Genomic DNA, 503703 nt, shown 5'->3' on the forward strand with positions numbered 1-503703 from the left:
CTTTGTCACTTTCATTTATCTTTGGTCCTTAACTGTCACAGAATGACCAATGATTAAGGTTCCTGATAACTTAAAGGTTCTTCCTGAAATCTTAGTTGGGGGATTCTGTATTTCCTCCAAACTCTCATTCGATTTTGGGATGCTTTAAAACCAGGATTTTCAGAATGCCCTAGAAATCCTGGGAAAGCTAGAGAAATCTTGCAATCATGGAGGATATTCCACAAATGTTCCCCATGCAGTATGGCTGCTTCTGACCTACATTACACTTTCCTCAAGACAAGTAAAAACAAATTATCAAGCTTAAAATATTGTTTGACATGATACAAAGTCAATCATTTTGTATCATGGAAAATTCCCAGACTCTTTAATTGAATGTAAATGAATGACCTCGGTCAGACTGCTGTCCAAAGATCAGAATTTGACTGCCTGTGTAACTGTGGCCGAAAACACTGAGCAACAGGAACGTTCTACGTTAGTGTTGTCATAGCAACTATGAGAACAATAATCACGCGAAACAATTAGAAATATAATAAACGACTGAACTGAAAGATTGCGACCCAATTCTCTCTCTAAGCGCGCGTTGTTTCTCTTCAATTCGGCGATGTGATTTACAAACAGACCAACCGCTACACCGAGGCCCTTCGTCATTTTGACACTGATAGCCTTGTCTAAGGACACACTTACCATTCAGATGAGGTAGTGGCTCTGCGTCTGGTCTGCTCCTATTCCTCTGTCCATCTGCGCGACTTACTTGCTCCCTCTCTTCCAGGATCCATCTCTCTCTCTCTCTCTCTCTCTCTCCTCCCCTGTTTCTCTCCTCTCGATCTCGAGCCACAGGAGGATTGGTCTGTTCGATCTCTGAACGTGCTTTTAGCTCGTATAACGCTCCATCTCCTGTTCTTTTTCTGTCTCTTTTAATCTTCTTCTTTCTCTCCCTCGCTCTTTACCTCCAAGATGTACAGACACTCTCAGGCTCTCTTTTTCGTGTCCAACATTACTCCCGTTTGTTCTCTCTCTCTCCTTCTCCATCTCTCCCTAACTCTCCCTTGCTCTCTCCCTTGCTCTTTCTCTCCCTCTCTTTCCTCTTTGCCATTGGAAGATGGAATGCACAAATGCTATACGTGTGCTGCTTGGCAGACAGGTTGTCCACTCTGGAAGCAGCTTGCACACTGGACTTTAACGTTAAGGGAATGAGCAGATAAAGTTTATTTTCTTTTTTTTTACATATTTTTTAGATCTGCCATGTTCGAGCAGACATAATCTGTAAACCATCTATATTAGCATCATTTCAGCTCCGTTTTTATAACGTCTGTGCTGTACTCCCCATACAACCACGTCAGACAGACACAACCTCTGCCAACAAAACAAAAACTATCGTGGACTGCGATCCGCAGTAGGCACCCCCACCCCGGGACAGTTTTATGAGGCTGTGGATCGGTGGCATGCCTGACTCAAGGGGCAACATTAGTCTGCATAAATAAGGCCATACCTTGTTCACTGGGGCATCACAGGCCTGCAGAGCAGTGTTCTTCCTCATTAATTTATTAAAACTAATTAATTGTCACATTTTCTTCTTTATTCATCACACTGTGGTTGAGTGTGCGACCTACTTATGTACTGTATACAGGGTGGCTAGGTTACTTTTTAAATGTAATCCATTACAGTTACAAGTTACCTGTCCACATTTGTAATCAGTAACGTAACTTTTTGATTAATCAAAGTCATCTGATTTACTTTTAGACTACTTTCATATTAAGAGGCATTAGAAAACAAATAGGAATAGCCTATAACCAACTGTACACCTTTTGCGGGATCAATCAATGTTAGAGTTTACATAGCTGGCCAAAAACGGAATTTGCATTTTACCTTATGGGTTGTGGAGGCTACAGTGCCTTTGGAAATGGGTTTCTAAACCATTGCTTTTTACTTCAATATGATTGGGCTACATCTCTACATTACACAATAAAGGTCTGTCAGATATTCAGTCATTCCAATTAATCCAATAAACCTTGATCTCCCAGAATCTGACTTTTTATCTGAACACAAACCCAAAATCTATATGCTTAAGCCTGTTCTGTTATTTGTGTTTTATTCATGTTTTTAATTGCTTCAAAACATTGTTGAAAAATAAATGGCAATTACTCAAAAAGGGTACTGACATTGTTGTACATAAATATTTTAATACATTTGCGCATAAACTAAATCTGCAGTAGTCTGATGATTTGCTCCACAACCAATCCCCGGCACGCAAATGCACGTTTGCAATCGTGAACACCCGCATAGAAATAAGATTTATCCACCTTTGCGCTCATGACCTTCTGAGGCACACAACTGAGGCACGCAATTCATATTTTGGTTAAAATAACGATATTTTTATAACATTAAATAATAAACTCAAACATACTATGGCGTGTCATAATTATTTCGCGCGCCTATTCTTTTTCAATTGAAGTAATCCAAAAGTAATAATTTTTTTTCTAAAGTTACATAACTGATTACAGTTACAGTTTTTTAGTACTCTGTTACATGTATAGGATTACTAGTAATCTATTACTCCCCAACTGACTGTATATGGTCTGTGGTCGTCCTTGTAGGTTTTGACCTTGAGTTCGATCTCTGCTTTCCTAACTTTCCTGTCTACTCCGGTACAGCAGGCTTGACAATAACTCGGCAGGATCCCCTAGGAGACTGGTTAGGAGACTGGTTAGGAGACTGGTTAGGAGACTGGTTAGGAGACTGGTTAGGAGACTAGATTTTGTCCACAATCATCACAAATGTCCCAACTGCATGATTTTTCTTAGACTTAGCCACTTTAGCCACTTTGTGTGGGCCTGAAGCACACGGGGGTAGTTTTGTGTAAAGCAGTAAATGGTTAGGGTTACATTAATTTCCAATTAATCAGTTCAGATTTGGGTAGGCCAACTGTGGCATTGGACAAGACTGGTTGCCCCATGAGAAGACTGTCACCAAACCAGATGTGCAGCAGTTCTGAAACAGAGAAGCTAAGACGTGTAATGGATCTGGTGGTGGCTGCCCCCTGGAATGGGATGACCTCCACAATGATGGCACGCAAGAACCCAAAGAAGTTAGCTCCTGTTTGTGACATCTAGCCTGAGCAAGCCAGTTCATACTACCAGATAATATCTTACAACACTGTTTTTACATCATTATTTACTATGTTTTGTTAAGGAGGAAATGTTTTTTTAAGGTTAGCCAGTGCTAGGAAGACAGCCTGAATGTACAAAACACGTGGAATAATGTGTTGTGGGACATTATTTATCCATCTATTTCTAGAATCCGCCTTGTGTCCCGTAATGCCGTTCACAGACACTTCGACCAAAACTCTGTAGAAGGTCTGGTGAATATTTTGACCAACATGGCTTTTAGGCCAATAAGAAATCTGAAAGAGATGGAGATCCAAGGAAGGACTGCAGGGCAGGAAAAAACTGGACCCTGGATACAAGATTAAGTAACTGAGTTCCTGGCACAGTTAACTAGGGGCCTGAAAAAGTTGGAGAGTTGGTGCCTGACAGAGTTAGAAACTTGGTTACTGACCAAGTAGTGGCTTGGCGTCTGACAAAGCCAGAAACTTGGGGCTTGAAAATGCTGGAGATTTGGGACCTGACAAAGCTAGTGACCTTGGGCAAACTAGTTTCACCACTGGGATAGGAGAAGAGCTTTGATGGGCTGAGAAGCCCTGTAGGGATGGCCAGCAGAACAGAAGCGGCCAAATAACAAGCTTGGGTAGGATTGTATGCCTTCAGCATTTTCACTTGGTGCATCATAGGGAACCACCACAGGGTTTGAGTAGATGCAAGCTTCAACTGGAAACCAGTGAGGTGTGCGGAGCAGCAGGATGGACGTGGGATGATTTGGGACAGTTGAACAGCGGACGGGCTGTGGCATTCTAGATCTGTTTCATAAGTGTGATGGCAAACGCAGAGAGCCCTGCCAACAGCGATGTGCCATGGTCCAGAGGTGTGATGACGAATGCTGGGATTATAAAAGCTGCCTGCCGGGTAGGATACAAGCCAAGAGTGTGCAGACCTTGAAGTTGCCAAACCTTGAGACGATTGAGAGGAGGATCTGATTTTACACTTTGTCAAAGGCAGCAGACAGTGAGAGTTATAGGACAATAGAGATGGATGAGGAGAAGGGGACTGTGAAAGTTATAGGACAATGGAGATGGATGAGGAGAAGGGGACTGTGAAAGTTATAGGACAATGGAGATGGATGAGGAGAAGGGGACAGTGAGAGTTATAGGACAATGGAGATGGATGAGGAGAAGGGGACAGTGAGAGTTATAGGACAATGGAGATGGATGAGGGGAAGGGGACTGTGAAAGTTATAGGACAATGGAGATGGATGAGGAGAAGGGGACAGTGAGAGTTATAGGACAATGGAGATGGATGAGGAGAAGGGGACAGTGAGAGTTATAGGACAATAGAGATGGATGAGGAGAAGGGGACAGTGAGAGTTATAGGACAATAGAGATGGATGAGGAGAAGGGGACAGTGAGAGTTAAAGGACAATGGAGATGGATGAGGAGAAGGGGACAGTGAGAGTTAAAGGGCAATGGAGATGGATGAGAAGGGGACTGAGAGTTATAGGACAATGGAGATGGATGAGAGCAGGGTGGGGAGATAAAACGGAAGGAGGATTTAATAGTTTAGAAAAGGATGGATTAGTTAGGGAGAAGACTACAACAGGATTGATTAGTGAGGGAGAAGACTACAACAGGATTGATTAGTGAGGGAGAAGACTACAACAGGATTGATTAGTGAGGGAGAAGACTACAACAGGGCTCCATGTGTGTTGTGGCTGAGATGGTTGGAGGAGAGAGGGAGTAGTGATCTGAGACGTAGAAAGGACTTGGAAGATCTTTGCCTGACTGGCAAGTAGGGGCGGGGCTGGGTGAGGTCAGGAGGAGGAGAGTGGACAGATTTCTTTGGAGGCAGATGTTGGGAGATTGAAGCTGCCCAGTAATATGAGTGGTGAGCTTTGGTCTGGGAATGAAGTTATCAGCAAGTTTTTTTTAAATATAATTTTCCATTTTATTTTTTTTGTGAAAAAAAACCAACAACTACAAGTATCAATACAAAAGAATTGCCGTAATAAAATCATAACATATAGTACAGGGACACACTGTAGCTACAGCACTGAAATGTTGCAGAAACAAAGTAAAAACCAAAAGCCTTTTCAAAAAAAACTTAAATGAAAGATTTTGACAGGAGTTGATAAGGGACCACATAGTTCAATGGCAGTGGCTTTACGAAAAACTACATTGTCACACAATACGACCCAGAAATGTATGCAGTCCTCTACTGTGAGAGTGCCGATCAGGATTTTATGAAGGCAATACTCACTGGGAAATGTGAGACTTCGGTTCTAGAAATGACCCTGTGTTTGGACATTTCTAGAGTGTGAAAATAATAGGCAGGCTGAAGCATTATACTATTGGCAGTGCTTTTACAGCAAACATAAGAAGTAAAAAATAAAAAATATACATTATAATGCAATACACTGGCACCATTTCCATTGTTTGTGATCACTTGGAAGAAATGATAAGCACATGACAAGCAGCTGAAATTGAAATAAGTATGTTGGTGAAAAATGGGTAGCGCTAATGTATTTCTCTTCAATGACAACTCATATGTTATATTTATTTCTATTTACATTAAGTATGTACAACATCTTTATCATAATCACTCACATGTTTTACAATATTTACCACAGGAAAAAAATTACAAGGAAGTGAAATTGTATTTACAGAGGCAGTGATTTGGTCTGAAGTTTGATTGTGGAACTAGTGAAGCTTGTCTTATTTTGCTCCATTGGTCTTTTTTCCTGTTGGCCTGGCCAATAGAGTCTCTCAAATGGCAGTGCTTGATTGGTTGATATCGGCAGGCAGTTTGATTGGCTAGACATTTCCAGTGGGTGGGCTGTACATAGAATATGGCCAACCTTTCTTTATAACTCCATGAGGGTCACCTGAAACTGACCGCCCATGACTTCAGAGATCTCTATGAGGAATGCTGAGTGGTTGCTGTAATGCTCGATAATGTTGTCATCCATATTGACGTAAATCCTGAAAGACAACAAAGAGCAGATTAATGTCTTTATTTCACAGTATGTGTAACAGGCTATGAGTTTTGTCAAGGCCCTGAAATGCTGCAACAAGTCATAGAGAGGGGAAAAACAGAGAGAATGGCCTCCAATCCCCTTTAACATTTCAAACAATTAATCAGCCCAGACACCTTTTTTTCCCAGAGGGCAACCAGTCTTTATGGTAAATAAGGCTTTGATTTTAATCAAGCAATCTGCCTGCTCACGCTACCCGGAGGCTAGGGACTGACTGCAAGTGGAAGGAGAATGCTACCAGACTGGTTGGGTTCCCTGTGATTTGCCGGCACTCCATCCCTGAGGATAACTCATCTTATGTCAGACTTATGAGACCTCCTTGGGCAGTGCGAACGAAGAGCCATGTTAATTCGGGGGGGCAACGCGTTGAAGTTACAACCCTTTATTGTCAGGGATGCCAGCGTAAGGACGAAAACTAGAGGCCTAGATCTTACGTTTAAAAATGTCACCTGCACAGTAAAGTTAATTTAAATTCGAACTGATTTCAATATTATAGAGTATTTCCGAAATGCCAAAGCTGCTGATTGGGTTCTACGTTTTCTTTTTCACCTCAAAGACTAGTGTCAGTCAGCGGCAACCACCTGGCAACGGGTTGGTTTTCGCAATACGGTGCCACCCTCATCTCAACCTATCAGATCCGTCTTCTTTCAACAAAGTCAATAGAACAAAACACTTCCTGGTGTAGCTAAGGGACAACTAGATCAGATCAGAGAAACATAAATACTGTGAAGTAAAATAATCGGGTGACTCATCCGGGCTGGTTTTAAATTCTTCCGCCCTGTCTCTCTTGGAAGAGCTACTTCAAATTCCTGAAAACTGAGCTAGCCAGCTCACCTAGCCGGTCTGTCAACTTGGGTTTGTTTCCTAACGAAGTGAAAACTTTGAAAATTCAACTAAGACTGACTGTAAGTAAATTATATCCTGCTGCTCACCTATGAAATCAAATAAATGTTTCTTCAGCATTATTTTGCTAAAGTATTTTGCTAAAGTGGCTAGTAGCTAATGCTACTAGCCACTACTGCTAACGATCAAGCATTGCTAATGCTGACACTGGTTCTGCGCTGTACGAATCCCTGTGCCTTAGTAACTTACCCTCTTTTGCATTTCTTGTAGATTTTCCCAATGGTGTCCTCTTGCATGCAATATTTTTCAGATATCTGAGAAAGGAACAAATGAAGGAGGAGTGTCAATCTCAATTACAGGGTTTCCTCTGGTCGTGCTTCCGACCTGAACTAAGTTTAAATAGACTCTGGACTAAGCCCATATTTATTAATTATTACAATTTGTACTCTTAATATGTTTACTCGGCACAGCCAGAAGAGAACTGGTCACCCCTCTGAGCCTGGATCCTCTCTATGTTTCTTCCTAAATTTCGGCCTTCTTAGGGAGTTATCCCTAGCCACTGAAATTCAACACTACTGTTGTTTTCTCTTTGGGGTTTAAAAGGTTCTGTAAAAGCACTTTGCGACAACTGCTGAATGTATGAATTCATTTCATTGATTGATAAGGGCAGGTTAAGGTTAGGTAATGAGGAAGTATCACAGGTGTCCTACTCACCGCTTGCCTCAGTCCTTTCAGTGTTGGGGTGTTGAGCATGAGGGCGTCAAACACCTCCTCGGTCGCTGTTCTCACGTAGAGGAGAACTGCAAAGACAGGACCGCAGAATGGGTCAGACACTGGGGCACCGCTCGTGTGTGTTTCTCTTGGGTTTGGATTGGTCAGTTTGAGAAGTGCACAGTGTGTTGACATGGATTTTTCTTTTACCTCGCTGTTTCTCGTCCCATCGGGTCTGTTTGCTTGGAGGCGGGCTAACGCTGACCGGTTCTACCCTATCTGGGTACATTCTTTTCAGTGAGTTCCTCTCCACTTCTTCTAGTGTCGTGGGTGGCGCCTACAAAGAGAAATGAGCATGAGAAAAACCCTTATAGTTGCCATATGCATTAGCATCACTTCATGTCATTGTAAAACAACCATAAGTAGGAATTTTATCACAGCTGAAGATGTCTCCCATGACTCAGTGGAACTACGCCGTGAGCTGTGACGCAGATCCAGAAACAAACCTTTTCTATCTTTTTAAACGATCACAGACGTTGGTTAGACAAACTGTCAGCGAGTCAGACTGTACAGCGTGTGACTGAACACTACTATTTCTTGCTTGTTTTAATACTAAGTTTGATTTCTCTATAAAGAGGCGGACTGTTGATGAGACAATTATCACAGGCATATGTTCTATGATTTATTACAGATAAATTGAAGCCTAGAACTTTGAAAGATTAATCACCCCATGTAAAGCAAAATTGGGGTACTCCTAACTCCCTCCTCTCTTACACATCTCTCCTCCCATACACATCTCTCCTCTCTTACACATCTCTCCTCTCTTACACATCTCTCCTCCCATACACATCTCATCTCTCCTCTCTTACACATCTCTCCTCTCTTACACATCTCTCCTCCCATACACATCTCATCTCTCCTCTCTTACACATCTCTCCTCTCTTACACATCTCTCCTCCCATACACATCTCATCTCTCCTCTCTTACACATCTCTTCTCTCTTACACATCCTTTCTCCCTTACACATCTCTCCTCCCATACACATCTCTCCTCTCTTACACATCTCTCCTCTCTTACACATCTCTTCTCCCATACACATCTCTCCTCCCATACACATCTCTCCTCTCTTACACATCTCTCCTCTCTTACACATCTCTTCTCCCATACACATCTCACCTCTCCTCTCTTACACATCTCTCCTCTCTTACACATCTCTTCTCCCATACACATCTCACCTCTCCTCTCTTACACATCTCTCCTCTCTTACACATCTCTCCTCCCATACACATCTCATCTCTCCTCCCATACACATCTCTCCTCTCTTACACATCTCTCCTCTCTTACACATCTCTCATCTCTTACACATCTCTCCTCTCTTACACATCTCTCCTCCCATACACATCTCATCTCTCCTCTCTTACACATCTCTTCTCTCTTACACATCCTTTCTCCCTTACACATCTCTCCTCCCATACACATCTCTCCTCTCTTACACATCTCTCCTCTCTTACACATCTCTCCTCTCTTACACATCTCTCCTCTCTTACACATCTCTCCTCTCTTACACATCTCTCCTCCCATACACATCTCATCTCTCCTCCCATACACATCTCTTCTCTCTTACACATCCTTTCTCCCTTACACATCTCTCCTCCCATACACATCTCTCCTCTCTTACACATCTCTCCTCCCATACACATCTCATCTCTCCTCTCTTACACATCTCTTCTCTCTTACACATCCTTTCTCCCTTACACATCTCTCCTCCCATACACATCTCTCCTCTCTTACACATCTCTCCTCTCTTACACATCTCTCCTCTCTTACACATCTCTCCTCTCTTACACATCTCTTCTCCCATACACATCTCTCCTCCCATACACATCTCTCCTCTCTTACACATCTCATCTCTCCTCTCTTACACATCTCTCCTCTCTTACACATCTCTCCTCCCATACACATCTCATCTCTCCTCCCTTACACATCCTTTCTCCCTTACACATTTCTCCTCTCTCACACATCTCTCCTCTCTGACTCATCTCTCCTCTTAAAACAGTAACATGTCTGTAAGTTCTTATGTACTGAATGTATGTGTAAATTAACACACAAACAGAGGAGGAGAGAAAGAGAGAGAGACACACACACACACACCCCCTCCCCAGTGTTTTTGCTACAGAGACTGTGGGAACTAAAGGCCTGTCAGAACAGCAGTCCTTTACCTGCTCCACTACTGGCTTGTGTCAACAACCCTGAAAAGGTGGGCTTGGTGTGTGTGTGTGTGTGTGTGTGTGTGTGTGTGTGTGTGTGTGTGTGTGTGCTGGCGTGTAAGTTTAAGCCCTTGCAGGTTAATCCGTATGTCATTCACACTTGTGTTGAGTTTCGAGCTGAGGAAAATGAACGGCCCAATAATTAGATTGTCTGATCTCGGCGTCTGCCTCTTACTCTTCCCGAACAATCTATCGTATCCCAACCCACTTTTCCCACAGCATTTTTTCCCACACTAGCCCTTTTTTCCCTCTGTGTGCGATAGCCCCAAGCTACTGTCTAGGAAAAGCAGAGAACGTGACTCAACCAACTTTTGTGCTGGTAAACTCCACAATCCCTCAAGCCCAGAGAAATAAGAAAAGGAGAAATGAGAGGGAGGATCGAAGAGGGATGAGGGTTAACCCACCAGGCCACAGCGTTGCATGTTAGACAGGTGAATTTCTGGGATGAAGAGGACAGGGTTGGTCACGTGGTCATCCAGGGTCTTGAAGAAGGTGCTGTCACTCCCCATGGAGCTGGACACTACTGACTTCTTGCCTGCAAGGGGAGAGGAGAACACTGGGTTAGAACAAGAGAACGCTGGGTTAGAACAAGAGAACGCTGGGTAAGAACAAGAGAACACTGGGTTAGAACAAGAGAACACTGGGTTAGAACAAGAGAATGCTGGGTTAGAACAAGAAAACGCAGAGTTAGAACAAGAGAACACTGGGTTAGAACAAGAGAACGCTGGGTTAGAACAAGAGAACGCTGGGTTAGAACAAGAGAACGCTGGGTTAGAACAAGAGAACACTGAGTTTGAACAAGAGAATGCTGGGTTAGAACAAGAGAACACTGGGTTAGAACAAGAGAATGCTGGGTTAGAACAAGAAAACGCAGAGTTAGAACAAGAGAACACTGGGTTAGAACAAGAGAACGCTGAGTTTGAACAAGAGAATGCTGGGTTAGAACAAGAGAACGCTGGGTTAGAACAAGAGAACGCTGGGTTAGAACAAGAGAACACTGGGTTAGAACAAGAGAACACTGGGTTAGAACAAGAGAACACTGAGTTTGAACAAGAGAATGCTGGGTTAGAACAAGAGAACGCTGGGTTAGAACAAGAGAACGCTGGGTTAGAACAAGAGAACACTGGGTTAGAACAAGAGAACACTGAGTTTGAACAAGAGAACGCTGGGTTAGAACAAGAGAACATTGGGTTAGAACAAGAGAACACTGGGTTAGAACAAGAGAACACTGGGTTAGAACAAGAGAACGCTGGGTTAGAACAAGAGAATGCTGGGTTAGAACAAGAGAACACTGGGTTAGAACAAGAGAACACTGAGTTTGAACAAGAGAATACTGGGTTAGAACAAGAGAACGCTGGGTTAGAACAAGAGAACACTGGGTTAGAACAAGAGAACACTGGGTTAGAACAAGAGAACGCTGGGTTAGAACAAGAGAACACTGGGTTAGAACAAGAGAATACTGGGTTAGAACAAGAGAACACTGGCTAAAATCAGGGGAACACTGTGTAAGAATGGACATTCTAGAATGTTTACCACAAGGGCTGGTTGTGTAGACTGTTGTCTAGGAGAAGGGTTACCTGTTGTCTCTGTGACATTGTGATGAACCATTAGTCGTGATACTAAGTTCTCTTTGTGGAACAGTGACAGTGTTCATACAAATTAGTCTAAATCAAAAAATTCAAATTTGGTTTATAGCCCAAGGGGATTTACATTTCAACCAAAGATTGAAAACGCAGAACAAATTTCCCGTTTGTGGTTTCACTGCAGATTTACTCAAATTATTTGGTCAAACTAATTCAATCATGCAATGGAGTTGAGTTAGACTCACAATCCAAAACTGCTGAAGGCAAACACCCAGGCTGTAACTGAAGAACCTATTTCCATGTTCTAAGTCAGAGAACATACTCTTAACTCTCTGTTGAATTTGTGTTAATATTGGATTGGCGGATGTAGGTTGCATTTATTTTAAATAAGCGGGTGCTGTTATCCACAGCGACCCACGACCCTGGGGGAGCAAACACAACTCTCTCACTGGGTGTCCTACATTCATTACTCCATTAGGTTCTGATGGACACCTACCGTTGTTGCCAGAGTCAATGGTGGTCTTTCCTCTCCTCTTGCTTCGTTTCCTCTCCTCATCCCTCATCTTCCTCTCTGCGCCCTGAGGAAAACCAACAGCAACACTCACAGTCACAAGTTGAACTCACTTCATTCCTGATTTTCACTGGCATTTCAACTTTTCCACCTGCGCGTTTCTCAGGTTATGATGCTATGGCCTAGCTAGCGCTTTGGTTCCGGTCATTTGACCACATTGTGCCATAGGGGGTTTGAGGGGACCACATACGTGACAGAAGAAGTCAGGCGCCTGCCGCTAAACCGGTTTGTCTCGTGTTTCAGTCAAGTGCCCAACACACTCACTTTGCTGTGTCAGAAACGACTCCTCCCCACACAGAATGATAGGGCCCAGTTGAATTGCAGAGAGGCCATGTTCGTCACCCACACAGATTTATGTAAGTAGGTCAAACTACTGATAGTTAAGATACCAAGCCTTTATAATGGAAATTACATGATATGATAAAAAATTATTCTGTATTTTAGTCTGTGTCAATTCAAAATATTTTTTGGGGGGGGAGAAAGGATCTGCGCAATTGTTTGTATTCTGAAAACGTTTTGTTTTTGTTCATCTGTATTATTGAAATAAAAAAATTCAAACACACAACACATTTCACATCCATAACGGCTTCAAACAGTGGAGTTGGAGCAAGAGAGCCGTGTGGAGATCTCTACTGACCTTATCACAGAAGATCTTCACCTGGCAGGCGGCTCTGTGGATCAGGCGGTTGGTACCGGTGCTGAAATCGTAGGTGTCGATCTGGAGGTTCAGAGGGAGCCCCTTTACGCCCTTCTGAGAGGAGAAGTCGGTGCTCAGAGAGTTGATGCCAATATAAACCTGACAGGGGAGAAAGGGACAGAACGGCGCCGCCACGTCAAACCACAGCTGTTATAGAACCTTCCTAGAATGGACTTGCTGTCCTTCTAAGGTCCTCGCGCAGGAATTGAAAGCTTGAGAATCGTTTTATAACCGTTTAGGCTTTTCCAACAGCTGTTCACTTCCGTGTTACAGAACAAATCTGAAAGTGACGCGTTATTGCCGCGGTTAGCTTGTGGCCGTGCGCGGCGGCGGCTGCCTGCTCCATCACCAAACGAATCCACGGATGGCATGTTCACGAAGTTGTTACGTAAACCGAATAAAAGTATGGGGTGACAAAACCAAACCCATCTCGGATCACGCGGTGGTATGCAGAAAGAAAAGGCTTAATGAAACATGGCAGGAATGTGTGAATCAGTGGTGGGGTGACACCTTCTCGGGTTGGCAAACCTCCACCAAAACAACAGTGTATGGCGGAACACAGTCTTGGGCGGGTTTGTGAACGTGTGAGGCCCACGACTCCAGAAAGCCCTGGCGAGGGAACACGTGTGTGGCAGTGAAGTCAACACGGATTGGTTGTGACACGCAGGGGCCTTCGGTGATACCAGGGAACCTCCGTTCCCCTCTCCTGTCCATATTTATTTTTTTCCTCTCCCTTCACCTGTAGCGAGTTTCGATGTTCCACCCCCTTTTCGCCTCAGGGGCCTGAGAGCCGATTGCGCTGAGCACTCTCACAACCACTCTTTTTTTTTCACTCCTGCCTCATGGTGACAGCCTCCTAGAGGCAAACGCATGCCACGGATTCCTCTCCTGCCAACCCCCAGCACTCCCTAATTGCTCCCGTTTCCAGCTCAACAGCGGGGGACTGGGTAAATAGTGGGATGCAAAAGGCCCCTAATACTTCCTGTGTGCGCGCGTGTGTGCGTGCGTGTGTTGTTCCACTGTAGCCCCCCATGCAGGTGCTCCTCTCACCTTGGCCTCCTCGTTGGGGTTCCAGATGAAGGACAGAGCATTGAAAGCCACCTCCTCAACGTGGCTGATCCCACTGAACACCTCCTTGTAGTCGGCTAGATAATGGACAGAAAAAAGATATCGTATATGATTGGAAGGGTTCTCCTCATTCGTGAAGATCTTATCTGATCAACAACAAAAAAGATAAAGGCTTACGAAATGCTAGAACAATAACCCCGGCCAGATTCTTATATTACATGGAGGCGTTTTGGTATTTTTCAATTGAATTCTTTAGAGCAGACAACAGGGTCTGTTTAGGTGATGTTTTTATGTGTTTGTGTACACAGTAAAAGCTGTCGTGCGTACCGATATCAATGACCCTCTGCTTGACAGTTGGCTGCCTCGCATGCCAGTGGTTCCAGCACCTCAGCTGTATCTCCGCGCTCTTGTCGTTTTCAAACACAGCCATGACCACCGTCTGGAGAGCCGAGGAGGACAGAGGGATCAGAAAAGGGAGAGGGAGAGAGAGAGAGAGAGAAAAGACAGGAGTCTTCAGACCAGGTACATTTCTCTGTGTGTGGATCGTCCATTTAGAGAAAGACAAACAACTTGGCTTCATTCAGACGTCAGCCCCTGCATTCATCACTCTAAATCCTTCATTCTCGCCTGGCTTTGTCACAAGCTATTAGCAAGGCTTGTGCGTGTGTGTTCTCTTCTCGCCTGACAAAAGAGAAGGCTGTCACCCAGGCCCAACGCCACACCTCTGTCGATGTTCCCCTTCTGACTAAGGTACTAAGGACAACTCCAGGTCTGACAGACTGACAGACACACACTGGGTTTGGCCCTGACTGATGATAAATGCACTGGCACTCTGCCTGACAGTATATAAAAAGTATGTCGACACTGCAAAACATCTCATCCACGGTGAACTGACAGATTCCGCTTTCTGGGTTAAAAAAAATGTAGGAACACGTGGCAAAACTGTAGGTTCTCCTGGGTCGAGACATAAACATTTTACTCACTTTGACTTTATTGGTGGAAAGGCTTTCCACCCCCTGGAGGGAGATGGGGTAGAATTGGCCCTTGTTGAGGTAGACCATCGGCAGCTCGGCCGACTTGTGCTGGGAGGCTTGAGGGGCTCCTAAGATGAATTGGAAGTCGTTCCTGGATACGGAACGGTGAAAGAACAATGTTATTGATCAGAGTTGCGCTTTTCCACTCCCACTGGTGTAAGAGTTACGCCAAACAGCCCAATAACTTGGATTATCAACTTCAAAGTTAGCACACTGGTGATTGAATTTGATTCCTGAGGGAACACAGCTACCTGTACTTCTCTGGTGGGGAGTTGGTGTAGGAGTCAGAGTAAACTGGGCTGGACTGCTCCGGAAAAGAATCACTGAAGGGTAGAACCTGTCTCAGGAAAATTTGAGATGGCAGGAAAAAGACAAAATCAGCAACGGAAGCGATCAGGAGTTGACAAACATGCGCCAAGGCAAGATCACTAGATGTGAGGCAAACAAAAAAAAGATTTAGTTTAAGCTGCAAGCTTACCTCAGCGGAGGCCTCGGGGAAGGCGGTCTCTGTCGGCCATTTCTGGGAGAGCAGGGAGTCGAAGATGTTGTTGATGACCTGCTTGTCGTAGTGGTCAGTGCCGGAAGTCAAGGGGCCGGCGATTTGAGGATTGGCGGGAGAGCAGAGGTTTGACAGCTTGTTGTTGATGTCCATCACCTCATGGGGGTGGCTAGAGGAAATGTTCTCGGACAGTAGCTTCATTATGTTGACGGGCGCCTCCAGGGTGACCAGCTCGGTGGAGGAACTAGTCAATGGCCTGGGTTTCGGGGGGGAAAGGAGAATCTTCAGGTACAGGACCGACCCAATTCGACCACTTTGACTGACACTCATTTAAATCAGTGGCCATTGTTTGACAAAGAGTACTTTGATTTTCAATAACACTGCCCTCCCTTTAGATAAACTCCAACTCTGTTTTTTGTATAAGTCAATAAAGCAGCATTAATGACTGAAGAAATGTGTCAACAGAGCTTTGGAATACTGACAGTGAACTGAAGGAAGTGGGGTGGGCCGAGTTTACAACCTAATCCCACTACGCGAAAAAATCTCCTTCATTTTGAGTGTCTGTTTGACAGGTCAACATCACTGCCCCACCGACGGCCATTTTCTTTTAACTGGGGCAGAAGGCGGGGAGACTCTGTCGCCCCGTCCCCCGTCCCCCCCCGTCCCCCCACCTTTGTGAGTCCGATTTGGAGCAGGTGTCCCATGGACCATAATCCCTTGGGGTTTGGATTGACATGGGGATTAGCCACTACCTCACCCAACTCTGACCTCGCCAAAGCCTTGCTCTTTCTCCACGGCTTGACTCCATGTCAAGAGGCTTGACTGGGGATGACATGGGAACTTAACCACCCGAGAACCACTTAAAATGCCCTTCGCATTCTATTCTCCCCAAACCTACGGCTCATAAGTGTCGGCCTTTCGCCCCGGTTGTGTTAACAGGTGCACTGATGGCTCAATAAAGCCTGGGCTCTTTGGTCGCTTCAGGTATTTATCAGTCTTACCTGTCGGGTTGCTTGTACGTACTGCTGTTTCTGCTACATGGCACTACTTTCTGTTCTTTGGGTGTCTGTTGAAATGAAACAACAACAGTGAGTATTATCTAATGCCTGTATACAGCATATTATGATTACCTTAACACAGACACATACACACACACAGACACATAAACACACACACAGATGACAGACACACACACACACACACACAGAGAAACAGAGACAAAGACAGATATAAGAGACACAGAAAGTGAGACAGACAGTTACCTTGGTCTGTTCGTAGGAGAGCAAGTTGTCTGTGTAGGCCCAGGAGTCCATGATGAGGTTACTGAAACGCTGGTAGTTAAAGTTCTCGTTTTGAATGCCCAATCCCAGAGTCCTGCAGCAAGCAGCCAAGGAGAAACAGGACATCAATAAACTCCAATTATGAAATACATTCAAAGGTAGCCTTTATTTTTCTTAATTTATTATTTCTTAATTAAATATTTTAAATAAAATAATAAGCTTTGCGGGAGGTGTTTTTCCACCAGACAGTAGTCTTTAGCCTTTGTGGTGCAGACTTGACAGGCTTTATGGTGTGCATGCTAATAACAGCCCTAAGCCAATGCACATACTTGCCCCTGGGCAAGGAGGATGGTTTCGATTGCAAAACCACAGATCGTAATAAGATTTGGCTGCCTGCCTCATGGTTTTCTGAGAAGCTGAACATGCTAGGGGCCATAAGCCCCACCCCCCACAAACAAACAAACAAACAGGCCCCCTGGGACCTCAAAATGACTCTGTTCCACAAGAACCGAGGGTTAACATCAGTTTACTTCGTAACGCTCTCAAGGTGTGTTTCTTGAGAACAATGTACCCTTAAATCATAGTCTTCTCGTCATAGTTTGTAGTGATCTCTGAAGTTAAATAATGAGTCTAACCTCTGAACACTACAGGACATCTACCCTCTGAACACTACGGGACATCTAACCTCTGAACACTACAGGACATCTACCCTCTGAACACTACGGGACATCTACCTTCTGAACACTACGGGACATCTAACCTCTGAACACTACGGGACATCTACCTTCTGAACACTACGGGACATCTAACCTCTGAACACTACGGGACATCTAACCTCTGAACACTACGGGACATCTACCCTCTGAACACTACGGGACATCTACCCTCTGAACACTACGGGACATCTACCCTCTGAACACTACGGGACATCTACCTTCTGAACACTACGGGAAGCCCACCACTGCAAAGAATTACTCAAGGCACCTGTTCTAGGATACACCTGTCTCCCCCTCTGTCCTCCACCCCCCCCCCCCCTCCCAAACACCCTCAGTGCACTTTACACCACCACATTCCGTTAACCTAAAGACAGACGTTCCGATGTAGAATCCCGCCTAGAGTTCTGTCTCTGCGACATCGTGCAGTTCCATACATTCCCCATGGTCTTCCACACACTCGAAGGGGGATACCTGATTCCTAGAGTCATTGTGGGCCGTACCCCTGAGGTGGGTGTCAGCGCGCTCTAGGGCAGTGTGGTTTAAAGCATGGTTCCACTCCGACACTGCTGCGGGGAGTGTGTGCATGCGGATGTGTGTGTGTGTGTGTGTGTCTGTCTGTCTGTCTCGCGTATTACAGTGTCAGGTTCTCAGCAGGATGGGCTTTTCTAACAACACATTTCACATGGGGGTCTCGTTGCACAATGTGGATGTGTGAACACACACACGCACACACGCACACGCACACACACCCGTACACACGCACACGCACACACACCCGTACACACACACACACACCCATACACACGCACACACACCGTACACACACATGCACGCACGCACACACACGTCTTAAAGAGTCTATGTGACTCACTACTGTTCAGAAGGAATGGACAAGTCAATACTTGTATAATTATCTAATCTGGTCCTCAACGGAAAGTTATGGACACAAATGGAAAAATGAAAATTCAGGCATATTTAGTGAAACCCAAAGCGGTTGAGGTTAAATGCCACCTGTCTTTGTAATTCCAACCGATTGTCACACATTTAAACTCGCCACCATCTTTACACAGCTGTTCTTATTCCACCTACCTAGGCAAAGACACAAGTCCAAACGTATTTTCTCGTACAATGACACATTCTCGTCCCAAAAACATCCAGTTTGACACCAATGCAACTAGTGTGTCACACACAGACCTGTATGAAGAAGCTCTCAACTCACTCAATCTCTTTGGTCATGACTCCAAGGCAGAGGATGTGTCCCTTGGCGTATAGTCTCCTGTGTGTGTCAGGCTGTTAGGGTTAGCAGAGAGAAGCAGGCGTCCTGCTGAGTGAGCCGGTTTGGTTCCTTGCCTGGCTCTCCACATTTATTTCATCCTGACAGGTAGCTTCCCTCTCTTGTGGCTGATTGGCTGAGGGATCTGGAGACAGGTGCCTGACAGAACAGGTGTAGAGGGGTTAACTGTTTCAGTGCTGGTGAGAAACTAGGTGTGTGGGATTGGTAATTACCAGGACAATCCTGGGCTGAGCTGTGCGCATCTCATTAGGTGTCAAATAAATGAGGGAGATTGGTTTCTCTGAGGTGTGAAATGTTTCTGTTTAGAGTGAGAAACCTAGGCTTTGAAATGATAATGTCATTTAGTATCGTAGTGATTCTCTCTGAGTTTAAAGTGCTAAGAAAGTTTAACCAGTGGTTTTGATGGCCTTATTAGCTTGGATGAGAGTTTTCACTTGTTCCTGGCCAAAATAACTTGTAGTTGGAAAGAGCTTGATATTTTAATCCATAAGTTGTTGTAACCACTGCGTGTTGAGTGAACCATAAGACGCACAAAATAAATAATGTGTTTGTGGTCTCTACAATAAAACGATCATTACGTCCAGGAATTACTTCAAAACGAAATACAGGTACATTGTGTTTTTACCTGTTTAATACAGGTACATTGGGTTTTTACTAGTTTAATGAGCTTGTGGTCATTTTTGCAGATTATGACAAATATGTTCTAACAGTGAAAACAAATTTAGGATTTAACTTACTGATAATATATACTGGTATATATTATGAAAACTGTTATATATAATGAAATTATATTAACTCACAAATCTGAATGTGCACTAAATCTTTGTATTTTGAAAATGTTATATAAAACCTCTCACATTTGTTTTATTTGAAATAGTGTTTCGATAATAATTTTTATTACCATGTCATTAAAGAGGAAACCAAGTGTCTGGTCAATAGAGTGGGGGACGATTCTAATAAATACAGACGTGATCTATATCACAATGAGTTTGAACATAGTCACCAACAGGAAGCTGTTTTGAAAGATCTCTTTAGATTGGTACACTGATAGGCTCTTTCAGCAAAACCATTGCAGGTCTCAACCGCCCTCGCCGTCTTCCGTCCCAGAGAAGAACAGGAACAAAGAAGCACATCTCAAAAACGACATAAAAATTCCTGCTCCTAGAAACTTGCTGCGTCCCGACCGTGAGCTTTTTTAACATGTGCAGGAAATCTTTTTTCAGGTATTTTCTTTGGTTAATTGAACAGGAAAGTGGTGAATGATGATAAAACAGTGTAAAGTGATTTCCATGCGTTTATGCAATTTTGGTCAATTCGCTTTCAATTCAGTCAGGAGAATTACAAGGATATTTCAATGTTTTTTTCTGATGTTTTCTTAATCCAGTCTGTGGAATATTTACACCTACACCTGTGCTCTTGTCCATTGGACCACAGAAAATATTACTCTGTGGACATTTTTAAATGTTTACGTTTTATCCATTTCAGATTTTTGCTATTTTTGCATTTTTTTCATGACATTTGTTTGTTTAACCAAAACCAAACAGTAAATAAAAGGAACCTGAGCCCAAAAAGCTTCACTTGTGACTCATCTTTCCTTATAACATTCTTTCTGGATTCTTGATGAGTCTTGACAGGTTCTTCCAGGTGCATTTTGGCAAACCAAAGTATACTTTTTGAAATGCATGGGTTCCGTTATGTTTGGCGAATACCAAACACTGCATTACACAATGCTAACTACACGGCAACAGCTCCAGTATTTGGACATTTTGGAGATGTTTTCTTGCATGAGGACCCGGAAAATGTGCCACCGTTGCAGGAATCATGAATTCGCAGGCAATCCACACATGAGCTGAAACTGAGTGGCCTTTAGGTCAGGCAGCAAAATAATAATCCAAAACAGAGTCTAGATAAGAATGTCTGAAATGTTTGGAATTGGCCCAGTCACTGGCTGGACCTAAACTGAATTGAGATGTCCTGATTGGGCGTGAAAAAGTGTCTGATAAAAGGTTTGAATATCTGAAAAATATATATATAAAAAACGGAGAAAATCAAAAAGTGGATGAATACTTATGTTCATGTTTGTTTGTGTGTGTCTGTGTGTGTGTGTGTGTTTTCTGTAACACAGGCCTCGGGTTACATTAGGGTGCGTGCTGTAAGGCTTGCTCCACCCACACTCACACCCTCAAACAAGAACATACACACACACACCACACCGAGACAACCCCCATTACACCCGGAGCCTCAGGGCTGGTGAGACTACTTCAGATGAAAGAGAGAAGAACCACTCTGAGCAACACAGCTCTTTACATATGATTTTACATTTCTTTAGCTGACCAATCCATATTGGTGTTCAACGCAGGCGAATAAAAGACAGTCATATACATTTTATTAAAGTAACCTCTCTAATAAAAAAATATTTAATGACTTTAGTTCACCACCTTGCACTCTAATTATGTGAGCCCCTTTGGGAGAATAAAAGATGCATAGCTCAGACATAATTTGAGATGAAGTTGTGTATGTCTTTCCCAGAAGATTTCAAACAAATTCCATTTGATATTGTCTTGCAATCTTTCTGTACAACTCGTCTTTCACATTTTTCGTGGGGTAAGTGGGGCCTCAGTTAAACATAAAAAACGTTATCCCACCCAATCATAACATGCTTTACAAAAGGTGGACTAATGGTGTAATGGAGTTGAAGTTCTGACTTATATTGTTCCGATGTTTACAAATAAACATTATGTAAAAGAGTTTTCACAACTGATTTGCATGAGATAATTAAACTGTTTCAGCAGAGAGTCCTCTCTCTCCACAGCTGAATATTTCCCAGTGGCACGCCGATGTCCTTCACAAAGACCATTAATGGAGAATTCTCCGGAAATCTGTCCACAACATCAGCCCCGTGCGCTGTGGGTAATTATCCTGTCACAGTGACTTGTACCTTCTGCTCAGTCTCTTCGCCTTCTGAACTGACGGGATTCTACGGGCACCGTAAAAACACAGAAGCTCCCGGTAACACTATAGCACGTTGTGTGTCCATCTGTCACCTGTCTGGTTTCTTTAATTATGGGATGTTAGCCAGGAGCCTCTACAGTTACCTGACTTGAGGACTAGTGGAGAATAGACATGAAGCAGGCAACCTAATCAGGTATGCAAACTGGAAACTGGAGTCAGAAAAGAAGTAGTCAGACGCCCACCACTTTTCACACTTTCCCACCGCTGTCTTCATTTCTAAGTTAATCTTTTCTTTCTCTGGTGTCCCTGTTATGCTACGTAATACGAAGAGATGGTTAGCCAGAGTTGATGCTGTCTGACACTGGATTGACTCTAAAAACCTGCTGACAAATCAACCAGAAATCAGTGTGTCTGCTTGAATCCAAAGCAGCGTCAGTAGGAGCAGCTGGACATGAAAGACAGAGGCTTTGTCCGAACACCCAGTGAACCCAGCGGGCCTCATCAGAAGATGATACCCACCAGCCGGCGCTGAGCCTCAGGAATCGGGTCTTTCATTGCTGTAGCTTGACCTGACGTGGTACAGTTCCATGCGGTTGTGAATTTAAATAAATAAGCTCTGGTCACATTTCTTCTGTAGTATTGGCAGGGGTTCGAACTGGGGGCCAACTGCTTGAGCAAACATTCCAGTACCTTTACCGCCTATCACAAAAACCAACAGCAATGGAAGAGGAAGACAGGGAGAGGGACTTGGTCGAGACGAGAGTGATAGCCAGAGATAATGAACGTTGAGAGAATGAACGTTGAGAGAATGAGGGTTGAGAGAATGAGGGTTGAGAGAATGAGGGTTGAGAAAATACATTTTAAGACAATGAGGGTTGAGAGAATGAGGGTTAACAGAATTAGTATTAATAGATTAAGGGTTAACAGAATGAGGGTTGAGAGAATGAGGGTTAACAGAATTAGTATTAATAGATTAAGGGTTAACAGAATGATGGTTGAGAGAATGAGGGCTATCAGAAGGCTTTTTCAACAATACAACCCCTAGGAGGTATTCGTTCACCTTTCATCACCTCTCCCAGGGCGTGAACGGACTATTTCAGGTGTGGTACACTCGTCTCTGATCTCTCCCTCCCTCTCTCACAGTCTCTTTGTCTCTCACTTTCACTTTCTCTTCATTAGCAGTGATATTAACATATTGTTTTCAGTAGCTGCCTCTCATTCTCCCCCCAGCATATGAAACACACCAGAGCAGTCATCTGACGTCAATGTCCAGGAGGTCATCTGATGTCAATGTCCAGGAGGTCATCTGATGTCAATGTCCTGGAGGTCATCTGATGTCAATGTCCCAGGAGGTCATCTGATGTCAATGTCCTGGAGGTCATCTGATGTTAATGGAGTGCCGGGTGTTTTTACAGACCATCCTCCCTCCACTCCTCCATGACGAGGGCCTCTTGGAAGCAGTTGGTCTTTCACCACTCTGTGAAACTATTATGCAAAGAAGAAACCAGATGTAAAGAAATCCAGAAACACTGCCACCTTCTCTGGGCCTGGGCTCATTTAACATGGACTGAGGCGGAGTGGAAAACTGTCCTGTGGTCTGACAAATCTAAATGTTACATTATTTTTGGGATTCATGGATGCCGCATCTTCCGGGCTAAAGAGGAGAGGGACCATCCGACTTGTTTATCAGTGTACAGTTGAAAAGCTAGCGTCTGTGATGGTATGGGGGTGCATTAGTGCACATGGCGTGGGTGACTTGCTTGTCTTTGAAGGCACCATGAATGCTGAACAATATTTACAGGTTATGGAGCAACATATGTTGCCATCCAGACAAAGTATTTTTCAGGGAAAGCCTTGCTTATTTCAGCAAGACAATGCCAAACCACATTCTGCACGTATCACAACAGCATGACTATAGTAAAATAATCTGAGTGCTAAACTGGCCTGCCTGCAGTCCAAACCTGTCACCCATTGAAAACATTTGGTGCATTATGAAACGAAAAATATGACTGAAATCCCATATAAAACATTCCACTTTCAAAACTACAACAATTGGTCTCCTCAGCTCCCAAACGCTGTTAAAAGAAAAGGTGATGCAACACAGTGGTAAACTTGCCCCTGTCCCAAAGGTTTTGAAATGTGTTGATGGACTCAAATTCAAAATGGGCATGTATTTTTTCCAAAAACAATAACATTTCGCAGTTTAAACATTTGAAATGTTGTCTTTGTACTACGTTCAGTTAAATACAGGAATACATGATTTGCACATCATTGCATTCAGTTTTTATTTGTATTTTACGTAGTGTCCCAACATTTAGGAAAAGGGGTTGCAGATATTTTGATCAAACAATAATTAGGATGATTTATTCCTTATTCTATCTATTTATAATATGAATGTGTACTTCTCTTAGATGAGCATGAGATGAAGATGGGACTTTGTTGCTGTGTTAAGGCAGGGACAACATCTTGTGTGAGAGTGATGGGAGTTTTAGTTCTCCCTCTCGCTGCATTAGGGCCTGGTCCACAGGTACTCCAGGGTCATCCCAGCCGGGTGAAACACACGTCTGACAGTGTTAACGGCCTGGTCCAGACCAGCCCAGCAGAACCACTACAGGGTGTGAATGGGAAGACATAGCCATAGCACAGAAAGCAATCCCCTTGTCACACCTTGAAACTACAAAGTGTTTGGATACAGATACCAACAAATCAAGTGTGTGTGCCCATGCTTGTGGATGTGTGGGTGTTTGTGTGTGTGTGTGTGCAGTCATGCGTGTGTGTGTGTGTTTGTGTGCAGTCATGCATGTGTATGTGTGTGTGTGTGCAGTCATGCGTGTGTATGTGTGTGTGTGTGTGCAGTCATGTGTGTGTGTGTATGTGTGTGTGTTTGCAGTATTTGTCAGCACAGGTAAACAGATGTGTCTGGGGTCTCTACTCTTCACTTCCACTGACAATGGCCTCTCTCATCACTGGTCTACTCCCACCTTATTTATCCCTCTTTAGGTAACTACTCCCTTTTCCTTCTTTCTGGAGAAGGATCTTCTCTCCTCCTAAGCCTCCCTCAGAGGGTGAACTCCAATCCTGCACTGAATACAAATTAATTATGTTTTGTAACGATTATGGAGTGTCATTTTTAAGACAAAAGTTTAAAGAGCTAAAGAAATCTTGTACTATTTCACTCTATATCTGATTCGATGAATGGCTTGTCAAGGAGGTATTCATGCATGTCATGGCATCGGCTTGGAGAGGATTAAACCCCAGTGTATCATGGGTAAATTAATTTTGATGCAAAGTGATTTTTTCACAATTTTCCCCATTTTAATTGCTGTTACATGGACTAACCATAAACCACAGGGTGAGACAATCTAGACAAACCCTAAGCCATCTTCCAATTTTCTTTAGAAAACATTACAAACTTAAGATAACTTTATTTGCCAAAAAGTCAATAAAAGTGAGTGACAGAGTTTTTTTTGACTAAATGACTAAATCAGACGATCTGCCCACCACAGTGTGTCAGAGCTACAGTGTATCAGAGCTACAGTGTATCAGAGCTACAGTGTATCAGAGCTACAGTGTACCAGAGCTACAGTGTTTCAGAGCTAGGGAATCAGCCAGTTCCATCACAGGCCTAATGGTTTAACATTAACTATGTGACTCAACAGCATTCTGCTTCATCTCTGATCATATGAAGTGGGTTTGATAGCTTAAACTGTGAATTAGAATTTTTGTACTTGTTTCTGTCTGTTTCATGTCTGTAAATTTGTTAAAACGCTGTCAATTCCAGCTAAAGCTTAGTTTACTTACCTGAATTCCTGCCGTTCTTTCCTCCTCCTTATTCTTTCTCCCTTTCTTTCCTACTCTCCCCCACTCTCCCCCTTGCTTATCATTCTCTGTACCTTTTTAACCCCGGCTCACGGGACACTGCCTGTCCAAACAACAGGACGGCTCTGAATGCCCAACCCGTGTGGACCCTGGCTTGGGACATGCTATGCTTGTGTGATTCTGTAGACCAGGGGCTGGTTTGCATACGTGACCTTTGACAGGTGCTTTTTCGCCTCACGCGTGTGCGCCGGGGCACTTGGGTGGAAAGCCATCTTGTCAATGTATTTGCTTTAGCTAGGCACCAAGCCCTGGGAGAGAAGACCTGACACCGCCATGCAATGTTTGCAGAGTTAAGGTGGACTAAGCGGACCCCTGGAAACTACAACCATTTCAGCACATTCTGGCTGTTGAGCACCCGTTCTAATGGGGCTGTCAGTGAATTTCAGTAAGACCCCATGCTATGAGAAAACGGACTGGGAGACCCAATGGTGTTAACACAGACCGGGCCTCGCTGTCCACCAGGGACAATTCAGAGGTGAAGACTGAAATCATACAGTTATTAGGAAATTAATGAGAACAAGCCGTGATAATGTTTCCATTTTGTGTTCTGTAAATCTTGGGATATTTGTCGTGAGGAATTTCTTTCTTTGCAGGTTAGGCCAGTTAGCAGACAGATGGGAATCAGAGATGAAGTGACACAGAGAAAGGAGGTAATTGTCTGTCTGCCTCTCTCTATCACACAGATCTACATTACTGTTAACTCTCTCACACGTCCTCTGTGACAGATATCCAGTGACACAGCCATTTGATTTTTCCAATGGAGGATTGCCAGACAAAACCCACAGTACCTTATTAGCTCATATCAGTGGTTTTTTGAAAAAGTTAGGGAAGTTGTGTCCTAGGACAGAACCGCCGTCTCAAATTCTCCCGATGTTTCCTTAATAAAAAAAATGTCTAAATATATATTTATAAGTAAAGTTCACCAAAAAAAAACTATGGCAGACGTTATCAGTGACTAGAAATAAAATAAAAGGTGAGGTTGTGAAAGGGTGAGCTCCACAGAGGAACAGGGGAACATTAGATTTAGAGTGATAGTTGAAATTTAATACAGGGATTTAAGTCAATGTTGTCTTGACAATTTGAACCCCATTACTGCCCATTTACAGTGTCACCTTTTCATCCACAAAGTTTACCTCCAGTAAATGCATTCAACCTTTAACAAACACACCTACAATCCTAATAAATCAGATTTATACTTAAGACCCCTAAGCTCTGAATGCCAGAAAGACAAGCACGCACCCACACACGCACGCACGCACCCACACACGCACGCACCCACACACGCACGTTAATAGCTTTCCAAGCGTTTGGGATGGGTCACACCCAGAGAATGAGACTTGGTTCCTTAGGCTGGTTTCAGTCCCCACAGACACAGAGCACAGCCCAAGGGATCATGGCTCCAGGGCTGCAGTACTTCACGGGCTCCAGGGCTGCAGTACTTCACGGGCTCCATGGCCCCACGGCCCGGCATGTAACAAGCCTGGCAACCCTGTGGGCTGCTTGCTTCTATTCAGCACTGACAGATCTTCTCACGAGCAACAACAGTCACTACCCACGTTCCGCTCAGTCCGTCCGAAGCCGTTACAACACGTGTCCCGTTCCGAGTTCTGACCCTCTCACAGAGGGGAAGTGAGTGATTCCCTTGCATTTCTTTCCTCCTTTATGGTAAGAGCAAACAACTCAGATCAGATCTAAAGAAGCCTCCAGGTGGCCATTCGATTCAGCTCAATGGTGAATTCAGGACGTGATGTCGTTGGGAGGTGGTGTGGTCAGTGTGTGTGTACGTAGTGTATTTAAACTGTGTGTGTGTGTTCAGGAGGTCGGTGTGGTCAGAGTGTGTGTGACATTTATATGTAGTTTATAATACATTTACATGGAAAAAACAAGGAATGGTGGATCAATAAAATCCTTAGTGATCATCAAAACCTAACTTCCTAATCAGGATTTTGGGAACGGTCTGTACCCACATGTCATCCCAGCAGGTGTACAGTGACCGTGTCAGTGAGTTTACTTCCCATTCCATCTCACGATAACATCTACCTACACCTCTTCACCTCCAAACCTTCCCTTTTCTCTATGGATGACTTGCAATATTCCCGTGGGATAGTCGAGCCGGAGCGCTTTCCAGAACCTTGTTGTTACCTCATCCCAATCAGCCAGGGAACATGTTCAGTCAGACCACCTCTCTGTGTGCAGTGGTCTGGTATCGCTCCTCCCAACCTGGGTTCTCCGTTGGCCGTGGGAGACAGGCGCCCCCCTCCCACCCCCAAACACACTCCCTCTACTCCTCTGTCTCCCCCCTCTGTCTCCCCCTCACTCACTTCAATTCAAAAGGCTTGATTGGCATGTGAAACAAATACAGATGTTTACATTGCCAAAGCAGGTAGAAAAACTGTACAGAGTCAAATGAATCGATCAAAGTCTAACAAAAGGCACATGCACATATTCAATTTGTCATTATATTTCATGCACACTGTTCTTTTTGCCAATTAAAAAACAACAACACCACAGGCCAAAATAAAATAAGATAATCTTGTATAATAAGGGAAATAAAATGAACTGTACAATATGTTGTATTTACTAAAAGATTTTAACTCCACCGGATGCCCTTTTTATTATGGCAGATTTGCGGCTACGGTGAAACTGAGGTGTTTCACCTGAAACATATGGGATCTGGTCAATGTTGGATTTGCTTTCAAACTCCATTTGGGTCTGTGTGATTTGAGGGAAATTCTATTAATTCAATTCAAAAGGCTTTATTTGCAAAGAAAGCAAACTCTCCCTCTCTATCCTCTCTTTCTGCCTCTCCCTCTCTTTCTGCCTCTCTCTCTTTCTGCCTCTCTCTCTCTCACTCTCTCTCAATCTATCTCTCTCCCTCTCTCTCTCTCCACGCACCCACCCAGTTTCAGTGTGCATGTCTTGTCTTGTTGAAGAGACAGAAACACACTCCCTTTCTTTTAAATCCTGTTAAATAAATCTGTGCACGTGTGCGTGTGTGTGTGTGTGTGTGCGTGTGTCTACAATGAAGTTATAGTACATATAAAGTACTGACAGACTGGGAAATTCAAAGGGGGAGAGAGAAGGAGAGATTGAGGGGAAACAGAGGGGGAGATAGAGGGGGAGACAGTGGAGAGACAGAGGGGGAGACAGTGGAGAGACAGAGGGGGAGACAGTGGAGAGACAGAGGGGGAGACATAGGGGGAGACAGTGGGGGAGATAGTGGGGGAGATAGAGGGGGAGACAGTGGAGAGACAGAGGGGAAGACAGAGAGGGAGATAGTGGGGGAGACAGTGGGGGAGATAGTGGGGAGACAGAGGGGGAGATAGTGGGGAGATAGTGGGGAGACAGAGGGGGAGACAGTGGGGAGACAGGGGGAGATGGTGGTGAGGCAGTGGGGTGAGACATAGGGGGAGATGGGGGGGCAGAGGAGGAGATGGGGGGGCAACTCTATATGTGAAGCAGTGTTTTTACCATATTGTACCATAGAAAAAGGAGTTTTGGGACAACATTCTCAACACAAAATCACTAAAAGCAAAATGTTGGCATGAATGCAGTTTTTTTAATCAATTGCTAAGATACGTTTAATCAAACTGGGGTGTAAGTTGAGTCACTGTCATCTAATGAGCACAGCAGTATTCTTTGTTTTCAGAACAGTTAGTCAATGGTCATTGCTTTCGCACACAAAGACAGTTATAAACATACTGGGTCCAACCAATACACACAACTCTAAAAAAAAAGCTGATACAAACCACTCTTGAATGTGAGCATCTTCGGCACATGGACACAACTTTGCTCAATTGTTCAGCAGTAAGTTTATATTCAGACATAAAAGAGGTAAGCTTTGAGTTGCAACTAGTTGGACATGGTACAGGTCTTCTCAAAAAATTTGAATACCGTGGAAAAGTTCATTTTGTCCCCGTAATTCAAATGAAAAAATGCATTTTAGATTCATTACACATAAAATGAAACATTTCAAGCATTTTTTGTTTCAATCTGGATGACTACGACTTACAGCTCATGGAATCCAGTATCTAAAAATATTAGAATAAAAAATGCATAATACAGAAATGTCGACCTGAGAAGAGTTCTAATCAGCTTATTAACTCAAAACACCTGCAATGTTTTCCTAACTATGTTAATTTATGTATGTTATGGAAGCCCAAGTTGCTTTGATAGCAGCCTTCAGCTTGTCTGTGTTGTTGGGTCTGATGTAGCTCATTTTCCTCTTCACAATGATCCATAAATTCTCTATGGGGTTTAGGTCAGTTGAGTAGGCTGGCCAATCAAGCACAGCAATTCCATGGGCAGCAAACCAGTTACTAGTCATTTTGGCACTGTGGGCAGGTGCCAAGTCCTGCTAGAACAGGAAATCAGCATCTCCATAAAGCTTGTCAGTAGATGGAAGTATGAAGTGCTCAAAACTTTCCTGCTAGATGGCTGCATTGACCCTGGACTTGATAAAACACAGACATGGCACCCCAAATCATCACTGACTGCGTAAAACTTCACACTGGACTTCAAGCAACTTGGATTCTGGGCCTCTCCACTCTTCCTCCAGACTCTGGGACCTGGATTTCCAAATGAAATGCAAAATCTTCTTTCATCTGAAGAGAGGACTTCGGACCACTAAGCAATGCTCCAGTTCTTTTTCTCCTCTGCCCAGGTAAGACGCTTCTGACGTTGTCTCTGGTTCAGGAGTGGCCTGACACTAGGAATCCAACACTTGTAGCCCATTTCCTGGACACGTCTGTGCTTGGTGGCTCTTGATGCACTGACTCCAGCCTCAGTCCACTCCTTGTGAAGCTCCCCCAAGTCCTTAAATCGGCTTTGCTTGACAGTCCTCTCAAGGCTGCGGTCATCCCTGTTGTTTGTGCACCTTTTCCTACCACACTTTTCCCTTCCAGTCAACTTTCCATGAGTATGCTTTAATACAGCACTCTTCGAACACCCAGCCCTTTCAGGAATTTTTTGGCTTACCCTCCTCAAGGAAAGTGTCAATGAGTGTCTTCTGGACAACTGTCAAGTCAACAGTCTTCCCCATGATTGTGGTTGTGTGTACTGAAAGCTCAGGGAGTTAATTAGCTGATTAGAGTTCTTCTCAGGTCGACATTTCTGTATTGTAAATTTTTTATTCACATATTTTGAGATACTGGATTTTTTATTTCCATGAAATAACATTTTTTATTTTCAAGATAAAAACAAAAAAGGCATGAAATGTTTCACTTTATGTGTAATGAATCTAGAATATATGAAAGTGTCACTTTTTGATTTGAATTACAAACGAAAAATTTAACTTTTCCACAATTTTTTATATGTACCTATATGTTAACAGTTTTGAAAGCGTGAATTCTGATTGGACAAAAATGCTCAAGCATTCGAGAATTAGCGGCAACCCGGTCACAGGTAAGCTTACCTGGGTTTTGGAATAATGTACAACATCAGGGAGACACAGACATCATAGACATCATTATATACATACAGTATATGAAACCATGCATAATGCTAAATTACAGCGAAATCTCTGTAATACCTCATGGTTATTGATTAATTAATACCTTTTTATTGTAGCGTTTTAAATTCCTTTCAGCAGTCAGTCACAGGTTTTCAGCTGGGTCAATGTATTTGAATCAACAGCACGCAATACAGAGAAGATGCAGACCCTGTTTGATTGGTTCCTACCAGGGGTCATAGGTGAACTGAACCCAAAACCCTTGGCCTTTTCCAGCACACAGCTTCATCCTATTATATCCTCTGTCTGCTTTACTGCAAACAATGTGTATGCCGGTTTCTTAGGGTGGTTGTACTTCAACAGGAGACGGTCACAGTGTAAATGCAGAATAGGGAGCAATCTGGGTCTGCCTAGATCATTATCTCACAGGACACACAAAGGCTTTGGTCAGTTCGATATAGTCAGCTGTTGATGTCTTTTGGGGAAAGGTCTTATGCATTGTTATGTCTGGCTGTGATACATATTCACACAACTGACGTCCATGTTAAATGTAATGACATATTCACACAACTGACGCCCATGTTAAATGTAATGACATATTCACACAACTGACGTCCATGTTAAATGTAATGACATATTCACACAACTGACGTCCATGTTAAATGTAATGACATATTCACACAACTGACGTCCATGTTAAATGTAATGACATATTCACACAACTGACGCCCATGTTAAATGTAATGACATATTCACACAACTGACGTCCATGTTAAATGTAATGACATATTCACACAACTGACGTCCATGTTAAATGTAATGACATATTCACACAACTGACGTCCATGTTAAATGTAATGACATATTCACACAACTGACGTCCATGTTAAATGTAATGACATATTCTCTGTCTGAAATGTTCCCCAAATTCCCTTGTTTTCAAAAATTCCTTTAAACCAAGGTATCCGTTCTTAATGTCAGGGTAAAAAGGCAGGACAGAAGGAGCAGCGCTGTAGTATGAATGCATTCCTTTTAATTCCTTTAAACAACTGTAAACTAGAATGCAGGTAACAAACCACACCAACAGTGTGGAAACAGCAGAACTCAAATAGGATACCCAATTAAAAGCAATGCAAGACAGCTGCCTCTAATTGGGGGCAAACAAAACCAAAGCGCAGAGATGCCGAGAGGCTCCTCTGCTGTCAGATCCTGACTATCCCATTGGACTAACATAGAGATACCTAGAGGAACCTCTGCTGTCAGGTCCTGACTATCCCACTAGACTAACATAGAGATGCCTAGAGGCATCCCGATATTCAGGACCTGACACTATGTTTTTATTTTATTTATATTTATATAAGTCAAGCAGGTAACCTAAGTGGAGCCGGGGCTGGGACCAGAAAGCACAGAGAAGTATCCAATAGACAGACAGACAGAAAGACAGAAAGACAGAAAGACATGCACCTGCTATTGTAACTCAAGTGCTTTCAGAAAGAATGCACCTGTCAGCAAGGGGGGGGGGCGGAGGGAGTGAGACAGAAAAAGGGGGTGAAGATGATTGCATTCAAAGCGAACACGGCCTTTATGTAAAGCACCAAAAAAAAAAAAACGACATCCAGTGTCTGGAGGAGACTTGGAGTGGAGGAAGGGGTGTGAACTTGTCCTCGGACTCCGCAACAAGTCAAACCTGAATCCAATGCTAACAAAGGCAGTGATTGCCTGGTGCTGAAAATATGAAGGAGCAAGCAAACAAAACAGAAGGAATTAAACAGAGGTCTTTGTTCGCTTTGCTTTGCTTGACGGGTTTCAGCTGAGCGTTTCTCTCCAGTGCCGTCTTCAGTAAGCAGGACAGATCGTCAGGTCGAAGTTTTCACCCGTCGACCGTGACAAAGTCTACATAGCATACGGGCAGCAGGGTAGAGGAGGGTGTTGGAGGCAATACACACAACCAAATATATGCACACACACACACACACACGCACATACAGTGTACTACCAGAGAGGACCTTTTGGGGTGTAACAATAGATGGACATTTAAAACCCTAACCTAATCCTCACATTTACCACAAAATCTCTATTGCCAACCCTAAACCTAACTTCAATTTCTATTGCTTGTCCTAAACCTAAACTCCGAGGCCAAAAAGATCCTTAGATGTCAGTATCTTGCTTGGTTCTTGATACTGGTGAGGAATCTTGAGGAATTCTGGTCCTGCAAGCACACACGCGCACACACACACTCAGCACCATTCCTACACACCTACAATTAAATATGCAGCCACCAGCTCACTCAACCATATAATTACAGTCATCCTAAATCAAGCACTAATTGACAGTCCACAGACACAAACCCCACCAAGTGATCTGTGCCATTATGAAACATGTTCTAAAGGAACATTATTGTTGATTAGAGCATATGCATGTTTCGGCAGAACACAGAACACTTCTTCTAGTACGCACGGTGGAACGCAGGCCAAAGCGGAACAACACAGGTGTTCTACAACTCAGCTGAGGTGAAAAGGTAACGCAGCACGTTCACCTTCTCTCCCCTAGTGGGAGGAGAGAACCGTTCCCTTGATCCGTGCAGTGTCTGGGATCAGGGTTCTCTAAACACTGTCGTAGAGTTACAGCCGTACAGTTTTGGCAACACCGCCACGTTGCTACAGTGACGCACGCACACACACACACACGCACATGAATGCAGCCATTCAAGCATGCGCACACACACGAACAAGCACACACACACACATAATGAAACGAGACCCTGCCCTTAAGTTATAAACCCTGTTATTTCTGTTTCGTTTGTTGATTATAGTGCTTATTTCATTAAGAATATCCAGCATGTCGACTCCACTGCGGGTTGATCTCACCGTCCTCATGGCAGAGCAATGCATTGTGGGGCTTGTGGGCCTGGTGGGCCGGAATACTGAGATTTGAGAGGTTTTGTCAACGTTGCAGTGGTTACACATTAAGAGTAATGAGCCATATCAGGTTCTGTGTGGTTGGGTTCTGGGGTGGCCTTTGCATAAGCTGTATTGTGTGGCTTTGTTTTGTAATTAAATAGGGTCAACACAATCTGGCTTTATTATGTCGCTTGTCCCGGCACATGATCAGTGACACTCTATTGTGATTGGGTGACAAAAGGGACACATAAGAGTGTCCGCTCCAACGTTAGGTTGCATGTTGCTACTGACAATGTGTTGTTCTGGACTGAGGTACTAGCTCTGTAGAAAGAGGAGGGAATATTACACATTCCAAGGAAAAGACTTGCAGATGCTCAAGGAAGATCCTCACTTAATTGGGTTATTGACCTCTCATCGGGTGAAAGTTACAGGAGACTCCAAAAGCCCCACTGATCAGCAAATTACCAGAGCATCTTGTATTTTTATTGAATAGCACACACCAACGGATCCAATGTTCAAATTAGCGCAAAGGCAAAACCCTGAAAGTTTGGTCAAGCCAAAGCACACTACAGCCTCAGGTATGCCCAACCCATCCAAATCATTCATGTAAAAATGTCCTGCCACCATTGTCACTGTTTCTGTCAACTTTATGAATCAAAAGTTCCGTATTCCTAAACACACGAGGAGACAAGCCCAGACAGGCAGAGGATTTAGGAAAAGCCTGCTCTGGCGTTACCTCGTAACGACACCACATTCCTCTGCTAAATACAAGTATCGCCTCATTGCCTGAAAAGAAACCAACCAGCCTTCCCGAAAAAAGTGACACGCCGTGCCGTGATAACACGTCCTCCGCACATCTTTAAACGTACACGCATTCTTCAGTCATGATCAGAGGTGTGTGTATTGGACGCCTGCAGGCTTGTTTGCATTTTGAAACTGGTTTGTCAGATGTTCTGTATACTCATGGGACTGTGGTCCCCAAGAACAACTTCTGTGCGTTCCAACTTCTGTTGTTCGTACTTGGCAAGGACATGGAAACCACAGATGACACGTAACTGGCTATAGGCCTACAAGGCAAAATGTGAATAATACACATTTCAAGGTGACATGTCAGTCGTTTCGCCGTTCACTCTCGTCGTGAGCAATTTACAGTCTGAGCTGTCATCTTAAACCACTGGAAGGGGCAAAGTAACCAAGACCCACATCGTCATACACCACACCGTAACCAAGACCCCAAGACCCCCACCGTCACACACCTCACCGTAACCAAGACCCCAAGACCCACACTGTCACACACCTCACGGTAACCAAGACCCAAAGACCCTCACCGTCACACACCTCACAGTAACCAAGACCCAAAGACCCACACCGTCACACACCTCACCGTAACCAAGACCCAAAGACCCACACCGTCACACACCTCACAGTAACCAAGACCCCAAGACCCACATCATCACACACCTCACGTAACCAAGACCCAAAGACCCACACCGTCACACACCTCACAGTAACCAAGACCCACACCTTCACACACCTCACAGTAACCAAGACCCCAAGACCCACACCGTCACACACCTCACCGTAACCAAGACCCAAAGACCCACACCGTCACACACCTCACAGTAACCAAGACCCCAAGACCCACACCATCACACACCTCACCGTAGCCAAGACCCATAGACACAAACTGTCACACACTTCAATGTAACCAAGACCCCCACCGTCATACACCTCACCGTAACCAAGACCCCAAGACCCACACCATCACACACCTCACAGTAACCAAGACCCCAAGACCCACACCATCACACACCTCACCGTAGCCAAGACCCATAGACACAAACTGTCACACACTTCAATGTAACCAAGACCCCCACCGTCATACACCTCACCGTAACCAAGACCCCAAGACCCACACCATCACACACCTCACAGTAACCAAGACCCCAAGACCCACACCATCACACACCTCACCGTAACCAAGACCCAAGGACCCACACCGTCACACACTTCAATGTAACCAAGACCCCCACCGTCATACACCTCACCGTAACCAAGACCCCAAGACCCACACCATCACACATCTCACCGTAACCAAGACCCCAAGACCCACACTGTCACACACCTCACAGTAGCCAAGACCCCAAGACCCACACTGTCACACACCTCACAGTAGCCAAGACCCAAAGACACACAGTGTCACACACCTCATCGTAACCAAGACCCCAAGACCCACACCGCCACATACCTCACCATAAATTCACGAGAAAGTTGGCAGCATTTTAAAGCTGACACAGTGACAGCATAGGGATTTCTTTTGAAGTGGAGGATGAAGACATCGAGAACCTGGAGGCTGGAACACAGACAGTTAAAAAAGCTAAGTAAATTCCAGTGGTTATTATGGGTGGGCGGGTACTCTGGGCTGAACCGGTTGGTGCAGTGTGTATGCATCCTCCAAGGCCTGAGTTGGATACACTCTCCCCCCTTTGGTGCCTATCCCCAGGATCCCTGCCTACCCACAAACACAACACACACACACACACAATTATTGTCACCTTTGGAAAAAATTAGTCAATTTTTTTTTTATTATAAATTATTCAAATTGACATATGTACATTATACTGTATACAACAACAACAACAACAACAACAACAACAACAACAACAACAAAATAGATGGAAATTACATATTTTTTGCAACACAATTCCTTGGAGAGAGATTTTTTTGAACAATTAATTCGTCAAAATGAAAAGACCCCAGCGACTCTGGTAAGTGCTGAGCGAATTTGCACCACCACATTGCTCACAGCGTCCCAGACATGGCCCATGTCACATCACCTGCATAACATCACCTGTATAACAACGCCCATGTCACATCACCTGCATAACATCACCTGTATAACAACGCCCGTGTCACATCATCTGCATAACATCACCTGTATAACAACGCCCATGTCACATCACCTGCATAACATCACCTGTATAACAACGCCCGTGTCACATCACCTGCATAACATCACCTGTATAACAACGCCCATGTCACATCATCTGCATAACATCACCTGTATAAAAACGCCTGTGTCACATCATCTGCGTAACATCACCTGTATAACAACACCTGAATAATATTGCCTGTATAACATCAGTTTTATAACATTTACTGTATAACATCGCCTGTATGACATTGACTGTTTGTCACAACAACAACTCAAACAGGATTAGTCAAAGAAATCAATGGGTTAAAAACATGCGGGTCCTATATCTGCAGTTTTAAAAATGTATTAGTCATTGTCTTCCATACTCCAAATTAGTTGAAGACAATCCAATAGCTGAGGAGTGAAAAGACCTCTCCTCCTCAGAAGCACAGGGACAGTTTGTAGTGTACTACACAAAATGACTCTGATATTCTGGCATATACCATACTCCACTTTAACACAGTTAGTGTATATTAAGAAAATGTTTGGACACGCACACACACACACACTCAAAACTCCTTAAAGGCTATATGGTGATCGATGGCTTTTCTGTGCACTTGTTAACAACCTCTTGAGAGTGTAGTTTATTATCCATCAAGTCCCTGTTGACTGTCTGTCTCCTACTTGCCTACAGATGATTACTGTAAGGAATTAAATGAAGTAATCAAAAAGAAGGACAAAATAAAGAAAACTGAAATATTCATTTATAATTGTATCTATTATTAAATGAATGTGATTAAATAATTAATACATAATAAGCAGTGCGGGTGCTGTTATATTGTGTATCGACACACCTCTCAACTCGGGTTTGACCAAATTGCTATATTTTTATTTCTCTTTCTTTCAGCAAGTATTCCATACTTTTTAGGCTAGCCATCCAACCAGCTAGCCATCCAACCAGGTAGCATGCAGCCAACCAGCTAGCCATCCAACCAGGCAGCATGCAGCCAACCAGCTAGCCATCCAACCAGGCAGCATGCAGCCAACCAGCTAGCCATCCAACCAGGCAGCATGCAGCCAACCAGCTAGCCATCCAACCAGGCAGCATGCAGCCAACCAGCTAGCCATCCAACCAGGCAGCAAAATCCCAGTCAAATTCTAAAATCTTGTGGACAACATTACTGTATTTCAATCCAAAGGCCCTTTATGTATTTTCTTCCATATGTCACAACAAAAGCATTCCAGATTTTTTTTAACACTACTAAGAATAAAACTGGTGGGGACTTAGCTGAACTAAAATGAGTGAGTCTTTTCAGTGAAGACATTAGAAAGGTACATGGATTACATAGGCCCACTGAAAATTTTTCTTTATCCATGACAACATCCCAGAATACATATCTGTCAGGCTGTCTATCCTGCTATGTCAATCAATAATTGTGTCATTTATTTCAATATACCAATGTTAGTGTTTTCTGTCTGTAATACCCTGTCACAAATAATCGTAGCCACGGGATTTATCGATCATTGTCAATACGTTCTGACTGCATGCCCCGACTGACCAAGTTAGTCAGCTGTCAAATTGCCATCTTACAAAAACTCCGCTGTCAAGACAAAGAGATCGCACACTTTAGAGCGTAAATTGATAAAGTATGACATCAATACCTATGGCGACTGAGGTTCTTTTCCCATGTGAGGAAAATAGCCTTCCTTTTGGGGTTTCATAATCTTGTTTGAGGTTTTGCGGGGCCCAAGAGGTAGAGTTGATTTGATTATTCATATAAATAATTATTTGCTTCAGGGCTGTTAGTATCACTTATACAAATCACGTAATTTTGTAGGTTGATTGGGCTATACGATTAAAGCTTAATTCAACCCCGTCCATCAAATATCTTTCATAATGAAAAACAGGAGAATTACCGCGTAGCTTCACTCCCTCTACTGGACAGATATTGACATGTGCTTATACACAAATAAATAATAACTTAACGCCATGACAGTTGTCTTGCCTGCCATGTGCGCCAGACACGAGAGCTGATTATTGCTATAAAGCTGAGTTTGTCTCTCAGCCTTTTGGCCTGACATGCTATATTATCCAGTGACACGAGTAGCCTAATGTTTCCATCTTCATCATTCAGTTTTGTATTAAGTGCTACTCTCCAATCCCTGTGCGTTGTTGTTTTTATAAAAAAACGTTATATAGGTTCAGCCTATTGGATAGGATCAAACTCACAATAACATAATTAATTTGACAGATTACTGATTCAATCGATCATATTGATTATATTTATATATTAAGACAAAATGTGAATATATAATTTATGTTAAACCCCCCCCCCCCCCCCCCCCCCCCATTTCCTCTGCATTGAATTACACGCCACACTTGTATCAGTGTTTGCAGCGGTTTGATTTCGAGTCAATTCGATTTGATTCAACTTTATTGACAAGGAACAAGTACAGTACAACGAAATGCAAATAGCTTTTTACCAGAAGTGCAAATAGAAGAGGGCAGAAATGTACAAGTAAATATTGAAAGTGGAATGTATATATGTGCAAATGCAGTACAAATGGCAATACTAAATGTGCAATGAGAGAAGCTTGCAATGCAATGTATGTAGTGTTCCTTTGCTGACAAGGTGATAGTGTTCGTGTCTACCGTCTGAAAGGCTCTCAATGAACGTAGCTAACATCCAGTAAGTATGTTTTATGTTGGTATGGTTCGTACACAACAGCTGAATTTGCAGAGCTGCAAACCGAGGGTGCCAACTAAAACCGTATCACAGCACTACTTTTGGTGTCCCCCTCAAGAATAGCTCTTGAAAAAATGTGATGAAATTGTCCCCTCCAAAGTTGATATCAGGTTTTCGACCCAGATAATACAGTATTGTCATCCAACGAACTTGCCAGTCACCATGACAAACCGACGAGATCACTGCGTGATATTTCAACAAGGGAAAACAGTTTATCTCCTCTGAATCAGGTACAACACACCCGCTCTCTAGGGTCACGCCTTACTGCATGGAATGCTCATGGAATCAACTTCAGTGACGCGATCCTGGGCTTTGCAGGTCCTCGTATGACTGAATGGCGTAATGGGAAAACAATTGTCATTCATCGGTCAGAGGTGACAGGCGGGTTTCTGATAATCATCATCGGTGTCTATTTGGGAGAGGGATGGCCTTGTTACCACCCGTCATTAATTATAGCAATATGGAAATGTTACAACAACAGGCCGATCCCAAACGTTTTGCAGCATTATCCTATTACGTACGTGACTCAAAGGTGCGTTGTGGGCGATAGAATGCAGAGCCGCTGTATTGCTCTAATGGTTGTTTTGTAAAATGTTCTCCAATGATAATTTGCGTGACATTTTAATTGGTGTACCAAATGACTATCTTTACCAATGATGAATGTGCTAAAGCAACGCCACTGTTTTAACCTCCCTTTATGAGAGTACATTCGAGTTGTACCCTAGCAGAACCCAACATATTAAACTTGTTTTACTCCAATTCCTGTAAATTATAATTTCGATATAATGCCCTACTTTCTACTTTACAGTTGTATCTAAAATGTTCAACTGCTGGCCATTGATTTTGAAAATATGATTGATCAATACCATCCACACTAGCATGGTGGTGGCTCACTGGTGTTTTGTGGGTGTGTGAGCTCTAAAGGCATTGGGAATCTTGTGAAAATTGATGGCAAGATGAATGCAGCATGTTATCAGAAAATACTGGCAGACAATTTGCATTCTTCTGCACAAAAGCTGTGCATGGGATGCTCTTGGACTTTCCATCATGACAATGATCCTAAGCACAAGGCAAGTTGTGCTATTCTGTTATGACCTACAGTTGAATGTGAATCCCATAAGAAATAAGAGACATGTGATTTGACTGCTCATTCGTTTTCTTTACAAATGGTACATATATTACCAATTATCCCAGGGTATGCAAACTTATGAGTACAACTGTAACTCTCCTTGCTAAATCACTGTTCACTGCCGCAAATCAAAATGCAAGAAAATTTGCATATGAAATTAGTTACAAATTCGTATTTTCACAACGTATCATCTACACGATTGAGACTGTATTTACATAGACCTACACATATATTATTCCTGTTTACAAATCATCACTTACGTGCGAAATGGGTTTAAAATGACAAAATGTTCACATTTAAATATTTTGTCATAAATATTGATCTCTCTTACAGTTTTTGTGTATAAACATTACCACCATACAAGTGATACATATGTACTTTTAAATACAGTATTTGTATTACTTGGGTACTAAAACGATAAAGTGATGTTGTAATTACTAAATCTTTATGCACCTCCCATCTGCATCTACAGGGGATGAAACTAAATGCAAAGGAGTAGAGGGATATTTTCGCATGGGTTTAGCTATAAAGCTCAGAAGTGTGAATACGGATTTATATTCCAGAAGTAATGTCTGCCTGTCGTCATACCCACTTCCATTGATTTGTCTTGCAATCGCGGTGCGTGACAGCTTTTTGCACTGTTACGCATTACGTAACAGCGCAACAGGTAGAATCCGGAAATACAAGTATCCAAGATGGCGTTCTTACCGGTTCTTACTTGAAAATAAACAATTGCATTCGCCTATTGGTTTAAACGTTTTTATGGATAAATAATGTATCTGGAAATGTTTGGGTGCTGTTGATGAATAGATAGTTGCATACATAAGCCATAATGGCAGGATTTCAATATACCAAAGTCGGCGGCGATTCCTATACGGTAAGAATATAATTCGTCGTAGCCGGTCTGATAAGGACAACAAATAGCATCAATAGGTTGTGTTATTAAGAACAAATTATTTGTCTTTGTGAAATGTAGCTGAATACGTGATAGGGTTTTGTCAAAATATCAGTCTGTAACTTGAAACATATGTGGGTGAATTTAACATCTTTAAAATATTCAGTTTAATAGTGAAACGTTTGTCGTTTCCAAATAGTTTTATTATTGACGTTGTATTTTTCTTAGTTTAGGTTTGTTCATGCGTTTGAAGATGATATCACTTTCCAATCTTAGTCTGTTTTCATGCTGTAACATCATCTGGGCGTGTTGTACGTGGCATTCTTATTTTCTGTGCCACTCGTTGCGTACTCAATGTTGTAAATATTTATAACCCCTAAGTGAATAGATCTGCTTGCTTACATTGCAGGACAACCTAATTGGAACCTTGCTGGCCATTTTGGGGAATTTGCTTGTCAGCGTAGCTGTATGCATTCAGGTAAACCCGATGAACTGCCATACTTCATGTTTTGTCAATACTTGCGTAGCACTGGTCAGGATTATGTTTTGTATGTTTCCCTTTTCGGTCATCTCCAGAAATACAGCCATGTGACATTAGCAGGGACCAAAGACCCCCGTGTTTTCTACCGTACCAAAACCTGGTGGTGTGGCCTGGTGCTCACCGCTCTAGGAGAAGCAGCCAACTTTGTCTCATATGCCTTTGCACCCTTATCTTTAATTTCGCCGTTGAATGCGGTATCTGTCATAGGTAAGCAAATGACACTTGACGGTCACTGCTCGGGCAGGTTGCCCTCATAGAAATACAATGAGTTATCATGAACCAACCATAGCCGTAAGCCATTTGTTGAACTGACTAGTGTGTCCGGTTCTATTAACTGTATTTTCTTGGTTACTTTCTTATTACATTAAAATAAAGGAAATGTGTACCGTATGGAATGCTCACTTTGGAGGCAAATAATACAAAATGTAATGTGAAATGTTTTAAATAAATATTTTAATGAAATTCTTCTCTTCAGCAAGTTCCATTTTAGGTTTTGTTTTCCTTAGAGAAAAATGGAAGCCAAAGGAATTTTTTAGTAAGTTCCATAGATATTTGACTTTCAAGACTGTGGGAATGATACTGTGCTCTAGTGAAATTGTATGAAAATAAATATTGTGCAAATACAGCTTTATGCATTAGCATTTGCAGTCAGAGAATACCGAATAATATAATAATGTACTTTGGGAATATGGGTAAAAAAAATTGTTTAAGTGTACTGCCTAATGATTAAAATCTAAACATGTTATTCAAAAGCATTTGATTAAGAACGTTGATAGAATTTTCCCCTTTTGACATTGTACATTTAGACATGAAAACCCCGCAGCTGGACACGTTGCTAGTTGCATTTTTTAAGTCTAACACAAATACCTGTCTGCAGAGCGGTACGTGCTGTCTTTCCTTGGATGCATCTTGACGATAGCGGGGACCTACCTCTTCGTCACGTTTGGTCCAAATTATCATCAGAAGCTCAACGCAAAGAACATAGTGACCCAGGTGGTGGGTTGGCCGTTCCTTGTTTACGTGGTAAGATTTTTGATTTTACACGCGAGAACGGAATGGATTTTCGGGTAGCTGGGGAGCATTGTGTTTTTCACCAGGGTAGTCGTTTCCCGGTTTGGCTGTCCAGGTTAAACGGCCCCTCAGTCGGCCATGATAAACGACCCACTGTGTGAGTCGTTATCCCTGCAGTCATCTCCCGTTGTTTTTTTTGTCCTCAATGAACAGCTTCTGGAGATCATCACGTTCTGTCTGCTGCTCTACTGCTACAAGCAGCGCAACGCTGATTACCTCGTTGTGATTCTGCTGCTGGTGGCGCTGCTGGGTGAGTCGGGGGGGGCGGCTGCCCAAAATTCATGTTCAGTATTCATCGACAAAAGCAAATTTCCAGAGGAAATCTGCAGTGAACGACGGGGGTGCGAGAGGTGTACTGAGGACAGCGATCGTTAGAGCGGAAGGAAACATGAATCAAACTCTGGTCTTAACAACATAATTCAAAATGTTGTGTGGCAGTTGCTCTTTAACGAAAGGAAAGTAGGTATTTGTGGAAAGTAAACGAAAGTAGTGTTTAATCAAAAGTTGCTCTTTAAAATGATTTACTGTGGAAAAGTTGAACTTCAAATGGCCTGTTGACGTCCGGATGGTGCGCCACCTCATGTCCAGGTTCTGTCACGGTGATCACGGTCAAGGCGGTGGCAGGCATGCTTGTCCTCAGCATCCAGGGAACCATGCAGCTCCACTACCCCATCTTCTACGTCATGTTTGTCTGCATGGTCGCCACGGTTGTCTTCCAGGCTACGTGAGTGTACACTTCTCATCACGGATTTAACTAGCCTGGAAACCAGAACGTGATCGGCCTTGGTCTTGAAGGAATGAGGAGATGTAAAGGTTTTCCTGTTGCCTGTTTTTTTTATTTTATTAATGTTGCAATGTGTTAAGACGAACCTCACCTTTCCTAAATAATCATTTGAACCAAACAGATGGTGGAAGTAGCTAGTTTTAGGCACAAGCAGAGACGTTTAGTTGAAAACAACCTCTTCTGTTGTTTCCAAGATAAATACAAATATTTGAGTGCCAACATAGTTGTGTTGAACGAGTGGCCTACTGTGTTCTACGCCTGGTATTTTGTAAATATGTATGTTGTCAGTAGGTATGCGGTGTAACGCATTGTGTAATGTAACGTTTGACTGACACCTCGTTGGGATTCCTTTCAGATTTCTCTCGCAGGCTACTCATCTGTATGACTCCTCCATGATAGCGTGTGTCAACTACATCTTCTCCACATCCTTTGCCATTGTTGCAGGTAACAGAGCTGTCGTCTTTGTGATTTCAACCTCCGTGGCGTCACAGCCCTAGATAGTGTGTGGAAATCTGTTTTCGTTCGCTTTTACAGGAGCCATATTTTACCTGGAGTTTTTTCACATGGACATTCTTCACATCTGCATGTATTTGTTGGGGTAAGAAGACTATTCTTTAACTGTCCATTGTTTTATTATTACTGGCTTCTGAATGGGATGGCGTGTGTATGGCCCCAGTTATAATTTGGAATTTCAGTCTAATAAAGAAATGATCTGACAACAGCAACCTGGGTGTGTTGTATGTGTCTAAAGACCAGGTTTTACTTTTGTCCTTTCTTTAGATGTGTCTTATGCTTCCTGGGAGTCTTTCTGATCACCAAGAACAGGAAGAAGCTGAAGGCCTTCGAACCCTATGTGACAATGGACATGTCACAAGGTACTGAAGGTACAGGTTTCTCTGCCACAGCACTTGCTGGATCTTTTCTTTTTCGTCCCTGGTACAAACTCAACAGCTGGCTGACATTGTACTGTAAATGTACCATGCCTTGTGAATTGCTCGATTGGCTTACGACATCAGGACGAAAGCTGAATGATGACAGTGTTCCCCATGTATTGCTTGCCAGGGAATAAAAGTGTCTTATTAACGAGTGCGTAACCGTGTTTTGTTACCGTGACAGCATGTTAAGTGTTCTTGTCACTCGTTGTCATAATGCAGGGATCCCGACCATTCACGACAAGGAGTGGCGAGCAGTGCAGCCGGACTACAATGGCTCCTTCTCCTACGGCGCCCTGGTCAATAATGACAGCGTGGTGCCCGTCTCTCTGCCGACACCAGACCAGCTGGCTGGTACAGTGAGTCCTGCCGACACCTTGTACGGGACGGCAGACCTGAAGAACGACTGAGGCGTCTTTCCAAAAACCTAGGCCACATCTCAGCTGGGGTTGCAAAAAAAAACAGAAAACCGGTATCTTTCCAAGATTCCCTTTTCTGGAAAAACTGTTTGGACGATGAATCCATAATCCTCCAAACGGGATTTCTGTAAAAAAGGAAATTTAATTTAGGAAAGTTACCGGATTTGTGTAACCCTAGTCCTGCGCCCTTCTCGTGAATTCTGCCTTGGCAAAAGCCGGGAGGGAGGTGGAACGGGGATGACGGGGGATGATGTCATCGTCACTCCATGATATGTCTGGGTCACTGTGGCTTCACCCCCCCAGCCATCCTGGTCTCGGGTGAGGAACCGTCCTGGGGGGTTCAGAATGCTGGTCTATGTCTCCCTGTGAGTCGGACACCCAACACAGTGTCCCCCGAAATATACTGCTGGGGGGCAGATGAATGGACCGTGAACAAATGCAGACCAGCTCGCTCCGGTCACGTGGACACGCCTCTTGTGTCATGCCTTTGGATGTGAATGTGCCTTCAACGAAAGCATACTGCCTGTCTCTCTACACTGTTGTATTGGTCCCAGACTGACTTATGTTCATATTACTCATTGGTGACTTGTTCTGCGTTAATGTATTCCTAAAGGATTTTGTTTTAACAGACTTGCCAATGAACATTGTCTGACGCTTTCATTGTGTGGGATTTGAAATAGAGCAGTTGAAGTCAATCCACAATTCTGTCTCTAATGAGCAAGACGGTGTATGACTGATTAGTCTGTTGTTACCAAAGGGTTCTGAACAGTCATTGTTTTAATGTTATTTTAAGTCAAAAGTATTTTTTGGTATGAATCTTAAAGTTTGAGTTTTCAAGTTGTGGTTGCAGATTTGGTCTTAGAGGCACAGCAATTGAATGAGTGAATTTCTTGCACAGCCAATGTAGAACTGTATATTCTAAAACATAATGAGAGAGCGTGGAACTGTAAGATCATATCTGCAGCCTTGTCTTAATTTACTTATTGACAGCCTTGTTTTCTGTTAAAAGTTCTCTACCTCTGTATTACTCCAAATAATCCTGTTCAATACAATAAACAAACTGCAGACACCATTTAAACTAATGAGGGTTCAGAAATGTAAATGCCAAATATCTCTGTAATCTTTATTTAATTTTTCCAGCCGGAACCTTCTAGTCAGTTGAAAGGCCTTATTCAAGCTGTGTTGGCGGTCATGTTGAGAATTAATTGATTGTATATCCACAAAGCGTCTCAGAGTGGAAGTTCTGATCCAGTATCAGCGTTGTCTTTCAGTTCATGGTGACGATGAATACTAATCCATGGACAAGACCTGATCCCAGATTTACGACACACTCCAAGATGCTTTTTGAATATGAGTCCTGTTCTGTTCAGCATGCAGTTTATTAGTTTGGTGGATATTTCCATTCATGTAACATCACCGTTTATCTGAATTTATGTGGACTACAGGAATTTTTTATGTTTTGGCCTGTGTGACTGTTATAATCACTGTACAAGCAAACTGAATATTAAATATTTCCATGAGTGATTATACGTTTGATTTTAAGCCTTCTGATGCTACTGGTCCAGAGCCTAACGTTTGTTTGTCATTCTGCACTATTTTCTCTGGTAAATCCAGGGGCAGGATTGACCAAGGTTTGTGTAAAGACCTGCTGTAACTCTTAACCGCCTTGCAGCTGTGTAAGCAAATAAATGATATACTACTGATTTAAAAGATTCATCTATGACTACGACCTAAGACATCATATTAAGGGGCTCCGATATAATTTTGTTTAACACAGAACTCAGTTTTTTGATGGGATGGAATGTTGCCCTGCGCAACAGGTTCATGTTTAAGCTTGGGCTTTACGGTGAGTTGACATTATGGAAATGCTGGAGGACTAATACGGTCTAAGTCATTCAGTTTTTGTGGTATGTTAAATAGCTTATCTGTCGAACATTCGCAAAACATTGCCGAAATATTCAGGGAAGAGCCACACGACAGACCGGCGCGCGGCGTGTTTACAGCGTTCTCGCCACCAATCTTGAACCACGATGTCCTCCCCTCGCTGAAATATGATTGGTAGAAAAGCACATCAGCTGGTTTATCATTGGCCTCACCTTGCAGTGACAGGTGGTATCGTAGGCTGCATCAGATTGTACATAAATGTTATGTTAAGGACCACTTGATCAAGAGATAGTAGGCTACGCCAAACCCAAATTGCTGTTCTTCGGGCCGCAGTGAATGTTGACATGCTGGACCAGAAAGTGAACTAAAACATTTCAGAATTGTTGTGAGGTCATAGTCAGGTTAGTAATTTTAGAAAGGACAGATCGGTCTGTGTCACTTGCAGAAACATCTATGTGTATTACTCACGTCACGAATGTGAGATTTTGATCCATTCAGCGCTCTAAGCTTTTATCCAACCGCTCTGATGTCACGCGTTTCTTTGTAGTACTCCGTGTTCTTTTTAGAGGAAGTTGTGTATTCTGTTAATTTACAATGATAATCCTTCGGCTGTTGTAGTCCTTTGCCTTAAAAGTGTCATTTCGTTTTTCAGTTGTATTTCACCTTGACAGCATTTGTAGACATGCTGTAAAGATTTCCTCAACGATAGCAAATTCAACTCCTTGTATGTAGTTTCACAGTCAGCCTATTCTGCGCAATGTTGTGTCAGTTATCCTTCTAGCGGCCGCCAGATGTCATCTCAAAGCTTTAAAAATTAAAAATGTTGTGCAGGGTTAGCATAATAATAATAATACTCAATATAAATCAGTGTTAAAGCAGTTTACTGTCCAGTATTGTCTGGCTGACCTATGGATAGATATAAGACAGAGAGCCCAAGCCAAGAGCAGGGAGGTGGCATCATCAATATATTCAAAAATTCATTTATTGATATGTTGTGTTAAAACGTAGTTGATCTCTCTCTTTTGGTTCCTGCCACTGTGTCCCTGGACCTGGTTAGACATGCTGTGTGGAGGCTCCAGGGCTTGGAGCAAAGCCTCTGAGGCCTACAGCAGTGACCCCGAAGAGGAGGAGGAGGAGGAGGACATGGTGTGCGGAGGCGAAGAAGACGAGGAGGAGATGATGGACCTGAGTGACCTCCCCAGTGCCCTGTTTGCCTGCGGCGTCCCCGAAGCTGTGTTTGAGGAGGACCGCCAACGGGTGAGACGAGCGCTGGTGTCATTTGCTCTTTGGCGTGTCGGTGCCGGACTGGGGTCTGAAACGACCAAATCACCAATTCAGAATGAGCGTTTTGCATTCAGCGCGTTGCGTGTTTGGTGTGTCCAGAGGCATGTGCTACCTCACGCATCTTTCGGGCGGCCGAACCATTCAGTTCCACCAGTAGTATGATGTCATGCAGCCCACGCAGCCTATCCCCGGGCCAGAATTAGTCATCTCTGCCACCGCGGCTGCCAGTGGCACTGGGAGCACGTCTGCTGCTGGGTTTATCACTGACGCCGGTGCCAGGAAACATCCCCTGCTGGTGTACTGGGATGACTCATCACCTGTGCTGAGACTTGACAGCTGCTGAGTGGCGTACCCTCTGTCAGAGGTCCGTGTTCACATTACGTGAGAAGGGTCTCGTTTCATGCATGTCCGCAGGGCTGGTTTGGGCTGCATATATTTGCGGGCAATATCATGGCTAAGTTGTGCAATATGAAATGTCTTCCTGCATCACTTGGACTGGTGCCGGTTGAATCCGAATGCTCCAGATAGCGGATGTTGTTCGCTCCCTGTCTAGGTCACCTGATACTGATAGCGCTGCAGCGTCAACCGTTCAAGGTTTGTATTGGTCAGTGGGTACAGCTTACGTCTTTATACTCTCTTTGAACTTGCCCCCCCCATGGGAATCGAACCCTACTACCCTGACGTTGCAGGCGGCGCGCTCTACCAGCTAAGATGCACCGGCTCCGCCCAATGCCATGAGCACACATTCTCACACACACACACAGACACACACTCACTCTCTCTAAGCTGTACCTATGGGCCTTGTCCCCGTCTCCAGTTGGTGGATCAAGGCCTGTAAGATGTGTCATTGTCATTCTGCCACATCTCGATCCAGCAGGGATGAAACACTTGGCCCAGGCTGTCTACTGACGGAAAATACTTCTTTAATTTTCTGCCCCTCTAATCCAATTAGGCCTTCCCTGTGCCCGTCCCTCCAGCTGGTTCCCTCCCTCCCTCCCTCCCTCCCTCTCTCTTATCTGCACCGTCTTCCTCTCCTTCTCCCCCTCCATTATACCTACTCTCCCTTTCTCTCCTTCTCTCTTATACCTGTTCCTTTCTGCCTCCTCTCTTTCCCTCCCTCTACTCTTCTCCCATTCTCTCCCTTTCTCTGTTTTTCTTTCACTTCCTCTCTCTCACATTTGATGTTTGAAAGCTGGGAACAGAAAACAAGTTTTCAAGAGTTCTGCAAAATGTCTTCCCACCCACATGTACACACGCCTAATGAGAGCACAGATGGTGAAGTGGGGTTGTTCTATGACGTGCAAACACACACGCAGTCCCATACATATGATGTACACACTCCAAAACATACAGTATCTCGCAAGCGTGAGTACACCCCTCACAACTTTGCAAATATAATCAAATATATTTTCACTTAGGGACATTTTCACTTAGGGGTCTACTCACTTTTGTGGCCAACGGTATAGTCATTAATGGCTGTGTGTTGCGTTATTTTGAGGGGACCGCAAATGTACACTGTTATACAAGCTGTACACTCACTATTTTACATTGTAGCAAAGTGTCATTTCTTCAGTGTTGTCACATGAAAAGATATAATTAAATATTTACAAAAATGTTAGGGGTGTACTCACTTTTGTGAGATACCGTATATGACACACATTGCATGTATATACACACAACCCCATACATACCGTCTGCCCACACACAAACATATATTACACACACATCACATGTATACACACACACACACACACCAGAAACAGGTGGGTGACACGCCCTGTATTTAAATAATCCTTTTGTTGTCTCATCTTTCTGAGTAAATCTCAGGTGCTTTCCATTCCTTCTCATCTGTGATATCCTAACCTACAATCTAGTCTCACATAAACTCCTGTCTTCTCCACACATGAACAAACACACACATTTATTTTATTATACTTGTGAGGATCACAATTGGTTACCAGTATAAATTCCAGGTTTTCTTACCCAACCTTAACCCCTAAAATCCCGTTATAACCCGAACCTTAAGTCCTCTTATAATCCCATTATAACCTGAACCTTTATAACCGTCCTCTTTAGTCAAAACTGAATTCATTTCCATAATGTTTTCATCACCTATTAGTGATATAGTACTCCCTATTAGTGATATAGTACTCCCTATTAGTGATCTAGTACACCCTTCAGCCCTGTGTTTAAGTCTGTGTAATTCACAACTACAAAATAAATCCTGGCACTCTTGCGCTTCCTTCAAATAACTCAGTCGTCTAAAAAAAATTAAACATTTGAAATTGACCAGCATTTGTTTTCCACAATTCATTTACTTGTTATTACTCCAATTTCTGTTTAACGAAGGTAATTCGTGATTAGGCTTGTCTGATGAGGGGTGTGTGGGGCGGGTTTTGACTGCCAATGACAACTGGCGACGGAAAGTGTGGAGGAAAAGGTCAGAAAGGCTATTAAGACTTTTCCTCATACTGTCATAGGTCAGTGGCCTAATCAGCAAGCTGCAAGGTTTTCAGATGTGTTCAGTGATCGTACAGTTGTAGGTGACTTACTGCCTAATGAGGAAGCCGGACCCAAGACCATAACACAGTTTTGTATAACATACTTTTTTACATTTTTTTATATAATTGGTGTGGGGTAAGTTAGAGGTTAGTTTCTGAACATTGGCACAGATTTACCACTGCCTTGATTAATTACAGCTAGCATACAGTACTCACTGTAACCTACAATACTAACCCCCTATAAACCAGTACAATACAGTACTCACTGTAACCTACAATACTAACCCCCTATAAACCAGTACAATACAGTACTCACTGTAACCTACAATACTAACCCCCTATAAACCAGTACAATACAGTACTCACTGTTACCTACAATACTAACCCCCTATAAACCAGTACAATACAGTACTCACTGTTACCTACAATACTAACCCCCTATAAACCAGTACAATACAGTACTCACACTACCTCCCTATAGACCAGTATAATACAGTACTCACTCTAACCTACAACACTACCTCCCTACAACCCAGTGTAATATACACCCCCGTAAACTACTATAACACCCACTATAATAACTCTATAGCTACAAACGACACCTATGAGTCACTATTACTAACACAGTCTAAGGAAACCATTTTACTGCTATTACAGCCGTTGTGACTGACACCACTTTCAGTAGTTCACAACACTAAGTCCATTAAGACTAGCAAGCACACTGCATTTATTTCCATAAATGTAATTTGATGTCATTATTTTCATAAACCTCTTTTATTTCATAATTGCCCTAAATGTAGCTGTGTTGGTTATTACACCGATTTCTGTATAACGAAGGTCATTCGTGATTAGGCTTGTCTGATTGGGGGGGGGGGGCGGGGTTTTGACTGCCAATGACAACTGGCAGCGGATGGGGTTGAGGAAAAGGTCAGAAAAGCTATTAAGACACTCATACTGTCATAGGTCAGTGGCCTAATCAGCAAGGTCTTCAAACGTGTTCAGTGCCACCGGGCAAAAACTGGGTGAAGAGTCAATTTCTAAAACTATTTACATGCAGGTTTTTTATATTTTTTTAGGTGGGGGGCTCAGTTTGTGTGTATGACCAACGTCTGTACTATGAGCCTGAGTAGACTGGTAATAATTCAAGTAAATGGAACCCTGCTGTCATTCTGTGCCGTCGCCACCTAGAGAGAACGGGCGCTCTGTAGACCGTCAACGCGTGGCGAGCTGCAGGGAGAAGAGGTCAATGTCACGGCCATCGTTTCCCTAAATGGAACAGTGAGGTCAGTCCAGACAGGAAGCCGCGGGGGACTGTGCAGAGGGAGTCTGAACTGTGTTGTGCACTTTTGTTTCTACGTCCCCGAGAGGGAACGCGAAGAGGGCAATCGGCGTACTGAAGGTCATGACGCGCTGTCGAGTGTTTCCATCATCCACCCCTCCGGCTTCTTCCTGGAAGCCTCGGTTTAGGAAACCTTCTCCAAGTTCCCCCCAGGGGAGGTGGGTCGGAGATGCACAGCGGCAATAGTTGTCCATCCTGACCCACTTTGACGTCCAAACAGCCTTCTTTAGGGGTTCTTTGGGATTTGGGGGGGGGGGCACACCAGGGTTATTCAACCCTCCTGAATGTAATGGTCAAGATTAGTCAAGTGTTGTAATGATCGATCTCTGCATCCAAGAGGAAATGTCAGGCACATTTATCACAAGATGCTAAATCATGGCTGGCATCACATTGCTATTAAAATAGACCTACTGTATATAGCAGCCCTTGTGCTTGTCCACTATCAGGACAAGACCCCGCAGGCAAGACTGAGGATTTCTTCCACTGACCTTCTTTCCTCAGACAATATCATTATTTGGGATTGATGGCACATGAAAATGTCATTGAATGCCTTGATCGATAATAATGTCCTTAGAATATCGTATTGTTATTTCTAGCGTGGTTGATAGAGGAGAAGCAGTGGCTCAGGCCTGTCTTTCACCACTGTCCATAGCCAAAAAAGCAAAGAAGCCATGTAAAAAGTATGTAAAATATGTTAATGTTGATATGCAGTAAGAGCAAAGCCAAGAGCACAGATGACATGCTACTTCTGCTATTAGGTTACAGTATATGTTTATGGCTGTGTTACTCTGAGATATATGTACAGTATTTGTTCAGTATCAAGTGATATGAAAAGCTATGATGAAAGATATGAAAAGCTGTGACGGTTCAGTGTTGTCTTCAATTCTTGTAGTGTTTCTTAAACTGTAAATAATACCTCCTTGAAGTCTGGTTGTGGTTAACTTTTTTTGAGTTTCTATGGGTTTGAACTCAGTAAAATCTATTTTGCAGAGGAAGATATGAAAATATGTTGCTCTTGTCTCCTTTGGAGAAAGGACATAGGCAATCGGCATCTTGTTTTAGTTTATCACTTGCAGCTGCTTGCAATTTTGTCTGTCAGGAAGTCTGGCTGGAGGAGGAAAAATCGACTGTGTATATTACTTCCTATTCGCTTTTCTTTTGTGCTCTCTTCATTCTTAATGTCTTTCACTTTTTCTCTAAAAACGTTTTTTTCCCCCTATCTCGTTGGTGAGAGATCTTTTAATGGCATTGTTAAAAACATGAAACGGGAAGAAATGGGAACACTGTTTGTCCTTGAGCAGAGTTCCATTCCGGTCTTGTGGTTTCTTTGTTAACAACAACAATGGCACAACCTCCTGTGTGTTTATTTGCCTGGTGAAAATGGCACATTTTGTCTGGGAACACCATGCTGTGTTCAACATTCGTTTATTTTTTTTTATCCACACACATTTGTCTTTCCTACCTCATATGAAAGGTGAGGTTTAGGGGAGACAGGTTTTTTCTGATCCCCACGAGGATAATGCGCTGGCATTAGGCCAGGGTCAAGGGAGAGAATCCATGCAATCATTTAAAGGTTTAACCTGGTTTGGTGGTGATCAGAGCAACTGAGGGCATGTGTGCGACAGGAATATTAGTCCACCCACCTGTCCTGCAACATGCCTGGGCTGTGTTTAGCATGCCTTACCTCACCACTGCCTCTAGCCTGGATTAACCTGCTGCATAGCAGCTGGCAAATATTTTTTTATTATTAGTCTATAGATGAAATATCCCTAATTCAATGGTTCAGTGCATGTAAATGGCAGCCCCAACACAATGTTAAAGAAATGCAAATGTAAATGGCCTAAATGGCCTAAACAAAACAACAGGTTAAACAACAAAATGTTGTTTATTTTGTTTCCGTGGTTATGCCGGTCTGCATCTTCTGACAGGACTCTGTCTTGGCTCCCCTCTTGGGCAGCACGGTCATCTACCCTGTCAGAGAGGTTCGCCCCCGATCCCCTGGACCTGTGTAGCGTGTATAGGGAGTTAATTGGCCCTGCTCTCTGATAGGGCCACGGCCAGGGCCAACCTTCCTAATTACATAGCGCACGGTTGAATCCATTTTACTAAAACAACCCGTCTGTGGAAAAACTCAGACAGCCGTGGGAAATCACGTCACTGCACAAGACCTGCATTAAGTCTCTCTCTGAAGGTGTCACTTCTGGTCCAGGACTCTCCCTGAATGGAGTCAGCTTTCTCCAATCCTGCCACCTTCTGCACCTCACCTCTGTCTTTGGTTCTCTCTCTGTCTGTCTCTTCATAGCTTTATCTCCTTTCCTTCCATGCACTCTTTCTCCCTCTCGCCACTCTATTCTTCTTTCTGTCTGTGTCCTCCTAGGTCCTTCTGCCTGTACTTGGCTGCTTGGCTTTATTAATAGCTTGGCCTAGATTACACAGCTGCATCGGCGCCGGGAGGGCTGGGTAGGGGCAAATGAGGCAGAGTGGCACTGACAGCATCCGTCACTGGGAGGGCACGGGAATTGTGTGTGTCTGTTGTTGTTGTTCTGGCAGGAGGCCACTGGGAGGTGCTTATTCTGAAAGTGGGCTTATTATTTGACCTCACACTCTACATCTCAACAGACTCAGTTATTGCCAATGTGCTCGATTGATATTGGCAAGTTTAGGTCGTGCTCAGTGGTCTTCAAATGTTCAGGTAGTGGCGTGTGCGTGCGTGTTGGAGACTGTGGGTGCTGTTTGAGTGTGTGTCGGAGTTGTGTTCAAGACCACCTAAGGCGAGTCCAAGTCAAGACCGAGACCAGAAAAATGCAGGTCCAATTCAGACTGTAGATGCGATCAGATCACCACGAGTGGTGTCGTTGGTTTGGGGTTTCCAGGGCTTCCGCCCAGGGTCTTTTGATCCAATTCCCAAAATGCATTTCTTAATTTCTCTGCATGAAGATTTCTGTTTGTTTCGCCAGCAGACATTACCGCAGCTGGCATGGTGTTCAGAAATGCAGGCAACGAGAGCCAACGGGTGCTTCGTTTTCACAGCGCACTGTTCTTTTCAACTGCACAGGGGTGTATGTACTGCCAACCACACCGACCACACTTTCCAACACGCTTATAAAAACATAACCTTTACAAGCAGTGACCGCTGATCGCATCCCGAGATGATAGTCGATTAGACCGTACGCTTACAACATTCAAAAGCTAAAACTGCTTTTGTAATAGTCGCAGCTATTGCAACGGGATCATATAGCTAGCTTGTTTTTAGGGTGAAAAAACACATACGTTATTGCCAAATGCTTCTTGGCTACCTGGTTTTGCTAGTGTTAATTTCATGCCCTGAAAGCAGCTGCCAATTGACTATCTAGATTAGCATCATGTTAACAGACAGTTACCACAGATGTTGATGGCTAAAACTTACTAGCGCTACATACACCGATCAGCCTTGTAGGCGCTTTCTGCAGTGGACGGGTCAGCACGGGCACCCTGACTGGTCTGCGGCTACGCAGCCCCATACGCAACAAACTGTGATGCACTGTGTGTTCTGACACCTTTCTATCAGTACCAGCATTAACTTTTTCAGTGGCTCGTCTGTTGGATTGGGTCACACGGACCAGCCTTCACTCCCCACGTGCATCAATGAGCCTTGGCCGCCCATGACCCTGTCGCTGGTTCACCGCTTTACCTTCCTTGGACCACTTTTGATCGGTACTGACCACTGCAGACCGGGAACACCCCACAAGGGCTGCAGTTTTGGAGAAGCTTTGACCCAGTCTAGCCATCCCAATTTGGCCCTCGTCAAAGTCACTGAGATCCTTATGCTTGCCCATTTTTCCTGCTTCTAACACATCTTCTTTGAGGACAGAATGTTCACTTGATACCTAATATCCCATCCACTGACAGGTGCCATGATAACGAGATTATCAGAGTTATTCACTTCACCTGTCAGTGGTCATTATGTTATGGCTGATGGGTGTATGCGTGTGTACTGTACATCTGTCTGTTGGAGAATCCTTCGTACCAGCCAAATGTTACTTTAGCTAACACATAGTAACATTAATTACCACAAGTAACCCCTAAATAGCACACACTAGCTCTGGCGAATTTATGCTTGCTAGTAGCAAGCAACCTTTTCCACCCATCCTGGTGATTCCTCTCCACATGACTGGAAATGTTTGGAGTGGTCCCACGTTTTAGGTCCGGAAATATTTGGACACTGACACAATTTTCATAATTTTGTCTCTGTACACCACCACAATGGATTTGAAATGAAACAACTGAGATGCAATTGAAGTGCAAACGTACAGCTTTTATTGAAGGGGTTGAACAAGAATATCATATGAAACATTTAGGAATTGCAACAATTTTCATGCACAGTCCCCTTATTTCATTTATTTAATTTTGGTGGACACAACCGCTGGGGAAAATCAACAGATTTTAGATCACTTGAAATCTTGTTGCCAATTAGATGGAATCTATAGAAAAATAGCAGACACTCATCAGAAGTGATTCACAGTTGGTGCATTCATCTTTAGTCTCCTAACTTGGACAACCCCACAGCCCAGTAGTAGTATGTACACTTTACTCAATGAAGTATAGCTGTCAGCAAAGTCAGTTTAAAAAGTACATGAAAAATAAATGGGTTCAGATGGGTTTTGAAAATGCTGACTGAGTTCATTTAAAATGAGAAGGGACAGACCTCTGGAACACAGGGCCTGACTCATTAAGTATCTCATCCCAGTCCTACCTGCATTACTGATATAGAGCCGGTGTTCATAACTCAACAGATGTTCCATACTATGTTGAGCTACTAGCAACAAAGTCCACCTTAGTCAGTTCACATGGTAACACACAGCCCTTCATGTTCCCAAACCCATTGCCAGTCTTATAAAGTGTTATATCGGGCGTTTGTAGTTCTCTGTCTGTCTGTGTTTTATTCCCTAGACAGAAATGGCCTACTTCTTCCAGGCTATTGCCTTCTCGTTGTGGCTTGTGGGGACTTCCTGTCTCGGTTATTGAATCGGAAGACTGAGAGTTTCGCTCTGGAGTTGAGGGTTGTGCAGTTATTCAAAGCTGAAGTGAATACTTAGTCAGACTTTAATGGATTTTAATGATGACAACTAATTATGAAACAACAGAATATACTATACTGTAGGTGCTCTTACCCCCCTCAGACCAATTCTGATCTTAGCTAAATTGTTGGCAAAAAAGCTGGTCTTATAGGTCAAAAAAGTTGTGGAATCAAAATTAGACTACCTAAATGCACAGTCTTGAAACATTTATAAAAAGGTCTTGAATGCAGCCAGTAGCTAGGCCCTTGGCCAGTGTTTCTCAGTCCTGCTCCTAGCCCTGCAGGCAACCAGCTGGCCTGTTTTATATCGCTCCCTAGTCTGTCACACCTGATTCAAATGATCAGTTCATTATCACATACCTTCATGAGCTACATCAGGTATGTTAGAGCAGATCTGAAACATGCAGGGCAGGGGTGGGGTCCAGGAGCAGGGTTGAGAAACACTGGGCAAGCCTAAATAAACATTACAGGTAACTTGCCCAATGATGATGGTAGGCTATTAATTCGAGTTTATTCACGGACAGTTTGCAAATAGCTTTGTCTCAAGAAACATAATTGAAAGAGCACTGAATATTTACCACCAACATATTTGTTGATGTATAATCCCTATTAGTTTTGTAGCCTATCGTATGATCTCTGTGGGTCTACTACACCTACCTTAACGATTTCCACTTTTCTCTCACCTAAACGCAACCAGTCATCGGGTTTTCATCTCCGCTGTTTTTTTTAGCAAGTCACGCTGCCATTCTTAACTACTCTAGGGAGAGAACTATGTTAAGATGCCTGTTTAGAATAATTCACATTAAACTAACTCGGAATGGAATTGAGTCAGAGGTGTGATTGTGCATTCTATGTCATGATTAGCACAAGCCTATTCAAACAATCCAAAACGTTATAACGTAGTCTATAATTTATGCACCCAAGACAATTTACTAGGCTACCAGCGACCTATATTATAGGCATCCCTGATGGTGATTATTACTATTATCGGCGAGCGGAAGCAGTATTGATATTTTATAGCTATTGTAGTGGTTGTGTTCAATGATAAGGATAAATAAATAACGGGATGCAGATAGAACCGGACCGTTCAAGCTGCAGTGCTCGGGGTATACGGTTCATCGAGCAGTAGGCGTGCAGGGATAAACGAAAGGCGCTGCGGATGACGTCAATGTTGTGCTTGAGCGCGCTGGTTGGTGCGCTCGCGAATCTCTCTAGCACTCTACGTCGGAGCGGTGCGGGAGAGCGAGCGAGAGTTTGCCGCCGCAGCATCGCACCCAAACTGGCAGGACACGCCACCTTATCGAAGAAAAAAAAAACATTGAATCACCTGCGAGGCTGTGACTACACTTTCTGTAAAGCAGACAAGGAACCAACGAAACATTTTATTTCTTCATAGCTACGAAAGGGAATGCCATCCATAAATATGAAACTGGAGATGGTGACCATCATCGCCTGTGAGGTAGACACCGAGGTGTTTACCTCCGACAAAATGCAGGTATAGTTCCTACATAAAACGCACGCAAAATGTTTTTCCCTTGTCTCTTTGCGGCCCTTACGCAATACCAGTTTTTTTCTGCATGTACCAAGAGCTTGTGTTGCCATGTCTTAGACTGTATGTCCTCCTATCACGGTGGGTTTTTATCAATGAAACCGCAGTTCGTTACGATGAACCACTTGAATGCGCATGGGTGTCATAGGCTCATCGATGGACGCGTGTTGGGTTGCACTACTGAAAATGGGAGGGTGGAGGAAAAATACTTATGTTTTTTCGTATTTCTTTATGCGACAACATCCCGCTGTGTTATCAACACCGGTCAGTTTTAGTACGCAAGTTGCACAGCGAGAAAGAGCGAGAGGAGTGGTGGTTTAATTTATCATGCAGAGGAGCAGCAGAATAGAAGTGAATCAGTTTTAGACGCATTGTCGGAGTCCCCCCCTCCCCGCTTCAGTATTGCAGGTACGCCACATGCGTATGAGCTCATACCTCGAATCCGATGGTCACGGGGTAGAAGAAGCGGGTCGTTAGATGCCCGAACACTGAAGCCTCAAAGTGCCGGTGACCACTTTAATAGCACACAGATATTGTTCTGAGCCATGGCTTATCCAGTGAACCCTTTGAAAAAAATAATCCTGCGCTCGATCGTTCCAGTCCACAGAGACTACCTGACTGTCGGTCTGTCATTGTGGCTGAACACTGGTGTTGTCCTTCGCATAGCAGTGCGCCTGCAAGAAGAAAGGGGTGTAGGAATAGTTTTAACTCGTCTTTCTTAAATAGTGTTAATCAGCCTGAAAAGAGGTAATTTGCTATGTCATGTCTTAAAAAACACAGACATGATGCTTGTGCACACACCCTGCAAAAAGAAAATATAGACACCCGGGAATGTAATGGAACAGGTAAAGTAAACCGACTGTCACTCCTCCTTGTCCTTAAAAGAAGTCAGTCCTAAAACGAAGCAGACATTACAGCTCTGCATATAGCCTGACTGTTCACCTCACAGACCCCACCAAACCCCACACCCACCCAGCATCATGCAATGCAGATGTCCAATTAATTGCTCATGTAGCTGGTGTTTATGCTGGCCTGGTTTGTTTTGACATGGAGCCTCCGTCCCCGCACCTCCTCTATCCGTAGCCTCTGTCCCCGCACCTCACCTATCTCTCTGTGTGTGTGTGTGTGTGTGTGTGTGTACGCGCTACTGCCGATTCACGGCAAACGTGTTGGCAGCTGCAGGTGAGGTGAAACGCCAACAGTTAGTCTGCACCAAGACAGATGTGAGTGCAGCCCTCAAAAGCCTCCCCTCTCCTGGTTATACCAAACTGTATGGTTGACGTTAACACGCTGCAACACGTAGGAGACAGGAGCGGACGCAGGCTGGGGAGGGTGGCACCCGGGACGGGACTTATCCTGGTGCCTGGCTCTGTCCGTGCACGAGAGGACAGTACGGGGGGGGGGGGGGTGAAGATTAGCGCGCATCGTTGGAGATTCGCCAGATTGAGCTCGTCTCTCCAAGGTGGCTAGTTGTCGGCTCGTTGATTTCAAGTCATTCCAAGAAGCCTCATCTTTTGAGTTACCATTGTAATTCTTCTGACCATTGGTTAACATCGCAGGGTAAATGTTAGGTTATCGCCTTCGTTTGGACGTAGACAGCACTGGACTGTGGCCTGGGTCGACGTCATTGACAGTACATACAGTAATACTATAGCAGGAAGTGCAAAAGCTTCATAGCTGAGAGATAAATGTTACCCAGCAAACACAGAACATTTCCATAATGTTCCCTAAGTGTTCTGTTTTTGAAAAGGGAAAACCCCTGTTAGGTTGTGTTTTGTCACAGCCAAACAGGAGCTGATACTAGTAGCATTCTGATTCTGCAGTATATGTATCAGGCCTATATCTGTATCAGTCTCTCTAGAAATATATATGGAACATAGATTTTGATCTCAGGAAGACAAAGCTGGATTAATAAACTTCAGTCAAAGAGGCTGCACCCAGAATAGGACACAAACCCACAGTTGTTCAAAAGGTACCCACTGTCCATTTTCTGTTCTCAGACACCAGCACCACCCAGACTAAAATCATCAGACACCAGCACCACCCAGACTAAAATCATCAGACACCACCACCACCCAGACTAAAATCATCAGACACCACCACCACCAAGACTAAACTCATCAGACACCACCACCACCAAGACTAAAATCATCAGACACCAGCACCACCCAGACTAAACTCATCAGACACCAGCACCACCCAGACTAAAATCATCAGACACCACCACCACCAAGACTAAAATCATCAGACACCACCACCACCAAGACTAAAACCATCAGACAAACACCACCACCCAGACTAAATATTCTGACAAATTTGCCTCCTCCTACATTAATAAATGTAGTTATCATTGCATCGCACAGCATCCCATCTGTGATTGAAAGCAGTCACTTTAAAACCAATGTTGATTCATGTGCAATCGTATGGCAACCAGCTGCCAATAATATTGCACCAAAGGCATCTTTTTTATATAAATGAACCCTCACAGACCAGCGCGGTGGTAGTTTGCTGCACAATGCTTCCGTAGGGATACGACAAACTGCATGCGCCCCTCAAACAGGTGAAGGAGAGGGGAAAGAGTGCGGTACAAAGCGGACGGCCAAATTATGTTCCGTCAAGGCTGGAAATCAGATCTGGCCCTGGCAGGCTGACCAGGGCTCACGTGCCCCCGTGTGGAGGTCTGTTAGCCCAGCTGGGGAGTCGGGGGCTCAGGTGTTCACCTCATCTAGTCTGAGGACAAGTCGAGCTTGGCCACAGTCGTCTCACATTTGCCCGAAACCTTAGAGACGCTCTGGGTCTCGAGTGTCAGACAAAAGGTTGGGACCGCGTTCGCCCGGAGTGACGAGGAAGAAAGCACACTAAGGTCAGAATATATTATTTCCAGTGTGTCGGGTTACAAGCCGACGACAACCAGCACTGCGATACATAATGCGAAAAAATAAATATATTGATTGCTCAGTGAAATATGGAGGGGCAAAAACTTTTCATTCACTAATGTGAGGTTTTGTTGGGTAAATGGCAGGATGATGGAATGTGCAGTTATTGTTTTGCTCATGGTAGAACATTGTAACCATTAAGAGCTCTCATTAGACAAGGCATCAGGCCCACAGAACGCCAGTTAAGTCCCATTTCACGTGTTGATATTCATGCCTCCACACATCCCTGCACACTCCCTTTTGCCATTGGATTTGTTCGGTAGCGGGTCCTTCGTTCTACCTCCAGCCGGGCCTGTAGTACCACCAAGGTGACACGCAGAGGAGACCGCCCCACTCCATTTGCTGAGGAGGCATAAAGTTACATACAGTAGCCCCTCATGGTTACATCAACCCTTGAAAGCGGGATTATACTGGCGATGATAATTGAAGAATGGAATTTGCCTGCCTCAGTGAAATGCGTATATTGACAGACTGGTAATGACTTCAATGCCTCGCTATAAACTGGCTTCAGTCTATTGAGGGGCTGTTACGTCTCCCCAGTGAATACCATTTCCACTCACGGCTTGGTTGAGACTAACTGATGGGTGTTTGTGTTTGTGTATTTAAAAAAAATAAGTAATTGCAGCATCAGTGTACATTCATAGCCGCTATGAAGGTTTGGCCTGCTTGTGCTGAGGGCTAGTGAAGGGCTTAAGTGCTGTAATGAGTGTTTCTCGTTGGTTTGCTAGCATCTGTAGAATTATTGTGTGTGGAAATGGCTACCTGCTCTGAGGACGGTCCGCTCCCTTCACGGGAGACTGGTCTGCTGTCAGAGGTTTCCTCCGGTGTCAAACTCGCACGTCACCCAGTTTGTGGTGAAAGGGGATGATCACCTTACTCGCTGGCAGAATCGGACCGTGGTAGTTTGTGCTCACAGGCCTCTGCTCTGCAGCGTCATTAGTGGCGTCATGCTAGCATGTTCCAACGCCGAACCAATGCTACTCTCTCTGCTTGTGGTATCGGTTAAGAACACGGTATTGTAATTTAGACTTGTTTGTGGCAAACTTTTTTGAAAACCCTTTACCTACAACTGAACACTAGTTAAGGGCACGATAGGGCATGCAGTAGATGGATAGTTTCGTCTGCAAACATTTTGTAAAATGTTGAGGTTTGTGCATGTTCCCTGTTGGGGGAGTTAGTGATGTCTCTTCTGATTTGAGAAAGTGTCATTTGTGTCTTATTTCCACGCGTGTTACCGATGTCTCTGTGTGTGTGATTCCATGCACACGTGGGTGTCTTCACTGATAGTGAGGTGCAGTTTGCCAACAACTCGTTCGTTCATTTTAGTGACTCGGGACGCACAAGTCCTTTTCTAGTGACTAGTTCAAATGTATCATTCATTCGAACGTTTGACAGCGGATTTCTATAACGTGATCATTTATACCCGGTTCTCCAGCTCAGTTATCTGATCGTCAGAGAAAAATAGATCAAGGCAGAAACATCATAAAGACATTTTGATAATTGAACGCAGACTATAGTAAATAATAAAGTTAGTTGATTACTGATGTGAGGAAAACAAGCAAAGTGCTGCTGCCTTTGTCTTAAGTAAAAAATACTTTTTACCAAACAATTTTTACCCAAACGATTTGACCAGATCCGAGTCAGTAGCAAGAGTCGAACTTCCCATCGCTACTGAATGACACGTTAACAGGTGGGTATAGTTTTGCGCACAGCTGGGCCTGCTCTGATTGGCTCCAGCTCATGGCCTGGCCTACTCTGATTGGCTCCAACTCAGTCGAACTGAGAAAGAGATTTAGAAAGATACATTTCCTTGATTATTTCAACACGCTCTATTTCTTTGGTAAAAATGACTGAATCCCTTTGGCGTCGTGAGCCAGCTTTTTACCCAAATCCCTCATAGTAGATGGGAGTTGATACGTGCAGTTTCTCCATCACCACTGGCTTTACTCAAAGGGAATGGTGACTCCCCACAGACCGAACCAGTTTGGGTTTTTGCTAGTTCACCAGGGTCATATCAGGGCACACCTTGCTAGAGAGGTTTGCAATGGAAATAAAAGAAACCTTGTATCATCATATAACATATTGGAATAATTAAGGTCCTATTGTTTGTCATATTGTTCCTGTTTTTGGCCTAATGAATACAACCCAGGATGTGCAAATGTTTGCTGTTGAACACCACCCCGCGTGCAGATTTAACGCGGTTATGCAACGTATTGTTTCAGCCAGGGGAGTGTGCAGCTCCTGCAGAGTTCACACGTGTCACGCACAACTGCCCCAGCTCTGTGTGACCTACAAAATCGCAGTAGGTTGACAGTAAGTCGAGAGGCTTTTATTCCGATGAGCATTCATCAGGCATACGGTGCAGTGGGGCGTGGCATAAAAAGGTCGCCAGCTTGAAGTTATTTCCACTGATGTGGCAAGTTTTATGCTGATGTCACCAGATTTATTTTTTGTCAACATTACATTATGTTCTTCAAGGTCCAGTAATCACTGTGTATAATAAAGCACAGTGTGTTGTTTTATTTTTTGCTTTATTTTTGAGACACTTTTGGGCACCTTGTCATTCTCAGTCTGATCATGCTGGCGTTAGTAACAAGCTGCTGAAGAAACAGCCATGAGACACAGACTTCCCCCCCCCAAAGAAAATGACTATTACAGTCAGATCACCATAATAATAAAAGTAGAGAAAAGTGTATGTTTTCGCTGCACTGGTCCTTTCATTTCAATAGCTGCTTGTACCTTGTGATGTCTGTCTCATACAGATTGTTGTGTACTCTGCTATTGCAGGAGAACCAAGATAATTAGTTTGACCTGTATGGAGGTTCAGAATCCAGGGCAGTCCAGCTGTATATGTGTGAGGAGTGGGTGGGTGTGTGTGTGTGTGTGTGTGTGTGTGTGTGTGTTCTACCACATATTAATTTTGTGTGTGTATGTTGGCTATCAAAGCAGTCTGGCCCAATGCTCTGATAATAGTAACCATGCTGAATTAAACAACACAGCAGTCATCCCCACTGTGTTTGTCTGTGTGTTCCTCATCCACATAGTAACACCACGGAGACAGCTAATTAAAATCCTCCTCCTGACTCATCCCGCTCCTGGATCAAAATAGTCAAACCACAAGCAATATTTTCACAGTACGTTCGCAAACTGAAATTCGTCCGTGTGTTCAGCTTGACCAGTGAGTGATTTTCATCTGGAAATAATAACTTCCTGCCGTCCTGTCTCTGTCATCTTGGCTCGGATGAGTCACGACGGGATCCCGTTGTTCCGGTGGCAGCAGCTTTTCCATTTGCTTCAGGAAGATGACCGCCTCATTAGCCACAAGGCAGAGATGACTGCGGCACTCATCTCTGATATCTCTCTCTGTCTCTCTCTCTCTCTGTCTCTCTCTGTCCCCAAACCAGGTTGCCATAGTGTGATGTACAAGCAACATGGAGAGGTAGAATGCAGAGGGGTTATTTGTTAATCAACGTCTTTTTACTTGGAGAAACTCGAAAAACTATGTAGACTCCAGTTATTTTCCATTCAAGCATAGGCTGCCATTTCCATTGGGCCCCTAGGTTTTGTTTGGTAGTAAGCTAAGTCACTATTAAACCATGACCCAGATGCCTAAATGTATTTACAATATATTATGTCCAATTACAACTTCTATTGATGTACAAATTGACCCCAGTATTGTAAGTTTTTTGAAAATGGACTTGATGAACAGGGCCAGATGGAACCAATTCTGATTAAAAGTCACCTTTGACAGGTTCTAGAACATTCTCTGTCCACCAGATGCTTGTGTGTATGTGTTTTACACCACATATATAAAGGGCTTTTCAGACTTCCCACATCATTTGGCCTGAGGCCACATGTGGATCTTGTTTACGTGAGAACATATTCTCAGGTTACACCAGAGCTCCAAGAGAAATAACGTCATCAGTCCGGCTGTTCTGGGTTCTGGTGTCCAAACAGTCAAAGTAACACTTTCCTTGTCATTGATCTTAAATATCAGTGCCTAAAAATGGGTTTCTGAACCACAGTGTTACCACACAGACACACAGATGTAAATTCACAAATATACAAACACACACCAATACTTTCACAAACACTCAACACTTCACACAAATACACGAGGACTGAGTCACATCAGAAACCCTGGTAATGGTGGATGCCGCTGGGGGAGTTTTCAACCTGGGTAACCAAACTCCAAACCCTTCCTTCCCTCAGGATGTCCGCTCAAAGACGAGTCCATGAATTAGTGATCCCCGCATCCGCTTGGGTTACACAACACCAAACACACGCTGTGAGTTAAAAACAAACATTTCTTTCCGTTATCTAATGTTACGCCTAACCCCCCGTCATCTTCTCCAATCCCAAAAAGTCAAAACAAATGAAATTATTCAGTATTAGATGAGCATTCACTCTGGCAAATTTGACATGTAGCTTTGTGCAATCCATGTGAGATGGGGCACATAGCTGCTACATTACAAGATCAGTGTTCATATCCTGCTCACTACATAGCCCACAGAGAGCAGTGCAACTAGCGGGCAGCATCTGGCTTTGGGGGGGTTAGTCATTTAGTGTTTCCCTTGCCTTGTTGTGCTTTAGTGACTCCTGGTGGCGGCTTGGGTGCCTGTGAGTTCAATTGAGGTAGAAAGCCGAGAGTGTGTTTCTTCCGGCACCAACTTAGACGGTGACTAAAGGTGGAAGTCTTGATGTAGCAGTGGGGCTTTCATCTATGTTCCTTGAGAACCGAGGCTCTGAGTGGAAAAGCTGAGTGGAGAAACTTTAATCCGGTTGTATTGATAAGCATCTCCTCATATGGGGACCTAAGCACCTCATCTATCTGTAAATATGTATCACTTCATTCAGTGAAACCTCCTGATCGCTGGCTTAATCTATTGTATATAATATTTCTTGATTGTCTTCGATTGTTTATATCATATCCATGTGTAACTGAGTGTTTTGCCTTGTAATCGCTAAGCCTTTGCCCAAGTTGTCAGTGTAGATGAGAACTGGTTCTCAGTCGGCACACCTGGTTAAATAAAGTTAATTTCAATTGATTTATTTAATGTATTTTATCACTGAAATCACAGCAAAATATAAATGTATTTACAGAGAGAGACAGAGAGGGTGAACAGAAGGGGAAGAGAGTTTATTGGAGGGCAAGAAAGGAAGTAACATCTCCTCTCCAAAAACAATGGTGATAATGGTGATCTACAGTACCTACAGTGGGGAGAACAAGTATTTGATACCCTGCCGATTTTGCAGGTTTTCCCACTTACAAAGCATGTAGAGGTCTGTAATTTTTATCATAGGTACACTTCAACTGTGTGAGACGGAATCCAAAAAATCCAGAAAATGACATTGTATGATTTTTAAATAATTAATTTTCATTTTATTGCATGACATATGTATTTGATCACCTACCAACCAGTAAGAATTCCGGCTCTCACAGACCTGTTAGTTTTTCTTTAAGAAGCCCTCCTGTTATCCACTCATTACCTGTATTAACTGCACCTGTTTGCCAATGACCATCTGGATGATCCAAAGGAGGAATGGGAGAAGGTAATGTGGTCTGATGAGACAAAAATAGAGCTTTTTGGTCTAAACTCCACTCACCGTGTTTGGAGGAAGAAGAAGGATTAGTACAACCCCAAGAACACCATCCCAACCGTGAAGTATGGAGGTGGAAACATCATTCTTTGGGGATGTTTTTCTGCAAAGGGGACAGGACGACTGCATCGTATTGAGGGAAGATGGACGGGGCCATGTATCGTGAGATCTTGGCCAACAACCTCCTTCCCTCAGTAAGAGCATTGAAGATGGGTCATGGCTGGGTCTTCCAGCATGACAACGACCCGAAACACACAGCCAGGGCAACTAAGGAGTGGCACCGTAAGAAGCATCTCAAGGTCTTGGAGTGGCCTAGCCAGTCTCCAGACCTGAACCCAATAGAAAATCTTTGGAGGGAGCTGAAAGTCCATATTGCCCAGAGACAGCCCCGAAACCTGAAGGATCTGGAGGTCTGTATGGAGGAGTGGGCCAAAATCCCTGCTGCAGTGTGTGCAAACCTGGTCAATAACTACAGGAAACATATGATCTCTGTAATTGCAAACAAAGGTTTCTGTACCAAATATTAAGTTCTGCTTTTCTGATGTATCAAATACTTATGTCATGCAATAAAATGCTAATTAATTACTTAAAAATCATACAATGTGATTTTCTGGATTTTTGTTTTAGATTCCATCACTCACAGTTGAAGAGTACCTATGAAAGAAATTACAGACTTCTACATGCTTTAAGTGGGAAACACTGCCGATATTGCAAGTTATCAAATACTATTTCTCCCCACTGTATATACAACTATTACAAAGTATTTTGCCTACTTGCCTTAGACTGAAGGTATATACATTTTTAAATGTCAATACTAAATTAGAAATTGTAAAATCCCCACAACCAGCTGGCTTATCTGCCAAAACAGACACATTTACCTGCTGTGACTGGTTCTCACTTCATCGCCATTTTCCAGCTGTAGTTCAGTTTATACTGAATCAACATGGTGACCTGGAAGGTTGAAGGTCAGATGTCACGCCAGCGTGTAAACCCAGTCCCCACACCAGATGGCCTTGGCCTGGCACCATCAGAGGATCGGTGACATGACTCTCCTATATGCCCCCTACTGCTCCAATGACAACATCCTATTCTGTTTCAAATGGCTGAATGATTGATTGGCCCACCCTCTCCGCTACGCCTTCGTCTTTCCAACCGTTAAGTCTGCCCCTTGAACAACTAACAGAAGACTTAGTCATCTTTCGTCCCCGTCTCAACGCTTCCCGCGTGAACGCCCCCATGTGTGTAAAAACGTCAGACGTATGTGTGTAGGGTCAGTCACAGACAAGCTACCCAGCACAAAAGAGCTGGCTTAAGGCTATGCTTCAGTGAGGCCTTATGTCACCTGTCTAATGATGCTCAAAATGCTTGGACAATTCGGGATCAACTCTGGTAGCGTAGCATTTTATTCCAGTCTGAAATGCCCGTTTTTATTTTTGTTTCTCTCCTAGGAGCGGTTCGAGGCCTTGTTCAGGATCTATGACGAGCAGACGTCCTTCCAGATGTTCAAGAGCTTCAGACGAGTTCGCATCAGCTTCAGCACTCCGGAGGCGGCCGCACAAGCTCGTATCGAGCTCCACGAGACAGAGTTCAACGGGCAGCAGCTCAAGCTTTACTTTGCCCAGGTGAGTGGCGATGTTGACAAGTGGGCCTGAACTTTGTGGTCAGTGAGTTCAAGCGTTGGACAATCGAATGGCCTGCGAACATAAACTCTCTCAGCCTGTTGGTGTGGGATCTCATGCATTGATACGGTCCGTCCAATGGTAAGTGGATGAACAGCGCATGGCCAGTGGTTGTGGGGTCTCTGATAATGCCAGCAGGTCTTTGTCATCTTTGTCATCTTGGTTTTTCCCATTCACTTAAGGGGAATGTAGCCACTGTTGAGTCGTGTTGATATTCCAGGAATATTCCGACTGCATCAGCGGATTGGAACTTGGAAAAATGCTGACTCACTTTACTGTGCATATGAATCAGGAGGCCGACTCGCTTTACTGTCCATATGAATCAGGAGGCCGACTCACCATTGGTTAACAGGCTTATGACCGAGGTTGTTGGGAAACCTGATGACAGTGTTGATGTTGTGCAGACCCATTCAATCATGGGTGAAAAGGGAGAAAAGTAGTGGACCGAGGACACACCCCTGTGGGGCCCCAGTGTTAAGAATCAGTGATTAAAGCTGAGGACACCCTCCTGGTATTAAGAATCAGTGATTAAAGCTGAAGACACCCACCTCGTATTAAGAATCAGTGATTAAAGCTGAAGACACCCACCTCGTATTAAGAATCAGTGATTAAAGCTGAAGACACCCACCTCGTATTAAGAATCAATGATTAAAGCTGAGGACACCCCCCTGGTATTAAGAATCAGTGAGGAGGAGGTATAGTAGCCTGACCGTCAGCAAGTCCAATATCCAGTAGAGTGTTGTCTAAACTCAGGGCTCTGAGCTTGTTGCGGATTTTCCAAACCGAACTATAGTCAATGAGGTTAGCCCTCCCACTTCGGTGTTCCTCTGCTCTGTGTGTGAATATCGGTGTGAACGGCGTCCTCTGCCTGTGTTGTGGGTCTAGTCAGGTTGGAGTTGGCCCAGTGGTCCTAGCCATGTCTCTCTGACATGGGGCGTGACAAGCCTCTCAACGCCCCCAATGACAGGGCTGAGTGCAAGAGGGTCACCGTCATTAGGAAGTGTTACCGCGGTTGCCTTGGAGCGATCGGGGACTGCGACCAAGGACAGGGACGCGTGCGTGCCTGCGTGTGTGATGAAGGCGTGCGTGTGTGCAGGCGTGTGTGATGAAGGCGTGCGTGCGTGCCTGTGTGTGATGAAGGCGTGCGTGCGTGCCTACGTGTGTGATGAAGGCGTGCGTGCGTGCCTACGTGCGTGCCAGATATTGCTCTGACCACTCCGCTTGTCAATTCGTTTTGGAACGCTCATCATTTATACAAGCTGTGAAGTGCCAAACTGTCTCATGCTGAACTGTCGTCAACGTTTACCAAGTTTAGCTGAACAGCGCCCTCTTGTCTTGTGGTACCGAAAATAGAAGAAATATGATACCGTACTGTTTTAATTGGTATCAAGGAATATCAATATTACCAGTAGACCGCGCAACCCTAGTGTGAAGGTGTGTGTGTGTGTGTGTGTGTGTGTTAGATATGTGCGAGTGTGTGTTAGATGTGTGCGTGTGTTAGATATGTGTGTGTGTGCGTGTTAGATATGTGTGTGTGCGTGTGTTAGATGTGTGTTAGATATGTGTGTGTGCGTGTGTTAGGTGTGTGTGTGTGTGCGTGTGTTAGATGTGTGTGTGTGTGTGTGTGTGTGTGTTAGGTGTGATCCATTACATAGTGTTTAGGCTGGGGAGGAAAACAGGAAGACTGGGGTCCTGTCTGACAGATAGTTCGGGTGGTCCCGCCCCACTTCCAGGGTTTTACCTGGTTGGCACCTCCATTTGGGGTTACACACTATTGTTGGGGTGACCTGTTGTAATGTTGGGGTGACCTGTTGTAATGTTTGGGTAATCCGTTGTAAGATTCAAATATTTGTACAAATCAAAACACTGTAAGGAGTGGCATCACTCAGGTTATACACACTGTTCAATTTTTTTAAGGGAACACGTAATCATCACTGTATAACACAGAGTCAGTTTAAGTTCAGGGATATCAATTTGTCCAGTTAGGAAGCATTTAGTGATTGTGAATCAATGTCACCTGTTTTGGTGCAAATGATAGTGACAACAGGTGCACTGGAGAGGCAACAGCAAGACAACCCCCCAAAAGTGAATGGTTCTGCAGGTGGTGGCCACAGACAATTGCTCTCTCCTTATCCTTCTTGACAGGGCATCAACCCAGCAGCAGGACCGGTATCTACTCCTTTGTGCGAGGAGGATCAGGGGGAGCACTGCCAGAGCCCTAGAAAATTACCTCCAGCGGGCTAGTGGTGTGCATGTTTCTGACCAGACTGTCAGAGACAGACTCCATGAGTGGCGTGAGGGCCCGATGTCCTTGGCAGTGGATCAGTGATGATCTGGGGAGGCGTATCCTTGGAGGGTCACATAGACCTCCACATGCTAGCCAGTGGTCCCCTGACTGATGTTATGTACCGGATGAAATCCTCAGAACCATCCTCAAACCTTATGCTGGTGCAGGTGGTCCTGGGTTCCTCCTGGTGCAGGACAATGCCCGGCCTCATGTGGTCAGAGTGTGTAGGCAGTTCTTGGATGACGAAGGCATTGATTCCATTGACTGGCACTCACGTTCCCCAGACCTGAATCCAGTTTGAACCTCTAGGATGTTGTCTATCGGTGCATCTGATGCTGCCAAGTAGCACCACAGACTGTCCAGGAGCTCACTGATGCCCTGATCCAGGTCTGGGAGGAGATCCCCCAGGACACCATCCGCAGGCTCATTGGGAGCATACCCAGACATTGTCAGGAGTGCATACAGGCACGTGGGGGCCGAACACACTACTGAGTCACTTAATTAACTAAATTAATTAACCCCCTCACCCCCACCACCTGGGGGAAAAAAATATAATTAAAAGAAATGCACTTATCTTTGATTTCTGTGGCACTGACTGCCAATTAATGGCTTCAATCAAGGAAAGTGAACTTATTATGTTGTCAAATGTTGGTTTTCCAAGACAGCTTAAGGGGAATGCACTTATTGTAATTCACTCTGGATAAGAGCATCTGCTAAATAACCGAAATGTTAATGTAAATAAGTCACGTTGAGTTGCCGTGATGAAATTCACACAAGTTGGGACAGCCTGTGATTTCAATAGTTTACTTAGATTTTCGGTGTTTGATTCCAGCCTTCAAATCAGTTGGTGATTTTTGGTTTCTGTTGACCGTTGTTACGTCATTTTGTTCTCAACGAATTACACAATGTACAGTAGATTTTGATCTTTAATATATTTAGTTCATCGAGACACAATGTGTGATTTAGGTGTTCCCTTCATTTCTTTTTGAGCGGTGTAGTTGAAGACATAACGTTTGGCCCAATCCCCTCCTCACCAGGTCCAGAACTCTGGGGAGGACCTGGACAAGTCGTACCTGGCCCCTCCGGCGCCCGTCAAACAGTTCCTGATCTCCCCCCCCTCCTCCCCGCCAGTGGGCTGGAGCCAGAGTGAAGACGCCACGCCCGTCATCAACTATGACCTGCTGTGTGCTGTGGCCAAGCTGGGACCAGGTCAGTACACACACGCACGCACGCTTATATCATCTGATGTGGTGTAGAAATGAAGTTCACTGAAAGGTGAAAGTACGCTATAAATCCATATACTACTGTGTCCGTTGGGGGGAAGAGAGATCCGTTTTCCTGGCTTAAACAGGGGTCTCCAGCAGGTCGACGGGAAGAGACCGGTGCTTGCTGAACATTTCTTATGTGTTCCACTCAGCGCTTGACATTAACTTTTTGGCTCACCAGCCATTGTGGCTAGTGGTTTTCAAAAGTTACTGGCCACTCAGCATTTTCACTAGCCACCATTTTGTTGTGGGGAAATTGTGTTTTATTTATGTTTTACTTCACACACACACAGGGGTTTTCCTGGCTCAAAATTAGGCAAATGTGGTACCCCAACCCTCGCACTCTACCAAAATACTTTATATAATATGTGGCTACACACTTGAGAAAGACAACTGTTAAATCTGCCTTGTGTTAAATCTGCCCTGTTGTCCATGTCCACGTGACCTAATGCATGATGCAATGTCCTCCATAAAATCAACCAAAATATATAAGCAATATACACTCACCTAAAGGATTATTAGGAACCCCTGTTCAATTTCTCATTAATGCAGTTATCTAATCAACCAATCACATGGCAGTTGCTTCAATGCATTTAGGGGTGTGGTCCTGGTCAAGACAATCTCCTGAACTCCAAACTGAATGTCAGAATGGGAAAGAAATTTGATTTAAGCAATTTTGAGCGTGGCATGGTTGTTGGTGCCAGACGGGCCGAGTATTTCACAATCTGCTCAGTTACTGGGATTTTCACGCAGAACCATTTCTAGGGTTTACAAAGAATGGTGTGAAAAGGGAAAAACATCCAGTATGCGGCAGTCCTGTGGGCGAAAATGCCTTGTTGATGCTAGAGGTCAGAGGAGAATGGGCCGACTGATTCAAGCTGATAGAAGAGCAACTTTGACTGAAATAACCACTCGTTACAACCGAGGTATGCAGCAAAGCATTTGTGAAGCCACAACACGCACAACCTTGAGGTGGATGGGCTACAACAGCAGAAGACCCCACCAGGTACCACTCATCTCCACTACAAATAGGAAAAAGAGGCTACAATTTGCACAAGCTCACCAAAATTGGACAGTTGAAGACTGGAACATGGATCCATCATGCCTTGTTACCACTGTGCAGGCTGGTGGTGGTGGTGTAATGGTGTGGGGGATGTTTTCTTGGCAGACTTTAGGCCCCTTAGTGCCAATTGGGCATCGTTTAAATGCCACGGCCTACCTGGGCATTGTTTCTGACCATGTCCATCCCTTGATGACCATCATGTACCCATCCTCTGATGGCTACTTCCAGCAGGATAATGCACCATGTCACAAAGCTCGAATCATTTCAAATTGGTTTCTTGAACATGACAATGAGTTCACTGTACTGAAATGGCACCCACAGTCACCAGATCTCAACCCAATAGAGCATCTTTGGGATGTGGTGGAACGGGAGCTTCGTGCCCTGGATGTGCATCCCACAAATCTCCATCAACTGCAAGATGCTATCCTATCAATATAGGGTTAGTAACAGAGCTGTATATATTACAGCCGTGTCACATAATTTTTTTATGTGAATAAACGTAACAGAGCTGTATATATTACAGCCGTGTCACATAATTTTTTTCCCCCATCCTTGCCTTGACGCCGCATCGTTTATCTCCCTCTCTCAACCTCCTTCATCTGTACTAGGCTCTGCTGCTGCTGTTGCTGATCCAAAGTCGTCTTCACGTTCATATATTTATATTATTAGTGACTTAAATATGTAAAATATTTTTTTCACTGTATATTGAATATATAGCCCAATGTTTTTGGTGACAGTATACACCCTAATCTGATTATATTTTCACCAGTCATCTTCATTTGTCTAGGGATCTCTTTAAATAAATCTGTAATTGTAGGCTACACTAGAAGTCACCTGAAAAGTAAAAAAAAAAATGTATGCGGCTTGGATGTAATTTGAGGTTATTAAATTTTATTGAAATATTTTTACATGCTTGGGTGTAAAAGAACTAGGATTCACTTGTATTCCCGACGTTACTCAGCTCCACGATGTCTGGACCCGTGTGGTCCTGTATGCAAGGTTGCCAGATTTCATTGACAGAACGGCTGTTCTCCCGCACAAAATCATGTTTTACCATGCCAACACACAGAGGCGGCGCAAGATTTTGGTTTGAGTTTTGAAAGCTGGAAAAACCCTGTGTATTGATCTATAGAATGCCACCTGCCAAGGTGGCTAGTAAGAGTGACTGTTACCCGCCACAGCCAAATTCCACCCCCATTTGGTGGGTTGGCAGTGCCAATGTCAACCCTGGTTCCACTGCAACATTTCAAACCAAGTTATACTGACATAAGACACAGAGCAGACATTTCTGTTGTTCATTATGGATCTAGGGATCAATTGTGTCGAGAGAAGAGTGTGCATAATTTAAGTAGCTTTCCTGAAACATCTCTAGACCCCTGGTCTAATTGAAGTATGTTCTCTAATGGGTTATGGCATACAAACAGGGGCTCTCAAAAGTACCCCTTGAATGTAATTTATTGAATGGAGTTCACCTGTGTGTAATTTAAATGTTTCACATGATTTCAGGTTAAATACACCTGTCTCTGTGAGTTCCCACAGTTGGTTACTACAATTCCTAACAAAAATGACATAATTGAGGCAAAGGCATATTCAGAGCCAATCCTGGGTAAGGGTTCAGAGTTATGGAGGTTCACATGGGAAGTCAAATAGAATAGCAATGAAATGAGCTGCAGAATCTTGCTTCATCACAGGGCAACATTTGTAGAGTTAAAAGACAACCCTCAGTTCTGACAGAGGGCATGGGCATGGAGGTGGGTAAGCAGAACCACACCCGCTGTCCCCCTAGAATGAATTCAGATTTCCTCATGAGCCCTCCCCCCAAAGCAAACCCGCCCCGGCCTGCTGGAGCTCAACCCCCTCAGTACAATGCGTTACGGAACAGTTGTAAGTCCTGTCGTGTATATTATATGATTTACCATGTAATGGCCCAGTTCCCATGGTAACACGAGGAGGCTTTGGGAAATATGTCTGTCTCTCCGGCTCCTTCAGCTGATTGGCATTTAGCCGCAGCGTGGCGTCCTGGCGCTCTCTGGTGACCGCTGTCGGTACTGTCTTTCCCCGGGGCTGTCATTTCTCCTGTCGGGCAGTGGCGTCGGAAAACCTCTTCCCACGTCTCCCCTGGACCCTGTCTGGTCTCCGTGGCAACTGTGATACAATCTGTGTGTTTCGGAGGGGTTTTGATGAAGGGGCCTTTGTGCTCCGAAACAACGGTAGCTGTATCAAATCGCCGTGTCAGGGGGACGCTGTATGTTTGACCTAAATCTGATGGAGGGAACCAGCACATGCCGTCAGGAACGTTTAATCCATACCACACTCACTCCGTTTTCTAAAGTCTCCTCGTGAGACTCTGCGGCGTTTCGGCCCAAGATGGCACCAGCGACCAGTGCGTCCCTGCGGTGTTTAATAAGACCGCTGTCGGTACAACAGGGGTTGCCTCGTTAAGCTGGCGCCGGGGCCCGGCTAACCCTTTGTCTGCATTGCCAGATGTACCCTTTTGTCCTGGAGGCACTGTTACACGTGTCTGTCTGGGCTCCCAGGCTCTTCTGTGGGAGGGGTCGGGGGTCATGGCTCCTCTGTGGGAAGGGTCGGGGGTCATGCCGGAACTGTTTCTGGAGGGCCGTCAAATCAGGAGACAAACTGCGTCCGGAACACTGAAGTCGGATTTTCGATGGTTGTGCGAAGGCGAATGAAGTGTGGTGTACTAAAGTCTCTCCACCCCTCTCTACCCCCCCCCCCCCCCCTCCCCGCTGTAGGAGAGAAGTACGAGCTCCACGCCGGCACGGAGTCCACCCCCAGCGTTGTGGTTCATGTGTGCGACAGCGACGCGGAGGACGACGGCGATGAAGCGCGGCCCAAGCAGAAGCAGCAGATGGTCCAGACCCGACGCCCAGACGGCCCGTCGCAAGTCCTCAACTAGGACTGCCCGGCTCGGGACGGCGCTCCTGGGACCCCGACACACACGCACTCAGACTCCGCAGGCGCAGAGCACAGCAAGACAACGCCCCTCATTTCAGCTCAACCAAAAACAAACGAGACAGACATTTTGCCGGTGTTTGCGGAAGGAGCATGACTACTGGAAGGGATGAGGCGGCCCGGCCCGTATGGATGACGGATGATGACGAACTCATCCCAACCAAATGAAAGGGAGGGGGACGGGGCCTAACCCTTGACCCATGACCCCTCAGCCGGGGGGGGGGGCGATAATGTAACCCTGTGTCCTCTTAAAGCAGAGGCACCCTCTCATAGTCATCTGTAGTACTGCTTTAGTGGTTTAGCTTGTCTTGACTTCCTCCTTCCTGTCATTGGTTCGTTGTGCCGCGCTTTGGTCTTCGGGGACACGCAATACCTCCGATAAGAGATTTTCCTTTTCATACTTTCTTTTTTTTATATATATACATTTTTTAATTGTTGTTGTTGTTGTTGTTGGTCTCTTTTGTCATATTAGCAGATTGGTGGTTTCTGCTAACACGGAACCAGGATTGGTGGTTTCTGCTAACACAGAACCAGGATTGCTGGTGTTACCCTTCTCGTCCGCATGTATATTTGAGAAAAATACTCATTACAGAGACTTGAATACTAAACTGCTGTATAAAACAAAGGAACTTATCAAGGTCACACGCTACATTTCAACAGGTTGGCCTGTGATAACACAGCTGAGGTGGTTTTAGCGTTCTATATTATTCATTTCTACGCTCTGATTGTCCCTTTTTGTCTATCGGAGAGAGTTTTTTTGCTGAGTTCGATGTGTCATTCTTCCTAACCTGTATTTGATACCACAAACAGTCTTTTTTTTTTTGCATGCATATTAATATACTTGTTGAGCATTTTATACTGGAAGATGGGGAAATGGAAAGAAGGTTTTCATGGCACGCCCGTCTACAGTCTTGTGGTGTCCTGTAGTAGGGGGAGAGGTTAGCTGAGACGAAGTAAAAGAGACATTCACACTGTTAGTTAAGGCCTGAAATTTGGGCTCCTGGACAGCAGTAAAAGCTCAAGGGAATCTACTAGATTCTTGACATTTTCAGAGGGTATTTCCGATAGATTTTTCCAGTAAAGTTTTTTTAATTTTCTTTATAGATGTCTGTTCTTTCTTATTCCGAGACCTATATTGCTTGTTTTGCACAAAATAACTCTAGGGATATACTGGAGGAAACAACTAGCTAGAGGCTGCTTTTCATTTAATGCTGTATATAGCGGAATGGTCAGTAGGTGGAAATGGTCCATTTAGATTTCAGTGAAAGACATTAAGCATTGCCGAGAAATTGAAAAGGGTTCCTTATCCTCCTTTGTACAGTATTGCCTCCGCGTTGCAGCACAAACCATTGGGAACTCGATAAACTAAAGTGAAATAATATTTTTTATTTTGTCCGATTTGGAGTAGGCCTACTGCTGCGTTTGTTGGATCCTCCCTCAACAAATCCATGATCCATGATCCACTTCACAACTCCTCAACAAACGATAAACATTTGAAATTGTGCTTTTAGATTTTACTTTTAAACCTACCCGAGGTATCGTAGTCATAACCATTTACGAAATGAGTATGAAATGACACGTGCGCTCGAGTGCCTGTCTTTTAGTTATTTGATGCATTAAAATGTCCGTTTTGTCACAGACACATTTGTCTCCACTGCTCCACATTTCATATCCATCCTGAAAGTGCGTTTTGAATCCAGTCTTCTTTTTTTTTTTTACCCTGTAGAAGTGCAACTGTTGGGGTTTGTTGTTCACCACCGTAAATCTGGATCTCGGGACCCTTACCCATATCCATGTTGAACAGAACGACTTTTTTATTTTTATTATATTAGCGAACAAAAGATGGTCTCTTTCTCTCTGCATGCCAGCACTTTATTGTCAGACCTTGTGTTTCTACTTCCTGTGTATGCAGTCATGCTACACAGTATATTTAATTAATGATTTTGAACTTGTCTATTTTTCAAGATGTACACCAGGGTAGCCTTCTCACCAGCAGAGCCGAAAGAGTCCAAAACTTTAACAATAAAAAAGGCCCTGAATTCCACCTCTCGCTGATGGTGTTTGAAGGTATGGATACGAGTGTGTGACTGATGAATAGGTCTATCGAGAGAGAGGGGATGTTGTCTTTTTGGGGGGATGGTTGGTTGTGAAACCACGGAACAAATGTCTCTTGCAGTTTCTGTCCCTGGGGCAGCTTTGTTCTCTCAGTGGACTTATACCATCCAAGCTGCCCAGCAGATGTTGAAATGGACTATATTGGCATTGCCAGTTTTTTGTTGTTGTGCTGACTGGTGAAAAGGTTGGTGACTGATGACAATGATTATTAACTTGTCGATGATGCTTTGGTGTTTTTTACCGTCTGCTGTGTCCATCTTTGAACCTGGGTGCATTTTTGGTCACAGTTCAAAAGAGAAAATGTATATTCATGTATATATGCCAAGTGCTTTCATTTGCTGAAGCCGGTTTCAGTGTGCAGTTTCATTGGTTGGGCTTTTATTTCATGTTGATGTAAAAAAAAATTAAAAAAATAAAAGGAATAAATAACGATGTCCTAAAATGCTCGATCAAGTCTGCTGTCATCATGTCGTGTTAAAAATGGACTCTGTTTGAATGTTGTTGGATTTTTCCGGAAAGTCTAAAATGCAATTATGTCAATACTGTTTGTTACTGTTGTATTCTCTGTTCTGTTGATATCTGAATATTGTCTTGTGCTGTAGTGGTCCAGAAAACAAAGTAGCAATCAAGCAATAATTTACAGTTATATACTGGTATGTGTATTTCATGTTATATATTGATTTCCAGAATTGTTTTCTCTGACTGTTACAACAGTAATTGCTTATATTTCTGTATTATGATTGTCATTCATTTCACATAGAGAAATATATAAAGAACTATTCTTAAAGACATTTGTGTGTTTTGGAATCTTTGTCATAACTGTGTTTTTGCTCTGATAAGGAGGCATGTATTCTGATGGTCAGCTCGTCTGACTCCTAAGCGAAAGGTTGGATGAAAATCCTGTAAATCATAGGGAGTATTCTATATATGTCATCAGCAAGACCAGCGCGGGGTAGGAAAGTGGTGAAAGGTGGAGAGGATTATTGCTGGAAAATCACTGCCAGGTTCTAACCCACGCTGTAGCAGTACATGTGGGCCAGGTTCTAACCCACGCTGTAGCAGTACATGTGGGCCAGGTTCTAACCCACGCTGTAGCAGTACATGTGGGCCAGGTTCTAACCCACGCTGTAGCAGTACATGTGGGCCAGGTTCTAACCCACGCTGTAGCAGTACATGTAGGCCAGGTTCTAACCCACGCTGTAGCAGTACATGTAGGCCAGGTTCTAACCCACGCTGTAGCAGTACATGTGGGCCAGGTTCTAACCCACGCTGCAGCAGTACATGTGGGCCAGGTTCTAACCCACGCTGTAGCAGTACATGTGGGCCAGGTTCTAACCCACGCTGTAGCAGTACATGTGGGCCAGGTTCTAACCCACGCTGTAGCAGTACATGTGGGCCAGGTTCTAACCCACACTATAGCAGTACATGTGGGCCAGGTTCTAACCCACGCTGTAGCAGTACATGTGGGCCAGGTTCTAACCCACGCTGTAGCAGTACATGTGGGCCAGGTTCTAACCCACGCTGTAGCCGTACATGTGGCCCAGGAAATTCTGTAACTTTTTCTGAACACATGTATGGCAGCAGTGTTAAAGAACCGTGTTGTATCAACAAGCTCATGCATGATTCGGTTCCTTTTTTCCTTCAAACACTCAATTCATTGTCAGGTGTATTTTGAGATGTGATGTCTAGACACTTTAGGGTCCTGTCATTCCTGTTTCGTTGCAAAGTTTTGCTCAATGTCTGTTTGAACACTGAAATCAAAGTGATTGAAAATCAGTCACCGAAAGGGTTATTTATCATGGAAAGGGCTTTCACAGATTCACTGGAAATGATATGTGTATCTAAACAAACGTTTATTTTTGTGGTTGTTATTTTCTGCTTAAATAGTTTACATTTGCTACAACCAGTCAAAAGTTTGGACACACACCCAGGGTATTCCTTTAGTTTTATTATTTTCCACATCGTGAAATAATAGCGAAGACATTAAAACTATTAGTAAAACTGAAGAAATAACCTTGAATAAGTCAGTGTCCAAAATGTTGACTAATCCTGTCTATTATCAGACAATCAAAAGTAGGAAACGCTGCAAGTTGGAAGTTGTATTATAGAACGAAGCTGTAATAAAATGGCGACGTGTAGTTTCAACATCCTGTTAGTCACATCGACGTGGCATGCGTCCCTGCTCCTAAAATGTAGTAGCTTAAATAAAGTCACTATAACATTTATAGTTATGCCCCGTGCTGACATAATTTTGTTTAGAGACCCCTTTATGTCTATCTCATTCCGTCCTGGTTTTAGGGTGGCGACACCTTATCACACGCGTGTCGTTATAATTATTAGTGTGTGACAAACGGGCAACGGTTCTAGAATGCTGACTAGAAGATCAAGAGGTGCTGGGTAAGTGCTGGACTGGTATTGGGGTCAATATTATGATAGCAGGTTTTCCATTGAACAGACAGACATTCTGATCGCTTCCATTCATTGATTTAAGGACACATCCAAAGAACTCAGCAGCAGGATGTAATCTTCACTCCAGGCATTGAGACACGAAACATGACACCTGTCCCTTAGTGTTTGTTTTTTTGGTTTCCTGAAAGTAAGTCATACACTGTTTTCCAAGTGATTTATAAAGCCAAACGCACAAAACCCACAAAGCATAGAAAGACAAACACACAAAACACTGAAAGCTTAATATAAAGCCCAAACACACAAAACACACAAAGGCTGTTATACAGTAAAGCACAACCCTGAAGAAGGCATTTTGATGCATCATGTCTGTAACGCTCTTTGTTTCTCATCATCTGATATTCAGCACCTCCAACAACATTTTCCCTTTTTATTGGCCACACACACACACACACACACACCTTCTCTGTGTGTGACATGTTTCAAAGGACCAGTGTGAAACAGGTATGATTGCAGCCACCGGGAATGACCTCTGTGTCGTGGTGGAACAATGAAAGCTCCTCACTCCTTCTTCAGCAGGTGTGGGCACCCTGGCCTGACTGGAGGCCTGCTCTGCTTCACGTCTTCCAGGAGGCGTCCTAAATTGTACAAGGTTCTCCTCTTTGAAGTGCACTACATTCAAACAGAGGTGGTGGCCTAACGTAGGGAATAGGAAACCATTTGGCATGTTAGCCTCGGTGTTAAACACTGAGGCCTTCTCTTCGAGGAAGCTAGTGGGAAATTCCTCAGCACAATAACTCCCAGTGTTTCAGCCAGGAGGAAGTTATGCCGAATGTGACAGTTCACTGGCGCCAACTGAGGGTCAGCGTATCAATAGGTGTTAATGTTGTGTGGTTATAATCACAACATCACAGTTGAAGTCACAGTCAAGCTACACGCCAATGTTAGCAAATGTCTTTGTGGTTTTGAGAAAATGTTAGTCATGCATTTGTGTTGGTACAGTCAAATCCTATAACAGGCTTGGTTTCCATTCAAGTCAATCATACTGGCTGGAATGAAATTCATTTTAAATGTTGATTGCTTTTGATCTTTAGTCCAGGACTAGGTGTAATAGATATTGGGCAGGTTTTGCAGACACAGATTAAGCCTAGTCCAGGACTAAAAAAGTGTAGTTCAGTAGAAAACTCCCAAGTCTTCATCTGTCTGCCAAACTGGCCCATTGAATATTAAATCTGTCATCTGCCTGCATTAGTGAAAGAGGATTAGCTGAACAGGGAGACCCTATATGGATACAGTATGTAACAGGTACCTGTCATCACGCACCTTCTGTCTATTTTGTCGACACTTACCTGTTGTCAATACTTACCTGCTGTCAACATCTACCTGCTGTCAACATCTACCTGCTGTCAACATCTACCTGCTGTCAACATCTACCTGCTGTCAACATCTACCTGCTGTCAACATCTACCTGCTGTCAACGCTTACCTGCTGTCAACATCTACCTGCTGTCAACATCTACCTGCTGTCAACGCTTACCTGCTGTCAACATCTACCTGTTGTCAACATCTTCCTGTTGTCAATACTTACCTGCTGAGCGCAACAGCTTGTTCATGTTTTCCCTAGCAAAGGGGGTGAATACTTATGCAATCAGTCCTATTCCATTTTATTTTTGTAATTCATTTAGAACAGATTTGCAGATTTAATTTTTCACTTTGCCATTGTGGATCAGTGGCAAAGATTCCTCATCAAATCCATTTAGATTTTATGTTGTAACACCACCAAATATCCAAAGCAATGAATACTTGTTAATAAAGGGAACTTAAAGGTCCCTAAGGACTTGTTACCTGTGAGGAGAGGAATCTAGGAGATCTGACTTTGGCCAAGTAAGTCAAGAGTTAAATGAAGTGAAAAGGAGACTTTTTTAACCTTGAAAATAAATGAACCAGTTGTTAATTGGTAATACATCTTTGTGAAATCCAATCCCAATCTTTAGAATGGGTGTATTCATCACCAAAGAATACAAAATAGGGTTTCTAAAATTGAATATGTGCCTGTTTGAATGACTCATAACATCGATAAAGTGCAGCAACTAATGTTTGGAGTCCTATGAGCTGAGAGTTACCACCTGTGACCAGATTTGATCTGACCTAGATTCAAATACTATGTAAAATCAATTAAAACACCTAATCAGAGCTTAATTAAGATAACTGATCTTGCCTGGCTAAATAGGCCCAAACGATTAGTCATATGCCCTGGAGTATGCCAACCTCACTCCAGGGCATTCCATTTGCTTTTATGGTTTTGAATAATAGGCCATTTGAACCCAGCTCTTCAGGTAACATGATGCTAACCGCTAGCTGTTTCTGCTGCCCGTCATGGGATCTGGTGAGAAGAGAGTGGAGAGAAGTAGGGAATTTCAGAGGCAGAAAGCATGTTTCCAATTCACTGAGACACTTCTGGGCCAAGCTTTTCATTGAGGCTGTTTGTCTTGGTAATCGAACACCCCTCTTGGGGCAAGGGAAGTGAATTATTGAAAGAGAAAAATCATGCCATTGTATGTTTGTTCTATAGCAGACCAATGATATGTATACAAATATTAATGTATACTCAGAGAGTTATTACATGAATTCCACGAAATTGGAAATAATGTAGAGCTTGAGGGACATAAGAACCATTGTTTTTATTATTTTTTGGTAAAGCTGCAAGGGGTGGGGCCTTCAGGTAGCCTCATTTCATTACACGTTTCATAGACTCTTCGTTGATTATTTTGGTAATAGCTGGGGACACACCTGCGTTCCGTGCTAACTCACAGATGCAGTGATCATGCTGTATTTTAAACGCTAGGCCTTTAGTGATTGGCCGTCCTTAATCCCGACCTTTGAGCCGATCAGAAAACAATGCCCTTCGCAAGTTCCCATGAAACTTTATCGATTGTTTATTTTAATAATTTTGTTATTGGTTTCAGAGAGACTACATTGGCGAGTTCATTCAGTTACACTTTCCAGAGACTTCATTGTTTCATACATTTCAGAGAGACTTCCTTGATAGTTTTGGTCATTTAGTAAAATGTTTGAGAGACTTCATAGTTTGGTGTTTTTTGGTCCTTTGATTACAGGTTCCAGAGAGACTTCATACAGTGAACGCGTGGATGTTGGGGTACATCTGGTGTTGGGGTCATGACATTTGCTGTTCGGTGTGTCTGTTGAAGTCATGTTGACCGGAGATACTGGCACGCGATAGACACACGTGCGCCCACACGCGCCGGGCAACACACACACTCCGAGTCACTGACACAGACCGTTAATGTTTTGTCTCTTCATAGGTTGGACACAGACAGACACCCGCACCCTCTGTGTGCGATGGCGTTGGGATGCCCTGTGGATTTGGAAAAGGGACCAGCCCAAGCACGCTGAGACTAAAGGAGATTCATCCTGATATATTCACGGCCCCACCCACGGCCAAGCAGGCCAACCTGAAAAACCAGCTGCTCAGAATTACAGTTACTCAGCAGCGTGGCGCCCAGCCTTCCTCCCGCCAGCCTCCCTCCCCCCAGCCTCCCTCCCTCCCAGGCTCCTTCGCTTCACACACTCCACAGGCGCTACAGGAATCCGACCAGCATTCTTTTGCTCCTTTTTATTTCCTTCTCCGTGTGGAGTTTCAGTGGTTCGAGGGACTTCTTGGACCTGTTTTTTTTTTCACTCTCACACAGATTTCTTTTTATTATTCTTTGTTGTTTGGCGCAGTAGCCCTCTCCTCTGCCCTCCAGTCCCCTCCCACAGCTATGACGCTCTCTGATTGGACTATGCCCCCCTCGGCTGAAGGACCAGGGGCCAGGTGCTGCTTTTGAGGCTCCTGGAAGAATCGAGCGGCCAGGACATAACTTGAAAGACGGTGGAGACAGTTAGGTAAGCATTCTGAAAGAGGGAAAGCTCTGAGAAATCGCTCTCTGTCTCGCGTGCGCGCTCTCGGAACCAACTGTAACAGGCTGTGCTGGAGTTCTGCTGAGTTGCTGGATGCACTGACACCTTGACCAGCTTACCTGGATCTGGGATAGAACCAGGAAGAGGAGGGGGGGTGTCCCAGAAGACGTGGCTACCCACCAGCAGCAGGTAAGTTGGTGGCCAGACACCGCTGGTAAGGATTCAGTATGCTGTTATCGCTGTCGGTGTAAAGGTCACCTTACAGGTGAAATGAAAACCTTAATTCCTCGTTCTGGTTAATAGGAGTGTCAGAGTCGTGCCGAGGTGTTAACCCGAGGGGTTAACCAAGGTGAGAAAATGAATTGCTTGGGGATAGAGGTAGACATGGCAGCAACGTGATGCGGAATTGATGTGTCATGACATCAGTGGTTACATGTGAGTGAGACGTGTCCTGGTGTTACGTTGTCAACGCGCCAAGACGCGCAAAACACGGACCCGCGGGGAAAGCAGTCAGTGTCTCCCATGTCAACATATAAAATCTTCATCTTGTTTATTTAGACTGGTTTCTCTCAGTACGGTCCTGAAAGGGACCTCCCATTCTGCCACACTTGGCTTCCCTCCAGGCGCAACAAAAAACAATCCTTGTCCTCGTTGCTTTAGGGGGGTGCTCCTTTATGAACTTTTCCACTATATCAGAGTTGTTGGATAAACTCAATGTCTAATAATGGCTGATGTGTGATGAACGATGTCAGTGATAAGTCCATCTTAACTGGGGTGGGGGGGGGGGTGGGGGTGGTTGGTCAAACAAGGGGGGGCTTGGGACTGTTATTTTTCTTTTGGAGGGGATTGTGTTTTATGGGGGGCAGAGAGGAGGCCAGTGTAATTGTTTTAGGGGAGTTCCATGTTCCACTGTCTTGTATTACTTCCCTATTGGAGGATAGTGGAAGAATCAGACAAAATACATCTGGGAATGTCAATACAATTTAACTAGCGAGGACAGTGACGGACATAAATCTGTGATAGTGTCACTGCGACCGGACGTCATATTGACGTCGTTGTGAGCCAGCTCATTTTGCCAATATTTATTGTTTAGCTTGTCCATGAGAATGGCTACACCATTTCCTTCTCTTTCTATTTTCAGTGTAAACAGCTTTCTACTTTCTATTTATGCATATCTGGTCAAGTGGGAAGTTGTGGGTTTGATCTGGAATGGGTCCAACATTTCGGAGCCGTGAACACCTCCACATAGAACGTTGTTTAGAAAGTTGCCCCGTCTTGCAGGGCAGTGGATCACTGGTTCAATCCCTCTGTGGTGAGGTGGACTTTCACTGGAGTAGCAATTGTGTTAGCAGTAACACACTGATGTTTTATTACATGAGGATTACACGAGGCTTACTTGATTGAAAGGTTTCTAACAATGCTTAAATTGAACTGTTGATTTGGGTGTAATACAATGCATTACAATACAATCACCTAAGGATTGATATTATTGGCGGTCTTACTGGGAATTTGGAAATTCCATTGATTTCAGGAAGTATACAGAAATTCCAGCTCTTTTAAATGCTTCTCAATGACAACACGCCTCTACTGTAAACAGTGTTGAATCGCATTGGAAACAGAGTCTAACCTGTGGTGAAATATTAGGAGATAATAAAGTTGTTTTTAGTGTGTGACGAGAAACCCGAATATTGCAGACGTCATTCCCCCAGGCCCTGAAGAGCAGAACGACCAGCTGCACCTGTGCCATTTTGCTGCTTCAGAAATGCCTGCCTTTGATTGACTGGTTCAATATTGACTCAGGCCATTTGATTATGGAGGCTCAATGTACCGTGTAGCGAAAGTCTAGCAACGCCAGTCTTTGAAGAAAAAAATAAAAGGGAAACTAAACTGTACTGCTTCTCTTTCGGAATACAAACATATTTGTTTGCTGAGGGGAAATAAGAGGAAATGAAGCTCACGGTGAGGATGAATAGTTGTGTCTGTGTGGAACATCATACTTGTGGAAATATACACATAGTTAGACAGGTTTATGTACAGTATAATAATAGACTATTATTATAGACAGTAGTAAGGTTTATGAATAGTCACAGACTATTGAAGTCAGACTAGTCAGGTTTATGAATAGTAACATACTATTGAAGTCAGTCTTTAGTCAGGTCTATGTTTAGTAATAGTAACAGACTATTGAAGTCAGTCTTTAGTCAGGTCTATGTTTAATAATAGTAACAGACTATTGAAGTCAGACTAGTCAGGTTAATGTAGAGTAGTAAACTATTCAAGTCAGACAGTCCGGTTTATGGATAGTAATAGACTATTGAAGTCAGTCTTTAGTCAGGTTTGTGTTTAGTAATAGTAATAGACTATTGAAGTCACTCTTTAGTCAGGTCTATGTTTAGTAATAGTAATAGACTATTGAAGTCAGTCTTTAGTCAGGTCTATGTTTAGTAATAGTAATAGACTATTGAAGTCAGTCTTTAGTCAGGTCTATGTTTAGTAATAGTAATAGACTATTGAAGTCAGTCTTTAGTCAGGTCTATGTTTAGTAATAGTAATAGACTATTGAAGTCAGTCTTTAGTCAGGTCTATGTTTAGTAATAGTAATAGACTATTGAAGTCAGTCTTTAGTCAGGTCTATGTTTAGTAATAGTAATAGACTATTGAAGTCAGTCTTTAGTCAGGTCTATGTTTAGTAATAGTAATAGACTATTGAAGTCAGTCTTTAGTCAGGTCTATGTTTAGTAATAGTAATAGACTATTGTTTGTTGGGGGTAATTGCCTGGTTACTGCAACATTCAGTCGTGTTTCACCAAGCTATGATCCTAACTACCTTCTCTGTCTTCCCTTCACTGACATTGTTTCAATACATGGCATCTGGTTGCCTGTTGATGTCCAAATGTCCGGAGCACATCCCTGTAACGTCTGTGCCTCATCTATGAAACATGTGATCCAGTACTAATCAACGGTTGTCACCTCAGTAAATAGCCAAGCTGATAAATGGGTCATTAGTAAGTGAGTCAACAGGCAGCACTGGGTTATATGACACAGCTGAAGCTGGCAGACAAGAAACAGGGTGAGATTTGAATCTGAAGCGAAACATCCGTATTTTGAAAAGTAGACCTTTCGACTAACAGTTCAGATACAGCCTGATGTTTGCCCAAGAACCTCCTGATTATCCTAGTCCAGCACACAGAGGAGGATCCCAGGCAGTGAATCCATGTCAAGGGGATCTAAACCACATCTCGCATAGCTTCCCAAATTGCCAGCTCAGGTTGTCTCATCCAAGAGAAAACTGGGTGAAAACGGTAGCGGGCGTCAAGGCAGAAAGTACCAAGGCGTACTGGTGTGGAGGAAGCTTTTAAAATAGTGTGATGTGGTCCGTTGGTGGCTTCTCCTGGAGGGTGTGAGGACAGTGGTCGACTCCATTACCCTCAGGGCTTGTTAATACTCCTGGGATCTGGGATGATGCTGCAACACCAACCCGTGCTCAAGGTTTGCCCAAATTACCAAGTAATGTACTACATTTGTTCCCTAACCTGTAAAGCAGTCTGTTAAACCCGGAGACAGACACAATCCATGCTTTGGTTTTCTCTGTTTGGCTGCTGCCATAAAAGGCTTATCCTCAACTGCTTGAAGTAACTTAGATTAGGGACAACTATTGTCCTAGATGTATCATACTCATGGGCAATCGGTTGCCCGAGGAGATGAACCATTTTTCATTACATTTGTTCTGTTATGTCTTTTAGGTTTTATTCAATTCAATAGATTTTGAGAAAGGAGGATCTGTCAACAGATAATGACGTACTGTAAAATATCTTTGTAAGTGGGGCTGAGATAATGATGTGGACGGTTGTTGATTTATACGGATTAGCATCACATCCCACTTATGATCCTTTTAAAAACGTAAAGTCTGTGTGTTAGGTCCTTTGGGGGATGGCTGTCCCATTGAGACCAACATCATAACATCTGGGTACGGTCTTCGGAGGGCGCTGACCCTGTGTGAACTAGAAGATCTGAGGGAGTGGGCTGTTCGGCTTCCTCTTCTGCCTCTGCTAGATACCTCTGTCTCTGTGGACATTCCAGCATGTCCGTCACTCCAGACACCAGATTTTTAATATGTAAAACAGACCTGGGGCCTCCCTGATCTCTGGGGTAGCTAGACAAGGCTTTGCATCAGAACAGCAGGCAGCTATCTAAGCTCTTTTAGAGGAATTGTAATCGCTGTTAGGAAAGTGTTTTGCATATTTTGTGGCAGTGAAGCCATTTGAATGCAATAAGCTAGGAATAGTACTGGCTTCTTTTTCTCTGTCTGTGTGAGGGGGTGAGTTAGTCTCTCTGTGTCAATGTTTTTGTCATTGTGTTTGTGTGATCACGCTCAGATAATTGGCAGACCCCCATTAGGTGGCGCGTGTGTGTGTGTCATGTACTGGTACCAAGGCTTCTTTTCTGTGTTCCAGGGTTTTCTGCATTTCACAGCGCAATGTTGTTTTCTCCTGAAGCACCAGTTCAGACTGCACTCAATTAAATCTCAATAGCCCCCCCCCCAAAACACACACTCACACACATTCACCTGGAGGCCAAGCTGCTCTCAGCAGTACTCCTCCACATCACCAGTGAATTATAATAACCCAGCAACTGGGTGATACTGGATGACCAGCTGGTAGCCTAGCGCTAAAAATGTGTAGGCCAGGAAGGGAAAGGTCAGTAGATCTGATCCTGGAGCCAGCAAGGTAAATACACAAACTATGTAGCAGCTGGCCACGCCCCTGGACATCCTATGTAGCAGATGGCCACACCCCTGGGCACCCTATGTAATAGCTGGCCACACCCCTGGGCACCCTATGTAATAGCTGGCCACGCCCCTGGGCACCCTATGTAGCAGATGGCCACACCCCTGGGCACCCTATGTAATAGCTGGTCACACCTCTCCAATTTGGTACAGATGCAATACGTCTCTATTGTCAACAGTGTTGAGGCTTCATTACACCAAAACAATGCATAGAGAAGATTTTAGTAACCTTGAGTATAACAACACAAATCTTTAAAATGAAAAGTATACTATTTTAAATATGGATGTTTGTTGGTTCTTCAACCTTAAATTAATCCCAGGGGACAAGAGAAACTGTAATCCATGGTTTGTTTTTCTAAGCCATTACAAACTTAAATTACAGGTTCTAACATGCAACTAGAAGTTGGAAATTCTCAGTATAGAGTATCACCTCTTATATCTACACAGAGTATCACCTCTTATATCTACACAGAGTATCACCATTTATAACTACAGAGTATCACCATTTATAACTACAGAGTATCGCCACTTATATCTACACAGAGTATCACCATTTATAACTACAGAGTATTACCATTTATATCTACACAGAGTATCACCACTTATATCTACACAGAGTATCACCATTTATAACTACAGAGTATCACCACTTATATCTACACAGAGTATCACCATTTATATTTACACAGAGTATCATCACTGCTTATGTTTGGCCATAATAACTGCCCACTTTATCTGCAAGCATATGTGAGGTGCTAGTTAAATAGTCACTGAAAGTTAAATAGTAAATAAAAGGATTTCATCACTCAATGGAGGATTTCAGTAACAGGAATGATATGAACACCTAGTCTCACAAGGTCTTATTCAATTGTTGTAATTCCTAATCCTAGGAAGAATCCAGTCAGTGTCCATTTTGTTTCTATTTACCGAACAGCCTCCATACGTCAAAATGTGGCCCACATCGGCAACAACTCAGTGTGACATCAAATTCACTAGGGGTCACCTGACTTCTACCTATGTAGCACATAACTGGCATCTGAACAACGTATTTAGCAGGACGTGCCTTCACCAAACACACATTGTTGGAGGAAGCCATCATTACACTGAACGGAAAGGCTGTCTGCAGATTGTGATCGCTCCAAACAACACGCTGCACGTTTTCTCTGTCTCCACAGGAAACTGTTGAAGATGACTTCAACTGCCTCCCCTGTGACCAAATTCACCACAGTGTCATCCAATGCCACCACCACCACCAAGTCCAGAGAACAAATACTCACACAGAGTAAGTGTCCAAGTGTGTGTGTGCTACTGTACTTGAGGGAACCAGGACAAGTATACTAAAGCATGACAAATCTGGGAAATTGAGGACAGGTGGCTAGTTTTCAGTTCTATAAAAAAAATATTTTTGGCTTGGGATTAGAATTAGGTTTATGGTTAACGTTGGAATGTGTGTGTGTGTGTATGTGTTTGCAGTGTCTTGTTAGCATCATTTTATTTGCAGTCCAAATGAGTCAACAAACGTTTGGTAGGAGCTCCACAATGTAAATTATCATGCGACACAATGACCCACCGTGTGGAAATTCCAATCAATAGCCCCTAGTAGTCCCCCCGCTTTACATACCCTGACACATAACATCCCAGCGTTTCATATCAACTAATCAAGGCGGTGTGACACACTGGGAGGTTATTTATGACCCTGACCTTCCCAGGGAGTGTCGACGTCTTAGTGAATTATTTTAGTAAACGGCTCATCTACAGTCACACCCAGCAGCACTATCATCAATGCCATAAACAGTGAGAGGATCATCCGGGTCCGGTGTGGCCAGTGGAGGCATGTTTATGACAGGGTGCTGGGTGGCCATTCACTCTCAGGAATGATTAACACCTGCCCTTTTCATTCCCAGGCTCAGGGGCTATGATTGCCCTCATCGTCGTGGCGATCATTATCGTTCTAACCATCCTGCTCGTTATCCTAAAGACGTACAACAGGTCAGGCTGCATTCTGATATCAATAAGCCTCCGTGACATTCTCAGTGATTCAGTGAACCGTTCGCGGATTTCTAAAACGGGCGCTGTTTCCGATGCCATGTTTTCTGATGGTGTCAAATAGCTGTGCTAAATATTGAGCGCCGACTTTCGCGGACACGGATTAAGCCTAGTCTATGACTAACAAATCAAGTTCAACAAAAATCTCCATTGAGCTTGTTTTTTAGTCCTAGACCATGTTTAATCTGTGTCTGCGATACTGGCCCTGAGGGTTAACAGAGCCACGGAAGAAAACTGAATATACTGAACAGCACTTTGGTGATTTGGTGTCTGTTATATCACAATTTCATTTCAGTATTTACTGTTGACTGTTTATTTGTCCAAATCCAGATGGTATTCATTTTTTTTTTAATGTATTATTAAAATATTTAACAACATTTATACATGCAACTTACAATTATTTGTTATTGCATGGGCTCAGAGTGAACATTAACCTTTAGAATAAAATTGAATGTTATTTTGGAGGCATTAGTTATTTTTGTGCCAGTGTAATTAAGTGTTAAAGACATATTCAAATTTATTTCCCCTTCATCAGGCGCACTCATGTGTCCAGAGTGTTAGGAACCGTCTCCAAAGTTCCACCACGTCCAAAAATGGCTTCTTCCTCTACAATCCATACCAGCATGCCCTTGGGAAACCTACAAGACGGCTCTGCATCCAGAAGCTTTGCTCATTCAAATATTGAGTCTGGAAATGGATTCCGGCTACCTCGAGCTGAACTAAACAGCCTGGAGGAAAACAACTTGGAGCAGCAGAGTACAGTCAGCGATTCGACAGTGGTCACCATACATGATCCACCGTCAATAGGAAATACATAGCAGATCTCTAGCATGTTGGACACATGGTGAAGTCTGCATGCTATGTTGGAAAACAAATATGAACAAAGTGCATAGGGAAGCAATGGACACTAAGATGGACATAAACATATGCATTTTTGACTACAGTGTTCAGGACTTGAAAAGAATGATTCTCCCCTCAGTGCATTTGGGGCAGTGCAACCAACTTGAACTTGTCCTTGCTAATTCTACTGTTGTGTTTCTGTCAAAGGTAGATGTTGACACATTCTTTAATGAATTCAGTTTATTCTTATGCAAGGTTTTTTTTAACAACGTCGTGGTTATGGTTTTCACCATACAGGGAAAAATCATGACAGTGTTTCGGAGAAATGTCGATACTGAACCACTGTGGAACTCCGGAAAGCAGACAGTTATGAATTTATAAGTCCTAATTAGTTTTATATCAAATGATTTTGCACTTTACACTATCCAGTTTGTTTTGTTGGGTTTCTGACAAAATAAATGTTGATAGTTCTAATATTGTGTGCATGTTTCTACTACTAGGCTTTAATGCAATATCCAAATAAAAAGACAATTCTTATTTATCCCCAAAGTTGGAATATTTAAAGCTTTGGAAATGTAATTTGCCACCAGAAAAACCTTTTCTTCATCACTACTGTGAAATATTCCTGGATTCTGATGTTTTTTTGTCAAGAAAAGTTACTCTTGAAGGGGCTGTATCGAACCTTCAGTACTGACACAAATTTAGTAAATAGAACAGACAATAATGGAGCTTCTATAAAGCCGGGAAACAGCATCCCTGTTGATGACAGGATTGTATACGTAATTACATGCACACAATGTAACCTTGGGTCACTGTAGCAAGCAGGTCCTGGGCCCTTAACAGGCAAGCAGTCAAACAGAAACCAGAGTTCCAAAAAGTGTATTACCTGGCTCAATAAACAGAAAAGTACAAAACTACTGACATTTGATGCCTCAGTGGGTAGACGGTAACACCAGCTTTGTAACTCGGACCAGGTCCTACCCAGTCCGTTTGCTTAGCTACTCTCACACGCTACCGTCCAAACTCCAGGAGTCCACCAACACTGCAGCATGAAGCACAGAGCAATGTTTTCCCGTGACCAAAATGGAGCGGCTAAATCCCCTGACCCGTGCCACCCCCATACTGTTCCAACCAATACCATATGCCCCAAATGGGTTCCATCCACTTGGCTAGAGGACAGATTTCTTCAGTTCCTGGCTGAGGTTCCTGTTTTAAACATCAAGGTAAATTCACAGCTGTATGTGCACATACAAGCGGTTTCATGCTTTTTCAATCCATGTCTCCCATTCTGGAAAAGGGTTGGTGACGCTTCCTCTGATCTTCGACTTGCACACTTTCATCCAACAAGTTCCACTGATTGAGCCGAGACATGAAAAGCTTGGCACTGGACTTGGTGAGACCGAGATCTAGAATCAAGTCGTTGAGTTCTTTTTGGTTGGGGTAGTGTGGGTGTTTCTCCTCAGCTCCACCTCTGAAATTCTCATCTGGATCTACAACGTCTTCCTCACTCCCGGAATTGCTGCTTTCTTCTATATATGGCTGGTCTCTCTTGGGAGGGGTGGGTACGGGGGAGCTCATGGCAGTGAGGCACCGGGGCGAGGGATGAAGGAAGGTCCGGAGACATGATAGCAGGTGCGTTCTTGCCAGTCCGACGTTTGGAGGGGTCCACCACGCAGAAGTGGCAGTTGCTGGAGTGGTCAATGGGTTCCCGCCAAGTTCTTGGGATAGCAAACTTCCTAGCTCTCTTTTCCCCTCAATACCATCCTACAGAAATACATTTATTTCACCCATGACTAATGTGTGAGAGATTCTCACAAAATGTTTGCATATTATATATTTTTTCAATAACACTGAAAATTGTAAAACATTTTTAAATTAAACTGATAATTTAAATGTTTTTACAAATTTTGTAACAAAATTGCAAGCAACAATTGTCCCTACCACCTTCCAGAGTTTTTTTGCAGTGCTCGCAGGTGAAATGAGGTGCCCAGGGTTTGTCTGGATTCCCGACAGGCATGCCAAAATATGCCTTGTAGGCCTCACACATCCTAGCAGATGCTTCCACCAAGTACTTTTTCGTTCTTGTCTTGATAAATTGGCCGCAGACATAGCGAAATGCGTCTGCCGGATGCTTGCAGCCTCTTGATGCCATCTCAGAACAAGGAACCAGGCAAGGCTAGTTCAGCCGGCCCGCAATAAAAAGAATTGCCACCTCGAGATTCGAATTGGGGTCGCCCCACGTGAGACATTCGCTAGATCTCAGTAGAGCCTCTTGTCTCTATCCTGAACAAATCCTCTTTTGCCACTGGCTGTTTTAATTGTTATTTGGCCATTCGTGAATGACACTGATACAGTTAAACTGACTAACGTTTCTTACTAAGTTTACCTCCACCACAAATATGTATAGCGTTTACCACTGGCCATTTTAACAGCATATTAGCATGCAATAAGCTTTACTGGTATCTACTAACTTACTGGAATAGTCATAAGAATTGATCAATTGCTAGCGAGTCTGCCAAAGCAGTTTCATTTCATGGCATAAGAACATATTTTTTTCTTTCATGGCAAAACAACACTTTTTTCTCTTATTGGTGAATAACTTTTATACAATAACTATAAATAAAGGCGATGATGAACTTTTCCATCAAGTGAAAAGACGAGAGAATCGTGGAATCTACAAGAAATAATTAATAAAGGTTTTTGCTCTCAATAGATTCAAACTTAGGTCTTCCACATGAGAGGCGCTGTCTTTAACCACTACACCACAGCATTACATGTTTCAGCAGTCGCTAGACTACATTGAGGATTATGTTAAACTGACTAAAGTTTCTTATTAAGTTTACCTCCACCATCGTGTCTATGAACTGTACTGCTTTTGCCACTGGCCGTTTTAACAGCTTATTAGCCAGCAATAGGCTTACTAGTATCTACTAACTTCCTATGAATAATCATAAGAATTGAGCAATTGCTAGCAAGACTGAAGATGAACTATTCCATGCCAGAAACTGTCACAATATAACTGTATACAGTTTCTGGTTTTAGCCAGCAAAGGTATCGTCAATACGGAATAATTCACAATGCGTACTTTGCTTCGCCTTCGAGGAGATACAAACTGGGGACCTAGTTCACAAGTCCTCGTCTCTAACCACTACGCTATTTAACAAGGGATAATGACTCAATCAGTCACTCAGTCAGTAAGAGACATTCACTCTTCTTAAGCCATCCGGCAAAAATGCAGATATGTATCCATTTAGGCAGCTGGACCTAAACTTAACTTTTGGGCTAAGTAGTTAGGCTGGTAATTGGAAGATTCCCGGTTCGAATCCTGACTTGGCTAATTGTTGTTTTTGTGTCCCTGGGCAAGGCACTTCACATTATGTTGCTCAGTATTATTCGTCATACAAAAAGTTGGGCAAACACCTATACAGCCACGCCCTTACATGATCGGCGCCACAGCAAGTAGACAGGAACACCAGCTTTGTAACTCGGACCTGGTCCTACCCAGTCCGTTGGCTTAGCTACTCTCACAGGCTACCCTCCGAACTCCAGCAGTCCACCTACATTGTAGCATGAAGCACAACGCAATGTTTTCCTGCGACCATGACATCTACCGATCATAACGGAGCGGCTAAATCACTTGACCCGTGCCACCCCCATACTGTTCCCACCAATACCATATCCCCCAAATTGGTTCCACACACTTGGCTACAATGAATCAATGGAATGGCACAATGTGTCGAACACTTACATTGATTTCAACGTGAGTTGGACAAAATTGCAAGCTTACTTTTCATGACTGGCAACTTAACGATTTGGTCCCCTCATCTGGAGGAAAGATGACATTACCGCAAATTTAAGAATGCATTACAGATCTCAGTGTGTTATTGCAATACATTTGGGGTCGTTTAAGATGCATAAATCAGTCAGCGATTACTATACAAGAACACTTAAACTAAGAAGATATTTAATGTAATGCTTCATGAAGATGCACCTTGCTTCTGAAATGTAACAACCCAATAGGCAGATAAAATAAACTGGTCTGACGCATTCAACGTTGCAGAACTGTGACGTTTAAGTGGCTTGAATGCAACTTCGCTGAGGTCTCCTCTTGGGTTTACAATGGTGTCATTGGGTAAGTGGTTACTAATAACGCTTGATTACTGAGTCCCAACAAGGTAACCGAAATGTCTGGATTTACTATTTTTGGAGGTTGTACTGTGTTTACAAAAGAAAATGAATTAGCATGGTCTTGACTTTGGTAGACAGCGACAGTGTATAGCTCGTTAGCTACTTAGCTAGCCAACGTTACCGTAACCAAATGCTGTACAGTATTCAGTGTACTGGTTTACAAACGTGCTAGCTACGTTTTGCTAAATAAATGGCATACTTAACTTGTAGCTACAGAGCATTTAAAAAAATATATATTATGTATTATTTCAATCGCTTAAAGGAACTGCTCAACAAACTCGATAAGGCATTTATTTTGATGGGAAAGCTGGGGAATCATTTCTGTGTAACACCTGTGCTGTAAATCACAAACGTGCTCACTGTCACTATATCAAACTGCAAAACAGCTTAGGCATTGTTGTTTGTACACAATGTGAGTAAATATTTAAACATTTTGTTTGTCATATAGTTTACAGTATAATTAACGCTTTGAATACAATTCAAATTGGAACAATTATTGACAGACATTATTCTCACCGTTATTTCTTCAGGTGAATCAATTGTGAAGAAATTCTATTTTTCAGTGAAATCTACCCACTAAACACATTTGTTTCCTAGTTGAGGTGCTTTGTCTCGTGCTGGTGGCGGTGTTGTGGGGCTGTACCAATCCATTTCTGAAGAGAGGCACAGAGGGAATCGAACAAGTGAAAAAAGAGAATACGTTTCTTCAGTTCCTGGCTGAGGTCAAGTTCCTGTTTTTAAACGTTAAGGTAAATTCACAGCTGTATGTGCACATACAAATGGTTTCATGTGTTTTTCATCCATGTCTCCCATTTTACACTGCAACTATGGGCTAAAACTACATTTTCCTTTATGTTTGAAGTACCTTATACCATTCCTGCTGAATCAGAGCGGGTCCTTGGTTTACTATTTCACCTTGGCCACCACAGGTACGCTGCATTAGCATGGCAACACGTTGAAGTACTATGTGACTGTTTTACCCATCAGCCTCTAATAACACCATCCTCCAGATTCCTGTAATCTCTAAATGACATGACAAACTGCCATAGAAATGCCAGTCACCCTTTGACAGACATCTGTCTTATTCTACTGAATGCCATTCAGTGTTCTCTACCTCCTTGTAATTTATTGAGGTCACTGATTGGTTACGATCTTCCTAGCCTGGTTTTCTATAGTAGGTCTTAATTGGATACACATTCAGAATGAGTCCCCTGGTGGTCTTCTTGGGAAATTCTCCTGACTAATACATAGATGTTTTGGACTGGTAGGGGAAGTGGATCATAGCTCTAAACGTGTGGTGTGTTTTCTGTCTCTGTGGTTCGGTCTTCATCTCTCCTCTTCTCCCTCCCAAACAGATCTCTCTCTGGCGGTGCCTGTGGCCAACTCTCTCAGCTTCCTCCTCACCCTGCTCACAGGGAAGCTGCTCGGGGAGGAGTTTGGAGGGAAGAGTGAGTGTCCTTTGGTTATTAAGTTGCCGTGTGCCAAACATAGTAGCACACATCGTGCTGTTAGGAGAAAACAGGATTTAGAATGGGGAAAATACGTCTGTGTCCCCAGAAGGTTAGAGATTCTAAAGTGTGTATGTGTAGGTTACCAATTAGTATTTGATTTGTGGCCCAGATTGTTTAAATGTCTTTGTTGATGCAGGAGCTGTTGGAGGAATGGTCCTCACCATGACAGGGATCAGTCTGTGCATAACGAGCTCCATCTCTGAGACTGAGAGCACGGGCCAGCAGAATGGCACACAACTAGATCCATAGATCACCATAGATCTAGACCCATTACGTGGAACTACTCAGCGCTTCACTGTGTCTATTGCTATGCGTTCAGCACTACAAAGGATGTCTGGGAATATTTTTAACTAGGCATCATTTCATGCCAGCTAGTTTGAGGTGTATATACTAGAATAAAGAAAGGACATTGAAAAGAAGGGGTTTAGTAAACTGAAAATTATCATCAAAGGGATGTTCACTCATTTTGGTAGACAGCAAAATGTGACATCCACATTTTCTGCAATGGAAGAAATATTTTTAAAACTTGCACAATTTAGTTAAAATAAAGACATGTAAAAATGGGTGAACTTTCCTTTTAATTATTCCCCTTCAGTTTAACTAAACTCTATTTTTTATTTGACTTTACTATAATAATCTTGATGTCTACTGAAGTCATATATCATCCATAGACTTAGTTGTCATTAACAGAATATACTTAATACTGTATTGCATACTTCCTCAACTACATGATTATTTAGGTTGACCAAAGGGGACCAAAACATTTTGGAACACAGAATGGAAATGGACTACAGGGGTTACTGGAAAAGTTCACAGTTCTCCCTACCCTGGACACTGACCTCTGAAAGCCAAGAAGTAGAGTGATTGGACCATGAGTCAAGGAGAACACGCAGGCAAACTCAGCAGGATGTCAGCACACTCATTGCTGGGGCTCTAATATGTAATGAGTATTGTAAGACTTGAGGTCATGTTGGGTTCATACTAGCCAGGATCCAGCTTTACTGCCTGACTAGTTAAAGCCAAGCCAGACATTCTGGTCACTCTGATGCCATTCTGTGTGAATGCTGCCAAAGGACAGGCCTTTTGTCCTGTAGAAGACCACAATCAATGTGTTAATTATGAAAATGGACCAAATATAGTTTGCTTGTTGATATCAGTGCTGCTACTTTGTCAGTGAGACAAACCGCTATTATGATAAAATGTCTTCATCTATGTACAGGGGTTATTTTGATATTATACTACAAAGTTGTTTGATGCCTGCTGATGTATTAGTATTGTATATTTGTAAGAAGAAAGTATACATTTTGTTTGAGTTGTTGTATCCCATTTTTATTCAGAAGTGATGGCATTTTGAATTGTTGGATCCTACTCCCAATACCCTAATTCCATAAGACATTGCTGTTGATTTTGTAAGGTATGAAATATTACCAGTTGTATATTTCCTTTGGATATTAAAGTCTATTTTGACAAAACAGAATACTTCACATTCATTGTTCTGTTATTGACCCTTGTCCAAGTTGTTCACTTATTATCTCAAAAGTACTTTGTCCTATTTTACAATATGTTAGCTGCTAAGCATTGTGCATCAGTTACATTCATTTTGAAACATACACTACGTATTTTCAGTACCACAGATTTTCACAAAATGTAAATCTAAAAAGTGCATTCTGGATGATCAGTTTGCTAATTAAAACAATAAATGGTAGACTAAATTAATAGTGATAGTGTTACTTTGCTCATTAGCAGTTGACGTTATGATTCGTGTAGTGACCAGTATCTACATCATGTCATCTCCACTCCTCAACAGTTAGAAACACATCCTGAGTTCCAGATCATTCCATTAACCTTTGACGGGGGGTTACGAGGTCTCCGTTCAGAGGACTGGACTGTTCCATTGCTGTGTCTGGTGGGGGTTCAAAGACTTCCGTGCTGGCTGAAATCAGACAGCGCCATATGACGTTTTGTTATATTCCATGTCTAGTTTTAAAGTAATTACATACACAAGGACTATCATTTAAATTCACCTGTTCAACCTGATCAAAGTCTTGTCCTGTTTCTTTTGATTCTCTAGACTCTGAGAGCTATGAGATGCATGGAACGACGATGAAGAAGCCTTTAAGTGAGGAGTGTCTGACCTTGGTTCTGCCTTTAGCTCCTTGATTGGAGAGGAGTGTACAGACAGAATTAATGTCCAGAAATTAAGGGTTTCTGTAGATCCATGAGGTGATTAACATGTAGTGGGTGTATGTACTCACTAAGACAGATGGCTTTGGATCTGTGACGGAGGGCACCCAATTGTGCTCCAGGGATGAGTTTGCCTTTTTCAGAGGAAAAACATTTCACCGTAGTTATTTAGTATTATTTATCATTATTTATTTTTTTTACAGTGATAGTAAAGGACAAAATAGTATCACAAAACCACAAATACTGTTTAAATAATGAATTGTTCAGTGCATATATTCTTATACATATATATATAGAGAGAAAGAGAGCGATAACACAATATATAAGCACAGTCACCTGATTACTGTCATCTGTGTTTAAGTTACTGGGCTCAATGAGTACTTCCTTTTCCAAAGATTTGACCTTTCTCTATAAAAAAACATTTATTATTAATTAAAAGGAGTATATCACATACATAAAGATTCACATAGGCATAAAGATGCACACACGCAGACACACACACACACGCAGACACACACGCAGACACACAACTTTTAATGATGTTTACAGGCTCTGGCTGAATAAACACTATGTATTCCAACTACACACAGAGAGACATGGTGAGCCATAAAATATCCAAAGGTTTCTTCTGTGTTTGGGCTGTATGTTATGAATGGGTGTGTTCTGTGTTTGTGTTTGGGCTGTATGTTATGAATGGGTGTGTTCTGTGTTTGTGTTTGGGCTGTATGTTATGAATGGGTGTGTTCTGTGTTTGTGATTGGGCTGTATGTTATGAATGGGTGTATTCTGTGTTTGTGATTGGGCTGTATGTTATGAATGGGTGTGTTCTGTGTTTGTGATTGGGCTGTATGCTATGAATGGGTGTATTCTGTGTTTGTGATTGGGCTGTATGTTTTGAATGGGTGTATTCTGTGTTTGTGATTGGGCTGTATGTTATGAATGGGTGTGTTCTGTGTTTGTGATTGGGCTGTATGTTATGAATGGGTGTGTTCTTTGTTTGTGATTGGGCTGTATGTTTTGAATGGGTGTATTCTGTGTTTGTGATTGGGCTGTATGTTTTGAATGGGTGTGTTCTGTGTTTGTGATTGGGCTGTATGTTATGAATGGGTGTATTCTGTGTTTGTGATTGGGCTGTATGTTTTGAATGGGTGTGTTCTGTGTTTGTGATTGGGCTGTATGTTATGAATGGGTGTGTTCTTTGTTTGTGATTGGGCTGTATGTTTTGAATGGGTGTATTCTGTGTTTGTGATTGGGCTGTATGTTTTGAATGGGTGTGTTCTGTGTTTGTGATTGGGCTGTATGTTATGAATGGGTGTGTTTGTGATTGGGCTGTATGTTATGAATGGGTGTGTTCTGTGCCTGTGACGTGAGGCTCCCATTCATGACATCCTCTTTGTAGATCGGAGAAGGGCTGTTCACAAGTGAGTTCCTGACTCGTCCAGTTGAGGTTTCCTCCTGTGTGATACCAAGAAAATCACAGTTATTCCAGTAGTTCTGTTATCTGAACACTCAGTAGGGCAACACTTTTGAGAATAATTTGTCAAATCACAAGTTATGATTGAAACACCTTGCCTAGGCCTTCTGGGTAAGGAGAGGGGTCTTTTTCACTCGATATCTTACCCTCTGCAACTTCGGTCAAACTCTGGAGGCGAAATTTTTTTTACAAATAACCTATTTGACCATAGTCTCAAATCTATAAAACAGACTACCAACCAGGTGTGAGGAAATGTTTCCATTTTATTAATTCAGCAGGTACCTGGCTCAGGGCACAGTGCTTTTCTTATCCACTGAGGGATTAAAACTAGCAACCTTTCGTTCACTTCCCCATCCCTGTTGAACAGTATACCATCTGGCACCATCTCGAACCGAAACCCACCTGATCACCGCCATTTGAATGGGGAACATGTCTCCCAACGAAGTCCTCATCATCAACTGTCTCTGCCTCTTTCTAAAAGACCAAGGCACAACAACACATGCTACTGTTTGCTTGGCTAGAAACCACATCAAAGAAGAAACCAGTTGAGATTGTCCTGTCGCACAGCTAAGGAAGGAAGAACACTGGGTGGGGAAACATGGTGCAAACGCTCGGGGTGCCAGGAGGTTTTGATTGAGGGAGCTAAAAAGGGGCTCGGTCAACGCCAGGGGGCTCGTGTCACTCACATACCACGGTTTGGAGTCGAGTGACACGCCCCATCGACCAACAGAATTAATTCTTGGCGGTGCTAGGCTTATTCTTGGGGGTGCTTTAGGACCACAGAATAAAGGACATTTCAAGCAAACAATACCAATGTGACAGAAAAAGGAGGCGTACCTGGTCGACAGGGAGTTCTACTACTGTGTTCTTGTCCTCCTGCACCTCCTCAGCCCCCCGCACCTCCTCCCTCCGTCTCTGTACACCTCCTGTGAACACGCTGGCCTGGGCTGCCAGACAAACACGCATTGGCCAAACATTATTAATGCAGTCATACACTGTGAATCCAAGTCTTACCCAATGTCACACACTAAAACAAGCAAAGGAACCCTCCAGAATGTTTAGCAGCAGTAATGGTGAAACACGGAATGCCGTTTCCGCTGTTTCCGCTGGCCTCCAGGTAAATAAAAGTGTGTGTGCTGTTACCTCCTCCAGCCCTTGGTGGAGGCCTGGGCTTTGCTCGGTTCCTCGCTCGGACCTTCACCGGTCTGGCGTGGAACATGGAGCTGTCCTCCTTGTCTGATGTCTGGTTGGCCTGGCCTGGGAGAGCTGCCTCCCCAACCTCGTCCCCCGTGGACTTCACCCTCCGCCCCTCCGACTGGGAGATCGCCAGCGGGGTTGGGCAAAAAAATCAAGGGAAACCAACTGAATCAGGACAAGACTATCTGGTCTCGTCCAATGGGAAATGCTCCTTTCCGCAAAATAATTTCAGGCCAGCTTTTTTGACAGTACCTCGGGAGAGTCCAGGAGGGCGGAGTCACTGTACCTGTCTTCCGGGCCGCTGGCTGCTTTCCTGCCCTGAGGAAGACATCGTCAGACAGGGTGCATCTTCACACTAAGATGGGCTACAGACCAATATAATTATACATCCTCTTCGCTGCCCATTATTGGGATGACAAGAGTGTACAAAAACTGGAAAAGCTCACGACAGGCCAATAAATCTCTAGATTTACATTGGAAGAAGGCTGCAAACACAATCCTGGCAGTGTATCACATGAGAACACACTTTATGAAAAGCATATGTGCCCTAATGCCAAATACAAGGGATGATTTGGATTTATTTAATCCTATATTTAATCCGTCTAATCATTTTTGGTGTATGAAACACGTATGTACAGTGGGGCGAACAAGTATTTGATACACTGACGATTTTGCAGGTTTTCCTACTTACAAAGCATGTAGAGGTCTGTAATTTCTATCATAGGTACACTTCAACTGTGAGAGACTGAATCAAAAAAATCCAGAAAATCACATTGTATATTTTTAAATAATGAATTTGAATTTTATTGCATGACATAAGTATTTGATCACCTACCAACCAGTAAGAAGCTCTCACAGACCTGTTAGTTTTTCTTTAAGAAGCCCTCCTGTTCTCCATTCATTACCTGTATTAACTGCACCTGTTTGAACTCGTTACCTGTATAAAAGACACCTGTCCACACACTCAATCAAACAGACTCCAACCTCTCCACAATGGCCAATTCCAGAGAGCTGTGTAAGGATATCAGGGATAAAATTGTAGACCTGCACAAGGCTGGGATGGGCTACAGGACAATAGGCAAGCAGCTTGGTAAGAAGGCAACAACTGTTGGCACAATTATTAGAAAATGGAAGAAGATCAAGATGACAGTCAATCTCCCTCAGTCTGGGGCTCCATGCAAGATCTCACCTCGTGGGGCATCAATAATCATGAGGAAGGTGAAGGATCAGCCCTGAACTACACGGCAGGACCTGGTCAATGACCTGAAGAGAGCTGGGACCACAGTCTCAAAGAAAACCATTAGTAACACACTACGCCGTCATGGATTAAAATCCTGCAGCGCACGCAAGGTCCCCCTGCTCAAGCCAGCGCATGTCCAGGCCCGTCTGAAGTTTGCCAATGACCATCTGGATGATCCAGTGGAGGAATGGGAGAAGGTCATGTGGTCTGATGAGACAAAAATAGAGCTTTTTGTCTAAACTCCACTCGCCGTGTTTGGAGGAAGAAGAAGGATGAGTACAACCCCAAGAACACCATCCCAACCGTGAAGCATGGAGGTGGAAACATTCTTCTTTGGGGATGCTTTTCTGCAAAGGGGACAGGACGACTGCCCCGTATTGAGGGGAGGATGGATGGGGCCATGTATCGCGAGATCTTGCCCAACAACCTCCTTCCCTCAGTAAGAGCATTGAAGATGGGTCGTGGCTGGGTCTTCCAGCATGACAACGACGAGAAACACGGAGCCAGGGCAACTAAGGAGTGGCTCCGTAAGAAGCATTTCAAGGTCCTGGAGTGGCCTAGCCAGTCTCCAGACCTGAACCCAATAGAAAATCTTTGGAGGGAGCTGAAAGTCCATATTGCCCAGCGACAGCCCCGAAACCTGCCAACAAAGGTTTCTGTACCAAATATTAAGCTCTGCTTTTCTGATGTATCAAATACTTATGTCATGCAATAAAATGCAAATTAATTACAAAAAAATCATACAATGTGATTTTCTGGATTTTTATTTTAGATTCCATTACTCACAGTTGAAGAGTACCTATGATAAAAATGACATGCTTTCTACATGCTTTGTAAGTGGGAAAACCTGCAAAATCGTCAGTGTATCAAATACTTGTTCTCTCCACTGTACACAAACGCTCTGAAATTAAGTGTGAGATTATTTATTTTAATATCAACGTAATTGTTGAATCCAAACATTTGGAGTATAGAGCTAAATAATGAAATAATGTTTCAGTGTTCCAATGAAAGTCCCCATAAAATACAATGGCTTTTAAAAGTATTCACCCCCTCAGACTTTTCCACATTTTATTGTCTTACAAAATGAATTGAAATTCAATTGAAATGTAAAAGGGAAAAATGTAATCTGTAAATTGCTCTAAATTAATTACAAATTAAAAACTGCATTGCATAAGTATTTTCCCGCTTTAGTGAATTTATGGAACAGACACTAACAGTTTCTATTTGGACATGTTTCCAAATCTGGACATGGGAGTTTTTGCCCATTCTTTGCAGAATTGTTCAACATCCGTCAGGTTGGATAAGGACCTTTGTTGAACCGCAATTTTCAGCTCTTTCATGTCCAAGGGTGTGAATACTTTTGAGAGCCCTCGTACCTTAGACTCAAAACAAGTATAAAGCAGACAGTACCTCACCTCATGTCTTCTTGACACTCGTCTATTTCCTGGGGCATTTCTGAAAAACAATGCAAAGTAGAAATATTAAATTATATTAATATTGTGCACTATGGACTGTAATTTAACTTGATAGCATAGTCCAGTTGAGGATTTGGTCTCTTTTAAAATAAATATTTAAAATACACCAATTTCAGTAATCCCATGATTCAGTCTTGTCGGTCCAAAATCTGTTCTATGGTCTGGGGCTCTAATGGTCTCCGTGCTAAAACGTTCTATGTTCTGGTGCTCTAACGGTCTCCGTGCTAAGATGTTCTATGGTCTGGTGCTCTACCAGTCTCTGTGCTAAGACGTTCTATGGTCTGATGCTCTAACGGTCTCCATGCTAAGACGTTCTATGGTCTGATGCTCTAACGTTCTCCGTGCTAAGATGTTCTATGGTCTGATGCTCTAACGGTCTCCGTGCTAAGACGTTCTATGGTCTGATGCTCTAACGGTCTCCGTGCTAAGACGTTCTATGGTCTGATGCTCTAACGGTCTCCGTGCTAAGACGTTCTATGGTCTGATGCTCTAACGGTCTCCGTGCTAAGACGTTCTATGGTCTGATGCTCTAACAGTCTTCCATGCTGAGTCAGCCGTACCTCTCTGGAGCTTTAGGAACCAACAGCTCCATGTATGGAAGCTTCTTGAACCTCTCGGTACCCACAGCCACGTAGTACTGGCCACTCTCCAGCTCGTTTGCACTGGACACTCCCACCCCGCCCAGGGTGTACAACCTGAGAGGTCACAGGGTCAAAGGTCACTAATGGTTGTCAATGTGCCTCACGGGGGTCGTGAATCTGCCATTGTGTTATTTGGGTGTGTTATTTGTGCAGCCCTGTGTGAGGTATTTATATGTGTCTGTAGATGCTTGTGCGTGTGATTGTGATTGTGTGTGTGACCTGCGAACTGCTCCGGTGCGTAAACTGGCTTTCTCCGTGACCAGGCCGAGGATCTGATCCAGGTCATGCTGCCAGGTCCTTGGAATGATGAAACGGAATGGTGGGCAGCGGAGATCTCCGTTGCGGAAAACACTGTCAAGGAACACGCGCGCGCACACACACACACACACACACACACACACACACACATAAATTACGTGCAGGATTTGTCACGATGAACAGGGAACTAGATCTGTGTGTTCTGTTGGACATTATGAATGGGCCAAGAATGCATGTATTTCTATATTTTTTCAGTATGGCAGGTGATGAGCGTGTTAGTGAACTGGGTTTCTTTGTGTGTGTGTGATACTGGAGACTATGACTGAGTTAACGGGGAAACTCACTGTATTATACAGGGTATTGGTATGTACTTCCTCCACTTAGCCGACACATTCGATCTGTGAGGTAACCTCGCCTGGCGATAGAAGCATCACAAAAGAATAAAGGGATGTACAATGAAATGTTTTTACAAGCCAGCTAACAACGCCTCGGCCGTTGGGTTTTGGCCCTGTACGTATTATCATAAAGCATTCGGGCCGATGCTCTCATCCAGAGAAACCTACAGTCAGCGCACTGGTCTGATGATGGACGTGAGACACCTTTAAACAGTGGCACAGATATCACATTCAGATATCACATTCAGATATCACATTCAGATATCACATTCAGAACATAAAGCATTCCATTCCAGCCAGCATAATGGATATAATGAGGTTTTTGTGAGAAACACCTGAAGTAAATGTTCAATGTTAGCTATAATTAGTTCACATAAACAGATCCATTAACACTAATTTCGGAGAACAACATTTAAATGTCAGCAATGTTTGTTTATCTAATTTTGGAATAAACCTCTTCAATTGTATTAATTAAAGAACAAAACAGAGCAAACCACCCACTGACATTCAGCAATAGGCTGTTATCACTTATTATTAGTGTAATCACTGTTTTTGCCAACAACCCTTTAGCCAGAGAGCTGTGTCCATGGCAACACACATTGTTCTATTCATCTACATAGACTAGCTAAACACTATAGCCCATATCACTATATCTGTCCACAAAACTGCCTCAATGTTACTATTTGAACCCAGCTAGTTTTTTCATCACCCAACTATCTGATATATACTGTAACATATTTGATATATATTGTAAATTTACATTTTAGTTAGTTAGGAGATACTCTTATCCAGAGACTGTTGCATTACAATAAATCAAAACATCAAACTATTCCAACCACGCGTTGGAGTTTCACAGTGTTTCACAATGCTTGTGCTTTGACGTGAGTTCCCTTCACTACGCTGTTGTACCAAAACAAAGTGGTAGGCATGGGCAGAGCAGCGAGGGGTTGGGTGGGCATCAGACCTGCCCAGGCATGTTCAGGCCTTCAGTAACACCGGATGGAGCCAGTGATTCAGGCTTTGTTTTCTCAGCACAGAGTTCCCAGCTGCTCAGCGTCTTTGCTTATCTTCAAAACTGTTTAAGCACACACTTACATAACGTTTTTTTTTTTTTTATGAAGTATGATTTTTCTCTGAAATTGTACATTACATGCTCCATAGCACTTCCGGCCAAACATCCAATCATCCTGAAACCAAAGCAACCACATGGTGTGAACGGCCATTCATCTGCTGTACTTGTTTGGTCTTGGATAACAGCAGTCTGTGACACCAATTTGCGTAATATTACATAATCAACACAATATTTACTCTTGAATGTATCCAATGAAGAAGGAAGAACGGTTGTCATGGGCCAAGAATCACCATGGAATCTCGGGGACAGGTGATTGGTTTTGGGGTCAAATATTGTTTTTGGGGGTCACAAGGCCCTGCACTCTACATGCTATGTGTCCATTCACAGAAAATCAATATTTAAAACATATTTCTGGATGCATTTCAGTATAAAATAGTATTTTCGGTGAATTTGGATTGGATCATAATACATACATTTGTTTTGAAATGTATTCTTTAAGTTTAACATTTCACATGTACTGTATTTTAGATTAGCTTTTTTGGGTATGGGAGTGATGGTCTGGATCCAAAAAACATAATTTAACATTTTCATCCAAAAGTACACGCTAGTATATCCAGGAATGGTTTTGCAGGCACAGATTAAGCCTATTCATGGACAAAATATTCAAGCTGAATGCAAAGCACTTCCAAAAACACACTAGTACATAATGGTTTTGAAGTTCAGTCTAATTATTGCTCAGTGAAAGAACCTGTTCTATGTTAAAGTGCTTGATTTTCCATATATGTCTTAGCAGCTGTTTAGATCCATCTGGTTTAAGATGAAGTGTGACAGACATTGTGACCCACCCCCCACAGAGCATTCCAGTGGCATGCCCCAGATGGGTTAGGCCTGGATTAATGAGTAATGGACTGTACCAGTGACAAGACAGATGGGTGAGTCCTGGGTGAATGACTAATGGACTGTACCATTGACAAGACAGAGAACCGCTGTATATAGAAAGTCATTGAACTCTACCTGATCGCCCTCTCCTTTGAGCACAGGCGGCCTCTTCAGTCCTGTGTTAAAATAACTGTATAGAAAAACCAACAGCCACAATCAGTGTTCATAAGTCAACACAACATGACACAGAAAACGTTGACCCATGTCTTATAAAGTTACTGTGCAACGGTTTAGTGTCTCCTTTAGTGTTTTTTTAAGCAGTCATACTTCTAAGTTCTTAAAACAAACATCTACTGGAGCAAGATAATGTAACCTTCAGTGCCTGGTCATCCATCACACATGAAACCACTGAAAAGACACGCGTACAGAATAAAGTCGGCCTGGCAGACGACTACTCACTCCAGTTTTTTGAACTTCTCAAAGCCTGCCGCGACATACTGGGCCCCAGACTGGAGGTCATGGAGGTCTCTGACCCGGTGACCCTGCCGGGGGGTGTACAGGGTCCGCACGGCCAGCGGAGCCTGAATACACTGGGTCACGTCGTTGAGGAACGCCTCCATGGTGACCAGCTGCCGGTGGTTGACCACAAACCTCCTCCCGGCGTGGAAGGGGTCCCCATTCCGGTAGACCGTTACACTCTTCACCGGAGGCAGGAGAGTTGCAGACCCGCTAGAAGCCATTTCGCCAGATTACACAGCCCGGTCTGTCTGTCTCGGTTCTTCTGCCACCCGACCAATCGGACACGAAGCGGTTCGTAAGGCGAGAACAGAGCCACAGTGCTCCAATTAGAAGGTGAGACCTCCTTCTGCTGTTGGGCTCCCGTGCGGTGGTCTCACAGCTCTGCCGTCTCCCACTCACGCTTTCTGTGCGGTCTCTTACACACACTACTCTCTGGCGGCCGTGAGTATTTCCTGGTTGTCATGGCAGCAGGGACACCAATGACTGGCTTTGTGGGCCAAACCATCGGCAGCAAGGCACGACAACAAAAGAGAAAAAAATCCAGGAAGCTAAAGAGACGATACTGAATAAATAAGATTACCTACTGTGCATTGTCTTAAAAATAATCCTGGAAGCCTGTTAAACTTAGAAAAGGGTTCACATTCTCACCAATCGTAGCCTAGTGCTAGCACCGTAGTCTCAATAATGGAAGCATTAGTCCAAGGTTAATAATTCAGGAGTGGACTGGGAATGCCAATTCCAAACATCCATTTCAAAGTCTTCTATGACTTTGCATGGACTATTTGGTAAGAACAGGCGGCGACTACGAAATTGACACTGCTGACAGAAAGGATCACTAGGTTGAATAACATGACTGCACTTTTTCATAGAAGGTTGAGTGTGTCTTCTAAAAAGAAAAGGTTCTTGGAGGATCCCTTAGGGCTCTTTACATTGATATTGTGGGGGAACCCTATACGGTCTTGCAAGAACTCTTTTAAAAGGGTTCCTCAAAGAAACATTTGAAGATCCTTTCGGGGTATAATTTTGAGCAGGTATGTTGTTAATATCATTGTTCATATCGTTCATATCATAACAAAGATAATCTCAAAGTGGCATGAAAAGAAAGATAAGCATTTTAAAAAACACAAACATGTAGCTACATAAGAGAACTCTTTGTCTGGAATTTAAAAAAGTGTCAGAGTGGACCATTGTGAGAGTTCAAAGCCCCAAACAGATCATTCACCAGGGGGTTTTCCACAGTGGAAGATAAGCATGTTGTCCGATGTCAGGCAATTTTAAATTAATATAAGTTTATTGTTTATAGAAAGCATTCACACTTTATCAATGATTCACATCATAAATTATCAGATATATGTAAGGATCAAAAACCAACTTTGTTATTTTCTGTATATTGCTTTGTATCTTCAACAGAATAAAAGGATTACTCAAAACAGTAACTTGTCAGAATGACACATTATGTCCAGAAGAAATGTCCAGTTGAGAATAGCCTCTTGTTCCTCTGCCATGTTAGGACATATTTAGTCTCTCCTTCAGTGTCAGGTACTGAGAGAGGGAGAGAGGACAAAAACAGACAAAGACAGAGTAGTGTAGAAAAATAGTAAATCAAATCCAAATCCATCCATCCATCCAGTGTCCCCTCTGAGAACAGTAATGTTTCGTAAACAAATACAGCATCACAATGTCTACAACAAAACCATCATTTTTAGGCAAAATATATATATCTAGGCAATAATATATAAAATATTGGTAAGAACAGCATCTTCATGCAGATGTTAAAATAAAATAAAAACCACTATCTGCTGCCTGTTGGGTGGAAACCCAGTGACATGGCATCAGCGAGAAAACGTGTCTCACCTTCTTACGGCTGTCGATAGCCTGCTGAAGCCACAGCATCTCCATAGCCAGAGAATTCCTGTGTAACTTCAAGGCCTCAGGGGTCCTGGGCATGTCCCTGGCCAGGGTCCGCCGCTGATGGGAACCTGGCAAACGGTAGATACTGTACGCTTAGAGACGCTCATCCGCTTACATGGCCAAAGAGCACTGTCCCTGAACAAATGTTAAAACCAATAGGAAGAAAGGAGATGGAAATCTCTCAAATCTTTGGATCTGCGGTGATATTGTCATCCTCCAGCACCTCCTGAACCCTCTGCACCTCCCCTCTCCTCCATCACACCTTACGAGCATTCTGGCCAGGCTGCAACACACACACACACACACACACACACAATTCCCTACCTTTGGGGAAATGTCCGTAGCTAGTGTCCAGACTGCTCCAGACAGAAGTTGCATCCTCTCCGTCCTCCAGCCGGCCTCTGTCCTCCAGCCGGCCTCTGTCCTCCAGCCGGCCTCTGTCCTCCAGCCGGCCTCTGTCCTCCAGCCGGCCTCTGTCCTCCAGCCGGCCTCCCCCCTGCAGGTGCTCCACCTGACAGCTCCCCAGCTCCCCTTCACCCACAGGACTAGAAGCACTGCAAGAACCCAGAGAGACGGATACCCGCCCATGGCTGTGCGGATCGTCTCTTTCTGGTTCTATCCTGTCTGACAGATACTGAAGTTGTACCCCTTCAGTGTCTCCCGTCTGCTCCACGGAACCGCTTCCTCTGTCCCGTTCCTTTTCCACATGTCTTTTTGATAAGGTGTCAGATTTCCGCAAAGGGTCAGCCTGTTTGGTAGAGTGCAAACACCATATTTTAAATACACAAATGGAACAAATACTACGCTCACAAAGTATGGTCTTTGAAAGAAGTGCGAAAATACAACCCTTACAGTGTCTTTAAAGTGAGGTATCGGAATAATGTGCCCCTTCCAATCCAAATGGCCAACGTCTCCGTCAATTTCTCTTACAACGTCCTCAAACTCTGAACATGCACAGTTGATCTCCTTTCTCGCAAGATATCCGCGAATGTGTGCCTGGTGGAATGAGGCGAACACAATGCACAGAAACACATCAATACTCGTTACTATAGCCAGTGCCTGTCCAAACAACTTGTGGGCAGTTCCGTCATAAAACGTTAGGCTAATCGCAAGAAAGCAGCACAAATGTATGCTATTGTCTTTACCTTAAAACATTCAGGGTAAACCCGTTATATCTATCCTTGCTCCACAGTTCTGCACACTTTCTACACTCAGCACAAAGTAAGTCGTTATCTTTGCTCCAGAGCATCATGGGTCGCTAACGGGATAACCAGATCGCTTGTTACTGTAAACAGTCATGTTCAGCTTTGAAGCCCCCACAGCTAGATTAACACAGCTAGCTAGTTTACTGCAAAACGTTACTAGGTAACGTAAGCTTGATCACTTTGTGGCAATCCAGTTAGGTAAACTAAAAGGTTAACAAGCGAACTCATGTTCGCTGCTTTTACCTGAAAATGTGTAAAGGTGTTTAACCAATCGCTTCCATCCATTGCTATGGTAACGTAGCAAAATTCGCGGGAAATAAAATAACTTTTCTTTCTGTTCCGGTGTCACAACCACTGTAACTAAAGATTAAAAGTACCTCCAGGAACGTTGTAAGCCAAAATATAACTACATATGTAATACGACATTGAAAACGGTTTAGTATTTAAAATATTTTAAAATAAAAATAGTTTTTCGTAAACTATTAAAATAATATATTAGATTCGCATTCGTTTTATTGTCGCTATTGGAGTTTATTTTGAAAACCATTTTCTCTGACCCGGAAGTACTGACTTAAGTTTTTGAAACGTTATAATGCAGCAGCTGTTTTCTGTAGGCTTGTATCAAAAGATCAAAACCACACGTGAAAATGAGTGGTGTAAACCAAATGACTTTGTTCCAGACTTGGGGCGCATCGGTTCCTCAAAAGGTCAGTCAAGCAAAACATTTGAAGACATCTGCTGGACGGCGAAAAACAACCCCAAACAGCAGCAACACCGCACCCGCGGTCAAGACTTCGAAGCCGGGTAATGGAACTTTGACGGACCCGGCGTCCCGTAACTCACTCTGGGGTGAATTTGGTCAGGGGTCCATAGCTAACGTGAGAGATCTCGAGGCTACTGCTGATGGTGACGATGATGATGATTTAATGGTTGTTGCTGTTTATGAGGCCGAGCGGTCTTTGCAAATTGACGGAAACTTTGGAAAACACACATCACTTATTGAAAGCACCACCACTACTACTAGTAACAGCATCACACAGACGTCCTCAAGTGGAACAACAAACTACAACGACTTCCCTGGCCTTGACAGCTCCTCTGCAAAAATATGGATCTACCCCACCAACTATCCCATACGAAACTACCAGCTCAAGATATCGGAGGCGGCTTTATTCCAGAACACTTTGGTGTGCCTTCCCACTGGTCTGGGAAAGACTTTCATTGCTGCTGTGGTAATGTACAACTTTTATCGATGGTATCCATCCGGAAAGATAGTTTTCATGGCACCAACAAAACCTCTGGTGGCGCAGCAAATAGAAGCGTGCTACAACGTAATGGGGATTCCACAAGGACACATGGCGGAGTTAACAGGTGAGTGACGCGCGCTTCACCATATTTGAATGTAGCCACGTTAAGGCTTTAAAACCTTCTGTTGTCTGACGTGTCCATACCTGGACCAACAGGGAGCACGCAGGCAGCGCAGAGGCAGGTACTCTGGAGGTCCAGGCGCATCTTCTTCCTTACCCCTCAGGTGCTGGTGAACGACCTGTCTCGGGACGCCTGTCCTGCGTTGCAGGTTAAATGTGTGGTGATCGACGAGGCTCACAAGGCCCTAGGAAATCACGCCTATTGTCAGGTATTTATCACAGCCTGTAAATCCTTATGAAATCACAGGTATACATCACAGCATTCAGATCCTTATGGAATCACACACATTGACAGGCATATATCACAGCATTTAAAACCACTTCTGGGAGTGCTTTGCTTTGACCAAGGACGTTTGTTTTGTTTCTCGTTTGTCATGCCCCAGGTTTATTTTAGCCTGTAAGCTAGACTCAGTAGCCAGTTCATTAGCTACAACAGCCTGTTTGTTAAGATGGATGGCTCCTGCACACAGTAAGTCAAGTGCCCAAGGCGTGTTAAAAATGGTAGACAGGAATCGATTCATTCAGTTACTAATCGATTGGTTTTGAGAATGGGCCAAACGATTGACTTAGGGACTCCCCTCTGTGCCTTTTCCAGTACCTCAGAAACAGACGCCATTTCTGGGCTCTCACAAACAGCTGTCTAGGGTTAACAGAGCACGATGTGAGCAAAAATCCTGTTATGGAAAACACCTTGTTGATATGAGAGATTTAAGGACAATGGTAATAATTGTGCAAGCTAACACAGTTCAGAAAAATGCAAAAAAAACTGCAGAAACAACAATCATGTGCCGAACAAAATGTCAGAACACTGAACCTATCGGTGCTGGTCAAGGATGCACTGCTGACGGAGACGACCACTCCTGTCAGCTAAAAACAAGATGACCCAGACCCCAACCCAGTGGAGCCTCAGTAGGATGAGACCGAACAGGCACCTGCACAGGTAAGGCTCAACCTGTGCAGAGCACATGCCCCTTTGCTATCTAGTGCCCTTTTCCCTGGGATGCGTTGTCAGTCTCCTCACGCGTGTCACACGCTCCGACACATCGTCTGTGTCAGCCGACAACTCCGCCCATTGATTCAGTTTCGGCACAGGCCTCTTGAAAGCGCTGTGCACGGTACTGAGGCCGAACACACCAAGATCGCAGCATGACCGTGCCGCCATCCGGTGAGAATGAACCGAGAAATGCGTCAACAAGGACCAATATGTCCGGGAACACCTCGTTAAAGCCGCGCGCCAAAGAATTCCGCCTTTTCTGGAGGTAAAAGGCAGTCTGACCCGGGAGTAGATCGGTGTTCCTTAATGTACTGACCTCAGCCGCTCTAAAATATAACTGATGTTATCACTAGGGCAGTGATAGCTGGTTGTCCTCTGCCTCAGGTGGTTAGACAGTTGGGGAGCCAGACTCAACAGTTCCGCATCCTGGCCCTGAGCGCCACCCCTGGTGGAGACACAAAGGTGAGCGGCAACACTCGTAACACGCTTGAGAAACAGTCAACACCACTAATTTGACTCATAAAACACAGAGGGCTCACGTCAAGTTTATCCTTAGATTTTATTGCCTTTCTTTTTAATTAAATATTGCCAACTCCCATCATGGCTTCTCGACCCCTCCCACATGTCAATGCCCATCATGGCTTCTCGACCCCTCCCACGTGTCCTGATATCATGTCTCTGTCTGCTGTTCTGCTCCTGTACAGTCAGTCCAGCAGGTCATATCCAACCTGCTGATCTCCCACATTGAGCTGCGGTCTGAAGAGAGCCCTGACATCCAGGCCCACTCCCACCAGCGCAGTCTGGAGAAGGTGGTGGTTCCTCTGGGGGAGTCGCTGGCCAGGCACCAAGCTCTCTACCTACAGGTAGGCCCCTCACACATTAACATACCACTCCTTGTTGCACCAGTTGTTTCTTTGAAAATGTGGTGTAATGGTGAACTGAAGGCTAAACCGTTCATCTGTGTGATAGTCTTGGAGACTTCCAAAATCTAATAGCAGATCTTTGTTGGCTGTATATTTATTGGTCAAGAGGTCATCCAAGGATGTCGTATTTGTTTTGGTGTGTTGCCGCCTCCTTGTGGCTGAGAGTTGTCACTGCAAGACTCTCACCATTACCTAGTCGATGAAGTAAACCAGGGGTGTCCAAACCGTTCCACGGAGGGCCGAGTGTCTGCAGGTTTTTGGTTTTTCCTATAAATAGGTTCCCAGTTCAGACCTAAACAACCAGGTGAGGGTAGAAACTAACCTATTAGTAACCTAATTAGTCAATCAAGTACAAGATGAGAGCGAAAACCTGCAGACACTCGGCCCTCTTTGTAACTGTTTGGACACCCCTGAAGTAAACGTTCTCATTTGCTCTCCCCGGTTTGGTCCAACCGAATTAATTACAGTCACTGAACAACAATGAAGCTGGATCCCAGGGTGTACTGTGTTTTTCCATATTGTTTTTTTTTCACAATAGTTTGGTCACGGTGCTGTAAGTTCTCACTCATTAGAGAAGTCCTCAGATTGGATCCCTGTGTGCTGTAGCACACATCTCAGAGTAATCAGCCCAGAGTGGTGGAATGTTGTAGCTGAGGGTCAGTCCGCTAAATACTCCTCCAGGGCAGTTCTGCATGGTTCCCCGTAGCCTCCCCCACTGTCAGCAGTGTCCGTCTGTCTGCCCCGGCTGACGTGACCGGCTGGTTGGGGAATCGGACAAATAAAAGACTTGTCATCCTCCAGCATAACATCCAGCAGGTGGCCAGGAGACTGGAGGCTCGTCTCCCAGCCTCATGGGTTAAGTGTCTGAGGTCTTGTGATTTTTGTCGACATTTCCATTTTTGTCGACAATTTCATCCAAGTAATGGATGTTTAAATTTTTACCGACACTCCCAATTCTGAGCGACTTTTCAAAGTGATTTGGGTTAACTGGCTTGCTCAGAGACCGGACAACCGGTTTTCCCCATCCTGTTAGCTTGGGGATAAGATTTAGCAACCTGGGTGAATGAACTATACTGGACGAATGTCATGTCATACCTGTGGTATACTGAGTCTTGTACATCAGGTGGTTTGAATCCCGGAATGCTGATTGGCTGAAGACTGTTCCGAACAGTTGGTTCAACTGTATTTGACCTCATGGGACTGCACTGCAAACTAAGTGTATTAAACAGTGAGAAGAAACAGCACTGCTTAAATGGCAGGGGTGCCGGGTTGGTGTTTCAGGGAAGCAGCTGCAGGAATAGGGGAAATGTTCTGCCGTTATACATTTTTAACGTGTCAGTACCGATGTGAATGCAACTAATCGTGCCGTCCAACATTACGGTGCGGTTTCGGTGCAACAGGCAGTTCCGTTGCCATGGGGAAGAATGTTAGCTAGCACGAAAACGGGGGGCCTACAAAAACGGGTCACGTGCTTTCATGTAATTAAACATTGTGTGCGTGTCTGCTAAAATCATATGATCCAGTAACATTTTTCCTGGTTCCTGATTCTGTTCTTCACTATAAAAAAATATTCAAAGAGGCACCAGAGTCTGGTGTAGCGGACCAAGCTCCCGATTTCAAACCAAAATGACGGTTGTTGATTTCCTTTCATGTATCGTGTATTAATTGATCCTTTATTTTTTAATTATTATTAACATTCATTCCCATCTCAAACACAATGACCCACTGAGATTTAATTCCATATTTATTTCTTAAAGAAAGGAGAAACGTTTGTAACAAAAAAATCTATAAATCCACAGTAGCTCTTGTTGTTGGACTTCCATTTTTTTTTACTATACAGCACACTTACAAAACACTGAAAATGCCCCCCCCCCAATCAGGTGTTTTCAAACCTCCAGGGGAGCCCCCAGACAATTTTGGTGTAGCCTTAACTTTGCTCACCTGAATTAAGCAGTTAAGGGCTTGAAGATAAGTTGACAAGTTGATTCAGCGACGCTAGCTTTGGAATACATCTGATAAATGGAACGGGTGGTGGGCCCCAGGAGAGGTTTGTTAGCAGCTGGTCTAAAGCATGCTCCAATTTCACGCTCATTCAGAATGTTGAACTTCTATATTATACGGGGTGTCTACCTCTACTCATTGTGGCCAAAGTGGAAAAAGCTGCAAAGGCCAAAGTTAGCCCCAAAACTACCAATGAAATTACTGGTTTTATCACTATGTTGACCAGAAAGTCATAGAGACAGCTGCACTTTTGGACTGGGCGTGGCGATTATCAAGTGATTGGGATGCTGCTTGTTTATATGCCGCTGAGTGCGGAATGTGGTGAAACGACATTCAAGTGTTCGTGAGTCCACGCCATGCAAAGAAAAATATGAACAGGTCTTTGCAGATTGGTGATTTGGCAGAGTTACCTGACGTAATGCTGGTGTCATTGCAGCTATGTTAATTTACATTTCAGTGTTCCGCAGTGGGCAGTACATACTGTTTTCTAGAAACAAGACCGATAGATTTGCTATATATTTCGCAGAGTCGACAAGAGATATATTTCGATGCATGTAATCACTTTTCTCCTTTTAAATTAGTTATTGGTTTCATCCAGAAAATAATTAGTCAAGATAAAAATAAAAAAACTCCTTTAATGTTATTTTAAGCTTTAAAGGTATGGAAACCTAATGCTCTAAACTAAAAGAAATGTATAAATGTGTGTTTGTAGGGGGGCCAGCTCCAGGCATAAGCAACATAAGCGGTCACATAGGGCCCCTGACCACTAGGGGGCCTCCAACTTCTAGGGAGCCCCTGACTGATAGGGGGGAGGGGGCCCCAACATACATTTTGCTTAGGGCCCCCAAAAGGCTAGAGCCGGCACTGTATGTGTGTGATTTTCTAAGTGGTGTATACATTTCATCCTTTCTAAAGGAGAGCAATTGTTTTTCGTCAAACAACGAATAAGTGCATGCACAACAGAACATAAGAGATCAGAGGTATCGTGGTGGTTCGTGAAAAGCTTGGCTTTAGAAATGAGGAATGCGTCTGCTATCGAACAGCGTGTATAAACGTGTCCAGCAGCAGATCGCGTGCTCGATTGTCATACAGCAGTGGTCAGTGATTTTGGTTTATAGAGATGCTTTTTTTAGTTGGCTGAAGTTTCTTTCAATTTCTCATCCTTATTACATTCCTAAGGCTTGCTCTTTGTGTGTTATTTTTGTGTCATTGTGCTTGCATGTTGAGTGTTAATTGAAACATTTTAAATTACTTATTCACTGCTAATAAATGAATTAGCATATTACATAAAATTGGCAAAAATGGCAGTTAACACCCTTTCCAAAGTTGATTGAATAGCTGCATTTGTTCAGGGTTCTTAGTTGCGTGGCAATTATTCTAGTTCAAGGTTTTCAATGTGACTGCCGCAACAATGAAGGACCTGTCCAGTTTACGCAACAATGAAGGACCCGTCCAGTTTACGCAACAATGAAGGACCCGTCCAGTTTTCACCCAAAAATCAAGTAAACATCAAGTCACGAAGCTTCACCTTCGGTGGTGGTCTGGACTATGTAGAGAGAGAGTTTGAGGAGAATCACTGGTTGGGTCCATAAATCGCTACGGTATTTATGGACCCAAAGGGTCCAGATGGGCAGTACGGACTAGGGGTGTGCCGATCTCGTCATATTCCTACCTGTAATCGTAACCGCTTGTCACACAGCGATTCTCGTAATCGATCGAAAAACCCAAAAGTGCGTTTTAAATTATAGTAAAGCCTTTACTTCAACTGTGTGTTAACACTCCAGCATTCAGATGCTTAACATTGAGATTCAGATGTTACTTTAAATTACTCAAAACAACCCTGACCGCTCAAATGGCCAATAGACATGGCTTGATTTTATAAGCTTTATATTACCTAAACATGTTAATAAATCAATTTATGCCAGCTACTTTTAGCTCGCCCAGAGTGGCTGTTTAACTTCACAGAGGGGATTTCTTTTTTCTTTTTCTAACAGTTAGCCTATGCCACAAATCTTTTTTTATTCTCAAATTATTAGTTGTTCAGAAAATAGTGTAATATGTCATACAGCCCTACGCATTTGTAACAAAGTGTGCGCTGTGACAACAAAGCACACTTTGCCTCTGGTTGCACACCGTCCTTACGGTATTGATGTCAGCGCACGAAACACTCGGGGCTCACCAATATCTGGGGCCCCCACAAGCCAGGGTCTGGTGACACCCATGTCATTTCTTACAAGTGCTATTAATGTGGTGATTCAATTTGTGCCTCCCTGTCATTTCACTGTAAAACCTAGTGAGAGTGAGACATAACTGACAGAAAATGTGAAGAACGATATTACACCCAAAACCAATGTCAAAACCAACTTCCATGACAGTATTGCCTCAACAAAGTCAATGGAAAATATAACCAGCTTGATGGCTAGCTATCAAATGATTTTGATCAACACAAAATGTGTTTGGAGAAAGAAATGGACACAGTTTAGCACTGAGAGACGAATGGGTGAATGCAGGTGCCGTTATTGTACGCGTGGTGTGTCAGAGCTTCTCCTGATAATCCAATCATAGCAGCAGGCTCAATGACCACTCCCACTCGTGTCTGAATCATCCAATCGGAGGCCTAGTATTCCCCGTGGTGTGAGTGACGGGAGAATGTCTGGTTGTGACTTTATCCGGTCACAGATAATGACATTAAATACTGGGATTGTATCCGGCGAATTGGTAATATCCGTAACAATACTTGTTTCATCCAAGCACTCCCCTAGTATGGACACTTTTCAGATCCTTGTAGAGCTGGGCAGAATAATGTATATGACTGAATACCTGGGGATTTTAAGTCGTGGTTATCCGTTGTTGCAACAGCACAGAATCTTCTCCTCGATCCTAATCTTTTTGTGTCTGCAGCAAACCGTGCATCGCATTTTTACTGTCATACTAGTATAACTTGAGATATCTGCACTTAACAGGTTGGTCTTCTTTTTTTTTTTTTTTGCATGCGGTCGTTAACATTTAGCTAGCCTCCGCTATGGAATTTTTACAAGTACTTGTTAGCATTGTTACCCTTTAGATTAGTGGCTCAGGAGAGTTTGAAATTAGCAACCCTCATGTTCACTGCCAGTATTGGTGTATATATCTGGTTTGCTCAAGATTGGTAAAAAGGTATGACATTATGAATACCACCCAAGCCTAGTCCCTAAGTGTGTAAAACAAGAAAGGGGTACTCATTAGGGTTTTTTTTTTAGGGTAAAGACTGATGTTGTGGGGGTATAGTTCCTCAGGTGTGGTTAGGGGCTCAGCTGACGCTCAAGGCCGCTCCAGGAACCAGATCTCGTTCTGTCGGTTTGCTGCTGCAGGGTTGGTGTAGCCAGCCACAATGAAGGAGTCGTTCACGTGCCCGGCCAGAGAGTCAAGAACCTCCGCCATGATGTTTATCTGGTTGATGATAGTCACTTCGTTTGTGGCACCAGCAAAGGCCCTGGGGAGAGAGGCATATTGAACAAGACTTGTTCCAAGTAATGGAGGCATGTGTTTTGCAGTCATCCTTTCCACTTGCATTCGTCCAGGTACATTAACCTGAGGCCTTGGAATCTGCTGGCCGATTGGCTAATTATACGGTCCATATGTATTTGGACAGTGACTGTTATTTTAGGTCTTTACTCCAGCATATTGGATTAAAAATAAAACAAATGTCTAGGAGGTTAAAGTGCAGAGGGTATTTAAATCCATAAACCGAACCATGCAGGAATTATTTTATACACAGCCAGCCCCCAAGTTTGTTACCTGGTTGAAAATATTTGAATTTGATGCCTGATGTCTGAGAACCACAGACATCATGTATAGTGTTATTACTGATTGATTGTGTTTCTCCTTTATTCTTAAATCATGACTACTGTTACTTTAACTTTATCTGCACTGCCGGGAGTATGAAAACCAAGCATTTCTTTACCGTAACTTGTTATTGCAAATGACAAATAAACCCTTTGAATTCCTGAATCACCTGACGCTGGGTCTCTTCCCGGGTGATGTTTGGCCAGGCCTGTACTGCAGCAAAACCTGTTTGTTTTAGGGCATTTCTACTTTCAGTCTTGTCTTCAGCAAGTGAAACATGTTCATTTGGATTCAGTTCGGGTGATTGACCTGGCCAGTCAAGAAAACTACACTTTTTGGCCTCGGTTGCTTTGGCAGTATGTTTGGGTCATTGTCCTGCTACAAGATAAACCTCCGTCCAGTGGGTTATAATGCACTTGGTTGTGAGCAGGCAGGATGTTTCTGTACACTTCAGAACTGATCCCAAAGCTTCTTTCAGCAGTTACATTATCAACAAAGTGACAAAAGCAGCCATACATGCCTGAAACATAACTCTCCATCTGCCTTACTTCCAGTGTCGTCGTCTTCAAAAACAGTTGTTGTTTTTGCGAGAATTTATCTGCATCATGATAGCTGCTGGCTAGCTACATAGACACTTCTTTGGTCCTCTTTTTGTCAGACACCATTAAATGTCCAGTGCAAATGCACAGCCTAGAATCAAGACTATACACTGACAATTTTTGTGCATGCACTAAGGATGCAAACGAAACACCACCCTAATGAAAAGACCGCTATGAAGCCAACTGTCTAAATCATTCTGGTACCCCTGAATGGGGGCAACTAATATGCTGTTATTTCCAATTGGCTAATCTGGTATGGATGAAAACACCCTCTTTATAAATCTAAAATCAAATTGCTGGAGTACAGAGCCCAAAGGCCAACTTGTACCACTGTCCAAATGCTTAAAGATGGCTCTGTAGAAGTGAACATGTCGCAGTCGGAAAAATCTACAGAACTGGAGGATGATGCAGCATTATGGTGCCTGACATAAGTGCATTACTGGTGACTAACTGGCTGAGATAATGTACTGAACTTCAGCTAGCTGGTCTCTTTCAATAGTTGTGACCGTCAAAATAAAGCTAAGAAGACATTACTTTGTCGTGCTTTTTGATGTTAGCAGGTGGCAAACCTTTTTGCAAAGTGCAGGTTAAACCGATTCACACATCACGCACCCGTTCACATGACGGAAACCAAATTGACGTTCAGCGAACATTGTCAGCGGCGCCACATGAATGCCTGCCCCCTTACCGTGTGTAGACATTAGTGGCAGGCCATTCTTCAAGTCTGATATCCGTGTCAGAAGGCAGTGGCGGCTGGGCTTGGTGTTCGGTGGACAGGAAATAGGCCACCGTGACGTCCCTGGACAAGATGGAGCGGCTCTCGTCTGTCCGGATAATCGTCAGGATGGGGATGGTCAAACCCAGATAGCCACCTGGGGATGGGACAGACAACTAGCACTCAGGACTGCGAGCTGAACTCTGTTGAACATTGATGACCTTGGCAAGTGCACAGGCTCGGCTGTGATCCGACACAGTTAACACAGGAAGTGGCGATTGCGTCATGGAGGGGGTTCATAATGTCCACGATGAAACAAAACAAGGGACCGCTGTGGGGGGGGGGGGGTTCTTCCCACTCACCTGAGGAGTTCTGCTGGCAGATGTACTTCATAAGCCTCATGAAGCCGTAGCAGATGCTTTGTTCGTAGGTGTCCTGGCGGACCGTGATGCACGCCCAGTAGGCCTTCTCGTAATGACGCTTCTCATACAGCACGTCTCCACACTGTGGACACATGGGGAAGACAAAGGCCTTTCAATGCCATTTTCTTTTTTAGGAGTGTGTTATTGGATCTTGTCAATGGTGACAAGAAAAGTGGGGGATCATGCTCCTTAGTTGGGGTGTCACGAGAACCAAATCAATGCCAAAATTCTGAAAACTTGACAGTACTGGTTTTTGTACAATACCGTGGGTACCGGGGCTCCAACACGTGACAGATGGCGGCAAGTGCCACTGCAGCTCCGCCTCAACTCGCCGAAAAGAAAAACGGTACCAGTCGCGAACTTTGCGTTTGAGGCAGATGGTCGGTGAGTAACAAACTTGCAAAAACCACTATGCAAACAGTGCCCTCACTGTTAGCGAAGCACTTCAAAGCCAGACATGCAGATTTATTGAAAGAATTCAAGGGGAGTGAGTTTCAATTCATGTTGCATTAAGAATGTATCCAAAGTATTATCCTTGTTATATCCTTATCCTGAAATACACGCTACCAACATCTGTGTTTGAGACAGCTGGCGTTGCTGTGTAGTCTGGCCAACTATGTTCCACACAACATTTGCAATGGCTTAACGTTTCAAACCAGGCGTAGAATGTCACTAGGAGGCCAGGTGAGATTGGAGGTGTGGCTAAAGGCTACCGTAATGTAACCATACCTCATAGTGGTAGGCTACCGTCTTACCGTTCAGTCAGTCATCTGTCACTAAAATATAACGTTAGCGTTTGAAATATATAATTCCAGACTAATGGTCTGTCACCATGTCAGTCAATTTAGAGTACTGCTTGCAGTCTGTGTGTGTGTGTGTGTGTGTGTGTGTGTGTGTGTGTGTGTGTGTGTGTGTGTGTGTGTGTGTGTGTGTGTGTGTGTGTGTGTGTGTGTGTCATCTGCTGTTTTCTTAAGCAAATGGGATTTATTGTTTTGTTTTAGTTGTTAACCTTGATCTTGAATTTGGTATCGAGAATTGTGGAATTTCGCTGGTATTGGTATGGACTACTAGATTTCCGGTATGGTGACGTCCACACTCAGTGTTGGATAACAAACAATAGATTTGACTGAGCATGCGTGAACATAGCACACAACACTCCTGCTCTCAGGCCAAGTAATGGACCAGCTAAGCCAATTAGACCATTTTATTTAGACTATCCCAAGTGGCTTAACTCTAAGTGGCTGGGGGTGGGGGGGTTGGGGCTGCCTCTTCACCTGTCCAAGGTAAAATTGCAAGCCCTGTCACATGCTGCCATTCATGATGTTGTAAACACCGTCTTTAAATCAACAGGAATGTCAAGCGTGTGGACGGGCACCAACCAGGATGTAACGTGATAAACCCTAAATTGGTACGATCCTCTCTGCGACGCCATCCTATGAGTCACCGCCTGGCTTTTATCACCGTTGGCTTTTATCACCGCCGGCTTTTACGCTGTCCAAGTGTCAGAAGAGAAGTATTGTTCACCTAAATCCTGAAGACTGAACTCCTTTTCACACAGCTTTCGCTGTAACAGGACAAGCATGCACGCGTGCAGTCAGTCCTGGGTCTCGGTAGGACTTCAGGTATTCCCTTCACTGGCCCCCTTTCTTACAAGGATCGTTCTGTGACATTAACCAGCAGGGGTACCGTCACCTACCAAGCCCTGAGGGTTCAAACATTTCGGGATGCAGCAGCACAGAGGGCTTTTGCCAGGTCAGCCGTTTGGGACTTCATTGGCCGATCCCTTCCGAAAACCTGGCCGGATCCATTTCCAATCAGGAGGGATGAGTTAAAAGTGAAAACTTCAACATGGTGACTGCGTCAACGGCGTGCTCACAGAGGCGTGCTCACAGAGGCGTGCTCACAGAGGCGTGCTCACAGAGGCGTGCTCACAGAGGCGTGCTCACAGAGGCGTGCTCACAGAGGCGTGCTCACAGAGGCGTGCTCACAGAGGCGTGCTCACAGAGGCGTGCTCACAGAGGCGTGCTCACAGAGGTGCCTTTACGCTAACTGTCTCTCTTTGGTCTAAACTGTGAATTTAACTGCCTCAACAAGCAAACAAATCTAAGTCGGTTCAAGTGAAAATGTTGTTCAGGTCTAATAATTTGGGAACATGGCAAATGATCCAAGAAAACTGAATACACCTCAGATGTACAGCTGGGATTCGACAAAGGGCCTGATGGGAGCTAATAACTAATGCACACCTGCTTAAGCATACCCAGAAACAACCCAAATTAGGGACCTTTTTAATGATGATGATGATAATAATAATAATAATAATAATAATAATAATAATGACAATTAATGACAAAACAAGTGTATATAATGCTTTTATAGTTAAATACAAGCTAGCAGAAACTTTAAACCAAAGCGACTCATTGTGCATATCTTAATGTCCCTTCTTGCTTGACCGGCAGAGTAGAGATCTGCCGGTTGGTGACTGACTTGCCTTCTCCTTACGAGTGATGAGAGTGAAGGGAACATGCTCCCGGCTGTGACGGCCTTCATCGTTGCTGGTGAGCTGGTGAATGGGCTCGGCCATGTCTGTTGGGAGAAAAAAATAACCAGGTCTAAGCATTAGCAAATATCAAAGTAACTCAATGTATTCATAACGTAAACCGTTTGCTAGGTATTAAAAAGGTGTCGTCTACCTGACCATCAGTGAAACAATTATCAGTAAACACATGCATACGGTTTGTGCCAGTCAGCTGTATCCATTCACACTTTTTGTCCTCCGGTATTTTTTCCTCCAAAGGTGGTGGTTCTTTTCAATAATCGTGTCTATGTTGCCTCCTGCAGTCTATGGACTCTATGGTGTGCAGTCTGTTAACACGATGGGCCAGTGTTGCTTGGCATTGGTGTGTTAAAGGCTTTTTCGCTTCAGCCTGCCAAAACAGGCAGCCAGGACTCGGTCCCAGTGTGCCACTGAGAGTGACGTCTGTGCCCAAGGCTGGAACGACACTCTGCTACTGTACGACAGGAAATTACTATACAGCACCTCCTCTCATCCTCCTGGCACGCAAGCAACTTCACCTCGTTATTGTTAAGGAAATAGAATTGAAAAACCTTCCTGTTGTGTTGGTTCTGTGTACTGTGCAAAAGGCTTAGGCACCTGAAAGTCTTTCAGTTGGATAGTGTTTATTTGAAAAATATCTATTTATATTTTGTTGGTTTTTTTTCAAATTAAAACTATCGAAATAAATGAATTTATTTTGACTTTTGCACAGTACTGTATGTCTCTGTCATGTTTGTGAATATTATCCAATTAAAGTGGAGTCTCCACTGCAGCCTCAGTTATTGTAAACATTTTTTATCTGATGTACAGGACCGAAACAAACGTTGTCAGTGTTATAGATTATTATTGCGCAACAAAGCCGGTCCTTTGGTTGTCTGGTCATTGGGCCGATCGCATTGGTTTCCCTGTTATTGAGGGAAGGTTCTGAGCAGAACTGTCCAGGCTTGTGCGCATTCATTACTATAATGAATCAGACACTCTATAGCACCAAAATCTAAAATTAGAATAATTGTAGCGGGTGTGGTTGAGGTAAATTGCTTTGCCTGGAAAGGGAATGAGGTCCGTAGGCAGTCGGAACATTGATGCGAAACGGAAGGACACAGGCTTTATCTGGGGATTCGCGATGTTGCTAAATGTCCTGACACATTACCCTGGAGATGCTGTTTCAGATCTTTTGTTTTCTCAGTAGAGTGGCGCTAATCACTTGTTCGGTTTGGAATATCCGCGTGGACACAATGGCCCCAGAGGAAGCAGAATCTGCATGGCCGTTGTTATTGTGAATAACTGGTAACCGTTAATGTGGTCTCACATTTGGTTTTCAGTGGCCCTCTGAGGTGAAGGTGCAATGGAGACCTGTACATGCTAATGCCAAGGCCATTTAGATGTGGATTTCCAACAAGTAGTGTCACCATAACCCTAACTGACTACAGACCATGGGGAGAGTCCTTTAATTGTTTCACTTTTCTTGTGCCCTGAGATTTTTCTTAAAAGCTAGTGCTATTAACATGATCTATAACATGGACTACTCCCAGTTTTCAGAAAGGTGAAAGGATGTTTGGAAAGCATAAATGTATTCATTTCCAGAGGTCAGAAACCCCTTCAAAGACAGGCGGTGTTGTGCAGTCTGACAGGGCTTCATCATATTAGGGGGAAGACTTCGAGCCTGGTTAACTGTTGTACTACACAGTAGTAGTACACAGAAGCCACAGTATTTCAGGGCAGGATTTAATGGCCAAAGCTTTCCTTTAACTAGAGCAGGCCAGGCTAAGGTTAATCCGCTGAGGCAGAAGACCCCAGTGGCAGCTCCATGCACTTGTCCAATTAGTTTGTCTGAGGGGGGGGGGGTGTTGAGAACAACAGTGGTGGCAGCAAATTCCAGAAACGTTGACAAAATTCACTGGCTTTCCATAAATTGTGTTGAAGGATTCCAGACTTTCCGGCTCATTCCTTCACGTTTTCAGGAATCATTCAAACAGGATTTCTTGAAAAGAAACAATTGTTTTTGCAATGTTACACTTAAAATAATAAATCCTTGTTGTTATTATTGTTTATTATTATTGTTTTTGTTGTTGTTATTCAAGCTTAGAGCATTGAACTCACATGCATAGTTGAAAACATTGCAAAGCCACCATCCACAAACACTAATTGACTCATTTCTAAAATAGCATTTGTACAATCCGATTTCTCAGTCAACACTTTCATGTTAGAATTGTTGAGTGTTCTTCTGTGGACCAGGTTGTGTGTGGATCGTTTACATTTGTGCACAGATTTATAGCAGTAACGTTCCGAATTCAGGTCATAGGTCAACGATCCACAAATGTGAGACCACTGGTCGACATGTCATAATGTAGTAGAATATCTTGGTGACTTCCAGCCAATTACCTAAGCACGCAGTGATGATGTCATCAAACGGTCGGTTTCAACAGAGATGCAACCGTGTTGCTTAATGTGCCGTGTAACTTAGCAGACAAGTATTGTAAGTTAGGTAAGGTAATTACTTATGACATACACTAACTATACTATAGCACCACAGTTGGTAAGTGAACGTTACTGTTACATATTATTACCTAGCAACCTGTTCTGAAATATATTTTTTTATAAGTTTAATACATTTTAATTGTAGAGGATGGGTCTGGGGAAGAATGAAGGATACAGACTGTCAGGTTGATAGCCAAAACTCTTTCTGAAGACATCCTCTTTTTTCATATCGCAGAAAAACTAAATATCGCAATGTCCGTTAATTCCAATATCTTGCAACCCTCATACATATCATGGCTTACAATCACGGATTCTGTGTATTTTTGGATCAGGGTTTACATGTGTGGATTGTACGCTGTGTATTTACAAATCATGACTCACATTTGAGAGTTGTGTGCTGTGAATACAAAAATGTTGGCAGTATTCTGTCTCCATACGCCGGTACCATTCACACTTCAGAGGCTTGACAGGGACATCTGCTTAGACAGCCCTTTCTGTCCAGACCTCAGCGCTGGAACGTTGCTGCTGGCTGCCTGTTTCACACTCAGTCTGCATTCCAGAGGCTCTGGAAGTGGGTCAGGCCTCAGTTTCCACTCTGCCTCAGGCAGAGGCGTTCTGGGTACAAATCTGGTCGCAGTTCAATCAGCAGGGCTGCCTGACAGCGTGCAACTGGAGACCTTTCGTTTGTTTTTGGCTGCGCGTTCAGTCGGTGTTCTGGTGCTACTGGGAACTGGGTCATTAGGTGTTTTCTCGCATGGTCCAAAGGCAGGGACTTTTCACGTCAAATTATCAGAGTTTGAATTGAAAAAATAAACCTTTTTAACCTGGGGTTTAAAAAAAGACATTCTGCCATTAATATACTTTTTGTAATTTCTGGGCTGTATATCTTTCCAAACTATAGAGTAGAAAATGTGATGCTAATTACAGGGCCTGAAACATTGCTTTTAATGTTTAACCATTAAGGTAATTATAAAATTTTTTTATACTTTCAGGTAACTACTAAATACAGGCGCGGTGTCCAACAGTCTCTAAAGTACCACATTTATCTTAATAAAGGCTAGAAAATGTATTATCTTGTTACATTTTCAAAGGTCTTAAATGCGACAGAGCTGATTAGTGTTTGCTATAATCCACAGCTGCCTACTTGTTGCCACCACCGGAAAACAATGTTTGGAAGCTGCCAGACAGAGCAACATGTGCCACAGTGAGCTGACAATGTAAGGAGAGCCAGGCAGATGCTGAGCTGTTGAGCTTTGAGAAATAGTTAGGCAGCCTCTCGGGGCTCCTGAAAGAAACGTTTTATGATTCTAACGTTAGAAAAAAAAATCTCACATCTCACCTGTGGATGTTGAGATAAAAGACCAGCTAGAACCGAATGGCCAGTTTATTAGGTACACGCCCCTGTTCACGGGAGGCTTCAGTTCAGTCCAATAGTGGCCTGTTCATGCCACAAACCTCAACCCAATAGGGAACATTTAGCATGACAGGATTAACCTGTTCCAAGTGTTCTGACCCGGGTTCCAAGTGTTCTGACCCGGGTTCCAAGTGTTCTGACCCGGTTCCAAGTGTTCTGACCCGGTTCTACTGGAGTAGGCTACGACACACAACGGTTTCCCCCACGTGGATGATAGCGTTAGTAAAGTTTACTGTTAAATTACTGTCCACTTTGAGCAAGAATCCTATTCATGGGTGACAATCTAGTTTATGTTAATGCATGTGATATTGCCATGGTGTTAAGCATCATTACTAAACTGTTGTTGGCAACAGTTGGAAAGTCAAGTCTCTTATTGGGACAACAGACCTCGATCTAACTGAACGATTAGCCTACTGGCGTTGCAACCTCATTTTTCATGGCCAACGGTCAACCTCATTTTTCATGACTCATGACGTTTTAACCACTAGGCTGCGTCTATAAACCTACAGTGGAACACTAATTGGGAAAACTGCATACCTGTCTGATTAAATGAACCTTGCTGGCTATAACCATTGTTCAGAGACATCCCTAAATATACTACTTTTACAATATCGGTTCAATCCTGGAGGGGAATATTAGCAGGTTTGTTGCGTGCACAGACCTAGAAATTAACGTTTAACCAAATTAACATTCTCAGACATGCCATTCTTCCATTAGGAAAACAATTGAGTTAATTGGCATGTTATGTTAGACCTGGTCACTGAGAACCTGTAATGATGAGGCATGTTTGCCCTTCATGTAAATATGAGTGAAGAGTGTAGTAGAGCTCTGTAGTAGAGCTCTGTAGTAGAGCTCTGTAGTAGAGCTCTGTAGTAGAGCTCTGTAGTAGAGCTCTGTAGTAGAGCTCGGTAGTAGAGCTCGGTAGTAGAGCTCGGTAGTAGAGCTCGGTAGTAGAGCTCGGTAGTAGAGCTCGGTAGGAACCCTGTTTGTTCATCATATCAGCCCTACCTTTATAAACTCCTCTCTGCCCACCAGAAAAAAATCCTGGGTGTAAAAACATGTGTGTGTGTGTGTGTGTGTATGTATATATATATATGAAGCTTGTATTAAACGAAATCACATGTCACATTAGTGCTACAAGCTCTTAAAGGTAAATGAACTGGATTTCCTTATTGTTGACTTCATCTCATAAGTCCACTGCTTAGTGTATTTCATATACATGTATTTTGACTTCAAGTAGATTTTGTGTATTCCATACCTAAACGTTGTCCAACCAGCAGCAACTTTACCAAATAACAACCTGAGTTATGCATTTGCATTAATTTTACATCTATACATTCCACTTTACATACATATATTAAATACTTGTACATTTTATGCCCTCCTCTATTTGCACTTCTGATTAGACGCAAACTGCATTCAGTTGTACTGTACTTGTTTAATGACAAAATTTCATCTAATCTATTAACAATCAATGTGTAAATATACTTAACGCACATAAAAGCGATTCTGAATACACAGTATCTCACGGGTGCAACATGGAGGGCTTAGTGTTCGCAGGTTTTCGCTCTATCCTTTTTTTCTTGGATTGATGAATTAAGGTCACTGATGTGTTACGAAGTCTCCTTGGCGGGTTTTAATTGAACACATGGAAAGGTGAAACTCTATTCAGTGACACTATTGTAACTTTGTTTTGTACGTGACAGGAAATCCATTATTCACAGACGTGCTGTAGTACAATGTTTAGTCAACTTTATAAAATGTTACCTTGCAAAATATTAGGCTACTGTATGTAACTGACTGTACACTAATTGCGCTCTGTAGCCGGTTTCATGGGTGTTACACAGCTAATTAGCAATATCATCACGGTCTTTTTAAAACAATTACGCTGTACTGTATTGACGTGAGCAAATGATTTACACGTTGTAAAACGTCAGGCACCGACGACGCCGAATTGGTTGGCTGATCCGATCTCCGTGGCACAAAGAGGTCAGTCGAACATGAAAAGAAAACATTTCGATTGATTGTCACGATTTAGAGTCCACCTTTCAGTTGAGACTATCCTTATAGCATTCAGTAGTGAATTTGCACGTACAGAACACGCACTACTTCCTCCATTCGCCACTGTAGTTACAGTACATGGTGTGCTTTTACCTCTGGGCACTTCCACTTGGTGTCCTCGCGCTGCGTCCTGCCAGTAGCGTAGCAATCGGTCTTGCTGCTCGTCGTCCTCCATCATCTGACCCTCCTCTTCCATACTTCCAGTGTCCGAATCTGACTGCTGGTCCTCCGTAAACGATTCCAGGTCTTCTAGCGTTATCCGCCCATATGTGGATTCGCCGTCGCCTGCACTACCTATGCCGTCAAGTCCACCACCTCCATTCATGCGACAGTTAGATCTCTCCATTCTGCGCTCTTGGAAATGTATAAGGCTGAACTATCAAATGCGCTCTGTTGCGTCTAAAGAAAGATTTTGTACCCGTGCTAAAGATAGAAATAAATAGGAGCGTGTTTCAGTAGGAGCGTGTTTTTATCTAAAGTCAGAATTAGGAAAACTTCAAGGCCATTATTGCTCCACTTCCGACCGATTAATTTAGCCCTGATGGTATCTGCACACAGCTGGTCAACATATATTTAATTCACAGAAACCAAATCAAAACTGTTTTGATTAAGTTGAGTGGTCAAAGACCGCGAAAACATACCCAAGCTTTCCATGGACTGTTCAACTTGTTGTTTATAAGAGGCGATAAACCCCACGTGACACATTGGCTCCTCCCAATGTATGACGAATTTAGGGGATTTGATTATCTTACCGGAGCTTCCATGATAAAGCAGTTCTCATTGGGTAAAAAGTGATTGCGGGCGTTTTGGAACAGTGCCGCTTCCCGGGAATGAGTCAGATCCTGGGTTCAAAGCCCACGGCGATGTAGGTTCACACGAAGTGAGGTAATTAGACACTTGGATTAATCTGTGTTTTCATATAGAAAAGTCATAAGACGCTTTATCTACATTTACATTTCAACAATTTTCTAAATGCAAATCTTTCTGCACCCTGTTGAGAACATGATTGAGCCCGTGTGACTGTTGGATTTGAAAAGAGCATTATTCACTCACCGGTTTTGCCCGTTAACAGACCGGTTCTCTGTGGCTAAATGGAGACGTTGGAGACATTGCATTAACGATAATTTTTTTTTGCCGGAATTTAAATGCTATTGTTTTAATATTTTCAGGTTTGAATAGACTTTACTTTTTTCAAATGTTGTTTTTCACATAAAACCTGAATAATTGCTGCCCCCAGTGTGTTTCTGCAAAGTCCAAAATACGTAAAATGTCATTTGATTTTCCATCTCATGATGACCTGCCTTACAAAAAAAGACTACTTTGTTTCTTTTCATGTTATTGTTTATATCATAATATCCTAATTTTCCATGGTGTTGCCAATATTATTAAAATATCTGGGTCACTTTTTGTTTCAAAAGAACCATAAAATCTACCGTAAGATAGAGGCAGGCTCGTTGTGTAATGCCTATCCATGTCTCCCAAGTCCATTGAATAAGTGTGATGGGGAAAGGTCAAGGTTATTATATTGTTCGGGGGCATGCAGGCTGCAAGCATCACTTTCCAATACTAGTATATAATACTGTCTATTTCACAACAGAGGACAGTGGGTGTTTTATTTTTGCACACAACGTGCAGGCTTTCATCTGTGCCTCCTTACCCAGAGGACATGGGAAATGCCGGATTTACACTGGCCGCGGCTGTCCTCGCCACCATGCTGCACACTCAACCAGGCACGTACGGAGGACTGGATTATATAATCCACTGCCGTTTTGTGCGCTGCCTGGGGCTCACTGACCGGGCCCCAAGCCTGGCGACCTCGGCGGAGTCCACCCGTCAGTGGTGTCTGCGTAGCTCGGTTGAGGCCCGGGCAAAGGCTTCCACCGTCTTAGAAATTCTGTTAATCGGTGCCTCGACATCCCAGGGTTTTGTCTTTTTTTGTCGTCGTTTGTTGCACGTTTGGTTTGGCCTGGATTAAAGACACGCTGGCGTTCTGTTTGTTTCTCGTTTTGGTTTAGCCTGGATTGAAGACATGCCGGCATTCATTTGTCTGTTTGTGTCAACCCGCTGATCGGTCTCCGCTGTTGTCTGGGTTAAACTTGGCCCCAAGTAGGATGGGGATCCCCAAAACAGTGGCTTTTATTGTTAGCTGAAGCCCGTTGACCCCCCCCCCACAACCGCTCTTCCCTGAATCTGTGATGACATCACCGGGTGATGACGCTCTTCAGGTCCTGTGCATTGGCGTCCATTGCGGACATGCGGTGGAATGAGTAGGCAGTCAGGCACCACTCTGTATTAATAACTACGAAATAGAAACTGGCCTCTTGATTGGCCTGCCCGTCACTTAATTTCACACCCGTTCAGCCAATGGGAAGAGGGCTCTTTCACTGAGCATGCTCAGTGTTGTCAGCGGCGGTGCTCAGAACTCATGAGTTCACCATGTGGACTGGTGGAAGTCTGAAATGGGAGTCATTGGAAAGCTGCTCGTTAAGCTATCAGAGTTATATAAACTATTATGAGGATGACTTATAAATATATACTTTTCCGAAAACCTCCATTCCAGGCAATACAGAGACCTAGTTCAATACAGAGACCTAGTTCAAGTGTTATGTCTTTTTATCCCCTTTATCAGACATTTCTAACATGGAGCTTGTTGACACTCATTTTTTTCACCTGTCTTTATGGTCAGTTTTCAGTGCATCCCTGCCTTAATAAATCATTAAGTCGTCGCCATTATTTAGTTCATCTTGTTTTAGATTTCTAATAATTTAGCAGTAATGAATTTATTCTCTAATCTCATACATTTTAGAGGAACATTCAGTGGTACCAATAGTTCATGTGGATGTATTATCTGTTCAATAATATCTTCCTCTGAGTAGTTGTATTAGTTTAAATTCAGAATTTAGCATATACACTAAACAAATTTATAATCACAACACTTTTGTTTTTGCCCCCATTTATCATGAGCTGAACTCAAAGATCTAAGACTTTCTCTAAGTCCACAAAAGGCCTATTTCTTTCAAATGTTCTTTACAAATCACTTCTCCTTTGCCGAGATAATCCATCCACCTCACAGGTGTGGCATATCAAAATGCTGATTAGACAACATGATTATTGCACAGGTGTGCCTTAGGCTGGCCACAAAAAAAGCCACTCTAAAATGTGCAGTTTCACTGTATTGGGGGAGTCCGAAAACCAGTCAGTATCTGGTGTGACCACCATTTGCCTCACGCAGTGCAACACATCTCCTTCGCATAGAGTTGATCAGGTTGTTGATTGTGGCCTGTGGAATGTTAGTCCACTCCTCTTCAATGGCTGTGTGAAGTTGCTGGATATTGGCAGGACCTGGAACACACTGTTGTATACCCCGATCCAGAGCATCCCAAACATGCTCAATGGGTGACATGCTGGCCATGCAAGAACTGGGATGTTTTCATCTTCCAGGAATTGTGTACAGATCCTTGCAACATGGGGCTGTGCATTATCATGCTGCAACATGAGGTGATGGTCGTGGATGAATGGCACAACAATGGGCCTCGTCACGGTATCTCTGTGCATTCAAAATGCCATCAATAAAATGCACCTGTGTTTGTTGTCCATAACACGCCTGCCCATACCATAACCCCACCGCCACCATGGGCCACTCGAACCACAAAGTTGACATCAGCAAACCGCTCACCCACACGACACCATACACACTGTCTGCCATCTGCCCTGTACAGTGAAAACCGGGATTCATCTGTGAAGAGAACACTTCTCCAAAGTGAATATACTTTTAAAAGTATATTTATTGCATCTGTTTAGGTGAATACTGGACGCTGACAGTCTTGACAAGAGCCCCCCCCATCCACCCGTACTGTCAGTTCCCCTGCAATCCCTGTACTAATCCCATCTGACACTGACCTCTGCTACCCAATGAATCTTGGCCGGTTGCTGAGCCCTTTATTGGCTCGCTGCTGGACCAAGGCGTTGGCCGTCTGACCGGCAGTCACGCACAGTATTCTGTGGAGCCCTGCGGTTCTGAGACCCGTTGTAGATTTAGGCCTTTTGCTGACAGCATGTTAAAGAGGGGTTTTATTGAATACGCTAAGAAGTAAAAACTGTCTTCGCATGGTTTCGGAGACTCTTTCTCATCCTGAAACCAATCTGTTTATTTAGTTCACCTTTCAAGTGCGCCGGCCTTTTGTAAGGCTTGTTACATGTGTTGCCATAGCAAACATCAAGCCCCTGCTTTCATTATGCGTCCAACGTCCAACCTAAACGAGGCTCACTGGAAGACAAAGCCTCCGCTGTGTTATCTGGGCTGACTGAACAGCTGGTGACGGTGACCTGACACCTGCGGTTTCTCTTCGGATCGAAGGACACACCGGTTTTCGGAGCACGTTTGGGTGCTCAGTTGAAAGAGGAGTTTGGGGTGGGGATGGTGGGTCTATGTCCTCACTAGTGTGTACGGTATATGTTGGGCTGTGAACTAATGTCACGTCAAGAGGTGAGGATGACAGGAAGGCAGGATGCAGGAAGGCAGGATGCCCGATATGTTGAAGGGTTTTGATCACAACTGTTTCATGTAGTGTGCACCAGTCTATTTAGAATGTTCACAAGAACGTTTGTCCCAGCGGATGCTCATCTTCACAGAGCCCAGAGCTGGATTAGAGATCCACAGCTCCATTAGATGCCCTCACACATAACATCCCATCCATGATTCATGAGGCCCACAGCTCCATTAGATGCCATCACTAATAACTCCTCTTCCATCATTCATTAAATAATGATTTCCCACCCAGAACAATGTTGTTGAAAGGACGATTGTGCCTGTTATCTGTGTTTGGTTTTGGTTGAAAGTTAAAGAGATGTCAAACTCAGTCGCGATAGTTGAGAAGTATTACCATGTATATGACATGGACTGATGTTTCTTCTTTTTAGCAAAGGTTCTTTGCAATAATTTTTTCTTTTATTAAACCTTTCAACATGGTCTCCAGCGGTGCTGGTTGATACAAGGCCTCCACTTATACCCTCTAAGTCCCCTTTGTTTGTTGGCCATTGTTGTTTCAGGTACTGGAGCGGTTCACGGGGCGTCTGATCCAGAACCGGGCCATGTCTCACCGTGACCTGCGTTCCCTTACCAAGTACCAGCTCATTCTGGCCAGGGAACAGTTCCGCAAGAACCCACCGGGCCACCTCACGGTATAGTAGAGACAGACATCACGGTATAGTAGAGACAGACATCACGGTATAGTAGAGACAGACATCACGGTATAGGAGAGACAGACATCACGGTATAGGAGAGACAGACATCACGGTATAGGAGAGACAGACATCACGGTATAGGAGAGACAGACATCACGGTATAGGAGAGACAGACATCACGGTATAGGAGAGACAGACATCACGGTACAGCCGAGACAGACATCACGGTACAGCCGAGACAGACATCACGGTACAGCCGAGACAGACATCACGGTACAGCCGAGACAGACATCACGGTACAGCCGAGACAGACATCACGGTACAGCCGAGACAGACATCACGGTACAGCCGAGACAGACAGACAGGCACTCCTGTCTTACGCTATACATTTAAAACCAATGCTCCTCTTCTGGCAGAGGTTATTGTTTCAGAGTAACCTATAGCCTATTTTATTCTCTACCATCAGTCGTCCCTTTATCTTGTGATGTTACGTTGACTGGAATCTGTATTTCTAGTAACAGTCCCTTCCCTAAGTATTGTCCCTCTTGATGAGCAAAATACACCCAAGCTGTTCAATTACAACCAGTCAATTGATTGATTGATTACAATCAATGCAGCCATGTGACGTCATGCCGTTGCCCCAAAGGTACCAAACAGGAAGACATTTATTAAGTCTAAAAACATATACAAATTCTCCGTATGGATTGTAAAGAAATCCTCCCTGGCTCTGTCCGCCACATTTAGAAGTACAAATGTACGATATCTGGCATGGAGCCACATCGTGGTTGCCATGTGACAACACTGCGTCCCTGTTGGAAGTTTTCATGCAAAATCTGAAAATGCACCAAAAAACGTTGAAACTATTCAGTCCCTTTCATTAAAATCTCGACATTCTGGCACTGTAAGATGTGTCAACGGGACATTGCTATGACAGAGGGAAAAGACTGTCAGAACCATCTGGACCCTTCTCAGGACGGCCGTCCCCTCCGTTATCAGTCAGTGTGTTCAGCCTTGAGGGGAACAGCTAATCAGGGTGGTAATCTAGACCCTCCTCAGGTTGGAGTGAGCGGTGAACAGCCACTGGGCGTTCGGTGTGAGTGTGTAAGAGCACCCAATGAAGCCGTGCCGGAGGTGGACATCTGTCATGTATCTGTTTGCAGTGACATCCGAGGGATTGCCGAGATGTTAGCGTTCTGTCAACAGTCTCAGTGGACCGGGCTGCTGGCGCTGTGTAGACTAGATCCGTTCTGTCAACAGTCTCAGTGGACCGGGCTGCTGGCGCTGTGTAGACTAGATCCGTTCTGTCAACAGTGTCAGTGGACCGGGCTGCTGGCGCTGTGTAGACTAGACCCGTTCTGTCAACAGTGTCAGTGGACCGGGCTGCTGGCGCTGTGTAGACTAGATCCGCAGTTACATGCTGATTGGCCAATGCGTCTCTGTCCGGAATGGAGAATGGAGTTTTGCGGATACTATTTAATAAATCTGCCAGTTGAGGACCTGTGAGGTGTCTGTTTCTCAAACTACACGTTCTAATGTGTTTGTCTTCTTGCTCAGTTGTGCACCAGGGCCTCCCACTCCTCCTTCTATTCTGGTTTGAGTCTGTTTCTGTTAAGGCAGTACTGTACAGCTTTAAATGCGATCCCCAGTTTCTCGCCAGTTTCTCGCATGAAATGTGGACAAAAAAAACAAGCGTTTCTTTTAAAAACAAGGACATTTCTACGTGACCCCAGAGTTCTGAGCAGCGGTGTACATGAAGCCCATCTGTGTGTTGACAGGCTGCCCAGCTCGGGGCTCTGGAAGGGGACTTCGCCCTGTGTATCAGCCTGTATCATGGCTACGAGCTGCTCCTGCAGATGGGTCTGCGATCCCTCTTCCAGTTTGTCCGGGGCATCATGAACGGCGACAAAGGTACCGGCTTGGAAAAACACACTCATTTACATGCGCGCACACACCTGCACGCGCACACGGTCACGACCAGCCTATTGGTGCCTGTTTGGCTGGTAGCTCGTTCTGATGAATGTTTCCGCTCTCTTTATGCCAATTCAGAAATGTCTCGGGCCAGGAGCGAGCTGCAACGCAATGCCACCTTCATGAATCTGTACCTGGAGATGGAGACCACGTTTGAAAAACCCAAAGGTAGAATTTGATTCCTGCCGTGGACACTTGTAGAAGCTGCATGCCTGCATCGATGTTAGTTGCTTTGGATGACATCATATGCGACATGGCGCACTACTATTAATGGCATACTATTAATATTTTTATTTTATTTTGTTTTATTGTTATTTACATTTTATTTTGCAGCCCAGGTCAAGCTATTACTTTCCTGGTATTTATGGGTTATTAACTAAGAAATTATGTAGTAATATAATGAACACTTTTTTGAATGGTTAGAAGGCGTTCAGTAATGGAGGACAGTTCTTGTTGGCTTGAGATGCTTTGGGTGCAAAGACAAGAGTGGACTTAACAGATGCCAAAGCAAGCAGAAATGACAGAGTGCCCAGAAAAGGCCCTTCTTTCGATTAGACTTAATGGTTCCTCACAAAGGCCTTATCAATTTGAGAACCTGCAGTGTTGACCTTGGGTGCTATGACAACAGTCAGAGAAAGACAATCCGTTTGATCTTACGGGAGAAACCCTGGACCACAGTGTATGAATTATCACATAGTGGCACATTCATATGTGTTAAGAATGATTAGTTGTGGTCTGTTGCTGTTTCCCTGTTGATATATATCAACCCACTGTGACCCCACCTCTATGACTGAGCATTTATCACATAAAAATAGCAGTGGCACCACCTACTCTTTAAATGAACTCTAACTGTGACCTGACACCTGGCACATCGTTATAAACATATAACTTCTATGACTACATATAAACTGGTAGATTTGGATCCTGAATGCTGATCAGGTAAAATGCCATGGTACATGAGACCACACCCAATTATTATAATATTTATTATTATTTTGACATGACATAACTTTTTTATTTTAACTACATTGCTGACCAGTTTAGAATAGCAACTAGGGAGCTCTAGGGTTTGTGGTATTTTGCCAACATACAGTAAAGTGGGGCATCCAGTCACGTTGCACTGCGTTGTCCCTAAGGACAGCTCTCAGCCGTGGTATATTGGCCGTATACCACACCCAGTGTAGTGCCCTGATTGACCAGCTTGCCTTCTTCTTCCAGGCCCCTCTGAGCCCTTCGTCTACAGCCACCCTAAGCTGCAGAAGCTGGAGGAGGTGGTGGTGGGGCACTTCAGAACGTGGTCGGAGAACGCCGGCTCAGGTACACCGCTCTTTCGGCCTACACCTGCACCCGACCCCCGCCCACACAACCAGTCCCCGCCCACACAACCAGTCCCCGCCCACACAACCAGTCCCCGCCCACACAACCAGTCCCCGCCCACACAACCAGTCCCCGCCCACACAACCAGTCCCCGCCCACACAACCGGTCCCCGCCCACACAACCGGTCCCCGCCCACACAACCGATCCCCGCCCACACAACCGATCCCCGCCCACACAACCGATCCCCGCCCACACAACCGATCCCCGCCCACACAACCAGTCCCCGCCCACACAACCAGTCCCCGCCCACACAACCGATCCCCGCCTACACAACCGATCCCCGCCCACACAACCAGTCCCCGCCCACACAACCAATCCTCGTGGAGTCCAGTGGGAGTGTCCCGGGCTGTTGCTTTGTAATCAGACACGGAGTAAGACGGCAAACTTCTGCCACATACTAGTGTTCTAGTGAGACACGTTGCTTGATTTGCAACTGCATGAAGTGAGTTTCCTCGTTTATTTAAATATGTTGTTAAGTAACCATTTGATATATCTTTCTCTCTCTGGTCTGATTGGTGAAGGTCCTCGGCCCCAGGAAGTAAGCACGCGTGTTATGATATTTTCGTCGTTCCGCGAGAGCGTGCAGGAGATCGCCGCCATGTTGAACCGCCACCTGCCGCTGATAAAGGTCATGAGCTTCATGGGTCAGGCCTCGGCAGGGAAAGGTGTCAAAGGGTTTACCCAGAAGGAGCAGCTGGAGGTAAAATGTTGTTGAGTCACACGACACCATGTTTGGTTCATGGGTTCGGGAAGACAAGAGCCCCACACACACCACGCAAAGAACCTTTTGTAGGTAGACCTGTTTGAATGGGGGAGATAAGCTGGTACATTTAGAAGGACACACTGGGACAATACAAGGTGTTGATGTCATGAGATGTGTTCCAGAACGGCAGCAAATGAATGTAAATGAATGTAATGGCTAATTTGTGAGCTTAGGCCCTAGGGTAAATGTAGGGGCTCCTTTTAACTTACAAGAACATGTAGCCTCCAGCTGAGGCAATTTTCCCGCTGCTGCTTGTCAACCAGAATATTTGGGGTGGGGGTGTGGGGGGGTCTTTGCTTCGGTAACAGTCGTTCCTCTTCAGACATATAAAATGCATTGTTCCTACATTATTTAGACATTCCTGTGCGGACTGGTCTCGTCCCAAATAGCACCCTTTTTTCCTTTGTAGCGCGCCACTTTCCTCAGAGCCTGGTAGCGGCGGTGCACTCAAGTGGTCAGAAAGGCATTTGGGACGTGGCGTGGCGTGACAGAGGGTGGTAGCCCAGTAGTGTCAGCTTCTGCTGCTGTGTCAGGGAACGTTTCCCCCGTGACAAATTCAACCTGAAATGTGCTAAACTGAATTACCAACTGAATCCTTTATTCTTTTTTCCTTCCCCTCAGTGTTAACTCATGTCAGTTCTTAATTTTTTTCTCCTCCAAATATGGTAATTTGGTAACCATGGCCCGGTCACTGGACTGAATCCCCGTTTCCGTACAAAAGGTGGTGCGGAGTTTCCGGGAGGGCGGCTTCAACACGCTGGTGTCCACGTGCGTGGGCGAGGAGGGGCTCGACATCGGCGAGGTGGACCTCATCGTGTGCTTCGACGCCCAGAAGAGCCCGATTCGCCTGGTCCAGCGCATGGGGCGCACCGGACGGAAACGCAGGGGCCGTATTGTGGTCATCCTGGCTGAGGGCCGAGAGGAGCGGGTGAGCGCCAACTTTTGGAACACCCCTTTCTTATTTCCGCAAAATGTTATGCGGCATACCAGTGTACAAAAACATAGTATACAGAAAATAATGTTTACTATTGAGTCCCGCTGAAGTCCCCCCCCAGGCTTGTGTTAGTCTCCTTCCCAGGTACGAGGGCATCTCTGTCTCCTCTGTTATGCAAATATAAATAATAATACACCTTGGTTCCACACCACTGGTTTAAGATACGCTAAGTGTCTCTCACAGACACGTACCCACAGACACGTACCCACAGACACGTACCCACAGACACGTTTTCTCACACGCCGAATATGACAACGGCGAACGAACCAACCACCCCGTCTGTCCCGCACGACATTCGGACGATCAATGGGGGAGGGCGCCTTCTCAAGCGGTCCCGCCTTCTCTCCCATTTAGACATACAACCAGAGCCAGAGCAACAAGCGCAGCGTGTACCGGTCCATTGTGGGGAACAGCCACAGCTTCAAAATGTACCCCCTCAGCCCCCGCATGCTGCCCGACGAGGTCCGCCCCGCCCTGCACAGGATGCACATAACCTGCGGCCGGTATGCCCCCCAGGAGAGCGGCGGGGAGCGCTGCGTGGCGGGGCGCAGGTCCCACTCGTCGGAGAGGCGAGGTGAGAGAAACTGCCGCTGAAGACGAAACAGATCCCACCTTCTCATGGAAAAGGCGCGGGTCTTTGGTGTGTGTGTGTGTGTGTGTGTGTGTGTGTGTGTTGTCCTCATTGGTTCGGTGCGGCGTCGTAGGCTTTCGCCGGGCCTCTGTCTGGTCTGGCGCATGACAGCGGCGTCTCTCCATTGTGTGTTTCGCAGGGAGGGTCGACGAGAGCGAGAAGGACGACGGCTTCCTCAGCCCGTCTGAGCATGCTCACTGGGAGGCCACCATGAAGCTGACGGAGGACGAGCCCCGGCCCACTCTGAGACGCTCTCGCTTCCTCTCACTGCAGGAAGCCTCGCCCCCGCCGGTAGGTCATGTGTTCGGTTCCCCCGGGGACCACGTTCACACGCTGCACTATGTACGTTGTCCGTCTACTGAACACGACTTTGGCTGATAATGAGGTGTGTGTGTGTGTGTGTGTGTGTGTGTGTGTGTAGGAGGGGCCGCTCTCCACGGGGCCCACCCGGGAGCTGTCTCTCTGGGAGTGGAGACACTGGCAGAACCAGCCCTTCCCCATTCACAGGGTGGACCACTCCAGTCGCTGCCACCACTTCACCCAGGTCATGGGGCTCATCGACGGGATGTGCCAGGAGGAGGTGAGGGGGCAGCCATCTGTCCATAAACCCTTCCATCCACACACTGGATTCATGTAGTAGCCAGCCTGCAACCCACGGCCGTTCTCACACTGCTTGCCCTGCAGTCCTCCTCAATATGTCATTTTTTTACTTTGTTTGTAACATATGATTGTTTTATTAACATAAAAACTGTATTGAGATCAGAAATGTAATTAACGAGGAATTCAAATCTGTATTGCTCCGTTCGCTCTGGCTGCTTTGCCTCAGGGCTTCCTATGTCTGTCGGTGATAAAATAACAGCCAGATGCTTCAGGTTTGTACATCTGGTTCCTTGTTTTATCTGTGGTCATTCACGCTTGAATAAAGCGAGATAGTGGGGGAAGGTAGACGAAAGGTTTTGGTGAAGGAGCTGCCGGTCGGATTCGAACCCATGTTGTAGCAGGACACATGCATTGGAGGCAGAGGCCCAGACTACTGGACGACCAGAGAACACAGGAGGACGGTTTTCTATCGATGTTTGTTGCGTTGGTGATTTGGGGAAGTGGGAAGTGCTGTTACCCACTGCGCAGTGGTTCCCAACCCCGGGGGCTAGGACCCTCGAAGGTACATTGTCTATCCACAGGGAGGACTACAGAAGACAGAGAAGACCATAGACTAAAAATACCAATGAGGAGGTTACAAAATTTAGCTGGCGGTATAGAAACTGCACAATACTCTGGGGTTGTGATGAGTTGCAGAAGTATTCATACACCACCAATAACTTGTGCACATTTTGTACAAGTATTTTATTAGGTTTTTCTGTCAGTGATTTATGTAAAGTATAAAACATTTTTTTTTTGCATGTTTTCATCTTCTTAACTTAGACGCAGAGGAGCACCCAAGTACATCCAGAAGCCAAATAATTAGAGAGCCCTTAAAACTCTAAAATGTCAGTATCTCAGATTATATACAGCTTCTTGAACGCCGACTCCACTGTAGAACATGGAGGTGGCAGCATCATCTTGTAGGAAAGGGTTTACAACTGGGAAACCAGGCTTGAACCTTTACATTTTCTTGTATATGGTGTATATGGTGTAGATTACATTTTCATGCAGGCGTCTCTTTAAACGTCCCACTGTAAAAGACCCAGCCACCCCTCTATGTACTACCACTAATGGCACTGCCTCATCTGCACTCATGTTCTGATGTCCCTATGGCAACGCTGTTTAGATTTATGTCCCCACAAGATACCTAGCTAGTTTGTTTACCCAAGCGACATACAATACTACATTGCACAAGACATCCGATCCAGCGCAGCACATATGGTACGAAAATGTATGTTATGATTAAAAAAAACAAAAAACAACTTGGTGTTCTTGGTGAACGGTAACTGGGACATTCTACCTTGTACAGCCACTGCTGACAAAAGGCTCTGAAAAGGGTCCAGGGAATTTGATTGGGACCGAAGATTATGGTGGATGGATGGCGAATCCCTGTGGCTGACGGACTGGGTTGTTTTGGATTAGATATTGTCTGGATCTGTTGCCATGACAAGCGTCTGTACCGGGATAAAGAGAGGGTTATATCACCTGTCATAACAACCCTGGTCCTCAAATGAGAGGCAAATGTCAATGTAACACTTTTCTCTCTGTTGGTCTAGTGATCATTAGCATGCAGATGATATATTTATATATGGTGATGCATACTGTATGTAGTGAAACCGATAATCACGCCCAGGTGATAGATGATGGCGGTGGCAGGGTAGCCCAGGGCTCAGGAGTGTCGGACCAGTAAACTGAAGGACATTGGTTCCAATCCCTGAGGAGTAGTGTTCTTTGCCAAGCCAGACAGTTGGCTCCTAGGTCGATACTGAAAATGAAAATTACATAAATGTTATGTGTGTAATGATACGTACATATCTGGTGTGACAGACGATGACCAATAGACAAAAATGTATATTATAATACATATTATAGTTGATGATACATAAATAATTATTTATATAATGTTTTTTTTTTCTGTAGAGACCCGTTTTGGGTGAAACCTGGCCGATACTCCAGAGCGTTTCCTCCTCAGGTTAACTAAATGTTGTGTCGGCAAGTTTCTTTTGTTTGGCAGCAAATCGTCTTTGCATTTTGGCCCCTAGAAATAAGCAGCCGTACCCTGTCGGCTTTTAACCCTCGTGACGATCTGGACAGAAAAACCGGATCGATCTGGACAGAAAAACCGGATCGATCTGGACGAGTCGGTTCAGTGCGGGACGCTGCACTGCTGGTGGTCCTCTGTTGACCAAGTGTTGGTCTCAAGCAGCAGCGCAAATGTCGTATTTAGTCCACAATTGACGCCCGTTTTGAGACAGTTTTTTAAAGTGTGTTGCATGAAGGGAACATAGCTGGTACCCCCCCCCAACACACACACACACCTTTTTATATTTCTCTCATTAGACTAATCCACACTTTGTTTTTCCCACAAACACTTTCAATTATTTTTTCCAACAAGGCCTGTCATAGGACGATCTCGACCGCCCCATTTTGCTTAGCTCAATCTAGTCCCGCCTCCTTTGCCCTTGTAGGGCGTCTGACTCACTGCTTACACAGAGGGCCAATGACTATAACCCAGCTTAGCTACTTGGCCTAATTCATGCTTGCCTGCCCTGCTCTGTTCCCCCTCCTCGTCTGCCCTGGTCTGTTCCCTCACCTGCCCTCTCTTCTTAAACCTATGATGTGGGGGGGGTGGGCGAGGGGGGTGGGCGAAACAAAAAAAAAACAATAATGTGAAAGGGATTTTTTTTTTTCATGAACTGTTCATTTTATTTAAAGCCCTGTCTCCGTGAGCCGTCCTGAGTTTTTCATTGTCCTCTCACCCCTCGTTCTATTTTTCCTTTATGATGGAGAGAGAGAGAGAGAAACAGACAGGCTGTCCTTCCTCTGCTTATGTAACCTTTCTCAGAACCATTACATAATCCCAGGAAGCTGAAGTAGGCCAGGCCTGGGTGGCCTATATATGTGAGCAGTGAAGCACGAGGGGGTGTGTGGTGAGAGATGTTCATAGGCACGACACACCGCTGAGCCGTGGTATATTGGCCACATATATCATTAACCCCTGAGGTGCCCTACTGCTCTTATAAATGGGCTACAAACACAATTAGTGCAGTAAAAAGTGATGTGGGGTCACACCTGTGGTATATGATCTCATTTACCATGGCTGTCACCCATTCAGCATTCAAACTCCCTGATTTAGGTATATGTGTGTGTGTGTGTGTGTGTGTGTGTGTGTGTGTATATGTGTGAGAGAGGACAGCAGGATGGAGAGAAAGATGGGTCAGACTGTGATGGTCCTGCCTGTGATGGTCCTTGGGGGACCTCTCGAATCCAGACAGGCAGAATTTGTTTTGCCTCTCCTCACCAAAGAACGCCAGAGGGGTTTTGGAAGTCGTTTTGAAAAGAGATTTCCATTCCACTTCACTGGGGGGTGGTCTAGTGGGCGGGTGGTCTAGTGGGCGGGTGGTCTAGTGGGCGGGTGGTCTAGTGGGCGGGTGGTCTAGTGGGCGGGTGGTCTAGTGGGAGGGTGGTCTAGTGGGCGGGTGGTCTAGTGGGCGGGTGGTCTAGTGGGCGGGTGGTCTAGTGGGAGGGTGGTCTAGTGGGAGGGTGGTCTAGTGGGCGGGTGGTCTAGTGGGCGGGTGGGCAGGTGGGAGGGTGGGCTAGTGGGCGGGTGGTCTAGTGGGCGGGTGGTCTAGTGGGCGGGTGGTCTAGTGGGCGGGTGGTGTAGTGGGCGGGTGGTCTAGTGGGTGGGTGGTCTAGTGGGCGGGTGGTCTAGTGGGCGGGTGGTCTAGTAGGCGGGTGGGCAGGTGGGAGGGTGGTCTAGTGGGCGGGTGGGCAGGTGGGCGGGTGTGTCTAGTGGGCGGGTGTGTCTAGTGGGCGGGTGGGCAGGTGGGAGGGTGGTCTAGTGGGCGGGTGGTCTAGTGGGCGGGTGGGCAGGTGGGAGGGTGGGCTAGTAGGCGGGTGGGCAGGTGGGAGGGTGGTCTAGTGGGAGGGTGTGTCTAACACCTCAACTGCACTCATGTGAATTGTGAACTCAAACCATGTGAACTCAATGATCCAGTGTAGATCCAGTGTAGATCCAGTGTAGATCCAGTGTAGATCCAGTGTTGATCCAGTGTTCTGTATTCCCACTCCAGGTTACACTGGCTTGATCTAATAATAGCATTCACTTGATAAAATGGTTAATAGCTTGTGATGTAAGATCAAAAACATTGTCTGACACGTGGAAAAATGGGAATTCGTTCCCAAGACTCCTCAGACATTAGCAATGTGTTTTTTTGCATACTTCTGTCATTTTTACATTGGGTTTGTGCATGTACATGGTTTTTATTTTTTATTTTAAAAGGCATTGACAACTCCGTTTGACCATGCTTTTTTATCAGGGGATAACATTTACTTTGTGGCCAACCATCCACTTTGGTTAGTGGATGAAAACATACCAGCCACCAGAGGTTTTTTAGCAGCCAAAATGTTTTCCAAAAACATTCAGGGCAAAAATCTCAGAAAGGTCTGCCAGAGCCCAGGTTGACACGTGACTGATTACTCGTGTTAACCTTCTAGGTGTCACGCTAAATCAGGAAATAATAAAAATGTATCTCAATAATATGAAACGTATCATTGATACGAAACGGTTTATGTTACCATGTTGACAGTGGTCAGAGAATGTGGAGTTTCTTTCTCTACGTGCTCTTTTTACTTTTACGTTAGGTGCATGTCAGACACGAAGTGGAGTGAAGCTGCGCTATTTTTCCTCTTACAATTAAAAGCGCAGCGACAGCGAAGCCAAAACTGTAGACCTGTGCTCACTGTTCTGCTCAACAGGTGGATCTAAATAACCTCTGAAACCTTGTTAAGGAGGCCGGTCTCTTCTGTCCAGTATTGCATGAGAGACTCCAGCAGATGGGGAGGGAGATGAAAGGATATCTGCCAAAATGGTCTTGTGTATCATCCTAGATTTAGCCGGATCATTTTTTTGCAATAATAAAATGTGTTTCTGTCTGCTCATTGGCTACCCGTCAAAGTGGCTGGTAACACTGACAGATTTAACCACCAGTAGCAAAATCTACGTTTATTTTATTCCCTCTTTATTTCTTACTCAGTATCTGAATGCGTATATAAAAAAAATAATCTTTACAGCTTCATGGGTTAGTCACCCAGGTTTAGAGGATGTAAACATATGCAATCAGTAGACCTTTCATTTGTATTTAATTAAAAAAAATCAAACATTTTGTAATACTTTACATAAGCCACTGACAAAAAATTGAATAAAATATTTTTTTGTGCCAGACTGATACAAAATGTTTATATTATTGGTTACTACATGATTCCATATGATATATTTCATAGTTTTGATATCTCCACAATAGTAAAAATAAAGAAATACCAATTAGTTGATGTGTCCAAAGTTTCGACTGGTACTGTATATTCATATACTATATGTACAGACGTGTGTATAGATACTGTGTGTATAGATTCATTGACCATTTCAGGAAATTGTAAAAACAGTTCAGCTTTATTTTGCTCAGTTTTATCCACCCAAAAGCTTTGTGATTTCTGAGGATATTAAATGGGTCATTGGAAACAATGTCTTATTGTGCCGTCTGAATGGACAATAGGATTCATTTCCTGAGCAAATCAAAACAAAGAATTGTGAAATCAACATAAACACACTAAGCCGCATTTCCTCTTTCTTTTCATTATTATTTCTTGCTGTGCAGGGAGAAACTGTTTATTACTTAGTCTATCAAACCAGATGCTATTCGTTTATTGAATACATCCTTAGAAGGACAATACGGGACCGGTCCGTCCATTTTTAGATCATTGATTATTTAGGCCCTGTACATTGATTCTGAAACGGTACAATTTACATTTAATTGCTTATTCATCTTCACCCTGTTGCCTGGTACCTGAATCTGAATGGTGGGCGTAGCAATGAGGCGGGTTAACAAGGCTACCAAATAAAGGTCTCGCCTTGAAAACATTGAACCCTGTTTATTGGGTTCTCCGAACCCATTCTCGGTCTTCCATAGCATGGTTCCCATAAGGCCATGTAATTAAATTGGCTGGCCAAGAGGTGCGATCGATGATTACTCGTTTGAGCCACTCCTCCCCACGTATCCTCTTCACGAGTAGCTGAGCTGAAGAGGGTAGTCAACACCAATCATTGCTGCACCGGTACTGACACGAGACCACACGGTGGTCTGCCTCTGCTGTGCTCTGTCAAGCGCCGTTTTGATGCTCAGTGATCCGTAAACAAGGCACTGCACAGTGTCTCATCCATCCTCCATCCACTTCACGCCCATCCTTTGTAAACCCTGCGTTGGTGGGCTACTGGTTTTTCCCCTCATCGTCGAAGATCTCGTCACTGTACGAGGACGGGTGAAAGCATCACGTCAGTGCCGTTATGCACACTCAAAACAGTCAACCTGATAGTCTTTTCACTAGACCAACTAGGACCCCGACCTTGCCTCTTCCTGTACGGAGTTTGGACCCTTGTTGAGATGCCTGCATGACATTTTTACGCCCCATCTGAAACGTTCCACACACCTCGGCCTTAAGCTTTGAGTGCTGTGGTACCCCACTGGTGCCTCTGATCCATTTTAGGCCCGCTAGGAATCTCTTGTAGGTAATATAGGTCAAGCTGACTTTAACAGCGAGTTTCAAGTAAAAGTTGTATTCTGGTGCCGTGGCCTTATTCAAGACATCTTATGCATTGTCATTCACAACAACAACCTGGGATGAACCTGTCTTTCTCAGGGACAGAACTAGTGATTCATCACCTTGCTGTCTCTGGGATTTAAGCAACTTTTTGGTTACTGGTCAAAAGCTGTAACTGCTAAGCTACTTGCTCCCTTGAGTATATAAACATTCAATACCAAGTGTCATGGACTAATTGGTTCTGTAAATTATTATTACAAATCATTATTAAACATATTAAGCATTATTAAACATTTGTAGTATTTATATCAGGGAAAATAAATGTAAAAAACTTGGAAGGGAGATTGATAACAATCTGTTTTATCTGACAGGGTGAAAGCAAATATGAATTGGAGTTGCTGCCTCACCTCAACCAAGCAGATGTCGTGGACACGGTGGAAGCACAGCAGGAAAAACCCGCCAAAGGAAAGAAACGCAGGGTTGGCAAAACCAGAACAGCAAGTCTGAGTGACAAACCGAAGACTTCTTGCCATTCCTCTGCTTACATCGACCGTGTTGAATTTCACGAGGACGTGCAGAGGGAGAGCGTCTCGCAAAAAGACACAACCCTGGCTTCCCCATGGACCCTGATGAATAATATTGTTCCTTCAGAATGTCACACGGTGGTGACTTGTGATCTCCGAGAGAACCAGCGCCCCGAGGGGCTCTGGCCTCTTCTGTCCTCCGGCGAAAAGCCAATCGTGGACATGGACTTGGACATGCCACCCCACGATGAGAGTGGCAGGTCAGAGGTACAGTCCCCCACAGAGGAGGAGCAGTGTCCAGTCAGCAAACCAGCACGCTGCAGAGATGCCGCAGAACAGACCCACCTTAACCCGTTGAGCTCAACTGCTGAACTTGGCCCCGGGTCAGAGGAAGACTCCGAACTGGAGTCTTTGTTTTATTTGCCTAAGTGGGACGCTGCTGCCCGAACGTTGCAGCCCTTGAGACGGAGTGCCGAGGGCATAAGGGCCATTCTCGCCAACGTGACAGAGCTTTTGTCCAGGTCTCCACCGTCGTTGCACTTCGACCTGGACCGTTCTGTGTACGACTTTGGGCCTGGGGCCGCCACCTCGACAACCATAAAAGAACGTTCGCTCACACTTTCCCCCGGATCACCGCGGGAACCACTGGAAAAACCTTTGGACGAGCCCCAGACATTCAAGGTGAATTTCTCCCTGGAAGTAGAAGAAGATTCAGCAGACCCCTCCTCTCAAACTGCCAATGTTGATTTGAAGCTTGTGTTTCCAGATGGTAGAACCCACCCTGTACCTCAGGAACCTACACCTAGACAGTGTTCTCCCGTGTCACTCTTAGCTCTGCAAGCCCCGGCAGATTGCAGCGCCGGTAGTGGTGGCGCTGTTCGAAGCCCTAGTTGGGATGAGGTTTTTGAGGACGATGTAAGTGATGGCGATAAAATGAGGGCTGATGATGATGTGGATAATGCGGATGACTTTGAGTGGCCATGTCCAGCTGCACACCCCCAGGCTAGCCTGGATGAGAGCTTGGACCTGTTTGAAGATGATGAGGCCTTCCTCCAGGTGACCATCCCGGATGGCCGTACACCGGAGAACATCGGGATCCGATCACCTAGTCCCAGAAAAACAACTGGGTCAAATGAAAGTGTTACGGAAACAAACATGTTGGATCCAAACCATCTTTCCCCGGTAGTGCAGCGGGAGTCTTCTCCAGAGTTGAAGGAGAGCTTTGACTGCTCTCAGGATTTCTTCTCGATCAACTTTGACCTGGGCTGGGAGGAGGATGAGGAGGCTGGCCCCGCGGCTGGCCCCGGCGGACCTTCACCACCGTCATCCAAAAAACAGGAAACACCTCATTCCTCCCAAGCGACGGCTTTCAACGACATTAGCTCGTCCACGCCCTCCTTTAGTTTCCGGAAGATCGTGTCCACGCCGGCCGGTCCGAGAGTTAGGAGGGCGGACACTTCGGCTCTGACTTCACCGCTGACCTCCAAGAACGGAGCTCTGTTCTCACCGATACCGACATCAGGACTTAGGCGTACTCTCTTGCCCGGACCTCCTGCCACCTCATCCCCTTTCTCTGCTGTCTTGAAGGGGAAACGCCAGGAGGCCTTACAGGAGGCCCAGACGCCCAGGGATGAGTTCAGGGACCCAGGTAACGATTTAGGGTCACTGTATTTATCACCCACATTGGAGCTGTGTTATAAAGGTCACTTCACTCATGCTATCATGACCACTGTGCATCCCTTAGCATCCTGTTCACTAACATCTGAAAGCGGTTTTGAAACGTTAAAACTATAATATGGTCTACAGTGTCCCTTCAGTGTCCCTTCAGAGGCTGCCCTATTGAAATTAACCTGAAAAACTGAATTTGCTTAGCGAATTTCACTTTGTGTTTTTACCTGTGTATGGTTAGGCTTTTCTCACATGAATGTGAATTAGCCTTTATTATACCCCCACCAGGCTTATGCACCAGTGACACTGAGGAGGAGGTTGTCAACCGTCAACAGAGTCATCCTACGTCCAAAGCCAAGCCCTCGTCTCCAGAGGTGAGTCCCGTTGGCCTTTTCCATTCACAGCTGTGTGTCAAGAAGGTTCTAATACTGTACAACAAAACACGGTCCAAAGCAGGTGTTGCCCACAGTTTCCTGTGCGTGTCTCTGATTGTGGTCAGCTAATGGTGTGCTTTTTTATTTTACAGTGTGTGCGAAGTTGTTTCTGAACCGACCAAGTCCTTCCTCTTACCTCTGTAGTTGCTTTGGATGTAATTCATTAAGGCCCAAATTAAAAAGAGCTCAGTATCATTTCTATGACACTCACTGGAAGTAAAACATCACCTCTATATACTGTTGACATAACCTCTCTATATACTGTTGACATCGCCTCTCTATATACTGTTGACATAACCTCTCTATATACTGTTGACATCGCCTCTCTATATACTGTTGACATAACCTCTCTATATACTGTTGACATCACCTCTCTATATACTGTTGACATAACCTCTCTATATACTGTTGACATAACCTCTCTATATACTGTTGACATAACCTCTCTATATACTGTTGACATAACCTCTCTATATACTGTTGACATAACCTCTCTATATACTGTTGACATAACCTCTCTATATACTGTTGACATCACCTCTCTATATACTGTTGACATCACCTCTCTATATACTGTTGACATCACCTCTCTATATACTGTTGACATCACCTCTCTATGTACTGTTGACATCACCTCTCTATGTACTGTTGACATCACCTCTCTATATACTGTTGACATCACCTCTCTATATACTGTTGACATCACCTCTCTATGTACTGTTGACATCACCTCTCTATATACTGTTGACATCACATCTCTATATACTGTTGACCTTGTTGTCTCCCAGCCGACTGTTGTCGGCATGGCAACAGGCTCGCCAACTGCTCATGGAAGGTCTTTTCTGCTGTCATTTCCCCTTCAGACTGGCCTCTTTTAGGACAGCATCTGTTTTCTATGAGACTGCTCAGATGTGGAGACTGCTCTCCACACGGTTGCATAGTGGGGTTGTGGGGTTATTGTAGATGGCCTCGGAAACTGTGTGCTAAGTGGTCCAGAAAGGTCCTGTGACTATGTTATGTCGAGTGGAAATCGTACAAACACAGTGGTGTTTAAAAGAAAAAGATTGTTTGTTTGAGAGATCCTTCCTTGTGGCAACCAAGTTATATAAAACTGACTGACGATTCTGTTGATGTTGTGTTTTTTATATTTGCTCTTCCCAGTCAGTCTTCCTTAGTGATGGAGATTCTCCTGTACAAGTTACCAGGAAGCCCAAGCTTGCAGTGGCACTCATTGTAAGATAATTTACTATTACAGCTGTCACTGTAGCGTCACATTACTATAATCACTATCACTGTAGCATCACAACACTATAACCACTATCATTGTAGCATCACATTACTATAATCACTATCACTGTAGCATCACAACACTATAAACACTATCATTGTAGCATCACATTACTATAATCACTATCACTGTAGCATCACAACACTATAAACACTATCATTGTAGCATCACATTACTATAATCACTATCACTGTAGCATCACAACACTATAAACACTATCATTGTAGCATCACATTACTATAATCACTATCACTGTAGCATCACAACACTATAAACACTATCATTGTAGCATCACATTACTATAATCACTATCACTGTAGCATCACAACACTATAAACACTATCACTGTAGCATCAAATTACTATAATCACTATCACTGTAGCATCACATTACTATAACCACTAAAACCTTTTTTAATATGTTTATTCTAAGCTGACCGTGTCTTCCAAAATCTGTTTCAGTCTGATGAGAGTGAGGGGGAGGCAATGTCCGACAATGACTTTCAGAATTCCTCCGTTCACCGGCCCAGAAGGGCCCGACCTGTGGCTGCGACCCCTCCGCCCTCCAGGAAGAGAGCTCGGGTCAGTCCGGGGTGAAATCCACCTCACACGACAATTGGTGGCCAACGGGGTCATGACAAGTGTCTAGTGTTGCGGCACGTTAACGGTTTCTCCTTTGGTGAACAGCTGAAGTGCGGTGTGCTACGGTGCCCCTTTGCTCCGAACGTTCCCAACGGAAAAAAGACACATTTCCACCAGTCTTCTACATTGGAAAGTGAGGTTATAATGTATGTAAAATGTTCCCAAATGTCCTTCCCAGCATGCCTTGCGGCGCCACAATAGTGGAGCCCGTCACTTTCTTGACGAGGAGGCAGAGCTGTCTGACGAGGAGGGGGAGGCTTCGTCTGATGAAGAAGATGGCGAAGAGCAGAACCGCTCCTTGGAGGGCTTTGTTGTGAACAACACACTGTGTTCTCAGGGACTTAACGGTAAGAGGGACAGTATTTATAATAAATACATAGATAAAATACTTAAAATAATCATACTTATTAATAATGATATTATAATTATTGGTTGGGGATGATCCTCATGTCAGGAAATGCATAGAAATTAATATAAGTTGCAATATGTGTAATAACTCATGAGTTCCCAGGGTCCGTCTCATGGACTGAGAGTAAAGGCGAAGGAAGAAGGCTATTTCCAGCCTGAGGGTTAGGTTTGTGGTAAAATGTACACTTAGTTTTAAGTTTAGGCATTAGGGTTTAGACGTTAGGGTTATGTTATGTTTAGGCATTAGGGGTTAGATGTTAGGGTTATGTTATGTTTAGGCATTAGGGGTTAGACGTTAGGGTTATGTTATGTTTAGGCATTAGGGGTTAGGCGTTAGGGTTATGTTATGTTTAGGCATTAGGGGTTAGACGTTAGGGTTATGTTATGTTTAGGCATTAGGGTTTAGACGTTAGGGTTATGTTTAGGCATTAGGGGTTAGGCTTTAGGGTTATGTTATGTTTAGGCATTAGGGGTTAGGCGTTAGGGTTATGTTATGTTTAGGCATTAGGGGTTAGGCTTTAGGGTTATGTTATGTTTAGGCATTAGGGGTTAGGCGTCAGGGTTATGTTATATTTAGGCATTTGGGATATATTAAGTTAAGGCATTAAAGATTAGGTTATATGTTAGGGTAGAATTAGGTTTGGAGAGTATGACACATTTTCTATGGGCAAAGAAATGTAAGAAAAGCAGTTCAAAATTGGGAAGATCTGAGTCTTGTCTAACTTTATAAAAGATTTATAAGAAAACCACTGTGCCTGCAATGCCCATGTGTATAATATTACTGATGGATAGAAGTGAGCAAACACACAGTCATGTCCTTACCATGATATGCTTTTACTTTATTTCAGTTCTACAACAGGGCCAATTTGGGAAAGACTATGAAGCTTGACACTGTCACCCTATCTCACTCCTTCAAAAACAAACTATGCAAGCAGCTATCTGATCAGTATATCAGGGACCCTTTGACCTTTACCCTAATGGGACCATTTGACCTTTACCCTAATCCCAAATGTATTTTACCCGGATGCAGAACATATTTACACGCTTTGCTTTGATGTCCCCAGTCGTGAGCCAGCGCTCAAGCATTTTGTGAAAGGGGACTTCTGCTGGCCCAAGACACCAATACACATACTGTTTCTTTCATTGTATCTCCCCGTGTGACAGATTCTGAGATGCGGGGGGTATACCTGAAGTCTGTAAGAAGCCCAGCTGTGACCCGCAATTTCAAAATGGTCTACAAACAAAACCATAACATGGACATCTTCTCCCAGGTAAAGCTGTTTATCAGGATTTATTTGGCAACCGTTCAGTCCCAACGTAAATAACACCAAGTCCTTGACTTGGATATGCTTGGTTTGTTTTATGTATAGACTGTGCCATTTTCACCTGCTCAGATGTGGCATGAAAGCCCATTCAACGGCTTCATTATAGTGTTGTTGAAGCTGGTCCGCCAACTCTTCCCCAGGTACCTGAGCAGGATGAGACATACGGAGAGGACAGCTTTGTGGTGTATGGCAGTGAGGAAGAGCTCAGCGCGGAGGAGGAGGAGGAGGTCACTATGGAGCCTCTCCGTGAGGACTCCTTTGTGGATGGGAGGAGGCAGTACCAGACCCGACGCAGAGCCCTGCTCCGTGACATCAGGGCACAGACGGGAACACGGACCGGAAGAAACGCTGTGGACAAGAGGCACGCAGCTGACTCGAACCCAAAGCCTGTTGGGAAAACAAAACGCTTGCGCATAGTGCGCTTGGCGGGCTCCAGCTCGGAAGAGGAAGGTGCAGAGGAAAGCGGAGAGCGTCCTAAAACAGAGGTTGTTGCTGCCCTCTGCAGACCGGCTGAGGTACAGCAACAGAACGACCGGGTGTTCAGAGCTCCACAGCAGCAGGCACACCAGAATGTCCTCCGTAATGGGGCCCCCAGAATGTCCTCCGTAATGGGGCCTGGAGCGCCCAGTGGAGCCTGCAGGGCCTCCTCGGCGAGCTCCGTAATGGGGCCTGGAGCACCCAGTGGAGCCTGCAGGGCCTCCTCGGCGAGCTCCGTAATGGGGCCTGGAGCGCCCAGTGGAGCCTGCAGAGCCTCCTCGGCGAGCTGTGTTAAAGGGTCTAGAGAGGAGCAGCGTGAAGAACGGTGCCGCCAAAGGCTACATCAGCAGGCCCTCCTGTCTGAGGAGCTGGACTTTGAACCGTCAGAGTCTCTCTTGTCTCCACGTGAGCATCCTCAGGTAAAGTACCGACCAGATACCCAGGCAGCTTAACAGGAGTCTTAGGAATACAGGTCTGGTGCTAAACCAGTTAGTAAACAATGATAGATTGACAGGGATTCATTGAGGGATATTCAGTTACAGTAAACAGCAATGTTTCAGTCAGAACGAGAAACAAACGTCAGCTGCTGTTCTTCGTCCCCTCAGGCCGCATTCCCCCCCACCCTCCCCACACTAGAATGGAACAACGGCCCCCCAGGTAGAGCAGTTGTCTGGAGGGGTCTTTCTGAGAACCAAGCTGGCCGTCGCTGCTTAGGTACAAGTGTGGCAAATTGGCCGGCAGAGACCGAAATAGTGTGAAATCCCCATCAAATCTTTCGTCAAAACTCAAAAAGCGTCTCTGCGTTCTTACACCATTTTTTCTAATGGGGATTTTTAGATCCACTTGAAATAAGGTCTGTGTTTTGTGTGGGCTTACGTTTTGATGAACATCTACCAGACTAGATGACTTGACAAGGTGACAACATATAAGCAAATATATTTTTTGGTGGAGTTAACTGAAGATTATATGTTGACCAACGTCACCTTGTCTTGACGAGATTTATGACTTATGCAAATGGGGAGCCATGGTAAGCCTAAATTAAACACCTTATTTGAAGTGATACTAAAATTCCTTGCAAATTGGAGGTGAGCGAGTGTGCCTTCACACATGTTGACCCTCATCCCTTCCTGGTTAGACCCTCATCCCTTCCTGGTTAGACCCTCATCACTTCCTGGTTGGACAAGCAGTGTGGAAAAAGCTGAATGACTTGTGGATACGGAGTTCTCCAAGTGGTCCAAAGAAAAGGCCAGAGACACAATTTGTTTTGAGAGAAAACGTGGGGTAAAAATGATTAAGTATTGTGGCCTATGATGTTCAAGCTGTCCCCCAGTGCACATCCTGCTGCAGCATAGGTTCGAATCCTGCCCACTGGGCTTTCAGCAACAGAACAAAAAGGATTTCCTGTCAAACTAAGCATAAAAATGCCAGAAACAAAATCTTAAAAAGTTCATTATAATACTAAAAAGGTATTATATTTCAGAAAGTAGTAACAGTATGGAATTAATTAGATCTATCCCCGCATGTTGTCTTTCCCCAGGCCACCTCCTCCTCCTTGGTACCCCAGGCCCAGAGCTCCGTTGTTCAGGTCGCTGCTGCATGCAAGCCCCCCGCCTCATCCCCGGGCCTTGTCTCTGTCCTGGTGGACAGCCGCTGCATCACGGCCTGCGTGGATGTGGTGTCCAGCCTCCGTCAGCGTCACGCCGTCACAGCCCATGTCTGCTCCCTGGACGGCTGCGACTTCGTGGTGAGCAACCGTATGGCGGTGGAGCGGCAGAACCAGTCGGAGCTGGCAGGGTCGCAGAACCGCAAGCGGCTGGTGGAGCGGGTGACAAATCTGCAGGGCCTCTTTGAGCGCATCTGTCTCATCATAGAGAAGGACCGCACCAAACCAGGTGAGGGAATGAACTGACCGCTACGCTAATGAACTGACCGCTACTCTAATGAACTGACCACTACACTAATTAACTGACCGCTACTCTAATGAACTGACCGCTACACTTATTCGTGTGGGGTCACTTCTTGATTCTCAAGAAGACTTCTTGATTTTTCATGAAATGCTCCACATCTTGACTTAGCTTGTGAGAATAGGCACTGGACTTGGCTCTTCGAACGGTGCTTCTCACAGGACTCTTAATAGACATTTGCGGAAAAAAACACACATTTTAGTTTTAAAACCCGAAACTAGCCATAACTTACTAACAGTCCTTCTCTGTCACCGGATCAACACTGTGATCTGCTGTTCTTGTCTCGTTCTTGAAAATGTTCCTCCTCCCTCGTCACCCAAGGCGAGGTCTCCCGGCCATCCCAGCGCACCCGCTACTACGACAGCACACTGGCTAGCTTGGTGCGGGCAGGCGTGCGGCTCCTGGTGAGCGGGGGGCCCGAGGAGAGCGCCGCCCTGCTGGCAGAACTGGCCCGCTTGGAGCAGCGGAAGGGCCAGGCCATCAGTGTTCCCCTGGAGGTTAAAGGTCACAGGCAGCAGGCACTGGCGTTTTACCGAACGCTGCCCTGTGTCAGCTATGTGAGTGCCCTCAACATGGCCCAAAGCTTCAGATCAGTGAGCCACCTGGTCAACAGGTAGGGGAAATTAACCACCATGGCTAATGTCTTACTTTGTTAGCATCACCGATAGCTTTATCTCTGAATGCATTATCCCTGTTAGAATCTTTGGTAGCATTAGCTCTATTAGCAATAGCCCTTAGCTGCAGTACCATTCAACACAGCGCCTGTCCTATCTGCAGCTCCGTCGAGGCTCTTCAGAAGGGGGCGTGTGTGAGCCACCCCAGAGCCGAGGAGATCTACCGCAGCCTACGTTACTCCTGTGACACCACCCTGATGAACACCAGCACAGCAAGGAAAAACGACATTTAACCATCCATCTCTTCCCCGGTTCCCCATTCAGCCTGATCTTCGGTCGGTTGTTAATCTTTTCCCCTCAAATAATGTTTTCAAGCTAATCCCAGATCTGTGCCTCAAGGACACGTCTCACTCTTGCACTCAAACAGGACCTCTAATGGGATCATAGACTTACAGTGTTCATTAGGCACCGCTTGTAACGAAACAGACTGAAATGCGGATGAACTACCTGAGCTTGTCCAATGAGTAACATTCCCATTAAAAAATGTTAGCCCACAGTGTGCCTCACTGAACAAGGCCTAAGCTGCTCCATTAGACTTTGTCTATTGACAGACACTAAAGTAGATGTAGGTTGTGATCAATGCAGTGTGCAGTAGTATTTGCTCACTCGTGTGAAACGTGTGCATTCCTTTGTTGAACAAATTAAATTCTAACGATTTCTGTTAAAATAACGGAGCAATGTTTTTGTGTTCATACTTTGTAAATAGATCAATTATATAGTTTCAATTGCTGGAATAAAAAGGCACTATTTTTCTACAGCTGTGTTGTTTTGTGCAAAAGAAAACCTTCCCAGTGACATTTGTTCATTTAAAGGCATCTGAGCACGATAAGACACACAACACAGACAGATATTTTCTATTTGAGATGAGGTTCATGCACATTGACCCCCTTGGTGTCCATTCAGGGAGTCAGGCTCGGAAGACCAGCCTGAGCAAATCACCAGAGATCAGCCCATATCAGAGAAACGACTGACGTACACACACCACGGGGCTCCACCTGCTATCGGCACTCACAGTGGGGTGTTTGAAAAACGCATTGTCCTCCTGGACTTGTGTGTGTGTGTGGCCTTAGTGACAATAGGGGTACTGTTGCCAGTCGTGCAGATGAAACCTGTTGATGATGCGCGTTACGAGAACGCGCTGAGATCGATGTTGTAGAATATTTCTTGGTGTAAGGAACTGTAGAGGGCAGTCCCAGGCGATGGGTGTATGGGGCAACTACTGTACGCTTCCAGTCTAACAACAATAGATTGGCTAGTTCAACCTGACTAACGACTCACTAATCAGATGTAAGTGTATTTCTCGTTGCCAACCCTGATCTCACGGCACGTTACTGGGTCTTAGGTGCTGTTGCAGGAAGTGAGGAGCAAACGAGCAGTCATATTCAATAGGGTCAGTAGTGGATATAAAATAAAAGATGCATGAAATGCTGTTACTCATCCAGTGAACTCAATGTCCCCATGTTTGCTCAGAATAGGTTCATGCTGGGAAAATGGTTAGAGGCCTCTGCCGAAACCTAAAGCCCCTTCCTTCACCCCTGGTCCTCAGATTATGCTTTTGTTTTCGAGGAGCATCCTGACAACGGTACTTTCAGTTACTTTGTCATGGAGGACTAAAAATGACAAGACTCGTATGAGTGTTTTATTCTGCCGTGTATTTTTTCACATTGATTTGGTTGCAAGGCATTCTCACCAATACATAAACCGTATTCCATACATTCAATTTAGAAATAGCTAGGCAAGCCATTTAAAAAAAAAAAAACTTACAAACTTCTTACCCATTTCCCTTCCTCCCTCATTCAGACGTTTAATATGGCAGCAAGCTTTCATCATAGGAGTCCGTGCCAAGCCACGCTGCTTTTTTCAACCCCTGGTCCACCAACTAGGAAGGCACATGGATCAGCCTCGACTGGAATCAGTCAGCCACTCGAGCCAACTGAGGGCGATCCAAATACCCACACTGACGATGCCTCCCCAGTCCTGAGGATTTCCAGCTTTGCCTCGTACCCGGAGCTAGCCTCAGACTGTGCCGGCCTAGTCTTTTGGGGGGCCCTGAGCAAACTTTGATCTGGGACCCCCTGTCCCCTACTGGTCGAGGGCTCCCTAGCAGTCGGAGGCCCCCTATTGGTCAGGGGCGCTGAGTGACTGCTTATGTCACTAATGACATGAGCCAGCCCTGCTCCTGAAATAGAGACACTGTCCGATGTATTAAATAACAGTAAATCCACAAAAAGGAAGCAGCGTTTCGTTTGTATTCTGCCTTTGACTTAATTTAGTCTAAAAAAGAGCCATGTCGTCCAGCAAACAGAAACCAGTCACAGAACAGGTTCTCTGAAACCACAAAAGGTTTTACTTCAAATTTCACCTGACCAGCTAAAGGGTGCAATAGACTTTACATATCAAATTTAGGAATTTATAAATCACAAGCGTGTGTGTGTACACGTTCTACCATGTTCACCCTAAATGTAACAGTCCAAATAATATTTGCTATTGACTGTGCTGCTTCAAATACAGTACAATTCCGTAAAAAAAAAATGTTTAGTCTCCAATAAAAAAAACAAGAACACTCAGTGCCTTTAACACTGATATCATGTCAGCAAATCTAAGAAAGTATTTCAATGAATTCTGAGTGTTTCCAAAAATTAAGCAATAAGGTGCCGCTCAGAAATATGATTGAGTTGGTCTGAGACAATATCTTACATTTGGTTGTTTTCAAGTTCAGATTATCAAGAAGAAAATGTTTAGTCTGGGACCAGCTGCTGCAGTCTTAAGCCAAACTCTGGAATGTCCTTCAGCATTCCAACAGGGGAGATTAAAAAACTGTGGACCTAAGGTTGAAGCAAAATGGCATCCTGTCTTTTTTTACAAGCAGCGTACAATCATTTGGACATACTGTAATTTGAGCTCCCCAGGACTCCACAGAAACAAAGTCTTTTCATAGGAAAGCTTCATTTATCTACAGTACAGCATTATGTATACACACTTTAAGACATTCATATATTTACTCAGCTGTGCACATATATACGGTATCTCACAAAAGCGAGGACACCCCCTCACAGTTTTGCAAATATTTGATTATATCTTTTCATGTGACAACACTGAAGAAATGACACTTTGCTACAATGTGAAGTAGTGAGTGTACAGCTTGTATAAGTGAAAATTTGCTGTCCCCTCAAAATAACACAACACACAGCCATTAATGTCTAAACCGATGGCAACAAGTGAGTACACCTCTAAGTGAAAATGTCCAAATTGGGCCCAATTAGCCATTTTCCCTCCCCAGTGTCGTGACTCATCAGTGTTACAAGGTCTCAGGTGTGAATGGGGAGCAGGTGTGTTAAATTTGGTGTTATCACTCTCACACTCCCTCCATACTGGTCACTGGAAGTTCAACATAGCACCTCATGGCAAATAACTCTGAGGATCTGAAAAAAATAATTGTTGCTCTACAGAAAGATGGCCTAGGCTATAAGAAGATTGCCAAGACCTGAAACTGAGACCATACAGCGGTTTAACAGGACAGGTTCCATTCAAAACAGGCCCGCTATGGTCGACCAAAGAAAGAGGCTGGGACGCAGGGCAGTATTCCAACATGATAATGACCCCAAACACACCTCCAAGACGACCACTGCCTTGCTGAAGAAGCTGAGGGTAAAGGTGATGGACTGGCCAAGCATGTCTCCAGACCTAAACCCTATTGAACATCTGTGGGGCATCCTCAAACAGAAGGTGGAGGAGCCCAAGGTCTCTAACATCCACCAGCTCCGTGATGTCGTCATGGAGGAGTGGAAGAGGGCTCCAGTGGCAACCTGTGAAGCTCTGGTGAACTCCATGCCCAAGAGGGTTAAGGCAGTGCTGGAAAATAATGGTGGCCACACAAAATATTGACACTTTAGGCCCAATTTGGACATTTTCACTTAGGGGTGTACTCACTTTAGTTGCCAGCGGTTTAGACATTAATGGCTGTGTGTTGAGTTATTTTGAGGGGACAGTAAAATTACACTTTTATACAAGCTGTACACTCACTACTTTACATTGAAGCAAAGTGTCATTTCTTCAGTGTTTTCACATGAAAAGATAATCAAATACTTACAAAAATGTGAGGGGTGTACTCACTTTTGTGAGATACTGTGCATGTACTGTATAATATATAATACCTTTAGTTTGTAACCAGGATGACTAAGAATGACAAGTCATTTTAGTGCTTTTTCAGTGATTGAGTTCTTTTGCAATTGACCGGTTAATTAAAATAAAATATAACTGCCCAGTGTTTATAGGAAATGTCCTACCTACAATTAATAAAGATTTTTCCTGTAAGTATTTAAAAAGCTGCTTTCCAGTGTTGGGATGCAGCTTTAATTAGTATGACCCTGTACCAGTCAAAAATATGAATATTAATTAGACGCCTGCTGACTGGCCAGATCTTCTTCCTCTGAACTGCCGATTGGCCAGATCCTCCTATGAACCGCCGATTGGCTACCTCAGTCTCCCCCAAGTGGAGCATAAGGATTTTTTCCATTTGATGGGTTAGATGAGGGTTTTAGGTGTTTCTTACACTCCAATTTACACTTTGGCCACAAATGTGAGTATAGGACAGGGTCCACAACATCAAGTCTGTACAAAGTCAGGGGTCAAAAAGGGACAGGGGTATTTACAAAGTCATTATACCATCTGAAAATATAATGTATAAAATATAGCATTCGTAGTGACCTTAACATTGAGTGGTCAGGTCTGTAGTATATAGCAGCTTAGCACGCACACTACAAGACCAGTTCCAATCCAGCTTCCCCTGTTCAGATGTTGCATATGTCATCAACCAATGGTTGTGTGCCATGTCATCAACCGTGTCATCGACTGAGACCACTATAACACACCGCGGTCAGCGGATCCAGGAAATGCCCATTCCAGCGCTGCTAAGATCCGGCAGAAGTCGGTAACGCCTGGGCAGTGAACGCACCGCCACGTCACCCCCCCCCCCCCACCCCCGGGGGGGGTTTACAGGCTCGAGGGCTGAGCCTGTTGAGGGCCAGCGGTGAGCGAGGGGCGGGACTCGCAGTCCTCAACGACACCGTCCCGCATGTACATGAGGAACAGAGTCACGGTGGCAAAGGTGGTGGCGTTTACGGGAAACGCCCGGAGCAGCGTGGAGGTGAGGCCGTGAGTGAACACCCGCCAGCCCTCGCGCCTCACGCTCTGACGCACGCAGTCCGCGATCCCGCTGTAGCGGTTGCGCCCGCCCACGCCGTCTGCCTGCAGCCGCGACTTAATGACGTCCACCGGGTAGGTGGAGAGCCAGGAGGCGATGCCGGACATGCCGCCGGCGAACAGCAGCTTGAGGATCATGTAGGGGTCGTCCGGCTCGCAGCCCAGGGAGCGCGTCAGGACGTCGTAGGTCAGGAAGTAGATCCCGAAGCCCGGCGTCTCGCGGACCAGCGTGGTCACCATGCCCCGGTTGATGCCGCGGATGCCCTCCTTTCGGTAGATGCGCACCAGACAGTCCAGCGAGTTCTTGTACAGCTTCTGCTTGGACTTCCTTTCGCCCAGGCCCTGCAGCTGCATGCGCGTCTTGGCCAGCTCCATGGGGCAGCAGATGACACTCTGCAGGGCGCCGGCTGCTGCGCCGGCCAGGAACTGGTTGAGCGGCGTGTCGTTGCCTAGCCGGCGCATGGCGTTGCCCTGGACTCCGAACACGATGGCATTGATGAAAGTCAGGCCCATCATGGGGGAGCCGAGACCTTTGTACAGGCCGGTCATCTGTGGACACCAGACAGAGAGAGGCGCGGCAGTGAGTTCAATGATGCTGTGTTCACCAGAAACTACTCTAAGAACATTGCAGAATGTGACATTTTGCCACAACCGCTGCTGTTCAAGGCAGGGCTCTTCATAAACCAATGCTCTCATGCTAATATATTGGACAGGCTGCTGTTTTACTATAATAATAGTACAAGTAATAATGGCTTATCCTGATACTCAACCACTGACTAAGAAATATGGGCTCCTTTTGGAACACACCCCGTGAAAACCTGGCCTGTCCACAGAACTGCTCAAGAGATATGGTGATTCTCTAAATTTAGCCACGCAGTCGGCACAACGACACCCAAGTGACCTTGACTACTGACGCGGTTCTCCTAGAGAGCTGATGCTCTCCATAATAGGCAGACTTCTGCCATGACACCCCTAAACTGAAACAAGACACCCTTCTGAGTGGTCTGCTAGGCACGGGCACATGGCATTGGATCATGAGGCGGCAGATCTTAAACCTGAATCGTTTGGGAGAGTTTCGTCCCATCTGACTACCCGTAAACAGTACACAAAGCTGATCAGGTCACAGTGACGATTGTACTCACAGACTCTTGTCGTACGATGGACTGGAAGCAATGATATGTACCGCGATACAGAGGTCTGTCCACATTCTGAACTTGGAGTCGTACCTGAGAACGAAAGCCTCGATGTTAGTTAAATTCTTTTAAAATATATTTAAAAAAAGATGGCCGACATTTAATGCTAGGATCAAACTATCACACCCGCATTGCAGAACAACAAAGCCCAATAAGAAAACACACACAAAAAGAACTAATTGTGCAATTTCATGTACTCTGCATACGAGCTGGGTGGTGTGTGCGAATTAAATTATTAAAAGACAGTTAGGTCTGGTGTGCTTGTAAGTCTGGAGAAAGTTTTCACAATGTAAGACTTAAAAAACAGAAGACCGTGACCGTACTTACTAGCTAGGTCACGCATCTGTGCAGAAGTTGTATATCCCTCATCATCATCTACAACAAAGTGACACTGACGCTGTTAAAGACAGCCCTCCCCGTTTAGGGATAAAACCATGAGTCCCTCCTAGCACAGCTTCACACTCGAAATGAAAACAAAAAGGTTAGGAATACAACTGGGGGGCAGGGAGGAAAGAAGTACAAATATTGTTATATGTACGTTTGAATGCTGCTTAGACATTATTGCGGCTGGGTACACACAGGTGCAAATATGCAATGTCTGCCAACTGTAGCTCTTGGAATACTAATCGAATGACAAGATATAATTTAAGGCTTGGGGGAAAAAAATTATAAATCAGTAACTTTTCCTGAAATGTTTATCACTAAACAAGTAAACCCAGTGATTATTTACCATGGCTGAATCAAATAAATTACATGAAAGGCCATTTTAGTCTAAATAATGGCACCGATCATTGAGACTGGAATACAACATCACTAAAAATTACCTTCTTCAAAAGATTTCAAAAATACCTTTCCCTCTGCCTTGGGCAAAAAAAATGTAAATTACCGGCCGGTTGGAAGTAGCATCTCGTATACAGGGGGGATCCATAGCATTCAAAAATGCAGACCCCTAAAATGTCAAACAGAAAAAGAAACACAGCAAAACACCTGGAGATATCACTCAACTGTTTGTACACCAGAGCGCTCCACTGGGCTACATTTAACTCACAGGGTCAGTTCCGACATATCCCGTGGCGCAGGCTTTAATCAGGAAGACGTGGTGTTTATGCTGATGACGGATGTAGGGCTAAGCTTGAACGTCGGGCAGGCTGCAGACTGTACAGTTACTCATACAGGGTTTTTGATTCTCTTGAAAAGGGGGCAACCCTTGCAGACTGAAAACCTAGGGTCGCTCCTGGATAAGGTGTGGGGTGTGTTGTCCTGATTTTGTTGCTCAGCACACCTAACTAAAACAACTGTTCCCGGAACAGATTGTTGCAGTATGACACTGGATTTAGAATGCCACGTGCTCTACATCTACAACTGTGGCTCCACTGCCGACAGGTCTCACTGGGTCCATGAACACCAATGGCAGCCGGTCTGAAGAAAGGGCAGTTTGTTATTTGCAAGCAGTAGCTGAGGAAATACGGTGCTTGAAATGGAAAACAGATTTTTCTTACTCTTATCAAACACTGGGACACGGGGGAATGTGGGTGCTCTGCTCAACGGCAACTTGCATTTGTGAGGAGCTGCGATAATTCCTATTGTAGCTCCGGGTCAATATTAAACAGTTCAGTGTGCTTTCTAATAAAAAAAGACAAAGAACCTAAACCCACCTTCACAGTATCAAAAGGATGACCAACCAAGACACCGGCAGCACCTGAAAAAATGAAGACAGTTAAGTCAGCACTTATCTGCCATGTACTGCTAATACGATCCCTTCGCCCGCCAACGCCTCCCTGGGCACTTTCTGACATCTGCCCTCTTTTGATTTACTGTAACCTGCCACATACCCTCTGAATACTTAGTCTGGACATCCATGGATGTGAAAAGCAGTTTTCATTGCCAAATATGGGCCAATCACAGGGATGGACTGTATAATAATATATTAGAATGTAGCCCAAGCGTTTCCCTTTCATGTTCTTGCAAAATTAGCAGTACAGCTACTTGTGCATAGAGTTGTGTAATCTAACTTGTGAAGAATAGCCTGAGGCTCACAAGTCGTCCTAAGTAAGCCAGCCTCTAAATGTAAACTCTGACAACATGGACAGCGGAGTACAGTAGCCTGAATGTAAAAACCACGGCCCATTGGCTTATCGGGCCGCTGAGCCAAGACATGATGCAAGTTGCAACACTGTTTGAGAGGTGGCGGGTTCATGTTTGTGCATTACGTACAAGAACAAGCCGACTTCACTGGTCTGTTCATTGTACTCATGTCCTTGACATCCCCAGAAAACGCAATACTGTGTTGGACGCCACCTGCGTGCGTCACAGGACGAAACCTGCCACAGGCAGTTTCACGTTGGGGGCAGTTTTACATATCTGAGACATTATCAGGAGCTGAGATAGTACTACAGTGATACTCAATGATGTCTAGGACTCAATAAATGTCTCTTTGGCTAACCGTACAAAGCTTTCCATAACATAGATGGTCACAGCTGTATACATTGACCCACTGGGGATCTGAACATGCAAAATTGCCCAAATATGGGGTTTCTCCTAGCCACTGTCCATCAATTTTATGCTGAGTATTATAAATGCTGGTGTATAAAGGGCTTAATAAAATCCAATTTTATTGATTGATTTGACAGTATTAAATAGTAGTTATTCAAATAGTGATGTATATCAGAGTAATCTCACTTTGGCTAACCTACATTTAAGGTTATAATATTAGTAGAAGTCAGGAAATGACTTTTTGTGAATACATTCATAAGCTCAATTCTACAATGACCTAAGGTTAAAAAAAAGTTACATCTGGCTTGGCATGGGTGAATTATTCTGTAACTTGTTCGGTAGGGAAACATGTAGACAAACCCATTTCTCGATATCATCCAGTTTTCACCTTGTACACTTCAACATGTAGCTACATAGTATCGACGCTTGAGATAGACTGGTCTTTTTTTTTTTTTAATAGTCCTACTGTAAGGCAAACACCACATGGTCTGGCATTAATGTAGTCGCCTTGAGTGTTCGAGCATAGATCATTCTCAGCCCACAGTGTTTCTAGATTGGCTGAAACGGGTTTAGCCGGCTACCGACAAGTTAAGCCTAATAACAACGCATTTTTACGGGATTTCCAGGTTCTCACAACAAAGGGGGGAAGCAAGTGCTTGACTGACCATGCCCAGTAGTTTTCCATACACGAAACCTAACATTCTGTAAACTTGCGCCATAGCTAGGCACATTTTTGCATTCGCTTGCTAGTATATATAGTATGATGATCATTAATCTATAATTCGTTCAGTGTTTTTCCTACCTGATGCATTTTGCAAATCCATTCATTGAGACTCTGTGGCCGCTGCCACGTACTGTAGCACGCAATCTAGCTAGCAATCTTCATCAAGAGGTTGCTAACTCTAGCTAGCTAATTGATAGTTTTGTAAACTTACCTCCTATGCATCCTGCTGCAAAGTCCAGTGTAAAGTCCATTCCTAATTAGCCTTTTAATGAGTCGAAGGATAGCTGGCTAACAGTTAACTGGTGTTTATTTGTCGTATCACTGGACTAGCTATTTCCACTTTCTTGATGTGCGCAATACAACCGTATATTGCTTCAAGCTAGCCGGATAATTTAGCTAGCCAGTTTCCACCTGTATGTATCATCTGTATCTGCTAGTCAGTAGCAGACTTTCTAACTTGGCTAAGTATTTGTTGTATTTTCTTGTCGAATGAGAGCGATTTAGCGAAGGGTTAATGATAATATCACTACCGAAAAAGATAGGCAAGTACTGTAGCTCAACGAGTATGCATTATTTGGTTACTGAATTGAAGTCCCAGAGATAGCCAACTGTCTGCCACACAACCTGCGTCGTCTCCGTTTAGGACGTCGGTTCTATTTATGTATCTTGTGAAGTTCAAAGCCCATTTCGAGGAAACATTCAGCCCAATCGGATCTCTGTGACCGAGACAACACCCATACCACCCCCACGCTCATTGGACGGACGTTATTCTACTGGGCTTGCTTTCAAAAAGCTCAGATTTCAATACCGCTTTTCTTAAACGATTTAGTTGTGATCCGCTATCCTTACGTAGTCTACTTACTACCAATTGAACAACACAGACCCGGGATCAGATATTAGGGTAATATGGTAAAACAACCCAAACGTGTTACATTGTATCTATATATATTATTTCATATACATTCTGAATAAAACAAATCTGACAAAAGTATCTACAAATGTGTTTAACAAGATCATTATTAAAATAGTTGCTAGTTTACATTATTATTACTTCTACACAAAAAAGTCATTTTTGTTTTTAATTACGTAGACCGGCACATATTTAACTAGGTCTTGGGCCTAGTTTCGAGGAGCTCCTCGACCTACTCTGACTCGGGGCTTAAGCCTGTGTGCTTTTCAGTGAGCACCCAGATCTTATTTTTATCTAATTTAACATATCGATTTGATATTTTATGTATGTTTGTGGTGTGAAATGGTTTCATTATTTTTTCTCCTTTTTTTCCCAAAGTAGAGATTGCGTCCGTGTCATCTACAGATAAGTCAGAAACAATAAAACATTGTTTATTATTCTCCTCTGCGTTTTACAAATACATTACAGCTTAGAGATGTTTTTCTCAAACCCAGAACTTGGCTTAAGCCGTTTGTAGCACCACGAACCATAAATCAATGTGACACAATACCGGTGTGGAATTTTCATGTTTGACAAGCTAGCTACTAGCTAGCATACTAGCTATGTGGGTCGTCGCATTACTGTGTATGCAACTATGTGGAAACTTTGGTAAAATACATTCTGATGCTGTGTATACCTAATTCACCAGAGAGTCAAGGTAGCTACTTGTAATGTAAAGGTCGTGTTGTTAAGTAGAATGACTACATTTCTCAACCAGATGGCTAGTATAATCTAGCAGGCAGCCATATCTGAATTGACCCCCACGGAGAAAAGGATGCATTTGGCAGATTTCGCTGCTGGCTCGGTTGGTGGTAAGTTTTACACAGTGTTTCGTTTGGTTCTTATATGATCTAAACCAGTATCGGGGCTAAGGAAGAGTGTCTCCTCTGTCCAGATACTACCTGTCATCCAGTAGAATTTTTCGGAAATGTCGGCAACATGCAACTAGCCCCCACGTTTAACACGTCTGACCTCTGCTTTTTAGACCGCAGGTGTCAGACCGGTTACACGGTGGGCCGAGTGTCTGCAGATTCTCGCTCTTACATTGTACTTGATTAATCTGGTCACTAATTGGTTTGGATCTCCCCTCACCTGGTTTTATAGGAGTCAGTTGTGCATCAATTTAAAGGAAAACCCAAAATCCAACATAACCTTGGTCCCTCCGTGGAATCGGTTTGACACCTGCGATCTAGACACCGTACATTCTAAATTTAAGAACAAAAACCGGTAATCAAGGCTATAGGCTAACTCGCAATGTAAAATACTAAATAGGTTGAAACATTAGCAATTTAACAGTGCAATGAATATGAATCGTTCGAGAGATAGTTAAAGATCTCTGCTTGTTCCTACAGGAGCCTTCGGAGTGGCAGTGGGCTATCCTCTGGACACCATTAAGGTATCTTGTCTTATGAGCCAGCGTCATTAGTCGTCTAGGCAAATGTGAGTGTTCACGGCTGTGTTTTCGTTACACTCAAGAACTCTTGACTCTGTAACCTTTTGCAGGTGAGAATACAGACACAGAGGAGATTCACAGGAGTTTGGCAGTGCATTCGGACCACGTGGAAGACAGAGGGGGTGAGGGACTTGGAGATGTGTTGAAACCAAGCCGCGTGAAGCTCAGCAGTTTGGACACGGGGCTGAACGCTGTCCTTCTGTCCTCAGGTTAATGGATTCTACCGGGGAATGTCCATGCCGGTCACCACCGTGTCCATCAGCTCCTCCGTAGTGTTCGGAGTCTACAGGAATGTCCTGCAGTGCTTTCGTAAACTGCGATCGTCCTCAGCGCGTTTGGACTTACTGCCAGCCAAGGTGGACATCTTTTTATCGGGGTTCTCAGGAGGTGTTGCCCAGGTAGTCAGCTTTTTTTGTGTGTGTGTAACATTACTGCTGTTTTATCACAGTGTGATGAGCGCTCTATAGTGCACCTATTTTATTGATAGATCAGAGGTCTCAAACCGGTTCCACAGAGGGCCGAGTGTCTGCAGGTTTTCGCTCTTACATTGTACTTGATTGACTAATTAGGTCACTAATTGGTTTGTTTCTACCCCCACCTGGTTGTTTAGGTCTGAACTGGGAACCGATTTTAAAGGAAAACCCAAAAACCTGTAGACACATGGCCCTCCGTGGAACCGGTTTGAGACCTCTGTGCTAGATGCATCTCAAAAGGTTGCTGAGCAAACTGGAATTTCATTTTAGGAGTACTAGTGAAACTAGAAAATGTGGGATTCTAGCTGTAGATTTCCGTGTATGCCAGCACGTGCTGTCTAAAAATAGGTGCCCTGAGTATTGCCCTCGTCAGTTTAATAAAATTCCTTGGCGCAAGGAAACATGCAAGTTCTTCAAAAACACGGTGCAAGTAGGCTGAAACGGGGGAAGAATGTTGTTTCGTGGAGAAAAAAAATCTTCCGCATTTATATTGCAAATGTTTTGCGACTATTCCGCAATGGCTACACTTTGAATCCTCTCCCTTTGCCTGCTTGGAGGTGTCCGTGATGGCCCCGGCGGACATAGTGAAAGTACGGATGCAGTGCCAGATGGTACACCAGGGCATGGACGCTCAGCAACCCAAGTACCGCGGTCCAGTCCACTGTCTGCTGACCATAGCACGCAAGGAGGGCATCCTGGGACTGTACAAAGGAGCTGGCGCTCTCGCCCTGCGCGACGGCCCTTCTTTTGCCACCTACTTCACAGTTTACCATGTCATTTGTGAGCAGCTGTCGCCACCTGGGGAGAGCCGGCCAGGTAAGCACACCCCATAATCTCTAGGCGAGTCTTCCAACGCTTAGTCCGTGCAAAGTGTGAACTTTCACATCCACAACGCTCACGTGCACATAAAGAGTGAATGTTCATATCCACGTAGTGCAAATGGTTCGTTTTGCCCCGTGACCCGGATAACACCATAACCTTGCCTTGATCCTCCCTCAGAGTGGAAGGTGGTTCTGCTTGCTGGTGGACTTTCAGGGATGTGTGGCTGGTGCATAGGGACACCAATGGACGTGATCAAGTCCCGTCTGCAGGTGGACGGTATGGGGAAAAGGAGATACAATGGCTTCTTCCACTGCATCGGACAGAGCGTACGAACGGAGGGGCTGGGCGTCCTCTTCAAAGGCCTGGGCCTTAATTGCGTTCGTGCATTCCCTGTCAACATGTCTGTCTTTGCCATGTATGAAGTGGTTGTGCGTCTTCTTCGTCAGACACCTTGACTTTGTCCCGTGTGTCATGTTCATTGGTCACCAGTAGGACCGAAATAGGGATGGACTACTGGCCTGAGAAGAAACACTAATTTAACGTATTCAAAACGTTTAGAAAGTGTGTTCACTAATGAGTGTCCCAGGGGTTTAAAGACTTGGATGACAACCTTATTTTAAGCTTGTGTACTTGATGGGAGTTGTACTTGAAAGATGTTTCTCATACGGTTTTCTGTGACTGAAATAATCACACAATCCGCTCTTTGTTAATGCTCTATCAACATGCACCATGGCCTTCGTTGTCGCTGATATGTCAGCAATAGTGCCAAACAACTGCAAAAAGGGAATCTACAAATCCTCAGTAAGACTGAAATACTACTGCCAAGTGTTTCAAGTGAAAATGTGAATCAAATGTGAGGTTTAGGAGTTTATAGAGTATTAAATAGTATACAAGTATTTAATATAATACATATTATATCATATATATATATATATATACACAAGTATTTTAGTATTTAAACCTTTTGTTTGAAGGGTCTTTTGCCTAATGGTTTCCCCTCATTAATCTTAGTAGAATTTAACTGGGTTGAACTTTACATGAAGGAATTACTTTATTTTAGTGGTTTGTGACTACAGCTGGACATGACTTCATAAGTATTATTTCCTTAACGCCTCATCTCATAAAGGTACCTAGCGATCGTGTTGATCATGCCTTAAGTGATTGCACTGTTCATATTCCTGAGGTAGCCTAGAGGTTGTAGCTTCTGAGAAATAACCAGAAGGTTTCTGGGTGGAATCGCACAGCCGCCATGCTGGAAGATTTGGCCTCAAGCAGGGCCGCAAACCCTTATTTATTAATTCAGCCCTGGACACTAATCATTGCAACTTGCTGCACCTTTCCAATTAAGAAGGGCTAATGCCCTGTTGGACTTTTCCTGTTGCAGTTTGGAAATACGTTTATTTAAAACAGGTCCAGGACCTGCCAGCAAACTTTGATATTAACGACTTGACTCTGCCACAGCAATTTACCTCATCATTGGCATTCATGTCAGTGAAGCCTGGGAGCCGAGGAGAGGAAATCACTCTTGCTTGTTTCTAACAACATGTCAGTCAACTGAGAGTGCATATAGTGGTAGGACGTGTCAGTCCACATCATGGCTAATGAGTGGGCTCAGACTGGATGCCATGCACTGCCATGCACTTGGTGGACGAGATGAGTTTCCCCTCTTCATTATGTAAAGGGTTTTGAGTAACTTGGTCTGTTGAAAGTTGTTGCTTCCCTAATGTACAGACCTCAAAGTACTGGGAGTCACGGTGTGTGATTGTATTCTGCTGTACATGTAAAGGCCAGTTTCAGAGAACGATTAAGTGCAGTTTTAGACAAAAACTCCTTCAGGATTTCCATTGGGCTTGATTTTATTTTGTCCAGGACTGGATGTAATCTGGGGCTATGTAATGTCTCTAAATGAATAGAACTGTAATTTGTTGGCGTCTGGAGGCACTTTTTGGGGAATTTTTGGGGAGTGAAAGTTTGAATTGTTTTAACGCACAGAAACATTTCCTCAAAGTAAATATGGAGATTTAAATAATTTTATTGAACTGAATAAAAGTGCACAATCACAAGACCAGTGTCATTCTTTTATTCACCCAACAGTATTGGCAATGACATCAACCAACTGAAGACATCCTCCTTTGTCCATGCTTAGTAGCATGGTGAAGACATCGCAACTGGTTCATTAGATGTAAACTTAGTAGCATGGTGAAGACATCGCAACTGGTTCATTAGATGTAAACTTAGTAGCATGTGGTTTTCACACGTTTCTGGCAGAATCAGAATTCACTTCATTAGCGGAGTACATTTAGATGTTCTCTGGCACCGCCTAGGAGCAGCGGTGCGCAGGCATGCCGCAGAAATATAATGAATAGATATACATCACGATTCCTTTATTTTACAGAGCCATCAGTTGCGCAACGTTGCCGCCCTGCTGAGTTCTGAACGCCTTTCGGCGTCGCAGACATTTCACACTCGACGAACAGTGGTTAGAAATTAAAATCTAGAGGTCTCGGAGTCATGAACTTTAGGACCATCTCTTCGGTGACCTGCTTGCGCCTCTCCTGGTGGGCTGTTATCATCGGCTGCAAGGTGTCTATCAGTCTCTTCTTCAGCTCTCCAGTCAGCAGGGCTCCGCTGGCGTAGTCCTGGAGAGGCAGACAGCACAGCAGTGACTAACACAGATGGCAACCTTACGGCCGACAGTACTGGAATCGTGGAGTGGCGTTAAAACGTAATAAACATGGTTTCACTGAAAGATAGTTTGGCAGTGGGTTAAAACCACAAGGGGTGGGGGGGGCGGACGGACGGACAAAGAAGACCAAAAACACTGGTCAGCAACACAAACGGGAGCCCTCTCGGCCCGTACCTGGCGGATTTTGTCCAGCTGCTCATCGTCCTCCAGGAAGAATGTCAGGTACATGAAGGACACGTCCACATCAGGGTTGCCTCCATATTTCCTGTGCTCCTCTATCGTATCCTTTCCCCCAGAGAAAGCGTGCTTGTTCACCTGGGGGGTGACAGTATGACTCAAATTACACTCATGTAATGCATTTACAACTCCAGGTGAGCTGAAGGAGGAGCTAGCACATGCATCTAGAAAACCTGATTTACGTTCTTAAGGGGCCTAATTGCCATTAAAGCTCACAGCTGTTCTGTGCCAGTACGGGGGGGGGGGCGGACGGACGGACGACATCAGAGCCAGCTTCGCATACCCCACCCAGGTGTAAACGCGGTGTCGCAAAGCAATCAGCGTCACCTTATTTTTTATCTGCTTGGGGGTGTCGGTGAGGAAGATGGAGGAGTTGGCGTCGCTGGCGGACATCTTCGTCTGGGCCCCCTGCAGCGCGGGGAAGAAGGTGGAGTGCAGAAGTGCAGGCTTGGGGTAGCCGATCCTGGGGGCCACGTCGCGGGTCATCCGGAAGTATGGATCCTGCAGGGGTCAGAGGTCAGCGTGGCTGAGGGGGGTCTTCAAAACCCACACAGGGCTTTCGGTGGGACGCCACGGTTACAGTACTTAAGTCCTGGTGAATCTAAACACATCCTACTGAACTCTGCATGGGTCTGGCGGTCTAAGCAGCCATCTCCAGAACACACACCACAGGACTGTCCAGTCTAGCTAAACAGGAAGACGTATGCCTACGGTCTCCATACCACGCGGTCACACCCTCCTTGTTTACAGGTACATACACGGTACGTAAGCACGCACATACGTTTTAAGTGAGCCTCTTATTTTGGTGTCTTTATTGGGGCTGTAGGGCCTGACTGACCTGATCTATGGCGCATGGGATAAGACACTGTATGTCTTTTCTGCCTTTGAAGATCTGAGGGAAAGAGTTACTGAACGATGGCGCAGCCTGGATGGCTGGGAAGGCTATCTTTCCTGGGATGACGAGAGAGAGAGAGAATAATTAGCCTGGGTCGTATCCATTAGTGCACACTGTTGGAAAGAAAACGTTTTGCAACGGAACAGGAACGTTTCAGTTATTGGAAAGTTAACCCCCTTATCACACACAGAGTCTTTAAAAATGTTAATTTATGCTGACTTCCAGCAAATAATCTCTTACCAATGCAGTCACTGTCACCAAATCCAAAGATGCCTTTGACCTGGTTGAACGTCACATGCTTCTGTATTTTCACCACATTCCTGTAGAAGTCTGGGGAAGCTCTGTAGAGACATCAGAGTTAGACAACACCAAGTTAGGCAAAAAAATATCCAAAAAGGCAACAGAGTAGACATGACAAAATACCACTTAACAGGAATAAATAGACCAGCAAAAAGACTGAACCTATGAGGACAAAAGACCTGTATGTTAAAAATTTACACCTGGAGATGTTATCCAACTCATGCTTTGTCAGTCTCAAACCACAATTATTTCAGCAAAACATTTTAGATTTCAGTTTCAAACTCCCAGCCTTTTTATCTGAATTAGATTATTACACTACAGCATCATCTTCTGGAGGACAGATGAATAAACGACAGACCATGAAGACCAGGGTATTTATTCACAAAGCATCTCTGATCAGTTTAGCATTTCACATCCAAATGAGTAACGGGACACGGACAGGCGGGACCTAATGAGTAACGGGACACGGACAGGCGGGACCTAATGAGTAACGGGACACGGACAGGCGGGACCTAATGAGTAACGGGACACGGACAGGCGGGACCTAATGAGTAACGGGACACGGACAGGCGGGACCTAATGAGTAACGGGACACGGACAGGCGGGATCTAATGAATAACGGGACACGGACAGGCGGGACCTAATGAGTAACGGGACACGGACAGGCGGGATCTAATGAGTAACGGGACACGGACAGGCGGGACCTAATGAGTAACGGGACACGGACAGGCGGGACCTAATGAGTAACGGGACACGGACAGGCGGGATCAGGTCCTAGTTCAGCACTCCTACTCTGAGCCACTTTTTAAGCGTCCAGAGGTGTAGTGAAATGACATAGTGGTTACATACCCCATGTAGTCCAGGTCAGAGAAGATGAAGGTCTTGTTGACGTCAAAGCCACAAGCGATGATGTCCTTGGCGTTCTCCACAGCGTACCGGTGACAATCCTCCAGGGACAGATCCTTCCACAGGTACTTCTCGTCGTCCGTCAGCTGGATCACCAGTGGAATGTCAAACGTGTCCTGCAGCCACCTGGGAACCAGCAGGGCACCGCAGTTCACTTTCAAGAACCAGTCAACTGCCAAGAGACCCAGCGTCAGCTGACCCCCTCTAATGCAGACCCAGACTCATCGGTCTGGAGCCCAGAAACCCTCATGGTTTTTGTCATCATGCTGGATCTGACATTTATAGACAGTGTGCTTTAAAGTACAGTAGCCAAGGGGTATTTTGTGACATCAAGACTGAACCAAAATGGACATAGCATCGAGTGGAGTAAGGATAACTGTGGCCCAGTGGTAAATAAACTGTTCAATAATGCATAAAATATAGCTTAAAACCAGCTAACATAGCGGAGGTTGTGGTGGTTCCCACTAGTGTCAAGTCCATCCAACACTAATAGAAACAAGCGCCGGTCTGTAAAAAGCAGGGCCTCACTTGGTGAAGATGAAAGGGATGAGGTGGCCCACGTGCATGGCCTCGGAGGAGGGGCCTCTGCCCGTGTACAGGTAGAAAGACTTGTTCTTCTCATACGCGTCCAGAACCTGATGCATGTCTCTGAAAAACAGGGTCATGGCACATCTTAAAACGCCCAGCGGAGGCAAAAGGCAGATGAAGACTCGGCTCTTCCCGAAAACACTTTCTGGACGACCAGAGAGACGGTGACAAACGCGCACTGCTCTTCTACTAACTAGGAGAGAACAATAGGCGTGTCTGAACTGAATGGGGTCACTGACCTGTGAGAGAAAAAGATCCCTCGGCGTAAAAAACGATGTGGCTTCTTTCCCGACACTCTCTCTATCCTGTCCACCAGCTCCTGGTCCACCTTGCTACTGCCAAACCTCACTGAAAAGTTGCACCGAGCAAGCCATTTCAGGCAGTTCACAATATCCAGACACCATTAATTATGCCCTGACTATTCACATTTAGTAAAGGCCCAAACCTTAACTCCTGGCAATCTGCTTGTGGAAAGCTGTGGAGCAAAGCTGGGACTGTTTCCGTGGACGTAAAAGCCTGCTTTCCTCTCTCACCTATCAGCTTGTCGTAGTCCACTCCTTTGGCACTGGTGGTGGAGACGTTCCAGGGGTCAACCATGTCCTCCCCATCAACCGCCGCAGCTGGTCCAGTGTCTTCTAAAACAGTGCTTTCCAAGGGTGGGCATCCAGCCTTGTAGTCCTGACCTGTAACCTGCTTGTAGTCCGCTTTTAGTTTCAGCAGCAATTTAACAGCAGCATCAATGTCTGCCTGCAATCCCAAACAGAATACAGGCATTTTAATGGCATTTGCATTCCATTATTATAGCTCATGGGAAAAGTATCTTTATGAAGGTAATACTACTTATTACATGACTACACTTTCATGACCTATACACACACTGCTTACTTTAACAGCCTTTTCAGTTTTGAGAGTTCGCACTAGCTCTCCTTGTGATGTTAGACTCTCATATAGGTCCATGGCGGTCATGTTTCCTGACCCATCTGCCTGACAGTCCGTCATCTTCAGCCTGGTCACGACCTATGAGGAATACAAGGTTGCGACAACATTTCACAAACAGTAGCTTGCATTATGTGGAATGTGCTTAGCGTTGGTTAATCAGCCATTTAGATTATGTCACGTGATCACATTTTGCATGATTCACTTTCCTACCCGGGATGATCAGACCGTTGTTCTTCACAAATACCAAATAGCTACAAACCCATCCCCCATCTGGCTTTTGGTAAGACAGGAGATGGGTTTGGTGAGGATGGGTCTGCTCCTCTCATCCTATAGACGACGACTAAAACAGGAAAAACTGGTTTCTCAGACAGTTCAATGCTGGATTGAGGGATCCATTACCGTTCTCCAGGACTGCTTTGAAACAACAGATGTTGGCAGATGTTCTGTGATGCAGCTGATGGGAACATTGAACACACAAACTCTGTCACAGCATACATCTCCATGTGCATTGATGATGTGGTCTCAAGGGTCAATGTCAGGGCTTCCCCAACCAAAAGCCCTGGGTAAATGGTAACGTCTGTGTCATACTCCAAGCACGTTCTGCTGCCTATAGTTCTGGGGACCTGGAGGCTCTAAGGTCCAGATATGACTTACAAAAGGCCATCAGAGATGCCAAAAGAGACTACAGGAAAAGCTGGAGTCTAACTCCCACAGCTCTGACCCCAGACACGTGGTGTGGACTGATACACATCACAGACTATAAAGGGACAAAAAGCAATGGCCAGCCTGCTGCCTCCCTCCCCGACAAGCTCAACACCTTCTATGCACGGTTCGAGGCGACCAACACCATCTCTTCTAGAAGGCTTGCTGAGGACCAGGACGACTGCACGCTGTCCCTAACCACGGCATATGCAAGGAGAGTTTTATTTTTTAAGTGAACCCTCAGAAGTCACCAGGGCCAGAAGGCATTGCAGGACGTGTTCTCAGGGGGTGCGCCGACCAGCAAGAGGAGGTTCTCACCTCTATATTCAACCTCTCCCTGTTCCTGTCTTTAGTCCCCACCTGCTTCGGACAGACCACCATCGTCCCTGTACCGAAGAACCTTTCCATCACCTGCCTGAACGACTACCGCGCTGTAGCACTGACCTCCACCATCATGAAGTGCTTCAAGAGGCTGGTCAGAACTCACGTCTGCTCCACCCTTCCTGACACCTTGGACCCCTTTCAATTTGCATACTGCCCCAACAGATCTACGGACGATGCCATCGCCCTGACGACACACACGTGAGGATGCGGTTTGTGTACACAGCTCTGCATTCAACACTATGGTGCCCGCTAAGCTTGTTCCTAAGTTCAAGAGCCTGGGACTTAACACCTCCCTTTGCAGTTGAATCCTGGACTTCCTTATGGGCAGACCCCAGGTGGTAAGAATGGGTAACCTCACCTTCTCTGCACTGACCCACAGGGCTGCGTACACAACCATCCTGGGTCTCATCTCCAACAATGATGAGACCGCTTACAGAGAGGAGGTAAGAAACCTGGCTACATGGTGCCAGGACAACAACCTCTCAGTGTCTGCAAGACTGAGATGTGGACTTCAGGAAGCGGCAGAGGGGGGTCATGTCCCCACACACATCGATGGAGCTGAAGTGGAGAGAGTCTCCAAATTCAAGTTTCTCTGTGTGTTCATCAAAGATGACCTCACTTGGTCTAGGCAAGCAAACTCTGCAGTGATAACTGCCCAAAAGCAACTATACTTCCTCTCATACTCTCACCAACTTCTACAGGTGCACCACTGAGAGCATCCTCTCAGGCTGCATTACTGCCTGGTTCAGCAGCTGCTCCGCTGCGGATCGCAAGTCCCTCCAGAGGGTGGTGAAGTCTGCGGAGCATGTCACTGGTTGCAATCTCCCCTCCATGCAAGGCATTTACCATACATGATGCCTTAGGAAAGCACGGAACATCATCAGACTACAGCCACCCAGGCTATGGTCTGTTCACACTAGAGACCAGGCTATGGTCTGTTCACACTAGAGACCAGGCTATGGTCTGTTCACACTAGAGACCAGGCTATGGTCTGTTCACACTAGAGACACCAGCGCATTGGGGCATGCACTTCCAGTCTCAACAGTTTCTTCCCCTCAACCAGCAACACTGATCCACGATCATATTGATTACCCATGAACATTCCAAATGCTCTGATGTCTTTCCATGTATATTAGAATATTATTTTGGTTGTACTATTCATAGGCTTATTACAGTCATATATAATGGTCAGTGCTTCTACCCATATTGTTCATATTCCCAATTCTACACTAGAAATTGCTGCTTGTTTAAATGTATATTATTGCTTGATATCTTTTTTAATTCTTACTATGTAGCCATGTCACAAGAATTTAATTGTTCAGAATGCTGTGTTATTTGGTGCATTTGATCAATAAAACTATAAAAGGTTTTTAATCAATAAAACAATAAAAGGTTTTTCAGGTCTAGGCCAGGGAAAGTATGAGACATCTAAATTAATAATTATTTAAAAAAAGATCCCATACAGACTGGGATCTGAACTAGAATTATTGGTTTTCAAGGTTTGTTCAAAAGAAAGAAATGTTCAAGGTGAATATTTTGATTCAAGAATCCCTTATACCACTGAATTAACTAGCTTGCTACGAAGTTGACTAGCTAGCCATGGTTCTTATCCCATATGTTTCCCATAGAGTTGCCTGTATTGAGTACTCTATCACTCAGTTTATTCATGTTGATTGGACATGGTTAGGAAATAAACACAGGTACTTCTAATAAAATATTTTAAATAAGAAATAAGTAGACGCACCGTTCAGATTTTATGATATCGCTGTTAATCCACTCATTCAACTTGCATCAGCTAGCTTGGGTAGTGTGTTCAGAGCTAAAGTATCCCCTGAGAAACAAGATGCTGATCCAAATGGTTCCACTATTACTTCCCTTAATGTAAAAAGAAAGGTAATTATATTTGTTTGTCAAATAGTTAGAAATCAATAGAAAGAAAATTTCGTAAAATGAGAAGCATGAACAAAAGCGCATATAAGACGAAGTCAGTAAAATGTATATGATGTTCCGGCTAATTTCAAAATAGAAGTGTCCGAGAAATGTGTGCTATTATAAACGTAAGCGTGAGTTAATAATCCCAACCTTTATTTTGAACGTATGCATCCTTGATCTCATTCACAGGGCTAACACATTAGGAGCTGAACAAGTTGATTAACGAGCTAATGTAGCTCGATATACTTACCGTTTTCTTGAACTGAATTGTAAGTAACGTTTTTAAGTATTTTTACTTGAGTTCCAATGTTAGCTAACGAGCTACTTCGCTACATTAGCCGCCTTTCAGTCTTCATCACCGCCAGGTTTTCCTATTCACGTGGGCTAATAAACCGGCTTGATGACTCGTTGTCTTATAGATTGATCCATGACATGACGGTCCGCTGTATCGGCTGGTTTTCTTCTAACAATATTTTTCTTGAGCACAGTGATCAATGTCTGTCAACATGTAAAACATTGTACGGTTGTCACGGTATGTCCCTCGAATGATTAGTGTATAATACAAATGATATATAAATCAATCACTCCCTTTCTCTGTCTGTTTCCATCTCTTCGGTTATTGTCACTTCTCCGGGCTGTTACGGGCACCAAGTTAGTATAATATTCCCGCCCGCTTTCAATTCACTATAACTGCATTGGCATTCTGAGTCACATGGGAAAGAGTTGAACGTTTCCTTACATATCGCAGAAATGCACGAGCATCAGGGTCATCAAATGTGCGCTTTCGAAATAATTGAAGCACTAGCCAGTTGCGCAGCCATTGTGACTGAAGCGCTTGCTATCCTCACCCCAATAATGGACCAAACTTAGACCCTGTCCTCTTGCCATTTTGATTCAAAATCTAGGTAAACAAGGCCTGCTCAGCATTTTTATTAATGCAACAGTGGTAGGACGTTGATTGCTTAATTATATCATGCGCTACACCTGTATGGAAACATCTGCATCTGAAATGCTCCTCCACTCGTTTACTCAGGTTTTTCCTTTAATTTATCACCCGTTTGTATGTACTTTAAGTGTAGTTCATTGAACAACGAAAGAGTACTGTACTGTACTTTACTTCTTCAGCGAGTTTTACTGTGTCCTCCACTTTGTCTAAACGTGTAAAACACGAAGAAAATAAAATTCGTATGCATGATTATTGCAGTTCTGCAAATTGACCCGTGTGCAATACTTCCCTCCAGCAGAGGGCACTGTCGTATCTGTATTGGCTGTTCATTTTGAATGTATAGAAGAGTAGACGGGAGTTACGTATTATGGACAGAGCCTTAGCCTTGAAGCACTTGAGCTGACCAGGATTATTTGATACTGCTCTAAACCTGTCTCTAACATCACTACTTGAAATCTCACCAGGATTTTTGGGGGAACAGGATATGACTTCATTAGTGGCCTATGATGATTCTGACCAGGAAGACGAAGAGGAAGGCAGGGGACTCTCTCCACTTGCCACTTCTCCCAAGGATAATATGTGGCGGTCCCATAGAGACCTGGTGTCACTGGGTACTAAGTTCCATCAACCATTACCCAGTCGCCACGACAAGGAATATGAAATAGGGCAACATGCTGGTGCTGGTGATGTTGGTAGGACACTTTCAGAACCTCCCAGGGAGATGAATCCCACTCCGTCGGATATTGTGGAGAGCAGCTCAGCATCAAGACCGCACCTTCCTCGGCATCTCAGCGACTGCATGAAAGAGCCACCGGCGTCGCCACTGAAGAGGCACGTGGCCCCGCCTCCTGGCATCCGGCCGTACATACCCAAGAGACAGAGGACGGTGCCCGCCGCGGAGGGGGTAGAGCCAACGCCTTCGGGGGCCGACGTCACCCCCGACCCGTCCACCGTCTCACGGCTGCTGAGCGAGGTCTCTGAGCGGGTGCGTCCGTACCTGGGCCCCAGGCCTGGGCCTCGCGGGGCGGAGCTGCCCAGGCGTGTGCGGCTCCGCCTCCAGGGTCACCAGGGTCCAGTCAACACGGTGCAGTGGTGTCCTGTGCCCCAGTTCAGCCATCTTCTGTTGTCGGCCTCCATGGACAAGACCGTCATGGTAACCGATGATGATGGTAGTGATGGTGGTTGTGATGCCGTATGGGAGAGTGTGTGTGTGTGTGTGTGTGTGTGTGTGTTATTTAGGGTACATTATTCATAATTATGTATACCTGGGAGAAGTCAGATCTCTCTGAAATGAACACGGATGGCCCTCACTTCAGCACAATACATTTTCCCGTGACCCTCAAGTTTTTCAAAGTGACCCTCCTCTGGTCTGCGTTAGGCCTACCTTTCGTAGCAGTTTAAGGCTTCTGTCTGCCAGGTTTAGCTATCATAGCATTACAGTCACAATTAATGATTTAGTCGAAAACAGCCAGGGACAGGCGATACCAGTTATATTCTTTTCGATCTGATAACAAGTAACACCCAGACTAGTCTCCCAGTACCAGCCCAGATACAGACAGTTTTTACAGTCGTCTTGGGTTCATATAAAAGGGAGTGTTTGCCTGCCTTCTTGCCTCTGATTACCTCCACTGTAACTCATCCAGATAATTTATTTCATGAATATCAGCAGGTTTGCTGCCATAATATCACACAGGCTTTTGACACATCACATTTTTCTTCATTACTGTTTAGTGGAGTGTAATTACCTTATAGCCTGTAGTGAAAGGCTGCATTAGCCTATAAGTTAATATGTATAATGTATACGCTTTATGAGAGTAATAACATTTCCACTAGATGTCTAGTACAAACTGCTTGTGCGTTACATCATCATTATGTAAATTCTTTGCACCACCAAAGGTACCAGTCTACCGGCTTGAAGTCACAAACTGTGCAGCGCAACACAGAGTAGTAAGCACTGCTTATGGCTGTTAAATGTTGCTTGAATTAACTGTTAAAGGTGTGAGTAAGGTGGCGTCTACAGCGATCTATATCTGGATGGTTACGCAACAAAACAATCTAGCGTCCGGAGTCTTTTTCGATGTGTCTCGGAAAATGTAGCGTCATGCAAAGAAGCTCTAGTATAATTTGACTTGTTTCAGACCAAGGGGCAGATAAGGGGGTAATCAACTTATCTGATGCATCTGAGAAGTGTCTCACAACATGACAGATAGTAAGATTGATGATATCCTCCATGCAGTGAGATGGAGACAGAGAAAGAGAGATAGACAGTGACCGAGGTGTTTCCAAAATACAGACTGTCAGAATAATGTTTCAGGATTCAGGGGATTTCTTCTCGTCACTCTCCAACCACATTTCACCAGGGTTCTATTTATTAGGCTACCAGTGGAGCAAAACGCAAACAAACATAAACATGCAGATTCATTTTTGTTTTTGTGTGGCAAAACGTGTTGTTTTGCATTCCTCTGGATGCAGCCCTACCTCAAATTCTGAAACGATGTCATTGGCTGACTAAATCAAGAGGCTGGACCTTTTTTCAAACAAGAAAGGGTTTAGGTTAGGATTTGGGCTGTGGACTAACCCTGTTCTGATGTCCTGTTGAAAGCATTCAGCCCTCGGAAATGTAAACGTGGCCCTGACCATTGAGGAAACCAAACTCGTACTTGCTGCGTTTGTCAACAAAACACGCTAATCTGCTCCAACTGCTACATTCACAGGCTATTTATCTCCTTCAAAGGTCAAGTGCTTAAGTGCAGGCAACTACATAGTTCTAGGTTTCAATCAAGAGGAAATTGCATCACCCGCTCAGCGCTACACAGCGTTAGCTGCCGGCTACCCAATGAGCTCAGGATAATTAACAATTTAAATATTCATGATTAGATTTGCCTATTCATGCAGGACTAGCAGTGTGGAGCTGCTTGGCTCACTGCTCTGGCATCTGGCACACTAGCTTGGAAACAGATGGCAGGGTTTAGGAATTAGTTTTGTGTCTGTCTCAAAGCATCAGATCATTTAGTGACACTGGATTCGTATCGGATTCCCTCGTCCAATTACTTAAAGAAAACCTATTTGAGGACGGAAATTAATTTTAAGATTGATTGAACCATCAGATCAGTGTTTGTCGTTTGACTGATGAAATGTCTCATTCGATCGATCTCACAAGTGATTCGCGTGGAACCGATTAGTCTGTGGCATAGCCTGCGGTAACTGTTTTTCCGTGGTTCTCCTAGGAACGTTCGTTTGACGCACGTTCGTCAACCGAGAACTGCGACTCGCTTACTATTTGTTATTTGGCTGCAGAAGAGTTTTAGTTACGGTCGGGACTTTCTCCATAGTTAATAAAATGACTGAATGTCAGTTTGACTTTAATTACTTAGAGCGCATGAGGAGGCTGATTAAAAGAATGGATAATTCGCGAGGGCTTGAACTGACCAGTAAAATAGGAAGGCAAACAAGCGTTCTTCTTTCAGTCTGTCGCAAATATGCGTTCATGCCAAACATCAGTTTGTCCTTCAGGGGGCAGTGTTTCCCTTATAATGATTTGTTTTGGGCAGATTTTTTGGGGATGTTACTGTTGCCCGTTGTCCGGTACAAGGACGGACGTCTTATTGTGCAGTCCTTCTACTGCAGTTATTTTCTGTTATTTTTGTGTCTTTATTTTGACCCTGGCATCCTCTCAAAATGTCTTGACTGCAGTGCATTTTCAAGACACCACCCCCCCTAACCCCCCCACCACCACCACCACCCCCCTTATGCATTTGGGGATTTCTGTTTGGCAAAGGGCAGTGAGAAATAGCTGGTTCCTGGCTTTACATGTCACTCTTCCAGCAGCTACCTCTCTGTGGACTGTGAGAGCTGTCATACTTCTCCATGCTCTTTCATGCCGTGTGCAGTGACGTGTTCAATAATGAAAAGAGGGAGACGAAAGTTGCTGACTGATCTCCAGAGCCCCTCTGTGTTTGTGGACGTGCTGTGTTATAGGAACTTCTCATCGTTAGTGTTGGGCTTCCCACACGAGACCACCAACTCAACATCAGAAGTTGCCCAGAGACCCATCCAGAGGGGCTCGCAGAGCTCTTCCGAAGCATAGAGAGTTGGCCCCATTGCCTTCTGCTTCAAGCCGGGTTTTAACAGGGTTTGGTAGGTTCAGAAAGCCTCTAATTCAAACTCCTAAGAGACAACACTACTCATTTTGAGCAGCCTTTTGTCAAGCAGTAGAAAGCAGTGAACAAGCCGATCACAGACCTGACAGGCTGGCGTTCCCATTTTCCTTTGTTTCATCACTGCTAGAATCAGAGAAGCCTGCACTCATCGAAAAATCATTAAGCTGTTTCTTGCTAGATATGGATTTATAGCACTCACAATGGTAATTGCCTAGATAAATTAATTAGTGAAGGATTTTTTAAAAACCCTGAAATAAGTACTCATTTCCAAAGGAAATAATCTAATTTCCCAGCTCTTTGCATTATTGTTAAACCAAAGCACTTAGAGTACAGTACTGTGTAAAGGTCATAAGCCATCTTTGAATATTGTTTAAAGCTATTCATCTGGGAAGTGATTATTTTCACACTACACAACAGAATAAACATCAGAACAATCAAAAATCGAAAATGCAGTGGAAGACCCAAAAAGCTGTCTGCTTCTTATAAACATTGGTTAATGGTCACTTTAATTGAGGGAGAAAATGAAATCCACTGAAGTGCTTGCTCATCTGGCACAAATGTGCACCCTTTAACTACGAGAAGGCTGACAGGAAATGGCCATCTTCTACAGATTGGCAAAACATTATCTTTCAGCACCATAATGGCGCTCTGTAAAGACAGGTGGGCACATACCTTTTTAGATTGGCCTCCTCAGAGCACCGACCACAACATCATGTAAACTGTGGGAGCACTTGGACAGGACAGAGGACAAGCAGCCAATGTCAAAAGAAGAGCTTATTTCTCATTGTATACTTTTTCTTTGTGCTCACGTCATTGTTAAATTGACAATTTTCACAAGCGGCCTGAAACTTTCCCTTTGGTTCACCCTAATCAGAGAATGACTTGTTTCTTAATTCTGACAACACTGCCATCCGGTCCTGCGTTTCGAGGCTACAATCTCCAGTGAGACCCCTAAAACTATGCCTGTAACACCGAGCAGAATAGGTTATGGTGAATGTGTGCTTGGTTTCCCAGCCAAATCGATTGGGGAATAAACACGGAGACCTCTATCCACCTCTAAAGTAATTCACTGTCATCCGCTGGGACTGAACGGCAGCCTGGGGCTACATGTGTGGGTGGCTGAAAAATAAAAGGATGTGAGATTGTTTACACATACACCAGCCCATGGATTTTAGTCTTGTTTTCTAGGTCGCCGGCAGCTAGCCCCATCATTATCTCAGCGGGACGCTAGTATTCTACTAATATGTGTGATTAGCTAGCCCTGCCTCAAAAGACTCGGGTCACGTCGACATTCATTATCGCCGCCTGGAACACGCTTGTGATTTTCTACTTCGTATGCGATTCACAATTCACCGCAGTCCTTGTTGTTAGTAGTTCTGATCGATTTTTCTATGATCAGTAACCGTAGCTTTGACTGTTGACTCTGTGAACAACTGAGGGGGAACGGAGCGTCATTGAGGCTGGGGCAGTTTTAGACCTTGAACATCCATAGTATTTAGAGAAAGATCCCCTCGTGATGAATGTAGATTGGCGGGGCTTGATAGACCAGGGTTATCATAACATCGCGGACTATTTTTCCCGCTCATGGCGGTGAACACCTGTCACAAATAGATCTAGGTCTCCAACAGAGCTGCTGCTGGGTCTAGGTGAACACGTTTTGCAGTTAATTCAGCATAAAAATCTTTGAACCAATGTGGTCTAGGAGGTGGGATTATGCCATGGCTGTTTTCTCATTAACGGCGAATATTGTTGAAAGTGTCACAATGTACATTGGTGATCAGTCAACCTACTTCATACCACTTGAAAATATGCTCTGGTGTCCTGTTAGCATGCTACCTTTCACTTAACACAGATAGTGAAACCTTTTTATTTTTTACCTATACGCTGCGTGATGTTTTGAGCAGTGGGTGCTTCGGATGTTGAACGCCCTGAAGACACGTGCCCGCCGGCCAAAAAGACCTGCTGAACATCTTTGTCGGGGGTGGGGACTGCAGCACACCTACTTCCCACAGCTATGCCTCTGCGTGTCGTTACTATGCACTGATTTCAATGGGGAAGGATTACTTCAGTGCCTGGTTAGTGCCTGCACACACAACAACGCAACATTTCTGCCAGAGGCTGTGCCTTAATATAGGCAGCGGGATAAACTAATAGTCAGTCTAGGCAGATTTGAATAATGTTTTTACTGTTGTTGATGTAGCTCTGGGCATTTAACTCTTACCCCACAAGGTCTGAAAACCGCTGGTTTTTGGCTTTAGCTTCTAATGAATACCACCCATCTGATTAATACCACCCAGGTCTAATGTCCCAGGTTACACACGCAAGGCCGTCTTAATGTCGCCCGATTTCATAATGAAGAACCTTTATATAAATATAGAAAAAGGGAAACAAATGCGTATGTATCGTAGAGCATCCACACACTTTCCTATAATGTGTTGAGAAATTGACCGGTGTCTGGAATCGTAATCTGAAAGCAACCTGTTCCTGTAGATGGTGTGTTAATGCTGCACCCACCTAGAGGACGTACATTTTATCATACAGAATAATGTGATGATAAAACACAAAGCCTCTTTGTGTTCTCGCTTTCTCCATCTCCCCCACTTTCTTTCTATCTCTCGCACCCCCCCTCTCTGTGTAAGGTGTATAAGATATTAATTCCCATTACATCTGATAAAGTGCCTGACTAATGTCTAATTAACTGGTACGCTGAAGCTATGGGCAGGAGATAGCTGTTAAAGCATCCTACCACTGATAGAAAGTCTGGTAGATCCAATCCCATTTTGGGTGTTTCGTCTACAAGTCGTTCTGTCCTTGAGCAAGGCACTCCGTCCTTCTCTTGTAAGTCGCTCTGGATAGAAGTGTATGCTAAAGTAAAACGTAAAACTGGGATTAGAATACTGGTAATAAAACAAGATAACATTGGTGTACGTACAGTATGAAGGAGTCAAAGGCTGAAATTAAGTAGAGTTATACTTTAACCTGTTATGGCAGGTGCTAAGTCAGAGAGTTACCCTTTAACCTGTTATGGCAGTGTGCTAAGTCAGAGAGTTACCCTTTAACCTGTTACAGCAAAGTCAGAGAGTTACCCTTTAACCTGTTACGGCAGTGTGCTTAGTCAGAGAGTTACCCTTTAACCTGTTACGGCAGTGTGCTAAGTCAGAGAGTTACCCTTGAACCTGTTACGGCAGGTGCTAAGTCAGAGAGTTACCCTTGAACCTGTTACGGCAGGTGCTAAGTCAGAGAGTTACCCTTGAACCTGTTACGGCAGGTGCTAAGTCAGAGAGTTACCCTTTAACCTGTTACGGCAGTGTGCTAAGTCAGAGAGTTACCCTTTAACCTGTTACGGCAGTGTGCTAAGTCAGAGAGTTACCCTTTAACCTGTTACGGCAGTGTGCTAAGTCAGAGTTACCCTTTAACCTGTTACGGCAGTGTGCTAAGTCAGAGTTACCCTTTAACCTGTTACGGCAGTGTGCTAAGTCAGAGAGTTACCCTTTAACCTGTTACGGCAGTGTGCTAAGTCAGAGAGTTACCCTTTAACCTGTTACGGCAGTGTGCTAAGTCAGAGAGTTACCCTTTAACCTGTTACGGCAGTGTGCTAAGTCAGAGAGTTACCCTTTAACCTGTTACGGCAGTGTGCTAAGTCAGAGAGTTACCCTTTAACCTGTTACGGCAGTGTGCTAAGTCGTGACCACACCACCACAGAACTAATTGTCTGGAAATTGTCTGGACTTTTATCACACCATATGTCATATATGGTTCCAACTTTACTAAATCATGCAGCAAATTAAGATTAACTTTTCCAGACCGAAAACAATATAAAGTCGTAACGCCTGGTTACGCATGCAGATGCAGCATACTGTTACTGGAAACATGCAAATGCTGTCTGATAAATCCTTTCTCTTTAAATGCAACGGCTGCGATTTACAGAGGCGGGATGTCGCATTAGGCGCCCCGGGGGCAAGTTTGGTTTGACTGGCTTGCCCAAGGAGAGACGCTCACATTTCGGGAGCTCAGTTACCCTGTGCGCACATAGGGGAGAGTTCGGCACACGTGCAAATCGCCGCAGAATGCAGTGAGACGGATGCACGGTTAACAAACGAGGACCCCATAGAGGTCTAGGAAATTAAACCAAAGTAAACATGACAAAACGGCGAGAGACTTCGACGCTTAGAAAGTTGAATTTGCCCGCCAAGGAATCATTTTGCACTGATGAATGCAACCTGTGTAATGAATACTCCCTGTTCCGCAGATTTGGGATGGTGTGGAGAGTGGGCGGTGCCTTAAAGTGTGCTCCTCCCATTCGGGGGCAGTGCGAGATGCCTGTTGGTTGCCCTGTGGCCGACGCCTCCTGACTGGATCCTTTGACAACACGGCCATGTTGACCGACGTGGAAACGGGTATGTTTTTCCTCTCCCTGGGGAACTGTCGAAGACGCCGGCATTTCATATTAGTGGCCAAATACATTTTGTGTTTAATAGCAACTGTCGTATTTACTAGGGGTGCCCTGCTCTGCTTTTTAAAAAACGGATACCGTTGCTGACATATTTTATTAGCCCAGCGTTTCGAATGAACGCAGTAGTCTGCAACATTTCAACTACACTTCATGTTTCCATTACAAATGCTGCTGTCGGTTTTAGATCATACAACAGTGACGTACGCCATGGGTTGACCTCTCCGGTTACAACATTTCAGAAATACTGCCGTGGTGCATAATTCACTCCGGAACCCTTTCAAATCACTCTTGATTATACATGGAGACTTGCAAAAACACCCCAAAGAGTGAATAGTGGGGGAATTTCCTACAGGTTGGTTTTCTGAGCTCTAAACACGAGACTCCTTGTAGCCTAACCCAACAAAACGCTCCCCTGCATGCTCCCTCTCTTAGCTCACCACATTCCCCTGATGAGTTGCTGCAGTGTGAACTTCCTGTCCTTGCGTGGCGATCGATTCTGCCAATAAAACCCCTGGTTAATTGCTTCAGCCACCCATTAAAGGCTCTGGCAGCTTGGGGTCAGTGATCGATAGCAGGTCTACCACCACGGGCATCGGCCAGAATGCCTCCCTATCAACCACAAGCCCCCCACTGTCACCAGCTGTCGGTTACTCACCTTCTGTTTATGCCTCCGGTCATTGTTCTCAGAGTGCTTTGACTCAGTATAGAACTGGAGACTCAGTATAGAACTGGAGACTCAGTATAGAACTGGAGACTCAGTATAGAACTGGAGACTCAGTATAGAACTGGAGACTCAGTATAGAACTGGAGACTCAGTATAGAACTGGTGACTCAGTAGAGCACTGGTGACTTAATTGACTGGTGACTCAGTAGAGCACTGGTGACTTAATTGACTGGTGACTCAGTAGAGCACTGGTGACTTAATTGACTGGTGACTCAGTAGAGCACTGGTGACTTAATTGACTGGAGACTCAGTAGAGCACTGGTGACTTAATTGACTGGAGACTCAGTAGAGCACTGGTGACTTAATTGACTGGTGACTCAGTAGAGCACTGGTGACTTAATTGACTGGAGACTCAGTAGAGCACTGGTGACTCAGTAGAGCACTGGTGACTTAATTGACTGGAGACTCAGTAGATGACTGGTGACTTATTGGGAGACTGGAGACTCAGTAATTATAATAATGCATTTTATTTTTATTTTTGTATATACCATTTTTTACTTGACTGCCTGAGATGCCTGAGAAGTATCATTGCCTGCGTACAAGATATGTATCTCCCAGTGACAAGTTTTTGTGAATGGCCAATTTGGGGGTTTTTGAGGTAATTAGAATATCAACGCAGCAGTGTTTATGTCCATGCTGACAGTCACAAATGTGCATGTTAAAGAAACAGACAGAGACCCAGAGAGAGATAGTCATGTATAAATTAATAAAACGTGAAGAGTATTAGTCAGAGGAGGCAGCCGGTGATTCGATTTTTTTCATGCTTGGACAAGCATTATTGGAAGCCACTGGCAGGTAAATGTTTACAGCAGGAGCTGGAACTTCTGTTTATCCGGATACAATTCCTCACCCCAGACATTTGTTAGAAGACTCTGGTAGGAGCTTCCACTGCCTTACATTTCGCTTTAGCCTTCAGTCAGCCGTTGTGTTTTTGAAAGATTCTTTCTTATCAAAATGTAAGGGTCATCATTATATCACATGTAAGCGAAACACTAGTGTCCAGTGTCTTTGTGGAGCTTTTAATGAGCCGAGATGTTTGTTTTAGCCTGAGGAGTATTTCCCCATCCATCTTTAATGTCCTGTCTCATAATGTAGGCCAGCGCTGTGGATTAGATTGCTTTTAATGCTCACTGGTTTGAAGTGGTTTAGAGGCCAGCTAGCATAGAGATTGGTTGCTTCACATTATTGTCCAACTCCACTGAGATAATAAAACATGCAGTTTTTTTAAAAGGGTGCTGGATTCGAATTTGGCACCCTTGTTTAAAAGTTGCTGGATTCATCTTCCCAAACATCACTTTTAAATTGATTAAAGATTTAATCTTTTTAACTTTCTGACTTCAAACAAACTGTGGCAGATATCCTAAAATGCAGAGCTTCCAAAAGCTCTAAAAGATACGACAGCTTGAGTGCTAAAAGTTAAGACAGCTCCAATTCTAAAAGAAAACACAGCTCCAGCACTAAAAGACGAGACAGCTTCAACTCTAAAAGACAACATAGTTCCAGCGTTACAAGACAACACAGCTCCTGCACTCAAAGACAACATATCTCTTTAATGTCTTTAACACCAGTGAAGGGAGTCTTTAACACCAGTGAAGGGAGTCTTTAACACCAGTGAAGGGACTCTTTAACACCAGTGAAGGGACTCTTTAACACCAGTGAAGGGACTCTTTAACACCAGTGAAGGGACTCTTTAACACCAGTGAAGGGACTCTTTAACACCAGTGAAGGGACTCTTTAACACCAGTGAAGGGACTCTTTAACACCTGTGAAGGGACTCTTTAACACCTGTGAAGGGACTCTTTAACACCAGTGAAGGGACTCTTTAACACCAGTGAAGGGACTCTTTAACACCTGTGAAGGGACTCTTTAACACCTGTGAAGGGACTCTTTAACACCTGTGAAGGGACTCTTTAACACCTGTGAAGGGACTCTTTAACACTAGTGAAAAGGTTCCTTAACACTAGTGAAGAGGTTCCTTAACACTAGTGAAGGAGGTCTTATACTCTAGTGAAGGGGGTTTTCATCACTGGTTACAGCATCTTTAATGCTTGGCCGGAACACTGGTTGTGTGAAAGTCAATAGAAATAGTGACAGAGTCTTAAAACACTAATGATGTAGTCTTCAACACAGTTTGGAGGTCTTTAACACAGGTGAGAGGTTTTCAGTACTAGTGGGGTCTTTTCTTTCTAAGGGTGGTCTTTAGCTAGTGATGGCATCTTTAACGCTGAGGAAGGCATCTTTATACTGTCTTTAACACTGGGGAGTATTTTTTTTATCCTGTCTTTAACACTGGGGATGGGGTCGTAATCCTGTCTTTAACACTGGGGATGGGGTCTTAATCCTGTCTTTAACACTGGGGATGGGGTCTTAATCCTGTCTTTAACACTGGGGAGGGTGTCCTTATCCTGTCTTTAACACTGGGGATGGGGTCTTAATCCTGTCTTTAACACTGGGGAGGGTGTCCTTATCCTGTCTTTAACACTGGGGATGGGGTCTTAATCCTGTCTTTAACACTGGGGAGGGTGTCCTTATCCTGTCTTTAACACTGGGGATGGGGTCTTAATCCTGTCTTTAACACTGGGGAGGGTGTCCTTATCCTGTCTTTAACACTGGGGATGGGGTCTTAATCCTGTCTTTAACACTGGGGAGGGTGTCCTTATCCTGTCTTTAACACTGGGGATGGGGTCTTAATCCTGTCTTTAACACTGGGGATGGGGTCTTAATCCTGTCTTTAACACTGGGGAGGGATGGTTAACACAGGTGAGACATCTTTAATTCTGAGGAGCGTGTCTTTATCTTGTCTTTAACACAGATAATAGTCTTGGTTGTGTGTTGGGTTAATTAATATGGAGCAGGCCCCTTGCAGGTTTGTACTGTGGCTGTCGCATCCTTTCAAACTTAATTATATTTAAGCCCATCAGTGTTTTGGTATGGTTTGAAGCTCAACATCGCTATAATTGAATAAGAAAAAGCTTGCAGACACCCCCTGGCCAAAACAGTGGATTTTCCTATGTCTTTATATCATCACTTCTTTGTCAGTTTAAATTAGGTTTTTATCTGGGTTATTTTTTTTTACTGGTAAGAGATAAAATCTGCTTTTGGTTTTCAAAGCCAAATTTGTTTGACGTGGTTTTGAGCGCAGTTCCAAAAATAACACTGGACTGCTCCGTCTCGTCTTTCTTCATCACTGTCATGTTGTTCCGTGACACATTTTGGTAACTGGGTTCGGCATGTGGGTTGTATGATGTTACTTTATCCAGACACTTTTACTGAGATGAAATTTACAGCTCTGTTTCTTTATTGTACATACAGTGAGGAGAACAAGTATTTGATACACTGCCGATTTTGCAGGTTTTCCCACTTACAAAGCATGTGGAGGTCTGTAATAAAATGCAAATAATTATAAAAAAATCATACAATGTGATTTTCCAGATTTTTGTTTTAGATTTCGTCTCTCACAGTTGAAGAGTACCTATGATAAAAATTACAGACTTCTACATGCTTTGTAAGTAGGAAAACCTGCAAAATCGGCAGTGTATCAAATACTTGTTCTCCCCACTGTACCTTGTATGCAAATCATTTATCTTCCCCGTGAATTTAAATGCTCTGCTAACTCTTCCTATTTGGTTTTAGTCAGCTTCTTTTCAGCCTACTCATCAAAGAGAAGCCAATGCCGTTTCTGCTCGATTTGCCTGAGACCCGTGGCTTTAAGTCCAAGCACAACTCCTCACGGATGAGGCATGTCGATGATGAACAGCCTTGACATCCTTGTCACATGTATGACCCCACTGTCTCCATTCCTGGTTCTGTTACCTGTCATCCGTGAGGGCAACACCTGTTACGTACTCCGAAGCAGCACGTGTGGTTGTTAGCCCAGCGGCTCGGCGCAGCCAACACACTGATTCTGAACTGAGATACTGCTTGTGGCTAGCGGCTGCGCTCTTGGACCGGAGTCTGACACAGGGTAATTGCTTTGCTGGATTTGGGTTCAGCCAGGGCAGAGCAGGGGGATTGAAGTGGCCACGGGAATCAGTTCATTGCTGTGAGGCACACAAGTAAAACCTCTCCTCGTCTCGAAGCAAATGCAACGACGCCCACACACACACACACACACACACATTCACACATCTTCGGTGAACCTGAAATGTGAAGCCCCCACTGTCCTTGTCCCTGGAAAGTGGCTTGCCTCTAACTCCAGATTAAATGACTGAATGGTTTCTTAATGAGAGTTGCTCTATGGTAATACTCTCACAGGCCATAGTATCCTCACTCAGATCGTGGAAAATTGCAATATCCTAGATGCACTCTGTGATTAATGAAGGTGTCTGTGCTTGACGTTCCCTGGGAGTGCTCCGTACTGCGGCGTAAGATATTATCCCGCGGTACAGGACAGCGAGCGACAGCGATAAGATCCCTGATTTCAAAGACGACCACTAAATGAATGAATCATTTGAAATGACTCTGTCTGATTGTTCTGTCATGTACACTCAATCATGGCAGTAACTCACAATAACTTAACTCTGATTAATGAAAGGATTGGCACAAGGTTTGGTAAATATACTGTATATATACAGGTTTTGTAGAAGTTCTCTGTGTTTTTGTGAATACTAACTGCAGTTAATCTCCTTGTCTCCTATACCCTGTAGTTTAACGGGTGGGTCTGTGATGGTGAGTTTTTGTCGTTTGGTTCCTCAGGGCAGCCGATCGCGAAGGTGGGGAACCAGTTTAAGGTGATGTGCTTGGCCATTCAGCCCGACAACCCGGAAGTGTTCCTGTGTGGGGGTTACAGTGCAGAGGTTAAGGCCTGGGACAGCCGTACTTGCAAGGTCAGCTGCCTTTCTCAGCATTCTCTTTTCCACAGCCATGAAGGCCTCTCAGATACAAGAGCCTTTGGTCACATCCGTCTGAGATCTCCTTCCATTGAGGGCCTCTGATGATTCCTTGACAAGTTGGGTGTACTGTTGGGGTGTAGGGTGTACTGTTGGGGTGTAGGGTGTACTGTTGGGGTGTAGGGTGTACTGTTGGGGTGTTCAGCTTGCGATTACTGTTAGGGGTACTGTTGGGGGTACTGTCTAAAGGTATTGTCGGGGTACTGCTGGGGGTACTGTCTAAAGGTATTGTAGGGGTACCTTTGGGGTACTGTCTAAAGGTATTGTTGGGGTACCTTTGGGGTACTGTGATAAGGTATTGTTGGGGTACTCTCCAATATTGATCCGGCTGATTCTGGCTCGAGTTCCTATTGGCAGGCTTCCAAGTAGGGCTGCACGATGTATCGTTTCAGCATCGACATTGTGATGTACGCATCCCCAATAGTCACATCGCAGAATGTGCGATTTAGTAAAGTAAACATATATCAGTCTACAATATATATTTTTTTTTAAATGGAAAACCAGCATTATATCTGTCTGATTTAATGTAATTTACTCTGATTTATGGGTTATTGGATACACAGTTTATTATTATTATTTTAAACATGGTTCGTTGCTGCACTTAGTTGACATGCAGGCTCTACTTGCGCGTGACGAAATGATGAGCGAGGAACAGGCAAAAAAGACCGAAATGGAGAATTTGTTTGCAAAAAATACATAGTCAATATTTTGGCTACAGACCGGATGATGTTGACCCAAAACAGGTACTTTGTCTTGCAATTGTTGCCACAACACGAGGCAACTCGACCAATTTGTTCGATCATTTAAGGCGGCACCACAAATCTTCGTATGACGAGTGCAAAGCATCTCAATGCCGTCCAAAGCAAAAATCTATTTCTGATGTCTTTGCCAGTATTACATCATTAGAGAAAAGTTCCAAACAGCAGAGAGAAATCACAGATTCAATAACATTTCACATCACCAAAGACATGGCACCAATTAACACGGTTACCAAAGAGGGTTTTAAAAACATTATCCGGGTCGCTTGACAAGCGGTATGTAATGCCATCACGCAACTATTCTTTTCATGTTGCCATCCCAGAGTTGTACAGGAAATGTAAGGCACAAGTTGAAACAGAGCTGTCACAGGTGGAATATTATACAGCAACAACAGACTTGTGGTCCAGCCGGACAAACCATATCACAATGTCAGTTATTTCCAGTATCGTGCAACCCTTCTTCCAAGTGGCCAGCAGCTGACCCGGTGAAATACAACCGCATGTTACTCTGCCAGTAGGTGTCGGTGTATGTGGCTTAGGAAGTGTACTCATAAGAACGCCTGGAGAAGCCAAGCTGCATCAGCAATGGGTTGTCTAGTCCACCTGTTCATCCCATGTTCTCTGTTTTCCCAGGTGGAGAGGGTGTTCCGAGCAGGGATCCAGCAAACTCTGGCCATCCTGTTTCTCACCGGGGGCAAGGAGTTTGTGACCAGCAGTGATTCGGTCAGCCGGGACTCAGCTGAGCGCACGCTTATCGCCTGGGACTTCCAGACCACGGCCAAGGTCTCCAGTCAGATCTATCATGTGAGTTGGAGCTGGATTGTGGGGCCCTCTGCTCAGTTCTGTTATTAGCATCTCCTCAGTTCTGTTATTAGCATTCTATTCTATTGTTAGTTTCTCCTCAGTTCTTTTATTATTTAGTTCTATTTTTAGTACCTCCTATTTTTTATTTTTTTTTATTTTTATTTATCCTTTATTTTACCAGGGGATGTCCCATTGAGATAATCAAATCTCTTTTACAAGGGAGCCCTGGGGCAACAGTTACACAAATTACACAGAATCACAGAAACAGTCACAACAACAAAATTAATTTACAAAACATATGAAATTATTAAAAATAACATAAAGGGGTTATTTAAAACATGCGCATTGTTCAGATTTGGATTGCCTAAGTAATTGTTTAAAATGTTCAAGTGGGATAAAAACAGAAAGCTTCAAAACTTTTTGGAGCAAATTCCAACACCAAGGAGCAACATAACTAAAAGCAGTCTTACCAAATTCAGTTGTTACACGAGGGATATTCAGAGTCAGAATGTTATTGGAGCGGAGATTGTAAATGGAATGTTTCCTGGTTAACAAGCTAATAAGATAGCTGGGTAAAATACCATTGATAGCTTTATAAATAAAAATGTGCCAATGGAACCATCTACGCAGACCTAAAGAGCTAAAACCAGTCGCCTCATAAAGATGACAATGATGAGTGCGTGTCTTGGCATTAGTAATAAACCGTAATGCACCATGGTAGACTGTGTCAAGTGCATGCAGCATGGTAGAGGCAGCATGCATATAAATAACATCCCCATAGTCCAAGACTGGTAAGAAAGTGGCACTGATCAATTTCTTCCTAGCTTGAAGAGTAAAACAGGATTTATTTCTAAAATAAAAGCCAAGCTTTACTCTCAGCTTTCTCACTAATTTATCAATATGAACTTTGAAGGTTAGCTTTTCATCAATCCACAGACCAAGATATTTATAAGATGAAACATTTTCAACACACTTCCCATCCAGTGTGGAAATGGCTAGGGCGGTTGATACGGGTACTATGCGAGACTTTGTGAACTGCATCACCTTTGTTTTACCAGTATTTAATACCAGTCTAAGTTCAATGAAGGCGGCCTGCAATAAATTAAAAGACTGCTGTAGTGATTGATAAGCTAGAGCTAGGGTGGGTGCAGAACAATATAGTACGGTGTCGTCTGCATAGAGGTGTATTTTGCCATTATCTGCTACAGAGGCGATAGTGTTTATGTAAATGGTAAACAGGACCGGACCAAGAATAGACCCTTGAGGGACACCTTGCCGGACCCCCAGTGGGGCAGAACTATGCCCATCGACAACTACAGTTTGTGTTCTGTTGGCGAGATAGTTTCTGAACCAATCAACTGCCTTAGTCCCCAAGCCAATGTCCCGGAGCCTCTTGAGCAGGATACAGTGATCAACTGTGTCAAAGGCTTTTGACAAGTCAATAAACAGGGCAGCACAGCTCATCTTATGATCGAGGTCACAGATGATGTCATCAAGCACCTTAGTAGCTGCTGTAATGGTACTATGCTTAGCCCTAAAGCCTGACTGTTCTGGGCAAAGTATGTTATGATTTTGTATGAAGCCTTTAAGTTGGGTATTTACTAAAGACTCTAGGACCTTTGCAAGTACAGACAATTTAGAGATTGGCCGGTAATTATCGAGAATGGAGGGGTCCCCCCCTTTCAGCAGGGGCAGCACATGGGCTGATTTCCAAACATCTGGTATGTCATTTGAAGACAGGGACAAGTTAAAAATGTATGTAATAGGTTCCACTATGATATGTGCAGATAGTTTCAATAAAGCAGGATCTAGGCCATCAGGGCCAGCTGATTTCCTAGTGTCAATTTCCTTAAGAGCCTTAAGCACTGCAGACGAGGGAATGGATTCAAAATCAAAACCTTCACTGACCAGAGAAGCAGGTGAATTGTGTTGGAGGGGTGAGGAGACATAGCGGTGTAAGATCTCTTCAGGATATGATTGTTCAAATATATCCCCTGCCTTAATAAAATGATCATTGAAAGCATTAACAATATCATTCTTGTTAAAGATCTATGGTTCTATAATTAGTATCTCCTCAGTTCTATTATTATTACCTCTATAGTTCTATTATTAGTATCTCCTCAGTTCTATTATTATTACCTCTATAGTTCTATTATTAGTATTTCCTCAGTTCTATTATTATTACCTCTATAGTTCTATTATTAGTATCTCCTCAGTTCTATTATTATTACCTCTATAGTTCTATTATTAGTATCTTCCCAGTTCTATTATTAGTACCTCTACAGTTCTGTTGTTAGTAACTCTTATGTTCTAGTGTTAGTATATTCCCAGTTCTGCTATTAGGACCTCCCCAGTTCTATAGCTCTACTGTTAGTACCTCCTAGCCTGTGAGATTAGAGGCTTTCTTCTGCCAAGACATCTAGAAAGTTTGTTCTAATCAATGGGCAGATACATCCATTAGATTTGCTTTATATTCATTTGTAGGGCCGCCAAAAACAGGGGCGCCTGTTTAAGATATAAAAAGTACTTTTTTCTTCAAGCTGATTTGGGATCTAATAGAGTACGACAGTTGGACTAAGCCCAACAAGCACTGGTGTTGAATTCTTTAAAAATCAATACTAACATTTAAATATATCAGCGGCATTGTCCACCATGTTGTGAGTAAATGCCAAGCCAGTTGAACACCCTCTGACCTCCCATTCGCCTCCACCCATCCAGGAACGCTACACGTGCCCCAGCCTAGCCCTTCACCCCCAGGAGGACTCTTTCGTGGCACAGACTAATGGCAACTACATGGCCCTGTTCTCTAGCCTGCGGCCTTACCGGATGAACAAGAGGCGGCGGTATGAAGGACACAAGGTCAGTGGCAATGAGATCCATAAGCTCCACACACCGATCCATGGCTAATAGCAATGCTTCCCCGGGCTTCTCACTTACAGTCTGCTAGCAATGACACCCCTGAGTCCTGGAGTGTGACGTTGTGATACGTGTGGCGCGGACATTGAACGGAGTGGCCTGTAGCTAGCGCCCGTACTGATCTTACGAGATAATGTCCATTTGCAGTTTCGTTGAGCTGTTTTGCATAACAAACCAACTGCCCTCTTGACAATGTTGTGCATGGGGCAGTGAAAGATGGTGGCCCAGGATCCTCGGCCACGCGTAGCCTGCGAATCCATGACGCTGTTGTAATTCCCGGTGTGGTGGTTTAGGTTGAGGGCTACGCCGTCCGGTGTGACTTCTCTCCGGACGGGTCGGTGGTGGCCACGGGCAGCTCCACGGGCAGTGTCCACTTCTACGACCAGCGGAGCGCCCGAACCCTGCAGACGCTACACGCCCACCAGCAGGCCTGTGTGGGTGTGTCCCTACATCCGGTTCTGCCCGCGGTGGCGGCGACAAGCGACTGGGGCGGCGAGATCAAGACCTGGCAGTGACTGGTGCAGTGGGAGGGCAAAGAAAATGGATTCCTTTTTATAAATACGTATTTATTTGTTCGGCCGTTTTAGGCTTTCTTGCACAGGCAAGAGGCGATTAGATGGGATGGATTTGAACACTTGTTGCAGGAGTACATGGGTTCTAGAGGCGGCGGCCTAGACCCCCGGACCGCCCTCAACTGAGATCTTTGTACAACACAGTATCATCGCACAGAGCAGCTCCTCGGGCAGTGTCCACTTCTAGGAAATCCGAACGTCTTTTCTAGCTGCACGCTAAAATGTGCCTCCGTTTTAAGTGTGTTGGTTGGCTCATGTCATATCTTCAACTGAATCGATAGGCAAACATTTCAAATGTTCCGGGTTTCTTTGGTACGGTTTACTGATTGAGGAATGAGTGTAAAGGAGGCTCATTCATCACGTTGTTGAGGAAGGGCTTCATGAACCTCAACTTGATGCATTTGTTTGGGAGTCATTGGCAGATAAGAATATTGAAACCTTCTCTGTTCTGTTTACAGCAGATTTAAGGATCGATACTGACCATTAAGGAATACTCAACAAAAGCCATTCTGGTGTGTCTTTTGCGTTAACATTTGTGCAATTGCCCCACAGAAAAATTTATTGTATCACAAGGTTATGTTTTTGTCAGACTGTAGCAGGCTTTTCTGTAATTACTTATATGGGCTTTCCTCCATTCATATTTATTTTGAACCTGACAAACTTCTCAACTCCTACCAATGACAAGCGTACCTGTAACACGACACAGCCCTCAAAATACAATCAGATAATTAACACACTTTCCAGATGCATTTATTGCCTTGTATAACAACGCAGTACATATATACTTATATATACACACACACACATATACATATATATACACACAAACCGCTTCGGAAAAAATTATGAGACCACTGCACCTTTTTTTTTCCTTTCCAAAAAAGTTGAAAAGGAAAGTTTTGAGTGAGGAACAGAAGCATTCAATTGTGCAATGGTCTCTTAATTTTAACCCTTCACTCAAAACCTTCCTTTTCAACGTTTTTGGAAAGGAAAGAAAAAGGTTCAGTGGTCTCTTAATTTTATATGTATATTTTTATATATATATTTACTACTACTGCTTATATTTACTATGTTATGTAGATGTTTTTACGTGGGCATTTCTTAGGAAAGGAACACCCTTCATTCTCCAACTCTCAGATGTAGCTGCTTCCCTTGGTAATTCCTTGAGGACAACACAACACCCACCTTTATTTGCAAGCATTTTGGTGGCTGCTTCTTCTTATCTGTATTTATTTCCTTGGCGCAGCCTGAGGGGTTTGTCAGGATTAAAAGAAATACGAACGAAGCAAAGTCTGAGGAAAAAGTGAACGAAAAAACCCCGGGATAGAATTGAAAGTTTAAGCTAGACAATTACACTCATTTCTATTGAAAAGACACACCAGAGGGGCTTCTGGAGAGGTCCACTCTCGGTCTGAGACAGGGTTTTAAGATTATTTGTTGAATGACTCCACAACCGCATCTACTGAGCTCAAGCAATTTAACTTAGACAATGGACAGGACAGATGTTGGCCTTGATGTTTGCCAAAGTATTATACCAAACGATTCAAAGCCGTAATGGCTGCCAAAGGTGCTTTCATGAAGGTTTACCTCTGGGTGGTGATCTTGGTGTATTATCTTGGTGTTTTAAACTATTTCCATGACCCACTTTCCCTTGGACGATGTGGAGTCGATTCAGCAGATCTGTAGGGACCAAAAAAAGTTATTCTACATTCACTGCACTGTATTGAACTGTGCGTGGTCTTTGTAGAAACCACGACCATATTCCAGTGTAGACGACCAAAGAAAGTGCTTCATATTTCAAATAGCTAACTGATAAAGATCTGTGGCTTTTTAAAGTCATTACCATAATCAGCTAGGCTAGAGCCGAATCATTGTCCTGTCTGCCCTCATCAGACAACAACCACATTGCAGAATGAGTCTTTTACTCGTGTGTTTCTAGCCTGGTTACCCGTCAGGGTATGTTTGTTCAGGCATTTCTGCGCTTTATTGGACTGGACAACAGGGAAAGTCTGAGGTTTTTGAGAAGGCGGTAGGATTTGAACCTGTGCTTCAGCTGTGTAGGTGTCCTGCTTGGGCAGCATCTTCGATTCCTGGAGCAACCACGCCCCGTCCGACTACGATCGACTCGAGGAACGACTAAGATTTTAGTTTTTTTGCTTTTGACTTCCTGAAAGTCTTTGGCAAACCAAAATTCATGTTTCTGGACGAAATATAAAACCTGCCATGTCTTTATGTGATGTCTTTTTGCACTGCATTGGATCTCACTGCTATTCACATGGACATTTTCTGTCATTATTGCTGATATGGGCTGATAAGGATGTTGCTCCACAACAAATAAGCCCTGAAATATAAAACAAACTTTTCAAAGGAATGTCAAAGCCTGTCACTAAACAGGCTGTCAGTCTGAAGAATAAATCGCAACGCCTGGAGATTCAGTAGCAGATAGAAATGATTCAATCTGCGGGTGTAAATTATTTTGGCATATTTCTGTGGCTGCCCTGAACACACTTAGCTGTTGAGTGACATCTCAATACCTCTGAGAATGTGAAATGTATAATAGATGGTGTGAAATGAAAGAAGGAAATTACGCAATATTAAAGTGTGTTATTTTAAGATCTCTTTCATCTTCAGGGTCGTGATTTTCCTGTGTTTCATGAATAATTACACGTTTTTTGGATGAACATTTTGATTCTGCTCTTTGTGAAAGCTGTGTCCAACATTCAGGACCAGAAAATGGCCATGGGGTTTGGTGAACCGGAACCAACAGTTCCTGCTGACACAATGGGACGGAGCCATGAGGATGTCAGAGAGTTCAGGAGACATTTAGAATGTTTTACATTGTTCTGTTTGGAAGTGTTCCGTTAACAATTCAACCAACACAGATGAATGCAATGAAATGCTTGTTTTCTGTTCTCAGCCTGGGTTTGTCAGAGATATGCGTGTGATGTTGAACACAGTACCAGTAAAACGTCCACATCATTCCAACACTCCTCTTTATTAAGGAAATAAAACATACAGCAAAAGTATAGAAACATGCATCAAACAACCTTTAAAAGTTATTTGTTGTATATGGAGTCTGAGGTAGAACTGGACCCAAGGACAGCGTAGTGAGTGTCAACATAACCAGGGGAAGAAGGAAAAAAGAAACTATAATAACGATTATATCTAATATATCTTTCTTACACTACTTCCACACACAAAAAATTCTGTCTATGGGGATCTGCATCCAACAGCACTCCGTACAGCAGTTTAGATTGATCTACTGCTGTTCTTAAGGGACACCGCCAAAAAAAGAAGAACCAAAATGGAGGCAGGGTGGGAAAAGCTACACTGACTCCAGTGCACAGAGCGTCAGCACTGCCTCTTTGGCCTCTCTGTCACTTCCGCAGCATTTCTCGTGTGTGTCCATCTCCCACAGAGGGTGTCCTGAGACCAGGGGATAAATAACTGGTCTTGAAATGTAGAGGGAAATATTCACAAATAAAATTGCCACAGTGAGAGGACGGGTAAGAGCAAGAAGTGCTTCATTTTGGTTAGAGATCGTGGTGGCTGGTATTAACAATGTTCAAGAATGTAAAGTAGGAAATCAGGCTGGTATATTAACGGTCTGTATGAAACATTAATAACATACATATATACATCACTGTCAGTTGTAGTGTAGAAAAGGAGAATACTAGCTACTGAACAGAATTAAGGCAAAATGTTCTAGCTAGTGGTGGTTATTCATAAATTCATGCTTTTTTCCAATTTGGGCTTCACAAGCTGCTCGGGGGAGAAATTCTCATGTGTAATCTTCAAACAGAGTATATATATCCCGGCCACATGAAATATTTGACACCCTGACTTTTTTTCAAATTCCTGTATCATTTTCCTAAAGGATTGTGAATAGATGCCATAATGAATGCGTTACTTCCGTTAATGTTTGCTCTGTCTACTTTCCTGACGGTAATTGTGTATATGTAGTCTTTTAGTGTTGTGAGGGGAAAATACTCCCTTTACCAGTCCGTCGCCCTAGCAGCTGCTGGCACAGTATAGCACAGTACTGTTTTAACAGTCTGTTTTAAAGCTGCCACTGATCGATCGAACTCCACTTCATGCTATATGTCTTTTTTCAGAAGTGTTCCCCCTAACTATCAAGAGTCATGTGAATTCAATGGCAGAAGGAAGTCATAAGTCATGTTGAGTGTCCCCAATGTTCCGGAACTAACCGCAAGCTCCTGCAGAGAGTCACTCCGTGGTCAGGAATGTCTTTTAGTCCATTCGTACATGCATAACATAACATGCATGGGAAAATGAATGGCCTTGGAAGTTCAGTTAACAGCTTCTGAGTTAGCAGGATATCCTGTTCATTACAGATGGTCGTAGGTGAAAGCCTGCGTTATGCAATGTTAATGACCTCCTCAGCAGCAGGGGTGTAAGGACGGAAACTTGTAGCTCTCAGACATTCGCCAAATAAACGAGACACGTTATGTTCGGTAATAAATAATGGTGTTTCACTGATATACTTCAAATGCTAGTAGCTTACCTATTTTGTGCAGTACTTCTTGCCTCCATGACACTAAGGTGTGATATATTGTAGGAATAAATGAGGAAATCTAGTGGCTGGTCTGTGATAACTACTATGAATCATAAATAAACAAGTGGGCAACAATGGCTGTGTAGCTCCCCAGACAGCTTAAAACATGCCTTCGCCGAATTAAAAAAATATCTCACTTCCACAACAGCCATCTGTTCGCCTCAGGAAAGATGAAGATGTACATAATTGTCATGCACAAAAAGGAGAGCTGTCGGTAACACTAGTTAGAAAGCTATAATGCTTCATTACTTGATATGGGCACGAACAAGATTTTCTCCTATTGTATCTTCAGAGGTTTAAAATACGTTGCCGTGTAGCCTTGTTGTGAAACGAATGTTCTACCTGTCGCGTTGAGATAATATCAGGACTTTGTCAGGCTGGCTCATGCGTGCTGATGCCATGTAATTGCATTGTGGCTCGTCAGCTCTATGTGAAGGGTCAACACTCAGTTCAGCAGAGTACCATACAGCTGGGCCTTGGTCAGGCTGTCCTTCCTGCTCAGTGCTGTTCCCGTGCTTCCAAAGTTTTGGTATTGTTTAGAACTTTTCTTTGGAAGAGCTGGGCTTGGGCTGGGCCGCTCCCTCGCTCTCTGGTGGTGGTGTTGCTGCAGACCGGAGGCTTCCAGAGAGCATGGGTGGTGTTGCTGCAGACCGGAAGCTTCCAGAGAACGTGGGTGGTGTTGCTGCAGACCGGATGCTTCCAGGGAGCGCGGGTGGTGTTGCTGCAGACCGGATGTTTCCAGGGAGCGCGGGTGGTGTTGCTGCAGACCGGATGCTTCCAGGGAGCGCGGGTGGTGTTGCTGTAGACCAGAGGCTTCCAGGGAGCGTGGGTGGTGTTGCTGCAGACCAGAGGCTTCCAGGGAGCGTGGGTGGTGTTGCTGCAGACCAGAGGCTTCCAGGGAACATGGGTGGTGTTGTCGTAGACCGGAGGCTTCCAGGGAGCGTGGGTGGTGTAAAGACTCAGCTGAGCTGTTGGGACTCACATCTGCCACTCCGCCCTCCTCGTCCTTGAAGCTTTCTGACAGGAACGGCAGGCTGCACTCTGAGTCCTGGCTGTCTACCTTGGCTCGGTACAGGGGAGGGGGCTGGTCCACGTGGCCCCGGGCGCCCAGGCCGGGGTGTTTAGGGCTGGGGCTGGCCAAGCAGTGGTCTAACACCGGGCTGTTGAGGAAGACGTTATCGTCTCCCTCCTGGAAGCTGCTGTAGAGTGGCCCCAGTTTCACCTTGGCCGGGCCCATGGCGAAGTGCTGCTCGGAGAAGCTGTAGGGAGAGACGCGGCCCGGGTTGCGGTTGAACGAGTACGAGTTGACATCCTCCACGCTCAACTGCCTGCAGCGTCCGGTCAGTTCCTCCTCGCCGGGGACTCCTACGCTACCCATACTGCCCTGGCTGTCGGAGCGCTCCACCCCCTGAGGCCCCACTCCGCCCTTGGAGGAGTCCATACTGCGCGACGATGCGAGGCAGGGCGAGTGGTACGGCTCGCCGTAACCACAGGAGGCCGTGCGCGCGTATGCCGGCGAAGAGCTGCCGCAGCCCTTGGCCCGGTTGGGGGACGGCGGCATTGCGACGTGCTGGAAGCTGTGGGATTTGGGGAAGACGCCGGTGCTGGTGGGGCTGTCTTTATCGTAGGACGAGGTGCTCCTGCGCTCGCCGTAGCCCCTGTCCTGCCAGTCTATGTAGAGCACCTGGTGGGAGGAGGACAGCGTTCCGCCGCCTCCTTCCACGCCCTTCTCGTCCTCTGACGCCTGGCTGAAGCTGGAGTAGGAGCTGGCGGCCCGCAAGGAGCCCAGCGCGAACTCTCCGTGCTGAGAGAAGTCGCCCGGATGAAAGTCCTCCTCTGGGTTGGAGTCACTGGAGTTCTGGTCCCGAAGACCCGCTGGCCGGCCGTGGACATCCACGCTCTGCCGGCGCTCCTGCCAGCGCTCTGGGCAGTAGAGGGCCGTGTCACTGCAGTACAGGTCCGACGTCCGGTAGGCTGCGCGCCGCTGGAGTATTTCAGCACCGCCGCCCTGACTATTGGCCTCAAAGTCTCGGTCTGGGCCCTCGTCCTCGAGCGGCTGAGGGCTGGGTGAACGGGTGACCGGGCAACTGTTGCCTGGCTCCGGTTTCTGCAGCACATTGGCGATGACGGCAGTTGGCACTGCATCGGAGTACGGTGAGTGGCACATCGCCATGGTGATGCCACGGCCGTGCTTTTCAATGTGGGAGCTCACCCTCTCCTGGAAGTCAACGGGCAGCTGGAAAGAAAGATGTGGAGAGCAATGGTGAGGGAATGTTTTAAACAGAGAGGAAGGACACAGTGAGAGGACTGAATTGAAGAGGACTGGATTCAGAAAATGACAGCGATAAATAACAGAAAGCTGGCCTACTTCTAACATGTTATTGTTTTAGTGAAAATCTGTCAACCAAACTTTCCTTGTTTGCTGTAAACTTTTACAGTTTACAGCATTACTATCTATGTAACATTTACAGAGGAAAATTGGGCCTCTCAAAATAAAATGTAGGTCTGTCTTTTTTTTTTTCTTGCACTTCTTTAATTTTTATTTCACTTGGCGGCCCTCAATTGGAATTGACCCTAATTCATACCATCCATCCACTGCAAGTCTGGGCGTTAGGGCATGCTGACAGCGTTAAGGAATGCTGATAGTGTTAAGGCATGCTGATAGTGTTAAGGCATGCTGATAGTGTTAAGGCATGCTGACAGCGTTAAGGCATGCTGACAGCGTTAAGGAATGCTGATAGTGTTAAGGCATGCTGACAGCGTTAAGGAATGCTGATAGTGCTAGGGCATGCTGATAGTGTTAAGGCATGCTGATAGTGTTAAGGAATGCTGATAATGTTAGGGCATGCTGATAGTGTTAAGGCATGGTGATAGCGTTAAGGAATGCTGATAGTGTTAGGACATGCTGATAGTGTTCAGGAATGCTGGTAGTGTTAGGGCATGCTGATAGTGTTAAGGCATGGTGATAGCGTTAAGGCATGGTGATAGCATTAGGGCTGTGTGGATTGTGTTAAGGCATGCTGACAGCATTAAGGAATGCTGATAGTGTTAGGGCATGCGGATAGTGTTAAGGCATGGTGATAGTGTTAAGGCATGCTGATAGTGTTAGGGCTGTGTGGATAGTGTTAAAGCATGCTGATAGTGTTAGGGCATGCTGATAGTGTTAGGGCATGCTGATAGCGTTAAGGCATGCTGATAGCGTTAAGGCATGGTGATAGTTTTAAGGCATGCTGATAGCGTTAAGGCATGCTGATAGTGTTAAGGCATGGTGATAGTGTTAAAGCATGCTGATAGTGTTAGGGCATGCTGATAGTGTTAGGGCATGGTGATAGTTTTAAAGCATGCTGATAGCGTTAAGGCATGCTGATAGTGTTAAGGCATGGTGATAGTTTTAAGGCATGCTGATAGCGTTAAGGCATGCTGATAGTGTTAAGGCATGGTGATAGTTTTAAGGCATGCTGATAGCGTTAAGGCATGGTGATAGAGTTAAGGCATGCTAATAGAGTTAAGGCACATCTTCACCACCATTATTCCTACCAGGGTCCCAAGCTACCAATCTACAGTTTGATTTCAGTGGAGTAATTTATTCCTGTTTACCCAGACCAGAGACGTGGGGGGAGCTCTGCTCTGCTCTCTAATGAATGCGTCAGAAATTCACTGACCACAGCCTCGCCCCCCTCCCAGTGGTTGTTTTTTGGCCTCAGAGGGGACCCGTTTTTTCAGCTCTAATTCTTCAGTTGTTTACTGAGGTGTATGTCCAATAACGTGGACACGGGCACTTCAATACACACACTCACACACACACACACACACACAACCATATTACATTTGTCATTCTTATGGACTAGTTATGTTTCAAATGAGTATATTAGAACATTAATGGCACTAGGCTGTCATGAAAATGGACCAGAAAATGAAAATTCAAGGGAATTCTTGATCTATTTTGATGGTGTTTTGTTTCATCTGTGTAAGGGTTTCATATCTGATGCATGTCGGATGTTTCCAGTCGAATAATAATTTGACCATTAGAGCTGTGAAAGTCATTGTAGCCTGTCCAATCTACTAAGAAAACCATCCAATTTACTAAGAAAACCATCCAATCTACTAAGAAAACAATCCAATTTACAAAAAAAAACTATCCAATTTACTAAGAAAACTATGAGCTGGACATGTGAGACTCAAACGTCAGTATTTTTCACTTTAACAACTCGGCCTATTTACTGCCAATCGATTTCCCTAAAACCTTGTCAAAACTCTGAAGTAGTCTTTCTTTGCAGGAGTAACTCATGAATTGTTTTATTCTGATGTGATTGAATCTAAGAAGTAGACACCCATTTCTCTAAATATTTGTTATGTTAAACCAGTAAAAATACAAGTGAGAAAGCTAAATTGGAAAAAATGAAACAGGTGGAAATAATCTAACAGAATCTACAGGACCCCAATTTTGAGTAGTTTATGAATTCTTATGTTGACAGAAAACATACTGTAGTACTTTCTTTTGTACACTGAGAACCTAAAGGAAAGTAGATGGGAAGAGAAGAATGTGCCCAATATATTAAAAATAGGACAGTAGCTCACAACGTTTCACTTCTATGAAGTAGCTCCTCTAATTGCCAGAAGGGTTGGAGACCCCGGGTTTGTTCGTAAACTGCCCCTAACCCTAACCCTAACCCTTTGTGCATAAACCTTAAAAAAAACATAAACCTAAGCACAGTTCAAAGAGGGTAATGACTATAAAGCCTTTGTAGGGACCAAATTGTCAGGTATTACTATCTTTGTATGAATATCTGGTCCCCACATATATATGAAAACCAAGATCACACACGCACACACCCACACACACACATAAGCACAGCTTCCATTAAAAGAAACACTTGCAACTTCCCCCGCGGCTTACAAGTGCAAAAAATCCTCTGTCAATTAAAGGCTGGTCTTCTATTTTTCTCTCAAGCTATTAATAGAATATGGGGTCAGGCAGAAACAGAGTAAAAAGGAGAAATGTTCCCATCAGCAGTAGTGAGTATCCACGGGGGTCTCTGTCTTCTCCCTCCCACGCTCCCTCTTCCCTGAAACATCAAACATATTGGTTCCTAGGGAGAAGATTTAAATTAAATTAATTCCAGGTCTCCAAGCTGAGAACTGAGTGATTGATTAATGGACTTTTTTTGTCAGTTAAAAAAACATAAATACATGCAGACCACATATATCTATATACTGTATATATATATATACAGTATCTCACAAAAGGGAGTACACCCCTCACAGTTTTGTAAATATTTGATTATATCTTTTCATGTGACAACACTGAAGAAATGACACTTTGCTACAATGTAAAGTAGTGAGTGTACAGCTTATATAACTATACATTTGCTGTCCCCTCAAAATAACGCAACTCACAGCCATTAATGTCTAAACTGCTGGCAACAAAAGTGAGTACACAAAGTGAAAATGTCCAAATTGGGCCCAAAGTGTCAATATTTTGTGTAGACACCATTATTTTCCAGCACTTCCTTAACCCTCTTGGGCATGGAGTTCACCAGAGCTTCACAGGTTGCCACTGGAGCCCTCTTCCACTCTTTCATGACGACATCACGGAGCTGGTGGATGTTAGAGACCTTGCGCTCCTCCACCTTCCGTTTGAGGATGCCCCACAGATGCTCAATAGGGTTTAGGTCTGGTGACATGATTGGCCAGTACATCACCTTTACCCTCAGCTTCTTTAGCAAGGCAGTGGTCGTCTTGGAGGTGTGTTTGGGGTCATTATCATGTTGGAATATTGCCCTGCGGCCCAGTCTCCAAAGGGAGGGGATCATGCTCTGCTTCAGTATGTCACAGTACATGTTGGCATTCATGGTTCCCTCAATGAACTGTAGCTCCCCAGTGCCGGCAGCACTCATGCAGCCCCAGACCATGACACTCCCACCACCATGCTTGACTGTAGGCAAGACACACTTGTCTTTGTACACCTCACCTGGTTGCCGCCACACACGCTTGACACCATCTGAACCAAATACGTTTATCTTGGTCTCATCAGACCACAGGACATGGTTCCAGTAATCCATGTCCTTAGTCTGCTTGTCTTCAGCAAACTGTTTGCAGGCTTTCTTGTGCATCATCTTTAGAAGAAGCTTCCTTCTGGGACGACAGCCATGCAGATCAATTTGATACAGTGTGCTGCGTATGGTCTGAGCACTGACAGTCTGACCCCCCACCCCTTCAACCTGCAGCAATGCTGGCAGCACTCATACATCTATTTCCCAAAGACAACCTCTGGATATGAAGCTGAGCACGAGCACTCAACTTCTTTGGTCGACCATGGCGAGTCCTGTACTGAGTGGAACCTGTAAACCGTTGTATGGTCTTGGCCACCGTGCTGCAGCTCAGTTTCAGGGTCTTGGCAATCTTCTTATTGCCTATGCCATCTTTCTGTAGAGCAACAATTCTTTTTTTCAGGTCCTCAGAGAGTTCTTTGCCATGAGTTCATCAAATCAAATCAAATTTATTTATAAAGCCCTTTTTACAACAGCAGTTGTCACAAAGTGCTTTGCAGAGACACCCGGCCTTAAACCCCAAGGAGCAAACAACAGTAGTGTTGAATTTCAGTGGCTAGGAAAAACTCCCTAAGAAGGCCGAATTTTAGGAGGAAACCTAGAGAGGACCCAGGCTCAGAGGGGTGAGTCCTCTTCTGGTGTCCCATCCAGGGACATTTCAAGTCCAAACACCGAGGCAAACACTCCTGCCGTCCCGGTCACCCCGTCTCCGGCGGCCAACCACGTCTAGTTGATTTCATGGTTCCCGTGGCACCATATTATCAGCCCAAAAACAAAGCTTACTCAAATTTGCGCACATTTTTTGTTTTTGTTTTAAATGATAATTTTTATAAAAGAAAAATCTAAGTTTTCATTGCATTAGTTTTATTGTTATCTTTGGGTTTTCTTTACCTAGATTTACATATTAACTGGCTGCAATGCTGACGTTTTACTTGGCTGCCCTTAGCTGGCCAGCTGGCTTATGTTTCTGTCTAAAGAATGTACCTGGATACAGTTGCCTGAAGCGTGGGAGGAATTGGAGATGCAGGAATACAACTGTGTTGACACTTGGGCAGACAAGTGAGGACAAATGGCCGCCGTCCTGTGTGGAACGCAGTGAGCTTCCCCGAGAAGACGCAGAGGCCTTGCCCAGGTGAGTGGCTCACAGAATGGTAGAGCTCAGACCCGCCCTCTAAAACATAATCAGAAGACATCATCCTCTACTGTCCTCCGGCTACTGTCCTCCGCTCAAGCCACTGACCTGGCCTGACCTTCTCCATCTTCAGAGTGTGGGGCATTCAGAGACCCGGTCTTGGTTGGTTGGCATGAGGATACATCGCTTGTTTGTTTGTTTATTTGCCCATGAAGTGCTTTGAGATCATGTGAAAAGTGCTGTAGAAGTTAAATCCATTATTAGCATTACTCAGGTAATTCTGATTATTATTATCTGTGTAATCCAGAGCCTTTAGGGCAATCAAAAAGTTTGACATGTTAAAGAACTATTCCACAAAGAAATTAGGCAACAAATAACACACATGACAATATCTACATGTTTGAGTTCTCTGCCTACCAGACCTTTCATAATAATTAGAATTGGGAAAGAAAGTATTGCTTTTCTGTTGAAAATAGATGCAAGGGAGGAAAATACTAGTGTTGTTTGAAGTATGGAGCTATTTTTAGCTGCCAGCCTTCCCAACTGAGGATTGAGTGGGAAAGTACAGTAGATAAGACTGCAGGGTTTAACACGTGACACCACAATGCGCTCGGCGACTTTCCCAAGGGGCTGCACACCGATCGATTTCTGTGGTAATTAGCAGAGTTAAGTCCCAGTGAAATTCACACAGCCTCCTTTTGATTGCACACGGCTACAGCACACTCACCAATCACCCCCTTGCATTTTCAATGGATTCGTCATTGCTTTGGGATTCATTGTTGGTGCTTCGTTTATCTTTAAATCCACTCCACACAGGACTTAAAAGCCAACCCCTGTTATTTCATTGGAGTATGATAATTCTAGAGAGCTGTGATGAGTTAATGGATGACATCAGACATGGACCCTAATTTCCTAGTCCTTATCTCCTACCACAGAGCTCTATTACCACTTGGCCCATTTAGAGCCACTTCATGCATGAAATGACTGTAAAAAAGGAAGAAATATCTCCCTCCTGTAAGGAATGTATACGAGGAATTAAACCACACCTCCTACGAAGCCTCTGTGTGGACAAGATGTTTTCCAAGGCAGTTTGGCCTCCTGTGTACCGAGGTTCTGTCAGGGACATTCTGTCAGTGAGGTTCTGTCAGTGAGGTTCTGTCAGGGATGTTCTGTCAGTGCGATTCTGTCAGGGACATTCTGTCAGTGAGGTTCTGTCAGGGACATTCTGTCAGCGAGGTTCTGTCAGCCAGGTTCTGTCAGCGAGGTTCTGTCAGCGAGGTTCTGTCAGTGAGGTTCTGTCAGCGAGGTTCTGTCATTGGCAGTTCATATCTAGACAGAAGTGCATCTGACACAGGCTGTTTGTTAGCGCGACTGGTGGACAGGGACTCACCTCAGACAGCTTGTGGGCTCTGTGGTAGGACTTGGAGCCCTGGAGAAGCTGCGCGGCCAGGTTGCAGTCCTTCCTGTAGAGGTCCTGGCATGGGGAAGACAATGACTGTGGGTGATTTACAGCATTAGGGCAACATGCATACCAGAATGGAATGAGTTGTTAGCAGGAGTGACCGACCAAAATCTACCTGAGCAGCGTCGCTTTGGTTATTTTGGTTTTGGTTATTACGTGGTCAAGTAGCTGTGCCGAAGAGTGTTATGTCTATGAAATTGCTTGGTGGATTCCAGAATAAACAAGTCATTGCGGCATGTGGCGTCATTCGAATACCAATGCTTACGAAACTATAAAGAATGCCCCCCTAAAATACTATTAAACATTTAAGGCTCTCTAGGTCCCACAAGGCATGCCTACCAATCAGAGGAGCACTTACACCATCAGCCACTGAGCAAATCTCTCTTCCCCGAAAGATAAAGCTTGTTTTTCTCCTCAGGCCCCCGGGGGTGCCTGACAATGGCAGTAATGATTTGCAGAATTGTATTAACTCTAAGGAAGTTTTTTTTCCAGTCGAATTATGGCTTTTCGCTGCTTGATTTCATTACAGGGTTTCTGAAATGGGCTCTTCTCCTCTAATCTTCTGGCTAGGCTAATGAGATACACCTCTAATGTCTCTACTAACACCGCACCTCAGTAGTAACACAGCTACGTCTCTACCTCCCCGCACCTCAGTAGTAACACAGCTACGTCTCTACATCCCCGCACCTCAGTAGTAACACAGCTACGTCTCTACATCCCCGCACCTCAGTAGTAACACAGCTACGTCTCTACCTCCCCGCACCTCAGTAGTAACACAGCTACGTCTCTACTTCCCCGCACCTCAGTAGTAACACAGCTACGTCTCTACTTCCCCGCACCTCAGTAGTAACACAGCTACGTCTCTACTAACACCGCACCTCAGTAGTAACACAGCTACGTCTCTACCTCCCCGCACCTCAGTAGTAACACAGCTACGTCTCTACCTCCCCGCACCTCAGTAGTAACACAGCTACGTCTCTACTAACACCGCACCTCAGTAGTAACACAGCTACGTCTCTACTTCCCCGCACCTCAGTAGTAACACAGCTACGTCTCTACTTCCCCGCACCTCAGTAGTAACACAGCTACGTCTCTACTTCCCCGCACCTCAGTAGTAACACAGCTACGTCTCTACTTCCCCGCACCTCAGTAGTAACACAGCTACGTCTCTACATCCCCGCACCTCAGTAGTAACACAGCTACGTCTCTACATCCCCGCACCTCAGTAGTAACACAGCTACATCTCAGGCAGCTCACAGAAGAAGCATTTCTTTCTCATAAAAAATTGTCCCTCTAGTTAACTGTGTCTACTTGTTTATTTATGCCCTTTTGTTTCACACAAATCTGTGATGTCCATTTCTTACTATGATCTTGTCTTACTGTAGGCTGGTTTGGGAGTGTCAAGTCTCATTGGAGGCTGGTTTGGGAGTGTCAAGTCTCACTGGAGGCTGGTTTGGGAGTGTCAAGTCTCAGTGGAGGCTGGTTTGGGAGTGTCAAGTCTCACTGGAGGCTGGTTTGGGAGTGTCAAGTCTCACTGTAGACTGGTTTGGGAGTGTCAAGTTTCACTGGAGGCTGGTTTGGGAGTGTCAAGACTCACTGGAGGCTGGTTTGGGAGTGTCAAGTTTCACTGGAGGCTGGTTTGGGAGTGTCAAGACTCACTGGAGGCTGGTTTGGGAGTGTCAAGACTCACTGGAGGCTGGTTTGGGAGTGTCAAGACTCACTGGAGGCTGGTTTGGGAGTGTCAAAGACGTGTAATCCAATGTATATCTCCCACTTTTCCCTCAATCGGGAGGCATTCATCAGAATACATGGGCTTGTAGAAGAGCACACTTGACAGACAGTCTCTCTCCATTTCTGAGCATGCATTTTCTTAACATTCTGAGAGGCTTAACTGAAAAATGACCACAGAAACATTGCTTTTTGGAACAGCTATTACCACACCAATCTGACACAATAATATTTCTGGTGCTGAATTGGTATCACATTGTTTTGGTCACGATTCAAACTCCCCCCCCTCTCTTTCTCATTCTTAAACTGTCTGGCCCTATTTTGGGTCAAACTGAGTCACAGTAGTGACTAAGCCGATTTTACAGAGGGCCCTGTGCAGGTGTATTCAAATCTGGACCTAAAAGCCATTTCCACTTAATTTTTTCACTGTAACCCTCTAATCAGAGACGTATTTAGACCTGGGTCACCAGGTGGGTGTAATTAATGATGACGTCCCATCCAGGCACATTTCAAGTCCAAACACCCAGGTCGAAAGATCAGCAGGCTCCAGACCTCGTAGGCTAAGATTTCAGTACCCCTGGCCTACCTTCCTTTCAATTTGAGCCCAATTGAGAACTACACAACCAGCTGAGGGGAGATTCTAAATAATTGGAGACCTCATTTATTTCAAACAAGTACAAGGTGAGTGCGAAAACACTCTTGGTGGAACTGGTTTGACACCAGCACTCTAAGTGAAACCCTGTGCTGTGAAACCCAATATAGACCCTAAAAACAGCCTTCTGGGATCCAAGTGCATTATAACCGTTCCCAATGGCACAGATGTGTCTAACTGGCTGCAACAGCCAAGCGGAGGCAGAGCTCCGTACACCACAAGGTTAGGACGGTGTCAGCAATTTCAGAGAGTTAGAAACCCTTTAGGGTTCATTTAACCGAATAAAGAACCTTGTGGCGTTCACTTCACACAATTAGGAACCTGTCAGGTTCACTCTGTGGAACCCGTCGTGTTGAGCATGTGCTATGATCTCTCATGTTGATATGGGATTAGAGGTGGTACGTTTGACGAGGCCAACACAAGCCGTCCGTTAAACTGGGTGTGGTTTTGGTGAATCACTCAAAAATCGATGAAGTTAAGGCACCCAGGCAGTGGCTAGGCACTCACATTGTCCTCTTTAAGCTTCTCGATTGTGATCTTGGCCTCCAGGAGGTGATTGTTCAGGACGATGATCTCTCGGCTGAGTGCTCTTTTCTCGTCCTCATGGTGCTGGGACTAAAGCAAGAAAGAAGAAAATTGGGGGAAAGAAGAGAGAATGAGAGCAGGATAGAGGAAAAAACAAAAGAGCAGTCAATCTCTCTCTCTGCCAGTAGCAGGTCTAAGTAAAAGGAAGACAACACTGGCCAGTGCCCATATCAAATCAGTTACTCTGCCTGGATGACAAAGAAGTAGCAATAATAGAGTCCTGAGAAATAAAAGTTTCCCATCAGCGACGGTCATCGTCAAAACGCCAAAATCGTACACATTAATATTTCCTCAGACTCAGACAATAAACGTCAGGGTGATGCTTATCAGCCGATAACTATTAATCTCCTGTGGCGTGGCAGCATTTGAAAAGGATGACTGATTGAGTCACTGTCACACAATAGTCACAATGGTTTTCAAACACTGTGTAGGGAGCAGTTCAGTAGAAGGCAATTCCTGTCAGGTTAAGCGTATTTCTTGGCATTGATATTTCAAATCCATTCAGTCCGCCTCTAATATATCAGCTCTGGCATGTCGCTTTGTTAGTCTCATAAAATGTTTCAAATGTTTCACTCCGTGAGGGACGTGGGCCTTGCTTCTCTCTATTAGCCTCCTAAAAACAATATTCGCACCTTGTCGACTTCCTTTTTATTTTCCAGATTGGAAAACACCATCTCAGAAAACTTTTGAGGTGAAATGGGTTTGTGAAGCTGCCAGAGAGTGGGTCAACAAAAGGAACGGTGGGAAACTACCAGTTGTGGCCCATAAAAGCAGTTTGCATTTTTCTGCCTCACTTCACCGGTTGCATTTAGCTGGAAAAACATGTTTACCTGATTTGGCACCTGTTAGAATTGATCACCACCACCACCACTTGAAATGAAGCCAAGGGTTGGTTAACATCTCAGTTTGTAAATTATCTCCAATAAGGCTACCCATAGGTTCAAAGAGTTACGGTTATTAAAGATTTGCATGTGATGAGGGATGTAGTTATATTTAAGATAGGTAGGGCATTTCCTCTAATTTAATTACATTATACCTTGAACTGACTAAAGGAGTTTTCCTGTGCTCAATTGGTTTCGACTGAATACTGCACTTTTATTCACATTTACCCATAGTTCGTTATTTTTTTACTGTGAAGCTACCTGCCTCACACAATGCGTTTCACAACGGTACTTTTGATCACAGAAGACTGATCCAGAACGTTAGGCTAACAGGTGGGTACTAAAATATTTGAAGACTAAATGCAATCTATGTCTCTTGTTATGAAATTCTTGGCATTTGGAAGAAAACTGTTGTTCAGCAGGTCTATTTTTAGATCATCCTATTGAGGAAACAATGTGAAATTTACATCAGATAGAAACATTGCATTGTCATTTTTGTCAACTCTCAGTCAGCTATTTCTTGTTGGGAGTGATGGAGAAAGACAGAGGGTATCCTGTGAGAGGAGACATGATGAGAATAGATAAAGCCAACCTCCCTTGTAAATGGCTGTTGTATCTACACCTAGATTAGCTCTGAATAGCTTACTTCAGCATTGTCAAAAAAACAAGATTTCTATAATGCCGAGGGCACATTTTGTCCTCTAGCATGATTTGAACAGCACTGAACCGGAACAACGAAACAACAATCACTCAAGTCGTTTCCTGCACCATCTCTTAGTGTATAATATTAGGAAGCCAGGAGGCACGATTGACACGTATTGTGACCGACTGTTATTAGTGTAAGAGCACTAGGCAATTAGATGTTTCTCCTCATGGATGTAGAACTCTCGCACTACAATCTCATTACTGCCGCACGACTGGGCGAAGGAGTTTCCATGACAACCCTTCAAATCCGAATTGTACGTCCTTTAACAAAAACCCAATGGATACTGGTTGCTCCTACAGTTTCGTGTAAAATTGAAATGGAATATTAAGATAAACAAGGTTGGTTTGGTTTGATTTCTGGGTTCTGTTTCCCGGTATTGATTTTTAAGGGGAGAGGGTTTAAGTGCAAAGGTGTGTTGGGTAAGAAATTAGCTGGAGTGTAAGGGAGTCTGTGTACTTCCATAATATCGCCCTGCCATTTGGGATGTCTGTCTCCACAGAGCTGCTTCACTGGACAACAAACGGAGCTTATCCCCCTGCGACGCAATTACTGTCGACCGGAGTCAAGCAAGTGGAGGGAAAAACATGAGATTATATAGGCTTCGCCAAGAAAAATAAAATATCTACCTGAAGAAAAGGATTTCAGTCCCTCTCAAGAAAGTAATAACTGCCTGTCCAAAAAGTTTTAAATGCTCACTCGATTCCTCAAATGTCTACCAGTCCCACGAAGCCGGCCATATTTTAGTTGAGAAACCAATTAGTTTGATATGCATCAATAGAACCTCAGGTTTTCTTTAGCTCGTTTTCCCCTTCGGCACCAGTTCAGGTATTGTGGGATTGACAGTTTTCTTCTGAAGGAGCTCTAGTAAGTCAGTTTACTAGGGTCTAGTTCATTTACAGTGTGAACATATAGATTTACAGTGCAGATATTATATACAGATAGTATATACACTGTATTTGCATCAATAAATTACAAGCCCAATTAAAGGAGAAATTCCACATTTTCAACTTGGTGTCAAATGGTTTTCTCAAACTACTACCTCAGCTAACTTCAGCCACTTCTAAATAGAAGTAATCAAGGCTTTAGAGTATTCTTATCTCCTAATTTCTTACTCACCTTTAAGTAATATCAAACTAGGCATGCAGTTGGTGTCAGGTGATTTTGAATATTTTGTTATACATGCTTGTGTACATTTTCCCTTGGCCTATACTCCTCTTTGGAGTGAGAAACCATCCAACATTGAGACAAAAACACTTGACATTCTTGTTAAATCGTAAAAGGGGTTAGGAATGGGGAGTGGGTCAAATGCGCTTTAAAAACTATCTTTTAGAGATAAATAAGTCAAACATCTGAATGGATAATCAAATCATGTCTATTATCTTCTGCACTTTGAGTAGCAACATGATTTTCGCATTAATTATTCCTGCTGAACAAAGCAGAACAACGGCAACCGTAACCCAATTTGGTGAGACGCGTATTCTGTGATCTCACTCCCTGGGGTGTAATTTCCACTTTTCATTGGAAAGCTTTTGACTAATGAGAACACAACGAATGGCACCTTGAGAAATTCGTGGCTCAGAAAACAGGCACTTCTGGCACGGTGGTGAGCTTGGGAGAGAAGCTGGACTTTAATTAGAGGAGAAGTGCCTCCCTGCTGGGCCCAGAGGGTTAGGGATCTGCCTGTTCAGCCGTCATCTGGGAAGCCACAGACACACTCCCGTACACACACCTTTGCTTTTAAGCAAACACGCCTCCTGATTGACCTGATACATCTACTTACTGACCTAACACATCTAATCCTAACTGACCTAACACATCTAATCCTAATTGACCTAACACATCTAATCCTAATTGACCTAACACATCTAATCCTAATTGACCTAACACATCTAATCCTAACTGACCTAACACATCTAATCCTAATTGACCTAACAAATCTACTCCTACCTGTCCTAACACATCTCCCCCTACCTGTCCTAACACAACTCCTCCTACCTGTCCTGACACAACTCCTCCTACCTGTCCTAACACAACTCCTCCTACCTGTCCTGACACAACTCCTCCTACCTGTCCTAACACAACTCCTCCTACCTGTCCTAACACAACTCCTCCTACCTGTCCTAACACAACTCCTCCTACCTGTCCTGACACAACTCCTCCTACCTGTCCTAACACAACTCCTCCTACCTGTCCTAACACAACTCCTCCTACCTGTCCTGACACAACTCCTCCTACCTGTCCTGACACAACTCCTCCTACCTGTCCTAACACAACTCCTCCTACCTGTCCTAACACAACTCCTCCTACCTGTCCTAACACAACTCCTCCTACCTGTCCTAACACAACTCCTCCACAACTCCTCATTCACTGTAAGGTACCAGATATTATAAACCAATGACTTAACTGCCAGCAATTTAGCCCTAAACAACAACACTAAGAACCACAAGAACAAACACTCGAGGGTCGCAAGCCCCACTAATTATCTGGTTCACTGGTGTCATGACAACCAAGACTTCTCCGTCCTGGGAGAACCACTGCTTCATTACACTTTCAACTCTGTTCTGATGGGATAATTAAAGTTGTCAGAAGAATACACATTTGATCTGGCAGCCCTTATATTTTACCATTCCACATATAGTTCAGGGCGGGTCACTTATATCCATCAGTTCAGAATGGGTCACTGTTAACCAACAGTTCAGAAAGGGTCACTGTTAATGAACGGTTCAGAACGGGTCACTGTTAATGAACGGTTCAGAACGGGTCACTGTTAATGAACGGTTCAGAACGGGTCAGTTAATAAAAGGTTCAGAACGGGTCACTGTTAACCAACAGTTCAGAAAGGGTCACTGTTAATGAACGGTTCAGAATGGGTCACTGTTAATGAAAGGTTCAGAACGGGTCACTGTTAACCAACAGTTCAGAAAGGGTCACTGTTAATGAACGGTTCAGAACAGGTCACTCTTAATGAACAGTTCAGAACGGGTCACTGTTAATGAACGGTTCAAAACGGGTCACTGTTAATGAACGGTTCAAAACGGGTCACTGTTAATGAACGGTTCAGAACGGGTCACTGTTAATGAACGGTTCAGAAAGGGTCACTGTTAATGAATGGTTCAGAATGGGTCACTGTTAATGAACGGTTCAGAACGGGTCACTGTTGACCAACAGTTCAGAAAGGGTCACTGTTATTGAACGGTTCAGAACGGGTCACTGTTAATGAACAGTTCAGAACGGGTCACTGTTAATGAACAGTTCAGAACGGGTCTTTGCTAACTAATCATGTGACGTGAAAAGATCAAAACCATTTATTTGCCACTTGCTATTAACATGTGGACGTCATTATTAGTTGGTCTTCTGTAGTTTAAGAGGTAAAGAACAACATTGGTTTGATTCTCAGGACCCACCATGAGCAGCGTTCCGTGATCCCTTTGGATTGAAGCGTCTGGGACTTTGGAACCCAGAACCAAGAATTGTTGTCACTCTGTTATGAGAGATTTTGTTCAGCTCCATGTAGACTTTAACGTTTGGGATGGTCATTGTAGAGTAAGTGGGGGATCTGTGCAACATTATTACAGGGGGCCCGAAGAGGGACGTTTCCCTGTCCTTTTCAGTAGGGGACAAGTAGGCAGCTTCACATTCAGTGTCACATCAGAGGCTAACACTCAGAGAGTCATTACTTAGTGACAACAGCTGCACGTTCCAGGAAAACTACCTCTGGGTTCACTTTCCCCACGTTGTGAGGAAACGCTATCATGAATCCGGCAGAGGTATTACAGTGCAGATCAGAATGCAGTGTTTGTTTAGTGGCACAGAGGTGTGATAGCACACATCTCCACGCCGACTCTGGACACCCAGGGAGAAGGTCGGACCAGGTCGGCCAGGGGGTGTTGCTTAGCAACACGTGTCTCAGAGGAAGAAGACAAGGCGCAACAAATTCACATTATTCCTAAATCTCTTCGGACCAAAAAGCTATCATAACAATAGGATTTCAGCTTGCCAGGAGGGGTATCAACAAATTAACTGCATTATAACCTTCACTGAACATAATAAAACTGAGATACAATAGAAATGTGGTACATTCGTGGATGAAAATCTAACTTGCCAGATCCTAGAGGGATCTTGGTCTAATGGCTGCCTTGCCGTACAGATGTTTTAAACATCCTCCAACTCCATTCCCTTAACAGCTTGATGACACTTCAAATGACATATGTTAGTTGGTGGTTTTAATCTTTATTTTTTTTCATGACATTGGTTGTTTTGTCCCAGAACTTTTTAATTGCGTGTTATGATTTGATTAAACATCTGTTGTCTAGATCGTTCCTTGTTTTATCCTGGAAATGTCATCGGGAGATTTCAAAATGGGAGGCAATGACAATGACATGCTTCTGAACCCTTTACAATATCCTGTCATGAGAAATGATTAGTTACACCAAGGTCTTTGTGCAGTTCAGCCTATTCTTTTGAAAAGCCCTCTGCTGAAAAAAAAAATATTTTCACATGACTGGAATACAATAGATGCATTTGACAGAACATGGTTACTAGGTAACCATTTCGGCAGTTGTCCTTTCCCTGTGTGAAGATGCAGCAAGGACTGCTCTGACCTGACAAAAAGACAAAGTCATTAGGGCCAGTAGGTGAAGAAACAATGGATGACACACAACAACCGTTTGATCAATGTTCAAAACCTTTCGTAGTTTTATACATCAGCACCAACCGATGGAATACAAAGTATGTCTTCCCAAAAATGGAAAACGCGAAAGCAAACATTAAGACTGTTGTGTGTCGGTTGTGACTTGATTGCATGTGTAGTCTAATGACTGTATTTTATACAATCAGTGTTATTAGTGTCATCTTGGTTTCCTGCACCAATCGCTTTATCTTAATCATCTAAGAAAGGGTTGCAAAAACACACAGGTTTCACATAGTTGTCTCGTGCTTAAATGGCCACACTGAGAGGGAGCTGTAGTCGCTCAAACTACGAAAACTCTTTTCAATCATGATACACCTTAATGTGAGCCCGCAGAGTGCCCGAAGATTAATCTCGAACAGTGATGACATTGTTGCTGTGGTCTGAAGGGGGAATGGATGGAAGAGAGGAGTTCCCGATTGGTGCAGATGTGCCTTGAGAACGAGAGGCAGTAATAGTTTTCTAACAAGGTTCCACGGCAGAGCGATCACTTTGGACATTGATTGGGCTCTGTCTCCGATCGTGTAATTGCTTTGGGAGTGGTGAGAGGGTCCGCAAGACCGCGTGTTCAGATCGATTACACTGGAGTTCTCATCAGAACACATAACAGAGACGCAAACAGAGACGGAGAATGGATGGGATAATCAATGCACCCATTCTGAGGTGTTCTTACTGTTGCCCTGTCAGTGATAGTTGTGGTTCCCGCTTCTTCGAAAACTCTATCGAATCCCACTTCAAAACCAAACACAACATACCATAAAAAGATGTTAATGCCGTCTAAATGCTTCACAGGTCATGCTGTGTCTGTTGTACACAATCCATTTTTGAAATATATATTGTCACATTTTGCAACTCCCACTCAATTGGGGTTTGAGGTCACCCTTTGCAGACCCCTGGCACTGTAGTTATCAGTCTAAACAAGTTGTACTTCGATGAGACTGAGATTGAGACTATATTGCTCATCATTCAGGATGTTGTTTATGATGCTTGGTAACAGTCCGTCTCACACACACACACACACACACACACAACTTGCTAAGAGCATTTTTACACAACTATAGTTTTATGTAGATGAACAAGACTTGATGTCAGATGCGCGCCAGAGATACATTTGTTCATAGTATAAATGGGTAAAAATGTCAATCACCTTCCGAGGTGACGTGGGAAACCTTTCTGACAGATACTCCCTGCGACTACTGAGGTCTAAAGACGATGTCCCACAGCACTGATGCCACTGTTGTTTGTTAGTGGTTGTATTGAGAGATTGAGAGATTGGGTGTCTGTAACCTGTGACCCCCAGCATGCTCTCTGTGTTTGACAGTTAAAGAGAATGTCCAGCACCCCTATCCGTTCTCCCAGCTCTGCCCCCACCCTCTTTCACACTCTGCCCCCACCCTCTTTCACATTGTGCCCCCACCCTCTTTCACACTCTGCCCCCACCCTCTTTCACACTCTGCCCCCACCCTCTTTCACACTCTGCCCCCACCCTCTTTCACACTCTGACGCCAGACTCAAGTCACAACAAGTCAGCCTAACCATCGGCATTAATAGTTGATCCTCTTTTTGGGCTAAACGCTCTCAAATATTAAAACGACTCCATTATAAATGTGACAGAGGGCACTGTGGAGCCGTGTGAACCCATAACTATCAACCCATCCATGTTTATTTACCAAGCGGCACTGACAGGAAGTTGGAATGGTTGGTGGGGGGGGGGGGCAAACATGATTTCTCAAGTCACTGGAGAGTGGACTCATTCAGGCTGCAAGCCCATCTGCTTCATACAGAACTGTCTGTCCGCTTTACGGACAGCTTTCTGTCTGTCTGCCTCATAGACAACAGCCCGTCTGTCTGCCTCACAGAGAGTTTATTATCTAGACGCCGTATTGACAATCCTGAGCCGCCTGGCCCCAGGGGACCAATGGGATGACCGGCTGGGATTGTAAAGCTCAATCCACTCCTTGCATTATTCATGAGAACAATGTGAGAGTTGAGGTACTTACAGGGAGCGTGGGGGGGGGGGGGGCACAGCCCATCTAGTCCGCTGACGTCGATACTGTACCAACATCACGTTAATGCCCCGCGGCGAGACGCGGAGGACCGCAGGGAATTAGGGAACACGTGTAGAATGATGTGGGACTGCAGGGCCCCAAGGCCTACTCAAGCGCGTGCAGCGCCATTGGGGTCTTTCACTCGTTTGAAGTGGTCATCGGGGCGGGACATCCACTGGCTGCCTTTCATTCATGCCGTCGGGAGGGACCAGTGAATTGCACACCCAATTGGCTGGCGGCGGAGAGTCATCAACGGATTGGCTGTCACTCCCTGTCTCTCCTTCCCTCAACTCTTACCCCATCCCCCAATTGGTCCTGGTTAGGAGACAAGGATTAAGGAGCACACAACTAAAGCCCCCTCCCTGTGTGTGTGTGTGTGTGTGTGTGTGCGATTCAAACATCAGGTAGGGTGCTAGCCTATGAAACAATTACAGACAGTACCGATAGCTCGCGGCAGCATGGCTGAGCCTGAGCAAAGCATTAATGTCCCCCTCAGTCGGGTTCCGGCCAGTTGGTGGGTAGGGGAAGGAGACGGGCCGCAACATCCTGTGTCAAGACGGACAGACTCGGGTCCTGCGCCTGTTTCATCCCATCAAACACTGTCACCGCAACATATGGTCAACATGCTAGTCCTTAATCATCCTCCGCATGGATGTGAAGAAGTTGAAGACAAAGGCACAGAGCAAGACAATGTAACTCCTATAACACCCATAAATGGAGGCCAGGAGGCCCGGCTTGGGTCAGGCTGTTGGGGCTGTTGCCTGCTCCAACTCTCCAGCTTTCTAGTCAATGTGACTATATGATCTCATAGACTTATGTCGTATTGGGACGCAATGGCATGTGTTATCCAACGCCAAAGTCAATTCATTTAATTCCTTTTGCCGGACATTTTTGTAGTTATTCCGACTAAAAGACTAAACTAGGAATTCGTCCACTTGATTATATAAGCCTACGGAATTATTTAATGCATTTATTTATTATTGTTTATTCACATTTATTAAATAGCACAATATTTTCTTTGTGATTCTTGAAACATATCCTAGTGAGGATGAATGATAGAGAACACAGTAGATGTACGCTGCTATAGTAACCTGAATATGGAAGTTTGATTTTTCAAACACAACATGTCATTTAAACAAGAGGGTGAATTAGCTTTGTTCGGGGGGAAATGTGTAATAAGCTGAGGTCAAGGGCCTCGCTCAGGTCTGCGCCAGCAGCGCCCCCTCCAGGTCCGCGCCTGCATCATCAAAAATGTGTTGACTTACATTTACGCATAGGTAGTAGGCCTTTGCATGCATATGGGATGCAGATCTTAAGAGATAGCGCTGAATGTGGCGGTTACGGTTGTTTTAGTTCAGCTTGAATAAGTTTGACTGGCAGACACAATATGAATTGGATTGTGTGTCAGTGGAAGAAGCCAGAGAAAGCGGGTGTGTGGCTGGTGAACCAGGAGGAAGCAGAGTGCAAAGAAACATGGATAGTGGTTGAAGAAGCAGGGTGAGTATTTAAAGGAGCAGGGTGAGTATTTAAAGGAGCAGGGTCAGTGGTTAAAGACGTAGGGTGAGTATTTAAAGGAGCAGGGTCAGTATTTAAAGAAGCAGGGTGAGTATTTAAAGGAGCAGGGTGAGTATTTAAAGGAGCAGGGTGAGTATTTAAAGGAGCAGGGTCAGTATTTAAAGAAGCAGGGTCAGTATTTAAAGAAGCAGGGTGAGTATTTAAAGAAGCAGGGTGAGTATTTAAAGGAGCAGGGTGAGTATTTTAAGGAGCATGGTGAGTATTTAAAGTAGGGTGGCTGAGCAGGTGTCTTACCGTCCTGTGGACAGTGTCCTCTAGATCTTGGTTGATCCTCTGTTGAGCTGCATAACTGCTCTGTATCCTACAGGAAAACACAGTGGGGAAACATGGATCATGTGAGAATGAAAATCTTTTTCCATACAAAGAATTCAAGATGATTCATTTGAAAAATTCAAAGCAGGGGTTGGCATTTTAAGTGATACTTTTAAGATATAACCCACACAACTTCTATTCCTTTGTTAGGATGAAGAAAGCAGTGTATAATCAAGCCTGTAGGACTAAAGCGTGACTCATGAATGAGCTGATGATTCTGGCAGCATTTTCTGTGCCTGCAAAGGTGTGATTCCTATCACAATATATTGCAAAACATCAGTTGGATTAATGCTAATAAACTGTTCTTCCTCCTTTCCTTCCTATTAGTTAAATCATTACAAACATTAGGCCACTATCTCTTTCAGTGCACATCCCTGCGTGTTGTAGTTGTTGGCCCTCTTCTCATGGGGGTTGAATACTCGTCTCAAGTATATATTATTGAAGAAATGGTGCTGTTCTAGAACTGAAGTGGATTCCAAAGTTATATTCCAGGACAATAATTTATGTGGAAACATGTTCTGTAGTTTTTCCTAGCCACTGAAATTCAACACTATTGTTGTTTTGTAAAAGCACTTTGTGACGACTGCTGATGTAAAAAGGGCTTTATAAATACTTTTGATTGATTGACTGTACATTTTGTTTGCACACAGTCCCACATTCCGTTGACACTTTAAGGCTTACAAGGTTTATATCTTCCTCATGGAATCTACTATGGAATCTACTATGGAATCTACTACGGAATCTACCGCTCATGTTTTTTAAAACATTTTATTCCATTTACATTTTCTTATTCTATGTAAATTGTTTTTTAATATGAAGGCGGTTGGAGTTCCTCTTGTTTTATTATTGTTGGAATGCACATTGAATTGCCAATTTAATGTTTTTATTCTAGTATTTCTTTAAATTCTATTGTATTCTTATATTTGTATTTTAATATTTTTCTTTGTAAAACACGTTGAATTCCTTCTATGTAAAAAAAAATAATAATCCTGAAAATCACACTGTATGATTTTTAAATAATTTATTTGCATTTTACATGCTTTGTAAGTGGGAAAACCGGCAGTGTATCAAATACTTGTTCTCCCCACTGTACATATATGTGTCAGTAAGATATGGTCTTTTGATTAGTATAGTCAATTATTGACAATAATTGTATCATCTTCTCACCATACTTTACTAAGTAAAAGTTTGTATGCTCAGAATTACATTTAAAGGAGAATGTAATTTAAAAGGTTCTAAAACATGTATTTGTCCACGGTTGGAAGATAGATTAATGTCAAGAACCTAATGTTCCATTTGAAACAAACGTCCCCCCCACTGGTTTATGAAGTTCATTATATGGATAATTTTGAAATTTTAATTGTTTTTTAAAAACCCCTGTAGGTTAGGTTTTTGTAAACAAATATATAATACAATTTAAAATGTAATTGGCTTTTAATGCTACTTCCTTATATCAAGCACCTTTAATGGTCAAAATGCCTTTAAGTTAGATAAAAACAAATGCTAGTTGAATTTAGGTGTTTTACTTTATTACAAGTATGAAATTAATTGAATCAATGTGATTTTTTGTTTTTATTTGCTCAACACATTGTTCAACACAACAACTGTTGTAAGAGGCTGATATGAAGTAACAGAACTGCTGTGGAGTAACACAACTAATCTGTTGTAACAGGACTGTTAGGGACCAACACGATTGATATTGAGTAACAGGACTGATATGGAGTAACCAGACTGAAATTGAGTAACAGGACTGATATGGAGTAACCAGACTGACATTGAGTAACAGGACTGATATGGAGTAACCAGACTGACATTGAGTACCTGCGTAATTTGTCACTGAATTTCTCCAACTCTTCCTGGGCTCGACGGAGTTCAGTCTCCAGGTACTGACGGGTAGAGTCAAACTCCGACTCCACCATCTCTAGTTTGTGGGTGGTGTAGGACAGACGCTTGCGGAGGTCATCCTTGTGGTCATGTAGAGAACTACACAGGAAGTTGAGTTGGCAGACAGAAAACAGTCAAGACAGGACATGGTATCGTCAGGTCTAAATTTAGGCTTTGAGAAACTGCTTGAATATTTTTTATCTAGTAATTATATTAACAAAATTGTTCCCAGTAATTTCAGAAAGTATTACATATCTACAAATAAATGATTGTACACTTAACAGTAAATCCACAGTAGTGCTGAACACAATGAAACATGTGAATAAGTGTGAAAGAGAAGAGGGTTTGGACTGGAGATTAGGCACAATGTGTCCCGTGCAGGAGTGACCTGTGGGAAAGTATTGATGGATGGAGGCTGACAGTTGGAAAACAGCTTTTGGTGCTGTAATGGGGGGGACCCACCACCCACCACCACCACCACCCACCCACCACCCATCAACACCAGGCTTAGAGACAACCACCACCCACCACCCATCACCCACCACCCAACAGTCCAGAATGAAAACAGGAAAAGCTTCTGAATCCATCAAGATACTGTAAGAATCCGGAAGGCATTAATTCTGGGCAGGACCAGATAAAAAAATTATGAAACCCCCGAAGCGTAGATATTTTATGTTGTGTGTGTTGGTCTGCCGGTATATGTGGCGAGATTGGGGGAGACAGACAAAAAGAGGCTGGAAATGAAGCAGTTAGGAAGGAAACAGGCTGGCTTAAGCAGTTAAGAAACAGGTAGGAATAAAACAGGTAGGAATTAAGTAGGTAAGAATGAAGCAGGCAGGAATCAAGCAGGCAGGAATCAAGCAGGAAGGAAACAGAGTAAAGAGCGAGGAACATTTGTCTCTGTGGATGTAGAGAAGACAGATCAATTCAGGCTTAGAGACAGTACCTCTACAGGGGTCTAATATTATCAGCCTCCCAGGCACTGATCTTATGCCACGTCTCAAGTGCCCAACCCAGAGGACAGGACAATGTTAAGTTACCATGACTTTCCCCCAGTCTGGCTTGACACTGTCAAAAAGGATTGACAAAGCCGAAGTTCTGACATGAAAAATGTAATTAAATCCACACCCTCCCAAAAAACACAGCAATGTGCATTCAGTCAAGTCTTACAACCCAAAAAATAAATCAAATCTCCATTTAAGAGAAACATCTCTCTCATTACAAGCAGTCAGTCAGATTATTTCTGTCTGCTACACAAGTGTGCTAAGAACTGTGGTTTAGGTTTAACCCTAACTTGGGCTATCTCCTTTGTTGGAAGTCCTGTGCTATTCATATTATCATCATTCATTCATTCATTCATCTTCTTCCGCTTCATCCGGGGCCGGGTCGCGGGGGCAGCAGTCTAAGCAGAGATGCCCAGACTTCCCTCTCCCCAGACACTTCCTCCAGCTCTTCCAGGGGGACACCGAGGCGTTCCCAGGCCCGCCGGGAGACATAGTCCCTCCAGCGTGTCCTAGGTCTTCCCCTAAGACCTATTCATATTATCATCAAATTATATTTACACAGCTGTTCAAAAGTTTGGGGTCACTTCTTGTTCTTGTTTTCAATAAAAACATACATGAAATGAGTTAGAAAAACGAAAATATAGCAAAACTGAAATTTATAAAAAGTAATCCAGTTTTTGCTGTTCTGTGAAGGGAGTAGTACACAGCGTTGTACCAGATCTTCAGTTTCTTTGCAATTTCTCACATGGAATAGCCTTAATTTCTCAGAACATGAGTTTTAGAAGAAAGTTTATTGTTTCTGGCAATTTTGAGCCTGTTATTGAGCCTAATATTGCTGATGCTCAACTAGTCCAAAGAAGGCCAGTTTCATTACTTCTTTAATCAGCACAACTGTTTTCAGCTATGCTATAATGATTTCCAAAGGGTTTTCTAATGATCAATTAGCCTTTTAAAATGACAAACTTGGAATAGCAAACACAATGTGCCATGGGAACACAGGTGTGATGGTTGCTGATAATGGGCCTCTGTACGCCTATGTAGATATTCCATAAATAATCTGCTATTTCCAGCTACAATAGTCATTTACAACATTATTTTGATGCAATTTTAATGGACAAAAAAAATGCTTTTCTTTCAAAAACAAGGACATTTCTAAGTGATCCCAAACCTTAGAACAGTAGTGTACGTTTTAATAATTTAGCAGACACTCTTCTCGAGGGTGACTTACAGTAGCAATTCGGGTTAAAAACTTTGCTCAAGGAGACAACAAGACATTTTCACCTTGTTTGAATGAGGATTCAAAGCAACGACTTTGTTGTTTGATCCTACACTCTTACCAAAAGAGACATTGGACTGATTTCTGAAGAATAAAACACATATTAGCGTCCGGAAATGTGGATGATTTATAGCCTGCATTCGGGGACATATATCGCAACATGAGCTCTTGAAGGAGAAATAGGGTGTTTTTTTTTACCATGAATTGTACCATGATAATGGCTTATAGTTGAGATTATATTTAAATGAGTTTATAATGTTGAGAAATAAAATAACAGAAGCGGGTTTGTGGCTCAAACTGAAAATGGATTGAACAAAATTATAGTGGTGGCGTTTCAAAGACGCCCCTCTTACCTTCTCTTCTGATGTTTGCAACCGTTTCTCTGGGTTTTGAGTGCTGTTTTCCCAATATATATCTTTTTCATTATCGTCGCTCTGCATTCACTTTCATGTGATTTTAGTCGCTTCCCACGACGGTGTCTCACTGTGTGACCTCTAACCTCAAACACTCAGACCCTAAGTCTTGCCTGTAGAGTTTGACGGCAGTTGTCTATCTGTGTTGACCCTGTCGACAGATCGGAGAAACAGCTTTGCAGTCACTGATTCAGCTGTAAAGAACATAAAATACATTACCACTACAAGCCAGCGTGTGCCGTGGATTAATGCAGTCCATCAGAGAAACAGCCAGGCAGTCGCACAGATTCAGCAAGTCATACGGTTGGAAGTTACAGTCCATAACAACTACTGCGCAAGCTGGCGCGTGCCGTGAATTCATGCAACCACTGGCTCTCGTTGAACAAACCGACATTCCTCACGGATTATATCGATGAAGGTAATGACTGTGCAGTCACAGGGCCAGGATGAATGTTTCCTGCGAAGCCCTGAAATAGGCCACTTGAGGAGCTCCCCTGTCATCTTCCCCTCGGCCCCATTCATGATCATCAACAGCCACATCCACAAACAACTAAATCCTATTGCACATCGATTAAATGCCACGGCAGGTTATTGCCATATAGATCATCATTACAATATCCGTCCAACAGAACCAATGGTGTCTCTTCATCATTATCCGTGTCGTGATTGGAATCGGTGCCGAGGCTTGAAGACCTCTACCAGCTAACAGTGCTGAACATTTCAGAGGCCTCAGGAAAACGCAGTAGCGGGGGAAACGTTTGGTTGGCTAACCGTGAGACAGAGATAAATCACCACAGAGACGTCATTTATCACGTTATTCACGACTAACGTCGGAGGCATTGATTCACTGGTTGATGCTAATACAGAACCAAGAGGATCCTGAAGGCTGGTAGGTGATCAGACATTTCCACGGATTGCTCTATTGTAAATTTCTCCAAACAACAAGTTTTTTCTTTGCTCAAATGCCATTTTTTAAAGAAAAAAACATTTACCAAATAATCACAAATTTCTCTTGTTAAAGAAATTGGTATCATCTGTAATTTACAACATAATTCCCAGGCTTGTCGAATAGTGATAGGGTATTAAGATTTTAAGAGGTGTCCAGGGCACACATTAATTAAAAATACATAAATAATAAAAAATAAACTTGCATTCCCACTAATCTTCCATCTTTTTTTTTAGATCAACACTAACTCAATTGATGACCTCACTGACTATTCCACATAACTCAGATCCGGTCCTATTCAACAAACAGCGAGAAATTGCTTTCATAAAAACTTTAGCAACTGACCCCATAAGCGTTCCTTCTGACGACTGCAGGCACCTATTAACCTGATAAAAGAATTTCAACAAATCCATGGGAATCGTTATCACCGTCCTTAAGAAGTCAAAGCCGCAATGTAAGTTCTGGCGGGGTTGTCAAGAAACATTTTATCAGGGCCCTGCAGAACTCAGTCGGTGGGATACAGCAAGGTAAAATTAATGTTTGTCGTCTACCTCATTCGCTCCAAAAACACAGCTAATTATTTTTTAATCTCCCTTTCACACCATCGTGAAGAAAACAAAGAGGCGTCGGGATACACGCTGAAAACGGTTGCTAGCTGGGGTCTTATCTGTAAGCCACAGAAAGAGAAGGCAGACATAAGTTGCTGAATTGACTAAATTGTGCTTATAGCTAACCTGCCCATTATTTTCCCTTTAATGTGTTGCGAATGTGATTCCTTGTTGTTACCTGTCGTAGAATATCTCCCAGGGGGGTTAGACTAGTCTGGGCCTACGACGATTCTGAGGCTGAGGGTGTAAACAAACTGAGCCACAAGATTAGCTGTAGTGTACGTTTATGTTTAGAGGAAAACACATTTTGACGCTGCTAATCTGGACAGTGGGCTCATGTGAGTAGGACAGGCATTTTTATTTTGTTTTCCCTTTATGTATGCAGGGTGTCTTTCTCAGTTGAGCCCTGCATTGCAAAAAAATACACAGACATGAAACAGGCAGACATTGAGGAAAGCCATCAAATATATTTACTGCCTTATACGCCACAGGGCTTCTAATTTAAGGTCACTCAGCAAAACATTCCATGAGTCGGGGGTATAGCAGCCAAAAGTAGTTTTACCTCATTCTGAATTAACCTGTGGTATCTCTAAGACTAGCAATTCCTGTGAGTTTTGTGTAAATGTTCGCACCAACAATACATGATAGACCAGAGGTTTCAAGATGTCCGCCATTGTCCTGGCACCTATACACGCCAAGGTGACCAAAATGACAGCCGCCCGGTAACACTCACTCCTATCGGTCAAGAAACACATCCCCCCCACCATACCTGCCAACCTGAACCCACTGCAATTTGCATAACATCCCGACAGAGCCAAAGAGGACCTGGACAGGAGGAACACCTGTGTGAGAAGGTTGTTATTTGACTGCAGCTCTGCTTTAAACACATTGTGCCCTCAAAGCTTGTCAGGAAGCAGGGAGGCACTTTCAACAATGTGCAACAAATGAACATTTTAACCCTTTCAAATCTTTAATGTACAGGTTCCCTCTTCTCAACAGTACCGTGCGAAACACCTAGTATTTTGTCCATGAGAAAGGCATATGCACCAAACACACCCTGAACACAGCATTTCCCAAAATCGTAACACTCCCATGTGCACAACACAGTGAACACGCTCGGACACATTTTCACACCTGTGAGGGTCCCTCCCTATTTCCTTTGTTCCTTCCTCCTCAGAGAGATGGGCTCTCGTGGCTCTTTGCTTAGTGAAAGATAAATGCTCTTTAATTCAGCTGAACATGTGCTAAAGGTCACAGCAGTGCAGCATCCATCTTAAGTGTGGTGCTCAGTGCCAGAATAAAGGGCTGTTATTTAGTGTCTGAGTCACGGGAGACCAGATAGAGCTACCTGGGAGATATATGACTATATGAGCTAATGGGGGTCTGAAATGTTAATGACCGCTGTGTAAGTAATCGCTCCTCACGGGCCAGACTGTAAAGGCCTTTCGTGGGGGGGAAACAAAATGGTCTGTTAAAGTTTAAATCAAGGGACCAGATCGACCACATAACGGCAACATGATGCACTGCAGGAGTAACTGTCCCTGTTCGTGTTGTACGACACTATAACAGGTAGTGGGTCAACAGGCACACTAATGGCACTGTGGCCGAACCGAAAACCGAGCCGGCCATCGTCCTCATCCATGGTGTCAATCAGCGGATAGAAAAGTGATGACACCTTTCTCAAAAGTTGTCTGCAAGAACGGCGAGTAAAAACGTTTCTTCCAACACCCCCCCCCCCCCCGCCCCCCTTGTTTATGCCGGCAAAGCGAAGCGACTGATTGTGATGCAACCCTCCGGAAACATAAGCTTTCTCCTGTTTTCCCCAGCGTCTCCAAAGGCAACGAGCAACACAGATTTTGTCAGCAGAGTAAAATACACGTTTCTAATCAACGACATGTATAAGACTAGGAAACCGTGCAGAGACTGGGAGAAAACTCAAACCAGTGTTTACATCCCAAAAGGGCTTCCTGAAATTCCAGATTTTCAGATGTTCCACATAGTGTATGTCACGGGCTGATTGCAGAATGGATCAGTCAACACAATGCGTACAAGAAAGGCTGATTGTTGAATGGATAAGTCTCTGATATTGTGTGTTTGGCAGACTGATCATGGTATAGATCAGTCAACACAATGTGTACTAGGCAGGCTGATCGTAGAATAGATCAGTCAACACAATGTGTACTAGGCAGGCTGATCGTAGAATAGATCAGTCAACACAATGTGTACTAGGCAGGCTGATCGTAGAATAGATCAGTCAACACAATGTGTGTCACAGGATGATCTGGGAATGGATCAGTCAGCAATGTGTACGAGGTCGGCTGATCGTAGTCTCTCAGGCCTCTCCCACCTCAGCATTCTCAGCCCATTCTGACCAGTCTCACTGTCTCCATGGGGCTCCAGCCCTAGAACCAGCAGCTTCAGATGGGTGGATATTTCAGGCAGGTCTGGTGGTAATTCCTATTTAACAGCTGTGTGGGTTGCTATTTGCTGTGCTATTGTATATAACAGGCAAACACGGGGAAATTTCAGTTAACTTTGATCATGCAGAGCATTCAGTGATATTCTCCATGCTTGGCTGCTTCATAGCCGTCTGGCCTTCTGCAATAGCTGACACTGGATTCTGTACATATTGAGGAATATTTATCAATCAGCTTCAGCTATTAGTTTAGGAATGTTGGTAAGTGTTTACAAATTCGCCGAATAAAAATCCTCTGGCGTGACTCTCCTGTTTTTGATCATTGGCACTCATTTACCCACAGCTGAATCCCAGATCTGAACATGTAGTTTAGTCATCTCCAATGCTTGTTATCAGTTTCATATGATCATAGGACTTAGCTGTAAGGAACAAACAGAACTGGGACCAGCTAATTCTCAATGACTGCCTGAGAATCCTAATGGGAGTAGAATGAGTTAGTCAGAGACAGCCCTTAAAATGGATTTTAATTATCCGCTCTTTCAATTTAAAAAAACTATCAACATTTGGGAGAGCTAAGGAGCTTAAGATAGTAACTTTAGCTCTGGCTCACATTTCCCCTGAAGAATATGAGACTTTCCTTCTCCTGGGGAAGGATCCCCAAGTAGGAGTTTTTCTCTATCCAACAAGTCCTGAAAGACCTGTTCATTTCTGGAAGGATGACTCCAGAAATCAAAAGGAAAGGGGAATTTGCAGTGAAATACAAGTAGCACTGCAAGTTAAAAACGTTTTAACACCAAACAGAAAAGTCCATTACAGTGACAGAAATAAACAATGATGGCCTCACAGGACTGATATACAGTGTTTTGTGGAAGTGCTCAAAAACCTTTCTCCGCATTTTGTTGTGCTAAACACTTTGTTAATAGTTGTTTGCATTTATTTTGTTTGCCATCAATCTACACAACAAAACCCAATGATGGCAAAGGGAAAACACATTTATAAAAATGTGTGCCGATTAGTTGAAATAAATTTTTTTAAAATATCTCATGTACACATGTATTTAGCTCATTTCATTCAGTACTTTTTACTAGAGTTGTTATTCTTAGCCCGAACCAGACACTGTCAACAGGAATTGAGTTGGCCGCCAGGTAGGGCTTGTGATACCATGATTATACAGTATTTGGGTATATACAACAATAAATAATAATACAAAATTATAGTACGAATAAAATTCATCATTCAGCATTTACTCACCAACTATAACTAAGGATAATGATAATGTATTATTTATTTATGTAATTAATATTAATATTATATTTAAAATAACAGGCTTACAACAAACAATGAGATGAAAAAAGAGGTGTATGGAGTGTTGTGTATCAATAGGTGTAGATTCTATGTTAGAGTATTCATATTTTTCTAGTAGTTTAGAAGTGTAAAAATAACCAAAATAATATGAAAATAAAACCGTGAGTCTGTTCTACCAAAATATATTTAACAGGTTTATTACATATGGTATGTAAGAAGTGCCTATCAAGCCAATCCAACTTGTGGGAGGTACATCAGGAAGCATGGGATGAAATCTCTTCAGATTATCTCAACAAACTGACAAATCAATTAGAATACCAAAGGTCTAGAAGACTGTGATTGCTGCAAACGGAGGGTTCTTTGACGAAAGGCAAAGTATGAAGGACACAATAATTATTTCTAACCTAGGGACACTACTGCAAGGTTAAGACAAGAAGGGTTCTAATATCCAATTCTTCTAGAAGGAACCAGTTTCTGCATTCGTTATGACTAGGAGTGAATGGCAGTAGCTCAAAAATATTGATTTAGATTGTAGTTGCGCTCCCCAGGCTGTAATAATCATCTCAGCGAATTATCTTGGAGGATAATATCACTTTCCTCATTGATGAAAGAACAGAAAATCAGCGCACTCACCCAATTAATTGAATAAGCATGATTATTTTCAGTGTTTTGTGTGAGCCTGAAGGGATATGAGGAGGAAAAAAACCCGCAAAAAAATTAGCAATGACCTTCTACAATGCCTTATTAGTTGACTAGAAATATAAACGAACTGTGTCAGTTTTCTCATCAAGTTCCGCTTAGAAGGCTAACCATTGTTTAGTATTAATAATACATTTTATTCATCAATTGAGGACACATTCAAACTAACTTTGTTTTCCCCCAAACTTCCTTAATGAAAGGGAAACATGCAGTAGGAATGAGTTCGTTTATAATTCATTCATTTTCTAAAAATGGACACCAGTGGGTCCTTGTTGAGGATCTCACATTACAGTGTGTTGCTTTGTGGGGGTTATTCAGAGAAGGCTGGAAATGATGGGTTATGCTGTTTTCAATGAGCCTCTACCAGACTACTGCTAAGAAACTACATGATAGATATACTGCATGGTTGATACTATATAGTAGATACTACATGGTAAATACTACATGGTAAATACTACATAGTTCATACTACATGGTGGATACTATATGGTAGATACTACATGGTGGATACTACATGGTAGATACTACATAGTAGATACTACATAGTAGATACTACATGGTAGATACTACATGGTGGATACTACATGGTAGATACTACATAGTAGATACTACATAGTAGATACTACATGGTTGATACTACATGGTGGATACTACATGGTAGATACTTCATGGTAGATACTACATGGTAAATACTACATGGTAAATACTACGTGGTAGATACTACATGGTAGATACTACATAGTAGATACTACATGGTAGATACTACATGGTAAATACTACATGGTAAATACTACGTGGTAGATACTACATGGTAGATACTACATAGTAGATACTACATAGTAGATACTTCATGGTGGATACTACATGGTAGATACTACATGGTTGATACTACATAGTAGATACTACATGATGGATACTACATGGTAGATACTACATGGTTGATACTACATAGTAGATACTACATGGTAGATACTACATGGTAGATACTACATGGTGGATACTACATGGTGGATACTACATGGTAGATACTACATGGTAGATACTACATGGTTGATACTACATAGTAGATACTACATGGTAGATACTACATGGTAGATACTACATGGTAGATACTACATGGTTGATACTACATGGTAGATACTACATGGTAGATACTACATGGTGGAAACTACATGGTGGATACTACATGGTTGATACTACATGGTAGATACTACATAGTAGATACTACATGGTTGATACTACATGGTAGATACTACATGGTAAATACTACATGGTGGATACTACATGGTGGATACTATATGGTTGATACTACATGGTAGATACTACATGGTTGATACTACATGGTAGATACTACATGTTGGAAACTACATGGTGGATACTACATGGTGGATACTACATGGTGGATACTACATGGTGTATGGTTTGTGTAACTGAGGGAGCTGATGATGCCCCAGTCCATCCCTCACTTTACATGCACACTGTCTGTGGCCAAGTAGCCCTGGACTTTAGGGCTTTAGGACTTTGGTCGGGGTTTGTAGATTGAGGCATTACGTGCTGTAAAAACATTGCATGTTGTGCTATTTGAATAGCAATGTGTTGACTATCATTTCCTCAGTCTAACCCTACGTTTCCTCAGTCTAACCCTGCGTGCACACTGTCCGCTCACTAGAGCTACAGACGCACGCCCCTTTTCACTTCCAACGAGAGCCAGCGAATCACGGCGACAGTGGGCGTAGCTACTCTGAAAAACCTCCCAGCGACTGCATCTTGAAGTCCCTTTTCTTTTCTACACGTTAACTAAATACAATTCTGGATAGAGAAACTTATAGTTGTAGAGTCCAGTTTTCCCATTATTTATGATGCGTCTCTGGCTTCATACAGAGTTATAATTCAAAAAATGGATGCATGGAGGGTTTCAGAGATTGTTGGGATCATGGGTGAGGGATACATGCTGTAGGAACTCACCACACGAGAAGGAAGCAGAGGAGAGACAGGGACAGCAAGCAAACAGTGGACGTAACACATGCATAAGGTAAAACTAAGTAAATTGCTATTTGATCATTGACTTGGCATCATCGTAATACGTTTTTAGTGGTGGACTCACGCAAATGCTAAATTATTATTTGCAGAAACTGATGTTTCCTCTATACTGGTTGACTGGATGACTCTGGCATAAATTAGGAAGACACGCCCCACCCGAGCTGGCATTGTGCACGCTAGGGAAGACTCCGCCACAGCTCGCCAGAGAATGAGCGATTTGCAAGTTAAGCGAGCGAACAGTGTGTCCGTAGCATCACTCTTCACAGCAAACAAGAGAATATCTGAAACAAGCGGCTTCAAAAGACATCCGCTAAGCTTGAACCCATGTTAACCGCAGTCTTCACAAACATTGTAGGTATAATTAAATTAATTCCCTGGTTTGGAAAATAAGTGAACTCTCCATTCAGCTAACCTGAGAGCAATCTGACCAGATACTGTGTAAAATCTTTCCTCAGGTTGCCAAGACAACACCAGTCCTGACACAGTGAAAGATGAGACATCATTTGTATGGTCATCGCATTGTCCTGCCTTTGTTATTCATTTTTGCCAGACCGCTTAAGCAGCTACAAACTTCAGTAGCTACGTTATAGGAAGCCTGAAATATTACGAATTATGTATTATGATTTGTTCAGGATACATAAAATCTTCGCTGGCTACACGATCCTCTTGTCTTTCCATTTGACGAAGAAGTCATTTATCATATTACTGGCTAATAAGCTTTTAAAACAGCCAGTGGCAAAAGTTCATAGATGCTATTTGTGGTGGAGGTAAACTTAATAATAAACGTTACTCAGTTTAACACAATGTTTAATGGGGTCTAGTGACATATTCAAACTCGGCTTGATGTTAATGCGTTACAAAATGATTTAATGTAGAAGATAGCTCCGTGATGTAATGGTTAAAGACAGAGCGTCTTATGTGGAGGCCTGGGTTCGAATCCAGGGAGGGCAACAACCATCATCCCTTTTTATTGCGGGCCAGCTGAACTATGCTTGCCTGTTTTTTTTTGGTAATTCAATTTAAATGTGTTCTCTATCTTTGGCAACATGGGAACCTTTTCTGGCTGCTATATGTGCTCCGAAACTACATACATTTAGTATCTTTGCTCAGGCAAAAGACCTATGAAATAGACCACCCAAACTAAGTTTGCAGTGTTGCTAAACACCAGTCCAATGAAGTTAGTTAAAATCTAATGAGAGACGGATATTTCCGCCTATGGGGGTATCCAGTATCTCCTTGGCACAGCTCAGCAAAGGGGCTGTGACGTTCCCATTTGGCTCCTCATAAGTCCTCTAGACTTGGCTTTTATCCTCAAGACCTTCTCCCTTTATCAGACGAGTCCAGAGGTTGGGTATCCACAACTGGATATGGCCCCCCTGCACAATCCTTGTGCTGTGTTGGAAAACAGGGGAGGGGGGGGTTGTTGATGGAAGCCTCTGTACCACTGTCATCAGCATCAGAAGACTGAGGAGCATAGAGGAGGCGGAGGGGAGATAGGGGGAGAGAGAGGAGTAACGAGAGGGGGAGGGAGAGGAGTAAAGAGAGGGGGAGAGAGAGGAGTAACGAGAGGGGGAGAGAGAGGAGTAACGAGAGGGGGAGAGAGAGGAGTAACGAGAGGGGGAGAGAGAGGAGTAACGAGAGGGGGGGGAGAGGAGTAAAGAGAGGGAGAGAGAGAGGAGTAACGAGAGGGGGAGAGAGAGGAGTAACGAGAGAGGGAGAGAGAGGAGTAAAGAGACGGGGAGGGAGAGGAATAAAGAGAGGGAGAGAGAGGAGTAAAGAGAGGGGGAGAGAGAGGAGTAACGAGAGAGGGAGAGAGAGGAGTAAAGAGAGGGGGAGAGAGAGGAGTAACGAGAGGGAGAGAGAGAGGAGTAACGAGAGGGGGAGAGAGAGGAGTAAAGAGACGGGGAGGGAGAGGAGTAACGAGAGGGGGAGAGAGAGGAGTAAAGAGACGGGGAGAGAGAGGAGTAAAGAGGGGGGGAGAGAGAGGAGTAAAGAGAGGGGGAGAGATTGACGTGTTGAGATAAAGAGGCGGTCAGCTACGCAAAGAGTTCAAGAGGCTTTGCTCAGCCGTTCTGCTTCCTGTGTCTTCTGAGACGTTGGTCAAATGGGCCCATGACAGTTGGACACATTTCCAATGGGCTAGATTTGTCCTGGGACCGGCACGTACGGAGCTGACAGTTAACAGTAACACGGTCCAATTTCATTATGACGGTGGGCAAGAGCGAAACAAGACGGAGAAGGGCACTGGCCGTCTATTTGTGCTTTCCAAACTTTTTTGTCTCATTCCAAAAGAGGGCTGCAGAATTCCTGCATATTCCTACATTCCAGACATTCCCATATGTCAATATGTGTAAGTTTAATGAACAGAAACCTACTTCACGGATTTCCTAGCAATGGCAAATAATATTAGCACTTATTAATGCATTCTGGAACTGGGTGTATGTCCCTGTCAGACAAATTCCCTATAAACTGCTGTTGGTTTCTTTAGTAACTTTTCCAGCAAATAACTTAAGCTAACTTATTGTCTATTTCCCCTGATCCCCGAACATCAATGGGACCAATGTTGTGACCCCTCTCAATTGAGGTCAGGAATTTCTACATGAGGTCAGATTGGTTGAGGTGATTTCACACACATGCAAGTACAGAATGCCTCTGGAAAATAGTCACCCTCCTCAACAGCTTCAAAGGGGTGCGTAACCAAACCACAACCCTGGAGTGAGCTGTAAACCAAACCACAACCCTGGAGTGAGCTGTAAACCAAACCACAACCCTGGAGTGTGCTGTAAACCAAACCACAACCCTGGAGTGTGCTGTAAACCAAACCACAACCCTGGAGTGTGCTGTAAACCAAACCACAACCCTGGAGTGTGCTGTAAACCAAACCACAACCCTGGAGTGTGCTGTAAACCAAACCACAACCCTGGAGTGTGCTGTAAACCAAACCACAACCCTGGAGTGTGCTGTAAACCAAACCACAACCCTGGAGTGTGCTGTAAACCAAACCACAACCCTGGAGTGTGCTGTAAACCAAACCACAACCCTGGAGTGTGCTGTAAACCAAACCCTTCCTCATCAACTTGCTCCAGACGCCAGGCAACACACATTTCTTATATAAACCTCAGAACTCATTCTCTTGGAAATAATTTGAGACAGTGTGAAAGAAAGAGACAGAGAAAGACGTGAAAGAGAGAGTGAGAGAGAGTGAGAGCCAGAGAGTGAGAGACAGAGTGAGAGTGAGAGTGAGAGGGAGAGAGTGAGAGAGAGTGAGAGGGAGAGAGTGAGAGAGAGAGTGAGAGGGAGAGAGTGAGAGAGAGAGTGAGAGATAGGGAGAGAGCGTGGAAAAAAATACTGAAAGAGAGGGCGTGAACAAAACAGAGTGAGAGTGTGAGAGAGAGGAGGCGGTATGCAAAACACTGCTCCAGGCTAGCCTGCTGGGATACAACCAAACACCTAGCAGTAGCTTTGAATGTGTCTCCTCACACTGTTCACGAGGAACGGCCAACAGTGAAGCTACTTACACCTACATAAAACCAATTGCCTGATGAACAAAAGAAACATGACCTCACAGAAACTGTTTGTATGAGGCCTCTGTCTCAGTGTAGTGTCACACCTCTGTCTCAGTGTAGTGTCACACCTCTGTCTCAGTGTAGTGTCACACCTCTGTCTCAGTGTAGTGTCACACCTCTGTCTCAGTGTAGTGTCACACCTCTGTCTCAGTGTAGTGTCACACCTCTGTCTCAGTGTAGTGTCACACCTCTGTCTCAGTGTAGTGTCACACCTCTGTCTCAGTGTAGTGTCACACCTCTGTCTCAGTGTAGTGTCACACCTCTGTCTCAGTGTAGTGTCACACCTCTGTCTCAGTGTAGTGTCACACCTCTGTCTCAGTGTAGTGTCACACCTCTGTCTCAGTGTAGTGTCACACCTCTGACGTATGGATCTATCGAAGAGATACGATGGTAAGACTAGAGTTCACCCACATCCACCGCTCGGGTATTCTCGCACAACACTCGTTTTGATGTTGTTGATGCTTTTGAATATGCAGACCGTCTATTGACAGATACATCAGAAGAATGTTTGCTACGTTGCGTGGGGTTTGTGCTCGGCACTAATCTTCCCCTGAACTCTGTGCTCCATTGTTTGACAGCCTACGGTGGGGAAGTGGTCTCCAGTGTTGGTGGGAGTGGCACGATTTTTTCGCCCGATCAACAATAGTGTGACCATTTTGAATCACAATCATAGCGCACCTTAACATAAGCGTTCTTCGAGTCACCAGGATCACACTGTTGTTCAACTGCTCGCTCGCTGGAGTTAGGTTTCTGTGGAAACCTACTTTTAACACAGTTCGGCCATACCGAACATACTCCTGTAGAACTGCTTTTGTTTTTAGCCGATGTTATCATGGCACTAAGCTCAGAACAAGCTAGCTGACTTAAAAGGCTGGCAGAGTTTCGCTTTGTCTGGGTGAATTAGATGCATCTCCTCAGACTGTTTGTGAAACACTTCAAAGATTCAAAATATCCCTCTGGACTTAATCAAGTCAAAGGTGCAGTCTGCTTTCATTTATTAATTGCAAATAGGCGCCATCTACTAATCAATTTCCGACAGAGGTTATGTCTTGGGTAGTAATGGTCTTAGAAGTAATGGTTACATACTAAACACGTTAGTATGTTCCTTTGAGAGCAGTGTTTGGAAATAGCATTCCAATTCAAAATGTGGGGTTTGACATAGACAAGAAAGTTTCAGGATAACAACTTTGTTTAAAGTCACTCATTCTTTTCATTGTGCTTCATCATTCAAGCAGGGGCAATTTTTTTTACATACCTAAGAAGGTGTTGCTGAAAGAGACAAATGCCTGATCCCTCTCATTCACCGTACCAGGAGACAAACAGTCAACCTGATTTGTTAACACGACACAGTTACTCAGATCAATTGACCAATCACTGACAGCGAGGTTATCCCACTAACACACAGCATGAACTAACGGCCAACGCGAGTCTGACTGCTGTAACACACACATTCTATACAACACACAAACAACACCATGGCCGCCCGCCCCGTGGAATGCCTGGCAATTCCGCCCTGTCACCTCACTTTAGTCAGTGACTCTGTTTCCACACAGCCATCACCAGAGCAACAAGGCAAAGATCTACCGGGCAGATAAGAGTAACTACAACAAAGCAATTCCAGTCATTATGTGTAAAAATGGTACGGCAGATTTCTCTCTCACTCTCTCTCATGCTGACACGAGCACGCACGCACACACCCACCCACCCACACGCACTCTCTCTCACAAACACACACACACACACACACACCCAGTCATGAACACATGCCTCCATTAATCTCCTCTGCTTACCGTGTACATGCTTCACCCCTCATTTTCAACGCCTGAGATCACAACATTCACGTGTCTTTGCATCCAGAGCTCTGAGCTGTGGCAGCACTGAAGGCTTGCACTAAGATATAAGCCCTCCGCCAATTCTGACTGGACCCAGCATACCAGGCAGACAGGAGAGAAAAGATCTCAGAGCTGAATGAAGCAGGAGGAGAGGGAGATGGGAGGGGGAGAAGGAGAGGAGAGGAGAGAGAGAGACAGAGAGAGAGAGAGAGAGAGGAGGGGGCTGTGATGTCTCAGCACATAGAGGATGTAGAAGTGGAAGTGGCCTACCTCATGTCATGCATCTCCCCATCAGAGACCTGGAGGGGCAAAATGAATGAGATAAGATTGATTGAGTATTTTTTATTATCCCGGGACACATCAATAGACACACTCATGTGGTTAGCAAGACACACACACACACACACACACATCGGTGGTTCAACTGTCTCCCAAACACGCCAGTAAACAAATGAATGTTCCCGAACCTCTGCAGTCCAAAGCAGCATTGAGACAGAGAGGACGGTAAATGGACAGATGGACACGGAGAGAAATAATGCTGCATGGTACAGAATGGAGCCCCCGGAAGGACAGATAACTAGTCGTAGATAGACAGATAGATAGATAGATGGAAACATAGTGAGATGGAGTACGAATGATGAAGACAGAGACAAGAGGAGGGGGGGGGTGACAGAGGGGGGGGGGGGGAGATGTAAGAGCCTAATGGAATCTGTTGAATTCAACACAGGAACATAATTGACTCCTCACCTATTATCTCTGTTTCTTCCACTCTATTCAGGCCATAACTGGAGAAGAATGACACAACGACATTTGATTTCACACTGTTGTTTCTCTGCTTACTGCATTATGCACGGGTCGCACAAAAAGGAATCTCAGTTCTGGCCCGGGCTTTGTTTAGTGGTGCAGAACCAATTATGCGCTGGTTTCTTTGGATGCCGTTATAATGCTGAGCAGCACTGTACAGTATAATACTGTAAATGACTTATAGAAAGTGACACTACTTCACATTGTTGTGTTATCAATAACCGGTTATAAATACTTTCCCCTTCAGCGTGTGGCATCCAACTTTCCTCTGGACAAAGGCAAAACTGTGTGTTTTATCTGTGTGCTGTCAGTCTGCATGTTTTATTCTAGTTTTTATTCATACAGAGGGGTCAGTCTGAGACCTGGCTGAGTCCTGTGTTACAGCAAATAACAACAAACAAATATAAAATACAGAGGTAATTATTAATAACAGTGACACTGAATAATAAAGATTATTTGCTAAAAATTCGAAATTCCTAATAGGGCCCCAAACTTCTAGCTTAAGGCTATTCTGCAAAACATTCCACGAGTGAGATTGTTTTTGGGAAAACAGCGCATGTGTTACAGAATAGAAATGGTGTGTGTTTGTGATGGAAAATGTACGTGTGTGTGTGTGTGTGTGCGTGCGTGCGCGCAAGTCTTTCTGATCGAAACAGTGTTATCCAGTTGGATGAGTCATGACTCACAGGGACCAGTGACCCCTCCCTACACCCCCTGGTTCCGCCCCGCCCCCTGAACTGACTCCTGTCCTCTGGCAAACAACCTGGATCACGAGCCTCGCTGGGAGCAGTCCGTGGAGGTGGCGGCAGGAGGCCGAATGCAAGGTTAAGACGGCGTGATATTACCACGTGGACCAGTTGGCAAATGAGACAGATTCACAGGAGCAGCAACACCTCTGGGTTTTATGGGTTTCACGTGGAAAGTGTGGCCAGCGTTCGTGGCGTCAAGCTACGATGCAGATTATTATTGGTGTCACATCGAAATAATTAGAATGTCATTCACTCCAAGTCATTCTAATTGTGACACCATCACTTCCCTAAATATAATCCGAATCCTTGGGTGTATCACCTGAGGAAATAGCAGGTTATCATTCTGGAAGCTCGTCAGTCAGCCTACTGTCAGTCTACTACCAGCCTACTGTCAGCCTAGTGTCAGCCTACTGTCAGTCTACTGTCAGCCTAGTGTCAGCCTAGTGTCAGCCTACTGTCAGTCTACTGTCAGCCTAGTGTCAGCCTACTGTCAGTCTACTGTCAGCCTAGTGTTAGCCTACTGTTAGCCTGCTGTTAGCCTACTACCAGCCTACTGTCAGCCTAGTGTCAGTCTACTGTTAGCCTACTGTTAGCCTACAACCAGCCTACAACCAACCTACTGTCAGCCTACTGCCAGCCTAGTGTCAGCCTAGTGCCAGCCTACTACCAGCCTACTACCAGCCTAGTGTCAGCCTACTACCAGCCTAGTACCAGCCTACTACCAGCCTACAACCAGCCTAGTGTCAGCCTACTACCAGCCTACTACCAGCCTACAACCAGCCTAGTGTCAGCCTACTACCAGCCTACTACCAGCCTACAACCAGCCTAGTGTCAGCCTACTACCAGCCTACTACCAGCCTAGTGTCAGCCTTTTAAGTTGACTTAGATTAATTAATGAGTATTGTATTTTGGCTTTTATGTATAAACATATTCTGTTCCCTGTTACACTGTTTGGTACACATGCTCAGCTCCTTTATAGGAGAACACGTACACACACACACACACACACACACGCACACGCACACACACACGCACGCACACGCGCACACGCACACACACACACACACACACACAAGCACACACACACACACACACACACAAGGCATGCCTGCAGTCAGCCCACTCACCACCCACATTAGCCAATGCAGCTTTTCCTCCTCCCTTAAACACACACACACACACACTGATGCATGCACAGGCAGACCTACACACACAGACACACACACACACACACACACACACACACACTGATGCACATATATGCACGGAGAGACACAATGCCTGTGTGTCTCTTTCTCTGCGGGAACCAGAGGCCTCCAGTTCCTCAGCTGAATATCCCATCATCAACATTCATTCATTTGTCTTCACAGCAGAGGCCTGCTCTCCTTGTCATCCTGTGAGTCCACCTCCCTGCCAGACTGAAGAACCTCCCTGCCGACCCCCCCCCCCCCCCCCCACCCCACCCCACCCAACAGACACCCACACTCTGACAGACAGTTGCTAGGGAGTTGGCACACTGAGTACTAATCAGAAACAAGACCCTCCATGATAGCTGGCTTTGTGTCCAGCCCAGCAACACTGTGCATTACATAGAAAAGAAGGGGTTCTTCAGTAGGCCCCGTATGAAGAACCCTTTTTACGCAAAGAACTCCACTCCATACGGAAGCAAAAAGGAACTACACATGGTTCTGCTTAAAAGGATTCTTAAAAGGTTTCTGTGATGCAGACTGCTGAAGGATCGTTTTGGGTTCTGTGTTGTCTGAAATAGCTTGAGCTCTTAGCAGTGTTTCAGAGGCCATTGTGGTGGATTGTCTTCCAGAGGCTGTGCGGCCAAAGACAGAAACAAGGGAGGATGGTGAATTATTTATGTTGGGCACCTTCGCAGGCAGGCAGAATGGCAAAATGTCTTTCCCAACCATCTTGAAAGAAAGCCAGCTTTCGTCTTAGCCTGGACAGCGAGTGAGGTGGTTGTCAATAAGCCCATGTATATTTTTACATTACATATTAGGTTGGTCGAGCCCTGAATGTTGATTGGCTAAAAAGCTGGGGTGTACAGTCATGGCCAAAAGCATTGGCACCCTTGCTCTTCTTTTCTGATAATGCTCAGTGTCTTCTACTAAACTGTTGAAATTCTAAAATCTGTAATTGGGTTCCTTGAAATTGTGTGCATAGCCTCTCAAAATCAGGAAAATGCCAACACACTTTGAAGTGCAGATGTGAAACCAGTGTCAGAAACCTGGGTCTCCATTAAAAGTCAGTGGTCATCCAGGAGGTAGCTCATTCATTGCTATAGGAAGCACTTGATTGCATCAATTGTGGACAAAAGCTGTGCTGGCAAAATATTGAATCTAATGTGTCAATAATTTTGTCAATGCTGTTTCATTTCATTTTATGATTTAAAAAGATATATTAAAAGGTTAAGAATAAAAAACTAAATTTCAGTAAATTAAATAACAGTGAAATGGAGATCAAATAATTTAGTCTATTCCAGCTTATTATATTGTAACATTTTTGTATTCATCCTCATTCAATCAAATTTATTTCAATCAATCAAATTTATTTATAAAGCCCTTTTTACTTCAGTGCTTTTACAAAACACCTGGCCTTAAACTCCAAGCAGAAAACAACAGTAGTGTTGTATTTCAGTGGCTAGGAAAAACTCCCTATTCATATGGGGATTCATTGGACCTCAGATTGTCTTGTTTCAAATGAGCCCTGAATGACAAAGCTGTGTGCTGCATCCAGTCACGCTGCTTGTCGTGCCTAAAAGCAGCCCTTAGCTATGGTATTTTGTCCATGTACTATTCCCCCTCATGCCATATTACTTAGATCTCAAAGTGGACAAACCATAGTATTTCAGTGGTTTTGGCTTTGCTAAAGGGACTTTTCTTAATGCTCTGTAGGTTTTGTTTCAACAAGAAAACAAAAAAGAAACCATGCAGCAGTGAGTGCATCATAGAGAAACTGATGAACAACACTGATACATGTTTGACTGATTGCTACAAAAAAAGATAGATCCGCTTTCTAGGAATGTTTAAACTGCAAAGTGTGAAACATGTCTTTTGTAAAAACAATATTACACTGTTACATGATCATCTCTGATCTTTCACAGCCAGTGCAGAGCTGTATACATGAACTCACTAGGTCATCTGTCAGACCTGTGCAACACAAACACGAAATGAAGAGGCTTTAAAAATGGCAAGTGTGTGAAGAATAATTACGGTATTGGTGTTTGACAAGGGTGCATATGATCAAATGTTTTTTCGAAGCCTTGAACATTACAAAGTCAAGTGATTACGCGATGTTCTGTACACCAGGGTTTTAATAAAAAAACATCTCTGCTTCACTCTGGTCACTAGGGAACTGGCCGATAAGAACTTTGCATTTATTTTTTAATGTTTGAATTAAATGCGTAATTAATCGTCTTAATGAAGACATCGTTACCCTGGGGATGTCTATGATATGCAGTTTATGTGCACAACAGGGGTAAGTGATGCCCAGCGTAGGGGTTCATGGTGGAGGTAGGTTTCGGGTAAGCAACTTAATTCAGCTGAGGGATGAATTCTGTCGGAGCAAATCGGGTCTGGCGGCTGGAACATGATCAAAACAATAATTTGCACTCTGAAATATCCAACTAAACCCATGAGATTTTATTTAAATTGAACTAGAATATCTAACCACGGCCATGCCAATACACTATCACGATGTCTTTCATTCGATTTTTTCTGAAATACTTGGGAACAGATTCACAAAATAAGTCAAACGGATTTTGTGAAGCCCTCCATGTACAGCATGGCTTCCTAAAGGCTACTGGCAGCTACTCTCCGTGTTAATAACTGGTCTTCTTAAAGGCTACAGGCAGCTACTCACCGTGTTAATAACTGGTCTTCTTAAAGGCTACAGGCAGCTACTCACCATGTTAATAACTGGTCTTCTTAAAGGCTACAGGCAGCTACTCACCGTGTTAATAACTGGTCTCGGTAGTGAAGTGGAGCAATGCGGGTATTTGGAAAGACTTTGGGGCCACGACAAGACTGGACATGTTGTGGGGCTCCTCCTTTCATCAAAGCTCCTTCGGAGAGGTTCAGAGCAACAAAGCATGGGCCTTTCCTCCCACCCCCCCCCTCGTTCCGTCTGGCATTGCCTCCCTTTCTCCAGGGAGCCATAAAACTCCAGTTCATCCTGCCTCCGGACAACATCAATGTCCGTCTCCAGGTAGGTTCTTCCCTCAGACGCCAACTCTGGAAGGCAGCTTTCCCCCTGGTCCCCTTTCCCCATGCCTTCTTCGGGGTCCAGCACCTTCCAGCTGGGTGCATAGTACTTTCTGCACTGGTGATCCAAGTGAGCACAGTTCACCCTCAGGCCCTGTACTTCATGAATGGTGTGTACAGATGAAGACCCTGCATTTTTCCAGGAATTTTCAGAAGCTGGTAATTCTCTCTGTCGGACTGGGTTAAAGGTTTCCCAGGGTCTCCCAGGAACCAGTACCCGTGTTGTGACCTCATCTAGGAACTGGGAGAACCTGAGCCGCTCCTCCAGTGTCCGCTCCTGCTGTGCTGAGAAGGTCACAACCTTGCTTTGGCTCTGTTTCCTGGAAGACGAGAGGCTTTGGGTGGAGTCCCAGGGTGCTTTCAACCCTCTGGGTTCTTCCGGCCCCTCTGGGCTCTGAGCTCTGTCTTTCCAGCAATCGCCCTCGTAGTTCCCCACAGTCTGGTAGATGTTTTCTGTGGATGTGTCACTGCCAGCTGCCTTGTCGGCCCGGCCACAGGGATCAGGGGAGCTGGCACGGGCTCTGAACAACTCGTCACTGTGCTGCTTGATGGAAGTACGAAGCAGACAGGTGGCCCCTGAGCTCCAGCTGTTGGTGTCCCAGCTGTCATCATCACTGGAGCCGCCGCTGAGCACGCTGGAGCTGGATGTGCTGCGCAGACTGGGACTGGAACTTTGCAAGCTGGGACAAGGGCTTGGGCCAGTGCTACGCGACACTGGGCTAGAGCTGTACAGGTTCACGCTGTAACGATCCAGGCTCGCCAAAGAACGCCTCAACCTAGATAAAGAGTCCTTCAGGCAGGGTAAAGAGCCTTGAAGGCTTGATAGAGAGCCCGTGGGGCTCTGGCCAGATGAGTAGAGGCTGGTGTTGGGGCCCTGGAGGCTGGAGCTGTGGTCGAATTTGTGGAGGCTGGAGTTGGAGCCGAGATTGTGAAGGCTGGAGTTGGATATTGACGAGTGCAGGCTAGAGTTAGACCCCTGGAGGCTGGGAGAGGAGAGGCTCGGGGAGCAGCGTGGAGGTGGGTCCTCGTGGTCACTACTCCTGCCGGAGAACAGGGGGCAGGAGGCGGTGGAGGAGCAAGAGCTGCGCCCTTGCCAAGGCTGTCGTTGCAGCATGCCGGTGGTGTCGTTGGCCGCCGTCCCTCGACTTGTCTTTGACGATCCTTTGGCTGATCCTTTGGCTGATCCTTTGGCTGATCCTTTGGCTGATCCTTTGGCTGATCCATTTGCTGATCCATTTGCTGATCCGTTCTGCATTTGGGGCCTGGAGCTCTGAGGCTGCTCTGTGGGAAATCGCTCGCACAGGCAACTGAACCATGGTGTGTTGGGTGGGACGGATTTCAAACTCTATCTCACAGTCTAGAGGTGATGGATTCCCATTTATGCTCCCAGAATTTCAACCCCCAGCTGTTTCAGGCAAAGTCCTATGGACATGGGGACCTACTTTCATTACGGACCAGCTGATACGTTAAACATAATCTATTCGCTTTTCCCGAAAGGCACAAGAGAGCTCAACAAGTGCATATATGTTGTTATTTATATCTGGTCTACAACAGAGCTGTATGCTTTCCAGGTCACTAGCTTGTTGGGGCAGAGACATTGATCACAGATACCATCTGACATCTGGGATGCAGCCATCGAAACAAAGTTAGAGTGCCAGGATCAATTACTCTATGGGGACTGTTTTTTGTGTGGCACAATCTGGCCGTATGTTGGACAATTCAACAGGCGCAGCCTAGCCGACTAATTCAGACCCGTAGTTCATAAAAACCAACTGGCACAGCTAACCAAGAGACACATGCAGTTTACACTTTCAAAATGTTTAACTGTTATTTTACCAAGAACATTGAACATTGACTCAGAGCACATTCTTATTTGCATCATCAACTTGGGAGCAGTTGTGGTTAACTGCCTTGCTCCGGGACAGAATGACAGATTTTTCACCTTCCCAGCTTCAGGATTTGATCTAACAATCTATTTGTTTTTGGTCAGATGAACTGCTTTGCGGTGTAAAGAAATAAAATCAAGCAGATTAACAAATTAGGGCTGGGATTCATTCAAACCTGCCATAGCAATGCTTGTGCAGTGTTTATTTACCTCTAGGCTACCTGTCACCGCTTGTCTAACTGCTGTAATTTGTTTTGATTTAGTTGAGTTTGAAATTATTCAAATTGTATTTTCAATTTTCGCTGTAGTTTTCACTACAATATGTCCATCACTGCCATAAAAGTGTGCTGGGGAATTGATACAGGATCAGACATTTTAGATTTTAACTAGCAGGACGGATGCACATAAGTGAGAAATCAATTTTTAATGGCCAGGTGTCTAGACGAGGTTCATCTGCAAGGGTGGGTCCATTTATTCCCACTGCAACTAACAGCTGCTGTCCTGGAAGACAACTTCAGAAAGACCTGCTATATTTAGATGAAGGAGCTTTGCAAGCAGTGTCGTGGTGGTTTTTGGTGAATTAATTATACACACTCTTTTGAGTTGTATTGAGGTTGAAAGGTACTCTTAAATGTCTAAGTAAATAAAGCACGTCTTTACATTGAATCTCACTTTTGACAATAGAAAGAAAACTATTTGCACATGTGTACGGTGTCCTTTATAGGACACCTGGCTCATGTCTCAAGGAGATTCAGATTGACTCAAGGAGGGGTGAGGTATGAAACATGATGTGAGAGATTGGCTGGATGTTGCCCATGTTGACATGCTGTGCTCTTTCACTGGTGTTAATATTCAGAACATTGATCTAATTTAGAGATACTAAGTTGTAATTAGCAACTCCAACTTTCCGTCACGATAATCAGAACAGAAACCAAGTAAGTGTGGAAACTAAAACTTTCATTTTCCAACTGCTTTGGGGTGTAAACAAATATGCTAATCAAGCAAATTCAAACAAACAAAGACTGGGATTGATTCAGACCTGCACTATTTTATAAGCACTATTTTAATGTACATAAACCTGCTACACAACTACGGGGGCAACCAGGTACAGTGGGATTAATGAAAGCACTTTCCATCACCATAAATTATCTGACTGTATATTAAGTTGTTCTGTTTCTCTTTAATTAAGATGTAGCTTTTGTTGTAGACTTCTATTCTTATGGGAGCCTGCTTGGAGCTAACAAATGACAAATATAAACTACTACAGAGCAAGTGTATTAATATTTACAATAATCTCTGCTTCACTCAGTATGACACAGGCAGATAAACAACACAACGGCCAACAACCACTACACGAGAGCAAAGAACAAATCCATTAAGACCAGACAAGATGCGTATCCTCCATTATCGTTTCAGCTGTCGCCTTTAAACATCGCATTTCCTCTTAGTCATCAATGACTGTTGGCAAAATAAAAACTGGAGTGTTTTCCTTTGCCTTTGTGTCAACATTGACGTAACCATGGCAACATGATCCGAAATATGTCACAAATTGAGATTGTCTATAGATACCCAGAGAATGCAGAGCTACTTCAATGCCAGACCAGAGCCTCACTCACTTTTAGGAAATGCTCAGCTGTTGCACGGGTTATACAGCACGGTAGAATTTGCACTAGGATGGTGAATGGACACTAGTTCCTTATTTAGGTCCACATGTTATAGTCCAAGGGTCAGATGGGCCAAATTTCTCATTTTTGGGGACAGTTGCCTGGCAATGTCTAAAGAGGATTTAGGTTCATGTCTGTTGGTTATATTTTGCTACGAGAAGCATGTATCTTGTACTGACAGATGCTGTATTAACTTTCAGTATGTAAAACATCTTTAGTCATCGGATTCAGTTAGTATAGGTTATTTTAACCTGGACCTTCGTACCTTCTGATCATCTGAATATATTTTCAAACCAATTTAAAACATACAGGAAGTAACTGACAGTTCCCTCTTTGACCTGGCTTTTCTCCAATTCTACACTGTGACCAGTTCAAGTGGATTTTGGCATGTTTCTTCCTGTCAACAATCATCTTCTTTGTTTTACTGATGTTGATGGAGATGTTGTTTTCCTGGCATCGCAATGCCATGGTGTTGTCTGCAAACTTACAATTGGTGTCATGCAGAGCCACTCAGTTGTAAATGAACAAGTGGGGACTCAGGACACACCCCTGGGGCCCCCAGTGTTAAGAGTTAAGAGTCAGTGATTAAAGTAGAGGACTGAGGACACCCCCTTTGGGGGCCCCAGTGTTAAGAGTCAGTGATTAGAGGACTGAGGAAACACACCCCTAGGGTTGTGTTAAGAGTTAATGAGCTGTAGGTATTATTACTAATCCCTGTAGCTTGACGTTTGCCATTCAGAAAGTGCCGTACCCACGTTTATACCCAGGTTTCAACCCTACTAGAGTTTTTCAGTGTCTTGTTGTTGCTTGTTCTTTATGGTTTTCGGCTGAATATCTGTATCAGAGTGTTGATGGAGCTGAAGTGTCGGGAACCACCCAACAACTGATAAAAGGACAGATGTTTCCCTACAACCCGACTCAACAGGATAGATTTAGTCCAAAAGCTGAATCGTTACCCACGAAAAAAACATCAAATTATTCATGCCTGCAGACATAATTAATCATATTCTTAACTTCAATCTCCTGCATTAATTTGATTTGGAGGCCTGCTTCTTTGAACAATTTAACGATATGTATACGATGCTCATGCATTAAAAAGTATAAATCTTTCTACTAGTAAACAAATAGAATGTGCCTATGTGCTTCCACTTGTAGTAGGCTGTACCTCCATGACCTACCAAGTTGTTGTTCTAATCATCAACCCCACCCCCAAAATCATTCCAAAACAGCCTCTGTGCATGATGGTTCATTCATTCAAGCTAAGTGTTCTGAACCAGGAGGCACCTCGCCGGTTAAATTTTTTTTTTACTCCACCCAATGACTGATTTGTTTGCAGTTCACCCTCTGAGAACTTTAAACATCGCATTTAGCAATCAAGTCAAAATATACAATAAGGAACCAAAGTTCCAGTGTTTATTTATCTTTTGGCATTTGGTGTTTGTTTTGTTCCGCAAACAAAATGTATTATTATTACTGTTACTATTATTTACACAGGCCCTAATGTCTAAAACTTAAGTTCTATTTTAGGATCATAAGAAACCAACTGAAGTATTTTTAGACTGAGAAATCACAGGTTCTGTGCACCTGGCAGCCAAAGCCTGCATTACACATAGAGAATAAGTACAGTAACAGTCAAATTAGAGCTTTTAATATATGCAACAGTGCCCTCTAGTGGATTGATACAGGCATGTGTTCAATTTTATCAAGGTATGTGAACTTCAGCAATGCACTGCTGATACTGTGGATATTTGGGCCAAACCAATATAATGACTCTGAAATGCGTTTAATACAATTTTATATTCTCGACAAAAAAAAGATGGTCCATACATGTTTAGGTCTTGTGAACAATTTACATGAATCTTTATATTTGGGTTCTGTTATAGCCAACACGGCCCAACATATAAGTTCGTTTAAATCCAAATCCGAATCTTCAACACAAATACCGTGGAATCAAAAATGTGCCTTTCTTTCTATTTGTTTTCTCCAAATGTACACAATGACTTCTGCAAAGTTTGTGGTGTCTTGTTAGAACACATTTTGTGCAAGATTGCACATTCACATTAACGGTTTACAGTGACTTGACCATTTCAGGTGCAATGACAGCGTCGCTAGTGTGTCACATTTAGCTTTCGATTAAACCGTAGCTACCAAGTATGCCTTATCGCGCTCCATTCGGGTTAGGAATGCACCTGCTGACTGTCCCCGCGTGTCAACTCCTCCGTCCGTCCTCGGTAATGCGTCATCCTCAGGCATAGGGATTCTGTGGGCTGACTGAAGTGACACGTGCGGTGACATCGTGCATGCTAGGAATAAACGGATGGAATACATAACGCGGCTGTTTGCAAGGGGAAATAATAACGGGTGGATTTGCGTGGGGCATGTGTGGCCTTCGTGAGATATGCGAGTGGAAATAATAACGGGTGGATTGGCGTGGGGCATGTGTGGCCTTTATGAGACGTGCGAGTGTGTGATCTGAATTGTGTGGATTAAATAATGTACGGAAACACATTTAATTCAACGCATCCTACTAATCATATCCCGAAGACAGTGTCTGTCATTGTTAGATCTGTGCTCTGGTGATTGGCACTGGGGGCACATCACAGAGAACCTCCAGGACAAGAGAATCCGGAGGTACTCCCCCCGTAGCGAAAACAGAGGTGGGGTCAGAAGTGTGTGTGCTGGCGGTGCGGTCGACGACGACACGAGGAGCCCTTAACAATCTACAGACTTCTATATTAGGGTCTCAAGTGAGTCGGGACCCGTAGTATGAGACGCACCGGGTCACATGATGGGTTTTCCGAAATAAACCTGGATAACGCAATCGCTGTTGTCATGGCGACGGCAGCTTGCATATTTATGAGAATTTGCACATAGCCACAAAGGGCCCAATTATTTTCCACTGAGCACGGAGCCTGTGAATGAGACCAATACCCATAAAACCATTTAAAAGTTAGTTTTTACTGTTTATTGTGTGGAAAGTGTCGGCTGTGTGATAACGATTCCGCGACGAATAATCATTTTTGCTTGTGTATATCCCACAACCACAAACGTAACTATGTATGCTAAGTTTGTTGCCAGGATTAACCATCTGCTCAATAGTAGGCCTATGATCATTCCAGTTTGTAGCTGTATCAGGATTAGGCCTATGCTTGTATATCCTTGGTTTATCACTGCTGATGTGCCAAACATTCATTCTCACATTAAGGTGCATTTGTCTGGAGTTATATCAGCTCAATCAAGTCATTACAATTTCATCAAACTGCCTCTGATTGAAAGGGAAAATTAACCAAAACGAAAAGGAACTTCATAAGACATCTTGACAAAAAAAATCACACCACAGTTTAATGAATATAAATGACTGGTGTTTTCTTACAGATCACACAGAAATGATAATGCATGCTATATGAAACGGGAAACTAATCTCTTGCTCTTTCTGATGTAGTAATTGAGACGAAGATAAAGGTGATAAATGATTAGAAGTGATAAACGTTGATAAAGGTCACAGATGATTCGAAGAAGTTTGCCTCATCATCAGCAGATGTACATGGACATTGATAATTTAATACTTAACCAATTATTGAAACAGAACGAGTTTTGCAGCACATGAACAACTTTCTGTCTCGACACACTGCCATCAGACTTAAAAAATAAAAGAATTAACTCTATAACAATGGACCTACAGCAAATAGTTAAATAATTTTGTGTTTGTGTTTCAAAAAGACCAAGAGAAGCTCATCCATGCTTTTATCTCTAGTAGGGTTGATGTGTTTTGATGTTTTCTTTTGAGTATTTGTTTTGATGTTATTGTACTTTCAGATATTTTTCTTTGTAAAGCACATTGAATTGCTTCAATGTATGAATTGTGCAACATAAATAAACTTGCTTGCTTGCTTACTCCGAATATCTTAAAGATGCAGTCCCAAAAATTGCCTTGGAAAATGTTCATCATCGTCATGCATGTACCACTTGTGCCCTGTGTGATCAATATTTTAGTTTCATGGCTACCGGAACTACGACAGTGATTCCAAATTATGCACATAGCCTATCAACAAATTACACATCCATCTCAAAATGGTTTAAAAATATATTTTCTTATTTGTAAATCCCAGAATGCATCTTTAATTGGTTTGATTTTTATTTATATTTAAAGATATAAATCAATTAAAAACCCCTCAACGTGATATTCTTGATCTTATTACAACATTAAAACCTTTAATTGGAGAGCCAGCGGTTTATTTGATCTCTGCAAGTACCAACTTTGTGACCTACAGTGACCTACACACCTGGCCGGCAAATCAGTCAATAGATTTTACGGATACCTAGAGCACATGCATCCATCTACAGTTCAATACCAAGACCAACTATACGACGTGTAAAAAACCTTATGCCATCCTTTCTTCCTCCAACTACCATGATGCAAAGCGGTTGTCTGATGTCTTCTCTCCCTGCCTTCCTATACTCGCCTTGAGCCCATTGCCTCACCCTCTATATGTTTGCTCATCATTTGCAACGTGGGTTTTTCCTCGGTAACTTAATCCTTCACACCCAATATTACAAACATGAGGCCATCAAAGGAATGGTGTTGTGACTGGTTCCACATGAACGCAGATTTAGTTCTGTTGGATGAACATGGTGGCCATGTTTTAATTGGAAACCTGCAGTGGGTTGCATTTAGTTCAATGCTTAAGCTGTTCTTCGGGGGGGAAGCTGCTTTGGATGGGAAAAATATTGAAGTTTAAACGCAAGCTATGTTCAGCATGGAAAAATACAGTTATTCTCAAAAGTATTCACCTCCACTAGACTTTTCCAGTGTGTTACAACATGAAATACAAGTGGATTTAATCAGGAGTTTTTGCACTAATCAACACAAAAAAGTCCATAATGTCAAAGTGAAAAATAAATCTACAAATTCTTCTAAATTAATTACAAATACAGAACAGAAATAATTGAGTGCGTAAGTATTCACCTCCCCTGGTCAATTATTTAGTATTGGCACTAGCAATTATAGCCACTCGGATACGTTTCCACCAGCTTTGCACATCGAGACAAGGACATTTTTGTCCATTCTTCTTTGCATAATTACTTAGCAATGGCTATATTTTTTCCACTCTCCCAATCAGAACTAGAAGCTTCTGACAGTTCCAATAGCACATATGGAAGTTAAACATTCCCATTTCCAGTTTGCGTGAGTATGTGTGTCAATTTGATTCCCATTTTAGAGCCTATCTCAAACCTAGAGGGATAAAAAAACATCCAATATCTTAAGAATCTCCTGTGCTGTAATAAAGGATGGGATGTGTGTTGATGCACGGAATGAGTCTTCACCACGGGTGAGCAACCTGAAATGGGAAAGGTTATTTTTGACCAAGTGAACATGTGCTCTTCATGACGGAATGTGTGTGTGTATCTTTTGTGTGTGTGTGTGTGTGCGTGTATCTTTTGCATGCGTGTGAGTGTGAGTGTGTGTGTGGGTGTGCGTGCATGCATCTTTTGCAATTTGTGTGTGTATGCGTGTGTGCATGCATGTGTCTTTGGCAGATGTGTGTGTGTGTGTGACAAGCATGAACTAACCTGTAAGTCACTAGATCAAACCCCCAAATTGTTGCAGAGGAGGGAGTGAACACTCTCACTCATATTAACTGTATCCAAGGATGTATTTGATGGTGGCACAGAAACTGCCCATACCCCATTCTATAACCTGTGTAAAGCAGTGATGGCCTTGAGAATATGTATACCTCCTTTTTAACGCCATAGTGGGCGAGCAGAGCCTCAAAAAATAGATTGAATGAAAAAAAAATAATTAGCCTCAAGGCTTTTGTCTGACCTTCAAAACACCTTTCACACCGGAAAATAAATTAGGAAAGTTGCACCGATACCAATGGTTGTATTTTGACAACATAAGACCTGGTGGAGGATAAAGGTCACTCGCACTGTAACAATTATCTTGATGCATTTACTGTAGACAATCCAGACTAAACTAGGCTCCAATTCAAACGCTCACTAAATAGTTTACCTGATGAAATCATTCATTTGTATTACTTGTCAATCATGTCTTCCAATTATCCAAGTGAAACAACATCTCTGATTTAGATCATTTTAATTGTTTCTCTAATACAGGATTTTTCTTAACCCCTCTTTATCAATTGTGCAGCCTTTCAGTTCTTGAAGGTTATCTTGCTATTGAAGCAGATGAATGTATTTTTGCTGCAATTTTTAGTTCATAGATTTTGCTTTGCAATTGACCCTGGCTGAGGAATCTATATTCCTAACAGTATCTTAGGTTACCAGCTCTTAGACAGACAGTTCCCTACAGTCCACTTGGTTAGCATTATATGATTAGTGCAAGCATACACTGCAGTGGATTTCATTCAATCCCTTTTGAAAATGTCATTCTATGTGGTTAGTAACAAACTGTTAAAGAGCTGTCTGCGCCCCCAGTTTTAGTAGGCTATAGATACATCAGGCAACTGCATGCTGGGATGCAATGAGTCAAAGAGACCATCCAGACTGTTTGACAAAGAGACTAGCTGCCAAAGTTTCCATAATGCGTTTCCCCTCAATTAATCTGAAAGCTCCCTAGAGGAGAAGGTTAGATGGAGAGAGTCTTGGATTCTTTCCCCAACTAGCTTTGATTGGAATCGAGGAAACAAGGTCTGGGGAAGCAAGGATTTGACATTAATGATTTCAGATGCTCTCCCATATGTCTAGATCCTCAACAAGAGGCTGGGCTTTAGATTGCATAGCAGCCTGTTACACGAGTACAAGATGCCAGAGGCACCAGGGGAACCTGACAAGGCTGCCTTAATCCCCCCTTCCAGTTTCTGTTTCTATGTATTTTTCTTCCCCTTCTGAACTTTCCTTCTTAATAATCTCTGTCTGCATTGAAAAAATGAAAGAAAGAAAGAAAGAAAGAAGGAAAGAAGGACAAGACTGAAACATTTTAAAAAAATGCCTAGGGCTCATACCTTACAGTGCTTACAAGGATCTCTAAAATAATACATGAAAATGTTTTTGCTTGATGCAAAGATAATGGCCAGCATAGATTAACATTGTTTTTTCTCCTCCTGCTTAGAGAATTGGACCTGACAATGGAATAAAAATAATAATCTTTGGTATAAGATGCTCAAAGAAACTGATCATTTTAATTTCCCACCCCTTAGGATGTGGTCTGAGTACTAATCTATTTAGTTTACATTCCACTTCCTGTACTCATAAGCTAACTTCCTGTACTCATAACATAAGCTAAAGAGACTGGTATCAAGACCACTTTAGGAGGAAGAAAGTGTAGATACAGTGGGGAGAACAAGTATTTGATACACTGCCGATTTTGCTGGTTTTCCTACTTACAAAGCATGTAGAGGTCTGTCATTTGTATCATAGGTACACTTCAACTGTGAGAGACGGAATCTAAAACAAAAATCCACAAAATCACATTGTATGATTTTAAAATAATTAATTTGCATTTTATTGCATGACATAAGTATCACATACCAACCAGTAAGAATTCCGTCTCTCACAGATCTGTTAGTTTTTCTTTAAGAAGCCCTCATCTTCTCCACTCATTACCTGTATTAACTGCAGCTGTTTGAACTTGTTACCTGTATAAAAGACACTTGTCCACACATTCAATCAAACAGACTCCAACTCTCCACAATGGCCAAGACCAGAGAGCTGTGTAAGGACATCAGGGATAAAATTGTAGACCTGCACAAGGCTGGGATGGGCTACAGGACAATAGGCAAGCAGCTTGGTGAGAAGGCAACAACTGTTGGTGCAATTATTAGAAAATGGAAGAAGTTCAAGATGACGGTCAATCTACCTCGGTCTGGGGCTCCATGCAAGATCTCACCTCGTGGGGCACCTAGTTTGCCAATGACCATCTGGATGATCCAGAGGAGGAATGGGAGAAGGTCATGTGGTCTGATGAGACAAATATAGAGCTTTTTGGTCTAAACTCCATTTGCCGTGTTTGGAAGAAGAAGAAGGATCAGTACAACCCCAAGAACACCATCCCAACCATGAAGCATGGAGGTGCTTTTCTGCAAAGGGGACCGGAGGACTGCACCGTATTGAGGGGAGGAAGGATGAGGCCATGTATCGCGAGATCTTGGCCAACAACCTCCTTCCCTCAGTAAGAGCATTGAAGATGGGTCGTGGCTGTAATAGGTGTTTTACTGAAGCGGATCAATATAGAAAGATCAATGGAACAGCTGAATAGCGTATTATAGAGTATTATTGTGTTCATAGACATGGAGCTCATGTTTTGGAAAAATCTAATAAGTATAGTGTTGTAATTTATTTCCCCAGAACATTGTACTGAAACACTAACAAGAATGTATTTTTTTTAACAAAGAATTTTGGTGTATTTCTTTATAACTTTTGTTAGTAAAATATTAAATTCACTAGCCATGTGGTTGATTGATATCATAAGAAAATCAACCATTAATGTTTTCAGTATTTCAGACATTCAGTCTAATATCCACACCGTTTCAAGCATGCGCAGCAGCACGGAGTGGACCACTGCAAAATTTACTCACAGCACAAAATTTCCTGAAGTGAGTGTGTCTGGGATTTTTCCATAGTTATGTTCCAGTGCATGGTGGGTTTTCAATGTCACTTTCAGTTTAAACTGCAACTACTGGAAAATAAGTCAAAAACAGAAGTCAGACATGTCGGTATCTATGGCTGAGGACAGAGTCTGTACAGTTGTATCCCCAGTGACTGAGACGCTCTCAGAGACTTATGGGGCTATTTTTCAATTTGACAAAATCTTAATTAGATAATAACATTCCAGTATTAAGTCATACAGATGTACATAAACCGCAAAATTATTCAGCTAGGTTTGACTGAGCCATCCAGCTAAGTTTGACTGAGCTATCCAGCTAGGTTTGATTGAGCTATCCAGCTAGGTTTGACTGAGCTATGCAGTTTGGTTTGATGGAGCTTTTTTAATGTTTGAAAACCAAGCCTGGCGCCTACAACTGCCCAGCTGCAGTTTGAGTATCCTGTGTTTCACTGTCGGATGTTGAGAGATAATTGAATGAAACAATTCTCAGTATATTAATACTAATTCCGAGTCTTCCTTTCAAGCAACGTGGACCAACGCCATATTGAAGAAAAACAAATTAACTTTAATAGATTTACTCTGAGAATTCTAATTAGCATTCAACAGGCAGACCATTTAGATGTGAAATGAGTGCCAACCTTTCATTTCAGCTTGATTAAAAGAATGCATGAACTGATAGCGGATAATTTCACTTTCATCATAGCCACTTTAAAGGACATGAAAATATTTGTAGGTTGATATGCTCCCTTTAAAAAAAAAATTTACAGGAAGAAATGCAGAGGAGACACAGAGGTGAAGAAAGAACTCCAAAAGCTATATTCAGTCAAAGATTGTTTTGCCCAAGAACCTGTTTCTTCTGTCACCATCTTTCTCTCTCTTCTCTCTCTCCTTCCCTTTCTTTATATTTAAACCACTTCCCATCTTCCTGTGTCCTTTCCCATCCTTGCCTCTTCCTATTTTCTCTCTCTTCATTTTCCCCTGTCTCATTTTCTTTCGTTCTCTCATTTTTCTCAGTCACTCTGTAATCTTTCTGTCAGTGGACGAACGAGGCTGGCGGACTCTGCTCTGCACACAGAACCGGGGGGAGGTTTAATCTCCATCATTTCAAAATCACCTGAAACCAGACGGATGGTAAAAACTCTGTTAAAGCAGCTGACTGTGGCCAGGTGCGGAAAATGAAATGTACATGTGAAGAGAAAGGAAGAGGGAAGTAGACAATCTTTGACTGAATATAGCTTTTGGAGTACGTTCTTCACCTCTGTGTGTCCTCTGACGAATGTTTCTCTCAAACACGCACATACACGTATTTACCCGTTTTGAGTTTAGATATTCACCTATACTGTTTGTCATTTTTCAAGATTTGTTAACCTTAACAATTACCAGCCAGCTAGCGTGCAATTTCCATGGCTGTCTCGGAAAGAGCTTCTGAAAGTCCTCAGAGACTGGCAGTGATGACCACCAGGCAGAACTAAACTGAAGGTCCTCGGAGACTGGCAGTGATGACCACCAGGCAGTCCTTGGAGACTGGCAGTGATGACCACCAGGCAGTCCTTGGAGACTGGCAGTGCTGACCACCAGGCAGTCCTTGGAGAGTGGCAGTGCAGACCACCAGGCAGTCCTTGGAGACTGGCAGTGCTGACCACCAGGCAGCCCTTGGAGACTGGCAGTGCTGACCACCAGGCAGTCCTTGGAGAGTGGCAGTGCAGACCACCAGGCAGTCCTTGGAGAGTGGCAGTGCAGACCACCAAGGAACGGCAGAACTGAACTGGTCCCCGGTTGCGGTACATCGGTGGGAGTGTGATAATCCTGTAAAAAAACACATTTCACTTAACTCCATCATAATACCCAAAATGTAACAAACATTTTGAAATATTGAAGAATATATGAATTATCCGCAAGAGTCTGTATCAGGTAACAACTGCTTAAGTCAACAGGGTCAATTCTTCTACTCTCTGGTAGAAGACCCTTAACCATGAACTTGAAGTGGACAGACACTATGCCAGTAGAGAGGATGAGTTACAATGCAGTTTATGTAACATATGTCTTTTGGTCAAATGTCATCAATGTTTACATTTAAAAGTCTATTACATTAAAGGAAATACCTTTTTAGGTAGAATTACAGCTCGGGAAAAGATTCAACTTAAAAAGTTGAAAAATAAGGTTTTGAGTGAGGAACAGAAGGGTTAAAATTAAAAGACGCTTCTGTTCCTCACTCAAAACTTTCCTTTTCAACTTTTTTGGAAAGGAAAGAAAAAGTTGCAGTTTTCTGGAGCTGTATGTCTGCAAATGTACATTCCTTGCTCTTTGGAGTTTAAACTGGGTATCAGTACTGTTAAATTGCTGAGGTCAAAAGGACTTTACAAAATCAGTTGATAAATACATTGGATTGACATGACTGTGAAATAGATGCATACACAATGCCTATAGAAATCTGACACCACTTAATAAGTTCACCACATTTTGCCATGCCAGTGCAAAATAGTTATTTTTACATTTGGATTTTCCCTCTACAATTTGGATTTTCCCTCTACATACTCTACAATTTTAGGGAGATTTTTTTATTATTTTGAAATGAAATTATTTAGTGAAAATCCCAAAACAAAAAATCAGAAGTTTACAGATCAGCACGACCCGGAGAACAAAGCCAAATCTACAGTGGAGAGGCAATGGAATAAAAAGGTAAATGTCCTTGAGTGGCCAAGTCAGAGCTCAAACTTAAATCCTACAAAAATGTATGGTACAACTGCTGTCCATTGACACTGTCCAAGGAGCTTGACAGAACATTAACAATGTGCAGGCAATCTTGTGCGCGTGTGTGGTTGTGTGTGCGTGCGTGCCTGCGCATATATATTTTTAATCAAACACGCTAATAATCATTGACAGTTTAGAATGTATAATTTGGCAGCCTTCCTTACCAGTTCTATTTTACTTGAGGCCCCTTCCACCCCTAGTGGCCGTGACCGGTAATTTCGCTTGTGCCGAGAACCGGCCCGGCTGCCAACCTTTGGTAGAATACAGAACAATCTATGGTGTGGAGGGAAGGAGTCACTGTAGTCACTTTGTAGGGCCTTCCCCTGACACAACTTGCTTGGCCCCCGGGTTGTCCAAATCTATTCAGCCTCCCGACGTTCTTTCTTCACAGCTGTTTGGGTGTGTGTGTGTGTGTGTGTGTGTGTGTGTGGACCATGTCGAATCCTTTCGTGAAGTGGTGTGCAGAGGAACTTGAAGTTCCCTACCCACTCCACACGGCTGGGGCTGTTCTCAACCTCTCCCTGTTTTACTCGCTGAATTAGAGAGTATAGTTGTTTGTTTAATCGTTCTTTTTTTATTGTTCAGTAGAAGTCCAGTAATGCATTTTTCAAAGCAGAGCCCTTTCAGGACAGGGTAAACTATCATACAGGAATGGCTGCCTTAATGTTTGCAAATACAAATATTTTTTTACATTTGACCTCAATTATCTAATCTACCCATTATACGCAGTAGCTGGGTCTATGATAGCTTGAAATCATACTCCAAATTTTTAAGTGCATAAAAATGTTATCCAGATATTTCCTACAGCCATAAGGTTCGTACCTGGACATGATGAGAATAAAATCATCTCAAGACTTCTTGAGAATTCTCACTAGAATGATTCAAGAGATTTCAAGACCAAGTGGACAGCTGGTTTGTTACCGTAACCAATTGTGAACAATTGCTTAAACTCGTCTAATCAAATGGACTAAACATTGGTCTCTCTGCTTGAGGCAGAAAAAAATGTAATAAACAAAACTAAGCAAATCAATGCTCTTCTGTTACCCAGCGTGTCTCTGGACTGGCTAACGACTATGAATTTTGTTTCTCTAATTCGATACAACTGCCAGAGTTGGAAAAGGTTCTCAATTACAATGGTTTGGGAGCCCTCGGGGGAAATGTCGATCTATTTGGACATCAGTCCCATCAACCACAATGTTTAGACTGTCAGCCACACCAATTCATCTTCTGCTGCTAAAAAAAATCTATCTCCTGTTGAGCTAAACAGTGGTACTACTAAGCCCACACCACACTCCTGAGAGATAGCATCACCTCTGTCGGTTTCTATGGTAACATGGCAAGAATTAGGTTAGCAGCCAATTCACTGCTCCCTCTGTTTATCGCGTGCACCCTCTGTTTCTATGTAGCAAGCAAATTCTCTCTCTCTTTATCGCGTGCAACATCTCTATCTCTTTATTGCATGCACCGTCTTTCTATCTCTTTATCACATGCAACATCTCTAACTCTTTATCACATGCAACATCTCTATCTCTTTATCGCATGCACCCTCTCTCTATCACTTTATTGCATTCACCCTCTATCTCTTTATCGCATGCACCCTCTCTCTATCTCTTTATTGCATTCACCCTCTATCTCTTTATCGCATGCACCCTCTCTCTATCTCTTTATCGCATGCAACCTCTCTATCTCTTTATCACATGCACTCTCTATCTCTTTATCGCATTCACCCTCTATCTCTTTATCGCATGTACCCTCTCTCTATCTCTTTATCACATGCACTCTCTATCTCTTTATCGCATTCACCCTCTATCTCTTTATCGCATGTACCCTCTCTCTATCTCTTTATCGCATGCAACATCTCTATCTCTTTATCGCATGCACTCTCTCTCTAACACTTTATTGCATTGCACCCTCTATCTCTTTATCTCATGCACCCTATCTCTATCTCTTTGGCTGCCATGGCACACTTGTTGTCTTCGCACTCATGCCACCAATCAAATGTCCTAAGCGACAATACATTGGGCTTTTCACTCCTGTTAAAACATTTTCCTTAACACGTTATAGAGGAGTGGAGTTGTCTGAATGGATTATAAACACGAGGCCCTGCCAATACAGCCGAACAGCGAATGCTGGACGCACTTCCTCCCACAGACACGTTGCGTATACCCACAATTCAACGGGATTAACCTTGGCATCAAGTGGAGCGGCGGTGAGCATCCGTTGTCAACCAATCGATGGAGGCCTCGCTCTTTTGCTCACTCAACCTTTTGGAGGGCACTCTACCATGTCAGTGTATGAGTCTGCATTCAAATGAACAGGTACTCATGTTCTGAAGCCTTTAGGATCCTAGAACTTTAAAAAACACGCTGTTCTTGAAGTTCTTGTGGTACTTCGAAATGTGGTTCTCCAAATTATCACTTTTAACTCCATTTACAGGCTGTATTGTTCGTGTATTGTGAACCTTTTTGTTAAACCTTTATTTCAACAAGGAACACAGACTGAGACCAAGGTCTCTTTGACAGCTGGGCCCTGTGTATACATGGTTACACATGCAGTTTAGGTTCAATGATTTAAAACAAACAGAAAATAACACAGTGTACAGACAAAACAAGACAGAGACAAAGTACATGGCTTTAAACACTGGTGTTATTCTCTCAGAGGCCTCAGGTTTTTAGTAAGTATTGGGCGTGGCGAGGTCTGCACCCTCCCTTGGGTGTACTAAACAAACGCAGTGCCCTTGTCCTCAAAGCATCATGTATATATCGAATACATATAACACCCCTGAAAGTACAAATCATGTGTTCTCTGGATCTTCACATACAAGTCCTGCACAGTCAGAGCATGCCTGATGGACCACTCTGGATTATTTATGTACATTACATACCCTAACCCAGGGATCAACAGACCATGCACAAGGCCCTCGAACACATCAAAACATGTAGCTTCTTTTAACTTAAAATTTAAGTTATTTGAAAATGATGTAACGACAGGGAACTGAAAACATTTCCAGCTGGCCAACAGTGAAAGCAGCAAACTTGATAAACACTTAAAAACTTGTCAAAAACCGAGTTTAAAAACATTCACTGATTTTGATCACTAAACAATTAAATGACTCAAGGCAACCGACAAACAGATCTACTTCAGGGCTTCCTGGTTACCAGATTTATGACAGGAACATGCATCAGGCCAATATTGTGGATGTTGCTTTCGAGCCATGTTTCTGAAAGGTGTTTGGGAGAGAGGGGAAGACGCAGCTAAAAATTATTTGGACAGAAATCAAATGCCTCTCAGCAAAAATGAACACACTGCCCGTCCACCTCCACTCAAAAGCAGGATGGCAGACGTCAGGTTGGTTTAATACTCTGCCTCCCACTTGGTGACAGAGAGGGACAGACAGAAAGAAAGACACAGAGAGAGGGACAGACAGAAAGAGAGACACAGAGAGATGGACAGACAGAAAGAGAGACACAAAGAGCGGGACAGAGAGAGAGAAAAATGAAAGAGAGAGAGGTAGAAGAGAGAGGACCAGCAGGATCGAGGGGGGCGGATTGTAAAAGAGGAAAATGCATATTTGTTTTACAACCCATCGCTTACTCCTTAGGGAGCCTTTGTGCTACCAAGAAGATACGATTCCTCTGTGTGATGCAGGCTGTGAGGGATCTTCCTGGGCATCTGTTGGGCTATTTGTGGACTGCTAGCTAGCTGTTAACCATTGTTCATGGGCCAGACATTACGCATGAATCCGGTTTTGTAAAAGTGATGCTGAGTTACTGTACTGTCATGAAGCTAATGGCTTCAAGCTGAAAACCACATTCATGTCAGCCTTTTCTCTTGCCTCCCCAATTACTTTACTTGGTGTCTTTTTTCTGCTCCTCTGCTCAACAAAGGAGGTGTGAGGTGGCACTCCCAGGCCTGTATTGTTGATAGTAACCGAAAGTGTTTATTGAGCTGAAGAGACCACATTGATTTGATAAGCCTCTGGCTACCAGTTTCATGGGAAACGTTCTTCAGCATTTCCACAGTGACGATGGGGGATGTGTTGACATGATGTGACACTCCTCTGAGCCAGAACACAGGCTTCGACACAATGCCATCATTAAACATAGAGTACTGAAACTATTATCATCACTCTGGACTGATGTATTTCCAGGCATTGTTGTTTCATGGGTAGTGGCAATGGGCAAACGGAGAAGGAGAAGAGAGCTTTTGCACGGGGCAGGATTCAAATCTATACTGCAGCAGTACATGTTCACTCACATACATTTCTATGGAATTTGGTTCATGGACGGTCAGAGCAGCAATGGAAAGGTTTAGCGATCTTCTCCATGACATTAAACAACACAACTAATACTTCATACCACAGAAGAAAAAAAAGTATTATTTTCCCAGATCTTTTCTTTGTCTGTCTCAGGAAAAGCAGGCGGAACCTTGATGTTGACAAGGATCTTTGAGGTTTGGTTTAGGGAAAAAATAGCTTGCAGTACTTCAACATGTCAGTTCTCAGACTCCTAGCGCAGAGTTCTTAAGTTCTTAACTTTCTTTTTTCCTTCAAATGCTTTTCCTGTTCAGCATCCTGAGTTGGGCTGACGACTGTCTGGATCTCTACCGGTCCATCCACTACCTCTGCACAGCACATTCTGTGTCAGTGTGCATTAAATTCTGGATTGTTTGCATGCTACCGCTCATGCGATGTTCTGTCTGATGGGACAGCTAAAGCTGCACTGACCAGAGCAGAAAATAAAACGAGGAAGTGGTTAATATTTTCCCAAGCTCGCCAGTTTATTTCTGCACGGTCTCCACCTGCAAAGGCTAATGCTAGTACTTCCATTCACACCTTTCTCTGAACCTTCCTCTGTTGCCACAGCAGAACAACACCTGTCACAGCCTAAACGCATTTCGGTCACAGTTTGTTGAATTTTCCATTTTACCTAGAACATCAGATTTCAACATTTCACATTAATTACCAATTATCACTTGGTGTGAAAAATGACTAATATTCTGCATCTAGAATACCTTTCTCGTATATCAGGTGTCATTTATTTGGAGCTACACTGCCAACACAGAATGTCGAGACTTCTTCTCCATTAAGGATCTGATTATTAAATATTCAGCCTTGCCTCACTTTCTACTGCCAACTTATAAATATTGCAAATGAAGAAGGGGGTGAATGTAAGATATAACCTTCTTCTGTCAGACTATTCTCTTAAAACACACATGCAAACACACATCAACACACACAAACAACCAGAAATGTGCCCCCCCCCCCACCCCCCCCCAAAGTGGACTTGAATCTTTAGATCTTCTGGAATGTCCAATCAAAACAGGAATCCTCCGGGAGTCAGGATTAAAGTACAGATCTCTGATGAGATCAAGAGACAAGAAATACAGTGAAAATCTGAAATTTCATTAGAACACTCAAACTATCTGTTTTGAAGTTTTGTGGCTTTCATGGAGACCTGTGAGAAACTGTAGTCTCGTCCAGCGCGGTTCACTTACATAACGCCACCCCATGCTAGAGAAACAGATGACCAGATGGTCCTGCCTTATAGGTTGTCGTTCTGGCTACGATAGGATAAAAGGACCTACGGTATCTACTGTTTCCCTGCCAATGTTGAATCATGTTTTTAATCATGGGCTTGAGGGGAAAAAAGGCTCTCATTATCCAAGTTAAAAATCTATATATCTTCCCCTATTTTCATGTACTTATTATTCCTCAGTCGTGAACCAGTAGTGTTACTTTCTGTAAGAATGTAAACGAAGAGTTTGAGAGCAGCCGCAGAACGCTTCTCATCTCAGTTAGGTTGTCAGCATCATTTCCTTGCTGCCTCATGTCTTCCCTGCTTTTTCTCTGTTTTCTGTTTCTTTTTGGTGATTGCATTTGTATTGAATTTTCACACAACGACAAAAACTCCATGTAAGAACGGGAAAAACACTGTCAACACCACACAATGTATGATAAACAGGCCATGAAAAGGGAAAGACAGTTCAGAATAAAATCAAGTCTCCCACCTATAATAAATAAAGATGAATGAATCTAATCTAGCAGATGGCCCCTCATAGAGGAAGATGTCCCAGCCAATGCCAGTACTATGGACTTAACTCTGTTAAGTTGTGCAGTTGTGTCAAGTGTCAGGGACAAAGGTTATCCATCATTCAACAGCAAAATCAGATAGTTTAGTATTATTTAGCAGCAATACTTAGTAGTCATTTAAAGATTAGGGTATAGTAATAGTATTAAATAGTTTTAGTAGTTATAGTATTAGTGTTATTTAGAAGTATTACTAATATGTAGTATAATTATTCAAAAGTAGCGGATACCCTTCCTGGGGAATAAAAAGAAATAAAAGATAACACAGTACTTCATAACCTACATAATAATACAATACAGCCTAATAGGCCTTAATAAATGCAGTAATATAGAGTAATTCATAAAGTACATAATGCATAATGTCTGAGTATGTCTTCACAGAAAAACTTTCATCACAATCGGTATTAATAGAATTGGAGTATAATTGAATGGTAATGTATGTGTGTGTGTGTGTGTATATTTGTGTGTTTGTGTATCGTAGTATTACTGCACAGTCCTAGAACAAATGCATAAAGATCCTTTCCTAAAGCATTATTCAAACTAAATAATAGGATTATGCTATGAGAATCAATTTAAAAAGGAAGAGCCAATGGATGGTAGTCTTTGATGTCTTGCTCGGATTTGCCAAAAAGCCTTTTCCAGTCAGGGGTGAATATGATGAAGATACGCTTAGTAAACATCCTAACAGACACACACACGACACACACACACACACACGACACACAAATGCCCCCAAAGTCATGAAAACAGCTGTATTTAAAAACACAGATTCAAGCCCTGACCGGGCTCCCTTCTGGCCATACCCAGCATGCAGCTGGGTGTTGTGGTTGTGTCCAGGGACCACCGTAACCTTTCACTGGTGACCTTTGACTGCAATTACTGAAGACACAAAGATCCTGGAAGCAAATTAGTCATCCTTAATATTCTAAAATATGCGCCAGCCTTCTCTCACGCCTCTCTCCCCCTCTCTTTCTCTCTCTGGCCTCCCCTATTACATTTCCCTTTCCATTGTTCTTTTATATTGTTTGTGGTAGATTGCACAGATACACACATGTGGGCACACACACAAATACACACACACACGCACACACACATTACCATGAACGCCTTAAAACCCTTTCAGGTTTTCACTGGGAAATATGGATCTTTCAAAATAACTCAATACAAAGTAGTGTTTATAAGTCAGTTTAAATAGTTAATGATTGAAAGATTAAAAAGTAAATTACTCTGATTGAGTATGTATCTATGCATATGGATAATTAAATTATGGAATTTCTACTGACATGGCTTGTACTGAAATTGTGTGATTCTCCGATTTCTCGGTTACTGTTGTCCTGAAAAGAACTGAATAAAAACGACGCTCCGGATCTAGACGTGTGAAAACGTGTAACCACCCATGTATGTAGGTCATGTAGCCTATTTTACAGCGTGTTGCCAGAGCGCCTGCTGTCGATAATGTAGCATAAAGAGAGATACTGCATCTTGAGAAGGGGCCAGACTGTCACGTCCACGGTAGCAGAGTCCAATTTTAATTACACTGGGTGTTAGTGTTAAAATAACACCCTCCTCTTATCTACTGCAGTTGCTATACTGTCTGTCCACGGGAATACGAAAACCCTGTTAATTAGGCCACTGCGCCATAAACCCAATACGCTATTTTTGGCACAGGAAAACACCTCGTGCATGCGCGTGGGAAGAATATGTTTAGCAGTTACTGGATAAGAAAAAAGGGAAGTCCTTTTATGGAGTTCAATTTCTACGTTCTAACAGTCTACACGTCAGGGCGCCTATTAATTAGGCTGTGTGTAGTCCAGGAAGATCGAGGCGCTTGTAATACCAGGGTGGTGGGTTCGATTCCCACGGGGGCCTTGTATGGCAAGTTTGCTGTAAGTCGCTTGAATGGGAGTGTCTGTAAAAATTACTTAAACGACAATTTACCGGAGAATTATTTTGACAATCGCTGTTCGGAAGTTTACCGTAGCTTTTCATGAACAATGACAAATTACAACAAATGTAATGTAGAATGGATGATAATGGAATCAACCCGAGCCAATACTTTGTAGATGACTTTGTAGATTGTTCCGTAAGTTTAATTCAATTAATGTAATGCGCCCCTTTACCTTTAATTGACCGTTGTGTTCAGGTCAGGATGCTCGACGGCTCTTTTCCCAAATCAGGTGGGAGGCGCAAACCGTGGACCAGTACGGCTCTGTCCTCTCACAAAAAACTCACGCCTGAATAGCTACAGTGCCGTCTGCGCATCCAGTGAGCAGACTGCTGTGCAATGCGTGAACGAATCCAATATGACATATATCAATACCTATTGGAGCAACTTCGTCAACATTTAATATCTCATGCAAAGTTACTGATTTAGCAACAGAGATCGAAACATTTAGCCGCGTGACGTATGTGTTTTCTTTTAGAAGGGCAAGACACATTTTACCTCAGGTGCGACGCTGAAACCATGCATATTAATGATTCACGCGTCAACTTTTCAATTATGTCAACCTGTTCTTACGAGCCGAAGAACTGGGCGTGCTGAGCAGATTAAAGCTGTCCTACAAGCCTGCATTTATTTTGGACACTGCAAAGAGAAACTAGTGCTACTTGACAGTTACTGGTTTTGCAGGAGAAGACGCATGCTGAACATTAGGATGAGTCCGACAACATTTGTATTTGTTCTGGTTGTGAATGTTGGCGTCACCAAAGGTAATTATCTCTGTAACTTGTATAGTCTCAGTAGTGATTTAAATGAGGTTGCGTGAAAATAGTCCACTTTCTATAGCCTCTCTCATTGAGTTAACACGGTAAAAATGAACCAATTAGTAGCTGCATTTAATATCATGATAACAAATGGCATGACATATTATTTTCCGTTTAGTGATGTTGCTCATCTCACGTTTTGTATTTCACATATCCAAAGCTCTTGAATGCAGCGCGGGGTGTAATCCTGAAAACGGCTACTGTGAAAAGCCAGGGGAATGCAGGTAATTAAAGTATTACTTAAATTATATACATCGGACTTGGTTAAATTTAAATATTAACTGTGTTCAATCAATGTAAACAGTAAATGTTCACTGAATTATACAAAAAATTAAATTTCCCGGGCATATTCATTAATTGCCAACGTTAACTATGTTCCGGTCGTATGAACCATGTTTTCAGATGCAGACCAGGCTGGCGCGGAGTCGCCTGCGGGCAGTGCGTGCTCTACCCGGGCTGCCTGCATGGCACCTGTGAGAAGGCATGGCAGTGCATCTGCGAAGAGGGCTGGACAGGGAGCCTGTGTGACCAAGGTGAGCCCAGTTGCAGTATTTCTTAGAATGTTTTAGGGTTCCCGATCAAACATATATAGTTCTAGGTAGAACCTCTTTAGTTAAATGTAGAACCCATGCATATTTGGTAACATACACTGTTCTCCTGGGACTGCTGAAAAACCCTGTTAGAACAATTTTTTATAGCACAGAATGTGTCTCCTGTATGCAGTATATACACATTGACATTCTGTCCTTGAGCTGACATGAACTAACAGTAGTTAGGAACAGACAAAGGCAGGCTTTGCTGTCTCTTAATGGTTTTATCTGCTGCACTATTGTCACCTGGCATTATCCCACCAACAGCAGATGGCATTCCGAACACAGGCCTTGTCAGTGGCGTTTTTATATGTAAAACATTTGGTGGGGCACAAACCATTTCAAAATATACTGTGGGGAGAACAAGTATTTGATACACTGCAGATTTTGCAGGTTTTCCCACTTACAAAACATGTAGAAGTCTGTAATTTTTATCATAGGTACTCTTCAACTGTGAGTGTTGTAATCTAAAACAAAAATCCAGAAAATCACACTGTATGGTTTTTAAGTAATTAATTTGCATTTTATTGCATGACATAAGTATTTGAAACATCAGAAAAGCAGAACTTAATATTTGGTACAGAAACCTTTGTTTGCAATTACAGAGATTACACATTTCTTGTAGTTCTTGACCAGGTTTGCACACACTGCAGCAGGGATTTTGGCCTACTCCTCCATACAGACCTTCTCCAGATCCTTCAGGTTTCGGGGCTGTCGCTGGGCAATACGGATTCTCAGCTCCCTCCAAACATTTTCTATTGGGTTCAGGTCTGGAGACTGGCTAGGCCACTCCAGGACATTGAGATGCTTCTTACTCAGTAAGAGCATTGAAGATGGGTCGTGGCTGGGTCTTCCAGAATGACAACGACCCGAAACACACAGCCAGGGCAACTAAGGAGTGGGCACTCCTATTTTATCTTTGACTTCCACAAACTCCAAAAACCTCTCTGTCACTGTATTGTCAGGCAACATGTATCACAACACAACCACCATTTGTGATTTACAGGAGACATCAGTTGTCTCCTCTGCCTTTATGGCAAAAAATGATGTCTCGTCCACTTGCTTGGCTATCTCCTCCCTGTACACTTCCTACATACATTCTAACAGTTCGTTTTGTACAATGCTAGATGTCCCTTTGAAGATGGGCTGAGCGTCATAGTGCCTCGGAAGTCTCAAATCGCCCTCACACATAGTCTCAAAAATGCATCTGAATATTCCAGGATTCAGGGAATCCACCGTCTCGTCGTGGTTTCACATTTTCCACACATTTTAATACGTTATGATCTGACTGAGAACGTACCTGTTTTCCTCCACCTGTTTGTTATGCTGCTCAATGGAGCGCCTGTATGCATTGTCAACTTGGGCCGTGACATTTACACTTCCAAGTAAACCCAGTTTCACAGCATTGTCTAGATGACTCCCGCTGCTCTCATGTTTTGCAATCCTCTCAGAAAGGTGTTTCAAATCTTTGTAACCCATCCTCGACCAAGTACCATCACCACCAAATAGCAGACATGGAAAACAGAAAAGTGCCTTCTTTTGTATGCTAACCATTAGCCACTTTTTCTTCAAAAACCACTCCATGTTAAACCTGCAGTTACTTTTACCTGCAGTTTGAGGGATGACAATATCCCGTGGCTGATGGGCACCAAGTCGCTTTACTTCAAGTTTCTCCTCCAAATTAAGGGTTTCAAACCGGTGCTCGAGTATGAAATCAACTTTCATTCTCTCAAGTTATCTGAAGTTTGTGAAGCTAACAAGCTAGCTAAGACAATCTACCCTCCTCGCTCTTCTTGCCGACTAATGTTGGCGCCAGACAGACAGACAGCCAATCAGGTCTGAAATACGAAATGACGCTGTAGTGGGGCTATCGGCTGTCAGCCCCACTTGCTATCAAATTTGTGTGATCTACATTGATCACACTAACATTCTGAGCATGCTGTGCCCCACCTGCCCCTAATGACCAGTCGCCCCTGGTACTTACAATTACACAAGTAACATTTACCTTTGGTATTAGGTGTGTGAACAGTTTAATCTGGTATTAGGGGGTGTGTTAACAGTTAGCCCTGGTATTAGACAGTGTGTTAACAGTTAGCCCTGGTATCAGACAGTGTGTTAACAGTTAACCCTGGTATTAGACAGTGTGTTAACAGTTAGCCCTGGTATTAGACAGTGTGTTAACAGTTAACCCTGGTATTAGACAGTGTGTTAACAGTTAACCCTGGTATTAAACAGTGTGTTAACAGTTAGCCCTGATATTAGACAGTGTGTTAACAGTTAACCCTGATATGAGACAGTGTGTTAACATTTAGCCCTGGTATGAGATAGTGTGTTAACAGTTAACCCTGGTATTAGAGAGTGTGTTAACAGTTAACCCTGGTTTTAGACAGTGTGTTAACAGTTAGCCCTGGTATTAGACATTGTGTGAACATTTAAACCTGGTAATAGAAGCTTTGTGAACAGCTACACCTGGTATTTGACCAAGTGTATGGACAGTTACACCTGGTATTAGCCAGTGTATAAACAGTTACACCTGGTATTAGAGGCGTTGTGAACTGTTAAACCTGGAATTAGACAGTGTATGAATAGTTACACCTGGTTTTAGACAGCGTGAACAGTTACATCTGGTATTAGAAGATATGTCTTGCATTGTTTTTCATTTTAGCGATGCAGATTAGTGTTTGCAATCACAAATGAAGTATGACCTATACATAATGGATTTGGAGGGCTTTTTTACAGGTCCATTATTTTATCATTTCAATCTTAGAAAACAGTCCTGTGCTTTGGCTGACATGACTTACTTCATAGTGGACAGCATAGTGGACTGTTGGATATTCCCATGAATATTTTGATGAGAAATCTGAAATTAAAATGTGAGAGGACTGGCGCTTCTACCGGAGAGAAAATTGTCAATTGGATTAAGCTACGGTGTATTATTGTTCCTTCTTCAAAGTGACCAAGGAACATTTCAACATTATTTTGCCATGAGAACCATGTATTTTTCAGGTTCAGCACAGTATCCAGATATTTCTGTGGTGCCACTAAATAATATATGTTAGGCTGTATGACTAGTTAATATGTAGAGCATGAATGCAATTGTAACAGTAAACAACTAAATTATCACTAGATATGTTGTCATATTTTTCCAGGGTTGGCTTCAGCATTGAATTTACCCACCTTTTCCTGCTTTCCAAATGCAGGGCTTGTATAAACACTGCATGTTGTTTACAGTTATTCAAATGACATTCACTGCATGTCAATTACAGTCATTCAAATTACATTCACTGCATGCTGTTCACAGTTTTTCAAATGACATTCACCAAATGTCGTTTACAGTTAGTCAAATGACAGTCACTACATACAATTTATATTTATTGAAATTACATACTCACTGCATGTAGTTAAATATTAAACATAAAATTACAGTTTCTTAAATTATATATTCACTGCATACAGTTGACGAAGTTTTGTGGCCAACTCACTTGAAAACATAAATAGCATAATTAATTATGTAGTGGTGGATAGGATTGTTGGATCATGCTGTTGTCTTTTAAAAGCTGATTTAGAGCACCTAATTAGGATTGGCACTGCATTGGTTAACATTTTGGTTTGGATGTCTTTCACTTTTGCTGGTCACCTTGTTAGTCAGGATGTATTTTACCTTTGCTGGTCACCTCATTAGTCAGGATGTATATTACCTTTGCTGGTCACCTCATTAGTCAGGATGTATATTACCTTTGCTGGTCACCTCATTAGTCAGGATGTATATTACCTTTGCTGGTCACCTCATTAGTCAGGATGTATATTACCTTTGCTGGTCACCTCATTAGTCAGGATGTATATTACCTTTGCTGGTCACCTCATTAGTCAGGATGTATATTACCTTTGCTGGTCACCTCATTAGTCAGAATGTATATTACCTTTGCTGGTCACCTCATTAGTCAGGATGTATATTACCTTTGCTGGTCACCTCATTAGTCAGGATGTATATTACCTTTGCTGGTCACCTCATTAGTCAGGATGTATATTACCTTTGCTGGTCACCTCATTAGTCAGGATGTATATTACCTTGGCTGGTCACCTCATTAGTCTGGATGTACATTACCATTGGATGTATGTCACTCCATAATATTGTGTGGGTTTTTATTTTGGCTTGCCTTTCCAGAGTAATATTTAGTAGATTTTCCATGTTTTTTGTTAGGTTTCATTTGCAAGTCAACTTTCTGTGCAAATTCCCATGGATGCCTTGCAGAAACCAAATTTTTCATACACACCTGTTTGTGTTTTGTCATCAGCAATTCCTCTGCTGGTTTCCCTTTGTTTTAGTGACAATATTCTTGCGCCCGTTTTAAGGGAACTTCAATGGAGCATTCCCATAGCATTCCCATATCAAATTGGCAGAGTAGAGTGGTCAAGGGCATTTCGTTAAGGAAGCAAACGGTTGCTGGTTCTATTCCCTCAGCTGGCGAGGTGGCAAGTCTTCCATTTTGTCTGATTAAGGCAGTTGACCCTCATTACTACCGATGATGAAAATAAGCATGTGTTCTTTGTCATACTCACCTAGTAAAATAACGGTACAAAATACATTTAAAAATAGCCCACTGTATAATGGGAGCTTGCAGTATGCTATGACATTCATTAATGGGAAGGTTATAGTGATTAAAGGGAAATTGAATACCATAAAAAAGAAAATGGTATGGCAACTACTCGGTAGACTAAATAATTATGTTGCTCTTGGTATATTTCTGTATTCAATCTGGTCAATCAATTGTAAGACAATACACAAAACAACAACAATATAAACAAATACACACTACATAGGAGTAAACAAACATTAAATGACACTGAACACATCTAGACAGATATATCAGGCTAACTGCGTGAGGACGTGGCTAGAGACTCACTGTTTTAGTATTTCTCGTAGTGTGGATGCAGTCAGGCTACCAGAAATATGCATCCAATTGGCGACATCATCAGGCATTCAGCCCACAAGTCTCTAGTAAACGTGGCTGGAGTTTTATGAAAATGGTTAGCTATCATAGCTAGCTTGTCAACAACAGAAGTTAGTAACACTTTGAAAGAAAAGATGTGCATGAAAAACAGCAATTTTACAACTACGAGTAGTGCATTCCCCCTCTTTTTACTGCAGTTATATAAACAGTTCAGAGTTTCATGCACCACAGATTTATTTTTCTAATTTACAGTGTGATGGTCATTTTGTAACCGGTATGACTGAATGATGCACTCTTCCATCAGTGTCCTCTGGTCTTTTCCAGACGCCAACCGATGCTCATCTCAGCCGTGTGCTGAAAACTCCACCTGCATCCAGACTGACCAGGGAGGATTCCTCTGCTTCTGTCCTCCTGGTTACACAGGAGACAGCTGCCAGCTGAGAAAGGGACCGTGTCAAGCGAACGGGTTGGAAAATATCATATGATTTCCACAGTCTTTGTCGAAGCCATTCATTCAATTTTAACCTTTGTTTTCAGTCTTTCTCCATACCAGATTATGGGGTATTATATTGATTAGTAGATCATCCTTCCTGCCCCTTAAATTGACACAGGATATTCTCTGTATGCCAGGCAGTCAGCACCAGCTTCACTGAGTCACACCAAAAGATTGCTATTTGTTAAGCAGACCTGTTATTGACTACGAAAGCACCCCCACATGAAATTCAGTGCAGCTCTGTCTAAGGGCCCTTTCAACTTTACTCAACAAGCAATCATTTTCATTTTATTTTATCCTTCTTGCTAAAATGAGTTTTGTACGGTCATTCAAATCTTTCTTGAGGGGGTATTATTGGAGGAGCTCAGTAATAATGGAGCATAATTAATCTTTTAAAGGAGTGAGAGCAATCAGTTGATGTCATCATTGTTTTTGATTCAGCGATTCACTGTATACAACAGCATTGTGATTAAAAAGGCCTCTGTGGCAGATGTGACCGATGTGTTAGAAGAAAAAAAGCTAGAAGGCTCTTCTGTGTCCATAAGCTTTGGACCTGAGAGAGAAATCCAACTGAACCGCGTTGTGTTTCAGCTCTCCCTGCCAAAATGGAGGCACATGTGACGACGCCAGCGGTTTGGCGGCCTACCCCTCCTGCGCCTGTCCTCTTGGATATGCTGGAGACTTCTGCGAGATCGACACGGACAGCTGCGACCCGGACCCCTGCGCCAATGGAGGGCAATGCCGCGACCACGGCCCGACGTTTACCTGCGCCTGCCCTGCTGGCTTCACCGGCCTCACCTGCAACAGCACCGACGGGGAAACCCTCTCGCCCTGCAGCGGCAGCCCGTGTGGACATGGTGGCACCTGCGTGGCGGGGAACCGGACGGACGCCATCGGTCCGTACCGCTGCCTTTGTCCGCCGGCGTTCACCTTCACCGGGCGGGGTTGCACGCCTAACCAGCAGCTGCGCAGACCCAGCGCCAAACTGAAGCCGGCCAAGCTCTCCGACCGGCGACCTTCCCCACAGCACTACGGCCTTCCTCCCCGCTCCTTCCACAAACTCCTGAGAGCCGCCGAGGGGGACCTTCCCAAGGTCACCCTGAAGGAGGCGATTCACGCGCCCCCCGCCGACAGCCTAGTCACTCGCAGTCAGATCATCTGTTTCGGGATGCTGGGCCTGCTGACCTGCCTGGTGATCCTGGGAACCACGGGTATTATTTTCTTCAACCGCTGCGAGGCGTGGCTGGCCAACGCCAAGTACAGCCAGCTGGTTCGTCTGCAGAGAGAACACCTGCTGGGGGCCGGCGGCGAGGGGGGGGGGGCACTCGGTCAACGTCATCCTCCCCGAGAAGATCAAGCTCACCAGCTTTGGAAAACGCTACACGTCCATCTGACACGACGGGAGGTTTTGAATTGACATCTGCGGATGGTGGGAAGGACGTTTCGGTGGTGCAAGGACACCGACTAAATGGATAAAAGAAGTAACAGATTTATGGCAAGAAACCCGAAGTTCCCTCTGGGGAAAAGGGTGGTTCCGCTAATGTGTTCCACGGAATGTAGAACTGTTTGGAAGGAGGGCTGAGGACACAGTGTTTGGGAGGCTTTGACTAGACAGGAATGAGAAGGATATCCCGGTTCAATTTCAGGACATCCACAAGTTGTCATTTTATCTATTTAAAATGTAATTTATCTTGTACTGTAAACAAGAGAAGCGAACATTGGAAAAAGCAACACTCACAGCGAAGTAAACCCATTTGTTATCTAATCATAATTAGTCGTGTAGTTAATGTTATCTGAAATAAAAAATACCAAAACAGAATTTTATCTGAAGTGAAATTACAGTTTAGACACATGGTCTGTAGATATAACATTTTATTTCATATTATTTGCAGCTTTCTCCAAAAGACAGTGCGTATTGTTATTAAAATGTGTGTTAAATTCAGCTGGCATTGGGTGGTACAGCAACATTTGAAATATTATTAACATGATTGACAAAGAAATATTGCTATTTTTAGTAGAATTACAATTTTACTGAGGATATTGACAATTAGGCATATAGGCTGAATGAACCAACCAGATGAGCATATATCTAATTTAGGTTTTGTCTGCAATCATACCCAATGTATAGTCAAACCATCTGCAAATGATCTGTATCTATGGCCAAAATATCTGATGAGGGTCAACTTCCTCACTAGTAATTTTGGTGATTGGTTATTATATTTACAGTTGTGCTCAAAGGTTTGCATACCCTTGGAGAATTGGTAATATATGTACTATTTGTAAATAAAACATGAGTGAGCAGGCAAAACACGTCTTCTATTTCTTATGGGGTTCATATTCAACTGCAGGTTATAACAGAACGGCACAATCATAAAATAAAACATGGCAACAAAGAAAAAAATGCCCCTGTTCAAAAGTCTGCTTACCCTTAGTTTTTAATACTGTGTATCAATGACAGCGTGCAGTCTTTTGTAATAGTTGTCTATGAGGCCCCAAATTCGTGCAGATGGTATAGCTGCCCATTAATTTGCGTAAAAGGGCTCCAGTGTCCTGCAAAGTCTTTGGTCGTCTTGCTTGAACCACACGTTGATATGTTGCACATTGATGATATTAAGGTCAGGAGACTGTGATGGCCACTCTAGAACCTTCACCTTTTTCTGCAGAAACCACTGGAGGGTCAACTTGGCCTTGTGCTTAGGGTCATTGTCGTGCTGGAAAGTCCAGTAGCGTCCCTTGCGCAGCTTTCATGCAGAAGAATGCAAATTGTCTGCCAGAAATTTCTGATAACATGCTACATTCATCTTGCCATCAATTTTCACAAGATTCCCCATGCCTTTAGAGCTCACACACCCACAAAACATCAGTGAGCCACCACTATGCTTCACAGTGTGGATGGTATTCTGTTCACTATAGGTCTTGTTGACCCCTCTCCAAATATAGCGCTTATGGTTGTGACCATAAAGCTCTATTTTGGTCTTGTCATTCCAAATTACAGTGTGCCAGAAGCTGTGAGGCATGTCAAGGTGTTGTCGGGCATATTGTGACCAGGCTTTTTTGTGGCATTGGCGCAGTAAATGCTTTTTTCTGGCAACTTGACAATGCAGCTAATTTTTTTTAAAGTATCGTCGTATTGTGCTCCTTGAAACAACCACACAGTCTTTTTCCAGAGCGGCCTGTATTTTTCCTCAGGTTACCTGTTGGTTTTTCTTTGTATCCCAAACAATTCTTCTGGCAGTTTTGGCTGAAATCTTTCTTGGTCTACCTGACCTTGGCTTGGTATCAAGAGATTCCCAAATGTTCCACTTCTTAATAAGAGACTGGCATTTACAAGGCTTTTGATATCTTTTTATATCATTTTCCATCTTCATAAGGTTCTATTACCTTGTTACGCAGGTCTTTTGACAGTTCTTTTCTGCTCAGTTTCTAGCCTGCTCAGTGCATCCACGTGAGAGCTGACAAACTCATTGACTATTTATACACAGACACTAATTGCAATTTAAAAAGCCACAGGTGTGGAAAATTCACCTTTAATTGCCATTTTCATTTGTGTGTCACCTTGTGTGTCTGTAAGGCCAAACATTCATGGGTATGTAAACTTTTGCTCAGGGCCATTTGGGTGATTTCAGTTAATCACTACGATTTAAAAAGGAGCCAAACAACTATTTGATAATAAATGGCTTCATATGATCACTATCCTTAAATAAAAGACAGATTTTTTGCATGATCAGTCATATTTTAAAAATCAATGCCAAAACTTCACAATTTCTGCCAGGGTATGCAAACATATGAGCACAACTGTACACAAACTGTTCAACAGAAGGGCCTATGTATCCAATTAATATAGACAGAATTTTAATAGGAAACACAAATCAATTATTTTTTTGTATGGAAAAGGTGGTCATGAAAGTCATTGAAAATTGTCAGACTTAACCAACTTCTGGGGTCAAAATGACCCCTAGTCATTAGCTTGTTGTTTAATGCAGTGTACTCAAAACAACAACATCCACAGTTTGATCCAAATTAATAGATTTTCATGTTTTAATCACCACCTTATTGTTGTTAATACGCATCAAATTCAGTCGAATGTCAGAATTTAATAATCGTATAATATAACTCATTCTACTGTAACCATACCGATGTGTTGGATTACGACCTGGGTTGTATTTGTGTCTATATAATCAGAATTCTGTTCTAATGTGTTCTAGATACAGTGGGGAGAACAAGTATTTGATACACTGCCGATTTTGCAAGTTTTCCCACTTACAAAGCATGTAAAAGCCTGTAATTTCTATCATAGGTACTCTTCAACTGTGAGTGACGGAATCTAAAAGAAAAACCCAGAAAATCACATTGTATGATTTTTAAGTAATTAATTTGCATTTTATTGCATGACATAAGTACTTGATACATCAGAAAAGCAGAACTTAATATTTGGTACAGAAACCTTTGTTTGCAATTACAGAGATCATACGTTTCCTGTAGTTCTTGTACAGGTTTGCACACACTGCAGCAGGGATTTTGGCCCACTCCTCCATACAGACCTTCTCCAGAACTTTCAGGTTTCGGGGCTGTCGCTGGGCAATACGGACTTTCAGCTCCCTCCAAAGATTTTCTATTGGGTTCAGGTCTGGAGACTGGCTAGGCCGCTCCAGGACCTTGAGATGATTCTAACGGAGCCACTCCTTAGTTGCCCTGGCTGTGTGTTTCGGGTCGTTGTCATGCTGGAAGACCCAGCCACGACCCATCTTCAATGTTCTTACTGAGGGAAGGAGGTTGTTGGCCAAGATCTCACGATACATGGCCCCATCCATCCTCCCCTCAATACGGTGCAGTCGTCCTGTCCCCTTTGCAGAAAAGCATCCCCAAAGAATGATGTTTCCACCTCTATGCTTCACGGTTGGGATGGTGTTCTTGGGGTTGTACTCATCCTTCTTCCTCCAAACACAGCGAGTGGAGTTTAGACCAAAAAGCACTATTTTTGTCTCATCAGACCACATGACCTTCTCCCATTCCTCCTCTGGATCATCCAGATGGTCATTGGCAAACTTCAGACAGGCCTGGACATGCGCAGGCTTGAGCAGGGGGACCTTGCATGCGCTACAGGATTTTAATCCATGACGGCATAGTGTGTTACTAATGGTTTTCTTTGAGACTGTGGTCCCAGCTCTCTTCAGGTCATTGACCAGGTCCTGCTGTGTAGTTCAGGGCTGATCCCTCACCTTCCTCATGATCATTGATGCCCCACGAAGTGAGATCTTGCATGGAGCCCCATACTGAGGGAGATTGACCGTCATCTTGAACTTCTTCCATTTTCTATTAATTGCGCCAACAGTTGTTGCCTTCTCACCAAGTTGCTTGTCTATTGTCCTGTAGCCCATCCCAGCCTTGTGCAGGTCTAAAATTTTGTCCCTGATGTCCTTACACAGCCCTCTGGTCTTGGCCATTGTGCAGAGGTTGGAGTCTGTTTGATTGAGTGTGTGGACAGGTGTCTTTTATACAGGTAACGAGTTCAAACAGGTGCAGTTAATACAGGTAATGAGTGGAGAACAGGAGGGCTTCTTTAAGAAAAACTAACAGGTCTGTTAGAGCCGGAATTCTTACTGGTTGGTAGGTGATCAAATACTTATGTCATGCAATAAAATTCACATTAATTGCTTAAAAATCATACAATGTGATTTTGTGGATTTTTGTTTTAGATTCCGTTTCTCACAGTTGAAGTGTACTTATGATAGAAATTACAGACCTCTACATGCTTTGTAAGTAGGAAAACCTGCAGAATCGCCAGTGTTCTCCCCACTGTATGGTTGTTTTGGGATGGTGTATATATTTGTATTTACAGTATTTCCAAGTGAACCTCATCTTTAAATTTATACAGATTTTTTTAGAATAATTTAGAAATAAATCATTAAAAAAACATACCTTCAAATATTGACAAGTGTTGTCAGTCTTTGATGAACATAATAAAATTGCTTCGCACCACTCATACTATGTGCTACCTTGAATATTTATCCCAATTTACGTCTTATGGGTATTCTTTCAAAGCTTTAATTTATTCAACTCCATAATTTAGAAGCGTATTCCGAAATTTCAATGTGACTGCAAGCTCCTGCTTTGAACAGATCTCCAGACAATTTAGAATATTATTTTATTCTACAACAAAAACATTGACCCCTGCAGTTCATCTGAGGGCAAAACATGATTAAATGTTGGTTGCTTCTGTTTACTTTTCTCTAGCTGGGAATAATTGGACCAGAGCTATTAATCATAGAACATAACAACAAAAGCCTTGTGTTTTTTCCCCTCTTAACTCTCACCACATATCATTTTCAATTATATACATTGTTCAGAACCAATGTGAACAGTTGGGATCTGTGGATCTTATTATTAATTACATTTGGTTAGTTAGTTTCCACCAGGCGAGGACATCAACAAATCCCCCCAAAAATTTGATTAAAAAAGATTTGTGATATATACAGCAAAATATGTTCCCAAAAGTATTTTAAATCACTGAAAGGACAGTGATCAAGATTCAAAACCATCGTCCAACAGTGTATGTGTCCTGGAGACGGGCTTTGACCGCTGGATCACCCTAGACCACAGGCCATTTCAGAGATGTTCATTTTCCAGAGAAACGTACAATAGTAAGTACATTCACTTTCATACTTCTTATCAGTGGTCCCAGATAAACTGTAACACATTGCGGCACAGGTGTCATTGAGTGGTTTTTGCCTCCACCTTGTGGTTTCATCATGCAACATCATGTATCAAACAAGTCAGCCTACAAATTAAACGCCACCGGACTCGAGTAAGCAATGAGCCTGCAAACTGTCAAAGCAACTTAAAAACCTAAATTTTTACATATCAACATACAGTTACACGGAAAGAATCTCCCACCATCTCCATGTCTAACTGACAGCAGAATCTACACAGAGTTCCTTAACATTTTATTTCACAACCATCTGACTAATCTTCAAATGTGCCTGTAGTATGTGCCGTTCATATCAATGTGTGGAATGTTCACGAGTGGATTTACAGACGGCATAGCTATCGTTTGGCTGTGCATTTTTAAGCTGTGATGTGGAGAGTGTCCAGTAGGTGTCCTCAGCTGTCCAAAGGAAAAGATCACATCTGGCTCCATGTTTGAAAGGACTCCCATATATGGGCGTGCGGGAGGTGTACAGCTTTCAGATACGAGATAAGTTGGGTGAGGAGGAAAGGATACAAATGTAGTATTTTCTAATACTCCTGACGGTAGCATTAACGTCCAATCTATCCATCTATATTAATCTGGTAGTGGGTTATGATCAAGGGGCTGTTGATGATAAGGATGTCAAAACACTGTTCTTTAAGCAATAAAGGTTGTGGTTTATGGCTTATTTACCACAGCTAAGGGCTTCTCCTATGCACAAAGCATTACAGAGTGCCTGAAAACAGCCCTTAGCTGTGTTATATACCACAACTCCCACAAGGTGCTTCATTGCTCTGCCCATCAACATTCACACCATGAAGCTACGTTAAAAGGACAGCGTAACGTTGCGACACTCAGCGTAGCAAAGGTAAAGGCTGGTGTAACGTTTTGACACTGTGAAGCAAAGGTAAAGGCTTATGTAATGGTATGACACCGTGAAGCAAAGGTAAAGGCCTGCGTGATGTTTCGACACAACGTGAAGCAAAGGTAAAGGCCTGCGTAATGTTTTGACACCGTCAAGCTATGCTAAAGACCAGTCCATAATTTTGACACAACATGAAGCTACGTTAAAGGCCTGCATAATGTTTTGACACTGTGAGGCTACGGTAAATGCATGTGTAATGTTTCAACACACCGTGAAGCTACAGTAAAGGGCTGCGTAAAATTTCGGCACACTGTGAATCTAGGGTAAATGCAAATTATTTGGTGTTCAACTGTACCAAACACATTTCTTTCTGCCATCAGAGGACATTTAAGTAAAACTGGTATGTGCTTTTGGCACATTGGGAAGCTACGGTAAATGCCTGCATAACGTTTCAACACACTGTACAACTACAGTAAATGCATGCCTTATATTTCAACACACCGTGAAGCTACGGTAATTCTAGTGAGTTATTAAGTGAATGTGCCAGTGCCACCTAGTGTGTATTTTTCTGTAATACATAAACTGTTGATTCAGGGGTTTAAGGAATCCTGTTAACTCTGACAATCAGTTAATCAACTAATGTTAATAACAGAGTTGAATACAAGTGTGCAGACTAAGACATTCTCATCCAAAAAATACCAATTGTTTTTCAAATTGATCTGATGCCGGAAGTGTAAATATGTTTGTTTGTGCATGTGCACAAACAAAAATTATGGTTGAAAGTATACAATAGATTCAATTTACCATACAAAAACTGGCAGTGGTGGGATTTGAACCCACGCCTCAAGAGAGACTGGAGCCTAAAGCCAGCGCCTTAGACCGCTCGGCCACACTACCCCTTCCTGATAATTCTTTATTGGATGAGATCAACTTCCTTCCCAAGTTTCAGATTTCCAGTCAGTGAACATGCTTTACCAATAATCACAAACGATCGGTGAAGGTGGCTGAGTGTCTAAACTGATGGACTGCACTCGTGGGTTTGAGTCCCATCCTCGTTGGTGAGTGGTTGTTCATTTCTCCCTTGCTTGGTCATTCCTGAGGTAAGAGAAGCCAGCAAATCCCCCTACGCTTCCAAACGCAGAAGGTAATGTTGTGGCCAAGTGGTTAAGGCGATGGCCTGCTAATTCATTGTGCACTGCATGCCTGTGTTTGACTCTCATCGTAGACTGGCTCTGCTTTTCCTCTTCACTTAGTCATTCATGAGGTAAGGCATGCTACCAAATCAATCAAAGAAAGGTCATGGGTTCAAATCTAGAATGAGCCCTCTAGAGGTTTACACGCTTTGTGATGAAGACTAGTATTGCAGAAAGAATAGTAGTTAGATTGGGGTTTCCATTAAAAAATGTTTTGCATTGGTGGTATTTCGGCCATTGTAGTGACCAGAGCATTGGTTCTTGCGCAACTTATTGAAATGTTTCTTCCAGTTTACATGTCCATTATATTACACTCCAGACCAGTATTTCTCAACCCTGCTCCTGGACGCCCCCCTGCCCTGCATGTTTTAAATCTCTCCCTGCCCTAACATACCTGATGTAGCTCATGAAGGACTTGATAATGAGCTGATCATTTGAATCAGGTATGACAGAGAAGGGAGATATCTAAAACGTGCAGGGCAGGGGGGAACCCAGGAGTAGGGTTGAGAAACACTGGGCTAGACCAAACTGTATTACAGTGACCTAGTAAAACAGAGACAACAAACTGCATTGCAGTGACCTAGTAAAACAGAGACAACAAACTGAATTGCAGTGACCTAGTAAAACAGAGACAACAAACTGTATTACAGTGACCTAGTAAAACACAGACAACACACTCTATTACAGTGAATTAGTAAAACAGTGTCAACACACTCTATTACAGTGAATTAGTAAAACAGTGACAACACACTCTAATACAGTGAATTAGTAAGACAGTGACAACACACTCTATTAGAGTGAATTAGTAAGACAGTGACAACACACTCTATTACAGTGACCTAGTAAAACAGTGACAACACACTCTATTACAGTGAATTAGTAAGACAGTGACAACACACAATGATATGCTAGCACAGAGATAAACACATTGCAAGTTTAAAGTGACCTACAGTGTTCAGTAACATGCTGGACTTGGCTACTATCAGTGCACATGTTTTGTTCAAGCAGTGTGATCTGACATCCTCAAATATTTTTCAGTGACCATCACACTTTAAATTATCTTCTAGAATAATTTGTATGGGAAATAGCATACTGTAAAAGGCCATTTTTTAAATAAATAGAATATGCTATACATATAAATGTTTATATTTTATATACACTCACCTAAAGGATTATTAGGAACACCATACTAATGCTGTGTTTGACCCCCCTTCGCATTCAGAACGGCCTTAATTCTACGTGGCATTGATTCAACAAGGTGCTAAAAGCCTTCTTTAGAAATGTTGGCCCATATTGATGGGATAGCATCTTGCAGTTTATGGAGATTTGTGGGATGCACATCCAGGGCACGAAGCTCCCGTTCCACCACATCCCAAAGATGCTCTATTGAGTTGAGATCTGGTGACTGTGAGGGCCATTTCAGTACAGTGAACTCATTGAACTCAATGATTCGAGCTTTGTGACATGGTGCATTATCCTGCTGGAAGTAGCCATCAGAGGATGGGTACATGGTGGTCATAAAGGGATGGACATGGTCAGAAACAATGCTCAGATAGGCCGTGGCATTTAAACAATGCCCAATTGGCACTGAGGGGCCTAAAGTCTGCCAAGAAAACATCCCCCACACCATTACACCACCACCACCAGCCTGCACAGTGGTAACAAGGCATGATGGATCCATGTTCTCATTCTGTTTACGCCAAATTCTGACTCTACCATCTGAATGTCTCAACAGAAATCGAGACTCATCAGACCAGGCAACATTCTTCCAGTCTTCAACTGTCCAATTTTGGTGAGCTCGTGCAAATTGTAGCCTATTTTTCCTATTTGTAGTGGAGATGAGTGGTACCCGGTGGGGTCTTCTGCTGTTGCAGCCCATCCGCCTCAAGGTTGTGCGTGTTGTGGCTTCACAAATGCTTTGCTGCATACCTCGGTTGTAACGAGTGGTTATTTCAGTCAAAGTTGCTATCAGCTTGAATCAGTTGGCCCATTCTCCTCTGACCTCTAGCATCAACAAGGCATTTTCGCCCACAGGACTGCCGCATACTGGATGTTTTTCCCTTTTCACTCCATACTTTGTAAACCCTAGAAATGGTTGTGCGTGAAAATCCCAGTAACTGAGCAGATTGTGAAATACTCAGGCCGGCCCGTCTGGCACCAACAACCATGCCACGCTCAAAATTGCTTAAATCACCTTTCTTTCTCATTCTGACATTCAGTTTGGAGTTCAGGAGATTGTCTTGACCAGGACCACACCCCTAAATGCATTCAAGCAACTGCCATGTGATTGGTTGATTAGATAATTGCATTCATGAGAAATTGAACAGGTGTTCCTAATAATCCTTTAGGTGAGTGTATATATTATATATATATATATATATATATTAGGGAGGCATTGACTGGCTGAGCCCTGCATTGTTGGGCGGTAACAGACTCCAGCAGCACCAGTCTAGTTCAAATATGTTGCTTTATGACAAATATGATATTGCCATAGATTGTTACCCTGTGCTGCCACTGTTGCAGCCAAAATATCAGACAGAATCTTGAACCCAAAATCTTGGGACATTCTGGTTTCAGGCTGCCTGAATATTTTATTAGGGAGGACACCCATCGCCAAGCGCAATGGGATGAGATCTCTACAGTTGCAGGGCACAGACATTTTTTTCTTTCTGGAAACAGAAACAAGGACAGGGTTGTATTAAGAATGGAACATGTCCTACTGGGCTGTGGCTTAGTGAGGGTGTGGCTTAATGAGGGTGTGGCATCTCACAAGTTCGGGCTGAAAGAAACCAGAAGCTGGACCCTGATGACCCCAGGATCCTCAGCCCGGCCGTAATGGAAACCTGGGCCTCCCCTCACCCCGAGTCTCCAGGCTTAAAGGGCCCCATTCAGGAATTTTAATTAAAAACAGGAAGAGGCTTTAAGGCCACTGATCAGTACGCGTTGATGAGCACTTCTACAACAAACCATTTGTACTTTACGTAGGAAGAGTGGAAATCAATCCACTGGTTAAAATATTATTAAGTGAAAAGATATTCACAACACCACCATTGACAAATCCATGCATCCATAGTAAACTAGAACATTTGTGCACTCGTTTAAGGTGGTCCGGAGCAGCCGCAACCCAGACGAACATAAAAGAAGCATTATGGATCATGTGTTTTACTTCAGAAATTGGTTCCTTGAATTAGGCTCTAGAAAGGCATTAGCCCATTGTCAATTGCAAAGTTTGAGCCAATCGATCAGTGCAGACCTAAAATACATATATATATATACAGTGTGTTCAGAAAATAGTCAGACCCCTTGCCCTACAATAGCTACAATCTTTTTCCCCTTCTAGTTTGTATGTTTTGGATCATTGTCCTGCTGCAAGACTCATGTTTGGTTCAGCTTTTTGACAGATGGCATCAAATTCTCCTCAATAATTATCTGGTAAAATATGGAATTCATGGTTGACTCAATGATGGCAAGATGGCCAGGCCCTGAGGCAGCAAAGTAGCCCCAAACCATTATGCCACCACCTCCATGTTTTGCAGTTTGTACAGTATGAGGTGCTTCTGTACAAAAATCTGTATTTTGTTTTCACCACAAATGGCATCTGGCATTGCGCCCAAACAACTTCATCTTTGACTGTCCGGAGCACATGGTTCAAGTAATTTGACGTTTACGTAGGTTTTGTTTGGCCAACATCAGTCGTTTCTTGATAATATTTTTTAAAAGCAGAGGCTACTTCCTTCCTGACCACACAGTAGGCCCAGTTCATGCCGTATCTCTCTGACAGTTGACTCATGCAATTCTACACTGTATATATATACACTCACCTAAAGGATTATTAGGAACACCTGTTCAATTTCTTATGAATGCAATTATCTAATCAACCAATCACATGGCAGTTGCTTGAATGCATTTAGGGGTGTGGTCCTTGTCAAGACAATCTCCTGAACTCCAAACTGTATGTCAGAATGGGAAAGAAAGGTGATTTAAGCAATTTTGAGCATGGCATGGTTGTTGGTGCCAGACGGGCCGGTCTGAGAATTTCACAATCTGCTCAGTTACTGGGATTTTCACGCACAACCATTTCTAGGGTTTACAAAGAATGGTGTGAAAAGGGAAAAACATCCAGTATGTGGCAGTCCTGTGGGCGAAAATGCCTTGTTGATGCCAGAGGTCAGAGGAGAATAGGCCGACTGATTCAAGCTGATACAAGAGCAACTGTGACTTAAATAAACACTGGTTACAACCGAGGTATGCAGCAAAGCATTTGTGAAGCCACAACACGCACAACCTTGAGGCGGATGGGCTACAACAGCAGAAGACCCTACCGGGTACCACTCATCTCCACTACAAATAGGAAAAATAGGCTACAATTTGCACAAGCTCACCAAAATTGGACAGTTGAAGACTGGAAGAATGTTGCCTGGTCTGATGAGTCTCGATTTCTGTTGAGATATTCAGATGGTAGAGTCAGAATTTGGCATAAACAGAATGAGAACATGTATCCATCATGCCTTGTTACCACTGTGCAGGCTGGTGGTGGTGGTATAATGGTGTGGGGGATGTTTTCTTGGCAGACTTTAGGCCCCTCAGTGCCAATTGGGCATTGTTTAAATGCCACAGCCTACCTGAGCATTGTTTCTGACCATGTCCATCCCTTTATGACCACCATGTACCCATCCACTGATGGCTACTTCCAGCAGGATAATGCACCATGTCACAAAGCTCTAATCATTTCAAATTGGTTTCTTGAACATGACAATGAGTTCACTGTACTGAAATGGCCCCCAGTGTGGCCAGATCTCAACCCAATAGAACATCTTTGGGATGTGGTGGAACGGGAGCTTCGTGCCCTGGATGTGCATCCCACAAATCTCCATCAACTGCAAGATGCTATCCTATCAATCAATTGGCTGAAACTTTGCAATTGACAGTGGGCTAATGCCTTTCTAGAAGCTATGCTCGTTTTGGCATTAATTGTTTTCAGAGAACATATGGAGACCTTTATCAATATACCCTGGCCTTCCCGTTTTAGAAAACTGACTATATCATATATTTTCAGTTGCCCCGTTCACTTGCATTGCAGCCCGGAGAGAGGCCTCCTTAATAACTGTAATAATTCCCAAAAAACATGTCTCTACAGTCCATGTTATGCCAGATAATCTGAAAAAAGACCTGAGGTTAAAATATTGCTAACCTTTCCTCTAACCACTACATTAATAGCTCTTGTAAGAAATAACAGGTTTGACACCAGACCCTGGCTTTCAGGTGCCCCAGATGTCGGTCAGTCCTGAGTATTTTGACATTAACAGTTGGGATGGTGTACAACCAGAGGTTTATTTTCACTTTGTTAAAATCGTACAGGAAAGCTAAACAACTACTCTAAACGTAGCTACCATCCATCCTTTTACGTTTTGTTATATAAAAGGCTATAAAAATATGTCATGTGCATTGGCCATTTGAGCTGTCAGGATCGTTTATTTTTTATTTTGAGTGATTAAAGTAACATCAGAGTCACAATGATAAGTGCTCTGAATGATGGAGCAATAACATGCAGATACAGGCTTTGCCATAATTTAAAACACAGTTCGGTTTTTCTGATCACGAGTATATCCGATCATGAGTATCATCTGTGACAAACGGATACGATAAGGGACACGAGTATGATATGAGATCAGCACATCCCAATCGTTAGGCCATATTCTTGTCATGAAAGGACAAATGGCAACGGTGTCCATTCCAAGTGTTCTCTCAATTCATTAAATCCGTGGCTCTGGTTGTCTGTTTACCCAAAACATCTGAGGAACGAAACAAGCCAATGTGACCATGGCCCTTCCTTTGTCCTTCTCTAATAGCCAGAGGCCCCCGTCCCACCAGAGGTCCCTTCATTTTGAAATTACGGCCATGGGAAGAGGGAGCTCATTACCTTCAAAGGGCCTCGGAAAAGCCAAATGCTGTCTCAGCATATCTATCAAGGCGCCGTGTTCCCATACAGTCGTAAAACAAGCCCAGGACATAGGCAAGGTCCATTTCCCCAAAACCAGTGACCTCTGACCCAAACGATTTCCCCAGCCCGGTGTTACAGGAAAACCATAGCCTGTGGCAACACGCGCGATTTAAAGCATTCCACTCGTTGTTTTTCTTTTCCGGCGTACACAGGGTTAAATCCAATACATCATTAAGACAGGTACCCTGTGTCCGTAGTGCACGAAAACACAACGTGCACTGATGACTTCCAGATGGCGGCGAGGGAAAACAAAGTGCAAAACGACCCTCAGCTGTTGGTGAGCTCGAGCAGGACCTGACCCTTCACCTCTGCATCTCAGGAGAGGGCAACAGGCCCGCCTTTTTTAATGCCTGTGTGTGCTGTTGCTGCGCACGGTCGTATTTTACACAGGCAACAAGCGTGCTTTAGGTGTTCCGAGGACGCAGTTCCTAGAAGCGTTTTACGCACGACTGCGAAAGGTTAAAATGTGAAAAACAATCTCACCACACGGTATGGAACATATAAACTTTAATGAAAAGACCTAAAATACACTATTGTGTAGGTGTTTTTGGGGAGTTGCTGTGACGAGAGAAAACAAGTTAGCCGTACATGTAAGCCCCAACTTCAGACATACAGTGGGGAGAACAAGTATTTGAATCACTGACGATTTTGCAGGTTTTCCCACTTACAAAGCATGTAGAAGTCTGTAATTTTTATCATAGGTACTCTTCAACTGTGAGAGACGGAATCTAAAACAAAAATCCAGAAAATCCCATTGTATGATTTTTAAATAATTAATTTGGATTTTATTGCATGTATCAAATACTTGTTCTACCCACTGTATATCTTTTTTGGGGGGGTGGGTATCAATATAACAAATCATTATTAATTTCCCAAAAGATGTCCTTCTGCCATTTTTAACTCTCTTCTAACCCAGTTAGAATCTGAACTACGAGCTTGTTAATCAATTTTTTGTTTTTTATAATGTAACTGTGATCAACCACTAACTAAAAATACAATTATTTGATATCATGGTTGGGTATACATTTAAGAGTGGTTACATTTCCCTGGCCTTCTCCCTTAGCTGTTTCTAGCAGGATGACCAAATTCCAGACTGCGTTTTTAATTCAGCATACTTGAAACTGCAGACTTATTTAAAATGTGAAATAATCCTGATATTTAAAATGGCAGGATAACCAACATATTTTGTGGAAATTGATTATTTTGCAAAATAAAAACTGTAAGATTTGGTCATGCAATTAAACCTAACAAGACCAGTGGCCAGGTCAACAAAATAAAAAGATGGATTTCTGTATTTCCTTAGACTGTTTGAAAAGTTCGAAAACGGGTACAAGGTTAAGAATACGAATAAATAGCATTTCTTATAATGTTTTTCTGAATTCCAAAGTCACCTGTAATCGACCATATGGCAAACAATAAATGTATATACTTTAATATAAAAAAAAAAAAACATTTGTCTCTGCTGCTATATGCAACAATTAACTAAAATCAATTGGTTACTGTATGTATGTAAGGTAATATATTGTGTAAGGAAATAAAACTGACAGGAATTCTGTGCGGCCCATGCCTGTGTGCTCCTCTCAGTGCCACAAGGATCTGTAAACCTTCTGAAATACCTGAAATGTCCTGCTGAGGGGAGTTAGATCATAAAAACAAAGAAACCTGCTATTAGTGCTTCAGCCTGTAGCCTTAAGCTTCAGTCTCACACCCACAATCAGCACACACTATACCGCAGGCTTACCTTAAACAGGATACTAACCTTGGATACGTCTCTAGAGAATATGTAGTGGCTATGCTGTAGTTGTTATAGAAAGTATACATGCATACATGACCTGGCACAATTTTCATGTTTCAGAGTATTGTTTGGATCAGTGAGAAAAGCTGACATCCTTAACCAAATAATGATATTCTATGTGTTTTGTTAGATTTGACCCTGGCTTTAGACATACCTAGAAGCTATGATATGTTTTGTTATGGTAAACAACAGAGAAATTAGGGGGAATTTAACAATTATTTAAATGACCATTTAACAGATCTCCAGACTCCTGACTAAGCTGGAGTTTGATCCAACATGTTCCAATTCCAGAATGTAAGAGAACCAATGGGCTGCTGTACAATTTCACTATGTGTAACTTGTTTGAACCAGCTAGTGACGTATGGGGTTGTCCAGCAGTGTATGCTACTGCCTCTCTTCCAATACGCATGTACTTTCGCAGCCTAGGTACGGCTCACAAACTACCTACATTTTTACAAACCCTTGTGAGACATTAAATCCTGTATTCAAAGGTTCAGCTGACTCTTTGGAAATAGATAATGGCATGTATTCCCAAAATGTAGAACTATCGCTTCAAATATTGAATGTGTAATGTGAATGTGTATTTTTGTCTTTTGACAGCAAAAGACAGAAGCGCTATTCTAGAGGCATGGACAAAAGCTCAATTTGAGTCCCCTCTTTTCCTTTTTGTGGAAAATTAGGCCTTTATCCTAAGCAAACCTTCCTGAAAATTTTTCTAGGAGTTAAAGGCTTGGAAAGTAACAACAAACATGGAAATGCTGAATTTGTTCATTATCTTACTGGAAATCCCTGCAAATTGTCTTGCTTACATAAAAAGCATGCAATTATTGCAATTCAAAGACTTGTTTGTTGTGATTTATGGAATTTATGGGTCATACTGAGAGAATAAACATGTTGTTACTAGCTAGTATAGGCATTCACAGTAACCTAGGGTTTATATGTAAGAAAAGTGCTGACTCATAAAAATTATAAAATGTAACACCTAACTTGAAGCATACAAGTATACAGCACCGGAATTTAGTCATAATGTCTTATGAGACTTGCCATAAGCATGTACATACAGTCTGATCCCTGTCTCACTACCCTCTCAGAAAGTTCCTGGCAAAACACCATCCAAATCCATTCACACTGTAATAAATGAAAAGCTTACTTTTCATGTCAGAGCAGCAACATGGATCAGGGACCATGAAGATCATGGTTATTTTCAGACAGGAAACACCATGTTCTTCATTTAACCGTTATTAGAAAAACAACATGCACATGATGTCTTGGCGTTAGATTCTGTTTCATCACATGACGGTACATACAATACTACTAATAACACAAACACTTTAATATTAGAATAGCAATACCGATGGCAATACCCACAGAAGGAAACAGAACCAGCTAGTGGAGGCCGGGGTGGTGGGTGGGTTTAGCAAACGCATGCTAAGACGACCAACAGAGAAGCAAACAGAGTGAATACCCTGGTCGACTTAAATAGACCGCCATATTAGATTAGGAAACTCGGGACTGTGGTAGGAGCGGTCCAGATGTCAGCTGAGGCATCGCTGAGCCAATGCCCACTCAGGTTCCCTGGCTGAACTAGCTGCGCTTATTAATCCGCTTCTAAAATTGACCCTCTTTTAATGCAACCACTCGTAGGAATCCCCTAATCCTGACCACTAAAAAATATATATAATTTTTAGTGGTATAACTAACAGGAAAAGTATGAAATGCTATGGCTGTATATATATATATATATATATATATATATATATATATATATATATATATATATAGTGACAACGTTGTTAAAGCTGATCAGAAAGTGAAAGACTTCACACACCCACTGACAGTAATCAACAGATTTTATCACACCAAAGTGCCTAACACAGCATTAGTGGGAGTCTGCTAACAGCTAGGGGTCCAGTGAATGAGCTCTAAATTTCAAAAAATACCTTTTTATTTTTCACATTGTTGTTTTTGTGTGAGAAATGCTTACAACAACATTTAACAACAAGAATGAAACACAGTTTGGCCACAGGACTTGTGGAATATGTTTAGAAGGTGTAAAGCAATGCAGTAATATACATGCATGTTATGAATTCATGATGCATATCCTGAACCATGGGCTACAACTGTCTGAGACGTTAATATACACACTATTAAGATTTCTGTCTACCTGTAGAATTGCAAACAACCAAAACTCAAGCGTAGAGTTGTCTAGAGACATCCTCATGGTCAGGCCCTGGCTGTGGTCCCCAGGTGCATAGAGATGTCTAGAGACATCCTCACGGTCAGGCACTGGCTGTGGCCCCCAAGCGCATAGAGATGTCTAGAGGCACCCCAGTCAGTACCTGACATATCCATGCTATCTTTGTCACTCTTCCCTTGTGCTGTAACTATAAGGTGGCCCCTGAGAATTTTTCTATCACAAAATGTTTGAGAATAATACAACAATGTTGATTTTCCAGAGTGGGTTTTCATAATAAACTGATGTTCAGTAAGCTTGGTTTTAATTGGGTTTGGAGAGATAAACCTTTAAGGACAGAAAACCTTTAAGGAGGTTAACTGACAAGGAGCAGCGTTGGAGACCAATGCAGTAAATAATCTGCAATGGTCGGCTAAGAACACACACTACTGAAAAAGCCGAGAGGTGATTGGAAGAATGCATTTGACATGTTCTCACAGCTTCAGCAGGCATGCGTACCCTCCTGTGAGCCTGGGTAGCCAAGTGAGCTATTTGTTCAAGCATGCCTTCTGCTTTCCGTGAAATGATCACTACGGAGGATGGTGGTAGCCACATGAGTACATATTGTATACAAAACTGTGTCTCCGAAAAAGTGATCGTTTGAGGAGAGTCCGTCTCTGCCCTTGGGGTTCAACTGCTAGTATGCTAGGCATATTCGGGTCAATCGTCTTGCCCAAAGCAGAGCTCTAACATGTGCAGCCAATCAGAGGGGCCCACAATAAGTTCATCTTATGACGTAAAAAAATATTGCAAGCAGAATAGAGTTATATTATGATTTTGTTTCTCGTTGCCACTCAGAGGAAAGAAAAGCAAGACATTCAACTTTACTGAGTCAACTCTCTTGACCACTGGGCTAGCCCGTGTGTGATGGAACCGAATCCGGATCACACGGCACTCCTACACATTGTGTCCCATTAACAAAATTAATAAAGTAAAAAAAAACAACTACACAGCTGGTTGGATCCCAATGTCAGGGCCTGCTTTTTCAACGCTTACCATTTCTCGTGGGTGCATTATTAGAGAAACAGAAAATAGTTGAGCACAGCTGTTGGTCTGGAAGAAGCACGAGGCGAAAGCCAACAAAAACATCAGAAGGGTGCATAGATCCCAGGAAGTTCAGGCACAGGAAATGCCCTCCGGATACAAATGATTGGAGACAACTTTAATCCAAGGTATTAAGGATTTGTGGGTCAAGGGGTCAACACTTGTCGAGAATAACAACACAGTAATCAGTGTTTTAGGACGCACATCCGCAACCCCTTTTAAACGTCAACATATTCTCTCAACCTCATGGTTAAATGTATACAATATAAGAAAGCAATACATTTTTGTGTCTTTTTATTTGACTCTTTCTATGGTTGTAGTTGATACGATTTTAGATATTAATTTACCTTGGAGAGAAAACCGTTCCTTGCATTATGCTTATTTATCACGTAAAATCTTTCCCTCTCTCAAGGAAAAATTGGGTGTGTTTTCTCTATGAAGAAATTACAATACAGAGAAGAAAGGATCAGACCATTACACCCCCCCCCCCCCCCACCGGCCTCAAAACATGCACTGCCAAAACATTATATTCACTTTCCCTCACTCTTACATTCAATCTCACCTTTACCTCCCCCCAATGCCTCCCACCTCCCTCCCGCCATGAGGCCCCATCATCAGACAACCATAATACCGACTTAAAAAAACAAACCTTCGTTTGCTGGTTATGGAAGAAGGTAATGATGGGGGCCAGGTCTTCAAGCTGGGTTAGACCCCCTTCGAGTAGTTAGAATTATGAGTGGACTCCATGTGTGGTGAGAACTGACACCTTTCTCTATGACCTCTACAAGCGACTGGATAGGAATACCATGTGGTGAGAGTCAGGTGAACATATCACTCTTAGATTATTACCTCTGCAACAAAGGCATCCCGGCCAACTCGGTCAAACTCGAGTTGTTGTGTATTCAACCATCTTGTCGAGGTCAACGATTGACTGGCTAGATGAATCAGATGGTGATAGCAACTATTTAAGAATTTTGCAAAGCAATAATTGTCTTGAAATACTCCATGAATGCGTCAAACATTTTCTTCAAAGCCTGAGTGCACATGAGCTGCTGAGTGCACAATGGCTCTGAAATCTTTTTTCTCCTTCAGGTGGTAGTTACACAAGTCTTTCTGGGCCCTTGTTGGTTTATCACTAGAGCTCTCCACCTAAAAAGATGCATTACGAATTTTGAAAGAATATTTGCTGGCAGTGAAGTAGGATTAAAGGGGTAGCTTTGATTTCTTGGGTGAAGAATATAAGAGCCACACTTGTGCAGCATCCAACTAGCATGCCATGTCACGCATCCAACTAGCATGCAAAGTCACGTGTCCAACTAGCATGCCATGTCATGCATCTGACGCGTCATTCACCACTGATTAACCTACAAAGCCACTCATATTACTTCACCATCTTATTTTGGACAATGCCTCCGCACCAAACTTTGGAACGTACTTCCCCTTGTGCAACAAGTCCATGTTGGAATGATGTGGCCTTCAAGCCTTCAACAACTGGAACTAGATAGATCCATGGTCCACCCACCCATGCTTGCATACCCCCACAGAGCCTTGACGTCTTTGCTTCCCCCCATTGGAAAATAATGGTCTCTGAAGTTTAGTTTCAAGCGCAAAAGGGGAAGCAATCCATTGCCATAATGGCTGCGAAAAGAGAATTATGACAGCGGCAATCACTCACTAATCTCTTTTCTCTAGTGTGGGTTGTGATGTATTGTTGCTCACATGAGTAAGAACCGAATGAGGCATGATGATGCTTGTTGCACTCCAGTTAGAAGGATTGTTCACTTCAAGGGCACTTTTAGGAAACTGCTGTGAGAACTGCAGCCACGCTGACATTTTTCACTTAAAAGTGTCATGAAGTTATATCCTTCGTTTAAGGTGCAATGTACTATGCCACAGTATAGGATAACAGACACCTAGAGAAGAGAGATGGTCCGAAGGGGTTTCTCATCCAGTGGTTTTTCAAAAGGAAACAGTAGGAGGACAAAATGAGCATGAGACAGTTCTCTTAAAGAGAACAAAAACAACAATATATTGGTCAACCAATCCAGTGGATGTGGAGAAGTTAAAGAGCCTGTTAACATCCAAAGTCGGGTCAGCACCTCCCTTGATGACTGTCCTTGTTTGTTACTGCTAGCACCCATTCACCAGGTCAAATTCCTGGAATGTACTTGGCGAACGAAAGGTGTTAGCGATTATTAACTTTGCCTCACGACGAGACATTCGGCTTGGATTCTTGGTAGTCTACTGGAAAGGTGGCTAATAAGGTAATAGGATACTATTAAGCTTTAATTATTATGATTAATTGACCTTAGAAGCCCGGAACTAATGCTTTTGCTCTAGCCAGGTAAACAAACTTGACCTTCATCAAAACAGATAATATTCTTTAGACACTATCCTTTGTAGATATTATCCTATACATGCAAAGACATAATAGGATCTGTGAAAAAGTCAACCCCCCCCCCCCCCGCCCCCCGCCACCATGAGAAGTCACCATCCGTACAAACCAAATAAATATCCCAATGATTAGAAACTAAAGAGACGGCAGTAACGAGGCCAGACTCAGGCAACATATCTTTTGCGATTCCGTTTTATATAATCACACCGCTTTAATGCACAAGAAGGCAGAACAACTGTGGGGGATATTGAGCAGACATGCACTCGAATTAGAAAGCGAGCGCCCGCCCACACCTCCCTAGAGCTGAGTGTTCCTGCTGTGGTTCATCTGAGGTAAATCTGCATCAGTAAACCATCATTACGTCCAAAGGGGCAATAACCGGAGAGTAGGAGAGAAAGGCACCTGCGACAAGTTCATAGAAATGAAATGTGAAGTACGGAGAAAATCTATTCTGAAAGAAATGGGCCACATCTAACAAAATGCAGAAAAGGTACAACTCATTTTACAGCACCATGGCTGATGTTTTTTAGTGTAGTTAAAGATTTAACTAGCTGAGTATGGTCCCGTTTGAGCCATTGATAGGCTTCACGCATTTACAGGAACGGCATTTCACCGAAACATCCCTTAAGAGTGTTTTATCACAGGATACAGGATGAGAGAATCTCCACGACAGCATTCCAGTGGAATAGCAATACATTCATTATGCGGCATTTGTAATCTAACACGTTATAATACAATGATTTGCATTCATACGAATTCTATATTGATCATCTGTTTTCACACTAGCACTTATTTAGAGTAACATGTAATTTTGTGTAATATTATGATATCAGAAGGCTTTTATCAAAGATGGTGATTTACACTCCAGACCAGTAATGTGTCCACTACAGGAACATCCTGCTATAAGGAGACTTGCATGACCATTGACCAGCATCTCACCTTCTGGTAAAAGGTCAACCTGAGTGCCAACAGGCTCTTACCCTAGTTACCTCCAGTGGCCCATTGATGTAAAGAGACTTTTCAGCCCCAGTCAGACGGGGATAGAGTGACTGTGGGTCAGAGGCGTTTCTTTGACGACCACATTCACTTCAAACATATCCCGCACACATCAGAGCTTACTGACGCACAGAGGAGAGCCTCAAGCCCAACAGACAAGGGCTTCAAGGAGAGGAAGGCAAGATAAAAATAATGACGTATCATTAGCTGAAATTATACCAAGTTCACGAGATCTCCTAATGATGTGAAGCGCCCAGGGGCGATTTCTTGATTTGCCTAATGGTGAGTCGTCGTTGTCGTCCCCCCGCTGCTTCCCGCTTGAACTGGGCTGACAAGGTTTTGTATTCATCCCATCTCTCCCATGACCGGGAATCCTCTGGTGACAGCTATAGTAACCTCCCCGGCGAGGTTAGCCGAGTCCACTGCCCCGCGGTGCCCCCGCACCAGCCTAGGGCCCAGCAGCGTGGCTCAGGGGACTTAAACACCACTACTTATCAGCTCTTAACCCCGCCGACCCCTTTGGGACTGATACAAATCCTGTTGTGCCAGAGAATTACATTAAGCTCCAAGCTCTGAACCCATGTAAGCACGCGGATTGAAACATTTGCAGGGAGATTTGACAGTTTGACACCACTAGCTTCGTTCCTGGCTTTTGGCACTCATCCGCTGCGTGGTTCACACAGTGAATGAGCCTGAGATGAACAGGCCATGACCCGATGTGACGCGTGCAGAGATGACGACGTGGGGAACTCTGTTTTCTACTCATTAGTGGGAGGAGCACGACCTTCTCAGTGGGCTTTTCCTGGAGAGGAAGTCCATTTATGGATCTGCCCATGGGTATGTCCTACTTCCTAGTCTCTATGCATTTTTGGACCAATTACGTTTCCTAAACATAATTTTTCTGTATCCCTGATCACAGTCCCTATGTAGGTTTTTTCTTCTCTCATATGCTTTGTCACTCATTATTTGGATTCCGTGACTGTGTTCTCTTTTCATGACCTCTTTTCATTTTACTACATTTTAGTTGTTTCATTAAGGTCCTCTGTTCTCCCTTCACCTCTGTACTGCATCACAGGTAAAACCAAATTTCATTTGTTTTTTATTATTAACTGTAATAACGGTACCTCCAATTCTAGGGTATTTTCACATCAGGTTACACATTCTGAAATTACATTCTGAAAGACCTTTTGCCACAATCCCTGCATAGTTCCCTCAGTTTTTGGCCACCACCTCATCTTCGAAACCTGGTGGTACCGGTGTTGTGTTTTGGGCATGTATGGCTGCCACCAATACTGGCTCACTTGTCTTCATTGATGATGTAACTGCAGATGGGAGCAGCAGAATGAAGTGTACAGAAATATCAACAACAATGCCATTCGGAGCGACGTGCAGTGTGACGGAAGGCAATGCAATTTCAGTTGCTCTGACTAGTGCGTTATTGTTTGAGCGAATAATAAAGCAAACCGTGTTTTCCTGTTAATAGCCGGAAATCGCAAGTTTCATTAGAATTTCTTGCAACAGGGTAGAAGTTTCAGACTGGTTGAATTAAGATGAAAAAGCTGAGTCGTACAAAATGATTGTGATTATACATTTTGTAGAATGACTCCATGCTGTCACTGCCATACATAAACAGGACTCAAAACTTCCCCTGAGAAACGCCTATTATCAGTGGAGATTTAACACATTGCAGGTGATTATTATGCTTTCTGCCTGACGCGACGTTACATGAAATCAGAAGGTTTTTTTCTCACGCAAGCAGGGCAATGAATGCTTTCTGGAGCTTTCTAATAGTGTACCTACTTCTGCGCCTACATTTTTGGATTCAAGATTGAAGTAATTCAGTTGATTTTCACAATATTTTTCTCACCAGTCCCAGCAACGTACCCCTGCGACTACAACCGTGGTTCGGTATTCCAAAGTCATGGCCCATCTCACGAGCGTCCTCTCTACCTCACGATTAGAATATGCTTTCCTCATGCTGACCTTGAACTTGGAATGCTGCGTTCTTTTCAAGTTGAATGACAGATGATACATTCATATTTTAGTCGGAACCCAACATAAGCTGCTTTGCATAACTGAAATATCACGGCCAGACTCCAGCCATTGCCTCCAGGGCTTTCACTCGCAGTGGGGAAAGATATAATCCAGATCTGTCTCGAAGTAACCCAATAGCTGCGCAAAGCAATGCAACTGTTACTGAAAAACACACCGGTGGTGGCAGTGATACTTGACAGGCTTTTCCAAGTGAGGATTGTAAACAGATGCCAGTTTCCCACCCAGAAGAAATGGCCATAGTCACTTTCCTGGGCTACTGCAGAGACTACAACACGAAACACAGCTGTGGAGGCCAGGACAGTGATGAGATTGGTCATAGCGGCTAATGGGAAGTATGTTTGCAGAAGAGTCACTCATCTCGAAAGTCTGTTTTGTGCGTACTGCACATCTGTAATGTGGCAGTTCCCATTTTCAGCACAATTTAATGTGAATCACCCTACGTTTGATTTCAAGTGAATCAGATATCACATTAATTCCAGTAAGGGAGGTTGTGGTTGGCTTATACTGGAAATGTAAAATTAACCATTACTGCTTGTGAATATAACTTGCACCAGACAAAATAACTGAGTAATACAGTGGGGAGGACAAGTATTTGATACAATGCCAATTTTGCAGGTTTTCCTACTTACAAAGCATGTAGAGGTCTGTAATTTATCATAGGTACACTTCAACTGTGAGAGACGGAATCTAAAACAAAAATCCAGAAAATCACATTGTATGATTTTTGTATTATTAATTTGCATTTTATTGCATGACATAAGTATTTGATCACCTACCAACCAGTAAGAATTCCGGCTCTCACAGACCTGTTAGTTTTTCTTTAAGAAGCCCTCCTGTTCTCCACTCATTACCTGTATTAACTGCACCTGTTTGAACTTGTTACCTGTATAAAAGACACCTGTCCACGCGCTCAATCAAACAGACTCCACCCTCTTCACAATTGCCAAGACCAGAGAGCTGTGTAAGGACATCAGAGATAAAATTGTAGACCTGCACAAGGCTGGGATGGGCTACCGGACAATAGGCAAGCAGCTTGGTGAGAAGGCAACAACTGTTGGCGCAATTATAATAATAATATGTATAGTGCCTTTCATAATACCCAAGGTCACTTAACAAATGAGGGGGGAGGGAGGACTTGGGGGTTAGGGATCAAAGGTTTTAAGGTGCTTTTTGAATATGGGCAACGATGGGGCAGAGCGGATGTGGAGTGGTAGACTGTTCCACAGTTTTGGAGCATTGGCAGAGAAAGCTGTGTCTCCAAAAGTCTGCAACCTGGTACGGAGGGTATCCAGTAGGTCTTTGTCAGTGGACCGCAAGGAACCTGACTGTGTCGGGGTGGAGTAGTTCTGTGAGGTATTTAGGTGAAAGTCCATGGAGAGATTTGTAGTTAAGCAGGAGGATCTTATAGGTGATGCGAGACTTGTCTGGCAACCAGTGGAGCTGATTGAAAATGGGAGTAATATGCTGCCAGGGCTTTGTGTGGGTTAGAACCCTGGCAGCAGAGTTCTGGACATACTGGAGTCTGCTGAGGGTCTTGGTGGGCAGTCCGGACAGGACCCCATTACAGTAATCCAGACGGGAAGTGATAAATGCATGGATGAGTGTCTCGGTAGAAGGCAGACTGAGAGTGGAGTCCAGGATGACACCCAAGTTGCGCACCTCCGGTGACTGGGAAATGGAGCAACCATCCACAACCAGGGCCAGGTCTCCAACTTTCCTGAGCAGTGGTGCAAGAGCCACCACCATGAGTTCTGTCTTGTTACTGTTGAGTTTGAGTAGGTTTGTGGTCATCCATGATTTGAGTTCCTGCAGGCAGTTGACAAGTTCTATGGGTGGAAGCTGGGAGGAGGGGTTTGTGCTGATATAAAGCTGGGTGTCATCAGCGTAGCAGTGGAAACTAAGTCCATGTTTACGGATAATATGACCAAGGGGCAACATGTAAATGTTGAAGAGCAGGGGACCAAGCACAGAGCCCTGGGGCACGCCATGGTTGGCGGCTGCTGAATCAGAGTTGGAGCCATTTAGGGTGATGAATTGTTTTCGGTAAGTGAGATAGGACCGGAACCAGGACAGTGCTGTGCCACTGAGGCCAATGAGCTCAGAGAGGCGGTGGAGAAGGATGGTATGGGAAACTGTATCAAAAGCTGCAGATAGGTCAAGGAGGATGAGGATGGTGATGAGGCCATTGTCAGCAGCAAGCAGGAGGTCATTAGTCAGTTTGATAAGGGCAGATTTTATTAGAAAATGGAAGACGTTCAAGATGACAGTCAATCTCCCTTGGTCTGGGGCTCCATGCAGGATCTCACCTCGTAGGGCATCAATGATCATGAGGAAGGTGAGGGATCAGCCCAGAATTACACAGCAGGACCTGGTCAATGACCTGAAGAGAGCTGGGACCACAGTCTCAAAGAAAACCATTAGTAACACATTATGCTGTCATGGATTAAAATCCTGCAGTGCACGCAAGGTACCCCTGCTCAAGCCAGCGCATGTCCAGGCCCGTCTGAAGTTTGCCAATGACCATCTGGATGATCCAGAGGAGGAATGGGAGAAGATCATGTGGTCTGATGAGACAAAAAGAGCTTTTTGGTCTAAACTCCACTCACCGTGTTTGGAGGAAGAAGAAGGATGAGTACAACCCCAAGAACATCATCCCAAAAGTGAAGCATGGAGGTGGAAACATCATTCTTTGGGGATGCTTTTCTGCAAAGGGAACAAGACGACTGCACCGTATTGAGGGGAGGATGGATGGGGCCATGTATCGCGAGATCTTGGCCAACAACCTCCTTCCCTCAGTAAGAGCATTGAAGATGGGTCGTGGCTGGGTCTTCCAGCATGTCTTCCAGCATGACAACGACCCGAAACACACAGCCAGGGCAACTAAGGAGTGGCTCTGTAAGAAGCATCTCAAGGTCCTGGAGTGGCCTAGCCAGAACCTAATAGAACATTTTTGGAGGGAGCTGAAAGTCCGTATTGCCCAGCGACAGCCACAAACCTGAAGGATCTGGAGAAGGTCTGTATGTAGGAGTGGGCCAAAATCCCTGCTGCAGTGTGTGCAAACCTGGTCAAGAACTACAGGAAACGTGTGATCTCTGCAATTGCAAACAAAGGTTTCTGTACCAAATATTAAGTTCAGCTTTTCTGATGTATCAAATACTTATGTCATGCAATAAAATGCTAATTAATTTCTTAAAAATCATACAATGTGATTTTCTGGATTTTTGTTTTAGATTCTGTCACTCACACACAGCCAGGGCAACTAAGGAATGGCTCCGTAAGAAGCATCTCAAGGTCCTGGAGTGGCCTAGCCACATGCTTTGTAAGTGGGAAAACCTGCAAAATCGGCAGTGTATCAAATACTTGTTCTCCCCACTGTATGTGCTGCAAGAATGTAGCTGACTGCGCTCAAATAGCTTCTTCTGGCAAATCATGTTTTTTTCCAAAACAAGCAACTGTGCGTTAGTCATGAAAATGCTCCTCATGTTGACATAAATACTGTTATTCTACATCTTTATCATTAGCTTCAAGAATGAAAGACGTCAAGGTCATAGCTTTCAAAAGGAAAACATTTTATGAGCTGTTGCCAGATTTTAAGCAGCTCAACAGGGTTTCTCCTGTCAATGGAATGGCAGATTTTCAGAAGCCTAACACCAAGATTCAATATGAGGCACATCATAGAGCGCTTCATATTCTACATATCCTACGTATCTTACTGTCTAGTACTGTTGCTACATATTATGCTCTACCTAGAGAATAAATGCTGTTGGAAATCCCTAAACAACAGTTACATGTATAGCTAATTGAAAGTACCACAGAAACAAGAAATGCGGGTATCACACAAATCATTCAGTCCACCACACCAGTTGTGGCCAGCTATCATCCATGCCCAGTCCTTTAGAAAGAAAAAGACTCATCTCCCCATGTCTGATGTTTGTAGGGTGTTTGAATGTGAACCCAAATTTTAGTGTTACATTACACAAAGCCAATGAAATACAACTGAAAAGAAGTATTACTGAAAAGAAGTACACGCAAAAAGGTTCTTCAGTCAGAATATTGATGATTTGTTGAGAAAAAACAACAACTTTCAAGCAATTTCAGTGCATGTTAAAATGGAATAGGTTTAGACATTGAAGATTAGGCCCTAGGGGGAACATACTGCTGTAAAAAAAAAAATCTCCAGTTTGTCTTCCCATACCAAATTTTTCTCCCTAAATATATCTTCCAAAGCACCTTTGATGTAGTTCTGGTTCTTATCACACTGCTTGCCCCACCAGGCAACCTACTCACCTACGCTCCAGAGAGAACACCCTCTGGTCTTCTTCCTAGATGGGTTTCAGAGACATACAAGCCACCACAAGAAAAATTAACCCCAAACCCTGATGCTGCCCCTCAATTGAGCTACACCCAGGGGGACACTCCACCTTTCAATCCGCGTGTTGCTGTAAAAGTCCATGTCACTTTTTTCAAAACTTTATTTAGACCAGGGTTCAATAGCTGTGTCCACCCTTCACCATGATGTTTCCTCTTCATAGGCCTCCTTATTCCCACTTTCAGTAGAAAGCCTTGAGAACACATGAACATAATTAAGGACAGTGACAGGAAGAGGCATTGAATTGATAATGGGGCAGGTGGATGTGTTAGTTTTATAGATGACTTCTGAGGCAGTGAGATTATACTTTGAATTTGAAACAGTCAAACAGACACACTAGTACATTTTTATTTAATTTTACCAAAACATTTATTTTACGGAGTTTAAATCCAACTTACAACTTATCACGTATATTGTAAGTATTTTTTTATTTTAGGGGACAAAGGATCAGGATTTTTATTTGTATTTAACTCACTGAAGTTTGATTGTAATCTCCATATCGTGCCACTTTGTTAAGATTTATGAGGATCATGGATAATTAAACCATTTTAGACTTTATGGTTCTCGTATACAAAATGTATCACAGAAAAAAAAACATACTTCACGATAAATGCTGTATCCCGAAATATTTGCTAAAAAACTTTAGATACTGCAAATGGATTGAGAAATACTAACAAATCGAGTTAAGACGGCAAATGAAAAGATACATTTATGTGAAACAATACATTAGTCCAAATGAAGAAATCTAATTCAGCATTAAACAGGACTTGAAATACCGTAATAGTTTTTTAGAAGCATTAGCTTCGACCTAAGAGTCTGGAAACAGTGCTTTGATGTTGTCAGCAAGAGATGTACATCCCCAATTCAAATTGAATGAAACACAAAACCAAACGGTTGTGTTTAATTCCAAAATGTTTGCCATAGTGAGGCTCGAAGCATTGCACATGCAAATAGCCGGTAAGAACCATTCAAAACGCTCACACATTTTCTGAGCAAATGTTGGGCATACAACAGACTCCTGACCACACCAGTGAGTTGCAGCTTTACCTGCTCTTTGGGGACCGTAGGTCACATCAGCCAGCCTATTAGCAAAAGGGAAAAATCCTGAAAGTGAAAATAACGAAATCACCAAATGTTCAAACATTAAGTGTTGTCAAACTTTTCAGGTTGTGCTCTCAGTCTCTAGCAACTTGATTAATTCATGCCACAGCACTTAATGTATAATTTTTTAGACACTTTCACAAGAAGTTTGCATTACACACATAAAACAAAACTAAAATGAATAGATTTTAAGGCCCAAATCTATTTGATTATCTAGACAACCACAAGACTCAGCTTGTAATTGTAATCTTCTTGCCTTGTTCCATTCTGAGGGAAATATTTCAGCCAGTTAAGAGTAGAAAAATGAATAGATCTACGATCCAAAGGGCTTTTATTAATTTATTGCTTTTTTGGCAATGTAAGGATGTCAGTTTTACCGCTAAGATGCCAACGCAGATAAGAGCTGTGATCAGGATGAGTGTCTGTTGGCACCTCACACTCATAGGAATGCCAAGTGGACAGAGGTGGCAGAACTGAGTGTTCGCGCTGGGATGTAATATTAAACAAGCAGCTCACTCGTCAGCATTTAAAGGCCCATTGAAGTCATCTACTTCTAGTCTGTATGCTTTCATTGGCTAAAGTATTAGTCTACATAGTGACTTAACAATGCTTTAAATTGTTAATATATCAATAACAAAAGAAAGTTCGAAATCTCTACCAATAACAGAGTTCCAAATCTCTACCAATAACAGAGTTCCAAATCCCTACCAATAACAGTTCCAAATCTCTACCAATAACAGTTCCACATCTCTCTGCCGATAACAGATTTCCTAATCTCTCTACCAACAAAAGAGTTCCAAGTGTCTACCAATAACAGATTTCCTAATCTCTCTACCAACAACAGAGTTCCAAGTCTCTACCAATAACAGTTCCAAATCTCTCTACCAAAAACAGTTCAAAATCTCTACCAATAACAGAGTTCCAAATCTCTACCAAAAATAGAGTTCTAAATATCACCACCAACAACAGAGTTCCAAATCTCTACCAATAACAGAGTTCCAAATCTCTACCAATAACAGAGTTCCAAATCTCTACCAATAACAGAGTTCTAAAACTCTACCAATAACTGAATTCCAATTCATTTCTACCAAAAACCGAGTTCCAAACTCTATACCAATAGCAGAGATTCAAATCTCTACCAATAACAGATGGTTTTAAATTTCCCACTCCCCACACAGACATTCCTGACATTCCTGGCAACATTTCTAATTTTTTTGTCATTTCAGTAGAAATTCATTATAGTAATGTAAATGGTGTATTTTTTGTAACAAAAATATTGCATACATTTCACAAAGGTACAATAATTTACGATTTGGTAATGATTTACTACATCTGTCAGCTTCTAAAGAAAACATCACTGCTATAAATCACCAGAGCCCCTGCTATGCAGTCCTGCGTTCATTTGAACCAAGGAATGTGACAGCAGGTGAGCGGTTTTGCTAATTCCACATTTCACTCTGGACAAGTCGAGTCCAGCCTGTCACTGTGGTATCTCCCTGGAGTGGCAGTGATCCAAGATGGCCGACATGCTGTGAGTGGGCATGATGCTAAAGAATGGGAGGTTATTATTAAGAAAGATGAGAAAGATGACACCCGTTATAAAACAACACACACGCACGGTCTCACTCTCACTCACTCTCACTCACCACTCACTCACTCACTCACTCTCTCACACTCACAGACAACACACTATCGGACTGCATAAACAGTGGATGCCCTGTCATTGACCGCTTAATGAAAAGTGGCCAGATGAAATGGTCGAGAAAAGGGGCTTAATTGCCCCGGCAACTGTGTGCACATGGAAGACAAACAACAACACTAAAGAGTTGCGTCATGGCATATAAAGCACGGCCGTCATCAGCATGGGTGGATCCAGTGTAGGCTCCCTGGAACTCACGTCAAAAGGCAATTCAACAGAAGCACTTATGCCTACATGTCACCTAACACATTCACACACATCTCAGTGAATGTCAAAAGAAACCGACGAGTAATTTCCACGCATTTATTAAGTTACTGACTACCAGATAAGCTGCAGACTGTAATAGGGGGCTTTACTGTGTAGAAACAGCGAAAACGCCACCGTCAAGCCATTGGGGCATGATAAGCTTTATGTTCCGCGGTGTACTATATGATTACGATGATTGGGCCTCATGAGGGAACGTGGAGTAGTAAATCAGCAGATGTCGTTAGACCCCCACCACCGCCTACAGCATTTTCAGGGCGGAGGCCTCTGAGGAACACTCTGGTTGAGATCCAGATGTTTCTTGGTTCCATGTAGGCAACACGAAGTTCCAGGAACACAGTGGCTGGAGGGTATATGCAACTACGTGGTTCTCCTTCTGCCTGACGGGTTGTCTTACATCAAAAGGGTTCCACCATAGGCAGTCTTCTTGAGGCCAGGGTTCTTGAACGGTCTTGACCCGTGAGACAATTTTGATATCTGAAATGTGCTAAACGGGTACTCCAACGAATAACGTTTACGTTCCTAATCGGAGCTTACATAAAAGAAATTCTCTCAGTCCCCTTTAGGGTGTCAGAAAAAGCACTGTGACAACTGCTCATGTGAAAAAGGCTTTATATAATACATATGATTGATTGAGTTGATTGATTTACAGCCTGATCTTGTCTACTCTTCAAGGCAAGTCAACGTTTTTTTACTCAATCCACTGAATAACACAGCGTCATCCTGCACAATGAAACTCTTGTTCAAAAGGTTTCTGAAGGAATCAAAGGATCAGGTCACAATATTTTGTGGCTTAAACCTCTGAAATCATTAAAAGCTTAACATCACTACATATGGGCCACCTGTGGAAACTATTGACCCCAGTTCTACATACTAAGGAAACACTAGTCTCAGAAACACTTTCTTGCGGTAAACGCTGCAGTAACGGTCATAGCTCACAACAACATTTCCCACAGTCGACTGCTGTGTCACCAGAACAATGAATGATTGTTCACTGAAGTCATCTCCCATAACTGGACATACAGCAGCTTGCTCCCGCACACCTCCATGTGAAATGATTAGATTTATTATAATGAAAACATGTTTAAAATGTTCATGTTTTTATACTCGCCAGTGTAACACACAACATGATACCAATCAGATGTTTTGCTTGGAAGTGTCATCTCCTATCACCGTCTACAAACATCATAATTTTTTGGTCGCCAAGGAAACAGCACATGGCTATTGACTACAAGTTCTAACATTTCATAATAGCCTGGAATCGCTCATTATCAGGCCGACTTCAACTCAAAATGTACTTTATTGGGAATATAGGGACAGTAGGCTTGATAGATATTTTTGGTTTGTCAGGTGTGTTGCCTGACATCATTTATTGATTCAAGACTTCCTGTAAAGCAACAACAGACACACTTTTGGGACCGGCAAAATAAACCTTTATATTTCAAGTACATATTTCTTTGTTGTTGCCATCAATCTACAGCGCCACATAATGGCAAAGTGAAGACACGTCTTTTGAAATGTGTGCTGATTTATTAGAAACAAAAAAACTCACATATCACTTGTATGACCTACTGTATGTACTCAGACCCTTTATTTATTGCTTGCTTTGTGCAAGTGCCTTTGATAGCAATCACTCCTTCAAGCCTTCTTGGGTATGCCTCTACACACCCTCAGGTCTTGAGCTCTGTTCGATCGGAGTATTGGTGAACTGTGATATTTAGGTCCTCGCAGATTTTCAATGGGATTTAGGTCCAGGCTTTGGCTGGGTTTCTCATTCATATTCACTTGTCCTGAAGTCACTCCACTGTTGCCTTGGCTATGTGCTTCTGGTCGTTGTCGTGCTGCAAGATTTACCTTCAGTCTGAGGTCCTATGCACTCTGGATCTGGTTTTCTTCAAGGACCTCTGAATTTCTTTGCTCCATTCATCCTTTCCTCAGGCCTGACCTGTCTCCCAGTCCCTGCTGAGAAGATTCATAATTTCTTCCCCCAAGATTTATTCCTCAGCACAAATCTCGGAGGTCAACGGAGAAGTCTTTTGACTTCATGTCTTGGTTTTGTTAAGACATACACTTAGCATCTTGTCTGCTTTAAGTACCAGAACAGGCCTCCAAACTCACTGGGTGGCAATTAATTATACTGCAAGAAAATTACATACAATGTCTCCTACCAACGACAATGTTTTTTCGGGGTAAAAAGTGGGACGTTTCACACAGATCTATTGAAAATATTTTCCATCCACCCAAGATGAGACTCAAGACCTCACCAAAACAAAAACGAAAAATGAAAACGGTTAAGAAAATGGTTAAAACGTATGTACACTAATACCCTCAAGTATAAGATGGGAGTCTATATTTTAACGTCTGGGGTAACTGAGTAGAAAGGAAAAATGCTTCACTGTCTCGATTGTCAGGGAGGATGCCGTTACGGCGTCACAACTCGTTGTGGTAGGCTAGGTAACCGTGATCTCAACGTGCCGTTACGGCGTCACAACTCGTGGTAGGCTAGGTAACCGCAATCTCAACTGTGGTTATTGGTCGTGCAATGTACACCACGAAAGGGTTACAGACAATTACCTTGAAGTGTACATTGTGTTTATCAGCACATCCGCTGCCTGCATGCTCTGCTCTTCCCGGAGACCGGGCCGGCCTCAGCCGACAGGCTGGCGGTGCCCTGAAGAGTCCGCACCCTGCTGATTGATGGCGGGACCTGCTGAAGCCTCATGTTTCTTGTATTAACGTCGAGCAGATGAAAGGGAACCTAGTCATTCCTTTGAAACAAGAGAGGAACAGGCCAGAATACACTTGGGGGGGGTCTCATTGAGCTCTGTTGTAATGAGTAGGGGGGAAGAGTGCCTTGTGGGAAATGTGCGATATGGAAACGGATATGAATAGGAATAATCAGTGATAGTTTGGCATTTGATGGTGCTTTCAATTGTAATGACAATAACACTAAGAAAATTAGGGAATGCTTTTCCGGAAGTAGAACGATATCTTGGGTTAAAAGTAGCTTCCCCTCAGAACTTTGTGGAGAGGTTGTGGACAGCCTTTTTTAGGACTCACGTTCATGCTCAAAGTGAGGACAAATCCGAGGTTATTTATTGCAATGCCTGAAAAATTATTAGTTCGGATGAGAGTGTAAAGTCTTATTACTAGACCTGGGTGTTATAAAGTGCTGTAGGGAAATTTGAAACGAGCACCCACACTTGCAGGAAACAAAACCTTTGTATTAGCCAAAGGTAATGTCTCAAATCATTTCCACATATTCCATGTCAGATATTATTCTTCCAAAACCTTTTGACACAACAACAAAGTCAGTCCTTAAAAATGAGAAACCAGTAAATAAGGCATCTGTATTTACTGTAGCTCTTCAATCATGACTTTACAGTCACAATGTACTGCAATAATGATGATGTGTTAAAATATACTGTACATTTGTTCAATGTTTTAATGCAATTAAATGTAGTAAGCCCATGAATCACACAAACGATTATTTGATTATTATCTGAAACCATTAATTGGTTTACCTTGTGGTCTTTAACTTGTCTCAAGCTAGGACACCCTTTCCCAACTCACAACACATACTGACTTGAATGACCCACTAATCCAAGTAGGCACACTGTTATTTCACCTCATTATCCAGGCCACCGCCATAACCCCCCCGCAGAGCAGCGGGGGTCAGACCGAGCCAAGTACATATTCAATTAACAATCACTCCATGACCTTATGGGGACCACTGATTCTGTTATTCCGATTGATCCAATTTGCCTGATTACGCCAGACATAAAAACCTAAACATTAAGAAAGGCATGTATTCATTGGCGATTTAAAATCAACACCCACTGCGACGGAACAATTTTGTGTACTTCTGGTGTCTGCAACAATAAGAGGGGCAGGTAAAAAAAATTCTACTCATCACTGATTTCCCACCTGGGTGAATTAGTGACATTTTGCAAATGCCGGATCTCTGTGACAAGACGTTGCTTACTAAGAATCACTTATCACCCTGTTCCAGAGTCTGAAACATTGCACAGGTCACCAACACTCATTTCTCTGAGCCTGAGACAAATTTCAGACAGATAAAGATACAGTAAATGTGGAACACTGACACGTTTTTCTGGGCTCAGTATTCCAGCACTCTTTTGCTGGTGTCCGACAACATGAGGACCAAAGACGTGTCAATGCAAGGCAAGCTACCCATTGTGACGCAGAGACGTAGTTATAACAAAAGGGGTAGCAAAATCTACTATTTGGTAAATTGCAAAGATCAACAGAAAGCACTAGTTTAGCTCAGAAATGGCAAACCACATGGTAGTCCAAGGGAGACCTCTACACTGGATGACAGAACAAGGCTTTCAGCTGTGAAGAAGAAAAATAATTCAGGAACACTGTCCAGGAGATAGGCATAGATGTATCAGCAGAACAACATGCGCAGAAGAGCACACCAGCAGAATTTTAGAAGGTATACCACAAGATGCTAGTAATACAGAATAGAACAGGTCAGAGTTTGCAAAAACCTTTATGCATAGTTTAATGTATTGATCAGAACAAGAATAATCATTACCAAACATTCTAGTAGTTGTATCCATTTTACTGCCACTCTTTGTCAATATGAATGTTATCATAGGTTGAGTCTGGGCAGAATTTGCATAAAATGTTTGTACATACTACAAATATCCTTGACTTATACATCGCACACAAATGGCAGGTATGTGCCAAGCTTTCATTGCTTTAGATTGGACGTCGGTGTGCATTTTCAATACCTCGTTATAGCGCCACGATCTGGCAAATCGGTGTACTCATTAAAATGCCAGACAAATTATAGACTTGGTGATCGGTTGATTAGGTCAATCAAGTGTGTAAGTGGTTGGGCAGCATTTGAATCAGGTGTGTGAGTGGTAGGGCAACATTTGAATCATGTGTGTGAGTGGTAGGACAACATTTGAATCAGGTGTGTGAGTGGTAGGGCAACATTTGAATCAAGTGTGTAAGTGGTTGGGCAGCATTTGAATCAAGTGTGTAAGTGGTTGGGCAGCATTTGAATCAGGCGTGTGAGTGGTAGGGCAACATTTGAATCAGGTGTGTGAGTGGTAGGGCAAAAACAAAAACGTGCCCCCCTCCGCATCCCCAGGACCAGGATTGGGAAACATTGCCTTAAAGCATGTTTTAAAAAAAATTTTTATTCTCCATCCCCATGATTTATCAATTTACCCAAACAGTTCTGTGGTGCCTGTATTTTTATTTATTGACTAGATTTCCATTAAGGAAAAATTTATTATTTTAATTGCAATGATAATGTACTCAGTCTAGAACTTGTTCAGTGAAAAGGACCTTGCTCTCTCCTTTCAACCCATAATGTAGAATCATCAGATTTACCAATATAACGTCACAACAAAAATGCATCAGTGTTTTGTTATGTTACTCAAACTTCTATTTTTAGAGGTAGAGTTTCTCTTTGTGATTTATTATTAATGTACTTATTTATCTGATTACCAGAAAGCATGTCTATATTATTTTCTCTTTTTCTCTTTTGACACTTCAATGTTATTTTTTTGTATCCGCTATTGTTGGCTGCAGGACACAATGGCAAGTGAGTTCAGAGCTGAAAGCCTCATTCCAGGCAAAAGAATAATAAATTGTTTGAGAGGGCATAACTGTGTATAGTGGCTTAGCTTGAGTAGATCTTAACAACTAAACACTTGACATTTTGAATGTATTTTCAGTAAAGGCTGTCATCTTTACAATTTCTCTGTTGACATAAAAAGGACAAATAACTCCTTGTCTAAGTCACATGCTTTTACCTTCTGTCACAAAGGTAAATTATTCAGACAACAGAATGGGGCAGAATTGAGTCATTGAGCTAGATTTGTCAGGAGATGCCGGGCTCTGATTTGTCAGGAGATGCCGGGCTCTGATTTGTCAGGAGATGCTGGGCTCTGGGAGCTGATCATGCAGAGTACATACAACAAAACACTCATTCATTATACATATATCTACTTCCCAAAATCAATTAGAGGACAAGATGCCCATTGATGCTCAAAGACTGATATATCGTTCAAAGGTTGAGTAAATCAACCATGAACACATGCGATTAACTGCAAATGTAAATGGGTTTGTGAATGAGGCTGTGGGTTTCAGGCTGCTTTAAGCCTTTTATTCCCACACATTTTGTTCTCAATGAGTGAAAAACGTGAAAAGGGTTTGTCTGAAACTCTTCAGGGTAAATATTCTGCTACCTCAGACGTCACTGTGACGTCAACTGCTTAAAGAGTTTTCTTCTAAAGTGGTGCTGGATATAACATTATTTTGAGAATTCAAGTAACAACTGACTTTTGAAATACTCTTACAATTTGAGACAATGTGTGCAAAACATAAGATTTTCTTTTTTTTTACATGTTAGTTTCACATGGCAGGAGATATACAGTAATTTTTCTCTGCAGGGCTTTTTTTCTCATTCAACAATATTTCGCTTTACTCCTGGAGGAATTGCTAATAACAGATGATATAGCTGTCTGGACGTATGAAACATACTGCTGATCTAAGGGAAATAAAATGCACTTCTCACACAACAACACTCACACTACAGTTAAACAATTTATTGACAACAAACCCTGTCCTGTGCGGTCTGTTGCTTTGTGTGTCAGTGAAGATTACGAGAGAAAGAGGAACTGTGAAGCAACAGCACCGCATCCCCCTGTCTGTCACCTAGTGACAGGAGAATGTCGTGTTTAATGAGATGTGAAAGATTAAAATAACGCACTAATCCTCATTGACCTGACTGATTGCCTGTTGACGAGCTACTAGGAGCCCCTGGGTTCAAGAGGAACACTGCTCCTCTTTGATTCAGAGTGGGTAATGGGTGGCGTTGGCGATGTGGAGGGGTGGCAGTTTATTTAATACAGTATTGGGGGCATATCAGAGGTATGGTGGGGTAGGGTGAGGCTGGGGTCTGGTGAGGCTGGGGTATGGTGAGGCTGGGGTCTGGTGGGGTATAGTGAGGCTGGGGTATGGTGGGGTATGGTGAGGCTGGGGTATGGTGGGGTATGATGAGGGTGGGGTCTGGTCGGGTATGGTGAGAGTGGGGTATGGTGAGGCTGGGGTATGGTGGGGTATGGTGAGGCTGGGGTATGGTGAGGCTGGGGTATTTGGAGGGGTATGGTGAGGGTGGGGTATGGTGAGGCTGGGGTATTTGGTGGGGTATGGTGAGGCTGGGGTATGGTGAGGCCGGGGTATTTGGTGGGGTATGGTGAGGATGGGGTCTGGTGGGGTATGGTGAGACTGGGGTATGGTGGGGTATGGTGAGGGTGGGGTCTGGTGGGGTATGGTGAGGGTGGGGTATGGGGTGGTATGGTGAGGCTGGGGTATGGGGTGGTATGGTGAGGGTGGGGTATAGTGAGGGTGGGGTATGGTGGGGTATGGTGAGGGTGGGGTCTGGTGGGGTATGGTGAGGCTGGGGTCTGGTGGGGTATGGTGAGGCTGGGGTATGGTGAGGCTGGGGTATGGTGGGGTATGGTGAGGGTGGGTGTATTAAGTAAGCATATCTGGACATATCTTCTGCCAGCATGATTCTCATTTGCACTCTGGTAAGACTTTACTGATGTCAACAGAGGCAACAAAATAATTGATGCCTGGGTACACACTCAAGGAAACAGTATTAACATGGGGGACTGTCAATGGCTTAGGTTACCACTGGCTCCACTCTGAATGACTGAACTGACAGTGTTTATCCATTTACTAAACCCAATCTTTAACACAGCTCAATATACAGCTCAATATAATGTGTTCTAGATACAGTGGGGAGAACAAGTATTTGATACACTGACGATTTTGCAGGTTTTCCCACTTACAAAGCATGTAGAAGTCTGTAATTTTTATCATAGGTACTCTTCAACTGTGAGTGACGGAATCTAAAACAAAAATCCAGAAAATCATATTGTATGATTTTTAAGTAATTAATTAGCTTTTTATTGCATGACATAAGTATTTGATACATCAGAAAAGAAGAATTTGGTACAGAAATCATTGTTTGCAATTACACAGAGTTTCCTGTAGTTCTTGACCAGGTTTGCACACACTGCAGCAGGGATTTTGGCCCAATCCTCCAGACCTTCTCCAGATCTTTCAGGTTTTGGGGCTGTCACTGGGCAATATGGACTTTCAGCTCCCTCCAAAGACATTCTATTGGGTTCAGGTCTGGTGACTGGCTAGGCCACTCCAGGACCTTGAGATGATTCTTACGGAGCCACTCCTTATTTGCCCTGGCTCTGTGTTTCGGGTCGTTGTCATGCTGGACGACCCAGCCACGATCCATCTTCAATGCTCTTACAAGATCTCGCGATACATGGCCCCATCCATCCTCCCCTCAATACGGTGCAGTCGTCCTGTCCCCTTTGCAGAAAAGCATCCCCAAAGAATGATGTTTCCACCTCCATGCTTCACGGTTGGGATGGTGTTCTTGGGGTTGTACTCATCCTTCTTCTTCTTCCAAACACGGCGAGTGGACTGTAGACCAAAAAGCTACATTTTTGTCTCATCAGACCACATTACCTTCTCCCTTTCCTCCTCTGGATCATCCAGATGGTCAGTGGCAAACTTCAGACGGGCCTGGACATGCGCTGGCTTGAGCAGGGCGACCTTGCGTGCGCTGAAGGATTTTAATCCATGACGGCGTAGTGTGTTACTAATGGTTTTCTTTGAGACTGTGGTCCCAGCTCTCTTCAGGTCATTGACCAGGTCCTGCCGTGTAGTTCTGGGCTGATCCTTCACCTTCCTCATGATCATTGATGCCCGACGAGGTGAGATCTTGCATTGAGCCCCAGACTGAGGGAGATTGACAGTCATCTTGAACTTCTTCTATTTTCTAATTATTGCGACAACAGTTGTTGCCTTCTTACCAAGCTGCTTGCCTATTGTCCTGTAGCCCATCCCAGCCTTGTGCAGGTCTACAATTTTATCCCTGATGTCCTTACACAGCTCTCTGGAATTGGCCATTGAGGAGAGGTTGGAGTCTGTTTGATTGAGTGTGTGGACAGGTGTCTTTTATACAGGTAATGAGTTCAAACAGCTGCAGTTAATACAGGTAATGAGTGGATAACAGGAGGGCTTCTTTAAGAAAAACTAACAGGTCTGTTAGAGCCGGAATTCTTACTGGTTGGTAGGTGATCAAATACTTATGTCATCCAATAAAATGCAAATTAATTATTAAAAAAAATCATACAATGTGAATTTCTGGATTTTTGTTTTAGATTCCACCTCTCACAGTTGAAGTGTACCTATGATACAAATTACAGACTTGCTACATGCTTTGTTAGTGGGAAAACCTGCAAAATCGGCAGTGTATCAAATACTTGTTCTCCCCACTGTATCTGACACTGAATCTGACAATTGCTGTTATTGTTGTAAATATGCAGTTCTTTTTCTTTGAAGTATTGTTGGTTTACAGGGCATTATTGAAGGTGAAGAATGGTCTGACATCATGACATCATCAACAAAGCTGCATTTTTAATTAGGGTGTGTAGTATATTGATATGCGTTGTACAGGAGCATACACTTTGCCCACACACATACTCACAAACTCCACACGCACACGCACAGTTCATACACAACATCAATACATAACCATGCATCTCTCTCATGTATCATTGAGGTTAGGATGAACAATGGATGGGTTTCTCACTATTGAGGGTGGAAATAACAGTTCTGTCATGCTGACCCTTAAGTAGCTTCTGGACATGGACATTGCTGTCCAAAATAAGATTATGATTTTATTGTCATTTCTCCAGTCTGACATTTCATCAACATTTTCCTTTTATGTGATTTTGGGAGGATGTTAATGGTCGTCACTCTTCCACAAAGCGGAAAGGCACATGTTTTTGATACAAAACAGCATCCGTCATTGTTTGACACGTCCCCCATCTCGTCAAACAGATTGCACCATAAGCAATAAGAGGCATTACTCACAACTCATGTCTGAAACCAGAAAGCAACGTTGGTAAACTTGTGGGATTTCTCAGAAGTGGCAAAGGGATTTCAGTCAGGCAAAAATACATACCCTGCCGTTTTCCGCACAGCACTTGTATCATGTTAAACCCACCTTTTTTTCCACATACAGTGAAGAACAAGGGACTTTATTGGCTATTTAAAACCACTGGGTTACCAAAAGGAACCCCCGAGACAACTCTCTAAAGCATATGGAATAGTAGTTGATGTGTCTCCGGTTTTGCGGTGGGTTTACTGCTGCTAAGTCAAGGACAGACATTACTCACTGGCTTACAGTAACTGCTGGTTAAGGTTTGATTCAGTCATTGTCTCCATGTGTTCTGCATGCCTAGAGGGCTTTTTTCCCTCCATTAGAAAAGGGAAGTTAATCACGTACGGACAGAGTGCAAATCAATATCTGAAAGAGACACAGGTTTACTATGTTGAGGTTCTTGAACGTTTCGTGATGGAACATCGAACATCAAAAAAACCTGCTAAGCATCACAACACAATACTTGAGTGTGATAAAAAAAAAAATATTCAAGGAAATTAACTATGAGGTCTTCAGTGCACCACTGGAGTAACCATATCCTGGATTCAGCTTCTTCTTTAAAGCACATTTTCTGCATTTCTACATAGCCACAGACAGGCTGTGTGTCTATTTAACATATTTGGATAGTTTAGTCAGCTAAGCCTCCTTTGGCACTTACAAGTGTAATCGCATGGGTGTAAGGGAACATTATAGAATATTTACATGTTGAAAAAAAAGGGAAATGTGGGAGAACGGACAAAGCGTTCAGGAAGTTAACATTGGTAGGGATGTGAGTAGATTTCTGAAAGATGTGCTCTTGGCAGGATGATAGTATTTACCCAGCTCTGTATGTAGGGTGACCACATTTTGAAACCTCCAAACTGGGATTGTATTCACGGTCCTCTGTGTTTTTCTGCTTCCTCCAGCTTTGATGAGAATTGATGCTTTGCTAAGCGACAAATCTCATTAATACTTCTCTACACAGTTGTTTGTTTGGCTCTGACTTGTATGGGGAAACATTACAGTATTATTATTATTTTAATTCTGGTGAAAACCGCGACAATTTGGTAGAGAATATTGAAAAGCAGGAAATGTTAGTGTTTTACAGATATTTGTCGGGTCCCGGGACACCCACCTTGAAACCAGGACGATCCCAGGCAAACTGGGATGTCTAGTCACCTTAACTGTGTGTTGTTCTGTCCTCTTGTAAATGTATGCATTTTGGTGAAGTTATAATTGTAAATGTGAATTGAATTTTCTGGTTACAGAGCTGTAAAAAAAAAATGTTGGGGGTAAAATAAGGCCACATATAAAAATGGTTGAACTTCCCCTTTAAATGCTTTCACTTTACATGTGTACTTCGCCTGATGACATTAGCCAATTTAGCATTCAATGTGATAATGGTGTCTTTCGTGTGTTCATGATACATGTCAGGTTTGAAAAACTGTCGCGATTAAAAAAAAATAACTTTCTGAAAAGGATGTCATTGTTAAGTGGAAGTCGTTCGCTTCTCGTCAAGAGGATCGCCTGTGTGGATTCTGCTCATTAAGGCAGGAGGCTGAACATCTCTGCTGACGTCAAACAATAGTTAATATGTGACATGGAATGAATGTTAAGGATTATTAGCACAGCAGTGTTTGATGGGTTAATTGGTTGACTGACTGACTGACTGATATACACAAGATATGTCGGTCAACAAAAAATATATAACATTTTCAAGGGTCATTGATTTTTTTTTTGTTGCGGTAAATATACTGAGTTTAGACAATTAAGCAGCTCAATTAGGATGTTTTTCCAATTTATTGCAGAAGAACACGATTAGTTGAGCGAAAATACAAATTAGTGTAAAAAGATCCGAATTGGGCCTCGCGTATAAACAGCCACGGTAGCACTTAAACGCTGGTGTAGCTCCTTTCCAATGATCAAGATAAAAGGATCAGATATTGAACTATGAAAGGTCAGAGCCATAACACACTACAAAAGGGCCATTTTCTGTTTAAATAGCTTTAGAGAACAGAGTTAAGTTTCATGTGACATGTAGTCACAGTTTGTGTAACTGCTTTGCAAGACAGAGCCTACTGTGTGCGGATCGACGCACTGTTACGCACTGTTCCATTGGCACAGACTAGTCTGCCACCTGACCCCGACGACGCGATTATGCAAATATTATTAAGTGTAATTTCGTTTAGTTTGAATCTCATTAATACGTCCGAACGTATGCGTTTATTAACATATACCTTAAATACACCTCAGGGTGTCAAATGTAGGACCACTGGAACTGAAATGTCCAACACTGGAACTGATTTAGCCTACGTTGAAATTGAGTTAGCCTAGTATTGAAAGTTTAATTAATTTACACAAAGAAAACGCATTTGAGTCGAATCCTAAGCATTCCACTGCGATTTGAGTACATAATTACGATTTTCCTGATTATCAATGGCGTCCTTTAACCAATTTGTCTGAAATGGATTGTTAAAAATTCGAGATCAATTGTAATCTAGTAACTAACAAAAAATGGAAAAATTGCTAACTTTAAAGTTTGTTTTTCGAAAATAGGATTGGGTTGCACATCCATAATTGGTCCTAAAACGTGTTATTTATTGTAATGGAGCACGTGCCGAACTGGTTCTTAAAAGCCTGACTGTTTGCTGTTTGCACTATTTCAAACATATGCAGAATAGACTGACGATACATATGAAATACAGGCTTATATGTAATGGGGTGTCGGTGAATGTTTTGTGCGTAATTACGCACGAACAAGAGTTTTGATTTTTAATTATACGACACATGGTTTGCCATTGCCTGATTCATATCGCAGCTATTAAATTGAATAATTTTGGTTGAATTAACAGTAGATTTTGGTAACACAAAATCGTTATCTCTGGTATTTTTCCGTCTCTACTCAAGTAGGATGTTTAACACACGACTTTGTGAACTGTAGGCTAGCTATGTAATATGAAAAATATTTTCAATAATTAATTTTTTTAACAGCTTAACAAACACAATTCACAATTGTTCTCTCTCTCACTCTCTCACTCTCTCTCTCTATCTCTCTCTCTCTCTATCTCCGTTTCTCTCTCCTTCTCCCATCCGCACTTGCCTTTAAGTTGATAGAAGGTAATCCCCGCCATGTGAGGATTCGGCCACGGTTTGGAGGCGGGGTGTTTTTCATTCAAATCCACTGCCGGTGCTATATAAAGGGAAGTTACACGCAGTGTGTAACTTCTGCGTAGGATCGCGGCGAAGAAAGAACGCGGTCTGCGGAAGTTTTGGAGCTCATATAAATTCGCCGGTCGGCGATTATTACTCGGAATGAATACAGTAAAGGCTCTGAAAAATGCTATTGTCTGTCTTATCCTGCTACCTCGATTCCTCTTCGCGGCGATAATGCTGTGGTTTCTTGATTTTCAATGTGTAAGGAAGAGGGTGTTCTTCAAAATGAAACAACAAGAAGGAAATATTGTTGACCCCCCCCTATGTGTTTCTGATTCTAATAGAATGTTCAGCTGGGAGTCACTCAAAGCGGTCTGGCATGGCCACAAACTGGACTTCTTAAAATCAGCGCATCTTGGATATATAGCGCCTAACACCGAAGTTGTGCAGCTCCGCGATCAGAGACGCAGTCGCATCCTTGATTATGCCAAAGACAAGAGACCTCTAATTCTAAACTTTGGAAGCTGCACATGACCACCGTTTATGACACGCTTGAAGGCGTTCCAGCGTGTGGTGCGGCAGTACGCTGATGTCGCAGACTCTGTGGTTGTGTATATAGAGGAGGCGCATCCGTCGGACGGATGGATGAGCTCCGACGCTCCCTACCAAATTCCCAAACACCGCTGTCTTGAGGACAGACTCGGTGCCGCTCAAATAATGAACCGTGAAGTCCCTGGGTGCCTCGTTGTCGCAGACAGCATGGAGAACTCGTCTAACGCAGCATATGGAGCATATTTCGATAGACTTTACATACTTCAGGATGGAAAGATTGTTTACCAAGGAGGCAGAGGGCCGGAGGGATACCGTATCTCTGAGCTCAGGGATTGGCTTGATCAATATAGAATAAGTGTTGGAAATTCAAGAAATGTCGTTATTCATGTGTAGTTAGGTATTTATCCAGTTATTGCCATTAGATAAGTATGCGTATGTCTCTCAAAGCGGACATGCCATCCTATTTCATACACTGCCACTTTCAAGAGTTGCGGCTCCAATAGCTCACAAACTAATCTGATGATAAAAGATGTGATATGATTGGTCAAACGACCAATTAGTGGAGAAAAAAGTATCAGAATTTAGCTGCCTGTGTTAACGCATCTTTGGGATGCAAGCATTTACACCTGTGTTGTCTTAGTTTCAATTACTATTTTTACCCTGACGGTTTTAGTTGTCAAGGTTTGTATATACGAGTTATTCTGTGTTCCCATATTTGTTTTGTTGTTTTAAACCCGATGGTGCGAATGTTTGTGTGAAGTGGGGAGTATGCCTGCGTGAAGATAGTGCGTTTTGCCATGACCAATTTTTTGCCAGTATTGTTGTGAAGTTCGGTTTTTAAATGGTACCAAGCCAGAGAACCGGTACTGATGTTTTAATGCTGAAGATTATGGTAATGTGCAATATCTTTTCACCTAGCCTACATTTTTGTTTTGTATATATTAACGTTTTATGGAGATACTTTTATAATAAAACATCTTATTCTATGTGCTTCTGGAAACGAACATAATTTCAAATATTTCGCTCACTGCTGAAGTAGGATTATTTTAGAATGTTGTGGATGTGGTCAATTCTTTGAGGATGATTGCTCTGACTGCATGGAACTGTTGTCACTATTTAAAATCATGGTAAGGCAATTATCGAGTATCCTAGAGAGTCTAGCCTTGTGCAACATACTTCTTCCCCAAGCACCAGGCTGTGCGCAACAGCCTGCGGAAAAACGGATACTAGGAAAACCAGAGATTCATTCAATGGAAGACACACTGGGCTTTTTTAGTAAGATTTTTTGTTTTTGTTGTTATCATTATCCCTTGCAGAGACTCAAGCTATGAGCATCAGCGTAAATAAATTCACCATGGAGTTGTGAATGACTCAATAACCATTAGAAAATATGATTGCTCGAGAAATGCACAAACATATCCAAAAGAAGAATATTTCCAGTCCGACTTTATTTTCAGTTGGGCTGTTCATGAGTTGTCAATTGATATATTTTTCTTCCAGGAATAAAAAAAAATATTTCTTCAAATCATTGCTCATCCCATAGCCTCAGAAATATTACAGAATTATTTTCTTGACTAAAACCTTTGCTACGGGACAAGGTTCATTGCATGTCTCTATTAAAATTATGTCTGAGTGAAGCGCCGCTGCATAGCGCAAAGGTGGTTATTCCAACTATCAAGGAAACAGCAGAACCTTTGGTATTCACACTGGTTTTGTCGTACCGTAGCCTACCTCTGGCGCATGCGAACGCACACACCGGAAACATATTAACAAATCTCTGAGAGTGCCCGTCCACAAGTAATTACCAACCTGGACGATTCCACATCCTTTGAGTATACTTTTCACCAGGATCTGATCGGGACTGAAAAACTCTGATAAGTCAAGAAAACAACCTGTTTTTCCTCTGCTTGAGATAAAACTGGATCACTACCAGTTCCCTGCAAAAGTTATGATCACTACACATTTCCAACTGAGACGTTTTATTCCAGGTACCAGCCTTGTGTCCAACACTGGATGAATCCGTATGAATGACTCTTATTATATTCTAAGGAAGCTTTCTCTGCCATAGTGCACTGTGAAACCCAGGATCACGTTCGGAAATGAGGTTGCATGAGATTTAAGATGTTGCTTCTAGCCTAAGTGTATAACCCATTTCTAAACAATGCTTTGTGATAAGGTCCTCCACCGAGTCACTGTGGCCAGGGGCTTGCGACAAGCTACCGCGGGCTAGACACATCTAGCTCGCGTCACCTAGCATAATCAAACCGTTCTGTCTCTACGAGAGATTTCATTTTGAGCCGGAGCAACAAAACAAAAAAAGCCAGTCTCCCATGCCGTGCGAACAGCGCACTTTTAGCACAAAACGAGTGACTCGTCAAGACCATGAGACTAGTGCACGTCAGTCTGTGAAATCACATAGAAAAATATCTAAGAGTATTCTATTTCTGACACTACACTAAAACGTTTCCCTGTTGCTTAGTTACTGAGTTTGCATTGGGGCTTGGAGACATTGATGCCTTTTTGTCAAAAACGCAACCAATTGAATGTCTTACAACAATTACCAATCGGGTTGTGCAAATATCAATCCAAATATGCTTGTTATATCACCAAACTTACAGTTAAGGTTATTGAGTCCAACTCAAACATTCAGATTGCTACATCAGTTCACTACATTTCCCTAAATTCACTGTCACTAAATAAATAAGAATGTGAGGATAAATGAGAATGTGCGCTTGCTTTATTTTAATTTTCTTATTATAATAATGGTGAAAAAATAGTTTGTGTTAGAAAAGCAGTATCTAATAATGCACATTTCTATGTTGCATATATTCACAATGCATTCTAAAGATATTTATAATGCCTTATGTGATATTCATAAAAGTGTTATGTAAAGTATAATGTCTGTTCATTACCATTATAAGCAGGCAGCAAATGCCATTATGCAGGGTTGTAATGCTTTATATGTAGCAAAAACATATGAAAGGTGTCCCTTTTCTTTAAGAGAGTGATTGAAGTCTCTATACCTCCATATGTGGAGATTATTAATTTGTTACATCTTGCTTGTACGTGGTTTATATTGGTCCCATGCAGGCTTTTCACATAGAGTGCTCATTTTGCACTCTATCCATCAGTTATTTGCATTTTGATTGGTTTAGATCTTATCCATTCTCTCCTTTCCCAGAACTTATGTTACTAAGGCAACCAATCCCAAAATCACCAAGTCTTTGAGGTCATTGTGGTGTGGCTGTCCCATTATACTGTATGTAAACTCAATCCAAATGTGGAAATCACAAGCTTTAAGGCTTGTACATCTGGGTCTGGTTGTCCACAGATTTTTTTTGGTTTCAGGTTGGACCCTCCTCTGTTTGAAACAAAAAAGGGTTCCACCTGAAACCGGACAGCATTCTGCCTGGAATTAAAAGGGGGGTTCTCCAATGGGAGCAACCAAAGGTAGTTTTTAAACAACACCTTCTGTTCAGTGTGCTGCTGAGTGCAATGTATTTGAATATAAACCCAATGTAAATGTTTAAAATACTCAAAAAGGTGTTTTAACAATGAAATGTAATTAGACTAAACTACCTAAAGTGGTTCTTTAATTCTGAGCATCAGTGTTTTTAAGAGACTATTGTAAAACCAAATTGATAATTTCCATGATTTCCTTAGATTATTATTAGAAATGAGTAGGCCTAGTGAATGTGAGAAATGCAAAAAATTTAATTAAAAGCTTAATGTCAGGGTTAGTAACATGGTACATTTAATTTGACTTTCATTCGAATTTTACACAATGAATCACAATTAAGTCGCTGAAGAAAATAAATGTGTATACAATATATATATATGGAATAACAGTGAAAGGAATGCATGTTTCATGAAGTTAACAAAAGGAGGTTACTGGAGTGATTAAACTAATTGGTAGTTTCTCTGCACTTCCTGTTGTACCATGTGACCGTTTCTAAAGGACAGTGGGTAATTATATTATTTTAAATTATGCTTAGTTGTTCTTTGTCATCTTATGTATGTTTGAAAGATATCTGCAGTGTATTCACTGTAGGTTCTACTGTATATTGAAGTACAATATATGCAAATGTCCCAATCCCTCATCTTCTAAATAGTTGAGTCAAATATTGTCTAGTGCGTCACTTGCGACGAAAACTAGTTACTGTTAGTTGACTGAGCCCTGTGTCTAAACAATGTCCAAATGATCAGATACATGTGATCTGATTCTGCAGACGGTAGTATCTGACAAACAACGTGTTGAAGCATTAGAGAGAGAGAACCTCACCGGAAGGTGTCAAAGCACAAAGTTGGTGTTTTAATCATTTCCCGATAGTTTTGCAACCCACCACGAAATGTATTTAAACATCCCAGGAGGATGTACTACATCTTCTCCACGTCCGTGGCAGCTCAATTGCCATCAGAGTTGGCATTCCAACGCACCGTTAATTTAAGAGTGGGATAATGTCCTATAGTTATATAATGTACAGTGACATTTAAGATGCCTAAATGTCGTTGGAAAATGCTGGGGCCCTGGCCTATCTGATTGTGCGTAGCTGTTCAGTTAGGATAATCAGCATTTCTACTTTCTTGCGGTTGTCAGGGAACTCAGTTCGACAATGGGGGAAAAAATATATTCCCATGACGTGGTTTTGAAATGAGAATTACCATACAGTCTAATCCTTTTGGCGTCACTGGGCGTGACGCATTAACAAACATAATATTCTGCAGACTTTCGAAATGCATTATGATAATGACTATCCTGGTCACTCCCTTATGAATGACACTTTTTGGGTGGGATGATCTGATTTCCTTACGGTCTTTCTTAGAGTGACGTAGTCATTTGAGCCGAAGGTATGTTATATTCAAATCCAGAACCTTGCTAGTTTTGAATAATAACATTGTTGTAACTAGCCAATTGTTATTGTTATACTTTTAAAAATTAGTGTTGATAACTCTTAAGCTTTAGATACATGTTGACATCAATTAAGACAAACAGAAGATACTGGCTACACTATGGATATTAAACAGAATAATCAAACAGAACTGTCATTAAGATCATATTTCTACCTTTAATACACAAGGAATGCATAGAAAATCCCTCCCATCCCTGAACAGCAGGACGGCTTAAAAAGAAAATGGTTTTCTGCTCATTTTATACATCCTAAGATATATTTCCAGACAAAATAAAATATGCTTGTGTCAAACGGAGCAAAATCCCCAATCACTGTTAGCTTCCGCGAGAGAGGAGGAGAGATGGGAGAAAGACGCAGGGGGAAACAGACAAAGACGTGCGCTGGTGACAAACTTGCTCTGCGGCAGCTGCTTAGATTACCCACTCTGCTCGGGCGTTATCCTGCCACCCCGTCGTTCACCTCAGCTACACTCCCCGCCACGGTCACATCCTCCCCCTCTCCCTGGCTGGCTCTCACTCCCCTCCCCCGTAGAGCAACACCTCCCCCTACAGGCTCCGTCTTTCAGCGTGCGGAGTGCCGGCTCCGCGCGAGGATCATCGCCATCCCCCGTCCGCACCGGCAAGCAACACCAGCCTGACGTACGCTGGGAACTGCATAGGCGGCCGGAGGTCTAAACGAGCGTGGTGGAGGAGCGTTGTGCCGGATGACCTGGTCTGAACCGTGCTAATCTAAGACACGAGAGGACGAGCGAAGAGTTGGGGATGAGCGGGGTTAACCATTTTCTTTGTGGTGCCAAAAAAAAGTATCGGATCATTATCTGGTATCCATAGAGATAACTACGACAGACGTCCTACGGAGAAGGGGATATTGGAAACGTAATCAGTGCTTACTGACCGGATTCATTTCATAACTAAAACTCATGACACAGCGGTCCAATTTACAGCATATGAGTTTTTCTATTGGCTGCAAAAAAAAATTAAGAGTTGTGGCTGAAATGCTTACATGCAAAATTATACATACAAGGGCTTTTAAGAAAAGTTCCCAAAACTGGGTTAATGGGTTCATGCAGGTCATACCAGCATGCTAAATGTATGCTGAAGCATAATTATTTATAAATGCACCACTTGTTGAGGTTAATAGAGGCAAGAATGTGAATAAAGTAATTAGGTTATTGGGTGTACTAATAACCCAAGGCCAGTCGAGATATTGGATAATATGTAAGCAACAGTGAGAATCAATAGCTATTAGGTTTATGCCTTGTTTCAGTCCCACTTGCCCAAGAAATCGCATTCACAAGATTTGGAGCAAATCCCTTCAAGTTATCTACATACAGTAAATTGTGAATTGGCAACAAGAATGGTTTTACTTCTTAATATGTGTTTTTTGCAAGACAGGGCATGTCTTGCAATTCCCTGGATGTTCGTCACATCCAGGGAATTATTTGCATTTTACAGATTGAGCCCCAGTTATACTAAATGTTAATGAACATTAAACATACTTGTTACCACACATTTTAGTGCTAAGTTTATGAACAAATCGCAAAGTAATGCATACACTATGTACAGTGTTCTCTGCCATTGCATCCAGCGTTTCATTTTGAGTTGAGAAGGGTTTATAGAAACCAGGCTTTTGGCAGGATGCAGAACAGAACATGACATGGCGAGACAGCCTTTTCTGCTGGGCCACTTGCTTGCAAAATATTCTTCAAGCGCTTTCCAACAAAGTTAGATCCGCTTTATTTCATTCAGACAATACAGTCAAATTAAATAATCTGGAGCGGTCAGCAGCAGTGAGTTTGAAAGATCCAGGGCGCGTCCCACATGGCCCGATGCCCGGCCCAGGTGAAGCCTCAGAGGATGCCAGAGAACTCATGGGAAGATAAAAACATGCACTGAGATGTACTGTGCCTGCATTCATACTTTGTTCACGCTGCAAGCTTTAATGGTAAAATCAATTTTCCCTTTCAAATCTGTTTTGGAATACAAATTCTCCAAACAGCAAGCCACGAGTCAGTAAATGGAATCAGACAGCAGTCATTTGCTGGTTTGGCTAGTTGGCTGGGCAGCGTCGGGGGATTGGGGGATGCTGGTGCTACTTAGAAACGTAGGGTTAACAACAATGCCCTGTCCGGATTGTTTCTCAGTTTCTTTGAATGTTGAAGATCATAGTGTTAGTAAAAGTCTGATCTGAAAATAATCCAATATAATCATGCAATTAATGAACAGAACTGCAAATTCCTACCTTTACCATCACATAAAAATGGCTGAAAATCAGATTGTCCACCATAACAAGTGCCAATGTTTAAACATGTCTTAAGGAGTAACTTGGGAAGGCCCAGCCTTCCATAAAGATTAGAAAATTGGTAACACATAATGCCAAGATCAGAAGACCCATCCAAGACAGGCAGTCAACATAGGACAGTTTTGTCCCACTAAATTTAGTTCAAAAGCTGACTGAAAGATGCTCATAGACGTCTCTAAGAACCCCAGGGTAACATCAGGGGATCTACTGGCCTCTCTTGCCACAATCAATGTCGAATTGCATGGTTCAACTGTCAGAATGAGATGGCACAAACTTGGCTTACATGGGAAGTCAGCAAGGAAGAATCGTCTGCTCTTAGAAAAGAAAACCGAGACACGACTGAAGTTTGCTGGACAACTGTTGTCAAAATATGCAGTTTTTTGGCTACCATGCCAGGTGCCATGTTTGGTGAAAAAGAAACAGCTTTGAACAGAAGCACCTCACACTAACCTGTAAAGCAGAGACGGTGGTGTCATGTTTTGGGGCTGCTGTGCTACCTCAGGGCCTGGTCAATTTGCCATCATTGAGTCAACCATGAATTTCATATTGTACCAGAAAAATAATGAGGCCATCTGTCAAAAAGCTGAAGCTGAACCGAACATGGATATTGCAAGAGGACGTTGTCCCAAAACATACAAGCACAACCGCAACAGTGACTCAAAAAGAAGAAATGTATGGTTATGCAATGTTCAAGGAAACGTCTGGATATCAATCCTATAAATATGCTGTGAGGGGACTTGAACAGGAACACATTTGAAGGGGTACTGTAAGAAGAGTGGGCAAATACTCCCCCCCCCCATCAATGTAAGAGACTGATAGACATATACAATAAACAGTTACATTAAGTTATTTTAGCCAAAGGGGGCAACACCTGCTGTTGAAGCTAGGGGTTTACTTTTTTCCTGCGCTATGAAACTGTATTTCTTTTTATTTTTGATTACTACATTTCTGAATATATATGCTCTTACAGTGTAATTTGTTAGATTAAGTCCATATGTAAAACATTTTTTTCACATGAGGGTAAATATGTCTTGCAGATCAACAGTCAACAAGCTAGCTAGTTAATGCATATTTCCATTTCAATAATTTGTTTATGAACAAATAAAAAGCCAGTTGTGGTCATATGGTCAACATGTGTCTTATCACTCTACTAGCTCAACACTGAAGTCCAGCCTGCAATGCTTACACACCAAAAGAACGCATTCTCCCCAGCCTTCTATCTCGACTGACCTCAGAGGAACCCAAAGTCTCCTCAAAGATTCGCTGGAGAGCAATGAAGCATATGGCAACAATTGTAGATAAGCAGTGTTTGCCATATCCGCGGTTTTCATGAAAATTGGGATACTTTTCAAACAATGTCGCGGGTGAAAATTATTTGGTCGCGGGTGGCGTGTTTTTTGGCTACTTTTCTGTCTTAATATGATACAGAACAATTTCTGTCTTAATATGCTATATGTGTGTTTCTGTTATCACAGCCAGACGTCAGCTACGGTGGGATCCGCGGCTTCACCTGCTTATATACTGCATCTTAAGTTTTGTTCCGGGGGGGTTCAGTCAATATTGGCGTTTTGGGCTGGTTTTGAGCTGTCGTTATGTTAGACATTTTTGCTTAACCTAGTAACACTGTCGATAACTAACCCCGAAAACCTGGACGATGCAGTGCTCTCCGCGTGACCAATTTCATCAGATATTTTCCTATCATAGCTCTTCCAGAGCTGAATAACATCAGAAATGTTCTGCCCTTGTTGAATGCACTTTAGGTTATCATAAGCAGCATATCTGTGTGCATGCATGTAGGCCTACCTGGGGCAACACACATTTTTGTTTGTTCGTAAAGGGTACATGATAATCAACATTTCCAAACATTTTTATAAACATTTCGCTAATATTTGTAGAAATGGACAGTGCAAGTCTTTGGTGTTTGTGTGTGCGTGGTTTCAAGGCGATTTACATGAAGTCACTTATTCACACTGCACACAGGAAGGACAATATTTGAGTTTAATTTGCAAATTTTTTTTTTTCTGTTTGTGGCACGTTGTATCCAATTGTTGGAGCAGCGTAGCGTAGCAACATCAGCAAATAACTGCTGTCTGAACCCAAACAAATCAGATATGATCACTTAACTTTGAAGTTCCCAAACATATTTTAAAAGAAGAATATATTTCAGCGTTATAAGGCCTGCAGTGTAAACAAACCTTTCGAGAAGCTGAGAAGTGATTTATGTGTGTGTGTGTGTGTGTGTGTGTGTGTGTGTGTGTGTGTGCGTGTGTCTTGGTGGGTTAGTATGAGACACGTTTTCATTTTCTTAAGATATTCGACAATAAAGAACGTCTTCATATGTCAACTTTGACCAAGAAAATTGGCTACAGAAAGTGATTTACGTCCCTTACTTTTTTAGATATCGCTATAAAATACAACAGACCTTGTTCTTCACCCGGAGTCACAGTTTATTACTGGGCCTGCTTAATTAAGTTCAAATCATAAAGCATGAAAATATCAAAACACAGCATTCAGATCATCATGGGAAGAAATGCCCGGCCGGCTAGATAGATGGCAGCTGGCCAAGTTTGTTACCCAGCCAGGACCTGTGATCTGCCCTTAAAGGGATGACAGGTTTTCCTTCCACAGGCTGTCTATCTTGGCAGCCACCCAGCTCAGGTGGGGCACATGAGGACAGGCTGCGGCAGAACAAGCTGTTGCCTGGAGATACTAGAAGACTTACAACAAAACACGGCTCATTAGAACCGACGTAGAGTTCCGACAGTTCTGACGTAAATTCGCCGGATGGCACACACTTCTATCATCTTCTATCTTAACTCATTTGTTCTCTTGTTGTGGATGGGAAAACAGAATGCTGCTTTGTACATTCAGCTTATCCCCGGGGGAATGACGAACGCTACGGTTAACTGCCAAAATAAAGCACACATAGCGTCTTACTAGGGCATTGCCTATAGGTTCTGCATTTTACTCTATTGGAGGGACTGTTGGAGGGATAAAACAATGTTATCCCTCCAAGTCCATCATTTGTTTCCCGACAGAATAAAAACCTAAAACCATAATATAATACATTTCTATCCCGGGAAATCACATCTGTCGTTTAAGTAATACATGAGTTATATAAGCTAGGCGAGCTCGCCTGATATGCATGACCATTTGTATAAGTCATTTTGTTCCGCTGGTGCTGATTGCTAGTTCGCAGGCGGTATAGAGTATGCAATCCGGATATACGCTCCACAAATATGCCTGTGCATCAAAATATATAAACAAATGACAGACGGCGTCATATTTGCTGCGTCTCCAGTAGAAATCCCGGATAATACATAAAGGCATTGTCATTGCATTAAGTCTAAGTTGAATGGGCACCTTTGATTAAGAGCAATTTTCTTCTCTTGCCAGAGATTCTCGGTTGGATTAAGGTTTGGGCTTTGACTGGGCTCCTTCTAGGTCACTCAGTGTTTTGCTTGCAAACCACTTCAGTTTCACCTCGCCTGTGTTTTTGGGGATCATGGTCTTGATGAAAAATGACCTACTGCCCTAGTCCAAGGTCTAAGTGCAGGCTGGCAGTGTTTAGGAAAACATCCAAGCAACTTTTTGCCACATCTTTGCTGTGTCTTCCTCAACTGTTATGGCACAATCCAAGACAGATTTAATATGCCAGCTTTACAGCAATGTTTTCTCCATGCCAGTCTTTCATATAGCCCCGATCTGTGAATAATATAATAAAGCAATAAGGAATGAGGAGTGATGTTTAGCCAAAACACCACGCTTAGGAGCATTTCTCAGGCACAACACAATACGGAGTACCTGGACACAAGCTAAGCCGTGGCATATTGGCAATGTAGCTCAAACCCCCAAGATGCTTTATTGCTCTGATAAACCGGTTAAGAATACAATTAGAGCAGTAAAAGGGATGTGATATCATAGCTGTGGTATAAGGTTTCATAATTATCCAAAGCGACTTATATTCATGCATTTTACATGTGGGTGGCCACGTAAGACGAACATACGATCCTCACTCCTTAGGAGCTCCATGCTCTGTCAGAAGACAGGAACACAGCTAATGACATTTTGGCACCTTCTTCGGTCCTGATCATGGAACTCTGCAGCTCCTCTTGAGCCCCCATTGGCCTCTTGGTGACCTCCCTCACCACAGACCTCCTTACATAGTCTTTCATTTTTAGTGGAACTCTGGCTTAAGGCAAAGTCTGTGTTGGGCCATGTTCTTTAAAGCATTTAATAATGGATTTAACCGTGCTGCATCTTTTTTGTCACAGGTAGTTTCTGTATCAGTAGGTTCTGTACCAGTAGGTTCTGTTATCAGTAGGGTCTATATCAGTAGGTTCTGTATCAGTAGTTCCTGAACCAGTAGTTTCTGTATCAGTAGATTATGTACCAGTAGGTTCTGTATCAATAGTTTCTGTATGAGTAGGGTATGTATCAGTAGGTTCTATATCAGTAGGTTCTGAATCAGTAGTTTCTGTATCAGTAGGGTCTATACCAGTAGGGTCTGTATCAGTAGGTTCTGAATCAGTAGTTTCTGTATCAGTAGTTTCTGTATCAGTAGTTTCTGTATCAGTAGGGACTGTACCAGTAGGTTCTATACCAGTAGGTTCTATACCAGTAGGGTCTGTACCAGTAGTTTCTGTATCAGTAGGGTCTGTACCAGTAGTTTCTGTATCAGTAGTGTCTATACCAGTAGGGTCTGTACCAGTAGTTTCTGTATCAGTAGGGTCTATACCAGTAGGGTCTGTATCAGTAGGTTCTGAATCAGTAGTTTCTGTATCAGTAGGGTCTATACCAGTAGGGTCTATACCAGTAGGGACTGTACCAGTAGGTTCTATACCAGTAGGGTCTGTACCAGTAGTTTCTGTATCAGTAGGTTCTGAATCAGTAGTTTCTGTATCAGTAGGGTCTATACCAGTAGGGACTGTACCAGTAGGTTCTATACCAGTAGGTTCTATACCAGTAGGGTCTGTACCAGTAGTTTCTGTATCAGTAGGTTCTGTATCAGTAGGGTCTATACCAGTAGGGACTGTACCAGTAGGGACTGTACCAGTAGGTTCTATACCAATAGGGTCTGTACCAGTAGTTTCTGTATCAGTAGGGTCTATACCAGTAGGGACTGTACCAGTAGGTTCTATACCAGTAGGGTCTGTACCAGTAGTTTCTGTATCAGTAGGTTCTATACCAGTAGGGTCTGTATCAGTAGGTTCTGAATCAGTAGTTTCTGTATCAGTAGGGTCTATACCAGTAGGGACTGTACCATTTGGTTCTATACCAGTAGGGTCTGTACCAGTAGTTTCTGTATCAGTAGGTTCTATACCAGTAGGGTCTGTACCAGTAGGTTCTATACCAGTAGGGTCTGTACCAGTAGGGTCTGTACCAGTAGTTTCTGTATCAGTAGGTTCTATACCAGTAGGTTCTATACCAGTAGGGTCTGTACCAGTAGTTTCTGTATCAGTAGGTTCTATACCAGTAGGGTCTGTACCAGTAGGGTCTGTATCAGTCCACGTCCAGGCAGCCCAACAACCATGTGGTGCTTACCTCAGAACAGAGGACAGTCCCAGCTGCTTTATTCCTCCACCGCCCAACAATAATCTTTCATCGCAGATTGCTTTATTTTAATGGATGGCCTCATTTCAAATGTTTACTGACTGATGAGCGTTGAGGCGTGTTATTTCAACATTTCATTCATGACACTAACTTTGAAAATAATTTGCTGAGATGCGGTGCCTAAAGAAATTCTACACCCCCTTAGATTTTTCTCTCACATTTATTCAGCGCATCAGAGTTTTGTGCAGTTTTTTCTACTAATCTTTATTTTTGAAATGTCATAATTGGATGTTTCCACCCCCCCGAGGTTATACTTGGTGAAAAAACCGTTGGTAGTAATTGCAGCTGGGAGTCTACCGGGATGCGTCCTACCAAATTAGCACACCTAGATTTGCCCAAATTTTACCATTCTTCATTACAAAACCTTTAAAGCCCTTTAAAGCTCCTGGGAAACGTAGATGGACAGAAATATTCAAGTCATGCACACGACTGTCGTCTGGATATAAGACATCTTTTTTTTTTTTATTCCACAGCTGCAGCATGGCTTCAGGTCGTTGCCCAGCTGAAATGGGATTTTGACCAGTCTTGGCCATACAGGCATGTGACCTGTCAGGATTTCCATTGGCCTGCTGGTAGCTCTTCTATCTCATCCTGTTTGTAAGCAGGATGTTGGTGATGCCAAACATCTTGCATTTCTTCATAATCACATTGACCATAATCCATGGCTTGTTCAAGGCCCTTGCAATCATAACCAACTCCTGAGTAACTCCACAACTTTCCTTATTTCATTTTAAAGCTCCTTGATGTCCGTGCTGAATTTTCCCTATGAATTATTTGAAGTACTGCAATATAAATTGTGAAAAGGGCAATTAACTTGTGTGATTTCTAAGTTGTTTTTGCCGTTGCATTTAAACAGAGATGTAGACAATTTTTTCACACAAGTTCATCTTGAACTTCACGTTTTTATATATAGTTTCAGAATTTCTATTTCACAATAATACTAAACAGGCTTGCAAACATATGGAGTGTGGTGTGTAGATTCGACAGGACATATTCTTTGTACAGGCACTGTATGCTAACCTGTGAGATTGCATGATCTACATGACATAGCCAGCAAAACTAGCTCGCTAAACAAGCTAGATGTGGTAAACAACTATGAAGGTGACAGATAATGTAGTTGTCACAGTTACTGGGCGTAAGACTGATGTCTATGTGGCAAACCCCAAATGAATATCTAGCCTAGGGCTCCGAAATGTGATCCCTGGAGTTGTAATATAGTATAAATTGTTGTGTTGGGGTAAATTATGCAGTTTAGCCAGGTGCAATACACCCTTACAACAGCTTGTAGAAATGATGATGGTAATAAATAATTTGTATAGACTCCATCATAGAAATATAATCATAGATACTGTATATACTAAAACTCCAGGATAGATATGGAACAGTAGATATTGTAAACAACAACACTTCAGTGCTTGTTGTGTACAGTTGAGAGCAAAAGCAATAAATTGTTTCTCCCCTAATCTGTGACTTTTGCTATCACCAGGTCAGAGCTCATTCAAACATACCTCTACTTAGAGCAGATCAGCACTCCTACTTCCTGTGCCCAGCAGAAATAAACAGAAGGATCTCCCAGCAAATAACTAACAAAACAACCATTTTCATGTCAGCATACTGAAGACGACTAGCCCACATGGTCTAAACATTAGCAGTAATGTCACCGGAAAATCACCCTGCTCTAGCCTTTAATCTTGTTGTTCCCCCCCGTAAATAATACACTCCTATTTCACTTGAGTCTTTCCAGGATTTGCCAGAGTGAACACAGATTAGGATTAAACGGCAGGAAGTGGACCATATTTACGTGCTTCAATTTCTTTGGTTTTGCCGTCCTAATATGAACCTTGAACTCCTATCGGGCCAAGGGATTGTAATGTTGTGTATTGCTACATGAATTTGGTCACAGGCGAGGCCGACGGTGGCCCCTGCGGCTTAAGCCGCCACCTCTGGTGCACAATGTACTGCTCCAATGTGGAATCCAGTCCACTGCTCTTTGAGCAGAGTACATTGTTGCCACTTCCTCTGTCTGCTAAAGCATAAACTATGCCTGTGAAAAAAATATTTGTTCACGAAGGATGTCAAAATAATCCAATGAAATGCCATTATTAACACATCATGTATTACTCTAGCTGGGCCACTGTAGATGTCACTGTACAACATATGCAGGGTATCAAGCCTTTTAAAATGCGCCTTACCTTCCCCAAACTTTCTTTGACAACAAAGGCAAAAAAGTAGAGAGAGAGAAAGGAATTGAGTCATTTAACATCACATTGAAAGTCCAAAGACACATGTAAAGGTCGAACTGAGCCGGGGGGTGCTCGATTTTGGATCTGGTGAACAAGTATTCGGCACGTAAGTCCTCTAAAGACGCAGAGAAAAGCTTAAGGCTGTTAGAGTTAAGTTCATGTATGTCACTCTGGCATGTGACGTCCCAGCAGCATTCCAAGGGTTGATGAAACATTGTTTAGGGTTGCTTAGCAAGGCAATGCATCTCTACTGATTTTGTATGTCGAAATCATTCAAAGATGCAGTCCGTGATTTCTGGCATCTCGTTGGTGGAAGTGACGATGCTCGTCTTACAAATTATGCACGTACGTTCAACATGTCACGTATCCAAACCATTTACAAAATGTTCTCCGATGATGCGACAGCATGACATAGAATTGTATCCCCTTAAAGGGTTCTGTTAGAGCGATAAGATAAAGACAAAAAACATGAGTAATAACTCTTTAGTAGGAGACACGACTTACATCTCTGGTTTAGTACTGATAGTGAGGCAGCAATGCCCTGACTCAGGCAGAGTCAGAATACTCTGACCACTGACCTGCGCCTCAAATCCAATCCAGAGAACGCAGAGCAGCCCTTTCGTATGCACCGCCTGGTGTCCATGTGAAAGTAGGCGTAATGAAATATGGGTTTCCTGTGAATTTGCGTTGGGCTGATTACTTTTAGTGCTGGCGACACCACGGTCAGGGTGGAAGAGGTTGATCTGATGAGTAGAAGAATTCCCGCGTACAATTGTCCCTTCAGTCGAGTAGTTAAGTTCAATGAGAGCTTCAACCACGGGACACAGATCTATTTAAGCATGGTCTCCTCATCTCATCTCCATCCGGTATCGGGTCGCGGGAACAGCAGCTCTTTAAGCATGGTAAAGTTACTAATTTACTTTAGATGGTGTATTATTACACCATTTCACAAAGATAACGGTGTAGCTTCTTGGTTGCTGTCAATCAAAGTTTTTTTGTTTTTGTTTAGGCCAACATGTCTGTGGAACTTGCAAACATGATGAACGCAGCACTGTAGCTATTCCACGGTACTGGTCTAAATAACAGTGTGATTGTTAGGCAGTCCGAACACTACTGATTCTTTAAACGACAGATCTAGAAACAACCGCCTGAATAGGTTTCGTATTCTGGTACAGCATGTTGGCTGCATACAAAACCTGTGAAAGGATGAACCAGAAGACGTTAATACCTCAGATAGTACTGTATAGGACATGTTTGGTGGGTTACGTCCAATACAATTCAATACAATACAGGCCTGATACTACATTTAATTCAGTCAGACCAGAAACTGGTTATTTAGGGCCCTCTAGTGGTCAATGTGTGTAACCGCTCGTTTTGAGTAGTAACCTTCGCTAAATAAGGAGACTAAACCAAGAAATAACAATTAATCCTGACAAAAACAAAAGTCCCTCTCCATTGGGCAGTCTATAAATCAAACGGACGGTAGCAACTGCAGATTTTCCCTTTGAGAAACTATAAAATCGGTGTCAGGTGAGGCCACTCCTGTCAGTGCTTGATAACGGTGACGTAATATATAGCCTATGCACGCTTCAGTATCTGTTTTGTGTTGAGTCCATCCGTCAGCGATGCGTTATATTCCTGCCGCTGGACTTGCAGAAGGGCCAGACATTGGTTGACGTTTGTGTCGTTGACTGTCCTGCAGAAACAAGGTGTCGCTTCAAAAATGAATTGAAAAAAATAGCATGATATGCTCGCCGGATGGCTTATTCAGAATTCGGTAAAACTGTTTAGCTACTGGGCACCCCAGCCCACGGAATGTTTTGCAGAGTGACCTTAAGAACGAAGCCCTGGTGCCTATCAAGCAGTTGAAATATCTGATGAATAATTGTTTCAAGGCCAATATTGTTTGCTTTTCTTATGTGTGCATGTCTTGGTTCTCTGTACATTATATACACTCACCTAAAGGATTATTAGGAACACCTGTTAAATTTCTCATGAATGCAATTATCTAATCAACCAATCACATGGCAGTTGCTTCAATGCATTTAGGGGTGTGGTCCTGGTCAAGACAATCTCCTGAACTCCAAACTGAATGTCATAATGGGAAAGAAAGGTGATTTAAGCAATTTTGAGCGTGACATGGTTGTTGGTGCCAGACGGGCCGAGTATTTCACAATCTGCTCAGTTACTGGGATTTTCACGGAGAACCATTTCTAGGGTTTACAAAGAATGGTGTGAAAAGGGAAAAACATCCAGTATGCGGCAGTCCTGTGGGCGAAAATGCCTTGTTGATGCTAGAGGTCAGAGGAGAATGGGCCGACTGATTCAAGCTGATAGAAGAGCAACTTTGACTGAAATAACCACTCGTTACAACCGAGGTATGCAGCAAAGCATTTGTGAAGCCACAACACGCACAACCTTGAGGCGGATGGGCTACAACAGCAGAAGACCCCACCAGGTACCACTCATCTCCACTACAAATAGGAAAAAGAGGCTACAATTTGCACGAGCTCACCAAAATTGGACAGTTGAAGACTGGAAGAATGTTGCCTGGTCTGGTGAGTCTCGATCTCTGTTGAGACATTCAGATGGTGGAGTCAGAATTTGGCGTATTGTTTCTGACCATGTCCATCCCTTGATGACCACCATGTACCCATCCTCTGATGGCTACTTCCAGCAGGATAATGCACCATGTCACAAAGCTCGAATCATTTCAAATTGGTTTCTTGAACATGACAATGAGTTCACTGTACTGAAATGGCCCCCACAGTCACCAGATCTCAACCCAATAGAGCATCTTTGTGCTGTGGTCCCAGCTCTCTTCAGGTTATTGACCAGATCCTGCCGTGTAGTTCTGGGCTGATCCTTCACCTTCCTCATGATCATTGATGCCCCACAAAGTGAGATCTTGCATGGAGCCCCAGACTGAGGGAGACTTGACCGTCATCTTGAACTTCTTCCATTTTCTAATAATTGCGCCAACAGTTGTTGCCTTCTCACCAAGATGCTTGCCTATTGTCCTGTAGCCCATCCCAGCCTTGTGCAGGTCTACAGTTTTATCCCTGATGTCCTTACACAGCTCTCTGGTTTTGGCCATTGTGGAGAGGTAGGAGCCTGTTTGTGTGGACAGGTGTCTTTTTTACAGGTAACCAGTTCAAACAGGTGCAGTTAATACAGGTAATGAGTGGATAACAGGAGGGCTTCTTAAAGAAAAACTAACAGGTCTGTGAGAGCCGGAATTCTTACTGGTTGGTAGGTGATCAAATACTTAGGTCATGCAATAAAATGCAAATTAATGATTAATAAAAAAATCATACAATGTGATTTTGTGGATTTATGTTTTAGATTCCGTCTCTCGCAGTTGAAGTGTACCTATGATAAAAATGACAGGCCTCTACATGCTTTGTAAGTAGAAACACTGCCTATTTTGCAGGTTCATCAAATACTTGTTCTCCCCACTGTACATTTCTACAGCCATTGCTAAGGAATACCATTGTAGCTGTAACTATTACTCAGGCCAACATTACATGATTTAAAACAGCCAAAACTCCAAATAAGGGTTTTTAGAAAGTAAAAATGACTCCAGAATTGGTATATGGTTGAAAATATAAATTCAAATATTTTTATTAATTCTATATTGATGTACACCACTCGAGACTGTGATAAAAGCACACAGAAGGCTACGGACTGAAACCAAGTTACAGGTATTTGGAATATAAAAAAAAAAAAATTAAAACAGACTCAATATTTCTAATAATTTAGACAATTACAGGTAAAAGAAAGTATGTGCCACATTGACTTGTTGCTAATGATGTTTTTATTCTGTACATAGGACAATTTTGTACAAAATTAATCTAGATATAACACTACATAAAACAAAGTAAATCATATGTACAATATTAAATGAAGCCATATAGTACAGGTCACAGACAAAAGGACACTTGTCAAGTTATTATATTCTGGAAAGTACATGTTCAACTAAAAACCTGCAAAATTACGAGGTCAAGCAAATCATTTTGAAAAACAGTCAGCAAAATATTTTTTTCTCTGTGTATCTTGTCACACGGGTAATTCATCTGTCCCCAATTTAAAAAACTACAACAGTTTTAACACAAATAAAAAGCGAAGTGATAAAATCTCTAATCAATACAGTTATACCAAAGAAAATCAATTGGTTTAGGGCAAAAAATTTTTTTGGTGAGTGTCATTCTTCTAGGGGAAAAGACACTGGTCTAACATGGTAGTATAATTTACGCATTTCGCATTCTAGCAAATATTACTTATAAAGTCACCAAGTCAGACCTAGATATCAGTCCATTTTAGCATGGGCCCTATCCACTGGCAGCCACAATGTTAAAGCTTGCATTCAGACTGCCAGGTAGCGGGGCAAGACAAAACAGAATTCATTACAGGTCGGATACCCATGCTAGATTTGCAAGTTCAAACAATGGTACAACAGACAGCCACTAACATTTACAAGACGGCCAAAGCCATACTGGACTGGACCGCCTAATGACTGGAGAAGGCTGAAGACGTCGCACAAACAGAGCTTCATTGAAGATACACAAACGTCACAGTCTTCAGGAAGTGCTTTTCAGGCAGTTTCCTTCGCTTGTTACAGGAGTAGTCCACTTGCACAAGGGATCTCCGGTCTCTACCTCACATCAGCGTCAGCCTCTAGCGTTGCCACGCCGACCTGCCAGTGAATCACTATATTAATGGGAACGACACAAACGATGCTCACTGAGCCATCACTTTCGCTGTCCTGCTCACCGGGCAAATAATTTAATACTTCACCATTTGATAAAAGGCACTCTGATGTCTTTGACAAGAGATGTCTTAAGGAAGGTAAGAAATGTTTTCCCCGTTTCTCGCCTCGCACAAGACGAGTCCCAGTCCTTTCAGCTACGCGGCGAAGCAGACCAGCGTTTCTGGGAACTCACCGCAGAGAACATGGGGGCTGGAGTGAAGAGTGCCCAGGGCGTCCTGCAACGTGTGATACCATGGGTACCTCTGGAACGAACTGGGGACAATGCTTGACTAGCAACAGGCTCCCGAGCTGCGAGGACACGACTCGCGTTTCAGACAGACTACTCTGCAGTCCGTCGGCGGCATCGACATAAAAACTACCCCGCACCCCAAGTGACTACACGTTTTGACATCATGCGTAATTCTGTTACACCCCTCTTGATCGCAACCTCCTTAAAAAAAACGATGCCTACTTGTGGCCGGTTGTTGTGAATTAGGTTAAAAACGTTCCTAGATTGGTCACGTCACCAGGCGTTACCAGCTATGCCATGATTTCTAACCACATGTATCCTCAGGTAAAATTCACAATTGGATAAAGCGCCCCAAAAGCAGTGACAACTGTGGAAGTGTGTGTATAAATCCACATATGCATTAAGGACTGATTAGAAGTGACCAAGCGGTGCATTTTTGGTTGCGACAAACCAGGATTCAGACTAAAATAACTATGTTTTTTTTCTCTATAAAATAATAAAGTACCATTGTTTGAACTGTCAATGTTTCGGCGTGATCTGGCTCACATATTGCCACTGGACATCAATAATAGAGTATGAGAAAGGAAATAAGACAAAGTGTATGGCACAACTGTAGAGCGTGAAACATCCAGTGTCCACACAGAAACCACCCCCAACCCAAATCCTGTCACAACTCGTCAGAGTGGATCAGTCAATCCACAATATCTTGTTGCACTACGGCCTAACAAAAAATGCATTGTTAATAAATCAGCGTCTGTTACAGAGGGTTGTCTGTTACAGAGGGAGGTCTAGCGATCTAAACTGCTGACCCCAGCGCATATGTACGAGTTGGAAAGTGTTCATATCGGCCTACTGCCCTTTGACCCCACCCTTCCAAATACTACCTTTACAGTAAAAAAAAAAAAAATTATACAAGAATAAAACAAAAACAAAAAAAACAAGACTGCCCCACTCAAACAATACCTTTAAAAAAAAAGTCTGAGGCCAAAAATAAGCAAAGGCAAATGACCCAGTTGGTTTACCTAGCTAGTCGTCCTTGTTAAAAATCACACAGAGTGAAAACCACAGACAAAAAAAGAACACAGACGGTCTTGGCACTGGCAGATTTCCCTGGGAATAAATGAAAGAAAACTGGAGTTTGAACAAAGCAAATTATCCGGAAAGTAGATCCATTCATCATCTCTCTCCCTCCGTCCAGCCACTTCTTTCCTTGGTTTGGTTTCCCCTTGACCGGAAACCACAGAAGACACGAGCGGTCCCCCATTCAGTTTCTGCGCTGTTCGTTGTGCATTCCACCCAGTGGAGGGTCATTGGGGCTCGTCGAGTCACACGCGGGACAGAACCTGCCCGTTTTCATTCAAACAGTGATGACACAGCGTCTTAACGTAATAGGATTTCAGTGGAAAATGAGACAATGGGGGAGGGGGGGGGGGGGCGGCATTACCCCTCCTGAAAAGAAACACCTGAGAAAGCAGAAATTCGAGAGAGGGGAGGTCTACTGGCGACGGCGTGGAAACCAATGCCAGAGTGGGCCAGAGAATGAGGGTGGGGGCGAAGAGAACCTCCGAAGGGACTGGACAATAGAGGGGCAGACCTAGAGCCCATCTTGGGTTGTGATCATGTCGTCGGCGTGGCGATGGGTCTCCAAGGCTTTTGTGGTGTAGATGTCCTGAGGGAGATCCGACTTGTGCCATGCTATAGGCTGGTCGTTCCTCTGCTCTCTCGGGTGTAACTGCAGTAGCGGGAGGAGTGTTAGAGACAGTTAGGCTACATGGAGTAACACCTCAAAACAGCGAGTTGCATAGGTGTTCACCTCCCGCAGACATTATGGTATGGCTGTGACGGGCACAGGCTCAGGTGTAGTGTCAGATGTAAAAAAAAATATAAATAAAAAAGGAGACAGGGCGACAATAAACAACTGAAAATTTTATCACCACTGGAACTCATTGATACTAGGACACCACAAGGACAACAACTTTTCACATCACGTGTTTATAAACACTGAGCATGCTTATGAATAACGGCAGGGTTTGTTATTTTTTACACCAAGCCAGCCAAGCACCAAAAAACTAATTAAGAGTAAATGTTAGTGATAAGCTAGCAAGACTAACCCAGTGCCATTTAAACCCATGCAAGAGAGCCATGCAGAGACAGACGAAAACAAAAAGTACTTGATTCCAGTGACTCCAGTCCATAACTTCTATGGAGGTGCAGCGCCCATTTTCAGGAGAGACATCGGGGCCCATATATTCATAAAATGAATGATCTTAGATCAGTTTAAACCCTTTTGATCACAATGACTATGTACAGTGGTGGCCTGATCCTAGAACAGCATTCACGGACAGAAGTCACTGACATTTACCCAAGTAGCTTCTCTCGTTACGGGCTCTCTCAACCCCTGAACTCCTTCAGGGGCCAGGCGGACCATCGCGCTCCATCGCTATTGGAACACTGAGGCCAGTAGAATCAAACACAAACCACAAGGCAACGCAAGACGAAAAGAACGGAGAGAGAGACTTGAGTCGCATGCCAGGGAAGATGAACCAGAGAGAGGTTAGAGCACCACGAGCCACCGACGCCGGGGACGGCCAGTGACCCGGAGAGGGTGCGGTGAAGACACACTAATTAGCGGATTGTTAGTACCGCCGTAAAGAACAGATATCACAGTAGATTGGTTTACCTGATATTAGGACTCGTTTCCAACTTCCCTGCTAGCACACTACCTAGAACAGAACAACATATGTTGAACACAGTTGCCAGTGGGTCGTTCGGTTTTCCCTCACTGGGAACGAGAGGTCCATTCAGGGTGAAGTGCTGTGGCCTCAGGACCAGAATTCAATCATGTCATTGTGTGACCTATTATTTGGACCGGTTCCCAGCTCACAAACGCTTCAGAATAGCGCCGCTAGTATGTAGCTCTGTTAAGATACTGAGAATGAAGAAAAATAGCTCAGATGAAGTATGTAAACGTTTTTAGTTTCTTATTAATCCTACACAGTTCTTTCCTGGCAATAGTTCAAATTTAGATTGGAGTATATCTTTTTTTAATCCCCATTGACAAATTTTTCCAAAACACACAAAAAAAAGTCACTTAAGTGAACAGGTGACGCTGATTGGCCGTGGCACTCGACCAATGGCGTGATCAATCTCTTGACGTCGGCTGGTGACGCTCGTATCAGCGCAAGCGGAAAATTGAGAACATAAAAATATATAAAAAAAAAAAAAATAATAATAATAATAATAAAATCGGTCATGCTCGGCCTGGCAAACCAAAACAGTCCTCAGGGGAAAGGAAATTAAAAAACAACTCGCGGTCGAGAGGGCTCACATACGCTGGAACACACAGCCGCAGCGTGAGGGTCAGCGCAACGGCACACACGAGTCCTTCACTCACCTGTGGGTTGGATTTGGCGAGGTTCTCGATCTTAATCCAGGCCTCCTCCCGTTCTTTTGACTTGGCCTTCTCCCTGCAGGACCAGACAGACATCGACAGGTTACCACCTCAACGTACAGTTACGTTTGGAGAACGGCTAATCTGAATGGCGCCATCCAATCAGGAACCACCGTGTGTTTGTAGCTACATGACTTTAGGTGTGCTAACCTGACACGAGATTGTTTTTATATACGTACTTGTTTTTCTCAGCCCTGAACTGCTGCGTGCAGTCATCGAACAGCTTCTGGTTCATCTCCATGAAGAGCTTGAGAGCATTGTAGATCAGGCCATGGATGGTCCTGCACACACACACACACACACACACACACACACACACACAGAGGTGAGTCAGTCAGCAGTCATGTCTAAAAGGGCAGCCCTGTCCTCTAGGCCAAACCAAAATTAGATCCCAGGGAATGACTCAGAAGGACTGAACTAATGATGAGCTCCATGCCTTCAATAAAAGCACTTTCAAAACAGCATAAAATTGTTTGGGAATAGTTTGACAAACAGAGCCATGTTGAAAAAAAAAGAAGCCAGATGTCGGCTAAAATAAACACGCCGCCAGTGGACCTGGGTTCAACGAAGTACTGGAGGAAATCTCTCAAACATTTACAAGGTTTTGGATCTCCTCAAGTGTGCCTTTTTGCCACTGTTCTGTTGGGTCCAGGCCAGCTCAAGAAAGCCCCACCATCTCAATCAAGCGCAGCGGAATCATTTTTCAGAAGAACCTGAAGTCTGACCGGAAGTGCTGCACTGGGTTACGTTCACCAGGACGAACAGCCCAACGGAACAAAACCATAAAGATCATGTCCCCTGGGACAAGTCCAGGGAGTGCCTCCTGTCGGTGCTCGACCATCCAGGTGTTCAGAGGTACTCACTTGTTCCAGTGTGTCTTGGAGTTGCGGTAGAGTGCCGGGAACATGATGGGGAGGATCTTGGCGGCGTTGTCGCTGATCAGGCTCATGATGTACTCGTTGTTCCAGTAGTACAACGCCCTCTCCGCCACCTGCACAGTGACCACAAGCAGTGAGCGCCCTCTGTCACGCCTGCCAACTCAAAAAATGACACTTCTGGAGGCCGTGTGAGAACACTGAAGGGACACCATTCTTGCTCATAGACTACTTTGGAGGAAACAAATTAATCCTTTTTATTTTAATTTTTAAATGCGAGTGAACTAATTCGTTATAGCGGCGACAGGCCATATCACACGGGCAAACAGCTAGATTCAGCTTAGTACAGACTGTTGTTTCTATCTGTAGAGCCCCTGGAGGCTAAATGCTTGTACCTACCGCAGAAAACAAAAAAACATTGCTTTACAAGTAGCCAATTGTGTTGTATTAAAAACAAACTATGTGACATAACACACACCATTCTGAAAACAGGGACACTTCAACACATGCATTAAGTGGAAATATATCACCTATGAATATTTCCATTGAGCGACTTTCCTTTTTGGCAGCTGCTTAGTCAAATTTGCTCAGATTGCCTGATGTAGGTTTGTTACTGAAATGCATGTTGGGGCTAATGGGAAACACCCCACCCTATTACTCTGCATTGTTTGGGTTAAAGGGGGTGTGTCCACTCATGTCACGCGGTGTATATATAGGAGACTCAGAGGAGACCAATGAAAGGGTCAGCAGGTCAGTCACCTGGAAGTGTGGGCTGGACACACACTTGGCCAGCTGTCTGAACAGAGGCTCCATGACCTTGACGAACTCGGACGGCTCGATGACGTCCAGGATCTCCTCCAGCTCGTTGAGGAACATCACCTCTTTGGGACTGTGCGTCTTGGGCCAGTATTTCAGAAGAGCCATGACCACCTTGCAAACAGAACACGGAGTGAATTGGATCTCGACCAATAAAGCGCTCATTAACAATACTTGAAATAAACAAAACTTCTTATTTACACTTTAATGGTCACGTGAAAGTAAAATAAGGGGGAGTTTGTGCTGAAAAAGCAGGAAGGCTGGACTCGAGCCAGAGGTGTACTGGAGACAGTGGTCAAGACTGCCTCTGAGGTCTATAGGCAATAAACATCCCCAGCAAATCCTCATGAAAGCGGTCATAAAATGTAACCAGTCCGTTCCTATGGTAATAAACCATTTATAAAAACAAACGACTCACAAGGAAATGAGAGGATAGTTTCTGTGACTTACCGGTTCAGTGAGAGTGCTGTCCTTCTCTAGAAACTGCACCACACAGTAAGCCAGCTGCCGGAGGGAGGAAACGAGACGCTGAGGATGCGGGGCGATCCTATCAGTCTAACGGCGCTGACATTCACACCAACCGTAGTACCGAACAAATAACTGAAGCGGTGACGGCGGGTGTTTCTGGTAGGGTTTTTTTGTAATCATGGCTGACAGAACACAGTGAGGAACGTTCTCCCAGCTCGATGGAACAGACTCGGGCCGGTTCACAAAGACTCCTCTGATTAGGACCTCCGTCTCCATAGGGACTCTGGCTTGTGAAAGCCAGGTATTTGATTACTGGTAGCAGACGGTGCTCTGTGTTAACCGTCCCTGACACTGTCCCCTGCTAGCCAGCCGCCATCATTTGCACATTAACGTAGTGTGAAACTGCCAAAACTTTCAGAGTAGTGCAGATTTTCATTCACTTTATTCAAGCTTATGTACTAAGAATCGTGCCTGTTCTGCAATCTCAACGTTTGGTAACGCTTCACCCTTTTGAACAGACCTCTGGCAGCCTGGTTGATGGAGTTGCCAAAACAACCGCCAGAGCAAAAGGTCATGTTCGTTAGGGCCCACATTTTAAAATATCATTTAATAGAGAAATTACAGCACATTCCCTCACTGGGCAGGTGCAAATGTTCCAACTACACATGACAGACACAAGAAAGGCTTACCTGTGGATGGTAGACACTAAGTGATTTGACTTTGTGCAAAGGCAACAGGACCTTTAAAAGGAAAATCTTGTGCTCCTCTTTTAGTGGTAAGGCAAACCCATTTATTATACTGTGAAAAAGAAAAAGAAAAAGAGCTAAGCCCTGTAGGACAATGACTGAAATTTAAATAATTTCAACACAATTCAGCAATTCAGCCAAATTAATATTGAAGAGATATGCAATAAATGTGAGCTAAGAAATGTTTGATTTTCTCAAAGAAATGAGACTTGACACAAGTCTAGAACAGCCATTCCAACTCCAACGCAAGACAGCATACCTTCCGAGGATCTCCAGTAATTCTGCTATTCCATTATGGTGTTCAGTCTCATAGATAAACCTGTCAAAACAGAGAAAAAATTCATCATCCAACCAAACAGTCAATACATAGTAGTGGCACACAAAAAAAAAAAACTAAAGACCACACTAACTTACAATCTTTAGCGGTAGACTTGATTTGTTATGATATCGGTTCACCATCAGATTCAAACTCACCTATAAAATATATTGTTGATGTGTTTTCTGATGTAGGCCCGTAGGCCCAGGAACTTTCCATATATCCTGTGGAGAGTGGTTTTAAGGAAATCCCTCTCCCGTGGGTCTTCGCTGTCAAACAGATCTAGAAGCTGAGGACGCATAACAGAAACCCCCATTAGATTCCATAACACCATGGACAAGATCGGACACAGAGAGGAAGGCCATTTGTAAACATCAGCCTTTCTTGGCAAATCAAAACCATGTTAAATTGTGAGGCTTTCCATTTTACTGTGCGCTCACCTGCATCACAAATTTCTGGTCTATGTACTTCTTTGCTATATTGGGCTGAAAGTCGGGAGATTCTAAAAACCGAAGGAAAAATTCGTAGACAAGCTGGGGAAAAAAAAGAAATGTTTTGTTAAAATGCATAGGATTAACATAGCCCTTCCTCACAAAAACACAATCAGATATGTTTCCTTAGATTATGTGTTTCAGAATCAGGAATTTGGTCAATAAGTCCTGTAAATTAGCCATTATGACCAACTGCGCTCTTTTGATCCAAACCAGGAGCTAGAGAACGTAAAAAGGCACGTGGTGCCTTGATAAGACGCTTTAACTACAAAGCACCGTTTAATCACGAAGCACAATCTTCCTTAAGAGGCAGGGCTTTAAGTTCATTAGGACACACATCGGAAAATGCTACACAAGAGAAAACCAAAAAAGCCCCAGAGGCTCAATCCAGTGTCAATCCATTCCCTTTCATGCAGTGCCAAATGAACAAGACCCAGACAGCCTTAGCTGGGTCACCAGACACCCACAGTACCTGCAGGTGGGGCCAGGCTGCCTCCAGCGTCGGCTCGTCCTCCTCCGGGTCGAACTCGGCCCCTGTGGGGTTGGACGACGGAGGCAACGTTCTGAACATGTTCACCGCAAACTGAAATGGGGGGGAAGCAAGTAAGAGTGCATTCAGTTTCAACATATCACCCCTCCCCCTGGGAAAAAGGCAAGTACAATATTATAACATTTCGGCAACAGTTCTGTTTTGCAACCAATGAAACGCTGACGCTTCTCTCTTTGATGTACTTACGCTTCCATTTTTTAAAACTGATGGATTGGGTCTGTGGTACCAAATTGGAACAAGTAAATAAGTCGTAACAATCCAGTCTGAGACTTGGGCAGATATCCATAGATGTGTAATGTGCGTGCATAATGCAGAAATGGAGTCTCGATCATCTGTCACCCATGAAATGCTGTGTTTGAAAGTAATTTTGCTGACATATCAGCACAGGCATGACATAGCACATCTTTCTAAGGGGCCTTGCAAGTCAATAAAGATACACGAGAAATAACAATTTGACATGTGACGTTAGACTGCTGAACTTGATTTGACTCCAAGATGTCACTAATTCTTGAACATCTTCATTCTCTTTTTATGTAATGGTTATGAAACCTGAACGATGATTGGCTGGTAGCAGTGATGAGACATCTCTTTCTACTGCTCCAATACCACTCAATATCATCTGTTAAAGTCTTCAAACAGGGCCTTCATCAGAATCTACTTCGCCAGGTCAAGCCCAATTTCACAGCTTTTGTTTAACCATAGTCTGTTATCGCACTTCTCTCCGAAAACATCAACTGACTTAGTGTGTGGGCTATTTCCAGTAAAGACTGATCATGGGACAGTACAGGTAGCCTGAGGAATAGAAAATGTTCATCCCTGTTGTTTGCAGACCCAAATTCAAGACCAGATTTGGCTATTCAGAGAAAAAAATAAATAAATTTTTGCTATTCATTCAGAGGCAAGTTTTTAATTAACTTTAAAATTATTCTCTCATTAGCGTCTTTGCTAACTATGTAAGCTTTGATGTATGAAAGAGAAACTTCAAAGTGGATCTGGGTTGGGGGGGGCTGATGGAAGGATGAGGAGGAAGAGTAAAGTGAAGTCTAGAGGGCTCAGACAGAGCATTAGATCCTGACTGAATGGGAGGCTTGGATATTTAAAAAGTCTTGCTAGGTAAATGCATACATCCTTGCCTAATGTATACCACAATGAGCTTTCACATTAAAAACCACAACACGCTAATGTGATAGGTCAATGTTTTTTTAAAGGGTGGGAGGGTTGAGATATCAATCTCTCATCAACATTTTTGGGTTGTTTATTTTCTCTGTTGACTGAAAAAGTATTGACCCCTTCCTGGACGGAAACATCTGCATGTTTTACACCATGACTTTCTGAATTTTATCTCCTCAAATTATGCAATTAGGCACAATCAGGTGTAGTACATGGCCAATAAACCACAGCTAAGAGGTGTTCTTAGGCAGGACACATTACAGACCGCTTCAATTCTTAATAGTATAAATGTAAACATTTTAAATATTTCGAGGAACAGTTGAGGTCGTTATAAAGTCGCAAAATCTCGGGGAAACTGTCCAGATCGATGAAAAGTAACAAATTCTGGGCGCACGCCAACACTATCCAGCCAGGGCTACCGAACACACCAAGACGACCCAGCCAGAGTTACCAAACACTCCTTAGCAGGCTGTCCCCTCTCTGCCTGTCTGCTGACACTCACCATGTGCACCACCTCTGGGTAGATGGGTTCTGTGATGACGTTCCTGTTGTGGGTGATGTATTCCACCATCTCGCTGAGCGCCGCCCGCTTCACCTCCTTCCATTTCAGGTCACTTAGCGGGTCCGACAGGAAGTCAAAGAGCACGCAGCACTGACGCAACTTCTGCACGAACAGCTTCTCCTGCTCTGCCGGAGCACAGTCTGAGAGAGGGAGGAAAGTACATTTATCAGGGTTCAGTAAATTACTTTTGTAATTACATTTGACCCTGAAGAAACCAGAGGGGAGCAATGATCCATCTACAGGACAATTAAACAGATCAATCCTCCACAGATATTGCAGTTTATATATACAGCTCCGGATGAAATGAAGAGACCGCCGCACCTTCTTCTTTCCTTTCCAAAAAAGTCGAAAGGGAAAGTTTTGAGTGAGGAACAGAAGGGTTAAATTTGCGGTGGTCTCTTCATTTTAACCCTTCGGTTCCTCACTCAAAACCTTCCCTTTTGACTTTTTTGGAAAGGAAAGAAAAAGGTGCGGCGGTCTCTTCATTTTTTCCAGAGCTGTACATTGATGACCCTAACATCCTTTCAGGGACTGTAAAATAAACTAGATTCATTTTATCCGGCATGTCAAAGAGAAAACAGGCATCTATAGAAAATAAACAAACCTGGAAGGTTGAAAAATGTTCACGCTTAAGGCCAGCATTATATTGAAATCATATTTGAATTCAAACTTTCAGGCTAATAGAAATTGTTTTTCTATTATACAGGCTATCGGTAGATCAACTAAGTAACCATTGAAAATCTTCTTTATTGAAGAATTTCATCTCAAAGAGGTGGTAAAAAACACAGTACAAACAGTAAAATTGGGTCACACAAGCAATGAAGGGCATAGAGATATATGCACAATACAGACGCATAATCAACTCATTACCACTTTAATACAATCTGGAAGAAGCAATAACTCCAGACACAGGAATTGGTGGTGATGGGTGTTTTGTAAAAGCACTTTGTGACCATTGCTTTATAAATACATTTGATTGGTTGAGTTTACTTAATATTAATCAATGACCATACAAGGCTAATATAAATTCAAGATGTAATAGGTTAACCTAAGGTCAGAAAAACTTGGGACTGTCGGGAAGAGATCTTCGATGTCCCAAAACAATGGCATTGGGTTTATTAACTGCTACATTATACAACCGAAACCTGCCTGCTCCTTTCAATTCAAGATATTGTCTAGAATACCAATTATAAAAACAAAGGCTAAAGAGACAGGCCATTGAATCTCGGGCCTCGGCAAACTGCAAAAAAAAAAAATTTGGATCATCTGTTCTGGGTACTGTCCATGGGTGGCTAGTTTTTGAAGTCAAGTCCGGGAGCAGTTATTATGTCATAATACCAGGGCATGGTTGAGCACGCTGGCCATGTTTCTGAGGGATCAAAGTACAGGGACCACACTCAATAGGAAGATGTATTGTGGCCTTGGGTACAAGGGGATTATTTTTGGCTGCAGTGTTCCATATGGGGAGGTTTCAGTTCCTTTTGAGGTGCAAAAGCAGAATCCAGAAATATATTGCAAGGGGAAATGGCTAGATGGGTTGATATTTAAAAAGACAGAGGGTGGGAACTGATGGGGTTGAGTAGACGGATCGACTGCTGTTTGTGAAAGTGACTCAGTCGTATGAGGCGGGCACATAAACTATAGATGGCTGTAAGATTCGGGAGGGGGGGGGGTACATTTGAAAAAGTAGGGAACAGAGGTGATGCAAGACCAAATATCAATGCTGGTCTATAAAAATACAGGGCAACATGTGAAGATTTTATATCACTAAAGAACCTAATACAGTCCTGAAGCAGAGAACAAAAAAGAAAAACAAAATGCAAAACCAGTAACAAAGTACCCATTCTGGTTTTCACCCAGTTAAAAAGTGCATCTTTCAAAACGGACACCAGATGTGCATGTTATGGTTAATTACACAAACATGTTTTTTTGCCTGAAACAGATATTGCCTTAGTAGCCACAATAGGGATGTGTTGAATGCAGCCAATCACTCCAAGATTTTTTTGTAACCTATTTTGGGGGGAGGGGGGGGGTTCTTCTTTCCCAGCCACCAAAAAAGGGAGGTCTGACAGGGGATTAGAAGAGAGAGGTGAATTCATTAAAATATTCTAAAATATGTGGAGTAGGTCAGCCGCAAAAAAAAAAAAAGTGAAACGCCATTACTTCCAGTAGGCTTTTATACAGAATTTAAGAACTTCCTGTTTCCACCACAGTAACAAAATACTCTGAGAATATAGACATCCTTGCAGAATGACGTCTCCCAGTAAAGAACAACACAGTGAATGAAAACAACGCAGGAGGGGAGGGGGTACATGGAGGGCAATAGGTGTCACCTACGCAGCACCGGGCACTTACGGCGTTGACAGCACCGTCTATTACCCAACGAGCCGCGGTCCGGGCCAGGGCGCGGTGTCCGTTCTTTCACACAGACCTGTCACACTGTTACATGGAAAACTGAAAAACGTGCGTGCGTACGTTACTAGGCAACAGTCCGGCCCCGGTGTGGCCCAGGAAGGGCAAAGCCTTAGTCATCTCCAAGTATAGGTGGCATGTGTTTAAAGCAGGCAGAGGTGCAGTGCTGGTAGTACTCGTGTTCTTTGCACAGGCTCAGCAAAGGGGCCTTAGAAAAACGTACATTGTTGCTACTTCAAAGTTAAAAGCAATAAGTAAGAACCTCCGGTTTCACCCATCCAATCATATATAGATCTGCGTTTACGACACGGAAACAGACAGAATGGCATCCAATTGAACTTCTGGTTAGTATTTGTACTGTTCAATGACGATAAAGTTGAATCTAATAAGACCAACTGGCACAATAGGCCTACTGTAGGCACATTTATAACATCCAAAAATATAGTATGTCTATATTTTGGGGATAGGTAGGCAATCAGTACATTTTCATTAACGTTTTAAATTGATAACAGCCTAGTTTGTGATTGTGAACTTCACCTTATGCTGCTCAGTTCTCTTAATATGGGCTAAGACTATTTTTCTAAATTAAGTTGGGACCATACAAAGGTCTTTCACATGCTTTTATTACAAAGTTGTTTCTTTGTCAACTTCAACTGGATCAGGCTGCAGTAAAGCACCTAGGCTAAGGAAAAAGCAACTTGTCAAGCAATCTGAAACATAATACAGACTGATATGCAGAAAAAAGTAGTAACATCCCAAAACTAATTTTATAACAAGTCTCTGTGATGCCTTTTCAATGGAAAGAACATATATACATTTGCCTGGCATGTAAGCCACATTTAGGAGAACCCAAGTAAAACTAAGGCAAGTAAGAGGACAGACGGGAACATTTGAAAGATATCCTGACAGCCAATATGGATTCTGAGTGGAGGGTCTCTCTCTCAATAATATCTGCAATAATGTCTTTGCAGTTGCAAGACTCAGTGCATTTCACTTTTGTCATTAATGCTGTGGCGTGTGTATCGTGTGACGTTTGTGCGCACAATTTGGTGTTTTTCCCAATGTGTCCAGTAGAGGGAAACATTACAAACCAATGGAAATGATAAAAACTTAATGTACTTAACATTGTCGCACCTATAACAAAAAAGTGCTTGAAATAACTACATTTGCTGCATTCTATGGGTACATAAAACGTTAAATAAAAGGATAGGCTATACATAAAATGCAACAAACATTAGGGACGACCAGCTCTTTTCTTACTTACAAGTTGTCAGGCTGTGTAAAATAATTGAATCATTCACCAATTTATCGTGTGAATTACCTATACTAATGTCCCTAAGCATGTGTGCCAAATTTCCATCAGTGAATTAAACATATGAGAAGATTCTGCCTATTACACAATCACCATGTAGTGGACATCATTGTTCTTAATGTGCTTAATGTTGAGGCTCGTTACTGTTAGCAACATGTACACAAATGTTTAACAATATTAATTTCATTGAGTGGTTTTATACATTCATGTGCCAGACCACACTCATGAGTGTACTGGTCAATGTTATGCTATTGGTCAGCGGTTACGTACTGGTCTAAAATGTTAAGTTGAAACCTTTGTCTGCCTCAGGGTGATCAGTCAGTAAGGGCCACTGGAGGGGAGTTAAGTGCTTATTTTTTATTAGCCCAATAATTGCTGACTTTTCCCAAAATGGTGGCCCATTTTAGTCCAACCTATTAGCGTGAGGAGGGACCAATGGACAAAGTCTTGGAATGGACTAAATGAATCCGGGCAAGATCAGACGGACCCTCCCACAGACAGGGCCACCTTCACATTAAGGCTATGTGTAAAGCTCTGGTCCCTTAGTAATAACAGCCGGGGTCTTCATTCATGCCGACGCACCGTTTATTGGCATGATGCCCATGCGCCTTACCTCCCGTACCACGCCCGCTCGAAGACTGTTCCAATTACACAACTCTCCCGAGGTAAAGTCTCCGCACGTAGGCCCAAGATGTCCTCCGTAACGGGTTGTGTACATGAGAAAGGCGCAGTGTTTTGGTTGTGGTGTTTATTTTTACCCTGATGTGACTACTAGACCACTACAGGGTCACAGGAGGCAGCCTTGCCCATAAAGTATTATTGCCATGGCGTGACAAATGCAGAAGTACGCCGCACAAGGGATCTACTCAATGCAGCTTCAGTGGAAGCCGATGTGGGTTTGGTCTGAAGTGTGTTACCATGGCTCGAAAAACACATCACCACCTCCAAAAGAAGATCAGTAATGATTAGCTAAACCCTTTGATGTGACCGAATTAAATGTAGCCGCAGTATAATGTTAACTAGCTAGTTAAGGTCACTGAATTTCTGCTGGCTAATGTTAGCGTCAACAGCCACTCCCAATCAACTTTCCTAGCCAATGACAACAACAGTGATCAGCCCTCCGTTCACCTTCCGGTCAAAAGTAAGACTGCGGTGTCTAGGGAATGTAAAGCCTCATTCACATTATAGCGCCGGTCGTTTAGGGAGCTAATTTCCACTCGTGCACAGGAACCACATGAGCAAGCTGCCAGTAAGTAACAGCACACTCTTACAGGTGTTCTTGCCAAGTAGTTACGTACCGGCAGATGGATCAGAACCTGCTGTCGGACGGTACTACCCACAGTGCCGGCGGGTTTAGGGTTAGAAAAGGGAATTGGCAAGTAATCGGGCCCTAATCATTACAACATGCATCCAATTCACGCAACCTCGACCCGCTACTGGTTGGAAAACCTCAGTCAGTAGAGAGCGCAAGACTGATCATCTCAGAGATCGCATTAATTTCTGGATATTGCAGAGAATGTGACCTTTGCATTCAAGAGTTGAAATGTATTGCTTCAGAACATAATGAAACGGGTTTCATTAGGTTGTTGTCCTCAGCTTGTTTCTGTAACTTTGTAGCAAGTCAAGCAAGCCTTGTAAAAAAAAAGCAAGGAGGCTAGACATAAAATTCCATATAGATGCAGGACTTGTCAAATATGGCTTAATCCAAGTAATAAAGTGTTATTCAAAGTTGGGGAAAAAAATCAAGAACATTTAGATCACTGTTTATAAAAAGGCACAGATTTCATAATATAATCACTTCTGTTCTTCCACACAAATTAAAAAGCATCCCATAAACATTCTTGCTTATTTGACATTCAATATGAAATAATAAAGCCACATAAGTAAGCCCAGACATATCTTCAGACTTTGAAAGCAATATTCTTCCCTTCAGACAAATCCTTTTTATAGCCAGAGATTGTTTCTTTTCTAATACTTACTTAGTGTTCCCAAGATAAGTAACTGTCTTTTACATGGATATTAGAGAATAATGGCAAACCACAATCTTTTTCACTTATTTTTGTTCAAACCAAGACCAAATGCATTAATAAAAAGTAAGATTGACATTTAAGGTCTTGTTAACCTTCCGCTCTAACTACTGCAGGGAATACATTTCAGGGATTTTTGTAGGTGGGATCGAAACATGCACCTGTGTTGCTCACCAATGAAAACATTTTGCTCATTGAATTCTCCTCCCACAGCACATTATGTTGTGAATCAGGATTGGCCAGTTAGCAAAACCTGAATGTATACGTAAGTAGATGGCACTAATGTTCCGTATATAGTAACGAGTAATGTCCAGCATTTCACTAGTAATGCTCTGAATTGGGGGAAAAGGCCACTTAACATTGTGCCAACGTTTGCACTACTAATGGATTCACTTCCGTTGCTGTATTTTGACAGTTGCCAACTGCAAACATTTGTGTGACATCAAAGTGTTATTCATATTTATGAGGATTAAGTGCCTGCCTGTAGCATCGGCTCGAAATGGCCACAGACGCAGAAAATCGGTCCTAGTTCAGTATAGCTTTCAGGCCCTTCAGGTGCAGTTGGAATCCGAGGAATTATTTAGGCAGTATCATCCAAGAACGGACAAATAATTATCTTTAAAACACCCTTCTTAACAAGAGAAGTACAAAGTTGTGTGGCTGATAAAAGATATGGCGAAACTGGGAACTCTCGTCTTAAATTAAAACTTGCTGCTGCTTTCAACTTGACCAATCCCCTCCAATTAGTTCCAATGACTTAAATAGCGCTCTTCCAAAATTAGGTGTGTGTCCATTTTCATTCCTGAAGCTTTTTTCGAGGCGCATAACCTTACCTGTCCTATCTTCTATTTCATTAAACCCGAGGTCAACACATTTTGTCCAACTCTTCAGAAAGTATCTGTTGGGCTAGCAACATCATTGCCTCTAGCAACCAGAGGATTAGCCCGAGTTTCAGGTGCGTGTCTAGGCACGGACAACATCTGACAAGATGTAGAAGCACTGTTAGCCATTGTGAATATCTTTGTATTGCATCTGGGTTAACCTTGAAAAAAAATCCATACGGCATTGTTCTTGCACAGTGAGAAATAAATACATTTGCAATCACCAGACTAAAATGGCCAATTATAGTGCCTATTTCAAAGATTCACCTTGAACACAGTGCACAGGAAAATGGTAAAAATTACAGACCCCAACCTTCTTGTTATTTTGACATACTTTGGCTTCACTGAAACAACACAGTTTGAAAAATGTTTGCGCCATCCGTTTTGCAACAGAGATTTCGAACAAGGGTTTGAAAAACAAGGGTCTTCAGATTCCACTCTGTTGTGGACTGTTTTCATTTAGATGAATGACAATCAAGCACAATGGCATTCAAATATTATACCTGAATGTGGCTTTAGGCACCAAGAATTGATAAAACAAAAATCTGTTTGAGTACAGGCTAGTCTAAAACTTCACAGACAAACCTTTTGGCTGTTTATTTCAGGACTAAAACAGAAAAAGCAAGGAGCTCCTTTTTTGACAGGTCACTAAAAAAGTCAAGGTCTCAGAGTAGGTACATGTAAAGCCTGCCTCTGGCACATTAAAAATACACAATTGCATTTTCAACTGTAATTTTACATTTTAGTTGTGTCTTGCTCTCAGACTAATACATCTAAAGCCTTTTCAAAAACTTGTATCCTATAATAATAGCAAGAACGAGCCTCCAATGTTTTACAAGGAGACAAGGAAGTGTACTTAACTCTTCATGTAAAACGAGCTGTCACACAGCACCAGGGGTGTTTTGTTGACTGTAATTCACAGTTAAATCAGTGACACCCCACATTATTAATCTTATTTTACAGAGTACTGTGATGGCACTTGGGTCACCTTTTCAGACAAAAGCCATTTCTGGATGCTATTGCCTCAACGCGCTGCTTAGCCTAGCCTGTAGTGTATCGAATGTGCCATCCGTTAGCATATTGACTATGCTACTGAACAATAGCACTGACTCGTAGTTTGCTGTTCGATAGGAGTTAATACCACGCTTTTGCCCCCATTTAGAGATGGCAACCTCTCCTTCGCTGGAAGGAGAAAGACGGGAAAAGGGCGGGGAGGCAGAGGGGGAATGCCGCAGCAAAGGGAGTCAGTCAGTCTACACGCTCCGGCCAGCGCCTGCCCAGCTGAGCTGCTGGAGTGTGACATAAACGGGCCATGGCCTAATAACGAACACAGGCACTGGCTGTCCTAACCTAATTGTTTTAAGCCCTCGTCTCACTCAAATACAGAATAAAAACCTTTCCCTGGGCTATGACCTCACTTCCTTTTACATCACCGGGCTGTGCGGGGGATGGGCAGAGAGAGCGAGAGGGAGGGTAGTAAAACGAGCTTTTTTTTTTTGCACTGTCTTTTCTTGGAGCTTTGCATGCAATCCCGAAGAAAAACCTTCCCCGATGAGGACACAATAAAAACCCTTTCCAAGCACCAATCCTTTTAAACAAAAACCCCAAACCTAACATTTTGATCTTAGTGACAAACCAGCCAAGATCCAACTGAGAACGGAACAGAGACATAAATGCTGTTTCTCACCTCCCCGGCATAAAAAGGAACAATGGTTCTTACGTACCTCTGAAGTGCATAAGAGCCACCGGCTGGAAAGGCCCGTTGGAATTAGGTGCATCCACAACCATTCTGATTCCAGGTTTATTGCATGTCAACATCTAAACTCGACCAGGAAGGCAATCCACTTAAGGCAAGGAACCGGACTCCATTTTAGCACAAAAGCAGATCAGAAAATGAAGCTCTTTGCTGCTGGAGGGAACTGGCTAGTTAGTGATGTCAGCGGAAAGGTGGGAGCCGATTAGCTGAGCTTGGCATCACTGAGTGACGTATGCACGAAGCTGTGAATTGTGTATGGTGATTGGTGGAGGAAGATCATGGATGGGACTTGCAGATATATGTTGGGCCTTATTGGTCTGTGACTGTTCAGTGCTCCTTCAAGCTAAATCCTACTTTCAAGCAGAGCCCAATAAGTACACTTCAATTGTAGACTACTAAAAATGTTTAAAAAAAATAAAACTCAAGCCAACACCCACAACACATTTTTAGTAGTGTAAAAAAAAAAGAGGGTCTAATCGTTCGTAAGGGGAAAAAATAAATTATTGGACCTTTGAAATTATGGAACTATTGTGGTGTCAGTGAGTATAAGTGAGGAAATATTAATAATAAAAAATATTGTATTAATTATATATATACACACACACACACACACACACACACACACACACACACACACACACACACACACACACACACACACACACACACACAACTTGTTACAGTGGAGAACATAATTTACATGTAATCTAACTGTCCATAGCATTCCTGTATATTCGAGAATATGTCGTTATCCCAGGGAACCTATACTATTGCCATACTTCTTGATTTATTCAACGATGATTTCTTCACATGCAGCGATGCACTTATCGACTGTATTTTCCAGACAGTCACATATATTTCTGAACAATCTGATGTTCATTTACAATCAAGTACATCTTTCGAAGAAATGCATTCGTTTTAAATTAACAAGTAGCCTACACGTAAACAAACCGATCAAAATGATCAGAGCAGCGGCCGTGTGGAGCGAGGGTACAGTTGAGGGGGAAAAATGCATGTTCAAAATGTATTGTCTTGGAGGCCGAGCTCTTCACTATAAAGTGTCAATAAATACATTCAATATCCACGGCAGCTTTAAGGGCAACCCTGAGAAGGCTGCTTAAGTTTCTGCTAGTTATGTTAGTCCTTCATACATTTTTTTAAAAAATTAAATCAAGGATGAGATGGGAAATCTAGGGGCAAACGAAATGAAATATTTCTAGGTGAAAATCTACACACTGTCCCACCACGAGAAATTGTTGTGGCTGAAGTTCAGTCTTTAACCAACAGATGGCACCAGAGACCCCACAAGGAGGGCGTGATCCTGACCAGTTGAAGGCCACTACATAGACAAGAGCCATAATTCAGGTCTCTGTCAATTGTAACTGCAAGCCATTGTTATAGTCTATATTCTCTATGGCAGTACCTCGCCTCCAAAGCAACATATACCTCTGAACATTCAGACATCCCTGCACCTGGCTATTAACTTTCAGTGTGTTTGTAATGTTTGTCTATAATCTGAAATTAAAATGTTATGGTCTGTTTTATCCAACTGAAAAGGTTTAAGGGCAAGACAAGCAACAGTACCACTGTCACACGTCAATCAAAATCTGTATATTTCGGTACTGATATTGCAAACATTAGACAGAGTAACGAAAGTAGCATATGGTGTATCACATTCTTTCCCAATGCGCATGTTCGTCCCAATCTGAGTCAAAGGCCTGGAGCATTAAGACTAATTTTAAGACTTTAAAAATAGACACCTTACAATGCCACCACAAATGCCCAAATCCCTTTACAATTCATCCCCAAGTCCCAATTTCAGCTGCCAATAGTTTATATAACTTTTAAGTTGGCCAAAGCAAGTTAATAACATCTAGGGCCAGTTTTACAGACACAGATTAAGCCCCGCCCTGGACTACACTTTCTATTTCAATAGAGACTCTCCATTGAGACTTATCTGTTTAGTCCATGACTAGGCTTAATCAGTACGCGGAACCGGCTCATATGAGATTTATTAGGCCAATCAAGCTGCCTCGCTTAGGACTCAAACAACAGATCTGTCGCCTTACAGGCTCTGGGCTTTGATTCTGGTTGAAAACATGTAAGGAGATACTGTAGATATATTTTTATGTACTCTATCTACAATACACAGGTATGACCCGGTTTCCAGGACAACTGCCTACTCTCACAGTTCCGTTAGTAAGCCATTGACAGCTACTGACATATGGATAAGTTACGATTTACTTCTATGCTGGCAAAAAATGCCTTATTAAATATTCAAAAAGTATTAAAAAGATCTGCATTCTGTCCACAGTAAACAGTGAGGCAGTGGTAGTGTATTGGTTTATTCCACCCGAGCTCCCAACGGTATCAGTGTTTGTCAGTGTTTGTGATTTGTGGGATCGTATTAAAAGGCCAACTTGCTCAGACATGCTCCGGTTGCTCCCACCTCCACCTTTGGGTTACCGCCAACGAATCGAATGCCTTTTTGGGTGGGTACAAAAAGACCTGGTCTCCTTGCATTCAGGTGTGTATTGTCTTGCCAGTTCACTGCTCATCTATAAGACGTAAGCCGTGCTAGTGCTGCTGGATCAGTAGGAAGAGACAAACCGGGTGAGACAAACAAGGGGTTATTTTTAAATGATCCACACTTGCATAGGCTACCACTCAAGATCCAATGCCAATAAGTACACTGCATTCAAAGAAGAACTCTAGATATGTGTGAGGAACCAAGCATTGTTCAAGCACTGTTTAAGCAATGCTTAGTCACTGTTCAAGCATGGCTAAATGTTAAACCTTGCCTTGTTGGTAGCATACGACTAACATATACCTTCCTCTGGATAGCAATATCCTTGTTTTTTCAGACAGTCAATAACTGAGTTTGTGGTGGTGGAAAGATGAAGAGAGAGTGCTTTAGGGTCGTTTTTCCAAAAGCCACATAACCCCAGGTCTTGTATGTAACGTCCCATGTAAATAAAGTAACCATGAAGGATTGATGTGAATGTGTGAACCTCAACCCCTGCCTCATCTGGAGCATCAAGCAGGTAAACAAAACAGCTCTCTCACAGCAGCGCCTTCATAATCCTTACATAAGGCATGAGACGCCGGAATGACTCTTCAAATGACCTTCACTTGGTCCTCGCCCCATCTATTTTGTGAGCATCTAGAAAGAACGCATAATGCTTGTTCCCCATTGCTGGGCGTTGGAGGATAACATGAAATGAAAGGTTACTTCATCCAGGTACTTCTGCTCTCTTAAATAAGACAACGGTGTTAAAAATGTACACCTCATTTTATACCATGATGAGAAAAAAATAAATGAAGACTAATGATAGGATGAGTTCAGGGAGTGTCTATTTCTCATGTTAATTATTTCAAAGAACATCTCTTGACCAAAGCAGCACTGATGGGGATAAGAGAGTCTGATATCCGAAGTACATGTCTGCTCTCCATCCTACAAACCTCTAAGGGAGGAGTGTCAACAATGTGATTTGGGAGGCATGGCTACGTGTTTATCACCAGGGGCCACTGGAGGTGGTCCGGGATTTTACATTTAAATTAAATGAAAAATATTTTTCCTTCCAGAACAACAACAGTGTTCATGTTATAATTGTGGGCAGCTTTATATTAGCTTTTCTATAATAATAATAATAATAATAAAACACACATAACATCTCTTATGAAATGTACTAACTTTAAGCTGCAATAGGGGGAAAAAAAGTCGAGTCAATCCGCAAACGGGTCCAGCAGAGTTTCTGACTGTGATTCAGAGGAAGGTAAGACGTATGTTAACTTGCTATGGAAAAGGAGGCACCTGATCCTGGATCAGCACTCTCTCTAACCCTGATGATTTCCTTATGACATTTTCACTCTTTTCTGGGAGGCGGGTGGGGGCGGGGTCAAATGACCTGTCTGTAATCTACGCCCCTGGTAATCCCGGACGATATCTCTTTCTTCGAGACTTGAGATACAGTGGAGTGCACATGATTCGCTTTTGGAAATAAACACGAACTGCTCACCGCTGGGTCTTAAATTCCGTAGCATGCTGATTCCTGAAGGTTAAAAAGCTGGCTACAAGAATCCTTGGAGCCTATGAATTGTTAATATGACCTCCTCTGATCTTAATTGCTCAGAAATAAAAGGTGGTATGCTAGCTTCACACATATGCTTACCGATAAACACAGAACAGGCCAGTCCTTGGGACATGTCGAGATTGACTGTACAGCAATAAACTAAGAGAATACGACAAAACCCGACCCCGTGTCAACTCTGACTCTATTCATCCTTCGGGGGCACATTGGAAGTGGGAGTTTGTTTTTGGAAGCAACCCTCTCGAGACAGGTGTACCTTTAATGGCAGGCAGCGTATGCAGCTCCCTGTTGACGCTGATGGGGAAGACCGAAGCACTTAGTCTCCTGTCCTTCCTGGCTGCGGTGTTGGAGCCGTGTTTCACCCTCAATAGCTGGGCGGTGGGCGGCTGCACGCTCTTCTTATTAGCACCCTGTGGAAACAGGAGGAGGGAAGCGAGGGTTCCCGTTACTGGCTGGCAGTTCCAACCCAAGGAGACCAGGGATCACAATTACCTAAATTGCGCGCTGGCGGGAGGGGGTCACGGATGACGTGGAGAAGTGGTTAAGCGTCATGTTCCTCTTCCGAATCAGATCAGGTTTTTCCTCTCCGAGGGAACCAGATCAAGCTGTGTGTGTTTGAGTGTGTGTGTGTGTGTTTGTGTGTGTGTGTGTTGTATCTGTTGACAGGATGTGTGTTGCCTTACACAGAGATGATGATCAGACTGTGTATGTGTGGTTGTCCTCATCCTTTATGTTGCCAGTCATATTAACATGGCAATATAGAAATCCTACCTCTAATTCTAGAGCATATTTCCTCTTAACAGTGGGACTAGGCTCATCTTTACAGTTATGTTGTTTCTCAACAAAAACAGTCAAGTTCGAATTAATTGCACATGATGATCACAAAATACCGTATGAAGTAAATTATCAATTTCTTTGTCTGCATTCATGGACTGCCCTAGACACTAGGCCTTTGTGGTTTCCGAGATGCATCAAAAATCTCATCTATATGAGGCTTTTCATTCTGTCAACCCGCTCACAACACATGCAATCACGGCAAAATGGAAGGAGGAACATCTTTAGACCCAGAAATTCCCATTTCTAGACATTAGGAGATATTGAAATGTCTTCAAGACGTCTGGTTGTCACCCCCGCTCACCTGTTTTACCTCTCATGTGAGAGAAAGGTGAAAATGCTTCCCTCACCCCTGAGCATGCCCTTTCCTGATTGGTCGGCTGGCTTCACTCATGCACTCCCAAGGGGCATAAACGGGTCTTTAAAGTGTGGATCTTTTTTCATGTTCTCTTCAGCATTATTCTGGTGAGGGTTAGGGTTCCTCTTTTCGCACTACCCAGGAGGCTGTCATCTCTCTCTCATAGGAGCTTGCTGTCATTAAGCCACAAGACCGACTTCTTGTTTTCAGGGACTCCCTCACACCAGGCATTGATTTTAGGTCCTGCACAGGTTACACTGCTCAAAAACAGAAATACATTGAATGTTCGCTAATTCTTCAGCCTTGTGGCGAATGTCAAAATCTTGAAGGGAGAAGGGTCCTCTGCTTTACTCTGCATCCTGTCTTTGGCACGACTGCTGGTCTGGAATATTTGGTGTTCTCTTAGACATCCAGGCAGATGATTGTTTAAATTGTTTAAAGCCATTTATCTGAGCAGTGAATGTTTATTTCTTCAAACTCCGAGAGAAACACTAATACAGGGAAACAGTAACCAAAAAATATTGCCTTATGTACATATTGAGGTCAAAAGCCCTTTGTCTTTTTGTGGGTTGTCTTCCTTTACCCATGGGTGATGGTTGTAAAATGTATGGTACGTGCATTTGAAAGATTTCTGCGAATTATTTTGACACCTGTGTTACTTAAATAATTTTCAGTGACAAATGTTATGTTTATATTTTAGTTGTGTATTTGTAATATTTATTTTATACAGTAATTGCAGACTTGACTGTAAATATTTATTAAGTCTAAACAAATGCCATGGTACTCTAGAACTGAACGAATAAACTGCAAGCAGCCAGGCCAGACTGTCAAGTTCCAGTCAATATCTGACAGTCAATCAATGCACACTGACAGTGTATTCAAAAACACTTACAATGCATAAACCAAATATTGATTAGCAGATTTTCTAGGAACTCTAGTGCATATGGGTCTAACAGAGACACAGAGAATTAGAATACTTCGGCACAAGATGGACAATAGGGCTCCATTCAGGAAGCACGTTAACTGTGGTTTGAAGAAGCCTGAAGCTACAGAAAAGCTAAAGGCCAAAAGAGGATTCCTGACATCTCTCATTAGGCCTATTTGCTCTTTCCTCTAACCCCAAATTAACCGCAAATAAAGTAATCTATTCCATTACAGCTTCCAGGAAACTGCTGTCGTATAAAGAAGACCCTCGGAATCTTCAGGCTTCAATAAGAATAAATTGAAATCATATATAAATATATGAATAAAAAGTTAATTGTGTGATGGGTAAGTGTGGGACTACAGAAATGTAGACCTACATTTTAGATTGCTGTGAATTATGGGGGATAATCCAGAAAAGAAGAACCTGTGACTGCTTCCTACCTCATTGTCAGAGGTGGAATGGCCATTTTTGTGTCCAGATTTGCTTGATTTTCCCGATTTGGAAGATTCCTATATGAAATAAACAGTGTTAGTGTCAGTGGGCCCTGTTGATAGAAAGACAGATGATAGAGACACCCATTCAGTAAGTAATCATTATTTATTCATGCTGCAAATCGTAATAGTTGTGTAGGTTGTTATCTACGTAAGTCTAACTACTCACCTTATCTTTTTTCCCTTTATTCGGCATTTTCCGTCAAGGAGTCGGAACCCCCACGTCCTCCAGAAAAGTCCGTTCGCTCACAGAAGTGGCCCATAAAGTATGGTCTTGTACGCCAGAGTACGATACACCTCTCTTTGGGCTCATCGGTCTACAGAGGTTTGATTCGTTGATATCAGTCATGTGACATTTAAGTCCCTCCACAAACAAACACATCTCCACCTCATTGACCGATCCTACACCACCTTGTCAGCTCGATTGTGAGTGTAAGACAGACAGACAGACAGACAGACAGACAGTGTGATTGGCTACATCAAGTTGATCTCTTTTAAAACGAAAAGTATATTAGTACATCCACGTGAAAATATGTGAAAAGACATTCAGAAAGAGCACATACGATGTAATAGGAGCATACATAAATATAAACCTGTCTAAAATGGTTTAATTAAAACGTTTTGCATACAACAGAATGATTTGAATAGCAACATTGCCCCCTCGTGGTACCATTTGTCAAAGGTTATTTCAGAAAATTAATTTTGAATGAAGTTCTATTGGCGAAATATAATGGATTGTTGTTCATAATATACTGTAACCGCCGTATGTATTTGAAGGTCACGTAATTGAATTTCAGAAATTAAATGTATCTAATAACTAATAGTTCTTACAGACAAACGTTGAAATGCTCTAAAAACATTTTAATGAATCGTTTATGAAACATATGCGTAGATCCCTTCACGTTTATCCTCTAGTACTACAAGTACCAGCATGCACTGCACTCCATGACAGGACGCGGCGCAAATTATTCCAGCTTACCACCACACTGTCTGACACATCACTCGTGGAAGTGCTTTGGTCAGGTTCCTCGTCTCTTTGTTCACTGTTAAGTCTGCGGCAGGTTGTTGTTCGTTTTTTCGAAAAATGTCCGACGGCGGCGGGGGCGACGACAGCTCCGGCACCATGGAGGTGTCTGCTGCCGTGCAAACCGTTGCTGATGCCGCGGTGCTGCAGAAGCATATTCGTAAACTTGTTCCTCTTCTCCTGGAAGATGGCGGTGAGGCTCCGGCCTCTTTGGAAACCGCCCTAGAAGAGAAGAGCTCTATAGAGCAGATGAGGAAGTTCCTCTCAGATCCCCAGATTCACACCATTCTGGTCGAGAGAAGCACTCTCAAAGGTTAGTGTGGTTAAAGCAACGTTACTAGCTAGCTATAACTACAGTATAATTAGCAGAAAATGGATAACACAATTATTCTGTAACTTTAGCTACGTTACAGCTAGTTCGTCGGAGTATCAAAAGATAAGCAGTGTTGCTGCTTTGGACATCCGATTCCCGTCAAAATGTTTACATAGCTAGGGTTTAATGTACATTTGCTATGATTTTAAAATTGTAGCATATTTTCCACGGAACTGAACATAGCCAGCTAGCGTCCGCTAATTACGGCTATCGGCCTTTTTTGGCAGTCCTCTCAAGTTCAGAATCTAAATGAAATGCACTGGAAGAAAAACGGTTCCGTTAGCCCACTTTTTTTACCCCTTTTTTTTATAGATGTGTATGGAGGTTTAAGTCCGGTTTCGCAGACAGGGATTAAGCCTAGTACTGTACAGGATACAAAAATCTAGTTCAATAGAAAACTCCATTGAGCTTGTTTTTTAGTCCTTGACTGGGCTTGATCTTTGTCTGAGAAACCGGCACTTATAGATTAGACTTGCGCGAAAGACCAGACATCACGTAATGTCTATGTGATCAGCCTTTTTCTTTACCAAGAAGGTGTGAATGGTAGCTAAAACGTTATAGTAAACACTTCAGAGAAGACTATGATCTGTCATTTGTAACCCATAGAAATGGAATATAACGTAATTAAACAAAATGCCAACGATGGCGGATAGTAGGGGGGGGTCATATTATTTTGGCTACGTCGCTAATCAACTAGCTGAAAATATTAATATTTACAGGGACATTTCAAAAATGCTAATTAATGACATGCTAGCTAACATTTTTATATCACTAATAATCACTAAACGTTGACGACTTGATCAAATGAGGACTCGTTACAAGAAGATATATTTCCAAAACTGCTGTTGGTTATAATAGGGGGTTCTACGCTAGTTATTTTCGTAGGAACGGAGGGACCAACCAGAGTTTGACTGCCAGGGGCAGATGTACAATGAAATGTTCCATTGATTCACTGCTGTGGTTGTTTTCTCATTTTGCGATCATGTGAATATTCGTTCTCTTGTCCATCTACCTACATTACTGTACTCCGACTGTGCCAAATAAAGAATATCACCAGCCCACACTTGCTCAGCCATGTTCGGATGTAACCTAGGCGTGGCAGGGCTGACAACCATCTCAATTGTCAGTGATAACTAGGACAGTATTAATTCATCACTCGAGGGATTTTGGTTAGGTACTCAAATATTCCGATAGGCTTGGTTGGAGTACGTAGATAGAATGTTAAGGTTTTATGTGAAAGCTGCAATGCAGTGTATCCATCTGCATCAGATTTATCACTAGCTGCAGTGCAGTCGAGTGACCTCATCTGGCCGAGAGGGTAGCGCCACAGCTTCGTCGTTAATGCGACGTCACGCCCTGCCACATAGGCCTTCAAACAAATACACGGAGTTATTTCAATTGTATTATTTTCTCGGCTCCTGATTGTCAGTCACTCTGCATTACAAAACCGTTATAGTCCCGGTTTTCAATTACTAAAATATGTTTGTATAATAAGTAACCGGCCGGCAGGCAAAGACGATACGTCGTTCTGACCATCGCTGTATTTGTGCTTGTTGTCTGGATTTGCCTTTTTAGCCTGTTTTCTATCATCTTTTTCAAAAGGAAAGTCAGTTACTTTTCAGGACTTTTCCCCTCAGGAATAATAAAACGGCATATCTCATGGCTCTCTAAAACAGCTATGGTAAACAATGTTATGGATCATCAAATCAAAAGAACATAATTTTATCAAATCGCAACGGATATTTCAGTGTCGTGACAATCGCAGAACTTGCAGCAGGGCTCGGCATTTAAGGGATATTTTACCCAAATTAAAAAGATATACCCTATAAGCAGTCCAGTGGACAAAGTATGACAGAATCAATACTTTGATTTCTTTTCCTGGGCCGATTTGTGACAGACGTGCTTAATAGTTTGGTAGACCACTCTTAAATAGTTTTGCTTATATGATGAAAACATGATGTGCAGAACATTTATAATATTTTTACCATGACCTTGTGGTAGTTGTGCAACTTCAATATAATATTCTGATAATATAAAGGCTATTTGTAAGTGGCAGTTGTTCCATCGCTGCATCATTGCAGTAATGGGGGAGACTTTTATGTTACAAGCAAGGCTTGAAATTAGTAAAAAATACAATGAAAACAATCAGTCAGTGTGTGGATTTTGCCCCCTTAAACACAGGATGCCATACACTGTTGCTACAGTGTTTGTCAATCAAATGTATTTTAGGTAATCCATATCCTGTTGCTCTTGTTCTTTTACTGACTGGCATTGTTTTGTCTTATCAGAGGATGTTGGGGACGAAGGAGAGGAAGAGAAGGAGTGTATCTCTTACAACATCAACATTGACATCCACTATGGGCTCAAGTCAAACAGGTAACCTGCATTTCCAGATTGCAATGACAAATCGTCATTACCTTTTAAATGAGTGTGCGACCGTCCTCTTTTACACGTCTTGCGTTGAACCCGGGACTACGACGGAGCGCCGTTCTGAACTACGTCAGCTGGCCTAAATTCCTGCTCCTTCTAATGATAACTGTGTTCATGAACTGTTTCAGTTTGGCTTTCATCAAGAGGACTGGAGTGATTGACGCTGACAAGCCCATATCAACACAGGTGCGCGTGTTGACTCTGAGCGAGGATTCTCCCTACGAGACCCTGCACTCTTTCATCAGCAATGCCGTTGCTCCTTTCTTCAAGTCTTACATACGGGAGTCTGGCAAAGCAGACAGGTAAATCAGAGCCTCGGCGGACTGACCATACATTTTTGTAACAGAACAATAAACGGGCCTCTCCTGCGTATCGAGAGTGTGTTAATAATTCTTCAATTCTTCGATTTTTTTGCAATCCAGGGATGGGGACAAGATGGCTCCCTCTGTGGAGAAGAAGATTGCCGAGCTGGAGATGGGTCTACTCCACCTACAGCAGAACATTGAGATCCCAGAGATCAGCCTCATCATCCACCCCATCATCCTAAACATCGCAAAGGCATGCTATGAGCGTGGTGAGAAGCCAAAGGTCACCGACTTTGGTGACAAAGTGGAGGACCCCACCTTCCTTAACCAGCTGCAGTCGGGGGTCAACCGTTGGATCCGGGAAATCCAGAAGGTAAGGGCGGAAACGGTGGATGTAGTAGACGAGTGCAGACTAGTTTGAAAGGCACACTCGTTTTGAGCACACTCCTCTACCTATCAGGTGACCAAGCTGGACCGCGACCCAGCCTCCGGGACAGCGCTGCAGGAAATCAGCTTCTGGCTGAACCTGGAGCGTGCCTTAAACCGCATCCAGGAGAAGAGGGAAAGCCCTGAGGTGCTGCTTACCCTGGACATCTTGAAGCACGGCAAGCGCTTCCACGCTACAGTCAGCTTTGACACTGACACCGGTGAGTTGTTCTCCATAGAACAATAAGCAAACGTTTGACTGATGACCTCTCACTTAATCTTCCGGTCAGTATACTGTAAATTAACTGAAACCTCACTACATTGTAAGTCTTTATTTTATTATACTTTGTTACTTTAATGGATCATTTATTTGGAGACTTAGTCATTTTTAAACTCTGTTAGCCCCAACTTAGTTTCTTCCTTATCTATCCATAACCTTTGGAAGCAGTTTCTTTATGTAGCGCATCTACTTATTGCTATCAGGAATTGTAAAAAGCTTTAACCTTTGAATGTTTTCCCCTGCATTTCCCAGGTCTGAAGCAGGCAGTGGAGACTGTCAACGACTACAACCCCCTGATGAAGGACTTTCCTTTAAACGACTTGCTGTCGGCCACTGAGTTGGACAAGATTCGCCTTGCGCTAGTGGCCATTTTCACTCATCTGAGGAAGATCCGTAACACCAAGTACCCCATCCAGCGGGCACTGAGGCTGGTGGAGGCAATCTCCCGAGACCTCAGCTCCCAGCTCCTCAAAGTGCTAGGTACCAGGAAGCTCATGCATGTGGCCTATGAGGAGTTTGAGAAGGTGGGTCTGCGGCTGCTACAATTGCTCCATTCCTGTGCTCTGTAGTCTTGTAGGCTTTAACAGTTAGATGGCATGAGTTCATAAGGGGATTCTGACGCCTTTGCAGGTGATGGTGGCTTGCTTCGAGGTCTTCCAAACCTGGGAGGATGAATACGAGAAGCTGCAGGTTCTGCTCAGAGACATTGTAAAGCGGAAGAGGGAGGAAAACCTAAAAATGGTCTGGCGCCTCAGTCCAGCACACCGCAAGCTCCAGGCCCGCCTGGACCACATGAGGCGCTTTCGCAGGCAACACGAGCAGTTGAGGGCGGTCATCGTCCGCGTACTCCGGCCTCAGGTAAGACCGACAAATTGGCCAATGGCTGAAGCTGGCGTCCATATTAAGATTGTTTTAGTCTAATGACTTGCTGGTTTTTAACTGTGTGTATCATGGTTCATTGCTTTTCAGTTTTTTATTCCTCTTTTCTTTGCCTTGTCAAGGTTTCTGCTGTGCCCCAGCATGCCCCAGGTGAAGTGGTGGAGCCCACTGAGATGAAGGTGGCTGAGGTGCTGTTTGACGCGGCGGATGCCAACGCCATCGAGGAGGTAAACCTGGCCTATGAGAACGTGAAGGAGGTGGACGGTCTGGACGTGTCCAAGGAGGGCATGGAGGCCTGGGAAGCAGCCATGAAGCGCTACGACGAGCGCATTGACCGCGTGGAGACGCGCATCACCGCTCGGCTTCGCGACCAACTTGGGACAGCCAAGAATGCCAATGAGATGTTCCGCATTTTCTCACGCTTCAACGCCCTTTTCGTGCGCCCCCACATCCGCGGCGCCATCCGGGAGTACCAGACGCAGCTCATCCAGCGTGTCAAGGATGACATCGAGTCACTGCACGACAAGTTCAAGGTGCAGTACCCGCAGAGCCAGTCGTGCAAGATGAGTCATGTGCGCGACCTGCCGCCTGTCTCGGGCTCCATCATCTGGGCCAAGCAGATCGACCGGCAACTGACCGCCTACATGAAGCGTGTGGAAGACGTACTGGGAAAAGGCTGGGAGAACCATGTGGAAGGCCTCAAGCTGAAGCAGGATGGTGACAGTTTCCGTGCCAAGCTCAACACCCAGGAGATCTTTGACGACTGGGCACGCAAGGTGCAGCAGCGCAACCTGGGTGTGTCAGGCCGCATCTTTACCATCGAGAGCAGCCGGGCCCGCGGACGCACGGGAAACATGCTGAAGCTCAAGGTCAACTTCCTGCCAGAGATCATTACGCTGTCCAAGGAGGTGCGTAACCTGAAGTGGCTGAGCTTCCGCGTGCCGCTGGCCATCGTCAACAAGGCGCACCAGGCCAATCAGCTCTACCCATTTGCCATATCTCTGATTGAGAGCGTGCGCACGTACGAGCGCACCTGTGAGAAGGTGGAGGAGCGCAACTCCATTTCACTGCTGGTGGCTGGTCTGAAGAAGGAGGTGCAGGCCCTGGTCACTGAAGGCATTGCCCTGGTCTGGGAGTCCTACAAATTGGACCCTTACGTCCAGCGTCTTGCAGAGACGGTCTTCAACTTCCAGGAGAAGGTCAGTGTTTAATGTTGGAAGTCACCTCACCAAAATTAGAATTCCCCTGTACCTGAATGCTTGAATCTCATTCATACATTCACCCCTGAACATGTAAGATTTTGTGTTTAACCCCTTTGTATTTCAGGTGGACGACCTCTTGCTCATTGAGGAGAAAATCGACTTGGAAGTGCGCTCTCTTGAGACCTGCATGTACGAACACAAGATCTTCACTGAGATCCTCAACCGTGTGCAGAAAGCTGTGGACGATCTCAACCTGCACTCCTACTCCAACCTGCCCATCTGGGTCAACAAGTTGGACATTGAGGTCTGTACGAAACCCTCACAACCCTGAATGCTTTTAAGTACGTAGAGTGACCGGAGAGTCCTCCGACTGCTTTGTGGTGCAGGTTGAATTCTCTCTTAACGGGGTCTGACTCAGGTGTTCCTATTTGAACTGAATAATTCAGTTACAAGTTGCCACTTTCTTTCATGGTTTTCTTTTATTTGATTTTTGTCCTGGAACATGACCAGTAGGGCCTTAAATATCAGCAGCTTTAATGTTCCTGCTGATCTCTGTTCAGTTGATTCCTAAGAGATGGGCACAGATATCTAGAAAATAAACTATTTTTCATGTAACCACCATCCCTCGTCCAGAATCTTTTGGTTTCTGCCGGTCTAAACGTGTTCATTAACACACCTTTCCATGCGTCTAGATTGAGAGGATCCTGGGTGTACGGCTGCAGGCAGGGCTTCGGGCCTGGACCCAGGTCCTCCGTGGACAGATGGAGGACAAGGCTGATGTGGACATGGACACTGAGGCCCCACAAGTCAGCCACAAGCCTGGAGGGGAGCCCAAGATCAAGGTAAGGGCTCTGGGACTGCAGTAGGGGAATCTATTGACAATAATTCAACTCATGTCGTCTTTGAAAAGCCATAAATTGCGGCAAATTAAGTTTAAACTTCTTTTGCTTTTTGTTCTCCGAAGAACGTTGTGCACGAGCTGAGGATTACCAACCAAGTGATATACCTGAACCCGCCCATTGAAGATTGTCGCTACAAACTCTACCAGGAGATGTTTGCGTGGAAGATGGTTATCCTTTCTCTGCCCAGAATCCAGAGTCAGAGATACCAGGTCTGGAGGCAGATACCTTTTTTGTATGCATTACATGAAATGATAACACCAAGCTAGCGTGGTTGGTACAAGTACATGGGTGTTTTGGTGTAGGTTGCTGAATTGATGTGTCGGCATTAGGTTGGTGTCCACTATGAGCTGTCTGAGGAGGAGAAGTTCTACAGGAATGCCTTGACCCGAATGCCCGACGGCCCGGCTGCCCTGGAGGAGGCTTACAACTCCGTCAAAGACAATGTCAACGAGGTGGAGCAGTATGTCAAGGTACAAGATTAATCATTTTACAATGAAAAGGAACAACATGATGTCCATGAAATGCTTAGCTTAACAGGTTAGCAATTTGAACAAATGATGCTAGCTTTTGTGACATAACTTTCCAAATACTGTTCATTGGTGCACATAACACCTTAGTTACTTGTGAAAGACTTGTGAACTTATACATTATATTCAGATCTATGGTTTCAAATTCTTAACACATTTGTAGGTACGTTCTTAATTGATTTTCTTGATACCTTTTTCTTTTTTTAAGTTACTGTTGTTAAGATTCACCCCAAGATGGTTTTCACTGCATCTGTCGGTTCTGTCTCTTGTGTAGGTGTGGCTGCAGTATCAGTGCCTGTGGGACATGCAGGCAGAGAACATCTACAACCGCCTGGGGGAGGACCTGACCAAGTGGCAGGCCTTGCTGGTCCAGATCCGCAAAGCCAGGGGCACATTTGACAATGCAGAGACCAAGAAGGAGTTTGGGCCAGTGGTCATCGACTATGGCAAGGTACCACGTCTGAATGCTTTTCCATTCTGTTGTGTGCACACGCTACATGTATTAATGCCCAGAAATGTGTAAATGCCTGTAGGTTAAGTGCCCTACTTTGTTCTGCTCCAGGTCCAGTCCAAGGTGAACTTAAAGTATGACTCCTGGCACAAAGAGGTTCTCAGCAGGTTCGGCCAAATGCTGGGCAACAATATGCAGGACTTCCATTCCCAGATCTCCAAGGTAAAGCATCTTCTAAGAGAAACCCTTTTAATTGTGGTAGTGTTGGTATTATCCATTAGCAGTACTAGCATAAAAGTAAGACTCCATGCCCGCTATATTGCTAGGTTTGCTAATGGTGTTGTAGTGTGACTATTTGACTTTATCTGTTTTCAACTTAACGGTCTTTGTCCATGTCACTTTAGTCTCGCCAAGAGCTGGAGCAGCACTCTGTAGACACGGCCAGCACCTCAGACGCTGTGACCTTCATCACCTACGTCCAGACACTCAAACGCAAGATCAAGCAGTTTGAGAAGAATGTGGACGTGAGTGTAGTCAAAATGGCCATGAGATCCTCGCCTGCTGTGATATCATTGTTTTAATCACGGGTGAGAAGATTGATGCCTTCTAAATTCCAGTTTTTCTTCTCCACAGCTTTTCCGAAATGGGCAGAGGCTTCTTGAGAAACAGCGTTTCCAGTTCCCGCCTTCGTGGCTGTACATTGACAACATCGAGGGTGAGTGGGGTGCCTTCAGCGACATCATGAAGCGAAAGGACACCGCTATCCAGCAGCAGGTGGCCAACTTGCAGATGAAGATCGTCCAAGAAGATCGTGCTGTGGAGGGACGAACCATTGATCTGCTCGCCGACTGGGAGAAGACTAAACCAGTGGCTGTAAGAGGAAAAAGCCAGAAAGGCATTACTGATTTTTGGGAACGACTAAGATTAAATAAATGTGATGTTTGCATAACTCCGATAAATTTTCTGTGACGAGGATCATAGGGCAGCTTTGTTATCTTACGGTTTGTATTTTCTGGGCAACTATAAACTGATCGGTGTGTTGGTCCGTAGGGAGCTCTGCGTCCAGAAGAGGCCCTTCAGTCTCTCACCATCTACGAGGGCAAGTTTAGCCGACTGAAGGACGACCGGGATAAGTGCTCCCGTGCCAAAGAGGCCCTGGAGCTGACCGACACGGGCCTGCTGAGTGGCAGTGAAGAAAGAGTTCAGGTACGGTTGTCTTTTTGAACTGGTCTTATCGGCAGCTAGCTCTACAGTTGAACTGGTGGTGTTCCAATCTCAGATTTCCTATCTGTGGTGCCTTGGGCATTTTATTTTAGCAGGACATGTACCAAGTCTTTCTATGTGCTTTAGGTGGCGCTGGAAGAGCTGCAGGACTTGAAGGGGGTGTGGTCAGAGTTGTCCAAGGTGTGGGAGCAGATTGACCAGGCCAAGGAGCAGCCCTGGGTTTCTGTTCAGCCGCGCAAAGTAAGCGATTCTTTGTCTTATGTTTCCGGCTACTAAACTGTATGGCCCTGTCTGATTTAATCTAATGGGTATTATTTATTTTTATTTCAGCTGCGTCAGAGTTTGGACGGCCTGCTGAACCAGCTTAAGAACTTCCCAGCTAGACTGAGACAGTATGCGTCCTATGAGTACGTCCAGAGGCTCCTCAAGGGCTATATGAAGGTAAGGAACACAGTTTGCCTGAACGTCTGATCACTTCAGCCAACCCAAACCAGGTTACCTGTACCATCACTAAACTGTCCTGGCCATGTCTCCTCTCAGGTCAACATGCTGGTGATCGAACTGAAGTCGGAAGCCCTGAAGGACCGCCACTGGAAGCAGTTGATGAAGCGTCTGCATGTGAACTGGGTGCTGTCAGAGCTGACCTTGGGTCAGATCTGGGACGTTGACCTGCAGAAGAATGAGATGGTGGTGAAAGATGTTCTTCTGGTTGCCCAGGGAGAGATGGCTCTGGAGGAGTTCCTCAAACAGGTAACTATAGCCTCAAACTTCAGGAGAGCTCCGCTGGTGGTGATTGGTGTTCATTTGTGTGCAACAATTTCACAACACAAATTAGTTGGTGTACTAAGGGATCAATTGTTTTTCTCATCGGTCCACAACAGATCCGTGAGGTCTGGAACGCCTATGAGTTGGACCTGATAAACTACCAGAACAAGTGCCGTCTGATCCGTGGCTGGGATGACCTCTTCAACAAGGTCAAGGAGCACATCAACAGCGTGTCGGCAATGAAGCTGTCGCCTTATTACAAGGTAGGTGGATGTTTCAAATGAAAGGGGTGCCTACAATCGATTTTGTGGTCTCTACTCAATATGAAGACACAGCCTTGGTATGGAATGTGCTCCCCAGGTGTTGGGATCTCAGATTTCTTGCAGGACAGCGTTAGAACCATTACACAGAATACTCCTAGTCTTTGTGCAGCGTTAATGGTTCTCTCCATGCTTCGCAGGTCTTTGAGGAGGATGCTCTGAGCTGGGAGGATAAGCTGAATCGTATCATGGCCCTGTTCGACGTGTGGATTGACGTCCAGCGCCGCTGGGTTTACCTGGAGGGCATCTTCACCGGCAGCGCTGACATCAAACACTTACTGCCCGTGGAGACCCAGAGGTTCTCAAGGTAAGGTCTTCTTCCTTTGTTCTGACCTCCAGTTCCTTGCCACTGTCACAATGTACTTGTCCTTTTGAAATTCCTTTGTCACCTGTGGTTGGGAATGGGTTAGATAATTGTGTCTATAATAAAACATGTGGTTTTACCATTAATTAACCTTCTCTTTATCTCATGTATAGCATCAGCACAGAGTTCCTGGCTCTTATGAAGAAGGTGACAAAGAGTCCCCTGGTGATGGATGTGCTGAACATCCAAGGGGTGCAAAGGTCTTTGGAGAGGCTTGCTGACCTGCTGGGAAAGATCCAGAAGGCCCTGGGAGAGTACCTGGAAAGGGAAAGGTCCTCGTTCCCCAGGTAAGACTTATCTCTAATGCAAGCATCTGCCAATGGATGAAGGAATAATTACTAATGCATGATTCTGTTTATGTCAGTAAGCATGTTCAAGTTACACTAAATTCTCTCTACCAGGTTCTACTTTGTTGGTGACGAAGACTTACTGGAAATCATCGGAAACAGCAAGAATGTGGCCAAGCTACAAAAACACTTTAAGAAGATGTTCGCTGGCGTCTCCAGCATCTTGCTGAACGAGGAAAACACAGTGGTGCTGGGCATCTCATCCCGTGAGGGAGAGGAGGTCCTCTACAAGACCCCAGTGGACCTTCTGGAGCACCCTAAGATCAACGACTGGTTGACCCTGGTAGAGAAGGAGATGAGGGTCACGCTGGCGAAGCTGCTGGCTGAATCAGTCACAGAGGTGGGCTCTTTCAACAAAGGCAACACCATCGATCTCAGCAAATACATCGACTGGATCGACCGATACCAGGTACGGAGTGTTGCACTGGGGAGTTGTTTATCCACTGGATTTATTTTTGTTGGTTTGGTCACCAATCAAATACTGTTTCTGTTGTAATGTGATTCACCAAATCAGCAATGGCTAAATAGATAGATAGGTTCTACAACCCACTTTAGGAATAAACCGTATAAATTGGTGATTCCATTGATTTTATTTTTTATAAAGCCCTTTCACATCTGCTTTTCAAACATTAGTTACCAGATTGGTATCTAACCAGTAATCCCTGTTAACAGCATCTAGGTTTATTGTCGTTCGATGAATCTTATAACCACTTTCACAAGTTCCAACCTTTCTGTCTGGTGACTGCAGGCTCAGCTGGTGGTGCTATCGGCTCAGATTGACTGGTCGGAGAAAGTGGACGCAGCTCTGACCACCATCTCGGGGGGCGGGGACATGTCGCCCTTGTCCAGTGTGCTGACCAACGTGGAGGCCACCCTGAACGTGCTGGCTGACACCGTGCTGATGGAGCAGCCCCCACTACGCAGGAGGAAGTTGGAACATCTGGTGGGTCAAAGACGACATGTTGCCAGATGTTCTGGACAAGCTTTTTAGAAGACCCCCTCAAACAGCTGATAAAGGTTCTAATGCCGGTTCTAATTTCCTGCAGATCACTGAGCTAGTCCACCAGAGGGATGTGACCAGACAGCTGATCAAGAACAAGGTCGACAACCCCAAGTCGTTCGAGTGGCTCAGCCAAATGCGCTTCTACTTCGACCCCAAGCAGACGGACGTGCTGCAGCAGCTGTCCATTCAGATGGCCAACGCCAAGTTCAACTACGGCTTTGAGTACCTGGGAGTGCAGGACAAGCTGGTCCAGACCCCCCTGACTGACCGCTGCTATCTGACCATGACCCAGGCCCTGGAGGCCCGGTTCGGTGGAGCCCCCTTCGGTATGTCACACGCCAGGCTCCATGTAGTGGACAACATACTGGTTCCGTTTTTAAAGTGGCTGCAATCTTTGCCAAAGTCGTTGCAGTTTTGTAGCATTTCTTCTGTAGTCACCACTTCTTATGTTCAGGACCCGCTGGAACCGGAAAGACTGAATCGGTGAAGGCTCTGGGTCACCAGCTGGGACGCTTCGTCCTGGTCTTCAACTGCGATGAAACCTTTGACTTCCAGGTATACTACTACTCACCGTTTGATTTGGGAGGCTGGTCTTGGTTTGACGTTAACCAGGCAAGTTATATTAAGTGTGAGTTAAGGAGAGCTGATTCTCTGTCTGCAGGCGATGGGTCGTATCTTTGTGGGCTTGTGCCAGGTGGGCGCCTGGGGCTGCTTTGACGAGTTCAATCGTCTGGAGGAGAGGATGCTGTCGGCTGTCTCCCAGCAGGTCCAGTTCATCCAGGTGGCCTTGAGGGAACACAGCAACCCCAACCGAGACCGCAGTACGTATCTCCACGCTTCTGAGAATCTTCTTTAGTTGTTAGTACATGCAAATATTTGGGGAGGGCATATGTTTTTTTAAAGATTTTTTTTTGAAACATCCGATTTTTTTTTAATTGATTTTGGAATTATCGCAAATCCAGCATGTTTCTATCTAGTGTTTCTCTTTGTCCATCACGCACCTTCACCTGATGTTTTACTGTGAGCTAAACCGTCGCTGTTCCTGCCCTCCGCCAGGCGCTCCTGTCACTTGCGAGCTGCTCAACAAGCAGGTGAAGGTCAGCCCCGACATGGCCATCTTCATCACCATGAACCCCGGCTATGCAGGTCGCTCCAACCTGCCCGACAATCTGAAGAAGCTGTTCCGCTCCCTGGCCATGACTAAGCCGGACCGCCAGCTTATCGCCCAGGTCATGCTGTACTCGCAGGGCTTCCGAACCGCCGAAATCCTGGCCAAGAAGATTGTGCCCTTCTTCAAGTATGTACTGTACATCAAGGACTCAAAGGAGGGAATAGTAGAGCGCTGTTAGACTGGCAGAGAGGGCTGCTGTCATTCCCATGTAGTGACACGCCTGTAATTCATGAGAGAATTTCCCTGTCATCTAGTAAATTGGAACTAGTGTCATGATGCAGCTAATGTCTCGAGTTGGTCGGATAAGTGGAAGGACATAAATACTAACATATGACTGAAACAATTTTAAGTAATGTCTCTGCATCTTACCAATAATGTTTGAGAACTGTTGGAGATCAGATAATGTGAAAGAAATCACGCATACCAGCTTTATTCCCCCCCAGAAGCCCCAGTCTCTTCGCCTGGATGTTTGTTGACTGAAATAATAATTTCTCTACTGCAGGCTGTGTGATGAGCAGCTGTCCTCCCAGAGTCACTATGACTTTGGCCTGAGAGCCCTCAAGAGTGTACTGGTCAGCGCTGGTAACGTGAAGCGGGAGCGCATCCAGAAGATCAAGAGGGATAAACGGGAGCGGGGCGAGAACGTGGACGAGAACGAGATCGCGGAGAACCTCCCCGAACAGGAGGTGAAGGAATTGAAGGATCTGTATTTGTTTTCCTCTCCTTTTGGGTTTTCTCAATTCATCAATACGCTCAAAACATATAGACGCAATACACTCGAAGTGGCATGACCATAAACTAATACCACAATCTATTTTTACACTAGTCCCTCCTACCCAAAATCTGAAGGCTAAAAAGTCTGAAGGCTAAAAAGGAATGATGCTCAACCTCTTTTTTTTTTTCTTGTGTTTAGATCCTGATCCAGAGTGTGTGTGAGACCATGGTGCCCAAGTTGGTTGCCGAGGACATCCCCCTGCTGTTCAGCCTGCTGTCTGACGTCTTCCCTGGTGTTCAGTACATGCGCGGCGAGATGACGGCGCTGCGCGAGGAGCTGCGTAAGGTCTGTGCCGAGATGTTCCTAACCTATGGAGATGGAGACGACGTTGGCAGCATGTGGGTGGAGAAGGTACGTAAGGCTGCTCTGGTGGATGTAATCCTTTAACAGTAAACATTAACTGAGGAAAAAAATGGCATTGGTGGCAGATGTACCTATTGTGTTCCCTCTATAACTTTGTTCTCTTACTGGAAGGGAATCGCTAACATGGCATTGATGACTCTTTCAGATTTTCTGGTTTGTCTGGTTGTGATTGATGTAAAGTCTTGATACTGGAGATGTTAGCTAGTTCTGCATACTGTACATATACTCAGGATTAATGAACCATTTTGTTATCATGCAGGTGCTCCAACTCTACCAGATCACCCAGATCAACCATGGCCTGATGATGGTCGGTCCCTCTGGCAGTGGTAAGACCATGGCCTGGAGGGTGCTGCTCAAGGCCCTGGAGCGCCTGGAGGGCACAGAGGGTGTGGCCCACATCATTGACCCCAAGGCCATCAGCAAGGACCACCTGTACGGAACCCTGGACCCCAACACCCGCGAGTGGACCGACGGGCTCTTCACGCATGTACTCAGGAAGTATGTTTGTTTGGCTGGGTTGTGTTGTTTGAGTAATTCCAATTAAACATGGTCCCCCTTTTCCTCTCTTCAGGTGTGTGGGTGGTTGGATCCAGGTAATTAATTGAGCTGTTTCTTTCCCAGGATTATTGACAATGTGAGAGGCGAGTTGCAGAAACGCCAGTGGATCATTTTCGATGGCGACGTGGACCCGGAGTGGGTGGAGAACCTCAACTCTGTGCTGGACGACAACAAGCTGCTCACCCTGCCCAACGGAGAGCGTCTCAGCCTTCCGCCAAATGTATGTCATTCCCCTCGAGCCACCCATCCGTCCCGGGTGCTGTGTGTTGAGACGTGCTCCGCCAACATTGTGATGTGGTTGGTTGCAGGTGCGCATCATGTTCGAGGTGCAGGACCTGAAGTACGCCACCCTGGCTACAGTGTCCCGCTGTGGCATGGTGTGGTTCAGCGAGGACGTGCTCAGCACCGACATGATCTTCAACCACTTCCTGGCGCGCCTGCGGAGCATCCCACTGGACGAGGGTGAGGACGAGGCTTTCCGCATTCACAAGACCACGGAGGACGAGGGCGAGGAGACTGCCTCCCCGATGCTGCAGGTTGGTACCGTAGCTCCCGGGATGGGGTTGAGTACTGGGACAGAGCGTTTTGTCAGGCTTTGCGGTTGGGGTTCTCTGGTTTTAGGGGGCTGGAAATCATTGATTCAGACTGGACCGTTGTCCCTTATGTCCTCCACAGATCCAGAGGGACGCCGCGTCCATCCTGCAGCCCTACTTCACCTCCACCGGCTTGGTGATCAAGGCCCTGGAGCACGCCTCCAAGATGGAGCACATCATGGACTTCACGCGCCTGCGCTGCTTAGGGTCCCTGTTCTCCATGCTGCACCAGGCCTGTCGCAACGTGGCCCTCTACAACAACAACCACTCTGACTTCCCCATGCCCATCGACCAGCTGGAGAGATACATGCAGGTCAGTCCGCAGCGCTGCGGCGCCCCCTAGGCCTGGGAGACCAGATGGTGTCCCTCAGGGCTTAATGTCGAGTCTCTTTCAATTCATTTAATTTTAGGATATATTTTAATATTACAGTTTGAGGTTGAGCAAGTGTATCCTATTTAAGTGAAGATCTTTCACCTTACTTCCTGGGTTGAACAAGTTGAATTGGAATTATCCTTGGATTTTTCTGGTCAGACTGACAATTTATTTCAAAGAAGTGCAAGAAAACATTGCACTAAGCAGCATCTTTCCTCGTACACTAAGCAACTGTTTATATAAAGAAAAACTTCTACTGCACTTGATTGGTATTTTATTTAACTTCAACTATTTAAAATGGTATGTGGGTTTTATGGATGTTAACCACGTTTCTGCCTGGTGGCTCTGCAGCGGTACCTGATCTATGCCGTGCTGTGGTCCTTCTCGGGCGATGGCCGGCTGAAGATTCGCGGCGAGCTGGGCGAGTACATCCGTCGCATCACCACTGTGCCCCTGCCCTCTGCGCCCAACGTGCCCATCATCGACTACGAGGTAGGGATGGATAAGCCTCTTGACTGGAATCAGTCCATGTGAAAACTGTCATCAGCTGAGACATCACAAAAGAAGGCCAGAAAACATTTGCTCCACCTTATTGTCTAGTCCTGTGCTACAAATGTAGTATTTCTATGAACTAGGGAAACCCTGTCCCCCATTTTGTGTTCCACTCCAACCATCCACGACCGTCTTTTCTCCCGCCCCCCGTCAGGTGAACATCTCTGGTGAGTGGCAGTCATGGCAGGGCAAGGTGCCCCAGATCGAGGTGGAGACCCACAAGGTGGCTAGCCCGGACGTGGTGGTGCCCACCCTGGACACGGTGCGCCACGAGGCCTTGCTCTACACCTGGCTGGCTGAGCATAAGCCCCTGGTCCTCTGTGGCCCGCCTGGTTCCGGTAAAACCATGACCCTGTTCAGTGCCCTGCGAGCCTTGCCGGACATGGAGGTGAGTGGGGACCCATCCGAAATGTTTATTTACCATTGTTTTGGCATTCGATCAGTAGGTGGCATCTAGTTTTAAGCGGTCGTGGTCTGAATGTTCATGTTTTATTGTGCTGGATTGGAACAAAAGCAGCACACCCTGTGTCTTGTCAGGACACGCTGCACTAGCATGACATTTCAAATGTATAACCAATCAATTGGTGGTACCACAAGAACACTCCAGTGTCCATAGAGTAATTCATACTTATTAGTTTGCACGCCAAACTGAATGTACCTATTTACTTCCAGGTTGTGGGTTTGAACTTCTCCAGCGCCACCACCCCAGAGCTGCTGTTGAAGACCTTTGACCACTACTGCGAGTACCGGCGCACGCCCAACGGTGTCGTGCTGGCCCCCGTTCAGTTGGGCAAGTGGCTGGTTCTCTTCTGTGACGAGATCAATCTGCCCGACATGGACAAGTACGGCACCCAGAGAGTCATCACCTTCCTCAGACAGGTGAGGCGCCTTGGAGAATCAGCGAAATACATTTTGGATGAAGCGTTTTCACTTCACGCAGCCTTAAGCAGACAACGTGTTCTGAGATAAAACGGGGCATTTTTCTGCTGGCTAGTGAGCACATCTTTCTGTTTTATCCCTGCAGATGGTGGAGCATGGTGGGTTCTACCGCACTTCAGACCAGACCTGGGTCAAGCTGGAGAGGATCCAGTTTGTGGGGGCCTGTAACCCACCCACAGACCCTGGCAGGAAGCCCCTGACCCACAGGTACACTTTCAACCTGCTGCACAGTGAATTGGAATTCAACCAATTTGAATAGATTTCAATGGGACTCTGTGGTTGATTGGGAACTCTCTGTGTATGGCTCTCCGGTTAATGGGCAACTCTCTGTGTTCGTAGGTTCCTTCGCCACGTGCCGGTGGTGTATGTGGACTACCCAGGCCCCGCCTCCCTCACCCAGATCTATGGCACCTTCAACCGAGCCATGCTGCGCCTCATCCCCTCCTTGCGGACCTTCGCCGAGCCTCTCACTGCCGCCATGGTTGAGTTCTACACCATGTCCCAGGTAGGATGCCAGACAGAGATACAGACACTGTTGTAGTATTAACCTGCAGTAACTTTGAATGGTGCCTGTTAGCAGCAGTTGTGGTATCAGCAGTTATCTGAAGGATACTACCCCCTGAATGTCTTGTACAGGAGATATGTGGAAATCCCTCCCAGTCGCTTCTTTCCATATTGTACACAAAAGTTGGGCCACATTGTTGCTAACTTCCAAATGTTATGGTTTCTGTCGGCGAGATGACACAAATCTTAGACCGGGCTAGATTTGCAATGCGTCGTACGTGGAGCTGACCACTGTTCTCACCGACCTTCCGCCTCTTGTCAACCACAGGAGCGTTTCACCCAGGACACCCAGCCACATTACATCTACTCTCCACGTGAGATGAGTCGCTGGGTGAGGGGCATCTTTGAAGCCCTGCGCCCCCTGGAGACGCTCCCCGTGGAGGGTCTCATCCGCATCTGGGCTCACGAGGCCCTGCGCCTCTTCCAGGACAGGTAAGAGTTCGCTGCATAGGAAAGTAGCCAAACTATCCCCCCCACTACCCTATAATTTTCACAGGGAAAAGATTATAAGAATTCAATATGAACTTTTACTCAAACCCATATGAGGGAATAAAGAAGATATTGGTTTGCAATTTACAGTAACTCGACAAGTGCTTTCCAAACACAGGTTCCTTTTTTCAAGCCATAACCCAAACCCTGAGTGTGACATGAATGAGAGAAGTGAGATTCAATTGTATTGAGTTGGGCAGTTGTCCTGACTGTCACCTCTCTCCTGTACAGGCTGGTGGAGGATGAGGAGCGACGCTGGACAGATGAAAATATCGACATGGTGGCTCTGAAGCACTTCCCTAACATCGACCGTGAAAAGGCCCTCAACAGGCCCATCCTGTACAGCAACTGGCTCTCCAAGGTACTCTTCTACCCCAGAAACTCTGTAACGTTCTTCTGCGTGTACAGAAGCAATATGATGGTGTTATATTTCATTGTTTTATTAATTTAATTCCTCATGACGACCGTATGCTGGCATGAATGTAGAGCCAGTAGTTCTAAAATCGGTGTTAAGAAATGCTGTGTCCATTGTAAGACGTTTTATTAGTTGTGTGTTAACGGTCATGTCCGCCTCTCAGGATTACATCCCAGTAGAACAGGAGGAGCTGAGAGACTACGTCAAGGCCCGTCTTAGGGTCTTCTACGAGGAGGAACTGGATGTACCGCTGGTGCTCTTCAACGAGGTTCTAGACCATGTCCTCCGAATCGACCGGTGAGGAAAACATTATTCGCTGTTGAAGAACTTTGTGTGTGGTTACGCTTGAGGGGTTTTGTTGACTGATTTATTACTTGACCGTTAATATTGTTTCATTATCATTTCCAGAATCTTCCGTCAGCCCCAGGGTCATCTCCTGCTTATTGGAGTCAGCGGAGCTGGAAAGACCACTCTGTCTCGCTTTGTGGCCTGGATGAACGGTCTGAGTGTCTATCAGATCAAGGTGAGTCAGATGGCTAAAACCGACAAACTTGACTGTGCTCTTATAAATATAGCCATTTAAAACTACCTGGACGTCATATTGCAACACCAACACAAAACAAACGTTACGGGTGGGGAAAAATAGTGCTTTCGACTTAAGGGTGTTTAGGTCTGTGTGGAATTCAGTCAAACAAATCCTTATTGGAACTAGTTAATACTTGAGTTCGGCGGTTGAATCAGGTGCTGAACATATTGTACCCCGTCCATCTTCAGGTTCACCGGAGGTACACGGGCGACGACTTTGACGAGGACCTGCGGACGGTGCTGCGCCGCTCCGGCTGCAAGAACGAGAAGATCGCCTTCATCATGGACGAGTCCAACGTGCTGGACTCTGGCTTCCTGGAGCGCATGAATACCCTGCTGGCCAACGGAGAGGTGACGAACGATAGCGTCTTTCTGGGTCACGTCGTAAAACGGTCCAAGGTGAAAAGACGCCGCCTCCTCGCTGTGTAACACCACTATGTAACACGCATTTTCCCAGGTGCCCGGGCTGTTTGAGGGCGATGAGTACGCCGCCCTGATGACCCAGTGCAAGGAGGGAGCCCAGAAGGAGGGCATGATGCTGGACACACACGAGGAGCTCTACAAGTGGTTTACCAGCCAGGTCATCAGGAACCTGCACGTGGTCTTCACCATGAACCCCTCGTCCGAGGGCCTGAAGGATCGCGCCGCAACTTCCCCTGCTCTGTTCAACAGGTGGGGCCTCCCGTGCACAGCCAGAGGACAATCCGGCGCTGGTCTCGCCAGGACAAAGAATCAAACGTGTTGAAATGTCTTTGATTCGGGGCCTTGAATGTAAGATTACATTTGACTTGCTAACTTCTTTTCTCCCCACCGTCCCCAGGTGTGTGTTGAACTGGTTCGGAGACTGGTCCACTGAGGCCCTCTTCCAAGTGGGAAAGGAGTTCACCATCAAACTGGACTTGGAGAAGCCCAACTACAAGGTGCCGGACTACATGCCGGTGGTGTATGACAAGCTGCCTCAGCCACCCTCCCACAGAGAGGCCATCGTCAATGGCTGTGTGTTCGTCCACCAGACCCTTCACCAGGTGAAGACTCGCTCTTTGGTTATTCTGGGATTTTCCCCAATGGAGTAATCGGGCAAAATCCTCAGACGCAATCGGTTAAATGGTCAAAAGTAAACACGAATGTGAAAGCCTCGCTAATCCCTGTTAGTGTGAGCCTGGTTCTTGTCAGTCCGCGGACTCACATTTCCAACTGTTGTGTTGGTTGTCAGGCTAACAGCCGGCTTTCCAAGCGTGGCGGACGCACCATGGCCATCACCCCTCGCCACTACCTGGACTTCATCAACCACTACGCCGACCTGTTCAACGAGAAGCGCAGCGAACTGGAGGAGCAGCAGATGCATCTCAACGTGGGCCTGAGGAAGATCAAGGAGACCGTGGACCAGGTAATGCTTTGAGCCAAAACGGATTCTCTTCCGTAGCAGACATGTAACACTGGACCTGAGTGAGGTAGCTAGCTAGCGCAGGTGGTCTTTGTTTTTGTCAGGATTGTTATAGATTTGATGGGGTTTGATGAACGTTCACTGCTCATTCCACTTGCTTGGTACCACTTTATCTCCATGTGATTTGTAGGTGGAGGAGCTGCGGCGCGATTTGAGGATCAAGAGTCAAGAGCTGGAGGTGAAGAACGCGGCTGCCAACGACAAGCTGAAGAAGATGGTCAAAGACCAGCAGGAGGCTGAGAAGAAGAAGGTAGAACACTAAACACTGGCGGTCCGGAACATTAGTGACTTGAGGCCTGATGTGGCCCGGGTGCCGGGACTTTCACATCCCTGCTGTGTACCAGTCTCTGTGGAAGAAGATGGTGGATGTGTCCAGTGGTTGTTTTGAACCTGTTTCCATGGTGATTTCTAGGTGATGAGTCAGGAGATCCAGGAGTCCGTGTATAGGCAACAGGAGAAGATCAAAGACAAACAGCTGAGTGTGAAGGAAGACTTGGATAAAGTGGAGCCGGCGGTTATTGAGGCCCAGAATGGTGGGTCTCTTATCAGTTGTTTTTGGTAGTTTGAAATAATTAGATTTCTTGGACATCTGATAGTAACATGCTTTAATCAGACATTTTGACAATTTTAACTTCAATAATAATGTTCACCCTGGCAATACATATATTAACCAGAAACCATCAAAATTATAAAGAAAAGGGCCAAAGACATGTTTCCATTGGGATTAACATCATATTTGGGGATGTTCTTATTTTCATTTTCCCTGTTGAATAATTGCATCCCGAAATTATAGATTCCCAACTGACAGAAACAACATCTCTCTGAGCAGCTGAATTAGATTGTCTCCATCATGTTTTCATCCTAGGCTGTTTTTTGTCCTGTTTCGTTATATCTCCTGCTAACGTCTCCCCTTCACTTATCGCTTTCTTCCCTCGGTTTTCGACTGCCCCCCCCCACCCCTACTTGCGCCCTTTTCTGTCCGTGGTCAGCTGTAAAGTCGATTAAGAAGCAGCACCTGGTGGAGGTGCGTTCCATGGCCAACCCGCCCGCGGCGGTCAAGCTGGCCCTGGAGTCGATCTGCCTGCTGCTGGGTGAGAGCACCACGGACTGGAAGCAGATCCGCTCCATCATCATGAGGGAGAACTTTATCCCCACCATTGTCAACTTCTCTGCCGACGAGATCAGGTGAATGTCTGTGATTTGTTGGAGAGGGAGAGGTGGCAGAGGTAGGGTTTGGGCAACAGGGAGGATTAATTTGGTCAATGGCGGACACGTTATGTGAATAACATTTTGATTCAACCAATTGCAGAGCTTCTGACAGGCCCTTCTGAGTAGGAGAACAATGTATTGCTAGGAACATTGCTGAAAGACATTCAGTAACTCTATAGAACCAAGAGAACACTGTGTACGCACGCACAAACACACAATTAAATTTTATGTTCTGGTCCTCACTATGAAAACTCTGGATGGTGTCATATTTTTGTTAGAAAACCCTTTACTTTTTTTACTTGCCCCGATCGTACACCAATACCTCAGGATCAGTTCCAAATCCGTAAATAATACAGTTGTCTGGGTTGCTCTGTCCTAACCTTGAACCTGCTGTCGTATTGCAGCGAGTCGATCCGTGAGAAGATGAAGAAGAACTACATGTCCAACCCCAACTTCAACTATGAGATGGTCAACCGTGCCTCCCTGGCCTGTGGCCCCATGGTTAAATGGGCCATTGCCCAGGTAATGAACTTACAACCCGCTGTATTTATACTGTTAATGGTGAACCTGAGGTCTGTCTTCAGCGGTCAGAGTCCCCTTTTTAGCCTGTGTGCGACCTATTTTGAACCTGCCATTTTTGACCTGCTGTTGCACCCACTTAAGTGAAATGTCCAGGTTTAGAGGTTCTAATCCTCTTCTACTCATTTTGATTTCTACATTATTCACCTCCTCTTTTGCCTCTCCTCCAGCTGAACTACGCTGACATGCTGAAGCGTGTGGAGCCCTTGAGGAACGAGCTGCAGAAGCTGGAAGATGACGCCATGGACAACAAATCCAAGGCAGAGGAGGTGGAGCAGATGATCCGGGACCTGGAGTCAAGTATCGCTCGCTACAAGGAGGAGTACGCTGTGCTCATCTCCGAGGCGCAGGCCATCAAGGCCGACCTGGCTGCCGTCGAGGCCAAGGTAAGTGATGTCCAATAAGATTTTTACACACTTTTTTACTATGAAAAGTCAATACTGAACACTGGACAATGTGGATGATCTCAGTTGAAGATCCGGTGGAAAAGCACCTCTGTGCATCTGGTCCATCATTGTTGAACCATACCATGACTATCTTCTGTTACCGTAGGTAAACCGTAGCACAGCCCTGCTCAAGAGCTTGTCTGCTGAGAGCGAACGCTGGGAGAAGTCCAGTGAGACGTTCAAGAACCAAATGGCGACCATCGCCGGGGACTGCCTGCTGTCCGCAGCCTTCATTGCCTACGCCGGCTACTTCGAGCAGCAGATGAGACAGAATCTCTTCACAGCCTGGTCACACCACCTGCAGCAGGCTAACATACAGGTAACGAGGGGGTGAACAAGACTTTAGGGTACAACAGAATTCTACAGCTTCTTCTATTTCCTAGGCAACCTGTCCTGAGTGTCATTTTAAATCTTCATCTGAAGCGGTCGTCTGTCACTCGAGTCCTTTTTCATTCGTTGTGATGTTCTGAGCTCTATGTAGCGTGGCTAATCGGCTCCGTTTCTGCCGCTAGTTCCGCACGGACATCGCCAGGACCGAGTATCTGTCCAATGCGGACGAGAGGCTGCGCTGGCAGGCCAACTCCCTCCCAGCCGACGACCTGTGCACTGAAAACGCCATCATGCTCAAGAGGTTCAATCGGTGAGTGTCCGATTACCGATGTCTATGGTCCCCATGTCTTTGCCCATCTAGGGGTTGAAGTGTCCTGAATGTTTATGTGGTAGTTCTCAGAAAACCTGTCGTTGGCTTCAGACCACAATGAAGATGCAGATCTGGGAGATAAGAACATATATTTAAATCTTGTTCCATTTTCTTAAACTGCGGCCAAGATTGTGGCGGACGGACAGTGTTTTTCAACCTGGTTGTTTGGGATGAATGGGATGGTAATAAATAAAGCGCTCCTTTCACAGGTATCCCCTGATCATCGACCCGTCCGGCCAGGCCACCGAATTCATCATGAACGAGTACAAGGACCGCAAGATCACCAGAACCAGCTTCCTGGATGATGCCTTCCGGAAGAACCTTGAGAGCGCGCTGCGCTTCGGAAACCCTCTGCTTGTGCAGGTTGGAAACACTCTTGGTCTCTCCATCATGTTCCGCTCATGTGTGGCTGAATGCTTTTCATCTTTTTATATGTGCATCTATCAATCCATCCTCTATCAAAGCTTTTAGGGTTTGTTTTCCCTCTGAACACACCTGGTAGATTGGGCTATCCAGGCTAGGCTCCAGGCCTACCGAACCGTGGTTCCATCGGGGAAGCCACTAATGCTAGGTCATGATGTGTATTTTCGTCCCTCAGGACGTGGAGAGCTATGACCCCATCCTGAACCCGGTGCTCAACAGAGAGGTGCGCCGCACCGGCGGTCGAGTGCTCATCACCCTGGGCGACCAGGACATTGACCTGTCACCGTCCTTCGTCATCTTCCTGTCCACCCGCGACCCGACTGTGGAGTTCCCTCCGGACCTGTGTTCCCGGGTGACCTTCGTCAACTTCACCGTGACGCGCAGCAGCCTGCAGAGCCAGTGTCTCAACGAGGTTCTGAAGGCCGAGAGACCCGACGTGGACGAGAAGCGCTCGGACCTTCTCAAACTGCAGGGTGAGACCATACACGTGCTTGTTTCACTGCACTTGACCATTTGGGTCATTTTAAAATCCCATTTTCTCTAACCTTCACACCCCTCCCCCGCTAGTTATTGAAGCACTAACACTTCGCCCACCCCTCCACAGGTGAGTTCCAGGTGCGTCTTCGCCAACTGGAGAAGTCCCTGCTGCAGGCCCTGAACGAGGTGAAGGGTCGTATCCTGGACGATGACACCATTATCACCACCCTGGAGAACCTGAAGAAGGAGGCAGCGGAGGTGACCAGGAAGGTGGAGGAGACGGACATTGTGATGGCAGAGGTGGAGACTGTCTCTCAGCAGTACCTGTCCCTGTCCTCCGCCTGCAGCTCCATCTATTTCACCATGGAAGCCCTCAACCAGGTAGAGACACCTGATTTGCGCACTCTGGGCAGGAAGTACCCATACATGAAGAACCTATTTGGAACCATGTGCATGAATCGCCTTTAGGCATGTGACTTCTGATGGGCAGGGCTGGTCTAAATACACCTCAGAACCTGAGGTCTGTTTTAGTTCTAGGTTACCCTTGGAAACCCTCTCTCTTGTACACAACTGTAGTGACCTCATCACATGACTTCCTGTCCTTCCAGATGCACTTCCTGTACCAGTACTCGCTACACTTTTTCCTGGACATCTACCACACGGTGCTGTACGAGAATGCCAACCTCAAGAGTATCAGCGACCACACCCAGCGCCTCAACGTTATCACCAAGGACCTCTTCCAGGTACATCGCAAAGATGCATTCTGGGTTTTCTGGCCACTGGTTGTGATAGTGGTGTGCTGGAGCCAAAATGTCGCCCTGAAAAGTATGTAATGTGTCAAAATCACTTGCTTTTCAAACTTGGAATTTCTTGGCTATTTGAGGTATGATTGATTGTACTCATTGATTATACAAATGTAAACAACATTACACATCCAGCAAAGAATGTGAGGTTAAAATATTTGCAAAGAGTCATTTCACACTGTTTGTAATAGCCTTGAACTAGCTCACCTGAATGAAGCAGATGTATGGGCTTGATGATTAGCTGTGAAGTTGATTCAGCGACGCTAGCTCTAGAATACATCTAATACATGGACTGACTGGGGGTCCCCAGGAGAGGTTTGAGAACCGTCCACAATCCCACACCCAGAACCTCCATTAGAAGCTAGATCATCCAGCACCTGACATCTAGAACAGGAGATGTTTTATTTGTTGAGGTTTCCGGGGCAACAACCATAATCCCTCGGGTCTCGTTCCAGGGCGCGTTCAACAGAGTGGCCAGAGGCATGTGCAACCAGGATCACATCACCTTCGCCATGCTGTTGGCCAGGATCAACCTCAAAGGCATTAACAGGTGGTTGTGCCAGGCTTTGTTTCCCCTATGTACTCTTCAGAGAACCCATGGTGGATGCTGGGTTTGTTGGCGTGCAGGTTTGTTGACCAACGTTCCGATTGTCCTCAGTGAGCCGTCCTATGATGCGGAGTTCCAGCACTTCCTACGCGGTGCGGAGATCGTCCTGAAGGGCACGGCGGTGCCCAAGGTGAAGGGCCTGACCACGGAGCAGTGTGAGGCCATGGTCATCCTCAGCCGACTGCCCGCCTTCAAGGACCTGGTCTCCAAGGTGGAGGCGGACGAGGTGAGAAACGGCCGAAAGGGATGGGAGGAGGAGCACGGGAAAATGACCTTCACTTTATTGAACCCATGTGGTTAAATGGAATGGTTGAAATGATTGGAAAACAATGTGGCAAACGAAGGTTTTTCTTCCACGTCATTGCAGCAATTCTTCATGTGGATTGAGAGCAACTCCCCAGAGCTGTCCGTGCCCTACCTGTGGACAGAGGAGAAACAGTCTAGTGAGTCCTGCATCACTGTCATAACCTGTCCTACATGTGTGAAAGCACGGACTCGCGGTGCGGGACATATGAGGCCGCTGTGCGCCCCGTTACACACTGTAGAACGCACCCAGATATGAAGTGAACGTATAGAGTAGTTGTCCGAGGGCTTGCTGATCCAGGCGCTGTGGGGGACAGAGTGGTTTTAGTGATGCTTCACGTATCTCATGTGAGCTCCGTTCCCTCCTCTCCAGCTGCCATTGGCCAGGCGGTACATCAGCTCCTGCTAATCCAAGCCTTCAGGCCGGACCGGATGCTGGCCATGGCCCACATCTTCGTGTCCAAGGTCCTGGGGGACAACTTCATGGCCATCATCGAGCAGCCCCTGGACCTGGGCAACATCGTGGAGAGCGAGGTAACGGGGTGTAGAAAATAAAATCTGCTCGTTGAGCCCCGAAATCACGGATGTTTTGCCTTTTGAACAACCTTCCTGATAATGGTTCTCGGTACTGTTGTGTGTGTTTGTTCTGACTGCCTCACCACCTAGGTGAAACCCAGTACTCCGGTTCTGATGTGCTCTGTGCCCGGGTACGACGCCAGCGGGCTGGTCCGGGACCTGGCCGCCGAGCAGAACAAACACATCACCTCCATCTCCATCGGTAGGTGTCTCCCGGATGGCTCATTTTCAATTCTTTCAGTTCCATCTGTAAAGGACTCTTCCAGCCCTTTGACCTGGGAGTGATTATAAAGCGTCACAGAATAATCCTGCGTCCTCCCCCTTCTTCCCTCAGGTTCCGCCGAGGGCTTCAACAAGGCCGACCGCGACATCAACACTGCGGTCAAGTCGGGCCGGTGGGTCATGCTGGAGAATGTGCACCTGGCCCCCGGTTGGCTGATGCAGCTGGAGAAGAAGCTCCACTCCATGCAGCCCCACGCCAGCTTCCGCCTGTTCCTCACCATGGAGATCAACCCCAAGGTGAGCCCCTCCAGAAGGGAATGCGTGGCGCCCTGGGACTCGGCGTGGCGGCCGTTTAGGTTCCGGGTGTCTTAACAGCTGAGTGCGTCTTTGTTTTCAGGTGCCGGTGAACCTGCTGCGTGCTGGACGGATCTTCGTGTTCGAGCCGCCTCCTGGCGTCAAGGCCAACATGCTGAGGACCTTCAGTAGCATCCCTGTGGCGCGAATGTGCAAGGTGACCGTATGACCGTGGGATGTCTGTCTGTCACTAAATCACCACGGGATTACCTGTCTGTCACTAAATCACACCTCCATAACCTTGGCTGATTTTTTATTTATTTTTTAAACCACACATTTCCTCTTCCACTGCAGGCGCCCAATGAACGCGCGCGTCTCTACTTCCTGCTCGCCTGGTTCCATGCTGTCATCCAGGAGCGCCTGCGCTACGCACCGCTGGGCTGGTCCAAGAAGTACGAGTTCGGAGAGTCGGACCTACGCTCAGCCTGTGACACCATGGACACCTGGCTGGATGACACCGCTAAGGTCAGTCTCACACACACACACACACACACACACACACACACTGTCCCATAGGGAAAAGGAATCCATCCTAAACCTAATTTACTGTAAATTAACCCCTTATACTGGTCTGATTTCTGATATGCAATTCACACACTATAAATACACACATCCTTGCCATTAGGAATGGAGTTGTTGGCTTTGCCACCAAAAAAAAAAGATGTTTCAGAGTATTTCTGGTAGTAATCTCTTACTGTTCCTCCAACCGCCCAGGGCCGTCAGAACATCTCCCCTGACAAGATCCCCTGGGCGGCCCTGAAGACCCTGATGGCCCAGTCCATCTACGGAGGGCGCATCGACAACGACTTTGACCAGCGGCTGCTCAACACCTTCCTGGACCGCATCTTCACCACCAGCAGCTTTGACTCGGAGTTCAAACTGGCCTTCAAGGTGGACGGACACAAGGACATCAAGATGCCCGATGGCATCCGGTCAGTGGCCACCCTCGGGACATTGGGGGGTTGCTTTATGTTTGCTTGAGTTTTCCGGAAGGTTCTTCTGTGTTTTCTTTTCGTAACACTCTTGTTCTGTGTATTCCAGACGTGAGGAGTTCATGCATTGGGTGGAACTGCTGCCTGATACCCAGACACCATCTTGGCTGGGTCTGCCTAGCAACGCAGAGATGGTCCTGCTCACCACTCAGGGTATGCTATTGGCTGGTGGTTGTCCCAGGAAGTGTCTGCAGTCTAAGGGGTGTGTCCGGTTTGGTCTGGGATCTTTTCTGTCTGGCGAGAGGCTCTTCTCTGCCTTAATATCTTCTCTCATAGCAGTTTTAACACATCTCAATTCCAAAAGCCTCGATCACATCCAGAGCCCACGCCTCATCTTTGGGTTCGCTTGCATGTCTCCATGTCTGTCCTCATCATGTTTGGGGACAATTCAGGAATTTCTGATTTTAATTACATTATTTTTAATTGGCCACAACCATACAGAAAGCTACATTTGTACTGAAAGTAGAATTTAATTCAAAGATTTATATATTTTTAAAAAAGAATACACTTTTAAAATATTGATTTTATATTCTAACGGAAAGATGTCACTTATTTTTGTCATTGGACAATCCACACTTGATGTATGTAAAAGAAATAGTGAATTATTATAGAAAACGTGAAACATGATACATTGGTAAATTTAATTAAAATTCCTTTAAAATGTTGCTTCCTTTCTGTTGTGGCCAATTTAATTCAAACTCAAGAATGTAATTGGAATTAAACAGCCATTCCCAACTATGTTCAGAATTGACCTCAATCCTGATCTCATAACGGTTTTAATGAAAGATTGCCAATTCAACATATTGGCCATTAAGATACTATTCAGCGACTGGTCAGCCATGTTGGCACTTCGTAGGAGCAGTTCCTCAATAGGAGTGCCGGAATTTAATCGTCAAAAAAATCTTTAAAACCATATATACTGTTAGTAACAATTTTTATCATTTTTTTTGAGTAAAACGAATGACTACAGAATGCCTAGATGGCAGACTAGTGGGCTCAATACAGCAGCCTTCACCAGACGTGTGTTCTGTATACATCAACAGGTCTAACATCTTATTCCACAGGTGTCATTCTGGTGTCCGTCATTGGACAGGAAATGATCTCGTCAGTTTAACAGGCGCTGGTGTCGCGGTGGCTCATTCAGCTCACGGCCCCTTCTTCCTCTTCACATTTAAACTTTGTTTTGTTTCTTCCTCATCAATTCCAGTGTAATAAGCCAATCCCTGTGTAGTATCATACCCATGTGACTAGAGGGCGTGTTCTCACCCTCCAGCAGCTGTATTTCACATTCATCGTGTGGCGCTTTGGCTACTGGTTCCGACTCCCAGCCCGCCCTTTGACCCTCCCGTCCTGTATCAATAGAAACCTTCATGCATCCTCCATCCCTCCACCCGTCCCTCCACCCGCCCACCATCCATCCATTTCCTTTTGGTTTCCCACAGAGCCCATAAGAAACCTCTTCACCTCTCTGTCCTTTGAAACTGTTGCATGGTCTGGTTTGACGTTGATGACTGTTGACCTAGTAGCCGTTGACTTGTGTTGTTATGGTCTGTTATGCGTCCTTTTACCCTGCGTCAGTTTAAAACAACCACCCCTTATTAACGCACAAGTGAATGCAAGGCTTTATATCTTTTCTACAATTCAAGGCTGTGGTCTTGGTCCACCATTAATTTACTCTTCCCCCACTGCTCCCCCCCCCCCCCCCCCAAACGGGATTGTCTCCTCCCCAACCCCTCTCCCCCCCACCCCCCCCCACCACCCGACTGGGCCGCTTCAGGCACTGACATGATGGGTAAGATGCTGAAAATGCAGATGCTGGAGGATGAGGACGACCTGGCCTACGAGAAGGAGACGAAGAGGGAGCGCGCGGCCGCCGCCGCCACCACTGAGGCCCAGCCCGCCTGGATGCGGACGCTGCTCACCACCGCCACCAACTGGCTGACGCTCATCCCACAGTCGGTCAACAACCTCAAGCGCACCGTGGAGAACATAAAGGTATGGTCTGTCGGCCACGCCCACCGCCGGGCTCCACTGGTTCCCACGTGCGATCGCTTGAACGACGCTAGATGTGGGCGTCCTTTCAAAAGGACGTGTGTGAACTGGATTTCGACGTCCTGTTAAACCCCCCCCCCCTCCCACCCCTCCCCTCCCCCAAACATGCAGGATCCGCTGTTCCGCTTCTTTGAGCGCGAGGTGAAGATGGGCTCCCGCATGCTGCAGGATGTGCGCCAGGACCTGAGCGACGTGGTGATGGTGTGTGAGGGGAAGAAGAAGCAGACCAACAACCTGCGCACCCTCATCAACGACCTGGTCAAAGGTCCTCCACCTCTATACCCAATCTGGACATTGGTCATGTAGTTGGATGCTCCAAACACACCATAGCGGTGGCAGCACGATTTTTTTTTTGGGTCTTGTTGCTAACGGGTGTGTGTCTCGTCCAGGTATCCTGCCTCGTAGCTGGTGTCGCTACACGGTGCCCACCTCCATGACCGTCATTCAGTGGGTGGCGGACTTCAGCGAGCGCATCAAACAGCTGCAGGCCATCTCCCAGGGAGCCACAGCCGGCGGGGCCAAGGAGCTCAAGGTGGGTTCGCTGTGGGGTTCTGGGAAACGCATGCCCTTCCCCTGTTGCAGAAACGCTGCATCGTTTAAACACTCATAAGCTGATGTTCCATGACAATCGGGCTACCAGGTCTTGATTTTGAGATGTTGGACTCTTTAATTAGCTGTGTTGTTGTTGGTCGAGCGCGGTCCTTTCCGCCCCAGTCTCACACCTGTCGTCCCGCTGTGTTTCCAGAACATCCACGTGTGCCTGGGGAGCCTGTTTGTCCCTGAGGCCTACATCACTGCCACCCGTCAGTACGTAGCCCAGGCCAACAGCTGGTCCCTGGAGGAGCTTTGTCTGGAGGTCAACGTCACCAGCACCCAGGGAGCCTCGCTCGACGCCTGCAGCTTCGGCATCAAAGGTCAGACTGGACCTGCATTCATAGTTAGTCTTTATAGTTATCTAAACATTCTCCCCTAATTTCCACAACTTCCTTTTTGTGGTCGACAGGTCTGAAGCTGCAGGGAGCCACTCACGGAAACAACAAGCTGTCCCTGTCCAACGACATCTCCACTGAGCTGCCGCTAACGCAGCTGCGCTGGGTGAAACAGCTGAGCGCTGAGAAGAAGCACATGGTACGCATTGACTGTGTACTCTTATCTGTAGTCTGCAAACGCGAAGCGACTGAGCTCAGAGCTTTGTTTGGGCAGCGTTAGCTCCTCGCGGGTATTGCCTCATAGTAATACACAAATCGAGATTTCCTTTCAATAAACAGATGGATAATAGGATTTCAAAGTTGGAAGGAATTCCTAGTGATTACACACATCTGGTTTCCCTGTGGGGGTTACCGTTGCGAGCTTCATCCTCTACCAACAAACCTAAACGAGATGTTTTTGTCGTCCAAATATGTCTTTCTCAATGGCACGTAACTCAAACATCTGTCTTCACCACAGGTCACCCTGCCCGTGTATCTGAACTTCACCCGAGCTGATCTCATCTTCACCGTGGACTTTGACATCGCCCCCAAGGAAGATCCTCATAATTTCTACGAGCGCGGCGTGGCTGTGCTCTGCACAGAGTAGAGAACGCCAGAGTTTCTTCTTATCATTCCTTTATCACGTGTGTAGTTTTAGTCCACTAATGAAACTTATTCTTTAGAGTAATGTGGTCCATAATAACTGTAGTGTAATGAGGTAACTAGTAAAATAAGAAACATTAAGTCATTGGGATGTGGTCAAGAAAGTCTTGAGTAATGTAGTCAGTTGGATTGTGCAAGGAAAGAAGTTGGAAAACTGAGTTTTTTTTAAATGAGGGATTCTGTATGTTCAAATCGAATGAATATGGTGGTTAAAGACATGGAAAATAAAAGTATCAATGATTTAACTGTTTGCCAATTGCTTTGATCTTTTGAAAGGCAGGAGTGTATAAGACCGGGTTATTTCCTTGGGCTGAAAACCCTAACACTTTGATTTGAATGAATGTTCAGATTTTCTTTCCAATCTGCAGAGTATTCTAGAGTATACAGCCCTTGACTGGAACAAACAATGGTCATTAAGGTAATTTCAGAAGTTCAATGCCATCTGGTGTAGATGAGCATAAACTACATTGTAAAACATTTAGGCCAAATGTTTTACTGAGATTTGAATGGATGCATGCTATACAAAATTGCAAATAACCATTTATGGTTTTGCACACTGCTGTTAAAACACACCAGGACTCTGTGGCACTGCATTTACTGAAACATGATAATGGCAAGGAGGAAACAGTCCCATTCTCACGGTGAGGCATTCAGTCAAAACCAAGGGGGCTCGAGCAATTTCTGAGAATTTGGGCATTTTTAAGGACCCACAAGCACAAAACATTTCCGCAGTTTGCTTTGATTCTATTTTTATTTTCTATTAGTCATCAGCATACCAAATACACTGTCGATAGTATAGACTAGCAAATGCATGGCTTCCATCTTTCAAAAGTTATCACACCTTTATACAAATAATATAGCAATGCTATTATTTTATTGAATGCTACACTTGACATGGATGAGTTTGTCACTGTTGAATTTAAAGTGCATCAGTGACTAAGGGAAAACATTGATCTTTAATACATGATTATGCCAGTAAACTGGAAAAGGTACAACGGAAACATGTTCTTCAATACATTATCACCTGGTCAGGAGCTTGTTCTGAAACAAAGACAAAAGTTTTACTATGTGGTATCAGTGGTCCAAAGTGCACATTCCAGAACCATCTGCTTGACCCTAGGCACCCATATAGATGTGCAATTATTGGATAAGCAATTTTGCACTGAAAGCGATCAGCCCAGGAAAGGGCCCGTTTCTGTTCACTGGCCCACTCACCTCAGGAGAGGAATCCCCGTTCCCCATTGTGGTGAAACACTGCCTCTTCCTGTGACCAAACTCTTGCCGTGTCTCTGCCTCAACGATCTGCACTCCCGGAAGACTGAACTTCCTTTTGAAGAGCGACAGTGGTACAGGGCTGTCGGCAGACCTGCCCGGCGTCTGGATGCTGCGCACTGAGGTTTCCGCTTCCACATTAGTGACCGAGCCCGGCGTGCCAGGGGTGGACCTGGCGGTGATAACCCCGGAGTCGGCAGACATCTCTGCCACAGGGCCTTCCCACCTGAAGCGGTTACAAGCCAGCGGGGTCTCCAGGCTGCTGCACGTCCACAGCTCAGAGTCGCTCGTCGACCTCATCTGGACGTCAACAAGATGCAGCTCGGTTGGGCCATCCGTCAGCCCGCCACTCCGGATCACTTCCTGGAGATTGACAGCAGGATGGTGACCGGTTCTTTTTTGGGCCCTGGCCCGGTACCTGCGGCTCCCTTGCCTCGGCCCCCCCGGGCCACTCATGGACCCATCCGAATCCTCGGAACTCCCGTCGTAGGGGTCCGACTGAAACGAGACAGGATCGTCATGCTGTGTGTGTTTAGTACAGTCCAAGGTGAGCGATCCGGCTGCAATCTTACCAACGGGTGACAGAAGTATCGTCCCACCGGTTTGTGAGAACATGTCAGTGTCTTCTGATGGGGCCGCCGGCTCTCAGTAGCACTGCTAGCACACCCCTGAGTTGTAAATTGCATAATATTGTGTCTCGACGACATAGATTGATTATCAAAGCAAAGAGGCGAGGGCATGTTCATAATTACATTTATCGGTCAGTCAAAAGGGCATTGTACTTTTTGGCAGATATTACCATGGTGCTGGTATCAGACCATCGAGGACTGACATCTGACTCGGAATCTGTACTGGACACCACTTTGCACATATCCTACAATAAACATTGGGAGAATAACTGTTTGATATTACTCATGTTGAAAGGTATTGACACACAAACAAAAAAAAATTCTACCCTGGGGTTCACCTCATCTGACAAAGACATTACAAACTATGCTATTTTCTCACCTTGTATTTAAATGCAAGTTTATCCAAACTGCCGTTGCAACTTTGAACCCGACTGCCATCTGGGATACCTACGAGGAAAATTAACCCATGTACAGCTTATACTTCTCAAAAACAAGGGTATCCCTTAACTGGAGACGTGACGACCTGAGACGACCCGATTACTTCAGGCTACGCGGTAATAATTGATGACGCTGTAGCCCTAAGTGTTTTTAGCTGAGGACGTCATAATCACTATGACGTTACCTCAATCAGATTGCTGTAGTTTAGTTCATTAGTATCAACTACTGCATACGGCAGACAGACTACTTTAACATTTGTTGACATTTAATTACGTTTTTCTGGTAAGACGCGTCTGTTCGAATAAAAACGTTGTGCATAAGTAGTGCCTACGCTGTGACATCTGTAAGCAAATGTTATCCCCCTAAAAATTACCTGCTGGAATTGAGTTTTGCTGGAGTCTCGCTGTACTCATGCTGCTTTGATAGACCACTTTCCACCTTCGCTGCCTCTGCTTAGAAATGAATTAATTGGCTCGTTTCTAAGTTTTGATAGGTCTGTTTAAAGCAGACAAGTTATTCACAGATGTTTATAATCAAGCCAGAGAAGCCAGGCCCCAATGGACCCTCCCATGTCATTTTGACCCATGCGTTCCACTGTATTTGCTATTGGATTTAATTTTTTTCCCCTAGGTTCTTTGGCATAATTAAAATATTCGTAAAAATAATTTCATTCAGCAAAATAGTATTTATTACTTCAAAAGCTTTTATTCTTGAATAAAGGTATATTTAAATTGTTTTACTTATTGCCTAGAAAATTGTATGCATTTTAGAAGTGTTCTGAAGAAAATTTTTATTTTCTGCATTTGACTCTGAAAAAGTCACCTTTTGGCACCTGCGAAAGGCTCAACTAAAGTGCAACCACTAAACAAAAACAAACCTGCAAACCCACGTGAAACCTGATGTTTTAGGCTTAGTTATAGAGAAACATCAATTTCGATTTATTTCTGTGATAAGTAGTGCATTAGCAGTAAGGTAATATTTTGCCCTAATTGTTCATTTATATTGATCAAAATTATAAACGCAACATGCAATAACTAAACATTTCACTAAGTTGCTGCACGGTAGAGTTCTTCATCCAGCGTGGAGTTCTTCGTCCGACGTGCAAATGACCGTCAAAAACGAATAGCTAGCACTGAACTGAAGACCGTTACAGCACCACAGCTAACAGTAGTCTCACAAGCCCACAACTCCTCGCAGAGTGGCTTGGCCCGGGTGAAGACTGCACGTGAGCAGAGGAGAATGACAGTAGAAACCGACATTCCTCGGGTGTGCAAACCAGCGGAAATACAGTTTCATCAGCATTCTGGCTAGCTTTTCTCATACGGTACCACAGTTGAATACAGGTCCTGGGCCGGAAAAATTTGTATGGATCACAGCCGTTAGGGGTTCCCCAATTTTGTAGATTAAATAGATAACATTCCCATTTTAGTGTTAAAAGGTGTGTTTATCTAATCGGGTATGAAATTCGAATTGAACTATAATTTAAACTTTAGCTCAACTTCCCCAACAAACGGGGATGCGCACGCCTCATGCGTAAGATCCGGGCTCGAGGAAGGATGAATGTTAATTTCAAAGATGGCGGCGGAGGGAGGAGGGAAGGAGATGAACGAAATTAAAACTCAGTTCACTACAAGGGAAGGCGTGTATAAACTCCTCACCCACTCCGAATATAGCCGTCCCAACAGGGTGCCTTTCAATTCCCAGGGATCGAACCCCGTTAAAGTCTCCTTCGTAAACGTCAATGACCAATCTGGGAACGGCGACAGAATCTGTTTCAATGTGGGCCGGGAGCTGTACTTCTACATCTACAAAGGCGTTAGAAAGGTAGCTAGCTAAACATCCAAACCGTCGACTTGTTTGTTATTTGTATACCTTAATTGACGAAGACAGCTCAGTGTTGTCCAGTTTGTCTGGTTTATGTCCAGTGTACATACAGATAGTTACTGTGTCCTAGTTGACCCCACCAGTCTCTTCTGACTGCACTGTCCTCGTCCAAAACTAATGATAGCTATGCGTGTACGGCGAGTCAGCTAACTAGCCGACTGTCTAAATCTACAATCTGACAGTAGACATCTGTGAACTCAATATAATGGATATTTTATCAACAATCCCAATATTGGAAATAATTAATTCAACCAAGAGTCCACTTGGCTTGGGTGGTTACATACGGACTATGGTAGCCCACCAATTAGACCTTCCATTAATGCAAAAAACTACTTAAGTTGTATAGCGACGTGACGGGGAGAATGTAAGGTCCAAGGCGGATGCTCTGGTCTGACTAATTAGAAAGGCAAATTAACTTGCCAGGCTTTGGTCATCTTGACTGTTGCACAATAAAGCTATAGTAGCTTTGTAAAATTATTTGTACAGTACCATGATGACATTCACATACATGTGAGGATGTTTTTTTGTTTTTGTTTATCTCAGTCCAAAGCTGCATACAGATGATATATCAGTGTGGTGACATTGGTTGTGAAGAAGGAATTGGCTGGAGTTCAGTTCCCATCTGGGCATCTTAGTGAGCGGCTCGGTCCTTGTGGAGGAGACATAGTCTGGCTTGATCTTTATTTCCTTAGTGTGCCACATAACAAGCTAAATGCATTGTTTTCCATTTCTGTACATGATGTTAAACAGATCTAAACAACAACATTATTCACAAGGACAATCTACATGCATCACCACTAACACTTGATCAGGATTTAAAAAATTGGCCGCAGTAATGCAGCTGAACTCTGAGGCGTTGAATTTAGACCCCCTACTTGGGGGCAGGTTATATCGTTCTGATACCACGTAAGTATATGGAAGTATGGTTCTCATTGGCCAGTGCAAAAACTGCCGAGCTGACTGGAGACATTAAATTAGATGATGAATTGGCTTTCCACCACTTTGAACTGCTGACAGTGTTAACATTAACCAGTATGACAGTGGCTGTAAACTGTGACCTGGGATGGTCTTGGATCATATGCCCTGTTTTATTCTTTATGTGAGTTGTTTTGGTTTGGATGCAGCCTTGTTATCGGATAGCAAATCTTGTTGCTTTACCCTTGCATAGTTTACTTTCTCTTCCTCCAGGATAGAGGATCTCTAGTTTGCAACAATCATTGGCGAATCGTCTGAGGCACGTCATTGATGTGCAGGCTTATTTTTAGCAATATATTTTTTTATGCCCTGGTTTTTAAGTCGATTGCACTGCAACGTACCTAACCTCTCATCTTCAAAGACCACACCGTAGAGCCGACCTTTTCATGTCTGGTGTCATGTTAGAATATTCTGTGCCATAATGAACCCTCTACTCAGGTCTGCTTTCATACCAAACTGGGTGCTTTGATCCGCAAAATGATCAGAGGCTGAAAATGGGCATCACAAGTTGTTGCCATGATCTTGAATGAGAACCTACACTTCTCTTCCAGGCGGCAGACTTGAGCAAACCCATCGACAAGAGAATATACAAAGGAACGCAACCCACGTGTCACGACTTCAATCACCTCACGGCCACAGCAGAGAGCGTCTCTCTGCTGGTGGGCTTCTCGGCCGGTCAGGTGCAGCTCATCGACCCCATCAAGAAGGAGACCAGCAAGCTCTTCAACGAGGAAGTAAGTGAGAACAGGAAGTAACCGAAGGAGAAAAAAAACGTAAAGGCTACACGTTAAGATGATATGGCATTTCTGGGAACTGAGAAAAAAAATGCCTAGATTGGAGATAAAATTGCCAGTGTCCTGAAATGTAAACTGTTTGACGAGCCTTAACCCCTTGTTGCCCTACAATTCCAACATAACCGTTGTCTCCTCTGTCCCTCCCTTCCTCTCTAACCGCTTTCCCCAGAGATTAATAGACAAGTCCAGAGTGACTTGTGTGAAATGGGTGCCCGGCTCAGAGACTTTGTTCCTCGTCGCCCATTCCAGTGGGAACCTGTACTTGTACAACGTGGAACACGCCTGTGGGACAGCGGCGCCGCACTACCAGTCGCTCAAACAGGGCGAGAACTATGCGGTGCATACGTGTAAGAGCAAGGCCGCACGGAACCCCCTGCTCAAATGGACTGTGGGCGAAGGGGCGCTCAACGAGTTCGCCTTCTCTCCCGACGGGAAGTTCCTGGCGTGCGTGAGCCAGGACGGCTTCCTTCGGGTCTTCAACTTCGACGCGGTGGAGCTCCACGGGACCATGAAGAGCTACTTCGGGGGTCTGCTGTGCGTGTGCTGGAGTCCCGACGGAAAGTACATTGTGGCGGGCGGCGAGGACGACCTGGTGACCGTGTGGTCGTTTGTGGATTGCCGGGTTATCGCGCGTGGTCACGGACACAAGTCCTGGGTGAGCGTGGTGGCCTTCGACCACTACACGACCAGCGTGGATGACGCTGACCCAATGGAGTTCAGCGGCAGCGACGAGGACTTCCAGGACCAGATCCACTTTTGCCGCGATCGGGCTAACAGCGCGCAGTCCCAGCTCTCCAAGCGCAACTCCACAGACAGCCGGCCGGTTCAGGTCACCTACAGGTTTGGCTCGGTGGGCCAGGACACCCAGCTGTGCTTTTGGGACCTCACCGAAGATATCCTGTTCCCCCACCTCCCACTTTCCCGGACCAGAACGCACACCAATGTAATGAACGCCACCAGCCTCCCGGTGGCGGTGGGTGTGGCTGTGCCGGCTGGATTCGGCGGTGGCATGGTGAACAATGTGAGTGCTAACCCCAGCACCAACGGCAACAGCAGCGGGGCCAACACCCCCGGCAACTCTCTCCCCGCCAGCCTGCCACGCTCTAACAGCTTGCCGCATTCTGCCGCCACAACCGCCAACAGCATTGGCAGCGCCATGGACAGTGCCATCGCCACGGGCGTCAGCAAGTTCGCCACGCTCGCCCTTCACGACCGCAAGGAGCGCCACCACGAGAAGGACCACAAGCGGAACCACAGCGTGGGCCACACGAGCAGCAAGAGCAGTGACAAGCTCAACATGCTGACCAAAACCAAAATGGACCCCGCAAAGACTCTGGGGACACTGCTCTGTCCCCGCATGGAAGACATTCCCCTACTAGAACCCCTCATCTGTAAAAAGATAGCACACGAAAGACTGACTGTCTTGATATTTCTTGAAGACTGTATAGTGACAGCTTGTCAGGAAGGATTTATTTGCACATGGGCAAGGCCTGGCAAAGTGGTAAGTTCCTTTTGACTCGGAATTCTGCTAAATTCCCATTTGTCTGCGTAGTGTGAAACATTTTGGTTTGGGCACTGCAGCGATTGAATTGTGTATTTGTGGACATTTTGGACAGCGTTGTAAGCTGTACAACATGACTAGACGAGGGCACCCGCAACCTGTCTGTATGTCTCATGTCTCATGTCCATCCGCCACCCCATGCAAAGCCCATACATTTTCAGAGGTATAAATAATGTTGATGCACTCCTGTTACGTACAATCCAACCACCTTTTGGACACGTGAGAGCACTCGGGTTCCTCCTTGACAGTGGAGAGAAGAGATCGATCCCAGTCAAGTGTTTCTGTGTGCCATCGACTCCATAGTATACCGATATTGTCTCATTGTCATTACTGGCATTGCGGCGTGACCCAACGAGCCGTCCACACACTCACTCGCCACAGCGGCTACTTTATGAAGGAATCTCATAAAGGGGGATTTGCCAGGCCGCTTTCTGTGTTCGTACATCCCAATCGCTGCATCCTCCACCTGGTAACTGCTGTGTCATGGGCCACTAGAAGGCGGGAAGTGGTGGAAGGAAGATGGGGGTGATTTGAATTTCATGCTTTGTCAACTTTCCCCAATGCAAATCTCCTTGTTTTCCTTTCCAGGGTTTATTGTCATCCCAAAACCAAGCCAGCTCTCCCAGTGGAACTGTAGTATAGCCTACACTATTTCTGCTGCTAAGAAACCTGCGTTAAAGAGACGTATTGTCACCAGAGCCTGGTGCGGCTCGACACCCTGCAACACATTGCAAGTCTAGTTATTCCCTTCTGTTGTTTCCCTTTTTCTGTCAGAATTTTTTTTGGGGGGGGGTTATTGTTCACCTGGCCTAGCCTGGATGGTAGAAGTCTTCAGTTACAGAAATGTAAAGGGTATGGTGCAATTTTCGACAGAAGCTCGGCCTTTTCTGTAAACCCTTTTAATTTTATTGTCTTGTCTCGGTCTTACATCTCGCTAGACTGTTTTTCTGGACTTTTTAGGCTTAGCTTAGATGCAAACCAGTTAAATGATGATTGTGCTTAAAGGGAAAGTTCATCCCACTTTCAGAATTGTTTACCTTGCAAATGGTCTGTGGGCCAGATGTGACTGCCACCAGCTGTCACAGGAGAAAAATGTGTGCTGTAGTCAACCATCCATAGTCCCCAAAAAATAATGCACTCAAATCAAATCCTTCAGCCACGTTAGCCTTAATGACGTTGGAGATTTTCAGTGTTAAATGGCTCTACAGTTGCCTCTTTTCTGGAACTACCCATTATTACTAGCTTTGTTCTTAAATTTAGAAGGCAGTCGCAATAATTTTATGTTTTGCAGTCAAGGTAACAAAAATTACATTAGGGTGAACTTCCCCTTTAAGACCAAGAACGTGATCAACCAAGCATTTGCGTCTATCCAAATTAAGTCTAACACTTAATATCCCCATTGACCTTTGCACTGATTTTATTTGTCTTGAAATTACTATAACTGAACAAAACAGGTTTGCAGGTGGCCTTGACACACATTGCTTTAAAGGGATATATTGGGATTTTTTGCAATGGTGCCGCCAAGTCTTGTTCCCTGGAGTCCAATGACCTTGTGGATCCAGTATAAAGGAAGTTAAGAGTTTTGTAATAACAGGAAGTCTACAGGAAAATACAGCATTTCTACTTCTTGCATAAACAGAATTAACAGTTGTGCAAACAATACAATAAAATTATCTTCAGACTAAACGTCTAACATAAGACTATCCACTAGTTCATCAGACTCCTAAAGCGCCCGCTTGCAAAAATCCTGTGATCCCTTCAAGCATCCTTGCTCTTGAAACCTTAATCTATAAAGATGTATCCTGCAGTCATAGACTTGAAAGAAAATGGTCACTCAAATTAGTATATTAAAGGAAAAAGGCTTTACATTTTAGATGTACAAATCTGTCAGACAGCTGTTAAGTGGAGAAATTATTAACAACGTTTGTATATATTCAGCATTTATTTTAATATTATTTCAAATTAATATCTGCTCTGTATCATATGTATTATATTGTAATTCAGTGATTGGGGAAAATAGCAAATTAGCATTAGTTGGAGTTCTCATCCTATTAAGGAAATGTTATATTTCTAAAGCAGATATACATATTCATAATATTAAAATAATCTTGAATATGCAGATTTCTGTTATATTTTCTCTTGTACAAAATGTATCCAGATTTCTGTATTTTGATATAGGAGATTAACATATTAAATTATTTTATCTCCTGGGGGGGAACGCTTAAAGGAATCAAAGTGCATAAGTCTGACAACAGGGGCTGTCAACTGTACAAATATTATGAAGCTCAGGAAGAATAATAGACCAAGGAAAAAAAAATCTATATTTTGCTGAGCAATAGCCATGCTATTCTATGTTAAGCTAAAGCAACACCCACAAGGAAAAAGTCGGTTTTAAGATGAAATGGTAGGTACTTCTTCCGTGTGACGCCTATTGTTGAAATTTCACTTTTTTTAATAATATTTTTTTTAACTTGATGTTATTCCAAATATGGTCAAGAGAAATCTATATTCTTTGGTTCCGTTTTTTTTAAATGCCATTAAACAGTAAGATTTGACATTTAAGTATTGAGAGCCACTTACCTTATTGAGAGCCACTTACAGTAGTGAGAGTGTGTACATTTTCCAGAATGAGCTACAAAATGAGCAACACAGGCGAAACTTTAGCACCGTTAGCTAACAGTCTAAGGATGTAATGTGAGCGTACGTTACAACCAAATCACCTTTAAGTAGCATCACATGAAATATTGACTCGACTTCAAATTGCTTTAAAATGTGTATAATTTAATTTACACGCTCACATGCCCCCATTTAAATCCCTTTATTAATATTTTGCAGTGGCTGAAGTTGACATTTTTAATGGCAGTTTTAAAGAACTAAACCATGGATTACAGTTTCTGTAAACCCTGACTGCTTTTCAGGGTGAGTAACCATCAAACATCAAGTTGCAAAACAGCTGAATTATCCTTTTAATTTTCATGTTCTTTTGTGACTACCAATCATTGTTGATGCCATGGAGACTAAAGTGGCATTCTGCACACTAACCAGAGAAGGAACGAAGAGTTAAGTGAATATATTTTTAGATTTTATGTGGTTAACATTTTACATTTCACACTTTATTCATTCATTAAAAGAAAACCTATGGTTCTATTTCACTTGAATTGTTACTGACTTTTGTTTCAGTTATTGTGCAGCTTTGAGTGCTTGGTGAAATAATTTTGGGTCATGATAAACATCATTAAACTGACACTTTCAATTTGCTTATTCCCTTGCTATAATGTAATGGCTGGGATACTGTATATGCAATACGTACAATAACATGTACGTCCCATGACTCATAAACCATTTGTCACAGTGTTGAAAAATTGCATGTTATTATGTAAAAGAACCAAAGAAAAAACATTCTCAGAAATTTTCACAAAATATGTTGCTTTTTTTTTTTCCTCAATACAGTATACATTTTATACTCTTATGGCACTGTTGTAGAGTAATATGTACAGGTCTTTCTGTTAATGAGATGATATTATGGCACATTCTGAGAGTATTTGGTGTTGGTTACTTTTATAATTGTCATGCACTTCCAATGAAGTCACAGGTGGTCTAGGAAATCTGTCATTTTGTATCATAAAGATAATATGCTCTGTGAGCAAAACCTTTCCAAAAATCCGGTTTTATGAACACTGAAGAGCGTACAATACACTGTGCTGAAACAATGAACTAACACCTGTTCTTTCTTCGCCTGATAAAATATGTGCAAGCCTGTCCCTGACGTTCTGCGCTGTATGACAATGTAGTTAGTAAATGATTGATTAACCGTTAATAAGCATTATCACTGGGTTAACATTGACGACAGAATCAAGTACACTTTGGGGATAATGTATTTCATCTGCAACAATCATGAATGTTACATGTTAATCCTGGAAATTATTGCTGTGGCATTCCGTTGCCAAACACCCTGTTCTCATTGCTTACCAAAAAGCAGGTTTTGCAGTAGCTGAGTAGTTTTGATCAATGTTGTCTCAACGTTTCAAACGAAGCAGACTAGATGTACAGTAGCCACCTGTCTGTTCTGCCAAAAAACCAACAGTTCCTGAAGAAGGGGGTCTTTCAGTAGCCGCCACGTTTTCTGTCCAAGGGCGGCAGGTAGCAATTGTTGAAACCGGATTGACGGGATTCATCCCTTGGCTAGAGGGAGAAGACAGTCAAGTTCTTTACATGAATATGAACAGAACAGGAAGCAGAGGCTGTATTTATCAGGGTCTTCGGAGGGCCGGGGGGGGTACAGGAAATACAACTAGTGTACCTGAGCCAATCGTGAATGGCACTTTTTTGACACGATGGCCGGGAGAGACCTCTGGTGAGTGATGGTGAGGGCTGGCACCGTGGAGACCGGGAAGGTGATCTGGGGGGCTGGCACGGCCACATTGATCTTTGGTAATTCAGCCGGATAACGTGAAGCGTTGCGTCTGATCGGAGGCGGGGCAACATGCTTTATGTTCTGCTGCAAATCAAAAGAATGGAGAGAAAAAAACCTCTTTAATAATACTTTCATCTCTTAATAAAATCTAAATTTTATAAATGTGTAGTTTCTTCCTGAATTAGTTTAAAACATATAATTAGAATATCATCAAAAAGTTGATTTATTTCAGTAATTTCATTCAAAAAGTGAAACTTGTATGATGTATACATTAATTCCACACAGACTGATATATTTCAAGTGTTTATTTCTTTTAATTTTGATGATTATAACTGACAACTAATGAAAACCCCAAATTCAGTATCTCAGAATATTAGAATATTGTGAAAAGGTTCAATATTGAAGACACCTGGTGCCACACTCTAATCAGCTAATTAACCCAAAACACCTGCAAAGGCCTTTAAATGGTCTCTCAGTCTAGTTCTGTAGGCAACACAATCATGGGGAAGACTGCTGACTTGACAGCTGTCCAAAAGACGACCATTGACACCTTGCACAAGGAGGGCAAGACACAAAAGGTCATAGCTAAAGAGGCTGGCTGTTCACAGAGCTCTGTGTCCAAGCACATTAATAGCGAGGTGAAGGAAAGGAAAAGATGTGGTAGAATAAAGTGTACAAGCAATAGGGATAACCTCACCCTGGAGAGGATTGTGAAACAAAACGCATTCAAAAATATAGGGGAGATTCACAAAGAGTGGACTGCAGCTGGAGTCAGTGCTTCAAGAACCACCACGCACAGACGTATGCAAGACATGGGTTTCAGCTGTCGCATTCCTTGTGTCAAGCCACTCTTGAACAAGACACAGCGTCAGAAGCGTCTCGCCTGGGCTAAAGACAAAAAGAACTGGACTGCTGCCGAGTTATGTTCTCTGACGAAAGTACATTTTGCATTTCCTTTGGAAATCAAGGTCCCAGAGTCTAGAGGAAGAGAGGAGAGGCACAGAATCCACGTTGCTTGAAGTCCAATGTAAAGTTTCCACAGTCAGTGATGGTTTGGGGTGCCATGTCATCTGCTGGTGTTGGTCCACTGTGTTTTCTGAGGTCCAAGGTCAACGCAGCCATTTACCAGGAGGTTTTAGAGCACTTCATGCTTCCTGATGCTGACCAACTTTATGGAGATGCAGATTTCATTTCCCAACAGGACTTGGCACCTGCATACAGTGCCAAAGCTACCAGTACCTGGTTTAAGGACCATGGGATCCCTGTTCTTAATTGGCCAGCAAACTCGCCTGACCTTAACCCTATAGAAAATCTATGGGGTATTGTGAAGAGGTAGATGCGATACGCCAGACCCAACAATGCAGAAGAGCTGAAGGCCACTATCAGAGCAACCTGGGTTCTCATAACACCTGAGCAGTGCCACAGACTGATCGACTCCATGCCACGCCACATTGCTGCAGTAATTCAGGCAAAAGGAGCCCCAACTAAGTATTGAGTGCTGTACATGCTCAAACTTTTCATGTTCATACTTTTCAGTTGGCCAACATTTCTAAAAATATTTTTTTTGTATTGGTCTTAAGTAATATTCAAATTTTTGGAGATACTGAATTTGGGATTTTCATTAGATGTCAGTTATAATCATCACAATTTAAAAGAAATAAACACTTGAAATATATCAGTATGTGTGGAATGAATGAATATAATATACAAGTTTCACTTTTTGAATGGAATTACTGAAATAAATCAACTTTTTGATGATATTCTAATTACACGACCAACACCTGTATGTATGTTGGCAACTCCACGGGGACTTTGAATAACAGTGTTTAGGCAGTAATATGACCATCTGGGTAAGGTGGTGGTTATTACTCATGACAGATGATGCAGGGAAAACCTTTGGGAAAGGGGAAGATGTCTGTCTCCTACCTGTCTCCTGCCCTGTCTAGGGGTGTGCCAGAGGTGATCCACAGAACTTGGGGTCCCGCTGCTCTCTCCCCCCTCCACAGTCCCAAGGGCCCTGCGCAAACTGTCAGCCCTCCTCTCCGCCAGCCTGAGACACGCAGCCCGAAAGAACGGGAAGAAGACCGCATTCACCAGAAAGGAAGTACGATATCTTTTGCAGCACGCACATTACAGTTTTCCCAGTGAAATGGTGAGGCACGGTAGTGTTTTCCCAGTGAAATGGTGAGGCACAGTAGTGTTTCCCCCGGTGAAATGGTGAGGCACAGTAGTGTTTCCCCCGGTGAAATGGTGAGGCACGGTAGTGTTTTCCCGGTGAAATGGTGAGGCTCGGTGGTGTTTGTGTGGAGGTTATACAGTGCAGTGGGCTCTTACCGTAGCTCTCTGAAAACGGCGTGCTGTAGGGCTGCTCGTGCACCAATACGCTCCTCCGGGTCGTAGGCCAGCATTTGGTAGAGCAGTGACAGACTAGGCGCAGCGCAGTTTGGAATAAGCTGAGATATCCCGCTGCCCTTCCGCGGAGGAAAGTCAAAATGCATCGCCCTTGACCTGTCAAAACACCACACAACGCTGTCACCGAGGACTGCGTTTTTCAGCAGACGTCCTGTCCTGAGCCATTCATTGGTTCACTTCACATAAGCTCATTCAGTGTAGCTAAAGCAGAAAACGTACTGCTTGAATTTCTGTAGGAGGCTGCTGTCAGGTGTCCCCAAAACATCATGGATCTTGGTCACCTGATCAAGCTCGTTGGTGCCCGGAAACAGAGGACTGAAACTGAAACAAACAGGATTATCAATGACCTTGTCGACGTGTGTTCACAAATGTCTTTGGCTTGAACAGTATAGGAACACAAAGCCTGGGGAATATTACTCAATGGTGGTTGTACCCTTGACTGTTGTGAATAATGTTGCTTAGTTATGAAGTGACCACGAGGATTTTATCCAGTGGCAGCATTTTATTATGTCATACGTTTGAGGATTACATTGAAAATTCATATGGTGTGTCTCCATCAAAGTGTGACTTGGTGTAGGTTAATTCAAATGAAAGGGAAGTAATTCTGTCACTTAAGTAACTTATTAGGAAAAGAGCAATTACTTAAAAATGTTTGCATTTGTGGCCTTAATTTCAGAAAATCCTCATTTACCTAAAATGTCCAATTGGTGTTTGAGTCACTAATGTTACCAGAGGGGTATTCCCCAAAACTGGATTAACAACCTAGACAGCTCTGTCAAACCAGAACTTGACCAAACGGAGTTTTGGGCTCCAGAACGATAGCATGAAGTGTAGCCTGATCAGAAACCATAGCAACAAATGCTCTGAACCAAACCTTCAACCTACTAAGTGAATTAAACGCTGAGCTTATCCACCAATCAGATTCTATTCTATCACAATGAAAAAATCCAATTGACATGGGTGCCTGCATTATGGGCTGGCACCAACGTGCATTTCAAACTACTGAACCTTGAATTAATCCTCGTTTGTCCCATAATGCCTTGCCCAAATGCCATCTAGGGCTACATCATGTTTAGTAACCTTTTTAGGACATGAGGTACTGAAGCAGTGGTATATGAGTGAAGATGGAGGAGAGCTACCTGATGATCTCGTAGAAAACACAGCCTACACTCCACATGTCCATTTTGTGTGAGTAAAAGCCGTCTGTCAGAAGGCACTCTGGGGCTCGGTACCAGCGGGTGGAGATGTACTCTGTGTGGGGAGGCTTCGAGTACAGACTCCTGCACGAGCCGAAGTCCCCCAGTTTCAGCACATCCTGCTATGGAGGAACCAGCCATGTCAAGGACAATATAGGAAATCATTTGACGCTCAGCGCTGACTTTGAATAACTACTGTCCTATTTTTATTTTTTTAACAAGTCAAAGATGTTCTCGAGTACTGTCAGGTTTTTGACTTACTTTGATCAAAATGTTCTCTGGTTTCACATCACGGTGAAAGATCCCATTGCTGTAAAAACATGTGAGTACAATGGTTAACTTTCAAAGTAGCAAAATATGTGCCCCGCACACCATTGAAATGTCAGTAGGGAAGGTATCATTCTTACCTGTGCATATGATCGAGTGCCTTACAAAGTTGGTACATGTAGAGTCTGATTTTACTGTCTGGCAAAGGCTGCTGCCTACCTGCACGTGAGGCAATTCAAGCACAAAATCACTGAATGAGAAATCCTTTTTGACCAAATTTTTTAATAAGCATATAGTTTCAGTTGCAGACGTTTCATGTGATTTACAACAGCAGTTTTTCTGTGTCAGACCTCTTATAAACTCATAGACGTTCATCTCCATCAGCTCACAAACTAAAGACAGAATCCCAGACTCTTTATCACTGCAAGATAAGGAATAATGTACAGACAATTACGTTCTTATTCGGTTTACACTTTACACAAACAATAGAGTTCACGCAAAAAAAAACAGAACTCACAATATCAACTCGTGCAGCTGAATGATGTTCGGGTGAGGGTTTAGTCTCTTCATGGCCTGGACTTCTCGTAGGTTGTTAGCCTGTTCCAGGCTGAGCAACAGAAAACATGTAGCAAAAGCTGTTATTAACTCTGTTATTAAGCTGTTATTAACTGACTGTTAACTGCCAACACACGTTCTTTCATCTTATCGTCATGACTCCTTTTTTCAAAGACAATAAAAAATGGACTTGTCCATCTGAACCTTTGTTAGAGCTTATAGTTAAGTCATTTTTATAGTTAAGGTTATGTACATGTAGGCTACATGTCGAGGCAATCAGTGCAAGGTGGTTACTTGATCCCTTACTGACCTTTAAACCTCAGTAGACACAGTTGGGGTATGTTAACCGTTAAACTGTTTCAGTACTATAATGATCTCCATTAGTGTGTTTCTATTAAGCTTATACTCTTCTTCAAGGGACAGGACAGATTTCCGGCAGGTTTCTACGCGCACAGAGGACGCAGTTGATATAAAGGCAAACGGAAGGCAGAACTATTGCCTAAAGCCTACCAGATAAACAGGCCCTACCTGCTGATTGGCTGCTTCATCGTTTTACACGCATAATATTTTCCATCCTTCAGACTCCGAGCTTTCACCACTTCTGAAAATGTCCCTTCTCCAATTTTCTTGATAATCTTGTAATCTGCACAACAACAAAATAGTTTAGACATGTCATTTGATGGAAACGTTATTATTTACTTTTAACTGCTCTACTGTAGCAACTTCTGTACTAGTGAAAAAAATAACATTGCTAGCTATACTGCACTGACTTTACTAGCTCTGTACAAACCAGAAACTATCATGACACTAGGCAGTAGTATAAGACAATATGAAATCAAGCCTAAAGCTGAATTTGACAAGTCATCTATTTAACTTCATCTATTTAACTTTACTGTACTAAGTTAGATAGCTAGCCAACGTCATTAGCTACAAATCTAGAATGGACACGGTACTTCAGCGGAATTTCGTTCCTGTTACACAGTCGGTACACCCGGAGGCAAGCGATCAACTTACTATCCATTCTTCAAAAAGTGCAGAGCGTATAAATACATTGTGCCTAACGATAGTCCTATATTAAAGTAACACATTACGATATTTTTCGGGGCACGGTTGTAAGCAAACTCAGCTCATCTAGCTACGCTAACTACAACAAGATTGAAAGGCTGGAGGAGAAAAAAACACAATTTGCAGCTAGTTAGCCATGTTAGCTGGGCCGTCACCTTGGTAACCAGGCACGCCTTACCTCCTGCTTCAACTCTGACTGACCTAAAAAAGATGGATGTCTTGAAACAAAAAACTTGGAGCGTTGGCCGGCTGTATGGCTATTTCTGACATTAGACTGGTCACATTCAACTGTTGATAAATACGTCCAAATGCAAATAACATATATGCATACATTTAATCCCAAAATGTTTTTTACATTTTGTATTTTTACTATGAACAGTTGCATTGAACATTCGCTCGAGCATAGCCAGAACATGCCAAAAAAAATGCAGGGAATGAAAGAAGGCATTCCTAAAAGTACGTGGTGCATTTTCCTGTAAAAATGTTATTGGCCATTTTGGAAAGCATATTAACACTGGTCTCACCTTTTTTCCAAAGAAGCTTGCTTAAAATGTGCTCAGATTTATTTCGATTGTACGACGTTGTATTGTTGTTGCAGATGTCCATGAAGCTTTTCCAGTTGATGCTACGCGTTTTGTTTGCTTTGCGAATACATGCCCTATTTTTCAAACCAACAAGCCAATTTGTGTAATACATGATACGATAGCTGCCGTAACAAAAATATGTATAGGGCTCCAAATCTACCGTATATTTGTATCTTCAAACATTACCTAACGGATGACTATCACCTGGCATCATCAACTATATATTTCAATAAATCCGAAACGTATGTAGCCTAAATCAAAATAATTAAAAATAGAACACGATTTAACATATCTACGGCTAAATAATTTCGTCAGGTATGCGCATGCACGCGTACAGGTGTGTATGTGTCAGTCTGTGGCAGATGTACAAGAGACGTGAGAGATAATGTCAAATGTTTGCGAGTCCTTGCGCGCATTGTAAATTTGGACACAAACTGGTTTCCGTACCAATGCCGTTCGCGCATGCGTATTGCTAAAGCCAGCGTGTTGTGTTCGGTTGTGCTACTCGCTGTGTCCTCTTCAGGTGTTTCTGAGAAAGGATAGTCTTTCATTGTCATCATGAAAACAAGATTTAATACCGTGGATATCAGGGCAGTCATTGCCGAGATAAATGCCAAGTAGGTGTCCAATTTGGTTCGACTGTCATGAAACGCTGATATTGAATAACTACCTGAACTAGCTACCTGGCTATCTAACGTTAGCCAATGAAGTTAAAAACAGACCTTGGCTTGAGACTACTAAGTACCAACGATAGCTAGATAACTACTGACAACAATAGGTTTAGGTCTACTGGCATTGTCTAAACTTTACGGAGCATGTTTTACACATACCTTAAGTCATATAACTGTGTTGTTGCTACTGTAACTATCGGAGCTTGCTTTCGAAATATGGTTGGAACATTTTAATATCATCATCATGAGAGTAATTTGATTTGTTCTGTAATCAGTTACCTTGGTATGCGGGTCAACAACGTGTATGACATCGACACCAAGACCTATCTCATCCGTCTTCAAAAGTAAGTGATTACTGCTGCCTGTCAGTGGTGCCAAGCTAGAGCAGCCACTCATACTGTAGCGACAATGTTGTCAATTGAACTCGCGGCGTAATTGTAATATGATGTGTGTCTGTCTTAGGGATCTCTGTTGTGGGATCTATAATGTATATGGTTTATAATTAAGGAGTTTTCTTTTCTTTTTAGGCCTGATACTAAAGCAGTTCTGCTAGTTGAATCAGGACTCCGCATTCACTCTACAGACTTTGAGTGGCCCAAAAATGTCATGCCTTCTGGCTTTGCCATGAAAGTGAGCCTGTGCGATTATTTTTGTACCTTCACTTGTCATGTGGTTACTGATGTCTGGGTTACTGACTAAACAAGGACTCTGACTCTCCCCCCAGTGTCGGAAACATCTAAAGTCTAGGCGGCTGACACAGGTCAAGCAACTTGGGGTGGACAGGATTGTCGACATCCAGTTTGGCTCAGATGAAGCTGCTTACCACCTGATAGTTGAACTCTACGACAGGGTGAGACATGAAATATCTGGTTCATATTTTACAAGGCCGTCGGATGTACCCAGCTGTTTTGCTGTACGAGGGTCACATGGGATGCGATGTGACGTGTCCCTTCCTGTGAATTTTAAAGGGTAACATTATCCTGGCAGACCACGAGTACACCATTCTTAACTTGCTGCGTTTCCGGACGGCAGAAGGAGAGGAGGACGTGAAGATAGCGGTGAGGGAGAGGTACCCTGTGGAGAATGCCAGGCCCCCGGAACCCCTCATCAGCCTGGAGAGGTAAGATTGCCAATGGAGGGAGACCGGTTGCTGTAAATGGCCTCAGTTTAAGAGCATCTGCTATGTCATTAAAATGTATATAATCTGGGCCATTTGTTGACCTCTAGACTCACCAAAGTCCTGACCGAGGCACAGAGCGGAGAACAAGTGAAAAGGGTCCTCAATCCCCACCTTCGTGAGTCTTCTTTGTCTCCTCAGCGGCTTTGTTTGTCTTTGTTTTCCGCAGTCGTATTGTCATTTAAGACTCGTTCCTTCTGTATCTTTCGGAATGCTCTTTCAGCGTATGGAGCCACTCTTATTGAGCACTGTCTGATGGAAGTGGGACTCTCTGGCTTCATCAAGGTGGACACCCAGTTTAATGCTGCGCGAGGTACAATTCCTTGAGGCCAGAGATTCACTTGTGTATTACTAAGATGTTGCTGGTATATTTATTGTTCAAATAACAATCACCAGATCACGTCCTTCTGGGTGACAGATGTGATTAAGTGGCTAAACAAACTTCCTCATTGTGCAGATGCACCCAAAATCCTTGAAGCCCTGAAAATGGCAGAGGAATATATGGAGAAAACGTCAAGCTTCAGTGGAAAGGTAGGCCATTCGTCTGAAGTATCCTCGTTATTTATACATCAGATTTGTTATAGGAAAAGTATGGAACAAAGTGTTCATTGTTCCAGGGCTACATCATCCAAAAATGTGAGAAGAAACCAAATTTGGCTCCTGACAAACCTCCTGAAGAATTGCTCACGTGAGAATTTATTTGCCCCTCATTTTGTGCTCATGATAATATATCAGGGTTTTATTTGCTGCAGTTAAAAGTCTCTAAGTACTATATCTGATTAGTTTTTCTCTCTCTTTCTGTAACAGATATGAAGAATTCCACCCATTCCTTTTTGCACAACATGCAAAGAGCCACTATGTTGAATTTGATACATTTGACAAGGTGCATTTTTAAACGTCTTTTATCTATATTTATTTGCGTATACATGATAAACTATTTACCATACAAACCCACCTGCTGTACCAAAACTGTAATGTCATTTCTTGAGACTGATGGATGTCACTTAAGTCTGGCTCATCTGCTCCCAGGCGGTGGATGAGTTCTATTCCAAGATGGAGAGTCAGAGAATTGACGTGAAGGCCCTACAGCAAGAAAAACAGGCCCTGAAGAAGCTGGACAACGTCAAGAGGGACCATGAGCAGAGGCTGGACGCACTGCACCAACTTCAGGTGAATGCTGAACAGCTCATCGGTACCAGACATGGGTTCACTGCGTATTTGGCTTATTCAGATACTCAAACCGCACCTCATTCAGCCTTCCTGTTGCAAACAAACCAATAGAGTAGTCCCAAATGTGTATACAATGCCCTTGTCCTGGCCTTTTCAGTTAAGTACTCCGTAACATTTTAAAGATTACCAAACTATTTGAACTCGGGAGGGCTAACGCTGAAGGCTGGGTCTAATGCTGAAGGCTGGGTCTAACGCTGAAGGCTGGGTCTAACGCTGAAGGCTGGGTCTAACGCTGAAGGCTGGGTCTAACGCTGAAGGCTGGGTCTAACGCTGAAGGCTGGGTCTAACGCTGAAGGCTGGGTCTAACGCTAAGGGGAGGGTTAACGCTGAATGATGAGGGTTAACACTGAAGGGGGAGTGGTCTAACACTGAAGGTGGGGGCTAATGCTAACGTGTGTTACAGGAGGTTGACAGGTTAAAGGGTGAGCTGGTGGAGATGAACTTGGCCATAGTGGACAGGGCTCTGCAGGTGGTGCGCAGTGCCCTGGCCAACCAGGTGGACTGGGCAGAGATTGGCCTGATCGTCAAGGAGGCCCAGGCGGCCGGAGACCCAGTGGCCTGCGCCATCAAGGAGCTGAAGCTCCAGACCAACCACATCACCATGCTTCTGAAGTGAGTTCACAGCAAACATGGATAGCTTTCTTTTTTCGCCTGACAGACGAGCTGTACAGACATTAATTGGCTTCATTATACTGGACTGCTCCCCTGTTCATGCTAAGGCCGAGCTGGATTAAGCCGGCCTGGTTATGAATCCACCAAATATCCATCCATTCAGGAACCCGTACGCTGTTCTGGAGGACGGGGAGGAGGAGGAGGAGACCGTAGCCCAGGTGGTGGAGGAAAAGAAGGGGAAGAGGAACAAGAACCGAGGCCAGAAGGGCCAACCGAAGAAGGACCAGCCCATGCTGGTTGATGTAGACCTCAGCTTGTCCGCCTACGCCAACGCCAAAAAGTACGCCGTCCCGGGAGTAACACACAACGTTGTTTCCCAGTGCCTTGAGCGCTACCATTGGCTGTGGTTTTAGATGTTCGGCTGACAACGCCTAACGTTCCTGTCCTTCCAGGTATTACGACCACAAGCGCACTGCTGCTAAGAAAGAACAGAAAACCGTGGAGGCTGCCCAGAAGGTGAGCGTTTCGCAATGTTCGCGTGACGTGAAACATGTAAGTGGCCAGTTCGTTTGGTAACGCTTGGCCCCTTTTTGTTTCATTCAAGGCGTTTAAATCTGCAGAGAAGAAGACCAAACAAACCCTGAAGGAGGTGCAAACGGTTACCACGATTCAGAAGGCCAGGAAGGTCTACTGGTGAGATACTCTCTGAATACATCACATGTGTAGAGAGAGGAGCAGTCATGTTGAACTAATGTTAACACCTGTAAGATGTGATTCAATGAGGGAGCACTGTCCTGTTCAAGCTCTAAATGCATAGTCTATCCATATATACAGTGTTCTGGGCAGATCTGTGACAAGCTACTAGTCTTCCAGGCAATTGCATTCTCTATCTCTGCACAGTATCTCAGACAAACAGTGTTTCTGCCTCATCAGGTTTGAAAAGTTCCTGTGGTTCATCAGCTCAGAAAATTACCTAATCATCGCAGGCCGCGACCAGCAACAGAACGAAATCATCGTGAAGCGCTACTTGAGGGCCGGTAAGAATGGAACTCACTACAGGGTTTCCCAGGCCTTTTCTCATGAGCCCCAGATGTCTCACTTCATCCTTTTTTTTCTTAATCCTAAACTAACACCCCTCATTCACTTAGTAGACTGATCACAACTAACCAAGTCTTTGATTCTTTAAATTAGGTGTTCATTTCAGGGTTAAAACTAAAATGGGAAACAGGGGGGCCCCTTAAATAAGTTCTCTTTATAACGTTTCCTAACTATATGCCACTCTTAACACTAGCATAGCGTATCAACGTAATGGCAAATATCAAACTTCATAGTTTCAAGCACCGGAGTAGGGGAAATCGGTGCTAACCATGTTAGATCAGCCTACACCCATGCTTATATCTCCTCCTGTAATTGGTTTGTTTCTGTTATCAGGTGATATCTACGTCCATGCTGACCTACATGGAGCAACCAGTTGTGTCATCAAGAACCCGTCTGGTAAGAGCAGGCCTACTGCTGTGACCAATGCGACGTTGTCCTTCAGTCCAGTCGCTCTTATCCACCAAAGTCTCTCAATGTCTGGACTGAAGGGAACGACCCACCACAACCCAAAGTCAGACTCACCGTAATCCGTTTCAAAACCACCTGACCTTGTTCTATTTCTTCTTCCAAATTCTTCCGCGGTCAGTAAGTTTTGTCCTGTGTTTCCCGCCCGCCAGGTGTGCCCGTTCCTCCGCGCACCCTGACCGAGGCCGGCACCATGGCTGTGTGCTACAGCGCCGCCTGGGACGCCAAGGTCATCACCAGCGCCTGGTGGGTCCACCACCACCAGGTGAGCCACGCCGATTGGCCGCGGCAGGATTAAACGCTTCCTCTGGGCGGGGCTCTGAGGTTAACCCCTGGTTGTCTTTCTCCGTTAGGTGACCAAGACGGCCCCCACCGGAGAGTACCTGACCACCGGGAGTTTCATGATCCGCGGTACGGGAACATCGCCTGTCCAGCTGCCGCCTCTCTGCGGCCGTATGTCCGTGGTGTAGCGTCGGGTTATTTAATGGCTAAAGAAAAGCATTCTTGTCTTTCCAGGGAAGAAAAACTTTCTGCCTCCCTCTTATTTGATGATGGGTTTCAGCTTTCTCTTCAAGGTAACACTACGTTTTCTTTCAGGGCATTTGCTCCGTCAGAGATGTTCTTATTAAGTGCCTGGCTGCCTTAGGAGGAGTCAGTTTTTCCCCGACACCTGCTTGGCTCCACGCTCCGCTCTTGTGTCCACAGGTGGATGAGCAGTGTGTTTTTAGACACAGGGGTGAAAGGAAAGTGAAGACCATTGATGAGGACATGGAGGGAGTGACATCCAGCACAGCAGACCTGCTGGAGGACGGAGAGGAGCTTATAGGTGCAGAGCTTAAAACGCACGCCTCTCCAAATGTACTGTCCATATGTGCTGGTTGTTGCACTGTTAATGAACCAGGTGGTTCGAGCCAGGAATGCTGATTGGCTCGTGGTATATTAGATGGTATACCATGGGTATGAATAAAGCGTGTTTTACTGCTATACTTGCATTGGTCACAGGTATATATTAGCCATGAAACTCGTGGTGGGGATTGTAGTATATGGTCCAAATGCCACACCCCCATCAGCTTAATTATAAACTGGGTTGTTCAAACCCTAATGCTGATTGGCTGCATGATGTGGTATACAAGAGCATATACAGTTAGTATGACATGTCTTGTCACTCTTCTAACCAGTTTGTAATAGCAAAAGGGCATCTAGTTTTTTTTTGGCAAGTAACTAATACACCAGTGTGGCGTCCAGGCCCCCATGCCTAATTGGCCATGTACAATTACCCATCATGCCTTATTGTTCATGTACCATTACCCATCATGCCTTGTTGGTCATGTACAATTACCCATCATGCCTTGTTGGTCACGTACAATTACCCATCATGCCTTGTTGGTCATGTACAATTACCCATCATGCCTTGTTGGTCATGTACAATTACCCATCATGCCTTGTTGGTCATGTACCATTACCCATCATGCCTTGTTGGTCATGTACCATTACCCATCATGCCTTGTTGGTCATGTACCATTACCCATCATGCCGTATTGCCTAATCATACCATGTGAATGTGTTCCCAGGAGATGACAGTAGTAACGAGGGAGAGGGGGAAGACGGAGGAGATGGAAAGAAAAATGGAAAAGCGGAGGAAGAAACAGGAGGGACAGAGGATGAAGAGGGGGCAGAAGAGGAGGCTGGAGATACTAAAGGACTTGACACTGGAGAGGGGGATGAAGGAGAGGGGGATGAGGCAGAGGTGAAGAGTGATAAGGAGAGTGCTGAGTTCAGTTTTCCAGACACCACCATCTCCCTTTCCCATCTGCAGTCCTCCAGGTAATGTTAGCATCCCACTTCAGCAATGGCATTTCACTGTATGAATACTGTGTTTGTACTGGTAGTTTTCATATATTATTCCTCTGTATTTTAGTCCCAAAGATTTCTAAATGAGCAAAGGCTTGTGTCTTTAGCAATAGACCTAAACACTTTTGTGTTTGAAGTAGACTTGAATTATGTTCTATGGATTCTACTGTACAAAGTAAACTATATCAAGTCCAAAGGAAGATCTTCAAACTAGTTGATGGTCTGTTCAGTGGTTTAAGCTAAGACACAACAGTCACTAGAGGCTTCTGTTTTTCTCTCCAGGGAAAACCAAAGTGCTGGTTTCAAACCAAAGGTGTCCATTCAGGTAAAGTCAATGTGATGTCTGTGAACTTCCTGGATTGTTTTGAATTAAACCACTTTCCTCATGCACTAAAATAACTGGTATTATAGTACAAATGTGTTTACTAATGTACAATATATTCTTCTTTAGGTTACTGTAGGGGAGCAAAAAGCTGGAAAACACATGACAGCCAAGCAACGGCGGTAAGCAAACTAAGAAAATGTAACCTCCCGTCCTGCCTGACCTTAATGCACGACTGCATTGGTTTTGTATTGCTGGGTTTTCTGTTTCCAAAGGGAGGAGAAGAAGAAGAAGGGGAAAGCTTCTGAAATTCAGGAAGAAGAGGGGGGACAGATAGAGGCACATAATGCCCCCGCAGCCAATCAAGAGGCCAAGAGTGGAGGAGGGGGAGGAGCCTCTCAGCCTCCACTGAAGAGACATCAAAAGGTGACGTCTTGTCAGAGTTTAATATTTATTTATTGCAGCTCTGTTTGAAGCCATTATTGGCTTTTAGCTTTTTGTGGCTTTAGTTGCCCTTAGAAGGTAGGCTTTTCAAGCTTGTTTCCATCTATCCTGTGGTTGAAATACAGAACAAGCTGAAGAAAATCAAAGAGAAGTATAAAGACCAGGATGAAGAAGACCGCGAACTGATGATGAAATTATTGGGGGTGAGGATGATGTGTTGGACACCATCTACAAAACACATTTTTACATAAGATCACATTTAAGGGAAGAGCATTTTTTCCCCATTTACATATTTTACTACTTACCAATATATACCAATTTATTGAAATCCCAAACATTTTCCCCTAAAGTCTGCCGGCGCCGCTAAGGAAGAGAAACCCAAGAAAGGCAAGAAAGGAAAACTCCAAGATGAACATGCCAGGAAAGCCCAGCAGAAGCAAGGTCCAAGACCCCGTCCACAGGAGGTCATCCTTAAGAGATCAGAAGGAGACGAGGAGGCGCTGGCTGGGGAGGAGGCCTCCCCAGAACTGGACGACAAGGTAACGTCACAACTGAAATATTCGCTGACATGTTGAAAGCAGTCATCAATCTCGCAGATCAGCGATTTCTTTAAGGAAGCACTTTGAGTAAAAAACTGAATCAATGATTTTTGAAGAAAAATGGGAGAAACGTGACTTGTATTTGTCCTCCAGGAAGGCGAAGACCAGGACCAAGACAACCCTGGAGCAGAGGTGTGTTATTTTAGATTGGTGTAAAATTATTGTGATATTTTCTGCGGGGCTAGAGGCCAACGTCCTCTTCACGTCTCGAGTCTTTCCTTTGATGTCTTTAGGAAGCGGAGAACCTGCTGAACTCTCTAACGGGCCAGCCACACCCAGAGGATGTGCTCCTGTTTGCTGTGCCAGTCTGTGCCCCCTACACGGCCCTCACTAACTACAAGTAAGGCCACCTGTGGACCTCTGCGCTGAATGCTTACTAATGTGCTAACCCAGGGGTTGTTGTGGAACGTTGAACATGAAGCAGGTGCAGTGTTTAAGTTGGCTAATGAAATTGTCTCCCCCTACAGGCACAAAGTGAAACTGACCCCGGGAACACAGAAGAAAGGAAAAGGTATTTGCGCCTTATACATTTGATTTTTGTTTTTGCTGTCACACTGTAGAGCAAGGCTGCCCAACCCTGTTCCTGGAGATCTACTGTCCTGTAGGTCTTCTCTTCAACCCCATTTGTGACTAACCTGATTAAGCTTTTCGTCCAGAGTTATTAGAGGTGGAATAGGGTTGGGCAGCCCTGCATAGAGCTTATTGACATGATCAAAGCTGGATGAGGAGATTATTGTCTGAATTAGCTGTGTAGTGATGGGGTAAAAACCACCGCATGCACTCCTTCTGGTGCCTTGCCTCTTTGCTTCCTAACGCCCCCTAGTGTCGGTCAGGGGGTTGTACAGCTAGAGAACCAGTGGCCTCAATTTCATATGTAACAGTGAAAAGCATCCGGGTTGAGCGAGCCAGCTTTGGAAAATGTGGAGGGACACGTTTTGACTATCCCACACACGCTGTGGAACAGCCACCACGACATTGGGAGGGGAGAAATAACTGGGTGGAATTAACGACTGAGAATGATGTAGTTCATTTTTATGTCTCTTTCAGCTGCCCGAACTGCAGTGTTCAGCTTCATGAAGGCCAGGGATGCCTCGACCAGGGAGAAAGACCTGTTTCGCAGTGTCAAGGTAACGACGTTCTGCATACGTGGGTCTTGTGTTTCCCCGTAGGATCTCATACAGTCTGGAACATAAGTACCTCAACTATTAATCTAGATGAACACCCTCCGCAATTGAGGAATGCTGCTGTTTGGAACTGAGCTCTGGTTTTAACGCCCTTTTACCTCTTTTAGGATACGGATTTATCAAGAAACATCCCGGGCAAAGTAAAAGTATCAGCACCTAACCTGCTGGCAGCAAAGAAGAAATAGACCTTTTCCCCAAATTCATCATGATCTCTTCTCACCGCGATGTTACTGTGATTTAAAGGGAAAATCAGAGACTAATGTACCAGTCCTATTCATTACAAGGATTACACGGACTACATTTATGCCTTTAATTGACCAGAAGTGTGCAAATGAATATATGGACGACAGGGGAAGCTGGTGTACAGAAGCATACGTTTTCCTCAGTTGGTTCACAGAGAAGAACTGGAATACAGTGTCATGATGTCTGATTTGGCATACATCCGGTTTATTTTTTTTCCTTGATTCAAAATGACTCATTTAACTTAATTTTGTACAATGTATTTTACAATAAAAGTCTAGAGAAACTTGTGCAAATCAGACAGGAATAATACAAAACAGGTTTTTAAATGCAGTGATGGGAACTTGAGTGTACTGTGGCTCCAGCGTTAATGCTTAACTGGTGGTATTACCTGATTAAAACGGACAAAATGCATTTTTAAGCCTCTTCTGACTAACACCGTCAAAGATACAACTCCAGCAGGACTGAACATGGTACTTTTCCTTTAGAAAATAGACTTTAACACTGTCACAACAAATCCACACAAAAATATATATGCAATACAGTATGTACATAAAAGCGCGCAGAATCAGAAGGATGAACACTCGCCATCTTCGCTGACTGACGCGCCTCTGGGACTCGCAAACACTTGTCTCTACAAAACCTATTTACATTAATTTACCTTGCCCGCCCAACCCCTCCCCGTCGCCATGGCGAGCCATGCTTTACAATCAGCAGCAGGGACATGGCAGTCAGTGGTCACATACACACACACAGAGCCCCGGCGACCACCAAAACGGCGTGTCGGCGTCGGGTCTTCTATGACCCCAGGGTGTTGATGCCTCCCATCCTCTGCTTGAGGGTGTGCAGCAGGTGTTTCGGCAGGCAGTCCCAGGACCCAGACAGCCTCTCCCTGTGCTGCAGAACCGTCTCCATGCAGAACCTGGAGAGACATTCAAACGTCACTCAACAGACCACTTGTTTTGTGGACGACGTGACTGAGTCGACATGTTAGACACCAAACGGATGAAATTCGAGAAGGAACGACTTCCTGAACTATTGTGCCCTAATGAGTAGCGTGGCAGATAGCGCCCCACGTTCACACGGTTTATACTCACCAGACGAGTGACTTGGGTTGGACTGTGAAGATCAGTAACTCTTTGCTGTGCGCCTGTTGAGAAGCCAATCCAGGACGTGAATATGAATCACACTTGCATACTTAGAAGTGACACTTAAACCAAACCAGGGGCTTTACTGGTCTACGCCCGAATGACGAGTTCTCACCGCTCTCTGTTGGGACAGCAGGTTGTTGGCACAGCCGCCGAACACAAACACCTCTCCGTCAGGGCCGGAACACGCCGTGTGCCAGAGCCTGACACACACACACACACACACACTTAAGACTAAAACACAACTTGTGTACTCGCGCATGCGTAATTCCACGCTGGAGAATGACGTAACGGCAGCGAGTGTCAACACTCGGTGGTGTCAGAGTGTAAAACAAGTCTGTTTCCCGCACGCACGCACGCATCTCTGCTTAAACGACAGATTGACAGACGCTTGTCAGCGTTGTTACCTTGGGCTCTCCATGTGGCTGTGTTTGAACTGCTGCCACTCGTTCTTGCTGATGCAGTACAGCCACGCGTCACCTGCGCAAAGGACAAACGGGCAACGGCGTAAAGATGGAGTACACACACAGAAATTCCCACCAGTGGGGACACTGTTTGTTAGTGAACTGTGCGTTTCGCCATGGGAAATCAGCGGTGAGGTATTCGCCACTCACTCAGCGTCTCCCTGTATGTGGTGAAGCCTCCGAACAGGAACACGTGGTCAGGTGACACAGGGGTTAGGGAGTGCCACGAGCGCCCCACGGGACCGTGCTGTGGAACACTCCTACCGGGGGGGGAGGAGGGGGGAGACGGGGAAGGTCAGCGGCGGAAAGGCCCGTCGCAGTAATGACAGAGACATCCAACAAGCACAAACAGTCAGCCGTTAAATAAAAACTGTTTTGCCCTGTAACATGCAAGAGGAGGTTTCGAAGAAGTGAGGCCCTGCGTACATTTCGTGCCACTCCCACGTCTCCATGTCGACGTAGTACAAGTCGTTCAAGCGGTAATCCTGTCGGTAGAGAAAAGAGGCTCACTTACATGGCGCAAGATCAAACGTTTATAAAACACACTGGATAAGGGGCAAGTCATTCGCGAAGTGAACAGTGTTTCTGAAGGTTACGGCTTTGATAGTTATGAACAACGCATTGAATTCACTGGTTTAACACCTCTGACCATACAGTGTCTGACCACAAACCGACCCTACATCTCATAATATTGGCCCTAAAGACCTACATACAATGTCTAATGCTTGAATGGTCCAAATTGAGCGATTCCACCCGGATATTTGGACTGACAAACTGTCTTCTTATACACATTGAAAAACCAGAAACGGGTTACAATAAAGATTGGGTTACTTTATAGAAATAAATCTCTCATTTGAATACTTGATTACAGCTCTATAATCAATATGCACGTTTGGACTCAAACTATCATGCTGCCCTCCCCTTTTTTGTTTAACTCAAGTGCATTTCAACACATCATTGCCTTCTCTATGGTCTGCCATCTGTAAATAGGGCATTTCTCCCCAGGTTTCACTGCCTCACTTTAAATTGGGAAATCAGCCAATTATCAAATGGAAATGACAAAGGCTTGTTCAGGCTGTGCGCCCCCCCCCCCCCGTTGGAAAATCCCGGCGCCAAATGAAATGCGAAACACCTACCCTGTAGCGCCCTCCGAACACATAGCCTCGGTTGCCCACCTTGGCACAGGCATGAGCCGCCCGGGGTGAGGGGGCAGTGCCCTTCGTTAGGAGAGACAGAAAAACCACAAGTGAGGGTAGAACGTTTGACCCGGGCAGCTGTGCAAAATGACCGAAGTCGCCATTTGATTCCCCCGATGCATCCGGGGGAATGGCGTTACCTTGGTAACCGGCTGGCTCCACGCCGATGTCTCCAGATCCAGGATGTGAATGTGGTTGTTCCAGCCCCGCCCCGGATTATCTCCCTGTCATGAATAAACAACGGGTGGTGTTCATGAGGGCACGCAACGGAATCCATTTTGCAACAGGAGACAACACGGTCTGACACTGGACCGGCGCAGCTTCCGCCTCCCGGTCTCAGGAAACATTATGACATTCGGCCTAACGACCAGCACCCTTATTGGCCGTGCAGGCAGCTGAGGTGAATTAATCGGCAGTACCATGAATGACGTCTCATCGTATTCGAATGTCCCTCGGTGAGCTCCTTGTGCCACACAGCCGTAGCCCCCAAAGAATATTATCCTGTGGACACAGACAATATGGCCTTGAGAAACTCTTTTCTGTCTCTCCTGGGATTACGGTACGATCGGGAAAAGAAAGGTTTCTAAAGCACTTTATTTCAACGGGTCACTCTGCACCTATTTTTGTGGACCCAGCAGCCCAGTTTGTCCTTGCAGGAGGGGGCCAGGCCCTTGAGATCCTTCATCTCCTCCCAGATGAGAACAGGTGTTCGGAGAGGGAGTCGAAAGACCTGGTGGCAATGAAGGAGAACCCAGAAATGAATGAGATGATATAAAAGAAATGTAATAAAAAGAGAACAATAGGGATGACGGCCTTGTAATTAATGTTCCTTTAAAGTGCAAACAACAACCTGAGGTTGAAAGTGAATCCTTTGCAGCTGCTTATTAGTTTGCTTAAAAAGTGGAGGTGGATTTCAACCTTTAAAAAGTAACTCCTGCTTGTCTGCCAAAATGTATACCAAAAAAACCCTGATACCTAAACGAATGTATTAGATCCTTCAATATGGTTACTGTGCACATACAACATCATTATAAACATGGGTAGACTACCTTGGAAATTGGAAGAGAACAGACTTGATCAGGATGGCAGACGAGCAGTAGTGTAGTACAGATTTCAAAGACTTTGCAGTCCCCCAAAAGAAATGCTCAAAATACAACAGCCGAACAGCGTGCACAGAGAACGCCGTGTTAATTACATGTACATCTACTTGGTTTCAGGTTAGGGGTCGGGCCAAACGTAAAATGTTATTTACGTAACATGTAAATGACATTTAAATGACTCAGTTGTCACAACAATTGATGTATTCAAAATACTGTCTCAGTTCCGAGGGCCAAAATAAGACAAGACACCCACATACCCTGTTAGTATTTCCCCTGGCATGGTGGCCTCCAAACAGATAGAGCACTCCGTCCACACACACCCCACAACTGCCAGACATGGATGCATGCAGGTTCCCCCCGGTCATCTGCTTCTTCCTGCAAATACAGACGGTATATTTGAGGTTATATAGATACACACATTGAAATACAAACAGCCACAACAATAGTTACCATCGCTGGGTCTCCATGTTGTAGATCCAGATTTCATTCCGCGGCAAGTATAAGTCGAAGTAACCTGTAGTTTGGGAATTCTAGTTGCAGGACAAACAACAGGGAATAAAGAAAAAACGGGATACCGTTTGCAAGAATAATTACCAGGTAATAGCAACCAGAAAAACTGTAGCCAACATAAAAGGTGATTCCCAAGTTCCCGGCAAAATTATTTAATCATTGTTGGTATTTTCTAAAATTAAAACTTAAGCTAGCTAGTCTGGTTTACGTGATACTGTGTGTTCAGTTCAATATTTCAGAAATATTACTGCACATATATGACAGCAAATGTAGAATGTGTATCATACTGCCTTACCTTATATCCACCCCAAACATACATGCAGTGGCCATCCACTACTGCTATGTGACCACTGCGCTCAGCTGGCTGGTCCAGCTCAATGGACTCTGCCTCAGTGTTCGGAACAACCACATCCTCATCTTCCTCGTCGTCGTCGTCAAGTTCTTCGGCCTCCTCCACCAACCAGTCAAACTCTCTAATCTCATCTTCGTCCCTCTCAGACTCTTCATCTTCATCGTCAACAGGCAAGTGGTCAGCAATGTCCTCCTCCATTTCTGCCATTATCACCTGGATGAGATTAGAGGGCTGTTTAGTATAGTATGTTAACTATAAATCTGGGGTATGCAAATATTCAGTGAGACTGAAAGGAGCCAGCTGGACTACCACTGTTGCCTATATGATTACTATATCTGTTAAGAAGAGAAAACATTTTCCAATCTGACTTTTTAGAGAACAATACAAAGACATATTTAAGTCATAGACCCAAGTAAAGCTACTAAAGCTGTAGGAACATTTGTCTACAGTATTTTCCCCCAACAGCTGCCTCGTTGGTTTACATTGATATGTGCTGCATGTTTATGGCTTGCCCGACATGACCAATACAATATATTCTTACTGTAGCTCGTGCAAAAAAACAAGCCAACTACAGTTGATTGCAGTTTTCCTCTATGTTCCGGGAGATCGGTAGCATGCTAGAGGCTACTTTTCAAAAGCATGTAATTTTATGCACATATCGACGACTGTGCAAGACAAACGAAGCTAATGAGTTAGCTAATGTACTGTGGAAAAATATTTTGGTGTAGCCAGACAGAACAAGGATATTCGTTTGATGTCTAAGCCAGCTAGCTCGTTAACGTAGCTAGCTACGGTACTAGTGTGCCGTATGAACAAATATTTCGTCTTTAATGCAAAACACACATTGAAGTTCTATGCAACTTGGCTACTTAGAATCGTACGTACTCCGGTTCCAATGATCCACGTCTTCTATAGCCCTTATGTAAAGCTTTGTTTTTATCCAGTGATTGCTTTGCGACATTTGGGCGAGGTCATCAATTTCAAGATGACCGACCGGAAATGATCAATAACATCTTGTGTCCGCCATTTATGTGAGGTCAAATTTCATTTAATAAGAAAATACAGGTAACAAATCTCATCTGCTTTATTTCACATTCACCAATCCAGTAAAAGTTACACACAATTGACAATTCAAGGAATGTTATTCTCCATGATAAAAAGGTATCCCAACCAAACAAATAAAATAAAGGTATTTATAAGAAGTATTCTTTGATGCATATTTTACATTACACAACACAATTATAGCTGATACCAAAGTCCAGACGCAGCAGTGTGGTATTATAGACCTTGGAGTTTGCTGTGGAGAAAATTAATATGTATAATATTTTAATCAGTGAAGAAAACAAGGGCTTCTTAAAACTGTAGTTGCTGTATTGCTAGAAAAGAACAATGCTTATAAAATCATTATTTAATAATGCATGAACGCCGTAAAAATCAAACCTCACCTGTCCTCCACTGTCCTGTTGGATGGGTAATACACCTTAAAAGTGAAGCCACTTTTTGGGAAAGAGCCCTGCAAAGACAAAACAAGCACAGTGGATAAACGGTTTCTGAATTAAGAAAACATCATTCGTTTTTAAATCCAACCACAACACCTCACCCCGTGTCAGACAACAAAACAAAACGGTTAGAATTCGGGCCCAAGTACCGGGTTGATGCACAGGCAGTCTGTGTTGGAGATGTTAAAGGGGTCGTATTTATCAGCAAAGATGATGACATCAGGCACAGGGTAGAGTCGTAGAGCATAGTCATAGGCCCAGAACACTGGGCTGACATACAGCGGCAGTGGGGTCAGGTGGCCCTGCGATAAGACGGTCTTCACAAACTGCAGACACAGAACATGACAGACGCTCATATACTCATCATTTAGGGAAGCAGTTTTGGCGCATATGGAAAGGGGCTCTGATCGTTGTATTACAATGCTTGCAATACTTCTACTATGAAATTACTAAATATTTTGCAAAGATCGATGACAAAAAATATTACTATAGAAAAAAAAAAAGCTTGAATGACACTTTGAACGAAAGAAAATAATTAATTAAAAAGGGGTGGCGAATATTTATCCAATAATACACTGCAGGTCAGTATGTCCCGTGGGTCGGTTTGTAAATGGAGGCCTCGGTAACATAGGGGCTGAAACTCACATGGTTTGGAATGTCAAGGTTGCCACTAGGAAGCCGGACACAATTCCTGCACATCTTGTTTACCAGGTCTTCTCGGATGACGACGATCTCCTGGCTGCAATACTGGATTCTGACACAGGAAGGCGATTCACAGGTTGAGACAAGCTAAAGACGATATTTAACAGATTTCATTGTGAAGAGACAAAACTGAGACAACATGCCATAGGGGGGGGGGGGGGGCGACTAAAGAAAATGGTGTAGAATGGTAAAGGCTTATATGGGAAAAAAAACAGCATGTGAAAAACTGCTGTGGATTAAATGAAGCTCAAGACACAAGACAAACGTAAGGAAGGAGAATCTCTCCAAAAACCCTTCTATTCCAGTTACCTGCAGGGGTTTGTAGTGAACACAGAGAACGGCACCTTCTGTCTGAACTCTTCAGTAATGTGGTCTGCCAGTGGAGGCCTGAGGAAATGAGCATGTTTTTTGTACAGTACACGTACATCAGAGAACACAGTCAAATCTATACTAACACCACACAGAGGAGAAACACTGGTCTTTTTTCTCTCTCACCTGGGTAGGATGGTACTGGGACCAGGGTCTTCTGGCCCGGGGATGAACACAAAGCGACTACTGCAGTTTTAAAACACACATTCAGTCAAACAAGGAAACTGAACACAGAGCAAGACAACAGTTCACTCCGTTAGTACTGACCAGCCCTATATTAGGCATAGGGAGCATCCCTAAAACCGTTTGTCCCTTTTGGACGGAAGTCATGTAACAATGTCACAACATTAAAATTACTTCCTAGAATATCAAAGTTTCATGTCTATCTACTATTCGACCAACACTTAACCTGCTGTGGATGGTGGGGTATTCACTGATTGCATCTGCGAGAACCTTCAACGACTCTGTGGCAAAGGAAGAAAGGTTTTTAAATTCATAGCCAGCTACTGTCAGAATATCTGACTCACTGACGCTTCGTTGAGGAGTGCTCTGCATTTGCACTGCCTGATATTATGCACGCATTAATTTGCACAAATTTTCCAGAAACAGCAGTTGGACCGGTGATTCACTGCATCGTATGTTATTGAGAATATTCAAGACATGGGGAGGACAAAGGCACCGTGTGGCTGTTTTGATGAAGATGTAATTGTGTCAGCAGCTAGAGAGGCTGGGCTGTGACAAGATAAGCGGTTGCAACACGGCTGCCATTTGACCGAAGAGTCAGGCGTGTGGGGACGCTGACCTCTGTACTTCAAGAACCTACAGCTTGAGCTTTGCATGCTGGGTAATGCTTTCAACTACCATGAATGGAAATCCTTCCTACCTTTAAGTGATTTGATTTGTGTTTTTCCATAGGGGGCTGAGGAGAAGTTGCCACAGAAAATGAAGCAGGTGGGAGGCATGGCTGCATATCCTACAATGGACGTGAGAGGTTTGTTACACACCAATACTGCTGAGCATTATGAAACAGTTGCTTTGAATTCTGAATGCTGATTGGCTGACATCTGTGGTATTAGAGATCGTATACCACTGGTATGACATCACATTACTTTTTACTCTTCTAACCGGTTTATAATAGCACCAAGGCATGTCAAGGATCGTGATGAATTGCCAATGAACCATCGCTAAGTGCTGTGTCCAGGTACCCCGCAATGCTGTGCCTATGAACAGCTCTCAGCCATGGTATAGTGGCCACATACCACATGCACTACTGCTTAAGCAGAGCTAGATATCCAGCACACTGATCATGAGGACATCAAAATCTTTGCTCCCTCATTCTAAACCCTTCGCAAACAATCAATACATTTGCACGTATAAAGCCCTTTGCACAGTTGTCACCACACGATTACCGAATCCCGGCGAACACCTCCGCATACGGGCTCCAACTCTAGGGAGGGAGAAGATACACGGCCGACAGACCTGAGAACATGAGGTGGATCTTCTCTATCACCTCCACGCTGTCCAGCCACACATCGGAGACCACCACAAACATGGCATCCTCGTTCTCCTCCTCCAGCTGCTTCAGCTTGGCCGAGGCCTTCACAGATGTGGTGGATGGACCACCGAAGAAGTTCAAGTTGCCGTAGTAGGCCCTGGACACCAGAGTCCACGGTCATCCTCACATTTAAATGTCATTACATTCATTTATGTGAATGTTTTTCTATTTAAACCTTTATTAATTTTCAGGCTCTCTGAAATGTCAACGGTAGAGTTAAACACAACACAATAGAATATAACTGAACTTGCACCCTTCTCATCCTATTGGCAACACATTTTCCTGCAGATATTTTATGGAGAACGAAACGTGATGCGTGTTCACCAAACTGAGTGGTTGGGGATGATAATATAGTGCACTTAGAAGCTGGACGTACAACAAAACCTATCAGGTTATTAACGCCAGCAATGGTTTTGTCATGTTAAACAGCAAATGTGGCCCCTCTGGTCTCCGCGTGAGCACCCTGCCTAACGACATTTTCCATCTGCTGACCTTGTGGTGGAGGACGGCTCTGTCGGTGGGAAACCAAATGCGTTCACATGGAAGACGGAGTCTTCATACCAGCCTTTGGGGAAACAGAGGAGAGTCTTATAAGGTGATTACATACGGGCCTGACCAAATAGATAAGTGGAAACCAGGGAAAAAAAAGATTTACAATGGACACATTTTGGTAATTTATTCGGTCACATTTTGCTTGAAAAGGAGTATGAATGAGGAGTTATCATCGCCAGTTGTCAACATACAACTCCCACTGAGACAATTTTATGATGGATGAAATCACTGTGTCAGTGTTTACGCTCTAATACAAAGATATCACGATGGATGAAATCACTGTGTTAGTGTTTATGCTCTAATACAAAGATATCACGATGGATGAAATCACTGTGTTAGTGTTTACGCTCTAATACAAAGATATCACGATGGATGAAATCACTGTGTTAGTGTTTATGCTCTAATACAAAGATATCACGATGGATGAAATCACTGTGTTAGTGTTTACGCTCTAATACAAAGATATCACGATGGATGAAATCACTGTGTTAGTGTTTATGCTCTAATACAAAGATATCACGATGGATGAAATCACTGTGTTAGTGTTTACGCTCTAATACAAAGATATCACGATGGATGAAATCACTGTGTTAGTGTTTACGCTCTAATACAAAGATATCACGATGGATGAAATCACAGTTTGCATCACAATGAGTTAATGGTAAATCTCCCATCCATTCATGTACATTTTTATTATTTACCTTCTGCCAGAACAAAGCAGGATTCTGTGTAAAGTCCACTGTGGAACTGGTGAGGAGAAAGTTACGGAAAACATACATGCTTTGAAATACATTTAACACCGGCTGTAATCCAGACTTCAAGTGTTCCTGCTCCTCTATGTAACAGAACCATTTTGTAATGGTTTCTTCTGTCCCCACCAACTCTGTGAAAGGATATTGCCTTTGAGAGGTTCAGCTGTACCGTACCACTGGGGTCTTCCAAATAGAATTTACCCTGAAAAAGGGAACATCTTCTTTTGGACTCTACATGATGCAGATATTAAAGATTTCAGATTTTGCTACATAATTTATCAGATATTGACACGTAACAACATGTATATCAGATAGTGCCACAAGATGAGATCCCTATATAATCCCTATATTACATTAGAAATGTATACTCCGAATTCAAAGTGCTTAACATAAATCTATCTGCTTACCTCTTTAAGCTGAGTGATCATCCCCAAGACAATGACATCTCCCATCTTAGCAGTACTACCCAGTAGTGCATCAACCGTCTTGAGCTAGAATTTTTTTTAAAAGCCCAGGGAAATCCATTAACACCAATGTGAAGTCTGAGGTCTGAAAATGACCCCTTGTAGCCTACATAAAATTGTTTAAATGTACAACAAAGTTATTTACCTGAAATTTGTTTCTGCCTTCTTCCACAGCAGCCCCAATGACAGGTGGGGTGAAGAGCTCGTGTCGATGTGTCCGCTGCATAAACGAGAGGTCGATGTGGATCAGGGACACAATGTTAGCAGATTCGACATTACATTCATCAAGCGAGTGGACGGGAAACAAATTGTTTTGCCAACGACATCACAGAAAACAGTGTCTTGGAAAAAGAAACATTTGTAAGGCAAAACAATCCAAAGACCAGCGAAGTAGGAAGCAATTTCAGCTATGTAGAAATGGAGCCCACTGACTTGTTGAAGAAGTGTGTAGCGTTCTCTGAAGAGCTCGGCCTTGTCCCTGGCTGAGCCACAAAGACTTGGGGCAGAGTGAGTGGTCATGTTAAGCCTGAGGAAAGAACAAACAACCGCTTAACTGACAGATGTCTTCATAGACATAGTTCCAAATATACATTTATTAGATTTTCTGGGGTATAAATTGGATAACACAAACCTGGGACCTACAGAAATACTTGAAAAGAGTACCAATCCATCCCCAAATAATGAATAAAAATACTAATCAGGAAGTCAGGATTAAATGTGCATACTAATCAGGAAGTCAGGATTAAATGTGCATACTAATCAGGAAGTCAGGATTAAATGTGCATACTAATCAGGAAGTCAGGATTAAACACTCATACTTACGGTACAAACTTTTTCCTCTCTGTACTGTAGATATATCTCGGCACGTCAAAGGCGCCAATGATGTTGAAGACATTATCTCTGAATAACGATCAAGTGGTTCACATTAACAAGGCGACCAGTCGAACATGACGAGAGGGCGATTGTGCGACCAAAACAAACTTACATGGTCTCATCACATGTCTGACTGCAGTCCTGCACAGCTCTCTCCATCACATCCAACTCGATCACACTGGAGGGCACTGTCCAGGAGGGCAGACAACAGCACGGTTGACATAATTCATGATCACAGCTGTTTGTTTTCGACACTTTGTGCGTATCATGCAGCAGTCACTTATCTTGGGCTTACACTTTTGGTCCTGGTCCTCATGGGGATAGAACCCACAGCCTAGGCACCATCATTAACTAAATGAGCCACATTGGAACGAAACAACTATATAAAAAAATGTAAAAAACATGCCAGTATTACATTTTCTACCCGATTTAAGTTATGAAATAAAAATGTTTACATGGCTGCTTCTCCACAGCGTCCAGGATCCGCTCGATGACATCATCCAGTTCCAGGTCACTGACAGACTCCAACACCTCCATCAGGTACCTGCTGGCATCACTGGAGGACAATGACAACATGTTGTTATCTAGCTATTAACACGTTAGCTATCTATATGTCAAGACATAATTCCTACCATTCATTTAAAAAAAACACAGTTTTCATTACAGTTTCTATGGAATTTCATTAACATGCATTTAATGCTACTAAACGGTCTAGCTAAAATGATTACATTCATTCATTCATTCATTCATTCATCTTCTTCCGCTTATCCGGGGCCGGGTCGCAGGTGCAGCAGTCTAAGCAGAGATGCCCAGACTTCCCTCTCCCCAGACACTTCCTCTAGCTCTTCCGGGGGGACACCGAGGCTTTTCCAGGCCAGCCGGGAGACATAGTCCCACCAGCGTGTCCTAGGTCTTCCCCGGGGTCTCCTCCCGGTGGGACGGGCCCGGAATTCCTTCCCGGGAAGGCGTTCAGGAGGCATCCGGAACAGATGCCCAAGCCAACTCAGCTGACTCCTCTCGATGTGGAGGAGCAGCAGCTCTACTCTGAGCTCCTCCCGGGTGACCAAGCTTCTCACCCTATCTCTAAGGGATCGCCCAGCCACCCTGCGGAGAAAGCTCATTTCGGCCGCCTGTATCCGAGATCTTGTACTTTCGGTCATGACCCAAAGCTCATGACCATAGGTGAGAGTAGGAACGTAGATTGACTGGTAAATCGAAAGCTTCGCCTTGCGGCTCAGCTCTTTCTTCACCACGACAGACTGATACATCAACCGCATTACTGCAGAAGCTGCACCGATCCGTCTGTCAATCTCCCGTTCCATCCTTCCCTCACTCGTGAACAAGACCCCTAGAAACTTAAACTTCTCCACTTGAGGAAAGAACTCTCCACCAACCTGAAGTGGGCAAGCCACCCTTTTCCGACTGAGGACCATGGCCTCGGATTTGGAGGTACTTATTTTCATCCCCACCGCTTTACACTCGGCTGCAAAGCGTCCCAGTGCATGCTGAAGGTCCTGGCTTGAAGGGGCCAACACGAGAACATCATCCACAAAGAGCAGAGACGAAATCGTGTGGTCCCCAAACCTGACACCCTCCGGCCCCTGGCTGCACCCTGCCGGAGTCCAACATGCACCGGGAACAAGTCTGACTTACTGCCGGCAATGCGAACCAAGCTCCTGCTTCGGTCGTACAGGGACCCGACAGCCCTTAGCAAAGGACCCAGGACCCCATACTCCCGAAGCACCCTCCACAGGATGCCGCGAGGGACACAGTCGAATGCCTTCTCCAAATCCACAAAACACATGTGGATTGGTTGGGCAAAATCCCATGAACCCTCCATCACCCTAGAGAGGGTATAGAGCTGGTCCAGTGTTCCACGGCCCGGACGAAAACCACACTGTTCCTCCTGAATCCGAGGTTCTACTATCGGACGTATTCTCCTCTCCAGAACCCTGGCATAGAATTTACCGGGGAGAAGTGTGATCCCCCTGTAGTTGGAACACACCCTCCGGTCCCACTTCTTAAAAAGAGGGACCACCACCCCGGTCTGCCATCCCAGAGGCACTGTCCCCGACCGCCACGCGATGCTACAGAGGCGTGTAAACCAAGACAGCACCACAACATCCAGAGACTTGAGGTACTCAGTAAAATGATTACGATTATGTTATTTACTATGATAAAATCGGAAGTTGAGAATATGAGGTTAACAGCAACTACTGTAATAGGCAGTTATCCGCCAGCGAATCTGACATAGACAGTTGCTACACACTAGGAATACATAGCCTACTTAAAAGGACTGTAAACAAATATGGGCCATTCAACGAAATATTGATATTTGCTGGTTCCCTTACGACAGTGCAACAATAATAGGAAGACAGTACTTAAAGAACAACATTACTGAGCAATCATAACATACGGTCGAAGGATGAGACCCCGCATCTTGAAGCCCGATGATACTTTCGTCTTTACTTTGCGCACCTCCATGTTCAAGACCACTTCACATCAACAACAAAAGCTATCGAGAATCAACATTTGGCGCTAAATATTAACTTCCGCCCACATCTTTCGTCACTTCCTCCAAAGCGAAGCTCGCTCACCACAAGCTTCGCTACTGCTGTGCAGATTTGCTGGTTGAAGTCAGCTGATGTTATGAATACATACTCACAAAGACTTATGGAAGCGCAGGCGCAGGCTGATGTAAGTATATTATAACCAGATGGACATATTATTACTTGCATTATCAATATATATGGTATATCAGCCTTGTCATGTGTTTATTAATCATATATTTATATTTATTTGACAATGTAACGCACTTTATTGTTTAAGAAAGAATACAGAAATAGAACAACACTTTGATGGGTCAGGTTGAAAAACAGTTCAGAAGTGCCAATCAATTGTCCGATGTGACGACCTGCTGCCCTGAAGCTTATCAGGGCAAGAACTTGTCATTATCTTGTCTCTGTTGCAGTTGGTCAAAAACACAATCTTGATCTTGAGACGACAGCGGATACCGGTGAGTCCTGTCTCACTTACCATAACAGCCCCTTTTAGCGCTGTCAAAGGTTATGTTGAAAAAACAGAGTGGCTCCATGGCAATGCTATAGCTAGCTATGCATATGTCTTAAACCAGAAACACTGGAACTACTGCAAGAAACATTACATGTTGACATATCTTTTTTATATATCCCTTTATAGCAACCATGGATTCTGCAACGGAAAAGCACTGTTCAGAGCTTGTTGCCCGCGAGCGAAGCGGTCACACGGCTCTAGTTGAGGGAAATGTAATGTATGTATGGGGAGGCTACGTGGTAAGCGAAAACCGTCAAGCTGAAAGCCTACCCGGCTTGTAGACAGGCTTTTTAGCCAGGGGATAGGAACTTATTTTTTGCCATACATTTTATTTATTTAACCAATATGCAATGTTCTCACTTTTGATTCATGTACACTAATTGATTAATGCCTTTTAGACTATATAACATATACCTTTTTTTCTGCAAGTCAATTGCTGATGATGAAGTTTTCCTACCCAATGATGAAATCTGGTTATTCGACTTAGAAAGTGGTGTATGGTAAGAGTATGAATGGAATGTTTTGTATAGTGTATTACAAATGTATAAAACAGGAGTATCTTTATTTAAAAATCTTTATTTGTTATTTTGTACACTACAACCTATCCATGAAAACAAAAAAGATTCATTAAGCTATGTACTGAAACCAATATAACATTAGGCAAGACACTAAATTCCTAAGTAACTATGTACGTATAGAAACTATATAATGTTATAATAACATTAAATAGTTACTAGGATACAATCGGAAAAATTTAATACTAGTCTTTTGTGTTTGTATATCTGTATCTATGAATTTTGTGCCCTGCAACGTTCTGTTCCGTTCGTATGTTTATTCAAATGTATTGATTTATCTGAAGGGAAATGTGCACGATGTCCGGAGAGGTCCCATCCCCAATGTCAGGCATCTGTGGCTGCTCGATGAATGGGGACATGTACATATTTGGTGGATGTGATGACAGTGGCCAGACCAATCAGGTAAACTCGTTCAGCAGGTAAAAGGCTCCAGGGCATGAATTCACACACTGTCTCAGAATAGGAGTACTGGAACCAGGATTCTCATGATGATCAGGATCACCAGGTCAGGCTGAGCTAGAACCAGGATTAGCACTTCTACTGTGAGACACGCAATGAATGTGGACCCTGACGTTCCAACAAATTGACATGGGTGTGCGAAAATAGTTTGTGGACAGCCTGCGAGATTTAGATCGCTTAACGTGCTGTGTTTGCAGCTTTACTGTGTCAACCTCCTGGATGGAAAATTCACTTGGAGCAAAGTGAACCATAGGACTGGCTCCCCTCCCTCACCCAGAGACAAACTTTCCTGTTGGGTTTTCAATGGCAGGTAACCAATCTTTATGAAAAAGCGATGTCCATTGCACTGTTTTCCTACATGGGATGATTGACAGATTTTGGATTACACCTTTACTATTGGCGTTAACTTAGAAATAGTGCCAAACTAATATTTGTCCGACACGAAGTCCCTCCAAGCAATATTAAACCACTCTGATTGTGGTCTTGTTTTTTGCCCTTCTGTAGGCTTATCTACTTTGGTGGATATGGTCATAAGCAACTTGATGAAATCAATAACAACAGAAGCTTCCTTATGGATGAGTCATCATGGGTAATTTTGTTTTCTGGTTCTAGTCATGTCCAAGGGTATATGTGAATGCACTATTACTATTAAGTAAATAATCTTCCCTTGTTGTATGGCTTAGTAATACTGTGCTCTATAGGCCGAGGACATCTATTGGGGATGGAACAATGAAGTCCATATGTTTGACCCAACATCAGCCAGATGGTGTGAACCACATACCAGTGTAAGACAGACATAAAATTATGTCTATACAAACAAAATATTATAATTCAGTGGACAGAATCAATGTTGTGCCTGTACAACATCTTTTGTTTTCACTGTACATTATTTAAAGCAATACTGTAGGTTTAGGGTTATACCAATAGATTATTTATTATTTTGTTAGGGCTGTGATTATTATGTGGCCTGTAGCTTTTTCTGTATTAATTGGGCTGCTGAAGAGACTGTGTGTAGAGAATATACACGTGCAGGACCTAATCCGCACTTGCACAAAAGCTTCTGGAAACCCAGGATGTTTTGGTCTAAAGATGGAGCAAAGGTCCTGAAAGAGTTAGTTCTAAAGCCATAGCCTATATGAAAACATTAGGATGTGATAGCATATTATTTACAGTACAGGACATACCTATATGAAAACATTAGGATGTGATAGCATATTATTTACAGTACAAGACATACCTATATGAAAACATTAGGATATGATAGCATATTGTTTACAGTAAAGGACATACCTATATGAAAACAGGATGTGATAGCATATTATTTACAGTACAGTGGATATAAAAAGTTTACACACCCCTGTTAAAATGCCAGGTTCTTGTGATGTAAAAGAATGAGACAAAGATAAATCATGTCAGAACATTTTCCACCTTTAATGTGACTTATAACGTGAACAATTGAATGGAAAAACAAACTGAAATCTTTGAGGGGGAAAAATAAAAAATAAGCTGGTTGCATAAGTGTGCACACCCTTAAACTAATACTTTGTTGAACCAACTTTTGATTTTATTACAGCATTCAGTCTTTTTGGGAAGGAGTCTATTAGCATGGCACATCTTGATGTGGCAATATTTGCCCATTCTTCTTTGCAAAAGCGCTCCAAATCTGTCAGATTGCGAGGACATCTCCTGTGCACAGCCCTCTTCAGATCACCCCACAGATGTTCAATTGGTTTCAGGTCTGGGCTCTGGCTTGGCCATTCCAAAATGTTAATCTTCTTCTGGTGAAGCCATGCTTTTGTGGATTTGGATGTGTGCTCTGGGTTGTTGTCGTGCTGAAAGGTGAACTTACACTTGATCTTCAGCTTTCTAATGGACGCCTGAAGGTTTTGTGCCAAAATTGCCTGGTATTTGGAACTGTTCATAATTCCCTCCACCCTGACTAAGGCCCCGGTTCTAGCTGAAGAAAAACAGCCCCAAAGCATGATGCTGCCACCACCATGCTTCACTGAGGGTATGGTGTTCTTTGGGTGATGTGTAGTGTTGTTTTTGTGCCAAACATACCTTTTGAAATAATGGCCAAAAAGTTCAACCTTGGTTTCATCAGACCATAACACATTTTCCAGTGTGCTTTTGGGGGACTTGATGTTTGATTTTTGTCACATGTAGCACACAGCCAGTACTTGCCAGAAATACCTGCAGTTCCTTTAATGTTGCTGTAGGCCTCTTGGAAACCTCCCTGACCAGTTTTCCTCTCGTCTTTTCATCAATTTTGGAGGGACGTCCAGTTATTGGTAATGTCTCTGTTGTGCCATATTTTCTCCACTTGATGATGACTGTCATCACTGTGTTCCATGGTATATCTAATGCTTTGGAAATTATTTTGTACCCTTCTCCTGACTGATATCTTTCAACAATGAGATCCCTCTGATGCTTTGGAAGCACTCTGCGGACCATAGCTTTTGCTCTGAGATGCAACTAAGAAAATGTCAGGAAAATCCTACTAGAACAGCTGAACGTTATTTGCGATTAATCAGAGTCACTTTAAATGATGGCAGGTGTGTAATGACTTCTATTTAACATTAGTTTCTATGAGAGGTTAATTCTGAACACAGCCACATCCACAATTATAAGAGGGTGTGCACACTTATGCAACCAGGTTATTGTAAGGTTTTTATTTTTCCCCATCGAAGATTTCAGTTTGTTTTTCAACTGAATTGTTCACATTATAGGTCACATTAAACATGATTTATCTTTGTCTCGTTCTTTTACATCACAAAAACCTGGCATTTTCACAGGGGTGTGTAGACTTTTTATTTCCACTGTACAGGACATACCATAAAGAAGGACTTAATAAATGACTGTTGCTTTGTGAATATCTACATTGTGAAAAAAATAGTTTTGTCTACAGGGACATTCTCCTGAGCCCAGAGCAGCCCATGCTAGTGCAACACTTGGCAACAAAGGATACATATATGGGGGCAGAATACGGGTGAGAAATTATTCAGCTCAATGTCTCTAAGTCTAATCAAACATGGGCTCAAGATTCAAGTGTTTTTTGCGCTGGTTTGGAATAATTTATTTTTCACATTCAGGAATGTAGGACGAGTGACATTCATTGTCTAGATCTAGAGTCATGGACATGGTCCGAAATGTACGTATTTACTGTCCATCACTGTTCATGCTTAATTTGAAATAGTTACTGTTTTATACTTTTAATGCATCACCATTTCTTTTTCTTAACTGTTCTTTCAAAATGGCTTCTTCCAGAGTACCAGTTTCCCCTGTTCCATTGGGAAGGTCATGGCATACTCTTACCGCAATATCTGACAGCGCTTTGTTTCTATTTGGAGGACTGAGTATAGAATGCAAACCAATGAGTAAGTAATTTACCCAGTAGTGAAAGGTGAAAATAATTGTGCACATCCAACTAATCAGGTGCTGGGCAGAAAAACTAATCAAAATACAAAAAAGTTGTGATGCTGCATAAAATGCAACTAAAAGAGAATGCAATGATGTGCAAATCCTTTATCCCTATATTTTATTGAAAATAGTACAAAGACAACATATCAAATGTCGAAACTGAGAAATTGTATTGTTTTTGGAAAAATACATGCCCATTTTGAATATGATGCCAGCAACACGTTTCAAAAAAGTTGGGACAGATGCATGTTTATCACTGTATTGCATCACCTCTTCTTTTAACAACACTAAGTGTTTGGGAACTGAGGAGACCAATTACTGTAGAAATGTATTCCCATTCTTGCTTGATATAGGATTTCAGCTGCTCAACAGTTCGGCGTCTCCTCTGTAGTGTTTTTCTTTTCATAACGCGCCAAATGTTTTCAGTGGGTGACAAATCTGAACTGCATGCAGGCCAGTTTAGCACCCAGACTCTTTTAATACGGAACCATACTGTTGTGATATATACAGAATGTGGTTTGGCATTGAAACACACATTGTCTGGATGACAGCATATTTTGCTCCAAAACCTTTATATATTGTTCAGCATTAATTGTGCCTTCACATATGTGAAAGTCACCCATGCCATGTGTACTAATGCACCCCCATACCATCATGGATTCTGGCCTTTGAACTGTGCGCTGATAAGAACCCGGATGGTCCCTCTCCTCTTCAGTCTGGAGGACACGGCGAACATGATTCCCAAAAAATAATTCAAAATTTTGATTTGTCAGACCACAGGACAGTTTTCCACTTCGCCTAGTGTTGGAGCTGTGTACAGGAACGCAGTCTTGGGTGAAGAGTGAGTACAGGAGGGGGCTCAGCACACAGCCTTGTGGAACACCAGTGTTCAGGATCAGGGTGGAGGGGGCTCAGCACACAGCCTTTTGGTATCTTTAATGAGCCCAGGCCCAGAGAAGGCGGCAGCGTTTCTGGATCTTGTTTATATCTGGTTTCTTCTTTGCATGGTAGACATTTAACTTGTATTTGTAGATACAGCGACGTACTATATTCACAGACGATGGTTTTCGGAAGTGTTCCTGAGCCCATGCAGTGATCTCCACTACAGAATTATTATCTGTTTTTAATGCAGTGGCCCAAAGATCACAGCAATCCAATATTGGTTTTTGGCCTTGTCCCTTGCATACAGAGATTTCTCCGGACTCACTGAATGTTTCAGTGATATTATGTACCGTAGATGATGAGATCCCCAAACACTTGGCAATTTTACTTTGAGAAACGTTATTCTTAAATTGTTGCACTATTTGTGGGCGCAGTGTTTCACAGAGTGATGAACCCCTCCCCATCTTTATTTCTGATAGACCCATCCTCTCTGGAATTATCTTTTAATACCCAATCATGTTACCAACCTGTTGTAAATTGACTTCATTAGTTGTGTGATATTCCACCAGGTTTAGTTTTTTGGCATTACACAACTATTCCAATCTTATGTGGCCTTTGTCACAACTTTTTTTAAACATATTGCTGGCATCAAATTCAAAGTGGGCATGTAGTTTTCAACAAACAATAAAATGTCTGTGTCAACATTTGATTTGTTATCTTTGTACTATTTTCTATTGAATACAGGGTTTAAATGATATGCACATCATTGCATTTTGTTTTTATATACATTTTATGCAGCGTCCCAACTTTCTTGGAAACGGGGTTGTAGAAAAGAATCTCCCCACTGTCTGCATTAAAATGAATTCACAAAGGGATCTTACCAGAGTTGAGGATGTTCTTTTCTACTTGAAGTAACTTACCCATTCAGGTTCTAAATCCTACCTATGTTCTGTTTATGTTCCATCAAAACATTGCAATATTTGTCTTTATAAAAATAATACAATGATGTTTCTCCAGGCGATGGCTGGGTATTAGATGTTGAGACGCAGAAATGGAGGGAGATTGAGCATCCGTACATGAACAAACCAAGGTAGTTTATGTTCAAGTCATGTTTAAATCCATTGTTAAATGCGGTCTGCAATTTCTGTCCACTGGTTGTAAAAGTGAAGCTGTCCAGCCAAAAAGGGTCATCTACACGGTGTATGTCATCTACACCGATCAGCCATAACATTATGACCACTGACAGGTGAATAACACTGATGATCTCGTTACCGTGGCACCTGTCAGTGGGTGGGAAATATTAGGCAGCAAAAGAACATTCTGTCCTCAAAGTCGATGTGTTAGAAGCAGGAAAAACGGGCAAGCGTAAGTATCTGAGCGACTTTGACAAGGGCCAAATTGTAATGGCTAGATGACTGGGTTAGAGCATCTCCAGGACTGCAGCCCTTGTGGGGTGTTCCCGGTCTGCAGTGGTCAGTACCTATCAAAAGTGGTCCAAGGAAGGAAACGTGGTGAACCGGCGACAGGGTCATGGGCGGCCAAGGCTCATTGATGCACGTGGGGAGCGAAGGCTGGCCCCTGTGGTACGATCCAACAGATGTGCTACTCTAGCTCAAATTGCTGAAAAAGTTAATGCTGTTACTGATAGTAATGTGTCAGAACACACAGTGCATCACAGTTTGTTGCTTTGGGCTGCATAGCTGCAGACCAGTCAGGGTGCCCATGATGACCCTTGTCCACTGCCGAAAGCACCAACAATGGTCATGTGACCATCAGAAATGGACCACAGTACAATGGAAGAAGGTGGCCTGGTCTGATGAATCAAGTTTCCTTTTACATCACGTGGATGTCGGGTGCGTGTGTGTCGCTTTCCTAGAGAACACATGGCACCAGGATGCACTATGGGAAGAAGGCAAGCCGGCTGAGGCAGTGTGATGCTCAGGGCAGTGTTCTGCTGGGGAACAAACAGGTCCGATCCATGGAGGCCCCACCTCGCAACTTACAGGACTTGAAGGATCTGCTGCTAAAGTCTTGGTGGCAGATACCACAGCACACCTTCAGAGGTCTAGTGGAGTACATGCCTCAACGGGTGAGGGCTGATCGGTGTATGTGCCGAATTTTGCCCCATATCATTAAAACCACACCCCTTCAAAGTTTGAATTTCGTAGCTATTTTGAGGGATGATTGTGATTCCACTTATGGATTATAACAGGGAGGTTTAATAAATTACTTTATCTCAAAAGTCCAAGACTACACATTTAATTACTAAAACACAAGAAAACATTTAATTTGTTTGACATCTGCGTTGTGTGCCTCTTGTGTAAATGGTCAAATTAAAAGGTAGCACATTGTCTGACATTGAGATCTTTCAATTCACTTTCAAGCCTCCATTTAATTTTATTTCCACTCTCAGGTTGTGGCACACTGCCTGCCAGGGGAAAGACTCTGATGTCATTGTGTTTGGGGGAAGTTGTGACTTCATCCTCCTGGTAGACAAAGTAAGTTTAAGTAAAACAATTCAGAATTAGAAACCACACACATGCCTTCTCTAATAATTCTCATTGGATGATTTTACCATGCATAATAAAACTGAAATAGCTTTTTTTTATGTTAATGCACATATTATTAAAATAATTTAATCATAACCAAAGTGATCACTGCACTCTTATTGTGATTAGAATGTTTCTGGGACTGACTTTACAATGAGCTGTTTTGGTACCTTTATAAAGAATTGTTTAGGACACTAAAATAAACTGTTTATTTCCCCCTTTCTTCAGGGCCACTGTAATGATGCTCTTGTTTTCCAGATGAAGCCCTACTCACTCTTTAGGTAACTAATCAGTTAGAATAATTCAGTTAAGAAGAATCAACTTGACACCATGATAACATATATTGCTTTTTTTAAGAAATCCAATGGTCCCTATACAATCTAGCCAGTTAATAGGCTTGAGCATTTGTGCCTTAACAGAGTGTTTAGTAGATTGCTACATCTACCAAAATGCATGACATTTCCTGCATCGCTATTTTCAATCTCTTAAAAAAAATGTTTTGCAGGATATGTGAGGATTACATAGCCAAGAATGTAAAGAACTGCAAGATGCTTCAAAAACAGCTTCCATATATGCCTGCAAAACTACTACCTGCTGTACAGAAGAGAATTACCTATTTCCAGACATCTAGCAAAAAATGTAATGTTAATAAATAAATATGAATGAGAGGAAAATGTAATTGCTGGACTACAGTAAAATTATAATGTGGATTTCATACTCCCTTCAGAGTCTCAATCTTTTGAGATGAATTCCATTCCCTCTGGGCTACTTAACGTGCCAGTCTTTGGCAATGACAGTTATTGCAAGAATTGGAATGTTAAAAACTAGTACTCTGACTGGAAATATATAAAATGTTTGTTTTGTAAAATATTTTATCGACTTATTGTGGCTCTATGCATTTGTTAATGATTTACTGTTTATTTCATTATGAGTATGAATGGATCTTCTGTTTTAAATAAAAGTAACGGCTTTTTAATACATAAGATTGTGATTTTACCATTCTTTTTTCCCACCACATGGATACGACATTATATAATAAATGTATAATTATAAATGTAATTAATTTTAGGTTGTTTTGTTTCTTTGAAAGTACACCTTTCTTAGGCCTACATAACTCCTCTCTTGTATTAACGTCATGGACGAGCCATCGCCACTTCCTTGTTGCCATGGTTTTGTCAACATACACGAGGCACTTCGCAGCTTGTGAACAACGCAACTGGTTAACTAGTCTAAAAACTCAGAAGTAGAGAAACTTCTGGCCCGTTCGTGAAGGTTTTCATGGACAACATTGGTAATATTGTGTAACATCCTAAAATTACTTCACTGTTTACCTTTGTGTAGTTGTGTTGTGACAGCAAGACAGCTATAGGCGAAGAATTGGCGGCTAGCTGTAATTTGTCAAGCGGATAAATGGAGTTCGGTTCCAAGCTCAAAGACCTAAATATGACGCCAGATGAAATAGGCCGCTTTACCAAAGCTTTTCAGAACGAGGAATTTAGAGAAATGCTGCACGAATATGCAGAAGAAATATCAAAGCCTGAGAGCAAGAAGAAATATGAGGAAGATATCAAGCGTTTAGAGCAAGAGAGAGGCATGGACATTCAGTTTATCCACCCCAAACCTTACCGGGTCTTGAAGACGAGTGTGGACGGTAAGCAAAAGTGTTTCATCAATGTCTGCAGCAATGACATGATTGGTAAACCTGAATTCAGGAGTGTAAACGAGGATGGCAGAGTTGGACAGAATTGGTCACTGCCTCACAGTCTGACACCCGGGAGGCAAGACCGTGATGCCAAGGGGAATGAGTACACGATCTACGATGTCGTTTTCCACCCAGACACTCTTCACATGGCTGGAAAACACAGCAGATTCATGGAAATGGTTGACAGTGCTGCCGTTGAGGCAGTGGAGAATGGAGGCAAAGTGAAGCTGGATAGGAACAATGTAAGAGTTTTGAAAACAAAATACAAAGGGGCCCCGCACGCCGCTGTCATGCGCAAGCCCATACCTGGTCAACATGCCAAAGAAAAACAATCACCTCTTGATCATCTCTCATTCCCGTACCCCGACGGGACACGATCAGACACAGTAACAGAACAGGAGTCCCCTAAACCCAAGCCGGGGAAGATTCAGTCCGACATAAATATCAGCTTGAGACAACAGAACACCAGTTTGGCCAAGGAACCGACAAAACCGCATTATGCTCTAAAATACCGATCGTTCATTGATTTGCAGGACTTCAGGTGTTCCAGAGACTCAGCTCAGAGTCCACGCCCCAGAGAGGTTGTCATCACCATAGATTTGCCTTTGCTCAGGTCTGCTAAGGACGCTGATTTGGATGTGACAGAAAAACGTGTTCTGTTACAGTCAACGAAACCAGCTTACAGGCTAGATCTGCCGATGGCATACCCAGTAGATGAGAACAATGGAGAGGCGAAATTCAACAAACAAACGAAACAGCTCATTGTCACTTTGCCCGTTCTACCTTTGAAGGAGCCCACGCTTGACGGAGTGTCCGGCCAGCAGCTTTTCGTTCATGGGGAAGAGGAGATCCGTGAGAATAGGGGTGACAGCTTAGAACAGTTGGAAGGCACAACACATGTCCGAGAAGATATTGCGAACCACACCAGTTGCGGTGAAGAGGACATCCTAGAAGAGTATCACAGTGAAACAACATCATCTCTGCACTCTGAAAATAAAGTCATCACTCTCCTGGAAGAGAAAGAGTTATCTGAACATTCTGCTGAAGAGGACAGGCAAAACAAGCTGAGAAGGGTTGACCCACACCAAGCTGGCATCTCAGAGTCCCGTGACGCAGGGTGCACTGACCAAACTGAGGGGCAGCCAGACAATGAAACAAGTTTACAGGAGGTGAGTCAGTCTTTGGGTTAACATTCATTCAGTACTAAAATAACCAGTTTCCAGCAAAAGCTGACCCGTTTTTTTTAGTTAGCCTTTCAATTTCTTGTTGCTGTTAAAAAAAAAAAATATATATATATATATATATATATATATATATATTTTGTTTTAGGTGGAATCATGCCTGAGGGAGAGATTTGATGCCATATCCAGTCTTGACAGCAGTGACCAGCCCACAGTTACTGATAACGAGACTGAGGAGACTGTGCACGTGAGCGAGCATGTTCGGCGTGCCCAGGCGCTACGGCATGATGATGACGAGGACGACCGGCCGGGCGGGCAGATCTCTCAGGACAGTGATGGGACACCGCAGCCGTCTGTGCTGAGAGAAACCAACAGGGACGGAGAAGAGGTCGTAATCCGTGATCACACTACGTCTGCTGGTTTCACATTTCAAAACCCTTTACTGTACGAGCTGGATTGAGACTCGCGCCAGGAAGCATGCGCCGTCGCCAAGACTACGCACAGAGAGTCCGTAAATGAGTCATGTAGCTTTTTGCAGTTTCAACATGCTTGAGGTTTCTTTGAGAAACGTCATTTTTATTGGATGGGGCGGGGGGAACTGGATAAAACTAGAAGATTTTGTTGTTTGCATTTTAACTGGGATCACAACTGTTACTTACAATCCCATTTATTTCCAGTTTACAGTTACGTTACGGTAACTTCACCATTTTAGCATAATTTGGTCAACTGTAAAATACTGTATTCGGTTAACGCCACACGGTTCAGGTTTGCTTGTAATATCAAACCTCCGTTAGTCACACAGCACAATAAATACAAATGTTTTCAAGTAATTGTATTACTGTTATTTGTATTCATGTATATTCCAGTTTAACCATGTGCTAAATATAATTATCAACCTGTAAACAGATAGCAATTCAGACCACGTTAGATGAGGATAGTTACTTTAATTTATTTCCTTTAAAACATGTACCAAAGCACCTCGTTTCAATGGACCGCCCACAGGACTGCCAGTCAGCTACTGTCAATGCACATCTCCCAAAGTGTCACAGCGACATGGGAAACGCATGTAAACCAGACATCTGGACATCAGCATTACACCCCAATCTGCGACACAGGCAGTTCTGAGGTATCTCGGGGGAGTGGGGGGGTCCAACACCCAAACTGTCCTTTCTCGAGATCCAGTTAAGGGACCCTCATCTCAGGCCTCGCTGAAGACACTGGTCGAGGAACTCTGAGTAACAGGACAAGGAGCAGAAGTGGCGCTGGACTGGCGCGTCAGTGCCCCCCATGTCGTCCACCAGCACCACTGTGTGGGAGACCAGATGCAGGTTCATGCTGACCGCTGTCCTGATGTGGTAGTTAACGCAGGCGCGGCCACAGTCGCAGGTCTCGGCAACGTCCAGGTCCCGGCACAGGTGGGCGGGGAGGAGACGAGGCCCATAAGGGATCCTGGATTTGGAGTGAACACAAGACAACACGTGCAGGTTAGACTCTGCTCAGCTCAAAATCACGGCGTTGCCGGCGGAGACACAAAGCGCCTGTGCACAGTCACATGCTCGCCTCACTCTAGTTGTCGCTTGCTTTCTGAGATTTCAGGCTGGGTATCGGTAAGAGTACTTTGTGACAACTGCTGGGGCAAAACGGGCTTAGTCAAATTGGTTTGAAATGTGATTGTTACAGCCTGCGGGCCACAGGACCAAAACACCTGAGAAGTGCTGATTATCGTGCATCAGCACTCTGTTGTTGCGTAAACCAGTTGACCCACATTGCTATTTTGTGTGTCTACATCACTGAATCTGCCTTCCAAACACTGAGCACAAGCGTTAGTCGTGTTAAAACAGGTTAAAAGCATTTAACGAGTCAAACGCTGAAAGGAATAACATAACTAACCTGAGGTCAGCCACAGCCCTGGATGCCATCTCCTGCAGAGTGAGGGGAAACGTGAGCTGCATGATGTGGTCCAGAGGGTTGGGAGGGACGAACGGGTTACCAAACAGGTCCAGATTCTCCAGGGTTAATTTTCGGAAGTCCCCTTGTAACAGAGCCAGCTGATTGTGGGCGGCCGACAAAAAACGCAGCTTGGAAAGGTGACCGACGCGAAAGGGCAGCCACACCAGCTTGTTGTCGTCCAGCTTGAGGTTGATCAGCTCCCTCAGCCGGCAGAACTGAGGCGGCAGAGCTCGCAGGCGGTTCTGACTCAGGTCGAGGTGTTGGAGCGTTCGCTGGAGGCTGGAAAGGCAGAGAGCTTCGCTAAAGCTCTCCAAGTGGTTGTTGTGGAGAATGAGCTCAGTCAGACAGCCTAGGTCACCTATTGTGGCAGGGAGTTTTTTGATGTGGTTGTTGCTGAGGTCTAACCTGCGTAGAGCTTTAAGGGAGAGCATTCGCATGTCCACCCGTGAGAGCTTGCAGTAGGAAACCTGGAGCTGCTCTAATGAGTAGGGGAAATTAGAGGTCAATGGATAGTCCTTTTTAGACACAATAGTGAGCCTTTTCTTTGGCTTCTCCACGTCCCTGGCTCGGACTGGTGTCAGGGTGGAGAGGGGTAGGCTGTCCGTGTCATTTCCTCTGTGGGCCAAACGAGCAGCCGAAAGGAAGTTCTTTAAGCTGTTAGCATCAGCCTGAAACAAGACGTTTGAACGTGGTTACAAAGAAACAACTCTTAACATGTTTGAATAACACAGATTTAAGCGATTCATTCCCAGAAGAATAAAAAGCTGAAAAGCTACAGTACTTAAACAATTTTCTGTGCTTCGGGGTGTGCTTTTATACCGTTTTGTAGCTTGTCTTTTAAGGTTTTAGCCTGGGTGTCTGGATAATTGCTTTGTGACAACTGCTTTTAAAATACACCTGACTGACAGTTACATGACAGGGATTGTATTGTTTCCAACCATTTAATGCACTCCATATCAAACATGTTGACACATTCGCTTCCCTTTCCTCAGCATGGAAAAAGTGTGTGTGGCATATAAAAAGGACATTTTGAATGTGTGATGGGAAGCCCATAGGTTTCATAAATGCATATTAGACCCAAATTTTATCCCCTGACATTCAGGTCTTTGCTCTCACTTGTGCTACCACAAAACAAACCGTTTAATTACAAAAAGATAACAGCACACACAAGATGTTCTTAACCTCATAATTTACACAACGCTACCCTGGTTCCCTTTGGGTAGCCCCACAGCAATACGTACCACAGCCTGTGTGTGTGTTAAAATGTGTTTCAACATCTAGGGGAAAGGTCACCACTGCCCTCAGACAGCCTAGAGCCATTGACACCCATTGGAAAATGTGAGTCTGCTTTAGTGTCTCATTTGTCGAGCATACACCCCACATTCAGGCGAAGCTGTCTGACGCATGAATATCGTTGCCATGCTGGGTATATTACGCAACGAATATTCAAGTAATTTTACATGATTGAAAATGCTTGAGACCCTCCACCACTTCTGTGATTAGCTCAAACATATCGTGGAGTCCTTGCAGAATCCTTGTGGAATCCTTATATGTGCAAGCAATAAAGCACGAGGGGGTGTGGCTAATACACCATGGATCAGCATTGTTCTTAAGCACAATGCCATACTGTATTGCTCTTATAAAACAGGTTACCAACACAATTAGAGAAGTGAAAAGTGATGTTGTGTCAGACCCTTGGTATAGTCTCATTTACCACCAGTTTTGCATGGTCTGGCCCAATGCTCTTTTTCATCGTTCAAAGCTATTTATTCACTGGCCAAATGCACTTAACCACTAAGATACCCTCTTGTGATGCCTGAACCCTTCATTTAAAATGACACATCAATGGCAAAAAAAGCTTGATTTACCACTCAAATACCAAAACATCCCTTTTATGACAACTTGTCAAAATGAAGAGCAGACCTGATTTGTTTCACTGTAACTATTAAAACATCGGGTTTCTCCCTCCCAGAACCATTGGTTTTAACAATCTTTCATCGAAGATCCTCTGAAAGCTCTTTTGATATTGGTATGACAGGTTAGTCTTCAAATTAGTTATTTCTCTCTGTGGTCTATCCCTTTCCAGGGGGAGACCATAGAATCAAGTTATTATGTGAAAACAATTAGAGATCTCATATCCCCCATACACAGAAATCATTTGACCCATTACCTTGCTCAGGCAGATGTCAACTGCAGGATCACTCAGTCTCACAGTGGCTTTTCCCTCATCAACAAATCTAGTGAAGAATGTTTCAATGTTTTCTTTAAGCTGCAGAGAAAGTTGGCACACATCAGAGCACTAAAAACAAGCGATGAGTTAATCACAAAAGAAAGTCGTGATGCCACACACCTTGCTTCCTACCTTATAATATTATATTACACAAATGAACAAGTTTCCTCAGTTATCTGAGCTAATGGCTCTCAATCAAATTGAACTCATTCATAAATTTAGAAAGTATCAACAAGGTCAAGAAGAATGGAAATTCAGGGTACTTCCTGTCGAAGGTAAACAAATACTACGGTTTAGCTAGATACTCACCTTATATTTTGAGCCCGCTCTATCCTTAGCTGTACAGACCATTAAATAAATTGTGTTACGGTGTGTAGTCTTGTCAACATGTCTCCCAATAGACAACACTGCCCTCACACCCTTTCCTCGGTTTTTCATTCCATACGTGGGAAGCATCCGATTCACGACTTCCACATCGCACTGAAGCTTCATTGTCGAGGTGTTTAAACGTCTGATTCTAGTAAGTTCTGTAAATACATGCCAATTAATATTTTCACAAATATTTCGCCAAGGAAAATATACGTTTGGTTAGACACGAAAACAATAAGAGCCCTTGTTTGTCACCCAAGCCTTACGCTAACGAGGAAGCTTTCTTTAAAACCGCACCAACTATAAAAACTCCAAATGTATTGGCATCTGTTATAAGCAAACACTGGGCAAACTCAGACAATACAACGAACCAAGTAAGCTTGCTAACGTTACCTGGTTTTTGTTTTTTGTTTTTTAACAAGGTAGCTAGTTAGCACAACATGCTCTTTCATAGGCACACTGCAAGTTTGATGACACCTGAACTAAGAATGTAACGAAAACACAAGTACATGCAAAGCATCCCTTGCTATTATAGCTGGTTTTATAGTAAATAGTCAGTACTCAACCATCAACAAGGACCAAAGATTGTTATGACCAAATAAAACTTCCGTGAAACAAGAAAATATAACTAAGTGCTTCCGCCTACCAGAATCCTTCAGAATAAGAGTCCATAACCGAATAGTTAGTACATTTTGGCAGGAGTATGGTAAACAGAGCACAGTTATCTAAATATTTGGCACTACTTATCATAAAAACGAATTACTGAATGCATTACATATTCATATTATGGGTTGTTTGAGATATCATGGGATGTATTTGTTCATAAGCCTAAATAATCAACAAAGTCTTGAATTTATGGATTCACATAATGTATTGGACTGTACACATTTCCAGTGTTCTATGGACATAATCAAAACAGTCCATGAGGTCCAATATTGAAAGGCTGCGGAAGGAGCATTGATGATCGTTGAGGAGATCAACAAACAAACTCCTTTTACTAAAACAATAAAAGTTGGATTTGGAAAGCTGAAGTGATTCTGAATTTGATGGACTCTCCTTTTACAGAAACACCTCATATAGGGAATTATGTACTGCCCACTATGTGTGTCAAGTATTAAAATGGAGGGGAAATAAGCCGGCCAGCTACTCTTCCAGGGTTTCTGAAGCAGAAATTCAGCATCTCGAACAGGAATTTCCCTTCAGATGTATACCTGGTAGACGCGCTCCTAAGCTGAATGGACCTTTTTTACAGAGACAATGTAGGGAAATGTGTACAGTCCAGTAAATTATATGAGTAAACATTCACATGTATACCATTTATGCTTTAAAAGAAGAATCCACTAATACCTCAAAGGAACACTTTTGAGTTAATAGTTAATAGTAAAATGATTATTTAATATAAATGGAAAATTATCTGGGGTAGCTGTCTGATAGTCATCTGGCCGTCTTGTTCACCAGTTTTATGGGTCGGGGGAAGAAGCTGTTCTGGGTCCTGTCAGCTACCTTTGCAGAGGTTTGTGTTCGGTCACAGATATTCTTGTCGTTTAGAAGAGAAAGGGCAGTGTCAGCTGCCATCAGGATTACATAATCCACTGACTGGAGTGAGTCCAGAGTGTTGATGATGTTGATGTGAGCCATGGCGAAGCTTTCAAATATTTAATTGGTGGCTACACATATGAATGAGTTCTACTGGAAGATAGTCATTCATGTAGGTTGTCTGCACTCTTGGAAACATGGACTATGGTGATCTGATTGAAGCCAGTTGGTATGATTGACTGGGTCTGGTTCAAGATGCCCGTGAAGGAAACTGCCATGTAGCATGCTGTGAGTATGCTTGCCCTGGTTTATAGACATGTTTTCTAAAGTTGATTATTAGAATGGTAATAGCATTTTTATGAATGTTATTGCTTAATTATTTATATTTGTACTAAAATGGGGATTTACTTTTCACTGCGCTTCAGAACTTTTATTTTGAAGGGAAATCATCGAGGTATTATTATTATTGCCACGTCTTGCTTATTCTTGCTGACAGAATGGAGGCCCGAATGACCTAAGTTTGGGCGCGCAAAGAACGACCCTGTACATGTACATGGAAAAAAAGACAGGAAGTGTTACACACAGACAACAATGTTTTCAAAACTCTATGTAAATTTTACATTTACCTTTTTTCTGAATTCAGTTCCATTTTACTTAAACTCATCTTTATCTTACTTTAAGTGTAAACCAGTCCATGAAAAAGGGTATTCTGTGTATGTTGGAAATTAAAGTAATTGACATTGATAACTGCCTTAGAGCCTGGAGAGTGACCCCCGATGTCACTAAATATTGGTCGAGGGCGTGTGGGGTGACAGTCTAACCACATTATTAAAATAATCTGAGATTGAAAATAAATAATCGTATTTCAGATTCCTGGGCGTTTTTCTGTAATATCAATCAAATTTCAATCAAATGTATTTATGAATCCCCTTTTACATCAACAGTTACTTTTACAAAATACCCAGCCTAAAACCCCAAGGAGCAAGCAAATGCAGTGTTGAAGCACAGTGGCTAGGAAAAACTCCCTAACAGCTAGCCATTTTGTTTTAGCCCAAATGGTTCAACACTGCCAACACATTTTGATGTAGAGGCACCGCGAAGGTGCATGTTTTCGTCTCAAAGGAGCCTTTCAGGTGACAGAAAGACAGTGATGTTGTTGGTCCTCGTTCTTCTGGCACAAATAATGTGAATCCATGTAGCACTTTTTACATTTTGCGCACCCTTTATTTATGAACAACTCCAGGCACCCACAGTATTTCACTATGCATTATTTTTAAATTGGAAGGCCAGCGAGGTTGAGAGTTACCCTTTAATAGGGAAGAGGAGTCAACTGAAGATTGTAACAGAATCCACGTAAGTAATGGGTCGTTTGCCAATGGCTTTATGACAGGCACCTTTTCGTAAACGCCATAAAATTTGCAATGGTGAAAGAAAAACTTAGCAAATTGCAATGGTGAAAGAGATGTTTATTTGGCTCCCTGATTTGCTTTGGCTTTTGTAAGGAAAACAACATTAAATATAATGGACACAGAGCTTTCAAATGTCGGGAGTCAGTGCATAAGTGGCGACCTGGTGCGACCATAGACACACACAAAAAGTTTTAGATAAACATTTCCAAGACATTACTGCCTGTTGAAAGCAAGCAAAGAAATATTGATTTATTATTTACATATAAATTTGATTCTCTTTTAGTTGCTTAGGGATTTGATCATTTGTAGTCCTAGTAGGCCTAGCCTACAGGGTAAATTTAACAGTTAAGCCTGTTAGCTAGCCTACACAGCTGCCAAAACAGAGATCCTTCACATGCAAGGGGCATTTTTCCAAACAACAAAAATATAACCATATATGCCTGTTTTGTTTATTACCACCTGCTGTAAGTCATTGATGTTTAAGAAAGGCTTCAAGAATGAAGAATTATAAAGCATTATAACAGAGTTTACACTAACATCAAAGGCTTGGTGGGTTACCTAGATAAAGGTCGTAATTATAATTTATAATAAATTTTTCCTCTAAATCAGTGATTCCTATAATATTAATGAAGTTCTTTTATATTCATCAATCATAATACTTCTTCATAATATCTTCAAATTATTGCAATATTATCTCATAAACCGACTCTGCATGGGCTTGCATACTTGACCAATCATTACAAATTAACCAACTAATATGGTTAAGCTGCAAGTCAACAACATTTTTCCCTCAACAGCATTTCCGGGACAAATTGCAGAAAATATTGCATATTGCCATGCAAAATGACATAATGGCCGCAGCAAAATCAATCATATAGATGTCAGACATCACACAAGAACATCTGTGAATCCAGCACAGATGAGATGTAGCTGAGGTGTAGATCAGACTGGCTGAGGTGTAGCCTGTAGAAGCATTCACGTATCACGGGTGCAAAAAATAGCTTTATCACATTATTATAATATGAATATAACAGTTGGATGGGGGGAAAGGCTCTTGTATGAGGTAAATTAGTATTAGGTTATAGAAACCCTGACTAGGCGTATGTAAAGCTGTATCTGATTAACCTTTTCTTGTAATATATTTACAGGCGCATATGCCATGTCACACGGGGCACTTTCAGAAGGCATGATTTAATGCTGTCTGACATACATACATAATGCAGTGGCTGTAACACGTTTCAGCCAATGGCCACTTGGTGGTGGAAAAGGTCTGTCAAGGCGGTGACCGTGACGGCTTTGTCATTTAGCATAGACCGGGCTGGTTGACATTTGCGTCGCTCCGTGTAGAAATCTGTTTAGATGGAGCCACATACTTTATAAAAACATAACATGCTATATTGAATTGGTTGGCGTGTGTGATGTCCTGGAGTCTGCTTCCTGTATTCCCCCCGCTTGGCTGGGAGGTTGAACAGCATTTCAGCCAGCTGGTCGGTGACAGATACTTAGTGGTCATGAGGGTTAGTGGCTGTGCTCTGCCTACCGGTTGGCTGCTATCTAATCATCACTGATTAACTGATTAAATGCTGTATTTGTTTTAATATCATACTGATGTAAACCCAGTATTACAAATCCTGAATGCTGATTGGCTGAAATCCATGGTATTTGGTATTTGGTACTCCATCAGTTTGCCTCGATTGCAAATTCAGAATGCCATTGAGAATTGCCACAACTATTTTTGTCACTTACATTATACTTATTACATGTCAAATTTCTGTAAATTTGTGAATTTTCTACTGCACATTTAGAATTGCCATATACACTCACCTAAAGGATTATTAGGAATGAATGCAAATATCTAATCAACCAATCACATGGCAGTTGCTTCAATGCATTTAGGGGTGTGGTCCTGGTCAAGACAATCTCCTGAACTCCAAACTGAATGTCATAATGGGAAAGAAAGGTGATTTAAGCAATTTTGAGCGTGGTATGGTTGTTGGTGCCAGACGGGCCGGTCTGAGTATTTCACAATCTGCTCAGTTACTGGGATTTTCATGCACAACCATTTCTAGGGTTTACAAAGGTGGAGTGGAACGGGAGCTTCGTGCCCTGGATGTGCATCCCACAAATCTCCATCAACTGCAAGATGCTATCCTATCAATATGGGCCAACATTTCTAAAGAATGATTTCAGCACCTTGTTGAATCAATGCCACGTAGAATTAAGGCAGTTCTGAAGGCGAAAGGGGGTCAAACACAGTATTAGTATGGTGTTCCTAATAATCCTTTAGGTGAGTGTATAATGCATTTGCATTAATTGCACACCTATACATTCCACTTGTATATAAATATTATTGTCCAAATTTTTCCGTACTCCTCTATTTGCACTACTGTTCAATGACAATAAAGTTGAATCTAATCTTAATTAAAAAGAAGTCTCCTTCGGGGTTTGTGGTATGCGGTCATGACAACGACTAAGAGCTGTACCCTGGCAATCCAAATGATGTTGTGCCAAAAAACGTCTCTTAGCTGTGGTGTACAGTGAGCATCTGTTGAAAAATGAATGCAACCACTATAGTATAAGGAGCACTGGAAGACCGAATGCGAATGCCGGGAAAAGTTAGTTGCACTTCTGTTGAACAGACCAGGGGTGTGTTAGTTCTGCAAAAACAGCAGAAAAAAAAAAAAACTTTTCTTGAACAGAAACATTTATTAGACCAAATTCTCAAGTAAATTATTTTGTTTAGTGGGAAAGAATACATCCCAGACCAGGACATAAATATGTATTTAATGTACGGCATTCACAGAGCAAAAGGAATTACCAGATTTAATAATATTGTAGCAGGGAGAGAAACAGGGAACCACACAGTATTTTGTTCAGGGCCCTGGAGGACAGAAGGGTGAGTGGCGGTCGTCAGGGAGGAATCACTCAGACACTCCATGTCTACGTTTTTTGTATTGACTGTAACATGTGGGCCTACTCTGAACATGTGAAACCTTAAGGCTCTGGGGTTTTCCTTTGTCATTAAACTAGAAAACCCAGGAAGTAGATGACAGGTGGTTTCCAGCCTGGCTACGGGCATCTGTGGCCCTAATGATACCAGCAAATTCATCTTAATCACTCTGACACCTTGGCAGTGGCATCGAATCCACTGGTCTATTTATGGCTTCATTGGTTTTGGAAATGAGGAGCCGTTGCCGTGTCTGAGTGCCAGAGAATAGCCTGGATTCAGCGTGTGAATATTCAATGGGGGGGGGGGGGGGCAGAAGTTGTGGATTTGGAATTATGGGCATAATGAGGAATACGGTAAATCTTTCCCGGAAAACTATACTTTACTTCCACACATGAAGTAAACGAATCACTGTTGGTATTCATCGGGGTGAGGAGACCATCCAACAGTACAGGTCAGAGTAGTAAGAGGCTGAGAGGTCGTGACAGAACAGTTTTGGAATATGACACATATGTGCTTTGCATGTTGACACGTTACATTCCAACAGTCAGTGGTGATTACCTACTAAGTAACCTACATGTCCTCTTAGTCATTGAAACATGTTGGTCCATGAAAAGCAATGTCATTAAAATCCTCATTGAGCTCTCAGTAGCAATCAAGCCCTATCAGAGCTGTGTCTGTAAGAGCAGATAGGCAAAGGTTAGTTTTATAGAAGTGGATGTTTGCCATGTAAAAACAAACCTTCCTCCATTTCCAGATTTTTGCAACAGATTTCTTTTTCTACTGTCAGAAAATGCTGCAAGGATACAGAAAAAAAAAAAACCTTGTTTGGACAGTTTACCGTTTTGTTCACTGTAGAATAGCATTACAGAGACCCTGAAAACAAATGCTTTTCTCAGGGAGATTAATTTAGTATTTGACGTCTTGCTCTTAGTCATCTCTACATTATGAATGAGCTGACAAGGAATTTTTCAATGATTTTTATTTTTATTGTACTTCATGCAATTATAGAGACCATGTTATTATATTAAGAAGCATTCTTCATAATTACACTGGTAATATAATTACTATGTAGCCTAAATGGAAATTGAAAATGTGATTAGCTCTGAGTGGTCACTGAACAGTGAGGGTTAGGATGCTTTGAAGAATAGGAAACACCTGATGTACATTTAATATTAAAGTGCTTTCGGAAAAAATTCAGATCCCTTCAATTTCTTAACATTTTCTTTTGTTATACACTATATGTATCATTTATTACATTCATTTATTTATTTGTTTGTTTGCCATAAATCTACAGACAGTTGTCATTAGGTTGTCAGTAACCTCCCTGACTAAGGTTTGTCTTGCCCAGTTACGACCACGTCTCCAGAAATGTTGGGACGCTGTGTAAAATGTAAAGAGAAACAGAATACAATGATGTGCAAATCATTTAAATCCTGTATTCAATTGAAACTGAGAAATGTTATTGTTTCTTGAAAAATATATGCCCACTTTGAATTTGATGGCAGCAACACGTTTCAAAAAAGCTGGGACAGGGGTCAACAAAAGACTGGAAAAGTTGTGTAATGCAAAAACAAAAACCTGGTGGAACATCTCACAACTAAGTTGGTTAATTGGCAGCAGGCCAGTAACGTGATTGGGTAGTGTTGGATCTATTGGGATCTGACTCTATCATTACTAAATTCCAGTATACTGACCGGTCTGAAGCAGTGTCACCTCAAACCATCGATGCTAGAGCAATGAACACAGACTTTAGTTTTAGATGGGGATGTCCTTTCTATAACAACGGAACATGGAATAAACCAAGTAAACAGCTAAACCAATCAAAACATAATCTATTGTATTAGATGCATTGTCATATTTCAGTATCTTTTGAGGAGAACACCAAGTTCTAACAATATTTTCCAGCAGCAAATGGAATCAACTAATGTTGCCTTATCGTCTTGACCAAAGACTTTTGAGAAACTTAAAATGTACCGTGTACCAACAAGGTATGTAGCGTAACTTTACGTGTCAGGTAGAAAAGTAGCCAATTCTGCATCACGGTTCATACAAACTTCAGCTCTCACTAATTAAATGTCCAAATCCAAATGTTTCTGGAGCACTCAATATAGGCCTACATGAACCCAAACAAAGCTTGAAATTGGTCCTCACCTCACACACCTTCAAGGAAATACATGCCTGTGAACACCCTGGCCTTCTACGTTTACCTTGCAACCATGGCAGTGGGTATGGTGTCAGTCCTGACACTCTGTCAGAGACATGTTTAATGTTAACTGATGATATGTAAGTTGGTATTATCAGATATCTTAAATGCAAAATGCTGCATGAGGCACCTTTAAAAATAACTTTTCTCAACGTAAAAAGAGTTTGGGGATCTCATGATCTACAGTACATAATATCATTAAAAGATTCAGAGAATCCGGAGAAATCTGTATGCAAGGGAAAAGGCTGGTAACCAATACTGGATGGCCATGATCTTTGGGCCTTCAGGCGGCACTGCATTAAAATCAGACACGATTCTGTAGTGGGCTCAGGAACACTTCCGAAAACCATTGTCTTTGAACACAGTATGTCGCTGCATTCACAAATGCAAGTCAACACCTTGAACTCGTTGTTGTGGTCCTCAAAGCATTCCTAAACCATTTTTGCTTTGTGGCAGGGCGCAGTATCCTGCTGAAAGAGGACAATGCCATCAGGGAATACAGCTACCATGAAAGGGTGCACATGGTCTGCAACAATCCTCAGGTAGGTGGCACGTGTCAAAGTAACATCCCCATGAATGGCAGGACCCAAGGTTTCCCAGCAGAGCATTGCCCAAAGCATCACACTTCCTCCACCAGCTTGCCTTCTTCCCAGAGTGCATCCTGGTGCCACGTGTTCTCCAGGAAAGTGACGCACACGCACCCGACATCCACGTGATGTAAAAGAAAATGTGATTAATCAGACCAGGCCACCTTCTTCCATTGCACTGTGGTCCATTTCTGATGGTCACGTGCCCATTGTAGGTGCTTTCGGCAGTGGACAGGGGTCATCATGGGCACCCTGACTGGTCTGCAGCTACACAGCCCCATACACAACAAACTATGATGCACTGTGTGTTCTGACACCTTTCTATCAGTAATAGCATGAACCTTTTCAGCAATTTGAGCTACAGTAGCATATCTGTTGGATTGGACCACATGGACCAGCCTTTGCTCCCCACGTGCACCAATGAGCCTCGGCCACCCATGACCCTGTTGCCAGTTCGTTGCTTTACCAGTTTTGATAGGTACTGACCAATGTAGGAATTTCCCAGCGGCCACAATGGCCATGACCGTCATTGCCCTTCGCTCTGGCCGTGACGCCCCGAAAATCTTTGTACGCCCTACGGCCACTATGGGCTTTGTGACCCTACTAGTGTGAACAATTTGCTGTCTGCAATTTGTTTGAAAGTTTGTTTGTAGGTCGCCTTTGAGAACAACCACAAGAACTGACTACATGCAGGTAGGAAAGCTAGCTAATTATCGATAGATAGCTGACTAATTTACTGATTACCTGAATACAAACTCTCTGTTTTGGAAGGTGTGTTCATGAGCATACTCCACACTAAAGAGGAGAGGGACTATCCGGCTTGTTATCAGGGCACAGTTCAAAAGCCCGTATCCGTAATGGTATGGGGGTGCTTTAGTGCACATGGCATGGATGACTTGCACATCTGTGAAGTGCACCATAATGCGAACGATACAGGTTTTAGGGCAAGATATGCTGCCATCCAGACAACGTCTTTTTCAGGAAGTCCTTGCTTATTTTAGCAAGACAATGCGCAAACCACATTCTGCACGTATCACAACAGCATGGCTCCGTAGTAAAAGAGTCCGGTTGCTAAACTGGCCTGCCTGCAGTCCAGACCTGTCACCCACTGAAAACATTTGGTGCATTATATAAAGAAAAATATGACAAAAGGAGACCCTAAACTGTTGAGCAGCTGCAGTCCTATATCAAGAAATATATACACTTTCAGAACTAAAGCAGTTGGTCTCCTCAGTTCCCAAATGTTTACAGAGTGTTGTTAAGAGGTGATGCGACACAGTGATGAATATGCCCCTAGCCCAACTATTTTGACAGTTGTCGCTGTTGGTGGACAGCTTGCACATTGATTAGACACACCCCCTCAGTTATAAATAATGCCCCCCTCAGTCATCTCATCCTGCCGCCGGGCCTGCTCTGAGGTCTCCGGAAAGTTCCTTGGATTTCATGGTTTTTGCTCTGACCTGCACAATGAAGTGTGTGACCTTATATAGACAATTGTGTGCCTTCCTAAATCTTGTCCAGTCAATAGAATTTGCCACAAATAGTCTCCAATCAAATTCAAAAGGCATCCTGTGGACACAGGATGTCTCTAAGGTCAATTTGAAGCGTCAAATCAAAGCTCACAAAGCTGGTTGCAAAGTGTGCAAAGCTGTCATGAAGGAAAGGGTGGCTACTTTGAAGAATCAACAATGTGAAATGATGATCTGTTTAACACTTTTGTGGTTGCTACATGTTTCCATATGTGAAATGTCTTGATGTCTTCACTATTTTCAGGTCTTTTTTTAGGTCTGATTTGTTATAGTTAAAGACATAACAGTGACCTTGTGTTGAACTAAACAGAGCAATAATTTGTTCAACTCAGCTTTTGTTACTGTATAACCCTTTTATTTGATAGACAAGAAACCCATTACACAAGCAACGACATTGTAATGATTACATTTAGTTCTCCACTTAAACATCTGCCACATCTCTAGAGACACATTTCAAATTTACTGAAAAACGCCTTATGGCCCCGAGTGCCATAAAAATGCTTTCACCTTTCCACATTTTATGATTCTCTGGGAAAAAGTACTGATATGATAAAAAAAAACCTGGTGGCAAAGTGAGTTGGAAGACAGCATGACCCAAAATCTTTTCAAGGAGAGGAACAAAGAAATAATAATTTAATGATCATGCCCCCTTCGTTGACATTTGGAAAATTCAATATTCCACCTCAGAGCAAGTAATCTGTGTGAGGTAATCTGACTGAGGTAATCTGACTGAGGTAATCTGTCTGAGGTAATCTGTCTGAGGTAATCTTTGTGAGTCTCTCTGTCTCCTGGCAATGAGTCTCCAGTGTGATATGTGAGACCAATAAACATTTGAACTACCCACATTTGGCATCACATCCACCCACGCCATCTTACCAGAGGCAGACAATAACACTCTATGTAACCTGTGAGAAAACAGAAACATCCCACTGAGCTGAAGGAAATGTTTCACCAAGTTACAAAACGACAGGACAACATCCTACTCCTGGCGATGGTGTTGGCCAATCAACAGGACAACATCCTACTCCTGGCGATGGTGTTGGCCAATCAGGGCACACCTGTCATCATGCGTACCGTAGATAACCACTCACAGCTATTGAGTGGTTGCTGGAATCTGAGGAGGCTCAAAACCTGGAGCACATGGATAGGAAATACACCTTAAGCAAATGCATCTTCACTCACTCAGATTCAACAATATATTGTTTCTTTGAACTCCTGATCAGAAGTGACTCATGACTGTGCCAATTTTCATGAGACACACAACTTTGTATTTCAGTTTCATTTCTAGTTTCACGTAGTGTGTAGAAATCACTAACAAAATAAAAATAAACACGGAATCAGATCTACAGGACAATTTAGGCGTTAACTTCATTTAATTTATTCAAATCAGTCACCCAGGCTCTGGTATGAAAAACCTGAACCGTGAATAGGATAGAGCACAGGACAACCTTGGCATAAGCTGCTCCAGCAGATTACCTCGTTGACCTTAAGAGAAATTAACATATACAACTTATTCAGCCCTTTCATTTTTAGTTAAACTTCAACAAATTCCAGCTTGTGAAGCAGCTTGTATTACGTCCATGGTAATTACACATAGACGATATTGCCAATTCGTTTTAGTGCCAGTGTTTAAATGCTTTTCGAAATTTATTTGCATGCCTGAAAAGTATCTTGGCATCTAAATCATTAACAGCGGGCAACTCAATGTTTAATCATGAAGTTATTTTTGCCGGGGTATGTTTGAACCATTCACCACCTGTAAAATGATGAGCTACAACCCAAGGGAAAACACAATCAACAAATAATATACGATAGAGACGCTTCTCTCAATAATTGGCCTTGTAGGGTGCTAGCAAAACATTTTAATTACTTTGGCCCCAAGGCTGACAACAATGTAGTGAGGCTTATTTAGCACATTTAAGTCAATTAAAAATCTCACTAGAAAGGAGTATTCTACAAGTTAACTCGATACATGTTAATTCGTCCTATACTCATGTGATCAAAGCATTACATGGGAGGAAAAACACTTAAAAAACACCACCTAAAACTTTTGAGCTATGCATTCATGCCATTAAAAAAACACTTCATTATTTTATGCATTAAAGATGCATTCCGTGATTCTTGGCTATGTATAAGGTTATGATTATGCCAATTTGGCCCCATGTAATCTACACTACTTGCATTAAAACTTGGAAAAGGTTTGATAATGATTCTACTAAAGATTATGCATGAAAATTACTTATTACCCATGTTGCAGTCCAGTGGGCCACAAAACAGTTATGTGAAAACTGTCCACCTTTGGGAATCAAACACATGGCCAATCTCTTGAAGGCTTAATGAGGTCCCATGCTGAGGCTAAAAACACGAACAACAAATAAATAATAATAAATAACGCTTAGCATTTAATTGTCTGGTAATAAGAAGCCCCCTACATGCACTTTCATGTAAAAACAAAACCCACAACAAGCTCTTCAATTACCCACTGAGTTCTCATCTAATCCATGTTTCAATGGACCACATCAACTGTTTGAACTGAGTTAACCTTTTAACGCTAACTGCCTTGTTTCTATGTCTGTTTTACTGTAGAATATACATACAGTGAGCTAATGAAAAACAGTGAAGTGATTTCAGATACTCTTTAAAAATAAAGGTTTTTAAAAGGTTTTTGGAAGTAGTAAAGATAAAGTACACCTAGGAACAATTATTAATACAATCATTCTTAACACACTACTGATTTCCTTGGTTTTGGGACAAAGTGCTTAAAATGAATAACTAATCTTTCAATTATCTAGGCAGCAACTGCTTTTTGTTGAAATTCTAACCATGAAAGAGTATTGTTATAAATGGAAAGAGGAAGACAATTTGGCGCACAAGTTAATTGAAATTGAAAAAGTGATATAACTATGATTTTAATTTGTCTGGAGTAATGTAACGAAATTCTGAATTCATAATTCCCCTTTAATGAGGAACCACAAAAATGTCGTGTAAAAACCTCTGTAATTTCTAACATGAATGAATCTGCTCATGGACTGTGATGAAAAACCATACTATTAATCTACTTTGGTGGTGCATAATAGATGCACGTCCTCAGGTTCTCACTACTCAACCTGTGAATCTGTATTTACACGCAAAGCAACCTGTAGGCAATTTATATGCAATGAACATATTTTAACATGATGTATTAATATGCATAACGCCAGTAAGATAACTTTTTCAGCACACTGCCTAAAACTGGATAGCACTTTACCCATGAGAACATTAAAGAGCTTCTGAAGCTGTCGGGCGCTCATCCAAAGTCAGACCAGGGGGTCAGACTCTATTCTACCTTTCAAAGACAAGTGTTTACTTCGCCCCCACTCACTTTGGCAGATGATTGGGGTTTGCACTTTTGGGATGATTCCATTAGTGCCAAGAAGGAAGATCAATGAAGCACAGTTACAGTGCTTCAGTCTAAATTGCGGCGAGGACCCTGCTTGGCTTTTCTGTGTTATGTCTCATGTCACCACAATGGGGTCACCATGTGAACGGCTGCTGAAGCCACTTGGTCATAAGAGCAAACATGATTGTGAGGCTGGGGTGCCTCTAGGCATCTCCATGAATCTGAGCATACAGTACATCCCTATACACTTAAGAATTCATCCGGATCTTCTGTCACATCATCAATAAACTCTAGTGACCCAGAGCCATTGGAAGCCATGCATGCCCATGCCATCACACTGCCTCCACCGTGTTTTACAGATGATGTGGTAGCCGTTCCAAGCCATCTCAATACTTTTTTCTTCCCATCAATCTGGTACAGGATGACCTTAGTTTCATCTGTCCTAAGAATGCTGTGTCAAAACTGGGCTGGCTTTTTTCAGATGTTTTTTGGCAAAGTCTAATCAGGCCTTTCTATCTTTAAGGCTTATGAACGGTTGGCGCCTTGTGGTGACCCCTCTGTATTTGCTCTTGTGAAGTCTTCTCTTTATGGTAGAGTTGGATAATGATATGCCTACCTCCTGGAGAATGTTCTTCACTTGTCTGGATGTTGTGAAGGAGATTTTCTTTATCATGGAAAGGATCCTACGATCATCCACCACTGTTGTCTTCTATGGACGTCCAGGCCTTTTTGTGTTACAGAGCTCACCAGTGCGTTCTTTTTTTTCTCAGAATGTACCAAACTGTTGATTTGGCCACTCCTAATGTTCCTGCTATCTCTCTGTTGGATTTTGTTTTGCAGCCTAAAGATGGCCTGTTTCACTGAGAGCTCCTTTGACCACATGTTGTCAGTTCACAGCAACAGCTTCCAAATGCAAATGCCACATCTGGAACCTTTTACATGCTTGATTGATGAAGAAATAAAGCAGGAATATCCCACACCTGTCCTTGAAACAGCTTTTGAGTCGATTGTCCAGTACTTTTGGTCCCTTGAAAAAAAGAGGGAGCTACATATTAAAGAGCTACAGTGGGGAGAACAAGTATTTGATACACTGCCGATTTTGCAGGTTTTCCCACTTACAAAGCATGTAGAAGTCTGTAATTTTTAACTTTAACTTCAACTGAATCTAAAACAAAAATCCAGAAAATCACATTGTATGATTTCTAAGTAATTAATTGGCATTTTATTGCCTAACATAAGTATTTGATATATCAGAAAAGCAGAACTTAATATTTGGTACAGAAACCTTGTTGTGTGTTGGCCCACTCCTCCATACAGACCTTCTCCAGATCTTCAGGTTTCAGGGCGGTCACTGGGCAATACGGACTTTCAGCTCCCCTCCAAAGATTTTTGCCTATTGTCCTGTAGCCCATCACCAGCCTTGTGCAGGTCTACAATTTTATCCCTGATGTCCTTACACAGCTTCTCTGGTCTTTTATACAGGTAATGGGTTTAAACAGGTGCATTTTAATACAGGTAATGAGTGGAGAAGAGGAGGGCTTCTTAAAGAAAAACTAACAGGTCTGTGAGTGCCACAGGTAGGTGATCAAATACTTATGTCATGCAATAAAATGCAAATTAATTATTTAAAAATCATACAATGTGATTTTCTGGATTTTTGATCCTTAGATTCCATCTCTCACAGTTGTAGTACCTATGATAAAAATTACAGACCTCTACATGCCTTTGTAAGTAGGAAAACCTGCAAAATCGGCAGTGTATCAAATACTTGTTTCTCCCCACTGTATAATTCCCAAAACCCTTACTTTTAATTTGGATGTGAATGCCTCAATTTAAAGCTGAGAGACTGCACTCTAAGCCATATTCATTATTTAACTGTAACTTGAATATATTTAGGCAAACAGCCAAAACAACAAGACCTGACTGTCTTTTATTTATTGCTTCCTACGTAGATGTAAGGTGTCATGTCAAAATAATTTCACGACTCAGAACGACACCATGTTATTAAAAATACTTAGATAATGTACATGGAATATGGTAAAGGTTCATTGGTAAAGGTAAATTTGTCTACGCACAAATTGATACGATGGCGGATGAGAGTATGAGATGACAGAAGATGTGGTGAGGATGGTCTTATTAGAGTCTTGGACAGATGGTCAGTTGCAGAGCGCCAGAGCACGGGGAAACAAATTGTGCAGATGGCAGAATATTTTTGTCATGATTGACCTGTACTGCCAGACATTTTGGAAGTGGATGACATCAGCTGCAACATGGACCAGAGCAGTGTGACCCGTATGCTTGAGCAGTAAAGTGGCCCATCACACATTTTCGATCTCTTGGCTTGTCAGCTTGATATTACACTGGAAATATGAGATAAAGTCATACCTTTAAATGTAGTGAAGTTGTTCAGGAAATAGATTGCTAATTAAGAAATACATCTTTACCAATGTGTCCAATAATTCTGGAGGACACTGTATACGCCTTTCGTTTGATATGTACATATTCATTTGTATTCTGCCCCAGATCTAAGAGAGTAAGAGTTGGGTGAAGAGTGTGAGAATCATTCATCAGGTTTTTATCAAAGTAATTGTCCCTCAGCCCCAAAGATGCTAAATCTATTTGAAAATGTAATAAAGCCCCTGAATTGTGTTGCTAGTTAGACAGCATTACTAGAGAGAGGTTAGCATGCTAGCATAAATACACAAAGTGAGGCACGACTTAACACCAACACTCCCCAGTGTAGGGCACAGGATTGGGATTTGGGAAGTAGGGGCCATACAAAAATGTTATATACAACCTCGAAACCATCGAATAGCATGGCTGTCCATTGATGTTTTGATGGTTGATGAAAAATGTTCCCCGAAACCTCAGAATTCACCCCTGTTGGGGTAAGCAAATATTTCACTTCACGTTGGATACCTGCAGTTTGATCACAGCTCGCTTGACTTTGGCTCTCCAGAGGTTGTCGATAATAGAGTTATGGAATCCAAACAATTGATTTGTGAGCAGCAATGTAATTAGTGTAGGCCCATATATTATTAACCCGAATATTGAGGGTAATAAACAGTTGTATCCATTTCAGGGCTACTGACTTTGTTGTTACCTAAATGAGGAGCGGTGTCACAGTTAATGAAAACTAATGGGGCTTGATTACAAATCTCACCACCCAAAACCAATCTTATTTGTCCCCGCCACCTCCAGTGGAATCTTCTTGCAGACTTGACACGGTGTTCCTCCAATTAAAGGCCTTAATACTGAATCCATATCTAATGTAAATTATAATAATATTTAATGTTTTTCATTATGGCACCATCATGATCTAATAAATGTAATACTTTTCTATGTTATTATGTAATATGTAATATTTGGGTCTTTCTTGGGCTTGCTCGTTATCGTTGTGCACAATGTGTTTTTGTTTATTTGTTTGCCTGCTTCATTGGTCAGTGTAATGTAAATAATAATAATAACATAATAACTCTGAGAAAAACCATGGAGAATAACATAGTTATGTGTTTTTTTGTACATATTTTTTCCCTCTCTGCTCAGGCACTAAACTGATCAAAAAAGAAAGGAACACAAATATTTGATTAGGTTTCATTGGCAATCCTGGAATGTTTTGACTGTGTTGGCCAAGGTGAGGCACAGACTCAGTTTAAATAACAACTTTGTCTGGACTCCCAACAAAGTATCAACGTAAACCAAATTACAAACAAACTAAATTACAGACAAACAATCCTCCATGCTTATATTGTTGACAGGATCAACTTCACTGGCAGAGCTATGTGCTTAATAAACCATTAATGTGCAAAGGTTTAGCACTCAGCAGGATCATGCTAAATGCAAAACTACTGCAGTTTAAGTTGAAGAACCGATTGTGTGTTTGGATCGGGATTTTTACCTTCTGATATGCCACTGAAGAGTATGAATAGTAACGTTATAACACCATTTGTTCTGTTTAGTGGGCTCCATCAGTTCAAGTGAAACAGTGCTCTTGTCTGAGACTTCACTTTTACTGCTGCCCGCGTGGCTGCGCCTGCCTTCCTACCAAAATAAAAGGTTTTTTTCCTTCTGAAGAAAGACTATAAATCCAGGCTTAGTTTCATCCCTGGCTGGCTATTTCTACTTAACTGTCCCTGGGGAAATCATAGTAACTAATTAAATAATGTTAAATTAAAGTTGGTTTGCTTGTTGTACAAGTCCGTACATTCTAACTAGAACCAATAGCTAGCAGTCACATGTCCGCTCCTCTACTCATAGCAGGCTAGACGTTTGGAAAAATTGGGGTAAAAAATGAAAATAATTAATTTGACTCTTCTCTACTTTCACTGGCTCCGAGGCAGGGGCGTTTCCAGGGGTAGGGTGGCCCAGACTGGTGAAGATTCCACCAGAGATACTTTTGGTAAATTCACTGGACTCATATTAATGTGGTAATAGAAAAAATGCCATTACACTCCAAAGACTCTGCTAGTAGAAAAAAAAAAGAATACTGAACATTTGCAGTGCGTTGGAGGGTCCCACAAATTTGGGAAACGTCTCAGAGGAGTATCGAACCCCGGCCAAACTATTAAAGGTCAGGGATAATCTCACAAGACCACAAGGCTTACTGGTAGGAATTCCACCTCTGTATTTTCTTCAAATTACACTTTTATCCTAGCTATTACATTTTTACTGAAATAATGTGGGAAACAGAACTAAAGTTACATTTTGTACAAAGAATACTATGAAAGGGTACACTATGGTCGTCCCTACAATAACATTTGAATAGCTAACCACTACGCTATGTGAACTACAAGGAAATTGAAACATTGGCTAAATCTCAAATTGCATACTACATACTGTTTTGTATATAATAAGCTAATATGCCAGTATTGGGACCGATTGGAACATACAACCTCGTCAGAAAATTGCATCTCGACATTAGATCATTTTGTCACGGATTAACAACACACCAAGTTTGAATATTTAGCTAGACACCATTAATCATTGTGTTGAACTGACTAATGTTTCCTAATAAAGTTTACTTCCACCAAAAATAAAAAGCATTTATGAACTGTATGGCTTTTATTTGCCAGATATAGGCTTACTAGTATATCTACATTTTACTTGTAATAGGCATAAGAATTGAGCAGTTGCTAGTGAGACTGAAGATGAATTTTACACTGCCAAAGCTATTTAATTTAATGGCACATCATTCATTTTTCTTTCATTCATGAATGATATTGAAATAATAACTATCAATATAAGTGAAGATAACTGACTATTTCTTGAAGTGAGAAGAGAAAAATTGTGGAAACCCCTCCGCTTTTTCTGCACAAAGGGTTGTGATCTGTAGGCGATTACCCCTAAAAGCATGCATGGTTGCGTACTTCGAAAATCCACCAGAAACAGTCACAATATATCCAAGCCTTATTATAACGTAGCTACTGAAGGTTGTAGACAGCAACGTTTTTGTCTGTCCTGAGCAAATTCTAAAGTGTTATGTCTGCAGCGAGACTCAAACAGCAGTGGTTTGCATGAAAGGAAGTGTTGCTAACCACTACACTATTTGACAAGGGGGAGTCAGTCAGTCAGTCACTCAGTAAGAGACATTCGCTCTTCTTGGCCAGCATTGCTTACGCGGTCTGGCAAAAAAGGTGTTGTCTGTGATAAACACTCCCACCGTGAGTTCAGACTTAATCATGTGATGCGGATATGTCCTCTTACAACATATTCAGTCATGTCGAATGTTCCAGTAACTTGATTCTTAAAAACACTGATGCACAATATCTTCAAAACACTGATGCACAATATCTTCAGATGAGCCGTTTAAAGGAAGGCATCGCCCGAAGCATTTCAACGCAGAGATGGAATTACTGACAAAGCACAAGGATAAGTGTGTGCTAAAATATAGGTCTAGAGAAGTACATAGATTTTCTTTTTAGATATTTTTTCTTTTTCCATTATTTTCCCAGGCAAGTTAAGACAGCAAACGACTCATATTAGTGTAATCATTCATTGGAGACATGCCAAACAATCCTTTCCATTTCTCTGCATTATGTTCTACTCCTCTGGGGTTACTCACTACCACCACATGATCATGAATACGATACTACTAATAACGATGTCAACACCAATTTGGCATTAATAGCAATGAGCAAGGTACCGATGACCCAACAGAAGGAAACAGAAGTGACCAGGTAGAGGGAGGGTGGGTTTGCACCTGCATGCTAGTAAGACCAGCACAGACTGCATTAGTAACCTGATGATTTAATAGTCAATTTGAAATCTGATATTGTGATAGGAGCAATCCCCACATCAGCAGATGTGTCACTGGGCCAATGACCATTCATATTTCTTGTCTGAACTGACTACGGCAATTTAAGAGCCAATTCTTATTTACAACAATGACCTGGGTGCTGTGTTACAGAGGGGCACCAGTTCGAAGATTGATCAGGGACAGAACAACTTAGCTTTCACCTTGGCAATAGAACCTGGGCATGTTTCAAACACTAGTCAGATGCCCTAACCACTAGGCCGCTTTGCCACTCTCAGGTCTTAAGCATTTATGATCATTGTTTATTTATATCTATTTTGATGGGTACATGCCTAAATGAATAAAAATGCATAAACATTTCTGTAGCCAAGTATGGTCAAATGGGCCCCAATGTGCTTTCAGCAAAAAAATCTGTAGTTTATCTTTGCCTACTTTTGGGTCAAATAAATGGAAACATTCCTAAACAAATCCTAAAGTGTATTCTACAGGGTACCTAGAGAGGTCCTAAAGTGCAAATCAAATTGTAAAAAATGTTAACAATCCATTTATAACCATCACAAAAAATGCATATGGTATCTTAATGCAAATCTGGAAAATAGTTTTACCTATTACATTCTTAATTCTCAAGAATCGTTCCGCTGCAAATACAATGATATCCCCCTTTTCTGAGTTCTTATCCACTCGTGCAGTGCAGTTTATCACTATGGGGAAAGCAAATGCCAAGAAATCCACATTTTCTTAGCCACAAAGGAATCTGAGTCTTGTACCTGGCGAACTGTAACCACGGTGCGTTGACCAATCCACCTGGACTTTCTGGAATGTTTTTGCTGCTTCAGCATGAGACATGACAAACATCCTAACGATCTCCACCCACTTCACCACGAACAGGTCTTCATGGAACACGTGCTTCCTTCCTGGCCACAACCGTGACATTCAGTGTCCTAATCTTGTCCCGCATAACAATCACTCATATCACACCTGAAACATGTTCAAACACTTCAGTGGGAAAACCGCAGCGTACTGGATATAGTATAGCCCTCAAGGAATAGGGTCTCAGAAAGTATAAGACCCACAATAATCTCTCCATTGAACATACAATTTAGTTTTTCAAAACCCCAAGTGCTTGTAGAATTTTCATCTTGACCTTCACATCCCAAACTTCCCCAGAGAGCTTGTCCTTTACTGGGGCACTTCACTGAAAATCAAAGCGAGTCATCCCTTTCTAATCCATTTGGATGAGACTCACTGTGTGATTTCACTTTGTATGTAATCAATTCCTCTGACAAATTCAGTTTTAAAAAACAACATTAAACACACCACAATTTCTAATTAATGCAGTTGTGTGAGGCGAATTAACATAATATGTTAATAGGTATATACACCAATCAGTGACAGGTGAAGTGAATAACACTGATAATCTCGTTATCATGGCACCTGTCAGTGGGTGGGATATATTAGGCAGCAAGTGAACATTCTGTCATCAAAGTCGATGTGTTAGAAGCAGGAGAAAAAAGGCAAGCGTAAGGATCTGAGAGACTTTGACAAGGGCCTAATTGTGATGGCTAGACAACTGCGTCAGAGCATCTCTAAAACTGCAGTCCTTGTGGGGTGTTCCTGGTCTGCTGTGGTCAGTACCTATCAAAAGTGGTCCAAGGAGGTAAAGGCAGTGAACAAGCGACAGGGTCATGGGCAGCCAAGGCTCACTGATGCATGTGGGGAACGAAGGCTGGCCTGTGTAACTGTAGTTAAGCTACTGTAACTGTAGTTAATGTTACAGCAGTTTATTGCGTATGGGTCTGCGTAGACAGAGACCAATCAGACCAGTCAGAGTGTTCATGCTGACCCCTGTCTACTGCTGAAAGTGCCTACAATGGACATGTGAGCATTAGAACTGGACCACAGAGCAATGGAAGAAGGTGGTCTGAGGAATTATGTTTTATTTTACATCACGTGGATAGCCGGGTGTGTGTGCGTCGCTTACATGGAGAACACATGGCACCAGGATGCACTATGGGAAGGAGGCAAGCCGGCGGAGGCAGTGTGATGCTTTGGGCAATGTTCTACTGGGAAACCTTGGGTCCTGCCATTCATGTGGATGTTACTTTGACACGTACCACCTACCTGAGCATTGTTGCAGACCATGTGCACCCTTTCATGGCAACAGTATTCCCTGATGGCATTGGCCTCTTTCAACAGGATAATGTACCCTGCCACAAAGCAAAAATGGTTCAGAAATGATTTGAGGAGAACAACAACAAGTTCAAGGTGTTGACTTGGCCTTCAAATTCCTCAGATCTCAATCCAATCGAGCATCTGTGGGATGTGCTGGACAAACAAGTCTGATCCATGGAGTCCCCACCTCACAACTTACAGGATCTTCTGCTAACGTCTTGGTGGCAGATAGCACAGCACACCTTCAGAGGTCTAGTGGAATACATGCCTCAACGGGTCAGGGATCTACACAATATTAGGCAGGTGGTCATAATGTTATGGCTGATCAGTGTATATCCTATATGATATTTTCCAAGTGGTTTTCCGGTAATAGAGTTGCAAAGCTAACCGTAATTTAACAAAGTTACGGGAAACTTCTTTAGGTGTGTGTGGTCACTCACATTGAATGATAGTGACTCCACATAGGTCAACTTCAAATGTCTATTGTTCCTGGCTCATAAGCGATGTGGATAATTGCCAGGGGGCATGGATATACTTAGGAGAGTGTCAGGGTGTCTCTGAAAAGAGAGAAACAGGCTGGCTTGAACCTGCTGCCTCAGAAAATGGCCAAACTCTGAGCAATCACATTAATTCATAGAACAACTAATAATAATAACAAAGAAAGAAATGTAGAGAAGTCAACGTTATTTCACCACCCAAGAATGGTTAAGCTTCCTGTGCTGGCTCTAACTGCTAACCAATCAGTTTGCTGCCAATTCTTAGTAAACATAAGACTTGTGAGGAAGTCCTCACATGTGCTGCTGTGACACAAATGATTGATTGTTGACTGAAATAAAATTAATGCAAAATTCTTAGACTTAAGTGTAGCCTTTGGTCATTGACTACAGTTTGTAATAGAAATAAATAAATGTTATGTCATCATCATTATCATCACAACCAAACTAGCTGCTATCCAATCAATGCACATAATGAATCTATCAGACATATCTTGAGTTTTGCTGTGTTCACTATAATTTGATGTTTATTGTTATTCCCTCGTAGTATACAAGTATTATTGTTTATTTGTATTTGTATTTCCGACATTATCTATGTTATTCTGTGTGTGGTAGTCTTGTCCTCTAGGAATTCAAATCTGTTTTGCCAGATTTTCCTTGAAAATCAGAATGGGGTCTCAACTGACTTGCCGTGTTAAATAATAGTTAAATTCATCAAATAAAATCTGCCATATAATGGATAGTGCATTATTTACAGGGAGCAAGCAAGCAAGTATCCCTCTGTATCCCTGGATCTGGTTTCATACTGAGCGGGGTGTGGGGAATCAAACAGATCTGTATCCCTGGATCTGGTTTCATACTGAGCGGGGTGTGGGGAATCAAACAGATCTGTATCCCTGGATCTGATTTCATACTGAGCGGGGTGTGGGGAATCAAACAGATCTGTATCCCTGGATCTGGTTTCAGACTTGCAGCCCTGACACAGAGAAGCATTCCCATAGCATGATGGTGCCACAACGTTTCACGGCAGGAATGCTGTTAGTCTTGCACCAAACATAACGCTCAGCATTGAAGACATTAAGCTTTATTTTGGTCACATCAGACCATATAATATTTTTCCACTTGGCCTCCCGTCTCCCGCATGCCTTCAGGTCAACACTTTTGTGAAGCACTTGGGCTCTTGTTGGCAGCATGCACAGGGTCTCCCAGCTCATTCGTGAAAGGCTGTAACTCCTTTAGAGCTGCAATGGGCTTTGTGGTCTTTAGAGCTGCTGTGGGCCTCTTGGTCTTTAGAGCTGCCGTGGGCCTCTTGGTCTTTAGAGCTGCCGTAGGCCTCTTGGTCTTTAGATCTGCCATGGGCCTCTTGGTCTTTAGAGCTGCCGTGGGCCTCTTGATCTTTAGAGCTGCCGTGGGCCTCTTGGTCTTCCTGACTAGTGCTTTTCTTGCCTAGAAAAAAGGGCAGCCTCTTCTACAGATTAACAGTTGTGCCATATTCTCTCCATTCAGTTGTAATTAATTTACGGTGCTCTGGGGGAAATTCAAGTCCTTGGATATGTTCTTACATCCTAACTCTAAAATGGGGATTTTGAAGAATTTGCTTTCCTTTGACTTTAAAGTTTTTTTTGGATAAAAATGTTACTAACCAACTGTGGGACAGTGAAAAGTGTATTTAACTGGAAATCATGTGAAACTCCTTAATTTTACACAGATGGACTCCATTTAGTCTATTCAACTAATTATGTGATTTGTACAGAAAATGTGTTATACAAAAGCTAATTCAGGCGAGTCACAGCAAAGGGGGTGAGTACTTATGCAATCAATTATTTTCTGTATTATTTTTGTGATTAATTCAAAAGAATGTGCCGATTTTATTATTCACTTTGACATTATGGACTTGCTTAGTTTTGATCTGTGACAAAAAGTAACACATACATTTTATTTCACAATGAAATGTGGAGAAGTCCAAGGTGGGATGAAAGCTTTTGACAGCCATTGTTATTTTTATATTGTTGGTTTGAAAAATATGTTTTTATATCAAAATGGAGTCACAGCCCAAAATGTTTTGGAGCCCTTTAAAAATCTTGTGTGTCTTTATAAGCAGATGACTCAACATTATACATGTCAGCACCCACAGCTAGTGAACTCACTGCCCTTAACAAAGAGTTGTGTAATAAAAAGCTAGTCCAGAACATATTGAAACCCCAAAGTCAGTCAGTTTTAGAAGGATTGTGTAATAATAAACTAGTCCAGGACATACTGAAACCTCAAACTCAGTCAGTTTAAGAAGGCTTGTGTATTCATAAGCTAGTACAGAACAGAACTGAAAATAAAAAGCACTCTGTTTGGCCCAAATAATTTCCTGGGTACTGGACCTGACATGAATTAAATAATGGGAGATTTGGCTGTTGAGGAGGGAGAGGAATCTAACAAGCTCCTAGGTGTTACGTGAGACTGGCATTGTAAATGCATGTTCATTCAGTGAAACACAGTAAGAGCTCTGTCTGTAATAAACACATTGGTTGCTCCTTTAAACACCACATTCAACCAAACAGGTACTGCAAGCTCTGGGTTTATCACACCTTCTTGCCCAGTTACATAATCAGCTGCAGCAGTGAAAAACGTCTGAAAGCTTCGAGTAACATGTCTAACCCCTTTGCTGTGTTCAAAAGGCCAGTGTCAACAATCTGCTGGGCAATCTAACCAGGTTCAAGCCATCGGTCAAGCCATTCAAACCAGTACATCGTGTGGTGTTGGGCGACCATAGAAAACAACAGCAAATTAGCTGTAAAAAAACCCGATATAATAATAGTTCACTTGGACAACAACTCTTCCCTGTCTAGCCTAAATGAAGTGTTTTTAAATGTAAATGTATCCATTCATTTATGTAGTTCTGTCCTCCGGCTGTTCAAGTATTATGTCACGGTTCGGGTGGACCCCAGGTCTAGCGGCCGCAGTTGTAACTGGTGTGTTCAGTAATTACTGTGGCATTTGGGAATGGCATTTTGGAAGGAACGCTTTTGGGTTCTAAACTAACATGTGACATCACAGGCGTGACCAACTCCCAACTGGATGTTTATCAGTTCATTGAGTGAATTGAGTCCAGTGGAAGCCGTGGAAATTGCACTCTGAGGTTTGTCTGCAACATATCACCATGTAGATCGTGTGTAAGGGTCAATTTGAGATACACAGTCTGTGTTTAAGGCAGCCGCCTAGAGAATATGGTCCAGGTCGGGGAGGATCGGTCCAGATCAAGAAGGATCGGTCCAGGTCGGGGAAGACAGGTCCAGGTCGGGGTGAGGATCGGTCCAGGTCAAGGAGGATCGGTCCAGGTCAAGGAGGATCGGTCCAGGTCGAGGAGGATCGGTCAAGATCAGGGCGGATCGGTCCAGGTCGGGGCGAATCGGTCTAGGTCAGGGAGGATCGGTCCAGGTCAAGGAGGATCGGTCCAGGTCGAGGAGGATCGGTCAAGATCAGGGCGGATCGGTCCAGGTCGGGGCGAATCGGTCTAGGTCAGGGAGGATCGGTCCAGGTCAAGGAGGATCGGTCCAGGGCAACACACTCTCTCGAGTGTGAACACCTGTTTGTAATAATTACCCTCACTTGTTTCCCTAATCACTGTTCCTTTTTAAGTTCCTCCTTTCCCAGTATGTTTTGTCGGTCTTTGTCTGGTTACGACCAATTAAGTGTTGTTCAGTTCTGTCCTGTGATTTAGTTTCTGTTTTGTTATCTCTTAGTTATTTTTATTAAACATCTTCTGTTCTCCCAGCGCATGTGTCCTGCATACTCTGTAATGTTACAGCACTGGTGTAAGTAACAAATAAATATGGAATTACATGTGTTTGCACTGCATGTACAGGGAATGTGTTGGGATAATGTTATCTTGCTGTCCATGTGATGTCTGAACCATGCCTTATTTAAGATTTTTTTTTGAAGTTGTCCTTTTTTATTTAGTCTCTACTTCACCACTTGCTAAATGCAGATTCTAAAGAATATGTCGCATTTCTAACCCCGTAACAGGACTTGTTTTACTGTTCTGTTCTTGACATCAAAATGACATTGTGACACCAGTTTTGTAGCACCGATGATAGCACCGATGTCTTTCATATCAGCTGAATAACCCCAAGTGACGGTTTGGATTTGCACACCAACTGAACATAACTACACTGAGCCGCACTGGCGAGATGCACTTAAGTGATTCTAAGTCTAACGTTCATTAATTCACTGAAGAGTTAGTGATTCTAAGTCTAACGTTCATTCATACACTGAAGAGTTAGTGATTCTAAGTCTAACGTTCATTCATACACTGAAGAGTTAGTGATTCTAAGTCTAACGTTCATTCATACACTGAAGAGTTAGTGATTCTAAGTCTAACGTTCATTAATTCACTGAAGAGTTAGTGATTCTAAGTCTAACGTTCATTCATACACTGAAGAGTTAGTGATTCTAAGTCTAACGTTCATTAATTCACTGAAGAGTTAGTGATTCTAGGTCTAATGTTCATTCATACACTGAAGAGTTAGTGATTCTAAGTCTAACGTTCATTCATACACTGAAGAGCTAATGAGGAGGTCTAAAAGTACCCTTTATTGACAGTATTCATGAGTTCACTGCCCCACCCTCCCGAGTGTGTCCGCGGTGGGAGCACAGCTTTAAAATTGAATTATCTGTTGTCTGGGCTTCTCCAGCCTCATCTTTTTTTTTAGCATATTCTCTCTCTCTGGTCACTCCTTTCAACTTGATTGATAACATTACCTCCTGCGAACATATGGGAACGTTAGCATTCAAGAAGGGATAATTATGACGTTTTCGGGTTGTTGCGACTTTTGATCGTGTGACAATCTAGTGATGGGTTGAACATACAATCATGAGGCCTACGGCCCACAACCGAGAACGGGAAGCAGGACTGAAAGGGGCCCACACTAAAATCTCAACAGAAGAGCTTAGATCACCTAGCTGCTCTCATCGTTGTGTGCAAGTTCAAGTAAGGTATCACAGCCACTTGAAGTGGAAATCCAAACACGTTCTGGTGGTACCGAAGAAAATCGCTTACTGATGTTTCAGAGAGACTTCTCCGACTGAGTTGAAAGACAGAGTTTTGTTTCTCCTTTATAACTGTTAGTGTTTGGATTAACATCCTTTAACGTTCCACAACTTCCAATATTAAAAGTGCCCTGTTTGAAGTTCCAAGCAGTGCATTTAATCGGTGGAACAAAGCCATTATTTTGTTTTTTTTTGCACAGCCCCAATGCTTTAAACAAATGCTGTGTACGCATAGGCCTTACATGCACAAAAAAAAACAAGTATTGTCTCTTTGTGCATAAACTGTTTTGAGGAACAACAATAACTTGTTGATTGGTTTTGCTCTCAGAGGGAATTAGAGGCAAAGGCAAAAAAGGAATCAGAAAAAGAGGAGAACTTGTTCCAGGAAGCTTAATCCATCCCCCAACCAAACAAAACCAACTCCCATCTATACAGAGTTCCACTTGATTGGTCATGTTACTGAAGGCCACATTGTTCCTATAAAACAGGAGACATTATCTGCACAGCAGAATCAGCGCCGCAGTGAATAGCAGAACATGCACTCCCTTGCCCCAATTCCCAATTTTCAATTACAGCCTTTTATGGTCATTTCATTAAAGAGACAAAGCCTTTCTAGAGTACCTTAAACATAACACAGAGCACAATGGACGCCTTCACGTGAGCATTGTTTTGTGTTATTCTTGTTGATCCCAGGCCAAAGTGCACACATCCTCCTGTTCATTTGAAGTCCTTTCAAATCTGTGTTGTTCACCAGATTTAATTCAATTATATGATACATTCAGTGGGTCGCCATTAAAGGGGAATGTGAAAATTGAACACTTGTTGAGATGGATTGTTTCCCTGATTCGGGGTCTACATCTGTACAGCAAAGCTGTCTACTATGTTCAACAATACAGAAGGTAATCCAACACTTCATTGTTTTCAATTGCAGACTGAGCATTTACTGGCACATCCCTGATCACAGTAAATACCTTTCACAGGACATAAAATCGGGTACATAACTGATGATGGATCCATTAATCACCCCTTCAGTGTCTTGATTTCTGGTTTTGTAAATGCAGCAGTTCTTCTGTAATGAGTTGCTGAGTTGTCTGGTTGTCGGGGCCCCCCCACCCCCAATACTCACCTCTGTTCCTCTCTATGCTTCCCACAGGGCACTTTCACAAACTCCCCTCAATGCTGATCCCTGCTTTATTGGTCAGTGGTGCACTTGGAGCAGTTGACACCAAAGTCAATGTAACACATGTACCTCAGGGGAAACGCAAAGGGAAAATGCACCTTGAAATATTTTTGCTAAAGTACAAAGAGGGATGGTGACGGCGGAGCCGACGGTCTTGAATTGAACTTGACATAAGGCCTGACATAAGGCCTGACATAAGGAGTGTAAGGCCTTTTGACAAACATCCTCCATCTCACTCAGGACGAGGTGCCGCCATGAAACACTGTTTCTAAGGCTTGGTAGTTAAAGCGTCATCGCTGGTATTTAAATATGCTCCTGTTATTGTTATTATCGAACAGGAACACAGTGAAATTCACCTTGTGTCACGTCTGCCTCCGTGCACTACACTCAGCCATATTTAGGGAGTGCTCCTGGAAGCTCTTGACTGTTCCACGAAAACACCAATGTCACTACATCCTGATATAAATACATTTTGCTCTGGGATGAAATTCACTGGTGTCGATGAAGAGCACGGCAAGATCTTAGTGCCTGGAAAAACATTTTACTGGATGAAAGCTGTTTCCAAACCATCTGACTCTTTCTTCAGAAGTGATGTGCAATTTGTCAAATTGCTGCCATCATCAAGAATGCCCGTAACGTTTTATTTAGCAACGCTCTCTCAGATGGCCTGATTCAAAGTGTTCCTCTGAGATGTGATACAATCATCAAGACTGAAGAACAATGTTCCTATTCTGGGTTTCAGACCGTGCTATTTGTACAGATGTCGTCTGGTACACCATTTGCTGCCAATGCGGCTCTCTGTCGACTTGACGAGCCAGAGTGAGACTTCTGTAACGGCAAGCCACTTTCTTTTGTCTAATGTGACCGTTCAGTTTCCCTACGGTCATGTGTGGTATCCATAAGTTGCCATTCTCCTCACGTATCAACACACTTGACAGTCAGACACCAACACATTGGAAGTTTGGGAGGCCGAAAGGAGGTATAAGGACTCCTTCACACTCACTGATCAACTGATTATTATGTTTACCACACAGTATAATGATGGGATCTGTCAGGCTGCTTCTGTTAGATGTCTACAAAACAATCTCAGGGAGTGTATACTTGTATAAAGGTTGTGATACTTATTATTCTCCGTGGAGAATACAGGTAGATTGTTTTCGCCAAACAAGGACTTATTAAATAATGATTTCTGGAAACTTCTCAGGTGATTTTTTTTTCACTTAAAGTAATTGTCTCTGTTTAAAAAAAAACACTCCTTTATCAGTAAGATTTTATTTCATATTCCTTCCGTCCTCTCTGCTTGGTCATTGTCTCCTTATCAAACACCACTGGATGAGAAAGAGGAGGAACCTCTCTTCCAAAGGTAGACCTTGTCCAAATCTTGCCCAAAGGTAGATCTTCCAGCAAAACAATATTCCCAAACCCATTTAAAAATCCTCAAAGTCATTATTAACTGACCACAAAACCAACATTTCAGTGTTTGGACCTGAAAATCTGTGGTTTGAACCTGAACGGGCCGTTCGTTAGTGCGGGCGATGGGTATATTGAATGGATGGATGAATGACAACTCTTACACAGGATTAGTTCTGTAGTCGTCTGCTCGTTAGCCCAACATGTTCTAATGGTAACCTTTGCTCTGTGCCATAACATCTGGTGTCTGTTTCAACAACACCAAACCTTAGGCAGTCTCAAATCGACCATATATGAGCTTGTTTGCTTCTGAACTTTCATTTCATTTCACACATCATCATTTCTCCACAGTACGCTGCCCTGCTTCCAGTTCAGCCATACCTTTAAATGGCACTCGGGTAATAACAAAGATTATTAATCTATTTCACTGAGAGATCATGAATCTTCCAGGTATCAACGAACATCCTGCTTGCACTCATCGAGGTGAACAACGGTAGTGGCGTTGCTTATTAATGCCGTGGCATGATTAAATATCCCCTTCCCAGTATCGCGGATAAGGAGTAAATCAGTGCTTGCGTCAACTTTATTTTACCGCTAATATCCAAGAGGTCTTCATCCATGTAGTTGGCTTTTTCAAAATAACGACATCTAAAAATTCAACATAGGGTGGCCCTGTATAATGCGCCTTGTCACTGTCTAAATGGCAAATCAAACAATGTGAGAAAATCGTAGGTCTGTACGGAGGAAATATAGCCGAATTAACATACTGAATGAGGACCTGTTCAGGAAATAAATAGCATGGGCTCTGAATTATGCTGGTTTTTGATTATTTATTTTTTTACATTCAACACTAAACGACAAATCAAACTTTGGTGAGAAAAGTGTAGGGTTGTATGTATATATCCAGTATTACTCATTCAGTGAGGGTTTGTAATAAATGCTTGTAGCCCTTAGCGTTGTAAATATGTCTCTCACCAGACAGAGCCAGCTCCGTCGGGGGTAGGGGTGGGGGGGGTGTTGTATGCAAATATGTTGGTGGGACTACACTGCCTTAGGTGGCAGACTGAGGTTTATGGATCTTTTGATGAGCAGAGCACTGTTCCTCTTTCATTACATTTCATTACAGTTCAAGTACATTTGAGAAATTATGAAATACACCCTAAACATTTCTTCTTAATCATACTTTGTGCAATAAACAAAATATGTAATATTTTGAAAGAAACTGCACTTGTTGTTATATATATTTTTTTTTATATATATATATATATTTTTATATATTCTTTTTTTTTATACCTATATATATTTCTTTATATATTCTTTTTTTATATATATATTTTTTTTATATATATATATATATATATATATATATTTTTTTTTTATATATTTTTTTTCTTCTAGCATTACTGTACATGACATGGTATGACAATGCATCAATCATTCATAGAGTTTAAATATTTGCTTTTACCAACTTTGGATTTTGACTCTTGCCTAATGTAAGGACCTCAAGAGCAAAGATCCAACAAGGACCAAACACCTATCCTCCCTCAAAGTAACCAGCCCCATTAACACTCCTAATGTATTTCCCCCTTTTAATTTTCCAAAGGTGATTTCCAATTACACTTCTTGCCCCTCTTTGCCCCATTCAGAAATCATCAAAATCCATTAAATTGATCTAATGGGGTGTAGAGCCATTTGCTTCCCTCATGCAGTTACTGAATCCATTCTCCATTTGTAATTGATTCAACGCTAATAAAACTCTCTGTTGTGAATTCCAATTTCTGTCCTTGTTTCTCCCCAGGGCACAGTGGTGTCAGTGAATATGTCACCGAAAAGATTGATTCACCAGTCTGTTTAATAGAAATTATCCATATTCCATTTGATAATAAAATGCCAAAAGTAGCCTACGGACACTAATTGGTTTTATGTTCCAGTTCCGTAGCAAACATTTGCAGATTGGTGTTTCGTACCTCCTGCTTCCTTGGCTCTGACAGTGATTGTCTTTGACAATCCTCAGTCCCTTCTGACACAGCCTGTTCCCGTTCTTTCTCTTACACACACACCCACACTGGGGCTTCTCCGCCATCCTTTCTGTCTTTTCTCTCTCCTTACCCCGCCTTTCTCACTGCATGACACGCCCTCTCCAACCCCCTCTGGGTCACTGGCGGTACCAGGCTAATCAGAGCACAGGTGCTCAGTCCTATTCCCCATGTGTCTTTCCCAATCAAATCACGGTTTAGGTGACATTATTTTCATTGATTAGGTCATGAATAGGAATGACTGCGAGCCAACTGCTGTGGCCGGGTACCCTGATTTTGCCAGGGCTAAAGTCTAAAACGCATAACTGTCGCGCAAGCCGATACTTGGAACTGCTGCAACTCGCAGGGATAAATAAATGCTTTCCAGGCAAGGTGCAAGAATCATTGAAGAAGCCGACGATCAAATTATATCCAGCAACTCTTGAAAGGATAACAGAGGTTTGTTGTACATGGTATTTTAGTATCACACCCTATATCCAGTACACACCTCCCACGTCTGGACGCTATTCCCATCTTAAGAAGCACTGTGGTAACATGATCGTCAATCTGAATTCTCTTCATAGCTGGAAACGTCCACCATTGTTTAGAACAGTGCTTTTCAAAACTCTCCTCTGGGACCCCCAGTTGTTCCACATATTAGTTGTAGCCCTAAACTAGCACAGCAGATTCACTAATCAAAGGCTTGAGGATTAGTAGACAAGTTAAATCTGGTGTGGTAGTTCAGGAGTTGGTCAAATACCCAGGTCTGCTAAACCTCTGGTTTAGAAGGCAAAATAAGCATGACATTCAACTGTGTCCTATTAAACCAGACCTGCTGCAAACCTGAACCTTGTTTCGATCAGGATTTTAACTGATGCAGATCTGTCAAAGACACAGTGAGCCATTTTTATTTTTTTTAAACAGTGTGATTTTTGGAGGAGCTTGGAAATCTCAATGGATTCATAATATGACTTGAGTGCAAAACAAGCTGAAGCTTTTATGCGGTCATCTGATTCACAGTCAGACTCCTCTACTGAACTATCCATTTCTCATCAGAGAAGCTACATAGTGTACTCCCCAAACGGCAACTTAATTGCAAGTGCTGGGCTTTTCATGACCCATTCTGACAGATTAAACATTTCAAATCACATCCAAACAGCCAGAAAGCAAAATAATTTCTTCTGTTATGTCAGGGATGCACAGGAGCGGCAGAACAACAGTTCAAAATTCTAATGCGAACACATCGGGATGCATTGGTGCCCCGTGGTGAGTAGACAAGGAGACTATGAGAGCCAGGCAGGTGGAAAATGTAGAGGAAATCTGAGGGACACGATCAGGGCGTTCCTGACCAAACACTTGGCCTGACAATAGCTCCGGCCGGGGTCATGTTCTGATCGGTTCTGGCTGTTGGATGTTGACTCCTGGAGAATGTGTGATTGTTGTTATTGCTGATGCTCATCACAATTGCAATTACAGTAACTGCCCAGGGAAAATGTCCCCCGCAAAAGTGAGAAAAAATATGCCATAGGATATAATGTCACACACCTACAGAGGATGAGCTGGCCAATGAGCGGTCTACAGAAGAACAAGCTCTCCAATCGGCCACCTAGAGACAAATTAAATGACCAATCAGTGGTCAGCCGCCATTTGGATTTTTAATGACTGTACATTCTGTTGATATGCAGACACCACTCCAACACAGCTAAACCTGTCCAAAGTCTTAAGAACCACACAAAGTCCAGACACTACAGTTTAAACAGCTGCACACCATAATTGTCCAGAGCTAAAGCTCCAAGAAAAACCCAGCAGACTGCTTCAGCATCCAAACCTGACTGCTGTGCATTCCGTCTGGCGAAGCGCATCATTGATTCATTAGAAAGGCGTCGAAATTGACATTCTGTCTGTCGGGTGAAGCAAATTAGTGCTGGAGGTAAAATTAGGGCTCCCCAAGGAGACGGGGGAGTGACGAGACAGGTTCCAGCCAGGGGCCCGGGGGGGCTGTCTCGGCCGTTATACAGCCCGGCTCAGTCCATCCATCCAGCTACAGGCTCCCCAGGCCCATTTTAAACTGCTTTAATTGCCAGTAAAGTGTGAAGTGTTTGTTCAGATAGCAGGTGCAGAACTGCAAGCCTAATGACAGAGCTTAGGATCCGACATTAGGTGTTCTGGTATGCAGCACTGCGGTGTGGCTCGTGACATGACTTATGTGCCGGTCGGTGAGAACGGCTGAGCTTGCCTTGGACAGGCGGTATCCTGGACGGGAGAGTGGTGTCATTTTTCGCCACATCACGGTCAGTGGATCCAAAGTGACCTTTGGAGTGCATTGGCCCCACTTTGAATGTGAAACCCATTAGCTAATGTCGCCACCGTCCCACTAAACAAAGTCACAGCATTTGCCGTTAGCCGGGAGTAAGGACATGGGGAAATCGTACGATGAATAATTTGGCTCAACGTGCTCTGGATATTTTCAGGTGTGTGTTTGTGTGTGTGTGTGTGTGTGTGTGTGTGTGTGTGTACAGCCTGAGCGTATTCATAGTGTGCATCTCAAAACGCCCATTGAATTGTACAACGCTGCCTTGCGTGTGTTTAAAACACAACCTGGATTATGTGAATAGGTGGCAAATCAGTGATGCGGCCGGTGTTCTCCGGAAACCTCATGCCAAGAAAGTTAGGACGTGTCGTCCACAATATCTCACTTTGGTGCCCTGGGGGAAAACCTGTTTCACTTATCTTCAGCAGACTGCAGCTGTTGCAGGGCCTAATTGTTCCTCCTCCGCTTCCACAGGCCTCAGTCGTCATCTTTACTGGAGAGGTAAAGACAGGTTTTTTCTTTTTTCAAACAAACCCATTGCTCTTGCAAATGATAGAATTTAATCCCAGGAACTGGGATCGGCTGTAACTGCTGAAAAGCGCAGCGCTATCGGAGTGCTGTAAAACACTTAATGTCGTAACGAAGCAGGGACAGAGTGAAAACAGTTCTGTGCCTCTTTCAGCAGTGCACATTATAAGAAAATAATACAAAATAGTACCAACCCCGGGACACTCCTGAGCACATGGTCAACTTCATAAAAAGAGGCTCAATAAAAAGCCACCTCTGTGTTATCCCAACAAATAGTAAGATGTCATTAGGACATCCCCAGAATGTCTTGATGTCTTGTCACGGTCTTCTGAAATTGTCTTGCTCTGAAGTGCATATAAAAGGTCAGGTAGGACAGAACTAAACAACCTGCTACTGAGAACATGTTAGATATGTATTTGTAAGACAAGTACATTTAAAATTAATACAATACAAAAGTGCTGTCCAGGTGATCCAGCAGTAATTTAGGTATATAGCAATCTCACTGAGGAATGCCCTGACAATTTAAGGAAAAGATGTAAAACCCTATTGTATCACAGCACCTATCTCATTTCTACACCCTTAAATGAGTGCTACCAATAATGTGTAAATATTACTCTGGTTGTTTCTTTGTGTTTTGCTAAATTATTATTTTTGATGATATGCATGTAATAACAGACTTTTTTAAATGAACAAATAGAAAGTAAATGTCAATAGCATGTTCTGTTGCCTATAACTGTTCTTACTGTTGTGTGTCAGGTATTTTACCTGGAACCCCAGGGAGAACAACCGCTGAATGTGTTAATCATTAATGGGAATCCTAATGATCTAACCTAAACTTTGGTAAGTATGCTAAGGTTACCTGAAGTAACACATTTGAACGGAAAAGGATTGAAGATTTAATCTTAAATCTGCAATAAATCCCATTCTGACAAGGGGGAACTGAAGCATGCTGGGTACAACCAACCACAGGGAATGAAAACTGAAGGCAAGCTTCACACAAAAATGCTATCGCTTAAACATTTGTAACCTGCCTGTCAACGGGAAACAAAGCTGACGTGTTACGCTTAACGCACTCATTTGTCTACCACAAAACAACAAAATGGCCCCAAAAAAGTTGCACCAGCTCATCTGTTTTCACAGGATTTGACTTTTAATGTAGAATATGTCTTATATTCGCATCTGAACCATTTTCATTCACCCTTCACTCTTTCTCAGAGTTCCTCCCCAGAGACCTTTCTGGAACTCGGCGTCAGTGTTTTACAACCGAGTCAGAATTCGGGGTCTCTTGCGTTTTCCGTCAGAGCTTAAGCCCATCAAGGAGTCTCGGAAAGCTGATTCCAGCGCGAGTTGTGTGCTGCCTCCGCTACCCCCGTCATTCTACGTGAGAGGAGGTAAATCGACGTTGTTCTTGCTGATGTTTTAGAGTCAGCTGGATTCTGACCAGTAATTAACACACAAAATGGTCCTTGAGGAGTGGTAAATATAAAAGCTAGAACGCATATCTAAGAGGATTAAAGGACACACTAGAGATCCTATTAATTTACTAGAGGGACTATGTCATAATCCCTGAAAGTTCCAGAATTACCTTTCATTCCATCTGAAGGTTCATGTCCATTCTAGTGTTCTAAATGTAAATTCTAATGGACATATTCATTTCCTGTTGTACTGTATAAACAGTACAGGTAGGCTGGAATGCTTCCAAACAGAATAAATGCTTTCAAAGTGATAGATTTTAAGGAAATGTTGAAAAGAGGCAACTTTATGAAATATGAACCCCTGTAAGGACACATGAAGGTTATTTTAGGGATTCACACCATGATCTCTATCTGTATAAATTTATCACCAGCAAAATGTGCAAGTCTCAAGATTATCGTAAATGAAACATCCAACGTTCCTCCCAGGTGTGCTTAAGTTATCTGAGGCAGAGGGGCATCAATCAGCATAAGGCCCTGTAAATTGCTCTGTAAATCTAATTAAGTTTTCAATGTCTTTGCCATTTAGAAACATTCTTAACATTATATTTTACTAAATTGCACTTTCTTTCACATCTCATTTATTTTGGGGCTTGCCAAATAGTGATCTTGAAACAGAGACTTATCCACCCATAAAATATTCCAACATACTAACAATTGCTTTTTTTAAATATAAAAGTGTATGAGACACGTTTACATAACCTCCTGTTTCTGTTCTCAGAAAGTCTGGATGGTGATCAGATGGCAAAACCAAAAATAACTGAATTACACTGTCCACCAGTTCACTGTTTCCAGTCCAACCAGACCCATGGCCCAAAGGAACACATGTTCAAAATCTCTATTTGCACAGAGACAGCTTTTTTTCTTTGGCTTCTCAGGCATTTCATGACAGAAGGAATTATTTGATAAGCGAGTCAACCCTATGATATAGTGCCTGTAGAGAATACAGCTGACCCAGCTGCCCTAAAGAAAGTCATGCTCGTTCTAAAAACAAAATTTCAAATCCTCCTAAATGTACACCAACCCTTATCTAAATATTTTCCAACAGTGGGTTTGGGGCGGACCTCTTGCACAGAGGCAAGCTACTTAAACAGCTAGTTTCAACTACAGGAAGGGGAACCACACTTAGGTAGGCCAGCGTTACTACGCTCATCATATTATCCAAGCCAGGTAATGATTTTGTTCATTCAGCCAATAGACAAGATAAAGATATTAAAATGTAGGATTCCTTAAACCAGATGTGTTCATAGCCAACCCCTGGCACAGAGGAAAAGCTTCCTCACAGACCACTGAGTATTATACTTTTGTTTTTGGTTCAGCAGTCACACACTCTATGGCCTCTGCAACACGGGATCAGCTGCAGTGCAAAGCCCCAAACTGGGCGCAGGGGTTAGGTGCCTTGCTCATGGGCACAACGGAAGGGTATTTAACCCTCCATTTGCCACACTACATTTTCTAATTTCTAAAGGCTTCGCCCAACGTTAGCATGTGCTCCCAGGATCGGTCATTTTGCTCACCAAACCAAATAATGTGAGCTCCCAACCGGGCCGGGTGGTCTGGTCCCCGTTTCCTCCACCAAAGGCTGACTCTTGACTCCGTGTTTCACCTTGCTCCACAGCCACATCTCGTACGATTTGCCTTTGGACTTGTGCCGGTGAGACAAATTCCTGCGCTCTCGGCACAGTGTTTGCTCGTTCCTTTATGTCTCACGGTGCTATCTGGCACACGTGACATTCCACACTGGTTTGGCACCCTCTGTGGTGACCTGAAAGCAGTGGGGTTCTCAGGCACATTTCCTCTTGTCTCTGATCTCTATTGCCTTCTGCGGGGTGCCGCGGTAATGTCATTTTGACATCAGGGTTTGAAACCGCTTGTGGATTGGCCCAGGGGTCCAACGGAGGGCGGAGCAAACGGGCAGCATCTCCAAGGTAACTGAATATGGTCGCCGTGCCCCGTGAGGACTCCGGTCTAGGCTTCCTGGTTGAGTGGGCAGTGTGATCAGAACCGGGATGGCATCAGATGCTTCCGAGGAAACATCTCAGACACTTCCTGGATCTGCGAGGAGTGGTGGCACTGAGGCAGGACCGTAATCGTTTCATTGGATTTCACAAAACTGTGGAGAAACGGTAAAAGATACTAACATTTGGTGGTCCTTCTCCCTCTCCGTGTCTGACAACTAACTACTGGGCTGACTATCGCTCTCCCTGCAGGTCAGTCTGAGACTCAAAATTCAAGTCTTTCAGGTGATCCCACAATGATATGTTGTGCAAAACAAAGTCATCAATGACTGAAACATCCCTAATCAGACCATCAAAACCTACAACT

At 43.5% G+C, this 503703-nt stretch overlaps 28 protein-coding genes across 52 annotated transcripts in view; 14 read left to right on the plus strand and 14 right to left on the minus strand.

Annotated features, from left to right (window-relative positions):
* Positions 1–1049, minus strand: part of si:dkey-221l4.11 (claudin-23) — a 6220-nt gene extending 5171 nt beyond the window's left edge. The window contains exon 1 of the mRNA XM_010879562.4: positions 685–1049. The gene's annotated coding sequence lies outside the window, so the exon portion shown is untranslated. The remainder of the gene's footprint in view (positions 1–684) is intronic.
* A 4014-nt stretch (positions 1050–5063) lies between these two features.
* Positions 5064–18716, minus strand: grhl3 (grainyhead-like transcription factor 3). Its single transcript, XM_010879561.4, has 15 exons — positions 18630–18716; positions 16677–16788; positions 16416–16480; positions 15394–15670; positions 15167–15252; positions 14865–15006; positions 14209–14320; positions 13864–13958; positions 12754–12912; positions 12042–12123; positions 10367–10497; positions 7906–8032; positions 7699–7784; positions 7234–7298; positions 5064–6088 (listed from the first exon to the last, which is right to left on the minus strand). Exons 1-15 carry the CDS (start codon positions 18644–18646, stop codon positions 5971–5973), a joined length of 1674 nt encoding a protein of 557 aa, XP_010877863.2. The 5' UTR covers positions 18647–18716; the 3' UTR covers positions 5064–5970.
* A 22607-nt stretch (positions 18717–41323) lies between these two features.
* On the plus strand, positions 41324–46841 carry nipal3 (NIPA like domain containing 3). Of its 3 annotated transcripts, none has more exons than XM_010879559.5 (11): positions 41324–41551; positions 41979–42047; positions 42146–42317; positions 42586–42645; positions 42988–43133; positions 43335–43431; positions 43770–43905; positions 44321–44409; positions 44500–44563; positions 44746–44840; positions 45120–46841. In XM_010879559.5, the coding sequence occupies exons 1-11, from the start codon at positions 41507–41509 to the stop codon at positions 45305–45307; spliced, it is 1161 nt and encodes a 386-aa protein (XP_010877861.1). In that variant the 5' UTR covers positions 41324–41506; the 3' UTR covers positions 45308–46841. The 3 variants fall into 3 exon arrangements, with proteins under 3 accessions (XP_010877861.1, XP_010877860.1, XP_010877862.1); XM_010879558.4 differs by having other exon boundaries at positions 41325–41551; positions 44746–44849; XM_010879560.5 differs by lacking the exon at positions 42586–42645 and having other exon boundaries at positions 41325–41551; positions 44746–44849.
* A 614-nt stretch (positions 46842–47455) lies between these two features.
* On the plus strand, positions 47456–79252 carry rcan3 (regulator of calcineurin 3). 2 transcript variants are annotated; one of them, XM_010879554.5, is made up of 5 exons: positions 47456–47601; positions 48258–48457; positions 68915–69088; positions 72470–72641; positions 76514–79252. In XM_010879554.5, exons 2-5 carry the CDS (start codon positions 48260–48262, stop codon positions 76675–76677), a joined length of 708 nt encoding a protein of 235 aa, XP_010877856.1. In that variant the 5' UTR covers positions 47456–47601; positions 48258–48259; the 3' UTR covers positions 76678–79252. The 2 variants fall into 2 exon arrangements, with proteins under 2 accessions (XP_010877856.1, XP_019909340.1); XM_020053781.3 differs by lacking the exons at positions 47456–47601; positions 48258–48457 and adding an exon at positions 58506–58875.
* A 5562-nt stretch (positions 79253–84814) lies between these two features.
* On the plus strand, positions 84815–93251 carry ncmap (non-compact myelin associated protein). 3 transcript variants are annotated; one of them, XM_010879550.4, is made up of 4 exons: positions 84815–85159; positions 91136–91242; positions 91865–91949; positions 92542–93250. In XM_010879550.4, exons 2-4 carry the CDS (start codon positions 91149–91151, stop codon positions 92822–92824), a joined length of 462 nt encoding a protein of 153 aa, XP_010877852.1. In that variant the 5' UTR covers positions 84815–85159; positions 91136–91148; the 3' UTR covers positions 92825–93250. The 3 variants fall into 3 exon arrangements, with proteins under 3 accessions (XP_010877852.1, XP_010877850.1, XP_010877853.2); XM_010879548.4 differs by lacking the exon at positions 84815–85159 and adding an exon at positions 85166–85363 and having other exon boundaries at positions 92542–93247; XM_010879551.3 differs by lacking the exon at positions 84815–85159 and adding an exon at positions 86042–87133 and having other exon boundaries at positions 92542–93251.
* A 2783-nt stretch (positions 93252–96034) lies between these two features.
* Positions 96035–100019, plus strand: tmem234 (transmembrane protein 234). The gene is made up of 5 exons (XM_010879552.4): positions 96035–96978; positions 97632–97783; positions 97897–97963; positions 98390–98482; positions 98682–100019. Exons 1-5 carry the CDS (start codon positions 96966–96968, stop codon positions 98792–98794), a joined length of 438 nt encoding a protein of 145 aa, XP_010877854.1. The 5' UTR covers positions 96035–96965; the 3' UTR covers positions 98795–100019.
* dcdc2b (doublecortin domain containing 2B) lies at positions 99872–110554 on the minus strand. Of its 4 annotated transcripts, XM_013137626.4 has the most exons (16): positions 109820–110552; positions 109496–109550; positions 107359–107429; positions 106976–107107; positions 106676–106810; positions 106056–106095; positions 103653–103718; positions 103347–103518; positions 103041–103150; positions 102606–102677; positions 102297–102371; positions 102089–102184; positions 101066–101137; positions 100801–100863; positions 100570–100700; positions 99872–100478 (listed from the first exon to the last, which is right to left on the minus strand). In XM_013137626.4, exons 1-16 carry the CDS (start codon positions 110098–110100, stop codon positions 100460–100462), a joined length of 1590 nt encoding a protein of 529 aa, XP_012993080.1. In that variant the 5' UTR covers positions 110101–110552; the 3' UTR covers positions 99872–100459. The 4 variants fall into 4 exon arrangements, with proteins under 4 accessions (XP_012993080.1, XP_019909943.1, XP_019909944.1 ...); XM_020054384.3 differs by lacking the exon at positions 102297–102371; XM_020054385.3 differs by lacking the exons at positions 102297–102371; positions 102606–102677 and having other exon boundaries at positions 109820–110551.
* Positions 110555–111161: 607 nt separating this feature from the next.
* Positions 111162–113742, minus strand: iqcc (IQ motif containing C). Its single transcript, XM_020053945.3, has 5 exons — positions 113239–113742; positions 112643–112786; positions 112115–112538; positions 111734–111858; positions 111162–111421 (listed from the first exon to the last, which is right to left on the minus strand). Exons 1-5 carry the CDS (start codon positions 113278–113280, stop codon positions 111386–111388), a joined length of 771 nt encoding a protein of 256 aa, XP_019909504.3. The 5' UTR covers positions 113281–113742; the 3' UTR covers positions 111162–111385.
* Positions 113643–160902, plus strand: fancm (FA complementation group M). The gene is made up of 23 exons (XM_029125691.2): positions 113643–114363; positions 114456–114628; positions 115798–115875; positions 116118–116276; positions 137455–137586; positions 139365–139497; positions 139636–139725; positions 140776–140874; positions 141457–141635; positions 142420–142626; positions 143047–143266; positions 143463–143614; positions 143745–143903; positions 150931–152731; positions 153040–153125; positions 154347–154418; positions 154935–155054; positions 155293–155461; positions 156687–156793; positions 156988–157743; positions 158862–159216; positions 159610–159901; positions 160066–160902. The coding sequence occupies exons 1-23, from the start codon at positions 113643–113645 to the stop codon at positions 160193–160195; spliced, it is 6390 nt and encodes a 2129-aa protein (XP_028981524.2). The 3' UTR covers positions 160196–160902.
* On the minus strand, positions 118063–133079 carry soul3 (heme-binding protein soul3). The gene is made up of 5 exons (XM_010879542.4): positions 132499–133079; positions 126387–126481; positions 123839–123980; positions 123450–123633; positions 118063–121809 (listed from the first exon to the last, which is right to left on the minus strand). Exons 1-5 carry the CDS (start codon positions 132749–132751, stop codon positions 121638–121640), a joined length of 846 nt encoding a protein of 281 aa, XP_010877844.2. The 5' UTR covers positions 132752–133079; the 3' UTR covers positions 118063–121637.
* A 3136-nt stretch (positions 160903–164038) lies between the features above and the next one.
* Positions 164039–170262, minus strand: LOC105016000 (mitochondrial basic amino acids transporter). 2 transcript variants are annotated; one of them, XM_010879540.5, is made up of 4 exons: positions 169786–170262; positions 168013–168056; positions 166307–166390; positions 164039–165713 (listed from the first exon to the last, which is right to left on the minus strand). In XM_010879540.5, exons 1-4 carry the CDS (start codon positions 169823–169825, stop codon positions 164955–164957), a joined length of 927 nt encoding a protein of 308 aa, XP_010877842.1. In that variant the 5' UTR covers positions 169826–170262; the 3' UTR covers positions 164039–164954. The 2 variants fall into 2 exon arrangements, with proteins under 2 accessions (XP_010877842.1, XP_010877843.1); XM_010879541.5 differs by lacking the exons at positions 168013–168056; positions 169786–170262 and adding an exon at positions 166685–166697.
* Positions 170263–170511: 249 nt separating this feature from the next.
* On the plus strand, positions 170512–175334 carry slc25a47b (solute carrier family 25 member 47b). Of its 4 annotated transcripts, XM_034297284.1 has the most exons (7): positions 170600–170753; positions 170863–171335; positions 171876–171919; positions 172027–172098; positions 172186–172374; positions 173007–173265; positions 173449–175334. In XM_034297284.1, the coding sequence occupies exons 2-7, from the start codon at positions 171299–171301 to the stop codon at positions 173724–173726; spliced, it is 879 nt and encodes a 292-aa protein (XP_034153175.1). In that variant the 5' UTR covers positions 170600–170753; positions 170863–171298; the 3' UTR covers positions 173727–175334. The 4 variants fall into 4 exon arrangements, with proteins under 4 accessions (XP_010877839.2, XP_034153175.1, XP_019909734.2 ...); XM_010879537.3 differs by having other exon boundaries at positions 170512–171335; positions 172186–172332; XM_020054175.2 differs by having other exon boundaries at positions 170600–171335.
* Positions 175284–183289, minus strand: wars1 (tryptophanyl-tRNA synthetase 1). 2 transcript variants are annotated; one of them, XM_010879530.5, is made up of 12 exons: positions 183091–183218; positions 182653–182783; positions 179769–179900; positions 179417–179630; positions 179123–179231; positions 178824–178943; positions 178239–178421; positions 177330–177430; positions 177033–177145; positions 176522–176695; positions 176132–176272; positions 175284–175910 (listed from the first exon to the last, which is right to left on the minus strand). In XM_010879530.5, the coding sequence occupies exons 3-12, from the start codon at positions 179880–179882 to the stop codon at positions 175752–175754; spliced, it is 1428 nt and encodes a 475-aa protein (XP_010877832.2). In that variant the 5' UTR covers positions 179883–179900; positions 182653–182783; positions 183091–183218; the 3' UTR covers positions 175284–175751. The 2 variants fall into 2 exon arrangements, with proteins under 2 accessions (XP_010877832.2, XP_010877833.2); XM_010879531.5 differs by lacking the exon at positions 182653–182783 and having other exon boundaries at positions 183091–183289.
* wdr25 (WD repeat domain 25) lies at positions 183016–203901 on the plus strand. 2 transcript variants are annotated; one of them, XM_010879533.4, is made up of 7 exons: positions 183016–183109; positions 184251–184939; positions 192196–192343; positions 197819–197949; positions 199404–199574; positions 202293–202433; positions 202784–203901. In XM_010879533.4, exons 2-7 carry the CDS (start codon positions 184271–184273, stop codon positions 203003–203005), a joined length of 1482 nt encoding a protein of 493 aa, XP_010877835.2. In that variant the 5' UTR covers positions 183016–183109; positions 184251–184270; the 3' UTR covers positions 203006–203901. The 2 variants fall into 2 exon arrangements, with proteins under 2 accessions (XP_010877835.2, XP_010877834.2); XM_010879532.3 differs by lacking the exon at positions 183016–183109 and adding an exon at positions 183358–183745.
* Positions 203902–206038: 2137 nt separating this feature from the next.
* Positions 206039–254792, minus strand: LOC105015995. Its single transcript, XM_029125666.2, has 7 exons — positions 252959–254792; positions 247716–247744; positions 231278–231439; positions 229379–229445; positions 219170–219277; positions 216211–216294; positions 206039–209874 (listed from the first exon to the last, which is right to left on the minus strand). The coding sequence occupies exons 1-7, from the start codon at positions 254522–254524 to the stop codon at positions 208084–208086; spliced, it is 3807 nt and encodes a 1268-aa protein (XP_028981499.2). The 5' UTR covers positions 254525–254792; the 3' UTR covers positions 206039–208083.
* Positions 254793–276430: 21638 nt separating this feature from the next.
* LOC105015994 (protein delta homolog 1) lies at positions 276431–284840 on the plus strand. The gene is given in 6 exon segments (XM_010879523.3): positions 276431–276932; positions 277147–277210; positions 277389–277519; positions 282853–282994; positions 283613–284318; positions 284320–284840. Coding segments are annotated over 6 exon segments (1374 nt in total). The 5' UTR covers positions 276431–276697; the 3' UTR covers positions 284416–284840.
* Positions 284841–328904: 44064 nt separating this feature from the next.
* On the plus strand, positions 328905–330416 carry dio3a (iodothyronine deiodinase 3a). The gene has a single exon (XM_010879522.3). The coding sequence runs from the start codon at positions 329038–329040 to the stop codon at positions 329821–329823; it is 786 nt and encodes a 261-aa protein (XP_010877824.2). The 5' UTR covers positions 328905–329037; the 3' UTR covers positions 329824–330416.
* A 17675-nt stretch (positions 330417–348091) lies between these two features.
* Positions 348092–374325, minus strand: ppp2r5ca (protein phosphatase 2, regulatory subunit B', gamma a). Of its 6 annotated transcripts, none has more exons than XM_020054076.3 (16): positions 374199–374325; positions 373979–374047; positions 371678–371831; positions 358883–359082; positions 357133–357243; positions 356610–356702; positions 356328–356458; positions 356113–356172; positions 355797–355905; positions 355090–355167; positions 354583–354753; positions 353812–353939; positions 353128–353229; positions 352892–352964; positions 352178–352216; positions 351125–351229 (listed from the first exon to the last, which is right to left on the minus strand). In XM_020054076.3, exons 1-15 carry the CDS (start codon positions 374223–374225, stop codon positions 352184–352186), a joined length of 1539 nt encoding a protein of 512 aa, XP_019909635.2. In that variant the 5' UTR covers positions 374226–374325; the 3' UTR covers positions 351125–351229; positions 352178–352183. The 6 variants fall into 6 exon arrangements, with proteins under 6 accessions (XP_034153230.1, XP_034153229.1, XP_034153231.1 ...); XM_020054077.3 differs by having other exon boundaries at positions 351147–351229; positions 352178–352220; XM_034297339.1 differs by lacking the exon at positions 352178–352216 and having other exon boundaries at positions 348092–351229; positions 355090–355143; positions 374199–374324.
* Positions 374326–375018: 693 nt separating this feature from the next.
* dync1h1 (dynein, cytoplasmic 1, heavy chain 1) lies at positions 375019–407291 on the plus strand. Its single transcript, XM_020054075.3, has 75 exons — positions 375019–375366; positions 377715–377802; positions 377985–378158; positions 378279–378534; positions 378622–378808; positions 379120–379391; positions 379498–379725; positions 379869–380945; positions 381073–381252; positions 381641–381790; positions 381913–382059; positions 382180–382320; positions 382652–382828; positions 382940–383050; positions 383233–383352; positions 383462–383701; positions 383879–384034; positions 384179–384292; positions 384383–384493; positions 384593–384802; positions 384934–385080; positions 385278–385444; positions 385615–385788; positions 385903–386257; positions 386597–386791; positions 386895–387177; positions 387306–387406; positions 387513–387672; positions 387908–388148; positions 388525–388708; positions 388936–389148; positions 389420–389658; positions 389782–389938; positions 390027–390254; positions 390394–390624; positions 391036–391176; positions 391391–391624; positions 391909–392115; positions 392261–392382; positions 392515–392680; positions 393008–393171; positions 393460–393589; positions 393807–393940; positions 394052–394166; positions 394418–394579; positions 394686–394900; positions 395049–395253; positions 395442–395615; positions 395803–395922; positions 396085–396205; positions 396662–396857; positions 397286–397403; positions 397631–397846; positions 398013–398225; positions 398419–398546; positions 398816–398969; positions 399205–399502; positions 399634–399887; positions 400115–400249; positions 400765–400859; positions 400968–401142; positions 401284–401359; positions 401593–401753; positions 401886–401997; positions 402130–402314; positions 402415–402528; positions 402666–402836; positions 403086–403303; positions 403413–403516; positions 405141–405358; positions 405527–405680; positions 405805–405947; positions 406161–406329; positions 406419–406543; positions 406862–407291. Exons 1-75 carry the CDS (start codon positions 375114–375116, stop codon positions 406988–406990), a joined length of 13938 nt encoding a protein of 4645 aa, XP_019909634.2. The 5' UTR covers positions 375019–375113; the 3' UTR covers positions 406991–407291.
* A 610-nt stretch (positions 407292–407901) lies between these two features.
* Positions 407902–410834, minus strand: LOC105015990. The gene is made up of 6 exons (XM_010879516.5): positions 409759–410834; positions 409327–409394; positions 409118–409192; positions 408891–408986; positions 408262–408816; positions 407902–408087 (listed from the first exon to the last, which is right to left on the minus strand). The coding sequence occupies exons 1-6, from the start codon at positions 409796–409798 to the stop codon at positions 408067–408069; spliced, it is 855 nt and encodes a 284-aa protein (XP_010877818.1). The 5' UTR covers positions 409799–410834; the 3' UTR covers positions 407902–408066.
* Positions 410835–410848: 14 nt separating this feature from the next.
* On the plus strand, positions 410849–415320 carry wdr20a (WD repeat domain 20a). The gene is made up of 4 exons (XM_010879515.4): positions 410849–411209; positions 412796–412978; positions 413208–414539; positions 415188–415320. Exons 1-4 carry the CDS (start codon positions 410946–410948, stop codon positions 415239–415241), a joined length of 1833 nt encoding a protein of 610 aa, XP_010877817.1. The 5' UTR covers positions 410849–410945; the 3' UTR covers positions 415242–415320.
* A 1497-nt stretch (positions 415321–416817) lies between these two features.
* LOC105015988 (MAPK/MAK/MRK overlapping kinase) lies at positions 416818–425495 on the minus strand. Of its 5 annotated transcripts, none has more exons than XM_010879509.4 (12): positions 425033–425495; positions 423972–424086; positions 423406–423495; positions 423239–423309; positions 423029–423107; positions 422883–422931; positions 422565–422740; positions 421645–421746; positions 421348–421521; positions 420940–421063; positions 418900–419097; positions 416818–418781 (listed from the first exon to the last, which is right to left on the minus strand). In XM_010879509.4, exons 1-12 carry the CDS (start codon positions 425202–425204, stop codon positions 418704–418706), a joined length of 1428 nt encoding a protein of 475 aa, XP_010877811.1. In that variant the 5' UTR covers positions 425205–425495; the 3' UTR covers positions 416818–418703. The 5 variants fall into 5 exon arrangements, with proteins under 5 accessions (XP_010877811.1, XP_010877809.1, XP_010877808.1 ...); XM_010879507.5 differs by having other exon boundaries at positions 418900–419094; positions 422565–422743; XM_010879506.5 differs by having other exon boundaries at positions 422565–422743.
* Positions 425496–425559: 64 nt separating this feature from the next.
* On the plus strand, positions 425560–435061 carry LOC105015987 (nuclear export mediator factor Nemf). Its single transcript, XM_010879505.3, has 32 exons — positions 425560–425709; positions 426039–426107; positions 426291–426393; positions 426488–426613; positions 426732–426883; positions 426991–427058; positions 427164–427253; positions 427398–427471; positions 427558–427628; positions 427748–427823; positions 427970–428110; positions 428574–428782; positions 428946–429122; positions 429235–429298; positions 429387–429475; positions 429716–429819; positions 430214–430276; positions 430498–430610; positions 430699–430756; positions 430862–430920; positions 431051–431171; positions 431917–432169; positions 432479–432521; positions 432648–432700; positions 432794–432944; positions 433088–433165; positions 433313–433501; positions 433655–433693; positions 433795–433901; positions 434029–434072; positions 434609–434688; positions 434853–435061. The coding sequence occupies exons 1-32, from the start codon at positions 425651–425653 to the stop codon at positions 434928–434930; spliced, it is 3201 nt and encodes a 1066-aa protein (XP_010877807.2). The 5' UTR covers positions 425560–425650; the 3' UTR covers positions 434931–435061.
* Positions 435062–435170: 109 nt separating this feature from the next.
* On the minus strand, positions 435171–440750 carry klhdc2 (kelch domain containing 2). The gene is made up of 14 exons (XM_010879503.3): positions 440641–440750; positions 439699–439968; positions 439344–439423; positions 439151–439268; positions 438411–438523; positions 438213–438294; positions 437934–438017; positions 437734–437814; positions 437024–437082; positions 436748–436857; positions 436541–436613; positions 436249–436336; positions 436083–436135; positions 435171–435907 (listed from the first exon to the last, which is right to left on the minus strand). Exons 2-14 carry the CDS (start codon positions 439960–439962, stop codon positions 435784–435786), a joined length of 1329 nt encoding a protein of 442 aa, XP_010877805.2. The 5' UTR covers positions 439963–439968; positions 440641–440750; the 3' UTR covers positions 435171–435783.
* Positions 440751–440823: 73 nt separating this feature from the next.
* On the minus strand, positions 440824–449075 carry pole2 (polymerase (DNA directed), epsilon 2). The gene is made up of 19 exons (XM_010879502.4): positions 448938–449075; positions 446977–447077; positions 446634–446709; positions 446471–446548; positions 446081–446174; positions 445794–445868; positions 445592–445675; positions 445330–445386; positions 445134–445182; positions 444373–444445; positions 443805–443977; positions 443209–443298; positions 442735–442789; positions 442452–442511; positions 442266–442343; positions 441900–442008; positions 441404–441580; positions 441201–441268; positions 440824–441052 (listed from the first exon to the last, which is right to left on the minus strand). The coding sequence occupies exons 1-19, from the start codon at positions 449003–449005 to the stop codon at positions 441034–441036; spliced, it is 1584 nt and encodes a 527-aa protein (XP_010877804.1). The 5' UTR covers positions 449006–449075; the 3' UTR covers positions 440824–441033.
* A 63-nt stretch (positions 449076–449138) lies between these two features.
* On the plus strand, positions 449139–458458 carry LOC105015983 (kelch domain-containing protein 1). Of its 2 annotated transcripts, XM_010879501.3 has the most exons (15): positions 449139–449218; positions 449493–449537; positions 449720–449832; positions 450023–450093; positions 450453–450570; positions 450825–450937; positions 451132–451216; positions 451329–451412; positions 453536–453616; positions 453720–453778; positions 453895–454004; positions 455947–456019; positions 457343–457427; positions 457707–457759; positions 457984–458458. In XM_010879501.3, the coding sequence occupies exons 3-15, from the start codon at positions 449725–449727 to the stop codon at positions 458132–458134; spliced, it is 1191 nt and encodes a 396-aa protein (XP_010877803.1). In that variant the 5' UTR covers positions 449139–449218; positions 449493–449537; positions 449720–449724; the 3' UTR covers positions 458135–458458. The 2 variants fall into 2 exon arrangements, with proteins under 2 accessions (XP_010877803.1, XP_012993052.1); XM_013137598.2 differs by lacking the exon at positions 449139–449218 and having other exon boundaries at positions 449247–449537.
* Positions 458459–458631: 173 nt separating this feature from the next.
* Positions 458632–461186, plus strand: dnaaf2 (dynein axonemal assembly factor 2). Its single transcript, XM_010879500.3, has 2 exons — positions 458632–460349; positions 460510–461186. The coding sequence occupies exons 1-2, from the start codon at positions 458889–458891 to the stop codon at positions 460819–460821; spliced, it is 1773 nt and encodes a 590-aa protein (XP_010877802.2). The 5' UTR covers positions 458632–458888; the 3' UTR covers positions 460822–461186.
* Positions 461187–461329: 143 nt separating this feature from the next.
* Positions 461330–465528, minus strand: lrr1 (leucine rich repeat protein 1). The gene is made up of 5 exons (XM_010879499.4): positions 465304–465528; positions 464851–465068; positions 464482–464580; positions 462252–462979; positions 461330–461810 (listed from the first exon to the last, which is right to left on the minus strand). Exons 2-5 carry the CDS (start codon positions 465031–465033, stop codon positions 461555–461557), a joined length of 1266 nt encoding a protein of 421 aa, XP_010877801.1. The 5' UTR covers positions 465034–465068; positions 465304–465528; the 3' UTR covers positions 461330–461554.
* Positions 465529–503703: the final 38175 nt, after the last annotated feature.

Source organism: Esox lucius, chromosome 15, assembly GCF_011004845.1.
Source record: "Esox lucius isolate fEsoLuc1 chromosome 15, fEsoLuc1.pri, whole genome shotgun sequence".
NCBI classification, from domain to species: domain Eukaryota; kingdom Metazoa; phylum Chordata; class Actinopteri; order Esociformes; family Esocidae; genus Esox; species Esox lucius.

Coding starts and splice junctions, on each gene's coding strand:
- grhl3 (XM_010879561.4), bottom strand. Junction 14,321..14,864: donor TTTCCACCAATAAAGTCAAA/GTGAGTAAAATG, acceptor TCGGCTCTCCAG/ACGGTGGTCATGGCTGTGTT. Junction 6,089..7,233: donor TACAAGAAATGCAAAAGAGG/GTAAGTTACTAA, acceptor GTTGTCTTTCAG/GATTTACGTCAATATGGATG.
- nipal3 (XM_010879558.4), top strand. CDS start 41,507: ATGGCAGGATTTCAATATACCAAAGTCGGCGGCGATTCCTATACG. Junction 43,432..43,769: donor GCTGCTGGTGGCGCTGCTGG/GTGAGTCGGGGG, acceptor CCTCATGTCCAG/GTTCTGTCACGGTGATCACG. Junction 44,410..44,499: donor ATCCTTTGCCATTGTTGCAG/GTAACAGAGCTG, acceptor TCGCTTTTACAG/GAGCCATATTTTACCTGGAG.
- rcan3 (XM_010879554.5), top strand. CDS start 48,260: ATGCTGTGTGGAGGCTCCAGGGCTTGGAGCAAAGCCTCTGAGGCCTAC. Junction 48,458..68,914: donor TTGAGGAGGACCGCCAACGG/GTGAGACGAGCG, acceptor TTTCTCTCCTAG/GAGCGGTTCGAGGCCTTGTT. Junction 69,089..72,469: donor TCAAGCTTTACTTTGCCCAG/GTGAGTGGCGAT, acceptor CCTCCTCACCAG/GTCCAGAACTCTGGGGAGGA.
- ncmap (XM_010879550.4), top strand. CDS start 91,149: ATGACTTCAACTGCCTCCCCTGTGACCAAATTCACCACAGTGTCATCC. Junction 91,243..91,864: donor AGAACAAATACTCACACAGA/GTAAGTGTCCAA, acceptor TTTCATTCCCAG/GCTCAGGGGCTATGATTGCC. Junction 91,950..92,541: donor ATCCTAAAGACGTACAACAG/GTCAGGCTGCAT, acceptor CCCCTTCATCAG/GCGCACTCATGTGTCCAGAG.
- tmem234 (XM_010879552.4), top strand. Junction 97,964..98,389: donor TTTCACCTTGGCCACCACAG/GTACGCTGCATT, acceptor CCTCCCAAACAG/ATCTCTCTCTGGCGGTGCCT. Junction 98,483..98,681: donor GGAGGAGTTTGGAGGGAAGA/GTGAGTGTCCTT, acceptor TTGTTGATGCAG/GAGCTGTTGGAGGAATGGTC.
- dcdc2b (XM_013137626.4), bottom strand. CDS start 110,100: ATGGCTTCTAGCGGGTCTGCAACTCTCCTGCCTCCGGTGAAGAGTGTA. Junction 102,372..102,605: donor ATTCAAATGGCGGTGATCAG/GTGGGTTTCGGT, acceptor TTTCGCCTCCAG/AGTTTGACCGAAGTTGCAGA. Junction 102,185..102,296: donor ACCCAGAAGGCCTAGGCAAG/GTGTTTCAATCA, acceptor GGTATCACACAG/GAGGAAACCTCAACTGGACG.
- iqcc (XM_020053945.3), bottom strand. CDS start 113,280: ATGGATGGAAGCGATTGGTTAAACACCTTTACACATTTTCAG. Junction 112,539..112,642: donor TACCTCACTTTAAAGACACT/GTAAGGGTTGTA, acceptor TCTACCAAACAG/GCTGACCCTTTGCGGAAATC. Junction 111,859..112,114: donor CTACGGACATTTCCCCAAAG/GTAGGGAATTGT, acceptor ACCGTTTGCCAG/GTTCCCATCAGCGGCGGACC.
- fancm (XM_029125691.2), top strand. CDS start 113,643: ATGAGTGGTGTAAACCAAATGACTTTGTTCCAGACTTGGGGCGCATCG. Junction 115,876..116,117: donor CCCCTGGTGGAGACACAAAG/GTGAGCGGCAAC, acceptor GCTCCTGTACAG/TCAGTCCAGCAGGTCATATC. Junction 139,726..140,775: donor CACGTTTGAAAAACCCAAAG/GTAGAATTTGAT, acceptor TTCTTCTTCCAG/GCCCCTCTGAGCCCTTCGTC.
- soul3 (XM_010879542.4), bottom strand. CDS start 132,751: ATGGAGAGATCTAACTGTCGCATGAATGGAGGTGGTGGACTTGACGGC. Junction 126,482..132,498: donor CCAAGTGGAAGTGCCCAGAG/GTAAAAGCACAC, acceptor TTCTCCCAACAG/ACATGGCCGAGCCCATTCAC. Junction 121,810..123,449: donor GCCACTAATGTCTACACACG/GTAAGGGGGCAG, acceptor CTCTCTCCCCAG/GGCCTTTGCTGGTGCCACAA.
- LOC105016000 (XM_010879540.5), bottom strand. CDS start 169,825: ATGGACTTTACACTGGACTTTGCAGCAGGATGCATAGGAG. Junction 168,057..169,785: donor TGCAGCAGGATGCATAGGAG/GTAAGTTTACAA, acceptor TCATTTTTTCAG/GTGCTGCCGGTGTCTTGGTT. Junction 166,391..168,012: donor ATCCTTTTGATACTGTGAAG/GTGGGTTTAGGT, acceptor TTTCGTTCTCAG/GTACGACTCCAAGTTCAGAA.
- slc25a47b (XM_020054175.2), top strand. CDS start 171,299: ATGCATTTGGCAGATTTCGCTGCTGGCTCGGTTGGTG. Junction 172,099..172,185: donor CCACGTGGAAGACAGAGGGG/GTGAGGGACTTG, acceptor TTCTGTCCTCAG/GTTAATGGATTCTACCGGGG. Junction 172,375..173,006: donor TCTCAGGAGGTGTTGCCCAG/GTAGTCAGCTTT, acceptor GCCTGCTTGGAG/GTGTCCGTGATGGCCCCGGC.
- wars1 (XM_010879531.5), bottom strand. CDS start 179,882: ATGACGGACTGTCAGGCAGATGGGTCAGGAAACATGACCGCCATGGAC. Junction 178,944..179,122: donor GGGATCTTTTTCTCTCACAG/GTCAGTGACCCC, acceptor CCTGTTTTTCAG/AGACATGCATCAGGTTCTGG. Junction 176,273..176,521: donor CCAAGCAGATAAAAAATAAG/GTGACGCTGATT, acceptor GTCACCCCCCAG/GTGAACAAGCACGCTTTCTC.
- wdr25 (XM_010879533.4), top strand. CDS start 184,271: ATGACTTCATTAGTGGCCTATGATGATTCTGACCAGGAAGACGAAGAG. Junction 192,344..197,818: donor GTTGACCGACGTGGAAACGG/GTATGTTTTTCC, acceptor TTGGTTCCTCAG/GGCAGCCGATCGCGAAGGTG. Junction 202,434..202,783: donor GGCGGTATGAAGGACACAAG/GTCAGTGGCAAT, acceptor GTGGTGGTTTAG/GTTGAGGGCTACGCCGTCCG.
- LOC105015995 (XM_029125666.2), bottom strand. CDS start 254,524: ATGCAGAACGGATCAGCAAATGGATCAGCAAATGGATCAGCCAAAGGA. Junction 229,446..231,277: donor TTCAGTGACAAATTACGCAG/GTACTCAATGTC, acceptor GTTTTCCTGTAG/GATACAGAGCAGTTATGCAG. Junction 219,278..229,378: donor AGGACACTGTCCACAGGACG/GTAAGACACCTG, acceptor TTCTTGCTTTAG/TCCCAGCACCATGAGGACGA.
- ppp2r5ca (XM_034297338.1), bottom strand. CDS start 374,225: ATGCCGAATAAAGGGAAAAAAGATAAG. Junction 371,832..373,978: donor ATTCCACCTCTGACAATGAG/GTAGGAAGCAGT, acceptor CTGTTTCCACAG/GGTGCTAATAAGAAGAGCGT. Junction 351,230..352,891: donor TCGCCAAATCCAACCCACAG/GTGAGTGAAGGA, acceptor CCGCTACTGCAG/TTACACCCGAGAGAGCAGAG.
- dync1h1 (XM_020054075.3), top strand. CDS start 375,114: ATGTCCGACGGCGGCGGGGGCGACGACAGCTCCGGCACCATGGAGGTG. Junction 384,293..384,382: donor TTTCTGTTCAGCCGCGCAAA/GTAAGCGATTCT, acceptor TTTTTATTTCAG/CTGCGTCAGAGTTTGGACGG. Junction 397,404..397,630: donor TTAAATGGGCCATTGCCCAG/GTAATGAACTTA, acceptor CCTCTCCTCCAG/CTGAACTACGCTGACATGCT.
- LOC105015990 (XM_010879516.5), bottom strand. CDS start 409,798: ATGAGTACAGCGAGACTCCAGCAAAACTCAATTCCAGCAG. Junction 409,395..409,758: donor GCAAAACTCAATTCCAGCAG/GTAATTTTTAGG, acceptor TTTTCCTCGTAG/GTATCCCAGATGGCAGTCGG. Junction 408,088..408,261: donor ACGGGGATTCCTCTCCTGAG/GTGAGTGGGCCA, acceptor TCTTTGTTTCAG/AACAAGCTCCTGACCAGGTG.
- wdr20a (XM_010879515.4), top strand. CDS start 410,946: ATGTTAATTTCAAAGATGGCGGCGGAGGGAGGAGGGAAGGAGATGAAC. Junction 412,979..413,207: donor GCAAGCTCTTCAACGAGGAA/GTAAGTGAGAAC, acceptor CGCTTTCCCCAG/AGATTAATAGACAAGTCCAG. Junction 414,540..415,187: donor GGGCAAGGCCTGGCAAAGTG/GTAAGTTCCTTT, acceptor TTTCCTTTCCAG/GGTTTATTGTCATCCCAAAA.
- LOC105015988 (XM_010879506.5), bottom strand. CDS start 425,204: ATGTATTACACAAATTGGCTTGTTGGTTTGAAAAATAGGGCATGTATT. Junction 424,087..425,032: donor CAAGCTTCTTTGGAAAAAAG/GTGAGACCAGTG, acceptor GTTGTTGTGCAG/ATTACAAGATTATCAAGAAA. Junction 421,522..421,644: donor CTCCTACAGAAATTCAAGCA/GTACGTTTTCTG, acceptor GTGTTTTGACAG/GTCAAGGGCGATGCATTTTG.
- LOC105015987 (XM_010879505.3), top strand. CDS start 425,651: ATGAAAACAAGATTTAATACCGTGGATATCAGGGCAGTCATTGCCGAG. Junction 427,059..427,163: donor GGTCCTCAATCCCCACCTTC/GTGAGTCTTCTT, acceptor ATGCTCTTTCAG/CGTATGGAGCCACTCTTATT. Junction 427,472..427,557: donor CGTCAAGCTTCAGTGGAAAG/GTAGGCCATTCG, acceptor TCATTGTTCCAG/GGCTACATCATCCAAAAATG.
- klhdc2 (XM_010879503.3), bottom strand. CDS start 439,962: ATGGCAGAAATGGAGGAGGACATTGCTGACCACTTGCCTGTTGACGAT. Junction 439,424..439,698: donor ATGTTTGGGGTGGATATAAG/GTAAGGCAGTAT, acceptor TCCTGCAACTAG/AATTCCCAAACTACAGGTTA. Junction 436,337..436,540: donor AGCCACATGGAGAGCCCAAG/GTAACAACGCTG, acceptor TGTGTGTGTCAG/GCTCTGGCACACGGCGTGTT.
- pole2 (XM_010879502.4), bottom strand. CDS start 449,005: ATGGAGGTGCGCAAAGTAAAGACGAAAGTATCATCGGGCTTCAAGATG. Junction 446,175..446,470: donor GAGAGGAAAAAGTTTGTACC/GTAAGTATGAGT, acceptor TTCTTTCCTCAG/GCTTAACATGACCACTCACT. Junction 442,009..442,265: donor TTCACTACAAACCCCTGCAG/GTAACTGGAATA, acceptor TTCCTGTGTCAG/AATCCAGTATTGCAGCCAGG.
- LOC105015983 (XM_010879501.3), top strand. CDS start 449,725: ATGGATTCTGCAACGGAAAAGCACTGTTCAGAGCTTGTTGCCCGCGAG. Junction 456,020..457,342: donor CCGTACATGAACAAACCAAG/GTAGTTTATGTT, acceptor TTCCACTCTCAG/GTTGTGGCACACTGCCTGCC. Junction 457,760..457,983: donor AAGCCCTACTCACTCTTTAG/GTAACTAATCAG, acceptor AATGTTTTGCAG/GATATGTGAGGATTACATAG.
- dnaaf2 (XM_010879500.3), top strand. CDS start 458,889: ATGGAGTTCGGTTCCAAGCTCAAAGACCTAAATATGACGCCAGATGAA. Junction 460,350..460,509: donor ATGAAACAAGTTTACAGGAG/GTGAGTCAGTCT, acceptor ATTTTGTTTTAG/GTGGAATCATGCCTGAGGGA.
- lrr1 (XM_010879499.4), bottom strand. CDS start 465,033: ATGAAGCTTCAGTGCGATGTGGAAGTCGTGAATCGGATGCTTCCCACG. Junction 464,581..464,850: donor GAGCGGGCTCAAAATATAAG/GTGAGTATCTAG, acceptor CTTTCTCTGCAG/CTTAAAGAAAACATTGAAAC. Junction 461,811..462,251: donor AGGGCTGTGGCTGACCTCAG/GTTAGTTATGTT, acceptor CTCCAAATCCAG/GATCCCTTATGGGCCTCGTC.